At 45.2% G+C, this 576716-nt stretch overlaps 2 protein-coding genes across 6 annotated transcripts; both read right to left on the minus strand.

The window, feature by feature from the left end:
• Positions 1-156069: 156069 nt before the first annotated feature.
• On the minus strand, positions 156070-157038 carry LOC144752701 (uncharacterized). The gene has a single exon (XM_078640566.1). The coding sequence runs from the start codon at positions 157036-157038 to the stop codon at positions 156070-156072; it is 969 nt and encodes a 322-aa protein (XP_078496692.1).
• Positions 157039-167241: 10203 nt separating this feature from the next.
• Positions 167242-473192, minus strand: FOXP4 (forkhead box P4). Of its 5 annotated transcripts, none has more exons than XM_078644738.1 (17): positions 473008-473192; positions 382209-382395; positions 322887-322976; positions 275646-275768; positions 271712-271798; positions 261321-261471; positions 259640-259844; positions 258908-259012; positions 250612-250699; positions 242026-242109; positions 240556-240757; positions 227206-227282; positions 211970-212071; positions 193066-193187; positions 190267-190333; positions 182957-183123; positions 167242-172453 (listed from the first exon to the last, which is right to left on the minus strand). In XM_078644738.1, exons 2-17 carry the CDS (start codon positions 382377-382379, stop codon positions 172303-172305), a joined length of 1992 nt encoding a protein of 663 aa, XP_078500864.1. In that variant the 5' UTR covers positions 382380-382395; positions 473008-473192; the 3' UTR covers positions 167242-172302. The 5 variants fall into 5 exon arrangements, with proteins under 5 accessions (XP_078500864.1, XP_078500865.1, XP_078500862.1 ...); XM_078644739.1 differs by lacking the exon at positions 473008-473192 and adding an exon at positions 459240-459302; XM_078644736.1 differs by lacking the exon at positions 473008-473192 and adding an exon at positions 423701-423837.
• Positions 473193-576716: the final 103524 nt, after the last annotated feature.

A 576716-nucleotide genomic window follows, 5' to 3' on the forward strand; every position in this document is an offset into this window, starting at 1 on the left:
CTGTCTTTCTGGCTCAGTCTCTGCCGCACTGCCACCTGCCCTCAGCAAAGAACCCAGGCACACAACGGGTCTGCAACCAGCAGCACAAACAGTAGTGGAGCATTCCAGGGAAATGTTTCTGCTGCAAACCACGCATAACCTTTATTTCATCTGGTGTCGGTAGGGTTGTTACCAAACCAGAATTTTCCCTTGACATAACTAAAATTGTCAAACCAAGTCAGCTAAAATATCAAAAATAATTAAAATCGATATTTTGCCCTTTTAAATGTACACTTAAAGCAACAAATAGAAGAAAACACATTTTAGAGTTGGTTAAACTATACCTAAATGGTCCCTAGCAAAAAAACTTTAGGCCCGATTAGCTGTTCAGGTGGTATTTATCACCCCTGGTAAATAATGATACCATAGGGTACTTCTCAGGTGAGATAAATAACAGATATCGCAAGTTTATGGGGAGTAACATGCAGATTTTAGTGTTTAACGCACTAAAATCCACATTATATCGGTAAATACTGTATGCTTTCCCCTGTTAAATTTTGGCATGTTTAACCAGGTGAAATTGGACGAAGTTTGAGTTATTTAATGCATCCGATAAATATTGGCTGCGTTAAATACCTACAAACACATAATTCCGACTGGTGCGTAAACAGGGGTTAACGCATCAGTCGCAGGGCCGGACTGGCCATAGCGGGCACCGGGCAATCCCCCGGTGCGCCGCACGGGTGGGGGCCGGTTTTGGGCCCCGGGGGCCGTTTTTGTTACAGGGCTGTTTTGCAGCATAGCTGCAAAATCGGCCCTGTAACAAAATTGGCCGAAAACCGGCCCTGGCAATGAGCTCGGCGGCACCCCTAACCCCCGGGCGGGGTCGGCCGAGCACTTTGCCAGGGCCGGTTTTGGTTCCCAGTCCGCCACTGATCAGTCGGGAATATTACAAGTAGCTCGTAAACAGGCCCGTAATGTCTGCATTAAAAAGAATACCAGGGGTCTTATTACAATTAAAGGTACTAGTTATCACACTTTGTAAATAACAATACCCTGGGTTCTTTATTTGTCGGGTGCGATAAATAGCACCTATTACAAATTATTGGAGAATAACGTGTAGATTTTGGTGTTTAATACACCATAATCTACATGGTGTGGTAAATACTGTACACATTTCCCCAGTTGAATTTTGGCATGTTTAACCAGGTGAAATTGGACGAAGTTTGAGTTATTTAATGCGTCTGGTAAATATTGGATGCGTTAAATACCTACAAACACATAATTCCGACTGGTGCGTAAACAGGGGTTAACGCATCAGTCGCAGGGCCGGACTGGCCATAGCGGGCACCGGGCAATCCCCCGGTGCGCTGCACGGGTGGGGGCCGGTTTTGGGCCCCTGGGGGCCGTTTTTGTTACAGGGCTGTTTTTGCAGTATAGCTTCAAAATCGGCCCTGTAACAAAATCGGCCGAAAACCGGCCCTGGCAATGAGCTCGGCGGCACCCCTAACCCCCGGGCCGGGCTGGCCGAGCACTGTGCCAGGGCCGGCTTTGGTTCCCAGTCTGCCCCTGATCAGTCGGGAATATTACAAGTAGCTCGTAAACAGGCCCGTAATGTCTGCATTAAAAAGAATACCAGGAGTCTTATTACAATTAAAGGTACTAGTTATCACACTTTGTAAATAACAATACCCTGGGTTCTTTATTTGTCGGGTGCGATAAATAGCACCTATTACAAATTATTGGAGAATAACGTGCAGATTTTGGTGTTTAATACACCATAATCTACATGGTGTGGTAAATACTATACACATTTCCCCTGTTGAATTTCAGCAGTTTTGACCGGCCAAAATGTAAGGAATGTGGGGTTATTTAACGCATCCGAAAATGATCGGATGCCTTAAATAAAACTGAACTGGTAATTCTGTCTGGGGCATGAACAGGGGTTACTCATGGGACGGAATTAAGCATGCAACAAAAGGAGGTACTGGGCTGTTCCTAGGGTATGTGTGCAGGTCAGAGGTATGTGGATGTAGAATGGTGGTTAAATGGTAACCAGCCAATGGGTATCCATTTTGTTGGATAGAATGGCCTCACACACCCTTGCAGGTGTCATGCTTCATCAGGGGCCGGTGCCCTCGTTGGGTGGGCGGTGCAATACCCAACGGGCTACACCTCAAAGGAGGGGCTCTTTGGCGGAGATCATTTTTCCAACTGCCCATGGGTGAAGTGTGGGTGAGGGGCCTGAATTGGTAGTAGACGGCTAGTGAAGTTAAAATAGCACAGGAGTACCAGAAGGAACTTTATTCTGATGGTCCCATGCGTTAATTAAAAACAATAGTTAGTCAAGGAGTTATGGAAAGTTATGTTTTCCGTACTCAAGACTATACTACAACGTGGTGATAATGGTCGGAATTAAGCATCCAACAGGGCCACAGTGTTTTACAGAATCAAGTGCCAACTTCTGACCCTTCCAGACAAAAAACACATAAGTCTGAGGTCAAGCAGCACCAGGTGTGAGGAATAGTTGTCAAATGTAGGCGTTTCGGACACTAGGCGCTGCGTTCTGGTGGTTGTGGAGCCGGTCTTCCATCGCCAGCGCAGGTCCAAGGAGAGCGGTCTTGTCTGAAGAGAGAAAAGGAATACCTCTGAACAGATGTGTGTATGCACACTGACCAAATCCCTACACCAGTCGCAGTGCATTCCCCCTTACCCTTTCATGCAAGGTAAGGTATTTCCTAGCACCAGATTTAAATTAAGGCAGGCACGGCAACTTTGGAAATGTAGTAAAGGTACAGTGTATTTCTTTTCTTTTCTGTGGCTGTGTTTGGAAGAGCACAATGGCTAGTTACTCGTGGATTTTTTGCCCTACGAGCCACCCTCGTTCTCCATTCCGAAATCCGGAAGGATAAATAATTCTCCCTTTCCCTGCCCCACCTCCTCCCTTCATATTCCATACCTGGTAGGAGATATCCACTGTTAAAGGCACCACATCCATGGTAGGACACAACCATACCGACCCTCCCCTTTAGGGGTTCGCCACTACCATCAAATGAGATAACTCCAGCTGCCAATACAGGGAATGCAGGAAAACACGAAATCCATGAAAATAGATAACAATAACAGCACTTGTACAGGGAAACCACCTCTGTCAGGGACGATTACCTGTATTGGAAGCACAGTCCTTCTTAGAAAGACCACCAACAGAGAAGACAAGGCACCTCATCTGCTGGGGGTCATTGGCTTCATCTGATACAACAAGAACTCCAGCCCTTTCCTGCAGGAGACACTATATTCATCAGACGAGACATACAGCCACTCCTTACCTGTAGGAGCACAACACAGCCAACAGTAGACAACTTCTGTAGAGCTAACCTGTAGGTTAACGTTACCTCCATGAGAAGTGATGATGCTGCTTGAGTTTGAAATCCCTTAAAATACAGAAGACAAAAGGCATTAAGCAAAAAAGGAACAGTTTGCTTAATGAAACATTACACCTGGGAGAACAGTTACAGGCACAGTGTCTGGGGACAGTTGAAATTTACAATCTGTAAGCGTTCCTCTTTCATACAAAACGTGCTGAGTTGGAAAGGTTTCCGGCATACCATATATGGTGAGGAATATTGGTTGCTGCCTTTGGAGTCAAATTAATTGTCTAATGGTTACCACAGGTGGGTCTCAACCTCGCGTGGACACAATGTGGCCAGTGGATAACATGTCCAAATGTCCTGCATGGGGAGCAGATGATCACTATGCGTACTAAGTCCTGATTGGCTATGTGTTCCTAACTCATGTGGCATCTGACATTATGGTGTTTTTAGGAGCGCTTGTACCCCCTCCAGTCATGTGTGCTTTACGGGACAATTTCCCTTGACCATTGTAATGTTGCTGTTCCTATCTGGGGGACGTGAGACGGTGGCAGAGTCTCTACTCCGCTTGCCATTCAAGCAACCTCGATTGTGCCCCGTGCATTTCCTACTTGTGGTGGGTTTATATGTGATTTGCCTGTCTTTTTAAAAATACTCGTTTTAAAATAGCATTGTTGAATCACTAACGATGTTTTAGCCTGAGCACTGATATTCTGTGACACGCATATCATTTGAAACCACGCACATATTTACACTGGGGTGATTTTAAACCTCATAGCCCTTTTCTTGACTACAAGGAGGAGGGAAACTATATTTACATACCTAAAAGAAGCCTGTGCTCGTCTTTTCTCCTGCCCCGCCCCGTTCCGACGCGGTAACCAGTACCGTTGCGCGGAGGGCGGGCCAGGGAGAGCCAGCCACTTCCTGCCGGGACACTCCACGAGCGGTTAGCGCTCTAGTGCACTAATCTGGAGGGCCTATTTAGGCGGAGCCTTGACCTGTGTCAGCTGCGGACGTGAGACGGTGGCAGAGTCTCTACTCCGCTTGCCATTCAAGCAACCTCGATTGTGCCCCGTGCATTTCCTACTTGTGGTGGGTTAATATGTGATTTGCCTGTCTTTTTAAAAATACTCGTTTTAAAATAGCATTGTTGAATCACTAACGATGTTTTAGCCTGAGCACTGATATTCTGTGACACGCATATCATTTGAAACCACGCACATATTTACACTGGGGTGATTTTAAACCTCATAGCCCTTTTCTTGACTACAAGGAGGAGGGAAACTATATTTACATACCTAAAAGAAGCCTGTGCTCGTCTTTTCTCCTGCCCCGCCCCGTTCCGACGCGGTAACCAGTACCGTTGCGCGGAGGGTGGGCCAGGGAGAGCCAGTCACTTCCTGCCGGGACACTCCACGAGCGGTTAGCGCTCTAGTGCACTAATCTGGAGGGCCTATTTAGCCATCGCCCCTTGTGAGCGCGCAGCAATCGCGCGCAGCATCGCTAAAGCAACGCCGAAGACCAGCCAAAGAGCTGCCCGTCTGCGCCCGTCCGCGACAGGACGAGGCAGACAGAGGCACAGAGGCTATAAGGCGACCCCATGATGATTCCCGACATGTAAATGTAAATGTAAATGTAAATGTAGTATACTTGTAAAGCGCACAGCTGCCCCAGCAACGGGGCGTCCCGGCGCTGTATAACTCTGGGGAACCCGTCCTGGCTTTCCCTGTGGGATGGTCCCTTGCTGGGAGTCCCCAAGGTGGAGCCAGGCATCCGCGGAATTGGTGGGGCCGTTGTGGAGATTAGGCAAGCTAATGCCCAGAGTTGCCGAGTGGAACCCCTGATTAGAGTAAGCACCGAAGCGAGAATTATCGAGTCCGCTGACCAAGGTCCACGACCCTGCCGCGTCGGGAATTGAACCCTGGTCCCAGGCTGACTTCTGCTCTCAGGCCTGCCGCCTCTAACCAGTGAGCCACACTACTCCACATAGAAGGTATTAACCTTGTCTCCTATACACCCCAAACCCTCCGACTGCTACAGCCCAGGGTGAAGTGTGATACACGGTTACAATATAATCAGCTTGAAGGGAGTTTCTCTTGCCTCCAATGTTGTTTTCAGTCAGACACGACAGGAAATAGCATTCACGACAAAGCCACTACAACCACAACTCCCCCGGAACTTAAATGTCTCCTTTTAAATGTACGTTCCATGCCTAAGCACCAACTACAGATTTGGGATCTTATTTTTTCAGAACAACCGGATCTTTGTTTTTTTACTGAGACCTGGATGAAACCCCATACAACACCTGCTGTTGTGTTGGGTGTTCCCTCAGGATACAGAATTATGCATGTTGATAGGCCCAATAAAACAGGAGGCGGCTTAGCGATCATATGTAAGGACATGTTTAAGGCAACTATTTTAGACAAAATATGTAGCCCAATGATGGAAATCATGATTTTTAAAATCACAATAGGAAGTATATCCTGGAAAGGAGCTCTCTTGTATCGCCCACCAGTCCCTAATCCTGACTTTGCTCTGCTCCTTCTTGAAACACTAGCCCCCCATATGAAAGCCAAGGAGGATTTTATCCTCCTTGGGGACTTTAATATTCATATGGACAATCCAGAACTTCCTGAAACAACTCACTTAACAACTGACTTATCTAATCTGGGGCTTAGAATAATGAACAACGGTGCCACACATATAGGTGGTCACTCCCTCGACCTTATATTCTCTAATTGCACCAAAATTAGATGTCTTCCTGCAAAAAAGATCCTCTGGTCAGATCATTTTTTGATTGAGTTCTATCTGGCGGGACCGACTAAACGAGCTCAGAAAGCTCCGCCCCCGCCTATTCTTCGCCGAGAATGGCATAAAATTTCCGTGACCAATTTGCACGAATACTGGGTGCAACCGATAGTCACGGATGCAGACACTGCTGAGTCTGCACTAGAGAAATTTAACAAGTCCCTGAAATCCGCTATTGACACCCTTGCCCCCCTCAAACTACACAAACAATACCTCCATACCAAACAAGAGAAATGGTATACAGCTGATCTCAGAAAGGAAAAGCAAAGATGCAGACGCTTAGAAAAAATATGGAGAACATCTAAAAATGAAGAGGCCGGGAAAGCCTTTCACGAGGTTCAGTCATCATATTATAAAAAAATTAAATTAGCCAGGAAAGCCCACTTCTCCGTACAACTGGAGGAGGCAGGAAACTGTCCGCGTGAATTATTTAAAATTTTGCAAAATTTTATTAAAGCCACAGCTACTGAAAGTACCGAGGACGCTTCTCAACCACTCTGTGACGAAATTTCTGAGTTCTTTGAGGAAAAAATAAATTTGATTTATGACAAAATTCTAACCTCTAGAGGTGGGGTTACTGCATTCACTCCCGAAGCTAAACCCGGCACTCAGGCCACAAACTCCCTACTTGTCATTCCTCCAGTCACAGATCAAAACCTGGCAACCCTTATCAGCCATATGAAAACTGGCTCTCCTAACGACTTCCTTCCTGCTAAAAGGATGGCCCCCCTGATTTCCATCTTAGGTCCCTCGATCCAGGCAGTTATAAACACCTCCCTGGCCAAAGGCCAAGTCCCCATGGAATGGAAGATTGCGGTAGTAAACCCAATCAGGAAGAAGGCGACCCTACCCTGGACGGATCTATCTAACCTCCGACCTATCTCTCTCTTGCCATACATCGGCAAGTTAACAGAGAAGCACGTGAACACCCACTTTTCAAACTATATCGAGACAGCGGATGGCCTAGATCCTTCACAATCTGGATTTAGGCCCAACCATAGCACCGAATCCGCCCTACTGGCTGTCACCAATAACATCAGGATGACGCTTGACAGTGGAGGGTCGATGATTCTGGTGCTATTGGACTTATCCGCTGCCTTCGATACGGTGTCTCACGAATTGCTTCTCGGCCGTTTGAGAGAGATAGGACTGGGAGGCACGGCTCTGTCCTGGATGGAGAGCTTTCTTTCGGGTCGCTCTCAAGAAGTCAGATTGGGCTCCCATAAATCCATCGCTAGGGAGCTCACCAGGGGTGTGCCACAGGGCTCATGCCTAAGCCCCACATTGTTTAATGTGTATGTGGCCCCCCTGGCTGACTTAGTGAGATCCTTTGGGTTTATACCGGTGTCCTACGCCGATGACACCCAACTTCTGTTCCCTTTTAAGACCTTCTCTCCTGCATTACAAAGAACTTTTGCAGAAGGGATGAGGGCAGTTTCCAAATGGATGGCTAACAACTGCTTACAGTGCAACGTGGCCAAAACTGAGGTTGTACTCTATGGGGAAGCAGCAACATTATGGTCCAATGAGTGGTGGCCTCTTGAACTGGGACCTGCCCCTATCCCTAAACAAACCATAAGAAATGTGGGAGTGTTATTCGATCAGTCACTGACCATCAAAGATCATGTCAACCAGGTTGCTGGCACTTGTTTCGGGGTTATTTCTCTGCTGAGAAGGGTGTTTCCCTTCCTCCCGGATCACCACAGAAAGACCTTGGTCCAGGCTCTGGTCATCAGTAGACTGGACTACTGTAATGGCCTTCTTTTGTCATCTAATGAAGGCCAATTTAACAAACTACAGGTGGTCCAGAATACGGCCGCGAGGTTAGTCATGAATGCTCCATCTAGGACTCCCTCCCGGCCACTGCTGATGGAACTCCACTGGTTGCCAGTGCGACTGCGGACCAAATTTAAAATCTTGTGTACAATTCACAAATGCCTGATGGGGAAGGGCCCGAAATTTCTCACTACAGCCTTTCTTCCTTATGTTCCTGGCCGCTCACTACGATCTAGCAATCCCCAGCTCCTTAAGGTTCCTAAAATTAAAAAATCCCGCCAAGGAGGCAAGGCTCTGGCATACACAGGGCCTGTTCTTTGGAACACCCTCCCCCTTTCATTAAAGCTTAGCACGGACCACCTGTCTTTTCGAAAAACCCTGAAAACTTACCTTTTTTCCAGCATTTAATTCATTCCCCCCGCCCACCACCCATTAGTACTGTCCGGGCATAGCAGCTGGTTCTTTTGTATGGTAAAGCGCAGAGATACCCCTTCAGGGGTCTATTCAGGCGCTATAGAAGCATATAAATAAATACATTGATCTAGAATTTCCTGCCTCAGTGTTTGCCTGCCAGCTGTACACCCTCCCTCCTGTGACCTATCAATCAGCAATCCCAGGTTAGGTCTCAGGACCAGCCTCACTACATACTTGTGAGTAGAGGTTGATGTAGAGTTCATAACGGCGATTCTGTTAATAAGGACAATATTTCATTTTCATCGATGTATGCATCAATATCCATATTAACATTCCCTTCTCTAGTTGATTTTTCAACCACACTACTCAACTCATGCATTTCGACAATTACTGTACTTGGGGCCTGTTGTTCCTTAAGCTTGCTATTGATAACCTCTACCTCCATATTTACCTGCATTCTTCCCAATTTGCGACTGTGTTTTTGCAGCAGGTGATCCCCAATTGTATAACCCCACATACCAGTAGCAACATAATGATAACTGGAAGCAATGATTTACATAAACCAACTTTCTATTGTGGGAGCCAGGAGAACCAATTTGAAAACCACTCCTGCTAAGGGGGTCCTCCCTCTTCATGCATGCTTCATTGAAGATTGTGCATTGCTTGGATCGCAAACGTCAATGTTCCATTGTCCATGTCATTTCCTGGAATGAAAGTACAGAATGAAGCATCGATCTTGGCACAGACCCCTCCCTTCATTGCGGTCATGAAGTCCAATACATATCGGTGCTACATTAGTATAAGGCGGCTTGCTCGCATTTCTTCTTTGATGGAATTGAGGGGGAGCTCAGTGTTGTTTATTATTTTGAGCATTTCCCATCGGGATATTTGGAGCCAGCGGGCATTAGCTTTTGCCTGCAGGATGAAGAAGGGTATTGACCCCCCACCCCCAGCTGTGCTTCTGTGAACAGTCTACATTCTTCTGGAATGTCTTTGAATTGAGCCCAGCCAAAATCGTCTGCGGCTCTCCTCTCCCGAGCTTGGTGCAGCAGGGTTGTCTTCTACCTTAACGGGTGCTGGTACAAGTCTGATAGCTCTTCTCCAGGAAAGACCAGGTTCGGGGTGTGCATCATTAGCGTAAAAATAGCCACCGCAGACCCTGTGTTGTAGGGGGACCCCAAAGCTTCAGGGATCCCCCTCTAGCTCTGTGCACAGGCGGGCCTGAGAGCTCCTGACTAGGTCCGGAGCTTGGCTCCTTGCACTTTGCTAGGGGGCCCCCTTCAAGTTTTATTACACTACTGGTGTGCATGGTGACCAGTGAACACAGTCCTCTCCATCCGGGAGCGAGCTGAATGTAGGCGTACTTGTTGCATTGCCAATAGAAATCCATCAGTGTGGAAATGCCCATTGTATATGTGGAATATATAAGATCACACCACAGTTAGCATTTGCGCCCATTGGAAGCGTTAATTTTCCTCTGAAACATAAGTAGTACATTGTTAGTTTCTATACAATCAGGGTTGTCCTTTCCCTTCTGACCAAATGTATCAACCCACCTCGGTGTCCCAGATTTCCTATCATAGGGTGGCCATACTGTTATTCAACCCTCCCCCATGCGACCCGTTCCCCTTTAAATCCCCTAGCTGAACAGCCCTACATAGGAATTCCATGTCGGGAGTCCTTTTGTTGTTTAGGAATACTGCCCCGATGACACTAAGAGCCACTCTCATGCCACAGATGGATGCTGGAGCAGACGTTTTTGTTTACTGAGTTAGGGATTTTGCTACCTCCAAAAATCTCTTCTCTGGAAAATCTGGGATCCAGATGATATCTTCCTTTATGTGGCCCTTCCTACACATATTGTCCAGATCGGTTTGGTGATCAGTGGGTTCAGTTAAGATGTATAAAGTTGTGCGGTTGGTGTCATATCGGGTAATGTTTACAATTACCCTGTGTTGTTCTGTCTTGTTGGGTTGGATCTTAGCCCTTATCCTACAAAATTAGAGGTATATAAGGCATTTTGCTTTCTTGGGACCTACTTCTTGAGACAAGTCTGCACCTACCGCGTGTGGGATTTGTGAACAGACTTAAAATGATCTGGCTGATGCTTGGGAGCCAACTTAGGTCATGTGCTGGTACCATGTGTTATGCAAACGGGCGCTGTGCAGTGCATGTTGATGCTCGTGTTCGGATTGGTATAATTGTATGTGACGTATGAGAAATCCCTACGCAGGTGCTGTGGTTCCCTATTAGTAAACTTCTAATGACTTGACAGTTCCTCTGTAGTGCTCAAGTGTGGGACTATCCACAAAAAGCAGATCGTACATAACCATATACGTATACATAACTTTTGTTGAAACATTGCAGTTCGTTGTATGGATCCCCTGTGAATCGTCCATGCTCCTCCAGTGGCTCTGTTTCTAACCAGTAAACAAAAGTTTCCGGTTTTTAGTTTTACGTGATGTTGTCATGGAAGGGCTCGACCACACATTGGAACGGTGCACCCACATACATTTCCCATCCCTATTGAGGGCCGTTGGTGTTTAGCAGACCCTTCTCTGTGGGGGCGTAGGGGTTTTCTTCCTACCCTTTTCGAAAGTTAAGAAATGTCCTTTTTCCTTGGGTCTTGGGGGTTGATGACAAGTCGGCATTGGTGCACTTTGTTGTCCAGTTGCCTGCTTTTTAATAAGACATTTGTTGGCTGTTAATTCAGTTAATTCAACATTACGCTTAATTCTCAATGGTTTTTGAAGAACCTGTAATTTACCACAGGGGTGTAATCCCATCAATCTTCCAACCGCAAGCTGGTGAGGTATCGTGAGGTGACCCTTGTTGGGTGCGTCTTTTAGTGCTTAGTGGAGTAATGGTAATTACTAGAAGCATTTTTACTGGCTGGTCATAAGCCGTTTAGCCCCCACCCCAATCCTACAACGGTGTTTTCGGATCTTCACTGACATTTTGATTTTGGGTTGTCGGATCAGAGTTGGGTATTTTGGGGACAGGGCCAAACTGTTTAGGGAGGGATAGAATTGTGGTTTTGGCAGGGGTTCTGTGGGCGTCACTAATTTTCCAAAATCGCCTCGCCTGGTGCATGTGTAAGAGAGAAGTTGCTTTGAGGGCCCTTCTCAAGATTATTTCCCTGTTGGGGGTTACCTGTTTTGATTTCCCCCCAGTTGCCCTTGCTGTGAGTTGCTTTGTATGTACGCTACATGTGCACGGAAATGTGGGAAGAAGGGGTGTGTTGCCAATTGGTGTGGCTGGTGCTTGCAATGTAGCCCAGGAACACATTTTATGTTTGTGCAGGTGTGTCACGTGGCCCTCCCTCATGGCATTAGATACCTAATCTAATCTAATCTTAGATACCACTCCCTCTTTAAACCACCCGTGGTGTCAGAAGTCAGGGCGGACTTTTTTTCCCTAAAAGGTGCCTGCATTGTTGGATACCATGAGTGGACTATGCTTGGAACGGAGTTGAGCTCACCAGGTGCCCTGAGCAGTGGCATATCAAGGGGGTTGCAGGGGGAGGTGCGCCCTAGGCGCCATGAATTTTGGGTGCTGCGGCACCCCCGCTCTTACATGAGTCTGCTGCGGGGGCAACACATGTCAGAATCATCTGCACCCTCCCCATCCCTCATCCCTCCGCCCATCAGCGTGGCCACAGGGCATCAAAGGCAGGGACAAAGTGCCTAGCTACGCCACTGGCCCTGAATTCCATCTGGAGCAGGAGTAGAGGCTTGGAATTAACCCTGGGCGTAGTTCGCGGAGCCGCACTCCGCGGAGCTACGCGAAGACGCACTTGGACTCCGCGACCTACGCGTAGCTCCGCGGACATGCGTAGTTGCTTGCTAGACCCGTTCGCGCGCCGTTTTTCATCTTCGGGAGCGCGGTGCGCGTGTTCGGGGCGCTGCCTGCATGCTCGAGATGGCTAGCGTGCTAAGTTACCCAAGAGGTTTGTCCCGCCCGCTTGCGTTCCCTTATTTCCTGTTCCGGGTCACAAGTAACGTGTTCGCGTTGTGCAAGACATGTTCGGGAACTCATCTTCTCGTTCGCACTACAAAAGTGCGTGATCGCGCGAACTTACCCAGGCGGTCGCGATGGGCGGAGCCATCTTGGATTTCACACTCTGGCTATGGTTTTGGGCCTACTTTAGCATCTAGCTCCTATCTCTTCAATCCTGGTCTTTTCACCCACTTTTTCAAACTTTCTTTAGTTATTACCTATCTCTCTCTGTGCCTAGGTTTATATTTTTCATGATATTTCTACTTTTACAACTTTTTTTTCAACTTTTCTCTTGTTTTATATTACTTCCTTCTTTTACCTTGCTTCTTCTTTCCCCTACTTTTTTGTCTTGAACTTTTCTTCTCCCCTCCACCCAGAACCATGGTGAAGGGTGCCAGCAGCATCGGCGGTTCAAAGGGCAAGGCGGCTGTGCCCAAAAAAAAACGGCTGCCTTGCGGCAGAATGCGCCCCGCAGGAGTGACGGCCCGCCAACTTTTTGGGGAGGAGGAGGTGGCTGCCCTGGTCTTTTTTATCCAGCGCCACCTCCCCTTGACCTTGGCAGCAGGCGGCAGGCCCGGCTCCGGCTACCGTATTGAAGAGCGTCTCCGGCGGTGGGCGAAGGTGCGCCGGGCAGTCTTCCGCTGCTCCGTTATCCGGCGTACCCACCATCAGCTGTCCCACCGCTGGGCCGACATTTTGGACCGGGAGCAGGACCTGTTGGACCTGCTTGGTGTCGAGGTTGTGGGTCTTGGTGAGTGGCTACCCAGAAAAAAAAGTGTGTGTGTATATATATATATATATATATATTTATATATATATATATATAGTAGTATAAATATTGTTATTGTATCTTTCTAAATCTTGGCTGAATAAGTAACGCGATGACTGTTGCTCCTAGTTACATTTCCGATGTATTCCGTTATATCTACTGTAATTGTATGACACTGTTCTTCTTCACTGACTCTTGCGTGTTGTTTCAACTTGGCGCTAGCTGTTGCTGTTTATTGATGTGACATTTTCTTTATTGTAGAGAACTGAAGTTAGTTAATGCTATTAATAGAGTCTTGTCCTTCCTTTGTCCGTCAGTGAAATAGCGGTGGATGGATAATTGTACGTAGTTTGCATATTGTAGCATTTTTTTCACGGGCTTCTCTTCTGCATGAATCCTCCTCTGGCAATGAATGCTAAAGTTACTTTGTTCTTCTTACCTCAGCCAGGGCCGGCTTTAGGCATGTGCAAGCTGTGCAACTGCACAGGGCCACCAAACGTCAGGGGCCACCACACCAATATATATCCTTAATTTAATAATCCTCTGAGGATGGATACATATTTGCGTGGCGGCCCCTGGCAGGGATTTGGTGCCTCCGGCTCTGTTCCACTTCCAAACACCCTGACTCCCCCTCTTCACTGGCCTCCGTCCTCCGCCCGACCTCCTCTTCCGGGGCCCCCTACCTACGCTCCCTGCCCAGGACCACCATGAGCCTAGAGCCACCCCTGCCTCAGCCCTCCATAGAACTGATGTAGTTTGTTTAATGAGTGGGTAGGCTTGGCAGCAGTAGCATTCAGTCAGTAGCAGAACAAAATATGATGCAACGAACGTACAATTTCGTGTATGCACAAAGTTTCTGCATGTCTCCTCCTTGTGATCTATGCATTTTGCTGGCAAAAATGAAAAAGAAATGACTACTCACAGATAATTGATTACCCCATTCTTGAATCTTGAATCGGTGGTGTTGTTCAGGTGTTACTGCCTCTGTGTTACTTAGTAATCTGCAATCAGAATGTTTATGGAACATTTGATTTGTTTTCTCCAAGTATACAGTCAGTGAATCCTGCAAGGCAGTAGTCATTTGGTAGATCAATGTTTGTTTCTTTTAATGTTCTAGCAGTGGTTTTTGATTTGAAATGATGTCTATGTTTCACAGCACTCAATGTTTTTCTCTTTGTTTATTATTTCTTACATGAACCACAGAACCCAGGGGCAAGCAGAAGGCTGGGACCGAGTCGGCGGGTGAACCACCACAGGCACAGAGCTCCTCTACTGAGGATCCTGCTGCTGTCCCCAGTAAGTCCAACAGTGCTTTCTTTTGGAACAATGATATTTCCCTAACTTTGTAACGGAGCTTTTTTTTTCAACCGATTAATTACATTTACTTCCTAAAGAAATTTTGACTCTTTAGTTAAGGTATTCATCTTTTCCATAAATATGTGATAAAAATTAGAATAGCTGTAGGCACAGGGTCCACTCCTGTCTTATGCTTTTTGCTCTGTAATGTCTCTGCTTTGGCAATTGACACCAACCAAGTATGCATCCAGATGTTGGTCTAGTATTTTGTAAACGTTAGTATACCACTAGTAGTCTTGTGGGAATTCTATCTTCTATGGAGTCATATACATATTACATAACTATGCATGCACCAGAAAATTGGATGTTGGTGCTGATAGGCAGGTTGGACCTTACTTACACCTCAGTCACAGAACTCTGAGGAACCCACAATTCACTGAACGACAACCTATATGGGCTTAGTCATTGGTCAATTATTCAATTATCACACTCCTGAACCCCAATACCAAGATGCCCAATGCTTTTATTACACAATCCATAACCTAAGTAACCCCCTTTTGCTCACTCACTCGTGTAAGTCTACAAGACAACAGACACTGAAAATAAACTTCAGAGTCAAAGTGGTACTTCAAAAGCTTTATTTTGTCAGAAGTAAGTAAGTAACATCAATGTTTTTAAGTTGTTCCGTGAAATACGTCGAGGGGCCCACCAGAAAAAATCCAGAGTTAAAAAAGGCTGAATAAAGTAATCAACATTTGTACAGCTACTAGTGCACGATAGGGAAATGTGGGAAATGTCGGAGACCCCTCACCATTGAACGTATACTGGTTACATATGCCTCTTTTTGGTAAGCTCTGGAAATGTCAGCTTCGTAGAAGGAAATCTTCTCATCTGCCGAAAATTAATGACAAAAGTGGTGCACGTTAGACAGTATGAAATACATTTAGGCAAGTTTTATGCAGCCATGCTAAAAAAAAAGTTGTAACCTGTAAGCAAACTCGATTCCACAATCCACATACAAAACGTAAATACGGGCCCTTTTATTTTCCAACCTCTTCAGGTGTATGCATTGAACAATCATGTTGCCTCAAAGGCGTCTTCTACTGCGCAACAAGCTGCGAGGTAGCATGCGCAAAATTGGATACATTGATGTACAAAGGTTACATAGTTCACTTCAAATTTCCAAGGACTAGAGTAGCAGTACAGATGAAATGAGCTTGGGTACCATACCATAACAAATGAATGCTAATATGTGTAGTGACTCTGCTGTACTATGCAATGTGGACTACTACTGATTACGTACGTTGTACTTAACTGTTTTGCAGAACTCCATTCTTGGTGAACAAGTACAATGGGGGCTGTGCATCCATCTAAAAAGGTGTACTTATTTTTATAGGTGCAGAACACGTACCATCCACCAGTGCCGACGGGGACAGCGGCGCAGCGTCAGCGATCCCGGAGGGGACAGGAGGATCAGAGGCACCTACACCAGCACCAGCAGCAGTGGGGGAGGAGCCAACAGCGGTGGGCGATGGTAAGTTACATTCAATAGTGATCCGCATTACTTGGTGGGAGGGGAAAACTTCCTCACTGTACTCTGAGAATTAAGAACTTGAAGTTCTACTGGACAATATATGACGCCACCTTTACTTGTCATTACCGTGCTTAGCATTACCACTACAGTAATGCAGGTGGCTGATAGCAGTCGGATGCATGGGTTGTTGTTGAAGCATGGAAAGGGGAAAACACAGCTGCCTGCGTGGTTGGGAGACACACCCAATATTGGTGGTTAGTGGATAGTCTCAGCAGCAGCGGTGTTTTGGTCAAACCCAAAGGCAAGGGAAGGAGGGGACGACTGGATGCATGGGTCGTTGCTGGTGAAACACAAACCAAATAAGGTTTGTTGCGCGATATAAAGAATGATAGTCTCTACTAGACATTTACTACTAGCTGCCCCCTGTTAATTAATGTTAGTTTGAGACTGTTCCCGCCTTCCCGGAAGCAGAGTATATAATATAAAACGAGATATCAAAAAGACAGGTGTTCGTTCGTATGTGTGTGACCGTTGAAGTACACCCATGCTACTAGGGCAGGCATAATGCCGTGCCAAAAAGTCCAACAAATAAATTATATAGGCCGTAGAATGTTCAAGATAGATGCAACACAATTTTTTGTACTCAGCTTGCTTGCTAGTGCTACTGTGCCACTATGTGTTGAATCAATTTTGTGTTCTTGATTTGCTGGGATTTTGGATTACAACAATTCTGTTTCTTTCTTTATAGTTACTCCTTCAAAACGAACAAGGAAGGAGTTGGCAGTCCGGGCCCGGCAGCGGAAACTGCAGGCCATCGTTGAGGCCTACCGCCGGCTGGTGGCTCAGGCCGAGGAGGAGGAGACGGCGGCAGCAGCTGCTGCCTCTTCCAATGCCCCGGCCCCCAAGCCTGCAGGAGTACGTCGCCGTGGTCAGGCAGCCGCCCGCCGCCGAATTTTTACTTCATCGGCGGCCCCCCCACAACATGCGTGCCAATGTAGGTGCCGGGAATTTCAACAAAAGATTCTCCGCCGGGTAGCGAGGCTTGAGGAGGAGCGGGTGAAGCTTGAGGATGGAATAGAGGAGCGGGTGAAGCTCATTGTGGACAAACACCTGAAAGCCCGCCGGCTTTGAGATGGACCCTGTTTGTTTGCCCCTTTTTCAATCCTTTTGTTGGTGGGTGGGATTTGGGTGTTGGGGTTTACATTTAACTTTGAAATTTGGTTGGGGTTAGGGGAGGGTAGGGACAGCTGTGGGGTAAGATTTCATATATATTTTATTTTTGTATCATCTTTCTTTATATTATGTTAAAATAAAAATGAGACACAAACTTATTTTCCAAAGAAAACATTTGAAGTTCATTTGTGTTTGTTGGGGGGGTGGAGGGGGGACTGTTTCACCAAATAATGTACGTTGTGCAACATCCCAACGTTTAATTGGCCATGCAGGTCAGGGGACATTGCTTTCGAATAAAAAAATATATTGGCCACATCTTTAACATGCAGACAGATAGATGCGGTAAACCCTCACCGAGTTATATTTGTAGTATTAGAAGAACTACCAGTCTGTCTTGCGTTATACCTCACAGCAAACTTATCTTACCTGTGATTGCTGATGAGGAAGTGGGCTGCATTTGTTTCCCAAGACAATGGATAAGAATCTGTTGTTCTGAACTTCTGTGATAGTAGTAGTAGACAGACCCTGCCAGTAGCATTTTGAGACAAAAAGAAAGAGGCAGTCATTTGCGTGATAGACAATGTGGGGGTAGTATAAGTATTAAGTACAGTACATTACACGACTGACCCAATACAATTTTGCAACTGCTAAACTGAAACAAAACAATGGTTTTGGGGACTGGAAAGTAAGTGCAAGAGAAGATAAGAAGTTCAACTGTAGTTGTAGTACTCACATCAACGTCAAACTTTTCTAAATCATAATGCTGTAAACGTAAACCCAAACAATGACGCCAATTCATTACGTATTCGTTGTTTGATGGTAATGGTAAATTATTTGGCATTATACACAGAGCTTGAGTTGGGAAGCAGAAGAAGATCCCGGCCATGCCTTGTTGAAATTACACTATTGTTGCTTTCACCACATCTGCCCCAGCAAGCTCGTGATCAAATTGTTGGTGTATATTTAATGTAACAAACATCGCACCTCAATGAAACCACGCAGCCCGGGGGAAGAAGGTTAGGGTTTGTTGAATGGATGGGTACGGGGGTTTTGGGAAAGGTTTGAGAAAGAAAAACAGTACGCATGTAGACAACAAAAGCAAAACAATGAAGACGATGATTTATGATGTTGAATTTGATCCACTAGCCAATGAATGTAAGGAATAAACGTAGAAACAGGATACGCTGAATATCATTCTTGGTTTCCCGCCATCCAATTGCTTGATGATGATGATTAGTGGTAATGGTGAGTAGATGCTCATAGTATAATAGCAGTGGGTGAAAAACGTCCAGCCTGTGTGGATTGAAAAAGAAAAAGCAAATACAAAAGAATGTGAATGACCTAAACAAAGTGTATTTGAAATACAGTGAAGATCAAAAAAATAATACAAGCGGAGTAGTCGTAAAGAGAGGACTTTCAGACTGAGGCGGCTTCGATACAATATGTTATGTATAAGTCTACTAGTTGCACATCATTATTAATCTAGAAGTACAAGAAAAGATAGGAGCCAGCACAGAACAGACCCACGACACAGGGTCGCCAGTAACACAAACTGCATTTACCTAACAAATTGACTAAGCCAGAGAAAGGGGCATAAAAATTAAAAAAGCAACCTAGCGTTATCAAAATTAATCAACAAAATCAATGCCTCATTCTCAGTCACCAATCATACCACTATTGTACTGTACCACTGCACAGTGCACACACATGAAGTAGCCTGGGTCTACTGTGCTGTGCCTCTTATTTGTATTTACCTTGTATTCCACTCCAAGAAACATCGTACATCAATCAGCTCAGATCCAACTGCCTGACAGCGTGCAAAGATATGTGTGGTGTCACCATCATTATCAGGTGTGGCACGTCTAGTCCAACAGCAACAGCAAATCAGTCTACTCTGTAGTGAGTGACTACGAACGATAAATTAAGTCCTGACTGTGCCTGTAGTAGTAGGATCACAAGTGCGTAAATAAATTTTATATTATTAAATAACATGGAAAAATTGGCCATCACATCACGTGAGTCTGAAGTTACTAGTATACTTCAATTCCATGCACATTTGCTCAGAGTCAGCTAAACATCCTATGCAATGCATTGCATCATTCATTTAATATACCTGTCTTGCTCTTGTCTTTCACTTTCAGATGATTGATCACAGATGCTGCCGAGCCTTTTAAAAGTAATGACGACGAGTCACAACAAGTTGACTTCAGTTGTGGATGCCTGCTCAAGTATTGACACTGAAGAGTCGTCTATGAATGCCTGCAGACAGAGGTGGTAGCCTTAAGAGTAAGACAGTGATGAGTTGCAGATTTCAAATGATATAGAGGATGGCTGTAGTCATGACTGTACGGTTCACTTGTTATGGAGGGACTGTTAGAGGCTACATTATTGTACTATACTCCATCTACAACATCCAATGTATGGCTGGCAAGATGGAATTGTATTGACTTGAGTGGGAGTCAAGAAGATGGAGCAAGACTCTGAGGAGTGCTGCAGTCAACAAATGCACAGGCGTGCAACTCCAGTAGGTAAATAAAAAGATACAGTGAAAATAAATGCACAGGCGTGCAACTCCAGTAGGTACATAAAAAGAATCAGTGGTGGGAATGGATTTGGTTGTGGTTTTTATTTGCAGTTTAGCACCAGAAAGCCATTGTTAATAAGAAAATAACACAAATAAAGGAAGGGAGAAAGTAACAATTTAAAAGCCTAGTTGTCAGGGAAGAGGAGCTCGTCCTCAAACTCTGTGCGTTCGGACAGAAGTAGGTCATGTAACCCAGTAGTGAGGAGGTCTTCGGACTCGCTTTCTTCATCCTGCTCTGATTCACGTACTTTATAGTCTGGTGGTATGAAGTGTTGATTCATTTTTATCATTGTCAGCCTCTCCACGCTTTTGGGGGAGAGACTAGTCCTTTTCGATGTCACAATGGCACCAGCAGCACTGAAAACCCGCTCAGAAGAGACACTGGCTACAGGACAAGCCAGATACTTTATCGCCAGCCTGCTCAGCACTGGCCACTGTCTCCTTCTTTCATACCAATAGACCAATGGGCTTTGCTTCATGAACACCTCTGTTGTGTCATCCAGATAGGCCTGAACCATCCGCTCAGTGTTCATTGGGGCTCGGCTTTGCTGGTCCTCTTTCCCCTTTGCAACAGCAACGGACTTACCCATCCCTTTCTGTAGAAAAAAAGCAGTTATGCTTTTGGTTGGGTCTGCTGAATCAGATCGTGTAGGTGCTGCTTTTGGTACTGTTGGTGCCTGCTGGAAAGCAGACGCACTGCTCTCATGCTCTGAAGAACTTGCGTCAGGAGTACTTTGACTGGCCTGGGCTGGCACTGGCAGGCCTTTAAGTAACAGCCGTTCAGTTTCTAAATCATTAGCTTCCGCAGCTATGGAAGTTTTGTACTTGGCAACATCCTCATCTGAAAAAGGAATTACTGCGCGACTGCTGACAAATATTTTGTACCGTGGATCCAACATTGTTGCAGTTATGTAATGTTCACCTGACACAATCATTTGAAGCCTTGCGTTTACAGATAAGCGGTTGGCTAAGGCCTTGGCCAAGGTATATGCATCAACTTTTTGTTCGTCACCTTCGTATGTTTCACAGACCTCATTCAACTGTTGCTCAAGCATGTACAACAATGGGATGGCTTGGCCCATAGTACAGTCCTCCCTGCTAACTGCACGTGTGAAGACCTCAAAGGGTAGTAGCATCTCTGTGATGCATTTAATGAGGTCCCACTGCCACATCTCAATGGTCAGGGCTTTAAGATTAACACTAGGATCCCCTAATCTTCTTGACATGACATAAGCATTCAGTGGTATGTACTGCTCAAAGAGACGCTCAAGCATGAAATAAGTAGAGTTCCAACGTGTTGGGACCTCCTGGATCAGTGCTTTGACTGGCAATTTATGCTCACGCTGAATGACCCGTAGCAGCTTCCGTCCTTTAAAAGAATGGTTAAAGTGCGTGCATATTCTTCTGCAGATGGTCAGTATGTTGCTGACTTTGGCTTCAGTTTTCAGAAAGTCTTGTACGACTAAGTTAATGCAGTGTGCCAAACAGGGTACCCTGAAATAATGTCCTTCTCTCATTGCCTTCACTACATTACTGCCATTGTCGGTGGCAACAAAACCAATCTTAAGGCCTCTTGGTTTCAGCCATTCAAAGACCTTGGTGTTAAACTCAGACAAAATGTTTTCAGCAGTATGACTTTTCTCCATAGCAAACATGGCTACAGTTGCATGTCTGCGCGTATCATTAAAAATCCCAGCAACGTCAAGGAGGCCTGAAGTTAACTTGTCTTTAACACCTACAAAAGAGATCCAGTGTGCGGTGATGCACATGAAATCTGTAGCATCGCAACTGCTCCACATGTCTGTTGTCAGGTGGATACAATGGACAACACTCTGTTGTAAGGCTTTCCCAATCAATTCCAGCACGTCGTGGTGTAGTGCTGGAACAGCAACTCGGGCAAAATAGTAGCGACTGGGAACGTTCCATTTTGGGCAGAGGGTTGCCACTAATTCCCGAAATCCCACAGCCTCAACAAATGAAAATGGGAGAAGGTCCAGTGCCAACATTTTTGCAAGTTTCGCATTGTACAAACGTGCTATTGGGTGGTTCCGCTCGTACTTTCCCTCCTGCCTAAACATGCTAGTAATGGTACGCTGCTTTGTATTTCTTTCAGTTATGCTAGACGGACCACCTTGCATCGCAGACTTTGCACTCCTTGGTGTCTCCAGCTGACTCTGGTGCCACTGAGAAGTTGCTGATGCGGAGGATGTGGACTTTACCACTCCAGTGCTGGCGACAGGGCTCATTTGTGTACCACTCCCAGATAGAAGGTCATCGTCTCCTTCTTCTTCTACCTCCTGGTCAACCATGAGTGGACCTTGTAGCACTGTATCCCCACCAACACCAGTGCTCACATTTTTTAAGCTTGCAAGGTGGTTCTCACACCTGATTAAGTGTGTTTTTTTCAAATGGGTCGTTTGGCCTCCAGTACCATAGTTTGTACCAATCTTACCACGACTAACATTGACATGACAAATGGTGCATACAGCAATGTTCTCCTGAACTGGGTGAACCGTAAAGAAGTCCCACACTGGGGAGGTAAACTTTTGTCTCCTGCCATAGGAAGAGGAGGACCCACTTCCAATGCCGGATGGACTGGAGGATTGTTGAATTTCCCTATGTGACAGCTCAGTCCTAGTACTGCTACTACCTCCTTCTGTTGAAGTGGCGCTTCTGCTGGATGTCGGATGCTGCCGGGCCTTCGCTGATGAAAAAATGGGAGCTGGTGTTACTTTGGGTGTTGAGTGTGTAGGAGTTATGCGTGCTACCTGCTCATCACTAATCGCAGCATTTCTGGATAGGGTGAAAATGTTGGTCTCTACATCCTCTGCACCAGGAATAACGCTCGTGATGATGACAGTGTCAGACCCGTCTTTATCACCAGCAGTATCCTGCTCACCTACATCGACCTCCATAAGTTCAAGCCTTGCTGGAAACTTCCTTTTTCCTAGCCTGGTCTTGGGATGTCTCTCCTTTGAATGCTCAGATAGTTGTGGCTGCCAATCCTTATCAAGGTCATCGGAAGGGATGCTTGGCGAAGAACTTGATGCACTAACCCTCCTTTCCCTTGGTGAATTGAAAGACAATAGATCACCTCCAGAAGTGGCTTCCTCTTCTTCTTGCTCGGAATGAGGCTCTACTTCCTGAACTGCCCCGACTTCGGGAGGAACAACTACTACTATTGCGTGCGGAGATGGTGGTTGTTGTTCTTGAGGAAGCACTATTGCGGGCTGTGGTTCTTCAACAACTACTATTGTGGGATTTGGTTGTTGATGTTGAACAACTCCAATTGCGGGCGGTGGTTGTGGTTGTTCAACAACTGTTGTGGGCGGTGGTTGTGGTTGTTCAACAACTGTTGCGGGAAGTGGTTGTGGGTGAACAACTCCTATTGCGGGCGGTGGTTGTGGTTGTTGAACATCTACTGCTGGCGGTGGTTGTTGAGCACTTCCATCTTGCGTGGATTGTGTACTACTTTGAGACAGCGATAAGTTTAGTTCAGGCTCAGTATCACTGCTTGCAAACATTAGGCTGGCTACCTCTTCGACCCTCATCATGTGCTTGGCCCTGGGTTGGTGGGTTGCCCCCACTAATGCGGGTGTGCTGGTCCCAGCTTGCACCCCAGACACCGCTGCTGCAGGCGTACCTTTTGGGGTCCCAAAAAAGGTTTTGGGGTCCATACCAGACTTAAGTGACACTTCCTTCTTCTGTTCCTTCTTCTCAGCAACTTTCTTGGTGGTGGAGGACCTGGTAGCTTTCTTAGGGCCCATCTTCTTCTGATGTCAGCACACAGCAGCACAAATTGCAGAGATGTCTGGTCAGATGAGACACACCACACGTGGCGTACAACTGAAGGACGTCCGTCTGGCAGTAGAACGGGCGATGGATGAAAAAACAACCAGCACCTCCTCAGTCTTTTTTTGTGCACCTACAAGCAAAGAAGGCAGAACAACATCAGTCAAACAAGCAGTAAGCCAACATGAACAATTGAAAGACACACAGGCCAATGTATAAAAGACAAAACAGAAGACTAATACTACCAGTCCAGCACCACAGCTCCAAACCACATGAAGTCCAGAAAGAACCAATAAAGTCAAGCAGGCCTATATATACCAATATGGACAGAAAAAGGAGGATGCCTGCTGCACATGACAGGTTAATGCAAGGAATAAAAATACCCATGGCTAAGAGGTTGTAAACCTACACCGCAAAAACACATACAAAGGCATACATTTATTAACACACCCCTGACCAGACAACACATTTTGGAATACAATGCCATACACACATGCCCTAATGATGTTAATTGAATACACCGAATGGAAACAGCTACATAAAGGCAGCACCCCCGCTAACTACTACCTCTGGGACTCTGGCCTACTGTCAGATCAGACCAAATGCTGGGAGGCCAATGATAAATGCACAAAGGAAGTACCTACAAAATGGCCGCCACCACATGGCCTGGACAACCCCAGCAACATGAAAAGAAAGAGAAAAGAGAAGACAGACAATAAATGCCTATGGGAAAGGGACAATGCTTTGTTTTGCTTCACAAAGTAGCTGCACCGCTGCCCACGTGGTCAGCCCACCCACAAACCAGAAGACAGACACAGGAATTGTTCCAGGCTCCAAAAACTACAACCAAATGACAACTTCAGTTTTTTTGGGTGCACAAGAAACACATGCAACATTTTCGAGAAACTTTTATGCAACTCGGGACATATTGTTCGCGAGAATGCAAAATCGGCGTGTTCGGCAGCGCGAATGGAATAAAACGTCGTTATCACGTTCCCGAGCAAGTACATTGAGCGCGCGAGCAAGACAAAAAATGTAATGTCGCGTGTCAAGAGTTGATTAACTTTAATGCACCTATGGCTATGAGTAGTAGTACCTCTGCCCTACTGCCAGAATAGTCAAAAACATTGGATGCCTATGGCAAAAGCACAAAGGAAGGACACACAAAATGGCCGCCACCATAGGGCCTGGCCACCAACAACAACATGGAAAAATCACAAAGGATGTATACACAAAATGGCCTCCAACACATGGCCTGGCCACCAACAACAACATGGCAAAATCACAAAGGAAGCATACACAAAATGGCCGCCACCACATGGCCTGGCCACCAACAACAACATGAAAAGAAAGAGAAGGCAGACAATAATGCCTATGGCAAAGGGACAATGCTTTGCTTCACAAAATGGACACACCACACCACCGCCCAAATTGGTCACCCCACCCATAAACAAGAAATCATTACATAGAGGACAGAAAATGGAAGTGGTCCATGCTCCAAAAAGAGAAAACTACAACCAAATGACAACATAACATAAATGAGGACTTTTTGTAGCACAAGAAACACATTAAACATTTTCGGCGTGTTCGGCAGCGCGAATTGAATAAAACGTCGTTTTCGCGTTCCCGAGCAAGTACATTGAGTGCGCGAACAAGACAAAAAATGTAAGGTCACGTTCTCGCACTGTGCGAAGTTACCAAAACTACCCAAGCTGTATTCCTAGGGTTATCTAATGGCAGAAATTGACAGAGTATTTAAACACACCCAAAACCTGAAATACCCCACACATAAAAATAAGATTTTCTACATCAATCCAAGCCATCCATGATGTTCAAATTAAGGGTACACCACAAAAACAGTTGATTAACTTTCATGACCCTATGAGTAGTACCTCTGGCCTACTGGCAGAGTAGGCCACAAGGTTGGAGGCCTATGGCAAGAGCAAAGTGGCTGGAAACATAAAATGGCCGCCAACACATGGCCAGGCCAACCACAGAAAGTTAATACAATGAACTCAAGCATGCCTACACACTAACTACATGGAGTACTAGGGTCAGCTATTGGCTTAAAAAATAAAAACAATTTTAAATTCCACAAACAGAAATTCCACAACAGACATTGCTATTGCATAATGAACATAATCCAATGCCATCCATGATGTTTGTTTACAAACTGGAATAAAAATTTAAACACAGACTACAGAAACATGATTGGACCCATGGGTACCTCTCTATGTAGCCTGGATGAAATTTAAAAAAAAAATACAAGTTGGGACCTCATAAAAGTACAGGCCTCCATCAATAATTTAATTCCAGGATTGAATACTGTAGTTAAAAAAAATCAAATCAAACAAACACAAGTCTACATCATACTCACTCATACATTACACAAACTTACTTGAAACAGAGAATTCCAAATCCAAAAGTCCTCAATAAATCCAAGAAAAATCAGTAATGCAGCCAACACACACAGAAAGTGATCCTTCCAGCTCAAAATCCAAAGGAAAGTGAGCACCACATGGACAAAGCACTGGGAGGAGCCTGGTGGACAGGAACAGGAAGTTGTAAACTCAAGGGCCCTTCCTCCATCCTCCTTACTCTTCAAAACAAGAGTATAAACAAAAAGAGGACTCCTTCCCCCCAAAAAATACAGCCAAAGGTACAACTTTAAGGGTTTTTTTCATTTTTTTGCTAACCAAAATGGTAATTTATTATGGTTTTAACATGCTCGCGAGTTATTCTGTGCAAGAATGCAGTTTCTGCGTGTTCGGCAACTCGATCTTACCAACAAGCATCCTCGCGCATACTTATGACGCTATCGCGCATCCAAATGACGTTATCGCGTTCGCACAGTCGCACGGGATTGTGCGAGAGTGTTTACAAACATGGTGGCACACGCGACCGGGAAAAAGCGAACGCAGAACCAAGGTAAGCCATTGCCGCGCACGCGATAATGTTATTCAGCGCGCGAGAACTACGCTACACACCGGATCGCGGAGTAATCGACAGCTTTGCGTTCTCCGTGGAACGCGGAGTTGCCGAAACTCCGCAAGCTCCGCGAACGGAGCGTAGTTCTTCGCCCAGGGTTACTTGGAATACGCCATCCCAAGCACCCACCTCTCCCTCAGGCACACACCCCTTTCTATTAGCATTTCTGGTGGGCCTGTTGTCCCTAGCATTTTGCTGGGGTCTCTACAGTCGTGGATTGCCCAACGGAACTGGTGCTCATCTTGTTGATTTCTGGAAGGGTGAAAGGTGGGGTGACCAGATTTTGGAATACAAAAATCAAGACATTTTGCTAAAACTATAAGAAGGACTAATTCAACATGATCTGTGGGGCATAGAATGACAGCGATCATAGTGTATCAACACAGACAAGGCACTAGGGGAAAACATGAAAAATTGATTCTGGTACCCAATATTATACATGTAAAAAAGTGCTTTTATTAGTTGCAGTCGAGCCACACTGAAAATCGGGACCTGAACCAAAATTGCAAAAATCTGCTGGGACTGCTGGAGTAACACGAGGACTGCCTCTGCAAATCAGTGGCACCTGGTCACCCTACAGAACCCCCAACTGGAGTCTCAAACTTGTTATCACTCTGAGACCTCCTAGTTTATTGACTTTGGCATGTGGGGGCTGTGGAGTTGTTGGGTCTTATCATCCCAGGAGCATGGGATGATGTCCGAAAATGGGGTTCTTCTGGCCTGGTGATTGGAAAGCGTCCCATTAGGTTTTGGCTTCAGGACCTGGGTGTCAGCTTTTTTAACAGGTTTTGAAATGTTGTCCTGCCCCCTCATCAGACTGCCCCACTCCTGGGGTGTGGTCAGTGAACCCCACCCTGGGGGATCAGCAGCACAATGGAGCCTATTTTCCATGGCACTTTAGGCGAGCTGATTATTCTGTGCTCCAGTGGAATCACCATTGATGCCGAACTATGGGGGTCATTAGGATGGCGGGCGGATTGCCCCCGCCAGGCTGGCAATCCGCTCGCCATCCGCACCTAAATTCCCCCCTGGGGGGGACCGCGGCGGATGGAAAGACCGTCCGCCGCTTATCCGCCCCGGTCGCCTTGCGGCCGGGGCGGAAAAGGGTTTATATGGTGGCGGTGTCTATCAGGCACCGCCAGCCATATTAGGATAGGCAGAAAACAATGCCTTTCCGTGGCGGCATCGAAAGGCATGCGGGCCCCCAAAGTGAAGGCGAGGTGGGGGTGCACATGGGGGATACCTGTGGTACCCCCCCAGCATTTGCATACACAATGCTGCAGGCACCGCGCGGTGCCTGCCGCTTTGTGTATGCAAATGCATACATTCATTTTTAGCATTGTGGCGGGCGGTGCTGAGAGCACCGCCCGCCACAATGTTAAAAATGTAGGATGCGCCTGCCACTGTGGCGGGCGCATCCTAATACCCACCACGGGACCCCCGTCCTTATGGCGGGCGGTCCCGAATTCCGATAGGATGGCGGGCAGACTAAGTCCGCCCATCATCCTAATGACCCACTTAGTGTGGACACCCTATTGGCACAGCCACCAGCAGCCATGAATTCCTGGACGCAAGTATAACGTTTCTGGACTCCCAATGTTGTCTGTTAGTCTTTTTAGTATGATTTTAGGGGTATGGGGATGTTGGTTGTCTATATCATCGGGGGTGAACTACTGGAGGTTAAGTCAGTGGGATTATTATTACCTGTCTTCGTTTTCTGGGGGGTCTATTTTACTGTGAATTTTGGCTCGGTGGTTGTGTCATGGCGCTACCTCCCCACACTGTCACCCCTTCTTGAAGGGGTTGTGACCCCGGTCCCTGTTGTGCTAGGTTCCCTTTCTGTAGTTGGTGCTGCCACATGCTTGATCCCTGCTGCGGTTGTGTGGGGAACGGCGGACCTCCCCGCAACTGAGTATATGCTATGTTCTTATTACGTTGTGCTTACTACTGAGAAGGGAAGTTACCCATATCCTGTCTCGGGTTCTGTGAAGGCTGGCCCTTGTTCTCTAACCTCTGCTGCTTTTGCTGCTCATGGTATGCCTTTAGCCAGGATGCTTCTATCAGGTAACCCCGCCTACGACAATAGAATAATTCTCTAATGTTTAGTTGCGGCCAGCCTTCCTGGCCTCTACTACTGTAAACTGTTTGGAACCCTTTAAATTGTTGTGGTCAGTGCCCCCATTGTGACTGGTGCCATCTGCATGGCTTGCCATCGCTGCTCCGTCGAGGGCAGTGTTTTTCAACTTATGCTGCACTCATTTTGCTGTGTTTCTTTGGGTTTGTGCTTGCTTTTCCATATCCCTCTCTTGCCCTTTCTTATGGTAGTGGAGTATGTGAGCTTGTATCTCCTGCCAGGTTTTGATATCTAAACTAACTACACAGTCCAACTCATTCTGTATCTCGGTGGGTAACCCTTTATTTAATAAGGTGTTATAGAAAAATGTGACTTGTGGGGCCCTCCTACAGAGGGACTACTTGACTACCAAACAACTTCAATGCATTTATCCCATGATCTTGGACGAGTGCCTAAAGCGGCAAGTAAACTCAGCAGATGTGGTACATATGTTTTTGGCCTGCGGACCCTTAAGATGTTTCTGGGATAGCTTGTTCTCTGACATATCGAGTGGCATGGGCACGGATCAGTTAGCTACTGCCCAACACTGCCTACTGGGCCTGTATCACTGTCCCAAGACTGGCAAACCCATAACATTTTTGACCAACCTAGGGAGAGTAATCTTTTTTAATAATGCAAAGCACCCCACCAGACACAACAGTAGCAGGAACCACCTCTAGATGTAAACCTGCGTAGCTATGAGCAGGAATGTGAGGTTATCTGTTTTTGTCTATGTTGCCATGGCCAGGACGAGGACGCTGAGGTATCGGAAGCCAACCGTCAGAGTCATACTTGCCAGATGTGTCCAGGCCACCATATGCTCCGGTGGTCCTATGGGGAACTACATACCCGAAGTAACGTTCAAATAAATCAAGGGTGGTCATAACTAGCGATCCAGGCGTAGGGTCCCCAGGATAAATTAGCAGGTCATCCACGTAGTCGTAGAGGGACATGCAGTTCTCGCAGGAATCAGCACATTTGAAGACCTGCATACATGCATCTGTGCAGGGAACATGTGATAGGGGTTCAACTGCCAGAGTGAACAGGAGGGGAGACAATGAAATGAAATGAAATGAAAATGATTTTTGTAAAGCGCACATAGCTGCCCTGAGGCGTCCAAGCGCTGATGATTACAGCTGAGACTTTGGTTGCTTGGGAAGAGAAGATATCAGCCTGATATTGCTAATTGTTAAACAAGAACGTTTTCAGCTGCTTGCGAAATGAGGTGAGATTGGGGTTGGACCTTAGATGCTGGGGGAGAGCATTCCACATCTTTGCCACATTATATGAGAAAGAGCGGCCTCCCGATCTTGTTTTCTTTATTTTGGGAACTATGGCCAGGGTGGCATGGGTTGAACGCAGCTGTCTGGCAGGGTGGTAGGGAGTGATAAGGGATTGGTTGATTGCTGGTCCTAAGGACCAGAATGCCTGATGTGCAATACAAAGGGATTTAAAGCTGACTCTTTCCCTAACAGGGAGCCAGTGTAGTCGCCTAATCCCAGAGTTTACTGATGATCTGCAAGGGATTTGTAGAAGAGTCTGGGCAGCGCAGTTTTGTATTAATTGCAGTTTGCGCAGAGTGAAATCAGGGGCTCCCAGGTATAGGGCATTCCCGAAATCCAAACGGGAGTGGATAAGGCCCTGAACCACAATCTTTCTTGCCTCAAAGGGGAGTAGAGGGAGGATCTTTCTGATGACTCTGAGGATGCCGAAACAGATGGCAGATAGTCTTATTGCTTGCTGGTCAAATGACAGGGACCTATCTAGCCAGATACCAAGGCTCTTGATGGCCTTAGGTGCCGGGACGGGGCCTAAACAAGGTGGCCAAAAAGCATCGATGGAAGATGGTGCGAGCCGACCCAGAGGCATGAGCTCCGTCTTGTCTCCATTGAGTTTGAGACAAGACTTGGTCATCCAGCTCTTGACTATCTCCAGACAGCCTGCAAGATCCACGTCCGCCTCCCTCCTGAGCCTCCCTCCTGAGCCAGCGAGACCACCAGCCGAGTATCGTCCACGTAGGTAATGATCTTGAGACCATACGGACGGACGATCTCAGCCAGTGGCCTCATATAGACGTTGAATAACGTCGGGCTCAACGAGGATCCCTGCGGGACTCCACAACCCAGAGGCTTACTGGTGGAAACGGCATTGCCCTCATAGACCTGGAAGGATCTGTCGTTCAGGTAAGACCTGAACCACTCCAAGGCTCTGTCAGATATTCCAGTGTCCAGGAGACGCTGCAAAAGAATGCCGTGGTTAACGGTATCAAATGCAGCGCTCAGATCGAGGAGGATGACTGCCACCGATCCTCCCCGATCTAAGATTTTCCTGGACTCCTCTGTGACAGCCAGCAATGCAGTCTCGGTCCCATGCTTGGGCCGGAAGCCTGTCTGCGAGGGATCGAGCAGCTGGTTTTGTTCAAGAAAAGTTGTTAATAGACTGTTTATGTATTTTTCAAGAATTTTGGCTGCCCAGTGCAGCAGGGAGATCGGGTGAAAGTTGTTAAGATTCTTAGTGTCCAAATTGTTTTTTTTAATAAGGGCTCTCACCATGGCCTGTTTCCAAGCCACTGGGACTGTGCTGGTGGAGATCGAAGTGTTAAGTACTTCTAGCAAAGTAGGGAGGATGGTCTGTGTAACAGAGACTAGGATATGGGGAGGTGCTGGGTCACTAGGAGAACCCGATTTCACCTGTCGCATAAGGGAGATAAGTCGGTCCGCATTCATCAGAGGGAGTTCCGCCAACACTGGGGAACAGTTAGATTTATTTTCTTGTGAGGGACATAGAGGGCATCCCTGTTGTATTGATGGTTCCAGCGGGATCTACACTAATATAGCTTTTCTAATTCTGACTCCGGCATATAGTTTGAATGCAAGAACTGGATGTACGATAAGAACTGTGAGCTGATGCGAAGGAATCTGAGCCGTGTGAACAGTTAGCCTACGACACATAGTTGAAGGCCTTTTCAAAGTCTATGAGCATCACTGCCAAGGGCTGCTGGATGAGGTAAGTGGCTGCCATGGTCTTATATAAATGACAGATGTTGTGACATGTACATCTGCATGGCATAAAGCCACTCTGATCTTTGGGGACAAGGTCGGTAATAATCGCAGTGAGGCGCGTCACCAGTATTTTTGCGAGTCTGTTAGTTTCCCAGTTGATCAGCGGGAAAGGCCTATATGAGGAGCAGAGATCTGGAGGGCGATCTGCTTTACGGATCAAGATAATGTACGATTCCTCCAGGTCCCTAGGAAAATGGAGTATCCATCAAGTAGAAATTGCCCAGTTCCCCAGGTAATCAAAATATATCACATCAGACAGTTGACAACAAAAAAAAAAACCCGCGGGAGCGCGACTAGGAGGTTGGCGCGGCTCATGTAGCATAGAGGGGGCTTGCCACTTCTTTCACCCCTTTACAGGACATCAGGAACTTGATGTCTTATCGCCGAGGGAAATGGTGACAGGACTCGCTCCAAGATCACACAGGTTTCCACTTGGCAGAACTAGGTGCATTTCTGAACTAGATTAAGTTTTGGACTTCTAGTAGTGTAGATAGTTTCCCCATTTTTTGGTCCTGAGGAATTGCGGAGTATCGGTTTGAACTCAATAAGCATGAAACATGTCGACCATTTAGCAGAGTAGGTTTCTGCTTTAGCGGACCCTAGAGCCGTACGAAGCATCCACTCTCTTTCTTTGTTTTTAACCCAGGTGAGTTACCACTCCATTAAAGCGTCTTTTGTAGACTACCCAACCTGTTTTAACATCACTTTACTACATCTACACCACTCACCTCCACCCCCTAGGGTCCTCATACGGCAGGAATAAAAGATCCCCGGCAAAGAGCCCCTTCATGGGTGCCCCTAGGGTATTGCACCGCCAACCCTACGAGGGGCAAGGCCATATGATTAAGCATGACATTTAGCTTGCTGGGTGTGTGAGGCCTTTAAATTCTGAATAGGAGGATCCCCCTCCGGTGTGCCTTCACTCACTTTTTGTTGTCAACTGTCTGATGTGATATAATATTTTGATTACCTGGGGAACTGTGCAATTTCTACTTGTTGGATACTGCATAATCAGGGCGTATGCACTGGACCCCGTTAAATAACAGCCTTATCAGTCCCCTTTTTTGTTTATAGCCCTAGGAAAATGGCCCATCTGTTGTGCCTCTGTATTTAAGTTTAGTAGGGGCTATGTGAGGATATCATATTGGCAACTGTAGAATTCAACAGGGAGGACATTGGGGCTGGTGATTTTCCCCCTAGAGAATTGAAAGATGACAGTAGCAATCTCGTCAGCAGTGAGTGGTTCATCAAGAATGAGGCATTGATCGTCTGTTACCCGCGGCAGTTGCATGTCCGAGGGATATGTGGCAATCTCCACCATTGGGCATCTTTGAGTTTGTACTCAGAGTGAGACATAATAATAAATGTGTTCGCTATTTCCTTGGGGGGCAAGTGAAGGGAGCCTGAGTTGTCCTTTTTTTGTGTTTTGTGGCAGTGTCTGTCTGAGGTTTAGCTCAGCCAGTTTAGCAGTTTACCCATCTTGTTGCCATGCTCATGCATTCCACTTTGGAAGGCCTGTCAGAGTTTTCTGGCTTACGCACTTTGAAGTTGCTTGAGAGCTAGAGTACCTTGTGCAAGGTTTTGGAGTGCCACCTATGTTGCCTATTCTGCATAGTCACAATCTGCAGACCACGCCACCCAATCAAGGATAATCTCCCGTATTATCTCTCTCCTGAGATGGAGCAGCCTTGATATGGCCACTCCTCATGTCACTGCCCCCAACATTGTGAGGTGAAGTACACGGATCCTGCATTGTCTTTGAAAAATGGATTGATCCCTCCCTAAGGGCTTCTTGGAAGGTCTATTGGGTCAGCAACCAGGCACTGAGATGCCAAGGGGTTGTAGTGCGTGTGCTGCATGTAGCTATAAAGGGGTATGGTCAGAGAGGCCTCGCCCGTGTATAAGTATGTTGGATATCAAGGGCATATGTGTAGTTGGAACCATGAACTAAGTTGAGGTTAGATATGGTATCATACATGCTTAATATAAACGTGTAGCCTCCTGTGCTGTGGAGGTACCAGTGCGCACATCACGAAGACTTAGTATTGCAGCAAATGTCAGTAGGTGGGAGGAAGACTGAGAGCACAATAGCAGCCGGCCCTGATCAAGGGTCAGATCCATTAACGTTGCCTGCAATAATCATGAGTTCCAGAGGGGCTGAGAGGATAGCCTTGCTGAGGCGCATGAGGGATCAATGTGTGAGGGGGAAGAGCTTATACAGTGCAAAACATGGTGGAGGATCTCCACAGTGATACCGCAACCCAGACAAAGCGTGCCAAGTCATGAAGGTAACCTCAGTCCACCAAAAAAGGAAAGTCAGTGTGAACAAGAATAGCTACTCCCCTTGAGCTGCAATGAAACCCAGCGTAGTATGCCTCACCAAAAGTTGTATCTCGGTAGACATCAGCACTGGTTCCCTAGGTGGATCTCCTGTAGGAGGAGTATATCTGCCCCCAAGTTGTTTGGCTCGTCAGAGGATAGCCCCTTGCTTTATCTTATTATGGAGTCTGTTGATATTCCACGTAAGGCATTGCAGCGGGAGGTCAGCACACTGGGGATCATGTCAGGGGAAGTCAGGAGTCGCTAAGTGGGGTTGAGTCAAAATGTGTCCAAATCGAGAAATGAAGGTGCATGAGTGAAAACAACAAACTAGATAACTGTCCCACTCCGCACCCTTCTCCATACTTGGAACAGTGAAGTCCCTGTTGTGTATAATTAGGACAGATGACTCTGCCCCAAATGGGGTAACATCTTATTATCTGCCGGGACACCCCAAGCAGGCCATAATAAAACCATCAACAGAAGAACATTCCAACAAAAAATACTGAAATGGAGTAGGTGACTTTGCAACTGGAATGTCTGTTCTCATGCATTTGTAAATATGGCACCTTGATAGATCTGTTGAGCGGTGTTTAACATCTTGAAGCCACAGACCCAGCTAAAGATCGTGAACCTGTCCTTGTCAGTATACACTTTATTCGATCACCATACCGAAGAGGAAATGCAGGAAATGTAGAATGAGGTGGAGACCTTGAAGGCAGTGGGCCTAGAAGAACGTAGAACACTTTATAGACAACAATACAAGCCTAGAACAGGAGATATTTCTACCAAAGGGTTTAGTCTCCTTGGTTGCCGTACCAGCCACAGAACCACCAGCAGTAGGGCCAGAAACAACAATATTAATGGAAGTACTTCAAGGCAAAGACCACACCACCGAAGACATACAACTCCAGAGGCAGACATTCTTCAGAGCATAGGGATTGACAGTATTTCACCGCTCATTCTATTTGGCACTCCAGTAGTGGGATCGATGTGTCTTCATCAGGAAGATTGGAGCCATAGCTCCACAGACAAATATGGGAGCCGATTCCGATCCGGTAAAAAGCGCTCCGAATAGCCGTACGATTCGTACCAGGAGCCGTAATCCATACGAGTCGTACAGAGTCCGTCCGACTCTAATCTCCGTACGATTCTCCCTCGGAACCCGCTGTACACGACATAGCGGCTGGTTTTTACGACCCAGCAAGTACGATACGTGTCGGGGACGCACCGTCGGCCCTTTTTTTACGGGAGCTGAAAACAGCCGTAAAAGCAGAGTTTGCGGCGAAACAGGTACGGAACGCTCCCCCGGGTACGGTGTGTACCCCCCATGATCGCAGGGGTACGGCGCGTACCCATGCGATCATGGGGTGTACACGCCGTACACCCAGCGTACATGGGGTACGCACTGTACCCCATGTACGCTGGGTGTACGGCGCATACCCCCCATGATCGCAGGGGTACGGCGCGTACCCCTGCAATCATGGGGTGTACGCGCCGTACGGTGTGTATGTGATTGTGTGCTTTTCCGTACGAATCACCCTTACCTGACGTGGACCGTACGACTCGCGTCCTGATACCCCGGTCCGAATCGTACTCGTCGGGTCGTACGGCGTGTGTACGAGTCGTACGGAGATTGCTCCGGATACGATTCGTACGGATGTTTATTTTACCGGATCGGAATCGACGTCTATGTGTTTAATATTGCATAAGATGGTTACTTTATATGTTGAAAGGCACTACCACCATCGATTCCTCAAAACCAACATTGAAGCACCAAATTCCCATCCTGAGGAATTACATAGCTGTGCTAATGAGAAAAAGTGCAGCAGAACCAGTGTGCTCAAGATACTTTCAGATTCAAAAGAAAAGTTACAAACAGGAATAAAGACACGTTTCAGATCTTTGGTTCACAAACAAATTCATCAAAAAAGAGAAATGTTGTATTCTTGCCCTATATCAAATCTATCCACACTTAAAAACATATGGGTGGATGAGTGCAATAGTTATGTATAATGCATACTTTGACATACTAGTAGCATGTTAGTCAAGAAAGTACCTTGTGTGCCATAGAAAAAGATACCAATACACTGTACTACCCTTCAGCCTGAAATCAGCTCCTCACACATTCTCAAAATCCCTGGCTGTTGTAGCTACTCCTTTGAGAAGAAGATGACTTTTCATGCACCCTTAACTGGTCAACTGGCTCATCAAGGTACACAGTCAGCTAAAGATTGCACAAGACTTCACAACAACAACAAAAATACTATAGAAGCTTTAGGCTTCAAGTCAACCTAGAAAAGTTAAACCTTAAATCCAGTTCAGCATCAGTCATATCTTGGAGTGACAATAGATACAAAACAAGGAATCCTGTATCCTTCTGAGGAATGAGTATCATCTATTCGATATAAGTGTCACATGCTAAAGTTATTAGCAACCCAACAGCTCTACAAATCTCCTGTCTTCTAAGTTCAGTTTCATAATTTATTTACATTGTTCCGGATCATAGACTGCCCGGATGTATGACAAAATATAGAAAGACAAAAAACAATATTATCGATGTCAACAATATCGACATCCTATCTACAAAAAGGTAAGTACAAAAATATCGAGAAAAAAATATCGATGTCAAAAATATCGGGTTTATTTAATATTGTTTTTTAATAAAACAAATATGTAAAATTAATTTAAAAATACTTAAAAATATAATAAACATAGTACAAAATATATTATATTATTTAAAATGAATAAGTAATATACATAATGTAATAAAAAATATAATGAAACATATACATATAATATATAATATATATACTTAATAATCAGTTGTAATATTTATTGTAATAACTTATAAATAATTAAAAATATTACATATTACAAATTCATCTATACACATAAAATAATAACATAAATAACAATTAAATAGTTATGCAAAACAAATAAAAAATATTTTTAATATTGTTTACATTAATTATATACTACATTAACTAAAACAATATAAAAAATATTAAGTAACAGAGGGAATAAAATACTATTCCAACTCCCAAAAAAAAACAGTAAGGAAAATGTTGGATAGCGTAGGGGGAAAAATTACTATTCTCACTCCAGAGAGTGCAACAGTAGGGAAAGTGTTGGATAGCGTAGGGGTAAAAATTACTATTCTCACTCCAGAGAGCGCAACAGTAGGGGAAGTGTTGGATAGCGTAGGGGTAAAAATTACTATTCCAACTCCAGAGAGTGCAACAGTAGGGAAAGTGTTGTATAGCGTAGGGGTAAAAATTACTATTCCAACTCCAGAGAGTGCAACAGTAGGGAAAGTGTTGGATAGCGTAGGGGTAAAAATTACTATTCCAACTTTTCAGAGAGTGCAACAGTAGGGAAAGTGTTGGATAGCGTAGGGGTAAAAATGACTATTCTCACTCCAGAGAGTGCAACAGTAGGGAAAGTGTTGAATAGCGTAGGGGTAAAAATCACTATTCCAACTCCAGAGAGTGCAACAGTAGGAAAAGTGTTGGATAGCATAGGGGTAAAAATTACTATTCCACTCCAGAGAGTGCAACAGTAGGGAAAGTGTTGGATACCGTAGGGGTAAAAATTACTATTCCCACTCCAGAGAGTGCAACAGTAGAGAAAGTGTTGGATAGCGTAGGGGTAAAAAGTACTATTCCCACTCCAGAGAGTGTAACAGTGGAGAAAGTGTTGGATAGCGTAGGGGTAAAAATAACATACTTATAAATAAACTAATATTTAAAAAAAAAAAAATTTTAATTATTAAATTAATCTAAACTATTTACAAATACCAATAAATAATTAATAAAAAAATAATTACCAATTAATAATTAATATCCAATAAATTAATTATCAATACCCAACTATAAATGTAATACCCACTTAATTACATATCAATTACTTTACACACTATAAATGCACAACAAACACCAATAATAAAATAATACACTTAACATAATGATCAATTAATCAATTAATTAAAATTAATTACCAATTAATAAAAATGAATTACCAATTAATAATTAATTAACAATAATATCATTAGCAAAAACGATTAATGAAAATAAATGATTACTTAATTACATCTATATTACTTCCCACCCTATTCCCCAATAAACCCACAACCCGCTACAGAACATAATTATCAATTAATCAATTAATTAAAATAAATGACCAATTAATAAAAATTAATTACCAATTAACTAAAATTAATTGATAATCCCTAAAAAATAATAAAATAATTTTGTATAATTAAATTACTTCCCACCCTATTCCCCTATAAACCCACAACCCGCTAAAGAACATAATTATCAATTAATCAATTAATTAAAATAAATTACCAATTAATACAAATCAATTACCAATTAATTTATCATTCCTAAAAAAATTAATAATTAATTTACTATAATTAAATTACTTCCCACCCTATTCCCCTATAAACCCACAACCCGCTACAGTACTAAAATATAACATTTACTTAAATTACATTAAAAAAAAATACATATTAAATACATAATAATATACATAAAAATCATATAAAAATCGATATTATTATCGATATTACTTACATCGATATTAACAAAATCGATATTACTTACCTCCGAAATTCTGTCCCTTCGATATTAAAAAAATCGATATTACTTACCTTCTATATCCTGTCCCTTTGATATTAAAACATCGATATTATGGTATGTCGATATTAAAAAATCGATATTTTGTCTGTCTACTAGACTGCCCATGAGTCCTCTGCAGCAATGCCTAGAGGATCACTAGTTGCAGAAGACGGATATTTGGGAAGGCAGACTGCAAATAACCCTAGCAACGAAGCAGTCCCCAACATGGTGATTCAAGATACAGACAATGCTCAAAAGAGTATCTTTTCAAAAGGTGACTCCGGCACAAATTATTGTGGCTGAGACATCTCTGAGCCCCCTGAATCCTATATCAGTCCAAGGGCGCTTGACGAACCAGAAAGCTTTATGTCACATCAACTGCCTAAAACTGAGAATGGCCCAGGTAGCTCCCAAGATTTTCCTTCCATCTCTGACTGTGAAGAGCATTCTTATCCAGTCGTACACATCACTGTAACCATGTATGACCACAACAAACAGGGAGGTACCAGATCAAGACCACTGTCACTGGAAGTACAAGCGATCTTATATTGATCTCTTCCCAGAGGCATCTAATTGACAGAGTTGCACTTCCTTTGCACTTAGAACCATCAAGCAGACTTTTGCAGCCAATACTTCAAGAAAAATTACAAATTGGCACTAGACAACGAAGTTGTCTCAGACATTTTTGAAAAGTGGGGAACTCCATCCCTAAATCTCTTTGGAATGGCGCAAAACAAAAAATGCCAAGACTTCAACACAGGGCCCCAGAACCAAGCTCGGTGGGCAATGCACTTTTGATCAATTTGTCCAGGTCAGTCATTATTTCATTACGCTTTTCCACTGATCCCACTAGTACCAACTATAATAGTACATTTGTACAAATCTCAAACAAATATGATTCTAATAGCACTGGACTGCCTGAGACAGGGGTGGTATTTGGACCCTCTACACATGTCCGTCACACAACACAACACAAGAAATTGCCATTCTGACCCAAACTATTATCCAGACTTCAGGAGTAAATTAAGCATCCAAACTCAAAATCCTTGATTTTGGCAGCATGGCTCCTGAAGTGAGACCCTGTGGTCATTTAAACTTACTACCTGAATGTATGGCGATATTGATGGAAACCAAAAGTAATTCAGCAAGGGCCTGTTATACAGTAAAATTGAAACGTTTTGCATCTAGTGTCAGAAAAATGGACACAACCAAATAATGTGCTAAAAGAATAATATACTGTATGTATTGCACATGGTTGTATTAAACTACAATTGTCTTCTGCAAACATTCATCTATCGGCAATAACAGCCTATAGAAAAACTCAGAATCAGATTTCAATTTTAGAACACCTGTAATAAAGGATTTCCTAGAAGGACTAAATAAAGTTTTCAAGAAACCTTCTTCACCCATGGGAATTAAACCTAGTTTTATGAAACTGTGTAGGTCCTCCATTTGAACCAATTCACATGGCTAACTTGAAGTGTTTGCCCTGAAACACCGCCTTTTTGATTGCTATTACCTCAGCATAAACAGTACACAAGTTCAGGTACTCTCTTCTGTAGGGCCATACACAGTTCTCCATGTACATAGAGTAGTGATGAGAATGCATCCATCCTTTTTACCCAAAGCAGTGTCAGATTTTCATATTAGGGAGAGGAGTTGGCCTTACGGCTAGGGTGGTCGTCCTTGAGTCTGGGGAACTGGGTTCGAGTCTTGGCAACGACGCTGACCATCCTGTGATTCTGGGCAAATCACTTAATCTCCCCGTGCTTAACAAAAAAAATGAATGGGTCCTCATGTAACACAACTGGTGCTATGTAAAGGGCTCTGATACCCAATTTGGGTCAAGTTCACGCTATATAAAACTCTGTAAAATAAAAAAATACAAATCAAACTATCACGCTTCCAACCTTTTTCCCAATCCATCCACTTCAGATTAAAGTTTACTTCATAGATGAGTTCTGCACTTCTATCTAGTCATGACAAAAGACCTAAGAAAATCAAAATAGCTTTTTATCAATTAAAGGTCCATTCAGCTAGGCCTAGCCTCTTATAAACAATCTGTTACAAGATGGATTGTGGTTTGCATTTCATTATGTTACCAATTAGCAAACTTCTCCCAATAAAATCAAGAGCCCACTCAAAGTGAGGTAAAGCAGCCACAACTGCTTGGGTTACACCTGTTTATATAGTGATCATCTGTGAAGTGTCCACCGGAAAAACAGTCCATACATCTACATGACATTATGTTCTAGATTCAGATGCGCAAGCTGAGGCTAGAGGTGGCTAAGGCACACTGAGAAATCTCTTCAAATAACAAAAAATGCTCTGCTTTTAAGGTTTTTATGTATTACCAAAGTGTATTTCTACTGCCTAAGAACCAGTACATACGACAATATTTTGGTTGCTATTGCATTCTAACCTTTATGACTCTGAAAGAAATTCCTAAAATGTATAAGAAACAGGTACTTACTTGTATTCCTAGATCTGCATCATAGGAGTCTTCATGAAATTCATGAAAGACCTGTCACGCCTCCTCTTTTTACTATACCAGTGGTAAACGGTTTTCTGGAGGAGCCTTCCCCTCCATGAGAACTTCATCTGGACCTTTCTAAATTGATGCCGTCTCCTTTTGAGCCAATACATAAAGCCAAATTTCAGCATCTTTGACAGAAAGCAGGTTTCCTACTAGTGATTATCTCAGCTCATAGAGTAAGCAAAGTCTCATCAGTGTTTGAGCCCTACACTCTTTTTCATTCCAATAGTGCACTGATGAGAACTTGTTTGTCTTTTCTGTGTAGAGTAGTATCTGACTTCCACATTAGCCAGTCCATTGCTTTACTATTCTTCCTTAGTAATCCATCTGATCCTACAGAAATATCTCCTCAATCTCATGGGGGTCGATTCCGAACGTCCGTACGATTTGTATCCGGAGCCCTCTCCGTACGAATCGTACACGTCCATCTGAGTCGCGAAGTACGATCCGTATTACGTGAATCCGTCCGAATCGTCGCGATCCGTACGTATTGCAAGGCTGAAACCGTGAACCGTACGACTCGTACACATACCATACGACTCGTACACATGCCGTACGACCCGACGAGTACGATCCGGACCGGGGTATGAGGACGCGATTCGTACGGTCCACGTCAGGTAAGAGCGAGTCGTACGGAAAAGCACACAAACACATACACACCGTACGGTCCGTACCTCCCATAATCGCAGGGGTACGCACCGTATCCCTGTGATCATGGGTTCATCGTCTTCATCTTATTCCAGATCAGACAGGTCCAAGGGTAATGCCTCGTCGTAGCAATGTTGTGCAACATGACACCTGTAGCCACAATTTTGCAGCTAATTTCAGGATTGCACTGTAATGTCCCACCACTTTAATAGAGAACGTGGAAGTGACTCTTGAGCAATCCAAAGGTCCTCTTAATTACGTTGCATGTGCTTTTGTGCACTGGATTAGAGTTGTACGGTCTCTGTACGACTCGTACGGAGTACGGCTCCTGGTACGAATCGTACTTCTATGCATTCCTGAATGCAATGTTGCAGAAAATCCATCAATACATCAGATTCCCAAAAACGCCACAGGATTCGGGAAAAAACACTCCGAATAGCCGTTCGGAGCGTTTATTCCGTACGAATCTTACCCTGGACTTTGGGAGACCCCTCCTGCTGCTGCTATTAACCCCTGGTAGCTCCCTGCGGCTAGCAGGTGCAGGAAACATAGGAATTGCACATGGGTGGGAACTGCATTGGTCCTGCGAGTGTGACGCTGCAGTTGTGGTTGCAGGTCAGCTATTAGGTCTAATATAATGGCAGAATTTAACCTATACTTGTCATAGATTTCCTCCTCCTGGCCAAACAATGTAATGCGCATTCTGAAAATCTGCTTTTATTTCCTCCCCATTCTCTGCACACAAGCCTGGATCCTCATACACCTGGCAATGATGTAGAGTGCAGCCGTTCTGGAAAGTGCTGAGGCACTCTGGGCCTGTTTAAATAGATTGCACCTGGTTACCACCTGATTTGAGTTGGTGGTATTTTGCACATGCAAAATTGCATTTTGTCAACCATTCGTAAATTGCAAATGGTTCCTACATGTCATCTGTGGTTACCTAATTACGAATCGCATTTTGCGATTTGTGATTTGATGTCGCAATTTTTAGGAATCGTTATTTTTGCGATTACCTAAAAATAGCCTGCAAATGCATTTGGTAAGTCAATTTTGCATATGTAATCTGCCGAATTTAGCAAATCACACAAATTAGTTGATACATGTGGCCCTATATTTATTAAATTTTACTCTATATTTACAATTCGTTTTGGGACTTTTATTGTTTTTCATTTCAGCTTTGTTACTGTTTTAGTACTGCATAAATACTTTACACATTGCCTCTTAGTTAAGCCTGTTGCTCTGTGCCATAGCTGGCAGAGGGATTATTTAGTGACTTCCGTGGTTCACCCTGACAAGAACTGATTGCTACTTGAGGTGAGTCGTCATCCCCTGCAACAATAACCCAATTTCTTACATTTGTGTGCTCTGTCGACAGGTAAGCTCTGAACACTTTGATAATGTTAGCTTCTTTACAATGGAACCATGATCAAAAGGGAGCTTAAAAAGCCAACTGCGGTTAAGTTGTAAAAGTGCATTTACGACCGGGGAGGGCTTTATCACTACAGACAGGCTGAGAGCATAGCGCAACTAGAGTTTTAGATTTTGATTACCTGCTGAGTTGAGCTACAGAATGCCACCCCAACCCCTCTGTGAGGACCGAGGTGCTGGCCTGTGCAATGAAGCTCTTTGCATGTTTGATTACCCCCTCCATTTTGACCACATTGGGCCTGGCCAGTGTGCACATTATTAGTGATGGGCCACAACAAGGCAACTAAGTTTTCCCTAAAGAAGCTCACTAGCAGAAGAATTTCTAGCTTTTTCAGAGGATGTAACAAGCCAGCTCTTCCCTCGATCCCCACACCAACACCAGCTCATTCAGAGCTGCTGGATTTTTGCTTTTGATTGTCTTTTTGATGACTGACTTAGGGCCTGATTTAGATCTTGGCGGACAGGCTACTGTGTCACAACGGTGACAAATATTCCGTCCACTGAAATATAAATTCCATAGGATATAATTGAATTTATATTTCGGCAGACAGGATATCCGTCACCATTGTGACTGAGTAACCCATCTGCCGAGATCTAAGTCCGGCCCTTAGTGTGTGAGGGAGGGGACTGATGCCTGGGGGAGGAAGGACGATTTTGAGTAACTTTAGACCTAACTCTCTTCTGGCTATCATGGCAAAGTGGTGGAAAAAATGTGAACAAATAGCTCACTTCTTTTCTAGAGGAAAACCTTCTGCGACATGACTCGCAATCTGGCTATCGACTCAGTTACAGTACTGAGACGTCTTGTTTGGAGGTTTCTGAGTATAGAAAAATCTTGACCTAAATTCCCCAGTTACGCTTGTGCTCCGGGATCTCTTGGCAGATTTCGATATAGTTCCTCATGCTACCTTGCTTGAGAAACTTGAAGGCATTGGTATTACAGATCATGCTTTATCCTGCTTTCGATCTTTTATATGTAACCGCACACAGTTTGTCTTTCTCCCCCCTTTTACATCTGGAGCCAAGACTTTAAATGGTGGTGTTTCTCAGGGTTTTGCTCTGAGCCCTACCCTTTTAACCTCTTCTATGCTCATGACGAGCTGAGCTCGTCATGAGGCACAGTGCAGCTGCACTCATGACGAGCTGTGCTCGTCACGGCCGTTGGAACGTTGCACACGGGGATAATTACCCCGCTGTGCTGAACGTTCAAAAAACGGGTGTGGTTGTGACAAGCTCCGCTCGTCATGAGTGCAGCTGCACTGTGCCTCATGACGAGCTGGGCTCGTCACAAGCACAGCGACGCCGCGCTCGCTCCCCCTGCCCCCGCACAGCGGGGGGGGGGGGGGGGAAACACCCCACAGCGAAGGGGTTAAAGATATACATGGCACCCCTGGCCAATATTGTGGAGTCCTGTGGAATTAGAGTGGCCTCCAATGCTGATAATGCTTAGCTATTCTTGGCCTTTCATGAAAATGCTCCCTCCACATTGACGTCTTTTAAAACAGGTCTCAAATCTGTACTAAATTGGATGAATAACAACTTTTTAAAATTGAACTCAGACCACCAGACCAAAGTTCTATTTTTTGTCTCTAAAACCATATCTGACTCCAACCTTTGGTGTCTATCTAACCTTTGCAATCCTCTGTGTCCCTCTCCTGTGGTCAGAAATCTGGGGGTTACATTTGATGCATAGCTCACCTTTAAATCTCAGATTAAATCTCTGTCAAGTTCCTGTTTCTTGACTCTTAGATCTCTGAGACATATGATGCATTTATCCCTGTAGTTCAGCAGAGGGCAATCAGACGTGCTTTGATCACTTCTAAACTAGACTATTCCATTAGCTTATATCTTGGGCTCCCTTCCTTTCTTATACATGGTCTACAGATCATTCAAAACGCTGTTGCTGATTGATTCTTAAACTTCCTCCCTGGCGGCCCATCTCTAATCACCTGCCCCAGCTTCACTGGTTGCCGATTGGAAAAAAGATTCAGTTTAAGGCCCTCACTTTTGCCTTCAAGATTTTTAATGGCTGAGATCCTTTACATCTAAGACGTCGGTTCAAACTCTCTTCTCAGGTGCGATCCCTTCGCTCTGATAATCTTAAACTGTTTCAAACTTATTTTTAAATCAAGAAGAGGTGGTTGTTCATTTGTCTATCTGACCGCCAGACTTGAACAATAATTGCATCTTGAGCTGGTCTCAGCCTCCGAACTCAGTGGCCTCTCTTACCGTTGCGCCGGGACACCTTTTTAGTAGCCGTGCGCTCTATAAATGTATTTTGTTTTGTATTGTAAATTAAAGGTGCGCTGTAGTTTGGACCTCTGGCCATTCATTCATATCTATTGGCAGGAGAGCACTGCAGGATATTAGAATCTCAAGGTAGGTGTACCCACCCTCCTCCACACTCCCTGCTCCCCATGTTAATGTCTGTGTCTGTGGTCTGTTGTGTAATACATTATATATCCAATATCTATGTAATATGCAGTTGCTGTCTGTTGTGTAATGTTGTGAAGTTACTGTATGTTATGCAGTATGTAGTGGCTGTCTATGTTATGTTAATTTGCTGCTGTCTGTTGCTGACATCTGCTTGTGTTATGTAAATACTGCATGTTGTTATTTAGCGCTGTGTCTTTTACGTCATGGAATAAGTAGTTGTTTTCTGGTATGCTTAGCTATGTTGTTTGAAATGTTGTCAGAATATGGTATGTTACTTAATATGCAGCTCCAGTCTGTGTTATTTAGCTATGTTATGTAGCTGTTGTTTGTTATGTTTGTAGTATACAGCTGAGTCTATGTTATGTGTTTTTACATGGAGCATACATACATACCGTACATATGTTAAATAAATAATTGTGTATTTTCTGAATTTTTGGGCTTCTATTTAGCACAATGTATATCATTTCTACACTATTTTTAGGTTTCGCCTGGCGATCCACTGCGCAGCAGCGTTCGCGCAGGCGAAATCTTTTGAGAATAGTATGTGGCTTTGTCCCGCCTCTCTTTTCCATTGGCTAGCTCCATAAATGGAGGCTAGCCATTGGAAGAGAGAGGCGTCCGTCATTGTCCGAGGCGATTCGTGGGCGTTCTGTCCATTTTTTCCCTCTCCGCCCCTTTTAAAACGTCATGCGGCGGTGGGCGGATTTTATTTTTATTCTTTGTCTCGGCATGTTTTTGTTATTTTCGTCCTGCCTTTTGCAGGAGTGGGCTGCGCTTTGTTTCCTGTCGTCTCCGTGTGCGTGACTGTTGTCTTCGTGTCCTGTACCGTCGTGTGGTTGTCCATAATTATACACTTCGTAAGGCACAAGACCGGGCTTGTTCTGATTGCTATTTATATTTTGCTATCCGTGTAGCCAAGTGCCCAACATAGTAATACATTTACAAATGCTACATACAATGCTGACAGGTAAACGAGCTGTTGCGTTATCAAACTAATTCTATGAATATTTAAATCAGGGAAGGCGCAAGCGGAAGTACCGTGAAGTGGAATGTCCATTGACTATTGTTTTATGAACACAGCCATTGTTTGAGGGGTTATATATATAAGAGAACAATCCCGCGGTGCATTACCTCCCTGACCGGATCAGCCTGCTGCCGGGGGCGGAGTCTGCTGAGTGGCGTCTGCCTTATCTCTTTTGCAATTTTGCGGATACCCGTAAAACCAGGCTCCTGGGGGCGGTCTTCGGGTTCAGGCTCTTTACACATTCCAGGGCTGCTGATTTTCCAAAGAAGCGTCTCGGTAGTATTTTAAGAGGGGTTAAATATTAAACCTGCGTTTCATGTCTGAAAAGAGCACCCCCTTTCCTCACCACAGAGGAACGGAATTCGCCATGAAGGCGCTGCAGCTGCTCTGTGTGCTCCTCGGCCTGTCCCTGGGCATCCAGGCACTGGCGGTGACCACTGTAAGTTCGCTGTTCTTTGCAACGCCACAACTGTACTGCATTTAGCATCTAAAATCAGGGAAGCTGCAAGCGGAATTAGCGTGAAGTGGAATTTCCATTGACTATTGCTTTATGAACACAGCCATTGTTTGAGGGGTTATATATATAAGAGAACAATCCCGCGGTGCATTACCTCTCTGACCAGATCAGCCCGCTGCCGGGGGCAGAGTCTGCTGAGTGGCGTCTGCCTTATCTCTTTTGCAATGAAGGCGCTGCAGCTGCTCTGTGTGCTCCTCGGCCTGTCCCTGGGCGTCCAGGCACTGGCTGTGACCACTGTAAGTTTGCTGTTCTTTGCAACGCCACAACTGTACTGCATTTAGCATCTAAATAGCGCTTCATAACTTGCATTCTAAAACTGCTGTTGACTTGTTTTTGGGCCGCTGGTGTAGTGCTATGTGTAACGCTGAAAGTTTCTGGGCTCTTGTTGAGGATTACTACTCTAGAAACATGGAAGCGCTGTATAAATCACAAACCTAGGCAATGTACATTCGCGTTCTGGAGGGGTGCTGTGCGTACTTCAGTCCATGTCGATCGGTTTTATTCTTGCACGAATTACAAACATGTCAAGCATAAATTCTTAAAACATTTGCTTCCTCCGGCCAGGGGGCAGAGGAATGGGGATTAGTTACATGGTCGCGTGGATGGCATCACAGTCATGTGTTACACATGTAATATTGTACACGATTACAAAAATATAGAGCATGATAACGATTTAGTGAGATACACTTAGCGGTAGTATTACTTTATTATTTTGCAGTTTTTACACTTGTTAACAATGTCTGAGCATAGGTTGCACCTCATTAATGCAAGCTCCGCTCTAAAATATAGTAATAAATAATAGAAAGGTGACCAATAAACCTTTTCCCCGCCCCCTGGTTCCCCTGCCCCTGTGCTTGCTTCCCTGCCCCCTGGCTGTGCTTGCTTCCCTGCCCCCTGGCTGTGCTTGCTTCCCTGCCCCCTCGCTGTGCTTGCTCTCCTGGGTGGGTGGGTGTGGCTCTGGGTGGGTGGGTGTGGCTCTGGGTGTGTGTGTGTGTGTGTGTGTGTGGCTCTGGGTGTGTGTGTGGCTCTGGGGGTGTGTGTGTGTGTTGTGTGGCTCTGGGTGTGTGTGGCTCTGGGTGTGTGTGTGTGTGTGTGGCTCTGGGTGTGTGTGTGTGTGTGGTGGCTCTGGGTGTGTGTGTTTGTGTGTGTGTGTGGCTCTGGGTGTGTGTGTGTGTGGCTCTGGGTGTGTGTGTGTGTGTGTCTGGGTGTGTGTGTGTGTGTGGCTCTGGGTGTGTGTGTGTGGCTTTGGGTGTGTGTGTGTGTGTGGCTCTGGGTGTGTGTGTGTGTGGCTCTGGGTGTGTGTGGCTGGCTGTGTGTGTGTGGCTCTGGGTGTCTGTGGCTCTGGGTGTGTGTGTGTGGTAGTAATTGATGTCTGCTGAGCTCGTCCAGTAGGGTACAATAGGTCTCACATTTGCGAGAGATTAAGCTATTGGCAATGTAAATGACAATGCCATTTATTTATCTGTTTTCAAAACCAACACATAAATAAAAAAATTGTCATTTACAATGCCAATAGCTCTAACTTTTGCAAAGGCGAAACCGTTGCATTGTAAATGCTTGTTTATTTTTCCTGCCTCAGGCTTGGTGTTGCAGGGGAATTTACATCAGGGTTTGTGGGTGATGTGGACCTCATATGTAGTGGCCCCTTAGTTGAATTCTGTGCACGCATTTACCCATTCATGCCTTGACCTTGCATACTGACATTGGTACCTGTGTGTTAATGCCTTTATTATCTGCATGGTCAGGCATGTTGCCTTACACTCTCTTCTCTCAAAAAACAAAGATGTTCATGGTGCATCTTTGCCATGTCTTTGTTACATTGCACAATGTTATCCAAGGCATGTGTTTGCCCGGCATTAATTTGAGTGAGTCCACAAGCTCATGCAGAGTGGCCTCCATGTCATGCATATCCCTCTGCATAGTGGACTGCTGTTGGAAAAATGACTAACCCATTATCCATGGTGGTCTGACATGGCTAGCAAGTTGTCCTTCAAAGTGAGGGTTGTCTTCTCGGATGTTGTGGGTTGAGGTTGATGCATTGGGGAGAGCTCCTTCTACCCAGTTGAGTCCTCTTCCTTTGGAGATTGAGGCAAGACTGGAGATGAACCTGTGTGATTAGAGTGTGTAGGGTAGAAAACTGAGGTAACTTTAGGTTGTGGGATATGTGGAGGTGAGTCCTGTGTAGGCGGGACATGAATCTATGGCTGGGGACTAGCAATCCTCGGGAGAGACCTTAAAGGAAAACTGCTTACCGACCATGAAGTGGTTTCGCTGATGATTTATGGGTGGGGCCAACAACGTCCTCCTTTTCCTCCTTCCTAACCTCGTTCTTCTCCTCCACTTCATGTTGTACAGAGGAGGCTACTGAGATAGTTGTTTGAAGGAGCAATGGATTTTTCCTGTGATTGCCTGCCATCCCTGGGTTGTGACTGTGCAACATCATTGTTTATAACAACGTGGATGAACCCATTAATGAATCCTCTTACCAGGGCGACTCAGTACCGTGCACTCGAATGCCATTGACCCAATAGGTTTGTAAGTAGAACCCTCACACACCAACCTAGTTGATGGCATGCTTCATCATTGGGTTCCCAGCTAGGCTGCCGAATGCAACCCAACTGTGCTTCGTCGCCTGAGTTACAGCGGAGCGGGTTTTGATTTTTTTCGGTGTGATGTGTGCTCTGAGTGGTGATATTAAAAACGCCTCTGGGATCCTCTGCTGAATAAGTTTTATTTTCGGGGTCCTAGGAAAAAGTTAAAAACAGATTGGGGATATGGTGAAGATGAAACATTGGTCTTCGTTATCCCTTAAATACTGGTCGATATTTTTCAGCCTCGCAACAAACAATAATGAGGCTTTCTTCAGGACCATAAGATGTGAACTGTGATGTGGCAAAAATGAGTGCCACATGAGTATTTTTCAGCACACGCGCTAAGGTGTGCTGTGCATGCAGTGAGTGGTGTAGCCGTACTTGCTGAACCACCGACTGGTTAAAATGTCAGCTACGTGAAAAGATTGGCTGTAAAAGTTCCCGGAGGGGGAGGACTCCTGTAGTCACACATTCATCAAGGCTGACCGCCCGCCTGCCTCACCTATTCCGGTCTGCCTGGGAACTTGCTGGTGACAGATTCATTGTCCCCAAAACACACAAGAGCAAGATGATAAAAAATGAAATATATAAAATAAAATCTGAGCTCAATGTTTCACCAGACTTTTTCACAATATATTTCTGAAAAAGATATCAACAGATGTCAGGAGAAGACAACAATTTCATAGTGGTATGCTTCATCATTGGTGTCTTCTCCTTATCTGAGTAAGATAATACAACCCACATGGACCACTGTTGGAAATTAATTATAAACTACTTATAGCTATATAAAAACAGGGACCCAGTTGATATAAAAATACATCAGGGTTTATCCAGAAGATTTCAATTTTATTCAGAGGGTACCCTGAGTATAGTTAAAAAAAAAACTTTTATAATGTGCTTAGGCAGCTTTAGCCAGGCAGGAGCTGCACACTGTATTATGACATGTGATCATTCCATGACAGGTGGGCATTTGAGGGTTCCAAAGGAGCAGTTCAGTTGCTAGCTGTGCTGGCAGTACTGCGGTCTGGGGTTTTATATCTGTTACATTAAATCATCTCCAAGGATATCGTGTGTGGATCCAGCATTATTTCCAACAATTTTGGCTACGAGGATGGGATGATGGTGTCCATGATGGTGGACATGGGATCTTTTTACACAATCATCTCAAGAAGTTATTTGATGCCACGTAGCCAGGAGGTCAGTTAGTGGCATCTGACATCACAATGAAGGGGTATCAAGGGGTGCACATTTTGAAGTTATGGGGTTGTGAAAGCATAAATCAAATTGGCTGGATGGCAGACAACTGGGAAGGTCTATGTGGCTCTGGATGGTCCTTCTATTCTGGGTTGAACACATCAGTATGGCCTTCAGATCACAATTAATCCAAGAGTTGATAACCAGGTCATGGTTATTGATCCAACTAGGTTAAAAGACATTTTGACTCACCATGAGAAGGTTTTCGAGAACAGGTTTGGGAAACTAGGAACTATAAACATGAAATTAAGTTAAAAATAAATTCAGTCCTTGTCAGACAATGAAGATACTGATGGCTACTAGGATGGAAGTAAAGAAGATAATTCAACAGCTTCTAGAGGATAAGGTAATAGAGTCAGTAGAGGCGGCAGAGTGTCTGTCTCCAGTTGATATTACTAAAAAGGCTGATGGGTCCCTTAGATTTTGTGTTGACCTTCACAGTCCCAATCAGAAGGGGCTCATGGATAGTTTCCCATTGATACATAACCAAGCAATCGTATGCCCTAGATATTCCGCTGTCTATTTGTATGGCACTCCCACATGGGGGGGACTGGCGAGGACTAGAGTGCTGGATAGAGGCAGGGGTGACCACTGTTGGAATGCTAAATGAGGAAGGAGCCTTTAATGATTTTAGGGAAAGATACGATGTGCCCAGGGGAGACTTTCTACTATACACTGCCCTCACGGCGGCGATACGCATGAAGTGGGGAGGGGACTCTCAGAACTGCCCCTATCAGAGACGTGTCACTATGTAATGTCCGCCTCTGGGACATATAAAGCTATAAAGCGGTCCCCTGCCTATACAGACATCTCAGTCATGCTACATTCCCAGCCCTTAGTTATCTACAACAGAGATGGGAAGAGAACTCAGGGGAACCCATAGCCGAAAAAGTATGGGGAATTTGGTAGAACGAGCAAGCAAGGGCACCAGAAACACTAGATTTGAACTTGTTTATTTCTATGTCCTTCTAAGAACATACCTCACGCCAGGTCTCATCAATAGATATTTTAATATAAGAGCAGTAGTTTGCCCTCGCTTTAGTGAAGAGGGGGCAGAATTTCCCCATATGTTCTGGAGCCCGAAAATAGGAAGATTCTGATGCGCGGTGATCACAGTACTGGCAGAGGTGAAAGAAAGGGAAGTAACCTCAGAACTGGGATAACGTCTCTTACACTAGTTCCCCCACCCGCTAAAAATAAAGTGACAAGTATGTTTCAGAATCTGGGTCTTTTATTGGCAAAAAGAGATATCACAAGCCACTGGAAGGCGCGGGGCCCCAACGCACACAGTTGGAAGAGGGTGTTCTTACAGTGGGCAGACTGTGAGGGAGCAGTATGAATAGCCAGAAAGAATGGCAGTGACAAATCACTAGATTCAGCTAGAGCGTGGGATGCTATGGTTGCACTACTAAAGAACCCGGAAGTTGAACCAGAGGGATCACCGCAGGGGGCATCGCAAGAAAGTGAGACAGGAAATGACCGCCTGTAAACTATTATGAGTAGTGGCGAGGAGGCATTGGGCGGAGATGGTGGAGACCGCCTAGACACTAAGGCATAGGGACAAGAGAAAAGAATATTGTCACATGAGTTCAATTGCATGTAATGCTATTCGAGTGGTATCCGGCACTTGCTATGTGAGACATGCCTGGCAGGGGGAGGAGGGAAGGGGGAGGAGTTGCTGACCTCTTGCATGAGGCAGGCAAGACAACGCAGTAATCTACTGCTCGTGTCCCAGTGAAGGTTAATTATCCACAAGCAGTATTATCCACATCCATGAGTCACGGTAGTCATGTGCTCATGATGGCCGGGAGCCGCCCGAACATTGCTGCTCCGCCCACGTGCGATTAATTCCCCGCCTGTGCAAGAGAATTAATCAGTGGGCGGAGTTCGGCAGGCTCCTGGCTGTCATGGGCACACGCCCACCGTGATTTATGAAGGCTGGGAACCGTTCTGGGTACCCGAGCGCCACGTCCAGCCCCGCCCACCCCTCGCACCGCGGTGGAATTTACCGCGCGGCGAAGGGGTTATACCTCTAATTGTATCTTGTATGTATTCGCGCATTTCAGACGGAGACGGCAAATGTTGTGATGTCACTTCCTGTCGTGACTTCACTCCAGGTGACACCACCTAACTTGTAGCGTCCCCCCACTTCTTTTTTAGGACTTGTGCCCTGGTTCTATGTGTCATGCTCCTTGAGATTGACGTATATATAAAGACAGAACAGGCAGGCAGATAATCGGACAGACACACTGGGTCGAGTATTTTATGCTATTCCATTGCGTTGCAGGCTTTTGGTGGGGAATGAACTAACTCAGGGCCTGCAGCTCTGGGCCGGACCAACGCACGATTTTACTGTTGGTGTTTCCGCACCCAGTAAAATACGGCCCATATTCCTCCATCCAGTAATCCCAAGAGTGGGAACCAGGCCAGATGTGATTGTGTAAGCGCTATCCTCTTTGGAGATACTGGTCTGTCCAACTTGTATGTGGGACCTATGAATTGTAAACAAAATTAAAATGTTTGAAATACAGAAGTACGGAAAAGTACATTATTTGTGAAAATGTGATCTTTTGATGTTAGAAGTTTTCATAGGGGTAATTTATTATTTTAGATTTTTTTTATGAATTTCTGTTACGTATGTTCAGGAATTTTGATGAAATACGTTCTTTAAAAATAATGTGATCCATAACAAGTGGGAATTATTTCAGTACTAAAAGTGCACGAGTGAGGGCAGTTGTCTAGGCCTAACCAGGGTTGTGCACATGTTGGAACGTGTTAGGCAATTCATAATGAGTGCAATGTGCAGAACTCTGTCTGTTTCACTCCAGGATTTCAGAGAAAATAATTAATATCTGTAGTAGTACGCTACAAGTCTCCAGTGATTGGGCCAGAAAGCGATTCACAAACACACGTGTAAATGCACACACACTTTAACTCATGTCCCTGCTGCATGTTACTGCTGTTCGGTGAGTCGTCTGAAGCAGTGCAAGCCAGAGTACTAGGACTGACTCCGGTGTCTATTTTAATGTCTGGCCTATAGACAGCTTTAACTGTTTTGCCAACACACATGTGTAAATGCACACATACTTTAACTCATGTCCCTGCTGCATTTTACTACTGATCGGTGAGTCATCTGAAGCAGTGCAAGCCAGAATACTAGTGTCATATTGATACGCATTACCTATATGCTGTGTTAAGTTAGCATGAGCATATTAGAAGATTAAACGCCATTTTTCTGGTATGCTTCTTTTGCACACGACATATAAATTGTTGTTTTAGCTTTGAGCTTAGTAGAGCGCTTTGGATTCACACGAGAATAATATGTTATTGCGCTGATATCAGCTTTGCTTAGTGAACTGTGTCTGTACACTGAGTGCTGAAGCCTTCAAGGATAACTCGACACAGTAGTTGTTGTGAGGTCTGATCTTCGCACCTTCCTAGACATAACATACATACAGCGGCAGTCAAATTCTGGCTTTAGGCACATTTTATATTGCTTCACGCAGTGCACCCACACACACTTGATGGTGCTTCGCTTACAGAGACCTGGTGGAAGATGATGTGATCCTACCACTAGGATCTAGAGGTATGGGGTCGCCCTGCTAAAACCCAATGAGACCTTCTTAGATATACTATACTATGCTAGTTAGGGAGGGTGAGAATTAGGTGTTGTTAAACCCGATTCATTTCAGCATTTTAGCATGTTGTCACCTTGTATATTCTATGGACTAGTAACTATGCTGATTATTTTGCTTCTTATAATATGTTTGCTGGTATTATCTAAGATACTGCGTTTGAGAACCCTGCATTAGTGAATAAATATTTCAAATATGCTTGCGTCCTCATTTACTCCTTGTTTTGTATTGAAATGATTGTATAACGAAAGAGTGTTCATGTGTTCCACGTTACCTGAGGTAATCCAAGTCCATGTTCTGGTTTGTCTAAGCATTGAGAGTTTATAATGACCAATGAGACACTGTAGCTAGTCAGGTAAGGGGGTTTTGGGTACTAAGGTGAGTTCTGGCACACCCTAACTTACTGAGGTTCCAAGTCTCTATGCACAGTTCTGTAGGAGAACAGGATCCCTGCTACATGGCGCCCATACGTTTCGGTGGTCTTATTACATGACACTTGAGTAGTACATCTTTTGATTCTTAACCCCTTCACTGTCGTTTCCCGAAAACGATGGTGTCGGAAAAACCTGCCTATTTTTGTCAATAGGTCTTTTCAAGCTTGAATCTTTCTAAACGGTTTCCTTAAATTACAACCCAGTTGTGCTACAAAGTTTACTTTGTTCTTTTAACTCCCTGTGTCTTTATGGCCGCGGTGGACATTCCGCAGCATAGTCGCATTGCGGTGCGCAACCATTTGCTGCAGTATAATGTTCCCGTGGATGGCATGGCGGTTATAATGGTGGTGAGTGCAGAGGTGGCTTACCCTTACGAGATATTTTACTCGTGGGTGACCTTCCCGGCTGTGGACGGAACATCAGGTGTGTTCCACACGTACACTCCCACTGCTATGCCGAATGAATATACTCCGTATAGGACACAGGAAGTACCTATTGATACTTGGCAGCATCGCGTATGGTTTGGTGGCGCCCTCCCCCACACTTTAGCAGCTCCGAGGTTAGGTCCTTTGTCCATTCCAGGTGCAAATTGTCCTGTTTTGGCTGGATTTACTCCTCATCCTCAACACGGCAATTGTACCGTTGTTGAGTTGAGACGACTGCATGTCGTCTCGATTAGTGTTATTCGTTCGTTGGTACAATACATAACCCGTAATCATCCGGGCGGGGCCCCAGGTGGTGCGGGGCTTCCTGCAGGACAAGGCGGCATGAAGCTCAGTCCCGTGATGGTCAATGCAGTGATGGGCAAGCGTCCCCAAGATAAGGATGATTTTCCTTTCTGGCTTGCCGAGAAATTTGACCAGATGGAAGCAGTATTTCCTAACACGACTCCTGGTGAAAAACACAGGATTCTTACGATAAGCTTACCTAAAGACTTGGCCCCTGAAATCAATGACTGTGAAACCTGGAGTAGAACATTTGCGGCGGTCTATGCGAGGTGTTACGGCACTCCGTCTATGACTGTCCTGCCTACGGTCCTTAAACGTGTTCCGGATGAGCACGGACCCGAGGCTGAGGTTGAATTGGGTATGCGCCTATGTGGCACCTTTGATGTAGTTTGCGATCTCATACTTGCTAATGTCAAGGGGGATGCAGTGAACTTTCAGGTCGCCAATGCTTTGCAGGCGCTCCCCGATGCTGAAAAAACCTGTCAGTTAGCGAGGATTATTGTGGCGGCTTATAAAACCGTAGGCCGCAATAGTAGGGGTCTAAAGCCATTTTCTATTAAAGAGAAAAACCAACCCCAAGGACAGAAGTCAGAGACTGATGTCCAGCCCAAGTCCAAAAAACAAAATGGGCCTAATAAACAAAAACAGGGAAAGCAACAGCAACAGAAACAGGAGTCCTGTCCTGCGTCTCCATTGCCTGCACCCACAGAACGTGTTTATGACTTGCGCGATCGCGCGAAGATTAAATCACCTGATCGATTTCAGGTTTCTGATCAACGCTCTCCTCGTTCTTTTCAGGATTCATCGGCCTCGATGACCGGTGGTGGAGGAGGAGGAGGCAGGGGTCGGGGTGGCCAGCAAGGACACAACCAGCCCCGCCCGAAAGACAGTGCAGGAAAGCAGGACGGCTCTACACCGAAGAGACCCCAGTTTCAAAAGAAGAAAGTCGCCGCTTTAACAGCGAGATATGCCACAGATAGTGAGAACGCGGCTTAGGAATCTGACATGGGCTCTGACCTTGCTGGACAGCGCGGCGGAGATTACCATAGTGCGAGAGGCCCTGCGTCCACTACTGAAGGTGACAGCGACTGACCGTTATGTTGTAGTGAAAACAGCTGACACTAGGGTTGCTCCACCTGACAGACTTTATGAAATAGTCCTTTTAATAGAAGGTGACATACAGCGTACCATAAAAGGGATATTTTGGGAAAATCTTACGACTACTTATGACATTTTGTTAGCGGAGGCTGACTGGCCCCCACCTTTTGTTCTCGCAGCTCCATGAGGGGAGGAGGTAATCCTCCCCAGTTTCGCGCACACAGTCTCGAAGGAGCATGCGCTGAATTTTGCAGAAGAGTAGGCTAAGGCTCTGATGCCGGCTCTATACCGTACACACTGTGGATGGGATACATTTTCCCCACACCACGAGATTCCTTTGCGGTCGCAGCCACAGCCTCAACCTCAATATCCCATTAGAAGTGAAGCTAAGGCTTCCGTTGCGGAAATCCTTGACCAATTGGAATATCAAGGAGTGATTGAAACATGTGTGTCACTGATGAATAACCCTCTTTTCACTGTGACCAAGCCTGACGGTTCGTACCGTTTGGTCTTGGATTACCAGCATTTAAACTCGCATTGCCGTACCTGTGCAGTACAAAATACTCACGGCTCTGCATTGGTGGATAGTCTTGTGCGTAAGCGGTTTAAGACCACGCTTGACATTTCCAACGGTTTTTATGCCCACCATTTGGATGGTCTGAGATCCCAGTGGACCTCCTTTACGTGCGGCGGTGTCCAGAAACAATTTTGGCGTTTACCTATGGGCTACAAGAATAGTCCTGGGATTTTTACTGCCTGCATTGTCTCTCTCTTAGAGAGAGTTGACCCCGATGCTTGCTCGTATGTGGATGACATTTATCTCACGGACGACAAACTTTGGGAGCATCTGTGTCGAGTTGACCGCTTAATTTGTAGCTTGGCAGATATGGGTTACAACTTCAACTTTGCAAAATCGCACATTGCAGAGTTTACAGTGCTGTTCTTGGGCTACGAGCTCAACAATGAAGGTAGAGGATTGGCCCCTCACTTCTTGGAGAAATGCGCACAGCTACGCTCTCCGACAACTCTGAAGAAATTACAGTTTTTGCTGGGATTTTTGAACTTCGGGAGAACTTACATTCCTGAATATGCCCACCGTATCAAGCCTTTGTATGCTTTGATACAACCAACTTTTACCAGATCAAACTGGCTGCCTGAGCACTCAGCTATCCTGCAATCTTTGCAGGCTGATCTGCTCGCTTCAAAATTCTTACTGACACATGACAACCACACCAACCAGGTGATAAGAATCATCCCTGGGACGGTGGGTTTCACTTACCTGACTTTTAACGAAGGAGACACAGTACCTATTGCTTACAAGTCACACTTGTACACTTCGGCTGAAATGCGATTTTCCACTGTGGAGAAAGTTTTGACGGCTGTACAGATGGCGATTCTTAAGGAACGTGCTCTGTCACAGGGAAAACGCATGTTGGTTGTTACCCCTTGTCCTGCGTTGGAAGCAGTTACGAAAGCCAGTGTACCTAATTCGAAAGCTTTGCACCCACGGTGGATACAATGGGCCGCTTCATTGACGTCCCCGGATGTCACATTTATTTTTGATGCCTCCTTAAGGTCTCAGGAGTATTTACAGTATGAATTTGTTCATCCAGCTCCTTTAGCCATGAGGCCTTTGGAGGATTTCCATTGCATCATTTACACTGATGGTTCGGCACAGGTTGCGCATGGTTCTAAACACGCCTACATTTCAGCATGTGCCATTGTGGTCGATGCCATGGTGAATGATGAGTTCAAGTCCAGTGTCGTGCACAAGCAGACACTAGGGGACTACACCGCACAATTGGCAGAGCTTCGTGCTCTGATGCTTGAATTAGAGTACGCTGATCCTGGTGTGACGACTCTTATTGTGAGTGATTCTTACTACTGTGTCCAGTCTTAGCTCTGATGCTTGCATTAGAGTACGCTGATCCTGGTGTGACGACTCTTATTGTGAGTGATTCTTACTACTGTGTCCAGTCTTACAATGAGAACTTTTTCTTCTGGATTCAGAATGACTTTCGTGATTCCAAGGGTAGCACAATCAAACATAAAATGATCTGGGTCCGAGTGGCTGAGCTTAAAGAGCGGTTACCACTCGTGTTTGTAATTCATACTCTGGGTCATCAACGCGTTGGAGTACACGCTGTGGGCAACTCGCTTGCTGATGAGGCAGCGAAATCTGCGGTATCGACATATTTAGTTGCAGCGGTTACACGGTCCAAAAGTAAGATTGATGATGATATCTTGGCGGCTATTGCTGCAACTGAGAAGGGAAGTAAATATCCTGCGGGGTTCTCTTCTAAGTACACATACCACTTAAGTCCTGATAAGGTTCCTTATGTGAATATTCCTGAAGTTGGGGAGCGGTTGATTCCCAACTCGGACCGCAAGAATACATTGATCACAGCGGCACATGAAGGTGTTGCGTCTGCGCATGCGGGCGTTTCAGCCACTGTATCTCAATTACAACAGCGTTTCTGGTGGCGGGGACTGTACAAACAGACGCGCGATTATGTCCTTCAATGTGACATTTGCCAGCAGATTAAGCCTTCGACTGCTGCGCGTCCGCCACAGACTCAGTTGTACATATCTAATAAGCCACTAGGATGCGTTTATTTAGATCACTGCGGTCCTTTTTCTTCTGACACTGCGTATAAGTACATCTTAGTAGCAGTTGATTCATGCACACGCTTTGTCTGGGTCTGGCCCCACCGCAGCGCTGATTCACGTACTGTCATCAGAGATTTGCGCGTCTTTGTAGGGATTTTTGCCTGTGGTACCTTCCATTCGGATCAGGGTCCGGCTTTCGCCTCTAAGGCGTATAAGATTGCCATGGTTTCGATGGGGGTCCAAGTCAAGTTTTCGTCTCCATACAGACCTGAGGGTAATAGTGTAGTGGAACGAATGAACCGTGACTTAAAGCAATCTTTGACAGCCCGAGTTATAGGCACTGGCAGGAACTGGCTTGCCCATCTCAATGGCGTGCAGCGTGCTCTTAATAATCTCCCTAGAACGTCTCTGGGTGGGCGGACCCCATACGAAATGCTCTTTGGTATCAAGATGTATGTACCGGACCTTGACGGTCTAGACTCGGAGGCTAGCGCTGCCTCCTTTGACGTAGATAAACATTGCAATGATTTACAGACTCTACAAAAGGCAAGAGACAGTCTTGCAAAGGAACATTTGCCCTCCACTTCGGATGATGCGTTGCAGATCCCGGTAGTTGGCTGGCTACCCCAAGTTGGAGAACTGGTTCGGGAGAAGATCGAGAACAAGAAAGAATTTGGTCCCTCCTATCGAGCTCCGGTTCCTGTGCTTGGTGTGAAGGGCACAAGAACAGTCATTTTACCACCGCTGCCAGGTCGTAAGGAAAACAGGTTTATCTCTATTGACAATGTCAAGATACACAGAGTGGCCGATTCTTCTTAGTATGACACCGGCAGTCTCCTGTCCTTCAATTGTGAGAAATTCTGTTTTGACCACTGCTTCTAATCCTGAGCCGGAAGTGGCCATCGAGATGCCTCCAATTTCCAGTCCTTTATTGAGTACATTGCCTGGTACTAACCTCCATGAAATTGACTACACTTACCCAACTGACTTATCGATGCCTGATTTGCAAACACGTTTTGCCACAGAATCCAGATTTTCATTTGACACTGTCTCGAACACATCAGGAAAGCCCTCTCGGATTGCAGTATATACAAGTTTATTTAAAAAACATTTTTTGATTCCTCCTTGGATGTATATTTGGCTGGTGCTTTTTTCAATTTACCTTTTTATGTTGATTGGTTTTGTGTTTTATTTTTTCCGGTTGGTCAACGGACACTATGTCGAAGAGAGAACATGCATTCGACATCTAAATGGAACATTGGCACCCCTTTCCTCCTCACATTCTGCCCACAGACTGAAGAGAGACTTGACATTTGTTAACATCACTGCTTGGCCTGTCCTAGATGGGATTGTATGGGATCCTGTTAAATTTCAAATCCATGGCCCCACTGAAGTCATTAATGTCCCTAATGTGCTTAGAGTTAACATGGGGGATGTGGTGAAACAAAACATACGTTCTGATGATTGGGATGTTCAGGCCGTGGAGGCATTGTTTTCTGATTTGAAATATTATGCTGCCTTTGATGCTGAAGATTTATATTTAGACTCTGCTAATTATGGTGATTTATATTGCTTCCAACATTTTGGCAACCACTTTTTACACAAAACTAGTTTCAGAAGAAATACTGTAAATTATACACAGTGGGAGCATTGCCCCGCTCCTATACAAGGCAGTTCGAGTACATTTTTGAAAAAGTACACTTATTTTACCGACTTTAATCCGTCCAATCCTGCTTCATTTTATTTTAAAATGACAGAAAAATCCGAGTCCAAGGTTAGACTTACTGATACTAAGTTATTGTGTTCGAAGTCCTTCCAAGAGCAGTTAGCTGTTGGAGGCTACGAGTTGTGGCAGGAAACAATTGACCTTAAATAAATTTGGGGTTCTAAAAGTTGGCAGGTTCAAGGCACTGAGGCTTTGCACCGTGCTTGTCTCATCCCAAATCATATGTTATTTTTTAACTCTACCATTTCTCAAACAACATGCTTTTGATTAGCTTTTTCTAAAAAATTGAATACTCCTTCCATCCCTGAATTAGAAGAATATTCAGGTTGGGGTAATTTTACCAAATTTTCTATTAGGGAATTGCAAACTCTGTTGCAGAACTCGTCCTTTAACATATCCAGTTTGGATCTTGATGGTTGGCTGTTGTGGCACAGAAGTGCTGATTCGTGCCAACATCGTTTTCTGGGTTTAGCTGATGGCTTCAAACAAATCAGGACCGATCCCCGTTTTGAGAATGACCATTCTGTCACCACTTATTCAATAGGCAAATTATGTCAGAATTGGCTCCAACATTCTACCTTGGCATCAGTTAAACTGCATCTATCTAAACTAACGGGTGATGTTGACTTAAATGATTTTTATAAAAGGCCCGGCAAGTGTTAGATCAAAAAGATGGATATATGCGGTTTATAATGAGATTTGGAAAACATCACAGATTGAACCCGCCTTAGGGCTATTGATCAAGCTAACTTGGAGAAAGTGCTTGCAGTTGTAGATAATAGCATTAACACGCTTTCTTCCCACATTTACACATTGGATAACATTGTATCGTCTGTTGTTGATATTGTGCACGATGAAGTCTCTGTGTTATACCATGGTCAAAATCAATTGCATTCCATTATGCAGTTTGCATGAACCCTGCAGACGCTTAAGGCCGGAAAAGTGCCCATGACTTACATGAATGTCTCCTCACTTTTTGCCCCTTTTATTTTGACAGAAAAGGAACGTTTGCTTTCAATGAGAGATGCATCTTTTTCCATGTTGCACATTGAAAAGTTGGAGTTGTTACCATTCTCTGTGGCAGAGAACACGGCTGCGACGTGGCTTAACCACGTTTAATTACGTTACTGTTTGCTTTATTTAGATTTACAAACTGTTTGAAATATTTAGCCATTGGTAGATATGAGCCACTGAGTAGTTCATACCTCCATGAAGCCTGGTCGCTTCCTTTTACTTACAGATACCTTAGAGAAGGGAGGGAAGTTTATCTCAAAGGTGAAGAGTGCACAGAAACACCTGATCACTCATTAATGTGTAGACATATCCAATTGCACGGTTCTTGCAACCAAGAACAGCCCAATTTAGCCTGTGTTTTGAAAGGTACTCCTGTTCCCGCAAGAGTCCCCACTTTCACATTACTGGCAAACGGCAGCTATTTAATTTTTAAATAATGAAGATTGTTGTGGGCTAGTAAAAGGCGTCACTTATGTGGTTACAGTATCGGAACGTGTGGTGTGCTGTAAAAATGTTTTGTATCCTCCTCCGCATGGGAACTCGGATGTTTACATCTGGCCGCGAATTCCAACCTTGAGAGCAGAGTTCAATGGAATGAGTATGAATGAATAAGAGCCCTATTGTCACAAAAAGAGGTTGCTCTGACTTCGGCTCGTGAAACATTTGTCCTTCACATTGCCAACACCCGCACAGAGGTGCAAGCCTTATGAAATACTGACCTACCGTTGCATTTCAGTGAGCTGATTCATACAATATTTGACGCGTCCACCACTTCTGGCCTTGCACATTTTTTAAAATAGTTAGCAGTGGTCTAGTGACTTCATTTGAAAAGATATTTGGAGTCATTCCTGCTTTCCTTCTTTCAATATTTTCCAGCCTGTTTGGTGGTTTTCCTGTGTTACTCGCGTTGGCTGCTGGCATTCTGTTGATATTTTGTTTTGTGATAAATGGATGCCCGTCCTGCGTTTCAAGACGCTCAGTCCCGTCTGGCACTGTTTCGCAACAGGATGCTTGAATACTATGGAAAGCTGCCGCTCGCCACCTTAAGTGCAGCGTATGGATTATCGTATCGGTTTTCCTATTTTACATGTGTCCAGCCTGTCTTTCATTGCCTGAGCTGCGATTTCGATTGGGCCCTGGATTTGTGTCTCTGCAAGATGGTATCTCCTGACTTGGATTTTAATCATCTCATGAGTCCCTTAGTTACTCACGAGTTGCTTTGTTCCGACGAAAGGATTATGGCCTTGGCAGCGATGCATGGAGTACTGGGTCGTTGGGATATAATTGCAGCGGCGCAAGATTTCTTGGCACATAGCTTCATTGAGAACCCACCAAGTTGTCCTCTGATGGTGCTAGAGGCTCCGGTAATTGAAGAGCATGAATGTTGTTTCCCGCTCTTGAATTGGATGGCTGATTTGTTTTCTGATGATAACAGTGACTTCCGTTTGGAAGCTGTTGCTGCTTATTTTGCATATTCAGTCCTTGGCTGATACCAATCGACACTTTTTGTTAACATTTAACTTTTTCGAATTTTTTTTTTTAATTATGACTAAATTTGCATGTCCCAGCACTATTGACTTTGATGACATTGAATTTTTTTTGATTTTTGAGACTTATATCCAAATTGTTCTTTTTCCAGAACTATTGACTTTACTCAAATTGTCATGAGGATGCAAAAAATTTTTTGAGTGACGGAAATATTTTTTCTCACTTGCTCAAATTTGAACTGACTATCGTCCTTGAACTCTGCACTTCAAAGTTTGGCCCCTTATGTCATTTTGTCTTATTCGGGCTCGGATCATGGGGGGATGTCATATTGATACGCATTACCGATATGCTGTGTTAAGTTAGCATGAGCTTATTAGAAGACTAAACGCCATTTTTCTTGTATGCTGCTTTTGCACACGACACATAAATTGTTGTTTTAGCTTTGAGCTTAGTAGAGCGCTTTGGATTCACACGAGAAAAATATGTTATTGCTCTGATATCAGCTTTGCTTAGTGAACTGTGTCTGTACACTGAGTGCTGAAGCCTTCAAGGATAACTCGACACAGTGCTTGTTGTGAGGTCTGATCTTCGCACCTTCCTAGACATAACATACATACAGCGGCAGCCAAATTCTGGCTTTAGGCACGTTTTATATTGCTTCACGCAGTGCACCCACACACACTTGATGGTGCTTCGCTTGCAGAGACCTGGTGGAAGATGATGTGATCCTACCACTAGGATCTAGAGGTATGGGGTCGCCCTGCTAAAACCCAATGAGACCTTCTTAGATTTAATATACTATGCTAGTTAGGGAGGGTGAGAATTAGGTGTTGTTAAACCCGATTCATTTCAGCATTTTAGCATGTTGTCACCTTGTGTATTCTATGAACTAGTAACTGATGAAGCAAAGCTTCGCATATTTTGCGGCTTGCTGTATTCATGAACCTCGTTTATGTATAACAAGGTAATAAGTGTACGTTTTACTAACGTTATATTTAGTTTAAGCAAAGTTTATGAAGCTTGCCTATGTGTATTCCTAATGCATTTAATCCTTGTCCGTAAAATATGGCCGCCGCTTGTATTTAGTCACTGCGCATGCGTCAGTCACACTCACGTGTCCTGACGTGTCTGCAGAATTGGAGGGAAATTTATGCGCATGCGTAATACATAGCTTTGCCTGTAACGTGGTACTGCTCGTGCCACTGCTCTTGTGCCTGTTATATGTAGCTAACATTTAGACTGCATAAGTATATTTTGTAGTGATAAGTTGAAAGTTCAAAACCAAATGATGTGTTTTCATAATGTTATTTCTATGTATTAATTTGTTCTCGCTTACTTTTCATGTACTGCGGGAAATGTGGGTCTGTCTGTACCGAGAGCCATCTTGGAGGTCCCTTCAGCGCATATGCGACTTTCCGGGGACCTGACAACTTTGGCTGATGGAACTTAGCCAGCTGGCAGTGATGGGCAAGATGCTCCTGAGAACTGACCTGAAAACCCAGGAAAACGGAGCCAGTTGTCCTAACTCGGCAACAATGTTAATTGTCACTCGTATTTCTGCACAGTTTCTCATGGGAACCCCAATCTTGCTAGGCGGTACCCAGATATGTAAATGAAGCATCCAAATAGTGTGTTATGATTGGTGTGTTACCCAAAGCCTACCTTAGGACCAATCGAAATTGGGGATTCTGACACTTTGCAACATTTGGGGGGTGGTACCCTGTCCCAAAACAGTATATCTACCCTGGGTTCACCTAGGGAAATTGTCCGACTTGTCTGGTTTAGCTGACCTGTCACTGACCCATCGTACTCAATAGGTGACTGAAGATACAGAGCGCTGCGGAGCACTCTGTCCGAAATTGACCATAGACTAAGGTTCTACTGAACCTTAAAGTGCTGGCGAAGCACTTTGCTGGAAGTTCGCTGACTCAATCGGGGTCTTGATCGATAGCTGCAGAGAGGGTGGAACGCAGGCGTTGCTTCCAAACTGCGGGTGCGGTCCTGTCCTGAGCGGTCCTGTCCTGAGGGTTTGCTGTCCTGTCCTGAGGTCCTGTCCTGATTCCTAATCTGAGGGTATCCTGTCCTGTCCTGGGTGTCCATTCTGCACCTGCTGTCCTTTGAGGGGTATCCTTCCTTGAGGGTTTCCTGTCCTTAACTGACCCGTGGCCAGGGTTTGGTTTCCACACCAGTCTAGGTAAATACTGCTCTAAGTTCCTTAAACTTGCACCTTTCTATATTTCAGTCTTTTTGCTTCAATAAAGACACATCTTTGCACATGTTGATTTTTCCATGCTTTTTGCCGCAAACTATTGAATCATAAAGTTAAGTGCATATACTCTTAAATTGTTCCTATGCTATCCTACCTCTTGGAAATCATATTTTGCATTGCAGTTTGTCATTTTCTGATATGGTCTAGAACGGCCTTACTTAAACTGTCTGAAAACTCCTTGCCTTGAATACATAGCATTTTCTCTTTATCTCATAATTGCATTTAAATGGTTACCCTGACTTTATTTCTCTATAGTTATGTACTTTCCATTATCTTGGTTATTGACTGTCTTATTCTTGTAAGTTTAATGCTTGATGAAAACGAACTTTAGATAAACATTTTAAAACTTCCAGTTGTCCGTGGTCATTTACAACAGTATTGAATGTCATTTGAAATTGCATTTGCTGCCTTTCCTTTTACAGCTAGGCCCCTGATCCATTGAAGTAATAGGTACCCGTGTCGGTGGATGGTAAGTCGGGTACACTAAGTAATAACTGTAGGGTACACACACAATTGGTAGCAGCCCGTGAAGTCGCCCTGTCAATGAATAGTGTGAATTGAAAGTATATGGGCCCTGAAGCCGGAAACGGCGGAATCATTGGCTGGGTGACCTCGCGCGCTCTATCAGTTTTTCTGGTAGATCAGAGGATGGTTAGGGACTAGCTAAAGGTTAGGCAGGATTAGTTAGACTAGTTAAGTCGGGAGCTGCTAGTACATTAATGCTGCTATAAGAGCGGCTGTTCCGAGGGGACTGATCACTCTCTTGTGAATACGCTGCTAAAATCAATGAATTGTTTTTTCATTATTATTCTTGTTCTTATATTGTTATATGTATTAATCCATGCGTTTGTAAATCGTATTGTTTCTTGTTGTCCGAACTCCCCGGGGATTGAAAGGGCAAGTGGTGAATAGAATCCATTGTCCTGAGGTCACAGGCTTAAGGAAAGTTAGGTGCAGGTTAGGATAACCGGGAAGCACTAACTAGGGTTTTCTGAATACATGTGTGAATAAATGTCAGTAACGAGGTTCATTGGCAAAATTCCCATAGTGGCGTAACCTAGTAAGGGTCACATCGGAAGAGTAGCAGGTTCCTCGGAGCTTGGGTGAAAGCAGAGGGGTCCGCTGGGAAACCTTAGACTCGGATATATCCCGGAAAGAAGTGGATGAGTTTAGGGGAATAACAGGTGCACCGATGCTAGAGTGAAGGGTAGGCGGAAGAGATCTACCCGCAGCGCGTGAAAAGTAAATGGAAGTAGTTTACTTGCAGTAAAACAAAGCTATCCTGTCTAGACACTTGAGCACTGTGGCGAATGTGTATTTGTTGTAAAATAACCAAGCACTGAGCACTTTAAAAGGAAAGAAAGTTTCCGTTACCTTGTGAAGGGAGGGAGTCAGTCGCGAAGCGCCTCTGACGTCACTCCGTGCAGCGCTGGGATTGGTAGAAACAGCGGTGGGTAGCGGGGCTGAAATTGTAAAGGAGGGGTGAAGCGCCGAGGAGTGAGAACTGTCTCACGAAGGGGCCGCGCACCCATTGGCCGAAAATATTTGAACGCGTGCACCTCATTGGTCGCACGGAATTGCAAGACGCGTTCTGATTGGAAGTGATTTTGTAAACAGAGAGAAGCGTAAAAATTGTATGTGGCACTCGTATTGTCCAGAGACTAGACCCGATCCAAGAAACCAAGGGTTTGAAAGGGATCAGTGGAAAGCTAATAGATACGATATTATGTACGGAGCTAAGAGAAAGATGTCCCTTGTAAGCAGGGTAAAGAATTATTTCAAAACGGACAAACCGATTAAATCTAGAGAGGGTGTTACTATCCCGCCACCGAATACTCCTGCCTCATTCATGATGTTTGACCGAGGGTACAATACCTGTGTGTGGTTGGAGAATTGGGTAAGGTACACAAAAGATGACGGAGTATTGGCTTTTCCGTTAGACGGTACTTTCAATGGCAGAATTTTATTTAATTTGAGAACCCGAATGAATGAATTGCATCCCAGACCGAGACTAACGCAGTATGAGGCATTAGAGGAATGGGAGATTGAGGCTTTTGAAAGAGAGAAACCCCGGATGGACAAAGGTCTGACCAAGTGGTACCCAAGGCTGAAACAGGAGAATAGGGACAAGAGGATGAAACAGTGGAGACAGAGCATGATTGTTGAGGGTCTGTTTCCCATGATGCCAGCATGTACCCCTTCGGGGGAAGAGAAAAAGACTGAAAAGTGTAAGCATTGGGGAGCCCTTGGAGAGTCAGATGATGAATTGTTAGATGACATCTTCACGAGTCCGCCCCCTTATAATGAGGGAGCCCGACTTTCCAGTACAGGAGGGAATCCCCAGCGTCCATCTATTAAGGAGGAGGACAGATCCCTATGTAGGGGGGGAAGTGGCCAGGTGTTGCCCTATTTTGAGAACCCCGGATCCGCAGAAGTACGCAATATATATCCTAGAATGCCCGAGAGCTCAGAGGAAAAATATTCCCGTGAAAGAACATTTTTTCCCAGACCTCTGTATGAAAACGAAGAAAAGCCAGTAAGTTCAGGAGTACCCTTTTTGCAGCCTCCATATGGGGAAGAGCGTAGGTCATTTGGCACAGGAACTTTGTTCCCAAAACCAAATTATGGCGGAGGACCAAGTGAAACGCATCCTACTGCCCCGAGTCTTACCCCTCACCTGACCCCACAGATGATACCTGACCGGACATTAGGAAGAGTACTAGATGAAAGGGAGCAAGAGGCCCTAGCTAGACAGAGGACAGAGATAATTCAGAAAATCTCCCAGTTAAATACCAGTCCTGAAGCTTTGACTATTCCGGTAACGATCGGACCAGTAGTCCCGTTGTATGGGAATAGTCAAGGAAGTTCGAACCCTCCAGTTATGAACCCGATAATGGCCTCGCCGAGGCAAGAGCCCCTACTGATAGACGATCAGTCCAGTGAGTGCGAGTCCGAAGTGGTGTTCTTGGATCTACCAAACAAACAGACCGGAAAGGGAGTGCAGAAGAGGCATAATCCTTTTGATGCGAAAGAAATTAAATTAGAATCAGCAACAGGGACCAGGAGTGTCTCTTTGGTAACTCCGGAAGAGATTGAAAGTTGGAGTCGTGATTTAGAAAAACAGGCTCCGCAAACGAAACCTTTAGACCTCTACAAGCTGAGGGTAGAAATAGAGGAATTGATGGCAGGGAATGGGGGTTAGACAGATTAAACACCTAGTCTGAAGAAGAATTGCTGTTCATGTGTAAAAGCCTTACCAGAAGTACCAGGGTGCTCCACGAAAAGCTGACAGACACCGCAGCTAGTATGGGGATAGATATATCCAGATCAAAGCCCTTGCAGAAACCATACCGAGCTGAGTTCTCAGACAAGGATTTAGAGAACTTGAATGTGTCAGGGAGGAAGTTGCAGATTAAAGAGTTGCTTGCAGTTTTGCAAAAATGGGGAGATGTGGAGAGGTGGAAAACGAGGTGGGCACGTAAGAAAGATGAGGCCCGATCAAGACAAGCTACCCCTGAGTTCCCTCTGAGAGAAGTAGACAAGCCCGAAACGTTATGCCCCATGCGGGAAGTACCAGGTGGGAGGTATGTGCACGTTCCATGGTCCAGACAGGATATTGTGTCCTTTACTAACGACTTTCCGAAACTACGCGAGAAACCGGTTGAATGGTACCGGCAAGTGGAGAGGTTCGTAAAGGTGCAGAAATGCCTGTGGAAAGACCTGGATGGGTTTTTCGACATTGTGGTCCCGGTCGATCTATGGACCGAGTGTAAAATAGCCATAGCCTGGCCTAGTGAGGAGTACACAAGAGATAAAGAAACAGGGGAACCATCGAAAGAAGTGATGAGAAAATATGAACAAGTAATTCAGCATCTGAAACTAAAGGTGCCAGCTAAGGAAACTGATTGGACCAGGATAGATAGAACAACGCAGGAAAGAGAGGAGACAGTGCACTCCTATTATGAAAGGCTGTTGCAGGTGTTTAAAACATACAGTGGTATAGATAACATCGAGATGAAGGATATGACGCACTTCATTTACAGGTTTGTAAACGGTTTAAGACCTGAAATTTGTCAGTGGATAAAAGATAACAAAATCTGTTGGCACTCCAAAAAGGTAGATGAGGTCCTGCGGTACGCAAAGTACTGCGAGGACGAGATGGCAGAAAAGAAAAAGGCTCTCAAGGAAAAAGTGATGTGGGCTCAGGTGAAGCTCGCAGAACAGCAGGAAAAGCAGTTGAGTAACATGGTCAAAAACACTAAAAACGAAGGCCCTGGGGGAGGGGGAGGAGGCAAGCCCCGGCCCAAAATGAGCAGGGAGGAGGCTATGAAGAAATTTCCCTGCCATCAGTGCGGCGAAATTGGACACTGGCGTAACGAGTGTCCTTACTTGCCGGAAGATAACCCCAAAATGCCTGATTTAACTCCACAGACGCAGAAAGAGAGACCAAGAAAGACTCAACCACAGGTAAAAACAGTTCAGGTGCCCCGAGCACCAAAGCAAGTATACAGGGGAAAACAGGCAGAGGGAGATGAGATAGAAGTCTGGGAAAGTAATGAGAACAGAAATGCAGCAACTTCGCAGTATCTTCTAAATGATACCTTCCTTTGTGATGACCAGTACTGACGGGGCCTGAGAGGGGAGGACGAGGAGTGCGTACTTGGCGCCTCCTTGCCGGTAGACCAGTCCGGACCATACATTGAAGGAAAGGTTGACGGAAACGATGTCACCTTTCTGTTGGACACTGGCGCTACCCGTTCTACTGTGAGAACAGTGGACGTTCCAAACCTACCCCTCTCGGGAGAAGCCATCCAAGTAGTGGGTGTATCTAATCAACTGATTAGTACTCCTGTTACCAAGCCCATGGAGATCTCAATTGGAAATTTTAAAGAAATGCATAGATTTGTCGTTTGCGACACCAGTCCAGTGAACTTGCTGGGACGTGATTTGCTGTGCAAAATGAACTGTACCATCTTTTGCACACCAAAGGGTGTTGAAATTCAGACCCCAGATGAAGACGGCATTTATAAATTAATGTTAGTCCGCCCTGACTCGGAAATTAAACGAATGACCATGCAGGATTTACCCAAAGAACTCCAAGAAGCAGTGAAGCCAGAGGTGTGGGACTTTACTGGGAAAGATGTAGGGTTAATGAAAAATGTGGACCCCATACAGATAGCCATCAAGGACAATGCAGTGTACCCCAATACTAAACCCTACAGAATGAATGCAGAAGTGAAAGCTGGTGTTACTGTGGAAATACAGAAATTGTTAGAAGGAAACATCATACAGGAGGTGATGAGTAGCCCATGTAACTCTCCGATTATGGGCATTAAGAAACCTAGTGGCAAGTACAGAGTAGTGCAGGATTTACGAAAAATCAACAAGATAGTAGTTCCCTGTTGCCCTATTGTCCCGAACCCAGCAGTGATTCTGTATCAGATTCCCTGGGATGCTGAGTGGTTCACTGTGATAGACCTGTGTCATGCATTCTTTTCCATTCCTTTGCATCCAGATAGCAAATTTCTTTTCTCATTTGCCTTTGAAGGTCACGTGTATTGCTGGAACCGGGTCCCTCAAGGGTATACAGAGAGCCCCTCTATCTTTAATCAGATCTTGAAAAAATGTTTGGAAACTTTGATCTTACCTGGGAACTCTGTCTTAGTGCAATACATAGACGACCTCTTGGTGGCGTCTAAAAGTCATAAGGATTGTGTGATTGACACCATTGCCCTACTGAATCACCTGTGTGAGAAGGGACATAAAGTGGCCCCTGACAAGTTACAGTTCTGTGCAAAATCGGTGAAATATCTGGGGCACCAGATAGAAAAAGGTGTCAGAAAAGTGACATCGGAAAGAGTGAGAATAATTCAAAAGATGCAGTTGCCCCGTACTCAGAAAGAGATCAGAATGTTCCTGGGTGTGATAGGATACTGCAGGCAGTGGATTCTGGGATTTGCAGTCCTAGCTAGGCCCTTGATAAAAATGACCAAGAGAGGAACACCAGAGATTGTAGAATGGGATGATGAAAGCTTAACAGCATTCACCAAACTGCGAGATTGTCTGTGTACCGCCCCTGCATTGGGAATGCCAGACTATTCCAAAGAATTTGCCCTGTTCTGTGACACTCGTGAAAATTGTGCATTGTCGGTCCTGACACAAGATCATGGCACAACGAGAAGGCCTGTGGCATATTTCTCTGCCACCCTGGATCCAGTGGCTGCTGGATTACCAGGTTGTCTGAAAGCAGTAGCTGCTACCTGCGCAAGTTTAGAGCAGAGTGAGTCCATTGTCATGGGACATCCGGTAACTGTGTATGTCCCACATGGAGTGGTAATTTTGTTGACCAGAACAAAAACTCAGTATCTCACCCCTAGTCGGCTGACTAAATATGAGAGGATTCTTGTGGGTGCTGCAAATGTAAACATTGTTAGGTGCAGTATTCTGAACCCAGCCACCTTACTTCCCGACCCAAAGGATATGGAGGGGGGGGTGGATGATGAACATGATTGCATAGACTTAACAGAATTCAACACTAAGCCACGCCCAGACATAAAAGAAACGCCATTGCCTGTGCATGATAAAGAACTTTTTGTGGATGGTTCATGTCTAAGGCATGAACGAGGAGGCCTGAGTGCTGCCTATGCGGTAGTATCCTTAGAGAAAATTGAGGAAGCAGGTTACCTATATCATATCAAGTCTGCACAAGTAGCCGAATTGATTGCTATGATAAAAGCTTGCCAAATTGGGAAGAACCTGCGCATAACAGTGTATACTGACAGTCAGTACTGTTATGGGGTTGTGCATGACTTCGGCCAGTTGTGGCTACAGAGGGAGTTCCTGACTTCATCAGGTACCCCTATTCGAAATGGAAAGGTTGTCCAAGACCTTTTAGAGGCAATCCAGTTACCAAAGGAACTGGCAGTGGTAAAATGTGCTGCTCATAAGAAGAGCATGGACAAGGTATCACTGGGAAACGATTATGCTGATCGAGTGGCCCAATGGTGCGCAAGAGATCGGTATATCGTAAATCCAAAACGAGGGGGGCCAGGAACCAGCTGCCAACTTCAGGTGTTTGAAGAGGTGCCTACATGGGATGAAGTGAAAGAGTGGTAGCAGGCGGCACCTTGGCAAGAAAGAGAGAAGTGGAAGGACGATGGGTGTAGACCAAGACGTGTGGATGGTGTCATTTTAGGTCCAACTGGTATGCCTGTGTTGCCTAGACACCTACTTAGCACAATGGCGAGATTGATACATGAAGGATCACACATTGGTAGGGACGCCATGATTCTAGTGTTCCAACAGACTTGGTACAGTAAAAAGTTCAGGAAAGTAGCGGAGTCCCTCTGCCAGAGGTGCCTGTCATGTCAAAAGATGAACCCAGGGAAGAGGACTGTGGTGGAACTGGGGAAAATTGGGAGGTCTGGGGGTCCCTTTGTAAGAATACAGGTTGATTTCATCACCATGCCCCGGTGTGAAGGAAAGCGATATGTCCTTGTCATGGTCTGTTTATTTTCAAAGTGGGTGGAAGCTTTCCCTACTCCCCAAAATGACGCAAAAACAGTAGCTAAGTGTTTATTAAAAGAACTGATACCTAGGTTCGGGGTTCCAGTCACTATTGAATCAGATCAAGGCTCACATTTTCAGAATGCAGTGATCGACGAACTATGTAAGGCCTTTGGAATTTCACAAAAGCTTCACTGTGCCTACCGTCCAGAGGCTTCTGGAGTAGTGGAACAAATAAATGGAACTATCAAGAACAGACTAGCAAAACTGTGTGATGCAACTAAATTGACCTGGGTGAAGGCCCTACCCTTGGTCCTGATGGGACTCAGAAGTATTCCTGATCGCAAGACAGGCCTAAGTCCCCATGAAATCATTATGGGAAGAGTGATGAGACAAGCATGGGTGCCTGGAAGCAAACTGTTGAGTATTACTGATGATTTGGTGCTTGAATACTGCAAGAGATTGGGTGACCAAGTGCGTTCTATCTCTCGCCAGATCGGAGAAGACGCCATCCTCAATCCAACGACTCCTCTCCACAAACTGGTCCCGGGGGACTGGGTGAAGATAAAGAAGCATACTCGGAAGAGCTGCCTGGAGCCAAGGTGGGGAGAAAAACGTCAGGTGATTCTGGTTACTACCACAGCAGTCAAGTGTGCAGGGGTTCCGCGTTGGATACACGCCAGCCACACCCAGAAGGTACCACCAGACGAAGTGCCTGAAGCAGGAGGGCGTCCAGCAGAGGACTCTGCAGGAGCCAGACCAGAAGTAGCTGACGACGTACAGCCCAGTACCAGTCGAGCTACAGAATCAGCAGATGTTGGCCCAAGAATAGTTGACAACGAACTACCAGGAGCCCAGCCTGCTGAAGGGGTAAAGGAAGCTGAGCCAGAAGTAGCTGAAGACGAGCTGCCTAGCATATGGCCAGAGGAGTGGATTCCATTGATTGATCTCACTGAAGACCCCATTCGAACAAGTGAGCGACTTTGGGAAGGTAGAGAGTGGACTAGAGAGGAAAAGCAAGGCACAGGCGAAGAACCTCAGACTCTTGAGATTCACATCAAAACTGAGGAAGGAGAAGGTCAGACAGGGACAGAGCACGTGGTTGATACAGAACAAGTGAATGCTGCAGAGCCCGTGCCCGATACTGAACAAGTGAAGGATCCTGAACAAGAGAGGAATACAGAACAAGTGATTGATACTCCTCCACTGACACCTGATATCGGGAAGGGACAGACTAGACATAGTGTAATAGTTCGAGCAGAAGAAAGTCCAGAGATCGAAGTGCTTGAACAGGATCAGATAGAATTAGAAGAACGTGTTCAGGAAACAGAGTCAGAGACACTTGAAGAGCAAACACACAATTTACCTGAACAAGGCCAGATTAGTACCCAGGCAGAAGAAATAGATGCTAGCCTTGGAATTAGTCAGATAGAAGAAGAAGAAACTGAAGCAGAATTGCCACAAGCTAATGAAAATAAGAGGGCAAGAGAAGAAAACGAAGTCCAAGTACCAACCAAAAGACTTAAGAAAAGAAAGCATCTTGAGCCTAGATTCGTAAAGAAATTAAGACTAAGGATAAAAACAGTAGAAGAAAAACGTGCAGAAGAAAGGAGAAGTGCTCGCATAGCAGAACAACCAGAAGACACTTCCAAAAGAAGGAGTGATCGGATAAAGAGACAAAACAAAAAGTACAAGTCACCTGAATGGACACTTGTGTTAGAAGAGCTTGAAGATCTCGATATCACTGACGTAAGCGACGGAGAGCCCGTCCCCGAGTACTCTGACGAAGAAGAAGACGAGCCACCGTGAATTTGCACAAAGTAAGATACTCGTGTAAAGTCACAAAGAGGGGTCGAGAAACTTCTTCTGAAGCCTAAAATGTCTGATTCAAACGTGAGTGGTAGACCTAGTCGCAGCTGTTGCAAAACATGCTGCAAGGTATGTGTCTGTAGTATAGTTGTCCTGATATTACTCTGGATAGGACTAACAATTTTCATTCCCTTTGCTGTAAGCAAAGATACTAATATTGTCCCTACTGAAATTGTAAATACTGACAGTGAGGAGCTAACAACACAGAGTGTAGCTAGACATGAGAGAGCACTGAGACAAACAAAACAGAACTTAGAAGCATCAGATGAGGGAGAACTACATTATCATAGAATTAAAAACAGGACACGCTTAAATGTTTTTGCAAACTTGTTAATACACTATGTAGAGACTATGGAAATTGAAGATTGCTATGTCTGCATGAAGCTACCTACCTCTGTAGCTGAAGGCGTGACATACCATCACTTACCGCTGACATATGGAATCTCCTGTAGCATTTTAGCTAGTTTATTTTACAAAAGAGGACCGTTACAGTACTATTACTCTAATAATGACGTGATCTTTTCTGAGCTTCCTATACGTGGGAACTTGAATCCTGTACATACCAAAAGTGACGCAATACGATACATGGGAGATTACTTCCTAACAATAGGTAATATCGACATAGCTGACGCACACAGAGATAACTTGACTTGTTCTTTGCATGCGCAGGAAAAGATGTTCCTAAACATGGCAGAGAAAAGGAGAATTAAAATACAAAAGAAGGCTAATGACGAAAGTCAGAAAAGGCCAAAGTGGGCAGAGAACATGGAAGGCACCTCAACTGGTGGGGCGGGTCCTGCTCTGTTGCTGGATTTTGAAAAGAAAGGCAAGCTATGTCTTCACCGCGAGAAGACTAGCTATTATAATAACATTTTCATTGGTTCCAGTGAATGCGAACATAATTACAAGGTAATTGGAGGTTGGGGTTTCAAAAATGGGTCAGAGCCTGTGTTTCCTGGAATTTATTATATTTGTGGGGACAAGGCTTATTTCAAATTACCGGATCACTGGTATGGAAGCTGCTATTTTGGCATTGTCTTCCCGAAAATATACCATGTGAATGGAGTTGCTGGAAGCAGTGAAAATACTAATGGCTTAGTGCGTAGTAAAAGAGAAAGTAGAGGTGAGATTATGGGTAGTATTTTCAGTGCACTGATACCTGGAGTGGGAGTGGTTCTGAACACTCACAGAATTTGCAAATTGTCCACTATAGTGGATGTGTTGTCGACTGAGACAGCTCATGGATTTCTGTTGGTCAATACCGAAATGGTTGCGATTAGATCAATGGTTTTGCAGAATCGACTTGCTCTTGATACCTTATTGGCGAAAGAGGGCGGAGTCTGCCGGATGTTGAAGGCGCAACATTGTTGCACTTATATTCCGGACAAAAGTGTGCAGCTCAAAAGATATGTGCGAAACATTACTAATTTGGCAAAGGAACTCAGACCACTCGAGGTTGATAGTGCCTGGAAGAGACTGGTAGATGGTCTCTCAAATGTAGGTCATTGGTTCGCTAGTATAGGTAAAGGCTTATTGCTCAAAGTACTGATGCCAATTGGAATTATAGGTCTCATCCTATTTTTCATATTTGTCTGCTGCAAGTGTCGTAAACACACAAAGAAGTATGAAGTGAATGCAAGAGAAGTAAATACAAGAGGAGTGAAACGGAGTGTGGATGAGCTCGAATTAGAAGAGATGAATAATCAGATCTATAAAAAGGTGAAGAATTCTCACCCTACCAAAACTGAACGAGAAAAGCTGGAGCGATTGCTAGAAGAGATAGAACTGTATAAAGTGTGAAAGAAAAGTTGGCATCTGGTTCCATTAAATTTTGTGATGATAGTAAATATCATCAAAGAGGGGATTGATGAAGCAAAGCTTCGCATATTTTGCGGCTTGCTGTATTCATGAACCTCGTTTATGTATAACAAGGTAATAAGTGTACGTTTTACTAATGTTATATTTAGTTTAAGCAAAGTTTATGAAGCTTGCCTATGTGTATTCCTAATGCATTTAATCCTTGTCCGTAAAATATGGCCGCCGCTTGTATTTAGTCACTGCGCATGCGTCAGTCACACTCACGTGTCCTGACGTGTCTGCAGAATTGGAGGGAAATTTATGCGCATGCGTAATACATAGCTTTGCCTGTAACGTGGTACTGCTCGTGCCACTGCTCTTGTGCCTGTTATATGTAGCTAACATTTAGACTGCATAAGTATATTTTGTAGTGATAAGTTGAAAGTTCAAAACCAAATGATGTGTTTCATAATGTTATTTCTATGTATTAATTTGTTCTCGCTTACTTTTCATGTACTGCGGGAAATGTGGGTCTGTCTGTACCGAGAGCCATCTTGGAGGTCCCTTCTGCGCATATGCGACTTTCCGGGGACCTGACAACTTTGGCTGATGGAACTTAGCCAGCTGGCAGTGATGGGCAAGATGCTCCTGAGAACTGACCTGAAAACCCAGGAAAACGGAGCCAGTTGTCCTAACTCGGCAACAATGTTAATTGTCACTCGTATTTCTGCACAGTTTCTCATGGGAACCCCAATCTTGCTAGGCGGTACCCAGATATGTAAATGAAGCATCCAAATAGTGTGTTATGATTGGTGTGTTACCCAAAGCCTACCTTAGAACCAATCGAAATTGGGGATTCTGACACTTTGCAACATTTGGGGGGTGGTACCCTGTCCCAAAACAGTATATCTACCCTGGGTTCACCTAGGGAAATTGTCCGACTTGTCTGGTTTAGCTGACCTGTCACTGACCCATCGTACTCAATAGGTGACTGAAGATACAGAGCGCTGCGGAGCACTCTGTCCGAAATTGACCATAGACTAAGGTTCTACTGAACCTTAAAGTGCTGGCGAAGCACTTTGCTGGAAGTTCGCTGACTCAATCGGGGTCTTGATCGATAGCTGCAGAGAGGGTGGAACGCAGGCGTTGCTTCCAAACTGCGGGTGCGGTCCTGTCCTGAGCGGTCCTGTCCTGAGGGTTTGCTGTCCTGTCCTGAGGTCCTGTCCTGATTCCTAATCTGAGGGTATCCTGTCCTGTCCTGGGTGTCCATTCTGCACCTGCTGTCCTTTGAGGGGTATCCTTCCTTGAGGGTTTCCTGTCCTTAACTGACCCGTGGCCAGGGTTTGGTTTCCACACCAGTCTAGGTAAATACTGCTCTAAGTTCCTTAAACTTGCACCTTTCTATATTTCAGTCTTTTTGCTTCAATAAAGACACATCTTTGCACATGTTGATTTTTCCATGCTTTTTGCCGCAAACTATTGAATCATAAAGTTAAGTGCATATACTCTTAAATTGTTCCTATGCTATCCTACCTCTTGGAAATCATATTTTGCATTGCAGTTTGTCATTTTCTGATATGGTCTAGAACGGCCTTACTTAAACTGTCTGAAAACTCCTTGCCTTGAATACATAGCATTTTCTCTTTATCTCATAATTGCATTTAAATGGTTACCCTGACTTTATTTCTCTATAGTTATGTACTTTCCATTATCTTGGTTATTGACTGTCTTATTCTTGTAAGTTTAATGCTTGATGAAAACGAACTTTAGATAAACATTTTAAAACTTCCAGTTGTCCGTGGTCATTTACAACAGTATTGAATGTCATTTGAAATTGCATTTGCTGCCTTTCCTTTTACAGCTAGGCCCCTGATCCATTGAAGTAATAGGTACCCGTGTCGGTGGATGGTAAGTCGGGTACACTAAGTAATAACTGTAGGGTACACACACAATTGGTAGCAGCCCGTGAAGTCGCCCTGTCAATGAATAGTGTGAATTGAAAGTATATGGGCCCTGAAGCCGGAAACGGCGGAATCATTGGCTGGGTGACCTCGCGCGCTCTATCATAACTATGCTGATTATTTTGCTTCTTATAATATGTTTGCTGGTATCATCTAAGATACTGCGTTTGAGAACCCTGCATTAGTGAATAATCATTTCAAATATGCTTGCGTCCTCATTTACTCCTTGTTTTGAATTGAAATGATTGTATAACGAAAGAGTGTTCATGTGTTCCACGTTACCTGAGGTAATCCAAGTCCATGTTCTGGTTTGTCTAAGCATTGAGAGTTTATAATGACCAATGAGACACTGTAGCTAGTCAGGTAAGGGGATTTTGGGTACTAAGGTGAGTTTTGGCACACCCTAACTTACTAAGGTTCCAAGTCTCTACGCACAGTTCTGTAGGAGAACAGGATCCCTGCTACACTAGGACTGACTCAGGCTTCTATTTTTAATGTCTGGCCTAAAGACATCTTAAACTGTTTTGCCAGCCTCATGTTTAGTATAAATACATGCATTTTTATACATACAAAGGCTTTTGACCCACTCTCTTCTTTGATGCATTGTTCAATTTACATTTACCTTGTGCTTGTCTCAGCCTACTGTATGGGGCAGTGGGTCAGTCTATCTCAGCGACTGGCTGTTTTCACTGTGAGTGGTCAAATGTTGCTATTGCACATGTGCGCATTTGCCTGAAATGTAGTCCACTTCAGTTTTATGGGCTGATTTAAAGTGTGGCGGGCAGGGTACTTTGTGGCTATTGCCACACAGTACCCTGTCCGCCAAATTGACGGTCTGCCACCTCTATTTCAGGTTGGGAGGACCACCAACTTTCCATGGACGAAGGCCCAGTTGTTTCTGTCAATAAAAAGCTTCCTTTTATGGCCATTGGAGGAAGGGCATTACAATGCCCGGCTTAATTACTGTGTACAGTCTAATATCCTGGTGGTTTAGGACAGAAAAAAACATATAAGGACCCCTCCGACAAGCAAGGAAAAAAAACTCCCTTATTGTCAGGGTCATTTTTTTTTTTTTCAATAACAAAATTCCCAATTCGGAAAACAAAAAGATTTGAAAAACCAAAACTTTATCAAAAGTTTGGTGAACAGCTGTCAAAATTGATGGTAGCCATCCACAAAAACTCTTGTACCTTGAATGCTACCACCATTACAGTGGTTCCTGTCACAGTACAAGGATCACAATTGGGCCAGTTCTGTGTCCCTAGCCCTACTCTAGATCAGACCTTTACTGTCTATAGCAACAAAAAAAATGTAAATACATCAGGCTTGCCAAGACCCAACCTATTGGCTTTGCCAATGCTTGTTTGTTGTGTTGCTGGGAGTCGTTGTTCCAGTTAAGGTGATGGGCCGGAAGAGACAAATTACATTCTAAAGGAGGAGTGGGGACTAAGATTTCATCTTTGGACCCATTTTGAGGCTTTTTTTCAATCACTTTCTCAGCTGCAGCCAGACAATACAAAGTAATAAGAACAATTGATCTGGATTCCAGTGGTGTGGAGAGCACGGGACTCACCTCTGAGCATACCCGTCACACTCAGGGTGACAAATGCAAAAAGAACAATTGATGGACCGAATGCAGAACAATGTCATACATTCACCCCAGTACAGAGATCTGGGCGTAAGTCCATCGCTTTTTTGCTCACCATGCCATTCCAGTTTGGACCCAGCCATATGCAAATCAGTCTTGACCCTGCGCCCAATGGGAACAGTCCAGCCCGAACTGCCAGGCGAATACATAGTAGAGTTATCATTAATAGCGCCCTGAAGAAAGGACAAAAACACCAAGGCGGGTGCGTGGCGTCTCGGTGCCTACCTATACTGAAATCTCAGGGCTTCGTACCTAAGCAGGGCCTCTGGCCTTTGGGTCAACCTGACAAGTAACCGATCAGAACGGCCTTCCAGAAGTACCGCAGCAGGCCCTCTGGTGTGACTGACTCTGCCCTACCACCCTCTAAGAGACATCAGCTTACTCAGGCCCCGACTGCATTTAGAGACCCCGACATACCTCAGCCAGACTCATGACTGATTCTACCCCAACCCTGGAGGTGTTTGTGAGTCACCAGCCTATCGCAGCGTAACAAAGCAGTGGCGCTTCCTCAGCCCTAGCGGCGCGAGCTAATGCATGAATAGATTCATCCCTGATAGCAATTTAAAGGCCCCAGCCTTTCACAGACTGATATGAGTTACGAGTGGCCATGCCCGAGCCCTACGGCCTGACGTGTTCCCTGCTCTCATGCCCGGGCGCCGAGGCACATTTCTGCCTCTTTTCCGTATTCCAAAAAATGTTTTGCAGAAGGTGCTGGGAAGGCCGGCTCAGGCTGGGTGTGGCTGGTGGTGATGACTAGACTCCACGAGGTGTGTCATCAGGTCCTGGAAGTCAGACACTGAGGCGCGTGAGTCACTCAAATAACACGCGCCGGTGACGCAGCAAAGGACGCATAGAGTCTGCTACAGCAGAGGAGGGCCAGGAACAACGGGGGTATACACACTGCCCGGTGAAGACACTCCCTGGCCTCAAAAATAAAGAAAGACATTCTGGACGCCCGGAGGATAGCAATACGTTGGACTAGGCCTTTAGAAACTCATAAAGATAGGCGCCCAAAACTCTGGGGACAATGAGTGTAGGGCCCTTGAGAACATGCACTGTCTCCAGACCCCTTGAGGATGAGGGGATTGTAAACCCAGAACAGCGGCCACGGGAAGGGGGGGGTTTCATGGCATTGTTCGGTCAATGGGCAGTAGGAGCCTATGATATGAGAAGGCTGGGGCCCTAGACCCCAGGAAGGTAAGATGCCAATTCCCAGATGCCTTCACACTAATAGGCGCCCAATGCCGTGTAGTGTAAGCAAGTGAAGGCCCCGGAGCTCCACTGTAGGGGCCCCGAGGCCATGGGAATACAGGCCTACGGCGCCTAGAGAGGGTAAGGGCGACAGGACTAAAGGGGTTTAAACACATGGGGACCTGAGAGGAATTCCAGGTCAAAATCGCATGGCCCTATGAAGATAAGGGGCCCTATAGCATAGCCATAGAACTCCCACAATGATTATGGGGACAGCAACCCACGAGCAATAGGGACACTGGCATCACAGCGGCTTCTGACAAGTCACCGGGGCTGCATGAGGATACAGACCCCAGGAGATTAGGGATTCCACAGTCTAGGGTTCCTTTGACATTTTCACATGTGTCATCAAAATGATAAACCACTGGGACCCCACCACTGTATATGGCCATTCATCCTGACGTTCTGTGCAAGGTTAACCATCATAGTACAAGGCCTCAACACTTGTATGAGGGTGTCTGTTGTGCCATAGGACTTTAACCCTCTGCTGAAAGCCACAATCCCAAGAAAAAGGCAGCAATCCTTCCCCTTGGATTATGTCCATGTGTGTAGATGCAAATCCTTTGGAGTACTGATTAGCATATCTGGCGTCTTCATAGAATGTGGTCACTTGAACTTTGACACCAAAGAACACCGCTTTGATAGCAGTGCAATGATCAAAATGTGCCAAAACCTCTCTACATTAGACATATAAATTAAAATCCCACTAAATGGATAATGTGCAGAAGTGGATCGATTAAATGCACCAACTATATTATTGCCACTGTGAGGCGTCAGTCTGCAGTGTGCATCGGAAAATGACCCTTTGGAAGAATGAAAAGATAAAGAAGCTACAAGTGGAACTTGGTGCATTATAATAACACACCGGTAGAAATAATCTCATTACAATGTGAAGAAAATCATCCTTTACACCAGAACAGGATATACACATCATCAATCAGAAAATGTGCAGACTTCATTACTCCAAACGTGTTACAAATGCAGAATGTACTTCAAAAGAATTACATAAGATCCTCTTGGGGTTCTGCAGCACAGGATGCACCACCACCTAGAGACAACAGTTGCTAACCTCCTGTGATGTCATCACCAATATGCTTGTCGCCAAAGTTTAACAGACTACCTTAGAAACAAAACAACCAATATCAAACTCACATGGAACATGAATAACAGACCAAAAGATGCAGGTAGACAACAGTCACTAATCCACTTCAGACATGTATATGACACTGGCTTCAACTACTGACCAAGGCAAGCATCTCCAGCAGACTTGTGAAACATGGTACCAAATACTTGTGCAGGGTGGGCATCAGGCTCTATTCCCCCAAGAACTCAAACCTCTTTCACCTGACTACTCATTAAAAAAGATATACAAAAAAACTGCAGCCCTATTAACAGCAAACCAAGCCAACAATAGGTCAATCTCCAAAGGTCTAATCCTAGAAAAGCTAATTGAAAGAGCTTCCGTCTTCAAGATCTCCAACTTTGTTGAAGACAGCTTTCTATTCTCATATCAGGAATCTAGGTTTCTTCCGCGAAGAGGCACATAATCTACCTTGATTTCTATGTGGCATGAACTGAATTAACATTGTAAAATAAAGGATTATCAGCCCTATTTGCCTTGAACCTGTCTGTAGCCTTTGCCACCACCAATTACTAGAATCTACTAAAGAAAGTAGGACTCAGAATAGAAGGACATGTCCTAAACTGGATCTTCTACTGTCTCAAAACTTCCATTCATGTTATCCCTCAATTCCTCACACGGTGGTGTCCCACTTGACTCATACATCCATCCACTCCTGTTCAACTTCTATATCAACTCACTACCAGAGCTGATCAATGTATTTAACCTAACTGCTACAACTGCAGCAAAGACACAAAGATTATAATAAAAACGTAAAACCACTAGAACCTAAACTCATCTAGGTTGGATGAGTATCTCTGTGCTATTGCTGAATAGAGAATAAAACCGAGATCATGACCTGCAGAATGGAGTACCTATCAAACTACAACATTCTTGCCCAACAAACTATATACTCCACCAGTGCCATCAAAGGAATTAAGAAGCAAACTTTGAAGTGATCAAGAAGTATAACTTATCCCTAGCCCGGTGTGAATGAAGACACAAGAAACACATTCTATACAATGAGAACACTGAAACACCTCTCTCCACACCTAGGATTAACACAGAAGTTACAGGCCTTACTCACCCTGGAGGGTATTCTACCGTTACTTTGTGGTCATCAGGGCCGTAGGAGACACTAAAATTCTGGGGGGGGTACAGGGACAACCTTGTGGCTTGCCAGTGGCCCTATACAAATCACCTGTTGTGTGAGACCGTAAACCTGTTAAACAAATACAATTGCACAGTTTTGAAGTGAAATATTGAGAAAAGCAGGCATGTAAGTAAGTATGTTTTATTGTTATTTACATTCATAGTAATTAGACCAAATGTGAAAAAAATGCACATGAATATTGCTTCTTCATGTACCAAGCAAACACAAGCCGCTGACTTTGGTAGGGGGCGTGGTGTTTGCAACTACGTTATGGTTTGAAAAGTACCTGCTTCTGCATTCCTGCTGTCCAGCAATTTTCAGGCAACAATAAAAATGTCAAGATAACTCCAGTGGTTAATGTTCTTCATTGAGAGAGATCGGAGGTTTGTGTAGTGGAAGTTTTGACTGATAGTAAGGTAGACACAGTGGGTTTATATGCCTGCTGCAAACAACATGTACCGGGCAGGTCACAAAGTACATATAATGTTAATAGATCTGTGGGTTACTGCTTTTGTCTGAGAGATTCTTTTGTTACTTGCAGTTTGTAAGTTAAAATCCTAACATAGAACAATGTCATCTGGTACCTTTACTAGGCTTCTTTGGTGAAGTAAGAAGGCACAGTGAAAGTGCCCAATGCAGTCCGTTATTCCGAATTTCAAGCCAACTGTGATCTGCAAGTGCTGTGATTAACTCCACAGTCAGGCTACGATAATAGTTCAGTTCATGAGGCCTCGACATTCAAATCACAATAAACAGGAAGCAGTGGTCGAAGTGGGGAAAAAAATTAGGAAAACTGTGGGCTGAGAATGAGAGGGCGAGAATAACCTGAGATTTGGATCTGTGGGCGCAGTCAGAGGTGTGGCCAGAAAGAGCAAAACGTTCCTATTTTTAGGTCGAGCGTCAGCGAAAGACCTATTGTGGCCCGTATTTGGGAATGTAGACACGAGAGGGTGCACGAGCGCAGATTTGACCTCGTGGGCGAGCACGGCGCCGTGCCCCTGTCGTGCCTCATTCCCATGCGCAAACACACTCACACAGGCACACTCACGCATGCGCACATACACAGCCACACGCATACACAGGCACACACACACTGCATACACACACTGCATACAAACACGCACCCCCCCTTAAACAGACGCACGCGCACACAGACAGACACACGCACAGACACACTCGAACACACACAGACACACGCGCGTACACCCCCCCACTCCCCACCCCCCACCACTCCCCACCCCCCACCACTCACCGGGCTCTTTCGGCGTGTTCCGTGTCTCCTCCGCAGGGCTGGTCTTCACCCGGGCCCCCTCCTGGGACCCGGGACTTCAGATGCCGCACTCCGCACTCCGCACTCCGCACTCCGCTTTGGCACCGGGGCTCGGAGCGCGCATGCGCGGGCAGCCCCCGCCCTCTCGCTCAGCCCGGGCTGCTTTCTGTTTCTGTTCAATCTACAGGGGAGCTGAAGGCTGTATGTGAAGTGAAGCTCTGGTGACAAGAGTCCCTTCATTGTACTTATGTGAGCCTTTATATATCATAGAGTGATAGAAGAACTTCAAAGAAGGCTATGTTTGTATTGAAACAAAAAGAGGATTGTAATGAAGGCCGGATCTCCAATACAGACCGCTTTTTGCTTTAAATGTCTTTGGCTCTCACGTGTGAAACCCAGTTTTTCTTGCGCTATCATGTTAATTTCAACATATCGTTACACCTGGCAAGGATGAATGATTGAGTTGACCTTGCCAGCAACCGTTCATGTCAACGAACCGGCCAGTTCCCTAAGGAAATGCAGTTCGATTTTAATGCTTCCAGTCCCACAGTGAGGTGCAGCCAGTCCTTGAACTAATTGTTTCCCTTAACACTGCAGCATGCAAGAAGAAGACAGACCTCTAAGCGCTGTAATAAACGTACATTAAGATAGCAACTCAGTGGCACTCGTTTTTCATCCTCAGAAGTGTACGTGTATCAAGAGTGACGTCTGTGACATGAAACTTAGATAGGTTAGACAATCACACACACACACACTCCTCTGCAGTAGGTGCACTAACCCACCCAGCCCCCTCAGTGAAATGACCTTGGCCGTTGTGGTTTCGCCTGGAACAGTCACTGGAAGGGTGAGATGTAACCTCTCCAATTCACGGCAGCCCTGATGAGTGTGTAGGTTCTCTTGCGCCAGCTCATTAAATCCGGACATATTGCCTTTGTCAATGTTTGTTTCATCAGGGAATACTTGCTGCAGTTTACCCTGCAGCAGGGATGAAAGATGTGTCAAAAGAGTGCCGGTGGCATGATCATTACTGTGTGCAGCGGCTCCACGCTGCCAAGGGCTGGAGGCTTCTGAGCACCAGCGTTGTCTGATTTTGATTCCTCAGCATTGCTTTTTCTTCCACACCCTACACTTCACTTTCTTTATCTCACTCTTGTTGATTTTTTTGCGTCCTTGCTTTTTCCATTTGCCGCTATTTTTTAATCGCCTCATTCATCTTCTTTGTCCCTCTTCTGTCTCGTTCTCTCTGTCTCCCTTACCCAGGTCAAAATCAGATGATTAAAAATAAGTCTCGGCACCAAAAAATGAGTGACGTTGCCCACCACAGTCAAAGACCGGCACATATATCAAGCACTGACTGTGGGCCACTGCTGTTGGGTTTGCTCCCCTCTGTTTTTCTTGACATCTGCTACAATCCAGTTCTAGGAGAGAAACCAAGCTCACCTGATTGGTAGAATCTTTATACATTCAATGATGTGTTTTGTAAGGCGGTCGTTTCCACATACTATAGTTTCTTAAAGTAACAGTTCTGTTGATGAAAGACCAGAGAGATGCAACAGACGGTCAATGAAGATTTTTCGATTCTAATGAGAGACTCTTCACAATTGACTTATTCAAGCGTTCCCTCTGAGAGATGGTTTTGCGGAAGAAAAGGTGGATTACAGCCATAACTTCTAACGGGGTTGTTTCTGTTTGTGGTTAGAGGTAAAATCCAGGTATGTGAAAAGCTTGTTTCAAGACTTTAGAGGATTCTGGGCAATGGCACGAAGCATGGTTCTTAGCACTTCAGATCCAGACTGTACTTGTTTAGGTGCCCGGTTATGTGCCTGTAAACAAATATGGTATTGTAACCCACACACTGCACACACTGCACCCTCACACACACTGCACCCTCACACACACTGCACACACTGCACCCTCCCATACACTGCACCCTCACACACTGCACACCCTCACACTCTGCACACCATCACACACTGCACACCCTCACACTCTGCACACCCTCACACTCTGCACACCCTCACACTCTGCACACCCTCACACTCTGCACACCCTCACACTCTGCACACCCTCACACACTGCGCACCCTCACACACTGTGCACCCTCACACACTGCACACCCTCACACACTGCACACCCTCACACACTGCACACCCTCACACTCTGCACACCCTCACACTCTGCACCCTCACACTCTGCACCCTCACACTCTGCACTGAAAAATACACGTTTCCTAGAACTCGCAGGTGTTCAGAGGGTAGGAGGCTTCTGAGTTTCTAAAGCACTTTGCACTTCAGGAGGTCTAGCCCACACAAGAACAGTCATCCCCCTTGAAAATCATCCTTCATGTGCTGAATCGCGACTCTCCAGTTCAGGCGTGTGTGCTCTCTAGGGCCCAAGCATGATTAATTGTTGGCAAACTGGCCTGACCCCTACCTAGGCTAGTGACCTCTCTGTGACAAAGAGCCATGCCTTGTGGACTACCGGATCCTGTACACCTGTGCTTGCATACATTCAGTTCATAGTGGGCACTTCACACACACACACTGCACCCTCACACACCCTGTACACACTGCACCCTCACACACACTGCACGTACTGCACCCTCACACACACTGCACACACTGCACCCTCACACACACTGCACACACTGCACCCTCACACACTCTGCACACACTGCACCCTCACACACACTGCACCCACTGCACCCACACACACTGCACCCTCACACACACTGCACCCTCACACACTGCCCACACTGCACCCTCACACACACTACACACACTGCACCCTCGCACACACTGCACACTGCACCCTCACACACTGCACCCTCACACACACTGCACTCTCACACACACTGCACCCTCACACACACTGCACCCTCACACACACTGCACCCTTACACACACTGCACACACCGCACCCTCACACACCCTGCACCCTCACACACACTGCACACACTGCACCCTCACACACACTGCACCCTCACAGACACTGCACACACTGCACCCTCACAAACTGCACCCTCACACACTGCGCACCCTCACACTCTGCGCACCCTCACACTCTGCGCACCCTCACACTCTGCGCACCCTCACACTCTGCACACCCTCACACTCTGCACACCCTCACACTCTGCACCCTCACACTCTGCACCCTCACACTCTGCACCCTCACACTCTACACTGGAACATACATTCCAAATACCACTCAGTGCCACATATTTACACTGCACTCAATGCAACATACACTCCAAATACCACTCAGTGCCACATAATTGCACTCCACATAATTACACTGCAATCAATGCAACATACACTCCAAATACCACTCAGTGCCACATAATTACACTCCACATAATTACACTGCACTCAATGCAACATACACTCCAAATACCACTCAGTGCCACATAATTACACGCCACATAATTACACAGCACTCAATGCAACATACACTCCAAATACCACTCAGTGCCACATAATTACACGCCACATAATTACACTGCACTCAATGCCACATACACTCCAAATACCACTCAGTGCCACATAATTTCACGCCACATAATTACACTGCACTCAATGCAACATGCACTCCAAATACCACTCAGTGCCACATAATTACACGCCACATAATTACACAGCACTCAATGCAACATACACTCAGTGCCATATAATTATATGCTACATAATTACACTGCGCTCAATGCAACATACACTCCAAAAAATACCACTCAGTGCCATATAACTATATGCTACATAATTACACTGCACTCAATGCAGCATACACTCCAAATACCACTCAGTACCACATAATTACATGCCACAAAATTACACTGTACTGAATACAACATACACTCCCCGTATTACCACTCAGTGCCATATAATTACACACCTCATACTTACACTCTACTCAATGCAACATAGATACACTTTATCTATCTGTCTATCTATCTATGGCCCTCACTCTATCTGTCTATCTATCGCACTCACTCTATCTATCGCCATCACTCTATCTATCTATCGATCGCCCTCACTCTATCTATCTATCTATCGCCCGCCCTCTATCTATCTATCTATCTATCGCACTCACTCTATCGCATCACCATAGCATCACTCAGCACCACCACAGCATCACTCAAGGGCACCACAACATCACTATGCGCTACCACAGCATCACTGTATGCCACAGCATCACTCGTCGCCACCACAACATCACTCAGCGCTACCACAGCATCAATCTGTGCAACCATTCAACAACAACTGGTTCAATTATGTTCTCTCAATGTTTCAAGCTTTATTACAAATGTCACAAAAAGATGTAAATATTTCACTTCTGTTCTTGGTTTTACGTCACAATAAAATACAATCCACATAATCTTCACAAAAGTTATTTACAAAAGCTATTGCCATTATAAATTACAGTAACTTTTATTTAAGTATGAATTATTAAAAAAAATAAGCCATTTTTATTTGTAATAACAATACATCTAAGTCACATAAATACAACACATATTGCATTACAAATGCTATAGGTGTCATATTTGCAAAAGTTAAAACTATTGGCATTGTAAATGACAAAGCTATTAATTTCGCTATTTTCAAAACCGACACATAAATACAAAATTTGTCATTTACAATACCAATAGCTCAAACTTTCCTAATGCGAGACCTATTGCATTGCAAATCCTTGTTAGTATTTGTTTGGCACTTCACTGACCAGTTACAGCATATTACGTTATTTATTTCAACCAATACATGTGTTTATTTAAGGTTTAATAAGAGTTATTGACATTAAAATACATTAACAAAGTGGGATATGCTTCAGGTCACGGAATATGACAAATATTCTTAAAAGTGGAATCACAAGCCATCTGTCTCCGAGCCATGGAGTTTCTGTCATCTGCACTTCTCCCTTTTTCCACAAGAGCAGCTCAAACATAAATGGCAAAATATCCTAGTTTGCAAATGTTTTCCTCTTAATATGGCTGTACCATATTTGCTGCATAATACATCATCTGCATATTATAACAATTTCAACAAAATGTTGTTTGTAGCTCAAACGGATCAAAAATTACAAACAAAATTGTGACTTAGGTTGCAGCAAAGTGGAGGGCCCTTTGCAAAGGTTGGCTGGTTACCTTTGTCACTGCTGCATTTGTATATTACACAGGTACCAATGAAGAAAAATCTTTGCAGAGGCTGTTAGTGTATATATAAGAATGTCAAAATAATAAAGTATCATAAAATGAACTGTATTACACTGCAGTCTTTTGTTTGCTGCATATTTTAGTCAACACTGTGACATAATTTTGTCCTCCATTGCTGCATAATTACAGTTGCCCCAGAGCCGGCAGTAGATGTTTAAAGTGCTAATGCATGAAACAGAGAAACCTTGAAGTTTGCAAACTTAGGGGCCCATTAGGATGGTGCGTGGATTGCCCCTGCCTGGCGGGGGCGATCCTCCAGCCATCTGTGCCGGAATGACCCCCGGCCATATTAGTATGGCTGGGGGGTCCGCGGCGGACAGAAAGACCGTCCGCCGCTTTTCCGCCCCGGTCGCCTTGCGACCGGGCGGAAAAGGGTTCTGTATGGTGGCCATGTCTATCAGACACCGCCAGCCAAATTAGGATGGGCATTTTGCAATGCCTTTCCGTGGCGGCAATGCCGCCACGGAAAGGCATGCGGAGTCTGCTTTGGGGGCACGTTGCGGGCCCCCAAGGACTCCAGGGGGATGGAAGTTGCACACGGGGGTACCTATGGTACCCCCCAGCAGTTCCATGGACAACATGGCAGTCACCGCGCGGTGCCTGCCATGTTGTGCATGGAAGTGCACAGCATGCCTTCCTACCATTGTGGCAGGCGGTGCTGAGTGCACCGCCCGCCACAATGGTAGGAATGCTGGATGCGCCCGCCACAGTGGCGGGCGCATCCTAATGCCACCAACGGGACCCCCGCCCTTATGGCGGGCGGTCCCTTTTTGCGATGGGATGGCGGGCGGACAAAGCCCGCCCGTCATCCTAATGGGGGCCTTAGTTTGGTGTGTGAGCAAATCCTTAATTGCTGATCCCCAGTGAATAGCTCTACTACAGCTGAAAAAGGCCAATGGAGATACCAATGGGTGAGGTGGACTGGTCTCATGCGTCTTGTGAACGCAGTGACAGAGTCACTATCGCTCTAAGGTGTGCTGCTTCAAATGCCTGCCCACAAAACTGGAGGTGAACTTCAGTATTGATTGTGGTGGACAGGCCTTCAAGGTTAACCCAAATATGCCACTGCAAGGGTCCACCTACTAGTGCTAAGACACCAGGGCTTCTGAGGTCTGTTGGGGCCTTCGAAGGTGTAGCATGGGAATGTGTTCCGTCAGGAGAGTGTTCTGGTGGACTGGTAATGAAGGCTAAACCTGGTTCTCCAGTTCCAAATTTGGCAGCTCTGGCCAGAGTGCCACATCCTCTCCCCCACTGAAAATCATACTCCTCACTGAGAGAAACTTGCACTCCCTTCAGCTACAACCCAATTTTGCTGCGACTCAATTCAAATTATGTACTAGACAAGAGTAATATCCTACCTGAAGAAAAAAAGTTATAACATCTTGGAAAAAGCAAACTCTTATAGGGAATGCAAGAATAAGTAAAGCATGTGAAATCTAAGCACAAACAACATGGTTACCTTAACTCTTTTACACTCATTATTCAGAAATCAGTTAGTGCTTTTGCCTCAAAAGTCCAGGACATGACTGTAGGGCCCAGAAGGGACATCTTTCAATGTTCAATGGATATATCCTTACAAAACGTAAGGAGTTTGGTTAAATAGACCACATCCCTGAACACAGAGCCACTGTACACATTTTATAAGCTAAAATAATTAAAACAGTTGAAAATGATCACATTAAATGTTTTCCACTCACCCATCAACCAGGTATTGCAGTCCCTCTAGGAATGGTGCACTTCCCCACCCTGGGGAAGCAATGTTATTCAAAAAAAGAAGATAAAAAGAAAGTAACGCTTCACTGGCAAACTATGTAAAGTGGCGCTAATGTGTATGGGTGTGAATAAAACCAATCTGGCCTGTCTGCGAGCACTCTGTATTGCTTTATTTAGTTATTTATTTTTCGTCTTTTGATCCTTTTTTTCACTTGGTCTGGAGGTTGCACTTTGAAATAGAATAAGGTCAAAAAATGACAAAATTTCGAGACAAAGTGTTTCTTTCTTTTTTTGGATCCATTTCACGGTGTCTTTTTAGGTCGAGGGACCGTACGGCTTGGCCATAGGCCAAGACCGGAAGTCCGGAGAATTATTGTTGTTTAGTGTGGCAGCTTAAACCCGCCTCTGTCCTCGTCTCTCCTCCATTGGCTGGCTTCCTAAACGGTACCCAGCCATTGGAGGAGAGAGCCGTCCCTCCAAAGAAGCTCCGTCTTTTTCGGATTTGGGGGCGTAAGTTTTGCTGTTCTTTAGACAGTGACGTTGTCTGTCACTCAAAACAGCAAAACCACGCCCCCGATTCCGAAAAAATCGGAAGCTTGCGGCCGCCATTTTTTTTCACCGCAGTGAAGGTGAGCATCGAGCCTCTGCCTCTGCCCCCGTTTATTTTTTCCAATGCTTTTTTTGTTTTGTTTGTGCCTGTGACTTGTAGCGCTCGTCGTGTTCTCTTTTTCGTTGAGTTTTGTGGCAAATTGTCTTGTTTTTAATTACTACTGGGTCTGAGGAGGGACTTCGGATCTCCAGTATTACTGCTGCTGTGTCTTTACCTTTTGCAATATTCCACAAATCTGTCAACTTCGCAACACAAAAATATTGCCGACGGTAGTATTCTTGAGATGGTTACCTTGTTTTTAGCATTAGTTTTAAATCCTTTTAGGGGTTAAGGTGAGACGGGGGGCTCTTCCGGATCTCAGGTTTGCTGCTGGTCAGGTTGAGCATTCACGGAGGATGGGATGGCAGCACCGCAGCAGAGCGCTGAGAGCGGAGCCAAGCTCGCTGCTGCGCCTAGCGCTGCCTTTCCCAGTACACCTTGACTGCAAGCAGACCGACATGCAGTTTAATCCAATGAACCCATTAATTCCAGGGATAAAGCAGCAGCCTCTCGGACCGGGCGCTGCAGCCGTGTACCAGGGGCAGGAGGCGGATGCAAGCGCTCCATGAAATTGGTCCATGGACTTCACCGGGACGCGCAATGGATTCATTGCACTATAGACGGCGTCTGCCTGTCGCCAGTGGTGCTGCTGCTGCTATTGTGGTATTGGATTGTTGTGGACTCTGTTCTCCCTCCCAAAACCCACCACGGGCGCCTGCTCGCGTGCCGCGCGCTCTCCTCCACCAAGGGAGCATTATTATTTATTATTATTCGGAGTGCTTCCACAGAAGCATTCCGCCAGGGCTGGATTCTGCCAGCTCCGTGTTGTTAAAGCACTGGCAGGAAGGGGCGAATCCGACGTGGGAAACATTCCCAGAACGGCGCAGCGCCGCTTTCTCTTGAAAACTAAAGGCAGCACTGTTGCCCCGGGGCTGCATAATAGCGCCCCCATTGGCCTCTAAAGGGGGTTAGATGCGGCATCTGTCTTCCTAGGACCGTGGATCTTGGCGCCTCCGAGCGGCGACGCGTGTCCTTGTTTCTTGGGTGGGCAGAGGAGACGAATGAGGGACGACGTTCATTTTGCAAGGGGCGAGCAGCACACCAAGCATCAGAGGCTGTTTTTACTGTCTCGCCACAGTCCTTCGGTTTCTGCAGGGCTTTAAGTGGGCCAGGTCTCACCGGGTCTGAGCACCGGCAGTTTTGTCATCTCAGCTCAAAACCAGCGCTAGCCTTGAAATCAGAATGTCTAGAAACCGTCGGAGAGAAGAGTCTTTTTGTATAGTAATGTGCTGCATGGTCCGTAGATAGGACCACTGTCCTTATTTGCCCCAAAGCGCACATTCATGCAGGTGCGCCAGGCAAAAACACGAACAGAGCGCTGCCTATTACAACAGGCGCGTGCCCGGGGGCAGCACATTCAGTGAAATATAAAGGGGCTGTTTACAAGCTGTTCTGTGTTCCATAGTGTAGGCGGCACTCTAATATCAAAGATCTCTCATGAAGTTTAATTTTCCACCAACTATTAAAGAAACATTGCCAGGTTTAGTAAGTTCATGATTAATATGTTTACAAAGATTGGATCATACGCTATTGGCCCAGGGAAACCCAGCGGAATGGTCTCGTTTTTGTTTCTGCCCCGCTACGAGCCCTCTGACAAGGACTGGCTAACGTGGGCGCTCTCTCGGTAGACGCCTAGCAGTGAAACTCCTCGCACACACCTCGTGCCGCAGGAACGCGTGATGGGCAGTAGAGAGGTGTTGAGGCGAGCCTTTGGTGCGGTAGGGTCAGATTAGGGCTTATGGGGTCATTGGGGCTTGTCTGTGTGTGCCCGCCCGAGAGCCCTGCCCACCTCCTGTGCTCGGCACATACTGGCTTCAGAGCGGGGGCCGCCCGCCCATTGTGCTGCTCCAAGCCATATTAAGGTCAGCGTTCCCCCCACCCCGCCGAGCGCTCCGAACTGGGGCCGTCAAGGACCAGCGCACACCAGCGCCAGGAAGTGGAGTCCCGGGTGGTGGGGAGACGTCTGCGGACCTCGTGGAAAACCTCTACTTCTGGAAGAAGTCGTTTTCGGTGGAAGTTCATGACCCGCGCAGGTAAGAGGTGCTTGAATTCCATGCCGTGTGATGTTTGGAGGGCTGGGGGAGGGGGTGCTGTGTGAAGTGAGGGGGTGCTGTGTGGGGTGAGGGGGTGCTGTGTGGGGTGCTGTGTGAGGTGAGGGGGTGCTGTGTGGGGTGGGGGGGTGCTGTGTGGGGTGAGGGGGTGCTGTGTGGGGTGAGGTGAGGGGGTGCTGTGTGGGAAGAACAAACGTAGGCAATGGTGGCACTTGTGCGAGTATCAAAAGCAAACAAAATGCAAGAGGTAGCAAACAATACGTTACAAAAGAAAAGTGACGTTTTCCAAAAACTTGTGTTCACTGGGATTTTCATAATTTGAATTCTGTGCACTTGAATAAAAAAAATGCGAGAATAAACTGGACAAGGGACTCCAACAACCAAAAGACGTATAAGCTGAGAGCGCGCACACCTATTGTGCAATCTTTTCATTTACCCGAGGACCGTGTGTGTGGTTGTCGTTTTGATCAGTGCGGGGCTTTGCCATGACAAAGAATAAATATTTACAGGTGTGGTGTCTTCCACTCCGTGGAGAAGGGTCGGCTTTTGTGATATGCGAGCTGGAGCCTGGCCCAGGGCGCCACAATTCAGAAGGGCGTACTTAACTGTCTGCATTAGTCAGCACCCCTCTGACTTGACTCCCATTATTCAGTCTAAACTGTTTTGAGTCTTTTATTTTTTTTTAATTGCTGCATGTGCCGTTTTGCACCCCCATTCTTCCTCTCCCATCTCCCTCTCACCCCTCCCTACACACACCATCACTTCCATTCACACCATCAACTCAGCATTAGCATACTCCGGCTATGCAAGAGTGAATCAGTATATTTGGGGGAGGTACCGATTAGTTTGTGTTGAGGGGGTGGTTGAATTACTGCTTTGATTAGTGAATGACCAGTATACACAAAAGGGATCCCCTGCTATTCTATTTTATTCACCAGCTGCAGGAAGGGCACCAAATGTATTTCTGCCCAGGGCGCTATCCCAGCAAGGGCCAACTAAATGGTCTTGCACCCGTTTCTTCCTCTTCCCCCTCTAAATCTTAGTGAAGAACGCCGGATTGGCCAACAAAGTACAGAGTGCGTAAAACAATTTTGAGAACTACTTTCTACTCCCACCACGTCTGTGTATTGTTTTGTAGAACTAAAAGCTTGTCTCAAATTCCTCGTGCCGCTTTTTAAGCCCCAGAGCTAACATGACTCAGCAGTTGATGGTTCCTTTAGTCCTTCGTTGTTGCTTAATAACCTACTGTAGTAAGGCGGAGGCCATCTTGGAATGGTAGAGTTTAAGAAAGATCAGAACCAAATAAATACGGAAGTTATGCTGTGAAGTAGATTGTCCCTGTTTCAATCACTCAGACCACATGCAGCTTTGAACGGATGGGGATTGACCGATTTCGAAGAACTGCACGTTGTTTCCTCCACAGCCCCTGCAGATTACTCAAACTGTTGGGAGACAGACGCATAGCTTCTAAGCTGCACGGAGAGCACGTTCAAGAAAGACCTTTTGTTTAGAACGACAAACCATGTAGATACAGGCAGCTCACCCCTTTCGTACTTTAACAAAATCTATAGCGCTTTACCCTGACCTATTGATGACCACCAGTGAGGTCCAGAATTTGTCGTCTCAGGCCATGCTTGCGAATCAGTCGCAGTCTGCGAATGCCACATTGATTATCTTAGCAGGCCGTCATTTCCATCAACCAGATGGCAGCGCTGCAGTACTGGGAACTGCGTGATGTTCCGCAGCAGCCTTTGCAGCACACTTATTTAGTCTTGTAACCTCAACCCTAAAGGTTAAAGTCCATTGACAGCACTAACCTCCAGCAAGTGAGCGCCAGAAAACTGGTGACACGCACTGTGTCTGACGTCCAATGCTATATCAGGGACGTCACTTCCGGCACCGCACAGCGGTCTGAGAAGTGTAAGAGATGGCAGAGGAGGGAGCTGTTGAGCTCGGCTGGGAGGTAACCGTGCGCCCCCTACTTTCTGCCTCGTACGCCGCGTTTGATTTGAAGGAACTGGCTCCGCTGCTTAGCTCAGTCATTGAGAGGTGAGAGACGTTGTGGGTGGCTCTGTCTGTGTGAGTGTGGCTCTTTGTGGGTGAGTCTGTATGTGTGTGTGGGTGGCTTTGTGTGTGTGGCTCTGTGTGGGTGTAAATGCAATAGGTCATGCATTTGCGAGCGATTTAGCTATTGGCATTGTAAATGACAATGCCATTTATTTAACGATTAAGCTATTGGCAATGTAAATGACAATGCCATTTATTTATGATTAAAAACAAAAAATCATGAGCAATACCAATAGCTCTACCTTTAATAATGCCGAGACCATTGCATTGTAAATGCTTGTTTCCTTCTCTGCCGGTCTCAGAGCGGCCGAACCATATCCATAGACATTGGCGATTTCTTTGGAGGGTGCAGCATAACAAAGGGCAGGTGGCCTCTATGACTGGAGGAAGGCTACAGGGCAAATGCAGGGCAATTATAGGAAACGCTTTGGAGCGCTAATGGCCATGCTAATCTCGGAAGGGAGTGGGGAAATTATTTTGTCTCCTCGTCCCCAAAACCCTTGTCCCCCGTGTCCCCCCACTTTAAAATCTGGGGGGATATAACCCCTGCGTCCCCCACACTTCCTACACCCATGTCGATCATTACTTCGTATTACCATTACTACGCATATTTTAGTTCGCAGATGCCATTACTTAGCATGCATTTACTTAGCATGCATTTACTAAGCATGGTCCATTACTTCGCATGCACATACTATGTATAATAGAGTTACTGTGCAAATTAAAGATCTTAATATTTAGTGAAAAACGGGATGTTGAAAATAAATACCAGAGTATTAATTCTGAAAATAATGTGCCACTCTGATGAACACAACAATATAATTAAGAAATACACTACTCCCAAAAAATACCCGAGTAATAATAATATTAATACTCTGCCACTATGATGAACAACACTGGGTACTTTAAAAAAAATAACTGAGAATTAATTAATTACAATAAATTTGACACAGAGTCACAGGTATGCACGGAGTCACTGTGGCAATGGTAACAAGAACAGGGAGGCAGCTGGACTGGCAGGCAGCACGTTCAAGCGGGGAGATGAGGAGATGCATACATTGAAAGACATCGATTAGTAAACGATTAAAATATTTAAGTATTATTGATAAATGTTTTCAGCATATAGCTTAAAAGAGAAAATGATTGTCAGTTATTATTATTGAGAAAAAATGAACAGTATTATAATAGTAATGTGAAGGAGGATCATATTAAATATTTGATTAAAAATGTTTGAATAAAAAAGGTGGGCAAATTGACAGTTTTCTATTTTAGTTGAAAAAGGCAACAGAGACACATTAATGTCCGTCAGAAGGAGGATCGGGGAGGAGAGCAGGTGATGCATTAAACATAACTGTGAAGGTAAGTTGTTTTTAAAAAACACTATTTTTTTAAGCGTATTGTAATACATTTAAACGGTAAAAATAATAGCGTTAGCCCGTTTATAGGTTATTTATGGAATAGATTGATAAAATAAAAAAAACAAAAAATTGTAAGAGGAATGCAATGGATTATTGTATTAATTATATATATATAGACATGGAGGTTATAGAAACCTGTGATAGCGACCACAACCCTCTTGCTGTAACCATTTCTGTTCCCTGGTTCCAGGGCTCTCAAGAAACCACCAACCAGATATGGAAATCCTCATGTGAGATCCTCCCCTCGAACTGTGGGAGACGTCTCAAATGGGCAAGAGTCGCAGCAGACGAGGCTAGGATGACACAAGCTGAAACCATCCTACTACAGGCTGAATCCAAGTTTGGTGCTTCAAACAGTGATAGTAAGAAGTTCCTATCACTATTTTTAGAGACAGTAACAGCACTAAGTGGGCTATTCACCATTTCGAAACCCAACGCCAGCAGCGCTGCAAAAGGCGTCCAGAGAACAAACGGAAAGTGGTTCACAGCGAATTGCCGAAATGCTAAGAGTGATCTCGTGGCCGCAGTAAAAGGAAAAGACCAAGCTGCCATCAGGTCTGCAAGGAAACTCTACAGGAAATCTGTGACTGAGGCCAAGCGGTCTTATGACTTCAACTTTTGGAGTGATCTAACGGAGGCAAGCACAAGGAAAGATGCCAAGGGGTTTTGGGACTTGCTAAGGTCAAGAGACAAGCCCATAGATCACCAACTGACTTGTAGCATCCCGGGTGCTGCCTGGTTTGCCCATTTTTCGAACTTGTATACAGCGCAAACAGGGTCCCCCCAGCCAGATTTGCTATTACGGTTCAGTTCCACAGTCCTCCCACCAAACGAAGTTGCATTCACCGCTGTAGAAGTAGCGAAGGCAATTAGTTGTATTGTTCCCAACAAAGCGGCAGGCCCGGACGGGATCCCGGGCGACCTGATAAAAAATAACCCCCCATTTTGGAGCAGATTAATTGCTGCACTTCTTAATGAGGTTACGTTGGGGGGATCTTTCCCTGACTCTTGGAGGGGCGCTGAAGTCGTCCCCATTTTCAAGAAAGGCAACAGGGAAGATCCAGCTAATTACCGCCCCATCAGTTTGTTGGACACAACGCAAAAGGTGGCGGGGAAAGTGGTATTGGGCAGGATTCTGGAGTGGGTGGACGACAACCAGATATTATCTGATTTCCAAGCGGGTTTTAGATCAGGGACAGGCACCGTCGAGCAGACTTTCCGCCTTTTAATGCTCTATTGGAAGGTAGTGGTCCTAGGAGGAGGCAGTTTATACTTAGTCTTTATAGACTTAAAAACGGCCTTCGACCTGGTCCCACGAGCATTATTGTGGAAAGTCCTTGACGGTCTAGGTCTACCTCCCTACCTTCTGGCCTTATTGGTAAAATTCCATGCAAACAACTTTGCTCAAATCAGATGGGGTGCCCTGGGAGAAAAAACACCGTGTATCCCAGTAGACAGGGGCGTCCGCCAGGGGTGTGTGCTTGCCCCCACTCTGTTTTCGCTGTACGTAAATGGAGTGGTGGAGCATCTTTTACAACATCCTGCAGATGCACCATCCCTGGCCGGAAGGAAAATCCCGACGCTCCTGTTTGCGGATGACACCCTCCTGATTTCGAAGTCACCCACAGGCATACAGGCGCTACTTACCAGCTTTAAGGCCTTTTGTGATACCAAGGGCTTAGCAATAAATATTGGCAAGACCAAATTTCTTGTCCTCAACCCCCCGAAGAAAACTGTTAAACCCCCCACTCTAGACTCCGTTCCATTAGAACGGGTCAAAGAATTTGACTATTTAGGCATACGCCTCTGTGATAGCATGAACTGGAAGGCCCACCACCAGAAAGTGTTTCTAACCCACAAGAGGGTTGTTGGCGCTCTACTTAAAGAACAACGCGCCTCCTCAACAAAACCGATCGGGGCACTTCTTGACATTTATAGGGCCAGGGTTGTGAGTGCAGCATTGTATGGCGCAGAACTTTGGGGAACCCAGAGAGTGGACACTTTGGCCCACCTAGAAAATAAATTTCATAAAGACTTGATGAGGTTACCCCAGAGCACTCCCACAATCCCACTCTTGCTCGACGCAGGTACCCGCCCTATCTGCGAGCAAGCTAAATTACGTCCCTTATTGCTGTGGTCCAGAATTTGGAACGTTCCTGAACTCCACAGCTATGCGGATGCCCTAAAAGACGTTTTGTCCCTCCCTGGCTGGCACAAGATCACCTGGCTTAGAGAGGTTAAGAAGGCACTTATCTTGCTTGGTCTAGGATCTGCGTGGGAAAACAAAACCGCACCTCCCAAACAGGAATTGAAGAGGGCCTATTGGTCTTGGGTCGATAGTGAGAGACTGGGCAAATCTAACCATCCAAAAACTGTTGCCAACTTCCTGATGGTTAAATGTAAACCCTCCAGAGAAGCTTATATGGACCTGATCCACAGTCCTTATGATAGGGCTTTATATTTCAAATTCAGGGTTGGGGTTCTACCTTTATGCCAGTTCACTTCTACCTGGAAACCACCCTTGCAAACTGTTCCCGACTGTCCATTTTGTGAGCTGAAAACAGAATCTGTTGCACACTTTTTATTTGAGTGTCGAGCCTATTTGGCTCCCAGACGGAGGTGGTTGAAGCCTCTTTTCAGGAGCCTAGGAACCCGTTCACACTTGGAAGCTTTGAGAATACTGCTCTCAGACACAAGTCCCTTCTTTGCCATCTGTTTGGCAAAATTCCTAGGATGGGCTTGGCGTATAAGAACCACTAAAAAACTGATGATCCAATGATGTCTCCCCCTTTTTAACATGTTTCTCTTGTCCAAATGGACAGATCTTTTTTAAAGGTACAATGAATTGTAAGTTGTTGTTCGATTATTGTTTTATACTGTGATGTTTCGCTTTTATGATATGTTTTTTTATATCGAAATAAAGCTTACTACTACATATATATAGTGTGTATAATATATAAGTTTTCCCACGGTTTGATTAGGATGATATCTTTTACTATATTTTTTGTAAAGCCCATGAAAAAAAAGAAAAAGATGTTACACGTATTTTATCATGGTTTGTCATTGGTATGTATTGTGACTTTTGTCCTTTTTCTATTTTTAGGATTCAGAGGAACGAAGACGCGATAACGTAACAACGTCATTTGCAGGTTCAACGCGTAAAGTTGGAGCAGCATGAAAGTACGATCTGCAGGTAAGCTGATTTACAAATTATAAGAAACACTTATTGATGTAGTAGAGAATAGATGGAGAGAGGATAAAGGATAGTTAGATTGTTGACGAAAGGAAAAGAATCATAATTGTAAGTGCAGAAAATTATCATTAGCGATGTAAGCTAGAAAGGGAATGCATGTAGACGTGACTTTGGATAGATATTAACTATTAAGGCATATTTTTATGTATGTTAGATGAAGACACAATTAGATATTTTAAAAGACATGATTTTGATTATATTTTATTTAATGGATGTCGGACATATGTTTGAAAATTATACGGTTAAGAAAAAAGAGTATTAAAAAAAGTACTCAGGTATTTAAAATAATACTGAGTATTAATGTTTAAGAAGTATTTTTAATATATTTCCCCACCCAAAACCCCTATTTCCCTGGCACCCCGTGCCAGGGGATAGGTTACTATCACAAATATTTTTTTGTTTTAAACTACCAATAACGCTTTGTAACGGTGTGCGTAATAATTAGCTGCTAAGTAAAAGCATTTTGAATGCATTTCTATGTATTTGCAAAGTAAAAGCATGCAAACTAAAATCATGCTTAGTAATGGTATTTGCGAAGTAAAAACTTTGGAGTAAATACCTGCGAAGTAACGGTATGCTAAGTAACATCATACAGACCCGAGGGTATCAGAGCGCTTTACAGACATATTCAGGACAGTGTTAGACAATAACTGATTACAAAATGCAAACTCTTTGAAGGTTGGTCAAAGTCAGTCTTCAGGAGGGACAAACTTACATTAAGGGGTCGATTACGATTCGGGAAAAAAATCGTCCGTACGATTTGTATCCGAAGCCCTCTCCGTACGAATCGTGCCCGTCCGTCCGAGTCGCGTAGTACGATCCGTATTCCGTGAATCCGTCCGAATCGTCGCGATCCGACTTATTGCAAGGCTGAAACCGTGAACCGCACGACTCGTACACATGCCGTACGACTCGTACACATGCCGTACGACCCGACGAGTACGATCCGGACCGGGGTATGAGGACGCGATACGTACGGTCCATGTAAGGTAAGGGCGAGTCGTACGGAAAAGCACACAAACACATACACACCGTACGGTCCGTACCCCCCATGATCGCAGGGGTACGCACCGTACCCCTGCGATCATTGGGTGTACGAGCCGTACCCCATGTACGATGGGTGTACGAGCCGTACCCCATGTACGATGGGTGTACGAGCCGTACACGCATCGTACATGGGGTACGGCTCGTACACCCATCGTACATGGGGTACAGCTCGTACACCCCATGATCGCAGGGGTACGGTGCGTACCCCTGCGATCAGGGGGGGTACGCACCGTACCTGGGGGGGCCGTTCCGTACCTGCTTCGGCACGAACTCCACTTTTACGGCTGTTTTCAGCTCCCATAGAAAAAGGGTCATACGGTGCGTACCCGACACGTATCGTACTTGCTGGGTCGTAAAAACCAGCCGCGAACCATACAGATGTCGCGTACAGCGGGTTCCGAGGGAGAATCGTATGGAGATTAGAGTCATACGGTCTCTGTACGACTCGTAAGGAGTACGGCTCCTAGTACGAATCGTACTTCATCGTACGTACAGGGGACGTTGCAGGGTACGATTCATACGGGAAAAATGCTCCGAACGGCTATTCGGAGCGGTTTTTCCCGAATCGGAATCGCCCCTAAATAATACGAGGGTGGGAGTCTCTCGATCTTCTTCCCACCATTCTTATAAAGTGCTGCGACGCCTCTGGTCATGCACACATGACACCAAAACATGCTCCACTAAGAGTTCACTGCAATAATCCGCCCATTAAGTAGCGTGCTCCATATGGGTTGATGCGCTCCTAGGCTATAAAGTGCTATTCAAGGGCAATTTCAAATACAGAGTTGCTCCTTCCGTCGCCCGAGGGAGATGTTTAAGGGCTGTCCTGGCAGCAGGAGGACCCTCTGCTGCTTCATCAGCATTCAACAGTTACATCTGGAGTCCTGATCCTAGCCCTCAGTAACCAAGGGTCAGATTCCGCCTCGTGCGAGTGAGAGTTCTGCCTGACATCTAAATGTGTGACTCTCTCCCTTGATGCGTAAGCTGTGCACGAGCGCACATATTTCTCAAGCACTAAACCCTTGATCTGCATTAATGCATTCAGAAACATAGGTTACAGAAAACGAGTACTTAATTAAACGCAAAAGTCTTCAAACTTTTTAACAAAGCAGTTTCCAGTACAGTGCATTCAATCAGAGTACAAGCTCTCAGTGGCAAGGTTGTATAGGATCATTCATCTGGTGTAGGACCTCGGGGTGAGTCAAAAAATGAAGAGGGAGAGCAGAGACAGAGTTTGGCTCGGCACTTTGGGGCAGATTTATGAAGGCCTTGCGCCGCCGGTGCGTCACTTTATTTGACGCAACGGCGGCGCAAACAATGCGCCCTATTTACAACGTGACGCATCTAGGCAGATGCGTCACGTTGTAAAGCCCTGCGCCACATGTGGGCGTTCCGGCGCAGGGTGGGCGTTCCGGGGCAGGTGTGCCTCGCAAAAGTGGCTGAGTGAAATCTTTAAGATTTCACTCAGTCACTTTCAGGACAATGCTGCGCCAAAACCCTGCGCCTGCTTGAAGCAGGCGTAGGTCTTGACGCAGCATTGTGGAGATGGGGCACCCCCGAGCCTTGCTGGAGCTGCGTCGCGCTTGCGATGCAGCTCCAGCAATGCGCCACCTTTACGGCACAGATGCGTCACGCATCTGTGCCGTTTTTGCCCCTTGGTGCGCCGCATTGTAAATGCGGCGCACCATGGGTGGCGGAGCAGCGGCGCAGGATGACTGGCGCATCCCTGGGGATGCGTCAGTCATCATAAATCTGCCCCTAAGAGCCTGTGCACAAGCCTAGCTGCGAAAAAGCTGGGCAGGGAATCATGCAATAAACATCATGTAAAAGTTAATCTCTTTACGACGCAGAAGCATTTCACTTTAGCGCATCAGATTACAGAGTCTATCGAGATTTTGGAAAGATGTTTTACAGGAGGGCAGTCTACAATCTCTGTGGGAAGACTCTGTGAAATTACTGTAAGCCATGGTGACATCAGCACATTTTAAACGTCATCATTTTTTTGGTATTCACAGGTTTTGCTGGACTCCACAAAGATTATCTAAGTTTGTGTTACAGCCTGTCCCAAGATGTAAAAGACGCACATTTATAAAGGCCAACGATGTACATATATTTTTTGCTTGCCGGGGCTGAAAGAATTTGGGAGGTCTGTAGAAAGCACTGTAAGGGCCATATTGGGCACAAATATAACTTTAAATAAAACACTGGTACTACTTGGAGTGGACTCTGCCTCCTAACAGGCACTAAATAACAAGCAACGTGGTTTGTTATTTTACTTGCTGCTACTGGCTAGGCTGGAAATTTGTTAGCATTGGTTGGACCCCCAAACTCACTCGCGTGGGTAAATGTGGCTAAATGGGCATGCTGCTTAGAAACTAGAGGGACCCCACGTAGATCTGCAGAAATATAGGAGGATTTTTTGGGATGGTCAGATTGATAAGTGTATTGATGGTGATGGATTGGAACAACTTGTCCAATGATTACATCAAGCCATGGATTGTGGAAGGTTTGGAGGTTGTTTAAGACCCACTCCCCCCTGGAGGTATGGAATGGTGCCGTGGAAGGTGCCGCCTGAAACTGCTGGGACCACCGACGGATCGGGTGGGTTTATGAAAATGGTCCTGAGTGCTGTAACCATGGTGTAATGAGGACAAAAAAAAATAAAGACAGAGTATATCACTGCTTTGAGAGGTATTTATAAAAAACAATTGCTCTTCAACAACTAGAACTTAGAAACAGTCCCTCCCCCGACTTGACAGTGCTATTAGTGATGCAACTCAGTTGTCAAGCGTAGGTCTACATTTTTATTATAGCTGGAGGAACATTGTACTTTATTAAATCAAACACTAGGGGGTAAGGTGTGTTGTACAGCACGCATCCTGAACTCACATATTTGAAGGTGCTGTCATATGTGATATTGAAGAAAAAAAGGGTTTTGGTGAAATAAAATATTTGCACTGATTGAACAGTTTGGTCAAGTGGGGAGGACGGGATTGATGCCAGGTATCTGCTTTCACATTGTGCAGTTCTCACTGCAGGAAGAGTTTCTCTTTCGACTCCTGACCTTTCACATTTAAGGTTGATGCCTTGGGGCTTATTTACAAGCCCCTTGCGCCACCCCTAGGTTACTTTTCCCATGTTAAAAATGACGCAAAAGAGGCGCAAGGGGCTTGTAAATCGGCCCCCTCATCTTTAAGCCCTGGTGTATGCGGTTAGGGCGTGGGTGGCAGGCCAAAGCCACATAAAAGCTGGGCCCGACCGACCAAGAGGCAGGTGCCAGAGGCAGGCATCCGGCTCCAGCTCCAAGTGCCCTGCCCACCTTTACGTATGTTGCTTTTAGTTGTGTCATCTGTACTAATTCCATCATAGTAGTACAGAGCCTCTGACTCCCAGTATAATCCCTTCCTTTCCTGCACAGCACATAAAGAACGGCCTTTGCCGCACAGGCGACCGCTCTGCTAAGCTTCGGGCCAGGGAGACGAACCTAAACCCTCTGGTTCAGGAAGGGCCCGGGCAGGTTTGGAACGGCGCTACGCATGCGCGAACATCTGCCAAACTCGGCTCGGAGCGGGAGCTCTGAGACTCGGCTCAGACAGCCCCGGTTCTGTTGCAGGCCGCTGCGTCTGGCCTAATTATATCACCTCTGCGAAAAACGCCAAAATAAGAAACATGTACAAATCTGCACAGAGGGCCGGGTGTGAAGTCGGTGGCCGCAGTCCGGGGCTATGTGAGTTTCAAGCGCCTACTATGACTCACTTTTAAACAGGGCAATTATTATTGTGCACACACATCTCTAGGTCTGCTGTGCTGTATTTTGTAACCTACAGCCTTCCGCCTCTTGGTTCATTTAGATATAGGGTGACCAGAATTTTAAAGCCAAAAACTGGGACATTTCATAGAAATAGAAGAAGGACTACAATTTTACTTCAAGTGCTGAGAGCAGACAGTAAGAACATACATAAAATGCAATGTTTAAAACCACTAGCTTGCCTGTTAATTAAATTGCTTTCTTGGAACAACTGCTAACTATCCCTGCTTTGCAAAACATAAAAAACACCTCCCACCGTTTTCAGTCGACCCTCTTTAAAAACCGGGACATGAGCTACATTTCTTGAAATTTGCTGGGACAGCTGGTTAAAAACTGGGACCGTCCGGGCAAAACGGGGACGCCTGGTCACCCTATTTAGATAACACATTGCTGCTGTCTCCTCTGGTCGTGTCTCCACTGTCTTTAACCTCACTTGCATGGACAATGGCGTAATGGCCAGGGCCAATGTCTTCAATTCCAGCATACTTATGCGCCTGACTGTTTCCTCTCGTGCCCTTTGCTATCTGATCTTCGACTCCCCCATTTGATCACCTCACCTTTGTGCGATGCACTATGGTAGCGATGAGTTGTTTGAAATCTCTGCCTTTCGTCATTTTATCTATTGTGCACCATCGCAATTCTTTCTGCTTTTTGCTTGTAAACACACTAGAATGGTGCAATCCCCTGTGGATCATGACTGCTGGTTTGAGGGTCTCGTATGTAACATTGCAGATTATCTGAGGGTGTGGAAGATGCCATATCATTCTTAGCATCGGCATCTCAGTGGAAAGGTGAACGTGTTCCTGTAATGCCACAACCCTCTACTGTGAAAAGATGGCCTCCCTTTGCTTTCCCTGAATCCGAGTCTGCCCCATGAAACTCTTTTGTTATGATAAATTGGGTGAAGTTGTTTGTATGTTGACTGTAAAACCCAGTGCTCTTCTGATACGACTGCAGTGATCTTCCCTAAAACAGCCTATCGGTTAAGTAAGGGCTCACATGTAATATCTGATACCCCAATCGCAGTGCTACCAGAGTGAGCCATTTGGTCAAGATTCTTAGTGCAGACTATATGTCACCTTTAACCACACCACCGAACTCCACTGGACTGACCACCGATGCGTCCACTTCACCTTCAAGAAACCAACCACGCACTACCGCACCCAACAGCTGCCTCGCTGCTGCTGGAGCAAAAGTCACCGAAGACCAGCTGACCTCCACCCTCTCCCAGAATCCACCCACCGACCCCACCGACACTTCAGACAGTGGATCAACGACTGCGCCAACACCCTCGCCCCGAGCAAGAAACCTTTCATCAATCACCCCTGCAAGAAAGCCGCCTGGTTCACCGAAGAACTCCAGATTTCCAAACAAACATTCCGAAGCTGGAGAAAAAATGGCTCCTCAACCGCGCACCAGACAGCCACGCAGCCCACAAGAACGCCATCCGTAGACATTACCACCTCATCAGAACAGCCAAGAGATCGTCCTTCAAAGCCCGACTGGATAACAGGGCACACGACAGCAAAGAACTGTTCAACATAGTAAAGGAACTCTCCAACCCCAGCGCCAACACCAACGACATCCCGCCATCGCAGGATCTGTGCGACTCACTGGCCACCTTCTTCCATCGCTAGATCGCCGATATCCACGACAGCTTCAACTCCTCATCCGCCCCGACTGCAACAGACCACACCCCTATCGCCACCTGCACCAACCAGCTGACCTCCTGGTCCCACGTCAACGACGAAGAAACACGCAAGGTCTTGAACTCCATCCACTCAGGATCTCCATCAGACCCCTGCCCACACCACGTTTTCAACAAAGCTGACGCAACCATCGCACCCCATCTACGAAAGATCATCGACATCTCCTTAGACACAGCGACATTCCCGGAAAGCTGGAAGCACGCCAAAATCAACGCCCTCCTCAAGAAACCCAAGGCGGACCCCAAAGACCTCAAGAACTTCTGGACCATCTCCCTGCTCCCCTTCCCGGCGAAGGTCATCGAGAAAATCGCCAACATACAGCTGACCCGCCACCTCAAAGACAACAGCATCCTAGACCCATCCCAGATGCAACCACAGCACCGAGACTGCCCTTATCACCGCCACTGACGACATCAGGCGCCAGCTAGACAACGGCGAAACCTCAGCCCTCATCCTCCTGGACCTGTCAACCGCTTTCGACATGGTCTGCCACCACACACTAAGAACACGCCTCCAAGAAGCCGGAATCCAGAATAAGGCCCTGGACTGGACCACGTTGTTCCTCTCCGGCAGAACCCAGAGAGTCTGCCTCCCGCCCTTCCGATCAGAAGCCACCAACATCATCTGCGGCATACCCCAGGGCTCATTCCTCAGCCAGACCCTGTTCAATGTCTACATGACCCCCCTCGCACAAGTGGCCCGCCAGCACAACCTAAACATTATCTCCTATGCCGACGACACCCAGCTCATCCTCTCCCTCAACAAGGACCCGCACACTGCGAAACCAACCTCCACGAGGGAATGAAGGCCGTCGCCGATTGGATGAGGAACAGCCGTCTGAAACTAAACTCGAACAAGACGGAGGTCCTCATCCTAGGTTCCACCCCCTCTGCTTGGAATGACTCCTGGTGGCCGACTGCACTGGGAGCAGCTCCAACACCCACAAACCACGCACGCAACCTAGGATTCATCCTCAACTCCTCCATCTCCATGTCTAAGCAGGTCAACGCCATCTCCTCCTCTTGCTACTACACCCTCCGCATGCTTCGCAGGATCTACAAGTGGATCCCGACCGAAACAAGAAGAACAGTGACCCAAGCCCTCGTCAGCAGCAGGCTAGACTACGGCAACGCATTCTATGCAGGAATACCGGCCAAACACCTGCGACAACTACAACGCATTCAGAACGCCTCAGCCCGACTGATCCTCAACGTCCCCCGTCGCAGCCACATCTCCCACCACCTCAGAGACCTGCACTGGCTCCCCATCAACAAGAGGATCACCTTCAAACTCCTCACCCAAGCACACAAAGCACTCCACAACACCGGACCAGCATACCTGAATGACAGACTCAACTTCTACACCCCCACCCGCCAGCTTCGATCTGCCAGCCTCGCCCTTGCTGCCGTCCTGCACATCCAACGAACGACCTCCGGCGGCAGATCCTCTCCTTCCTCGCCGCAAAAACCTGGAACACCCTCCCCACCCATCTACGGCAGACACAGGACCTGCTCACCTTCAGAAGGCTCCTCAAGACTTGGCTCTTCGAGCAGTAGAAGCAGCGCCTTGAGACCCTCACGGGTAAGTAGCACGCTTTACAAATTCTCTGGTTGATTGATTGATTGATTGATTGATTATGTCAATCAGCAAGACCTTGAATCGATCATAAATCCCTCCATAATGAACCTGAGGTATTTCCGATGTTTCGTGTTCATAAGGATATGGCTGTAGGAGTGTTTTAGAGCCACGTCGCCATGTAAGCATGCTACTGTGACATTTGAATGACTTTGTGTAATCTTGTCATCTTGCATTTTTGGGTCTATAAAATGTGTTCAAAAACCTTACGTTCATTATTGGCCACAAGGTGAAGTCTTGCTTTGGTATTAGAAAATAGTAGGAGTAAATCCCTTTGGTGTATTCCTTTTTTGGGACTCTCTTTATATAGCTCCTTTCCTTAGATGCTCCTCAATATTTTGTTGTAGAAGTCTGATGTGATATTTCTTGAACGCCTCTCCCTTTGGTAGTGTATTGGGAGTTGCACTTTCCAATTCTATGTTATATCCATGTTTTAAGATATTCTTTTCCCTTTTGTCACAGGTTAATCTTAATCATTGCTGTAGAAAACGTCCTCGCCAGCTCCCTACTGGTGTCTTGTTGGGGGTATTGTAAACATTTGCGATGTATTTATTTGTTTGGCTTGAGCGACTTGGGCTATAATCTCTTCCTCTAGTTTAAAATCTTTTTCCTGGTAGTTGCCACTTTCTGGATGTACTCGGTGCTCCTGACATTTATCCTGACTAGAACTGCTGGTTCTGAAACATGGGGCGTCTGCTGTCCACTACGTTTTGCACCCCCTTGCCTTAGCATTCTTCATTTGTTGCAGTGAATAATCCACTGCGTCACCAAAAAGGTTGTTCCCTGCAAAAGGCACCTTTATTACATTCCCTTTGAGCCTCTGGTTTAAAGCCAGATCTTCTTAACCATGCATCATTTGCAGTGTATGGCTGTTACACAACTGCCTACTGGCTGTGTCTATGGCATCCAAAGACAATTCTGGGCATGTATTAGATAGGGCCTTGCTCTGTTCCATTACAGTCTTGGCGCTATTCCTATATTTCTCTGTTAATGTTAATGTTACTGGTATTTATAAAGCATGCGAATACCAGCAGGTGTCTTGGCGCTGAAGACAGAGTAGGCCTGCGCAGACGACTAGTTCTAGAACAGCCAGGTTTTTAGTCCTTTCCTGAAAATGAAGAGGTAGCTTGCCCCTCTGAGCTCACTCGGAAAAGTGTTCCACAGTTTAGAGGTGCCAAAGCGAAAGCTGCGGCTGCCCCAACGCAGTGTTCGAATTTTGGGTACTGGCAGTTTCCCCGGACGGACTGAGACGTGGGCGTGAGCGAAGGAATCGGTCTACTTGTTCGAGAATGTTAAATCCTGGAATTTTAAACTTTCCTGAATTAATACAGAGACTGCCTGGATTTTAAGTTATCACTTAGCAACATTTGACATTAGGCTGCAAACGGTGGTTCCAAAACCCCACTATATGGAAGACCAGCAATGATTGAAGCTCCCTTATTTTGACATCACAGACTCTTGCCTTATAGAGATTTTATCCCTCAAGGAATCATCTTTAGATCTTATAATCGCTTGAACTGCTCCAGACTGTAGAGGATTTAAAACACCACCAGCCACTCGTGAGAAATATAGACCCCCAGACCACTTCAAAGATGGAATATGTACTTTTTAAAAAAACATTTTTTTAACTCTTTATTAGTGACTGCAGTGAAAACTTACACTTACACAAAGAAATGTATACATCACAGTCCGTTTTTTCAATTTTCGCCCCTATATCACATATGGTAAGTATTAGTCTCTTGAAGAGACTCCTTGAACAAGGAAGAGCAGAGTAATTTTCACCATCCTCAGAGGCCTGTTTCATACACAGACTACGTGTCATAAATCTTCCTTATGTACATCATTATCATTATCAAACCAAATGAACATCCTTCCCCCAACACACATTGAATATGTACTTTCTTGGTCCTGATGAAGGTAATACAAATCCGGTTTCACCGAAACGTACATAGGCGAGTGACACGCATCTGAGAGCCCACCCAAAAACTAAGCCAAAAAGAAGAATTAACCAAAACTAAATTGATGGACTTGTGTTTTGTTGTTAAGCTGTGGAACCTATGAATAAAATACAAACAGAATTAGCAAGTAGGACTCTTGTTCAGATGTGTTTTTATTGTGAATTTGTTTGTTTGGTATGATAGTTGTTATGTATAAGTAGAATGAAAGGTGAGAATGGAAGAATGATGAGTAATCTTGGGGGTCACTAGAAATATAAATTACTGTCTAAAAAAGCCAAAAGATGTATCTTTTCTAATTGAAACAGTAATTTGATTTCATTTTATGTACAAATATGCTTGCTTTTATAATTGTATTTAAAAAAAGAGTGTGAAAAGAAAAAACAAATGTATAAAGAAAAAATTTGATAAATAAATAAAACTAAAAAGTAAGTTTATTTGTGTGTTGAGATTCTATGCTGTGAGGAAATGTAATGATTAGAGTTATTACCATGTTGAAAATAAGCTAGGCCAGATAAGAGATTGTTCTATTTGTATTTATTTGCTGTTTCCCCCCCTCTTAGGCCTCAAAGTAACAGGGGGATACCTTTGTGCCCACACAAATTTTGGCCACTGTCAGGAGTTTGGCCCCTGTAGAGCAAAGATGTCTGGTTGGTTCATACCAGACAAAAAGATTTTGTAGAGAGATGGGACCTGTACGGTTCAATGCTTTGTATGCCAAACTCAGAGCCTTGAATTTTATCTGTAGTGCCACAGGAAGCCTATGCAAGTCACGCAACTCTTTGGATACCGATAAGCACCTATGGGGGTTGGACAGTAGTCGTACTGCTGTGTTTTGTACAATCTGAAGCTTTTATAAGTGCTGCTTCTGAATGTTCAGATAAAACCCGTTACAATAATTGAGTTTTGACTGAATCAGCGATGTGACTACTGTTTTTCTGGTATCAGCAGGGATATACAGAAGAATCTTCCTTACTTTCTTGATAAGGAAGTGGGAGGAGGAAACAGTCGCATTCATGTGCTGGGTGAGCGAAAGTTTGTGATCAAGCCATACTCCCAAGTTCTTAGCCGAAACCACTGGTTTTGGCAGGTCTCCCATCTCGGCCGGCCACCATAGATTGCCCCAGTTTGGCTGCATATTACCAAAGATCAGGACCTCTGTTTTTTCAGCATTAAGTTTCAGACAGTGTGTACTCACCCACTGATTAATGGCACACATACAGTTCTGAAACTGCCGAGCGGGGGGGCCGGATCTTTATATGCAGCCACCACAATCTGGGTGACGTCAGCGTAAGATGTAAGACTGAACCCAAATTCCCGGATCAGAGGGGCCAGTTCGGAAACATATATATTGAATAAAGAAGGACTTAAAGAGGAGCCTTGTGGCACTCCGCACGGGAGGGTATAAGGCTCAGAGTAATACCCATCAACCAACACTGTTAGTCTCCTATCCTTGAGAAAGGAGGACAGTAGGGCCCGTGCTCTGCCCCTGACCCCCAGACACTCCAGCCGCTGTTGCAGGAGAGAATGATCAACAGTGTCAAAAGCGGCTGACAGATCGAGGAGCACCAGGGCAGCTGTGCCTCCTCCATCCATCACCGCTCTGATTTCCTCTGTTGCTTTAATGAGTGCCGTCTTTGTACTATGTTCTTGACGAAAACCGAACTGGGAGGGCTCAAGCAGGTTATTTTTACGAATGAATTGAGTAAGTTGGCTATTCATAAGTTTGTCAATTATTTTGTCTGGCATCAGCTGATGTTGAATAAGATCTTTGATATATTCCCATTGCTGGTGTTCAGTTCTGCTAAGCAGTGCACTGGATATTTGAAATGTTTTCATGGCCCTTTACACTAGTCTCTTTGCTGTCTTAACTGGTAGGGGCACCGTGGTGGTCAGTGCATTGACTCTCTGGCTTGACTATTTTACTATAATGCAATCTGCAGTTACATTCTCGCCAATGTAAGCAGGGTCCCGAGGTGATGCCTTGAGGGTTTTTCCTCACTTTATAAGTCAGCGCCTTTGAAGAGGCTTGTCTTCTTTTCCTGGTGAAATATTCTAGTTAGCATTGGAGGAATTGGTTTTGCCTTTGAATCAGTTATAGTTTCAAGAAGGAAGCAGGACTCAGTCTGTTCTTCTAGCTGCACTCCATAGATGTCTCAACTGCTTACTTTATTAGAGCGTGGTATAAAGACAAGACATCTGGTCATGCAGGCCACAAAGCCTAATAATCTACCTCCTCTGAAGCGAGCCACCCTACATATTCTTCCATATATCTTCCACCTGATGTGTGTACTCATCTAGTGGAATATGTATTTCTTCCTCAAAGTTGCCAGGATCATATTCCTTATGTTGTTCTGGAATTCTGAAGTCCTATTTTTCGTATGTGTGCCTCCTCTGGGCATATTTCAGGCCCCTTGCGTCACTTTTTGTGACGCTCCGGTGGCGCAGTGTGCTGGCCCATGAGTAGAAATCCCTTTATTTCTCCTTTATTTCTGCTTTTTCTATGTGGGCTGCATTTTGCAGCACGCATAGAAGGAGGAAAACGCCATCAATGACTGTTTTTGTCCAGAAAGGTGTCCCTTCCTGCACAAAACAATCATCCCTGCAATGCAGGGTGCCTGCTTTGGCGCTAGGCTGCCAATTGTGCACCAGCGCAGAGGAAGACACATGGATGTGTCATATTGTTGTAAATATGATGCATCCCTGCACATTCCTAATGACGCAGCTTGGGGCATCAATATGGATTGCAGTGCCATGCTGCTTCATTTTCTTGCAAATATCTCCCTATGTTTCTTCCAACCCTCCCCTTGATGGAATATTGAGTGAGATTAGCATCTGTTCAAACTCTTCTTTTCTTCTGTGACAATGCAGCCATCTAGGCTTCAGGGTACTGTTTTTTAGTCCAGTTAATACAAATGCTTTAAATCTTAGAGAGTACGGTTTGGCCCCGCCCAGAGGAGTATTTTCCTCTCAAGTAACACTAATAGCTGTTTTGGCGTATCATTCCACAATCTAGGAAGTGCTTCCATTAGAATGCTCGAGGAACTATTTTCTTCCTGAAATGTTAACTCAGTACTCACACTTTTCATTACATCCAGTTATGTATCTCCTATATTGAGTTCTATTTAGCAAGGCAACCTTTTCTGCTACTTTTCCCCCCATGCATTAGGCTTACAATGAATGTACTAAATTGTTTGTTTTTACATCCATTAGATTGTTAAAGTCAAGCGTATTTAGCTTTGCCAATGCTTGTTTCTTTTTGACGTCAATCGCATTTTCCCCGCCTCATTGTTGAGTGCTTGTCCATACTTCTCAGAATGTGGCAGTGCAACTTTCTCCATTATAGAGTTCTTTTCTTTCCTCTGATTTCCGTCCTTTTTTCAAAATCAAGCCCCGCTCTAGAGGTTTGTCGGCACAAGTATATTACGTTTTTTTCCCGTTTTTCTTCTACGACTGTCAGATGAATTCTCTTTGTCTTTGAGTCTGTTTCAGCTCTGAAAGGCTGTGACCCTAAGGAATTGTATGCACATATTTTTTTGTATCTAGGGTCCAGATGTACTAAGATTTAATTTGCAAACGCTGTTGTGCACCTTCTTTAAGCAAATTAAATTAGATTTTCTTAAGAGACCTATGTAGTAAGAGGTCACTTTGCAAAATCACCATTCAGAATGGGTTGCAATTTGACCTAGCTCATGACTCTTCAGTGATGTAAGTTTTTTAAAACGTTTGTTTATATGTTGGCAGTATTCTCTTGGACCACCTCCCACTGTCAAACTTTTTTTTCATTCATATAGGAGAAAACTGATTTGTTAAAAATACTCCTCTTGTAGAATGTGAATCTTAAAATGTTTATGTTTGTCAAATGTATACCTAGTGTTGCGCATTTTGCTGAGGTTTAGTGTTTTCTATGTGGAGTCAGTGGTTATTGGGCTCAATTTTTCAATTATGCTGATATTTAAATATGACTGTGAGAAGCTGGCCTGGTATATGATGTCCACTAATGTAAGTAGGCACCTTGCACCAGTCCAGACAACCCTTCTGGTGATTTAAGAGGGCTTAGACAACCTTAAAAAGCTCTCTGTGTGGTAGCTGTGGAGAGCAGCCATCAGGCTTAGTCCAGAAGGAGTGCAAAGCAGCTTGTTTTACCAGAAAGCAATCTTATAGTATCGATTAAATGAAAAGGAACCTCACAAGTATTTATAAAAATATGTATTTATTATAATATACTCTCTAACATGTTTAGATATCTCCTACCGGGAGATAATCACAATGCACACAATACTTTGCAAAGAATCACAGTAAATAGCACAGAATACACAGTGGATCCCAGGGGGGGTCCAAACCATATACTAAGAAAGTGGTATATGAACAACGACTCGGGTGAACACAAGGTCGATAGAATGTAGAAGTGATGGGGACCCAAGAAACATCCAAGGTGAGTAGATAGGGACTCCACGAAGAGCATGTGCAGTGTGGGAACACGACTACGTGCTCCGTACAACTCTACATTGTTTTCATGGTTGGAATTTTAAAGATTAAGGACCCTTCCCAGTGGACCCTGAAGAAACCCTGTGGAAGACAGAAGGTTGAGCCATCCCACCCATGGATACCCTAGTACCCACGTTACCTGCACCAGGGAAGCCGGGTGATTAGGTGTGCAGTGGTGTCAGAAACTGCAGTTGAACCCAATGGAGGACTTCAGGAAAGTGCCACTGCTGGAGAAGGAGAAAGTGTCCTGTGGAACCTGAAGATGGATTCTAGATGAGAGGTACCTGCAAGTAGAGGGGACAGAGTATATGTCACTCAGGAGTGACCAGGAGATTTGGAAGACGAATGCCCTCCAATGTTGGGTGCTGCAGGATGGATGACGATGACCATGACTCTGCAGCTGTGAGGACCAGGCAATGCTGAGGAAGACCAGGAGCTGTGCATGAGCTGTCCCACGTCGGATGTCGATTGCTGAGGGGTCGGTGTCTAGCAGAGCACCAACAAGCCATGACAAATGCAACCCACGCAGAAGTCAAAGAAGGTGCAATGTTTATATTTTGCAAGGAGAAACTCACTACTTATGCTGAGCTGATGCCGCCCTTTTCCCGACCTAGGGATATCTGGGATCCATTGTTGGACTTCCTGCGTGCCAGGGAGGACTGAGACAGGCGAGCAGAGATTTGTGTCCCTTATTCTCTGCTCCAGTGCGGTACTCCCCTATACTCCCCAAAAATTCCTGCCCATTACCCGTGAAACGAATATAACAGAGGCGCTCACATAATCAGGATCCAATCACACGCAGATGGGTGAAGGAATGAGATAACTTAAGATGGGGGGAACCTCACGCGTCATGGCATTATTGAGAAGGATAAATGTGCATCAAAGATGGTACTGAAGAAGTATAATGCTGAACTGTGCACAAGAAAATGCCAATATATAATGTGTAAATGATATATGCTGTACGGAATATGGTCTGTAACACAAATGTATGATGTAATAATATACTGAATCGCTGTGTAATGCTCTGAAAACTCAATAAATAAAATAAAATAATAAAATAAAAGAGAAGGTGCACTGTCGGGACCATCAATGTCCAGGGGACTCGCCAAAAGCAGGGGATACAGGGCAGGCCCTGAGTAATCAGGGGAGCTTAAAAGAAACAAAGGTGCCCCTCAAATGGATCTTCAGGCTGGATGCACTGAAGTTACGAGAATACCTCAAGCAGCTCACCAAAAGATGCAGGCCACAATGCCCAACGATGCTGTGTGGCTGAAGATTCTGGTCTCTGTAGATGCTCTAGGTTGGGGGTACCTGGAGCTCAAAGATCTTCTTAGAAGGAAGCCAATAAGCCTTTGTAACTGCAAGTTGATGTGGTGCACAGGGGTTCGGTTATTGCAACCCCCACAAGGGATACTGGCCTCAAACTTGGTGAGAGGGCAGAGCAGGCCTCGAGAGCTGTGGAAAACCACCACCTGTATTGCAGAACCTTACAGAATCCGGAGGAGCTCAGGATCAGCAGACCGGTCGACTTAGTTGAGGTGCCTGCGAATGCAGGGGATTTACTCCTTTACTCCAAGGGAGATACCTTCAGGTGTCTTTGATGCCCACAGGCCTTGGAAGGTTCCTGTATGGAGCACACGCACAGCCAATGCAGCAGACTGGAAGGGAGACAAAGTTGTGCCCAACCGAAGCCCAGAGAGCACAGACGTTAGAAGAAGTGGTGTCTGATCTGAATCTTGTCCCACGACAAGTCTAGGGACCCACCCACAGGTAAGCCCTTAAGTACCCTAAGGAAAGGGTTGAGATGATTCAGGGCACCCTCCCGTGGGAGGGTTTTGGACAGGGGGGAGGTTACTACCATGTCCTTTGTCCAGTTTCACGCCAGAGTGGGAACCAACTCCTCCCAGAGATGATTTAAACTGGGATATGCATAGGGACACCAAATGTGCCCCCCATGCAGACTGAGTGGTGCTGGCAAGCGCATCCACCCTGCCCCAATCCACTAAATCCTGTCTGGGAGGTGGTCACACCTCCCTGTGACAGGATGCCTATTGTTCTGCCTTCCCCTGCTCAAGCTCGGCTCAGCAGCAGAAGGGTAGAATCGTGTCTCTGGTCGGCAGGAACCATGTTGTGATGTCCAGGTCAAGAAGGCTGGTACCGGGGAGCACTGAGAGCCTAACGGAGGGTTCTTCCAGTGCTTGATACCAAACATGATAGGATTTGTTGCAGCCCTTTTCGAGTTGGTAATCGCGTAATTACACGATGCCCCTCTATATAGTATATGGATCCTTCAATTACAACCCGGGAGAATGGATTCCGTAGGTTGTAAGGGTCTCCTGATCATGCAGGGGCACCCTCACACTTAGAACTAAGCACTCTGCCATCAGGATTTATAAGTCCTGCTATAGGGGTGACTTTTAAGTTTTAAGTGCAGTGACCCCAGATATAGCAAACCAATATCTGTAGTAAGTGGTGCAAGCACCAGCTTACACAGGCTGCAATGGCAGACCTGTAGTTCCATTTTGAATGGTCTCCCAGGGGTGGCATAATGCCTGCTTCAGCCCATGGGGGACCTCCGGTGTACCTATGTCATGGGAACCTTAGTACCATATACCAGGGACTGATAAGGGTACCCCAGTATCCAATCTAGGATGTACTTTTGTACTGAGCATACCAATTTACAGGAGAAAGCAGATAGACTGGGGTCCTGATTAGCAGGATCCCCGTCAGACTAGTCAGTACTAGCTTAGCACCAGGCAAAACGTAGGGGTAACCATACAGAAGGACCCTACCTTCCTACAAATGGAAATAAAAAGTTTTATTAAAAAAGAAAAATATTGAGTAAAAAGCTATAAAAATGTGAAAATCCCAGAAATCTTTGAACCTCTTTTGCTGCACTACATGTTATCTTCTCCTACATCTGCAGACCTGATTCTAAGATCTGGAAACCTAAAATGGATAACTCTATCTCAATTGCAACAGCTGTTATGTAATCTATGCTATAGTTCCCAATTGCAATATGGTATATGTGGGCAGCACTAAGAGGACACTTAAATAAAGGATTCAAGAACATCGGAGAGCCATTGCTAATAGAGATGAGAGATCTCCCTTAACACAACATATGAACATCAATCATCCTAACATAATAGACTTCAAATTTCATGGTATTCAAAGAATAGAAAAAGATCATAGGGGTGGTGATCTAGAACTTAAATTAAGACAGGAAGAAGCAAAACAGATCAGTAAATTAAGAACTGTACAAATAGGTCTTAATTGTGAGAACAAACTGCACTACTTCTTATGATGGATAATAATCAGGAAAAACCAAAGGTGATGATGGATGGAGCGTTAACAATACAAACACTCACCCCCAGTCAACTGATCTGGGTTTAATCCATCACCGTTCTTTAGCTCACTCCGCCAACCCAGTTCAGACATGGCCAGATGCAAATCAGTCTGACCCTGTGCCTCATGGGAACAGTCCAGCCCGAACTGCCAAGCCATGTCTTCCCTGGACCGGAATCAAGCTTCCCAGGACCGGTTTCTGGCATTACAGCCGTCTTCAGCTGGGCTTGCTTGACTCCAGTGGCAAAGTGAGCAAGGGACTCACGTCTGAGCATACCCTGCCAACTTAGGGCGAACAAAGAAAAACCAAAGTTGATGATGGACGGAGCGTTGACAATACAAACACTCACCCCCAGTCAACTGATCTGGGTTTAATCCATCACCGTTCTTTAGCTCACTCCGCCACCCCAGTTCAGACATGGCCATATGCAAATCAGTCTGACCCTGTGCCTCATGGGAACAGTCCAGCCCGAACTGCCAAGCCACGTCTTCCCTGGACCGGAATCAAGCTTCCCAGGACCGGTTTCTGGCATTACAGCCGTCTTCAGCTGGGCTTGCTTGACTCCAGTGGCAAAGTGAGCAATTGACTCACGTCTGAGCATACCCTGCCAACTTAGGGCGAACAAAGAAAAAACAAAGGTGATGATGGACAGAGCGTTGACAATACAAACACTCACCCCAGTCAACTGATCTGGGTTTAATCCATCACCGTTCTTTAGCTCACTCCGCCACCCCAGTTCAGACATGGCCATATGCAAATCAGCCTGAACCTGTGCCTCATGGGAACAGTCCAGCCCGAACTGCCAAGCCATGTCTTCCCTGGACCGGAATCAAGCTTCCCAGGACCGGTTTCTGGCATTACAGCCGTCTTCAGCTGGGCTTGCTTGACTCCAGTGGCAAAGTGAGCAAGGGACTCACGTCTGAGCATACCCTGCCAACTTAGGGCGAACAAAGAAAAAACAAAGGTGATGATGGACAGAGCGTTGACAATACAAACACTCACCCCAGTCAACTGATCTGGGTTTAATCCATCACCGTTCTTTAGCTCACTCCGCCACCCCAGTTCAGACATGGCCATATGCAAATCAGCCTGAACCTGTGCCTCATGGGAACAGTCCAGCCCGAACTGCCAAGCCATGTCTTCCCTGGACCGGAATCAAGCTTCCCAGGACCGGTTTCTGGCATTACAGCCGTCTTCAGCTGGGCTTGCTTGACTCCAGTGGCAAAGTGAGCAAGGGACTCACGTCTGAGCATACCCTGCCAACTTAGGGCGAACAAAGAAAAACCAAAGTTGATGATGGACGGAGCGTTGACAATACAAACACTCACCCCCAGTCAACTGATCTGGGTTTAATCCATCACCGTTCTTTAGCTCACTCCGCCACCCCAGTTCAGACATGGCCATATGCAAATCAGTCTGACCCTGTGCCTCATGGGAACAGTCCAGCCCGAACTGCCAAGCCACGTCTTCCCTGGACCGGAATCAAGCTTCCCAGGACCGGTTTCTGGCATTACAGCCGTCTTCAGCTGGGCTTGCTTGACTCCAGTGGCAAAGTGAGCAAGGGACTCACGTCTGAGCATACCCTGCCAACTTAGGGCGAACAAAGAAAAAACAAAGGTGATGATGGACAGAGCGTTGACAATACAAACACTCACCCCAGTCAACTGATCTGGGTTTAATCCATCACCGTTCTTTAGCTCACTCCGCCACCCCAGTTCAGACATGGCCATATGCAAATCAGCCTGAACCTGTGCCTCATGGGAACAGTCCAGCCCGAACTGCCAAGCCATGTCTTCCCTGGACTGGAATCAAGCTTCCCAGGACCGGTTTCTGGCATTACAGCCGTCTTCAGCTGGGCTTGCTTGACTCCAGTGGCAAAGTGAGCAAGGGACTCACGTCTGAGCATACCCTGCCAACTTAGGGCGAACAAAGAAAAACCAAAGGTGAGTGTGGACGGAGCGTTGACAATACAAACACTAACCCCCAGTCAACTGATCTGGGTTTAATACATCACCGTTCTTTAGCTCACTCCGCAACCCCAGTTCAGACATGGCCATATGCAAATCAGTCTGACCCTGTGCCTCATGGGAACAGTCCAGCCCAAACTCACCCCCAGATCAGTTGACTGTGGGTGAGTGCTTGTATTGTCAACGCTCCATCCATCACCACCTTTGGTTTTGCTTTGTTCGACATAAGTTGGCAGGGTATGCTCAGACGTGAGTCCCTTGCTCACTTTGCCACTGGATTCAAGCAAGCCGGGCTGAAGACGGCTGTAATGCCAGAAACCGGTCCTCGGAAGCTTGTTTCCGGTCCAGGGAAGGCATGGCTTGGCAGTTCGGGCTGGACTGTTCCCATGAGGCACAGGGTCAGACTGATTTGCATATGGCCATGTCTGAACTGGGGTGGCAGAGTGGGCTAAAGAACGGTGATGGATTAAACCCAGATCAGTTGACTGGGGGTGAGTGCTTGTATTGTCAACGCTCCGTCCATCACCACCTTTGGTTGTGCTTTGTTTGTCATAAGTTGGCAGGGTATGCTCAGACGTGAGTCCCTTGCTCACTTTGCCACTGGAGTCAAGCAAGCCCGGCTGAAGACGGCTGTAATGCCAGAAACCGGTCCTGGGAAGCTTGATTCCGGTCCAGGGAAGACATGGCTTGGCAGTTCGGGCTGGACTGTTCCCATGAGGCACAGGGTCAGACTGATTTGCATATGGCCATGTCCGAACTGGGGTGGCAGAGTGGACTAAAGAACGGTGATGGATTAAACCCAGATCAGTTGACTGGGGGTGAGTGCTTGTATTGTCAACGCTCCGTCCATCACCACCTTTGGTTTTGCTTTGTTCGCCCTAAGTTGGCAGGGTATGCTCAGACGTGAGTCCCTTGCTCACTTTGCCACTGGATTCAAGCAAGCCGGGCTGAAGACGGCTGTAATGCCAGAAACCGGTCCTCAGAAGCATGTTTCCGGTCCAGGAAAAAGGCATGGCTTGGCAGTTCGGGCTGGACTGTTTCCATGAGGCACAGGGTCAGACTGATTTGCATATGGCCATGTCTGAACTGGGGTGGCAGAGTGGGCTAAAGAACGGTGATGGATTAAACACAGATCAGTTGACTGGGGGTGAGTGCTTGTATTGTCAACGCTCCGTCCATCACCACCTTTGGTTTTGGATAATAATCAAGTTCACATTGAGGGAAGATGACTTGTCAGAATACAGCCCATTAGAAGTTTATTGGGCTCATTGGATGAATTTTTTGTCCTCTTGTATAACAATGCGGCATGTACATATTATGTATGTATATAGATTTTTTTTAGGCATATTAAAACTGGTTTCTGATTGCTCCTGCCAGGTGCAGTTTTTTGGAACAATTTATAAAATAGTTAATCTCTCATTGATGCTATTCGTCTTTACCATCGACAAACATGATCTCGCGATTTGTAGGCCTGAGCAGGAACGCATTGGGATAATTAGTTCTGACATAGCTACCATTATTCTAGCTTGACAAACTGTGACTTGAGAATAAGTCAAGCAGATTCGAGAGGTTTTCACACGCACTATGATACTTCGACCTGGTGACTAGGGACAACAGCAACCATTATGAATCTGCAGTATATGAGTAGTAATCGTTGATTGGCGCTACTCATCTTAACCGGCTTCCCATTGGTTTATATATATCAAGGACTAGAGCGGGAACTCTATGGGAATAACAGTTTCTGAGATAGCAGTCTGTATTTAGCTTCGCTAACGGTAATTAGCGGTTGGTAAAACAGACCTGAGAGGTAACTATCATACCATGACATCACAGCATCACAACACGGTATATGAGCCGAATGTAAATGTAAATCGGTGTTCAGATAGAAAAACATACTGATCACTTATTAGTTTAGCTCTAATGAGCTGTATCCATTAGGAAAATGCATATTTTGAATTGACGATAAGTGAGGACCTCTCACTCTAATTGGTACTGGTAATGTGATCCTTTAGATAACTGTATGATTATATTGTTAATGGTCACTGATTGTTTGGAACATTTGATGGACATAGTTGAAATTTGTATTCATGCGGAAGGGTAGTCATAAATAACCATTCGCTTTTGTGGACTGGTTGGCGTACCGGCCGGAAACATTTACTTTTGATTTGGGTGCACAGAGAAACAAGAATCAGCTATTGGTTTAAAATAACGGAACAGGAAATGAATGATCGCTCGAAGGTCTTGGGCTTCTTCCTTAACAAGTGTATACTATCTTCATAAGTGTAGGACGATTTTCAGCCAGAAATACTCGGTGTTACCACTTTTTGTTAACCGCATAGTGATTGGTTCAGGACTAGTTTAAAATGCATGTAATACGCGGGGTACACTTCCACAGATCGTCTGCACTACTTTCTGGCATTGCTGAAGCCGGTGAGTACATGACGGTTCTTTCGTCTGTTCTCCAGTTGGATCCAGTTACATTTCAGTGCGTTCTTAGTGATTGCTGCTTGATGCAGGACATCTCTTCTCGCCATGAATGTTTCTATACATATTTTACATACTGTAAAGGGTAGAACAAATTTGATGATATCTGTGTTCACGCTACTTTGCAGATTACACCTAATGGCATTACACCTTAAATACTTACTGAAACTGAACCTACTCGGGATTCTATTGCACTACAAATACTTTTTTTCGACTTCTTGAAGACTCATAGATTATTGGAGATTTAATTTCAAGTGAGTGGCTGTTCTAATTTATTGGCCAGAACTTAATATGATCTGAGTAAATATCTAATAATTGGATTTATCCCAAAAAATGACAATGAGAAACCGGTTTCAATTTGATTGTTGCTAGCAATTACATGATTGCACTATTAATAATTTTTAATAAGGAAATGAACTTGTCTTTTGCTCTTTTTAGAATGTATATAGGTAGGGAGTCTGGAGTCATGGGTTGATTAATGTTGTGATTAAATTGTGACTATATATCTTGTGAACAATTTTTTATGTATATAGGTTTATTGGTATATTCTTTTAATTTTACAGCCCTGTTGGACGAAAGGCATTGGCTGTGCCACTGTTCGCTTATAAAAAAATGATTTCAATAAAGTGGATTTGAATGCAGATGAACAAGACTCCTTGATGAATGGAACTGAATACATTGGATTAATGCATCTTATTGTACTTACAAAAGAATGAATAATACATATTGAAATAACATGCTTCTTTTCATTTTTACTTATTAGATGTTTGTATCATTAGTGACTTCAAAGCAGTGGAGTCAAAAAAGTAGAGCATTGGAGATCAATAAATGGATTAGAAACATATACTTTCTGCAACCTCAGATGGGCTACACTGCTAACATTTAATGTTTGCTACCTTAGATGGATTGGTTTGGCATTGTGAAGGTCTTGATAGAAAATGTGATTTACACTGCACTAAATATTATTTGAAAGTACGGTGATCCCCAGAGAATAGATCTGGTGGCAATACTCTGGGAAATGAAAATGACACAACAGTTGTAATTGGAATTGTATAAATTCCCATATTACTTGTTGGAACAATAACTTGTGAGTTCCCCTACCTCATTGATCTTAGTAAGCAAAAATGCTCGCTCCTGATGAGCTGCCTGTGATTCTTCCTTAAATGTGGTGAAACAAACTTGAGCCATTTCCTGCAATTCACTGACGGTAAACAGACAAAATATCGAAATCAAAATATAGAATAGCAATAATATCTAAGTCAAAATATAGAATGGACAAAATATCAAATGGACAGAATATAGTGGTGAAAAATATCGAATTGAAGGTAAGTAATAAAATATCGATTTTTTAAAATATAGAAAGTCAAAATATCAAAGTATATAATATAGGTATCAAAATATATTGAATATTTAATAATTTCGAATTTTTTCAAGTGTTTTGTATGTTAGTATATTTGTGAAAAGTGTATATTTTTTGTAATTTATTTTAAGTAATGAATTTTATGTTATTTAATTTTTGTGTAATTTAATTCTGTAGCGGGTTGTGGGTTTATAGGGGAATAGGGTGGGAAGTAATTTAATTATATTAAATTAAATATTATTTTTTAGAAATTACTAATTATTTGTAATTTAATTTTGCGTTTTAGCTCTGTAGTGGGTTGTGCGTTCATAGGGTGAGAAGTAATTTAATTGTAATTAATTAAATATGTTAATTTATTTATTGGTATTCATTTTGAATTAATTGTTAATTAATTTTTAATTGGTAATTAATTTTTAATTGATAATTAATTTTTATTAATTAATTAATTGATAATTATGTTGATTTTATTAATTTATTTTCCGTAGCGGGTTGTGGGTTTATAGGGTAACAGGGTGGGAAGTAATTTAATTGTAATTAATTAAATATGTTAATTTATTTATTGGTATTCATTTTGAATTACTTGTTAATTAATTTTTAATTGGTCATTAATTAATTTTTAATTGGTAATTAATTTTTATTAATTTATTAATTGATAATCATGTTAATTTTATTAATTTATTTTCCGTAGCGGGTTGTGGGTTTATAGGGGAATAGGGTAGGAAGTAATTTAATTGTAATTAAGTAAATTATTTTTATTTATTTAGTGGTATTGATTTTTAATATATTGTTAATTATTTGTTAATTGGTAATTAATTTGTATTAATAGGTAATTAATTTTAATAACTAATATTTATTTGTATTTTTAATTGATTACTTATTACATATTATTAAATTGGTAATTACTTTTAATACATTTTTTAGTGGTATTGATATTTAATTTATTTGTATTAATATAGTAAATCTTTACTTTCCCTACTGTTAAATTCACAAGAGTTGGAATAATAATTTTTACCCCTAGGTTATCCAATGCTTTCCCTACTGTGCACTCTCTGGAGTGGGAATAGTAATTTTTACCCCTACGCTATCCAACGCTTTCCCTACTATTGCACTCTCTGGAGTGGGAATAGTAATTTTTAGCCCTACGCTATCCAACGTTTTCCCTACTGTTGCACTCTCTGGAGTGGGAATAGTAATTTTTACCTCAACACTATCCAACGCTTTCCCTACTGTTGCACTCTCTGGAGTGGGAATAATAATTTTTACCCCTATGCTGTCCAATGCTTTCCCTACTGTTGCACTCTCTGGAGTGGGAATATTAATTTTTACCCCTACGCTATCCACCGCTTTCCCTACTGTTGCACTCTCTGGAGTGAGAATAGTAATTTTTACCCCTACGCTATCCAACGCTTTCCCTGCTGTTGCACTCTCTGGAGTGGGAATAGTAATTTTTACACTCACGCTATCCAACGCTTTCCCTACTGTTGCACTCCCTGGAGTGGGAATAGTAATTTTTACTCCCCGCTATCCATCGCTTTCCCTGCTGTTGCACTCTCTGGAGTGGGAATAGTAATTTTTACACTCAGTTATCCAACGCTTTCCCTACTGTTGCACTCTCTGGAGTGAAAATAGTAATTTTTACTCCCCTCTATCCAACGCTTTCCCTACTGTTGCACTCACTGGAGTGAGAATAGTAATTTTTACCCCTACGCTATCCAACGCTTTCCCTACTGTTGCACTCACTGGAGTGGGAATAGTAATTTTTACCCCTACGCTATCCAATGTTTTCCCTACTGTTGCACTCACTGGAGTGGTAATAGGAAATTTTACCCTCCCGCTATCCTACGGTAAAAATATTGTATATTTTTTATTAATATTATGTTAATATATATATATATATATATGTTTTAAAAAATAAAATTGTCTTTTTTTTATAACTTAAATTAATTATTTAATAATTTTAAGGTTATTTAAGTATTTTAAGTATGTTTTAGTTATTTATATTTATTATTTCATTAATTTTAAATTACTGTTAAGATATTTTAAAAAATCGATATTTTGACTAACTATATTTTTTTAAACAATATTTTTGATTCGATATTTTTGTACTTACCGGTTTGTAGATAGGAATTCGATATATTTGTTTTCTATATTTTTTCCTCGATATTTTGGTAATTCTATATTATTGTAATCGATATTATGTCAGTGATCCTCACTGATATCAGAATCTACACTATGGGGGCCATTAGGATGGCAGGTGGACTTTGCACGCCTGCCATCCTCACGGTACTTGGGACCGCCCGCCATAAGGGCGGGGGTCCCGTGGGGGGTATTAGGATGCTTCCGCCACTGTGGCGGGCACATCCTGCATTTTTAACATTGTGGTGGGCGGTGCTCTCAGCACCGCCCGCCTCAATGCTAAAAATGCATGTATGCATTTGCATACACAAAGCAGCAGGCACCGTGCGGTGCTGCCGCTTTGTGTATGCAAATGCTGGGGGGTACCACAGGTACCCCCATGTGCACCCCCCACCTCGCCTTCACTCCGGGGGCCCATAGTGGGCCCCGAAGTGAAGACCGCCTGGCCACCACAGAAAGGCATCTGTTACAGCCCATACTAATATGGCTGGCGGTGTCTGATAGACACCGCCACCATATTGAACCTTTTCCGCCCCGGTTACAAGGCTAGCGGGGCGGAAAAGCGGCGTACGGTCTTTCCGTCCGCCGCGGACCCCTCAGCCATACTAATATGGCGGGGGTCATTCTGGTTAGGATGGCGGGCGGATTGCCCCTGCCAGGCCGGCGGTGGCTACCGCCAGCCTGGCGGGGGCAATCCGCCCGCCATCCTAATGGGCCCCTTAGTTAGTGAGACATAGCAATCTGTCAAGAACTTAAAAAAGAATACAATTATTGGATTACTCAAGACAAGCTCAAACTTTCACATTGGAATATCTGGTTATATATAGTACAATAACCAGGAAATGCCAACCGGGAAGCATGAGGACATGGGAGTAAAGAAGAAAAGTAGGTATGCTGGGTAACTCCGGGCTGTTATGGAAGGAGGTACATCGGCTTAATCCCAAACATCAGAGGCTTATGGTTGCCACTCAGAGGCTTCCAGCTCTCCTGTGTCAATATTAATGATGAGATGCAGAAGCACAAGGACCATCCCTTCCTCCCAGGAGGAGCGATCAGGGCACTGAGGAAGAAGAAAAAAACATCACAAGCAGCAATGAAACAGAGTGAGAGACTCCTAACCTGAACTACTAAACATACTAGCACTGGGAAGAAAAATAAGAAAAACCCAAATGTGCTGGATATGTCAGGTGATGAATTACACAAAAGCAAATACTTGCAACACACTGACTTTGCTAGGTGTTTACGCAGCTTCTGTCGACTCTGCATCTGACATCACCGCACCAAGTAAGTGCTGGCATGTTGGTTCATTCACATCACTTATGTTCAGTGTCACCACATTATTACTGTTCCCTTGCTGCTCAATAGTGTCCTATTTGATTAAATCCTGAAAGCCTGTACCCCTGCCTTGAGCATCAGACTGTGTGTGAAACTGGTACCCTGACTTATTTTTCCCTTAGCCTCATGCTAATTAACACACTAAACTAGTGTGTGCGGAAGCCTTGGCCCTGTCCCTGGCAATGCAACGTTCCAGAAACTGTCCTTAGACCTGGAGGTCGCACTAAGTGGGTGCTCTTAATGGACTACTGTCCGTGCCTTGGGTGCATCACACTAAGCGATGGTGGCATTGTGCCATTTACTTTGAATCTTCAGTATGACCAGACTTTTTTCTCTGTATTAAGGAGATGCAAGCCGACCAGCTTCTCTGATGTAAAGTTCCTGTGTTATGTGAAACCCAAAACCTTGAGCTGACTCTGTATGTGTCTGTATACTTGGAGCTACTGGGATCCATTTTCAATGCCCCCACTTTCAACATGGTACAAATTGGAGGATGAGGACAGCTTCCTCCAGACAGTGGAACAGTATTGCTTGCATCCCTATAGCTGGAGGGTGGAGACCCAGGCACTGAAGTGTGAGAGGATGAAGACATGGCAAGCTTTAGAAATTCAGTGAAGTTCTTGTTAGCTAGCAAAGGACTACAGATTAGTCCTTCTGAGCACTGCCATTTGGCAGATGGTAGGGTTGAACGGTGGAACTGCAGTTTGTGTTGTTCAAAGCGAGGACATTTGCTTTTTGGTCTAAATAATTTTGTGTGCAAATGTGCTCTTTGTGAAAGGGTATAGTGCCATCATGACCAAAGTTAGCCAGTGGCTGACGTGAACTGATCCCTTGCCTTAGTTGTATGCTGTAGAAGGCAGAACAAAAATATGAAGTACACAATACCAAATCTTCGAATGATGAGCACAGGCTGAAAGCCCTTATAAGAAAATATATTAAACATATACTTTTAGTAAAATCAAAAGGTCTTGGTTAAAGCCAGACTTTAAAGCAAAACCCTCAGTTCTATCAATATCAATGATCTTTGAAAAAAAACTCCAGAACGTCTGGCCAATAATCACATCACCTATCATTCCTACATCTCATCTGATAAAAAAAACAGTATCCACATGTGCTGGTGAGACTGTTGCGCAAGATGGGAATAGACCAAAACTGTGACCATATAAAGACCACAGTGTTAATAAATTTACTTCACAAAGTAACCGCTTTGGTCCAATCCTTTACCGTTTGACAAGCTCACCCCCAAGAAGTAGACCATCATTTTTATCAATAGAAGTTAATTGACACATTATGGGAGGATTTGCACTCATTCAGAAACTTTGTCACAGAAACAAAAGAAAAGAAAATATTACTTGCCCTGTAAGCATCTGTTCATAGCATGTAGTGCTGTAGATTCACATGCTCTGAATACTCCTGCCATCTAGTATTGGGTTTGGAGGTTTGCAAGTCGTTTTTGTTTGAAAGCAGTCTTTTGTGTCATGAGATGCCCTGTGACTCCTCCCTTAGCTGGCAATGTGCATGGGTACCATCTCCATATGTGAAATGTTTTTTTGCACAGTGGATGAGAGAAGTATGGAGCAGTGAGTAAAGAAAGTATGGTGAACATGTGCATTGGTAATGAAAGTTCGATGGAAACTAGGACAACATCTGTAATCAGCAGCACACTTTTCCGTTGAGGTGCATACATGTGAATCTACAGTACTACATTGTACGAATAAATGCATACAGAGTAAGTAACATTTTCCGATGGCAGATACACATGCTCTATAGTACCCCCCTGCAAGTGGCAGCGAGTGTGTGGATGATGCAGATGTCTGGAATAGAGTACTGAGCCTACCATTGCTTGTTCCCTGGCTAAGAAGTCCACACAATAATATTTAGTAAAGGTGTATGGGCTTGACCAGGTAGCTGCTTTACAAATGTCCGCTAGTGGAATGTTCCTTAAAAAGGCCACAGTTGCTGCTTTTTCTGTATAGAGCGCACCATGGTAGTGACAGGAAAGCTTCTTTAACTTTAACAGAGCAGGTCTGGATACCTTTGACTATCCATCTGGCAATGCTTGCTTTGTAGATAGGTTGGCCTTTTTATAGTTTCACTAAGGCTATGAACAATTGAATATGTGACTTCCAAAGTGGAACGGCTGCCCCAACTAGGGCGCCACGGTGCTGGATACAATACACAGTTGAATTGTCCACAACAGCTAGTCCTGCTTTGAAAATCCAGGCTTTCAATTTCTTGCGAAAGCTAGAGATAGAAGGAGCTAGATGCAGGTCTATGGAAAGCATTTGGAAAGGCTTGGTCCTGTCAATGTAATACACAAGAGCCCATTTGACATCTAGGTTGTGAAGGGTTCTCTCTCCCATGGAGTCCAGTTAAGGGAAAAAATGGGAGCGCTATGGTTTGAGTGGAGTGAAAACGGGAAATTACTTTGGGGAGGAATTTGCGGTTAATTCTAAGCACTAACCCTGTCTTTGTGAACCTGAAAGAGATGTTCTTGTAATGTGAGGGCTTGCAACTCACCAATACGCCTAAGAGACGCATGGATACAAGAAAGCTACCTTCCAGGAAAGGTACTGGTGGGAGCAACAGTGGAGGGGCTCAAAAAGAGGTCCTGTGGGACTAGGGAAGACTATATTAAGGTTCCGGACTGGTGTAGGGGGAACGCTGCGAGGAATAACTCTTTTGAGGCTCTCCATGAAGGCTTTATTGACTGGTACTTGGAAAAGAGAGTCATGCCCCTTTTTTGCAAATAAGCAACTATGGCTGCTAATTGGAGCTGTATATACCTGTAGGCGAGACCCCACTTCTGTAGATGGGGCAGATATCTTGGACTGTGGGAATTAGGGGGGCCAGATGTTAGGGAATTCACTAGTGGACACATCTCTTCCATTTTGTTATCTAGCAGGTATGAGTGGTGGGCCTGCGGACCTCCTATAGGTCCATGCATTCTTGTGGTAGTCGCAGATAGCAGAACTATGACTTCAGGTGCCAGACCATATAGATTCCTTATGGGATCTGGGTGTCTGATTTGGCCGTGACTCCAGGTGAGAAGGTCTGACCTGTTTGGGAGCGTCTTGTGGGGGCTAACAGACATTTTGAGTAGTGCTGAGTACCAGGGCTATCTGGACCAGGTGAGAGCTACTCTGGGAGGTTTGCTGCATTTTCTGAACCACGAACAGGAGTGGGAGAGAAGGAAAAGCATGATTAAAGATTCCCAATTAGTTCATCGACATTCTATTGTCCATGGACCATGAGTACCTGGAGGTGAAGCTTGTAATTTTACGTTTTCAGGGTGGCGAATAGGTTCTCAGAGTGTTCCCCACTGTTGGAAGCAATACCTGTGGGTGGAGATCCCACTCATGGACTTGTTGACGGCCTGGTTGTTGTCCACCTCTTGACGCAAAGTTACTACGGTCCAACTCCCTTCCGGTCAGGCCCCAACTCCTTCTCGGACAACACTCGTCCTGAATTGTGTCAATTCATTGTCATATCTGTCCTAAACAATAATAACATACATGGCGTCCGCCCTTATTCGTAGAACTGAGAGAGTGTCAAGTCATCCCGAAAATGACCCAGATAACACCTGATGAGGCACCCTTGTGTCTAAGAGCATTTCTCTGTCGCATGTATTCTATCTACCACATTCCTGAAATTATGTATAAGGTTTTTATCCCTGATACTATTTAGCATTTAAGGATCAGCACTCTACACCTTAGATAGAGGTCATTCGGCCCAGATTATCCTGCAAGATACCACTCGAAGACGGTCTTGGTTATTGCCGGCACACAGAGAAGATGATGCATCTTGCCCCAACACTGATAAGAGGAGAGTACCCGAGTGTGGCTTCTACCGCAGAACATTTTTGCCATTTGCAGGGAATGCTTATTCACGGCTCTTCTGATAATTACAGCCTGAGCTGTAAACAAGATATGCAGTGCGTTGCTTCTCCCTAAGAAAATCTAGACTGCAAGTTACTCTACTACAAGCTCTCCTAAGATAGCGGATAGAAGTAGGTTTTTCGGTGATTAGAATTTTAGATGACATTTTAATCATGTTAGAAATGTTAATTTTATTTTGGTTGTTGACAACATGCCTTTCTGTTATTTTTATGATATCCATTATGACTATTTTAGATGCATTAAGAAAAAAGTTTGCACTGTTGTAATAAATGCTTTTAGTCAAAAGTGTCTGCTCTTCCTATTGCTGAGTACAATGTATTCGATTGGGGTTCTGCTGGACTGCAATAACCTGTTCTTCACATTCAATGCTGGTGTATTGAACTTAGTTCACCTATGTCACCCGTAGATGGGAAATCAAACCTTGAAGAACTACTCCAGAGTCATAGTTTACATAACACCGCAGAATGTACTCTGCCTTGAAGTGGATGCAGTGGTTGAGTGCCCACTGCCAAGTGTTTTGCACTAGTAAAGAGAGGCAGTGAATGAGTGTTCCCCTGTTTCTGGCAGTAGTGCACCTACAGGTGGAATAGGGTGTCAGTTATCCAATTTTGAGGACGAGCAGGTTCCGATACGAAGCTGCACACATAGTTTAGAATACTAAGATTAACTAATGCACTATTGAGTGCAGGATAATTCTACATCTATTTGGTAGTGATTGGCCGTCATATTGTCTGTTCTGATTAGATCTACCTTCATCTAGATGAGGGGAAGGAAGGCTTTGAGAGCAAGGTATTTGGTAAGGAGCTCGAAGTAGTTGACGTTGTGCCCCTGGTGATGAAGGTCACTCCGCTTTTAGGGACACTCAGGTTATTGTCTCCCTGTGGAGCGGAGAGGCTTTGACCAGCTGTCTCACACAAGAGTTGTCCTGGATGGATACCAACTCCCTCAAGTTAAATGGAGATCAGACTAAGGTGTTACTGGTGGGCATCCATCCCCACCTTTAGGGCCCTCACTTGTGGCCTATAACTATGGGTGCAATTCCTACCCATGCAAGAATCTGGGAGTGTGGCTTGATAAACCTTATTCTTGAGTCATCAAATTATCAAGGTTGCTGCCGCGTGTTTTAGCATTCTACAATGGCTTAAGAAAATCTTGGATGTCTTTCCTACTTTGTACAAAGAACTGTTATCCAGGCTGGATTACGGAAATATTCTCTATCTGGCAGTCAAGAAGAACCTGCTTAGACGACTCCAGATCGTGCAAAACATGGCGGATAAACTTCTACTTCATCCATCCAAATTCTACTTTACTGCTAGTATGCTTTGTGATGGTCATTGGCTTCCAATTGAATGTTGTGTTCAATGTAAGGCACTTTGTTATGTTCATAAATGGTTCACCAAATCAGACCCCACATATCTTAGATCTCTGATGTCACGTACATTCCCAACTGGGCTTTTCAATTCAGTTATTTGGACCTTGCTATAATTCTTCGAATTAGAAAGTCTCAGTAAGGAGGCCGTGCCTTTTTCTTCTTCGGCTCAAAGCTATGGAACACCTTACCCCCTAATCTGGGAGCCTGTCACTTTTTATCATTCTTTCGTAAGAATCTGAAAACTAGACTGATTTAATCTTTGGTGTGAAGTGAACTTGGGTTCTGTAATGTGGCGCAGCTCTGGAAAACTTTTCCTGGGTAGCCATGCGCTCTACAATTCAATATAATAATAATAATGGTCCTGTGTTCCAGATATGCGCCCCCCAGCAGACTTGAGAGTCATCCGTGGTGATGGCAACTATTGTACCTTGCAGAATGAGGTCTACGAACTGCAGTCCAGCATCAAATTGCTGCTATTACACCACTGCAGAAATCAAGGGCATTGGTGCTTTCCAACACTAGATCTTCCCATGGACCCTCCACTTGTGACCAGTGGGCCGAGAGACACTGATATAACAGGCGCATGTGAAGCCAGGCAAGGGGCACTGTGGCAATATATCAAGCAATCATACCCGGGAAGTGCATAAACGTTCTGAAAGAGAGTTGACGATTTGGCTGAAAAAATGGTAAGAGCTGAAGGCTAACACTCTCTGTAGGCTTGGGTATGCCTTGCATATGACCAAGTTTACCACTGCTCCTTGAAAGTGCAGAATTTGAAGCAGTTGTAAGTGGGATTTGGTGGTAATTTTTGTGACTCCAAGGCTGTTGAGGAGGGAGATGGGGGCTTGGGTGTCTGGTAGGCACTGTTACTTACTTGCACTCTTGTACAGCCAATCATCGAGGTAGGGGGAAATGTGGATACAGTCCATCTCAGATGGGCGTCTACTACCTCTAGGCACTTAGTGAAAACCCTTAGAAAGGAGAGCACGTTGAATTGGTAGTGATAACCACTTGAAGCTGAGGTAGAATTGGTGGGTGGTATGGATGGGAATGTGGAAGGAGGCATCCTTGTGATCTAATGCCGTTATATGATCTCTAGGTTGCAGCAGCAGGATGATTTCCTCGAGATTGACCATATGAAAATGATCAGAGAATGTAGTGGCTGAAGAGCTTGAGGTCCAGATGAGTCTCAGAGAGCCTTCTTTTGGGATGAAGAAGAGAATAGACCTCCTTGTGGCGTTCGTGAGGGAGCATCGATCCTGTGACTCACTTTTGGAGGTGCGCCTGTACCTCTTCCTGCAGGAGGATGAGCGGGTCACTGCTTAGGTCATGGGTGCAGAGTTGGATGTTGGGCAGGGGCATGAGAAGTTCTAGGCAGTAGCCTTGGCGCACCACCACTATCACCCACTTGGCAGATGCAATTCACTGCTAGTGAGGGAAGAAATTACACGGTCCCCCTCAACAGGTCATGTGTGACCGTGTGGAGGAGGGAGAGTGACCCTATGCTTGGAGGTGGAGACCCCTTTGTCAAAATCTTTTGCACCTGCCCTTATTGTTGTTTCCTGTGTAGGCACCCCGGTTGTACCCTTGTGTTGCCTGCTGGTGGTCTGAAGGAGAAGTAGGAACATAGGGTTGAGGGCTGGTTGCCCATTTTCTTGTGTCTCCTAGGCTCTGCAGCTGGCGGGGGCTCCAAATAAGCTGCTCCTCAAAAGTCAGTTTCCTTTCCTGAGGCACAACCTCCGAAAGTGCTGCCTAAGAGAGCTTGGCAGAGATTTCCCAGCCTGGGGGTGAATGAACAGTCCCTTCTGTTGTGCCTTCAGCTCCACCTGGAGCCTCTGTAGGATTGGTTCAAGGCAGGCGTCAACGCCTGTTTTGAAGCTGACTGTGGAGACTAAGAAAACGAGTTACTTACCTGTAACTTCAGTTATCCAGTATTGGTATCTTTCATAGATTCACATGCTTAGAATCATCCCTGCCGACCAGGTGGGAGTCTCACGGTATAACAAAACATATACATTATAGTCTTAATAACATTTTACAATAGGCTAATATGGACAGCAAATTCACTACATTAGCCTATCTTAGTCCTTTTGCGAAAAGAATCAAACTTGGAACACAGCCAATCAGGCTGCAGCACCCTCTTAGAACCTTCCACAGAGAGGCAAACCCTCAGATTTTCGTAGCACAAGTGACAGTAAGTATGCCATAATGATATGGTAAGCCTCTCCGGGTAGGAGGTGGGTCGCATGTGAATCTATGAAAGATACCAATACTGGATAACTGAAGTTACAGGTAAGTAACTCATTTTCTTATTCAGTATTGGGTATCTTTCATAGATTCACATGCTTAGAATCAAAATAGCTAGCAGTAAACAATACTTAGTTGCATAGTGGATGGTGGGTATCATAAGAAAACACAATAGACACCTCGTAAACTCAATACAATAATGCAGAATACATTTTAACCCTAATAAAGGGCAATTCATAAACACATGCATCAAATAAATATATATGCAATAATGAACATGTCAACTTGTAAAGCTAAAATCACCTCCTTACAGATGCTTACCTGCTTGACCCACTGCTGATTCAGCCTCTGTTGCCAGATCCAGGCAGTAATGCCGTGTAAACGTGTGCACATTTTTCCAGGTTCCAGCACGGCAAATCTTCTCCAAATGTACTCCAGCAAAAAGAGCAGTAGATGAGGATGCTGCCCTAGTAGAGTGAGCCTTAGGTTTGTTTGACAAAGGATGTCCAGCTTTGAAATGGATGAATTGGATAGTAGATTCAATCAACGTTGCGATAGTGGACTTCGTCACAGCTGATCCTGGCTTTTGACCACCATAAGAAATAAATAATTGATCGGATTTTCTGATGGATACAGTACGTGAAATGTAGAACTTTAAACATCTCTTGACATCCAAGGTATGTAAAGATTTCTCAGCAGAGGAAGACGGATTAGGAAAGAAAGTGCGCAATATAACAGGCTCGTTAAGATGGAATGAAGAGGGAACTTTAGGTATGAACCTAGGATTAGTTCTTAGAAGGACATAGTCATTGGTAAATTTCAAATAAGTTTGCTTGATAGTGAAAGCCTGTATTTCACTGACTCTTCGAGCAGAGGTGAGTGCCACTAGGAGCGCTGTTTTCCATGAGAGATACTTTAAATCGGCTTTGTGAATAGGCTCAAATGGATGCTCCATTAGCTGTTGCAGCACCAAATTAAGCCTCCATTCTGGAGGAGGAGCCTCCAGTTCTGAAAAGCCCTTTTAGAAACTGTTTAATCAGACGATTAGAACAAAGGTATACCCCTCCTGTAGAGTGCCTCTAGGTAGAAATGGCTGCTAGATGCAGTTTAACTGAAGCAAACATGAGACCAGATTTAGATAACAATAAAAGATAAGGCAGAATCCTATCTGGAGAACATTTTAAAGGATGTATATTCTTGTTGCTACACCAGGAACAGAATCGTTTACACTTTAACGCATACGTTTTCAAAGTAGAAGGAGCTCTTGCTCTAGCAAGAATGTCTCTGCAGTCTGAGGTAAATATATCTCCTTAAACTCCGTGAATCCAGAAACCATGCATGAAGTTCTAACTAGACTGGACGAGGATAAAGAATCTGGCATCTGCGCATTGACAATAGGTTTGGGATTGGTGGAAGACTGTGCGGTCTGCGTTTGGATAGTAGGAGAAGCTCTGTGAACCAATGTTGACGCTGCCATTTCGGTGCAATGAGAATCATGCAGCATGGTTCCATTTTGAGCTTGCTTAGAAGTCTTGGGATCAACGGGAAAGGGGAAAATGCGTAAGCAAAAATACCCGCCCATCTCATCATGAATGCAAAAACAACAGTTGATGGACAGAATGTAGAACAATGTCATACATTCACCCCAGTACAGAGATCTGGGCCTAAATCGATCGTTTTTTTGCACTCCACACCACCTCAGTTCAGACATGGCCATATGAAAATCAGCCTTGACCCTGTGCCTCATGGGAACAGTCCAGCCCGAACTGCCAAGCCATGTCTTCCCTGGACCGGAATCAAGCATCCTAGGACCGGTTTCTGGCTATCAGCCGTCATCAGCCAGGATAGCTTGACTCCAGTGGTGTGGAGATCACGGGACTCACGTCTGAGCATACCTGTCCCACTGGGGGTGACAAATGCAAAAACAAGTTGATGGACAGAATGTAGAACAATGTCATACATTCTCCCCAGTACAGAGATCCGGGCCTAAATCCATCGTTTTTTTGCACTCCACACCACCCCAGTTCAGACATGGACATATGCAAATCAGCCTTGACCCTGTGCCTCATGGGAACAGTCCAGCCCAATGTATGAGATTGTTCTACATTCTGTCCATCAACTGTTGTTTTTGCATTTGTCACCCCGAGTGGGACGGGTATGCTTAGATGTGAGTCCCGTGCTCTCCACGCCACTGGAGTCAAGCTATCCTGGCTGAAGACGGCTGATAGCCAGAAACCGGTCCTAGGATGCTTGATTCCGGTCCAGGGAAGACATGGCTTGGCAGTTCAGGCTGGACTGTTCCGATTAGGCACAGGGTCAAGGCTGATTTGCATATGGCCATGTCTGAACTGGGGTGGTGTGGTGAGCAAAAAAACTATGGATTTAGGCCCAGATCTCTGTACTGGGGTGAATGTATGACATTGTTCTGCATTCTGTCCATCAACTGTTGTTTTTGCATTCGCACATCTCATCATGAAGGCGTTCTCCCAAGAGCCTTTCTCCAGCTCACAATTTGCAAAGAATGGGCACTTTCGATTGTTCCTGGAGGCAAAGAGATCCAGATTTGGCCTGCCCCACTTCTGAAATATATCCTCCACAATTGTTTGATCCAGCTCCCATTCGTGACAGGACTTTGAGGTCCTGCTCAGAGTGTCTGCTAAAGTGTTGTGGATCACTGGTAGATGTTCCGCCTTGATTTTAATATCGTGAGAAAGTAGCCATTCCCAAATGTTTTGAGCTTCTTGAGATAGAATGTGGGACCGGGTACCTCCTAGCTTGTTTAGATAATGCATGCAAGTGGTGTTGTCGGTTCTGATCAGAACAGTTGACCCTTGAAGTCTTGGAGAAAAAACTGCAATGCCAGAAAGATGGCTAGAAACGCCAGAAAATTGATATGCATCTTTGCCAATGCAGCGGACCATTGATAAATTCTAGGGTGTGACCAAATTTGATAATGTCTGTGGTTATTTTCTTCCAATTCGTGAGATGTCGGGACACATTCGGAAATTTGTATACTAGTTGTGGCAGATCTGGTGCAGGTGTTAAAAGATTGTCACTGTTTTCTAGTCTCTGCCTTGAGGTTGGCGTCTTCTGTTCTGTTGTCTATAAGCGGCCTCTGGGGGATTGCTATAGGACTGCTGCTGTTGGTATCCATTTCGTCCTTGGCTACTCTGACTTTGGTATTTTTTAGATCCTCCATGAAATGAATATGAACCTCTGCCTCTCGCTTCTCGAAAAGGAGTCTATCTATATTGTAAAGTACCCAGTGCCCTGGTGGTATCAGTATCTTTTTTGATTTCTTGTAACACCTCATCAATGTGTTTCCCAAATAATAAGTTCCCATTTAATGGCATGTCCAGAATCTTTGTCTGGACTGGACCTCCGGGCGAAAGTTGGTGGATTTCAACCAACCCTGACGTCTAAGGGTTGCTGCTCCGGCAAGTTGGCGAAAACCCAAAGAAGCCATATCCATAGAGATATCAATATTCTCTGACGCAGCCCTTTCGCCTTCCAGAAGTATTTTTCTTGCTTCCTGTTTCTTATCCTCAGGAAGATATTCGAGGTAAGGGGAAATGTCTGACCATAATTAGCCGTCATATCTGCCTAAAATCGCCAAAGGATTTGTGGCACGAACTGAGGCACCCGCCACGGTGGTAAAGCGTATACTAATGTTATCTAGGCATCTCCCATCCTTATCTTGTGGCACCGTTACTAGAATAGATGGATTACGAGACTTCAGTTGGGCCGCCTGTGAAATAACAGAGTCTGGTCTTGGGTGCCCAGAGAGGCAAGCAGGAGCATCATCCGGTGCTTTATATTTTTTATCGATTCTAGGGAGAATCGCAGGTATTGAAAATGGAGTTTTCATTATTTTCGTTCCTTCTTCCCAAATATGATCGATTATAGGGATTGAACGAACCGATTTTCTACTTTGATCTTTAAAATCATAAAGAAAACACTCTGTTTTCTGTACCGATGCAGGAAGATGAAATCTAGTTGCTGCCCTTTCCATGATAGCGTGAAAACCTCCTATATCCTCAGGAGGGGAATCAACCGCCTGAGGGACTGGTGAGGATGGCGTTCGAATTAAGTACTCATCCCATTCATCTACAGTTGTGGGTGAGTTTGGTATCACTCCCTCTTCAGCCACAGTGTCACCATCATCATCCTGAAGGAAATGAGTAGGCAAAACTACCTGAGGCACCGAGACAGGGGCAGCAGGACTCGCAACCTGCAAAACTGAAGGTGCAGGAGGTTGTTCTGGAACCGGTACGGTAGGAAGCGTGCATTATAATCCCTCAACATAGCAGTAAGATCTTGCATCAAAGCCGCAGACATTTGAACCATAGGTTCCTGATGAAAAGATTCCTGAGGGCCTCTTAAAGATTCACAGGGCTCATAATATTCCTCATCATCTTCGTCCTCCTGATATTTAATTTGGAGCTGAGAAAGATCATGTGCTGGGCCAAAAGGTCCTTCATCATCTGACTCCTCCAGATAGTGGCTAGGAGGAAAGGTGAGATATGGGAAACATCCTGATAAAATTGTCTTGCAGAATACATTTTTTGCATAGATGTAGGTCTTTTACGCTTCAGCATCGACGAAATGTACATGGACGGCGAGTCAGTATCAGTAGAAATTGCCATTATAGAAGAGACCGTCGACGTTGAAATCATTGAGGTCGTCGACGGAAAAAACATAGTCGACGATGTCGTCGTCGTCGTCAAGGTCGCTGCCGTCGTCAATGGTGGGCACGTCAACGAGAGTAGTATGCCGTCTACGGTGTACACGTCAACGGAAGCTGTATCATCGACGGCGGTGGCATCGTCGACGGCATGGATGTAATCGACGACAACGTAAGCATCGACGAGATTGGCATCATCGATGCCGATTAAATAATCATCGACTGTGCCGTCGACGGAGTCTTCATCGACGATGGGACTTTCTTCATCAACGTCGAGGAATCACTCACCTTCTGAGGAGATTTCATCGTTGACAGAGCACTTTTCGACGTCGACGGAGGCTCAGAAAGGGATTTCTGCTGCTTTAAGGCAGTTTTCAGAGAAATCTTCACTATTTGTCCCATTTTTACCTCTGAAGAGTGTAGGAGAGTAGGGTCTGCTTCCTATGGTTGCCCCCACTTTTTGCTGTGATTCTCTGGTTTTTCGACTTTAGTCTGGCTGTGGCCCTGCTAATCAGGCCGACAGCCCAGCTGTTCTCTCTCTAAATTGATACCATGTACTTTAGGTACATACCATATTGGTTACTGGGTCACCCTTGTGAGCCCCTGTATAGTGTACCATAGGTACCCAGGGCATAGGTGCACCCTAGGCCTACCAGGGGCTGCAGCATGTATTGTGCCACCCCTGGTTTGCCTTCCAAACTGACACCACAGGTCTGTTCACACAGCCTGGGTAAGGTAGTGTAATCACCCCTTACTTAGATGAAATATGCTACTTAGCAGTATGCATCTGTTCTTGGCATGTAGAGCTGCAGAGTCGTATACTGTACATTAGATTGCCACATAGTGTTGGGCTCGGATGATTGCAGGTTGTCGTCTTCTTGGAAGAAGTCTTTGTAGTCACGAGATAGGTGACTCCTCCCTTGGACAATACTGCGCATGGTCATCGACTCCATCCTCAGATTGTTTTTCGCCATGATGGGAAATGATGGAGTTAGTAGAAGTAAAGATAAAGAAAGGATGTCCATGCATGTGCATCTAATTAAGATGATAACTGGAACGGATACAAGCCCCGGGGAGGCGGGAGGGCGTATACGACTCTGCAGCTCTACATGCCAAGAACAGATGCATACTGGTAAGTAGCATATTTTGTTTGAGGCATATGAGCTGCAGATCGTATACTGTGCATCGATTGTGCAGCAGTGTCTCCCCTAGCGGTGGTCGCCTGTATCCGTTGCAGTATTCTGAAATAGTTTTCTAAGGACAGCTTGGCCTACTGCAGCTTGCTGCTTGGCTTGCACATCAACACAATAGTGTTTATTGTAAGGTGTGTATTGTAGACCATGTCGCTGCCTTGCATATGACCTCTAGTGGTATATTTCCTAAGAAAGCCATAGAGGCTCCTAGTTTGCGAATAAGTGTGCTCTAGGAGGAACTGCTAGTGTACGTTTAGCTTTTTGATTGCATATTTGTATACACTTTACAGTCCACCTAGCAATTCCCCCCTTAGAGATGGGGTTGCCTTTACGTGGAGGAGAGAAAGATACAAATAATTGTTTTGTCTTTCTGAAGGTTTTAGTCCTATCTGTGTAGTATAACAGGGCTCTTCTAACATCTAAGGTGTGTAAAGCCCTTTCTGCAACAGAGTCTGGGTTTTGAAAAAACACAGGTAGCTCTACTGACTGGTTAAGGTGAAAAGGAGTAATACCTTTTGCCAGGAATTTTGGATTAGGCCTAAGTACCACTTTGTTAGTATGTATCTGAAAAAATGGTTCTTGTATTGTGAATGCTTGTATTTCGCTAACTCTTCTGAGAGAGGTGATGGCAACAAGGAAAGCAGTTTTCCATGTTAGGAACTGTAATTCACACTTATGTAAAGGCTCGAAAGGGGGTCCCATAAGTCTTGTAAGGACCACGTTTAGGTTCCATACTGGAGCAGGTGGTAACCTAGGTGGGATTATACGTTTTAATCCTTCCATAAAAGCTTTGATCGCAGGTACTCTGAATAGAGATAGATGTTGTCTATTCTGTAAATAGGCTGCTATTGCTGCCAGATGCAGGCGTATGGAAGAATAAGCTCAATTGGACCTTTGTAGGTGTAGAAGGTAGCAAATTATATTTTGGATGGAAACATCCAGTGGATCAATGTGATTATTGTTGCAATATATTGCAAATCTTTTCCACTTAGCGGCATAACACGCTCTGGCAGTGGGTTTTCTAGCTTCTTTAATTATGTTCATACAGTCTGGTGGTAGGTTCAAGTAACCAAACTCTAAGACTTCAGGAGCCAGATCGCCAAATTCAGTTGGCTTGGTTCTGGGTGTCTTATTTCTCCATGGTTCTGTGTTAACAGGGAGGGCGTGAGCTTTAATTTTTTATGTGGAACTAGTGAAAGATCCAGCAGTGTGGTGAACCACGGCTGGCGTGCCTATGTGGGAGCTACTAGTATCAGTTTGAGAAACTGTTGTCTGAGTTTGCGCACTACTAGTGGAATGAGTGGGAGAGGCGTAAAAGCGTACGCAAATCTGCCTGACCAGTTCATCCATATTGCATTCCCCTCCGACTGTGGGTGTGGAAACCTGGTGGCGAAGGTTGGGCATTTTGTATTCTCGTGGGTGGCAAACAGATCTATCTGTGGATGCCCCCACATTTGGAAGAATGGCTGAAGAACTTGTGGATGTATCTCCCATTCGTGAATCTGTTGTGACTGTCGACTCAACAGATCTGCTATCTGATTGTGAATTCCTGGAAGGTGCTCTACTGTCAGGTGTATGTTTTGAGGAATGGCCCATCTCCAAATGTTCTGTGCGAGCTGGGACAGTTGCAGAGTGTGTGTCCCTCCCTGTTTTTGTATATAGTACATGGCTGTCATATTGTCCGTCCGGATTAAGACAGCTTTGTTTTGTACTTGAACTTGAAATGTTTTGAGTGCTAGGAAAATTGCTAGCAGCTCTAGATGGTTGATATGGAACAGTTTTTGTTGGTTGTTCCATTGGCCTTGTGTGGTATAGTGTAAGAGATGGGCTCCCCATCCTGTGAGGGATGCGTCTGTCGTGAGCACTCTCTGTGGAACAGGCTCTAGGAACGACCGTCCCTTTGACAAATTTCTGGTGTTCCACCATTGCAGAGAGTGATATGTATGGCTGTCCACCAACACCAGGTCTGAGAGCTGACCTTGAGCCTGATTCCACTGTTGTGCTAGACATTCTTGTAATGGGCGCATTTGCAGTCTTGCATGTGGAACTATGAAGATGCAAGACGCCATCATGCCTATTAGTCTCATGAAAACTTTGGCTTGGAGAGACTGCTGGTGTTGAAAAGTGGAGACTAAGGTTTGAATGCTCTGTATCCTGGCTGGACTGGGATACGCTAGAGCTGTAGATGTGTCTATGGTAGCTCCTAGATACTGATGAACGTGCGAAGGCTCTACGTGCGACTTGGTGTAGTTTATGGTAAACCCTAAGTCGTGCAATGTCTGAATTGTTTGCTTTGTGTGATGGACACATTGACTGTATGATTTTGCTTTTATGAGCCAGTCGTCTAGATAAGGGAAGACATGTATCAGTTGTCTTCTGAGATGTGCCGCTACTACTGCTAAGCACTTTGTGAACACTCGTGATGCTGTTGTGACCCCAAATGGAAGGACTTTGAATTGATAGTGCTGTCCTTGTATGACAAACCTTAGATACTTCCTGTGAGCACGATGTATAGGAATGTGAAAGTAGGCGTCCTTTAGGTCTAGTGTTGAAAGAAAATCGCCTTGTTTTAGTAGTGGGAGTACTTGCTGCAGAGTGATCATGTGAAAATGATCTGATTGTATGTAATGGTTGAGGGGCCTGAGGTCGAGAATTGGTCTTAGTGTCCCATCCTTCTTGGGAATTAGGAAGTACAAGGAGTAAACTCCTGTTCCTCTAAAGGAACTACTTGAATAGCATCCTTTTGTAGAAGTGCTAGAACTTCTTGTTGAAGTAGAGTAATATGGTGTGTGGACATTGGACGCTGCCTGGGTGGTATGTTTGGGGGGGTTGCTGTGAGTTCTAGGCAGTAGCCATATTGGATAATTTGTCTTACCCACTTGTCTGTTGTGATGGAATTCCAGACAGGTAGGAACTGTGATAATCTGCCCCCCACAGGGGTGGAATGCTGTGGGGGAGGCAGAGGGAAGTCACTGTTTGGGAGTGGAAGAGGAGCGGTTGTTGTTATTACCTCTACCTCTTCCCTTGTTATTATTTCCTCAGTATCTTCCTCTGAAGTAGCTCTTGTTAGAGAAGGTCTGTGTATTTGTTTTAAAAGATGACGTTGTATCTGCGCCGGTTTGCTTAGAGCCTCCTCTATGAAAAGAGCGGCGAAAAGAACTTCTAGTCTGTGTGGATTGTAATGCACCCATAGACTTAGCTGTGTCTGTGTCTTTTTTCATCTTTTCTAGTGTGCTGTCTACTTCCAGCCTGAACAATTGGTTTTGATTGAAGGGCTGGTTCAAGATGGTGGTCTGTACCTCTGTTGTAAACCCTGAAATGCGTAACCAGAGTATAACACTAGTATTGACTGCTCTGGATGCTGTGTCAGCTACATCTAGTGCACATTTAATTGAGGCATTGGATATTAACTTGCCTTCCTGTATGAGCTCTGTTGCCTGATCTTTGTACTGATCTGGGAGGTGCTCCATCAATTTTTCTAATTGGTCGTAGTGAGCCCTGTCATAGCATGAGAGCAGGGCTTGTGTATTTGCTATGCGCAGCAATCCGTTTCCCTGACGCGCCAATAACTTTAGATTCTTTGTCAGGCGGGGGCGTGTCACCAGAGGTCTGGGGATTGGCTCTTTTTCTTGCATTAGACACTACTAAAGAGTCTAGTGGCAGATGTCCCTTAATATAGACTGGATCAGATGGTGCTGGTCTGTATTTCTTTTCTATTCTTGGATTTAATACCCTGCAGCGTACCGGGTCTTTAAATATTTCTGGAGCATGTTTAATGACTCCTTTGATCATAGGTAGTATTTGCGTAGACCTTTGTGACTGCTCAAATGTATCTAGTAAAAAATTCTTATCAATGGCATCAGAGTGCATTGAAACCCCGTGGTAAAGGGCTGCTCTATTTAATAAATGATTAAACCCAATACTATCCTCTGGAGGGGAAGGTGTTGTTGGGAAGGACTGAGGATCAGGAATGTCGGACACATTGTGGGGTGGGAAACCATATATGTTATCCTCTTTAGGATATTCAGGATTGACATCTTCATCTAAAGGATATTCTTGTGGCTCTGGTATGTCATTCCCCCCACCTAGATCATACTCCTCGTCAGTGTGGTGTGATGATGCAGGAGATTGAACAGGAGAAACTGTAGGTTCAATGTAAGGAGGGATAGGAGAGGAAGAAGGTAAAGGAGAGGAAGGGTGCATTGGAGAAGTTGCACAGTCCTTCTTTTTGGCAGGAACCACAGGTAGAAGTGGTGTGTCTGCTGGTCTCTTCTTATAAGGAATAGCCTCTACATGTCCAGTCTTTGGATTGATATAGACTTTCTTTTGTTTAGGATCTGGTCTAAACAGTTCTTCCTCCTCTACAACTTTCTTTGGCGTCGATTTTTTCGGTGCCGATAGGGGTTGTTTTGTGTGTTTTGCTGTAGGAGGCGTTATTGAGTCCCGTGGCAGTTTTCAGTGTCGAAGGTGGTTTCGGCTTAGTAGGAGTCTTTGGTACCGAGGTTGGAGATTTTGGAGTGGAGACAGGTCTTGTTGGCCTTGCGGCGTCGGACTCTGGCTTCCCATCTATATTTCTGGAACCGTAAGGCTTTGGAGTCGGAGCTCTTTTCGGATCCGGTGCATTTTTCGGCTTCGGCACCGATGCCTCTTTTGGTTTGGGTGCCGAAGGCTCTTTTTCTTTGGGCACCGAAGGGCGTTTTGGCTTCGGTGTCGAGGAATCCTTCGGTGCCGAAGGATGTGTGTGCTTCGGTGCCAATGGAAGAGGTGGAATTGGCACATGTGGTTTTGTCGGTGCCGAGGCACCGGAAGGCGTAGTTGTTTTCCTCGGAGCTGAGCCCGAAGGCGGGGCATCGGAGGGGGTATTTCAGTCCCGACTGGGCCCCATGGGCGGAGTGTTGACCGTTGCCTTTGGTTTGGGTAGTGTCTGTTGTACAGGGGCAGGGGTACTCACGGGTTGTCGAGATGGAATGGAGTCGTCTGAGTCCTCTGCCCCGGATATGATCTGGAGATCAGGCGAGTCTTCCTCGGCGACGAGTGGAGCCTCGTCCTCAGAGATGTCTTCGAGTGGATCCTCGTCCTCGGAGACGTCTTCTTCGGCGATCTCCTCCTCAAAGATGGCCTCCGGTGCTGGTGCTGATCTCCTCATCTCGTGTTGACGCGCCCTCCGATCCCGAATGGTCTTCTTCGATCGGAAGGATGCACAAGCTGTGCAGGTCGACTCGTCGTGTTCCGGCGATAGACAGAGGTTGCTGACCTCGTGATGGTCGCTAGGAGGGAACTTTGCTCGACATACCGGTCATCTCTTGAATGGAGTTCTGTCCATGAGCCGTAGGCCGTACGGCGCCTATAGGCCCAACGGCCCGCATCGACGCACCAGGATGTAGTTGATGTCGAAAGTAGTTTATTCGATGCTGATGATATTTTTATAAAGTTGTTTGCGCTTCGAAGTTGCTGGAAAGTCTTTTCTAGCCGGAGCGGAAAACTTTCATCCGAACCCAGTGGCGGAAAAAAACAATCTGAGGATGGAGTCGATGACCATGCGCATTATTGTCCAAGGGAGGAGTCACCTATCTTGTGACTACAAAGACTTCTTCCAAGAAGACAACAACCTGCAATCATCCGAGCCCAACACCAGTTGGCGATCTAATGCACAGTATACGATCTGCAGCTCATATGCCTCGAACATAGTATACCTATGTCTATATATCCATATAGACACAAATACACCTATAAGTCACTCCTATGGCAGGCCTTAACAATCCTGGAGGCAGAGTGCTTGGTTTTATGTGAGAGGGTGTCCTAGCATGAGCTGAGCCCCTCTGCAGCTTTCGGCACCATCTCCTTATAGCTGTTCTGTGATATAGCCATACCATATACTCTTAAGTGCATTATAATCCTCCCGGTTAATGCTAACTTTGGTTTGGCTTTATCAAAACATGTTGTGTAAGGTGTCAAACATGTTGGAATACTACCTACCCACCCGCCAGTTCTGGCGGCGGGGGTAGCATTCCACCCTTCTAGAGGGAGAAGACATGTAGTTACTGGTAAACCCGGTTTATTTATTTTATTTTAAAGTTAAACAGAGCCTCAGCATCACAAAATGGATGCTGCTGCCACAGACACAAGTCTGCCCTCCTGCTGCTGGACGAAACTCCGTCAGGGGAGGCCTGGACAATAGGTTTCCAGTCCAGGGAGGTGCTGGCACCTCTCCAGACAGGCTTTTATGTATTGGGGCAGGGAGGGCTGCATTCAGTGAATGCTTTCCAGACACTGCCTGGGGCACACAAGGTGCTCCATGCATTTCCCAGTTCAAACCGGTTGCTGGGGCGCTCTGCCCCAGCTCTGACGCGAAACTGGACAAAGGGAAAGGGGTGTAACCACCCCCTTCCCAGGTCCACCCATAGGAGGGACCTTAAAGGTAGTCCAGCCCCTAAACTTAGTGTAAGTATAAGAACCCAGTCCCTAGGACTTTAGATTACCCTGGACGAAACTCTGAAACATATATCCTGGACCTTCGACATTACATTTCGACTGGAAGATGGAAGATATCTCCCTTGTGGTCAAGAAGTGACCACCCTGTTCAAACAGGCACCAACAGCAACTTTGCTGGTCTGCATTTTCGAGGCTCCCACCGGATCCTGAAGAATCTGCGACACAGGACACGGACTTCCAGACATCTCTGACCCCGACCTTCGCTCACAGCAAAGCTGAGACCCGTGGCGGACACGAGAGACGTGGGACCGGAACTCCTGGACATCCTGCATTTTGCAAGCTGCACCTACTTCACGAGGTATCTCGAAGTTGTGCATTGGGGTGCTTGAAGCCCCAGACCCGAGCACCATTTGCACCAAAGCTCAGAGGTCCCCACTCCACGAGTGACCCATGGGCCCCGCTTTTGCATTTCAGCTCAACACGTCTTCGTTTTCACGGTTCCTTGCCTGTTGGCTAGTAAGCCCCCCTAAACCCTTTCTTTGAGTCTAACTTGCTTTCCTGGTTGCTCCAGGCTTGCTCCAACTTCCCTGCAAAGGAGAAGTTCCTCAGACCGTGCTGGCCTGCACCGAAGCCCATCTCGACTACCTGCGTGGGTTGCGTTTGCCAAGGCTTGTTGGGTCCAGTCCGGATACGAACACCGCAGTCAACTAGATCCTTTGTGGGACAGCTCGAATCCAGCTCCTGGTCGTCGTCGACGCCTCCTGGTCCTCGTGGCTGAAGAGACAAGCTTCACCTCCTCACCTGAAATCACCCGACATTTGGTGGCATCTTCCTATCGCTGCCCTGGTCACTGGCAAGTGACCCAGACTCTGTTCCTTCTGCTTTCAGGTTCTACCGATCTTCGATCCACCCTTGGATCCACCCGGACACTTTTCCTCTGGTCGCCTTCAGCACTTCTTTGCAGATCTCCATTGAAATCGACGACGAAACCCGACACCAAAAGAGACCTATGCACCCGGTTTCCGTGGGTGAGGTAACACGAGTACTCTGGTAGTCTCGAGGGTATTGGCTCTCCTGGTAAGTCAGAAAGGGTTCCATCGTAGTTTATTTAGAAGTGTCCTTAAATTGTAAATTTGCAACTTGTTCATTTCCCATAGAAAGTCAATGGTAACCCGCGGCTGTGTTTAGTCACTGCACGCGGCTCCCGTGGGCCTCCTACTTCCTAACCTTTGGTTGTTTAGAGTAGCCCCAGCGATTCCACAGGCCCCAGGCCTGCTTTCTAATTCTCACGTGGTTCTTATACGACTATTTAAGTATATGGTTTGTGAGGCCCATAGGGCATAACGTATACTGTGCAACTTATAGTATGCTAATTGAGTAACTTGTATTGTACTTTTACCTCTGACCTCATAAAGAGTGCAGAGGGGTTGTGTTTAGAATAAATACATATATATTTGATATATACCTTGTGTGGTGTGCTTTCATTTGGTACTCAAGGGATTATAATTGGTAAAACAACTCGCTTAATTCACTCACTGAAGTCTTAGCCTGAAGACTGCTCGTCACTGCTATCCCTAGGATAGCTTTCTATAAGGTTGACTTTACATCCACCATCAATAAGGGTCGATTAGACTGGTGCAAGGTGTCCACCAGAACTAGTGGACATCATATGCCAGGCTAACTTCTCACAAAGAGAATGAAGGCTTCTCTTTTTTAGAGGAAGAGTGGCCAGCCTCTGAGTGAGATTTTTTCAGGGTCTTACTCTGTCTCTCAGGGGATCTCCAGATCTATCCCTCTTCTTGGCCTGAGGGGTGGACTGCCTTCATCTCCAGAAACCACCTCCGATGTAGCTTTCAGCTTTTCCAGCCAAACCAAAAGTCTTCGGTCTTGGCAGGGAAGGTTCTAGAGATCCTGCAATCCTTGACCTTGTGAGCTGGATAAAGGCAATATATACATTCTTTATGTGGATCCTTAAAATGTAATCTTTTCTTCCCACATTAAGAGCAAGGCAAAAACAAGCTTTTCTTTGAAGAGTCAGACATATCTACTCACAAAGGTAGCTAAAGTAAGGAAAACTGAGCGGAGCTCATGGAGACTCCCTGTCACACGAGATGCGGTAGAAAATCTGAGGGTTCGCCTCTCTGTGGAAGGTTCTAAGAGGGTGCTGCAGCCTGATTGGCTGTGTTCCAAGTTTGGTTATTTTTGCAAAAGGACTAAGATAGGCTAATGTAGTGACTTTGCTGTCCACAGTAGCCTATTGTATAATCTTATTATGACTGTAATGTATATGTTTGGTTATACCGCAAGACTTCAACCTCGTCGGCGGGGATGATTCTAAGCATGTGAATCTATGAAAGATACCCCAATACTGGATAATTTGGTACATCGGTTGGAGTGGGCGTGTCTAGGCTTTGAAGCTTGGTGCCCTATGTTGAAGGCGAATCTGGAGCCAAGATGGGCATTTTGTGTCGAGCAGTCTCAGGTACAGTGTTCAGTGCCACCTGCAGAGGTCTTTCCTGCACAGTCTCTGGACTTATAGCCTGGGTCTCTGGACACCAGTGCTTACCGTAGAGTCAAAATCCCTTTCGAGGCTGAGCCCAGAGGGTCCTCTGATGGTGTGGAGGTCTTTGGTGCAGTCTGTTGCTTGGGTGCAGGTTTCACTGATAACCTTGGAGATGCTCCTCTCTGTTGTCCAAATCCTCTGCAAGTACTGTTTCTGGGCTCAGAGATGCTTGTTCAGCAGGATTACTGGATGGACCTCCCCTCCATCAAAGTGAATTCCCTCAACCTCCTTGACATTGGGGGCAGTTGATGGCTCTGTAGAGCTTCTGCGCAGCATTTTATAGTGTAACCACCGATATCCCATCCAGGGAAATTCATGGTCCTCTTATTTTCAAAGGCCTGGCACACTGAACTATTTGATTCCTCATGGTACCTCAGTAAGCTGAGATTACAGACGCTGTTTCAGCTTCACCAGGGGAACTTATTGTTGCACTAGCGGGAAAATGTCCCTTCCCATGAGTCATGCATATGACCTTGCGGCAAAAGGAAAATGCTACTTACCAGTATGTTATTATTATTATTATTATTATGCGTTCTTATATAGCGCTCGATTACCCATAGGCATCTCGGCGCTTGCCTTGGGAACCCGTCCTGGCTTATCCCTGTGAGATACCCGAACTGGGCATCCCCAAGGTGAAAGCCAGGCATCCCGCCGCGGGGGGGCCGTAGTGGAGATTAAGCAAGCTAATGCCCAGAGCTGCAGAGTGTGAACCCGTGACTCGAGTAGGCACCGAAACGAGAATTATCGAGTCCATGGATATTTGGGCTCAAGACCCTGCCGCGTCGGGAATTGAACCCTGGTCCCGGGTCTGACCTCTGCTTCAGGGTCTGCCTCCTCTAACCAGTGAGCCACACTTCTCCACTAAAATGCATGCAAATCACGGAAAATGCTACTTACCAGTATGCATCTGTTCTTGGCATGTAGGGCTGCAGAACCACACACTTTTGCATTAGATCACCATCTGGTGGTGGGCCCGGATGATTACACTTTGTTGTTGTCTTGGAAGAGTCTTTGTCTGCTAGGTGACTCCTCCCTTAGACCGTAGTGGGCATGGGCATCGACTCCATCCCCAGATTGTTTTCGCCATTGGGCAAATGATGGAGTTGTATCATTACAGATAAGGATGACCATGTATTGTGTATCTAAATAAGATAATACTGGAACAGATATAGGCAGCCGGGGAGGAGGGTGGGCGTGTGTGGTTCTGCAGCCCTACATGCCAAGAACAGATGCATACTGGTAAGTAGCATTTTCCGTTCAAGGCATATGGGCTGCTACCACACACTTTTGCATAGATAGCACAGCAGTTTCTCCCTTAGCGGCAGTCACTCACATCTGTTGCAGTAGTTTGAAATAATGTCTTTAGTACAGCCTGGCCCACACTTGCTTGTTGTTTTGTCTGCACATCTACACAGTAGTGTTTTGTAAATGTGTGCGTAGTAGACCATGTAGCTGCTTTACAGATATCATCTAATGGTATGTTTCCTAAGAATGCCATAGATGCTCCTATCTTGCGGGTAGAATGAGCCCTAGGAGGAATGGATAAAGTGTGTTTCGCTTTTTGGTAGCAAATTTAAATACACTTAACAATCCATCTGGCGATGCCTGATTTAGAAATTGGATTGCCTTTATGTGGAGGTGAAAAGGACACAAACAGTTGTTTAGTTTTACGAAAAGGTTTTGTCCTATCTATGTAGTATAGAATCGCTCTCTTTACATCTAGTGTGTGAAAAGCCCTTTCTGCAACTGTTTGCGGTTGTGGAAAAAATACCGGCAACTCAATGGATTGGTTGAGATGGAACGGTGAAATTACTTTCGGCAAAAACTTTGGATTTGTCTTGAGAACCACTTTATTATGATGCAGTTGTATAAATGGTTCTTGAATTGTTAATGCCTGGATCTCACTCACTCTTCTTAGTAATGTGACTGCTACTAAAAAAGCAACCTTCCATGTAAGAAACTGTAACTCACACCTATGCAGTGGTTCAAAGGGTGGACCCATTAGTCTTGTAAGAACAATATTTAAATTCCATACTGGAGAAGGTGGTATTCTTGGAGGAATTATTCGTTTAAGTCCTTCCATGAACGCTTTTATTGCAGGTACTCTAAACAAGGACAAATGTTGTCTGTTTTGTAGATATGCCGCTATAGCAGCAAGATGTAATCTAATTGAAGAGTATGCTAAATTAGATTTTTGCAGATGTAAGAGATAGCATATGATGTTTTGTATAGAAACATCTACCGGGTTCACGTTGTTATCTGTGCAATAGACAACAAATCGTTTCCATTTTGCTGCATAATATCCACTAGTGGTAGGACGTCTTGCCTCTTTAATGACAGCCATGCAATCAGGAGGTAAATTTAGATATCCAAACTCTAAGACCTCAGGAGCCAAATCGCTAGATTGAGCTGCATTGGGTCTGGATGCATAATCTCTCCATGGTTCTGTGTTAGCAGATGTGGGGAGAGTTTTAGTTTGTGATGTGGTACTACAGAGAGCTGCAGTAGCGTTGTGTACCACGGCTGTCTTGCTCACGTTGGTGCTATTAGAATCAATGTGAGAGAATGTTGCCTTAGTTTCCGTACCACTAATGGAATTAGTGGGAGAGGGGGAAAAGCGTACGCAAATTTGTTTGATCAGTTCATCCATACCGCATTGCCTTTGGATAATGGTTGTGGGTATCTTGCGGCGAAGCTTAGGCATTTGGAGTTGCTTTATGTGGCAAACAGATCTATCTCTGGTTGTCTCCACATTTGAAAAAATGGCCGAAGAACCTGAGTATGCAGCTCCCATTCGTGTATCTGTTGTCTCTGACGACTTAACAGATCTGCCAATTGATTGTGAACTCCTGGTAGATGTTCTGCTAACAGATAAATGTTTTGAGGAATGGCCCATCTCCAAATGCTCTGCGCCAGCCGGGAGAGCTGCAGGAGTGTGTTCCTCCTTGCTTTTAAATGTAATACATTGCTGTCATATTGTCCGTCCGGACTAGTACAGCTTTGTTTGATATGTAATGTTGGAATGATTTTAGAGCTTGAAAGATTGCTAGTAACTCCAGATAATTTATGTGGACTACCTTTTGTTTTATTGTCCACGTACCTTGTACTGTGTGACTTTGTAAGTGCGCTCCCCATCCCGTGAGAGATGCGTCTGTGGTCAGTATTATCTGTGGTACTGGCTCTATAAACGGCCGGCCCTTTGAAAGGTTTTTGTTGTTCCACCATTGCAGAGAGCGATGCGTTCGGTCGTCTACCACCACCAGATCTGTTATTTCTTGTCGAGCCTGATTCCACTGACCTGCCAAGCATTCTTGTATGGGGCGCATTTGTAGTCTTGCGTATAGTACTATGAAAATGCAAGATGCCATCATTCCTACTAACTGCATAAACGCTCAAGCTTGTAGTGAGTGTTGTGCTTGGAATGTTTTGATGAGATTCTGCATCGCTTGTATTTTCAGTAAGTTGGGGTACGCTATTGCCTTGGAGGAATCTATTGTGGCACCTAGGTACTGCTGAGATAGAGACGGTTGTAGATGTGATTTCTTTAGATTCACTGTAAACCCAACTTGTGCAGCAGGCAGATTGTTTGATGCGTGTGTTGTACGCATTGGTTGAATGACTTGGATTTTATTAGCCAGTCGTCTAGATATGGGAATACATGAATGTTGTCCCTTCTTAAGTGTGCTGCTACTACTGCTAGCCACTTTGTGAATACTCGAGGTGCTGTTGTCATTCCGAAGGGGAGCACCTTGAATTGGTAGTGCTGACCTTCTAGCACGAACCTTAGGTACTTTCTGTGAAACTGATGAATGGGAATGTGGAAGTAGGTGTCCTTGATGTTTAATGTGGCAGAGAAGTCGCCTTTCTCTAGGAACGGTAAAACTTGTTGTAATGTGACCATATGAAAATGGTCTGAGTGTATGTACTGGTTTAGGGGTTTTAGATCTAGAATTGGTCTGAGAGACCCGTCCTTTTTGGGTATGAGAAAATAAAGGGAGTAAACTCCTGTGTTTTGATGTTGCTTTGGTACTGGTTCTATTGCATTCTTTTGCAGTAGTGCTTCCACCTCTTGCCTTAATAGTAAGAGGTGTTCTTGTGACATAGGACGTTGTCTTGGTGGTATTGTTGGAGGAGTGGAAGTGAGCTCCAGGCGATAACCTGACTGAATTATTTGTGTCAGCCACCTGTCTGTGGTGATGGAGTTCCAGACAGGTAGGAACTGTTGTAATCTTCCCCCGACCGGAGTGAAATGGTCTGGGGGGATGGAAGGGAAGTCACTGTTTGGGAGTAGAGGCATTGCGATTGTTGTTGCCTCTGTCTCTGCCCTTATTGTTGTTTCCTCTATACCCTCCTCTATAGTATCCCTTACTGGGTGAGGTTTGGTTGGGTTATTTGTAAGTAGAGGAGGTGTTTTCAGTTTGGAAACCCTTTGATGCGCCTCTATACGAGGAGCGACGAAAGGAAGGTCTATGGGCTTGTGTTTGTAAAGCTCCCATTGATTTTGTGGTATCCGTATCTTTCTTCATCTTTTCTAGTGCACTGTCTACATTTGGACCGAAAAGATGTTGTTGGTCAAATGGTTGGTTTAATATACTGGCTTGTACTTCTGGTTTGAAGCCAGAGATTCTTATCCATGCATGTCTACGCAACAATACCCCTGTATTTACTGCTCTAGATGCTGTGTCTGCAGTGTCTAGAGCGCATCTTATGGCGGTATTAGTTATAACTTTTCCCTCTTGTATTAAATCAGCAGCCCTAGCCTTATATTGTTCTGGCAGGTGTTGCATGAGTGACTCTAGCTCATCACAATGAGCTCTGTCATATCTTGCTAATAGAGCTTGAGTGTTGGCAATCCTCCATATATTGGCAGCTTGTGATAGTGTGCATTTCCCTGAAGCATCTAAAAGCTTTGATTCTTTGTCAGGGGGTGGAGCATCCCCTGTTGTGTGCGAGTTGGCTCTTTTTCTCGCATTTGACACTACCAGTGAGTCTAGTGGCAGCTGCCCCTTAATGTATGCAGGATCAGAGGGAGCCGCTTTATATTTCTTTTCCAGTCTGGGGTTAATTACCCTGGCCCTGACTGGGTCTTTAAATATTTCTGGTGCATGCCTTAACACTCCATTAAGTATTGGAAGTGTGGTAGTGGTTTTATGTGACGTTAACAGTGTATCCGTAAGAAAATCCTCTTCTATTGGATCTGTATGCAGGTCTACACCATGAAAAGTAGCTGCTCTATGGATGAGTTGTGTGAACCCAATGGTGTCATCTGGTGGAGATGGCCTAGACGGGTGTGCCTCGTCTTGTGGTAGATCTGGTGCATTGTAATCTTCCCATGGGTCACCTGATGATCCAGCCATATCATCTGGGTCATTAATGTCATCTATTTGCTGATAACTTTGTTGTGAGTATGTATCCCCATAATCCTCTTCTTGTAGTATTATACTATGTGTGCTAGCTGGTGAGTGTACAGGAGAAATATCTGCTAGTATTTATAGTTCTGGTGAAGGGAGTCTTGTAGGGGAAGTCTGAACATGCTTCTTTGGAGGAACAGGAGATGGTTTAGGACAGCCCATTTTCCTCTTTTTAGGCACTGTGTTTGGATGAATTTTTAGAGTCTTTTGCCTTACATCAGGCTGGAAAAGCTCTTCTATAGGTAAATCCTTTTTCGGGGCCGATTTATGTGGTTTGGACCCTCAGGCCTAGTTTGTTTTCACAGTGTCTATTGTCTTGGAAACAGGTCTTGATTTCGGTTACGAAGACTTTTCTATCTTTTTCTTTGGATCTGTGCTTTTTGGATCCAAAGCTTTGGCTGCGGAGTGTTTAGACTCGTCCGCTTTTGGTGCCGAGAGTGTTTTGGTATGGAAACCGCTTTTGGGTCCGCTTTTTTAGTTACCGGAGTCGTCTTTGTTTCGGTAACTTTTGGAACGTCTTTCGGTGCCGAACTTGGTTTCGGAATCTCTTTCGGTGCCGAACTTGGTTTCAGTTCGGTAACTTTCGGCATTGATGGGCGTGTCGGTGCCAGTGTTAACTTCGGCTTAAGCACTTTCTGCCTTTCGGGACCGACAGTCTGACTCGAGCCCTAGCTGACTGGAAGCTTTTTACTACTCTTCGCTGCCGAGCCCGAAGGCGGGGCGTCGGAATGTTTCGATCGGTGCGCACCCGGACCCGAAGGCAGGGGTGGAACCAAAGCCTGTCCCGGTATGGGGGGGTGAACAGGGTCGACGCTCTTACTCACGACCTGTTGACCAGCTGGAAGAAGATCATCATCTTCGGATCGATCCTCTTCACCAGAACCTGACTCTGCTTCGGAGGCGACGTCTTCTTGCTGTTCTTCGACTTCTACCTCGATCGGCGCCTGGTCTATGATGAGGCCTGGTGTCGACAAGGATGACTGCTCCATAGCTCTTCGAGCTCAACGGTCCCTGATAGTCTTCTTGGACCGGAACGAAGCACAGGCCTCACAGTCTTGACTCTCGTGCTCCGGATACAAGCACAGGTTGCAAACCTCATGCAGGTCGGTGTGGGGAAACTTGTGTCCACACTGAGGGCACTTCTTGAACGGTGTTCCTTCCATGAGCCAAAGGCCCAGTGGCGCAGGTGGGCCCAACGGCCCCGATGAGCGCTGGAATGGAGAAGTGGATCCTCTCTTCGACGCGGGCGACCGGAATCAGTGTCGAAGACGATATTGATGTTTTAGTTGATTTATGGATTCGAAAAGAGATCGGTAACGGGACCGAACGATGAACACATCCGAGCCCGATGGCGGAAAAAAAAAATCTGAGGATGGAGTCGATGCCCATGCGCACTACGGTCTAAGGGAGGAGTCACCTAGCAGACAAAGACTCTTCCAAGACAACAGAACAAGTTACTTACCTTCGGTAACGCTTTTTCTGGTAGATACTATATCTGCCTGTGGATTCCTCACCTTGTGAATATCCCCTTGCGTCAGCAACATTCGGAAATTCTTTTGTAGCTTCGCGCCGACGTGGATCCGGACGTCACAGAGGCACGTCATCGCACGCAACTCCGCTGACGTCACCGACGCCTACAATAGGCCCACGCCGGCGTGATGACATCAGTTCCCTTTTTTCCGTGCCTTCGAGGCACACGGACGGACCGATGACAGTAGACATATACACAGTATACGCAGTATAGAAATCAAGGTAACACACACAGTGTGAAGCAAATGCAATAAAACATTTGAAATAGACCAATCCTTGACCATAAAATAATACATTATATAAACCACTGGCATAGAAGAGTGGACAACGGGGAGGCGGGTGGGTCAGTGAGGAATCCACAGGCAGATATAGTATCTACCAGAAAAAGCGTTACCGAAGGTAAGTAACTTGTTCTTCTGATAGATACATCTGCCGTGTGGATTCCTCACCTTGTGAATAGAGTCCCACAGCAGTCCCCACTCCCGGAGGAGGGTGTCCACTCTTCTAAACCAGGAAATCCTGAAGGACAGAGCACGCAAAGTGACCCTCCCTTCTCACTTCGGAATCCAAGCAGTAATGCTTCGCGAAAGTGTGGAGGGAAGACCAAGTTGCCGCTCTACAAATATCCTCAACAGGCACACCTCTAGCCAACGCTGAGGTCGAAGACTTAGCTCTAGTTGAATGAGCCCTTATACCCTCTGGTGGGTCCTTACCGGCCAAAGAGTAGCAGATCTTAATGCAGAGGACGATCCATCTCGACAAAGTCCTCTTATGGACCGCTCTTCCTTTCTTGCAGCCAGCAAAGCCAACGAAGAGCTGGTCGTCCACTCGACAGTCTTTAGTCCTGTCCAAGTCTTGGGGTCAAGACGGTGTAATCTCACTTCCTCCTTGGAAGGGTGTGGGGGAGGATAAAAGGTAGGAAGGGTAATGGATTGACCAAGGTGGAAAGGAGTCACCACCTTTGGCAGAAAAGCAGCCCTGGTCCTAAGAACCATTCGTTCAGCATGAATGGTCAGGAATGGGGGCTTGGAACTAAGAGCTTGAAGCTCACTTACCCTCCTTGCCGAGGTGATTGCAACGAGAAAAACCGTTTTGAAAGTCAGAAGCCTCATGTGACATTTGTGAAGAGGCTCAAAAGGAGCACCCATAAAAAATGTCAAAACTAGATTCAAATCCCACTGAGGCACAATAAAAGGTGTAGGAGGGAACCTATTAGTGAGGCCCTTCAAAAACCTTAAAACAATGGGAGACTTAAAAAGAGAAGGCTGGTCAAGCAAACAGATAAAGGCCGACAGCGCAGAAAGATAACCCTTCACCGTGGCAACAGCAAGCCCCTGCTGAGCCAGAGAAAGGGCAAACTGGAGCACATCAGATAAATGGGACCTCAAAGGGTCTATAGATTTCTCCCTGCACCAAGCAACAAATTTAGACCACCTATAAGAATAGATGGACTTAGTGGAGTCACGCCTGGCCGACAAGATGACATCCACCACATCGTGAGGGAGAGAAAAAGAAATCAGGTTGCCCCGCTCAATCTCCAGGCATGAAGGTGTAAGGTCTGGAGGTGGGGGTGTAGAACCTGCCCCTCCATCTGAGAGAGGAGATCTGCCCTGTGAGGGAGACGGAGCGGTGGGTGAGAGGAGAGGTGGAGAAGGTCCGAATACCACACCCTTCTTGGCCAATCCGGGGCGATCAATATGACTTGGGCCCGGTCTTGGCGAATCTTCCTCAGAACCCGAGGAATCAAGGGTATGGGAGGAAACGCGTAAAGGAGTTGATTCCCCCAACTCAACTGAAACGCGTCCCCCAAGTCTCCTTGCAACGGATACTGGAGACTGCAGAATGACAGGCAGTGAGCATTCTCGCGAGTGGCGAACAGGTCCACCCGAGGAGCCCCCCACATCCGAAAGATGTCGTGAACTACCTCTGGGTGAAGCCTCCACTCGTGATCGGCAGAGAACTGCCGACTGAGACTGTCTGCACGAACGTTCAGAACCCCGGCCAGATGACTTGCCATCAGACAAATCCGATGGTCCTGAACCCAGGACCAGAGGCGCAGAGCCTCCTTGCAGAGACACTGCAACCCTACTCCTCCCTGCTTGTTGACGTACCACATCGCGGTCGTGTTGTCCGTCAGAACCTGGACTGACTGACCGCGAAGGGAAGGGAGGAAGGCCTTGAGCGCCAAACGTATCGCCCGCAATTCTAGAAGGTTGATGTGAAGCAACCTTTCCTCTGGAGACCAAAGACCTTTGACCTCCAGATCCCCCAGATGAGCACCCCACCCTAGAGTGGATGCATCCGATATCACTGTGGCCACTGATGGAGGAAGTTGAAAAGGCTTTCCTTGAGACAGATTGCCTTCCACGCTCCACCAAAACAGATCCGCTGCAGTTTCTCTGGAGATCTTCACTGACTCCCTGAGATCTCCGTTGTGTTGATACCACTGCCTGCGGAGGCACCACTGGAGTGCCCTCATGTGCCAGCGTGCATGGTTGACCAACAGAATGCATGAAGCCATCAGACCGAGCAGGCGAAGAACCTTCAGGACTGGAACGACCGCTCCATTGAAAAATATAGGAATCATCTCCTGTATGTCGCGAATTCTTTGAGGAGGAGGGAATGCGCGACACACAGTAGTGTCCAGTACCGCACCTATGAACAGGTTGCGCTGTGAGGGCACCAGGTGAGACTTGGGTACATTTATCGAAAAACCCAACCTGTGCAACAACAGAGTTGTCTCTTGCAGATGATGGAGCACCTTCTCCGGCGACTCCGCTTTGATCAGCCAGTCGTCTAGATACGGAAACACATGAATCCCCGATCTCCTGAGATGAGCTGCCACCACTGCCATCACCTTGGTGAAGACTCGAGGAGCAGTAGTAAGACCAAACGGAAGGACCACAAACTGGTAGTGCTGTGACCCAACCGTGAAACGGAGATACTTTCTGTGCGACTTCAAGATGGGAATATGAAAATACGCATCCTGCAAGTCGATTGACACCATCCAGTCTTCTTCCAGCAGCGCTTGAAGAACCTGTGCAAGAGTGAGCATTTTGAACTTTTCCTGCCTCAGGTAAAGGTTCAAAATCCTGAGGTCCAGGATTGGCCAAAGCCTGCCATCTTTCTTGGGAATCAGGAAATACCGGGAGTAGCACCCCTGACCCCTTTCCTGCTCTGGAACCACCTCTATCGCACCTTTTCGGAACAGTGCCAGGACCTCTTCCTGCAGGAGAAGCAGGTGGTCTTCCGAACAATAACCCTGGCAAGGAGGGTAATTGGGAGGGAATTCCTGGAAAGGAAGTTCATACCCATTCACAAGATTGAGAACCCAAAGATCCGATGTTATTAATTCCCAATCTTGTAGAAAATGTGTAAGCCGACCCCCCACTGGGCCCACATGATCCAGAATGGCGGATCTAGGGCTGCTTTGCTGCGTTGGCAGGGGGTTGGGAAGGAGAGGAGGAGGAGGAGGAGGAAGCTTGACGACCTCTAGGGCGGGATCTTTGTCTGCCCCTGTACGACTTGTACAGTGTATTCTGCTGCTGCTGAGGCTACTGCTGGGACGATGTAAGACCGAAAGGAAGATCGACCAAATCCCCTGAAACGTCTTCCGGTAGAACCCCTGGACTGAAGACCCAAAGATTTTGCAGTGGCCCTACTGTCCTTAAAACGCTCCAAGGCAGTATTAGCCTTCTTACCAAACAACCCTGATCCATCAAACGGCAAGTCCATCAAGGCAGATTGGACGTCTGCAGAGAATTCTGAAGATTTGAGCCAGGCAGCCCTCCTAGTGGCCACGGAGGAACCCATGACCCTTGCCACTGAATCAGCAGTGTCCAGACCACTCTGAATGACCTGTCTCGCAGCTGCTTGAGTGTCCAATACCACTTCCTGAAAATCCTTCCTGTCATCCTCAGGGACTTTCGGAATCAACTGCTTGACAGAATCCATCAAAGCATGGATATACCTTCCCATCAGACACGTAGCATTGGTTGACTTTAATGCCATACTGGCTGATGAGAAAACCTTCTTGGCACTTTGGTCTTGCTTCCTGGATTCCTTATCTCCAGGAACTTGTGGAAAAGCACCAGCAGATTTCTTTGAGCAAGCAGCCTGTATCACCAAACTCTCAGGAAGAGGATGTGAAGATAAAAATGCAGGGTCCTCTGGTGCAGCTCTATATCTCCTGGCCACTGTTCTAGAAACTGCAGGAGCAGATAAGGGTTTCTTCCAGACCTCATAAATAGGCTCAGACAAGGCCTCGTTGAAGGGCAACATAGGTTCAATGATAGATGAGGGTGAATGAAGCACCTCAGTCAAAATATTAGGCTTATAATCAGCAGTGGGCAGAGTAATATTCAATAGACTCGCTGCTTTCTTAATGACAGTGTGATAAGGTATCACATCCTTTGATGGAACATTTGACACAGAAGCCAATTCCCATTCAGGTGATAGTTCAAGCCCACTGGCTTCACACAAATCCTCAAACGGATCCTCAGAATCCTGCAACTCTCCTTCTTCAGTATCTGAATACCCATATTTCTCTTCTTCCAGAAGTCTCTGGGCCTTTCTCCAAGATCTTTCTTTCACCACAGAAGCCAATGGATCCGGAATCGACTCCGACGGGGTCGGTGCCGGCGTCGAACCCGAAGTCGGACGGGGTCTATCCGCACGAGGTCGGGCAGAATCCTGCCTCGGAGTCGCAGGTATCGGCGTCGATGGGATCGGCGTCGATGGCACCGGCGTCGTGCGCTTCGGCGTCGACGACACCGGCGGTGTCGGGAAATGCCAATGCGGTGGTATAGCCGGCATAAAAGGCATGAAGGGTGCAGGGGCGTAAGCCTGAGGAACCCCTAAGTTAAAGGCCATGGGACCCGTGGGACCAACAGGTGCACCAGACGGGAACATTGCCCTGGAATAGACACCAAACATGGCGTTCAGGAACTGAGAAGGATCCTGACCTGGAGTCGGAAACTCAGGATATGGACCTCGTGGCTGTTCCTGAGGAGGCGGAGTCGATACGACGTCGACCTCTTCATCGGGTGCCGGAACCGGAGTCGACGAACCCTCAGGTACTGGAACTTCGGCTCCACCAGCCCCCTGCTCCTCACCTTCATCCTCCTGACCAGAAGGATTGGATGGACACGGAGAATGGACCTGTTTCTGAGATTCGGGTGAACCCGGATGCGAAGCCTCATCATGTTCCGATTCTGAAATCTCCACTTCTCTACTCAGAAGTTTGACCTGGGACTTCGGTCTTGAACTAGAGTCCTTCCCAGAATGATGACGCGACTCATGGCTCTTCTTCTTGTGTTTCTTCCTCGAAGACTTCGAAGCGTGAGCCGAAGATGACTCCGAGTGCGACCTCAAACGAGACCTCGATCTCGACCTCGACCGACGAGATCGAGACTTCGACGATTTCTTAATCTTCTTACTTTTAAGCTTTGCCACGAGGAGTTTCGCCTCTCTCTCTCTCAAAGCTTTCGGCGTCATCTTCTTGCAGCAAAGACAGTCCTCGACATCATGGTCGGAGCTTAAACACCAGACACAGCATTCGTGAGGATCGGTGATAGACATAGTCTTGCCACACTCGCCACAAGCTTTAAACCCAGTCTTCTTCGACGACATCCCGAAAAGTATGAAGATAGACACAATACAATGAAAATAGTAACAAAGTTACTGTAAGCTACAGTACGATCCCTGAAAACCGTTAGCGTCGACGACGCGGAAAAAAGGGAACTAATGTCATCACGCCGGCTCGGGCCTATTGTAGGCGTCGGTGACGTCAGCGGAGTCACGTGCGATGCCGTGCCTCTGTGACGTCCGGATCCACGTCGGCGCGAAGCTACAAAAGAATTTCCGAATGTTGCTGACGCAAGGGGATATTCACAAGGTGAGGAATCCACACGGCAGATGTATCTATCAGAAACAAAGTGTAATCATTCGGGCCCACCACCAGATGGTGATCTACTGCAAAAGTGTGTGGTCTGCAGCCCATATGCTTCAAACATAAATCTCCGGTTTAGGTCCATCCCTGGTGTCTTCTTTACTCATTGGAGGTGATTCTAATGTCTTGGAGACTAACAACTGTTCTTTTATAGCTCGACGGTCCCGGTACTCTGAAAGCACATCTGAACTAGATGGCAGAAAAAATCAATCTGAGGTGTGGTCTTTGCCCTGGTGTATAGTTTTTTTTTTGCCTGGATCATGAGTCACATCGAAACCGAAATTTCTACTTCAAAAGAAAAACAACATGCAACATCGACACCCACCACTAGATAGCAGGAGTGTGCAAAGCATGTGATTCACAGCTACAAACATTACAAACATTCAGTTTTGTGAAGAAAGGTTTAACCTGTTAACCGCAGCGGTAATTCCGCCGTGGTGCGGGTGTTCTCTTGCGCGGGCGCGGCTGCGTCGGCCATTGGACGTGTGCAGCACTACGAAGGTAGTGCTCGCGACGGCCAACGACCTACGGCAGCAGGGAAGGGGTTAAATGAGGTATCATTCATGTAAGCCACACTACCATGGACTTCTCCAGAACTCTAGTTTTCGAAAAGGCCTGGAATTGTTAGGGTTGCTCCAGTGCCGCCTGACTTCACACCCAAATACAGCAACTACCCACCTCTCTAAACAAGCATAGGCAATATGACACATTTAAACATAAGCATTCACAAATACGGTTTACATGAGTTGCATACACAAATGTTAATCGCGTAAAAAGACAGCCTTGCTGGTGTTGCCAATGATGAAAAGGGGTGGGAAGCAGCAACAATAAACAGCTTTCAGTATATAAGACATCAGTTTAATTAAAAATGCAATCCAACAGTGTGATAATTGAGTTTAATCTTTATATGTACAATAGCCCCTCAAGCTTTTCAATGGAAGCACTCTCTGGAAGGCGGCATGATACCCGAGGGTAAGAGAGTGATAAGGCTTAATAATAATATAATCTTAGAGACAGCGGCGGCACTGTCAAACCAGATCTAAAAAGGTCTTCAGCAAAATATGTTTGACAACCTTTACATGTTTGCATTTCTGGGCCTTTCCTGTCCAAGACGCTAGGTCTGCCTACACGAGTGATACTGTTTGTTATCAGAAGTGTGGCAAAGTAGGACGGTAAAACACTAGAAGTGCTGCACGTTTACAAGGCATATGGATAATCCAAAGTATGGATTGGTACAAATGTCCCCTATCCCTAAATTCAGATTTTATGATCCATTTAAAAAATGCATAGTTTTCGTTCGTACCTAGTTTTTATTTGTTAGATTTTTCAAACTCAAATGATGCCTTCATGGTACACAATGAAAAAATATCAATGTGAGCCACAGTTTAGTTTTTGCCTCTGGATATTGCAGGTTTCTAGAAATACAAACCTAACATCCGTCTTTGATTGGAAGAGTCTAGCGGATGTAACATTATATTGCTGTTGTAATTTACTTGAATGCAGAAAGCTACAGATTAAGACCTTGTTTTAGAATATTTTTTCTGTGTTTACGTTCACTATTTTATGTCAATTATTATTTTTTGTTTAGTATACAGAAATTGTAGTTTGCTGGGCTTCACTGCGGTTGTTTTCACAAATTAAAGTAGGTAGAATTTGTGTAAGCAATGTGTTACTTATAGGAGTGGGTGGAATTTGCGTAATCGCGTCACGCAAATCTCCGCAAAGCGGTAAAAAATCTCCACGAACACGCAGAAATTCTGCGAACACGCGGAATTGCTTGTTCGCAATGCTTTTTTCCTGTTCGCAATTGCTGTTTGCATGCTCGGGAGGAAATATCTTGTGAACACGCATTTTGACAACGCGAACAAGCAAAACATTTCCCGAAGTAGCGGAACGCAGAATTTTGGGCAATTTCGTGTTCTCTGCGGAATGCGAAATTACACAAATTACACAAATTCCGCGAATTCCGCGAGCCGAACGGAATTTACCGCCCAGGCCTAGTTACTTACATGTAATTCCAGTTCTCCAACATTGGTGTCTTTTATATATTCACATGCTTGATTCATTTCTAGTCTGACGACGGGGAATGATTCAAGCATGTGAATATATAAAAGATCAAATGTTGGAGAAATAGGAAATATTGATCACCACTTGGAAAATTGCAAAAACAATTGTTAAAAATTATGTTTACCTCTGCTCATTTCTGAAAGCTGGGAAAAGGGTAATATGTGCACAGCAACCCCTGTTGATGCCATTTGGAGAAGAAAGAAATTGAGCGCTTTTCCCCATTTTTCAGGAAAAAGCCTAATTTTGGCATACTTTTGCCTTTTTTGTCAAACCCATCCAGGAACATCACAAACCCTGTGTACTTTGACAATCCTCAACATTAGGGTGGCATGAATTTAGACTGGATATATTTTTTGGAAAAAATTGTATCACCACTTAAGCAGCATTTGCCATATGTGTCAGATAAAGAGCATAGTTAACCCTAAAAAGGGTCAAACTTCACTTCAACTGCATAGTTTGCTATCCTGGCATTTTTAGTGTTTATTTGCCTGTAAACACAGTTAAAAGGATTGCACACATGCACACACAACACTTTACAAATGCACACAGAGAATTCCATAAACTCCTTATGCAGGAGGCCCAGGTCAGATTCCAAAGACAGGTTTTCATAAGTGAGATCTTTTATTGCATTTTATAATGCCGTTGTCATACAGATTACATCATGCAGCTAGAATCTACTGTACAAGAATTAAAGTCTGCAGTGCAGACACGCAGCGTCGATACAAATACACAACAATGCTATTTCTTTATACATAATGGAGGGCGAAGGAGGGTAGAAGCAACTGCAGGGCAGAAGGGGGAGTGTGGCGTGTCTCCTACCTTTATCCCTTTAAAAACTCGCACTACTATACAATAAGCAGTTCCTGCTAGCCTTTCCCTCGCCCTCGGTCTCAAGGGCTGATCCACGCATGTGCCGAAAGGGGGTAAGAGGAAATCGACATATCAGGAAATTTTGAACTTCTCAGCTTGTGGTTGTGTGTGTTGCAAGCAAAGAGGAGTTAGAGGGAATAGTGAAGGATGTATCTGAGGTCACAGGGGTTCTGAGGGTCTAATAGGTTTGAGGGCGTAAGACCCTCATGATCCCAATTTAAGGTGGAGGTTTCTGAGAACATTAGGACTCTGAGTACAAAAAGCCGATGAGGAATCAGGCAGTCTGAAGGTATGAGCGGACCTGTATTGAGGGCAGAGACAGCGAGCCCCTGTCTCTGAAAACACTTGGAAGCTTCTGGGAGTATAGGTGGGGGGCTCCGAGAGTACTGAGAGTGTATGGGGCTCTCGGAGTGTCACAGACCATGAGGGCCCAGCTCTGACATTTATTGGAATCATTGGTGTTGATAAAAAAAATAAAAACGTTGCAGACTACTAGGACTAGCTTGGAGCCCCTATAGACACAAATCTAGAGGAAGGGTGAGGTTCCACACCCCAGGATCACTATCCAAAGGCATAGGAGGGTCAGCCATATTAGGTTTTGGCATAGCACTTACTGACACAAATGGGGGATATAAGATGATCCTTTTTTGGTCTAAAAACAAATAGACTGTCTTGCTCCTTACAAGAAATTACCAGGTATTCTTAAATTTTTTAGAATTCAGACAAAGATAGTGGTCATGGAGCGCTCTATGAAGTTTGACAATTAAACTTTGGAAGAGAGTGCATTTGTGTTTGGCATTTGTGGCTGGGTGGAGAGAGAGGGATGTAGAAGTGGCTGGAACTCTAGTGAGATTTGCAGTTGAAAAAGAGGGCCTCGAAATAAGTGCGGCTGCCAGTGAAGTCGGGTGGGGGCAGCTCCAAAGTACTATCATTTTTTGACTGTCAGATGTGATTTTTTTGTGGTTACTCAAGAATGGTGAAGTTCTGCTGGCAGTGAGTGCAAGGCAGTGGCGTCTGGCAAAACCTGATAGTAATGTTTCCATTTTGGGTACAATTCACTGTAATTCCAGTCGCCCTCTACTCCTCAACACACACACATACGTTCTAGCCTTAGCTACCTGATAAAGGAATATTCAGGTGTGTTGGAAAGTCAGTAGTGAAACTGGGAGAAGACTTCCTACAGGCTGGTGTCTCTGAATGGCTTCTAGGGCTCGGCCGTGTAGCGTGCGAGAGTGAGACTTTCTCCACTGTTAGACACTTAGGCTACTGGTCCATTGAATTCTAGTGGTACTGGTACGGAACACTGCATCAAAAGCTCCAACAAAATCTCTCTTGTACACCCACCAAGTGCAATCCCTCCTCCTGCCACCTTGTATATGATACTTCTACACTAATTTGCAGCCTCCTTGTTTCGGGTCTAAAATGAGTGGGATTTGAAGGGTCTGGACCAGGACAATAACTCTATGCTGAAGTAAGACATGGTACAGGTGTGTCCCTACAGATATCTAGTGTGACCCCCTCGGTCTTATCCCCCAGGTGGCAGTATAGAAGAGACGGGCTGGTAAGAGAAGAAGGAAAAGGGATAATAAAGAGGAAACAAACTTAAGAAACTGGAACAAAGGCTGTGACAAACACAAAAACAAACAAAATAAATGCTCAGCTTTGGCTTAAAACAATAATTTAATTTGGCTGACACTTGTAAAAATGAGCTTTTTAACTGTGGAGTGACAAGATCACACAGAAATTTGGTTTTATGCATTTGGCATAAAAATACATCTTTGGTCAGAGGACTGGGAAGTGGAAGGGTGGGGCTTATGACTAGTGGGACAAAGGGTACTACTGAATGGTAGAAACGGTGGGTTTTAGGAGAAAGGTCCATACTTTCCAAGCTGACAAGTGCATAAATGGCCTGTGGCATTTTGTACTGTGACTTCCTGTTGCAGGAATATCACAAATCATCATAATCAAGTGACCTACTCTCTGCTCAGGTGAAGTGCAGAAAGGACCCTGGTAGCATAAAATCTCAGGATCCTCCAATTTCCCGAGGAAAGTCCCATCAGTGGATTTTAAGAATTATGCATTTCCACCTTCAATTTGAAGTGTCTTAGATCTGCACCAGAATCTTATTGTTCACTCTCCAGTGTGTGTGGTGGATTGAATGGGAATTTATATGCATTTAGGGTATCTAGTGAAACTTAAAGGTGACAGAGAAAGGCTTCATTTTACTGAGGACCATACAGAGGAGGAGGAAAAGTGCGCAGGGTGTCATGTAAGAACTGTGGCAGAGGTGCTGTGGAGCTAGCAGCCAACACTCTGGGTAGACATCCTATTTACAGTCTGTTAAGTTAATTCAATGTTTCAAGCTCTGCTTACAACAAAGTAGTTGTCTATGGCGCCCTGGAACAGGTCAAGTGCTAGATTCTCTTTCTATGTGAATATTGACCATTACGGACAAACAGCGCAACATGTTCATGTGAGAAGATGCTGATCTAGGATCATGCCCCTTCTGAATCCAAGGATCCTGCTCCTGATTAAAGAACAAAAACCTGCGCATGTAGGAGAGCGTCTGCAGAACCGGCTGTGTGTAGTGCAAGATGTAGAGCGCAGGCTCTGAGCTGCGGACCGAGCTGTATGTGAGTAGGCTGTGTGCAGATCAGCTAGAACAGCGTCCACACAACACCAAATGTGGTGAGGCTGCCATGAGATCCCCATGGTTAATAGTAACCCGCCCTTAGCTACGCTAGTAATTCTGAGGTAATTGGTACAGTGTGCCACCAGCACCCAGAGAAGGATCCCAGAAAGAGCATAACCCCCCTCTCTAGGGATCAGCTAGAATAGACCTGCTTTGGGAGTATTCAAGGTGAGATTCATTTGGTGCCAGAGTGTGGGCTGGTGCCTGGTGAGATAGCTGTGGAACGACTTTGGTGACCCAGAGGATTAGGTGCTTTGAGTGAGGTGCTTACGGTTAGACTTTGGTGACGAGAGTTTGAATGGAAGTGGTGTTAGTGTAACAGCTTTGGTGGTTTTGCACATGAGCTGTGTCCTAGGGAGATATTTGACTTTGGTAACAACGCGCGAACAGGTTTAGGTGAGGTACACTTTTGTGACGATTTGAGCTGTGTAAAGGCTTCACTACACTACGTGGGCTAAATCATGGTGAGCCTTGTGTGTGAAGATCTTGGAGAATAGCATTTGTGCTGTGTCCTGGTGACAATACTGTGTTAACACTTTGGTGACAGGGTCCGCAGGAGATTTCCTCCTGTGCCACCGACGCTCTCATTAACTCTTTGGTGGCGTTGTGGCACTCCGTTTCAGGTAGCGGGGCCTCTTCTCACAAACAACTCCAGAAAACAGTCCGGTGACACGTGGTGAAAAGAGGTAAAGTTAAAATACAGAAGAACTACAAAACCATAAATTATAAATACACAGGTTGGAGTTTTGGCAGGAATACAATGCAAGCTGCAGGCATTACTCTGGACAGTGGCATCTTGCCAAGAATTAGGGGGTCGGGTCCTCAGTATGGAACCAGCTAATCGCAGGGCACACCCCACGGTTCACCAACGGTCCTGGCAGTGGTACATTGGCAGGCCTCGCTTTTTTTGTACCAGGACAGAGTGGTTTGAGGTACATGGTTAAATAATCCAGCAACCATGGATACTTGGTGCTATCTTTAGTGACCTCTCTCAGCCTTGGAGTGAAACATGAATGGATTAATCACAGAGGCTTGAGATCGAGGTGACCGAGCAAGGAAGAATTTGTGGAAGGGGTAAAATCATGATGGGGAGTGGCACAGGGGAGAGGTTACAGTGCACATCTGATATCCCAGTCCTCGAGCAGACTCCCCCATCTCCATGGCCGACTAAACGTTCAATATGATGCAGCCTGGTACATATGTGTTTCAAAGGTAATTATGGTGGACGAGGATGGCTGTACCACCTTATGCACTGGAAAAGAGACACCTTAGAGAAAGTAACGGTAAACTGTCCTGCTCATGAAGACACCCAGAGAGCTGGGAATGACTGCTGACGCTGTGTAAATGTGGTACCACAAAGATGGCCAGTCCTCCTCATGGCAACCGCGTATTCGCACAATAGGCAGTGGCAATTCGCGCTCCAACTCATCTGCGGCCGGGGCGGAGGAGCTGCTGTGTCATGGAGTAATGGCTAGGTGATCTGGGAACAGGGATCAGAGACAGGCAGTGTTTAACCTGCAAAGCCCCTCGAACTGCCTCCCCATACTGCAGAAAGAGCTCTTGCTGTTTTTGGTATGAGAATGCTTCCAAATGATGTATGTGTCCCACGGAGGTGGGTACACCTCCACCCCATAAAGCTGACGCAGAGACTACACACCGCGGTGAGCTCTTTGGGGACTCCAACGTTGCAGTCACTCCTCGTTTGGTCCCACTGGTAGTTGTGGCAGCAGATATAGGCCCAGCAGCATCTGTAGTCTTAGCAGGCAAAGTTTCTGCTGAGGGCTTTCAACCCGTGTTAAAGAAGGGAGGCTGGAAACATACCGAGTGGAAGAGGGTTGCAGACCAATGAGCCATCTCATTCCCCAAGTACACGCTCTTCAGTCTATGTCCTGGGGAGGGAATGCTTCTCTCCTCTCTTAGCCAGCAACAGAAGTCAAAGTCACGCTTCCGGAGAACGGCCAGAGGGAGGCGCCACCGTAGGTGTGAGTGGAAGTGCCTTGGACAGGACAAGGCATGGTTCCACTGAGGATGTTGGAACCACTGCCCAGTCAAGTGGAAGTGCTGGTCGGGCTGGAATGGTGCGGGAAAGAGTTCCAGGGTCCTATGGCAGGTCTTCCATCGGTAGTTCCTCTTCCGGGTCCTGCTCATCAGGAAGCATCACGTTCTGATTGGTGGTTGCCAAGTGTGATACTGGCCTGTTGTCATCTTCGGACTCTGCTGGCTCTTCTTTCACATTCATGTGAATCTGATGGCTGAAAGTAAAATTGTAAAGAGTCAAATTTGAGCCAAAACAACAATCCTACCTCAGCTTTAAAAAAGACCTAAAACATCACTTTCTCAACAGATGTTGGGGTCCATAATTCACTCCTATAACCTTGCCTTCTGTTTCCCCTACATTGGTTATCTTTCTGTTTTTCCTGGCCCTCTCTTCGCCCTGCCTTTTTAGGTCTCGCCTACGCAGCACGCATACGCGCTGCATAGGGGGGCCTTTAGCCGTCCCTCTGCTCATTTTCAAGCACATACTCATGCTTGTGGCTGCATCCACCTTGCGGGAGCGAGCATCGGCAAGCCACAAGCATGAGTGCAGTGCTTGAAAAGTGAAGACTGATTGTGGTGGATTTCCCTTTGAATCACTGCCATCTAGTGGTCACTGCCATGAATAGATGCACTTGTGCAGAAGCCTTCAGCGCACGCTGGCCTGTATCTTTTACACGCTGTAGCTTGTTTTAGCCTATTATTATTTTAGCTTGTTGTTTATTACGTACAAGCGAACATTCTAAATCCTCAATTTGCAAGGAACTGTACAAAATAATGAGCATTTAAAAGCAAATACTCTTGTATTGCTCACACTTATTTAAGGTTTTATACGCACCTCCAGCTTTTAACTCAGCATCTCAGACTGATTACTGTTTCCACTCACAATCCGCACATATTAGTTCTAATCGCTTGTTTATTCACTGCACTGGAAATCCAATCTGCAGTTTGCAATGATAGGTGATGAACCAATAATTAAGAGCTTACGGGCTTTACTTTGCACGGGGATGCCGAAACCCGATTCAACGGCAAGCTTAATTTCTCCTTAATGGAAACAGTTTCTGCGATATATGGAGATGCGAAGATCTAAGCGTATGATGAAACTCGTTGTCGCCTCCCCAGGTACCATAATGAATAGATTCGGGGGACAACTCTCAGAATTGCATTCAATATGGAAAATGTTTAATTTTCTTGCGAGGATTCCACGCTCACTATTTGGCATAAATAAGGGGCTCATTTCGCAGGGGCAGGCTCGTAATAACAATTAGAGAGTCCATTTCAAAGCGAGACACGGAAACAACGATAACCTTGACGATAATAACAAGCATTTGCAATGCAATAGATCTCGCATTTATGCGAATTTGAGCTATTAATATTGCAAATAACAATGCCTTTTATTTTCGTTTTTAAAACATAAATAAAAGGCATTATCATTTACAATGCCAATAGCTTAAACTTGGGTAAATGCGAGACCTATTGCATTGCAAATGCTTGTTATATATTATTCCTGTTTACCCTGACCCTACCCCCTTTTGCTCGTCACCTCCCCTTCTCCTACCCGTTACCCCCCAGACCCGAAAATGTGTTCTTCACTGTCGATTCTCTCCTCTCTGCCCTGAGTTGTTACCCCATCTTATTTTTAGATGCATATAACCTGTGATCCACCCTGAATTTGCCCCCCTTAGCTTAATGTGAGATGTATTTCCTTGTTTTGATTACCCAGAACAATTGCTTTTCTTAGTTGCTTCTGCTCATGTAAAGTGCTTTTTGCCCCCTTTTAACTTAATGTTATATGTACTTGCTTGTTTTGTTTTACCCTGAAGGATACGTTACTTACCTGTAATCCTAGTTCTCTTCCAGGGGTATCCTCATCAAAGTCATAAGCACTGAATATTCCCGCCCATGTGCGGGGACCCCGGAAATAATATAACATTTATATATGGAAATCACATATATACAGCTCCACATACATGTATGTACATATATCTTTTTTTCTCATAACAATGCCGCTCCCCATAGGAGGCTAAACAATGGAATTTCCCATATAAAGATTATTTGCAAACATATAAAAAACACATGAGGGCAAGTAACACTTGAACTCTGTTTTTTAATGAGCCAAACAGTCATATATCATGAAAACTGCAAATAAAGTAGACATTGTTAGCCTACAGGCTGCATTGCAAACCAAAAGCATAGAAAATGAAAGCATTTTCAACAAAACTGGCACCGTGCCTTTAAGGCAGCCATGACCCTTGGCTTTCCATCATGCCTCAGGGGTGACAGTTAGGTCAGTTGTTCTTTGTATAACCCTGAAAGTCAGGGCTCAACATTATCCATTAACACTTAGACAGTGTCTCATTTGCCTGGGGAGGCGGGTGGGTTGCTTATGACTTTGATGAGGATACTCCTGGAAGAGAACTAGGATTACAGGTAAGTAACTTATCCTTCTCTTCCAGGGGATCCTCATCAATAGTCATAAGCACTGAATAGAATAGCAAGCCCATCAACCACCTGCAGGTAAATGAGAAAAACCATGACCCAACAAAATGCAACAGCCGAAATCAGCTGTTGAACAGATTCCGCAAGGAGGCCTGGCCTACTTGGGTGTCTGCTCTGGTGTCTGACTCCAGACAATAGTGTCTGGTGAACGCATGGACTGATCTCCAGGTCGCCGCCTTACAGATTTCAGATATGGGCACATTCTGAAGAAAAGCTGTAGTAGCCGCTTTTCCTCTGGTGGAATGTGCTTTTGGAGAAAACCCCAGGGGTTTTTGCGCCAATTTGTAAGCAAATTTGATACAAGAAACTATCCATCGGGAAATGGAACGTTTCGAAGCTGCAAAACCAGATCTGATCGATCCATAGTTGACAAACAGTTGATCAGATTTTCTTATAGATTTGGACCGATCTAGATAGAATTTTAAAACCCTTTTCAGGTCCAAAGAATGCAAAGCCCTCTCAGCTGGAGTAGAGGGATTGGGAAAAAACGTGGGCAGAGAGGTGGTCTGGTTCACACGAAAATCTGACACCACCTTAGGAAGAAACGAGGGATGTGTCCTCAACACCACCCTATTTAGCTGGAAAACTGTATAGGGGTTTTTGGAACAGAGTGCCTGTATCTCGCTCACTCTGCGAGCTGATGTGATTGCTACCAAAAACGCAGCCTTCCAAGAAATATGTTGCAAGGTTGCTTTGTGTATGGGCTCGAAAGGTGGACCCATCAATTTCTACAGCACCAGGTTTAGCTCCCAGGGTGGCGACGGAGGTCGTACCGGAGGGTAGAATTTTTTCAAACCCTACAAAAAATCCTTAACAGCTTGCAATTGGAAAAAAAGAGGGTGGAGAGGGTGAGCGTCTATAAGCCGTTATAGCCGCCAAATGCACCTTAATGGAATTAAACCTCAACCCTACTTTCGACAGATAAAGTAGGTAAGGGAGAATGACCTCTTCCTGACCCTTGATAGGATTACAATTGTTCTGCATACACCACAAGTAAAAACGCTTCCACTTGCATGCATAAGAATGCCTCGTGGAGGGTCTTCTTGCTTCTTTCAAAATGGACATGTAGTCCTGCGGCAGTCCTAGGTGGCAGTATTGTAGGACCTCAGGAGCCATGCTGCCAAGTTCAGTGAGGAAAGGTTGGGTTGATGAATCCTCCCGTTCCTCTTGGATAGCAGGTCCGGCCTGAACGGCAGCTTCCTGTCAGGACACTCTGATAGATGTAGACGGTCTGTGTACCATCACTGTCTCGACCAATTTGGGGCAATGAGAATCATCCTCGTGGACGAATGAGCTAGCTTGTTCACCACCTTCGGGATCAGCAAAAGGGGTGGAAAGGTGTACACAAATGCCCCTGACCAGTCTATCAAAAGGGCATTCCCTTTCGATCCTGGTTGGTAGAACCGTGAGGCGGAGTCTCGGCATTTGGTATTTTCGTCATCCGCGAAGAGATCTATGGTGGGACGACCCCATGACTGGAAGATGTCTTCGACCTCGTCATTGAGAACCCAGTCCTCTCTGTCTTCGAAATGACGGCTGAGAGCCTTCCGCTCTCACATTTTGCTCTCCTGGCAGATGGACTGCTGTGACTGACAGATTCCGAGCCAGGAGCCAATGCCACAGATTTTGTGCCTCCAGGGAAAGGGTGCGTGAACGTGTTCCTCCCTGTTTGTTCAAGTAGTACATGGCGGTGGTGTTGTCTGCTTGTACTAACACTGATGTTGCTTGAATCGAGAGTAGGAAAGCTTTGAGGCCTAGATGGACTACCATCAGCTCCAACATGTTGATGTGGTAGGAGCGCTCTTTGGGAGACCACAGTACTTGTGTCTGGAGATGTCCCATGTGTGCCTCCCAACCTTGTAGTGAGGCATCTGTGATCAGTGTCTGGGCAGGCGGAGGTTGATGGAATGGAATTCCGACTTGCATATTTCGTCTTTTGATCCACCAAGGTATTGACCCTCGAGCTGCGTTTGACAAGTTTATTTTGTCGTCCCAGCGACCTGACTGCTGGTCCCACTTGTCCTCCAGATCCTGGAGAGGACGCATCCGTAGTCTGGCATTGGGGACCAGGAAGATGCAGGATGCCATCGACCCTAGCAGGGAGGAAATCCGTTGCACCGGCAACTTCTTGTTGTTCAGAGCCAGTTGGCCTCCGAAGGAAACACTTTTCCTACCTCGGAGTCTAACAGAGCTCCTAAGAAATGTATTTTCTGTGTCGGTTGTGAAGTTGACTTGCTGAAATTCACATGTAGACCCAGCCGGTGACATAGGTCGATGCATCTCAGGAAATTGTTCCTTACACTGTCCGGGGAAGGACCCTTTAACAGCCAGTCGTCCAAGTATGGGTACAGGAAGACAACCCTGCGGCGCAGAGCGGCTACCACCACCGCTATGCACTTCGTGAACACTGGGGGGCTGACTTCAACCCGAATGGGATAACCACAGGAATTGTCTGTGACGTTGAGTGATCGGGATGTGGAAGTATGCATCTTGTAGATCCAACAAACACATCCAATCCCCCTGCCTGAGATGTGGATATATTTGATGAAGCGCCAACATGGAAAACTTTTCCTTCTTGATGTACAGGTTGAGTGTCCGCAAATCTAGAATGGGTCTGTACTCTGCTTTTTGGCCCTTTTTCTTGACCAGGAAGTATCTTGAGTAAACTCCTTTCCCTCTTTGAGATACTGGTACCCGCTCGATGGTTGAGTTTTTGAGAAAGGTGGCCACTTTTTTTTGCAGGAGTTTTAACTGGTGACCCGATGTTGGCATTGGAGGGATTGAAGGATTGAAGGAGATCGATGTTGAAAACGAAGAGAGTATCCATTCTGAAGAGTAGCTAACACCCAGCGATCTTTTGTGATTGTTCGCCACTCTTCGATATGATTTGTGATACTTCCCCCCACTGGAGTGGTCAACGGCGCTGGGGGAAGGGAGAACTCATTGTTTGGATTTCGTCTTGTTGGAGTTGTTGTCGCCTTGGCGCTGATTTCCACCACCTCGTGAGGAGCGCCTGCCTCTGTATTGTGACTTTTGTTGCCCCTGTTGATCTTGATTCTTCTGCCACTGAGGGGTTTGAACCCTCTGTTGTGAAGATCGCCGATTGTACGGGCGGAATCTCTTACGGAACTCTTTTTTCTTTTCCAGGCCAACAGCCTTTAGTGTGTCCAGTTCCGTTTTCATACATTGCATTTCCTCGTCAGTGTGCGAACCAAACAAGGATGACCCAGAGAAAGGCTGGTTGAGGATACGTGACTACGCTTCTGGTTTGAGCGCTGTGCGTCGCAGCCAAGATGATCTCCGTGCGCATACCCCATGAGCATATCCATGCGCCGATAGGGTAGCTCCATGTTTGACTTAAATTACATAGTACAGTAGGGCCGCTTGGCCATTTTTATGTCACCATCCTTTACCCTCACGACCCTTCACTTTTCCATTTCCCTTCTTCCCAGGGGCACTTTGAACACCTTTTGAATCATTTATGAAACGTGTGTGGTAATCAAAACATGACAACATTGTGAATAAACAACAATGTTTGTGAATTAATTGTATTCCTTATAATTTTTATCCTACTTATTGTATATATTTGGTTATCTATTACTGGGACCCCTCTTCTGAGTGATAGGGTAGCTCCGTCAGTTGCAGCGCTAATGATCTGATTGGAAACCTGGCTGCCCTCCGTAAGGATTTCTTCAAAATCCCTGCGATCCTCCTGTCCTGAGGAAGCTTCTCAGTGAAGCGTTGTAGAGAATCCCAAAGGGATCTATCGTAGCGGCCTAGGAGCGCCTCCGCGTTGGAAACTTTTAGCAAGGAGGTCGAAGTGCCACACACCCTCCTTCCCCAGAAATCTTGTGTCTTGCTCTCCTTGTCTGGAGGTACAGTGGAGGAACATGCAACGGCATGGGTCTTTCTCGCCGCCGCAATTATTACTGAATCCGGGGGAGGGTCGGCTCTGAGGAAGAGTGGATCACCCTCTGACAAACGATATTTTTTCAGAATCCTCGCTGGAGCGGATTTAACCGTCGCTGGCGTGAGGAAGACTTCCATGATCGGTTCTATGATGCCCAGAACCAAGGGAAGCAGAGGTTTAGCTGCTGTCTTGTGATGCAGGGTTTCAAATATCACGTAAGACTTGGTTTGGCGAGCTGGCATAGGAATACCCAGCTTAAGTGCACCTCTGTCCAGAATGTCCTGAAATGTGTAGATGTCATCCACTGGAGAGATTCTCGACGGTGGACTGTTCGTCAGAGTTGGAGAATAGTCTCTATGTGAATTGTGAGTAGAAGACGATGAAGGAGTAGGAGATCTGTGCACTCTTCTCCTGCTCCTTGATCTGGATCTGGACCTTCGTCTGCGTGAACACACCGGGGTGCGAGTCTGTTCTCTGGCTCTTGAAGAGGATCGATCCCGATCCGCTGCCTGGATCAAACGAGCCAATGAAGACCTGTGTTGGGGACTGGAGTACTCCCACGCTGTTGTGTCCTTCTCAGTAGCCCAGTGATGCAATGGTCTGTACCATCTAGGTGACAACCTGATGGAAGGCGACTTCTGCCCTTCTCTCCTCCCAGGAGATTGTGCCGGAGGAGATGGGTTCACCTTTTCATGCAATGACCTTGCTGGTGAATGTCTTGACACTGGGCTGTCAGAAGACGAGATCACCATCTCCGGGGATCTGGATGTTGACCCTCGGTGTGAATCATGAGAGCCTGAAGGCGATGACGATAGGCTCACTGGAAGAGAGGCCTCTCCGGAAGGGCACTCAGACAGAGATCTGGAGCGTCTATGTGCTGCCTGGGATCCTGACGGAGACATCTGCTTTCTTAGAAGGGGGCTTGAACGTACCGTAGAACGTCCCCTGGACTTCGAACGCCTCTCCGACGCTGATGCCGCCTCCTTGCTTGATGGAGTTTCAGCAGATTTCTGTTTCGACGTCGACCGGTGATGGGTCGTTCGCGTAGGCGTCTTCTGCCTCGACATTGAGGTATGTTGGATCGACGTCGAGGAACCCTGCTGCTGCTGCCTCGAAGTCGAAGGAGGTGTCTTGTGCCTCGATGCCGAAGACCGGTGAACTGATCGCGGCGGAGTCCTGTGACTCAACGTCGAACGCCGGTGAGATGACGACGGAGTAACCTGCTTCGATGTCGAACGCCGGTGATGAGGCGTCGACGGAACTCTGTGCCTTGATGTCGATCGCCGGTGCGACGACGGAGCTCTGTGCCTTGATGGCAATCGCCATGGCGACGACGGAGTGATCTGTCTCGACGTCGTATGCCCACCTGGCGGAGATGGAGGCCTGCCTCTCGACGTTGAACGCCGCCTGGTTGAGGTCAATGGAGGAACCGATACCATCGAAGACGAAGTGATGATGCGCCGTCATCAAAGTCTTCGATGTTGTTTTCGTTGTCGTAGGCAGCTTTGACCCCGATCCCGACGCCGACGGAGAACAGGTCGGGACTTCTCTCGACGTCGACCGGGTTCTCTTCTTCTGCAGCCTTTTAGGAGACCTACCTCTTTCAGAGAGGCCATAAATCTGTCCTTAAGGGTGTGTATCAGTCCTGGCCTTCTTCTTGCCACAGGAAGGGGAAGGGTCGAAAAGGGAAGGCATTTTTGACAAAAATAAACCTTTTCTGCAACACAAAAAAGGCAGCACCTACACTCTAAAGTCAAAAGACGTCGAGTGAAAGTGAAAAACTTGAAGATGATCAAGATATTTTTGACAGAAAATCAAAAAGGGTAGGAGCTGACAATCCAGGGTCCTGACTGAAGGAGCCGGAAAGAACAACTGACCTAACTGTCGCCCTTGAGGCATGATGGGAAGTCCAGGGACATGGCTGCCTTAAAGGCACGGTGCCAGTTTTGTTGAAAATGCTTTCATTTTATATGCTTTTGGTTTGCAATGCAGCCTGTAGGCTAACAATGTCTACTTTATTTGCAGTTTTCATGATATATGAGTGCTTGGCTCATTAAAAAACAGAGTTCAAGTGTTACTTGCCCTCATGTGTTTTTTATATGTATACAAATAATCTTTATATGGGTAATTCCATTGTTTAGCCTGCTATGGGGAGCTGCATTGTTATGAGAAAAAATGACATATGTACATACATATATGTAGAGCTGTATATATGTGATTTCCATATATAATTTTTATATTATTTCCGGGGTCCCAGCACATGGGCGGGAATATTCAGTGCTTATGACTATTGAAGAGGATCCCCTGGAAGAGAACAATTACGTTTCTTGATTGCTTCTGCTCATGTAAAGCGCCCTGATACCTACGGGTCTAGCCAGTGCTATATAAACCCTTTCAAATTATTAAACAAATGAAGAAATGCCTGCAGATGTATCTTGTGGGTTTACAGAGGGCCACATTCAGTCTCCCAACACAATGAGTCCCACGTTCTACTCTGGGTTATGAAGAAAGCCTCAGTCTGAATCAGTCTCAGTCAAGTCCTGCTCTCTCTGGAACACACCAACGGTCTCAGTCTCAAGGTGTGTAGGCACCTCTATTGCTGTGGAATATACCGAGGGCATCAGTCCCCAACACTGAGTCCATACTGCTCTGAAACATAGCATGGGTCTCAGTCCCTACAAGTGACATTCTCTCCCCTGCCCTGGGATGCAGAGGGCATCAGTCCACAGCACTATAAGATTCAACATGGCATGAACTGTATAAAGGGTGTCAACTCCCCAACAATGCGAGTCCCGCCTCAACTCTGGGCTACACAAACAGCTGCAGTTCTCAGCAGTGTCATTGCCAGCTCTTCTCTGGAGTAAATCAAGTGTCTCAGTCCCCAGCAACGTATGTCACTCTCCTATCTTGGGGTATTACAGAGATTCAGTTCTGAGCAGTGTAACCGCACCCCCATCACCCTTATGCTCTGGAATTTACAGAGGGTGTCAGTAACCCAGCACAGTGAGCCCCTCTGGAGCCCTGGGATATATTGCTCTTAGTCACCAGCAGTGTAATTGGCACCCTTTTATAGGTCAAGCCTGGGCAGCGCATGTGCTGCTCTGCGATGCTTGCTGTATTAAGGTATTGATGTGAAGCTTCACCCAGTTTTTTCATTGGCTTGTGTCATTGTCCACTGTAAACTGTGGCTTTTCATTGGTCAATATGGTTAGTAGTCCCTCCTTAGTACTGCCATTTCTCATTTTGTAACCTCCCATGGAGACATCTCCTTACGTGGGTATTTACTCTGTAGGTTTTAATTACACCCTCTATTTTCTCTAAGATCTTTGTCCTGCCTGCTCTTGCCGGCAGGAAAAGGCAAGACAACTCTCCTAACGCATTTGCAATGCAACAGGTGTCGCATTTGCGAGAGTTCAAGCTATTGGCGTTGTAAATGACAATGCCTTTTATTTATCAGTTTCTTTTTAAATACATAAATAAAAGGCATTGTCATTTACAATGCCAACAGCTCAAACTCTCGTAAATGCGAGACATATTGCATTGCAAAAGCTTGTTGGGACATACCAAGGGCCTTAGTCCCCAGCAATGTCAGTACATTCCTTGCCATTGAAATTTACAGTGTCAGCCCCCCTCCTGCTCTATAATATACCGAGGGTGTCAGTCCCTATCACTGTGAGTTCCTTTGCTGTCCTGCTGGGAAATGCAGAGCGTCAATCCCTAGTAACATCAGTCGTGCCTCTTCTCTTGGGAAATGCCCGGTATCTCATTCCACAGCGATGTCAGACCCTCTCCTGCCCTAAAATATACAGTCTATCAGTTACCAGCAATGGCAATCGTGCCTCGTCTCGGATATACCAAGTGCCTCAACCCTCATTGGTGTCAGTTCATTCCCTGCCCTGGAAAATGCAAAAGTATAAGCCCCTAAGGAGTGCAAGCCCCTCTGTAGCTTTGGGGTACACAGTGGTTGCCCGCCCCAGCACTGTGAGTTTCGCCCTATCCTGGAACATATTCAGAGTCTCATCCTTTGTCTGGGACATAGCAACTATGTCATTCTCCAGCACTGTGAACCTCCACCTGCCCTGGGATACACCAAGATCCCCAGTCTCTAGGAGGGCCAGCTCCTCTTTTGCTCTTGGATACAGACTGGACTTCAGTCAAAATAATTGTTGCCCTCCTCCCTGGAAACAAGCACAAGCACTGCTCCGTCTTTCCTCCTTGATCTGATGGACAGGGGCCCACGCCAGGAAAGCTAGAATTGGTCATTTTTTTGTTATCACATGCAACAACGGAGAGACTTTCAACCAGTCCTCACCTGTACTGATGGGGGGAGAGCCGGGGACTATTACTGCCATTGCTGTTGACTTGTTCCACGGTGCTGCTAACATCGTCGTGGGCCACGTGCAAGGATGTGCTGCTGGTGCTGGTGTTCACAAGAGTGGGACTGTTCAGCAACGGAAAGTTACTCTCAGCCAAGGCAGCCTGGGAGACAAGAATCAAGATAAGTATCAAAACGGAGCAACACAGATAGGCTGAGACAGTCTGGTGGAGGTATGCTAAAAGAATGAGTGGAGGATGAACTACAGAGAGGGTGGAATGTGTGAGCCCTGACAAAAGCAGTGGGGGCGGGCTGTAAAAGGAGATTCACATATGCAGTCTTGGGACCGAAAGCGACAAAGAGCTGCTTGGTTTTCCTAAAGTATCTGGTATGTCAATGTAGTACATAAGCATTATTAAGAACTGAAGTGCGTAAGGCTGCGGGAAAAAACTGTAAGTAAAAGATTTGATTGACATGAAACTGAGAGAGGACTTTTGGCAGAAAATATGGGAGTGCTCGAAGGAAAACTCGATTACTGTGCATGTGGATAAATGGCTTCTCGACTGTTAGAGCTTGCACTTCACTAACCCTGCAGAGAGAAATGAATGCATTGAGAAAGGCCACTTTTGTGGAAACGAACTGCAGTGAACAAGAGTGAAGCAGCCTCTAACGGATGCCCCATAATCCTGGTAAGTACAACGCTGAAGTACCATGAAGGGACAGGTGACTTTTTAGATGGGATCTCCCTTTCCAGTCCTTTCAAAAAACTTAACAGGGATTTTGAAGACTGACTAGTGTTTTCTGTCTTGGAGGTAACATTTGCATTGGCTAGGTGTGACCTTATGGAAAAATATGGTAGTCCAGCCGCTTGTAAGTATAGCAAGTAATATTTAATGTCTTGCAGTCTGTCTCTGAAGGGCGGTTTGTCCATATTGCTACAATAATGGACAAATCTTTTCCATTCGGCCACGTAACACGCCTGTGAAGTGGGCTTTCTGTAGAATTTGCTTGCATCCCTCAAGAAACAGTAGGTGGCTGAATACTAAGACTTCAGGTGCGAAATCACAAGATTCAGTGCACTGAGGTGGGGGTGTTACTGTTGACTGTTGTAAATAAGATGGTGATAGATGACAGGGTACTTCTAGTTGATTACATGTAGATTTATTCCAAGACACAGCTGACTACAAACCTCGCCAGCTGACCAGACCTTCAACTGACACAGGTAGAACACTCTGGTACAAGTTAGAACACTCACAGGTATTCTGGGAGACTGAGAAGGTGAAAACACTAAGGAAGGGCTAATGACTACTGTCAGCCATATTACAAGAAGAATCAATATACAACATTGACCTTGATGTTGAAAGGAGGAGGTACGGACGCATTGGTAGCTTTTTGTAGGGATGAAATGCCATTTCCAGAAGGAGCAGGTACAACGACTGTCGTGTACAGGTTGCCGCAATGAGGATTAGCTTCATTGACGCTTGTGGCAATTTCCTCATTACATATGGAATAGTGGCAGTAGGAGAAAAGCATAGCAAATGACCCTGACCAGTTGTTTGATAGTGCACTGCTCTTGGACCGTGGGTACTTGGAGACAAAGCTTTGTTATTTTGCATTCTCACACTTGGCAAACTTCTAAAGTCCCCCGTCAGTGAAAGTATAGTTGGAGCACATGGGCAATGATTTCCTTTCTTGATGTCATCTGCTGAGCAGGTCCACAAAGTCATGGTCCACTCCTGGGGGGTGTTCCACTATGAGGAGAGCTTTTTGAGGAATGGCTCAGTGCCAAATTGTCTGCGCTAGCTTGGACAACTGGGATGAGTGCTTACTGCCCTGTTTTTGCAAGTAATACACAGAGGTCATGTTTGTGCAAATGAGCACCGTAATTTCAAATAAGGCTGAGAAACGTTTACAGAGCAAACAGAACGGCCATCAATTCCAGTACAGTGATGTGTCTGTGTTGTTGCTGGGGAGACAATTGGCCCTAGATTGTGAGCTGGCCAATGTGTGGTGCCCACCCCTTGAGGGAGATGTCTATGTTGATTGTCACATGCAGATGGGGGTTGAGGAACGACCTGCTTAGTGCCAAGTTTTTGTTGTTTCGCTATAGCCGTTTGTGCTGAACATTTGACTTTACCAACACTAGATCGTCCTACTTCCCAGTTTGTTGTGACCGTTGTCCTGCAAGGCACTCTTGCAGTGGATGCATGTGCAACTAGGCCTTTGGGGCTACAGCAAGATGCCATTATTCCAAACAGCTACATTATCATGCTTACTGCCAGAGAACGTGACGTCTGATAAAGGGGAAGCAGCCTCTGAAATGTCATCACTCCTGTGTTGCTAGGGTACGCTTTGCGGTTACTGTGCTCAGGATGACTCAAAAACAGTTGGGTTTGTTAGGGGCAAAGGTGAGATTTTTTGGCATTGATGGTGAACCCCAATGTGTAGGGGAGTGCAATTTCTTGTTGAGTGCGAGTGAGACATTGCACTCGGCTGCAGCTGCTTACTAGCCAGTCATCCAGGTATGGGAATACATTAATGATGTTGCTCGCAAGATGTGCTGATACTACTATTAGGCATTTGGTAAACACTTGAAGTGCTACAGTGACACCAAATAATAGAAGTTTGAATTGGTAATGAACTCCGTTTACCACAAACCTCGTGTATTGTTGTTGAGCTGAGTGGGTAGGGATATGGAAACAGGCGGCCTTGAGATTTAAGGGATTTAAGGTCACCATGTAGTCCCCGGCACAGAGCAGCAGAATGACATCTTGGAGAGTTTTCATCTTTAGGTGCTCTGACATGATGTACTGATTTGGTGGTCAGAGGTCGAGCATTGGCTGTAAATTACCACCTTTCTTGGACATAAAGTACAGAGAATAGATTCCATGTGCTTGTTGGTGTGAGGGAACAGGTTCTATAGCTCCATTTTAAAGTAGTACCTGCAGTTCTAGCAGCCACTGTAGATGCTCTTAGTTGATGCTGTGCTGGCATGGTGGTAGGCAAAGCAGTAGCCATGCCTGGGCAACAGCAGGGCGCAACCACTGATCTGAGGCTATATCCTTTCACTGTGAAAGGTATGTGCTGATTTGTCCCGTAACAAGCTCTGTCCTCCATGTGGCTGTTCCCCAGGAATCTACCTATGGAGTATGTCATGGACATCTGACCTTCCTGAAAGGACTTCTGACTGGCACTGCAGCCGTTGAGAAGTGACTGCTGTTTTAGCTGCAGCCGGCACTTGTTGGTGGCAAAACCCCAACTTAGGTGGCTTTTTCCTGAAGGCCCCTATGAATTTTGCTTTGTTGGTGTCCTACATATTTTCAAGCATGGAATCAGGTTGTGGCCCAAAGGTATTCACTATCGAAGGGCAAGCCAATGAGGTGCTGATGCACTTGGTCAGAATCCAGACACTTTAGGCCATGTATGTTGCTGAAGTACGATACTTGTGTTAGTTTCCCAGGAAGCAGGATCAACAGCTTCAGGGCCACATTTGATACTTGTGTTTGAGATTATCGTGTCCTCTTGGAAAATGCTGTTCTAACTTTTTTAAAGCGTTGAGAAAGTGCTAGATTTGCGCCCTCTGATGCCTGTTGTATTCTGAAGAGCAGGCCAATGCCGCTGGCAATTTGTCATTGCATGTCAACACTACAATTACCTATTTGCCTGTGTCCTCAGTTTTCTTGCTCTCGTTATCTGATGGAGGGTTGTCTTTGCTGCCTGCCTAAATGCGTTCTTGTAGTGTTGGCCACAAGAGAATTAGGTGGAACATGTCTGCGAATAAAGATGGGGTCATGTGGAGCTACTATATATTTTTTCTCCACCCTTGGAGTAACCAACTGAGCCTTGATCGGTTCCTTATAATTCTCTGTAGAGCATTTGCACAGAACTTAATGGATCTTCCATCTTTGAGAGCGTTTCTGCAAAGGAGTGATCCTCCTCTTCTACCACGTGGAGCTTGAACATGTGGTAGTGTAGCACTCTTTGGATGAATGCGAGGCATACGTTTGTGTTACCTGGCAGGAATTTAAAGGCGGGCCGTCTGGAGGGTCGACATTGTAGTCATGCCAACAGTACTCTCCATCATCCGCAGATGTTGGGTTCTTATATGGGTCTGGCAGGTCTGCGTATGGGTCCTGATCTGAATCTTTGTATATAGACGGAGTTGGAGGTGGTGAACGTGAAATGTGATAGTGTGGTTGGTGGGGTAGTTTATCTAGAATTTTTCTTTCTGGCTATAGAATAAGCCTAAAGCTCAGCTGAGTTTGCCTTTCTGAAGTTAAGTCGCTGATTCTTTCGATGTGTGTGGTTGATCAGTTGGAGGGGCTATTGTCATACTGAAAAGGAGGCTAGCTCTGAGGCCAAGACTGGTTTTGAGGTCTGCTTTGAAATCTGTTTCAGTTCAGAGTCAGGAAAGTGGGATCTCAATGTCGATACTGTATATTGTGAGGTATCTCTGGCGCAGACGATGCTTTTCGGGCCAAAGGTCTTTGGTTAGGAGGATGCCTTTCATGGCGGAGGAGCTGCGGCAACAGTGGGTGGGACTTACTATCAAGACTTTTTTGAAGAGTTTCAATCAGGGTCCTGGAGAAGAACTGTCTCCAAAGTCTGAGTCATTCAAAGAGATGTATTCTGGACACTGCTCCTCCTTGGTTTCTAAACTATAGGAGGGCCCACCCTTTTTGCGGTCAGAGTATGTTTACAGCTTTTGATGCCATTTCCGAACAGTGGCTCAAGAATACCCTGGCCACCATCTATCCCTTCAGGACCTAAATGATATTTTTGCACCAGAAGGCTTTATAAGCATGGCAAGCGACTCGCTGTCGTCCCTCAGAAGGCAGAGGTTACAAACCCAATGGTGAACTGACCATGGGAACTTACTACTAAATAAGGGAAGAATTTAAAGGGTGTGTTCTCCCTACCCTACCTCCTCATTCTCATATGACCTGGTCTCAGATTTTTCTGACATATACAGCATGTTGGAAGTTGGCAACGCCAACATTTTCAGCTCCTCCATAGCGCAACGGTACCAAAGCACTCAAAGTGACAGCTGAACCCAATGGTGGGAGATACATAATATTGCTTCACATACAACAGTGCTGGTCTAATGTACAGTGCACATACCAAAGTTACATCTCTTGATTCGCTCATGACAGCATAGTCATGGCACTGGAAGGTAGGGAGGAGTTCATATTTACAAACTATTACTTTTAACAGGTGTCAGTCCAGTGGTGGAATCTGGGAGACTGATGTTAACCAAAAGGGTTTATGAAGTAACCTAATTTTGCGGTATCATTTCATGCCAAATCTTTTGATGGTTCATCTCTTCCAATGACGTTACTGGTTTGCCCACCTCTAGGCTTCACCTGATATCATTTAGTTGGTGAATTCAGTCGAAGGCACAGACATATTAAGATATGAATAACGTGCTTTGCGTTACTTACACTAATCTACATAATATAGAAAATAACAGGTGAATCTGTAATATGTGTCGTTTGCTGCACTGTTTTATATGTTCTAATATTTAATCTCTTTCCCCACCAACCAACCTGCGACATGGGAGTAGTTTGTGTAGTAACGCTACGCATAGCTACGCGAAGTGCACTTCGCACTACACGAGCTACGCGTACTGCGTAGTGCACTGTGCAAAATGCTGTTCGCACTGTGAAATCAGTGCAAACCGCATCTTGCCGAGTGCAAGCGGTCGTTTTCTGCCGCTCTAGTAGATTTCTACTCGAGCGGCAGTTTTCTCAACGTGGACTGGTAGTTTCTCATCGCGAGCGGTATCGAGCATACGTTACCACTCGCAAAGAGAAACCTGACCTCCCAGCGTTGAGAATCTCGCCGGGAGGTTTATTTTCCACGCTAGCGATCGGCAACTTAATGTTGCTGATCGCGAACGAGGAAAAAATCTCGCCGGGATGTCATTTTGCACGCTCACGGTCGCCAACTTGACGTTGAGGACCGCGAGCAAGCAAAACATGACTGCCACGCTATGCGTATTTGCACTGTGCTACATGCAATTCGCGTAGTGCGAAGTAGCGCAAACTTCGCAAACTACGTGAGCGTAGTACTTCACCCAGGGTTACAATTTTCCCATGTAGTACCTAGAAAGATTTCTTATATAATGTCAGATTGAATTAACACAAAATACCTCTATTTTGCAAATTTGGTTTGACTAACAACAGTGCACTGATTTATCTCTTGACAGGTAATGGAGCACAAAGTACTTTTTTCTGTAAAATGGAGACAAGAGGAGGTATTGTTCAGTATGTAACCTGGAAATATAGGCCTTTAACCAGGCTACCTATTTGATCAAATTATGTGATCCTAGGCAAATCAACTTCACTTTATGTCTTTTTCCTTGAATGACAAATTTGGGAACACCTAGTAGTGTTCAGTGAGTAAAATGGCAAAACCCTTATTCATATGCTATAGAATAACAATGCCATTTTTTATATAACAAAAAAGTTAATTTATGTGCCTCATCTTTAACTATAGTATTGTCAGCCCATGGTGTGGGGTGAAATTCTTTTTAAATGTAATCTAAGATTTTAATAAATGTCAAAATGCAGAAATATAGTATACGAATTTGAAATGTTCACAAATATTAATGAGATTGATGTATGTTATTTACACGACAATCCTTTTGATGGCTCCGTTCATAGTTTGGCTCTTAAAGTCAAGCCAGTGGCTGAACTGCCCTTATGAGTGTATTGGCTTACGCACACAAGGGAGAGGTGTGGCGCCGCGGCCAGGGCGACTGACGCTGGAATCTGGGGATCACTGTTCGATCCCCGGCTCCGGCGGCAGATTAGCCCAGCACCATGCGACTCTGGGCAATAGCTCGCTTAATCTTCCCGACGGCCCCCAGCGCCTAGAGACCCTTACAGGTGATTGTGCGCTTTACAAATGTGGACTTTACTAGCTATGTCCTTATTCAACAGCCAACGCAAGCTAATCCACAGTGATGAGGAACACTGCAGAGTGTAATGTGGGTTGGTACTGCCAATGGGGAGAGGGAATACCGATCGATTGTCATGGAGGGGTCAGTGGGGCCTTGACTATGGCGCTGGAAAGGAATAGAGGGTGCACTGACTGATGATACTGGAAGGGGATGAAGGGGGCACTGACTGATGCGAGTTGTAAATGGTAGCCCTTGATGATGATGATAGGAGAGCTGTAGGCCATTTAAACAGATGGAACTGGGCCACCGGATAGTTACCCCTCAAAATCTGCACCTTCCATTAAGGGCTGTCACTCTGGGTTTACTTATAAGTTATGATTGGAAACTCCGGAGACAGTCGTACCTGGTAACTGGCGTTTAACACTCCGTACCCCAGGCCTGAGATCATGTTTTTCACTAGAGTTGGACTCCTGCAAAGAGAGAAATATTTCATTACACAAACTGCCTCAAATCTGGTGTGAACACTTGTACTTGCACTGTGCGCCTCAACTTCTCAGCAACGCTCACTCCACCACCCGTCATTTCACTCACCCTCTAGACATCGATCCTACAACCGATCCACCCATCTCTTGACTCACATCCCCATTTACAAAGTTAGATGTGCTCTAGCCTTTTGAATGGGGACTCGGTGGACCTGGATTAAAATGAGTGTTCTGAGACCCTTGGAAAATGACTTTACCTGCTTGTGCTCATTTACCACTGTCTGCCAGAGTAAAGCAGATAATTTACACACATTTTTTTCAGCCAGTCTCGAGCCTCACCTTCAGCCAATGGTGAGACAGGCAGCTGTATCCATACCTTCCACCCTCCATCTGCTCCTGTGTTGTGCCACCACATCTTGGCTCCTCGCTGAAGAACGTGCTGTTCCGAGGCGCTCTAATGGGATGTGCACATGTCAAGGGGCTGAGCATGGTAGCGATGGTGCGGCTCAGCCAGTCCCTACACCCCATCCATACGTCACAAAAATATAGGAATCACCATCCTTCCGGCCGTTTGTGTATGGCAGTGCAACCACTGGATACTTTGCAGAAAGCAAAGTGCAGGACTCTGAATCAAAAGCAGTCGTGGCAAAAAAGATCTAAACCATTCCCACACTGCAGCCAGTGAGAAGCTGTTAGGGTGCTTTTGGTTTTACTACGAAGACAACTTTAGAAAAAAATAAGGCCAAACTTTGCATTTTACAGCACAATTTTTCAAGTATTTGCTAAGAAGCCATAGGCTTTGCGTGCAAATCGCATTGGAACCTAATGAAATATTGTAAGACCTACACGAATCCTGCTAGGGCAGCAGTTCTTTGAGATGCAAGCTGGCTCCATGTCTGCTCTTGAAGCCCTAATGGAGAAAATCCATAGAAAATCTTGTGACGTCTTAAAAAGCACACCTGAAGAAGGTTTGTGTTTGTGATGCATGTGAGGTGGGTAAGTTAATCCAGTAGACTATCTCCAGGAGGGGCACCAGCACTGCCCAGACCTCCAAATCACCGCCTCCCTAGCCATCACCCATGGCAGTGATTCTATCTGCAGGGCGAACAAAAACCTAAACGTTCACATAGAGATAAAAATACCATACTACTCCATCCTCAAACTTTTAAGCCGGCAAGATGGCTTAGGGAAACACTCTTCCATGATATCGGCTTTGATTGGAGGTCACAGTTGAATCTAGATAAGGCGAAGTCAGTCGTTATACCGAGAGGTCTGGAATCTGAGTGCCTTTCAATTAGGCAACAGTAACACCGCTCATTTACAGCAGTTCGAAATGGCAGGGGGTGGCCTGGTGTACTAGATAACAAATTATAATAGGTGGGGAGGGCAGTTTGATCAGGCATTATTGTTTCGTCCAGTCGTAAACCTTCTCCGGCTTAACCACATAATTCGCCTCAGTCATGCGACTTAGAGCAGGGTGCACAGGGCGTTAGTCCAGATACTGCACTCTGCAACATTTCAGGGCGTCCAAGCAGCAGATGCTGCCACCCCATTGCCAGCTGAATATTCTGAATCCCAGGGTCGGCGAAATGTTTTGGAGCAGTGAGGAGCTACACAGGCAAGAAGCGCCTGGTTGACGCATGCACACCTGTACACACTTAAGCTTGTGCACCAATTTGTGCAGCCAGAGCTCCACATTCGCAGCCAAGGTGAGTGAGCCACTGTCGAACCTGCTCAGTGGAATGGGGACTGTGCATACGCCCACAGGAGGGTTAACAGCAGCTGCAGACAGTGCAAAGAAAGCGCCCTGCTCCATCATTTTAAAGTGGCCTGAAGGCCTGAAATCGGCCTCCATCTTTCTAAGGATTCGCTTAGTCGGCCAGTCTGCCTTGGATAAGGACAGGCACAGTAGTAGATCCTTCTAGGGTATGTAACACTTACTACTCATTTTTACCCACATGATATTTACTCAACAGGCTTTGCCACGATGGTAAGTACACACCATACAATCCCTAGCCCTGCAATCCACAACTGAGCAGTAATGGTCGTAAACACAACAAATCCCCTCTGCACTCCATGCACGTGAGATTTCATCCCATAACACACACAAGCTCCTGGTTTACCCATCCACACAACTGAAAGACCACTTTGGAGCTTCTCAAAACATTATAAGCCACAACTTATTCTGACAATAGCACAATAAGCATGATTTAGACAGTCCCACGGCACAAATATGTTGGATGATCACCGAGTCCAATTTGAAGAACTGTACTTTAAAGAAATCTCTCATTGCTGGTACAAACAAAGAGCTTCGGCGACAAATTGGCAATGCTGACCACTCATCATAAGGATCAGATTATTGAACCAACGATTTAAGAATCCCCCAGGGCTTGGATTGCGTGTCAGGGCGTGGGGAAGATGCTGCCTTCCTAGTATAAGAATGGAAATGGCCTAAAAGAAACCGGCAGAGATTTTGGACCTTGAAATAAATATAGTAAGGCTAGTGTAGAATGAGTCACATCAGCTGCATCCTTACTTGACTGGCTTTCTCTTGCAAAGGCCCTGGCTTGAGATGTTATCTCCTAATGTACTCAAAGGCCAGGCGGGCATGTCTACGTATTATAAAGAGCTGCTGTAATTGAGATCTTGAATGTCACCCACCCACTGGTTAGAGGGGCTGCCGGGCTGTCCTGAATTTGCTGCACCATGCCGCCACTCACCCGGTCATCTTTGGAGGTCTTCGCTTCTGGTACTCCTGCTCGTCCACAGTCCACACAGCACCCTTCACGTTCTCTACCCGCACAAAGCACTTGTGCAGGCTCAGGTTGTGACGCACAGCATTCTGCAACAAAGGAAACAGCGCAGAGTCAATACATATTAGGGTTTACAGTGCCACGATAGCTCAGTAGTTTGAGAACCTGCTGCAGACTTGACTTGTAACTGGATGGCCGTGGATTTGAAGCCTTGAAGAGCTACCTCAACCTTGCATTCTACCAAACACATCAAATGACTACTATTGTGTTGTGTGATACCTGTTATGCATGAACCAAGAGATGACTCTGTAATATATTTTAAAAAACAATGACCAGGCTTTGGTTCCATGCCACAGAAACAGGGGCAGCGCTCTTCTCACAGGCCTACTTGAACCTTCCCTAGCTCCGTTCTCACTGGCCTACTTGAACCTTCCCTAGCTTCCGCTCTCACAGGTCTACTTGAACCTTCCCTAGCTTCCGCTCTCACAGGTCTACTTGAACCTTCCCTAGCTTCCGCTCTCACACGCCTACTTGAACCTTCCCTAGCTCCGTACTCACTGGCCTACTTGAACCTTCCCTAGCTCCGTTCTCACTGGCCTACTTGAACCTTCCCTAGCTTCCGCTCTCACAGGTCTACTTGAACCTTCCCTAGCTTCCGCTCTCACAGGTCTACTTGAACCTTCCCTAGCTTCCGCTCTCACACGCCTACTTGAACCTTCCCTAGCTCCGTTCTCACTGGCCTACTTGAACCTTCCCAACTTCCGCTCTCACAGACCTACTTGAACCTTCCCTAGCTCCGTTCTCACTGGCCTACTTGAACCTACCCTAGCTTCCGCTCTCACAGGCCTACTTGAACCTTCCCTAGCTCCATTCTCACTGGCCTACTTGAACCGTCCCTAGCTTCCGCTCTCACAGGCCTACTTGAACCTTCCCTAGCTTCCGCTCTCACAGGCCTACTTGAACCTTCCCTAGCTCCGTTCTCACAGGCCTACTTAAACCTTCCCTAGCTCCGTTCTCACTGGCCTACTTGAACCTTCCCTAGCTTCCGCTCTCACAGGCCTACTTGAACCTTCCCTAGCTCCGTTCTCACTGGCCTACTTGAACCTTCCCTAGCTTCCGCTCTCACAGGCCTACTTGAACCTTCCCTAGCTCCGTTCTCACTGGCCTACTTTAACCTTCCCTAGCTTCCGTTCTCACTGGCCTACTTTAACCTTCCCTAGCTTCCGTTCTCACTGGCCTACTTTAACCTTCCCTAGCTTCCGTTCTCACTGGCCTACTTGAACCTTCCCTAGCTTCCGTTCTCACTGGCCTACTTGAACCTTCCCTAGCTCCGTTCTCACTGGCCTACTTGAACCTTCCCTAGCTTCTGCTCTCACAGGCCTACTTGAATCTTCCCTAGCTCCGTTCTCACTGATCTACTTGAACCTTCCCTAGCTTCCGCTCTCACAGGCCTACTTGAACCTTCCCTAGCTCCGTTCTCACTGATCTACTTGAACCTTCCCTAGCTTCCGCTCTCACAGGCCTACTTGAACCTTCCCTAGCTCCGTTCTCACAGGCCTACTTAAACCTTCCCTAGCTCCGTTCTCACTGGCCTACTTGAACCTTCCCTAGCTTCCGCTCTCACAGGCCTACTTGAACCTTCCCTAGCTCCGTTCTCACTGGCCTACTTGAACCTTCCCTAGCTTCCGCTCTCACAGGCCTACTTGAACCTTCCCTAGCTCCGTTCTCACTGGCCTACTTTAACCTTCCCTAGCTTCCGTTCTCACTGGCCTACTTTAACCTTCCCTAGCTTCCGTTCTCACTGGCCTACTTGAACCTTCCCTAGCTTCCGTTCTCACTGGCCTACTTGAACCTTCCCTAGCTCCGTTCTCACTGGCCTACTTGAACCTTCCCTAGCTTCTGCTCTCACAGGCCTACTTGAATCTTCCCTAGCTCCGTTCTCACTGATCTACTTGAACCTTCCCTAGCTTCCGCTCTCACAGGCCTACTTGAACCTTCCCTAGCTCCGTTCTCACTGATCTACTTGAACCTTCCCTAGCTTCCGCTCTCACAGGCCTACTTGAATCTTCCCTAGCTCCGTTCTCACTGATCTACTTGAACCTTCCCTAGCTTCCGCTCTCACAGGCCTACTTGAACCTTCCCTAGCTTCCGTTCTCACTGGCCTACTTGAACCTTCCCTAGCTTCCGCTCTCACAGGCCTACTTGAACCTTCCCTAGCTTCCGCTCTCACAGGCCTACTTGAACCTTCCCTAGGTCCGTCCTCACTGGCCTACTTGAACCTTCCCTAACTTCCGCTCTCACAGGCCTACTTGAACCTTCCCTAGCTTCCGCTCTCACAGGCCTACTTGAACCTTCCCTAGCTCCGTTCTCACTGATCTACTTGAACCTTCCCTAGCTTCCGCTCTCACAGACCTACTTGAACCTTCCCTAGCTCCGTTCTCACTGATCTACTTGAACCTTCCCTAGCTTCCGCTCTCACAGGCCTACTTGAACCTTCCCTAGCTCCGTTCTCACTGATCTACTTGAACCTTCCCTAGCTTCCGCTCTCACAGACCTACTTGAACCTTCCCTAGCTCCGTTCTCACTGATCTACTTGAACCTTCCCTAGCTTCCGCTCTCACAGGCCTACTTGAATCTTCCCTAGCTCCGTTCTCACTGATCTACTTGAACCTTCCCTAGCTTCTGCTCTCACAGGCCTACTTGAACCTTCCCTAGCTCCGTTCTCACTGATCTACTTGAACCTTCCCTAGCTTCCGCTCTCACAGGCCTACTTGAATCTTCCCTAGCTCCGTTCTCACTGATCTACTTGAACCTTCCCTAGCTTCTGCTCTCACAGGCCTACTTGAACCTTCCCTAGCTCCGTTCTCACTGATCTACTTGAACCTTCCCTAGCTTCCGCTCTCACAGGCCTACTTGAATCTTCCCTAGCTCCGTTCTCACTGATCTACTTGAACCTTCCCTAGCTTCCGCTCTCACAGGTCTAATTGAACCTTCCCTAGCTCCGTTCTCACTGGCCTACTTGAACCTTCCCTAGCTTCTGCTCTCACAGGCCTACTTGAATCTTCCCTAGCTCCGTTCTCACTGATCTACTTGAACCTTAGTCACGAGTAGAGCACTGCTGTGAAACTGACAGGAAATCCGCATCATTCTACGCATACACAACAGTGTAGAACTTACAAGCTGATAACCAGAGCAGCCACTTACTCCATCGTCCGTAAAGCGCGCTGGGGCCTCAAAGGGTTAAGGCATCGCTATCCAAATAATATAGTACATAATTTGAATTTCGGTTTATATCAAGACACAGAGGGTGACTTCAACCCCACGGCCAGACATGATAAGAGTGAGAGTCTAGTCCCGATAAAGAGATGTCTGCCCTGATAATCAATGTTTTTTTAAGGACAAAATATAGGCATGTACTTCACCCCACCCACTATGTCTGCCAAGCGGTCACAGTACTAGCGCCGCAATGAAGGCCGCACAATGATGGTTTCACGGAGCTGCACAGTGAGCGTGAGCCTGGCGGACCAGGACCACCCAGTAAATGAAACAAGGCAGGCGCACAGATGTCTTCATGGAGAGCCACATTTAGTGAGGCTGACTCGGTAAGTTTTGCTGACTGAGGCACAGTCAGCGAAAGAGCTGCACTTTGTAGACCAGCAGTCTACAAGGACTACGCCTTGTCCTCTGGCACCACCTAGTGGCCATAGTGGGACTTACCGAGTGGTCTCACGGCTTCTTATGAACAGTGACGGACAGAGTGGAAGATGGCAGCGTAGAAACTGAAAGTAAATAGCGGGGCAGTGGCTACAGCGGGTACTCCCCAGTGCAGGAATAAGCGAGTGCCACGGGTAGGCGCCCCAGTCCTGTTAGGAACTGGGAAAATGGACAGATAGAGCAGTGCCCTTGGCATACACGAGACAGTCAGACAGCAGTGCTCGGGCGCAGGAACGGTGAAGATAGACGCCCCCCATCAGATTTTGGAGGGGGGAGAGTGCAAGGGACAAATTCCCTCATAGGTTTGGAAGTTGCAACTTTTTACATACAGTTGAATAGCCATAATTCGACTAGCAGAACTAGGCCACACTAGGCCGCATTAAAAGTCATCCATGAATTGCTGCAAAAAAATGCAGGCTATTTGTGTACGAGTGTTCCACATGTGTGTGTTTTTATTTCAGAAAATCAAAGAAAATACAGCCTCAGCCATGGTCTGTCTTAATACAAATGTATAATAATTTCTTCTTCTCTTTGGATAGAAGGAGGTGTGTATTTCTGGACCCGTTCAAGGCTACTTAGATGAGCTCTGCTGTAGTTGAACAAGTTACTGTATTCCTGTATTTCATAATGTGTGATTTCATCTCCTTAATTAACGGCTTAACCAATAGGATGCTTTAGGTGTTACTAGGGGTGTTGTACGTAATAATAAAAGATTTACTGAAACTGTATACGTTATGAGCTTATTGCCCTTGATGAGGCTTTGAAGCACTTTTTGAGGAGTAGCATGCTACTCGGGAGCCCAAAGTTACTGGCCAGTCCATTGGTTATTGGAATTAGTCTTGTGCTCAGAAAGAAACGTTTTCATGTATTTACTCGAGTTTCTTTATCGTACATCAATGATGTAGGTGTGATCATTAGAAGGGATTATGTGAGAAGCCTGATAGAACAGGTTACATGGATATGGTTTCAAGGAAAGAGAGATTAAGATAGGCAACTCATTTAGAGTTGTCTATATAGACAGGAGGAATGCAGAAAGTAGAACGGAAGAAGCGATTCATTCAAAATCAATATGGGAAGAACACATTTAAAGTTTAAGTCAAGGTTGTTTTTTCATGCAGGGCTTTACAAATAAATCAGGGAGATTCTGCATAGTATGCAGACTGAGGATATAAAACTATAGAAAGAAACACATTTTAAATAGCAGTGTACCGGTCTTTATTTATTTATTTATTTTATGCATTTGTATGGCGCTCAGCTACCCAACAAGGGTTTCCCGGCGCCTTTCTCGAGACACTTTAACTATCAAGAAGCATCCGATACGTACATCGCCGCAAAATGCAACCCAAGTGCTCCTTGACACCCCTGTATAAGCAACTGTCAAGCACTGACATTTAAGCATATCCCAGTACCAATAATTACCATTTGACTTTGACAACACCAATGAGAAAGCCCATTTGCATATCACTCCCTGTAGGTACAATATCAATATAAATACTTGCAAATCCAGAAAAAGACACCTGCGTGCACCTATTTCAGCAGTAGATTAATTACTACGAAGTATTATTACAGTGTATGTGTGCAAATCATGTTTCACCGTACAAACTACACATGTAAACATGCTTTCTAATTTAAAATCTTGCCAACTTAAAATATAAAAAGGAAGTTGATAAACGTGTTGCAGCAATCATTAGTAAAAACCAGTGCGTAATTTATATGAGCCATTCAGTACTTGGTTTGGAAGGGCCGCCCCCTCAAGAGCACTGTGCACCACAGACTAGACACCACTGGTGGTCTGCAGAATGAATGCGTCAGGTGGTCGCACCTTGACTCTCCAGTAGGCACCTCGTCTTGTAGGTGAAGGATGTCTGCCTGAAAAGGCCAGGGCCAGGTTGTTCAGGGCCCGGTGTGCATATCACTCCATCGTAGGTGCAATATTGGCCACCATGAATGAAACGGTTGTATTTTATGACATCACATCACGCTATGAAAATGAGTGTGCCTTCTATCCCTGAAACATTATAAAAGGCGTGTTACTTTGGAGGAGAGATGTTGTGATCTTTTGGGCTTTCTTGGGAGACGGATTTTATGTCAGCCTATTTTGCAAATGTATTTAGATAGTTATAATTACGTTGATTAGTTTGATTTATTAATTAATATTTTTATTTTTGCTCTTTGTAATTATAAATTTTTTAACAAATCTACAATGTTCTTACTTTAAAATCTTGCCATGTGCACGTTTAATTAATAGCGTTGGACTAAGTCCATGAGAGACTCCGATTATCTCATTCCCGCCTAATGTCCCTTTAATCTCTTCATTTAAGTGTCAATACAGTGGCAGACAGACCATGTTTCACTGTAGCCATGCTGCATTTCGCCCAAGTCTCCTCGAAGCATTGTTATTGGAGGCACAAACGGTGTGGGGGCTCAGAGACTTTTTTGTTAACTATTTAATTGTGGTCACTGACGTGTTGAGCCACTAAATTCTGCCAGTTTGTTAAGCCTGGCGAGCCTGGAGAGGGATGGAAAGGATCCTTTTTTTATATTCATGTTTCTGATGGCTAGCCTGGCTTGAGAAAAATAATAATTTAGGAGAGGCACAATACCTAAATGACCGCAATTAAAAAAAATTGCAGAAGGAAGGGGTCTCAAACCCCCCAGAGAGGATTCGCTTTAGATTACAGCACTCAAAATGCTTTAAAAGTGCAGCATGATTTCAGATGGGCATGTTCTATCTGTGTTTGATCTTCGGCGTCTGTGGAAACATATGCACAATATGCCATATGCAATCCTGGAATCAAATCCTGGCCTCCGAACTTGAACATATTGTGTGATCTACAGTCCATCGCTCTACTTCGCTATGTATCATTTTCCTTAACCATGCAGTTTTAGAGCACATTGAACCAATTCATTACAGGATCTGTGCTCTACAAACACCTCTGCTGTACATGGTTATATAAAATCATTTTTCTTTACATTTAATAACAATATAAGCTATAAAGAGAGAGAAAATAAAGTGATGTTTTGTGTAATTTGTGGCACCACCAATAGAGAATGCGGACTTCTTGAATGTTTTGTGTTTAAACATATAACTTTCAATAAATGTCCCTCCATTCAGTGATATAACCATGTGTACTTTATTGCGACACATAGAAATGTTGAAAATGATTTTATTAGAGTTCCTAGTCATTATCATATTTGTTGCTTGATTTACCTGTTCTGACGCCTTGGCTCATGATTTTGCTCTTGAAGACAAGACAGACCTCTAGCTCAGCTTACATCACCCCCTCCCCCCCTCTGCGTCCCCCCCACCCCATCCCCCCTCCTCTCCCTTGCGCCCTCGCAGCAGCCCTGGGAGACACTGGCGAGTGAGAAGGACAGCAGTGGCCTAGCAGTGCCATAGGAGCCAGAGTAGGGATGGAGAAGTGAAAGTGACCTAGAAGGCAGCAGAGAGCTCTGCAGATAGAGATTCCATGGGGATGGACAGACATCCGGGCATTGGGACAGACAGAGCAGATGGACAAGCAATGATGTGGAAGGTAGCTGTCAGCTACAGGAGCGATGGCCACACAGCAGTGCCCTCAGACACCATCCAAGAAATAGAAAGGCATCCTGACCCGGGATATATGTATTCAGCAGCAGTGCCTTCAGACACCATGTAAATTAATCAGCATTGCCAAGATACAGACAACATGGTCAAACATGAGTGCCCTGGGAGGTAGCAGTGGGGCATAGAGAGACAGACATCAGTTCCTGAGAGGCCTCTGATAGATGGCATCTTTCGTAACCTGAGGGGGGGCAACACCCCTCAGGGTGATACCGAAGTGTCCTAGGAGGCAGGGGAGAGATGCAGATCCAAGGGTCCTCAGACAGCAGTGCTCCCTGCACAGGGTACTTGAGGCAGTCAGACTCACGTGCAGAGGAGGGGCAAGGCATCACTGCACTGGGAGGCACCAGAGAGAGCCGAGCTCTGACAGGCACGGGAGAAATGGACCGACAGCCGTGCAAAGAGAGAGGACAGGCAGCAGGAGTGCCTGTGAGTCACTGGAAAGAAGAACACCGGAGAGAGGACGGACGGACAGACAGCCGTGCAAAGAGAGAGGACAGGCAGCAGGAGTGCCTGTGAGTCACTGGAAAGAAGAACACCGGAGAGAGGACGGACGGACAGACAGCCGTGCAAGGAGAGAGTACAGGCAGCAGGAGTGCCTGTGAGTCACTGGAAAGAAGAACACCGGAGAGAGGACGGACGGACAGACAGCCGTGCAAGGAGAGAGTACAGGCAGCAGGAGTGCCTGTGAGTCACTGGAAAGAAGAACACCGGAGAGAGGACGGACGGACAGACAGCCGTGCAAGGAGAGAGTACAGGCAGCAGGAGTGCCTGTGAGTCACTGGAAAGAAGAACACCGGAGAGAGGACGGACGGACGGACAGACAGCCGTGCAAAGAGAGAGTACAGGCAGCAGGCAGGAGTGCCTGTGAGTCACCGGAAAGAAGAACACCGGAGAGAGGACGGACGGACAGACAGCCGTGCAAGGAGAGAGTACAGGCAGCAGGAGTGCCTGTGAGTCACTGGAAAGAAGAACACCGGAGAGAGGACGGACGGACGGACAGACAGCCGTGCAAAGAGAGAGTACAGGCAGCAGGCAGGAGTGCCTGTGAGTCACTGGAAAGAAGAACACCGGAGAGAGGACGGACGGACAGACAGCCGTGCAAAGAGAGAGTACAGGCAGCAGGCAGGAGTGCCTGTGAGTCACTGGAAAGAAGAACACCGGAGAGAGGACGGACGGACAGACAGCCGTGCAAAGAGAGAGTACAGGCAGCAGGCAGGAGTGCCTGTGAGTCACTGGAAAGAAGAACACCGGAGAGAGGACGGACGGACAGACAGCCGTGCAAAGAGAGAGTACAGGCAGCAGGAGTGCCTGTGAGTCACTGGAAAGAAGAACACCGGAGAGAGGACGGACGGACAGACAGCCGTGCAAAGAGAGAGTACAGGCAGCAGGCAGGAGTGCCTGTGAGTCACTGGAAAGAACAACACCGGAGAGAGGACGGACGGACAGACAGCCGTGCAAGGAGAGAGTACAGGCAGCAGGAGTGCCTGTGAGTCACTGGAAAGAAGAACACCGGAGAGAGGACGGACGGACAGACAGCCGTGCAAAGAGAGAGTACAGGCAGCAGGCAGGAGTGCCTGTGAGTCACTGGAAAGAACAACACCGGAGAGAGGACGGACGGACAGACAGCCGTGCAAGGAGAGAGTACAGGCAGCAGGAGTGCCTGTGAGTCACTGGAAAGAACACCGGAAAGAGCACGGACGGACAGACAGCCGTGCGAGGAGAGAGTACAGGCAGAAGGAGTGCATGTGAGTCACTGGAAAGAAGAACACCGGAGAGATGACGGACGGACAGACAGCCGTGCAAAGAGAGAGTACAGGCAGCAGGAGTGCCTGTGAGTCACTGGAAAGAAGAACACCGGGGAGAGGACGGACGGACAGACAGCCGTGCCCTCGGAATCACGGGAGAGAAGGGCAGACAGGCAGCAGTGCCCTGGGGCACACTGGAGAAAAGGACAGACAGACACAGCCGTGCCCGAGGGGGCCACAATTCTTCCTCCTTTTCACACCGCGGTTTGATGCTGCCCCGATTTCATTACCAATTTTAATTTGCCTCTAATTAAACGCTGTGTATTTTTCCGACTGGCTCGCTAATCCAGGAGGGAGGCCGGGGGATGGCGAGGAATCTCTCTGAGCTATAATTACAAAGAGCGTAATCACACCGGCCGCCGCCTTTGAATACATTTCCCTGCATTACGGCGCGCGGGCTCCTGCTATGCAAATGAGAATGACCCCAATTTCAGAGAGATGGCCTCTGGGGGCTCTTTCCATTCCGAGCCTGGCTCCGTGATGAGAGACTAATTCGTTACGCTAAAACATTAACAGCAATTTATAAGGTCAAATGAGGGCCACAAAAAAACAAAACAAAAAAACTCACCAGTCAACAAAGAGGTGTTGTGTTGTCAGAGCATCTAGCAGACCCAAACACCTACTTCCCCTTTCTGACAGGCACCCCATCATATGACGTAACACAATGATGCCAGGGGGCAGAAGGGCAGGGTAACCGGACCTGTCCTGGGGAAAAGTTGAAGCAAAAGCATGGGGATAACGTCAGGGTCAGAGTGGCCTATAGGGCAATCAGGCAGTGTCTGACGCTCTGGTTTAACAGACCAGTGTTGGGGCAGTTTTTTTTTTTTGTGTGCAGTTTTTGGGCCTGTTTTATGGGCAAGTGAGCAGTTTTAACTGATTGCCCTGATATTACCACAAACATTGCGTGCAGCAAACACAAATGCATACAGTCTTCCATACCTTTCAAAATACCCATACAGCGTGTCTCTATACGTTCCAAACTGGCCTGATTTGCACATGTGGGTAATTTTATTAGCTATCATATTAACTAATGGGGCCACTTTTACTTTGATGACCGGGCATATTTTTTTTCCCCAGTCCGACCTTGGGATACCGTTAAATGCCACAAAATATGAACACAAAGATTACGACGGATCTACATAAAAACGGAAAGTGTAGTACACAGTCCATTATGAGGAATGCTGCTGTCCTTCTTGTGGCACAGTTAATTAATTACATGATGTTGGTAATTTCCAATTAGCACTACAAACTAAGGAATCCTTAGGAGTAGAAGTGTGGCTCACTGGTTAGAGGCGGCAGACCCTGAAGCAGAGATCGGCCCGGGACCAGGGTTCAATTCCCGAAGAGGCAGGGTCTTGGGTCAATGTCCGCGGACTCGATAATTCTCGCCGAGGTGCCTACGCTAACCATGGGTCCCACTCTGCAACTCTGGGCAATAGCTTGCTTAATCTCCACAACGGCCCCAGCAGCGCCGGGGATGCCTGGCTTCACCTTGGAGGTGCCCAGGAAGGGACCATCTCACAGGGAAAGCCAGGACGGCTTCCCCAGCGGTATACAGCGCCAGGACACTCCGAGATGGAGTAACAGTGCGCTTTACAAGTATACTTACCTTACCTACCTACCTTAAGATGGACCAGTGTTACTCGCCCTTGACAAGGAATCTTCTATAAGCCAAGAAAGGGGGGGGGGTCTTTTTCCAAAATGAGCTAAAGTGGTCTCCCTATGGGTGGAAATAAAGGTCAATCCACCCCCCAAGAACCTCATATACATCAAGGGGCAAGTTTCACCAGACTACTCGCAAACGCCCCTCCACCCAGGCCACAGGTGATGCCTCTCCTCCTGACAAGAGGAGTAAAATAATAATGTGGCAGGCAAGAGGGTTGGAGTAGCAGCTGCTACTTGCTTGCAATTTGCCAGCTCAGTAGCTCCCCTTTCCAGATATCAAAGAGCAAAATTTGAGGAGATGGAGGATCTCCTCAAACATCTCCCTGAGCAATACCGCAAAATGGGGGCGGGAATCATGTCGAAAGGATGCAAATAAATGCTGCACATTGGATGCGCCACAATACCTCTAGAGACATTAACACAAGCATCATCTTGTGCCACCACGCAGGTGAAAGCTACAGTACTACAGATGTTTACAGGGTAAGTGCCATTTTCTATTCATAGCATTTGTGAATGTAGATACACATGCTTAGCATAGATTGAATAGCGGTCTCCTCCCAGATGTGGTAGTTAGCTTGTCATCTGATCCGTTGGGATGCAAGCTTGCTGGTCTTTGTGCCAGGATAAGCCCCAATGGTACCGAAGCCTCCTTTTCATGGGTGCTATAGACTGCATCTTCTTCTTCGCCAGAGATGTCTTTTCACTGCATGGTATGTGCCCACAGAAGCTTCCATCAACATCGAAGGATTTCTTGGATCTGGGCAACTTACATCATTATGGTCAGGCGACAAGCAGAGATTGTAGACCTGGTGGTGAATGTTCTACGGGTACTTAGCGCAGCATAAAGTACAGTAATGGAATGGGGATCGTTCCAGAACCCGTGGTCATTCTCTGAGAGGACTCCACGTGAAGAAGAGTCTTCGGCCCCTGACCGTGGCTCTGAAGCGAGGCCTGATGTGGTTGTACCAGCTAGGAACAATTTATAAAGAAGGGACACTGAAAAGATCCGATAGATGCAGAGGGAACATGTTGACACATGAAGCCTACTCAGTGCACGTCTGAACCAGATGGTAGAAAAAAACAATCTAACTTGGAGTCGGTGCCCATGCGCAATGTACATTTAGAGGAGTCAAACTGCATCTAAGAACTTCCATTGAGAAAAGACAACTGGCAGACACCCGATCCCAACACTAGATGGCAGGAGTGTGCTAAGCATGTGTGTAACTATAGATCAATACACGTGTGTGTGTATGTATATATATATATATGTATTTATATATATATACACACATACACCCACATATACTCATATACATACAAACTCAGGTTTCAACAAGCAATATTTAAATCTTAAGTCGTACGTATGTGTGTATAAATCTGTATATGAGTATTTACATAGATATACAATTCTAAACCCATACATACATACAAAGTCAGATTTCAACATTGTAAGCAAAACGTTGCTTTGCAGTGAAAGATGGTGAACAAATTAATGTGTGTGGCAAGGTGAAGTGTCTGTTTTCATTTCAGTGCAGCCTTCTGGAACTTCCAACAGCTTATTTATTTATTTATTTATTTTGAAAGTTTTATATAGCGCGAACAAGATCTTTGCAGATATCAGAGCGCTTTACAAAGCCGGGAATACCAACAAGCGAGTGAATTTAAACATAATAAGTGGGAGGGGTAGGTACGTGAGGGAGCAAATTAGTACAGCAAATCAATAATAAAAATATAACAGTTAAAAGTGTGCATAGCTGGTCAGTAGCGTCAATAATACAGGTGAAATACATAGTCATAGAGTTCGAACATAATAATACAGGTCGGTGTAGAGTCTTTATAGATCCATGCTCATAGGTCAGGTGTATTTGGCCATAAAAATAGCTTTCACTTCTTTCTTAAAAAGTGTAGTGGAGGAGATGAGCCTAGTTTCAGGAGGGAGTGAGTTCCAGATCCTGGGTGCCATTCCTGAGAAAGAGCGTTTATAAGTTTTTTCCTTCCGCAATCTTCGAGGTTTTAGCAGAAGATTGTTTGTGCCTCTGGTGTTTCTAGAGCCGCCAGAGATTGACAGCTTCTGAGTGAGGTATCCGGGAGAGCTCAGGTGTACAGCCTTGTGTGTCATGCAGGCGATTTTCAGATGTATTCTGGCTTCAAAAGGCAGCCAGTCTAGTGATTTCAGGTCAGGGGAGATATGAGAGTGCTTTTTTGATCCAGTGATGAGTCTCGCTGCAGCGTTTAGAGAGGCTCTTAGGGGTGCAGTAGTGGTTAACGGGAGACCGCAGAGGGCGGTGCTGCCGTATTCAATTCGCGGGATGACCAGTGCTTGTACTGCAGTTTGGAAGTCTTTGGCTGGTAGGAAGGGTTTAAGTTTCCTTTGGGTATTGATTTGGAAGTTCGCTCCCTTAGTAATCTTGCTGATATGGTGCTGCATGTTGAGATTGGAGTCAAGAGTTATGCCTAGGGATTTCGCTGAATCCACTATGGTGGGTTGGACATTGAGTGCAGTTAGCTGTTTAAGCCAGGTTTGAGTGGTAGAGATCTTAGCTGGAGGTGAGATCAGCAGGAATTCTGTTTTCATAGCATTGAGTTTGAGATGATTATCAGCAAGCCAGGATTGGGTGCTTCTGATCGTAGAGTTCAGGAGTACGATGTCATTGAGGGATTGTAATTTGAGATATAGTTGAGTGTCATCTGCGTACATGTGAAAAAGTACATTGGATGCTTGAAGCAAGGTGGTGAGAGGTTCCATAACTAAGTTGAACAATGTTGGTGAAAGGGAGGATCCTTGGGGGACACCTAACGAAACAGGTATTGGAGAGGACATCAGGTTGTTGCTCTTGAATTTCTGTGACCTGTTGTGTAGAAAGGAGGTGAACCACTTGAGAACAGTCCCGGAAAGACCCATTCTTGTGTTCAACAGATCGAGTAATTTCTCATGTTTAACAGTGTCGAACGCTGAAGAGAGATCAAGAAGGATGAGGAGGCAGGTATCCCCTTGATCTAGGATTTGAAGGGCGTCGTCGATTATGTGAGTCATAGCAGTTTCGGTGCTGTGACCTGCTCGGAAGCCTGATTGATGAAGGTTAAGGAGATCAAACAGATCAATGTGTTTAGTCAGTTGTAGTTGAGCGCATTTTTCCAATAATTTGGCGAGAGTGGGAATATTGGTAATGGGACGGTAGTTGTTTAGGTCGGATGGGTCGGCAGTAGGTTTCTTTAGCAGAGGTGTGACTTGTCCAACTTTAAGGGAGTCAGGGATGGTTCCTTCTTGGAGTGAGCTGTTGATAATCTTAGTCCAGAGTGGAAGGAGTAGTGGGATGAAATCTTTGACAGCGTTAGCAGGGAGGGGATCCGTGAGGTGATTGGAAGGTTTCAGGGTGCTGAGCAGTTTGCCTATTTCTTCTTCGGAGTAGGTTTCAAAGGTTGACCATGTAGCATTGTTTTTAGGTCCGGTGGGTGTTATGCAGTTGAGTGTGGTGTGGAGTCTTGCGTCAGCGCGGAGATCACTCTTTATGTTGTCAGTTTTTTGGGTAAAGAAAGCGGCGAAGTCTTCAGAGGAGGGTGCTTCGTGCAATGTACTGAGAGGTTGGGGTTGTTCCTTGGTTTGTGTTCTGATTAACTCAAACAGTTTTCTTGGGCGGTTTTTTGCTTGGTCGAGCTGGAGGCTGAAGAAGTTTGCTTTTGAGCGCTTTATTTTCCTGAAGTAGGCGTTTTTTTTTTTTCTTCAGGGTTTTCAGGTGCAGTGCAGAGGGAGCTGCCCTCCAGGTGCGCTCTGCCATTCGCATGGCTCGTCTACCTTCATTGAGACTCCCGTCGTACCATGGATTGGAGATTTTAGCGGAGACTCTTTTTAGCTGCATAGGAGCAGCCTCATTGATTATTGAGGTCATGGCGTTGAGATAGTGGTCAGTCAGGGATTGTACATCTGTAGCTCCCGTGGGCGGGAGTAGGATGTCGCGACTGTTCGGGGGTAGGGAGACTGGGTTGAGTTTTTTCAGGTCTCTTTTCCAGACTTTAGTTCTGGAGGGTTGAACCGGGTTGAGTTTGACTTTTTCATTGATGAAGAATGTGACAGTATGATGGTCTGACCAGTCACAGGGTTGGATAGACTCAAGTTGAGCAGCGTCCTCTCTGGCGATGATAAGGTCGAGGATAGAACCTTTCTCGTGGGTCGGGCTGTTGAATAATTGCATGAGATCGAGGGCGCTGAGGAAGCTTTTGAAACTATTAACCACCGCATGATTGGGATCGTTCCAATGGAGGTTGAAGTCACCAAGGTATATTTGGGTGAGCTGTTGTCCGGCATTGGTTGAAATCAAGTCCATCATTTGTTGGGCGAAGAGGAGGTTGTCTCTAGGTGGGTGGTAAATGCCATGAAGAGAGCATATCGGTTTGCCATCACTGATGATATCGAGGCAAATGTATTCATAGCAAGTTGGAGAGGGTAGGGAAGGCTCGGAGACTTTCAGCACAGAAAGGCTGTTCCTGTATATGCATGCGATTCCGCCGCCTATCTTGCCAGACCTGTCAAGCCTAATAATGTGGTAGTTGGGGGGAACCAGAATGTCCATTATAGGTGTAGAAGATTCGGTTAGCCAGGTTTCAGTCAGGAAGATTAGGTCAAGGTCCAATGATAAGATGAGGTCAGCGATGGCGGAGGAGTGTCTAGAAGCCGACCTACAGTTTAGGAGAGAGCATTTGAGACGGGGTGTGTCAGGGGAGGAGGAGGGAACTAGAGAGAGGGGGACTTTTCTAAGGTTATTCGGGACGGATATTCTGTTGTTTAGAGTGGAGGGTCTATGGGGATTTGAGAGTAATGTGGGAATGGGGTGGTGCGAGGTCGAGGTGGTTGTGAGGTTTAGGGGTGCAGGGTCGTAGGAGCGGAGGAGGGAGAGAGTGTCGAGATCTGAAAGAGGGTTGCATGTGCGACGGGGGCGGTTGTTGCGATTGTGGGCAGGGATCGCGGTCCAGTGAGAACGGCGGGTGCGGTTGTTGCGATTGTGGGCATGGATCGCGGTCCTGTGTGAGGGACGTAGCTTAGGCTCGTCATCGGGACGGGAGGAGAGCAAATTGAGAGGGGGGGTGGTGGTGAGTGAGGTGAGTCTAGGGGGTGTGGTGAGTAGCTATTTTATGGTGTGCATGTCTTCTTTGATGGTGTGAATTTCTTCTTTGAGTTGTAGGAGGGAGGCCATAATTTTGTCCAGCGTGGGATAAGTGTTTGTGCTGGGGGTGGAAGTCATGAGTGGGTGGCTGACCTGGGACTTATCGTGCGGGTGGGGTGGAGGGTTGGTGTTCATGCAGGGCTCCGTGATGTCATCGTACGGGATGGTGTTAGGGAGGAGGGGGGGTAAGGGGGTGATGAGAGTGGATGGAGTACGGCGGAGGTTGGTGGCGTAGAGGAAGGAATTCGTGGTAGGCGGAGAGAGCGGGGTGGAAGTGGAGTGTATGATGGTGGTGATGGGGGAGCCTGAAGGGTAGTGAGGGCTGAGAATGGGGGGGGAGCTAGGGTTGTAGATGGTCCGGTCATGGGGAGGGGGAGTTAAGATGGTAGAGGTGATGTGGTCTGCATGGTTAGTTCGCGTGTGGGAGTGGGGGCTGAGAGAAGGGGGGGACAGAGTGTGGGAATTGTCGCTATGTGTGTCGTTCTGGCGCTGAGCTAGGTTAGGGGGGTTGTGGGCGGGGTCTGGGGGGAGAGGAGGAGTGGGAGTGTTATGGGTGGGGGTCCCCGGGACGGAGGTGTGGGGGCGGCTAGTGTAAGATGGGGAGCTAATTGTGTCTGTGATCGCGGAGTGTGGGGTGGTTACAGACGGTGGGTGATCGACTGGTGTGGTGGGGGAAGTGGTGATGTGCATGTCGTTCTGGTGCTGAGCTAGGTTAGAAGCGTTGTCGGTGGGGGCTGTATAGTCCGGGGTGATGTTACTGGAGGGGATGTGAGTGGAAGTCTGATGGTTGGAGAGGTTCTCTTTGAAAGTGGGGAACAGGTTGTCTAGTAGTTCCAAGTTCCTGTCTGTGGATTGAATTAGGACAATCCCGTTATTGTAGATCGTAATGGTAGTTCTGCCTAGGAAGAGTTGGGATGGTGTGATGGAGAGAGTTAAGCTATGCGCGGATTTCCTGGTGGTGGAGACAGTGAGTAGGGTGAGGAACGTTTTTCTCCATTGAGCTCTGCGAGAGGTGTGAAAGATGATATCGATGTTCAGGGATCCATTGACCGGAGAGAAGTAGGTGTCAACAAAGGGGGTTTCAGGGTGGGACCTCAGGAAGTTGTGTTTAAAGCGTTTAGCGGCTTTTTTGGTGAGTGCGGGTGGGTAGTTGATTTTATATGTGTGCTTGCCGATGGGCTCCATGTTGGGACGGCGGTATAGGTGGGTGTGGGGTTAAAAGTGGGTGTGGGAGGGTGGACGATAGTGATACACATGTGCAAAGAACAATGCAGTCAGTAGTTTACATGGTACACTCTTGACAATAGTGAGTAGCAAAAGTAGCCAACATATAGAGGTAGCAATGTGTAAAGAACAATGCAGTCAGTAAGTTACATGGTGCACACTTACACACTTGACAATAGTGAGTAGCAAAAAATAGGCAACATATAAAGGTAGCAATCTGTGCAAAGCAAAATGCAGGCAGTGGGTTGCGTGGTACCCGTGTGACACTAGTGAGTGACAAGATAACCAAAATATAGAGGTAGCATTCTGTGCAAACCAAAAATAGACGGTGAGAATGGGTGCAGCTTACATAATGCACACAAATGGACAAGGATATATGAGGTAGCATACGGTACCGCTCACACAATGTACCGAAAAATACAGAAATACAAAAATATAAGTGGTATCAAACGGTACATATCTAGAAAAAAGTGAGATGTGCAGTTTACATAGATAAGTGCAGTTTACATAGATGTACAGTGCCCAAATACAAGAAAATAATAATGATGATAAACTGAAACAAAATACCGGTGTCCCCAGAAAGCTGCATGAAGCAGTATTGATACTAGTGATCCACCCGAAAAATATGAGGTATCGCTCGGTACATTATCAGTGAAGAAAAGTGAGGTGTGTGCAGTTTACAAAAGCATGTGCAAAATACAGGTAGAGGAATAATACTGCAATAAAAGAGGTATAATACTACAATAAAGGCAATATAAAATTTGAGGTAGCGCTCGGTACATGTACGTGAAGAAAAGTGAGGTGTGTGCAGTTTACAAAAGCATGTGCAAAATACAGGTAGAGGAATAATACTGCAATAAAAGAGGTATAATACTACAATAAAGGCAATATAAAATTTGAGGTAGCGCTCGGTACATTACCAGTGAAGAAAAGTGAGATGAGATGTGTGTAGGTTACAAAAAATGTAAAAAAATAAGTAGGAGGTATAATACTGCAATAACGGCAAACACTTAATCACACAAGTGTTTAAGTACTCTTCGGTAGTGAGGCCCATGGAAGCTGGAGCTGGCGGGGAGACAGGACGGCAGGACACTCAAAGCTAGGGCGTAGGTCCCATCTGACCTCCCTTTAGAGACATCAGGACACATCTGCAGCCAGGAGACCATCAGATTGGAGGCAAAGAAGTCCACAAACTCAAATCACTTTTTCACCGTATTCTTCACTTTCACCCTGGCGTTCCGGTGCCTTTAGCTTAGTTCACACATTACCAATGGCGTGTATAAAAATCCCAAAAAAGGGATCCCCCACTCATTGGTATGACAGACCCCTTGGGAAAGCGATATGGGAAAACGCCCAGAGAAGCTATGAATGCGCGCCATAAGAAAGGTTAAGGGTTCACTCCCCCACCCGTGGAGTTTTATATAGTGCGAACTTGACCTGAAGGTATCAATCAGAGCGCTTTACATGAGCACCAGTTGCATTACAGATGGACACATTCATTTTTTTGTAAGGCACGGCTAGATTAAGTGATTTGCCCAGAGTCACAGGATGATGAGTGTCCCTGCCGAAACTCGTACCTGGTTCCCCAGCTTCGAAGTCGACCGCTCTAGCCATAAGGCCACATCCTCTCGAAGGTGTTTTACAGATTATGGAGTCATGCTGATGTCAAAGCAGCAGTTAAAGGTGAACCTACTCACCTTCCAAGTTGCAGTGTTCCGCCGGAAATATGCAAACATGCGCGTGAACCAGTTGTAGATCTCATTCAGGGTTAGCTGTCGGTCCGGTGTTTCCAGAATGGCCTGTGTGGATTAAAAATGAGAGACCAAATCACCTTCAGTGCACTATGAAACCTGGATGTCCACAGTTCATGGGGCAGCCATTGTCAAAATCTAGCTATTCACAACGCAAAATGTCACTCGTTTACCCACAACACATAAGGATTTCTATTGAACTCAAATTCATAAGGTAACCCAGTTACCAACAGCAGAATAAAAATCCATTTACTCAACAATGCTGAAGAACGCATTTATTTACCTTCAACGCATACGAAATTTCACGTAAAATGTAATGTAAAAACCGATTAAGAGCCTCATGTACCTGCAATGTATGAGTTGTTTACACATAATGCACAAGGAAAGAATACAATTAAAGTAGTTTGTGGTTTAATACAAGTATAGATTTGTAAGCTGTACATAATGCTATTATCTAGCACGTGGATACTCACAAACATTTATCCAGGAGCCAAAAAGTTTGGTCTGTGGTGTGACTAAGGGCCACACAGATGCCAGCAGGGTGGTACTTGGAGGAGCTGGGGTGTTGAGGAGGGGATGTAAGGTGGGGAATAGGAAGAAAAACATTTACATCTAGTAGCTGAACTGAACTGTACAAAGTTGAACCAAAAAACCTGGGATCAATCCCGGCTTCCCGACTTGACCAAATTTTGTGATCCTAGGAATCTGTTTTATTTCACTTTTCCTCCTTTTTCTTCAATATCACACACACAAGGTCATTGAAATACATGATTTCAGGATGCGTGCTGTGCTCAATTTAATACATTATAATGGTGTCCATGTATAGTAGCACCCCAGGCCATCCAAAGGGTGTACATAACTTACTCGCCTCTTTGGTCACTATTGGCATTGTGGTGCAGGCGGGATGAAGCATGAATGATTCTAAATTCATGTTTGAAAACTATCACTTAAAAAAAGACTTCTGAATGAACTTTTATAATCTAATTTACTAAGATGAAACGGTTGAGTGTGTCTATGAAGGAGTATGTTACTTACCCTGTAAGCATCAATGCGTAGCGTGTAGTGTTGCAGATTCACATGCTATGTACATTCCTGCCATCAAGTTTTGTGTTGGGAGTGGTCTCTGAAAGTTGTTTTCTATAGTAAAGTTTATGGTCAGCGTCGTATCTCCTCCCCGAAGTATTGTGCATGTTCAATGGCTCCTTTGTTAGATTGTAATGTTTTTCCCTGCCATATGGGAAGTGAGGACATAGTCTGCTAAGTTAGCGTTTCCTGCTAAACATGCTGAAAGTTCTGAGTATTTGAGTCACCATCTAATACTTGGCGGGAGGGTGCATGTGAATGTGCAGCACTACATGCTACAAATAGATGCTTACAGGGTAAGTAACATACTCATTCATAGTAGTAGCTGTTTGCTGCAGATACACATTGTTGGAAAACGAGGCAGCATCTGTGAGGCCTGCACAAATAACATGACACATTTGTCCTTCACTGGGAACCAAACACCCTAGGGCAGCGCCTGACTCTCAGAGGGTAGCGATGCAGAGCAGTCTGAGGCTTACTCAAGGGAGGTGGTGTGGGCTAGTAATCGCCATTTACAGGTGCGCAAAAATAACACTTAATAATTGATTGTCCAGTCTGTACTTTGCTTTATAAAAGTAAGAGTACATTTATTAAACACACACACCACTCAATACTATACACCAATTTACAAATATACATAAGCTGTTGGAATTACTTTGTGACATTGCATAACATCTCCACCCCTTCCGCAGGGGGGGTGGGGTCTAGCACCACCACTCCCATGTATGCACATCATCTTGCCCCCAATGCAATTAGTTGAACCAACCTATCCTGGAGCGAGGGCCCTGCGCACTGGCACTATCCCAGTGGCGTCCCCCTCCCATTACCTCAACAAGCATTAAACAGGGATACACCTGCCTTGGTGACACATGACCCTGACCAAGCATCTCCTACTGACCCTAAAGTATACACCTCTACATTTTAAGGGCTAACAGTCTGGGGTCTTCACCTAAGCGCAGCAGCAAGACTACATGTTTACGCACACTTTAGAATGACAGTACTCAGCACATTTGGATATCATTAAAAATGCATTGCAATTACAGCCTCTAAAGGCACCACAGATGATCACAGGATTAAGTTGTAAATACCGTCAGACACCCTAGCAGGAGTGTCTAGCCACTTAAATCCACTTTGCTTGTGACATCACCTTACACCAGTACTTCACATTGAACATCAGTCCCTCTAAAAGAAATAACCATTAATAAATGCATTTCAGTGCAATTACGCCATTTCACCTCCAGAGGATGCCCTTCTCGAGACATCTCCAACTTAGCCCATCAATCTTTGATGCACTTCTCAATGTACCCCCAGCTGTAGAACGAAAGTTCCAGCCTAGGAGGTGATGCAATCTTCGCTGAGAGTTGAGGGGTTATTCTTTTTAAATCCTCAAGAAACTTAGTGTGGGACTTAGCTTTGTGCTAGGGGCGAGACTGTGCTGCTCCAGCAGCTCCCCCCAGCACCTTTTCACACTCAGGGGTGACCCCTCTCCTCTGGGGGCCACCAAAACGCCAAAAACAATCCTTTCTTCATGCCTTGCAAAGCATCATGGGGCGCTTCAAGCTCCTGCCGCTTTTTGGGGGCTCGGTGGGGGGCCCGGTCCCACCTGGACCCCCGGGTAAGGGTATGCGACGTGGGGAGCCCACACCCGGCCGCTCCGCGCTTTGGTCGGGGGCCCGGTAACACCCGGGCCCCTGGCTCCTCCTTCCTTGTTCGGGGCCCCGGTCCCACCCGGGACCCCCGCAGGCTCTCCACGTTGGAGGGCAGTCCCCGGGACCTGACCCATCCCGGGGGCCTTTCCTGGACCAGCGGCGGAGCCTCACGCGCTTCGCCGTCAGGGGGCCACAGGTCCAAGGTCGCTCACCTTCTGGGGGCCATATCTCAGCCCCTGGAGGTCCGATCTGCCCCATTTTCGCATCTTCTTGCTTCTGGCGGCGCCCCCAGCCACTGGGAGCACTCTCCTTCACTCTCCGGGTCTCCAAGGGGGTGCACTCTGCAGGGAGCGGTCTGCACTGGCTCCCTGCGCCAGCCTTTCGCCTGGCTCTCCTCCTGTGCCTCTCTTCTCCCTGCGCAGAGGCCCCTGCTTCTGCGCACCGGTCCTGGGCACTTCTTCTGGTGCTGTTAGGGGCCTGGGTGACAGTCAGGGGGTCTCTCCTTCCAACTGCCCATTGCCAGGCTCCAGCACCTTCCACCTCAGCAGACCACACCCCAGAGAGAGCTTCTCTTCCTGTGCAAATACTTTTTAAAAGTTGAGTAGGGGGCTGGCAGAAAGTCTCTGTGGGTCCTATCAAACAGCAACACATCACTTCCCTGCCCCTGCTCCCTCCTTCTTGTCCAGCCTCTGGGTTTGTTCAAAATGGAGTCATCCAGTGTCCCTGCCCACATGGCCTCTGAAACCCAACTCTTTCCTTCTTGGTGCAGCCTGATGCCTGACACCCAGTGACAGCTGCTAATGGATGAGCCTGTAGCCCCACCCATCTTCTTGTTTGTGGAGAGGAGGCCCTAGCTTGTGGAAGAAATGTTATCAATCCATCCAGCTGAGGTCAACCCTCAGCCTGGGTCTGGTCGTGGCTGGCTCAGAGAAATAGGACAGTTCTGTATGACCCAAAAGCAGTACAAATATGACTTTGGACTCTGCACAATACTTATTTTCACCTACTCTACAATGGACTTTAGTGCTTGTCTGGAATCTGTAGGCCTTGTGGAAGTCATTTTAGCCATGGGCCCCACATCCCCATAGGGTAATAATGAAGTGAAAACACAGTAAAACACACTGACTTTCCCTGGCATGTTCCTTCCCAGGGTATAAAGCCTATTCCATGTCACCACCCAATTCTGCTAAAGTCCTGCCACACCATTCACTCTGTAGCTGCTCCTGGACTGCGCACGCTCGGAATCTCCCTTGCGCAGTTCCTACACGTGTGCACACGCATGTACACCCGTGTCTGCATGTAACCAGCACAGTGTCCCATACTCCAGCTGCTGCGCAGCGGCCTAGTCAAGCCAGGCGGACACCAGTAAAATCTCTATGCAGTCTCCTTCATTATGAGTTCACTGTGGCTGAGTCTCAGATTATAAGGCTCCCCCACAGTAAAAGCTCAACAATTAGGTGCTCAAAAAAGCGAAAAATCCAGGCGGCCCCTAGTGTCAGAACCACCTTTTAACACACATGTTATGCATAAACTGTAAATTAGTACTCCTCTTGCGGTGGCTTAAGGCAGATGGTACATTTGCTTTAAAAAATGTGCGTAGAACTATTTGTCCCGCCAGAGCCTTGTCTGACTTGAACATGTACAAAATAGTGCTTGGTAAAAGTGTGTGGGTTTGTACATGTTGCCACTTTACAAATGTCTGTTAGTGGGATATTTCAAGAAAATGTCATTGATGCTGCCTTTTTTCATGTTGAATGAAGTCTTGGCATTGTAGTTAGTGTTCGTTTTGCTTTGATGTAGCACATTTGTATACATTTTACTGTCTATCTAGCGATTCCAGGTTTTGAGACTGGATTGCCTTTTCGTGGACATGAAAAAGCTACAAATAGTTGCTGTGTTTTTCTGAAGGTTTTGTTCTTTCCACATAGTACATAAGGGCATGTTTGATATCTAGTGTGTGTAATGCTCTTTCTCCAACCGTTTCTGGTTTTGGAAAGAGAACAGGTAAATCCAATGTTTGCTTTAAATGGAAAGGTGATATGACCTTTGGTAGAATCTTTGGGTTTGTGCATCACAAACCTTGTCTTGGGATACTTAAAACTAAGGCTCCTCAATAGTCAGTGCATGTATTTCGCTGACTCTTCATAGCGATGTAATGGCCACAAGGAATGCCACTTCCATATTAAGAACTGTATTTTGTATTTGTGAATTGTTTCAAATAGTGTGGACATTAGCCTTGTTAACTCAATTTTCAGGTTCCACCTTAGTACAGGAGATGTACATGGTGGAATGACTCTTAAGTCCCTCCATGAACGCCTTTATGACAGGTATCCAGAAAAGTGATTGGTGTTTTCCGTTTTGTAGGTATGCTGTGATTGCTGCCAAATGAAGACGTATAGATGTGTATGCTAAATGTGCTTTTAGCAGATGTAAGTAACATACCAGTTATTGTTCAGATGGTGAGGATGCGTTTATGTTATTCAAACGTTAATTGTAATTTAAGTGAAAACTAGAAATGGGGAAAGATGCTTGACGAAATGAAAAACATTCACGTTAGAGCAACAGATTGGATGGGATTAGAGCTCGTAATTAGATTACAAAAAAGGTGCCAGAATGTTCTGAAACTAGTGTAAGGATAAGTGACAGAATATAGGCTATGGCTAGGGTTAGGACTGAGGGATAGATTTAGGCATGGGGGTAGCACAAAGGAAGGCACCAGGAAAAGGGTTGAGATTAGGATTTGTGGTGGGGTTACATAGATATTTAGGGTTTGAAATTATGGCCAAGAATAAACTGTAGTTAAGGATTACATTTAGGTGTAGGTTTGGAGATCTCAGTGGTTAAAAGTAGCTGTTAGGAGACCACAATGTAATTACAGTTAATTTTTTGTATTTCTTAATATTTTCCTTTGTCACTTTTTTCTTAACTTTTGGCATTTTATATTTTAGAGTACACATGTTCTCACATACGGTTTCACTTTTTGACCATTCAATCTAGATTCAAATCAAGATGCATGGTCTGATTTCAACTGCCATTTGAGAATGGCTCAAAAACAAATCAATGTTTTGGTCCTGTAAGAACAGAATGCCATTTGGTGATCTCTTCTTGTGGATGTATGTAGACAAGGTATGTTTTCACTTATTTTCTTAGAACCACAACGATTTATGTGTGTTTTACATTTAAAAACGTGTTTAATTAAACACTTGATGTTCCGTCCCCTGGAGTCACAGCAGGTGCTGCGCTAGCCAAATTTTAAAACTGTATAAAAACAACCCTGCCTTTAAAACAGAAAAAAAGCCCCAGGAGATTGAAGGCAGAGTCTGCTGAGACCCCAACCAAGCTATGGCAACAATAGGCACATCATGTCAATCCATAAAAGATTTGTGCTGCAAAAACCTGGGTACTAACAATGTAAGAGGAAGCCCAGTTACACACAATGCACAAGAACATTCTGTGTGTGTATATAAAGTACAAGAAATCACGTTTTTACAATGCACAAGGCATTTCAGGTAACCATCATGGAAAGATCTTAGCACCATAAACAAGAGCACCAATAACTACCAACTCATAAGTAAGAAAAGCTCTACTTATGTTTAATCACTGTTTGTCACTTGCTGTGTTCCAAACTCCTATTCTCTGCAATTTCCTGTTATCTAGTGTTTGGCTTTGAATATTACACTTTTTTTTAACCAATGGTAGGTTTCGAGTTTGAGTACTGGACGTCATCATATAGCCAAAGCCCACAACGCATTAGAATACAGGTTCCAACATGAATATTGTATTTTGACCACAACAGAATAGGCGTTTGTGCTTGTGTGTCAACATCCCACAAAGTCCTCTCCCGTCTGGCTGAAGTCCAGTCGCCACTGGACTACCAGTCACACGTTGTTGCAGTCACAGTTCAATCCTTCCTGAATCGATAACTTCTCTTTTGAGGGTCCCAGCAACTCTCCAACAGCACTCCGGGCTCAGCGATCTCGGTGCAACTCTGTGTGTCGGGTCTTGGTCCAGGGTGCTGAGTGGCAGCAGTGGTAGCGAAGTGAAGAGTTTGGGTTACCATCTTCCCCCAAAAAACTGCTTCAGTTGTTGTGTCCCTGTGCTGCGGACAGGAGGCCAGTTAGCTGGCTCTTGGAGTTCTCTTGGCTTGCTGGGCTCTTGGGACAGCTTCTCCTTGAACAGTATACAACAGATACTGTTCAAGGTGTCTTCACTAGACACCAGGCGCAGCAGGTGCAGTCCTCGTTGGTGCAGCCTTCCTTTGCTAGACCCTCGGTGCAGCAGGGCAGCCCTGCATCGGTCTTTCTTCCGAGTTGGTCGGGATCTAGGGTCTGGGTTCCCTCTTTATGCTTGGAAAGTGCCCTCAAGGCAGGATGCAGTTGGTAGCCAATAGACTACCAGGTTCCCTCCCTCTTGGTGGCCACTTCCTGTAGAGTGTGACACTGGTTATCCCAGGATGCACCATTCTGCCCACACCCAAGAAGGCGAGGCCCCTCTCCCGGTTTACAGACTTCACTAGCCCACCACGGGGTGTGGCTACCTCAGGGATACACACCTCTGGGGGAAACGGTTTGGAAGCTGGGTTGCCCTCGCTGCTTGCAGTGCTAGCCAGCCTACTTCAACAATTGGGCAGTCCTCCCCCTGGTGCTACACATTTATCCTTCAAAGGTGGCCTGCAATTCCTCATTGTTCTCCTCGTGGGAGTCGTCAGCACGTCTCTCTAGGAGGGCAGAAAGCTGTCGACGTGTTCAGGTCTTTCGATCCAACTGTCATCTTCGGGTCGAAAGCCTTGACCAACAGTGGCTTCTTGGTCTTCGGATCGATGGTCCTTTGGGCCTCGAGTCCTTCGGAAGAGCCGCCATCTTTGGATCCGGCAGTCGACGTCGACGTAAGCGTGACCTGTTTCACTGCAGACACAGGCGTAGTCGATCCGATCTTCGGCTCGACGCCCCCTCTCGACCCCGAGGGGTCGACCGTACGTTTCGACTTGGAGTGTCCCGAAGTCGTCGAGTCGACGGTTTTCTTAACCAGTGTCATTGCTTTCGGTTTCGGTTTGTCCACTGAGTGTGGTCGTTCGACCGATGGCTCTTTGGAAATGTTCTTAGTCGGGCCTTGAGGCGGGACTAGAGAACAGTGTTGAAGATCTTGGCTAAGGCCTTCCGGCGATGCCTCGACCTGAGCCGTGGAAGAGTCTTTACGAGGCCCCGCTACTGCGGTTGGGCCTAGCTCCTCGCTTGAGTCGTCATCAACGGCTCCGATAGGTTGTACGTCGTACCCTACCTCGACGACGCCTTCATCATGGACGTAGAGTTCTTCCTCGTCCTCGTTGTAGGTGGAGTCTGGCTCCGACGCAGGATCCGAGAGCTCCGGATCCTCTTCATGTACATGTTCTACGTCGTCACCACCGAAGATGTTCTCCGGGTCCGGTGCCGATTCTCGCGCTGACTGTCGTGCAGCGCGTCGAAGACGGAGAGTTTTCTTCGACCTGAATTTCGAACAGGCCATACAGCTGTCTTCATCGTGGTCCGGTGAGAGACATTTGTTACACACCGGGTGCACGTCGATGTGTGGATATTTAGAGTTGCAGACGGGGCAGCGCTTGAACGGGCTCCGTTCCATCGTCGATCGTCGAGGGCCTTTGGTGTCAAAAGGCAGAAAAGTCTTCCGAAGTCCAGTCGAAAGAACTGGAAAGGTAAAAGGCACCGAACGAAAGACAATACCGACGCCCCTAAGGCCTTTTGGCCTCGAAAAAGAGTAACTAAAAAATATACCAAACTTGAGTTAAGAAGTACATCCGAACCCAATGGCGGAGAAAAATAATCTGAGCATGGAGTGGATGCCCATGCGCACTGTAGTCCAGGGGAGGAGCCACCTATCTCGTGATACTTCGAAGACTCTTCGAGGACAACAATGTGCAATCATCCGGACCCAACACTAGGCGGCGATCTATGCATAGATATAAATTCAGCAGCCCACATGCCTCGAACCTATAGTTTTGCATTTCTTGCTGCAAGGACATGTGAAGTACATGTCCTGCCTGTGTCGTATGTGGCACCTTGGACTTAAACACATGTCCTGGGGAAGTGATGGCTTTGCCATTGCTTTTAACGGCAAAGTCGGGCTAGCAGTGCGTGACTGCTCTACCAGTCTGCAATGGCGGACTGTGGCATTCGTTTTACTTGGGGGACCTCCAGGGTGGCACAATCAGTGCTGCAAGTCCTGGGGTACCCCTATAACATATGGGTACTATGGTACCATTCACTAGGGACTTACAGGTAAGTTAGCCATTTCCAGTTGGGTATAGCTAATTCGACATACACTTTAGGGTCAGGCACTGGCACTGAAGTCTGGACAACTCTATTAGGTTGCATCGTTGTGACCTATGGCTTTGCCAATGTTTCTTTTAGCCACACCGCACAGCATTCGCAATGTTGTGTGGATAAAGTTTAAAAAATACCTTTGATAATATAAGAGACACGATAATAAATGGTCGGGAAGAGTTCATTGTTAAACCGAGTATGAGTGTGTGTGTGTGAGAGAGAATGGGAGAGAGGAAGTGAACGTGAGAAGGAGAAGTAGAGAATCAAAGAGAAAATGAGTGAGAGAAAGGAGGTGAGATGAAAAAGAGAGAGAGGTGATATCGGGACATCAAGGAGGCACGTAAAGTAGAAAGAAAACAAGAGAAAACTGGAAAAAAGTGACAGAAAGAAAGAGAAAAGAAGACACATGGGGGCAAAGAGACTGAAAAGTGTGCGAGAGAAAGAAAGCGAGGGAGTGATCTAGAATGGGAAAATGAATGGGGTGAAAGGCAAAGAGAAAGAGGGAGTGATGGGGAAAAGATAGAGAGAGAAGAAGCAAAGGGGGCTCAAAATCTACAAAGGGAATCCTTTTATGATGTATAGCACTGTACTCAACAATGTTTCATCTGTTTAACACAGTGGGAACTTTGATCTGTCTTTATAGTTATACATTGGTCATACAGAAACCGGAAATACACCGACGTGCCCCTAAAGGTGGGTCCCAATATACTTTGTGCTGACTGCTGTTTCTTTTCGGCTTGGTTTAATTGAGCAAGAAGGAAGGCAACAGGCAACATCTGCAAGTTCTTTCTTTCCACCTGTGACACTTGCAGTGCCTACTTTTCATGGCCCCTTCCTTAAGTTGTTTGCACTTTAACCTCTGAAGTTTCCTGCGGCAAAAAGCCACTACGTGCCTCCACCGCAGAGGAGCACTTTTACCAACCATCAAGGGGAGGGTTCTTCGCTTCAAGCACCAACGGACTCTGACAAAAACTTACCTCAAACGAGGCTGGTGACAATAGAAATATTGACACGTGTTTCACTTTGGGGCAGGGTGGCATCACCAGAGAAAACAACTTGGAAGGGGGTAAAGTGCCCTAGCTTAAACGTACATTTAGTTTAGGATCTTATTGATACAGCTCACTGACAAACAGGCGCTAACACTTCCAGGCACTACAGGCCTATGCTCTTCATACAAATCATAAATCAGATGGGTTAAAATCAAGGCGGTGAAGGTGAAAAGACGTGGGGGATAGGGAGGGGGGTGGGCGTTCGTCTAAAATATGCCCTTCTGAAAATCACCAGTGCGATTTTAGGAACACCAGGAAGTCAAACACGAATATTAAACTGTGCACAAAGTTCCAGGCAGTGACGTCCACACCTGCTTCCTTCAAATCTTAACAGTAGCTTATCTTTCATCTGCTGATATGTGTCTAGCCGCCGGAGAACGCCACGTCTAATAAAAAATGATTTGTGCTGCATTTGTTTTATTTCAGCTGTGCGCTGAGAACAGTGCGCTTTTAGTACGGCTGCTGGTACGCCTCGTACCTTCCATTTACATTGATCGCGCTGTACGCCGCCTCACGCGAGAAGCGTGATGTATAGTGGGGCTCTTCCCTGAAAGCCGTACGAAGCGTACAAAAGCGCTACGAAGCGCCCAGAAGCACTAGTAAGCACCGTACTTTCCAGGAACTTTACCAAAAGCACTGAACTTGCCTAAAAGAACTTACTTTGGCAAATAAGAACTGTGGCATTTTTTAAAACATTACTGGAACCTACCCTGAAGCCTGATGAGTGTATTTTGAAGCCTGCTTAGCGAGCATCCCGGTGGGAGGGGTCGGGTAGGTCGTAGCCGAGTGCATGGATTTAGGGCGCACTTGTCCTCTGCGCACTGCCCCCTGGCCCAATTAAGAATAGGGTAGCGTTGTTAATTTTGAGAGGACTCCCTGTACTGGTCCGCACTCTTTGTCACTCCACAAAGCTGAGGGACGTCTCCCTGCCTGCCAAGGGTGAACTTGGCGCTGTGCTCCCCAAGGAAAGCTACTGCTGAGCACCATAGGGCCGAGAAGTTAGTTCTTCATAGAGACACTGTCCTGCACTTTTCACGTTTAGACGCTGTTGCGAAAGCAGGGCAGCCTCTTACTTTCACAAGCTTCAAAGCGCTTCAAAAGTGGCCCGGTAGTGGGTTTTTTCTCATCTAAAGGTGTTTGTTGATATTTTGCTGTAGAATCCTGCTGTTTGCGTGCCCTTTTGCAGAATACGTGCGTCAGGGTCTTTGCCTATTGGACAAACCAATTCTGTGCACAATTAAGACTGTGTAAAGTCTGGTCCCTGTTTGCTTCCTGTGAGCTGCTTTGCACAGACGTCTTTTGGTGCTTATGTTGCTTGCGAAAAGGACTATTCGTTGCTGGTTGTGTTCACCCTGAGATAACCCAGACACACTCCCCCTGCTTCGCGGCACAAACACAAGTGCATAGTCCTTCTCTGTGCGCACACCCCACGCTGACACTTGGATGCCTGTTCCTCGGCTGTTACAATTTTGGCAGGTGTGTTATTTGATGAGGTGGGAGCTGGCCTCGGCAAAGGCACCCAAATTGTTGTCAGAAACAGAGTAAAAGGACAACTGCTTAAATAACAGATCGTTCTGTTAAATGTCGCAAGAAACATTCTCCTGCCCCTTTGCTGTGCTTGTTCTCCTGCCCTCTCGCTGTGCTTGCTCTCCTGCCCCCTGGCTGTGCTTGCTTTCCTGCCCCCTGGCTGTGCTTGCTCTCCTGCCCCCTGGCTGTGCTTGCTCTCCTGCCCCCTCGCTGTGCTTGCTCTCATGTGTGTGTGTGGCTCTGTGTGTATGTGGCTCTGTGTGTATGTGGCTCTGGGTGTGTATGTGGCTCTGGGTGTGTATGTGGCTCTGGGTGTGTGTGTGGCTCTGGGTGTGTGTGTGGGGCTCTGGGTGTGTGTGTGGCTCTGGGTGTGTGTGTGTGTGGCTCTGGGTGTGTGTGGGGGCTCTGGGTGTGAGTGTGGGCTCTGTTTGTGTGTGTGTGGCTCTGTTTGTGTGTGTGTGGCTCTGTTTGTGTGTGTGTGTGGCTGTGTGTGTGGCTGTGTGTGTGTGGCTGTGTGTGTGTGTGGCGCTGTGTGTGTGTGGCACTGTGTGTGTGTGGCACTGTGTGTGTGTGTGGCGCTGTGTGTGTGTGTATGGCACTGTGTGTGTGGCCCTGTGTGTGTGGCTCTGTGTGAATAGCTTTTTTTGTAGGTGGCTCTATGTGTGAATAACTTTTTTTGTAGGTGGCTCTATGTGTGGGTGGCTCTGTCTGTGTGAGGGTGGCTCTGTGTAGGTGGCTCTATGTGAATGACTCTGTGTGAGTGGCTCTGTGTGGGTGGCTCTGTACGTGTGTGTGTGGGTGGCTTTGTGTGTGTGCCTCTGTGTGGGTGTAAATGCAATAGGTCATGCATTTGCCAGCGATTAAGCTATTGGCATTGTAAATGACAATGCCATTTATTTAACGATTAAGCTATTAGCAATGTAAATGACAATGCCATTTATTTATGATTTTAAAAAAATGCCATGAGCAATGCCAATAGCTCTACCTTTAATAATGCCGAGACCATTGCATTGTAAATGCTTGCTTAGGTTTGTTGTTGCCCTCGATGTTGAAAATACTGCTTGTCTTGAAAATACTGCCTTCTGGAACTCACTGTGTTTGTTGCTAGTGTTAGAATGGTTGTTGCTGTTGAAGGACACCCAAGGACTTGGCTGTTTGGTGTCCTTTGAAACTTTTTAAGGGCTTAACAGACATGCGGGCTGGTCAAATGCATACCACTGACTAGTAGATCCAAAAGGTGTGGAACACAGGCATGTGGAGCCAGGCGAGGTGATGTAAAACGATGCTGGTGTTGATTTGGCGGCATGGTCTATCTGCTGGATCCAGAGCGCTGCACAGGCCCACACTGGAAATTATTTTGCCTTCAGTGACAATTTTGTCCCTTTTCTATATTTGTTCTGGAGGGTAGTTGCTGGATAAAACCCTCTATTTCTTCCCATTGAAAATGGTAATCCCAACTGAGGAGTGAGTATCTGGGAGTCTGCAGCGAGTTGAGAGGCTGCAAACCCAACTGCATCAGGTCATTTGCTTTCTTACTCTGAGCGGTGGTCCAACAGTGGCACCTTGATTAATGACTATGTTTTGAGTTGTGTGATCCACCAACGAAGCTGAGGAATATTACCTCGAATGTAAAGTGTAGCCTGATGCACAGCTTTATGTCTGCATTCTACCAGAGGTGTTAAGCCTTGTGTCTTTACTAGACTTTTAAAAGTTTCTGTAGCGTTTCCTACAACAGTGTTTACCACAGGTAACTACTGGACAGTTCTCTCACATCGTGTCAATGTTTCAATGAGAAAATCCTCCTCCTTTTGTTCAACGGCCATAGTGACGTAATGCTGAGAAGCATCCCGCTGGATTACAGCATGCACGGCTGACGTTTGGTCTGGAAGCAACACATCAATGGGATATTGCTCTAGAAATTCGTTATCTAATGATATGGAGTATCTGTGCCACCTATTTTCAGAATGAGGGACAAGGTCTTCACCTGGTTTCACCAGATCCTCCTCTTCATGAGTGCATGAGGTGGAATAGGTGATGGTGCAAGTGTCTGAGGGACTGTGGGCTGACCTCTAGTTCACAGCCCAAAGTACAATTAGCAATGTGATAAAATGGGTGCAGCGACCTCCTCAAATGGATTTTGCATTTGGTACCAGTCTCGACAGAAGGTGGTGGACTCCATGATAAAGAACTGGTTAATTTGACCAGTGAGCCTAAAGACACAATTCTGAGATTTTGTTCTGGATAGTTTTGGGTTTGACAGAGATGTATGTTTGTATTGAGTGCTACCTGCTGGGTTGTTGTGCGTGGTCTCGAGGAATCATAAATTTTGATCTCATTCTCTTTTTTTGGGTGGTGATGATATTTTCAAAATCGAAAATCAATCGGTTTGAAAGTTGCACGTGCAAAGGGCATGCCTTCGGCTATGGGTTTTCGATTATCCCTTGGCATCAAATTTACTTTCTGGGACGAATCTCCTTGTGTCCTGAGGCAGGCTTTCAGATCATTGGAGTCGAGACTTAGAGTATGCTCAATCTTTTTAGCGTGTGGGTTGTGCTACAAGTGACCCTCGTGTATTGACTGAGCTAAATTTGGAACCTAAGGCTGAGTCTCGGGACCTCTGTGGTACTGTTCTGGTGGCATTAACATTTTTTGCATGGATCCATGATCATCTGAGCAAAATGTTTCTTTCTTTAAATTCGTACTTCTGAAGAACTGAAGGAGTCCTTGGTATCATTGCCTCCATAGCTACCCAAGTTGGATCTTTCAGCTCACTAGCAGTGAAGTATTCTCAGTACAATCACAATATTTACACTTGCAAATAAAGTTGTGATCTCAAAAAAGACACAGTTTACATATCCAGTGCTCATCGGATTGTGTCGACTTGTTGTTTCAAACCAAAAAGTAGTATTTCCCATTCCCCACCCACCGCAGTCAGTCTCCTACCCCCTGGAACGAAAGTATGAAGTCTTCTATATTTGATGGTTATTCATGCATTGATTTGATTTCTTTTGTAGGTGCAATAGAGTGTGATGCGCTGCAGAGTTGATGTTCATCAGTATCATCTTTCTTTGTTGCCATGTATAGAGTACAGTTTTTTCAGAGGTGACACAGTTTCCGAGACAGAGCACCACATTTTAGCTCCAAACCAGATTGCAGAATAAATGATCTAAGGTGGAGTCTGCGTGATGATGTCTTATGGGTTTCAACTATGTGATCATGGGTCATTCTTGAAACCAAGCCAAACTTCGAGTAAACAACTTGTTCTATTCCGAGCCCAACACTAGATGGCAAGATAGTGCACAGCATGTAATCTACAACAAGATAGGTTTCAAACACGCTTTCACCCACAATCCAAGAGGCAGAAAATAAGTTGCTCACGAAACACGTAGAAAACCAAGATGCAATGTACATGAAAATCCAGCTCTCACAGTACCATACTGCAGTAATATCTGCCAGTAAGCCAGATATCCCCCCAGTACGTCCTAAAACAAGACCAACATCTCTTTAGGAAAAGAAACAGGAAAATACAAAGTAAAACAGACAGCACAGCTTCTCACCTGACGGATGAGAGAGGCATAGGTGAAGGGTGGCCGGACATCAGCATTTTTATAAAACTCGTGATTCTGTGCAAGTTCTGAAAATAAAAGCAAGAGAAAGATGGAACGTATGAGCGATATGCTATGAAACGCTGGCTCTCTTAATGATTGATTTGCTTTTCCAATTAGGAAACCCCTAGGGTCGTTCTCCCACCAGGGAGGGCACCCGATATACACATTTACAAAATTCAAAACTTGACATGTGCTTGTTGTGCCCCACAAGGTCTATCCTGGATCAATCAGCAGTTAATGGGCCTTATCTGTAAAAACAATGTCATTTGGGACACAAATATTGTTACATTCCAGTTAGATGACCGGTTATTCAAACAGTCAACGCTTACTGCAGGCGATGTTAGAGGGTTAGAATGATATACTAAATAACACACACTCAACCTCCAGCCTCTTCCATTAAGTCTAAAAGATATAGGTTTTTCTTTCCACGTAGGTAAAATCCTCAAGTAATTCTCAGCTTTACCACCAGGAACACAGAATGCACCATTATGTTTAGTTTGCCATTATATGACTTCACTCTGCACTGGTTTCTTGGTGGCCCGAGCTCAAGTTGGAGCAACTCAGTGTGTCTAAACCTAGTTGGCAAAGCTTTCCACTCAACTCAAACTAGGCAATTACCCAAGTGTCCAGTTAAATTGACTGACTGGGCTCTGGTATTCGGGGATTCCAGTGCATTGAGCACCCAAAAAGATGGTGTGAGGGTGTTCATGAGGAAGATTAGGAAACCAGCTGGAGGCTCAACTGGTCCTAATTATTAAAGGAAAACGATGTGCTAGGTGTTGAGCGCACCCACACTGGTAAACCATGGGAGTACCAAATTGTATAGGCATTAATCTCTGTAAATGTTTCTTGTTTCATCAACTGGAGCCACAGACCAACAGTAATCTCTGGGCAGTCAGGTGAGTGAACACTGCAACTCCAACCACGGAGTGGTTAGGACTAGACAAACTGTTCTTGAATGGGGAGATAAGCTCCAGCTAACTAGTAGAGTGACCCTGAGCAGATGGGAACTCCTCCCATGGAATGATGAAGGCTCCTATGGGATCGGGAATGGAAGCAGGTGGGTCGGGAATGATACATGATTACCAGGCTCGCAATCCTTGGGCTCTACAGCTGTGTGTAATTTGTCAACCCTGGCCACATGAGCTGAAAGTCCTCATGGCTTCTGGGTTGCACACTTCATTAAGGCGCCCACCATGAAGGCTTTGGTCAGACTAGTCTTACTCCTCGTCCCCCTCTAAGCAGACAGTTCAGTTTTTCGTGGGTATGGTGCAACAGTAGGACTTCTAGAGTTTCAGCTTAATTCTGCAATGAGGGGGTACAGCATCATAATGTTCCTATCCCTCCCAAATATTCCATATGGATTTCTGTAAAGTCTTCTTTGAGCACAGATGACTTACAAACGAAAACTAAACCTAGCCAAGAGACCAATTATTATCCAGACCTATATCCACTGATGGGAGTCAGCGTCGACCAAAAGGTCACCTTTATTTAAGGTATATGCACCTAATCAAAATGGTCAGCGTCGCCAAGACTTTTCTTGGTTCAAAGCCGTTAATGGATTTTATCTAATCAGTAATGATTTTTTGTAGATAAAAATGTTTACATTTCTACAGGTATCTAGCAAAATTCCTCTGCTTGCGGGGCAAATCTTAAGTACTAGAGAGGAAGAGGGATAGGGAGCTTTAACTACAGTTTGACCAAAACTGGCTTAGCATGGAGTGATGACCTTAGCTGACCAGACACGGCTAGAGTTTCATGGCAGGTACTCAGGTTGTTAGAGAAGTGCTCCTAATAGTTCATTAGTTGCATCCCCACAGGCACACTTTTACTCTATCAGAAATGAGGATTCCACACTTTATTTGTAGATGATAATACTTCTTGTTTTATTATTTGTGATTTCAAAGAATTTTCTTTTTCATTCAATGATTTGATTGCTCAAACATCATTACTGAATGCATTTCAGGCATGTGGACCGCCCTTCTTCAGGGAGCAGTACTGGAAAATTGAATAATGAATTATTCATTTTTCCAGTACTGCTCCCTGAAGAAGGGCGGTCCACATGCCCGAAATGCATTGGAGTATGCTTCAGTAATGATGTTTGAGCAATCAAATCATTGAATGAAAAAGAAAATTCTTTGAAATCACAAATAATAAAACAAGAAGTATTATCATCTACAAAAACAGTGTGGAATCCTCATTTCTGATAGAGTAAAAGTGTGCCTGTGGGGATGCAACTAATGAACTATTAGGAGCACTTCTCTAATTATTTATCGACGTCCATGGACGGAGGACGCCACCCATAGAGCACCTGGAACATTTTATAAACTAAAATCAAAGTATTGAAAGAACAAGGCTGTGCACCCGTCTCACTTCAATCACAGGTACTCCGGTTGTAACATTTACAAAGGGTGACAACTGAGAACCTGCAATGGCTTGGCTCCTGAAATCCCCATTGCCTCCACCCCTTACAAATGTTGGGTGGCAAGAAATGAGTTACTTACCTAAAACTCCAGTCTTTTATATATTCACATGTTTGAATCATTCCCCGTCGTCAGGCTGGGAATCTCCGGTACATTAAAATAGTAGCATAGAGCATAAAATATACAGCATACAGTATATAATGTAAAGTGGCCACAGGCCTGAACCAACATAGTATGTTTAGTAACACATCCACCTCATTTGAAAGGACCCTAACTTCAGCCAAAGAGTTGGACGCTTAAGCTCCCTTACTCCCACCAGAGGCCACCATAGCTCAGATTTCAAAGCACAAGTGTAAGAACAAATATGATGAGCCTCTGACCGGGGAGGAGGGAGGGTCACATGTGAGTATATAAAAGATACCAATGTTGGACAACTGGAGTTAAATATAAGTAACTAATTTATTCTCCAACATTGGATCTTTTATATATTCACATGCTTGAATCAGAATAGCAAGCAGTTTACATTATGAAATACAATAAAGCGGGAAGCAAGCTCACCTTTAATGAAACAGGTTTCTCAGGACTGCTTGTCACACTGCTGCATCACCTTCTGCTTCCATATCTAGGCAAGATGCCGCTCCTCCAGGTAGCTTTAGGGCAGATGTCTTTCAAAGTGACCCCAGCATAGAGTGCTGCAGTTGAAACCATGCTGCTGGGGGAAAAGGCCTTCACTCTTCTCTGAAGAGGACGCTTGGCTTTGGCATGACTCAAATGATACAAATAGCTGGTCTGATGTGCCTATGTCCTTTGTTTTGTCTATGTAGAATTTGAGACATCTACACAAGTCTAGAGAATGTAATGATCTTTCTGCTATTGAAGATGGATTGAGAAAGAAGGATCCAAGAATGGCATGCCCATTAAGATGGAAGTCAGTAGGCACCTAATCTAGGATTGGTTCCAAGTATTACTTTGTCCTTTGTGAACCGAACAAAAGGTTCTCTGAAGGTGAATGTCTGAATCTCTCTATCTCTCCTAGCGGATATCAGAGTCAGGAGTAGTACTATTTCCCATGATACAAATTTCAAGTCTACTCTATGTAAAAGCTCAAAAGGAGGTAACATGAGTTAGCTGAGTACTGTAGTAAGCTCCCATGGAACCGGAGGATGTCAAAGAGGTGGAAATGCTCTAAATAGCGCATTCATAAACTGTTTAATGATCCTTTGGGAAAACAGAATAGACTGTGATGTGTCAGTCCTTCTGAATCTCGAGATTCCAGCTAGATGTACCCTGACTGAAGAATATTTGAGATCACTCTTTGCCAAACTTAAAAAATATGTAAGGATCTGAGAAAGCTTTATTTGAAGTAGATAATGACTATTACTCCTGCACCAGACACAGAAACCTTTCCATTTAGCATTGTACTTCTTGTACGTTGTTAAAGCTTCAGCCTGCGCCAGAATTTGTTTACTCTCCTGCAATAGATCCAAAGGGGAAACATCCTTTACAACACAACTTTTACCACGCGGTGCCTTTACGACGCAACTTTTACAATGCAAACCATTACAACGCATTGCGCTGGGGGGCGCTCTAGGATAGGGAATAGATTTAATTTACTATCCAACACCTTCCCTACTATCCACGGGGACTGGAGTTGGAATAGTAAATTAAACTATTCACTATCCAGCACCCCAAAGCGCTATGCGTTGTAAAGGCATGTGTTGTAAATACCGCGTTGTAAAGGCATGCATGGTAAAAGCATGCGTTGTAATGTCATACATCCGATCCAAAGGGCCTAATTCTAGGTGCCAGTTACCATGCTGTCAAGTTCAAAGACTTGGGATTGTGATGGAGAATCTCTCTGTTATGTCTGGAATATCTCCTGGGACAAATCTTCGAAGGAATGGCTGGACATGCTGCCACTGCAGTAGCTCCATGTACCAGTACTGGCAAGGCCACGCCGGAGCAAGGAGGATCAGAAAGCAATGGTCTATGTTCGCCTTCTTCAACACGCTGGGGGCCATGGGGAAAGGAGGAAAGGCGTAGGCAAATACCTTGGACCAACTGATCAAAAGAGCACTGCCCATCGCCCCTGGATGCTAAAACCTGTTTGGAAAGCACATCATTTCCTTTTGTACAGAGAAGCAAACGGATTGATTGTAGGGTGACCTCACTGAATGGAAATGTTATCTACCGCTTTCTGTTCTAGTTACCGCTCGTGACAATATGACAATTGCCAGCTGAGTGAATCTGGGTGATCGTTCTGGCAGCCTGGCAGATATTCCACTGTAATGTCTATCTTGTGTGAAATGGTCCAGTTCCACAGCAGCTGAGCTTCTTCTGAAACGATCTTGGAGGTTGCTTAGCTAAAAAGAAAATGGATGTTGCATTGTCAGTTCTGGCTAGGATTGATTGACCTGCCAATCTGGGGAGCAACGCTTGTAAACCTAGTCTTATGGCACAGAGTTCTAACACATTGATATGGAGCCTCTTCTTTGCACCTAACCAGAGGCCTATGGTTGAAAGCTCTTGCAGGTCAGCTCTCTATCTGCCAATGAACACATCTGTGGTGAGTAATAACCACTCTGTTATTGGCAAGAAAGACCTGCATTTAGGTTTTCTGGAATCCTCCACCACATAAGAGCTTGTTTAAAGCACCTTCTGACGCGGACCATATCTTTCCATGAGCCTTCTACCTGTTTCCATTGCAAATCCAGCTCTCGCTGAAAAGGTCTCATACAAAGCCTGCCAAATGGAATAAGGCCTATACATGATACCATCAGGCCTATCAGGGACTTGTATTGCTTCACTTTAGGCCTATCAGGGACTTGTATTGCCTCACTTTAATTTATTGTTTTCCGGAAATAGTCTTTGCTATTATCGATAACTTTCTCTCACTCTTTCTGCCGATGGAAAGACTTTTTCGACTGCGTGTCAAGTATTACTCTCAGAAACTGGATATTTGTTTGGGGTTCCAACAATGTCTTCTCCCTGTTCAAAGTGAGATCTAATCTCCAGAAAAGAGTGATGAAAGCATTTATGGAAGCTTTTGCCCTTTCCCAGGATGGCACTTTCACTAACCTGTCGTCCAGGTATGGGAACACCTGGTGACCTTCTTTCCTGAGAAAAGCAGCAACTGGAGTGAGACATTTGCTGAATATTCTCAGCGCTGATTTGAGTCTAAAAAATAGCACCTTGAATTGGTAGTACTGACCCGCTACTTTGAATCGAAGGGTCTTTCTGTGTTTTTGATGAATGGGTATGTGGAAATATGCTTTCCAAAGGTCCAAATAGGTTAAAAAAACTTTCCTGCATAATCAGGAAGACTTCCTACAAAGTAAGCATCCAAAATGACTGTTTCTTTAGAAACTTGTTCAGCTCTCTCAGAACCAGTATTGGTCTCCATTGACCTGTCTTCTTTTTGATTAGGAAGAACCTGGAATAAAAACCTTGATTACTTTGCGATTTGGGGACAATCTCTTTGGCTCTGTCCATCACCACTCCCTTTTGTACTCCTTTGAAAAGATCAAAAAGTTTTTGAGAGGGACCCCTAGTGCAACTAAGGGAATAGAGGTACTATACCAGACTTAAAGAGGGGATTCCCTTAGGACATCAGATGTGAATTACAATTCTACCAAATATTCTGCAGTGCTGCAGGATACCGTGCAAACATCCTACTACATAAGGACTAAATTAAAAAACATGTATATTTTATTCAGCCAATCTCCTGGCACATTTATTAAAAACACAGATTATTACACAATATACAGTATATTTATCATACACTCACAGGTACCATGAATCTTTCAATTCGTTGAGTGTACTCGTTCTTACACAGTCAATAAAATATCATAAAAACATTTTCTAGCAACAATTTATCAAAACACCTTATTTATGCATTGTACATCGATTATGGCCTGCATAATCCAAACATAGAGACAACATAAAAGACGCAAAAGAAGCACAATTGAATATTAGCCAAAAGGAGGGTACAATGATAAATGTTATATATTGACCACAGGCTGCCAATGTCAATGTGCTAAATAATTAGACAAGGTTGAGATCTTTTCTTTTATGTTGTCTCTATGTTTGGATTATGCAGGCCATAATCGATGTACAATGCATAAATAAGGTGTTTTGATAAATTGTTGCTAGAAAATGTTTTTATGATATTTTATTGACTGTGTAAGAACGAGTACACGCAACAAATTGAAAGTACCTGTGAGTGTATGGGAGTCTTTAAGTCTCCTTTGAAAAGAAGTACTGTTCTAAGGAGACAAGGCTGGTTAAGATCCATAACCTTCCGTACTGAGGCCCAATTAAAAAACTTAGAAATGCATTTTGATGGGGTAGCTCATTTTGATAAACACGTTGAAGCTTTGCAAGGCCTTAAAAATGACACTGACACAGGAAAAGGGGTAGGACTGTTGCAGTTTTGCAGATTTGGAATATCTACTTTTCATGGCTCATGAAGACCACACAATTTCTGAGCAGGACTCAACAAGTATGGAGGTTAGGGACAATCCTATTATCCTGAAAGACAGTCTGGATACGATCAAGGATACTCCTGCAAACAAAACTAGCGGCAGACGTAGGTCTTAAGGAACAGAGAAGTTCCTCACAAGCACAAACCAATGATAGTCAGAAAAGGGCTTGACTCCTGATTCGTACCCCATTTTCCATCTGGTCCTCAGAAGTTGGAGGGAGAGAATTTCCCTTTTTGCTCTTGCATGGAAGAACATAACATCAGACAAATGGGTGGTACAAATTGACCAATCGGGCCATCAGTTGGATTTTATTCAGAGACCCCCAGTTTGCCCACCAAGAATGAAAACAATCTTCAACTGAAGGAGCTGCAAATTTAAAATCCTATGCCTCCTGCCAACTGCTGAAAATCTGGATTTGAAGCATTCATCACTTAGTTAATAATCAAAGAAGTTAGTTCTCCTTCCTTTAGGATAGCTGTATCTATTTCCCTCTTATTCTTAGGAATAAGTTCCAGTAATGGAGTAAAGTCATGCCACATCTGGTGATCATAATGACCTAGAATTGCCAGGGCATTGGCTACCTTAATCATAGTTACTGCCATAGAGGAAATTCCCCAGCCCAGATCATCAATACATTTGTTATCCTTGTCTGGCAGACTAGATGATGGGATTTTTTACGTTTTGATTCTTCTCTGAGCTGCTAAAGCAATTACTAAATCTGGTACAGTATGACCAGTGAGGCAAGCTGGAGCTGAATCCGGGACCTTGTATTTCTTCTTCAGACAAGATATCACAGCTGGAACAGTAGCAGGTGTCTTCATTAGTTTTAGACCTTCTGACCAGACAAAATCAAGAATGAGTATGGACTTAACGTATTTCCATGGTTGTTATTTGCAGTCATAAAGAAAGCATGGATGATCTACAGAGGCCATAGGTCGGCTGAATTTCTTGGCTCCTCTTTTAATCAATGAATGAAATTTAGAGATATCATGTGTAGCATCCTGTGGAATTGGGCCGTCATTTCCACTTGGGACAATGAATTCTCGCCCGTTAATATCCCTTCCATCATCGTCTGGTGGTAGCTCTCCATCCTCTCTCTCTATATCACAATATCCAGAACTATTAGAATACATACCATCCATATCTTCTTCATGGACTGATACACTTGGCTTTGGAGGAGGGAGGAGGTAGTGGTGATGGCTGCCTAGGAGGTGAAACTAGTAAAGGATCAGGTTGAGGAGGTGGGAGGATGGGTGCAGTAGGTACCCAATGTTAGGATTATTAGTTGGTTGCTGCAGCAACAACTTATTAAAAGTATCTATCATCTGTTGCAAAGTTGATAAAAAAGCCACTGGCACTTCAACGACATCTGGTTATCTATACTATTTAGCCGGTTTCTGCCTTAAATCAATGCCAGTACTCCCAGACTTGTACTCCTGTTGATACACATATTCACTGTAGGACTCCTCCATTGCTTCCTCTCCAAAATCTGGGACATATCTCACATCCATTTGTGTTGTTCTGTATGCTGTCAGGAAGTCATACTCACTAGCCTCTTCTTCTTGATCTGACTGCGATAACTGCACTGGCGGTGAATCTGTCACTGTTAAAGGTGAATACACATTTTGTCACATGTTTTTTATTGGTTGCGTGGTTCTCGACGGCGATGCCATCAACGGTGTCTCCACTGTCAATGCTATTGTCATCATCAACGGATTGCACGACAATGTAATTGACGATAATGTCATCATCGAAGGAATGCCCGTTGTCGACAGTATCTTCATCATTGATGATGGAGTTGAAGTTGTGGACAGTTTCATCACTGACGAGGCTTCCTTTGAAGACTTCTTTTTCACTACAGGTGAATCTTTGTAGTGCTGGACTTTGGTTTGTCAGCAGAGGAGGTGGCTTCAAGCGCTATACCAAATCAGAAACTGTATAAGTCTCCTCTTGTGCACTGCCTTCAAGAAAGTGCATGGAGGGGCACTTCTCACTGAATCTTCCCCTAAAGAGGGAGCATTTCCTTAAGGAGGAAAATTCTCTTTACTCATAAGAAATAATGCCAACCTCCATTCTCTGTTCTTAAGAGTCTTAGTTGAGAAACACACACAATCCTTACATTCTGCTGATTTATTTTTAGGATAAAGACAATAAATACACTGAGAAGGCGGGTCATCAGTATACATTATTAGATAAACAGATTTTAAAAGGCAATATCTTCTCTTTGCCAGCCATGGTGGCAGTTGGCAATAGGTAATTGTCAGACCAAATAATCTCCATGTTGTAAACATTATAACAATCTTCCCTACAAACAACTCACAGTCCAGTAGTGCTGCAGATAGGGCTGGTTCAATTCCCAGGCGGAACAAAATGGAAACAATTTAAGGTTCGCTGAAAGGTTACAGCAGACCTCTGACAGGGGACTCCTTCACACACGACGTGCGGTAGAAATCTGAGCCGTAGAGGCCTCTAGGGGGAGTAAGCCTCCACTTCATTGGCTGAAGTTTGGGTTATTTGAAATTAGGTGGATGTGCTACTAAACATACTATGTTGTTTAGGGCAGATTGCCATTTAACATTATATACTGTATGCTGTACATTTTTCACTACATACTGCTATTTTAATGTACCCGTGATTCCCAGCCTGATGACGGAGAATGATTCAAGCATGAGAATATATAAAAGATCCAATGTTGGACAACACTTGTTGTTTTCAAGACCTCTTTGGTCCAAACAGAACATTTATGAGGTACAAATTCTGTCAATTAATGGCAGATCAGCAGTAAAGATAAAATGAGAAGACAAACAACTCTGTAACCTAATGAGCCAAAAACATGAGTACGGCAATTACACTGAGTAAGCCACATAGAGACACCATTTCATCATGCAGATTGTTGCTCCACGTCCCATATCCACCAAACACACATGTAACCCAACACAATGAACTCCACATCCCACTAGGAAAGTAAGCACTTCAATTATAAGAGAATTGGTGTATTTTATCAGGAAAGAAACAATTGGTGTTTTATCCTCCAGGAGGATCTTATCTACTGAAAGACCTGTGCCATGGCGACTATAATCAGATGCCATTAAGCATCACTCTCCACTGGTGCTAAGACCAGCGTACAGCCACGGATATGGGTAGAGTTCACCACATAACCAGCACAGCCTTGACAGTGGATCAGCAGATTGTTGAATCCACAGTGGGAAAACATAAGGCAAGTCAGAAAAACTGAGCAAGGAAGACGTAGCTTTGCCTGGCCTGTGAGGAATTTCGATGCTCTCTATCTAAACCACTGTTATGGGCCATTCCTCAGATTTTAAGTGTTCGAATGAAAGGTCATCATGGATGGTCAATGGACATCTTGCCTCATTTGTAAACATTCTGAATTACTCAAAGTTTTATTGAAGATCATGACCTTGCTTCACAAGACTCCTTTGATATGCGCCACATATTTTAGTGCAGTTCGTTGGTCTCACAGCAAAGTACTGGATTATGATGCAAAGGGTGTACACCCAAAGTAAACCACCACACGTATGGGAGGGTGTCCACTGCCTCCCTCCCCACACTATGGGGAGAGTGAATGTCAGTGGCAGCTGATTCATAGTACCATCACACAGACCTTTTTACGCGTACCCTTGGAAAATGTGTGCAAACTTTCAGAGTAGGATCTTTCCAATGTTCTTGATTGTGTGGTGTGGGATTGAAAATACACATGTTGGGCATCGAGACCATAAAGGATGTGGCTGTTTTGCTTTGTGAGGGCACATTATGTTGCATAAGATCGTGGTTCTCTTTATCTGTATTAAGACCCTTTTCAATGTGTTGTCATTAAAGCACACCCTGGGAGCTGTGCCTCAGAGACCTCTTTGCAGTCTTGACATTCGGTTTCTGGACTACAGCCTGCTCTGCCCCCGTACCAGGTTAAGACCAGTTTGACTGTCTCAGAAGCAAAGATACAGTTCAGCCCAACTTGGGATGTCTGGATTGTAAGTGCTTAGTATTCGTCTCCTTTCCCATCCAGACAGGAAACACAATACATATCTACAGAGATACACCCTGGTTCTGACTGGCTGGGGATGAAGGGGCCGAAACTTTGGTCTAGCTGGGGCTTCCTGCTAGTGCTGCAGTGTTGGAAAAATACTAATGCTATGGGTCTTAGAAGTGTTACCTCTGTAAACGTGGGAAGGAACTCTGGCCGCACCAGCTCAGACAATGCAAGACGGGTAGCTGTTTCCCCAAAAGCTATGACTGATCCTAAGTTCAAAGGCAGAGGGAAGTGGTGCCATTGCTTGGGAGATAAAGATATCAACCGCCCGGTGTTAAGAGGTGTTGCCCTGACAGAAAGGACAGATCAAACATCAGCTGGCAGACCCATGAGGTGGATTCCTTGAAAAGGGAGCATGCCCATGATCCTGGAGGGTCTGCAGCCCAGCTGACCTGGACCACAAGTGTAGGCTCACAAATATCCTGTGCATCAGCAGAACACTGAGGATGGACTGGAAGCAATATACTGCTGTGGCTGTTGGTGAACCTGCACCGCACTAACTTGTATACAGTACCTGGGACAGTGACCCTTTAATAAACTGCTTGACCTACTGAACACTGCAGAGTCAAGCGCACAAATGGAGTAACTTAAGTAGCAAATTAGTGTGCAGTAGTTCCAGAGACCTTGGGGCACTACTGGTGAAAAGCAGCTACTTACGAGAAAACTACCTAGTATACATGGACTGCCCCAAGATGGGATAGAAAAAGGCCCCCACTCAGTGTCCCAAAGCTGGAGTTACAAACTAAGCACCACTGGGCAGTGAAAGGGATGAAAAGTAATATCTTGAGAGACTGAACCAAGTGGTGCATTTAAGTTTTTTTGATGCTTTCTCGTGATATTCTATCTATTTTGCTCTCTCGTGGTATTTTATCTATTCTGCTCTCTCGTGATACTCTATCCGGAGAAAAAGGGCAGGTGTGGATTGGACATTGTAGTCAAAATTTACATATTGGCAAAAAAACAAACTGTGATCCCCAAAACAACTAGATGATCTTGGCATCAAATAATGTAATTCTATTTTTTTATTTATCTTCAAAGTGTGCACTTTACAGTCATCTGGTATGGGGTAAATGCTGCAATATGGAGTTTAAAAATTTCAAACGCTAGTTCAGGTAGGTACCTTTGTTTATAGCTTTTTCACCAGGAAAAACGGGAAAGCACAACTGCAAACATTAAAAGCTATTTATTTAGAACTTTCCATTATTGTGACCCCTTGGGTATTTTAGAAGCCATAAATAAATCAATCAAAAGAAGCAAATGATGACAATTAGGTATGTAGCCATGGACATAAATAACGGAATGTGCCATATATTTCATTTTGCACCCAGTATCGATATTTAGCCTTTGCAGAAACTCCCCGTTTTTCCATAAGGGGCAACTGAGAAACAGTGAGGTGAAGTTGTTTGTCTCAGATCACATAATATGCTGGATCACAGAATACAGTCAAATGTTGGAGACAGGATTAAAACTGAAGCTTCACGATTCCCCAATTTAGCCACTAGGCAGGTCACTGAAACTTGCCACACAGAAATTAATTGTCAAAATCATCTTTAATTCGAACTCTTGCATTTCCAACATATACCCCCTTACTAAAGATGAGAGAACGCCTTCTACTTGTCCAGAAATGTACCACCAAAGAAGATTAGAGTGGAAGGTGCTGGTGGAATATTCCACAAACTATGAAAAAAGTCTTGGTTGGTGAAAAGATAAATAACAGTCATGAAAAGAAGGAAACATATATCTGTCATCGGCTGGTGAAGATACAGTATGCCAGTTAAATGGGAGACGTTGCTCTTTCTTTCAACATATACAGGTCCTATGGTTTTTCTAAGCAAGGCAGGGGGTAAAATACACCTGAAGGGAATCCATGGATATAATATCACGATAACCATGCGATTAATGAATGAATACACAGGTGTTATATGGCTTTCAAGAACAGACAGAAGCTGGCCAAGAGGGAATTCGGAAGAATTATCGTCAGTTCGGTACATCTGTAATGAAAGCAGGGATTAAGCATGATATACGAAGGTCTCTGCTTTCCTTTTAGAGGCACCAGTCTGTCAGTAACACCCTCCCCCATTTTCCACACTGACTAGGCTCCCTCAGATGCTGAGGTCAAGGCTCTGGTCGCATCTGAGTACATGGACCTGTCTTACCCGAGGAGATGGGCCTGTGATCTCCAAAAAGGATATACACTGATTATCTCACCTGATCAAATGAGTTTGTGGTCTCACATAAGGACATGCTCTGATGGTCTCACCTGAGGAGACGGAGTTGCAGTTTACTCAAACCCAAAGGAGATGGGCTGGCAGTCTCACCTAAAGATGTATGCTTGTAGTCTCACCTGAGGAGATGGGTGTGCAGAATTTATCAGAGTTCCTTCTCCGGATGGGTCCCATGTTGTGCAAGGTGGAAGAGCTGATGACAGAAGGACCCTGCCTAAGGGGGGTGATTGGTGCTGTGGCTGAGGTAGGAGGGTGAGGTAAGCCATCAGGGTAGGTATCAGAGCAGCTTTTTGTAAGTGTTGCACTGGATACGAGGTTCAGCTGCAAGGAACGGAAAAAAGCAAATATAATAAATAAATGTATTAGCGAACAGCCAGATCTGAAAAAGTATTGGCAGCTAGGGCACTCAGTCACTGCACTACCTAAAGTAATCACCCATACAGAATTGGATGAGAGATGCCCACCTCAAATGACCAGCTACGAGACAGTCGGCAAGATCTACTTGTAAAACCATCGAATCAGGGTAAAAGAGCATTTCCTACAAACCTTGAGACACAGCCATACACTGCAATGGGAGAGATGTCACCCAACATACCAGGGATAAGAGGCTCCACCCTACATACCAGGGGCATAGACACCACGCTACAGACTAGGGGATGAAACCCTTACTAAACAATTTAGAGAAATAAACCACAACTTATAGACCAGGGGAATAAACCCTCACCATGCAAAGCAAGGAAGAACCTGCACCATACTCATAAGGGAAAGACAAACACACCCTACAGATCAAGGGAAAGACCTACCCTAAAAACGCACTAACCACTGGAGCCTGGAGAGGATATCCAGAATTAAAAAGCATGCACCTACTCTAGCTCTTAGGAATACCAATGAATCTGTTACCGAATGCACCAATCTGTCAGCAGTAAAGAGGAGACGAACGCCCAATAGCAGACAAAGAGATTCACATCTGTGTTTCTGTTTAGGGATTAAGCTGTCAGGACAAATCAATACATCTATTAACCAACACAGGAGACAACCTGGGCAGCAAGGAAAGCTTCCAGGATAAACGACAATTAGCACTTCACAGGACCAACTAAGAAGAGTGTTGTCTTCAAACCAAGGATGAAGCATGGCTCACAGAATTCCCATTGCCTCCTCCCCCAAGAGAGGTAGGGTGGAAACATTTGCCATTGTTTTAAAGGCTTCTAAAGACCATGGCCTAAATAAAGGTTCAGAAATTATGAGATAAACTTTCTGTCAATTAAGGGCATATCAACAGTGCAGATACAATAGTATATTTAAAAACATGTGTATGGTAATTAAAAAAACGACCTTCCCAAGAGGCCAACTTCCAAGATCTAGTAAACCAGAAGATAAAGGACAAAAGACTCCAATCCCAAGAATAAGAGAGCGTTATTCACTTCAAAGGAGCATTGAATGCCAAACCGTTTCTGACGTGAGACAATGTGGACCATTCAAGGGGATTCTCACCTCTTCTATGCCAAGGGGGTTTTCTGGCTGGTCTTGTAGGAATTGAAATTAGTTAAGAGTGACTTTGAAAGGCATGGATAGAGGGACGGAATACTTACAGGTTGGCTGAAGGGCTTTGGTTCTGAGGGCCTCATGTGCAGGTGTGCCATCATTGCTTGAAGACGCTCGCTCTCCTTCGTAAGCTATTAGTCGTCCAGAAGCCAAAAGAGAGAAGCAGAAGGCTGCAGATTATTCTTTTTGTTATTACAAAACATTTCAAACAAGCATTCATGAAATTAAACTAACAAGTAAGTGGAAAACCGCAACCTGAGTAGAGCTGAAGCATGGAGTGGGAAGGGATTTTTTTTACTTATATCACACTGTACAGAGTGAGCCTAGGGGAGATGTATACTTTGTCTCCAGATACTGCAAGTCTCACATATTTCAAGTGAGCCACAGCGCCTACAGAAGTCTACCTTTTTGTATGTGAACCTCAAACCTTGGTGCAGTCAAAAATGATGTTAGTCTTGCAAAGAGAAAAATCTCACTCTCTGAGAAACCAGTCTCTCCCATTGAAGCATAGTCTCTCTTTTCTAAAAATAATTTGTATTGTTTTTTCCATTTTATAAACATAATCTGAATTTCTAAAACAAAATCGAAAGTTAAACTGTAAAGATCCCATCTTCCTCGGATTATAAAAACAATCAAATTCTTTATCATATTCGGAACCATCCAGTAAGGGAAAACGATAAAACGCTTCCGTGACCTTTACACTCTAGCTCAAGTTTGCACCCGCTTGATGCCCTAACAATCTACTGGGGAGGTAAGGCAAGGTTGAAGTATTGCAAACACTAGCCAATTTACGCCCTCAAATGTTCTAGGGCATTCCCTGCCACTGTAAATCCACTCCCAGCAGCCAAGTACCAGATGATATTAGTGCACCATACTTCCACTGTTGCGGGCAGAGATCTACTGCATCTTTAGTTTTAAATCCCTACCGGTCAGAATGGTTTAGCCTTAAAGTCCAGTCTCAATCACTAGCTGCAAGCCTCATTCTTAGAGTACAATCTCACCCGTGACCAGTCTCAATGGCATCTATAACTTTCAAGGAACCTTGCCATTTTAGAGTCTGAGTTCGTCAGTTAAAATTATAATCTTTCTCCAAATCCACTGAATCCAATTCCTGTAGACATTTAAACCTCCATATTTCTAATAACTATAACTTGTCTTTATTTTTTGCCATTCGCATGGGTGTTAAGGCGACAACTGATCAGGGCTGAACCTTCTATGACTGGAGCCTGAATTTTCTAACTGTTGTGGCTCTAGAGTGCATCCTAAATGCCCCTAACAAGTGCCGTAGATTCCTACACTGTCGGCGGTAGTTTCTAGCGACTATATGTGTGGTTCTGAGGTTCCGTAGAGTAATGCAGAATTACAGAATCTGTAATTCCCCGTCTATATCTGCTAGCAATTTCTCCTTGTCCCCCAGAGTTTTGCATACAGATTTCATCTGCTTTGAACAGCCGGTGCCTTCAAGTAAAACCTGTAATTTCAATATAGCTTGGTAACTTATATCCCTATTTGAATTAAACTTAAACCCAACAGCACTCATTATGGAAAATTAAATCTAGATTTTGGTTTTCACCCATAATGGCCTACATGTTGGTGGTCTTCACCTACTGAGGGGAGTTTAATATGTGTCTCTAAACACCCCCAACACTGACCAGGGACAAAGAAGATGCCTGACCTTTTTGGTCCAACGAGGTTCATGGCCTCCTTTGTCACGCACCTCAGGGCATTCTGAGACCAAAGACAACAATCACCTTGTGGACCCATGGGGCATACCTCACCTCCAGGACCTAAGGTAGACCCAGCACTTTCTAAGTTCCAGAAACTTAAAACACAGTTCTTCAAGAAGAACCCCATGGGCAACCAATAAGGAACTTCCCTGCTCCCCCAGGCTCAGGTACATACATAATAACACCAGAAGGGGTAGGGAGGATTCAAAAACAAGAGCATGCAGTGGCACAAATAGTGTTGTATAAAACAGCCCTTACTCACACACAAATGTGTGTGACATGCTTCATCTTCAGGTCTGCTTACAATACACCCTGACGTAGCCACGCACAGGTTGGAGCATAGGGTAGGGGAAGACAAACACAAAATAAACTTAGTAGGTACTAATCAAGTGACTAGGAACAGTGATAGAGATAGTGCAGTGAAAAGTGACTAAAACTAACTTGGGACTATCCTATATTTAAACTTGATTCAAGGGTCCCCCGGCCAGGATTAAAATAGTAAAGGATGGTCGTGTCTTGAGCTAACTAGGTACTTCTAACACCCCTCCTTAAACTGCCATAATTGTCAACATGTTTCGACCGTGCCAACATGCCCCCAGTTTAGGGTCAAACCGGTCTTCCTCAGGACTTCTACCAGTCCCAGTCGAAACACCCCTTGTTACCTTTTCTTGGTCAATTATCGGGGCTCAAAACACATAGATATTCTTCCGTGTGGAGGAAATTCCCCCTCGCACGAGGTACAATTACGAGTTCATATAGTAGTCGAACTCGAACTGGCGGAGGGCTAGGGGAGACCCCCTGTAGTCACACTTATTCCAAGGGTGGTGCTCCCCCTAAGGCTCGCCTCTCACCGACGTTCGTGTACGTCGGTGAGAGGCCAGCCTTAGGAGGAGCACCACCTATCCTAAATTGGAGAATCTGTTTATAGTCTTCTTGTTCATCTTTGAAATTATCCTTCTGATGATGATCATTCTCCTCTGTGCAGAGAGGGATTTATTCTGTTGTGACTGAGAGTATATTATACATGGTTACCTTACCTTATCTAGTCGAGATACTATGGAAAAAAGACAATTTATGCAATACCTAGAGCCAGATTCCTTTCTACGTGCCTTCCTAGCTAGTTTCTTAGATTTTGGGCTATGCTTCATTAAACATTACATTTGCTTTCCCTGAAATTCTTGGTGTTCCACACTTTTCGGCATTGACTGGATGTAGTTGCTTTTCAGCCCCAAAGCCTCTCTCTATGTGGTTGATGCAGAACTTTCCGATCTGATGATGTTCTTGTTTCAACTCAAGACTGGTGTATTGATGTATGTGTGTGCTCCAAAGTCTTTACCACTTGCGGCTAAGAATGGTCTTTAGGGTCTAAATAGGCCAAATATGGCAATGTGATTACTCTTTGAATCTTTTACATCTTTCACAGGTTTTTCCCCACACTTTTTTGCTTGGATGCCATCCTTGCATTTGTTGTGAGACATTAAAAACGTCATAGCGCTGAAATCCCTTCTTCACGTGGTAATAACTTAGACTATTGAAAAATTGGGCCCATATAGAGCAGCCATGTAGGACGTTCTAAGTCTGCAGGGAGTCAGGAAACAACAATGGTTAACTATGTTAATCCATGTCTGGCTGTCTCCAGAACTGATGTACTAAAAAGGAAGCCAACACTGCCTTCATTGAGTTGGTATAGTGCACCTCAAAAACGGATAAATTGGCAAGTTTTCCAGATTAATTTTTGCTATTTAAGTGCACTCCCTCGTTTGCATCTTTTAAATTTGACTGAACGATAAGCTAAGAATTTATATATTAAATATGCTATTTTACATCTAGCAACTTTTACTCAATCATGGGAAATAGCTTCCTTCCATTCTATGCATTGTCATCAAAGTAAAGATACTAATGAATCCAAAGACCATTTATTTTATATTTACCTCTTTTACCAAGGCCCCAGAAATAAACGGTTGATTCAAGCTTTGAAAAATCAAGGAATTTGATCATTTCCTGATCCACTTATAATTTGCAAAGTAGACTCTTCAATGATGATATGTATTACTATTTCTAAATCTTTGAATTCTTTGCGGCTTATCTGTGATAGCTCTAACAGAAAGAGTTTACATATAATCGAGAAGCATTCTAAATACTGATGGTCAAGTCACCTAGAATGAAACTTAGATATGTGTGACTCAACATTCATACATTTCCAGTTTTCAGGGAAGACCTCTGTAAGACTAAACGTCTATGACATTATTGTTAAACATGTAGTCACTGTCACTTTGGATATGGACTACAAGGACATTAAGTCACACCTTAACTGTTTTGAAGCTTGTAAGAGGCAGTTATTTGAAAAGTGCATAGGTGTTTATTACATTACAATATGTGGGGTTTACAAGAAGATGTTGAATAATCGATATTTTGAATGTTCATTTTGAACTGGTTGCAGAATCTATTTTTTAATACTGTTTGATATTGTTGTTTTTATAGGAGTTTGATGTATTTTGCAATCTGAAGTAAACCTGATTGACTGATTGATGTACAGGTTCCAGGGCGCACAGGGGTCCCAGAGAGATGGGAAAGAGTTACGAAACCATCCAGAGTGCAGATAGGTGAGAACGCATCTCCCAGGGCCTCCTTGAAAAATGGAAGTAGGGGTAGAAGCGAGTGCTGCTTCACCCTGCATCGATGGGGCCACAGACCATCCTGGGCACTGAGGACTGGCATACAGAAACAGTGCATGGCACTCTACTGAGGGGCGCACACCCCCAGAGACACCAAGGGACTGTGTCGCCACACCAGACATCATGGCGGCATAGCATGGCGCTGTCCGCGTGGGATGGCAGCACTGTCCTCCCTCTCATTAGGGCTGACAGATATGCCCCAGTGATGCTGGCTCGCAGGGCTCGGCACAGCAGGAGATCCGAGCTGAAAACTTTATAATTGGTAGCCTGGATGGCAGCTTCTCTCCACGCCTCACACTCAGACTCTCCGCCTCTCTCTCGGCCTTTTTTCTCTCACTTTCATTTCTTTAAGCTCCAGTAATTGCTTTTCAAACCTCAGTGCTTCAGAGCGTGTTTGGGAACAGGTTCTGATCACAGGCGGCCGAACCGCGGTCGCATTTCAACCAGTATGCACAATATATAACTGGCTTTCAAGTTTGAGGCCCCCTCTTCCTGCTGCAGAGCCTCACACCTCCTGTTCCGCCTGCTGGAGCCGTGCACCTCCTTCCCCTCCTGCCGAGACCCGCAAACCACCTCTCTCCAGCTGAGACAGGCGCACCTCCTGTCTCTCCTGCACAGACTGCACACACACCTCCTCTCCCTCCGTCAGGGATCGCTCCATCTATCCCTCATGTGGGAAACGCAATGCTTCCCTGTCTCATGGGACTGCACCCCTCCTCTTGCTCCTACAGGGGGCAGCACAGATCTTCTCCCTCTTGCAGGTGGGCTTGCCTTCTGAGCTCTTTCCTGTCTGGCTTCCTACCCTCCTGTTGCTCTTCCCAGAGGACTGCACCCCTTCTCTTCCTCCTACAGGGGGCAGCACATACCTTCTCCCTCTTGCAGGTGGTCTTGCCTTCTTATCTATTTCCTGCCTGATTTCAAACCCTTCTGTTTCTCTTCACAAAGGACTGCACCTCACCTCTTGCTCCTACAGGGGACAGCACATACCTTCTCCCTCTTGCAGGTTGTCTTGCCTTCTTAACTATTTCCTGCCTGATTTCAAACCCTTCTGTTTCTCTTCATAAAGGACTGCACCTCACCTCTTGCTCCTACAGGGGGCAGCACAGATCTCCCTCTTGCAGGTGGTCTTGTCTTCTTATCTATTTCCTGCCTGATTTCAAACCCTCCTGTTTCTCTTCACAAAGGACTGCACCTCAGCTCTTGCTCCTACAGGGGACAGCACAGATCTTCTCCCTCTTGCAGGTTGTCTTGCCTTCTTAACTATTTCCTGCCTGATTTCAAACCCTTCTGTTTCTCTTCACAAAGGACTGCACCTCACCTCTTGCTCCTACAGGGGGCAGCACAGATCTCCCTCTTGCAGGTGGTCTTGTCTTCTTATCTATTTCCTGCCTGATTTCAAACCCTCCTGTTTCTCTTCACAAAGGACTGCACCCCTCCTCTTGCTCCTACAGGGGGCATCTCAGATCTTCTCCCTCTTGCAGGTGGTCTAACGTACTTCTCTCTTTTCTGTCTGGTTTCATCTCCTTCTGTTTCTCTTCATAAAGACTTATATCCGCAAGCTTCACCCTGCCTCTTCTCCCCTTCTTCCTATGGGTGCTCACATTTCCTCTCCCTCCTCCTGACACCTTGCACCGTCTTTCTTTCTAGTAGGTGGCCTCAGCTCTAGGGTAAGCGCCCATTCCATCAGCCTGTAAGGTGCTCATCCCTGGGGAACGTGCCCATTGTATCAGTCCTGTAGGGGGGCTCAACCCTGTGGAATATGCCCATTCTATCAGTCCCGTTGGGGGGGGCTCAACCCTGAGGAACGCACCCATTCTATCAGCCTGTAGGGGGCTCAATCCTGGGGAACACGCTCATTCGATCAGTCCTGTAGGGGGCCTCAACCCTGGGGAACATGCCCCTTCTATCAGCTAAGGTGGCTCAACATTGGGGAACGTGTCCATTCTATCAGTACTGTTGGGGCGCTCAACCCTGGGGAACGAGCCAATTCTATCAGCCTGTAGGGTGGGCTCAACCCTGGGGAACGCTCCCATTCTATCAGTCCTGTAGGAGGGCTCAACCCTGGGGAACGCACCCATCCTATTAGTCCTGTGGAGGGCGTGGGAGGGGTGGGCAACATTGGGGAATGCGCTCATTCTATCAGTCCTGTAGTGGACCTCAACTCTGGGGAACGTGCCATTCTATCAGTCCTGTAGGAGGGCTCAACCCTGGTTAACGCACCCATTCTATCAGTACTGTAGGGGCGCTCAACCCTGGGGAACGCGCCAATTCTAGCAGCCTGTAGGGTGGGCTCAACCCTGGGGAAAGTTCCCATTCTATCAGTCCTGTAGGAGGGCTCAATCCTGCGGCACGCACCCATCCTATTAGTCCTGTGGGGGGGGGGGTCAACATTGGGGAATGCGCCCATTCATTCAGTCCTGTAGTGGACGCCTGTAGGAGGGGCTCATCCCCAGGAAACATGCCCATTCTAACAGTCCTGTAAGGGGGGCAAAATTGGGGAACACACCCATTCTATCAGTCCTGTAGTGGACCTCAACTCTGGGGAACGCGCCCATTCTATCAGCCAGTAAGGGGGGGGAGGGCTCATCCCTAGGGAACATGCCCATTCTATCAGTCATGTAAGGGGGGGGGGGCAACATTGGGGATCGTGCCCATTCTATCAGTCTTGTGGTGGACCTCAACATTGGGGAAGGTGCCCATTCTATCAGTCCTGTAGGGGGGGCTCAACCCTGGGGAATGCACCCATTCTATTAGTCCTGTGGGGGTAGGGTGGGCAACATTGGGGAATGCGCCCATTCTATCAGTCCTGTATTGGACTTCAATTCTGGAGAACGCTCCCATTCTCTCAGCCTGTAGGGGGGCTCACCCCTCTCTCTTCTGCAGAATGCCCTTGCCATTTTCTGCTGACATGCGCGGCCAGACTCCCCCTTTCTCTCCTAGTAGGCTCAGTCTAGTCTCACAAAGCTCTTCCAAACCACCACTGAGCCCATAACTGTATTTTCTGGCCTGACTTCCCATTTCTCTCTTAGGAGTGGCTTTGGAACTCTCCTGCAATGCTACTTCTCTACTACCTGAAACTTTATTCCGCTCGCTTATAGAGCTTGTCCTTCAACTGGGTTCTGTAATCCACTTCCTCCCTGTGAAGGGAAGGAGAAATGCCTCAAAGACACCCTCTATCATGGTGTAGTGTCAGGTTTTCCACCAATATCCCTTTTTTTAAAGACATTTGTCCAAAACATTGCAACTTACTGTCATCAATTTGTGCGCGACATGCTCTCCCTAAACAGCACTATCCTTTCTGCCTCTCCCTCCCAGTCTGTGGTATCTCATCTACCTACTTATTCTCCACATTCTTCCAGAGAGCTATGTCTCTAGTTTTCGTAGGAGCGAGTGGTGTCCTCAGTAGACTCGGTCTACTCTCACAGAACTCTTCCAATTCTCCTGCGAACCCTTAACCACAACGTCTGACCAAGACAAACACTCTTACTCAAAAGGAACATGTTACTTACCTGTGAGAATGGATTTGCAGCTTTTGGTGTAGTATTCACATGATGTGCACACTTTCCCAACTCAGGCGCTGATTATGAGTTGGTCAGTTTTCTGACCCAATGCAAACGCCTGATCATGGGTCAGAATTACGAGTTCAGTGGAATATACCACACACAGTAATTAACATGTGTGAGAGTGGAATATACCACACACAGTAATTAATATGTGTGATACAGTCCTCAACCTCCTCTAAATTTCAGTATGTCAAACCTTCTGGAATTTGAAAGGAAAAAGTATGCAGCTTACCATGACATGCAGACTTTGGTAGGTAAGCAGTAGAATCTGCATTTTATTCCTCAGAAACTCGGAAGAGATGCATTCTGTCCCCCTGATAAATTCCGACCCGCGGGAAGTTGGATTTTATTGCGTGGCACCCTCATAATCAGGGAGGTAATGTCGAGCTTTGAAAATGAGTTTTCCTTCAAAGTCTTTGTTCTGGTCATGTCTCAAATGACTTGTGATCACATCCCCTGAAACCCTCAATGAGCAGGACACTGACTCCACCTACATTCTTTTTCTGCCATCTATGTATAATGTATACATAATGAAAGGGACGGCGGACCTTAAAACTTCATATATTGACCCTGCATAGGACACTTTCTCCAAGCTGCAGTGCCCATTTCACCACACTGAAATCCACAATCCCTCAGTTACCACTCCCTGAGCTTAAACTCAGACTCACCTGTATCTCCAACTGCTGCACCACCTGCATCTGCACACGGCATTGTGCCGTGCTGCGGTCATCGAGGGCATGTTCAGTGTTGAGGTGTCTGTGGGCAAGAAGGCCAAAAATGTTTTTTAGAGCAGTGTGGCAATTTACAGCAAATAGACATGGAGAGAAACTCCCAATGTACACACACTGAGGAGGAAGGCACAGGGAAGGGACAGCGCATATATATATATATTACCTACTGGCGGTCGCCAGTAGGTAGTTATAGTTAGGATCGTTTTCCATAGGAAATCCGCAACATTCTATTGGGAATAACTTTTGCGCCGAATGAGGGATCTGCCTGTAATTTTCCTTAACTTTGCCTAGCTACGCTCCGCTCCTTCCCTGAAAGTTTCGGGGGGATCTGTCAAGCGGGGGCCGAGATAAAAGGGGGGTCCCAAAACATGTTTTCCCCATGGTAATTTCCATAGGGCGGTTGGACTCACTTTTAGCCCGAACGGCTGAATGGATTTCCACCAAACTTGGCAAAATTGTAGGGACTGGTACCCCGATGTGCCTTTGCTATGTCTCAAGATATATGCTCCAGTGGTTTTTACGAAAATTAACTTTGAAAAAATATATATTGGGCTACATTGGGCTATATATATGTTAGAGCCCAAATGTAGCCCAATGTAGCCCAAAGATGGCCACCAGAGACAAAAAAAACAAATGTAGCCCAAATAGCAGCCAGATGTAGCCCAACTATAGCCCAATGACAGAATGTCCCAGAGTGTTCTAAAGAACAACTAGAGCGCTAACAGTCTTACTTATGACAAAAGTATGGCACACCTGAAGTCATCTTGATTGGAATAAAGTGTTAACACTTAAAACATTTAATTTGCAAAGGAACAAAATGAGGGGGTTCGTTTTGCCATAGAAATTATGATTAGTGCTGAAGAAAGAAAAATTAGGGCCCATTTTGAGTGACTTCTCAAATCCTCCTATATTTCATTAAAAAAATTCTGATATGCAGTCTCCCAAGATGGCCACCAGAGACAAAAGAGCCCAAATGTAGCCCAAATATCAGCCAGATGTAGCCCAACTACAGCCCAATGACAGAATGTCCCAGAGTGTTCTAAAGAACAACTAGAACGCTAACAGTCTTACTTATGACAAAAGTATGGCACACCTGAAGTCATCTTGATTGGAATAAAGTGGTAACACTTAATACATTTAATTTGAAAAGGAACAAAATGAGGGGTTTCATTTTGCCATAGAAATTTTATATATATATATATATATATATATATATATATATATATATATATATATATATATATATATATATATATATATATATATGCTTCACACCAGTTATAGTTAGGAATTAGCATTTAAAAAACCTATTAAATTCACTGAAAAAACCATAGGTTTCACACCAGTTATAGTTAGGTGGAAATTCTACTAGCATTAAACCATTCCAATTCCCACGTTATAGTTAGTTGGACTCACTATAACTTGCGCGTGCAATGCACTGCTGATGACGTCACATATTACATCACTCATGACATGGTCAGTGACATAACTCATGACATCACTGATGACATCTCAAATGACATCACTGATGACATCATCCAGTGAATGTGTATCTTTCTGAAAAATAAATATTTTTTATATATATATATCTAAAGGTTGATGGAAGAATAAATGGGTAAATACATGTCTAAATGGATTTTTTTTGTGTAAAATTGATTGGCTAACTGACTTATTAAATGTATCTTAGTGAATACATATATTAGCGAGTAATGTTTAAATATTTAAATATCTGTATCTGTGTCTCACTTTGTGTATAAGTGGCTGCATGGGTTGGTGAGTAGCTACATGAGTGTCTATATGGGTTATTAGTTGTTTTTTTGAGTATCAGTATCAGTGTCTGTATGGTTCGGTGGGGGATATTACTTAGAGCACAGATGCATGAATGAGTGACTCACTATTTGTATGTATTTTGAAGACAGCATGTGTGCAAGACTGTATGGGTGGATGATTGTGTGTATGGGTGGGTTAGTGAGTATGTGTTTTTATAATTGATTATTTAAGAGAGTAAATATGTTTCCGTTTCTGTAGAAGTATGTGTAGTGGTCGTATATAGCAGTATAATCAAGTAAATGTTTTTTTGATAGTTTATTTGCATGTGTGAATTTGTGTGTGAGTAACTATATGGATGAGTATTAGTGTGTAACAGGATGTATAGGTGTATGAGTACATATGATGAGTAAGTACATGCATGAGTGACTATATAAAACTGTTGGTGAATGAGTGGATGTGTATGTAGATATTGGAATTACCTAATAAGTTGTTGTAATTGGTATTGGTTTCTCCTTTTTTAAGAAAATGTTAGTTTCTATTTTTGAATGTGTGTGTCAAAGGTTATTTTATGCTGATAGGAGGTCTGCCACTTTGTCACAAGGATGTTGTCATCAGTGATGTCATTTGAGATGTCATCAGTGATGTCACTGACCATGTCATGAGTGATGTAATATGTGACGTCATCAGCAGTGCATTGCACGCGCAAGTTATAGTGAGTCCAACTAACTATAACGTGGGAATTTGAATGGTTTTATGCGAGTAAAATTTCCACCTAACTATAACTGGTGTGAAACCTATGTTTTTTTCAGTGAATATATATATATATATATGCAAATGGTGTGAAGATGGGATACAGAGAGATATGGGCAAAGGGATCCTGTGCAGAGGTAAATGGAGAATATTCCTTGTGTAGGCATGAAGCCATAGAGGCTGTGCGATGGAGTTCAAGTGACGGACCCGACTAATGAGACTGCAGACTCGTGATGTTTTTTTTCCACTTCAGAAATGTCGAGATGCGGCTGAGATGATGTCACCATGCCAGAGTTTGACAGCCCTCAAAGGTGTCAGCAGCATCCAGCTAGAATGCTTTCTTACTAGGTTTTATTAGGAGCCAACTTCTCATCAGCTAAATACTGAGCAGAACAACATGCTGCTATAATCATGTAAACAATGGGCAGGACTCTTGGAGGTGCTTAGCTTAGTTGGTACGCATGGTAACCTGGGTAAAACCAATAAAAGGCCACAGTTCCAAGTTAAAGGTAATAGGGTGAAGGTCAACTGTAGTAACGGTTTAGAAGAGGTCTTGGGGTGGGGTGGGGGGTGTTTAATTTTCAACCAAGATCAGGGGAATTGCAAGGCATCAAGGTCTCAACGGCAAGTTAGCTTTGGGTCACTAGGAAGAAGGGAGCAAGAACATGCAGGGGCATTAAGGGTGCATTTTCTCAACTCCCTTGCCTTCACCACCTGCAGGCCATTGGAAGCAGGGAGCAAGAAAATGCAGGGGCACAAAGGGTGCATTTTCTTAACCCCATCGCCTTCACGAGCTGCAGACCCCAGGAAGCAGGGAGCAAGAAAATGCACGGGCACAAAGGGTGCGTCTTCTCAATCCCATCGCCTTCACAAGCTGCAGACCCTTTCAAAGCACTGGGAAAGCAGCAGGGCCTTTACTATGTTATGTCTGTGTCCAGTTATTTGTTACCTCCAATCTACGGTGTAAGCGTGGAATATGACACTGGACAATGAGTAGTGTTACGGAAGGAAGGGCATTAGCCTGCTCAAAGCATAGACGATAACCACAGGCCAGATGGAGAAGGGTGCCAGTGAAGGGGCTTGCACCAGAAATTAACATATAATAACAAATCAAGACAATTAGCAGCCAATCATGTAATTGCATAAAAGGTAGTACTTAAAAACGACGATTGCGTTTTCTGTGTGAAAGAACTCTCGATTTTTATTAGCAAACAGTGCAACCCTGGAAAACATAGAACGCAAAAGGAATATGTCCATAACAATTGTACAAACAATTACTGCAAATAAGTTCAGTAGAAAAACATGGCAGTTTTTCAAGCCACAATATAATGATTGCTCACAAGTACTCGTTGAGGCACTGGTCATACTCGGTCAAAAGTAAAAGTGCGTGTACTAGAAGTGACAACACGTTTCTGGTACCAACACATAATCAATAATTGCTGGTCACAGCTCTCACAAGGTACAGGGGCTGGTTCAACTGGACAGTCTACACTCCAGGATACGAGTGGTCGGTGCTTTAAATAACAAGCAAACATGTTGCTATAGCATTGAGAGTTAGACAACCTGCGCCTGACACATTCTCCTGACCCACTGAATTTGGAATGGCTGCACTCTCAAGCTAAATCCCATAGTTGGAACTATCATCAAAATAAATATAATAGATTGGCTAGACAGCATGCAGCAAATCATCTGTGACATGTTTGACCAATAGGACCTCGAAGAGATGTCATTGGGTTGTGAAGAGAGCCCTAGTTTACTCCAAGTTTTACCAGGAGGCTCAGTGATACAGAAGAGATCACTTGAACGCACTGCTGCCTATTGGTTAGAAAAGAGTAGGGCTTTTCTGATGACACCCTTGTAGGCAGAAAGGCTATCTGGTACAACTTGGTAATGGTGTAATAATGAGTGGTATGTTTAAAACACAAATAAACAGATCAGTGAAAATGATAAATAGTTGTGAAACCTAGACCCCTCTAGCCTGGATCCTGATTTGATCAATAAGTCATCTACGGGTAGCAGATACATTTAGGAGAGCCCCCTGCAAGCCAGAAAGCAGATGCATATGAACAAATATCCCCGTGCTGAGACTGATAACGGTTCCTGGTGCAGAGGTGCCACACCAGAGACATGTGACAAATGTCTTCCTTGCACTGGTGCACAGCAGAAAGATGAATGAGGCACCAAGTGTATAGACCTGGACAGGTATCACTTACCGAGAGAGGAGCAGAGACAGAGATCAGAAGAGCTAAAAAAAAAAGGCACAGGGCAACCACCTCCTCACTACTCTGGAGGGGGATATTTGAGAGAAATAGATAAAGGACCAAAGAACCCCGGTGCAGAGATGGACGTCAGAGACATATGCATAAGGGGGTAGATGTAAAGACTGAGACAAGAGACATGTACACAGATGCCTCGTAGTGATACAGACAGCAGAGAGACAGAAAAAAAGCCTCTAATAGTAAAAAGTGTAGCTGAGACACACTAAACAGATGGAGAAAAGTCACAGGGTACTGGCAACAGAAGGATGGATAAAGGCCACCAACGCAGGGAGGGCAGGAGAGGGGTGTTGACAAGTCTCCAAGTGGAGAGACAAATAAAGAAATATGAACAAAGGCCTAAGTCAGTCATGTGCAGGGTCATGGGAAAATACAAATAACAGTCTTCCCAAAGGTACTGTATACTTTGTTCCCATATAACAGAGCGAGGGCATACGCGAGCATACAAACACACACACACAGTCTCTCTCTCTTTTTCCCTGTCTCTCTCTCGCACTCTCTCTCAGGATTTTATAAAGCACCAATGACTTTCATAGATGAAGCTATCTGCTGTCTGTTTAATTTAGGTGCTATGACTACTGTCGCAATACAGGCTGCACCATCTCCCTGACTCTCCAGTGGCACATCTAATGCACACCTGGACAAATGTTCCAGTTAAAATGGGGGACAGAGAAAAATATACCCCTATACACTTGGCGTACTGAGTTGTGACCCCACACATTGTCACAATCATGTAACAAAGAGGCTGATATTGTATATCAAATGAATTATGCTCTGTGGGCCTATCCAGGCTTACAATGGCTGCAAACGCCGTGGCTACAACACTACTGTGAAGGAGACAATAAATGGATCAGGGACGACATGCATGATAAAAAGCAACATATTCTAGAAGGTGGGCAGGCTTTCATGCCAACAGGGAAGGAGCATTGTTTGCAATTTTAGGTGGCCTGCTGCCCAAATATGGGTATTTTCTCCGGTTCTCTTCTGAAGCAAAATGGGAGCAAACAGGAGACACCCTAGCCAAATTATTCCAGCCCCAAACAGAATATCAGAAAACTCCTCCCAAGGCCAGGCAAGATTCAGAGCCTTCAGAGAGCCATGTCCAAAAGCAAGCCCAATACAGCAAGAATGCATCCCTAGAGTAGAGGAGGGTGCTAGCAATCCATTAACAAAACCCTACCACAAAGTCAAGGAGGCGAAAAGAGATTAGTTATGGGGACTGTATAGGTTTATCATGTCCCAGGAGTGTGGAAAAAGGATTTAACATTTACCACGATAGCTTGCCGCCAATCAGTCTCCAAAAGGGTAGGCATGGGCAATTATTCCCTTGATATAGCTTGACTGGTGTACGTAAACACATCAATAGGGAGAACTTTTCAATGAAAAACAAAAATAACAAACAGGGTGGGACATCTATCATTGAGCTGCGGCATACAGGGGATGCCACTTGCATGGCACGTGGGAGTAAGCATCTGCTTGCAAAGCAAGGGGAAACATGTTGCAGGCACACAAAGAGCAACACTTGCCAGGCTCAGAGAGGGCACCGTCTGCCAGAGACAATCACACATCTGCAAGAAGCACAGGCGCCACCAGCTGCCTGACACGACAGGAGCAACATATGCCAGGAACACAGGGGAAAACACAAGATGAACTCGGAGCTGCACCAGAGCATAATGGGGAGGAGCTGATAGAAGCTGGCATGAATTGAAGGGAATTCAGCAGCCCCTACCCTGACTCAGCACGCCTCTCCCCCTCCAACTGCTGCCACCCTCCGGCTTTTTCCCTTCTTCAAGCTCCCAGAAATTCACTTTAGAAGGACTAAAAAGCACGGGCCATCACTTTCATCTGATGTCTTTGCTAAAACCTCAGCAACAAAGACATCTAATTGCAAATGAACTAATTAAGTAAAGCTCTGTCGAAGCGTGAAAACAATGTGTCTGACCTAGAGTGCGCAGACAGTGGCGGTAATGAGTATGGAGCGCACGCCATCACACAGTCCATGCAACATCCGGCGGGCAAGAGAAAATGCCTTAATGAAGGAGAAGACAGCCCCCTCTAGCACTACAACTTAACAGAGGGTGTACGTCCATGTACACAAGAGGAGGGTAGGGCCAGAGTCGGTATCTTCCTTCCACTAACCTTAACACCTGCACATGACATCACCATGAGAATAGGCCCTTGTACCCCCCCACCAACAAAACTCCATACCGACCACCCATCAACATCTATACAAATAAGACAGTGCTCGCGTCCAACAACATCAATGTCACACGAGACACATGCCCCACCTATGGTAGCTATGAACATGTGTCCTGGAAACAGGACTTGAATCTTACCCCGAGGTTCAAGGGCTAATACCCTTCAAGCTGCTACCACCTCAACCCTAGACTTGCTTGCGACCACTGTGCATGAAGGAGGCAACCAGCCTCTGTCAACCAAAGTCAGCACTGGGATTTAGTCCAGCATTCATGACTGGTAGGACCCTGCTAATGTTGACCTCTCCATATCTACAGGGGGCACGCTTGCATGGGGACTAGGACTGCCAGCTAACACATGCCTATTTCACCAATGGCGTACATGTCTGCCCATGTGTCCACCACCTCAGCTCTCTCTGGCCCATGTCCACAGAAATAGGGCCATGCCACATCCGCCACCTCAACTGCATAACACCCACATCTATAGGGACAGGATCCTGCAGGACGATCAACAACCAACGTCATAAGAAGTTACTGGCTTCATTTGTTTCCCCAGCGGTCCCAATAGGAAACCAAGGGGACCTCAGGACACTCTTGATACATTTAACTAGCACTGATTGCAGCACCAAGCTCAGAAATCCCAGATTCCCAACAAATGTTGTTTCCCCTAGTTATTAGACACTACTGCGTATTTTTCGTCCAACTAGTGAAGTGGGAGACAAACCTGCCAGGATTCCCTCAAGTCTTCCACACTTTTGTTCTAGACGTGTTTCATACTTAGTGAGACTGTATCTATGGTGTTAGTAGAAAATAGCATAGTAATCTAAAGATTCAACCCTCCTGACGTGCTAAAAAAATTGGCGTCATGTACTTTCTTGTTTTGGGTTAAAGTGTAACAGTGGGTTGTGTGTGTCGTATTATCTGAACTGCAAGTGAAAGACCGTTGGTTCTTCATTATTATACTAAAAACAGAGAGTAAAATGGACCGCTAGACAGCAGCTACCATATTAGAGTCAATGAAACGAAGTGTGAGGGGGTGGTTGCTAACTTTTGAAATCGACGTTAGCTAGACCCTCAGGAGAAGTTAGAGTACCCAACACTAATGTTGCAGGGCACTCATTACATAATTGCAGACTGGCAGCAAAATTCCGACCAGTGATGAATCAGAAGATACCTCACAACAACAAGACTATTACAGTGAAAATTACAGGTTTCAAGAATGAAGGCAAAGCATCTACCTACTTTAGAAACTGTCCCAAATCGTCACACAGTGCTTCACAGCCTGGCCACTTGCATTCTCCATGTCCATAAAGCGGGTGCGGGCCGCAATGGTCCTCGTGCGAGGAGCTGGAAAAAAAATCTGCTCATTAATATCAACCATTCCTCAATGTGAACGTCCTTTCATTTTTGCATTTTGTCTTTCTTTTTTATTTTCTTTCTTTTCTTTATTTTCAAAAGTGGTCATCATTAACTCCTGCTTCGATAATGACATTCCTGCAGCTAGTACTGAAGGGCCTTTCTTAAGTCCAGGAGGAGTCAGACGTTCATGATAACCACCGTGTGTAAGTATTTCACTTTAGAGTCATAATGTTTCTTAATGTATTCATGTATAATGTAGTCTAAATGTATCCGAAAGGATAGCTAAAAATCAGCATGAACCTGGCACATCTGGAGATACTTCTCACACCTCGACTCTAAAGGACCCTTAGATAAGGACATTCTTTCAGCTTACACGCCGTTTAGATATGAAAGATTATTTGAAAGAACCCAACATCAGGACATTTGTGCTGCTTACATTGGGTTACTGACCAAGTATCTTCTTTTGTAAGGTGCCTATCTTGGACACAGTAGTGGGGGCACACTCTGCTACCTTGTCGCAGTGCCCATCTTTTGGCAATCCAGTTTCAGGCACCTAGTTGGTCCATGTTATGAGAGGGGTCCTGCTCCAGTTAATAGACAATGATTGACCCATACCTGTCCCTCCTTGAGGTCAGCATCGAGCTCTGCCCATTGCTCAGCGAGAGGTGTGAGAGCGACGGGGACATCTTGGCGGTAGTGTATGAGGTAGAGTTGGTTGTGGCGGTGCTCAGGTCCAGGCCTTCGTGCTTGATAATCTCCTCTGTGGGCTGGTTGGCTGTCATTTCTTTCCACAGCTGCTGGAGGTCAGAGGGGCACATGGCTAGAGAGAGGGAGATAGTGATTTAAGTGTTCAGTCAAGGGACCCGCAAAGAGGCGGTACAAAGCCCAGAAGAATATACTTCTTGTGGTGTAAGGATTTGGGCACCATTGTAGAGAGGATCAGTTTAGAAGTGCAGTGCCAAGTCCAGATGAATAGCACTTTAATGGAGAGAAGATTAGTTAGGGACCCCACCCCAAGAAAGAGGAGCTCAGATGTAAACAATCAGCAAGAGTCACTCAGAGGAAGAGACTCTCGGAGTAAGGGGCTCAAGTTTGAGTTCCTTAGAAAGTAGGACAACCTTGGGGAATTATTATGAGTTCAGTGACTTGCTGCAGGAGACAGAGTGAAGTCGCAGGATTTTGCAGACTGCACGTCCCAGAGCTAGCAGGACTCACAGGCCACAAACATGTCAGCAAGATTGGAATTCAACACAGTTTTGCTTGCACTGACTTAGGGTACTTTATAGAGGGGCAAATGTCGAAAATGTTTACATTATCTACTAACTATGTTGCACCACAACATGAGTATCTCTCAAAGGAGGGAAGCAAAGTCCTGACCCCAACGCAGATAATAAGGTGGCGTTATAACCAGGTGGCAAGCAAGGAGGCAGAAGATCACAAATGGGGGGTCTTGCAGACCCTTTAATCTGGTGTAAGAGGGATAGGATATTGTCATAGAATGTGCCACGCTTTCCATGTAGTAGGAGCCTCCAACTAGCTGCGCGGAGTGGTGTCTGGCATCAAACACCTGAGATTAAGGCATTAGAGATCAGGGTGTCTGATTGGCAGGAGTTGGAGGTGTTGTCTGGTGCATCATTGCCTGGAGGTGACTTCACGATTGCACAGTCCTGAGTTGAGAGTTTTAGTAATACACCATCCCTAGTGGAATGCATGCAGGAAAAGTGTTTGAGCGTATTAGGCACAGTCCTTGTTTAGCCAGTGAGAAGAGGTGACTCTCACACAAGTAAAAAGTGGCATTGGGGTTAGGTTTTACTTACGTGGCATAAGACTGTGATGTGCAATGGGAGGGGGAATGAAAAATAAATCGGGACAAGGCCCAGTCTTACCTTGCGTAAAGGGCTGCTGTGTAATGGCACCCTGCCCTACAGCATCTGGACATGGGTGTGTCACTTCATTGGAGGGCTGGAGTTGGCATGAAGCTTTCGGAAGGGCAGGACCAGTGTTATACTGCTTCTGGCCCTGTCTTACAGCACCATGGAATTCGTGACTCGGTGCTATAACATGCTAAAGGTGGGGAAGGGGTGCGAGGGATATTGGGGGTGTTTCCCACGGTACTATGGCAAGGATCTGCAGATCTACAGGGGGTGAGAGATATGGGGGTCATCCGTGCTCTGGTCTTAGCTTACATTAAGCACTACTCAGTGCCATTTGCTGTAATGAACTGGCCCTGTTCCTGCATAAGGCAGTGTAGGGGAGAGGCTGGGCCACGTTGAAGGGGGCAGTGCCACGAATTTACCTTGTGTCAAGCTCTGCAACGCCATGGCACCCTGGCTCGGGCCCATGCTGACCAGGCCTTGCCGCTGCAGGTTCAGCAGGTGCTGTTGCTGTAGTTGTTGCATTTGAAGCAGCTGCTGCTGGAAGGCCAGCTGCTTGTTCCCCAAGGACTGCTGCAAAAGAAGGCAGAACACCTCAGCTAAATCTCTTCAAGCCAGATCAAAGAAGCAATTACAAAAATCTACCTGTGTCAGAGACAGATCAACCTCTTAATAAACACGCTTCTCAGTCCAGAGAGCGAGAGAGAACAGATAATGCAGTATTAACATCTCCTGGTTTCATGGAGAGACCAAGACCCCCCCTACCCAGAGGGAGAGTAGCATCTCCTTTCTCTCTCCTTGGGCTCGAATATGTGTTAGCTCTACTCTCTACCTGGCGTTCTTTTTTATTCCAGTACCTCTTTCTTTCTATCTATGTACTTATCTGTCTTCTGTCTTCCACCCTTTCTCGTCTTTCTCCAACCCATCTGCCCCTCCCTCCCCCCCCCTTCCCGTTCCTCTCTTTAGGATCCCTCTCCTCCTCTGGCTTCCACTTCTTTGTGTCGCATTCCAGGCTTCCGCAGCCCGGGTTCAAGTAGCTGTACATATCTCCCCCTCCCCCGCCCAGCACATTGGATGCAGCTCAGTGGGTGCAGTCTGTGCTGGAGCAGCTGATGTCACTTTGATTTACGAGCACATCAAGTGCAGTTTCAGTGGCAGGCTGGCCTGATGGGCGCACTTCATTAATCGAACACGAGGATGAGGCGCCAGCTGCACTCGGGGGGTCGGTCCCACACCTGCACCGGCACCACATTCTGAGGGAGGCCAGGCACAGAGCTCTGCCCAGGCTCCAGCCAGCACCGGGTGCCCGCTCACCCCACAGGGCGGCACAGCCACGATCCTGGGGCACTTCATCTTTGTACATTTTCATTTTAAGTGTCTTTGTGTGTTTTGAAGCTTATCAAATATGTCCACAAGTTGTACCCAGCTATGCTTTCCTTTCTGTATAAGAAGCCCTCTCAATGTGCATGGTTTCACAAGTATTTTTATATGTGAAGGAAATCTGCATAATCAGAAATGCATCTGTAATACTGGGATGTAGACGACAAATGAATTCGCCAGTAAAGTGCTCCGCAGTTAGTGATGCTGTGAATCGTGCACCGCTCGCCTGTAGCCAGGTTCTCAGATGTTTTGCCTGTAATCCTGCTCATGTCTGATGGAGTAGTTTCTTACCTGTATCTCCAGTTCTGTAGTAGGGGTATCTCTGTTATAGTCATAATCTAGTGAATAGTCCCGCCCATGTGCGTGGACCCCGGAGCAATCAAAAATAATCTCTTAAACTGTCTTCATTGCAGTCCTGCATTGACACTTAAGAGAAAATAAAAGACAATAATGCAGCCTGTACCTACAAAGCTACACTGTCCAGTACTTCAACTAGAAATGCCAAGGATATAACACCAATAACACATTTAACACAATCTGTCAAGTTTCACCCATAGAGAAACTTTCCTCCCCTCACCACATCTTTGGAATGATAGAGAGGCAGGTAAGGACAGACAAGCCTCCATAGGCTGCCATTATGTGTCTGGAAAAGGGATACCGTGCCTTTAAGGAACTCTCTGGAGACCCTCGGTATCCCAGCATGCTCAGCCCCTTCCCTTTACTTTCAGTTCTTTTTGAAGGTGCATAAAGGAAGGCCTGTAGCATACATCACAGTACCATTTTCTCCACCGGGGAGGAGGGCGGGTGCTTATGACTATAACAGAGATACCCCTACTACAGAACTGGAGTTACAGGTAAGAAACTACTTCTGTAGTAGGGGATCTCTGTGTATAGTCATAATCTAGTGAATAGAATGGCAAGCCCATCCAAAAACAACCCGGCGGTGGAGAAATATAGACAACACCACTATTGTGCGAACAAATTCCGCAGCGAAGCCTGCCCAACCTGAGCATCTGCTCTGGCATCCGAGTCCAGACAGTAGTGCTTAGCAAAGGTGTGGATCGACTTCCAAGTGGCCGCCCTGCAAATCTCTGCAATGGGAACATTTCGAAGCAAAGCTGTTGTAGCTGCTTTGCCCCTGGTAGAATGAGCCTTAGGCTTACCCCCTAAGGTCTTATTCGCTTTCTGATAACAGAGCTGGATACATGACACAATCCACCTAGAGATGGACTGTTTCGAAGTAGCCGGACCAGTCCTAACCGACCCATAGTTGACAAACAGCTGGTGGGATCTACGAATATCCTTGGTCTTATCCAGATAGAATTTCAGCACCCTTCTGACATCCAGGGAATGAAGAGACCGTTCCGCTGGAATGGAAGGATTCTGGAAAAATGTTGGTAAAGTTATAGCCTGATTAACATGAAAATCAGAAATCACCTTGGGAAGGAACTTAGGGTGAGTACGCATAACAACCTTAGCAGCATGAAATACAGTATAAGGTTCCTAGCAACAAAATGCCTGAATTTCACTCACCCTGCAGGCCGATGTAATGGCCACAAGGAACGCCGCCTTCCAAGACAGGTGCTGCAGTGAAGCCTTATGAATAGGCTCGAAGGGTTCCTTCATCAGCCTGGACCACATTCAGTTCCCATGAAGGCGAAGGAGGCCGAACAGGAGGGAACACCTTCTTCAACCCTTCCAAAAAATCCTTAATCACAGGAATCTGGAAGAAGGATGTCTGTGAAGGGCATTTTCTGTAAGCAGTCAACGCAGCAAGATGAGACTTAATGGAATGAAAATTAAGGCCAGACTGAGCTAGATGCAGAAGGTATGGAAGGATAACATCCTCCGTGCAGGTCGTCGGATCATAGTTCTTAGACATGCACCAGATGCAGAATCTCTTCCATTTGTAAGCATAAGAGGTCCTAGTAGAAGATTCAAGTAGCCATATTGCACTATCTCAGGAGCCATGCCGCTAAACTCAACGATGAGAGGTTGGGGTGCACCAGCTGCCCCCTGAACTTCGTGAGAAGGTCCGGCCGACACGGCAGCCGCCGATGAGGTAGGATCGACCGGTGAAGCAGGTCCGTGAACTACCATTGTCTGGGCCATTCCGGCGCAATGAGGATCATCCGCGCCCGGGACCGGGCCAGCTTGATGAGCACCGCTGGAATCAGGGGAATGGGTGGAAAAGCGTACAGAAAGCTGTTCGACCAGCTGATCCATAACGCGTTCCCCAGAGTCCCCAGCTGGTAATACCTCGAGGCGAAGTCGTGGCATTTGCTGTTTTCTGCGGTGGCGAATAGATCCACTTCTGGAGTGCTCCACATGGCGAAGATGTCGTCGATCACCTCGTCGTTTATGACCCACTCGTGGTTTTCGTGAAGCAGCCTGCTGAGGGCGTCCGCCTGAACATTCTGCACACCTGGCAGATGAGTTGCCGTTATCGTCAGTCCTCTGGCTAGCAGCCAGTGCCAGATCGCCTGCGCTTCCTGTGACAGTGTGCGCGATCTCGAGCCCCCCTGCTTGTTGAGGAAATACATCGTGGTCGTATTGTCCGTCTGCACAAGCAAGGAGTTGGTCTGGAAGGAGGAATGAAAGGCCTTCAGTGCCAAGTGAACAGCTCTGAGTTCCAGGACAATTGATATGATACGTGGACTCTATCGGAGACCACGTTCCCTGGATCTGTAGATGGTCTGAATGCGCTCCCCAGCCCAGGAGAGGCGCATCCGTAACAATAGTCTGAGTCGGGATGTCCTTATGGAAAGGAACCCCTCTGAGGAGATTCTCTGCCGAGCACCACCATCTCAGGGATTGTTGGGCGTGAAGAGGCAACTGAATCCGATCGTCCCAAAACCCTTTCCTCTGGTCCCACTGGTCCTCCAAACATTCCTGTAGCGGCCTCATGTGTAGGCGCGCGTGCGGAGTGAGGAAGATACAAGAGGCCATCGATCCCAGTAGAGAAGACACCGTCCTCACTGTTGTAGATGGAGCAGCTATGAGAGCCTGAGCCTTCCAAAGGATGGATAAGCGTCTCTCCTCCGAAGGAGACACGCTTGGAGACAGCGTTTTGATGGAGGCTCCCAAGTACTGCAGGCACTGTACAGGAATCGGAACAGACTTGGACAGATTTATGTGCAACCCCAGACGGTTCAACAGGACGGCAGCCTTGAAGGTGCCGATCTCAAAGACGCAGGCGTGAGGAATAGTTCCATGGCCGGTTCTACCAGCCCAGGCACCAAGGGCAGCAAAGGGCGAGACAACTGCTTCTTGTGCAGCGTTTCGAAGATGACGGGCGTCAGGGGCGCGGGCACGGTGATCGTGATGCCCAGCTTAGCCGCCCCTCGTAGCAACACGTCCTGGAAGGACACTATGTCGTCTACTGGAGACACCTTCGTCCGAGGGGGAATCTGTCAGGGTAGGTGAATAGTCCCTGGCACTAGAGGAATCCGTGTAGCGGGACCTCGACCGTTCCCTCCTGTGGCGCCATCTGGATCTTGTAGAAGAGCAACGGCGACTCCTGGATCTATCCCTCCGTCTGGAGCGAGATCTCGACCTCTGCGGCCTTGGACGTTCCACGGGCCGCAGCGAAGGGCGCTGTGGAGGCCTAAACGGGAGCCTGGGTTGTGGTGGCCCAGTAGGCGGCGTCGGGAGATGTGGTAACGAGACAGACCTCGGCGGAGGTGGTGGTGTAGGATGCGGAGGACGATGAGGAGGAACAGGTGGCGGAGGCAGCGTCGGGTTACGTGGAGGAGGGTCCTTAGGTAACGGAGGAGGTGTAGGTGACCGCCGCGACCGTGGACTTGTGGTGACCGAAGACACAGTCCTGGTTTTGGAACGCCTCCTGGAGGACGATGCTCTCCTCCTCGACGCTGAGCGCCTCTTCGACGTCGATGAACGCCGTCTTGACGTCGATGAACGCCATCTCGACGTCGATGAACGCCTCCTCGACGTCGATGATGATCCCCTTCTCGACGTCGACGATTTCCTTCTCGACATCGATGATCTCCTTCTCGACGCCGAACGTCGAGTCGACGTCGATGGTGAACGACGGTGACGCCTCGACGTCGACCACCTGAGCCTTCTCGAACCCTCTCGACGTCGATGATGACTCGACGACGAAGCAGTTCTCGACGTCGACCTCGTCGGAGGTCTTGACGTCAATCCCCTCGACATCGACGTCTCTTCGACCCAGAGCCCTGGGGAGACGGGGAGCATTCCTCTCTACGCCGAGGATATCGACGTCGACGGAGACCGGTGGCGTTTTCTGGCCTTCTTCTTACTGGGGAGCCCCCCAGAGGCCTCAGCACGGGCAGAGGAAGAAGCCCCTTCCTGCCAGACCCACCTTGCCTTGCTGTCTTCTTGGCTTCAGTCTTTGGAGCCTGATCTTCTCTCTGTCCTTCAGGGTCTTACTGGAAAACTGCAGGCAGATCTCACAAGTCCCAGGAACATGAGAAGAAGGGAGACACAGGACACAGACCCTGTTTGAATCAGATCTTGCCTTCTTCCTGGCACACTCTGGACATTTCTCAAATAAGGCAGGCATATTTGATAAAAGAGTGGCCAAAATCACCAGAAAAGTGAAGAAGAGGCAAAAATACGTTGAGTGAACACACTCTAACACTTTAAAAGTGCCAAAAAGTTAACAAAACACCTAAAAAGGGAGAGCTCAATGCTCCAGGGTCCTGCTAGCAGGAGCCGGAAAAAAGAACTGAAAGTAAATGGAAGGGGCTGAGCATGCTGGGATACCGAGGGTCTCCAGAGAGTTCCTTAAAGGCACGGTATCCCTTTTCCAGACACATAATGGCAGCCTATGGAGGCTTGTCTGTCCTTACCTTCCTCTCTATCATTCCAAGGATTTGGTGAGGGGAGGAAAGTTTCTCTATGGGTGAAACTTGACAGATTGTGTTAAATGTGTTATTGGTGTTATATTCTTGGCATTTCTAGTTGAAGTACTGGACAGTGTAGCCTTGTAGGTACAGGCTGCATTATTGTCTTTAATTTTCTCTTAAGTGTCTATGCAGGACTGCAATGAAGACAGCTTAAGAGATTATTTATGATTGCTCCGGGGTCCATGCACATGGGCGGGACTATTCACTAGATTATGGCTATACACAGAGATCCCCTACTACATCCCCTACTACAGAAATTCTGATTACAATCTTCACTACCATCAGATATGATGCAGTCATCTCTAGCCCTGCTCTTAGGCGATAGTTTGCTCATCCTGACGCAGGTGTTTTACTTGTAACCATGCCCTTATCATTAATGCTGCATGTAATGATGGCCCAACACAGGGCTGATCTGCTTCAGTCCGCTGCGCGTGCAGGCAGATCCTCCATGACAGCCTGTAAGTGATGAACAGGTGCCGGCCATCTTAAAGCCAAGTACACATCTACAGCGGCCATCCAAACTTCACACAGAATCAGGAGTCCCCTCCCACGAAGCGGCATGATCACACCCAGGCAATGTACGGACCTCGAGTCACTGTGCACGGACTGCCATGGCGTGGCATCTGGGCTGCCAATTGACGGCAGCGGCTAGCCTCAAGCACTGGCCTCGAATGCGGATTTCAAGTCCAGTACTGGGTTCAGAAGCGCCAAAGATACTGATCAAAAAGATGCGATTTAAAAATGTCTAGTTAGGAAGGACTACAAGCGCTTCAAGGCCCCACACAGGGATAGTAAGCACTACAATACAATACATTACAAATCTTACTGGAAGCCAAGGTGTACGCATGCTTCAGTACAGGCACAGATGATGCGAGGGAGGCATACAAGCTTCATTTCTGAGAAGACAGGGAAAGTGTCTTATGCTAACTGGCAGCTCTATGAGCTAGATATAGCCAATTTAAGAATGTCACTATTGTCTCCGATGGCTGTGCACTGCTTTATGCAAACGTAGTCAAGTTGGACCGCGCTATTCAATCTGCTCTACATTTCTAGGTTAGATTTAAAATGTAAAATTACCTTATGTTGTGGTAGTGTTTGGCACTCCATTGCCAGCTGGGTCCATTTCCAAGCCCTCCTTCTCTTGCATTTTCCTAAATCGGTTTTACCAATGTCTTTGCTCTGGGATGTCTTGTTTAGTATTGGTCTTGATGGTTGTGTTAAGTGAATGATTGGGGCAGCAAGTCATGGTAAAGCTACTCTCTGATTTCCTGGGGTATTGCGATTGTATTCATCTCTCTTGTGGAAGAATTCACTGCTTCTACTCCCTTGTATGCAAATACTATATGTTAGTCTCGTGTTTAGTACACATTGTGTACTTTAGGCTGTTTTTTGCAACCATTTAGTACATATGTGTTGCCTCCTTGTGCTTTGCAATTACAGCTGGATTTTCTCTCTTATTAAAGCTCTATTTTGCTATTGCCAATTATTGGATACAATGACAAAATAGCTATGGAGAAATCACCCAGCTTCCTGTAAGATAAACGTTAAGGGTTAGCAATCATTTTGTTCTCGCATGTTGTTGGGGTGCTCTGGCAGGCCAGTGGCAGACAAAGCCCTAAATGGGTTAAGGGTAATAGAGTGAGTTTGAGGGGGAAGGCGCCTGCCCGTCCAAATTCTAAACATCCCGAGGTGTTTGTTATGTTATGTAGAGCGCACTATCACCCGGCAAGGGTATCTTGGTGGTGAACAGATGTGAGTCTTAGTACAGTTAGGACCTGTGGGACTACTCAAAAATAAGCACACGCATAAAAAAAAGAGAAAAACCAAATAAACCTTGGTCCTCTATAGGACCCTCAGTGGTTTTAAACTATCCCTCACCCACTAGAAAGTAGCATGCTTCATCACAGGGTGTGCTACAACACTGGCGCAGACCAACACTAAGAGTTGAGCAAAACACATTGTTTTTTGGGGCAACAGTGGCCCCTCAAAAATGGATCATCCAAACATATAAATCTTAAAACTACCTAGGAGAGTAACCCCGTTTTATTCTGGGCCTCTCTTGGCAGTGTTACAAATTAATTGTAAGTCAGGGTACCTGGACCATTAGTACACTGTACCACTAAATACTTTATTTATCAACATGTTTCGGCCCTCCAACCACCGCTACGGGTCGCTGGCCTTTCTCAGGATGAAGATCCATGTTCTAACCCTTCTAACCACTTCCTCCCATGCTCAATGCAACTTTAAATAATGTTCTTCTCTTTGATGGTGGTACTAAGACATCAAAAATATCCAGAGTGCTGTGGGTTTTAGTTCTTTTACCAAGCAGATTTTTTTCAATGGACAAAGGTGGCAGTTTTATCAAATCTGCTAGGGGACATCTCTCAAGGTTGTGAAAAGGGGCAGATCTGTGATTATGAGGCTGGGTGGCTGAACGCCTCTAAAAAGCCTAGGAAGTCCAAGAATGTTTAAAAAAAACAATACCACGGCCCCCAAAAGTGAATAGGGATTCCAAGCCCACTAAATTAGGGACTTAGTAGTTGGCAAAAAGAGACTATACCAGAGTCAAATGCCCAAGGTCCATTTAATGGAACTCCCAGGGATTTAATAGTTGGTGAATGAGGATTAATGAACATAGTCCAATGGAAGACCTATTTGAGCTAAAACCGTTCTTCAAAGTCAATGTTAAATGGGGCGACTATTGGCTCTGACACTGGACTTCGCTCACATGTTAGCCCACTCCCCATGGGTAACAAACATCAGGACTCTATATCTTTTGAATGCCTGCTTGTAGTTCAAGTGGCTGGAGTCCCCCCAGGATCAAAGGCACCCACTGGAACTACTTGTTCCCACTAGTATGCAAGATTTAGGGTGATGGCTCAGTTGTACATTTAAACCGTGATATCTACAGAACATCAAGGGCAGAGAGATATGCCAAAATATTCTGGAATCAGGATGACCCATGTCGGCCAAGGACCAATGCCGCAGGGCCTGGAGGAAAAGGCAAATGCTGCTCTTTAAATGTGCCTCTAAAAAAGAGTGCTTCTGGGCTTATATTGCCTGGAATGGCACAGAATGAGTCCCGGGTTGGAAGATCATCACTCTCACAGTCCTGAATATCTCCTGAAAGTCTTCAGTACTGTTCATTAGGCAGGTGTCTTTGATTCGGGTCTGGCCATTGGGGGACAGTGCCAATCTTAAGTCTAGCACTGCCCTGGTCGTCGGCAAGTCTTGCCATGCATGTGGCAGTACTCTTCCCTCTTTTTCTCAAGGTAGGTCAGAATATGGCTTTATATAGAGTCCAAAGCTATGCCCCTGGTTTTGGTTGAGTGAACACAGCAAAGTCCTTGTCAGATGTCTTCCCCAGAAGATGTTGTAGAGCTTGTTTGAAAGTTCACACTGATAAAAGCAACTGCTTTATGTTAACCTGCTAACCTCCCTTCTAACCTGTTTGTAAGGTTAGGAGGTTACTAGAAGAAGACACACTTAACAGAAAGGGATGCCATGTGCAAACCTGAGTTGGGTACATTACTTTGGCTTCAATCACAAAAGAGAGATGAGAAAGCATTTAATAGTTAAAGACACTTCTCAGAGAGACAGAGGAGACTTTTTCATGGGGTTCTCTGTGATTTCCAGACATCTCCCAGCAAAGGACAAAGGAGGAGGCCACATATAGGCCACACGTCCCAAACAGGGAAAAGTCAACTTTGGCCAGTTCTGGAGGCATCGCTGACAACACAGCAAGACAGTTTTTGCTCAGCCCTTTGTTCTGTAGAAGAAGGCAGACTGTAAGGGCTGAATGTAGATTCCCTCGACCTTTTGGGATGCTAAGAAGCAGATACACAGAAGAAAATGCGTTTAGTGGCCTGCCCTAAGTCCCTCAAATGGTATATTTCTCAAAGACTCTGCAACCCAGTCCACTGATGTCGACCTATCTACAGGGCATCTGCGCTTCCTTCATCATTATGGCATTCCTCCATAGTCCTCTAGCCGCTCAACCGTTGTAGCACTTGTCCCATAAACCCTTATGGTGTTGACATTTTGAGCCTCAGAAACATCGCATTGTCACTATAGACCCGTGCTTCTTACAAGAAGTAAAGGATTAGTCATCCTGAGTTGGCACCTTTAGTCAATGTTACTGAACTCTCAACCCGTGGTTGAGCATATTCGGCAACGCTCTACCATGACCATGCCGGATTTGTCCACCTTTCTGGAGGCTCCAGAGATCTGATCTATCATTTGGACATCTTTCTCAAAGCCCCAGATTCCTCATCATTTATCGAATCCCTTCTATGAAACCTCTTCACCATATATCATGGTTTACCCTTTTCCATGGTCCTAGATACCCATGTCACTCTTTATGGTACAGTCCAGATGGGCAGTGTGTTATCCCTTCCCAAAAAGAGTGCCTTCCTTGTGTATGTCTCCCTGTCCCTTACTTAGAGTGTGCTATTCCTAATAATCTCTGCTGCTCTACTTGCAGTGTGTTCTCTCTCAGACCTTTGCTATCTCCAGCTACGGTGCACAGTTTTGCTCCCCACCTCTTTGATCTGCTGCTTGCTGGCCTGCTGTTGTGTCAGGAGTTGGAGGTGTAGCTGCTCCTGTTGCTTCTTGTAGTACTCCTGGAGCTGCAGAAAAGGTAGGACATTAAACATCAAGTAATGCAGGGGTCCCAGAACACTCAATGCCTCTTCATCGAGGAAGGAGCCATCATATCAACCTCTCGGAGTCTAATCACTGAGAAAGGATACTACATACACCACTGCTCTCAAGGCTTCCTCACTGTAGCGGGAGCTTCTATACACCAGTCTCACGAAGCTCTCTAAATCGCTGAAGAGGAAGCCTCCATACACCATTCTCAGAGCCTCCTCACTGAGCAGTGAGACTCTAGACTACTCAGCACCCCCTCATTGACTCATTTCACTGCTCTCAGGGTCTCTTCACCTAGGAAGGGGAGTCCATCCACCACTCAGCACCTCTTCAGTCACTCCGTACACCATTCTCAGTGCCTTCACGAGGAAGGATACTCCATACACAATGGCACTTAATGCTTCCTCACTGAGGGAGCCTCCATACACCTCTCTCAGTGCACATTCACTGAAAGCAAATTATGGGTACTCAAATTGACTGAGGAGGAAGGCTCCATACACCACTCAGCGTGCCTCCTCACAGAGGAGAGAAACTACTCCATACACTGCTCTCAGAGTCTCCTCATTGAGGAAGCCTCATACTGAAATCAAAATCATCTTTATTCGATTTCATATTTTAAAATCATAAAAGTGTAAGTGTAAAAACATAATTTCATAGGTTTTCCAATAACATGAACAGATCACAGTGATCTTGCTGATTTACCACAAAAGCAATAAAGTTATAAAGTGCAATTGTCATTAAAAACTCCCAGTTTTAGACAGAGCTAGACTATCCATGGTTTTTGTACATTGTAAAAAAGAACATAAATCACTAGTCACATAATAGTAGACCGAAAGGGAAGGCAGTATTTGTAAAAACGGGTACGCAGAACGATATTGCTTAAAATTCACATCCTGTAAGATCAGTATTAAAAAAACGTTCCCTTGGCTTAAATCCTTAAAATAGATACTGAAAACCAAGGTATGAATCGCACTCTGAGTACATAAATTAACACATTAGCACCTAGGAATATTGTCTGGCCCGTTATTAACAGTAGGGATAGTAACCAAATGATAAAATATGTTAAACTGAAACCGTGTCAGAACGAACTTGTGGTAGCAGTTGTAAACAAACTCGAACAAAGATAACAAATATCAGTTGGTTCCTAATGATATTCGATTTTGTTAATTCCAAGGCCAACTTTATTTCCTCATACATCGTGAGGAACATGTTTGTATAGACTGTAGAGTGTCCCAATGTTAAAAAAATTCAAGGTGGCCTAAATCAGAACAAATCAGATTGACATGATATAGCCATGGTATACATAAAGGTGCAGACAAGTTATTACAGTTGTTAACGATTTGCCGATTTTAACTACTGTCTTCAAAGGTCCAGACAATAAGCCACAATACATTTATCTGGGTATGAGCCATGTCCGAAATAAATGACGTCCCCAGTTCTGAGTGACAGACCTCGGATGAGCAACTCTGGGGGACTGCAAGTAATTTCTTGAGAAATACATTCTGTATTACTTGAAGGGGGTTAATGTCACTGTAACCACATAAACCTGCCCCATACAGTGCTGTTCCTACACATTTAGCCTTATAAACAGTTAACCATTTGCTAATAGCTTTCTTACCCAGTTTGTGGGCAAAGGTTAGAATGCTGAGGTTTCTTTTGTGAAACTTAATTATTGGCTTTAAAGGCATCCATCCAGGACCCATATCCTGAAAATCGGACTCCCAGGTAGATAAACGATTTTTTAAAACAATTTTTAGTATCGTCAACAGATAAGTCACAACATCTCAAAACACCCTTCCCGCACTTCATTACAAAAGTCTTGCCCAAGTTAACTGTTAGGCCCAATTTCAACATAAAGTTGGAGAAGCATGTAAATAGGAGCTGTGGTGCCATTGGAGTACGAGCCATTTATACAGCTTTATCCGCATAAAGGAGACCGGGGATAGGTTAACTAATTTGTGGGAGGTCCCTGCAACCTTGTGTCAGCATGTTCCCAAAGCTGTTAACCCGTTACAAGAGCGTCGGTCAACGGCCGTTGCGAGCACTACCTCGGTAGTACTACGCATGTCTGTTGGCCGACGCGGCCCCGCCCACTAAATAGAACTCCCGCACCGTGGCGGAATTAGCGTCATGGTTAAGGATTAATATACAAGTTGAATAAAAAAGGTGCAAGGAAACAACCCTGTATGGCACCCTGCTCTACCTTAAAGGATGATGTGTATTCGCCCCTAATCCCATACCGTACTCTCATCCGACTCCCTGAATATAGTTCCCTTAGAAACGCTATTAGCGGAGGGTCTACACGAAGGTCCTTCAAATAGACCATGAAGTTTTATACACACAATAATTTGTAGGATTACCCATTATTGGTGGCCCCACTAGTTTCATCTGTGGCCCAATTTATACCTCCCCAAAAATCACTTCGAGAGACGCCACTGAAGGGTCCTGATAAAACCCAGCAACCCCATTTCACCTCTACAACTTCTGCCCCAAGAATCCAGCTGTTCTCCTTGTATGTACGCTTGGAAGTAAAGAGCTGGAAGGTGCGTGCATAGGAGAACATCTATCTCGCCCATTCCAAGTGCTTGTTTACAACTGTCTTTACCACCCCTTTGAGCCTCGGACGTAGATTATGGGTATTTTGAGTAAACAGCTACTGAGATAGGATAAGGTGCAGGGATCAGAGGAGAGCAGGCCTGTACGCACACAAACACATGTATAAACATACACACAGGTTTTTATCCAGGAAGCTTATGAACCCATTTCGGTCCTCTTTTGGGTGTATCGCTCATTTCTCGCGTAAATTGTGAATGTGAGAGGGTAGGGAGTTCACTCGTAGCTACATGGAAACAGCGCTACTAAACTTTGGAAGGTGTGCTTACTAAACTGAGGGTGGTGTAGTACCAACTAAGAAGCATTAGATCTCATCTGAATGACAAATGTAAACATGCCTGAGGACCTATGAGGAGTACTATACTTACATGGCAGGTGCGGCGGTGTCAGAAGGGATAGTATTATGGAAATAGCTGCAGGACAGGGGCGCCGGAAGATGCAAGGGGGTACAACTGTAGACGTCCCCTGCTCGTCAGAGGTAGCAGTACCAGGAGCAGCTGTACAGCTGGAGATTTCACCTCGAGATCAGTTGAGTCATTGCAAGAGGTGTAAGTAAAATCGGAGACCTCATCTGCAGGTCAGCTTTGACAGTACTTCAAGGGGGATATAAAAATGGACATCTACCTGCAAGCCAGGCATAAACGTACCCCAAGGGAAAGTGAAACAGACACATCTCACGGTCAAGGTAATTACAAGGGATGCAAAGCTAAAATCCTTACAAGCAGGTGTAGTGTGGCAGCTTTTAAAGGGTCCACAAAGCTGGATACCTCATCTGCAAGTCAGGCATGTATCGAGACCTCAATCGGATGTCAGGTGTGGAAATATTTACACGGGGTGTAGGGGTGTGAAAAGGGATACCTCACTTTCAATCCAGGTGTGAATGTAGCTCCAAGGTGATGAAACCACAGTCCTCACCTGCAGGTCATGTGTGGCAGTACACACCGGGGTGCAAAGCTAGAGATTTCACCCCTAGGCCACGAGTGACTGCTTACAGGGGAGTTAGACTTGCGACATCACCTGCCGGTCAAATGTATAAGAATTTACAAGGGACCTCACCTGCGAGCCAGGCGTCGCAATACTGACACAGGGTGTGCAATCAGGAACCTCCCTTTTAAATCAGGTGTGGCAGTACTTAAAAGGGAGTAAAGCAAGTGATCACACCTGCCAGTCAGGTGTACCAGTACATACAAGTGTGGAAAGCTGAAACCTCACCTGCTGGAGCATGACCGCCTGTTGTTGCTGCAGCAAGGCCTGAAGCTGTGGTGGTGACAGGATCTGCTGCATCTGCTGGGGTGTGATCATCTGAGGCGACATCATAGCGACGGACACGGGGACCTACGAGAGGAGAAACACTGTTGGTCTGAAGAACGTGTGAAAATGTAGACCGAAAGACAATCTTTAACCTCATCGCACTGGTCAGCCAGGTCCCCCAGAAGTCTTCCGGTTGTATCTTTCAGCTTGGGAGACTGCAGAATCTGCCAGTGTACTCTCTTAGCTAGCACTAACTCCAAGTCCCTTCTTGTGAGCTCCGACGCTCTGCCATCTACGACATTCTCTTTAGACAGCACCAAACCTTGGACTAAAGAAGCATGCTGCACCACCTACCATGTTCCACAGGACTCTCACTTCGGACCTCTGGTTTCTTCAACTGGCCTCACCTACCATAGACCTCCACTGTACTTAAAATCACAACCTCTTCTGTTAGAGTGGCTTAGAACAGTCCTCTTTTGGTACCTCCCAGAGTCCTCTAATTCACCCAGGGCCCCCTCTCATTCTCCAGCGCCTTCCCATCCCTATGCACTCTGCGGAGTCCTTCATGGCCCCCATCCATCTGCCACACGGCAGACCAGAATCCTCGGTATACACAATGCAGTCACTACGTGCTTCAAAGTCATTCATAACTATCCGAGGCAAGATCAAAACACAATGAGAATTCGGCTGATATTACAACATTTTGATTTATAGTAGTTGAATTTTAACAGAATGAATGCAGGTTAAAATTAACTCCCTTTGATATAAAACGATCGGAACAGAAAGAAACTGCAGCTGTTACTGTCTTTTGCATAGACTTAGGGCAAGCCATTGTACTATACTTGTGTGGAAAGCATTGTATGTTGCAGTGTGCTTTTTATCATTTCTTAACAGAAACCTTCCTATTTTCAGACCAGCAACTGCCAGGTTTAGGCTGGTTCTTTATGGGTTTCTAATGAGCAAAGTCCATCCTTCAGATTTCACATCGTCAGTTCAATAGGTCTGGGCTGAAGTTCCAGACAGGAGGTTCACTGGAGTCTTTTAATCCTTGCCAAGAGAGCATGGTCAGTGGTATCCGGATGCAAGGTTCTCTCCAGAGATATTCATTCACTGCAGTTTACACACAAGCTTGGCTATTGTTGTAGAGCGTTCTGATCTTGTGGTGGAAGATGTAGCTGAATTTGTTGCAGAGGTCTTGGAAGGGAGGGACGTTGGTAGTTTCGCAGTGGGGTCTGGTGAATTCTTGTATGATGGCGAAGAGTTCCTTGGAGTTGGAAAGGATTCTGTCCAGTTTGAAGTTTCTCTTAGTTAATTGATGAGTTGGTGGTGTGCCGTGGTGGCGGCCTTGTAGGCGGTGCGCGCTTCCGAGGTTTTTCTGTTAGAAAACAAAGGATAAGACTCCCACCCTTCTTCTCTGAACCCACAGAGATCAGATGCGGAGTACCCCAAGGATCCTCCCTCAGCCCACACTCTTCAACGTCTATATGGCCCCCCTCACAACCATTGTCAGAAAACATGCACTCAACATAGTATCATATGACGACGACACCCAGCTCATCCTCTCCCTCACCAAGGAACCCGACATCACCAGGCACAGTTTCCAAGAAGGAATGAAGGACGTCGCATCCTGGATGAGTAGCAGTTGCTGAAACTCAACTCGGAGATAACGGAAGTCCTCATCTTCCGGTCCACCCCCTCCGCATGGGACAACACCTGGTGGCCCCCTGCCCTCTGAAACCCACACACTCTAACAGACCACGCCCCCAACCTCAGCATCATACTCGACTCCTTACTCACCATGAACCGCCAGATCAACGCTGTATCCTCCACATGCTTTAACACCCTCTGCATACTCCACAAGACGTTCAAATGGATTCCCCCCTGACTCCAGGAAGACCGTCACCCACACAATCATCACCAGCAGACTGGACTACAGAAACGTGTTCTATGCCAGAATCAACAAAACTCTCCTTCGCAAACTCCAGACCGCCCAGAACACTGTAGCCAGACTCGTCCTCAGCACCCCACAACATGACCACATCACCCTGCACCTCCACGACCTTCAGTGGCTCCCCGTTGAAAAAATAACCTTCAAACTGCTTACATAACTCCGGACCCCAATACCTCAAGAAAAGAATCTCCTTCCACGCCCCCAAGAGAAACTTCCTCTACGCCGACCTAGCCCTAGCCATGGTCCCCCGCATCCACAGGGCCAGAACGGGTGGCAGGTCCTTCTCCTACATCACTGCCAAGACCTGGAAGGAACTCCCCCGCAGCATCAGACAAAGCCCAACATTGCACCTAGTTAGAAAGGTCCTCAATACCTGGCTCTGTGAATGTCCACGGAGCTGCCCATCACCCCCCGTCCTCAGCGCCTTGAGACCCTCACTGGTGAGGGTCATTGATTATGCAGACACCCTGAAAGATTCTGCCTAGTGTAAAGGGTGCTCCACATAACAGCCCAAGCATTCATTCTTCTTTCATCAGTGGAGTGGCTTCCGATTTCTAAACTTCCAAAATCCTTTGTTTCCATGTGCAGCTCCAAGCAATGGGGCTTGCACGTACTCTCTGGTTCTCACACACAGTTCTACAGCCTGTACACAAAAGTAGTTGAAAAAATAACAATGCTGTTAGTTATTGCCCTCACTGAGAATATCTATTGTGAATGCCAGGTTCTATGTCTGGATATCCACTTCTGATGTACCAACAGTGGAAATGAAAATCTATTTCCCAAAGCTCCAACATCATAGACGAATTTCAGGCAACTGTGACATGGCTCTCAGAGAACCTGTCATCAAGTCACTGGCTCTTTGCTCCAGTGGGGAGCCGAGGGCAGCTTCAGAAGTGCTAGGGGAGGGAAGGCAGAGAGGGTGGTGTAGGTGGATGGTAGGAGTCCAGGTGATTTTTTTTTTTTGCATTTGAGACAGGTATGAGAGGCCATGCTCTGTATGGCTATTCCATAAATGTTCTGCTTCTGAATAGCAGTTGAAAGCAGGGACAGAAGATTTTGGGGGCAATACAGAACAAATTTATAGATGGGTCTAAAGTGAATCGAGACGGTTTTCATCTCGTAGTTCCGAGTTACATCATAGACAACTCAAGCTTCGTTTTCATCTATTTGATGTAACTCAGAACCCCTTGGTGAAAAACATTCCTGTTACTCACCATTATCCAACCATAATTCAATATATTAACAATAACGATTATAATAGTGAAAGCACCTTTCATATAGAGCTTATTACCACGATTTCCATTTTCCAGTCCAGCAAATAAAAAGGGTCACGAGTATCCACATTATAGGAGCCATCCAGTGAATGATTTTACAATAGATCTGAAAACCCAGCTGACATCAATCATACTAGGACGCAAACTGTTTGAGACTGAGGACTGCATAAAAAGAACTGTTTTTTTTCTCTACATTGGATGGCCCCTGTAAGGGTTCCCATGTTATCGACCTCTGCAGACTGAAGGTCTTGTCAGGATTCAAATGGCAATTCAAACCAAATGGCAGGCAGTAAACATTTAATTCTGAGTCCCTTTCCCAGCAAGAAAACTTTCGCAAGTTAACCATGAGCACTTTTTATTGGTCTCCTGTGATTAATGGCAAAAACAGTAAATGATTTTAAAACATTAAATCCATCAGATCTGCACTCCTGTGCTATCTGCCAATGTCTTCACGAAGTTGTCCGCTCGATCCAAACTACCCCCTCAAACTGAAAACGGACGTATTTGCACATGGGAACTGGAACATCTGCCGCCCCAACCCCATCAGACCACAAAAACTAAGTTTGCCACAAAACCCTTCCATACGAGTAAGACATCTCACTGGTTCTACACCACGCAATCCCTACAGTGGTATGTACCTCAGAGCTCCTATCTACCTGTTTAGCAGGCAACATAAAATCCAGAATGGAGCTACAAGACAATGCCTCAATTTGTATATCCAGACTCTCATCTCACCATATCTCCAATCATAATACTGGCTAAGAATGGCTAAAGGTATCACCTTTAAATACTCTAGGTGAATCCAACACTACTTCGTTTAGAAGATAAAATACATTTTCACATTATTATATGAAACAAAACACTCTAAAAAGAAGATGTTAGACACTCACAAGCGGGACAGCATCAATTTTCACATTTTCCTGCAACACCTCAGGCTTATGAGCAGCTACCAGTTTAGCACGCCATGACTAAAAATATACCCAAGATCCTCATACAAAGCACCAAACTCCATCCACAAAGGCCTAGTTACATCTCAGACTCAATTATCCATACCCTCCGTAAGGACCCCACAAACTCAAAGTGAATCGGAGAACTTTGAGTCCTCCTCAGAAATATGATCTGCTACCTAAACTCTACAATACAAGACTCCCTGCATCTTTCCAGCTCAGCTATTCATTTTTTTAATTGGCATTTAATCAAGAATAACCACAAATTGGACAGAATACAACAAATAAATATTTTCATAAATTTGACGGACAAACACATCCCATTGTGCATACATTGACAATACACGGATAGAAGATCACACAATAGTATGCATCGTAGCAGGGCTCATGGGAAGAATAGGATGCTAACCCACGTCGAAGTACTGCACCCTGTCCTGTAGAGGAGTAGCCAAGGTGTGTATCACAAGATAAAACAAAACAGTAACTTATGAAATCTCCTAGTTGGCGCTACTACGTGCAGCTGATTGGGAGTGCTGTAATATGAGTGATAGGAGTACACTACAAACATGGTGGCATAGGCGAGTGGTCGCATTGGGAGGGGAGCGGCGGGGGGAAACGGGGGCGTTTGTCCATGTGAGCCACCCCAGAGAACGCAGGGTACCCAATTAAGTCCAGCAAGCGTGCGTGTGTAAATGTGTGGATCGCTCATTGGCTCAATCTGATCATCACAAGTCACACCGTGGCAGGTTGTGCAGCCCAGGGGGGAGGAAGATTCATGCAGTTGAACAATTTGAGAACATAAGTGTCCCACAACATATCTACACCCCCCTTGCAACCTGCAATCATGTATCATGGCATTCGCTTCCACCAGAGCCCATTTCTGAGTCACCTGAAGCCAGCACTTGTTCGTGGGTGAATAAAGGGCCTTCCAGGCCATGGTGATTAAGTGCTTTAAGAGGACCAATGCCAGATCAGCTAGCTTCAGGTGGTGTTTGGTGCGTTTAGTGCGTTCTGTGATCCCCAAGAGACAGGGTAGTGGATTCAGTGGCAGCTAGACATCAATCACTGTAGACACACATTCCAGGACCTGGATCCATGTGCGCATCAGCAGTAGGCACTCCCAGACCATATGTATAAATGTGGCATCTGTGTGGCCACATCTTGGGCATATCGGAGATATCAGTGGAAATATTTTGTGGAGGCGGTGCGGTGTAAGGTAGGTTTGGTGCAAAAAGTTGAATTGCATGAATTTCAGGAGGGCACTGCGCGAAATTCACTTCACCCATTCCAAGGCCATGATCCACTGCTTGGTGGTCAATTCCGTGGACAAGCAATCCTCCCATCTGGGCTTGCCCCAGGTTGAATATTCTCTGCATCCCTCCTGCGGTGCCGTGTACAGTGCCAAAACAGCCCGACAGGCCAAACCGTGCGTTAAGAAGAAGTGCAGTGGCGGTTCGGCCTGTCCGGGTGCCCATGTATCCCCAATCGCTGCAACAATTACATTGTGTGCAAGAACTGGGTCGACCTGCAGATTCTGGAATGGGAGAGGATGTGGCCTCACGGTTAGAGTAATCGACGTCAAAGCTGGGGAACTGGGATCGAGTCTCGGCAATGACGCCCAAAATCACTTAATCTCCCTGTGCCCAACAAAAAAAAATAATGTGTCCATTTGTAACGAAACTGGTGCTCATGTAAAGGACTCTGATATCTTCAGGTCAAGTTTGCGCTATTAAACTCTAAAAAAAAATTAGAGCAGGAGAGCTGAGCACCGTAGCTATATAGGTCGCCCAGTTGGGTGATCCTGGTTCCTCGTCATGGGGAAGTATCATGAACCCCAAGCATAGCTCTCATGGCTGGCACGCTCCAGAGGGGTAGCTGTGGTGCAGAGGGGGCTGGTGTGCATCTGGGATGTACATATTGAGCCCAAACGAGCTTGGCCACGCACATAAGCCTACCCAGTCCTCCAGCCAGACTTCCAGGCACGAGCAGCCACTCTAACACATTCATGTCCTCCAGGTCCGCCCAGACCAGGCTACCCTCCGCTGTTCTGTCTCCAGCCAGTCATTGCATAGGACACTGCAGTTGAGCAGCAGTTAAATACAGCTCCAGGTCCAGGAGCCCAAGTCCCGCCTCTAGCATGGGATATGAAGCAAGGGAATCGTGACCCACCTCCGAGGGGGCCCCAAACAAGCTCAGACGCTAGACTCCTCAAACGTCTGAAAAAGGATCTAGTCGGAATCACTGGCAGAGATGCAAAGAAATCTAAGAGATTCAGAAGCACTAGCATATTTGCTACTGATGCCCTGCCCAGAGGTAAGAGAGGTAGTCAAGTCCAAAAGGGCATGGATTGGTGAATCGAGGCCAGGGCTCTACTATATTTACCATCAAGCAGATCCTTGTTCTCGTGGTAAACATTCACGTCTAGGTAACAAAAGGTTTCAAAACTCCAGGGGAGGAGTACAACTTAAGGCACTGCTCGATGCTCAGGGTCACCCCAGTGAAAAGGGAAGATACAGGACTTACCCCAATTCCCCTTGAGGCCTACCTGTTGGAAACGAGGCAGCATCTGTGAGGCCTGCACAAATAACATGACTACACTTGTCCTTCACTGGAAACCATACACCCAATTGTAGCGCCTGACTCTCAGAGAGTAGCGTTGCAGAGCAGTCTGAGGCTTACTCAAGGGAGGTGGTGTGGGCTAGTATTCGCCATTTGCAAGTGCGCAGAAATAACACTCAAAAATTGATTGCCCAGTCTGTACTATGCTTTATAAAAGTACGAGTACATTTATTAAACACACACACTACTCAATACTATGCACCAATTTACAAATATACATAAGCTGTTGGAATTACTTTGTGACATTGCATAACATCTCCACCCCTCCCGCAGGGGGGTGGGGTCTAGCACCACCACTCCCATGTATGCGAATCTTCTTGCCCCCCCCCAATGCAATTGGTTAAACATAACCTGGAGCGAGGGCCCTGCGCACTGGCACCATCCCAGTGGCGTCCCCCCTCCCCCATTACCTCAACAAGCATTAAACAGGGGTACACCTGCCTTGGTGAAACATGACCCTGACGGAGCATCTCCTACGGACCATAAAGTATGCACCTCTACATCTTAAGGGCTAACAATCTGGGTTCTTCACCTAAGTGCAGCAGCAAGAATACATGTTTATGCACACTTTAGAATGACAGTACTCCTCACATTTGGATATCATTAAAAATGCATTGCAATTACAGCCCCTAAAGGCATCACAGAAGATCACAGGATTATGCATATCAAGCCAGACACCCTAGCAGGAATGTCTGATAACACAACCCCACTTTGCTTATGATATCACCTCACACCATTACTACACATTACACATGTGACCTTCAGTCCCTTTAAAAGAAATAACCAATAGTAAAAGCATTTCTGGTGCATTTACACCTCTTCACCTGCAGGGGATACCTTCTTTCAGACACCACCACTCAGCCCTTCACTCCTTGAGGCAATTATGCAAACACCCTCAGCTGAAGAACAAAAGTTCCAGCCCAGAAGTTGATTATTCTGGGCTGAGCCCTTGAGGGGTTTTTCCTTTGAAATACTTAAGAAACTTAGGGTGACGTTTCTCTTTGTGCAGGGGGGAGACTGCGCTTCTCCAGCAGCTCCCCCAGCACCTCTTCACCAGTGAGGCTGACACCCCTCCTCTGGGGGGCCACCAAGCACCAAAACGGCAGGCTTCCAAATGCCTGGCAAGTCATTAAGGGGCGATTGTGCTCCTCCTGGTGAATATTGTATGAGCGGCTCTCCCGCTATGCCGGGGAGAGCCGCGCTGATGCTGCTGGTGGTTTTGCCTTCTCTTCCCGCTTCGATCGGGGGCCTGGTCCCACCTAGACCCCCAGGTGTTGGTAGGCTGCTCGGGGAGCCCACCCCTGGCCGTTCCTTTGGTTTTCTGGGGCCCGGTCCCACCCGGGCCCCTGGCACCTTCCTCGATCTTCCGGGGGTCCCGGTTCCACCCGGGGCCCCCGCATGCCCATTCGATGGAGAGCAGCCTGGGGAGCCTGCCCCCGGCTGCTCCCCGCCCGGCCAGCACTCTTCTGTGCTGCCGTGTGAGCCGGCTCCGGTCTTCAGGTCTGCCCGCTCCGGCGGGCAGACGCCCGACATCCAGCGGGTCCTCCTGGACCACAGGGGAGTGTGATGGCACTCCCCCGCCTGTTCCTGCACATCGGGGCCTGGGGATGGGGTCCCGTGCCCCCGGGGCCATCTTCACTGGGGGCGCAACAACTCCCCCCGGCTTGGACTGCCTTCCTTCGGCGGGGGCCAGGGTGGGCTCCTGGCATCCCGCGGCCACTACTTCCACACTCGGGCCCGGGGATGGGATCCCGGGCCCCCGAACATCTTCGGGGGGGGGGGGCGCTCCCCCTCACTCTGCCACTTCGGGGCCCGGAGATGTGGTCCCGGGCCCCTCCTCCTCTGGACGGGGTTGCGCGACGGTGCGCCCCATCACATTTGCATCAGGTGCCAGGGTGGGCTCCTGGCACCCCGTGGGGGCATTTTCATGGGGAGCGCGATGGCGCTCCCCGGCCTCCGTCTTTGGTGGGGGCCAGGGTGGGCTCCTGGCCCCCCTGCAGAGCACCTTCACGTGGAGCGCGATGGCGCTCCCCGGCTTTACTTCTCCCTGGGGCAGCCCCCGGGACCTGACCCACCCTTGTGGCATCTTTGAGACCGGCAGCGGAGCCGCACGTGCTTCGTCGTCGGTCTTCTTAGGGGTCAAAGGTCGCCTTCCTTCCGGGGGCCATATCTCAGCCCCTGGGGGTCCGATCTGCCCCATTTTCGCGTCTTCTCGCTCCTGGTGGCGTCCCCCAGCCACTGGGAGCACTTTACTTCACCCTCTGGGTCTCCAAGAGGGTGCATTCTGCAGGGAGCGATCTTCACTGGCTCTCTGAGCCTCTCTTCTCCCTGCGCAGAGGCCCCTGCTTCTGCGCACCGGTCCTGGGCTCTTCTTCTGGTGCTGTTAGGGGCCTGGGGGGGGGCAGTCAGGGGTGTCCTCCTTCTAACTGCCCATTGCCAGGCTCCAGCACCTTCCACCTCAGTAGACCACACCCCAGAGAGAGCTTCCCTTCTGTGCAAGTACTTTTTAAAAGTTGAGTAGGGGGCTGGCAGGAAGTCTCTGTGTGTCCTATCAAACAGCGACACATCACTTCCCTGCCCCTGCTACCGCCTTCTTGTCCAGCCTCTGGGTTTCTTCAAAATGGCGTATGTCTCTGGCCACATGGCCTCTGAAACCCAACTCCTTCCCCCCTCACTGCCCTCACTGTGGTTCAGCTTGGTGCCTGGCACCCAGCGACAGCAGTTGATGGATTGGCTTGTAGCTCCACCTATCTTTTCTCCTTGAGGGAAGATCTTCCCTCTGGGAAGAAAGGTCATTAATCTAACCTGCCAGGGTCAGACCCCAGCCAGGGACTCAGAGAAAGATGACATTTCTGGATGACCCAAAAGCAGTACAAATATGACTTTGGACTGCAGAATACTCATTTTCACATCTGCTACACTGGACTTTAGTACGTGTCTGGAATCGGTAGGCCTATTGGCAGTTACTCTAGCCATGGGTTCCACCTTCCCATAAGGGAATACTGAAGTGAAAAACAAAGTAAAACACACTGACTTTCCCTGGCATGTTTCCTTCCAGTGTATAAAGCCTATTCCATGTCACAACCCAATTCTGTATAAGTCCTGCCACACCATTCACTCTGTAGCGGCCTAGTCAAGCCAGGGGAACCCCAGTAAAATCTCCATGCAGTCTCCTTCATTATGAGTTCAGTGGGTGAGTCCCAGATTATGAGGCTTCCCCACAGTAAAAGCTCAACAATTAGGTGCTCAAAAAGGCGAAAAATCCAGGCAGCCCTTAGTATCAGAACCACCTTCTAACACTACCACATCCCTAAAGGGATAAAATAGGTCATAGAGGGGCAGCAGTGTAAGTTCATGGTCTCTTAAATATACTAACACATCGTCCGTGTGCAATGACACAGTGTGCCAATCTAGTCCCACCTTAATGCCCCAGGCAGGGACCCTGGTGTGCTAAAAAAAAATGTTTGTTTCCTTTCTGTGTTTCTTCAATTATAATGTAAGTATTTACAGCATTATACAATCAACTCTTGGTAATCTAGTTATATAAAAATACATATGTCTTAACACGTGAAAGCTTATCTTTCCATTATTTTATTTCTTAAAAAGTAAATTCAGAAATAATCCCAAGCATCCTGCTTGGTACAATTAAAAACATTAGCATATCGATGCTATTACAAAGATAAAAAAGGTGTTTTACATGAAGGTTATTTCATAAGGGTGAAAATAGCAGGAATTATTACAATACACATAAATCAATCACAACATAATACAACAATAAAAAACTTGGTCCTTTTGTCGACAGTTTCGCTGTCTTTTTTTCTTGCACAAACACCTTCCTCAGGGCAGAACATTAAAAACATCCAATCTTCATATAATAAATATAAGGGGCCTTCTTTAAGCTTGCCCTCTTGAGATGAAACCTATCTTCAGTCTTAATCTCTACAGGTCGTCAATATGCAAGTACCCCATGTTGAGGGTACTGTTCACGCCTTTCCGTAGTTCTAGAGGCGGGAATTTTTCGGGTTATTCTTACTTTACCCTGAGAGTCCTTCTACCGTCACTCCTCAATATTTTGGGGCAAGGTTAGGACCTTCTCGTATTTGAGCATACGCCGCCTCTGGGTTTCTTTGCCGGAAATGATACCAATGGCAGCAAACGCTTCCACAGCTAGTGCGAAAATGACTGGAGATAAAGAGCACCCATGTGGGGTCCCCATTCCTACCGGGAAAAGATTACAAGATCTGAAGGCCGGTGCGGACCTTTGCCATGCCAGGCAGTTTACAATAGCTTGACCCACCAAAGAACCTAGGAGTCATCCCAATCACCTCCAGCACCTGTGGCAAATAGGACCAACTCAGTCTATCAAATGCTTTTTCGAAATTCAGGGAAACCGCCACTGGAAGGACAGCCCTCCTCGCATCCATGATATGGCACAGGCGCTGAGTGTTGGAGTCCTTTGAGGTACGAACCCACATTGGTCCGCAGGAATAAGGGAGCCAAGCATCGGAAGCAGCCTATTTGTGAGGACCTTACTCATTATTTTGTAGTCCATGTTCAACATTGACAACGGGCGAAATTAACTCACCCCAAGTGGGTCCCTGCCCGGCTTTGGAAGCACCACTATGAGGGCCTCACGAAGAGAAGAGACCCCAGAAGAATGCCCCAGTGCAGCGCTTCTTGGTGGACCGCCAGCAGGCGAGGAGCAAGGGCAGCCCCAACAGCTGCACTGTACATCACGGAGAACCCGTCTGTGCCAGGGGTCTTGCTGCGCACCATCTGTCAAAATTGCCAGGTGGATCGCCTCTATCTGGAGAGGTTTCTTTAAATCAAACATATGTAGCGGGGTCAAGATGAGAAGCGCCTCCGCTAGCAAGTAGCCCCGCACCTGTACCGAAGAGGGTTCCTGGGGGGAGAATATAGCTGCTCATAATACTAAGTGAACACTTCATTAATGTCCGCCTGAGTATTCATCATGTGACGCGTGCTGTCATGTATGGCACCTATCAGGGTACAGGGGGTCTACGATCGCATGAGCCACGCCAGCTTTCGACCTGGCTTATCGCCATCAGTATGTTAGCGGGCCAAGGAGGTTTTATAGTCAAGATTACAGAGTTGCTTTACCCTCTCCTGGTATTGCTGATGTAGGGCTGTTAAAAATCGGCATGGGTCAGGTGCCACACCGCCTTTAGCTCTGTGGTCCGCAGGTGCGTTTCTTAAGCCATCACACTACGAGTGAGAGATGATTTAACTCCCCATGCCGTGTTGACGCAGTGCCCCCTCATGACCACATTCATAGTGTCCCACTTCAGCCCACTCGAACCCAACAGACCCTTCATTCTCCTGAAAGTAAAGGGGGGTGTGTCTGGCGATAGTGTCTCTTTATATTGTGTCCTGCAATGCTTCCGTCCGAAGCTACCATGTGAGGATAGGAGCCCTCCCCCCAACTGAAAGATGACCCGAAGCGGATTATGATCAGATAGGGCCCTGCCCAGATATTTAGAACTGCGTGTGAAGGGCCAGCAGTTTGCATGACAAAAGAAGTAATCCAGCCTACTGCTGAACTGATGTAACGGTGCGTAGTAAGAGTCCTCCGCTTCCACAGGAAGTCGCAAGCACCAGATATCATGTAAATTGGACAACTGAGACCATTAATGGAATGTTTTGATGCCTGTATAACTGGTGTGCCCGGAATTGGGGGTACAGAACGATCCAGATCTGTGTCGTGTATGCAATTGAAATCTCCTCCCCACAACCCTGGGGAGTGGGGATCAAGCAACATGGTTGGGGAAAGAGTATCCAGATACACACCCTATGAGGTATTGGGGGCGTAAAGGGACACCATAGAAAAGGGGCGGCCCTTCCTGCCAGCTAGGACTCTAGCCTTCACGAATGGCACCCCAAATAAGGACCTCCCGGGCGTATGCTGAATAACCTGTTCCGTGAACCTGCCCAATCCATCGCCTATTAACTTTGTCAAGCTCCCCGTAGTCAGGTGTGTCTCCTGGAGACAAGGGAAGAACAATAGTTACTTACCTGTAATCTGTGGTTCTCCAGTATTGGTGTCTTTCATAGATTCACATGCCTGAATCATTCCCTGTCGTCGGAGTGGGAGTCCCACGGTACATAAAAAAGCAATAATATGCCATAAATATGTAGTAATACTAATAGAAAATGAACCAGGAAGTAAAGCAGCCAATGCTACAGTAGGCAAAAAACTTCCACATCTATGACTCTCATAGTCATTATGTATAGTCCAAACTACAGCCAATCAGGCGCCAGCACCCACCAGAATGTTCTCCCCAGAGGCTCAGGCTCTCAGATTTTCTCGCAAGGAGTGAAGGTAAACCATAATAGCCTAAAAAGCCTCTGAGGGGAGGTGGGCGGGTTGCATGTGAATCTATGAAAGACACCAATACTGGAGAACCACAGATTACAGGTAAGTAACTATTGTTCTTCTCCAGTATTAGGGGTGTCTTTCATAGATTCACATGCCTGAATCAGAGTAGCTAGCAGTACATATCCTTGCTGAACAGACGCCCATAACGCCAAGCTTGTCAGTTAGTAATGCAAATAATAGTGCAAAGTGAAAATACACATATAGTATAAAGCATAACATAATGCAATCATGGAAATATGTGAAAACATAACATAAGAAGCGTCTGACAGCAGAAAAACAGGAGGTGGGAAAACAGAGGCTCACCTTAATGAAACAGATTCCGTAGAACAGCTCGACCCACAGAAGTATCAGCCTCGCTGATTGACTCTAGACAGTAATGTCTGGTAAAGGTATGGCGACTAGCCCAAGTAGCCGCTTTGCAGATCTGCTGAAGAGGGACTCCAGCAAATAAGGCCGTAGATGAGGAGACCGCTCTTGTAGAGTGCGCTCGGGGCGCAGATGGTAAAGGTCTCCCAGCCTGTGCATGGCAAAAGGCAATGGCAGCAGATATCCATCTTGCAATAGTCTGTTTTGAAACTGCCTGCCCCTTACGAATCGTACCATAGGTAATGAACAACTGGTCAGAAGTGCGTACAGTAGACGCTCTTTGTAGATAGAATTTAAGACATCTTTTAATGTCAAGCGAGTGTAAAGCTCTTTCCGCCGGTGTTTGCGGGTCTGGAAAGAACGACTTAAGAACAATAGGTTCGTTCAGATGGAAATCCGAAGGTACTTTCGGAATGTATTTAGGATTTGTGCGAAGTATAACAGAATCACTTGTGAATTGCAGGAAAGGATGATGCACAGTGAAAGCTTGGATATCACTAACCCTCCTGGCGGATGTTAAGGCTAAGAGCAGTGATACTTTCCAAGAAAGATACTTCAAGTCGGCTTTATAGATGGGCTCGAATGGGTGACGCATGAGTTGACCTAGGACCACATTCAGATGCCACGAAGGAGGCGGACGGCGTACAGGAGGGAACATTCTAAAAAGGCCTCTAAAGAACTGTTGGATAATCCTTGCTGAGTACAGAGAATTGGACCTATCCTGTCGATATCTGGATATTGCAGCCAGAAACATCTTTAAAGTAGCATGAGACAGACCTGTTCGTGCTAACTGCAAGAAAAAAGGAAGAATTTCCTCAGGTTTTGCTAAAAAAGGGTGAACCCCTGCTGAACGGCACCAAATACAGAAGCGCTTCCATTTCAGACTGTACGTCTTGATGGTAGCGGGCGCTCTAGCCTTGGCCAACACCTCTTTACAGTCTTCCGGGATGTTCAGGTGTGCGAACTCACGGTGTTCAGGAGCCAGGCCGCTAATCTCAGAGATGCTGGGTCCGGATGGAAGACTTGTCCTTCCTGAATGCTGTGCAAGTTCGGGATTGGATGTAACTGAATTGGCTTGCTCTCTGACAGTGAGAGGAGCTCTGTAAACCAATACTGGCGCGGCCATCTGGGCGCAATCAGGATGAGTCGGCAAGGTTCCTTCTTCATCTTCTGCAGAACCTTGAGGACTAGTGGAATCGGTGGGAAAGCGTACGCAAACGTCAGAGACCAATTGATGGAGAACGCATTCCCCAGAGAATTCTTGTGGGGGTGCCAGCTTGCGAAGCTCTGGCATTTGCTGTTGGTACTTGTCGCAAACAGATCTAGGTCTGGCCAACCCCAATGATGAAATATGTGTTCCACTGTCTCCTGGTGAAGCTCCCATTCGTGGGTGGTGATCGTTGTTCTGCTGAGTGCGTCCGCTAGGACGTTTTCTGTCCCCGGAACATGCACTGCTTGCAAATGTACATTGTGGTGAAGAGCCCATGTCCATAAATCCTGCGCCTCTTGAGACAGGAGAAGAGATCGAGTTCCCCCCTGCTTGTTGACGTAGTGCATGCTTGTTGTGTTGTCTGTTCGTATCAACACATTGGTGTCCTGAATGACGGCACAAAACGCCATGAGTGCAAGAAAAATGGCTCTCAGTTCTAAACGGTTGATGTGCCACAGTTTCTGTTGCGCAGTCCATTTGCCGCTGATCGTGAGGCCTTGTAGATGAGCCCCCCAGCCCTCGAGGGATGCATCTGTAGTGATGGTTAGACTTGGTGCTTCTTGAAGGAACGCACAACCCTGACTCAGATGACACCTCTGTGTCCACCAGAGAAGAGACTTCTTCATGAGTGGTGTGATTTGAATGAGGTCCTCGAAAGTGCCCGAAACCTGCTGCCACTGTAAGGTTAGTTCCTCCTGAAGCGGCCTCATTCGAAGCCGGCAATTTGGAAGTAATGGAATACAAGCCGATGCCATCCCTAGAAAAGACTTGTACAGTCGGACTGAAACTGACTTTCTTTGCATGAGATCTTGTGCTAGCCGACTTATTTTCATTTGTCTCTCCTTGGAGACGAAAGCCCTGAGTTTTTGAGTGTCCAAAATCGCTCCTAAGAATGCTCTTCTTTGAGACGATTGCATTTGGGATTTGCTGAAATTGATTGTCAGGCCTAGAGATTGAAACAGGTGCAGACACTGTTGAAGGTGACGTTGAACGGTTTCGTGAGAACTGGCCTTTATAAGGCAGTCATCCAGATATGGGAAAATTTGTATTCCCTCCAGCCGGAGGTGCGCAGCCACTGGAGCTAACACTTTTGTAAATACTCTTGGAGCTGACCGCAGTCCAAAAGGAAGGACCTTGAACTGGTAGTCCCTGCCAGCCACCCTGAAGCGAAGGAATTTCCTGTGGCGAGGTAGGATGGGGATGTGGAAATATGCATCCTGGAGATCTAGAGTGACCATGCAATCTCCTGCTGCTAGAAGATGCAATATTTCCTGAAGAGATAACATCCGGAACGTTAATTTCTTTAGATATTTGTTTAAAGCGGGAAGATCGAGTATCGGGCGCCACTCCCCGTTCTTCTTCCTTATCAGGAAGAACCTGGAGTAAAATCCTAATCCTCTCATCCTCTGAGGAACGCTCTCGATCGCTCCTTTTTGTATCATCATTTTGATTTGGGTAAGCAGCTCCTTCAGGTGAGCTGGAGGCGGTCCTTTTGGCCGTACATTTGGAGGGAATTTTTCGAGTTCTAGGGCATGGCCCCTGGCCACAATATCCAGGACCCATTTGTCTGTTGTTAAAGACTGCCAGTTGGAGTAAAATTTTGATATTCTTCCGCCAAGTCTTTTGTGAGGGTGGAAAGATGGTGGTGGCAGGTGAAAAGTTTCATTGTCGCTTGTCTTTGCCGCGGTAATTAGTCTTACCCCTGTTCGGGGTGTATTGTGATCTTTTCTGCGCATAAGACTGGTAGCGCTGTGTCTGATAGCGCTGGTTACCTTGTCGGTATGTGGATTGTTGTTGGTATCCACCTCTATTGAAGGACGTTCCTCGTCCTCTCACTCCTCGAAAGGGCGGCTTGCGGAATTGTAGAGTGCCCAAGGATCTGGCTGTTTCAGTATCCTTTTTAATTGTTTGTAATGCTTCCTCCACTTTGGGGCCGAATAAATATTTGCCATCAAATGGCATGTCTAAAACTCTGTTTTGGACCTCTTGCCTGAAAGAAGTGGAATGTAACCATCCCTGTCTACGCAGGACAGCAGCTCCTGCTAATTGACGAAATCCCGTAGATGCGACATCTACAGCTGAATCGATAATCTCTTCAGAGATCCTTTGACCTTCTTGAAGAATTTGGAGTGCTTCAGCCTTGGATTGCTCAGGGAGGAGATCGATAAATGGTGCGATGTCAGACCACATTTGGCGGTCGTACCGACCTAAGATGGCCAATGCATTGGCAGCACGAACAGTTGTTGCAGCCATGGTGGAAACACGTTTTCCAATTGAGTCTAAGCGTCTGCCATGTAAATGTAAATGTACATGTATTTATATAGCGCAAATCACTGACCCAGTATCTAAGCGCTTGCTTAGGGAACCCGTCCTGGTATTCCCCTGTGAGATACCCCGGCAGGGTATCCACAAGGTGAAAGCCAGGCATCCCGCCGCGAGGGGCCGTAGTGGAGATTGAGCAAGCTATTGCCCAGAGTCGCAGAGTGTGACCCCGTGAGTCGAGTAGGCACCGGAGCGAGAATTATCGAGTCCGTGGAATATTTGAGCCCGAGACCCGCCGAGGCGGGGAATCGAACCCTGGTCCACGGCCAATCTCAGCTTCCGGGTCTGCCACCTCTAACCACTGAGCCACGCTTCTCCACGAACCATCCCTATCCGGCGGCGCCGTAACTGCAGAGGACGGATTTCTGGCTCTCTTCTGAGCAGCCTGGACAATTACTGAGTCAAGTTTTGCCTGTCCAATTAGACATGCAGGCGTTTTTTCTGGAGCTTTATACTTTTTATCAATGCGTGGCAAGACCGGAGGAATGGAAGCCGGCGTTGACATCACCTTAATACCTTCCTTCCAGATGAAATCAACGATGGGTATTTTTTTTATTTGTCGTCTGGGCTGATCCTTGAAATCGTATAAGAAACATTCTTGTTGCGTTTGTTCCATCTTTATATGAAAGCGTTCGGTTGCACGCTCCATCAATAAGTGAAAACTCGCTACATCCACCGGAGGGGGGGCCGACGCAGTCTGAGGAGATGTTGAAGGAGATTGTACTTGATAGTCATCCCACTCCGATAAATCATCCACTTCTCCTTCTTCCCTTTGGTCTTCATCTTCCGAAGATTGCGCATCTCCTTCCTGAGTAGGTTGTGGGTGTGAAGACGGACACACCGGTGGGAGCACGGTTGGAGGTGCTTCCGAAGTTGGAGTTGCCGGTCCAGAACCTGCTGATTCTGATGGTGGGAACCTCCTATAGTAATCGTCCAGCATAAATTGTAAGTTGCATAGCAAAGCCATAGGCACTTGAGCAACAGGGTTACTCACTGATGTCGATACATTAACAGGAGATTGAGACTCATCACATTCCTCCTCTTGAAGTTTAATATGCAACTCCGATGGACTAGTAGCTTGTCCAAAAGTATTCTGGACCATCTCATCCTCACTTTCAGTGTCCAAAAGTTGGTCTGGCACTTCAGAGGACACCTTTTGAGGTGAAATACAAAGGGGTGAAAGCTGCTTTGCTGTTTCACGTATTTGCCCCGATGCTTGTCGTGGGGTTAAAAACACCGTCGACGGAGACCAAACTTGTAGTGCCGTGCATGATGACAACTGCGTCGTCGGAGGAGGATTCCCTTCCGATGGTTTTGTCGTCGACGGGATACCTTTCGTCGACGGGACACTTTTCGTCGACGGGACACCTTTCGTCAACGGGACACTCTTCGTCGACAAGACACTCTTCGTCGACGGAACACTCGTCGTCGACGGGACACTCTTCGTCGACGGGACACTCTTCGTCGACGGGACACTCTTCGTCGACGGGACACCCTTCGTCGACGGGACACCCTTCGTCGACGGGACACTCTTCGTCGACGGGACACTCTTCGTCGACGGGACACCCTTCGTCGACGGAACACCCTTCGTCGACGGGACACTCTTCGTCGACGGGTCACTCTTCGTCGACGGGACACTCTTCGTCGACGGTGTTATTTTCGTCGACGGCGTGGAGCCCGACGACGAGCTCGCCGACGGAGTCTTTTTCGTCGGCGGTAAAGCCTTTAGAGGTGTTGACGACGAGGCGTCGACGACGGACGTCGACGATACAGGCCTCACAGAAACAAATACCTTAGTTGGAGACGCCGTCGACGATGACATAACCATACCAGGTTTAGGAGAGGAAAATGTTACCGTCGATGTCACTGTAGTCGTCATTCTCGTCGACGAGGAAGCTGAAGAGGACATCGCAGTAGGTGGAGATGAGGTCTGTGGTAAAATCTTCTCAGATGATTGGGGAAACTTAAGGATTGTCCCCTTTTTAGAAACAGAAGCGCTTTCCGTGCCCTTGGTTGTGGGGACAGTCTTGGATGTTGAAGGCTTATCCAGTCCCTTAGCAGGTGGTTGTTTTTTAGTCAGCTTAGCCTTAGGAGATGACATTCCTTAAGGCGCAGGCCTCTTCCTAGAGGCTGAAGTAGAACCAGAGGTAATGCTGCCTACCTCAGAAGCAGGATTAGAAGAATCCTTTAGCCTTTTCAACCACAGAAGTAAACGACCCTCTCTATCCCTGAGAGTCTTTTGAGGCATGGTTCTGCAGATCTTACAGTCAGAGGCCTGGTGATCTGGGTACAGACAATAGATACACTTTTTATGTGGATCTTTTTCAAAAAGCCGAAGCTTACCACAGCAATCACAGGCTCTAAAGAGAGATTTCTTAGAAGACATCCTTAAAAGTAGAAACAAATGAAGTTAGAAGTAAGAAACTGAGCAGAGCTCAGGGAGACTCCCTTTCACACGACGTGCGGTAGATAATCTGAGAGCCTGAGCCTCTGGGGAGAACATTCTGGTGCGTGCTGGCGCCTGATTGGCTGTAGTTTGGACTATACATAATGACTATGAGAGTCATAGATGTTGAAGTTTTTTGCCTACTGTAGCATTGGCTGCTTTACTTCCTGGTTCATTTTCTATTAGTATTACTACATATTTATGGCATATTATTGCTTTTTTATGTACCGTGGGACTCCCACTCCGACGACGGGGAATGATTCAGGCATGTGAATCTATGAAAGACACCCCTAATACTGGAGAAGTGAATATCCCTGCGTTGGCGAATGGTCCAGGTTAAAGAGTTAAAGGTAGTGTCCATAATTGCAGTCTATGCGTCTCAGAACCCACGTCATCCCTCTACCCCACCACAGCCCCAAGTCTTCTTTGCCGCCCATCCAACCAGCCACAAAATAGAAAACAATCAAACAATTCTGATAAACAACTCTCCTATTCCCTGGCCTGAGTGCCTTCCGGCTCCATCCCACACCACTCAAACATTTCAATGGGTGTGTAACATATGCCTGCAACAAAAAGTGGATAGCAGCCATGAAAGCCCCAGAGCCTCCTGCGTCTGAGTCAGAGTCTAAGGAGTGATCAACCTGTAACAAAGCAGAAGGATTTGAGCTATGTTGCGAGAACTCCCTCATTACCTTAGCCTGTCTGTCTGCCACTTGATTTCATCGAGGTCGGCCTTTGGTAGTCCTCCATTTGCATTGGCGGGACGGAGTGTCAACCATTTTACGGGGTTGGACTCCTCAGGAGAAACATGAGCCTGACTCTTGACGTGGAGCGAAGTCCAGACATCTTCTGGGGTGGAGAAGACATGGGACATCACTCCGACCACTACTCCCAGTTTTGCAGGAAACAAAACAGCATACTTGAAGTTCAGTTCTTGAAGACGTTGCTTGAGATAGGAGCCATGAAGCTATTGTACCTATGCTGTAAAGTCAGGATACACAGTTATCAAAGCACCCTCAAATTTCCAAGGACCCTTCGCACAGAACTGTTGGGAGTACCAGATCACGGTCACGGAAGTTAAGCAGTCAAGCAAAGATAGGCCGTGGTGGGGCTCCTGGAATAGGTGACCTGCTGGGTATTCAATGTACCCTCTCCATTGAGAAAAACTGCCAGCCAGCACCGTGTCCATCAGTCAGGATTCAACTGAGTCCCACGTCTGGGCCCTCCGATCGTTTGGGGAAGCCCAGCAAGCGAATGTTAATGTGCCTGGAGTGCCCCATAGCGTCTTTCGCTCTGCAGTGTAAGGAGGCAACCACTGCACCCAGCACCTTTATTCAGTCCTACAGTTCCTGTACCGTGGACCCCAGGGTAGTTAGAGATTACTCTATCTCATCAACTCGATCCGCCAGTGTGCGGTGGTCAGCCCTGAGGGAGACAGCATCGATCCTAGTCTCCAGCGATACCTTGGTGTCCAGAATCGCTTGCAACACTCTCTCGAATTGGGCGGAGTGTGTATGCAGGGTGAACTCCAGATGACTCAAAGCTTCTGTGGTGCGGTCCGTGGGAGTGGAGGACGGCACTGGTGTAAGTAAATCTTGCGGCAAAGACTTGGTAGCCTTAGGTTTCACCATCATGGCGTTGTGGAGTGCGGTTTCTAATGCAAGTGGCTTAATGGGCAGTGGGTGCCCATAGGGTCGCAGCAAGGGAAAAAACAGATGAACCCACCGGTAACTGGCAATGTTCAGGCACTGCGTCTCACTGCCTTGAGGTTGGCTGGCTTACAGTGATACGCCCTACTGCAGGGAGGACTCGCCACCAGGCCCCTGGCCCACTGATGATCTTCCGTGCTGGCCCTGCTATGCACCGTACTGGAGGACATGAGCATCAAGGGAGCATCCACATCTACATGGAAGATGCAGACTGGAGAGTCAGCTGGCCCAATAAAACAGTAAAATGAGGCGAGAGCAGGCACCTGATATAAGAAGGCACTGCCACTGGAGCCGGGTTCACAGTCCTTGCAAGGCCATCCATAAGTAGAGGCCCACTGGAACGGCCAGCAACCAGGAGAACGTAGGATAAATAGCCCTGGGCAGTGCCAAGACCAGATGGGCAAGCCGTGCCCGGGTGGAACGACACAAGACCAGCCGTGGAACACACCATCACTATGAGCGCTCCACCTCCTCAATGCAAAGTGTTATATGGTGATGTGTGCCATCCACGGGGGGAATGGGTGTTTGCAGTGTATACAGACCTCACAGGAGATGGTAGGTCTTATTGGGCAGCACAGGCTGTGTCAGTGTCAGGTCCACGCGCTATTGGTAGCACTCAGGAAGATCACAATGCTCTTGTCCTGGCGGTTTCAGCCAGGCGTGGTTCTGCCCACAATAATACAGGTCCATGCGGTCACCAGAGGAAGAGAGGCAGACAATATGCGAGCATTCGGCACCACGCACCCTTCAAACTCACCCTAGTGTGTGAGGCTGAATGTGGTGAGGTCCCTTCATTTAAAAGCAGATACACAATTAGTGAGTCCTTAAGGGCGGGGCGCTCCCGCAGCTCAGTGTCAGGCTGCCCCGTGCTGCGTTACCCTCTCAATACAGGTGATATCAGGCCCTCGTGCAGCCACTCTGGTGCTGGAAATTCGCAGACGCAGGCATAGACCTGGCCTGGTCTGGGCTCACCTTGATGTAATTAGGCCCGCACGGCCTCGGGTCGGAAAGAGAGGGACGGCCGTACATCCAAAACAGCCATCATGATGCAGCACTGCTCCTGGGTGCAGGCAACACAGGAGACCCACAGAGGGAGCACAGATGGCACTTCCCAGGGCACTGCAGTGGCAGTAGTAGAGATCAGGCACCTTCAAGCTCCGGGGCCCTATGTAGCCGGCAAGGAGAAATTGAGTGCACGAATACTGCGTGTGGGTAGCGCTATGCCGGTGCAGGTCACTAACCAGGCTTGCCTCATCAGCAGGCACTGCCCAGCCGTGGTGTCCCTAAAGCGGGAGCGCTGCCCCCTGGATCTGGAATGAGGCAGAGTCTGCCTACTGTACAAAGAGCCTGGACAGCCTCCCTGTGTAATTCGGGCAGATGGACAGGAATAACTAAGGATATTAGACGGGCCGGCTGCAGTACTAATTACAATGCTTCCAATACAGCCGCCATCTTGACCACTCCCCCTCAGATCCGCTTTGGTTTCCGCAAATCTCTTGGTTGTGCTTAGGTAATTGGTGAGAGTAGCCATAAATTCCCTGTCAATATCTTGCTTGCACTATGTTGTGATGTGCTTTTTATATTTCTACTACCACCCCAGTCAGTGTTTAACAAACAGTACCCTGAGCTATCTATTCAGTCTTCTTCAGAAACAGATACCTGCTACAAGAACACATCAGGAAGCTTCCTATCATCTCGTTTCACATTCCAGAACATTTTGGGAAGCTCAACCCGCCGCACACTCTCTCCTTGATAACCTCAGGCTGCTTTTGCACAAACCCTCAACGTCCTAACCCCAGTTCATTCCCTGGCAAAACTCGGCGCATCTGTCCTCTTCAATACAGAGGGACTTCCATTAAATACAATATGTACCGTGACCATAAGTGTTAACTCTTCTTTGAGCTAAAGGATGCCTCTCAGGCCAAAAGCTTACTCGTCAGCGGGGTCCACAGTAGGTTTGTGGAATTATATTTTATGCCACAGTACAGATGTAGCCCCTTTTTACTGACCACCTAATAGGAAAGTATGTGGCTATGACGTGTACAAAACGTATTACCCAAGTCATGCCCTGTTCTTTCGCGCCTTATAGAAATGGTGCAAAGGTCCCATTTCTTAGAGTTACAGTAATAGAATGCTTCAAGGAATCGGTCCTGAATGGTCTTGACACATCTTCCACCATCACTTTTCAGACGAAGACTATCAGGACAAGAGAGTTACTGGGTCTAAGGACCTGTTGGTAATGGATTTTATGGTTTTGGACAAACTGATGGCCAGAAGCCTCTGCATCAACTACCAGGTCCCGCTCACCATCAAACATCTCCATAATCTATAGGTCATGTTCAGCTCTATGTAAATATGTATTCTGCAAACCATGGATGTGGAGACGGAAATGCTCCACAGAAGCGCTCTCTGAAGGTGTTGAATATAAGACGATAAATATGAACATTGCCGGCGCCATCTTGTGTAACGAAGGCCCCTACGAGGGCGTAAGCGGCAACCGTTTTAGTCTCTGCAGCCATTTTCCACATTGCTGGTCACCTGCGCATCACCCCGGCCGCCCTCATCCCCCGCGCTCTGACTGAACCCGAGCACACATACCAGGGTCGTAAAACCATGTCAGCATGACAATACCCTAGAGCCACTTCCGGCACCAAAACCCACTTGTCCTTTCATCCTCTGCGCACGATTCGGCCCCTCTGATAACCTCCTCCACTGCACCTGGCTACTCTATCCGGTCCCAGGTGCTAATCAACCCCTGCGGACTTATTTTATTGCCCACGTAACGACAGAACTTGCTCCACCAACAAAGGGACCGGAATTTAATCAGTGACCCAACCCCTTTTTCTGACCGATCCCATGTGTTTTAGGTCCTGTCGGAATATCCAGCTGCGAGATATCGATCATCTGTAAGATCCGGGTGGGGGAACATTTGCTACGGGACTTGTGTGGGAACTAGCTTAAAGGCGGGGATTCCAGGGATGTTTAACTATGTTATAAACTGATGCCAGGAATGTTTGACCATGCAATAAAGTGACAATAGAAACATATAAAAGGCCAGGCCTCAGAGATGCAGTTAGAGCACCTCCTGACAATAGCCCCGGTGTCCGAAGTGATGTACTCTCCTCTAGAGCAATAAACTTGTTCTTCCCCTTTCAACTGCCAGCGCCTGCCTCGTTATTTTGATCACTAATCTTAGAGTGAATTAGAGGTGGTTTGAACCAAGCGGCAACGAAAGTCTTGGGAGTCTCGCTGCTTTTCATCAAAGGAACCAGGCAGCGAACCACGTAGCCTCATATAAAGCACTATGCATAAAGAAACATTCCCAATATTCTGCTTTTGCATCACATTACTTACACCTTTACTGACTATACAGAGGCAATGAGTAGTAGTAGTAATTTATTCGATCAAAAAGAAAATTGATCATTTACAGGAATAAAAACCATCACAATACAGTATAAAAACTATTGAATAAAATTGAATAAGAGCATCATATTTCAAGTAAAAGCAATTACAGTTAAGAAGTAATAGTTCATTTCAATAAATACTGTTTTACATGTACTAAATTTAAATTGATAACTTCAAACGTTTCCGCCACGCATACAAGAGATACCTAGTTAGTGCAAATACAAGCCACCTGGTATTATCAGACGTAAATATCCTAATGGCGTCAGAGGGGCAAATACAAGATAAAATACGACACACAGGGATGATCCATTTTTTTTCCGATAATCATTATATGCAGTACAGAAAAAGAGAAAATGTTCTATAGTCTCTGATTTATCCAAACACACAGGGCATATAGATGAAACAAGTGCATTGGCCCAGTTACTTCTTCTAGAGTGTAATGGTAAAGTCCCATATCTGAACTGCAAATATGTAGCTCTGGCCTGAAGGGGCTCAATGTCATCTAAAAACTGTTCAAAGGTGAGCCCGCATTTAAAATTAAGAAAATTTGCTGTAAGCGAGCCATTGCTATTATTTATCAAAAATTCATGGTCCATAAAAGCCCAGAACCTTTTTTTTAAAAACGAATAGTCGCCTTCTGGATACACCCTGGATCATCCCATAGATAACTCATACTAAGCTTGGTGAACCAGTCCCTCAGTTGTTTGAGCCATTTGATGCGCCCCGTTTTTTTTATGTAAATCAAGAAGTTTGCCCATAGCACACCTTAGTGGTACCTTCGTGCTACTCACCCAAATTCTTAACCAGAAGGTGAGAGCCCTTAAGATAGCATAATGTCCTATGCATCCTAACCCTGAATCAGATCTGAGGGGTATTAAAGGTGTGCACACCCTTGGAGGTTCACAATTGCCCTTGCAAACTTATTTTCGGCCCTGGTAAATTCTTTTACATTGTCCAGGCCCCACAACTCTGCCCCATAGAGAGCCGCTCCTAACCCCTTTGCCTTTTGAATTTCTAATATAGGAGCTAATGGTCTATAGGGGGAAGTTCTAATCTTGTACAATAGTGCTCTATCAACAGAGGCAATGATGTTTAATTGAAATCAGAATAAAATAATTATAAAAGTAAAATGTAATCTGTAAACAATCTGTCATCAACACCCTTCTTCGCGGTGAGGAGACCTAAAAAGCACATCACTCATTAAGTTTACTGTGACCATCTTTTGTTTATAGGAGTGTATGATTCTTGCCTCTCTGTGTGCTTGACAGCCTCATTGTGCAGTGAAGTGACCATTATCTGTTATGCTAATGTGATACCTAATATACATTAAGAAGCAAGTTGAAAAAGAGAATAAAGATAAATATTCAAATAATGACGTAGCAGGAGCTTTTGCAAACTTGGAGCTTGCATGCCAACAGCTGCATGCCACTCCAAAGCCATGCCCATCTGAACAGCATGCAGCCACCAGCAGCAGCTTCACCACCCCTTCTCAATATGAAATTTTCTGTAGGAGAGCTTTGCTTGTAGCATCTGCACCCAAACAAACAGCTGGGAGCATGCTCCCACCAACAGCAAGCCATCATCAAGAGAAACCAATCACCCAGATACACATCATTCCAAAAATCACAGAAGATGACAGACCAGCAGTATTCACTTTGGTGCGTTTTGCTGGGCCCCCAAATATATGTGGGAAGTAGGAGAACCATAGCTACAGTGGCTGGGCAGGAGGCCAGGGTTGGGGCCGCCAGCAGAGTATCCCAGAGTACTGCGATTTCAGCACTGGGCCCGCTTATATCACTTCAAAGGATGCCACTCTTTTTGGCCTGCATATCTTTAAGGGGCAGTGGGCACTACAGTGCATATCTACCCCATCGATTTGTGCCTTTTCAAAGCATCCCTCTTACTCTCGATGTGGATCCTGTTCAACAAGCTCGTCTTAAGCCTCCTTCACAGGGTCCTTAACTGGATACAGACCAAAGGGAGGATCCCCTTACAAGCGAGACCTAATTACAGGAAATTACTTCCCAAAATAGCGACAAGGGTCATGCAGTCACGCAGTGGTATCGGACTCTTCCAACTCAAGGACCGGAGAAGAACCAGTGGTGAGGCTCTCTGGTGAGCCCTCAAAATGTAGGCTACCTCCTCTCTGTCCAGATGGAGGAGTAGCACCACACCATGGAACACCAACTTTTCCTCCCTACCACTATGTATTACTGCAATAGGAATTCAGCTATTGACCTGTGACCAAAGGATACTATGGGAAATATCCTAGAAGCCAAATCTGAGCACCATTTGCCCCATGTAATGGATACATTTTTTTGTACCAATCGGCCACGATGTTTTCACTTTCTTTTTCTTTTACAGTTGGTATTCTGTCCCACACTTATGTAACCGAAAGCTCTCCATCTTCGGAGGCTGCAGCATTCCTGCAAGGAGAATACCAGCAGACTGCGGACAAAAAAATGTGCAAAAAAAAAATAAAAACTAAACAGGTTTTCGTCATCTATGGACCGAAAATTTGAAACAACATTTCTTTATCTATCAGGACCGTCCCTACCCTTTTTAGGTCTCGGACCGTAGGCTGCGCTTGCGCAGTCTCGCTCCGAGATTTTATGTTTTCTAGAGTGGGGCTTGAACCCGCCCCTCTTCTCCATTGGCTGGCTTCCTAATCGGAGGCCAGCCATTGGATGAGAGGGGCATCACTTCGTTCAAGCCCCTTCTTTTTGGGATTCGGGGGTGTGTTTTTACGTTCTTTCTCTCCTCTTCCCATTGGCTGGATTTTTACCTTCCAGCCAATGGGAAGAGGAGAGAAAGAAAAACACGCCCCCGAATCCCAAAATGACGCTGCGTTTCTCCGAGGCATTTCTGCCTCACCTCGGAGAAACGTGGTGGTGTCATGGCGCAGCTCGCTTGTTTTTCAATCGCTGGAAAGAGGAGGAGAGGGTGCAAATTGAAAGACTTCTTTCTATTTTGTGGGTCCGCGTTTAGTTAAGTTTTTAGGTGGATTCGAAATTACTAGTGTCCGATCAGTTTTGCTTTTTGCAAGTGTGGGTCTTTTAAGCGTCCTATCTGTTTCCACTTGCAGGTTCCTTGGTGCGGATTAAGCCTCGAACCCACCTGGAGGCCTCCCCCACAGGTTACAGTCTGATCATGCATATCATGTGTCCATCTGCTGATTTATGAGGCCGATTGCTTAATGGGTGACGCAGCTATTAACACGCGATGTTAAATAAAGGACTGTGACCATCAAAACAAGGACATCGTGTGGATGAGACCAAGGCATGGTTGACAAAAAAGCTGAGTTGCCTGAATATGGTTTTTAGCTCTCTCTGCATGTGTGACAGCTGTTATTCCTTGACCGACGGCTCAGCATGGCCTGCAATGAGAGTGTGTTGAGGGCTTTGAAACGCATCTCACTCTACGCCGTCTCCAGCCCGCCCACGCCTCGCTGAACTCCTCGGAGGCCCCCGAGCTCTCACCTTTGAGCGGCGAGGCGGTGTAGCGCTGAGGGGGTGTAGCGCCGAGGTGGGTGTAGCGCCGAGGGGGGTGTAGCGCCGAGTGGGGTGTAGCGCCGAGGTGGGTGTGTAGCGCCGAGGTGGGTGTGTAGCGCCAAGGTGGGTGTGTAGCGCCGAGACGGGTGTAGCACTGAGGGTTTGTAGCGCCGAGGTGGGTGTAGCGCTGAGGGTGTGTAGCGCAGAGGTGGTGTAGCGCTGAGAGCGGTAGTGCTGAGGAGGCTGCTGCGGGTGCCCTCAGTGGATGGCTTCAGGCAGGAAGCTGCTGCCTCCTTGTGCTGCCCTCGTGCCTTGCTGGCCGCTCTGGCTCACCCTGCCTGGGCCTTGGCACCTCTGTTGGGAAGGGAGGGCCCTTCTGTCCGCGCCCATGTTCAGGTGTTCCCGTTCTCAGTCATGGTTCATGGTTTTACAGAGAGCGGAGGCTGCCGGGTCGGTATGCGGGCCCTGACACGCGGTGGCTCGGACTCGGCTGGTGGAGGGTGTAGGCCCACCACGTGTTAGCAGGCCTTCTCCGTCGAAAGTGTGGGATTGAGAGAGGCTCCATGGTACTTGGTGGGATTAAAGCGTGGTCTCGAAGGCGGGAAAACTGACCACAGCACCAGGGGGAAAGGCCAACCTATGAATGACCCCTCAGCCAGGCTGTCACTTTTAACACCCCTCCCCCCCAAGCAAAGTGCCCAAACCCGGCGCATTCCGTCCTTGGAATGCACCAATTGTCCGAAAAACTCAGGGTGGGCAGAAGTCATGAACTACGCTCATCTACTCCTAATTCCCCCCCCCTCCCAATGTGAGAAAACAACCTGAATCTCCTTCCGACACCCGAGTAAATAAGGCTCAAACTGTGAGTAGCCTAGCCTCTTTAAGAGTTGTAACGAGGGTTCCGGTTAACTAAAAATATGCTTTTGTAATGCGGGTTTCCCATTGAATTGCAGGGAAATGGATAACTCTGTTGGATGGTTGGAGCAGGGAAATGCCCCTCTGCTGGTCGGCGGGGCCTTGAACCAATCCTAATTTGGAAGCCAGATAACTGACTTGAAATTTGTCTGAGGGAAGCTTGCCATTCTGTGTTTACCTTTACCCGGTGATCGACTGGTCTGCAGGACAACCTACCACAGGATCCAGCAGTCTGCCTGGGTCTACTTACTACAACATGGCACACCACGCATGACCCACCAATGACCCTGACTGACTCCGTATAGGTCATCACTACTTATACCGACACTGCACGACCTGATTGGCCCGCAGCTTAACCTTTCGCTTGCTCATTTATTTACCTTTTGAAGTTGTCCTATTAGAATTGGAAAAACAACCAATGTTCCTTTGCCTTTAGCTTTCCGAATCCGGACTATGGATTGCTGGTAAAAAGGAAATAAAGGGAGGTATTTGACCAGTTGGTGTGTTCGTTCAGAAGAAGGAAGTTTGTATTACCGTGAGTGGAAAATAGACAAATTGGAACAACCTCAACATCCGCTCTTAATATTTCTTGGAATGCCGTCTGTCTTAAAACTCATCGGTCTGGGAGTACCTCTGATACAACTCATCTGTCTGGGAGTACCTCTGAAGGGAGCCTAGCCTGTTCCATAACATTGTGTGTCGGCTGCAGTCAATCATTCCCTTTGAAGAGGGTTGAGCCGTCTTTCCATATAGAATTTGTCTGTGGCTGGATTGATTGTTTGCTTACTACATAGGGCACTTGGGTTCCATTTTGGCAGGGTTCTCTAGAGTGCTGTTCAGAGGGCATTCACAAAAGCGACTCCAAATGGTTGAGTTTTCTCATGTGTCGAATCGCCCCGCCTTCTATCTGAGTGGCCTGGCAGGGTACTCTTTTTTTGTAATTTATTTTTTAGAGTTTTATATAGCGCGAACTAGACCTGAACCGAATCAGGTATCAGAGCTCTTTACATAGCACCAGTTACGTTACACAAGGACACACATTCATTTTTGTTAGGCACGGGGAGATTAAGTGATTTGCCCAGAATCACAGGATGTTTTTGTTTAGCGTCGTTACCGAGACTCGAACCAGGTCCCCAGGTCCGAGGTCGAACGCCCTAGTCGTTAGGCCAACTCCTCTCTTACCAGTTCCTCAATGTCATTTTTCATATGTGGGACCATGTACGCTGGTAATATGACTTTTTTGGCACAATTGTATGCCACCTTTATACAAGACCTAACACTCACTGTTTCTAACTGGAGCAAGGCATTGTGCGTTCACCTTTAGCTCGTCCACGAACATGCCCAGGTCCCTTAATTATCTGCTTTAAGTATCTGCATATAGCTTAGCTGTTTTAGGGGGCGGGATTTCGCGCAAGATTTTATTTGAACAGTAAGGCGCGCTCTCGCCCTGTGTGCAGAAGAAGATCCGTAAAATGTCGCGCCAGCAATTTGTCAAGGAGGGCATCACTTTGAAGGGCAGCGCACAGATCGTGGCCAAATTCTTCTGTGAGTATGGCCTCGTCCCCCTCACGGGTGCAGTACCCCACACGCTGCTTCATCTTGTACCGCTGTCCTTCAGAGATGTTCTAGATTTCAAGTTGCTGTGCTCCTTCCCACTGCAGTTGGTATGCAAGGTGATCATTCAGGTCTTTCCCAGTTGGGGGACAGACAACAGCACCCTAGCTCTCAAGACAATGGGCGGACGTTCTTTTAGGCATGTGCTTGATGCTGCATTGTTTTTAAAAGTCATTTAAAGCTCTAGGTACAGGCCTTCCAAACTGCCTATCTCACCCCCAACTCCCTGCATGAGCGGCCTGTGTGATTTAAGTTACAACTGCTTGCTTCCTTAGCTTGAGGCGTTTTTAGGTCTTGGCTAGCGAAGGGGGTGACAGCAGCAGCGGCGTGCACGCTATATGACTCCGCGAGCGCCTCCTGCCTCTCTTGAGACCCCCTCCTCTCTCGCTTGCCCTCTCTCTCTTTCAGTCCCTCACCCACCCACTCACTCTTCTCATACTCGTTCTCCCTCCTTCCCTCGCCCCGCGCCGCTCTCTGTCATTCCATATCAGATGACTTTGCATCTCGAGCCATCGATCGAGCACTTCAAAAAGAAAAAAAAATACTTAGATAATAAGGGAGTCTACATCATCAATGAAGTCAGTGGTTGTGCATACACATACTTTGAGCAGTTTCTCTGGAATAAGAACCTCCCCAATATTAGTAAAAGCTGTGCTACACTATCTAACAACAGTGCAGAGAAAAGGAAAGTCAGGGTTTAAATGATGTGTGAAGACAAACGATGTGTTTGATCGAAGTGTGGGTTAAAGTACCAGTGTCTTCACTTCTTGCTAGCTACAAATCAGTGTTTAAGTGGGACACTGTTATTATAGTTGTGTGTCAGTCACATGCAAATCACGAAAAAACGATTCTGTTGATGCTGATGTTTTTCACTGAATGTAATTGAACATCTGTTATGTCAATACAACATTTTAAAATAGTCGCAACATGTTTGAAGTAGCTATAACAGGTTTATTGGCTTTGAAGTTACTCTGTGTGTGCGTGGCTCTGTGTGTGGCTCTGTGTGTGGGTGGCTCTGTGTGTGTGGCTCTGTGTGTGGGTGGCTCTGTGTGGGGGTGGCTTTGTGTGTGTGGCTCTGTGTGGGTGGCTCTGTGTGTGGGTGCAAATGCAATAGATCTCGCATTTGCGAGAGATTAAGCTATTGGCATTGTAAATGACAATGCCATTTATTTATGTTTAAAAAAAAAAAAAAATGTCATGAGCAATGCCAATAGCTCTAACTTTAACAATGCCAAGACCATTGCATTGTAAATGCTTGTTAATGAAGATACCTCTTAAAAGAACACTACGTCAGAAGACAGTAAATAAACCACATTCTCTGCCAGAACCCAGCATCACCTTTCCTAGATTCCCGAAGGGCTAGCCTCACACCCCAGAAGGCTAAACTCAGACCAAGATCCAGGAGGCCCAACTGCCCCTATGAAAAAAAAGGCCCAGCTCCCCTTTGCCAAAAGGGGCAATTAGTTGTGCCAGATGGCCCAACTATCTCTCTGCCAGATGGCCTAATCCTCTCCCCAGAACAACCTCCTCTCACACCAGAAGGTCACCCTCTCCTCCCGCCACAGCACAGGGTAACCCACGTGTTGGCCTACAAGTCCAAGCTCTAGCCCCTCCCTCCAACCCACAAGGCCAAATCCCTCCCACCATCACACGGCCATACTTGCTACTCCTTGGTCCCAGGTCTAGAAGGCCAAACCTCCACTCTGGCCAGTAGGCCGAACTACCCCTGCACCAGAAGATCAACCCCTCTAATGCCAAAAAGCCCAACTCGTCTTCGCCAAGTTACCCCTCTCCCACGTGCCATGAGATCCAACTACCGGCACCAGATGGTGAAACCTATTCCTACACCAGATGGCCGCCTCTTTCCCCTGCGGCAGATGGCCAATTCGCTTCGTCACCAGAAGACCCAGTCTCTGGACACAGAAACAAACAGACCATCAACACAGCAAGAATTTCGACTGACTCAGAGGCGCGCGTGGTTCATGAGAGCGAGGAGGCGATGAGACCAGGCTAACTAGTGCTGGGAGCTGAAACCAGCCAGAGATCGGAAACCCGGGACTTCGTAGAGTGTGGCGAGGCCTACTGTTGCTTACATCTCACTCAAACGCAGGCTGCTGGGCCCTCTCGTGGGCCACCTAGGGCCCTGCCTGCCGCACACCGGGGTGACGCCGCGGGAAACAGGGGGCCGCGCCCCCGTGAGCGCCATGCAAACATCATGCTAATCTGCTCTTTGTCAGTCATCAGCCGGGCGACACGCTCGGAATAAAACCCGGTAATTAATTGCTCATCTGCATCCCGTACCACCCCTGCCTGCCCCCGGCTCCCCGCCCGACGCGCCGGCGCTACGCTCTATACATGACGACGTCCTCACACTTCCACTCCGGACCAGAGCTAATTACTGCGCCTCGAACACCTCGCCTCCCTCGCCACCGCCGGCTGACGCCCTGTCAAGAGCACCGAGTCTTTGCCACAGGTTTTGACAACATTAATTGCCCCTGTAATCTTCAGCCACAAAAGGGAGGCGATTAATCGCCGGAGCCCGGGCGCCCCGTCCCCTACGCCGGCTTTCACAACCTTCCGCCCAGACAAAAGCCTACGTCTTTTAGGGCTTGACGGCTGTGAACAAAGGCGGCATTAGATTTTCATACAGGCTTTTGTCTGCAGACATCAAGAACTTCCATTTCTATCGCATCCGGAATTGACTTGGGGAGGGTTGGGCCCCCAGAGAGAAAGGTGGAGGGGGCTTTCGGTTGTGAGGGCCCGGGCCCGCCACTGTCATGTGGGTTTTGTTTCAGTCCAAGTCCTTGAAAAAGGGGATTATGTCCCTGGGACCCTAAGTGACTCCTACTCCACACCCCTTACCCTGTCCTTGGCACAATGCCATGGCACACTCACTGCTGGGCAGTGTGGATGAGAAGCTGGCACTGGTGGGGAGCATGTGATGTGTTGCTACTGGTAGGCAGTGTGAGAGAGAAACTGGCACAGGTGCGCAGTGTATGATGAGCTGGAGCTGAATGGAGGGCAGTGTGTTTGAAGTAAAGTGAACAATGGTGGAAAGTGTTACAACTCATGGGGAAACAGTGTGAGAGGCGGACAGTATTGTGCAGGTGGAGGAGCCTAGATTGGTGGGAAGTTTGTTGCTGAATGCGTGAGACGATGATACCGGTGGGCGGGTGAGAAACTCGCAGTCACCCTACATCTGCTTTCCTTCTTACATGGTGAATGAGACATAGGTGTAGCTGAGCTACAATTGATACTCAGCTGGTGCTCTGAAGAAGGGTTTGGAGTAGAGGGCTGACTAGGTTAACTGTTAGGCTTTGATTGCAAAATCTCAACCTAGACACCCCAGGTAAAGGAGACTACAACACAGAATGTAGACTTCTGGAGCAAAATGTAAACCGAGCCAGTAGGAGGCGTGACTAGGGCCAATGTTCAAAGCATAGGTGCAGTGCTGAAAGAGATCTCGGAGCAGTGAGGAGGCTGAAGGTCTGTTTTAATCAGATGTGTCTCCAGACTAGTATTCAAGCTGCTCCCACCATCAGTTTCATAGCCTCGGCTGAGGATAGGTACCTGACTATTCCTTCCAGGCATCCTCCAGCCCTTCTGGGGAGGACGAGGTGTAAACTGGAGCCATAATACCTGCTGGTGAATCATCATCAACAGTAGCTGGATCATCTACAAAGTCCTCATAACTGGCACACCTGCCTATCAGGTTGACCACGGACAGAGGTTCTCGGCACACCCAAAGCTACAACACCATCACAATGGAGACAAAGAAGTACAAGCAGAAAAAACAAGGCTAAGGCCTTCTTCATTTATGCTACCAAATTCTGGAACAAAAAGCCAATGCCCATTGTCCTACTAGAATCACTGATTGAACGTATCTTTGCATGTGACCATGTACAGCGTTCTGCTGCCTTCTGGCTACGGTAATGCTATACAAATACCACATATGTACAAATAGAGCCACATGACAAAGTGTGTTGATGTTGAATCTGTGGCTGTAGATCCAGCTATTGACTGGCGCAGCACTAGTTTTCTCTAGCGCCGCACAAGGGCCAGATTTAGTGCTGGTGGCGCACTTGTGCAACAATGTTTGTTGGTGCCACCTTATACATAGTGGAGGTGGTGACCACCCCCACAAAAGATTCCCTCACCACCACCTTTTAAAAGTGTCCCTTAAGTCTCCATAACCACTCTCTTTCAGATGCATTTAATTAGTTATATAGCACCGCTCATACCAGTGTAGGGAGTCAGAGCACGTTGTCTCTGTGAAAAGTGTGTGTGATGCAATCAATCATACGTGTGTAAATCAGTGTATAGGAAATGTTACATAAGACAGAGGACTACAAGATGTATGAGTCACATGTCATCCATACTGGTAGGCACTATAGTGTAAGAGTGCTTGATCTGAAAAGCACAAACTCAGAATTGAAAACGGAACACCATAGTTGGGGGTTCTCTTTAATAATAACAATCGATTTGCATCCAAATGAACCCTTTTTGCAACATTAATCTCTGATTTAATCTATACTTTGCAGTGTGCATGCAAATCTTTGAAGACAGTTAAAAATGCCACTGTTCTATATTAGGATTTAATTTATAAACTGCAAGTAACAAAAGGAGGTCTCTTAGAAAATCAGTAACCCACTGACCTATTTACATCGTATGCACTTTGTGATCTGCATGGTACACGTTCTTTGCAGTAGTCATATTCAATCTCTGTGCTGTTTTATGATCTGTCAGAACCTCAAGAAGTCAAAACTTCGATCTCTCTCCAGGAAGAACATTAAACAACGAAGTTATCTTGACATTTTTAGTGCTGCATGGACATTTCTAGAGGCAAGGAATGAGGCAGCAGGTGCTTTTAAAACCATAATAAACGTGCAAACACGACGCCCCCCTAAAATCAGCACCCAGTGCGGTAGCACCGGTCGCACCGCCCCAGAGCCGGCCCTGTGCAGCACCCAGACACCATCATCTCATGGCCTGGCAGAGGACAATTCAAGTGGAACTACACAAAGACCCTGATTGACTGTACTGAAGACCACCATATCTATTCCTCAGAGTGCTTCGAAGGAGAAACCAAGGCTCTAGCCCCTGCTATCGACAGTGTACAAGAGCCCGGCATCTCCGGGTTATAAATAGCACCCAGCTCCATGGCCTGCCTACTATGAAATGTACAAGGTCATTGCACATGCATACTACTGAAAGACAAGGCCCTGGCACCTACTTACTACAGAAAGCACAAGACCCTGGCGCCTAACTTACCAGCGAGAGCACAAGGCCCAGCACCAGCTTTCTATGGAAAGCACAAAGGCCCAGCACCATCTTACTAAAGAAAGCACAATGCCTCAGCACTAGCCTACTTCAGACAGCACAAGGCCTGAGGATTGCTTACTACAGACAGCACAAGATCCCGGTGCCAGCTTCCCAAGGAGCACAGATTCCCAGCATCATGTTAATACAGAGAGCATAAGGCCTAGCACCAGCTTACTACAGAGTATAAAGCACCAGCTTACTATGAAGAGCATAAGGACCTAGTGCCAGCTTAATACAGACAGCACACAACTCTGGCACCAACTTACTACAGACAGCACAAGGCATTGCATTGAATTACATAGGAGGCCAGGCTCTGTACACTAAAGAGGACAGCGGCCTCCAGGTCCTGCTTACTGGAGAGGGGCTAAGGCTACAATGCCTGCTCACTACAAATAGCATAGGTGTCCGGCAGCAGTTTACAACAGACAGCACAAGGCTCCAGCATTTGCTTAATATGAAAAGTACCAAAATAATGCATATAATACGGCTCTACTCTCTAGAAAGGCCAACAACCTTCAGGGCAAGCTTACTATTGAGGGAACAATGCTTCCACGCAGGCTCACTACCAAGGACACAAGGTTACAGCAGCTGGTGTCCTTGGCCCTCTGTGCAAATCTGAACTTGACCGAGTTAGCCCCTATGTAGCCAAAGCCTCCACTCCACTCAAAGACAACTGATGGGGGTACGGCATTGCTTCATAACAGCACAAGGAAAAATACAGTGGTGAGACCTTAGCAGTACGTCGAGTGCTGTCATAAGGGTACCTGAGCTGCAGGATTTACATGGATTAAGGGGCTAAGCGGCGCCCTCCAGAGCTCCTTAGTTGTAAAGACAGGGTTTCTACAGGGCTCCAAAGCCTCTCAAATCATTCTAAAAGTAAAGGTCTGCAGTACAAGATGATTACATGGTAACAGGGTTCTATATATTCTGGAGAGGCCTTTGGGAACTGAAAGGAGAGAAAAAGCAAGATTATGAAGGGGTTAAGCTGACCATTATGTCTTGGGTTAGGAGTTTGGTGGGCTTGGAGGGCTGAGAGGTAAGCAGTTTGGAATTATTGGGAACGGGGGTTGGGGGTTAAGTCCTTTTGGTTTGAGACATCGAGAAAAATGGTGCTGTAAGATGTGTTCAATGTTATCTCGTTACATGTTTCAGCAGCGAAGAGCTGATAATAATTAGGATATTCTTTTTGCGAACTCAGAATTAAGCAAGGGGTTTGGGGGGATGGTGGTATTTATTGGTGACTATAGAACGATGGAGCAGGCTTGGGGTGAGGTTTCCCTTGTAGAGCTCACTGAGGCAGCAGCTCCAGAATGGCCTCACAGGAAACTACAAAGGAGCAGGTGCTAAAATAATTTGGATCCCTCACTACTGACTTGAGGTCACAGTTTGAGTTCTAAAGAAAGACATATTTATAGTGGTGGGGTGAGAAAAAAAAGGATCAAAGGTAACGTTTGGAAAAAAAGGGAGAGAATCAGAAGAGCATCTAAATGAGGAATGGGGAGAAAAAAGCGAGGCAGTAAAAAGAAAGAACGGCTGGTGGGTGGAAAAAGAACGAGAGCAAAGCCACAGGGAACGGAGTCTCCTCCACATTTACTGTTTATCCCAACAGAGATCTCCTGCAGCATTCAGGTGCCCTTGTTGGGCTGGGTGACCCAGCCTAAAAAGAGGCCATCATCATTAGAAGCTGGCAGAGAGGTGGTAGGGGTGGAGTGAGTGGTGGTGGTGTGTGGCATTGCTGAGAGGTGTTGGGCATGCTGAGGGTAAAAGTGTTCTTCGCGGTCATTGGGGTGTAGTGGTGGTGAAGACGGCCGTGACTGTATAAGTTTGGGGTGGTAAAGGTAATGTGGTAAAATGGTGGGGACTGTGATGATGGTTATGAGAATTATGAGTGTGGTGCTGACGGCAGTGTGGAGCGAATGGAGGGAATAGGGGTTATTGTGGTGATGTGGGCTGTTGTGGAAGCAGCGGTTGCTGTGGATTCCCTAGAGCACTGCAAGTTCAAGCGTTAAACGCGCGTTATGCAGCAGCGAGGCGAGCACACTAGTATTTCCCAGGATCAGGGCACGCAAAGAGCTGTATTGATCCATCTTCATTACCCGTTTCACTCAACTTCCAAATCAACAAAATACACTTTTCCAGTCGAGCGGTCGCAGCGCCGCACACAAAGAAAAGCAATTTCAAGCAAGTGCGCAGTGGCAGTGGCGCTGACCAGCCCAGCCCATTATGGGCACATTGTACATGAAGAGATGCCCTCAGAGGGCAAATAAGGGAGATACACGATGAGAGGGAGAAAATGCAAGGGCGACTCAGTGAGCAGATATGGCTCTGATCAAAAGGAGTGCCAAAACAATGCAGGGGTTCAGGAATACCATAAACAGGTCGCATGATTTAAGTTTACTAAAGGACATGGCAAGGGACCTAGGTGTGAACCAAGGACAGACAGCACGGAGGGCTCTGTGTACCATAAAAGCAGTATGGTGGATTCAGGTGTATCATAAGAGAATCCAAAATGTTCAGGTGTCTTCAAAGAAAAAAACGAAGAGCCCAGGTGTGTCCAGAGGACCTCAGGCAGGACATTATAGTGCCATTAGGACAGTGGGATGAACCATGGCATATCCCATGGATAAAGCAACAGACCCCAATGTGTGCAAGCAACATTGCGAGGATCCAGGTCATTCCATACAACGCTGCTGTATTGTAGCATATGCTATAGATTCACATTACGTGTGATAACGAGTATAAATTAAGCACAGTGGAAAAACAAACTCACTCTGGTAGACACAGAAAGATCCAGAAACTGAAGCAAAAACACACAAAGCAGAATGTGAAAGAGCCAGAATGGCAGACTTTCTCGAGATCCAGACGACTGTAGGGAAAAATTAGCAGTTTCAGAGATAAAAGCGCATGTTCTCCATACTAGTCCCGAGTTCTGGATACCAAGATTACAAAAGACTTCACATTTTTCTGACTCTCTAATGTTGGCTGCAGCCGAGTAGCTGTGGCATAATTTATCGGAAATGGTGTAGAGTTTGGTGCAGGTACAATATAATGCAATGCTTTCAAAATAAGTAGGGTCGGTATCCAGGCGCAGCAATTGACTACTGACCTAAAGTAGTTAACTCAGTGAAAATCAGAGCTCTCCACAAAGTTAGAGGATATCTCCTACTAAAACATGGTAATGACCTCTAACTACGATGGGAACACCATTGACTCGCAATTACCATAAGCTGCACTCCAGAGTCAGCCAGAAAGTAAATGACTTAATTCAGAATGTTGCTAAAAAGTTCTTTTGTATCATGGCATAGAACACTTACAACCTTATCGAGGCTGCAAGCACTACAATTCAATTTAATAGGGAAATGTTAACCTAGAGAAAGGCTTCTGAAAGGACAGAAGTCCTGAAGAAGCTTTGAAAAGCTGTGCCACTCTGCCCAGTTACGATTCTTCTCTCCTACCTCAAGAATCTACTTGTTCTATTGACATTCCCCACATTTCAACAGAGATGTAGAACGTAGGGCTCTGCTGAGAGGGGGTCCTGGTAAAGTAGACACCATCTAAAGTTGAGTGTGGCTGTGGGCCCTCATACCAGGCGACGGGGTAACTGCAGTTGGTGGAAGGTAGTTAAACTTCAAGGTATGGAGCTTACTAGCTTCACTGTTGTCAATAACACTCATGTGTCCTACCCCTTGTAAATTATGACCAGTCCCTATAATTGTATCCTTGTCTTCCTTGTAGTGCAGTGTACAGCAGTGTGCACTCATATATGGGACAAAGGGACAGGGTACAGGAAGAATGGTATCCATATGGGTTATAGTGCTGGTCTGTATAACATGGAGGAGTCCATGCATGTTTTCGTCCTTTCTGGAGACAACTCCATGCATGTGCTTTGTTCTTGGTCCCATTCGCCATACTGTAGCTGCCTGGGTGTCTGACTAGAATCACCACACCTTCCAATTAAAACCAGTTTAACTGATGGTTACTTAGCCCACTTTTCTCCTCCTTCCCATCGTTGTGCTGGCCCTACCACATAGGAAACAGTGGGTCAGGTAGCTTTGCTTGAAAAGTCATACAAGAGCCACAGAATTATTGCTTCCCAGCTGGAGTCCACAGAGCCCAGTTCCTAGAAACAAACAAGCTTTGCTAGAGGTTGAGGAACTGCAGAGACACTTTGAAGGCTTCTAGATAAAAGCCTATAAATTGGAAACACCCAGGGAAAAGTCTATGTGGGAGTTGGATCTACTTCAGCAAGTTCTCGCTCTAAACATTGGAAGGCCGGTTGAGTCTCACTTCAGAACAGTATTCCTAGTAACCAAAAGAGAGGCTTTTTGCGAAATTCCCTGTGGCACCTTGATCATGGCCTTGTAACTTCATGAAGGCCCAGAAACTTAAGCCAAAAATCAATCTGTTGCTTTTTTGCTTTGTAACCACTGTTGCCTAATTTTTTCATAAGAGTTTCAAATGTATTAAAGGACAGTTCGCTTGAAAGCAGACTTAGAAGAAATTGATTTTTTTAGGGATTCAGTGAAATGCTGTGATTTTGGGTGTTTGTCCCGATTTCTGGGATCCTGACTGGGCTCACTGTTATTGATAGAACAGTGCTGTACCCAGAAACTGCCAGTCGCAGCCAAGATTTCCTAATGCCCTTAAGATGGATAGGGTTCCCAGGGGGCCTCAGAGCGGTGGCATTGTGTTAAGGAAAAAAAGCAGTGCTGCAAAATACAGCACTAGAAATATGGACTTTTTAAATTCCATATAGGTACCCTTGGTCTTATGCAACTCATGATTATGGGATCTTAGAAGACCATTTATTGTCAGGAGTGTCTACCATCTTGGGATCTCTCCTGCCTCTGAGGTTCCACAGCCTAGGTCAGGGGTTGAGTTAGGAGGGGACCGGAAACAAGGGTCCCCTGGGTCAAACATAACAAGGGTCCACTGCATAGGGGCCACAGGATGAGTAATTTCATGAGACATTTTAGGACATACGACTGAGTCATTGGCACTTTGAATGTGCCACCACTTTGGGTCACCAGTTGAACCTCTCGCATGCACTTGTTGCTTGATGCTGGTACAGTGAGTTAGCCTGCACTAGGGCTACACTGGTGCTCTTCACAAGGACTCTCCACAATCTGTGGATGACAGGTTACCTCTGGTCTTGAGGCTGTTGTCTCCTGTTATTGATCTACGCTTCACTACAGATAGAAAGGCAAGATAGGTAGACAGGCTGGCAAGTAGCTGTCCAAAAATGTACTTTGTCCTAATTGCTGATAGCTTACACGGGAACAGACATTGGACAGGTCAAGGAAACACCAAGTAAGTCAATGCAGATCTTTAGAACAATAAAAGTTTCTGTCTGAAGAACCTCAGTACTAACATGACTATGGGATGTTCGACTTAGTCCCAGCTCCCAATCAACAGTTGACATTCTTTACGTTTAAATGTCTCTGACCAGTTACAGAAGTCCATGTACATAGGCTCTTTCCCTTGGTGAGAAGATGTCTGATTTCCAGCAAGTTGGCCTTGGGACAAGTGGCTCCTGTTACAGCACCGGAAATGTATAATAAAGGCTCATTATCGGGTGAGAGAGTGAAGAGGGAAATGCACACAGGACTGTCCCTGTACTGGCGAGAAAGTCACCATACTAGAGAAGAAAGAGCACCCATTACTGGCATCTAACAACACATTCTCTCAGGTTATGAATGCCATCCTTAAGGAGCACAGTAAGAATTTTACAGGAGATACTGGAGGCACCTCGCTCTCAATCTACAGGGGGAAAAAAAGTGGATTGAAATATGTGCCGACTGCCAATAGTATAGCTTTAAGGCCGTAAATAGTTATTGCAAGTTATACCCTCAAGGGCTAAGCAGGAGAGCGTCTACGTACAGTTTTCCTGAGGAGCATTAGAATAGGTACCTTGTGGTCTCTGGGTCTCAGAACGTGCATAATAAACGCAAAAAAACTATGTGGGGCAGTAATTATGTGCAGCTCCGGACTTTAGTTCTTGCACAAACACAAAGATAGACACATATATACATCAACACACCATGGCAAAAACATATCAGTGCACCCACGCCAACACGGAAAAGAAGCAAAGACAGAAAGACACACAAGTCGATGAAGACAGATACCATGCTCATTGTTCTTTTCCACAAGATTTTCATTCGATGACTGCATTTCTTTCCTGCTGACACTGTTGAGAAAGTTGCTGACGTGACCCGAGGAGCACCGACTATGGAATGTGATTGTCTGTTGCAGAGTCCATCATCAGAGGTTGACCAGACACACCAGGCCTACCGTTCCCTCCGGGTCCAGCTCCCACCCATTGATCGTTTCAGGTCCAATGCCACCCAATAGATTCCACCATGGCCAAGTGCCCACCCGGTGACACCAAACATACTTGATAATTACCCCACCTGGCTTCAGTGCCCATCCAGTGGTCACAAATACAGCACAGATACAGTGGGCACCGAGTGAGTGCCTGTTGGATTGTTACTAGGGTACATTTCAAGGGGATTTATTTATTTATTTATTTATTATTACAATTTGTAAAGCGCATACGTATGTCCGTGGGCGTCTTGGCGCTGAAATTTCACTTAGGGTCTCTGAAGGTGGCAGCAGGTTGCTGAATGGAGTCACCGGATGGTCTTTGACCCTTGCTGTAGCTACTCCGTGGGTCCAGCTACACAACGGAGGCTCTCCTTGAAATTCACCCTAGTACCCAACCAGCTAAAAGTGCATGTCCAGGACAAAAGCTTATCCAATACACCCAGATTAAGTGTCATGCAAGTGGTTTATTCTCTCTTCCTCCACCTCCAAATACACAATAAACATATTCAAATGTCAGTACTGCTTTTAGGTGGTGCTTTTTAGTTCTCGTCTGAGACAGCCCATGCACGGATGTTTTGGAAGATATTTTCTTAGCTGACAGTGGGCTTAGAGTCCATCTACTCCTTACCATTGGTAGGCTGCATCGTAACTTTCGTTTCCTTGCTTCTCTTTAGTCAGCACATGCAGGCTTCACTTCCTCTTAATAGGTTTGTCCCTCCCCTAGAGGACGGCTATAGTACTTGTGTCCTTCCCCTGATCGTGCTTCCTTAATTAATTTTTTCTTTTAGGGAAAGCACTAGCTTGCAGGCCACCTCCCTAATGTACTTATACCCTGTCACACTCGGTGTTGTTTTGTTGCTTGCCCCCTACAACCATTCTCTGTGTTTTTGCTTGCCTCTACAACCCTCTCGTCCCTTCCAATGCTGCTGCTTGCCCCTTCCATCCTCCGTTCCATCTCCATATTGCTGCTTGCCCCTTCCACCTAACTGTCTCTCTCCATGTTTTTGCTTGCAGCTGCCCTCTCTATTTTGCTTGCTCCCACAGCCCTCCGGTACCTGTCCATGTTATTTCTTGCCTCCCCCCATCCATTTCCATGTTGTTTCTTGCCCCCTCCCACCCTTCCACCCATTTCCATATTTTTGCTTGCCCCTTCCCACCTGACCATCCGGCAATGTTGCTTGTCCCCTATAGCCCACTCAATCTGGCGTAGCTTGCCCCCTTCCACCAAATCCTGCATTGTTGCTTCCCACCTCTCTCCCGCACTATTCTGTGTCATTATTTTGCCACTTTCCTGCCCATCCCACATTGCTGCTTACCCGCTACCGCCTGACCCATCTTGTGTTGTTGTTTGTCCCCTTCCCACCCTGCTGTCTCGCTAGAAAATACAAGCATTGAAAAAGCCAATAAGTCTTACCTATGCGATTTATTCGCTTTGTCAATTTTTTTAGGATGGCCTGAAGTTTAAAAATAAAACAAGAGATACGATGTGGCCAGCACTGGCTGCATCATATCGCTGTTTTTCACTGTTGGCATGAGGGCAGGGCAGGAGATATCCATACCTCCGTATTGCACGCCCACACTCCTTCTGACATGCCTCCCAACCTGCCCTCCCACTAGCAATGTTAAAAAAAAGTTCTACGGCTCGGCCAGCGCTGGCTGTGTCATAGCGCTATCTTTTTTACTTAAACTTTTTAAACTTAAAGTAGTGCTGCTGTGCAATATGGCTGAAAACATTGACAAAAGCCAATAGCTTGCATAGGCGAGACCTATTGACTTTGCCGATACTTGTTGTTTGTAGTTGTGAAACATTGTAAATTAGCGGGGGCTATATCACCCTTCTCCTCAGAACAGATTAAAGACAAAATGTGTCCTTTGATTTTAATTTGTGACTTCCTGCTAACACTCACAGCCCAGAGGAACATGCTTCATCTTTTGAACTCTTGCACAAGGACCACCTCACTACACGAAGGAAAGTTTCCCTTTGCATCTGATGCAGCTGTATAAACTGCTGCAACTGAATAGGTAGTGGTGGGAGAGTGTTGCCAAGAAACATACTTGTCAACCTCTTGCCTCAAAAATTCAGATGGAAGTTAGGCCTTTAAGAATGGGATCCCATTAAGGTAAATGAGGAATGAACACTTTTTAGAGGGTGATATAGGTTCGAAAAGCAGGTGATTCCATTAATTCTATAGAGGCATTTTATTTGTTAGTAAGGAGAATGTAAATAAAAAGTGGGTGACACCTGCCAAATGCGGGTGAGTTAACTGGTATGAGAAAGGGGCATGGCATTCGTAACCTCTTGACACTGCCTTCAATGACAGGTCAGATCATGTACTGACTCCCTGTGGTGGGTTGGAGAACACGCACCTATTGCCTGGATGAGTTTCCATTGATAACATACTAATTAGTCATATGTGCCAGGAACAATAGGTCTGATGAACAAAGATTTGAAAAGGCGGTCAAAAATTGCACACCTACTTTTTGTGAAACAGCCTAAGTACTAATAAATTGTCTCACAAAATAACAACCCTCAGGGTTTGGGGGTCGCAGAATGGCTTGCCTAATTAATATTCATAAGGCAGGTCGCAATTTGCAACCCACTTCTAGTGGCTACAATCAAAGGGATTGTAACTTGTAAGGGACAGCAGACGACCATCCCTGTAATTGCATTCCAGAATATATAAAAAAATGTGTGCAACCTTAAAGGAACCGGAGCTGCTTTAACAACAACAAAAAGTTAAATTTTGGAAGACTTCAGGGAGAGTTGGGAGGGATCCAGAGAGGTTGCTACCACAATTCTCTTTGTGAATAAATTATCTCCTGTGAGACGTCAGTTATGGTCAATTGTTTGAGACAGGCACTCCAGTCACATACCATTGATATATAGGTTACCAAATCACCCCTTGTAAATTGCCATTTGGTATGGGTCGCAGAACCCATTTACGAGTCTGAAAAAGTATTCGCACTCGCAAAATGTATTTTGTACATTTCAGAGATGGTATTTGGGGCACAACCCTAGTGGTTTTGTGAATCGCAGGGTTTGCGACAGTAAAAAATTTTTGTACATTCAGCCCTAACTCACATATTGCTTTGGCCCAAAGAGATGTAGGGAAAGAAAGATAACGGTAACGCTAATTAGCAATCAGACCTGATGGCCTGTTCTAATCTATGCAGTCTGGACAGACTATCTTTAAAACCAACTACTTCATCGATGAGGGGCTGATAGGAGTTGATCTTTGTAGATGTGGTCCTTTGGCTAAGGGCTGAGCTGCGGACATTGGAACCTGGGTTTTGATTCAGTTTCCAGCGCTTCATTGAAAATCGTCCATGCCTTCGTCAATCACTTAATCTTTCAGTGTTTACAATTCAAAATATGGGGGAAATATAATGTAAATGTGTACGTTCCAACTAAACTTGATGTACACGATCTTGCATCATCTCTCAACACCCCCTGATAATGTTAAGCATGGTGTTGCTACCTAGCCACCATAACGCTATCTAAATCATTCATGGTACATACATACATACATACATACAAATCCCTGTCGTTTCGCTACACATGACAAGCGCATACGTCAGTGGGTGCAGAAAATTTGACCCCTAATCCCAGTACTCACTAAAAGCACAAGCGTTACCTTTTCTGATGATTATATATTGTAATCTAATCCTACTGCCTAACTCCTCATTAGTTGATTTTAGTTTTTATTTGCTATAGATAACATGTTATTTTAGCCTGTTTTAAGTCCTCTGGCAGTTTAAATGATATAGTCCACCCAGTGATCTTCCCTTGCCCTAATCCCAAACAGAAACTAAACTTAAGTGGCATCTAGTCTTCACCCAGAGCATACCACCCACAAGGCGGTGTTTTCCAGACTCTCAGTGACCAAAGAAACTATGGTCTCGGCCCAATTACAGTGAAGGGTTCTTCGTAGCTAGGGAGCTATCCACATTTTTGTATGAGCCCCTTGGTGGCCCTCAGATGTTGATAGGGGCTTGCCTCATGTCTCCCGAATGTTGGCTCTATATTCTACCAACTCACAGACCTGCTCCCTCACTCTCATCATCTGTTGAGTTTAGATTGTTTATTTCACAACTGACTGTGACTGTATGTAAATTAGATCACTGTACGCTCCACTTTAATCTTGCTAGCTATTTGTACTAACGTGTGGAGTTATCTTCAGGTATGAAAGACTAAAACATTTTTAAGTCTTCTATTTTTATTCAAGAACCATAATTGATTCCCTTGTCTTTTTGCTGTCTGGGCCTCACCTTTAATGGATGCCCTTCCACATCCAAAGTTATCTTGCCATTGTTGTCTGCTGTCCTACCGCCAAGATTGCTCCCATTGGTTATGTCGCTGCCCAGGCCTCTCCTACCCAGGGTGTCATTCCACCCATCACTATCACTATCTCAATCGCATCAGATGTCCACTCCCAACGTATCCTGTTGTTGACAAAGTCTGCTACCCATTATAATCCTGTCTTGCTTCACCAGCACTGGACGCCCTCAAACTCTCATATTGCGCACTTCTGGTGAAAAATACCCTCTGATCCCACAATAAGTTTGTCATTGGTTGGCACTCATCTTTAACAAATGCTCTCACACTGCAGTGTGGCCCCACCTGAACTGCATCCCCTCCAACCCACAAGTTACTGTGCTGCTGATCAGGCCTTGCTCTGCCACAACCATAGTGATTTTTTCACTAGGTGAAAATGACTGATGCAGACATCTTCTCACCTTCATATCATACCAGTGGTGAAGGTTGCATTTTCCCATATTGAGTTTGTGCCTTACTGGGCCTCGCCTTTACCAGCTGCACTCTCAACCTGGAACGGCCATATCACTGGCCAAGAACCCACTGCCCTTCCATCCCGCATGGCTGGGTCTTACCTGTACTGAAGACTGCTTGCTGTCATTGATGCTTGGAGAGCTTAGTCCTGAAGCCTGCTGGAGGAGGATCTGTCTCGCCACCTGCAGAGCCTGCAAGAAGAAAGGGTCAAGAGAAGAACGGTGTCACTGCTATGTTCTCACAATAAGTCTTTCACCAGACGATCATCCAGCCAGCACTAGGCCACTCGAGTCACACAGCATTATGATCAAATGCAATTTCCATTTCAGCCCTTAGCTGGCTGCTTAGCTGATAAACAGTCTCTGCATTTGGAGTTACTGTCCCCGTATCCCTCACTCACGCACTGGCAAACTCCCATCACTACCCATTTCTAAGCTTAGTCTTGGAAGACAGTGTTTCGTGGTCCTTGGCTTTCTATACTTAATTTAAAGGGCCAATCATATTAGTAGTTAGAAAAATGGTAATTTATTTGAACAGCAAAGAACATAATGTCTCTTTATAGCATGTAAGAAAGTTACATCGCCAGTGTGGAAAATACTGCATTCAGAGCATTGCTGCTGGAATGGCAGATCCTAGTAGAGCTTCACTATCAACTGTAACCATTATATTGCGGAACTCAACCACATCATCTCCCCTTACCTACATAAACCCACTTCCTTTGTTTCCCAATTCCCAAATCTAAAGTAACCCCAGCAATTAGGCCTCCCATAGTTTAAACTGGAATCTATAATGCATTACCACTCGGAGTATTATTGGCGCAGAGCACACTGTAGCAGCTCATCCAACTTTTTGTATTACAACAGTGCAACATCACTTGTTCCGGCATTCTGCAGACAGGGAAGCTAAAGAGCGTCCACCACAGTTTTTTATATTTGGTGGATAGAAAGGCACTCCGTGGAGCAGAGTCTATGGGTCGGTATATAGTGGGCACGGTTTTAAGAAGAAATGCTCTGCCAGTCACACAGAAAGTGCTTTGGGAGATACAAAGGTAATTGCAGGTAATCCTCGGTGCGACCGTCAGCCAGTGAAAACATTTAGAGCTGGCGGGATGGAGTCTATGGGCCTGATTCACAAGGGGCCTCCACACTCGTGGTGGAGGGCCTGCAGTCGTGGGAGAGACCCCGCACTAGGGTGCGGAGGCCCTTTGTGAATCAGGTCCTCTGCATCCGAGTTAAAGGGTATGGTAAGCTCCTGCATACTAGATATGCTATAGCAGGTGGACCAAACAGCTTTGTCACTACATATAAACGTGACTCGCCTAGTTGATTTCTTGAGATGAGCAACGCCAATTGTGAGTTGACTTTATGCTGGAAGCTCAAAGAGATAATCTCAAAGTATATTCAAATGGAGGAATTGGAACCTAACAGCTACTGGTATTTGCAATATTAGTAACAAATCCTCATCAATCAATACCCATGGCTTCTTAATGGTGGCTACTCGTGTGCAGGACAGACTGCAAGGGGTGTTGGAGAGATTGTAATTTAGTTGGGGAGAGAGTAATCCTCAACTAGGATCTCAATTTCTAACATTCGTTTTAAGCCTGCTTGATGTCATCCAGATATCTATGGGCAGTGGCTTAACATAAGCCCCCGCAGTGCGGGGTTAGGGGTGGCAAGCTCCAGGGGGCCCCTTAATCAAAAGCGGTAGATTGTGGGCATGGGCCTTCTTGTACTTTGCAAGTTTTGTTACGCCACTGTCTATGGGAAGAAGACTGACAGTTGGTTAGAGTGACAGCTTGCTACTCAGACTAATCTTAACGTGGTCAAACCCTTTGGGACGCAGTATTTAGTGCACACAAAAGATGAATCGGAGACAGAGAGGGATAGTCCGGGCTGGCCTTTAGCATGGGTGAGCTGGGCCCAGGCCCATGGCACCAATATTCTGTGGTATGCTTGAAGCTGTGTGCATTAAGGTAATGCTAACAGCAGCACCCTTCTCATCTTGCTGCAGCCTTGCCTGTGAGGCTGCCCGTTCAGTTCTGTGTGCTTAGCCAATTTTAAGTGATTTCAGTCCTTCATTATACCACGGGCGATGCTTTTAACACCCCTTTAGCCCCCTACCTTGCCCTCCCTTCACCTTCTGAACCCTGCTGTCACACATCAACAAAACCATCATCAGCGTGACGAAGCTCAGCTATTGGTGCCTTAGGTGATCGAGGGGGACCTTATAAGTATTTTGTTATGAAGGAAAAACTCCAAAACAAATAAAAGCAGGTCATTTCAATGAATAATTGTTTGGCTGGTCTTTACTAACACATTGCTGATATAAATGCTTATGCATTAACAGTCTATAATACACAGAAAAAGTATATTTAGACATTATCACATGTCAACACATACCAACACGCAGGGCACGTCTCCGAAATAGGATGAAAAGTTCTTGGGACTATTACACAGACTCCTGCTTGAGTTTTCTTTAAATTCTAATTGTCACCGCCTTTTTTCCAACTACCCGTTCTACCTTAACCGCATCGATGCTCGCAGATTTACAACCATGCGCTGGGATTTTCAAAAACCCATTATTCATGACGAGCTGGGCTCGTCATGAGCGTGTGAGCAGGCTACTGCATGACGAGCCCAGCTCGTCATGAGCGTGGAAGGGGTTAAAAGTGACCCAACAAAAAGCCAAATGGAAATCTATGTTATACTGATCTACATCATCTGGTGGTCACTGGAGGATTTAGCTGAGTGACTGTAATGTATCCCTTAAATCTGAGTTAGGGTTAACATGGAAAGAGCCCACCCACTATCCCGGAAGTGACCGCCCAGCAAATACCTCACTAAAAATTAGAGGGATAACCCCCGCACACTACGAAATGATACTAGACGCCATGCTGTTGTGCAAACCTGCATTAGAATTTTCCTCTTTGATAGTACATGGGTTATTTGAAAGTGCAAAAGTCACCTGTGCGTGCTGCTGCAGTTATATAAATATCGATGCCCCTCTGAAACATTCTGCATCTTGTTTTAGGTCAGTCGTAAACATTCTGTGGTGTTTAGACTACTCATAAATAGTGTACTTCTGTGTGCCTGTAACTGCTGATGGGCTCAACCCGGAGACAAGTGGCATGACATTAACAATTCGGATTTGATTCTGCCCACTTTCAAACCTCATACAATTGTTCTATGTTAGTGTTGCTGTTAGAAGGGTGAGGTGTGTGTGTGCCGTGCAGAACAAAAGAAAGGAGCGCAGCCACCATGTTTAAAGATGAAGTGCGGCGTGCCACACAGCTCAAGGGAAACATACAAATGCAGCAAATATGCATTATGCTTGCAGGGAGCGGAAAGAAAAAAAGTAGTGTACTGAAAGGAAACATATGGCCAATAATGAAAGGATCCATACAGTAGGCACAGTCTCAAGGGCCGGAACAAAACACCCAAAAGGTGGGACAAATATAAGAATTCCCCAACAAAACCAAAGGAATTTTGAAGGCCCCACAAAGCAACCAATGAAAAGAGATGGGCATGTTCAAGGCCCACATATGAAATACAACATGCCTCGCAGAGTAGTGCATGCACAATGGGTTTGTAAGCCAAAGAAGGGATCGGACAAAGGTTGAAAGGAGGGAGTTGTTTGTTTTATATGTAAGAAACTGAAATTAACTTATGCATATGACACTTGGTAAGGTTGTATTTGCTGTAGAAAACCCCTCTTTATAAATACACATAAGTGCCCTGAAGCAATACCATTTACATGGTCTGATGTGCACATTTAGCTTGTGGTGAAGTACACCAATTTTTTCATGACATTTCTTAGTTTTAGCAGCAGGCATGAACTCTGCTATATGTGCGTCTACATGTACACTGATAATGTCTGATATACATCTGTATCTTGTGATGTGATATACATTTTTCTCCCTACATGAACGTATCTGCTTACTACAGGAGGTATAGTTCAATATACAATGACACATTTATAATAACAACTTCATCTCTATAACATGAGAAGCATAATAGGTTGTGTCTGAGTATTCTGCAATGGTGCAATTTTGTGTAGCGAGTATAGCTGTCATGTGGGGAAGAGCCGGCTCTTGAGTAATCTTCGGAATGTAAGATGGTTATCAGTGGATCTTATGTGTTTGGGTAGTGAATTCCACAGTTTGGCTGCTTGACCAGAGAAACATGTTCCACTCGTGTTTTTCTTCTTGAAAGAAGGAATTTTTAAGCGGAGAGCCATTCTCAAGCATAGGTTGGTGCCACTAGGATATATGTATATGACATGTGCACACAATCTTGATGATCCCCTATTGTAGGTGGCTCCGACAGTTTTAGCTGTGACTCCTTGCTAAAAATCACATCTAGAGACTCCACTGGATGCAACTTTTGCAGTTGAAAATCTTTTTTGAAATTCTGTTAACAAGTCTCTCTAAAGGATGAAAAAATCAAATGATAGCATTAAAAAGCACCGACAATTTTAAGAGGTTCACCAAGTATTTTACAGTCACAACACCACACATCCCACTCAAATAAGTTCTGTGAAGGGGTGGGGGCGATTGATGAAGTGCCATCATCACCTCAATCGCAGCAACCAGTCAAGCAAGGCTTGAAATGGAACGGGAAGAGTGCAAAACTCAAGCGGAATCACCCTAACCATCAAGGGACTGCATTACGTCACCTTTAATACTTAACCTTCAGTAAGCAGCAGACTAGGCGATTACCTGCCATAGTGACAGGAGACATCCTCCCATAAGTAGGCTGTAAAAGTGATAAAACAGATATTGTATGAAAATGGAAAAACGGCACCTACAACACATCCAAAACAACAAACATACAAAAATAATTTTGGAAGGAGGAGAATTTTGTGACAAAATTAGATTTAAAAGGTGACTACTTACATATTTCCATCATACAGAAAGGCAAAACGTATCCCACATTTGTAATTGGGAAATGTGGTGGTTATGCATCTCTGCTGATAGGCCATTCCTGTTGACTGAATGATCAAGGGAAACCTGTTTAAAGAATACCACTTCAGTCAAACCAATTTTCATGCTATTTGGTGTTCACTAATAGAATCAACCATTCCAGCCGACAGAAACTCTGCTTGCGACCAGTACTGGAAGCAATGACAACAATGGTAGTACAACAATAGAAAAGAGTACTCTTTCAGACACATGTTCACCGTTGCCAGACATCGCAGTCTCTGACAGTAAGAACTGTGATAAAGATGTCTGGAATGATTGGGTCTTGCATTTATTTAACACCAAAGGCCTTCATGTGAAACCTGGCCAGGGATGGTTAACAAATCAATGGCCACAGACACTGAGGGACCGGAAGGATCTAGTGATTGTCATAAGCAGCCTACAGGCAGAATTAAACTGGTAGGCACAAGTCAATATAACAAAAGGCACAACATTCCGAGGGCTTATCCCCACTGACTGACTAAAACAACTAATGCATAACACACGGGTGCAAATCTGAACAACTTACAAGTCAGAGGTCACTGGCATCAGAGAAATCAATCAAACACTTTAAAGTGTTGGAGTGAAGACGGATTCTCACACTAAAATCCTTTTGAAACCAAATAAGAAGTGCAGACATCAACACTGTTATGTTTTACATAAACGAGCAAGGGCGATCAGAGCCATACACTGCCACAACCAGCTCCGGACATTGGGAAATCAGACATTCAAGATCATATTTCACTGGTGGTGCATCACTTACCAAGAGATACAATGTAGAAGCATATAAATTAAGGAGATAGACCTTGATATCTCACGAGAGGGAGTTGGATGAGGGTGTTATTGAAAGCACTTTCAAAGTATGTGGATCCCCTATATTTGCATCTGTTTACAACCAAAGAAAACCAATGTACCAAAGCATTGTTTCCAGGTATCAACATCAGCAATCTAAGGGGAATAAATTGTCACTCAATTATTGTGGGCTATTGGTTTATGCATGCTTGTCCACCAATATCGAAGGCACCTTTTCTAATCAACAGGTGCAGGCAGGGTAGAGATCCATGCTATTTTCACCTCATGATAAAGTGGCACCAACAACAGAGGTGAATACTTGCATTTCCATAATTAATAACAATGAAAAATGGCAAAATGTATCACCCATTACCAAAAACCTAGAACTTGGCACTGTGGCTATATGGATGTATAATATGACAAGCAAAGAAGTGTCATGTAACAAAATGGTTCTGTTTTATTAACTGGTGGAAAACAAATGATATGAAGAACAAAAGATACAAGAAACAAGCACCATTCAATAATTAATGTACTGACAGTAAGCTATCTGCCTTATCCAAGAGCCTGTATGTGCATTTTAGGTTGGGCAATTTGCCATTTAAGTAAATTACAAGCAGATGGAAGAAAGACCGGTCTTCTGACCTATGGCTAGCTTGTGGCCTGGTTTCTAGGTCAGAAGAGCATATTTTATTCTTCTGCTCTTGCTAGAAGTGGATACGGCCAGTGTGTTTGAACCTGGGAGGTGATCCGTTATCTAGTTGCCCAGAAAATTTCGAAAAGCATGCCTCAACCTTCATTGTGTTGCTGTCAGACGCTTTCTGACAAACGTATGGACAAAGCGTGTGAAGTTCCTACCTCATTTAACTCCGCGAACAGTGGGTCGGATGTAAACAAATCTACTTCAGTAGCACTTATGGCCAGATTGCTGGAGTAAACTTGACATTTTGCACCTTGTACATTTCGTACCCTCTGATACTGCACTGATAGACTGTTAAATCTAATGCATGCATATGACTTTAGTAAGTTTTGTAATGGCTCCCTTTCTTAAGCCTATTGATCAGTGTTTTAACATGTACCGTTTTGTAACTTAATGAGGACTATTGCATTCTTAGATTGTTAAATCTAATGCACTCATATGACTTTGCAATTTAATAAGCTTTGGACTAACTTCTCTACTGTAGATCAGTTGTTTTATTATGTACTGCCTTATATCATTGTATGGAGCTTTAAAACTTTTTTTAATTCCAATGGTTGACCGTATGCATGTGAAATATAATGCCTGACCAGACCTTTAGAAAATATCTTATGGTTTAAGGAGAATTCCTTCTGCACAATTAGTATTAACAACCGTTTTTAAAATGTTTACTTTATATTTAATACGTGATTGTTTTATAACGTGATTCATATGTATTTTATCTTTGTATGCTTTGACAGTTATGATAACCGAATAAATTACTTTTTGATTGATTGATTGATTGACAGGTGCTACGTCAACATCTATGTTAAAAAATTGTAATGGCAAGTCTTACGAAACGGCCATTTGAGCATACGCAAAAAACAAGTCTGAAGCATTTAACTTTAAAATAATATTGTAATTGTTATTACTTCCCTATGTAGAGTTGTTGAAATTTAGGGGCGAGCAGTAGAAGAACCTTATTTATAAATTGACAAGGATATGAACAAACCCACAATTAATTCCCAAGGTAAAATATAATTTTCATGTCAATCAGTCAACAGAGTTGCCATCTTTCTTCCAACACCCAAGAAGCAGGAGACAAAATAACTAAGGAAAACACAACCATGTTTTGTCACACACCCAACCATGGTGAGAAGAATGCCACCAACCAGCTACTTAGGGAACTATAGCAAGATGGACTGTGAAAACAATTCAGTTGAGCAATTGTATGGGGGAAAGTATTGAGATAAACCCAAGGATGCATGTTCCAAGAAAGAGAGGGGCATGGTTAGCATACATTGGCAATGTTTCAATCAATACAATTTGCCCAGCAGCGAGACAGTCATGTGCACTGATGTTCACTAAGCACTACTGTGTCGAAGAACAGTTTCAAAAGGAAGCTCAAGCAGCTCTGACAGTCTTAAGCCATCTGTTTGGCACCACTCACACTTTACTCCCTCCTCATAAGGGAGAGATATGCTACATAAGCAACCCATAGTATCTGAATCTCGAATATGTTCACGCTGTAAAATACATTAGGTACTACTTGTATCAGTAGTTTTAAAGCTTCAAACCATTGTACATTTACATGTGACCCTCACTCCTAAACAGTCACGAGGAAGGGTATTGTGTAAAAGTAGGGAAAAAATCAACAAAAATATTAAAAGTGAAAAAAAGAACCTGAAGAAAGTATTTACTGAGGCATTGTGGGCTTACTTCTAACATCCTCATGAGTCTGGCTCCACCTATGGTCGTCATCCAAGTCAAAGAAACTTTATTTATTCCTACAAAGGGTTCTTTACCTAATGACCACATGGCAGAATGCACAGTTTGTTAGTCTATAAGAGTTTCAAGCTGTAAATTATTATCACAGTCACATAACTCGTTGTGTACTCTCCCTCCTACAATGCTAGCATCAGCAACTTTATTTTTTCTCTAGAATTGCACAAGAGCAACAACGTTTTTTCGATTCCAGAACTCTTAATCTCTCTTTGTAGTAGATTAGTGTGCTTCTAGTGATTAAACGTTGGAATGACATAAAAATAAGAGGCAATCTTGGGAAAATAGTTTGTGGGGTTCTCAGAATTACCCTATTTTTGTGAATGTGTATAAAGGGCTGTTCATTTTTGAGAGACTGTAGTTCAATGAGTCCCCGAGATGTCACTATTAGGAAAGCAACTCTGAAAGGCTAGTCTTTAAGTGTGCTTTCACTCTGCTGCGGACATTTACATCATATGATGGGGATGGTAACTCTTGACAGGATGGATTTATTAAGTCCTGATTTTTATACTTCATTTAAGCAGCTAATGCAGCCAAACATATCATAACATAGGCCTATGTTAACCCCACATCTACTAAGTGCTGTAGATATTGTGTTATAGTTCTCGTTATTATGTAAAGGTGAATGTTTTTACCTCAGGCACCAAAAAAACAAAGCAGTTCCACTTGTCAGTGTAGCGTGATCTAGATGTCATTGGCTTCACTAAGCATCTCCATAAACCACTGAGGATATACAGAAGTATCCAAATTCCAGGATCTTAACACCGGATGGATATGTCCAATGATCTGGGCTCTGGGTGTAGAAGGCTAGCACAAAGCATTAGCAACCCCCAAGGCAATTGAAAGGGCTGCAGGACAAACGTTGGCACTACGGATATCTTTTAATCACCAGGTAGCTACTGTCGGTAACAATGGGAGTACCTAAATCTTGCAGCAATAAAAATGATGAGGGGTGGACCTTACCCCATGGTGAACATTGCCATTTGTTTTGAAGGAAAAATATTAAAAATGTAATTCTTTAACTGATCGTGTCTTTCTAGATATCTGAAATTTTTGTAAGTACAAAGTTAAGAAAATCATAGTGAATAAAAGATCAATAAAAGTATAACTAGCAAATTAGTTATTTATTTTACTCACTGAAAAAGTTCTGCATTGCAGTGCTTTCTTATTTCCGCACCTCATCAATAGGTTGGGTATATCTCTGCTACTGTCTAAATTAATCCCTGCCACGAGTATTATTTTAAAGTTCCTTGCAGGTTTTCCTCCTTGGACTTGAAAATCCACAAGCATACTGGATGTACTCCCCGTTTCAACAAGAGGCATCAGATAACGAAACCTGGCTATACTAAGAGGATACATCCATCTTAAACCTCCAACCATGGTGAGGCTAGCCACCCGCCCACTCCCTTCTTGTGAGGTGTTTGGTGGAAGTTAGAGTGAAATATAATCCAGGTGGTACAGGCCTATCTACCTGAACCTCTAGACTAGAGGGAAAGCTGCCGGCTCATCCTCCCTAAAAAGGCCCATAACTGGGATCCTTGACCTCCTATATGTGTGAGAAGTACACGTGTGGTGGGTGATCTTGGGTTTGACTGGTAAACAGCATGAAACATGATGGGTTACCAAAAGGTGCACTTGGCTGCACAAGATGGTGGTTTCTATACAGGCTGTTATTCGTCAATTATTATTATTAATAATTAACATTTATTAGGCGCATAGTTACCCTTAGGCATCCAAGGACTAGCAGCAGAACAGGGGGGGAAGGTTTGAGGGCTCACAAAATGGTGTTCTAGAACTGCCAGGTTTTAAGACACTTCCGGAACGGGAGATGATGAGTCTCTAGTGCAAGCGCAGGGGAAGGGTATTCCAAAGTCTGGCTATATTGTAGGAAAAGGAACTGCCCCCACTTCTCATCCTTCGGATTTTAGGGATGGCAACTAAATTCAGGTTAGCAGAGCGGGGGAGTTTCCTGGGACGGTAAAAAGTGATAAGGGAGCTATTGATAGAAGGGCCGTTCCCCAAAGAGTCTTGTGGGCTACACAGAGGGATTTACATTTTATTCTCTCCGGAATGGGTAGACAGTGTAAGGTCTTCAAACCTGTCTTAGCCGATTGAGTTCTAGAAATGCCAAGCAGCAACCGAGCGGCACAGTTCGGAACAAGTTGAAGATTCCTTGTTGTGGATTTAGGTGCTACTAGATACATGGAGTTACCGTACTCCAGGCAGGAGAGAACCAGGGCCTGGACCATAATTTTCCTGGCCCCCCCACAGGAAGGAGGGGTAGAACTTTCCGCAGCATTCTAAGAATACCATAGCAGGCTCCTTCCACTTCCACTGTTTGTTGGTAAAATTTGAGTGATTTGTCGAGCCAAAAGCCTAGGCTTTTAATCTTGGGTTTAGGGGTCAGGGTAGGTCCAAGGCAGGTTGGCCATGTATGTTTGAGGTCAATGTAAGGCTAGTTGCCCAGGGGCATTATTTCAGTTTTTTTCTCCTTTGAGCCTGAGACATGAGTGTTGCATCCAAGTTGCCACCTTCTCCAGACAGGATTCCAGATCAGTGGGAGAATTCTGAGGATGGTTAAGGGATACCACCAACTGAGTATCATCTGCATATGTGACAATTTTAATCCCATATGGCAAGATAATATTAGCAAGTGGTCTCATACACACGTTAAATAGAATAGACGAGCTTTGAGGTACCCCACAATTGAGAGATAGACACCTTGAAGTTGTTTCTCCCGCAAAGACCTGGAATGTTCTACCATTTAGGTAGGATCGAAGCCAGGTAATGGCTCCACCTGACACACTGGCAGTTCTAAGTCCATTAAGAAGAATGTCAAAGTTAACCGTATCAAATGCAGAGCTTAGGTCAAGGAGGATGATGGCTACTGCTCCTCCTTGGTCAATTATTTTTTCAGATTCTTCGACTATGGCAAGGAGTGCGGTTTCTGTTCCATGTTGAGGACGAAAACCGGTCTGAGAGTAATGCAGAATACTATGGGTTTCTAAGAATTTCAGGTGTAACAGCCTGCTAGTCCCTTTGTTTAGGGCTCCCCTGCCTTATACTGGACTCACCGTGGACTGAGGGTAGGACGGTCCACTTCAGGTTATAAGAGCTCAGTTAAACTCCTCACATCCAGCCCCCCAGGTCCTCTGTCGCTGGTTATTTAAAAATACCAATTCTGTGGCTTTACCAGTTAAGACATTAAACAAAATGACCTTTACTGGTTTTCACTGGCTTGAACTGAGACTTGTCGGGAAAAATGGCATTTCGAGCTAAGAATAAAGCGTAAAATCCAGCTGAGCTAAGAGTTAAGGGTAAAATGCAGCTCCTCAGAATTGGAGGAAGACATTTGAATGAAGCTACACTTTGGTTGACCAAAGGTCACAGCCTGTGCCCACTAAGTGGGATGAGTCAGGCCCACTCAAGTCAGTATATTGTACTTCATATAGGCTTTGAAGCTACCTCAAGTAACGCATTCACAAAGAATTGTTGAGAAATAGGACACAGAACTACGGATTAAATATTTGGTTAAACATAGACGACAGAAGTATTTCGCCCACATGGTTTGTTTAACATCTAGGTTCGTCATAATTGTTGGGGTTTATTTCTTTTGAGAAATAGATTCATTTACCTTGATAAAAAACATCTTTACACAATACTAAGAGATCGGGATTGCACAGCTGAGCACCAATACATCCGCACTGCATCATGGTAGTTGCAGTAGGTCTAATACTTCACGTAATTTTTGTAACATCGTGATGACGGGATATGTTGAATTGTGGGTTTTTAAATGTGGGAGGAATAACGGGAGACATAAAGATTCTTTTTGAAAGGGGAGCACGACGAGTGGTCATAATGATTTGTGACAGGTAGGCACACAGTTAAAAAGTTTGCAACTATTGAAACGAGCATATGAATTTGACGAGTTGAATTTGTGAATACAAGTAGATGAAGCATTTGTAAAAGTTATAATATATTGATGAAAGAAAAACGAATGGAAGTCATAATTAGCTTAAATTCAATTGTTGGAACGTTGAGAAATTGTGCAGGCATTAGGTTAATGGGGTGGAGAAACAGATGGAAAACATTTTGTGAACGAATCACTCGGAAGGGGGAAGAACGTAGGAACACATCCGATGAGCTGATTACTGAAGTTAGTGATAATTGAAGGGCTGTACTAATCACGTTCATTGTGAGGGATTGCACATTAATTTCACAACAACAACTGAAATATGATGTTAACAAGTGCAAATAGTAATTGGTTATTTTATTGTATTTACAGTGACCCCTGATGAAGGGCACTGCGTAGCCCGAAATGCATTGGGTTTTTGCCGAATAAACACTGTCTGATGAACCACGCATCTGTTCATGTTTTCACAAGAGGCCTGAGGAGCACAGTTTAAACATTAAGAAATTTGGAAATGGCGTTTTTGGATTCCATGTGGGGACTAAATTGGAGAAAAATGAGGACAAATTGAAAAATATGGAATAAGAATTTACGTTAAAAACTGGATTAACTATGTATACACGTTTGCCAACGAGGCACCTTCATGCTGTGCGTTTGGTTGGGGCGGAAACAAGCCCCATTTCACACGTTTACGTTAACCTTGGTGTCATTTGAGCAGGGCACTTACCAAGCTGCACGCAGTAACAGATATAGTATTGAATTACGAGTACTGAAACGGAGTGCATCTCGTCACTATTGATGTATGAGGAATAGGACTGCCAGGGACAGACCTTTTGCTGGCACTTGTCTTCAAGTGCCAGAGGTTGCCCTGGACTTTGGAAGAATGTCTGTTGTTGTAATGGATCAGAACGGTGAGAGATGAACCACCCAGTGTGAAGAGACTACCAGATCCCTAGTAACCCCTCTACACTCAACATCAACACCATTGACTAGCCGTCACCAAATCCTCCTTTATCGACGACTGTAAAACATTGTTTTATTTTTTGTGGGGTTTGGAGGGGAAGTTCTGCCAAACTGATTTTTTGTATAAAACATTTTTATTGCTGTTTATATATTACTAAGAAAAGGAGTTTTAGAGCATAATAAGCAAAATTACTCAACAGGTTTTTGCTAACATGAACAAGAACACCAGCATCACAAAGTCTCAGACTCCACCACCAGAAACAGCAAGAGTCCCATTGACTAAGTAAATATCTCAGTATCCAAAGACCAGGGTGGACGGTCACAAGGCTCCAGAAGGATACCCTGTCCTGGCACCAGTCTTTCCAAGTTTTATGATGCTTCCGCAGGCACCCTCTGGCCGCTTAAGGGGGCATTATAAGACTCATACAGTGCTCCAATCCCCTCATCCAGGCCTCCAACAAAGAGTCCTTTTAAAGTTTGGCAGTGTCTCTCTTAGCAACCAGGAGACCCATCCACAACAGAGCTATTATAGTCCCGTTGCTATCAAAATCAACATTATTATGTAGGAGGGTGATTTAAGGGTCCGATGGAAGAGGCCAGCCCAACACCCAAACCAAAGATAAGAGAACCCCCTCCCAAAAGGAGGCATTCTTATCACACTTCCAGACTGTATGTATAAGGCCTCCTCTCTGTGTCAGCCACTGCACACAAAGTGGCGAGTCAACCCCTCCCCTCTTCCACAATCTGTTTGTTCTGTGTGAAATAAGTGTGATGCAAGTATTTTAGTTGTATAAATCTGAAATATGATACTATTGCCGACTCCTGAGGAGATGCATGCGCTTCCTTCCAGTCATCATCAGAGAGAGGTACTAAGTCTTGTTCTCATGCCTCACATAATTAAGCGAACGTGTCTGGTGTGTTAACCACTAGCAAATGGTAAATCTGTGATATTTTGTGATATGTCCATTACTCTCTCAAGACCTTGTCCTTCACCAGACTGAAGTCTGTGAGCTCCACCAGGACAGTAATGTATGGTGTGACTGCATGACAGAGTTGTAGTCACAAAAGCAAAGATTACAGTGAAGGACATATGCCTGCCATAGGTCAGCAAATTATTTCATCCCTACACCGGGCATGTCACCCAGTTTAGAGATGTCACTAACATCCCACTGTTTGAAACCCTGCAGTTCAGTCACCTGAAGAAGCGGCTGCTCGCTTATAACGGGGTTGCCTTTGTTAACCTATGTGTCCAACCCAAAGCACTAGCGGTATCCTCCCGGACCTGGAATACCATTCGAGTGGCCAGAGGGAGAGGAAGATGAGTCAACTCACCATATAGTAAATGGGTATTCTGTGTTCTCTGCATTGCCCATCTCTCAGACACAACGACAGGGCCTCCATGTGTACCGTACCACCTCTCATTGAAGATGACAGACAGTGCCACCTTGCGATACGAACGGGTATCAGTTGCCAACCCTCCCCCATCAAAGATGGAATTAAAACATCTTGACAGGGCAATTCTGCATGAGCTATTATTCTACAGGAAGCCCCTTAAGATTGAGTTAATACAAGTAAAAAAGGTGGGGGGACTACTGTAAGAAATTGGATGCTATTTCGGGTGGGAGATTACCCACCTCAAGGAATAATCAAAAACCTTGTCAGGGTGAACCCTCAAAGTTGCTAAATTAACCTAAGCTCCACTCCCTCGTAGCTATGGGACACAGCAGACAGGCTTAACTTATGGCAATGTGTAAGGTATTTGTGCTGTCCCAAAACAGTAATAAATTCGAAATGCAAAACAATAAGAAGTCCAAACCGACCGTCCTTGGTGAACGGCGCCGGGAACCACAAGAGGGAGACCGGTACCAGCCAGGTGTATCCGCCGACGAATCGGTACCATCATTTATTTCTCCTCCCGGTAACCATTTGAATACGTAATAATTTTGATTCACCAGAATCCCGCAAACCGTGAACCCATACTCCTTGGAACTCTGAATACTGGTTTCCAGGAAATGCCCATACCGGGTGCTTTCTCTTTACTGCAATTTGCCTATCACATATGAGGCCCTGAAGATTCGCAGTCTGTTCCCTGCGATGAAACACGTGTTGGCCTATGCAAAGGAACAATAAACAGGAATACTACATCAAGAAAAGAACGTTTCTGTACTGATATATGTCAAACTCATGCTTATCTATTCTCGAAGTCCAAGACTTTATATTGATGTGCTCAAATTACTTTCACTACTTTCATTTGATACCATTATTACTAAGTATTAATTGTAACTGTATAGTGCAGGGGCTTTGCTGTCTGTTGTTACTGTGTGGATCCCTCGGGGTCCTGCCTAGAGCGGTTGTGAGGGTTACCGTTCGCCTCATTGCCTATACTGATCACCTATTGTCACCATCACCTTGCGGTCACCCAGGTTGTGCGCCTAGTAATTCTGGAATATCTAAAAACCTCCTAGATGTTTGTTACTGTAAGAAATTGGATGCTATTTCGGGTGGGAGATTACCCACCTCAAGGAATAATCAAAAACCTTGTCAGGGTGAACCCTCAAAGTTGCTAAATTAACCTAAGCTCCACTCCCTCGTAGCTATGGGACACAGCAGACAGGCTTAACTTATGGCAATGTGTAAGGTATTTGTGCTGTCCCAAAACAGTAATAAATTCGAAATGCAAAACAATAAGAAGTCCAAACCGAATTACAGACAGAATACAATTGAATAAACAAAATGACCTGCGATATGAATTTTTAAAGTATATAAATTGGAACAGCACCACAAAGCACAAAGTGACAATGATAGTCAGTATGGAGCACAGGTCGGATACACTAACCGGATTCATCCTGTTCAAAGATTTTCCCTTCTGACTTAGTGCTTTCAGTCCCAATGCACAACAGGAGTACCATTAAAAAAGAAAACAGGCCCTCAAGAGAGGCACTTACAGACTCACTGGGAGTCAGGCAGAGGCCAAAAGTCGGGTCAACTCAAGGTCCAGTTGTCACTGGTCAGTTAAAGGAAAGGCCTCTTGTATCTTATTTTTTTTTGTAAACAAACTTTATTCATTATTCCATTTCTCACATATATGACATTCTCCTTTTCTTGTCTATAGTACATGCAGGTGTGCAACATTACAACTCTGTTAGGCTGTAACATGTCATATTCATGCTCCGTGCTAGGTCACCCACCTCTTCATCTCCTTCTCCGCCAGTATTATTGTCCACCGAATGCAGTAGTCATACCCATTCTAACCTTTGTTACCGTCCTGGAGGGCCGGTTCATACTGCCCCAGGATTATGCTTACTCTAACTTCACCGCTCCCCCTTGCCAGACCACTAAGAACAAACCCCCATCAACTCCCCCCTTTCCCTGGCCCCTCGCACTACCCTTTCCTCCCACCTCCCCTCAGACATGCCGCTCTCCCTTACATCTCACTTGTTGAACAGTATGCATTCTTACCGCTTTGTTGGAATCCATATGACAGTAATCAGTGTCCCATCTAGAGGGATGCTCCCACATCATCCTCCCCGCCCACCTTCCGTCCCACCCATTCGCCAGAGGATGTGTTCCCATTTAGTGGTGTGAGTCCAGCCTGTCGCAGGGGATCAGTCATCGTCATCAGTCGGATTCTTAAGAAGGTCCACCATCGCCACCCAGGCTCTCGCCGTTTCCAGTAATCTATTGTTGTCAGTTCTCCGGGCCATCTGTAGCAGGAAAGCCCCCTCGCAGTCCGCCCACTTTATAAATTCCCGCAGCCATCGCGCAGTATTGGGGGCAGTTACCGCTTTCCAATGACTAGCGATCTCCCTTTTAGCTAGGACTCACCCTAAATCTAGGAATTTACTGGTAATTTTGTTACGGGCAGTGTGGGGAAAACATTGTAACAAGCAAACACCTGGAGTGAGTGGCAGCTCCCTGTCTGTCACTTCCTTCAGCCTTCTCAGGACCTCCCCCCAAAACCCGTGTAGCAGTGGGCAATCCCAGAGCATGTGCACGAACGCGGCATTTCCCGTTTTACACCACGGGCAGGCTGTGTGGGATCCGAAAAACCAATTGATTTTGTAAGGAGTGAGGTACGCCCGATGGAACACGTAGAATTGTATTAGCTGGAATCTCGCATTCCGGGAGCATTTCCATGCCCACTCCAGGCCTCTTGTATCTTATTGTATCGCTGTAGCTTGAACAGGAGGTCAACCTTATGAGCCTTGCAGTCCACTTCTTTGTCCTGGCTACAAGAGCAAACAGGTCCAATCAGGTCACAGACAGCAGGTCCAGTCCTCCTCTGATATTCCTCAGGTTCGAGAAGTGTTCTAAACTGGGTGCCTAGAGATACCACATTAATGCCTGGCACGAACAAGTGGGTGAGGTAAGGATTAGTTACTTACCTGTAATCCTAGTTCTCTTCCAGGGGTATACTCATTAAAGTCATAAGCACTGAATTATCTCCGCCCATGAGCGGGAACCCGGAACACATAACAATATACATATATATGTGTAAAATATATAAAAAAGTACATAGTACTAACTAATTATACACATATACATGTATAATAACCATAATATGCAGCCTAACATATATACATAGGCTAATAAAGCCACAATTACACACGTTCTGAAGCATGAAAATATGCTGTATATAAATGCAATAAACAGGCATGAGCCCAAAATGCATTTCATAACCATGAAAAACTTTTATTTTCATCAAAGAATCTGTTGTAAACAGCTATTAGCCTAAAAAGGCTGCATATGAAAATTTGTCTGTGTACAGAAAATCAGACTGGCACCCTGCCTTTAAGGCCCCAGAGAATCTGCACACTTTGCCTTTAAGGCCTCTAGGAGAACTCTGTTCCCATCATGCACCACAGGTGACAGTTAGGTCAGTTCTTTTGTACGGTACAGTAAACATTAGCAGGAATCTGCCCTTAAAACATTATAATACATATTGAAAACTTCAATGCTACTGCTCGCCCGGGGAGGCGGGAGGGTGCTTATGACTTTAATGAGTATACCCCTGGAAGAGAACTAGGATTACAGGTAAGTAACTAATCCTTCTCTTCCAGGGGATACTCATTAATAGTCATAAGCACTGAATAGAGTAGCAAGCTCATACCCACTAGAAGCGGGCGAACAGATAAATGCATAGCTACACTTTTAAAAACACAGTGTTTAACTAGACTTAGCAAACAAATTTCTCAGTGATGCCTGTCCCACTTGAGCATCTGTTTGCACATCAGAATCCAAGCAATAATGGTGTGTAAACGTATGCACTGAACGCCAAGTAGCTGCTTTACATATCTCTGACATAGCCACATTCCTAAGGAGAGCTGTGGTAGCAGCTTTCCCTCTCGTAGAATGAGCCCTAGGTCTACCTGATAAAGACTTGTGGGCTAGCTGATAAGCCAGTAAGATACATGACACTATCCATCTAGAAATGGATCTCTTGGATGCTGCCAAACCAGTATTCGTAGGACCATAGTTCACAAACAAACGGTCTGTGTGTCTCATAGTCTTGGTTTTATCTAAGTAAAACTTCAAAACCCTTTTTAGATCTAAAGAATGCAAAGCCCGCTCAGCCGGACTTGAAGGGTTTGGAAAGAAAGTAGGTAATGTTATGGATTGGTTAATATGAAAATCCGACACCACCTTAGGTAGAAAAGAAGGATGAGTCCTGAGCACCACTCTGTTTGCATGAAAAACTGTGTACGGTTCCTTGCAACACAGAGCCTGAATTTCGCTCACTCTACGAGCAGACGTGATAGCCACCAGGAATGCTACTTTCCAAGATAAGTGTTGCAATGACGCTTTATGTATGGGCTCAAAGGGTGGGCCCATCAACTTAGTCAACACCACATTAAGCTCCCAAGGTGGAGAAGGAGATCTGACTGGAGGAAACACCTTTCTTAATCCCTCTAGAAAATCCTTCACCACAGGCATCCGAAAAAACGATATCTGTGTTGGCGATTTTCTATAAGCAGTTATTGCAGCAAGATGGACTCTGATAGAATTAAACTGCAAACCAGACTCAGCAAGATACAGAAGATAAGGCAAGATCACCTGTTCTTGGCCTCGAATAGGATCAAGACCCTTGCTCTGACACCAAAGAAAAAAGCGTTTCCACTTAAATCCGTAGGATTGTCTTGTAGAAGGCCGCTTTGCCTCTTTAAGAATGTTCATACACTCCGGATTTAACTGTAAATGCCCGTACTGGATGACTTCAGGAGCCATGCTGCCAGGCGCAGGGAGGGCAGATTGGGATGAAATACTCGCCCCTCCTGTTTGGACAGAAGATCCGGGCGACAAGGTAATCTCCTGTGTGGACTGATTGACAACTGGAGGAGATCTGGGAACCACCATTGGCGTGGCCACTCTGGGCAAATCAATATCATTCTGGATTTGGTCTTGTACATCCTGTTGATCACTGCTGGTATCAACGGTGTCGGCGGGAAGGCGTACAGCAAATTTTGACACCAGTCTATCAAAAGGGCATTCCCTTGAGACCCTTTCTGGGAGAACCTGGACGCGAAGACGGGGCATTTTGCGTTTGCCGCGTCTGCGAACAGATCGATGTCTGGTGTTCCCCAAGCCTGGAAAATGCTGTGTGCGACTTCTTCGTTGAGCACCCAGTCGTGCGCTTCGACGAAGTCTCTGCTGAGGTCGTCCGCCTGCGTGTTGAGGCTCCCTGGCAAGTGAACTGCCGTTATGGACAGGTCTCGTGCAAGTAGCCGGCGCCAGATGGTCTGAGCTTCTATGGACAGAGTCCTGGACCTGGTACCCCCCTGTTTGTTTAAGTAATACATTGTAGTTGTATTGTCTGTTTGCACCAAGAGGGACCGAGTCTGAAGAGATGGAGCCAGGGACTTGAGAGCAAGATGGACCGCTCTGAGTTCGAGTAGATTGATATGATACCCTTTCTCGAAATCTGACCATAGCCCTTGTACTTGCAGCGGGCCCATATGTGCTCCCCAACCTTGGAGAGAGGCATCTGTGATCAGAGTCTGCGTTGGTGGGTCCTGATGAAAAGGAACTCCCTTCATCAAGTGTGACTTTTTCATCCACCATCGAATGGAATCTTTTGCAGACTGTTGGAGAAGAATCCGATCCTCCCAGCATCCCGTCCTCTGCTTCCATTGATCTTCTAGACACTGCTGTAGAGGACGCATCTGCAAACGTGCGTTTGGCACTATGAAGATGCACTATGCCATGGATCCCAGAAGAGAGGAAACTTGCCGAACTGTCGGACGTGCAGACTGAAGGAGAAAAACACACTTTGTCTTGATGGATGACCACCTCTCCTCCGAAGGACACACGTTTTCTTTTGCCGTGTCCAGTTGAGCACCCAGGTAGTGGATCTTCTGGGTGGGATTCATTATGGACTTTTTGTAATTGACTTGGAGACCCAACTTGTACATGAGTTGGAGGCATATCGATAGATGTTCTTCCAGTAGAGATGGGGATGAACTCTTCAGAAGCCAGTCGTCTAAGTACGGATAAATGAAAATCCGTTGTTTTCGAAGACAAGCAGCCACTACCGCCATACATTTTGAAAAAGTGCTTGGAGCTGATCTCAGGCCAAAGGGGAGCACTGCGTACTGATAATGACGAACCCCTACTTGAAATCTGAGAAACTTGCGATGTTTTCTGGATACTGGGACATGAAAATAAGCATCTTTCAGATCTATGGAACACATCCAATCCCCCTGGTGTAATTGAGGAAAAATCTGATGAAGAGCCAGCATTCGAAACCTCTCCTTCCGAATGAATTTGTTCAAACGCCTCAAGTCCAGAATGGGTCTGAACTCCGTAACTGGACCTTTTTTCTTTACAAGAAAAAACCGAGAATACAGGCCCTGACCTCTCTGTTGAAAAGGCACTGGTTCTATGGCATTCTTCATCAGAAGGACATCCGCTTCCTGTTGTAAGCGCATTAAGTTCCACTGTACCATTTTCAGAGGACGCATGACAGGAGGTGGCTTCTTGAATTTCAAAAGGTACCCGCTCTGAATGACATTGAGTACCCATTTGTCCTTTGTGATCTGTTTCCACTCTTCCAGATAACACACAATACTTCCTCCAACCGGAGTGGCACACGGTTGTGGAGGAAGCTTCCATTTATTGTTTTTGAGGCTGCTTGGTAGCTGATGATTGCTGCCTATTTCCGCTGCCTCTGCCTCGTCCAGGTCGCCTCTGCTGGAATTGTGATCTCTGTTGACTCTGGCCTTGATTTTGCGAGGACCAATTCGTCTGTTGGCCCCTCTGCTGAAAAGATCTTTTGTCATAGGGACGAAAATTACCTCTACGCTTAAACTCCTTCTTCTTTTCAAGACCAACGGCCTTAAGAGTGTCTAACTCCACTTTCATTTTAGACATCTCGTCATCGGCGTGAGATCCAAACAGAGTCGAACCATTAAAAGGTAGATTCACTATCTTTCTCTGAGCCTCAGGTTTTAGACCCGTAAGGCGAAGCCAAGCCGTACGTCTAGCACAAACACCATGTGCATAACCATGAGCTGACAGATCCGCCGCATCAGCAGCCGCACTAATGCTTTGATTAGCCACCAATCCTCCTTCTTCCACTATTTCCAGGAAGTCTTTCTGATCTTCCTTAGGGAGTTCTTCTGCAAAACGAGAAACTGAGTCCCACAGCAGACGATCATAGCGGCCCAATAAGGCTGACGCACTGGCCACTCTCATGACCGAACCTGAGGTGTTGCACATTCGTCTCCCCAAGGAATCCATACTCTTACTATCCTTTTCAGGTGGAGCAGAAGAGGTAGATGCTGCAGAATGTGCTTTTCTGACTGCCGCCACAATAAGAGAGTCTGGAGGTGGGTCAGAACGCAAAAACAAAGGATCTTCCTCTGGAGCCTTGTACTTCTTTGCAATCCTAGAAGGACCTGAACCCACTGTGGCCGGAGTTAAGAAAGTTTTCATCGCTGGTTCTATCAAGCCGGGCACTAACGGCAGAAGAGGCCTACCAGTCGTCTTGTGATGTAGGGTTTCAAAGATGACTGACATTGCTATTTGAGGAACTGCCATCTTGATCTTGAACTTATTCGCCCCACGACATAACACATCATTAAATGTGCCCAAATCATCCACTGGAGACACTCTGGACGGAGGAGTAGATGATATTGTGGGAGAATAGTCTCTATATGAAGATCTTGTAGAAGACAAAGATGACTTAGAAGACGGAGAAAGAGTTCTACGCCTCTCTTGAGGAGTTGCAGATCGCTGCCTCCTTCGCTACCTTGAACGAGATTTTCGTCCTTCTACAGCGTTAGGAGACGGAGCAGGGGTCCTACGCTTCTCTTGAGGAGTTGCAGATCGCTGCCTCCTTCGCTCCCGTGATCGAGATCTCGAACGTGATCTTCTTTGCAGCTCCGTCCGAGGAACCGGAGCTCTGTCACCCAATAATGGACGCATCTTCCAATGCCGAAGACTTTCCAGCCATCTCGGTGACAAGTTGATAGGCCGACCCACACGCTCAGGTGAAGCTTCAGGTGACACCTGCACATTATTCAGGTCTGCTGAAGACTTGGAAGCTCCGGAGACAACACTCCGCTCAGATACCACTGAGCCAGATGGAGTCCGCTGACTGGGCACCAATTGCCTATCATCTGCCTGGCCTGAGGTAGAGCCCGACTGAGCCACCATAGAAGAATCCTGATGCACTGTCTCTTGTCCCACCGCATCTTTTTGTTGATCCTGCGGTGAAGAAACCACTCTAGGCTCAGGACTTATGTCTGACCTCGACAAAGACCTAAGTGAGGTCCGAGAGGCTGATCGTGCCAGTCTCAACGCCGACCTGTGCACAGGTGGGGGAGACCTAGACATTCCATGCTTCGAGCCCGAAGCATGCTTCGACGCCGATCTACGTCGCGATGGAGACTTTGACCTCCTCTTCTTAGACTTCGACGTCGAATCCTTCGACGCCGATCTTCCTCTCGACGTCGATCTCTTCCTCGACGACGATGTACGAATCTCCTTCGACGTCGATCCTTTACTCTTCGACGTCGATCTACGATCCTTCGATGTCGACCCATGATCCTTCGACGTCGACCCATGATCCTTCGACGTCGAACGCTTCTTCTCCTTCGACGTCGAGCGTTGAACCCCCGACGTCGTCCTTACTGCAATCGACACCAGATGTCTCGACGTCGATAAAGATCTCGACGGCGAAGGTCGAGATGCTGTATACTGCCTCACCGGCGAAGTCTTCGACGTCGACGGCGGCCTCTTCGACGTCGACGGAGCCCTCTTCGACGCCGACAATGCTGACGGCGATCTGGATCTCGACGTCGAACGCCTCTTTTTCGCAGGAAAAGCTTCCTGGAGTCGATTTTTCTTCGTTTTACCTTCTGGAGACGCTGATCTTCGACGTTTAGGCTGAGAAGGTGGCTTAGAAGTCGATAAGAAAACCTTAGAACTCTTCTCACCACGATTCTCTCTCTCCAGAAGGCCCAGAAGCCTCATTTTCTCTCTTTCTTTTAAAGTCCGACTAGAAAGGTTGAGGCAATGATAACAATCTTCCACCTTATGAGTATCAGGAAGACACACCACACAAACAGAGTGTGGATCAGTTTTTGCCATTTTCTTCCCACAGGAAGGACATTTATAAAATAAAGGTGGCATACTGACTAAAAAATTCACAACAGTTTAGTCAGAAAAAAGGTAATAAACACCACCAAAGTACTATTTGTCAAAAAATGTCAAGAAAAAACCCAACTTCTGACAGAAAATATTACAAATGAGCAGAGCTCAAGTTCCAGGTTCCTCACAGAACAAGCCGGAAAAAAGAACTGACCTAACTGTCACCTGTGGTGCATGATGGGAACAGAGTTCTCCTAGAGGCCTTAAAGGCAAAGTGTGCAGATTCTCTGGGGCCTTAAAGGCAGGGTGCCAGTCTGATTTTCTGTACACAGACAAATTTTCATATGCAGCCTTTTTAGGCTAATAGCTGTTTACAACAGGTTCTTTGATGAAAATAAAAGTTTTTCATGGTTATGAAATGCATTTTGGGCTCATGCCTGTTTATTGCATTTATATACAGCATATTTTCATGCTTCAGAACGTGTGTAATTGTGGCTTTATTAGCCTATGTATATATGTTAGGCTGCATATTATGGTTATTATACATGTATATGTGTATAATTAGTTAGTACTATGTACTTTTTTATATATTTTACACATATATATGTATATTGTTATGTGTTCCGGGTTCCCGCTCATGGGCGGAGATAATTCAGTGCTTATGACTTTAATGAGTATCCCCTGGAAGAGAACTCCTGGCCCTCTCCCTAACTAATGGGGTAAACGTTCTCGGACCAACCCTACCCACCTTTGGGCATTTTCAAGATGGCAAAAGTCTTCAGCCACACTAAACTTGGACTCTGAGGGCTGGAGTGGGGGGGGGGGGAGGGTGCACTATGTAATCCTATTGTTCTCCCACATCTAACACTAAAATCCTGTTTGAGGCAGCCACTGTGCCCACAAGAAACCCAGAGACAGAAGTCTGGTAGGTAGCACTAGTGGGATTTAACTTCGAGCCCTGGGTGCATATTGTACCATATATTAAGGTCTTATAAGTAAGTTAAATATACCAATTAGGAATATGCCACTTTGACCGGATGTATGACGTTACAACGCATACTTTTACCATGCATACCTTTACAACGCGGTTTTTACCACGCATACCTTTACAACGCATAGCGCTTAGAGGTGCTGGATAGTGGTAAGTATAATTTTCTATTCCAACTCCAGTCCCCGTGGACACTAGGGAAGGTGTTGGATAGAAAATTAAACGTATTCCCTATCCTAGAGCGCCCCCCAGCGCAATGCGTTGTAATGGTTTGCGTTGTAATACCAGCGTTGTAATGGTATTGCGTGGTAAAAAATGCGTGGTAAAGGTTGTATACCCTTTGACCATGTTTAACAGGGGAGTACAGACAATTTACTACTGGTTAGCAGGGGAAGAGTGCACAGAGTTCTAAAATCAGCAAAAAGATAGTGTCCAGCAAGAGGTGAAAAATCCCAGGTGACTACTCAGAAAAGGCACATTTCCTACAACTGTATATGGGAAGTTCTGAAAGTAGTACAACAAATGTGGCAGATCACCATGTTGACGATTGACGAACGCCCGACTAAAGAGAAGCGCCAACCAAATGTTCATATTCCATAGCAGTCTGCCTAACTGTGATTGAATGTTTCTATCCCATGTCTACTTGGAGATCACTAGTCCAACCAAGCTCTTGTGGGAGATGACCAATCAGGAACACAGATGATTTGGCTCTATTTACGGTGAGTGCCGAAAATCTTTATTAGGGTCTAAATAAAGAAATGCCAAACTGACTTTTTGAAGGTTCGCAAACCCACTGAGCAGCCCACTTTGCACCAGAGAGACAGAGGCTTTTCATACCAATCTTGCTGCATTGTATGTTTCTTTCTGACTCCTCTGTCCTGCTGACTAGCTTTCTTTGCAAAAACTGGAGTAAAAAAACGCCTATGATTCCGGAAGATGCCATTTAAAATTGTGAGTAAAGTGCATGAACATTATTTGCTGGAGTTATTTCACGGTTGCTGAAGTAGGCCTGCAGTGCTTGGTTTCTCTACCTCTGCAGAGTAAAGTGCCTAATGGGAGTGGGTATCCAACTGGAGTGCTATCGTTTTGTGGCTTTGGGACACCAGTCTGGTCTGGGTTTGCTTGTGTTCCTGTTCAGTTTGAGCTGAGCTTTTCTAAATAGTACAGGCCCAGGGCTAATTTACATATGGATAGTCTCTATCTGATGTAGCACAGTGGGCAAAAAACGATGGCCTGGAATATAGCCGTGAGCGATTGCCAGCAGCGGAGACTTCTGAAACCTTTGTATTTTACTTACTGCCTTTAAAAACATCTGACTGACCCTGGACCTCAAAAAAAGACCCCACAAAACCCTTACTTACCTCCCTTCTGACCAGCAAGTCCTTCCCCAAAGGGAGAAGGTGTAATACATTTATGGGTGACAGTCCAGATGCCCCCATGAGTGGTGGGGGAGATCCCTGCCAGAGTGTTGGGTGACGATAGCCTATTCCCAGAATCCCCTTCAACTGGAAATGATTCGGGACGCGCGGCTCTGTGGAGTCTAGCTTTCATCCTCAGACATTTTCCGCTTTTATATTTTTTATGCACATTTCTCAACAACTAACCCATTGTGACACGACTTGCAGGACAGGTTTTTATTACAGTGCAGAGAGCGAGGGTTGGTTGGGGAGGAGGGAAACGGGGTCATAGCAAGGGCTAGAGCTGCGAGCAGCATGTGGGCAGCAGTGAGCTGTCAACACCCAGCCTGTAAACGTGAGCAGGGCCCCCACTCCGCCCCTTAGGGCGTGGCGACCACAGAAAGACCTCCTTGTTCACATCCACCATCTGCAGCTGTAAAAGTACATAGACCTCTTCCTCATGTGCCCGTTCACATGAGCAGGTATGCGCGTTGCGCGCCGAGTCGAGCGAAATCCGCAGCTGACGAGTGGGAATGTGAGAGTGAACCCTGGGGCTGTGTCTTGAGTGGACACCGCAGTCACCAGTAAAGAGAGACACATCCTTCCAAGACCCACAGTCAGGCCAGGGGTGCGGAGAATTCCACCTGCGACTGTTTATGGCATATAAATTACGAGCTTTCTGCCACTTTGCAAAGTTAATTTTGCCCGTATATGGAAGTATTCATTTTCCCCAACTACCTCTCCGATTCTAGGAATGAAAGATTAGTATTTGTGGACGGTCTAAAAGAGTAACTAAATCAGATGTCCGTTTACTCCCCTGCTAGTTCAAGGTAAATAGCCCTTTTCATCGAAACTTGCATTTCAAACGTGCCACTGCCCTAGAACTGCTCTTGTCCCTTCAATTCTCTTTTTATCTCCATCTCACTCTGGAGGTACCAACGTGTTTGATTGACCCAGTCCCAGTCCAGAACTTTTCTATGAAACACCAGAGACTTAGCAGAGGGAAAATCGTATGACATGGTGCAAATTGTCCAAGTGTATAACAAAGACAGCTCTCCTTTCCTCAACATCACTGACTCCTGAGTACAACAAATAAATACAGGTGGGAAGGATAGAATATATACATACATGCATATGTACACATATATATATATATATTTTTTTTAAGCACAAAAGACGCCGCACTCAGCAACTTGGATTTTCAAAGTTGTAATCTCAGACTGCACTACTGACAGATTACAACATTTACTTAGAGCACTCACCCTAATAATAAAGGCTTTACCATAACTATAAGTTTGAACAACATGGGAAAAATATTACCTTAACTGCAGGCAATGCCTTTCCCTGCTCCATAATGTGGTACTGTAAACTGGCAGCCAAAGGGTTTGCGCTGCAGGGGGTTATGCCTACTTGTCCCAAGGACAAAATACACATGAAAGCCTGTTGCCCGTGACCCCAAATATGTCCCGGGCATCGGGCTACAGGAATTCCACATCCCTGAAGTGTGAGTGAGTGTATGAGTGTCTAACTGGGTGCGTGAGTGTTTGAGTGGGTCTGTGAATGGGTGCATGAGTAAACTATCACAAAGGGGAAACGAGAGGGGTGTTATGGGGCTCACGCCTGCTCTTACTAACTCAAACAAAAAAATTGGTGTGATACAATCAGAGAAATGCTGTTTGCTTAATCAGCAAGTCAGCAGGTTAGTACCAGAGACCCAATGAGTTCTCTGTGTGCTACTAGTTGATGGTGAGCTAAATTCAAGGCAATTCCAAGAATTGGACGGAGATGGGTCACACACGTAATGTGTCAGGCTTCATCATTTGCCACCACGTCTCACCCTGGTAAGATGTTACTACCAGGACGGACTCAACGTCAGAATGGGGCTTTTCTGAGGGAGTTCTTAGATATTTCTTCTCTCAGGACAATGATTTAGGTCCAGTTTATGACTTTCAAAAACCATGGGATAACCCACTAAAATATCCTTTAATTGATGAAGTTCCCTTGGCTGCTGAGGGCACCTGGGGGCCAAGAATTCCTATTGTTGCCACCAGTGAATACCCCACAGTGGGATTGCTGAGACCTTGTCGAAGGCCCGTCCCCTTTCTCCGCCACTCTTCAAACATGCCTCCTGGTGTATTACTGTTTGGGGGATGAAGTCCCCCACAGCAGGATTGCTGAGACCTTGTTGATACCACGCCCCCTTTCTCAACCACTCTGCAAATGTGCCTTCTGGCGCTCTACTAGTTGGGGAATAAAGTTCTTGACAGTGGGATTGCTGAGACCTCGTTGGAGGACCCGCCCTCTTTCTCAAACACTTTGCAATAGCACCTCTTGTGGCACTACTGGTTGGAGGATGAAGTCCCCTAGGCTGCTAAGGGTAGTTTGGGGCCTCTTTCTGCTCATTTCTGATCTCTATTTTGCCTTTGTGTTCGTTTCTGAACTTTATTTTGCTTCTTTCTGCTCATTTCTGATCTTTATTTTCCTCTTTCTGATTTTTCTGCCCTTTATTGTGCCTCTTTCTGCTAATTTCAGAACTCTATTTTGCCTCTTTCTGCTATTTTTTGTCCTTTATTTTGCCCGTTTCTATTAGTTTCCGACCTGAATTTTGCCTCTTTCTGCTCGTTTCACACTGTTATTTTGCCTTTCTGCTTGCTTGGAACCTTTAATCAACTTCTTGCTGCTCATTTCTGACCTCTTTCTTCTTGTGTCTGACCTCTACTTTGCCTTTTTCTGCTTGATTCTCACCTTTACTTTGCCTCTTTCTACTCTTTTCTCAGTTTTATTTTACCTCTTTCTGCTAATATCTTACCTCTATTCTGCTTCTTTCTTTTCGTTTCACATATTTATTTTGCCTCTTTCTGCTCGTTGCTGACCTTTATTCTGCCTCTTTCTGTTAGTTTTTTACCTTTATTTTGCCTCTTTCTGCTCGTTTCTCACCTTTAGGTTTGGTTGGATAGTTAAAGGCAATCATGTGATCAGATGCGATATTGGTTATTCAGCCCTTTCTCCAACTTCGTGACAAAGATAACCCACCACCCCAATGCTTCCTCTTGCCAGATCTGCCGAAATGCAACGAAGCAATCCTGACATTTCAAACCACCCTCAAAAGTTGTACTGAAGCAAACTGTGAGCCTTGCGCACAAGTATCAGTTTATTGCTGTAATGTTGACTGTAGTATCACAAATGTTCAAAGAACCCTCCATCTGGGCCGTTGTAAATAGAAACAGTGAGTAGAAGCGTTGAAGAGGCAAGGAATGTATGACCTCTCTGAAGGAAAGAAAAGCAAGCAGCACAGGCACCCCAGGCCCAAAGTATTTTATTAAGTGTGCAAACGATCAGAAACAGTGTTTGGTACCAAACCCTAACCAAACCATGAACTGGCAAAAACCACAGAAGAGGTTGATCGCTGTCAAGATGTTCAGTGACAGGAGCACCCAATGGACCAACGTCAGTCAAATGATCCATGAGCTAAAGTGGCTCAAACCAAGAAGAAAAATTTAGGGTAGGCACCAACCATGATTTTGAATGAGGCTATCTCTGAAGGGTTGGCGCCAAGAATTCTGTTCCAAGGTGGTTATGGGTCACAATCACCAGTCACCCACAACCTGTTAAAAGGATGCAGGAGCAATTCTCAACTACTGGTAGAATACTCTTGAGTTCCATCCCACAGCAGCAGAGTCTTGTGTCTATTTCTGAACACTGAGCATATCCAGTGAACTTTCCATTGTAGGGTAAACTGGGAAGAGGGACTATCAGGGCAGATCAGACAAAAGGAGAAAGATGGAGCTGGGTGAAACAACTTTTCTAAACCACGGTGTGATTTCTCTGCCGACATATGTCTTCTTATAGTTACCCATGGAACTTGGTTGTTTTTTATTTAGCTTGTTAAAGGTGGGTGTGTCAGAGCTAGCTCATCATTGAAATATGCAAATATATCCTTCCAATTTTACACTGTCAGCAAAGGAAGGCCAGTGCTGAAGCTCTCTGCAGCAGCTTGATTTTTACCTATTCCCCTTTATGTAGCCGCAAAGAATCCTGTACTTGTGCCAGACTGACCACTCATTGTGTGCTACAGGCTCAAACTTTTAGATTCAAATGTCAGAAGACACTGAAGAGGCTTCTTAATAGAGCTGGTGGACTCCAAGGTTATCCTATGCAGTCGTCCGTTTTTGGAAGAAGCTTCATGTGTTATGGTCAGTCTGCTGTTTCTGACCACTTGTATGTACGAATATCGTCCAACATAAAGTCGTAAATACAGTTTACAGAACTATTGTACTAGTAGGTGTAGATTTTCTATTATTGACTCTAATGTTGCGATATTTTGAACATGAAATTTATGACAGATCATATTTCTGACTACAGTATTGTGGTATATCTGCTGACCATCCTTGCAGTTTTGACAGCTCAATTTCAAAGAATGCCCGGCAAAGACTAACCCCTGGTTTCTTAACACTTGGTTCTCCCATTTGAGGCCTCTGTATTTTCTCCATGCTCATTTCTATTTTCAGGCATAGGGCTTGGCAGACCTGGTGATGACACACCAGCCTTGGTCTGGTGACTGGGAGGGAGGATGAGCAGACAACACGCGGACAGCCTGTCCTCACACATTAAACAGGGCTTCATATTTAGGGCCTCCATGCAGGTGGCAACAAGTTGGTGAGGTACCCCATAGCCTCCACTGACCTCTCTGTACCTGTGCGTTTAGACCAATGCCGGGGAGCTCAGCTAGCTAGACTCGGAGACATACAGAGTGGGGGAATGAAAAGAAACCGCTCCAGGCTGTGCATTGAAAGGGGGATGCGTGGACCCGGAAGTCACCATGCCACAATATGCACGGAGGGCACTGCGTCAGGCGCGGTGCCCGGCTCTGCAGCTCGGGTCACAGTAGACAATGGCAGTGTATGGGGGCTCGGACAGTGCAGTGCAGGCTCCTCAAGTACAGCGACTGGCTCGCAGGGAAGCGGGGATGCAGGCCTATCAGCTATGAAGCCGGCACTATGAAGCAACTCATGGGGATTTTAATTTACTCCCCGCTGAGTCTCCCACGTTGTTGCTCTCTGAGGCACGAAATTACAAGATTTACAGCAAAACGCAGTGGCCTGGTCTTACAATCTCTTCAGGAGGTGGAAGGGTGAGCACTCGGCGCCGTACAAGATAGCGCCATCCACATTTCTCTTCCCTCTTGTGTCCCCTAAGACTACGAGACCGAGAAGACCGCGAATCCAGAACAGGTCATGTGGATGCAAGCGACAGAGCAACCACCAGCCGCCCTCTCTTTCCCGTCTCTGCGATCAAACTAAGTACCCCTCCCCCATCCAGCCTCCAGGCGCCATCCGTGGAACCCATCACAGGGTTGTATTTCGGAGGAAGTGGGATTTTTGGTACAAAACAAGGGATCCCAGACTAGTCACATGAGGCAGAGGATAGAACCCCAACTATCAAAGAAGGGAGTGGAAAGAGGCCCATTCTACCACAAGTGGCAAGTCAGGCAAACAGAGGGGGACAGGGCACAGGAGGGAGTGGAGAGAGGCCCAGCCTTTCCCAAGAGGCAGAGTAGAGAGACACAGGTCATTGCAGAGAGGTAGAGGGCAAGCCTATCAAAGGACTGAGTGGAAAGTGGCCCATCCTACCACAAGTGGCAAGTCAGGCAAACAGAGGGGGGCAGGGCACAGGATGGAGTGGAGAGAGGCCCAGCCTATCCCAAGAGGCAGAGTAGAGAGACACAGGTCATTGCAGAGGGGTAGAAACAAGCCTGCCTATCACATGACTGAGTGGAAAGAGGCCCAGCCTATCAAAAGAGGCAGAGTAGGGAGACACGGGTCACATCACAGAGGGGTAGAGAACAAGCCTATCACAGGACAGAGTGGAAAGAGGCCCAGCCTATCACAAGAGGCAGAGTAGAGAGACACAGGTCATTGCAGAGAGGTAGAGGGCAAGCCTATCACAGGACTGAGTGGAAATAGGCCCAGCCTATCACAAGAGGCAGAGTAGAGACACAGGTCATTGCAGAGAGATAGAGGGCAAGTCTATCACAGGACTACGTGGAAAGAGGCCCATCCTATCACAAGAGGCGGAGTAGGGAGACACAGGTCACATCACAGAAGGCTAGAGAACAAGCCTATCACAGAACTCAGTCGAAAGAGGCCCATCCTATTACAAGAGGCAGAGTAGGGAGACACAGGTTACATCACAGAGGGGTAGAGAACAAGCCTATCACAGAACTGAGTGGAAAGAGGCCCAGCCTACCACAAGAGGCAGAGTAGGGAGACACAGGTCACATCACAGAGGGTTAGAGAACAAGCCTATCACAGGAGGCAGACGGAGCCGCATCAACCCGCATGCCCAGCATATCACAAAAAGCAGAGGAATAAGGATCGGCCTAACAAAGTAGGCAGTGGATGAAAACCCAGCGCAGGTAATGAATGGAGGCTTAACCAGTGCTTAATTTGAGCACGTGTGGCCCACCAGCACTGTTGGTCATAAGCATATAATTACCTGCAAGGTCAACCCACGCTTTCCACCTATGGAAGGAAGGACTTCCTATTTCTACTATTGAATAGGTACTCTGCATGATACATTTCATGACTAAATATTGTACTTCTGAAAAAAAGTGTTGCTTGCAGAGATGAGAAACCGGGGTACTGATGTATTTACACCAGCCACCTTGGTAGAAATTTCACTTTTCAACTGGGTCACTACAGGCACACGCACCTCAAGCGAGCCAGGCACACGCACCTCAAGCGAGCCTTGCATGTCACAGATGAACAGTAGAAAACAATATCACGCTAGTCAAATGGCTGGACAAAGAACACAATGGGCAGCTTAAATGGTTAATCTAGAAAAAAATCAGGGTGCTGTGGGTTCCACGTCAGTTCTCATTTGTGACCAGGGTGGAGGCGGTGCTAATCAGAGCAATGGTGGCACACTTTATGACGCACTTGGACAGAACTGTAGGAAAGCTGCTGTTGTGTTACATGTTTGGTGACCCCTTGCGTACTAGACATGTTTCATGTATAAGCACATTTGTAAAGAAATGGGGAAAGTCTCTATCTCAGTGTAATTGCTCTACAAATTAAGAGGAGTCCTGATAAATGTCTCTGGGCCAGCAGTCGTTCAAAAATCAATACAGAGTTTGAAAATAAAAGACTTAGAAATTATTCTGATGCCTAGAAAGGATGGCCTAGGGTAATTGTTCAAGATCTTGAAAGTCGCTGAAATTCTTTCTAGTACTGTAGATCCTGGTGCTTCGCAGATCTTCCTGGAACCACAAAATAAAAGTAACATCTCCAGGGCCAAGAGGGAATAGAACAGCACACAGGAGTTATCGTGAGTTTCTTCACCACTGTCAGAACCTTGTGTGACAGACTTGCACCCAGAGCGCGTACTTTCAGGCAGCCGGCCCGCCCGCCAAGCTCTTCGGCACAAGCTGAATGACAACATTCAAAAACAAGCTAAGCACACAAAATAAGTACTTGGGAGAGAATTAGCTTTCTACGAGTGATCTGTGAACTGCATCCCCTTTAATTGTGTCATTCAAAAGTCATTAGTATTACACCCATCGTTAGGGATGAGGAATGGCTGGGACTGCAAGTGAAGCCGATCATCAAATCTCTTCATCCACAAAACAATAATTGTTTTCTATTAGGGAAGTAGCAGAGCCCGCACCACAGCTTTCGACTCGGCCCTCGAAATGACAGGAAAGTCCTCTACCCAGAAATCTTGGCAACTGACGACCTTGAGAGACTTCAGTCCATGGCAGAGTATGGAGGTAACGTTTGGTTAGGTAAAGTGAAGTGTCTTGAGCCCTAAAAGCCCTTGCAGAAATCCCATTTGGCCAATTATAAATGGCTTCTACCTGATTTCTTCACAGGCATATTGATCTTTGGCCATCTACTGAATTCCTATGGATAAAACGACAGTCTAGTAGTGGCTACTGTTTTCCACTTATAGTTGCATTTAGCCACCGCAAATTCCTTTGTATTCCCAGCCACGGATATACCGCCTGGTTCTGAAGCACCATCCTATGCTGAACAATGACAGGCTATGCTGGGGGATAATGAGGAACCCAAGAGGGGACAAACCCTACATGTAGGAAAGAGCCCTTTTTGTATGGTCACCCCCCAACTTTTGCTCCAAATGTTGATTGTTATGACTTTGAAAATAAACTGGAGTCTGCTGCCCAGACTCCAGTGCTTGTGCTCTCCCCCAAAACTGTTATGTTCGACTTGGTAATCCCAACTTTACAAAGACTTTGCTCCCTTTGTGCCACCCTGGGTGTCCCACGCAAACCACTGACAGCAGGCCTGCCATCGCAGACTGCAAGAGCAGTGCAAACGGCTTGAACTCGACTGTGCTCTCATCAGGTGCAGCACAGTCAAATATGCTATCTTTAATATATGTTAGGAACCCCTAAGGTAGGGTTTCACAGCTTAGCAGGCAGGGTGCAGTATATTAAAGGTGAGGACATATTGGTAAGTGCAAGCCTATATGTCACTATAGTGACGTTCCCCATTGAAAACTACTATAATTGTTAGCGGTTCATGGGTTTCACCCGGCATTCTCGAGGTTGGCAGCTCGTTATGGTACTGTCTGCCTGCTCTTTGCCACTCTACCAGGACTGAGCGAAGAATTTATCAGTGTGAATCCAAGGCCAATCTTTGGGGTATTGTGATAGCATTACGTGGTGAGGTCAAACCCCACAAACTACATAATACTCCACTTTCCTACACTACGTAACTGTGCAGTGCCTCAAAGGGGTTAGTAAGCGGAACAAACACATGACGTGGGATTAATCACATCATACTGAGGGCAAGGTCCCTCACAGCCCCAGTCTTTTCACTATTTTCCTGTCCCATTGCCCTCTGCTTCCCTCGAATATCCTTCTCTGGAATAACCATGTTCTCAGCATTCGAGACACAGCCCCTCACACTCCACAGCAGTAGCTACTAGCTTTAGCCTGCATTTTCGTTGTTTACGTGTCCTGTGCACTGGAGCTACCAACATACTTTTGAAACACATTCTACTGTCGTTTCCTGGGCTAGTATCTGCCCGTGTCCCCTTTTCATCAACTAAACGCAGCTGCATTAGTTCAGAATATGTTTGTTTTCTCTATGAGATAGTCTGCGTTTCAGGCATACATTAGTTTGCCTTGTGCATACTTAAACTATGGAGTTGCATAGTGGCACAGTAAAGTGAAAAGGAAGGCATTATGTGGACCTGGTCATGCATGTGTGAGCCATACGTTCCACAGATCATCCAGTTTATTACATCAGTTATGCCAGATCATGCTAGTGTTTCAGGGATGTATATTAAGCTAACTGTAGTTCCACTCCTGGCAAAAGGCAAGGAAAGCAGGACCCAACTTATTGGTTTCCCTGACGGACCTTTGATGCCCCATTGTGGCATTCGACATCCATATGCCATTGATTTCACCGTTATCAACCACTTTTTTCAACAAATTAAATCACAACTCTACAAAATATTAGACTGCTGCAGCAACGGAATGGTACAAAAGGGGGTGGTGATGGGCTTTTGTACCGCAGCAACGGAATGACACGCCTCTAAAGTAAGGCTCTTGTTTTCCAGAGTGGCACCAGGAGACAGGTCTACTGCCTAACTTTCGCTCTCCGATTTAGTTTTTACCTAAACAGAGGGTCATGTTCCCACTTTTGCAGTATGTGGTCAGTGCCTGCACATAAATCCATTCTCGCTCATTTCTTTTTCCATTCTGAGATATCAAGGTACTAATAAAGAAGGCACACCGATTGCACTTGGGTCCGCATTATTTCAACAGAAGATAAATAAAATCTCACAAAGAAGAAACGGGCATTAGCAAACCCAGCAGGTCTGGCATTGGCCTCCAGCCTTTTGTCTTTGACAGTGACTCTTTTGTTTCATCATTGTTTTTGCAAAGCTTTAATGTTTGGAAAACCGTTGGGCCTTCGTCTAAAACAAAAAAAACGTAGTGGTTTCAAAAAACGCACATGGCCGTTGTAGTCCATGGCAATGAAGGGTATAACTGAGTGTGGATCTGCTCCTTGTTAAAGGGCAGGACTCTGTCACTCGCAGTGAAGTTAGGCAATGGCCAAAGTGGGTTGAACCATTCCTCATGCTGTAGTAGGTGGAAGAAAAATGAAAATGACACAGTAGCAGAACAATGGTGAAGAGGGCTGGCTGATAGGGTGTATAAGTAAGTATATTATACAGATCATTTTAGTAAGATCAAAAGATCTTGGTTGAGGCCAGAGCTAAATAGTGGGGAACCAAGGAAGGGATATGAATATGGTGCCTCTTGGCAGATTTAGCCAGACAGGAAAACAGCAGTAGTAAAAGCACCTTAGCTTCTACAGAAGGCGTTGGCTGTGAATGACGAAGCGGAGAAAGGCGATACTAGTATAAAGCAAAATACAAAAAAAAGCAGAAGAAAAGAACCATTCAACTATTTTACACCTATTCAATTTTCCAAAGTGTTTTGTGGAAAATATTATAGATTATTTTTACACACGTCTCTAAATCAACAGAGCTGAGCTCTGGAATTGGAAGCACAGTGGTAAAATGGCGGCCCACATGTGTTTCTGGATTGAGAGCGACGGTAAACATTCCCAGACGGAGCGGGGCTCCCTGCACCATCTTAAATCAGAACCAAATGGAGCACCGCCATGGACTGGGGAAGCCACTGCTAAAGTGAGATCCTTTATTGGTGCAGGCGGGTCCCAGCGGCTGCGCCCCCACCTCGCCTCCTGCTCCGTCACTTGTCTGTCTGCAAAACCTGAACGTTGGGCCAAGAAAATAATCAAGAACAGAAGAAAACAGGTTCATTGGTGGCTCAAGCCAACATTTCTCTGCAGATTCCTGCGCCGAGTCCAGCAATATAGCAGTTCAGACAGTTTGGACTGAGTATGGACTGTGTGAGGTGGCCTGCAAATTCTGATCTACTTTGTTTTTTTGGCTGCCAATTTCTTGAGGAGGAGGCGCAGGGGGGAAAGTGGTCTATCTTTTCAAGGATAAGCAGGCAATGATAAGAAAAAGAGGCCTCTATCACATTACTTTCAAAAGTGGAAACGTGCTTCTTTATGAAAAGTGGTGAACTGAGTGGAATTCATGCAATACCTCCTGTTTTGTTTCTGGAACAATATTTTTTGCTCACACCTACAAAACAAGTGTTAGATTCTGTAGTTGAGCACATCTATACATGGTCTAGGTTTCCTATTCAAAATTCCTGTCAAGATTCGCGTTAGCTCAAAATGGTGCCTTCAACAAATTAGCACAATCTTGCAACATTTATAATTGCAGCGTGGGATTTGGGACAGACAATTCTATGTGTAGGTGTTCGAGTTTGTTTATTCACTATTGAAATGGCACGGAAGACAAATGTATTTGCCTTTAAATTGTGGGCCATATCCTTCAACCCCAGACTGGACTCCTACCTATCAATGAATATAAAACACCACATTATTAGCCAAAATTCTCAAAAAGTTGTATGCACTAGATTTATAGTGAAACATATATCAACCCTCAGCCCATATGTAGATTTAGCCAGATTATTTTGGATCACTTGCACGCTTTTACGTTATGCACACGGCAAAAAATATTAAAGTGTTGTTATTTAGAGAGGATTAGTGAGGCTGTGGATGGGGAAAAAAGGGGAGCACGGTGGTGAAGAGGACTCACAATAAACAAAAGCCTTGAAGCAAGTGATTTGTAACCATTTTGAGTCTCCCTCCTTCATTAGATTGTTGTATATTACCTAAAATCCTATTTATCATTTAACTGCAATGTTTGATTTCTGGTTTACTTCTGATTAATGAGTCGCAGAAGTTAGATATAAGTATGGTAGTCGCTGTAATAATTCCATTCATATATAAATATCTAGGGTAGCAGAGCGAGGTGGGCACCAAGATGACTATCTTCTTTGGTGGCTACAGCACAAAGGTTCACCAACGGCATCTCGCCAACGGCAGAGGGAAAAGAGGCTCCATTAGGAAGCTTCTGGAAGACAAACAGATAAGGAGGTGGAAGCCATCCGAAAGATCTCACAGCGTTAGAAATCACAGATACAGGAGTTCAAGTTTCACTGCCTTTATGGCTCAAAATGGCTCCTGCATCTGTCCCTGAGCAGAGAAGACCCATTCTTTCCTTGGAAGACGATGAACAATCGCTGGGTGCACCGAGACAGGGGCATTAGGGGATGTTCAAAATATACAGTACACTGCAGTGGAACCAGAACTGTAATTCATATATTTAACCCTGCACAATGTTCAGCACCTGTACAGGTAGCTGGATGAAGAGATGGCAATGCACCCAAGCTTTCCCAGAGCGTACTGGAGGCTGTAGGAGACCTGCAGAAAAATGGTCAACGCCCCAATAAGGCTTACTACAGGTAAGAGGGCTAAAGTGGTGGCCTGCATGTCGTGCAAGAGTAAACAAGAGGACTAAGATCTGAGGGCCACCTTGAGGTATGTAACAACCCTATAATGATTTGGAAGGACACCCACAAAAGCATGAAAAAGTGGATGCCAGGCAATAATCAGTCTTACAATGGGTAAGAGATCTTTTTATGAGTCTGTCAATTTTGACCAGTAAAATAGACCAAGAGCTAGTGATCATGTCAAAGCTGGGAAACAGTGCCAAGGCTTCAGAAGAGTTTCACGCGCCACACCCACATTAAATAGCAACTCAGGAAACTTCACTGGCTAACCGTTCACAAGCACAGCCAATTCAAACTTCTCGCCCTATTCAACACAGGACCAGAATACCTGAACAGCTACATACATGTTACCTTACCCACTAGACACCTCCGCTCTGCCTCACTCTCACTCACACACTTTCTCTGCATCCGCAAAAGCCTAAGTGGAGGTCGCTCATTCTTCTACATCGCACCCAAGCCATGGAACAACCTTCCTAAAAACGTCAGAGCTTCTTCCTCCCTTCTTGAGCTCTGCAAGAAGCTGAAGACCTGGCTCTTCGTATAAGCATCTTGGGAACCACCTGCCTACACACCTGCCCAAGCATCTGGATACCCTCCCGTTGATTAGTGAACTATACAAATCAACATAATAGTGGAGAGGACCCCTGTCACAAGAGGAAAAGTACTGCAGAATACTTCTTACCTATTTTACCAGGGAGGATGAGTAAGAGAGAGTATTGGGACAATGAGCTCTGGGAGAGGCTTTTCTAAATGCTGTGAAGGACAAGTAATAGAAATAACAGAGATTATGTTGATGGAAGCGGAGTCAATAGTTTCTCAGTGGGAAGAACCTGGTGGCGAGAAGAAGTAAGAGAGCGGTGTCACAAGAGGAGACTTACTGTTCCGACTGTCAGGATGTAGCGTGGGATGTGTTTTCGGTGGGGCACTGGTTCTACACAATGCATTACCCTGAGGCTCATGAACGTTCACATCTTGAGGATGGAAGAGTCCCTCGGCTCTAAGTGATGCCTGAACTGAAGTCTCACATCTTAGAAAGACATGTTTTATTAAGCACCTGAGTATAGAAGGACTACATGTCCCATGAGCATGCAGGAATCTTATAAGACTTTCTGAGAGTGGCAGCAACCTTGAAGCATAAGTTCCTTGTGGTCCATAGTCTCCATAATAGGCAATTGTGATTTATAGTTGCTGCAGCCGAATTTGTTGGAATGCTGTTACTTGCTTTTCTGTGAAGTGGAAAAATACACCTGGGAATCTAAGTAGTATGCAAAAAATAGATTTGCACTTGTTTCACAAGGATGCATTTATTGGGATGGCAAACTCTCTAGCATTTGTTTGTTTCAAAAGACATATAGGATTATGAACTCTATCGCACAACACTCCGAAAGGAATCAACCATGTGTATTATTAACTATTGTAAACTCCACTGCCTGGTAATGTATTAGCACAGATGTACTGTTGTACGGTATGCTGATATCAAAGATAACTAATAAACATAGATAAAAAGGGTTAGAAACTGCACATGCAGTTCTAATTAATTACAGTTATCCTCTTGTCACCCTAAATGTAAAACAAGCACGAAAATGTATTTCCTAATTGTGAAGGTAGCTCTTATTGGGAAACAAGCTGATAGTAGTTCTCAATGGTTATTCCGTTATTTCCTCAAACCCTAATTGTATTTCAGCTAGAGAAAAAGGCTGAGTTTCACATTGAAATAGAGAGTGAAAATACATAGTGTCAGTATCTTAGATATGACTTCAAACAAAAATGTTCAAACTATAGTTATACTCAGGCTCTCCTTTACTATTTAGATATAATTGCTCCAGTAGTTCAGATTAAGCCCTGCAGTAGTTGCAGGCATGTGACGATATCCAGTGTTTCTGTTTCTATTACTTGTCCCATTCCCCTTTCCCCAAGCTTTGTGTTTAACTCAACAATAGTATGGTAGAGTTAGTGATGGTTTTATTTATTTATTTATTTGTAGAGCGCATGGTTACACCTCCAGTGTGTTCCCACGCTAAGACATAGACTTTGAAAAGGTGCAACTGCAATCAGCATGTCCTACAGAGATACACTTATTCAGTTTTAGCGAACAGCCAGGTCTTTAGCTGTTTTCAAAATCTACTTTTGCATGGCTCTGTTCTTAGGGCAATCAGTAGGGTGTTCCATGTTTTTGCTGCAAGGTACCTGAATGAGCGTGCCCCCATTCTTGCTCTAAATATTCTCGGTACCGTCACCAGTGCCTTCCCCGTGTATCTTAAACTCTGTTCTGGGATGTATTGGGTTAGTAGTGGTTGAAGATACATTGGGCCATTCTTTAATAGAATGCGGAGACAATGGCACATTGCATTAAACACGACTCTCTTTTCCACTGGCAGCCAAAGCAGTACTGGCAGGGCTTTCTTTGTGTTAGCTTTTCTCGGGAGGCTAAGTACCAATTGAGCCGCCGCATTCTGCACACTGTGTAGTTTGGATAGTCCTTTTTTTGTAGCGCCAAGATATAGTACATTCCCGTAATCCAATTGGAAGGTTATTTCCGCATGTACTATGGTTTTCCTGGCATTCTGTGGTAAAAGATCAAGGACTTTCCTCAGGATTTTCATGGCCTGTAGCATTTACTCAGTACCTTCCGAATCTGACTGTCGAATGTCAACTCGGAGTCAAACCAGATTCCGAGGTTTTTCACTTCTGCTTTTGAGGTAGGTAATTGGCCTAATGATTCAGGCCACCACGCGGACGACTATATGGTTGGCGCCTTGCCTAGTGTGGTGAAGTGTGGAAATTCCCTGCAGTACTATGCCTCCCCCATAATCCCATGCCAGGAGTTTGGCTATGTGGGTTATTTGGGATTGAATTTGATAGAAAACCGAGTGATATGTAAGAAAAATATATGTATGAAGATAGGAAATGGATTTAAAAGGGGGTGTACAGTTTGTATAAAAAGAGATGTATACTTTGTGGGAATATTTTCAATGTTAAAGTCACTTGTTATTCACAATCAGAGATTAACCCATTTATACACAAAAATCAATTATTTGGCATTCTATTATTTTTTTCTTTACAGTGACACAGGATCAGTAACTGTGACTCAGTATGGATAACAGACCAGTGGCATTAGTGACATCAGCGTGACCAGGCCACCATCCCAGTTTTACAGTGAAACTCAATCCTCTGACTCTTTCGTACTCACAGACACTCCAATTCAATCAGTTACACTAGAGAATTCGTAGGTTTTTCTCTACCCCATCGATGAAACCTAAGATGATTCCATGCTTAGAAACTGATTCCTAGCTGGCCAGTCGTCGATAGAGAACATCTTTCGGTTTTGCTGCAATATGGACAAAGCTTTTATCTGCCTACATAGTATCTAAACCAAGCCTGCAAGGACTTAAGCCAATTGCAAATCACATTTTAGTTTGCAAACGTTCCTTCAAGCCTCACTGAGTTAATAGGATCTATTCTAAAGCTTGAGCAATTCTCTTCATGCTCAGTGGAGTTCTGTGAATCCCGTGATTAGTTAGGAAGCATTGGGGGAAACAACAAGGACTAGGATTCGGGAGGGGGCTTTTCACTCCCAGAGTCTTCACCAGATCTCGTGATTGGAATAGCTATTTACGGGGTATCAATGGGCCCCATGGTTAGTTTGGGGCTTCCGTTCATGCTCTGGGACTCAGTAGACTGAATGCAGGAGGTGTTGAAATGTCTTCTCCTGGTCCAGATGGACAGTATTGAATAGAATCAGCATTTCTGACGATACGGTTGCTTGCAAAAGTTTATTATTCTTTGGTAGCTGCAGCCGAGCACACAATGCCCACTTTGAAAGGTAATTAGGTATTGGGTACCGATACAACAGCGAACAACGGCTCAATTAATCAAGATTGAACGAAACCCAGTCCTGATATTTCTTTGAAAAACATATATTGTATATCCTAATATATAAACAGAGATGTGCATGATGAAAAATGAGAAAACAGACGTACTTAGTGTGTATGGCGAGGAGTAGTGACCCCAGAGCTGCTGAAGAGATTCTGAACAGAGCAAAGATACAATTTACTGCAAGTTTAATGGGATGCCGCTTTTCAAAAGAGGTAGGGCTTCTGGTTTACCGATGTGTTTTTTAGTCACATTCTGTGACTGTGTAGCCTTCCTCTGACTGAACTAGCTCAGTTGAGCACAATAGTACTGGTTTCTTCAGGTCAAGGTAGCTCAGTAGACGTAGGCTATGCTGTAGAGAGCCGCGAAAAAAAAGAGTACTTTAGGCCTCCTGAAAAAAGTCCTAATAGGGTAAGCGGCACAGATTTTTTGTTTTAAACTGTTGACTAATAGGTAATATTTTTCAGGGTACTCCGATTCTCCATATTCTCACTGGCTTTAAGATAATGGCTGGGGCCACAGGATGGACTTGAAGGACAGAAATACAAACTAGATGGGTGATGTGCAGCTTTCTTATGTAGCTGGGGAAGTCAATCTTCACAGTTATATCTATCAAGCATTGGCAAAGTAAGCCCCCTTTGGGTCCTATTGGTTCGCCAATGCCTTTTGGCTATGCACAGCAGCATCATTTGTAGGCACGCGCCTGCTTGATGAACTGTGTGTGCATCATTATACATGCGTTCACCTACAAAATGGAGTGAGCTCCAGTTTAAAAAAAATTACTGATCTGAGATCGCAGCAATAAAATAAATATATTAAAAATAAATAAATATTTGGGGGGCAATGAAGAGTGGACATGAGGGGAAAAGCAGAAAATGAGGAAGAGCAACACGGGGCAGAGGACCAGCACACAAGCGAGAAAGAAACAGGGAGGAGTGAATTAGGCAAGAGGGAGAAGCACAAGACAGGAAGCTTGCAGCATGAAGGAATCAGCAATACGGAGAACAAGGGGGCGGATGTTTTAACTGAAGGTTGAACACATAAGGAAGAGAACTGAAAATCATGTGCACTCTCATGGAGTTTTTTAACAAAAAGAACAAAAGTAGTTCCCTAAAAGTGAGCAATTGAAGGATAAAAGTTGGCCAAGCAAAAGGATGGTAAACAGACTATGCTCCAAGGGTGGGACAAATACAAAATGGAACAATGTGGACAAGGAAAACCGCTGAATAAGAAGCATTCAAATAAGAGTGACAAGAAAGCCAACCAACGGTAAGGAAGGTCAAGGATGGTCAAAGTCAGACTGAGCCCCCAGTGGCCCCGGGGTCCTGATAGGTATAGGGTTCTGGGAAAACTTTAGAGCCTAGCTTACAGGTTACTGATATTAACATCCTTCATCACTGTAGGTCATTACTAGCTAAGAGCTCCTTTGATGTCAGCTTTCAAGACTTCAGGGGAAAAGAAACAGATACGCAGAGGGGGTCATGAGGACTCAAAGTGCTGAACCAAGTGAGACACCATCATAGCTCACCAAGGCGAATATCGACTCCTAGCCACGGTCCTACAAAAATAGCAGAGAAATGGGACTTGTGACAGAGTGGGTGTTCTTGGCAGGAGGAAAGGAAAGAATGCTCTCCTGCAGTGGACACAGCTTCGGGAAGGCTGTGTCGTCCTGGGGGAGTTGACAGTGCCACATTAGCGCTGCAAGGATATAGCCTTACCGGGTGCAGTGAGGAGTGTCATTTCCGGGTGGGGGCGGTGGCGCATGGGCCCTGCCTTTAAAAGTACCAGCGGGCGGCAGACAGGCCTCTTTGTTGCCTGCTTCCCGCCACAGATACCATGCTTTTCCGAACCTTGCCTCGTAACAATAGTGTAAATAGGAACATTAGGTTACTGTGCAATTTTTTATGTGGTGATACTGACATTTAATGTGCAGGTTTTGCTGTGTCAAATAAAATACGGACTAAGGTCTTTCGATTTAACTCCAAAAGAGGTCTCAGGCAAGCCATTCTGCATGTGCTGGTGGTAGCGGGATAAGTACCTTCGTGTCTCCTCGCCATATACAATTCAGAACACAGGTAGGTGTACGGACTGAGAAAGCAAACCTTTGGCATGGAGGGGAACTGGTGAGAGTTTGTTTCATGTTCTGACAAGCATCAGCATACAAGGCTTGCGGGGCAAGACTGGGACAAAACTTTCACCCCAAATGGGGCGAAGGGAACCAGTGGAAAAAAAGAAACAGCAGAGGTACTAGTTTTGAAAATGAAAGAAAGTTTAACTTGAAGGCAATGCCACGAGCTGAAATGTTGGTAAACTGTTCTTTATTCCTTTTGGACACTTCAGAGTGGAGGGGTAAGTCATGACTTACTTCTGGATACAATCAGGATTAGAAAGTCACATATTGTAGGACACAGAAAGTACCACCCTACTTTTAATGTCTGGATAGCCCCATAATTTCAAAAAGGAAAAGTGCCGGAATTCACAGGTAGGTAAAGGAAACAGTTAAAGCTAGGCTACAGACGATGCGGAGCCGATAAGACCCCAAATGTGTTTATAGATCATATCTGCTAGATTTACTGAAACGTTGAACTTCTTGCTAATGTTATCCTCTGGGACAGCGCTCAGGTTGGCTCACGATCTTCAGAACTTGTCAGGCACCTGGTTTCTTGTGAGGACTCTCACCACAAGAAATGTGGGTCAGGTTAAGGGATACTGATGTAGAACCCATGAACTAGGTCTTTTACTGGTCGAATACTGGGTTCCAGGGTAAACACAATTTAGTAAGCTGAAGCCGCAGTTGCTTAGTTTCCAGCACCTAAAAATAAAAAGTTTCCCATGACCAAAAACCGTAACCCAAAAAACAAGATCAGAAGACAGTGAAGTCACTGGTGCAGTCCCGAGACATAAAGCTGCAGTAAAGTGTGGAAGGGGGACCCTTCACTAGCTCCTGGTTAGGGCATTTCATGTTACTGGAATTCAAGAAATAGTTTGAGGGCAATACAGTTCCTATCTAATCAAAGCCAGCAAATTCAATAGTGAGTCACCACCCAAGATTGCGTCTACATGTACTCCCATATTTTGAGCAACAGAAACTAGAAGTGGTGGTAGCAAATAGGGGATCGGGGTCACCGACAGATCACTAGCAGCAACAATTCCCACTGGAAACAAGACTTAGGGTTAGGGTCTCAACTGTGATTTCAAAAATCATTATATCTGTGTAACTGTACAAGCTAGAAGTATGGATCGAACTGTCTGAAAACAATGCAGCTTCCTCCACGTAACATAACTAGACCCCTTACAGGGATGGAAAGGTTAGACTGCCTCCTGATCCTGCTGTGTAAGGGGGGCTGATACAGGTGCCCTTGTGGGGACAGGGTGGGTGTGATACGATGCAGGATCACCAGCTCTTTGACAAGATGATTCTGTAATCCGAGATTTCTTCTCCTGGCCAACTGGACTCTGAGGCTCTTGAGACTCAAGGGTGACCTCAGTCTTTTCAGCTGTCCTCTACACATTATCTACGCAACTGAGGCCCGCAAACGTCTTTCTGGGCCCAATTCAGCTCTTCCTGATATGCACATTTCAGCTTCCCATGAGGATAGGCAAGTTCTCTGTCCCTCAACAGGTACAACAGCACAGCCTCACACATGAATCATGGACAGGAAAGATCTTGGTGAGATATTGAAATATCTTGTAACAATTTGGTGTGTAGGAACCCTGAGTCCAGTAGATCAATGCAATACTGACTCTACAAACCCATAATGTATCCCCCTCTTGTGGCCAAAGAAGGAGGATAGAGCCAACCAGGAGTCTGTCTTAATTAAAAATTTCCAACACTTCTTCAATAGTGAAGAGAGGAATTTTCCTGCTGTCCGTTATTCTCATCTTCTGAATCTAAGAGTCACAGGACAGACCTGTTTGGATTGGTCAAGGTTGTGATGTGTTCTTGATTGCAGGTAAGGCAAAAGTCTGCATCCATTCTAGGTGTCCAGGAGCGCAGCAACAACTCTGGGGCGATGGGTGGGTTTCACTATAGCATGGGATACAAACTGAACACAAAGGACTAAGGTGATGGCCTCCCAACACTAACAGGTTTCCAGATTGGGTACCGAAAAGTCCAGGCTGGCTTGTCCAACACGGGCAAAGCCAACTTTCCCAAAGGCGAGCTACCATCTTGTGCACAGTGTCACCCAAGAGATTCCTCATGTGCTGCATTTTTGTGAAACAGATACCCCCACCCCCATAAATATCCAACAGATAGGGTACAGGGCAGACCTTTAAAGGAAGGGCAATAAGCAGTCTCCACATAGGGTGCATGTAAAGAGGCCTGTACCCTGGACTTCATATCCACTACCACATTGCCTTCGCTGAGAGGGAAGTAGCCACTCTCACTCTGAATGATGGTGAGCAGTTAGGTTGCTCGCCAATCACAGCTAACACCATGAGTGTTAAAAGGAAATGATTGAGTACTCTCAGTGGGATCGAATTATTTATGTGTCAAGTTTACTGAGGAGAAAACAAAGGTTATCCAGAAAATCGACAGGTCAGGCAGCGCAGCCATTGAAAGCCCTGCAGAGGTATTTCGCCTCAGAATAAACCACCCAAAAATAGGTCACAAACAGGAAAATATGAAAAGTGATCAGGCTAAAAGTTTGAAAATGGATACCTGCGACACAGAGCACTGGATATTTGACATCATATGGGATTTCCCTCCGTCCTTAGGATTCACTAGCTATGCAGGTTGGAGTTGGAAGAATTTCACTCCATGCTTAGTTTTTTTTAAACAAGGGAGGGGGATGCTTCACTTTCCGCCACTTGTTAGACTGGATTCATTGGCAGGAGGGATGTCACGTCATACCTTGTGAACTACACTAGATGTGGTGGGTCTTATTTATTTGGGGGGGTAGTTTGTTGTAAAGCCCTACAAACCACCGAACAAGGGCATTACAGTGCTTAACTATAGTGAGTACCTTTAAGCAGTGGAGATCGTAGGATAAATGCTGTAAGGAACCTGGTGATGACAACCAAGTAGACATTAAGTAAGGGGAAGAGTTTCTGGGACACCTGCCAGTAAATAAGTGCGAGAGAAGATGGCAAAGCCTTATTTTCATGCCCAGGGAGTCTTACTCGGTTGGAAGGAGGCAGGGGACTAATGCTCCTTTCTCATATTCATTCGCTGGAGCTACGGTTGGAGATGCAGGGATGACTACCTGGTAGTTCTGAGGGGCTAACGCTCTATGTTGCGAGTGCCTTACCTTTCTGTCCTACCCTCTAAATGCGAAGACATCTGGGCTTTTGCTTTGGAGGGGGCTGGCTATCCGTTGAATTTCCATCCCTTTCTTCAGAGGAGGACGGTCATGTCATGGTTCCCCTCTCCCCCTGGTGCTTCTCGCTCGTCAAGAAGTAACTTCTAGATTGTCTGAGAGGCTCGAGGGGGAGTCTTGCGCCTTGAACTTGCAGCCCTCACTGTCTTCTGATGCAGCCCTCCAGTTTGCTGTTTCCCCCTTCCTTCTCAACTGATTCTCGCTTTTCCCCAGAAGTAGTCTGCTTAAAAGCTCATTAAAGTGCAGTCTGCTTCCGAGGAATGTCCCCCCTCTTGTCCCAGGATGCTGCCCCTCCGAGGCCTTTTCATATCCCCCAGCAACCACGGTGGGAGAGCCCAGGTGCTAGGCAACCCCTGACCCCGCTTGACCTCTCACCAGCAGTGACCCCAATAACAATGCGAGGGGGGAGGTTGAGTGGGCAGCCTTTCAGTTCTGTCGTTATTCAAACACAGAGCGCGGGTAAAGGGAGAGCGAGAGAGAGGGAGAGAAGATGGAAGTGGACCGACCGACCCCTTTCAAGTTGCCGAAGAGTCTTTAAAACAGGTGCCTGTGCTTGGTTGGAGAAATGTTGAATGACAATGTGGACTATGCGAGTAGTGTTTTGGTGTTGGGAGTGTCTGATCGGGGGGGGGGGGGGGGGGTATGAGTGGGGGAAGGAAAATGGGTGTGGAGAAGAGTGTGTTTGAAGCAGGAGGGAATGGTGATTGTAGAGAGCGAGGGGAAGTTAAAAAGGAAGAAGAGACGGACGATTTATTCTTTGCTGTCCAGCATACGCACATTCTTCAGCAAAATGGCGACCTTCTGAGAAACGCAGGAAGCACAGCTCACGACAGAAACAGCGGGCACAAACGAACCAAGGCGCAGCAGATTTACTGTGCCAGGGCAAGTGCTCAAGACTTCCACACATGCCTTTATTAACCGCCGACATAATGTTATGTTATGTTTTTTGTTTCTTGAAAAATGGAACAATAAACATTTAGCTTAAAAAAAAACTCGGCTTTACTTCGATCAGAGGCTGAGTCCTTTTACTGGACATGGGGCATTATGTTTACGCGTAATCCTCTTTTAGTTTGCACACTGCTACACGTGCTTGGATAACTTCCAGGCGCTCTAGCCAAGATACAGGCACACATTAGGGATGGGTCAGACGGTGATTACAGTGATCAGGGTCCTGCTGGTTTAGTGCTATGGCTGTGCAAGCTGCGGTTACGTAAACTGTATCCTAGGCACATCAATGACCATATATGGTGGATGGAACTGACCATGTCCATTCAGTGCAATGACTGGGACAGAGACCAGTTGGCACCAGCGATGCTAGGGCACAAACAGAACCGATGAGAAAAGAGATAGGAAGAGGATGATGGTGCAATGGGACGAGAACATGGTGGCCTTTAGTTTGTTGAGAACTGGGCCACTAATTGGGCATAGATTGGTTTCTACAGGTTGTTCTGGATGTCTGGGGTGCAGCTGTTGTGAGTGGTGGTGAAATGGACTCCCAGTGTTTTACTGCCCTGGTAGAGCAGGATATTGCAGCTGTACTGTGCCAGGGTGGATTACAATGCTGCTTTATTAATCCAGGGGTAGTAGCACTGCAGCGGGATTGTCCATGGGGGTCACACTGGTCAGTTCAACAGGAGGAGAGTCCTGCAGCTTTACTGACCCAGGGGACTGCAGCTATGGGCCACTGACAACGACCAGGCACAGTATTATTATGGCGGAGGGGCTGCACATTGCTGTTTTACTGCATCAGATGATGCCGGAATGAGCTTCTTTACTGTTCCAGGAAAAAGAGTAAAAACAGCAAAGGGCCTATGTGTGTGTAAACAGATTGATAACGTTTATTGTATTAGTTAATTTTACTTTAGGCTTTGCTGGGTGCACCCCAAATCATTCTCCTCCATCTTGTGGGTTGCATCCTACCTGTGCCCCCAGATTGCAGTGAGCAGAGTCCAGGAAGTGGTAAGGAGGCAGACTAGTGCTGTCTCTTTGCTAAAAAAGTTTTTAAAAAGATTTTCCCTACTTGTGATTGCATCATCTTATTTTTTCTTTTTAAATTTCTTAACTGTCTTTGTCTGTGGTTGTTACAGTTTAAAATTGTAGTTTTAACCTGCCAGTGATTGCATAATTTATCCCATGTTTTTGTGTTTAAACTTGTGGGTTTTCCTGCCTGTGACTGCTTCCATTTAACTTGTTGAACTGTAGGGTTTGCAGTCCAAACTCTGTAGTTTTTCCCTCTCATTCCCCATGACTATCAGTTTTTCCCTCCAAATGTCTCCTTTGCTCTGCGCTAAGACCTGTATGTTAAGCAGTGCACCCCCACCGACCATTTTGTGTTAACAAGTCAGTGAAATCAGATCCCCCCTTTCCCCTGAGACAGCAGTAATCTGCTGGAAACTGTTTAAACTGTGTTTAATAGGGACTGTGCACTACGTTTTTTGGCCAGGAAAGGGAGTAAAGTTTTATACAAATAGTGTTGTTAGAGGCAACGTTTGTTAGGGCCTTACCAAAGTGTGGATTGAGCCTGTCTGTCTCCAAGGAGATTTCTGAATAGAGGAGCAGCTTCCAACTCCCTGGCCTGCAAACCTTGTCCGAGTTTGCTGGGACCTTGCTGGGACCTTATATAGTCTGATATTGTTTGGTACGTGTGTACACTGATTGGTGGTTGTATCTGATGTTTCTATTGAATTAGGGTTAGTGTCCTCATTGGTTGGGTATTTGAGGGTTCTGATTGGTTTCTTGGTCTGTGATTCAATCAATGTCAGCTTGGGGCTAGGGTTAGGATTTCTATTGAAAGTAGGGACTAGGGCTTCCAGTGTTATTGGTTGTTGGGACTAGGGCTAGGGTTAGGCCTTTAATTGGAAGTAGCGAGTAGGGCTTCTGGTGTGATTGGATGCTGGACTAGGTGTGGGGCTAAGAGTAGGGTTAGGCTTTCTATTGGAAGTAGGGACTAGGGCTTCCTGTGCCGTTGGTTGCTTGGACTAGGGTTGGGACTACTGGTAGGGCTAGGGACTCTACTGGACGTAGAGATCAGGTTTTTTTTTAACTGATTGGGTGCTTGGACTAGTGCTAAGATTGACTATAAGGTCCTTGTCTCCTATTGGTTCTAGATTTTAGGGCTAGTGTTGTGATTGGATAGAGTAAGGTCTAGGGTTCCCATTGGCTGAAGGTGTCACCTGACTACTAGGGCTATAAACAGCCATGGCTTAGGGTGTCTCAGCCTGGGCGTCTCAGCTAAGGGTGGAGAGGACAAGGGTGAGTTTGAGCCTGTTTGAGCCTGTTCGAGACTGGTTGGGACCAGGGCCAGGAATGCTGCCCATTTTCCCATTCATTAATACCCACCCTATGTATTTGTCCATCTGTATATAAGTATTTATGTTTACTATAGATATGTGCCTATATTTGTGTATTGCTTTGTATAAACACGTACAATAATTATGTTGGTTAAAAACTAAAAAAGAAAAGAATCATCTTTGGTCTACATGTACTTGCTTCCATGGTGCATCTATGTACCTCCGTGTACTTGGATCTGTGTGTCTGTTACTTTTCTCCTGTAAAAGCATATCCAATGCACTACTCTATTTTTCATCCTGTACCTCTATCAATATATTTAATCTGCATATACTTACCTCCTTTATGCATCTATATACTTTCAATGTACGTATGGATCTATATATTTATCACTTCTAATTTAGCATTTCCAATGCACTACCCTATTTCTCAGCCTATAATTCTCTTAATATATCTTCTACCCCAACTGTCTGACTCATCTCAAACTTCTTTCTACTACTCTTTCCAATTCACTACCCTATCTCTCACCCAATGCATCTATCATTATATCCTCTACACCCACTTTCTCTTTTATCCCAAACCCCATACCTGTGCTATGTTCCCCAAAATAACCCTTTCTTGACTCTCTCCTACTCTATCCCTCCTTGCATCGTCTGACACCTCTTTTACTATACCGACACCCAAAACAAACCTTTCTAAACTCTAACCTCTGACTCTTCCCTCCGAAAACCCTTTTTACTCATCCAAAAGCCTCCTCCTACTGCTATGACATAACAAAAGAAAGAAATCCTTCACTCTTCTATCCCTCCACTATCCTTTTCAATCAAAATAACAGACTAACATGTTCATTTCTCTAATTCCGTATTCCACTAAACTAATTAACCACTAATCCTTTATGGGTTCCAGAGTAGCTTGCTTCTCGCCAACAAAGCGTTTCAACACCTCATCAGGTTTACAAGCACTATATAAATGCAAACCTTTTTTCCTTTCTCGCCCCTCCCCAACCCTTCTCAATCCAAATAACTGACTAACAGATCCACCACTCAAATTACTTCATATTTCACTATACTAATTTTCAATACTAATCCTTTATGGGTTCCGGAGTAGCCTGCTACTCACCAGAAAAGCGCTCCAACATCCCATCAGGGGTAACGGGCGCTAAATGAATGCAAACCTTTCTTTCCCTCCTATCCCTCCGCTATCCTTCTCACTCCAAATAACTGACTAATATCCACCACTCAAATTACTTTCATATTTCACCATACTAATTCACCACTAATCCTTTATGGGTTTCCGTAGTAGCGTGCTACTCGCCAAAAAAAACGATTCAACACCCCATCAGGGGTTAGAAGCGCTATATAAATACAAACCTTCTTTCCTCTTCTATCCTTCTGCTATCCTACTGAATCCATATAACTGACTAACATATCCACCACTTAAAATTTACGTGTATGTTTCACTAAATAAATACTAATTCAACACTAACCTCCATGGGCCCAGAGTAGTGTGCTACTCACCGAAAAAGCGATTTGACGCTTCGTCAGGGGTAGTAAGCGCTATACAAATGCAATTACAATACAATACATACGTTTACAAGAGAAGGTATTACCAATGCTATATATGGAGAGGCATAAAGCTGTGATTCAGGTGGTGGTCCTATCAAGATTAGAGTACTGTAACTGTCTATAAATGCAGGGCTGGCCACTGTCCTGAACAGATTGTAACCTGTAGAGAATGCCCCGGCTGCTACTAAATATTCCGTAACATCAGTCTATAAGGAAACAGTTTAGGGGTTTATTACATTGGCTTCAGATACAGAAAAGTACAACTTTAAATCGTTCTGCACCTGCCAAAAAGCATTAGTCAACATTAGGTCCTATTTACAGGCTGTACCAACCAACTCGGACTCTACGACCATCTCGAAGTTTTTACTCGAAGAACCAAGGTAGTGGAAGTAGCTCATGTTCTGCCACTCTGTTACAGCGTGGAATCAAACCCCAAGAATATCACAACTGTGCTTACCCACCTACGTGTTAGGAAGAAAATCAAGACCTGGTTGCTGGCCTAGACTGCTCTAGTATTGTTTCTTCCGGCCAGCGCCAGGACACTCTTACCGGGCTAGTATCGCTCTTTCTAAATCGGATATCTATTTTTTCAAGAGAACAAAACATCTCATTGTGCCAGAGGGAAGAAACACAACCGTGGAACGTTGGAACTTTGCGGTACCAGGAGGGTGGAAAGCTGCACCTTTGTACTGAGCCTGAGAGCTGCCCATGTGCCAGCCCAAGGGAAGAGGACGCTCTGGGTGTACAGCTTCACGTGGTCGGGAATGCTGCTGCACGAGTCCCAGTGTCCAAGGGGCTGCCAATTGTAGCCCGAATGCGAGCTAAACACGACACCTTTCCTTTTGCCGGGGGTATGCCCAGGGCAGCTTTACTACAGCCCGTGGTGCTGCGCGGTGCTTTCTGCGTCAGGAAGGCGCCGTCCCGTGCAGTTGTACTGTGGGCGGAGCCCCACCACCGCACGTTTACGTGTGCCGGGGACTTTGGCGGGTGCAGCTCTGCCGGGTGAAGGGGTCGCGGCCGCTGGCTCTCTCTTGTGGCGCGCGCCGCAGCCCAAGGCGCGAGGCCATGTCACAGCAATCCGCGCCGCAGCTAGGCGCTGTGCGGTCTGTATGACACGGAGGAGCATTACATGCGTGATTACCCCTCATACTGGGAGCAGAGGCTTAACCGAGTGACAAACGGCTGGTCTCTGAGAAGAGACTTGCAGAGAGCAGTGTGGGCAGTCAAAGGCAGACATAGTGTGCATCCTCAAAGGGTGCATGGGTGGAAAGAGTAGGGAAAGAGAAATACGAGGACTGCATAGAAAGAGAGAAGGGGAGATGCGTATGGGAGATGGTGGTGCGAGCAGTGTGGGCAGTCAAAGGCAGACATAGTGTGCATCCTCAAAGGGTGCATGGGTGGAAAGAGTAGGGAAAGAGAAATACGAGGACTGCATAGAAAGAGAGAAGGGGAGATGCGTATGGGAGATGGTGGTGCGAGCAGTGTGGGCAGTCAAAGGCAGACATAGTGTGCATCCTCAAAGGGTGCATGGGTGGAAAGAGTAGGGAAAGAGAAATACGAGGACTGCATAGAAAGAGAGAAGGGGAGATGCGTATGGGAGATGGTGGTGCGAGCAGTGTGGGCAGTCAAAGGCAGACATAGTGCATCTTCAAAGGGTGCATGGGTGGAGAGAGTGGGGAAAGAGAAATACGAGGACAGCCTAGGAAGAGAGAAGGGGAGATGCGTATGGGAGGTGGTGGTGCGAGAGAAGGAGGGGGAAGAAACAGAGACAAAACGGAGGCGTCGACAGGGAAAGAGGGGCGAGGTAATAAGTGAAAGAAGAACACAGAGGAATAGAGATGCTGAGAGCGTGAGACAAGAGTGTGCGTGAAGGGACGAGAGAGGAAATGAAATGTAGAGGCATTGAGGGGCATGCGGTGTAGAGGGAGTGGTTGAGACAGATCTCCTTCCAGCTCAAACATCACCCTCAGCCGAATGTGCCAGCAGAAAATCCCAAGTAAGGTATAACACACCAAGCTTGATGGCTGGTATAGAAGTACGGTAGGTGAGGGATAGGTTGCTTCTGCTCTCTACTTCACCTCACAGCCTCCTCACCACTGCACTCCAATGTTGTCATTCCCTGGGTATAAGGTGTGTGGTCCTCTCACATCTACATTTCACACATATGAGAGATAGCTTCATCTGTAACAGACTTCAGGCTCTTGTCTACCTCCAGACTCCTCAGTCGTGGCTGCTGTGTGCATCACAAACCCATATTACAACACCCTGCTGTGAAGTGTATAATGAAGGAGCTTTGTGGCTCTACCTCAGCCTTATCACTCCCTTAGTCACAGTGCTATTTCACTGCTCTAGCTCCCCCTTCACTGCTCTTCATTTATCTACACCCACATTTCACTGGCTGTGTCTTCACGTCTCCACTAAATGTGTGCACATCTGCCAGCATCTCCATTCCCAGCCCCCTTAGTGCTTCATTTGCAACAACAACAAAAACACTAAGTGCTATGGTCCTAGATATTCCTCAGGCCATTGCAGATTACACCACCCAGTGCCCCTACCAATGTTGCCAAATGCCAGTACCAGTACTTTATCCATTAAGCATCATATCCCTACAAATATGGAAGTTTGGACCATTTCAGTATCCCGAAATCTCTAACAATGTCATGGAGCGCTGGTATTCGGTTTTTTTCATGTATGTTAAGTACTCTGTTGATGTGCTCATTTAAAAATAATCACACAGCGCCAGCAAATGCACACTATCCAACTGCTGATGTTAAGAAATAGGTGCTGGAGCCAAGTACCAGAAAACACCAGCACAAATTAAACACTGCTCTCCCTGTATCTCTCTCCACACTGCTCTCTGCCTGTAGCTGCATCCCACCTTGCTGTAGAGGGCAGAGTACTCCAAACACTTCTTGGCACTGCATTGCTTTAGGAATTCCAGTACACATTAACATGGGCAAAACCAGGTTTTGACAATCTAAACAAAAATATAGTTTCAGTTCCGCACTCAATCAATATAGTCACAGTCAAAATGCTTTTGTATAGCGCACAATTCACCAAAAAGGTCTCAGGGCGCTTAACCACAAAGGTCTCAGGGCGCTTAACCACAAAGGTCTCAGGGCGCTTAAATATCTACAGTTTTTTTTCCAAGTCTTGTTGCTTAATAGAGCTTCTTATTTTGTCTGTGCGACTACCAAAAGCTCCATCCAGATGCATTAAAATGCAGTTGTACAGGATGAAGATAGATAAACCTAATATGGAGCAGAGGATTAGATAACAGAGTGGCAGAAATACCAAGGAGTGGTCTAGACGTTTATGCTTGGAACTACGAGTAATAAAGTTAAAACGCACTTTCCTCAGAAGCGTAACTTGATAAAATCCAATATGGCGCACATGTAGAATGCCAGGTGAAGGGCAAGAGTATTATTTCATGATATGTTGTTTCAGAAATATCGAGCTTACTGGAGAGTTTTCTAAAAACATCTAGTGACTAGATGTGAGTGAGGTATTTCATAGTGTTAATTTGGTTTACCAAAAATATTTGTTTTTGCTGTTTTAAATCGTATTGAATGTGACATTATATACCCTGTTCTGTATGCAATTGATATTTGATCCTAGACACACAAAGGCAAAACAGACTTTCAAAATCTGTGTAACGACCACATAAACTATGGAACAGGAAGTTAATGTCTGTATATCTTCTTCATCTCCCAACAGATGTGAAGATGCATGAAAGCATTTGTGAAGGAACTCTATTCAGATGAAGAAGCATGGAGCTCCAAATAGACTGAGGAAGAACTCCTATTATAAAGAAATTCGAAATTGAGGGGGTGGAAGTCATAAGTAGGTATGAGACAGCTTTTGTTTGGAAGGATGCTGAATTATTATTATCTTCTTGAGCACTTTTTAATCTATTTGTCATGTAAACAAGGTGGAAAATCACCACTGCATGTCTTGTTTCAACACCTTTGGTAACATGCAGAACAGAACCAGCTTATTTGACATCTCTTTGAAACTTCTGTATGTCTGATTAATTCCGGATGTTTTTGGGAAGGGCATTCCACAAAGAAGTAGATAACACTGAGAATGGCCCGACTTGCAATCAAGCACAATTTTAATTGGGGGATATCAAGTACAAGGAGTTAGCAAGCATAATTACCTGCTGATTTAATAAAGCTTCAGTTTATGTTAGGAAGCATGGTCGAAGATGGTGCAAAGTTTAATGAAGTACACAGAAAGCTTATAACTTAGTCTTTCTCTGGGAAGCAGATACCGAGACTAGAGCTGGTCTAACATCATCTCAGCACTTCACGGTTAGGAGAAAGCGAGCAGATGCATTTTGAATCGGTTGCAGTTAGCTGACATAAGACTTGGGAGGACCAAAGTATACGAGAATGCTGCTCTGCAAAAGTAAGGTCGTCGTAAAATAGACATTCGCTCAGAATCATTATCTTTGTGCGAAAATAGAAAAAAACTTGAAAGAACTGAACCCGAGGAGTGGTATCAGTTTAGAACTGATCTTGAACCACACGTTCTAGGCTAGCTTGCTCGCTTCATCTACTCATGCGGAGGACGTTGCCCCAGTGATGAGCCACAATATACAAACAAGATCTCGATTTTGTGCCCCTTCAATTCCAATCAAATCATGCACATTCACTTCATTGCTAAGGGACCTGATTCATATTCATCAATGTTCACACTCTGGTGAGTCCCCCACCTTGAGGAGGATCCATGTGTTGGTATTACACATGCAGAAAATGTAGTCTGACAATTTGCTCAAATATGTTGAAAAACAGGGAAAGAGCTGATTCCCGCGGCACACTGCAGCTTCTAGATTCTTTCAATGGTTTGTAAGAACTAGCTGTGTTCAATAAGAAATAAGCTAAGGCTGACAATGTAGCATCTCTTATACTAACATGATAAATGTCATTCTAACAAATAAATAATGGTCAACTGCCAAAAGCTGCTGACATGCCCGTTAGCACCTGTGCAGTGATGCCATCAACCAGGAGTCTTAAATCATCATGGGCAGTTAATACTGCCGAGCTCCTGCCCTTTGTTACAGAAAATCTCTGACTATTTCCAGGGTGGGAAGAGGCTGGATCGAAGTTTGGGAATGCCAAGAAACATAGGTTTGTTTGTGCTCCCAAACTTTCAAAACAACCACACACTGAAACGTCCATTTCCGACTTCAAGAGTGGGATTTACTGATGAAAATATCTCTGCACTCATGGTAGTAAAATTACTAACAGTAAATGCACTTATGCCTACCACAAATCCCTTTGTGAGCTTTTGGCAGGCATAAGTGAAATAATAATTTTATTAACGTATGACCTAATAAGAAAACGCAAACCTACACTGACAATGCCTGTAACAAACCAATTTGCCTTTAGAAATAGTACAGCCAGGCACTCTGATGCTTCTTTCCCATTTCTTGAAACACAGAAGAAGCTACAAAACATGCAGGAAATGTCCAAGAAATATCCAAAAGAAGAAATCTGAAGCACACAGTTATGCTATCCATAGTTAGCATCCATTCTTGCAGCTAAAAAGCTTCCAGGAGGCGTCAAAAGGAAACATCACACCAGCTCAGATAGAAGAGGGGCTTTACCTGGCCACACGAGACCTACGAAAAACACACTTAGGCTGAAGATCAGGGGCTACATTTTGGAGTAGTGGATTGAAGGAATATACGTTTTTTAGTCTGGTAAAGAGCCGTGACGAATCATACACTCTTTTGTAGTAGATGTGCTTGTAACTTGCACCCCAGAAGGCCAGATTCACTCGGTACATTATGGGGCTATAATAAACTCATTTTCCAAGGCTACTTTTAGTGCCCAGTCCACCCACCTCTGGGGAGGAGGATCCAATCAGCCGATTCCAACTTGGGCTCTTGCAGACTACAATGGTATAAATAATTCTTACTTCCCAACCGTGGGAAGATATAAGGGAAGGGGAATGTACAAGATGATCACCCCTCCACCCCAAATAAGACCCAAAGAGTAGAACAGTTTTAGCTGGGTCCTTCCGCCACAAATGTCAGCTGTAGTCTAGTAGAAACTTTATGGGGATACATGTGCATTTTTAACTATTAGATTGGCTGAACTTCCCAGGAAAACTACAACATAACAGACGAGTATGCATATTGACGGTTTTTGTAGGTGGAGCAAGGATGCAGGAAAGCCACTTAGGTCTGCTCTGTGAGTCAAACAAAACATGTGAGGAATAGCACCTACACCACCAAACGTTTTTACACTCCTCTCAATACGCTGTACTTAATATCTTTGATACTACCAACACCATATTCAGACTAGTAACTTTTGTCTCATGGATATACACATAAAGTCGGGGCATTCATACTCTGCACCCACAAATAGTGGGAATATATTAGTCAAGTCCCCCCCCTCCAAAAAAAGTAAAAAAAATCTCAAATAGGAGACATAGTGAGTTCAGTTTCAGAGCTCCCCCATGTTTCTGGTGGTGGCCCTTTAACACTTATCCATCCAGCTGTCCTCATCATGCCATGTGAAAGATCCAGCCATATGCAGCTATGCAGTGCAATGAAAATACACACACATTAGATTTACAATGAGAGAGTACAGAAAGTGTGTAATGGTGGAGCAGGACATAGCGGGGTTGGGTTTACACAGAAAGGAAGTTACGAGTGTTCATATACAGAAGTGGGTAGGTGTTATAGAAGTTGTAATATCAAAGGGAGAAGGTGAGAAGTATGGGGTGAAAGAGTAGGGTATACGAAAAGAGGGTTATGAACTGCTACGGTAGGGAGGGGGTTGGGGCGGATACAAAAGGGGTAACGTAAGTAGTGCAGGAGGTATGAGTATTACAATACAATATGATAGAAAAAAAGGGGACAAAATGCTGGTGAACGGGCAGTACCTGTTGCTGCTGTAAGTGAAGTATATCCACGGGGCTCATCTCTCCGTTTGATTCACTGCTTGCACTACCTTCTCTTACTCCACCTCCATCAGATTGGCTGTTGAGATTATTGACCCCATTCTGATTTGCTGGAGAAGATCGTATAGTCTCTGAAGCAGATTCAACCATCATGACGTACTAGCAACACCTAAAAGCAGACAAAGAGAGGAACCATGAATGTGAGGCCACTGAGGGCGGGAATAACAGCTTTAAACATGTGTAGGGTTCCGGAAGACTTGTAAGCGAGAGGAACCTTCAAAATAGGAACTCCGAGGTAGGAAAGTTCCTAAGGTTTATGGCTTTGTCACAGTTCTACTAAGAACATCTAAACGAGAAAAAAAACAGCTCCGTGAGTACAGAGCCATGGAAGAATAGTGTGTTACCTGTAGAGGGCCACAAAATGTGGCCATTAACCTAGAGTCCAGGGAAGGGCTTTATCACTGTACACTTAAAAAATACCAGGATCCCCCACTTCCCTGAATCATTTAATTCATCTTCTTACCATTCTTCAACCCTAAACATGCCAAGTGAGCAGTAAACGGATCCATGAAATAACGATTTGAAAGGCCAGTGACAGATTGCTTCTCCTTCTCGACAACGTGGTCACATCAAAAGGACCAACACCTTCGAACCTGACCACCCCAAATAACAAAATACACCACAAACCCCCCACTGCTTATAAAACTAATGATCTCTGCATAACAAAGACAGTGGACATACCCCAAACAGTCTGTCCCAACGATCAGAGATGGCAGAATGCCAGTCCATACCGTGAGAAAGATACACCAGCCCTTTTATGCAACCCCAAAGACCCGAACCGCCTGCTATTCCAAAGACATGAGAGACAAATTTCAATTATCACCCTATAATCAGACATTTAACCTGTACCCCTACACCACACACACAAACACACAATAGCAACGATAACCTTGCAGCTCAAAACTAGACTTCAGACAACATAGCAGGCATGCTAAGGATACAATAGACAACTTCCATCTCAAAGAGATCAGTAGACACAACAACTGATTCAATAACCAGACACAGCGAACCCAAACCATAACCCAACCCTACCTTTCCCAACCGCATTTTCAGATGGCCACCATGCTAGATACGAGAGGCAGCAGACTCTATACCAATTCTCAGGCCAAATACATTAGTCTGCTTGCATCTCAAGGATTACCTGCTACCCTCTCGTCCAACATCACCATAAATGCTTAGGCATGTGTCCTCTGCAACACTGACTGTATCTCTGTGTCCATCATATAGTCAGAGCATCTCATGATCAGTTTCCGTGTGAACCATAACTTAATATAATCTGACCAGGAAAGTACACTAGAGCCAGGCCTGACTGCAGCCTCTTTACCTAAAGACTATTGTGTGACAACAGAATTCAACACAGCTGAGAGTGTGGATAATTATAAATCAATTTGTGAAGTTTTGCGTCAGTGACAACTTTTCTACTTCACAAAGTCAGTCACATTCATACATTTCATTTGTGCATGAACTTATCTGCAAAGACATTTATTTGAATGATAATTCAATGGTGTACATTTTCTCACCAGCAAAAGACAACTTTGGTAAATTCTTTGCCAACTTCCCAAAGAGAAAAAAAAGTCATTACGAAAATAAAATAAATACAATTTCCCAAATGCTGCATACTCTCTGAACGTAACAGTCCCCCTCTACACGTGCTGATGCTGGCTAGGCTACTTCCTCTGCTGAATATTGTGTGTTAGAGCGGACAGCCTTAGGTGGTCTTCCCCCAACTCTTTTACCTTCCTCCTCCACTTTTTCTGACCTCGCTTTACTGGTATTAGGACTATGGACACTTTACCACTGCTAACCAGTGCTAAAAGTGCTTGTGCTCTCATCCCTAACCATGGTAATATTGGCTCATCCCCAATTGGCATATTTAATTTACTTATAAGTTCCTAGTAAAGTGTGTGCTATTATGTGCCCAGCGCCCCAAAATAAAATTCTACTAGTGGGCCTGCAGCACAGATTGGGCCAACCACTTCAGTAGCCCCTCGAACCATGTCTCAAGCCTGCCAAGGCAGAGCCTGTGTGTGCAGTTTACACTGCCATTTCGACGTGAAAAAATAAACTTTTTGCCAGCCCCAAACCTTCACTTTTTATACATATCCTTCACTTCAGTAGCCCCTCGAACCATGTCTCAAGCCTGCCAAGGCAGAGCCTGTGTGTGCAGTTTACACTGCCATTTCGACCTGAAAAAATAAACTTTTTGCCAGCCCCAAACCTTCACTTTTTATACATATCCTTCACCCCTAAGGTAGGCCCTGGATAGAGGCCCAGAGGGCAGGGTGCAATGTATTTAAAAGGCAGCACATGTACTTTTAAGTTTTACCTGTACCGGTAGTAAAAAAATCTCTAATTTGTTTTTCACTGCTGCAACGCCTATCCTTTTCATAAGATAACATTGGGATTACCATATTCCATTTTTAAGTGTAATTCCCAATTGGGAAGAGATCAACCCTTCGAGTCTGGTGTCTCTGGAATCTCAATTTAAAATCCAAACTTATGGTGAAGTCGGATTTTAAATTGAAATTCTGAAAATTCCACTTTTGAAAGTTGGCATTTTCTTACATCAGGCATTCATTTGGGGCCTGCATTGCTTCTGTTACACCTCGTATCCTTCACACCGATCTTAGCACCGCAAGCCCTGTCGACAGGATCCTCGACATCGGCGTATCAGGACCTTGCACTGCAGCCTCATCATATCTCAGAACCGATACATCACGTTGACTATGCAATAAATCTTCAACGTGGATCCATGCAACGCTCCACAACCAAGATTAAGATACTTTGTTCAGCTGGCCTAACTGGGTCCCTGTAGCTGGCCCACGCTTCATCTCGGACAGCCTGAACTTGTGACTTTGTCTAAGTTCGGCACAACCAGATATCCCCAATAGCGCTTTTTGATTTTGGACACTATTTGACATACAAACTTTGACATTCAATATCTCCAGGTCTACAAATTGGATTTTTGTTGTGTTGGTATTGTTTTATTTATTGAATTAAGTTCTATGTGTTTAACCTGGTGTGATGTTTACACTGTTTTACAGTCCGAAGCATTGCACCATATATTTTACACATTGTCTCTGAAGTTAAGCCTGGCTGCTCTGTGGCAAGCTACCATAGGATAAACACAGATTAATTTTCGTTTTGCCTGCTTCTTACTCTGACTACGTTTGTGGTTGCTGCTTGACTAGGGCTTATACCCCACTCAACCAACAACCCAATTCCTAAAACCGTGTATACCAGTTCTCCCCTGTAAACTACATTGCTTGCAAGGGTCCTCTCCTCCACACACCAACATTGTTAAGTTCACAGTCCAACACTGCTCTATCTTCTCCATGGGGAAGATTTTGAAGCTATCAAACCAGTAGTTGTGGATTCAAGCCATGGCTTCAACACCTAGGTGCACTGCTACTCTCTTCCATGACCAAGGGCGCCATGTGAGGCTTTAACTGTCCCTGAGAGAAAGGCAGATTCCAGAAGTGACCCTCCACCTACCCCAGCGCAAGTTGTAATGGGGCTCTACTCTCCTGTACAAGCTCTCAGGCGTTGGCGGACGCATTCTCCCTGCACAGGGTGCTAGTTGGGCTCTGCTACCTGTGAAGGCTTTGAGATGGGATACACTCAGATGCTCAGGGTATGAGGCTGGATGTTTCGCCAACTGCCCTTCATGATTACTCCCAGGTCCGCTCTGCTGTTCAATAGAGGGTCTCAGAATGGGGGCTGCTGTCCAGGTGCACAGAGTTGTGTGGACTCTGCTACATGTTAAGGGTGATAAGTAGATTCTCCTCTCCTGCTGCCTAGCCCCACCTTCTCATCTCTTAAGGGTCTCAAGTGTGCTCAGATCACTTGTGCGGGCCATTTGTGGGCTCTGTTCACTGGTAAGGGTCTAAGGTGGGGAGGGGTGTCTGACCTTCCTACTCTACCTTCCCTTATGCACTGGATTACTAGATACCAGCTCATACTAATGCGGATCAGGATACACACCTTTGAACTGCTGCAAAAGCAAGGCTCCATAGTCTACTTTGCTATCTTTGGTATCTAAAAGGAACATCTGGGCATTCTTTTGACTGGTGAGAAGAAAAAGAATCACCAGTATGCAGATGATACACAGGCTAAAGATCTGATGCTTCACCATCCAAGCCTGGGTGGCACAGTCCCACTTGAGGTGAATTCACTGAAAACAGAATTTGTCTAGTCTGTCATAACAACAACAAATAAGCTCAAATACAGTGTCTAGACTGTCTTCGCTAAGAAGACTTAGCCTGGCACCAGTTCTTGTTGTTCTGCAAAGTCAAATCAAACCTTCTACAGCATACCTTCAAAACTGCTGTAGGGCCCTGATCCTTTTGCACTTATATGATGCCAATGCCTTGCTCAACTGCCTCCAAGACACTCACCACTAAATAAAATCCTCCACCCATCAGTGAAACACAACAAAAATGACCAAACCTATCTCTTAAGCTCAAGTACCTAGTTGAGCTCCATTTGCAAACCTAAATCAACTTCGAATTTCTGCTGCATCATATTATAGACCTGTCACTGCAAATAAACTAGATCAGGATCTTGGGTTAGGAACATAACACAACCAACATTGGCAGGCTTGAAAAAATGAAATGCAAGAAGTTAAACACCAGAAAACCGACCTTCTGTTAAAAATCACCTAGGATCTAAAACACCATTCAACTACAGCTATAACAAACACCTTAAATTCTCTGTTTCACTAAGATGGCGACTATCCTCTACAAGGAGTACCTTGCCCACACCTAGCAATTTTCACTGCTTAGCCCACAGAAACACCCAATACTATTATTTTTGACTCGAACAAAGAGGGCATTCCCATCTTTTTTGTTAAATCAAACAAGGATAAACAAATAGTTGTCATTGTAACTGTGAAATTAAGAGACAGAAATCAAAGAAGTAAATAGGAGTCATCTACACAGGAGAGTCGATTGAGTCTGTGCCAGCAAACTATCATTGAGGTTGCAATCATACCAGTAGGTACTCCTAGAAAGAAATCTATGTTTATAGGGGTTCTTCGCTTTGCAGTTTGATAGTCATGACGGTGTCGGCCATATGTGTTCAGCATTCGTACAAATCCTCTACAAAGGGATACCTGTAGTTGCCTTCATCAGCCTCAAATTTTTGTGAGTTCAGTGTTATTGTATTCCAGTCTGTGCGAAGACATTTGTAAACTAAACACACTTTCCCTCACTTTGTATTGCTCCATTTTATATTGCTCATTTGGTTTGTAGGTAAATATGCACTATATAAATACTCATATATGTATGCAAGATAAAAAATGCTTAAGCAAATTGTTAAGGGTATACAAAGTAAAAGTGCTCACCCCATTTCCATAGTGGTCCCATTGTGGGATGCAGGTAAAGCAACATCCTAGTTCGAGGGTGTTTTCATTCACAAAGAAATTAGTTACTTTAAAGGTAGTAGGTTTAGGTCTATAATTTCCATAAGGTTACTATTGTTTGGGAATTCACACAAATATACCATGGCCTAAGCACAAAAATCTAAGAAACCTAGGATTCTATGTGTATTTTTAACCGAGAAACAGAGTACTACATGCAGGTGAAACAAATCGACTAATTTACACCTAAATTCATTTTTCAGCGCAACATCTTTTTTTCCAGGTGAAGAAATACTTTCCCTTAAGCCCCCAAAAATAAGGGGATGCTGGGATGGTTACTCCTAATTTGTGTACTATTCAAACAATTTTTGGCACAGCAGTTAAGTGCACAAAATAGGAGTGAAAAAAAGCATTGCAAGGTACGAGACTACCCACTAACTAGATGGTTTTAATCCCTTCATATTAGCAAACTCCCATTGTTTCACATGTTCCCAATACTAAAGCAAAATGTATGATGGTAGAAAATCTGCTGCATTTGAAATCTTTCCACTGAACGTGAATGTGCAGATCCTAGTTCAAGAATTCGGTGATGGGCCATTTGCAGGAGGACAATTTTGGTGCATTTAAGAGACCTTGGTGCACATACAGTGTTATGAATTGATCCCTAATATGACGTTGTAAAGCAAATTGAGAAATGAAGGTCTTTCTCACCCCTTAATCAGTTTCTAAGCCTTAATAACAGAGAGAGAATGCCATAAATTAAAATGTGAAATAAGCCATGTAAAAGGCATTTAATCTAGTTCAAACAACGTTCAGGCTATAGGAAACATTAGCTAAAGCTGTGAAAGAGAAAAAACACAAAGGAATAAAATAGGAATGCACGTTCTATATCCACCCCTCACCCCTTCCCACCTACACACAGAGCTGGGGCTCGTGTGTGCCCTGTTCCTCTGTGAAGTGCCCGATAACTCGTAGTGCCCAGCCCGACCCCATCGTCACCTGAGTCAACACTTACACAGGTCCCAGGTCTGCCCTCATAACTGGCCCACCTGCATAGCGATCTCTAACCAGGAAGGGCGAGGAGGCCCCGCCCCTCTGATTACAAACACACCCGGGCCCTGGCTGGGCCTCCTTGAGACTCGGACTTTGCCCTTGTCCCACCAGAGCACAGATAAAGCCACGCAGCCTAAGGAGGCCTGGGTCCAATCCACCCTCACCCATCAGGATCCAATACGAGTGGTGGTATGAAGGGGGAGAGGAGGTAGGGGGAGCCTGTAGTTGCTCAGAACTAAAATCAATGCTTTCCCAGCCGACTCCAAGAAGGGCGACATAGTTTGGCTTAGGAATTAATGGTACTCATCTATTTGCATTAAACATACAGAGTTCACTATCTAGGTTGAGCTGTACAGCCATACTCCAGACTTAATTACAGGGGTCGAAGAGGCCTCTAACCACATGGAAATTTAAAGTGTGAATACAGCCTATTTTGGGTCAGCGAAGACGCCTGGCACAATGTGGCCAAGGGCAAGTTTTTGTCTAAAACAGAACTTTAGTATTCTTGTTTGAGTAGGACTTGAACGAAAGGTGAAAAGTAAAAGAACAGACGTCCAGCAGTAGTGGTGGAGGTAAGAGGAACTACAGATTCAACCAAACAAAACAAAAACGTTTTTTTAGATGTCAATGGCTTCCCCTCCGAAGTAGAAATGGTGGTAGAGAATCAACTTCCTGCAGATATGATTGGACTTAATGAGTAATATAGGTGAATGAAGGAACTTTGGAGGGTCGCCTAAGAGCTACTGAACCAGGCCCATTCCCCAAACATAACACTATGATCAGAGCGTCGGAAACGGTGAAAGACCCCAGAGCGGTCTGTCGCAAAACCGAAGAACACATGCAGCACATGCAACATAACCACACTACAGCACCTACAGGTGTGACTCATAAGGACAGAGGCAGTTCAACTATTTACTTCAAGAAACCCTTTTTCCTAGGGCCCTATCGTATGTGGGCACAGACTTTCCACACAGACATGGATGCCCCTGCTAATTTCTACTTACGACTAAGCACTGACCAGGGACGGCTCTATGGAGGCCTATCCCGACTAAACTCAAAGATGACGCTCTGCAGTAAATTTAGAAAATGATTTTCCATCAAGCTAGCCTGCCTTACTAACTCACGTAACAGGCCTACCTTGCCACTTCCCAATGCTACTGGCACGTGGCCTATGTACACTTCCATAAAACAGCGTAAAGAGCGGGGGCTACTGGAGAGCAGCTCCAGAATGGAAGCCTAGAAAAGGCTCTAAACCATGGCTACAAATATTTTTCCAGGAGCCACAAACTATTAAGTGTGTTGTGACAAAAGGTCACATTGATGCCAGCTTATTTGAAAGGGAAAGGGGAAGGGGTGACGTGTGTAACAGGGAGAAAAACATGTACATAGGTGGACTGTGAGTCGTGGAATTATTTTGAGGCTCCAATCCATAATGCCCTCTAAAATTAGCCCTTAGCCTCTAGAAAAGACTTCGATTTTTGTATAAATGTTTTATTAAACAACATCAGAACAGGCCAAGTTCCAACATACAGGAGGGCAATGATATTACAATACAGGTAATCACAGGCAAAAAGTAAATGTTACCGTGTTTTCTTCAGGTGTGAAGTTACATGAGAAATTGCAGCAGTACAAGCAATATTGTATCATTCAACCCGTTTTGATTTTTGGCTGGGTGGGTGCATAAGGGACAAAGTGGAGGCCAAGCTTATAGTGGCACCACTGATTTATCTCCTTCGGGGTGGAGGAGATGACAGGGGTGATGGCACAGCAGTGCTGAGGTAGGATTTCAATGGCAGCCATATATCCCCAGGCCTGTAGACGGATGGCAAGAGGTCAGCATAGAGTTTAAGTTCAGCATTACAGTATGTAAGTGATTCCATCCAATGTTTGAATTTAGGGGCTCTGCCAAAAGAAGAGACTTAGAGTTGACAATACTGTGATATGGTGTATCTGAGTTGCCATCCCTCTAATGCACCCTGGATTAAGCCTTCCCTGCATGCTATCACTGCCTTAGGTGAGTCAAGTAACTTGATTATTGAATTGGATTGAAACAGAATCTTAAACCTCGTAATCTCCCTACACTTTGAGTCTCTTTATCTTTAAACATCAGGAATGGTTGCAAACAGGCTCATTTAAGGTAGCACGTGGTATAAAAACTACTTGACAAAGATCCTCAACAAGGAGTGAAATTCACTCAGGTGGACAACACCCAAACTCCATCGCTAAACATTAAACGGTGGGAAAGGTTTAGCCATGGCACTAGGAGATTGAAATTAAATCCTGCCTTTACCACTTTGCCAAAATATGCTGGCACAGTGGCAATTCTTGGTTGAGAACCACTTACACGCCCAAGTTGTTGTGTAACGAGCAAGATGGAAACTATGATACCAGAACGCGTGTTTTTTATTAATCCCAGCCTCTTCTTTTGACAAACTGTGTGCTCTTGGGCAATCACTTTTTGAATATATTTGTATTGCTATTTCTTTTTACATAGATAGGAAGAACTTAAATCCAACTAAATACTGGTTGTAAATATGTGATAAGAAACAACACAGGACTGTAAACTAGCAAACCTTTAATTTTACCCAAGGGGACAGGACAACAAGTCTCATAGTACACGCTCTAAATGTGGTGTAGTGAGAAGTTGTTATGGACCTTGAAACAAGGAGTCTTTCACTGTGCTGCTGGGTTCCAGCTTCGCCAGATCGTTTGACGATTGTCAAATCACGTCTTTACTATGTCTTTGTCCCCTTAATTGCAATGATGTGATAGAGGCGGGTGAGCAACTGAAGCCTGGAGCCAAACGCCAGGCTTAGCTCCTGCTGCTCTCGGATCCTCAAGTCAAAACGAGCCAAGCCTTCATGGGGCTTCAGTCTGCCATCTGCACTCTAACCTCGTGCACCAAGTATTAAAGAAACCATATTAACTTTTGATGTAAAACAAGAGAGGGAACGTGATATATATCTAGTGGCGGAATTGCAAGATGTAAAACAAGGAAAGCTAGGTTACCCCGCTTGAAGAAATTGTGCGATCCTAGGCTATTGTTTAACTTTGCTTCCTTTTTCTTCATTTCCACATACGAGTACCTTGAAGTACATGAACTCAGGCTGTGCACGGTACAAAACCCTCTCTTGCATTTGATTTAATAGAGCCTAATGCTGGGCCATGTATAACAACCTAAAGTAAAGTAAAAGTAAAGGCAACACAGAGGGTGCATGACAACTGACTGGCCTCTTGGTTCATGACTGGCATTGTCGTCAGGGTGGGGCTTGATTGGTTTTTTTAAGTTTTAAAATGGTTACTTTTAATAAATGCCTGTTAATACATGATATAATCTGATATGCTAAGGTGAAACGATTCCGCATGTTACAGAAATACACTTTTTCAGATCATATTTGTATGTTTGTTGCACAAGATCTTTAAACATGAAGGAGCTCCTAAATATCTCTGTGCATCTTTTACTTTACTTCAGGTAATGTGTAAATAAGAGCTTGCCCTTTTAACTTCTTTCTGAATGTTAGTGATCTGTTAAACACAAATCAGAGCAACAAATCATTATATTATATTATACTTCTGCTGTTCACCAGTTCCATTTGCACAGGTCAGGAGAGCCGAAAGCCCTCCCTGCTCTAGACTAGTTTGAGGAGGGTGTACTGTGTAGCAGTTTGAAAGAAACTGGGCAGAGAGGATCCATGAAGTTACACCTGAGAGGGTGAAGGCTGGCTGGGATCTGTGGTTGGTAATATTTATGTCATGCAGTACTACGACCACAAGATCATTTACAGATGCTCCTGGGTAATGCAAAGCTTTAGGATTACGGTTCACTTTCTTGACAGTTCTGTAGTGTAGTTTAATTGTGACCTGCTCAACCAACCTCCAGCTACTTCAGCACCAGAAACCACACCCCTCTGTGGCAATGACCGAATCCCACTGCGCAGACCATCATTAGAGCATGGCCGCAGAGCATGACTCGTGCTACAATACTATCCGATAGCCTGTCAAAGCGCAGACCATTACCTGATAGTACTCAGTGCGAACTGTTACCCCACGGCTAGATACGCTGCAGATGCATGGTCCTCACAATGCAGTTATTGTCCTGTGGCATGAAAATTACTCTGCTGGGCAACACCTAGCATCGTTCAGTTCTCACAATCCAGGGTCCAGTACTCACAGTGCAGACCATTATCCCATAGCCGGGTAACTGGGCGCACACCTTACAATATGGCCTTAATCTTGCATTGCAGAATGCAGTGTTGAATGTCATCCACGCATGTCACGATGCTCCCAGTGCAGATCCAGTACAGACTATTCATCAGCGGCTGGGTTTTGTCCTGTTGCCTGATACTCACAGTGCAGACCATTATCCCATAGCCGGGTAACTGGGCGCACACCTTACAATATGGCCTTAATCTTGCAGTGCAGAATGCAGTGTTGAATGTCATCCACGCATGTCACGATGCTCCCAGTGCAGATCCAGTACAGACTATTCATCAGCGGCTGGGTTTTTGTCCTGTTGCCTGATACTCACAGTGCAGACCATTATCCCATAGCCGGATAACTGGGCGCACACCTTACAATATGGCCTTAATCTTGCAGTGCAGAATGCAGTGTTGAATGTCATCCACGCATGTCACGATGCTCCCAGTACAGATCCAGTACAGACTATTCATCAGCGGCTGGGTTTTTGTCCTGCTGCCTGATACTCACAGTGCAGACCATTATCCCATAGCCGGATAACTGGGCGCACACCTTACAATATGGCCTTAATCTTGCAGTGCAGAATGCAGTGTTGAATGTCATCCACGCATGTCACGATGCTCCCAGTACAGATCCAGTACAGACTATTCATCAGCGGCTGGGTTTTTGTCCTGCTGCCTGATACTCACAGTGCAGACCATTATCGCATAGCCGGATAACTGGGCGCACACCTTACAATATGGCCTTAATCTTGCATTGCAGAATGCAGTGTTGAATGTCATCCATGCATGTCACGATGCTCCAAGTGCAGACCCAGTACAGACTATTCATCAGCGGCTGGGTTTTTGTCCTGTTGCCTGATACTCACAGTGCAGACCATTATCCCATAGCCGGATAACTGGGCGCACACCTTACAATATGGCCTTAATCTTGCATTGCAGAATGCAGTGTTGAATGTCATCCACGCATGTCACGATGCTCCCCGTGCAGATCCAGTACAGACTATTCATCAGCGGCTGGGTTTTTGTCCTGTTGCCTGATACTCACAGTGCAGACCATTATCCCATAGCCGGGTAACTGGGCGCACACCTTACAATATGGCCTTAATCTTGCATTGCAGAATGCAGTGTTGAATGTCATCCACGCATGTCACGATGCTCCCAGTGCAGATCCAGTACAGACTATTCATCAGCGGCTGGGTTTTTGTCCTGTTGCCTGATACTCACAGTGCAGACCATTATCCCATAGCCGGATAACTGGGCGCACACCTTACAATATGGCCTTAATCTTGCAGTGCAGAATGCAGTGTTGAATGTCATCCACGCATGTCACGATGCTCCAAGTGCAGATCCAGTACAGACTATTCATCAGCGGCTGGGTTTTTGTCCTGTTGCCTGATACTCACAGTGCAGACCATTATCCCATAGCCGGGTAACTGGGCGCACACCTTACAATATGGCCTTAATCTTGCAGTGCAGAATGCAGTGTTGAATGTCATCCACGCATGTCACGATGCTCCCAGTGCAGATCCAGTACAGACTATTCATCAGCGGCTGGGTTTTTGTCCTGTTGCCTGATACTCACAGTGCAGACCATTATCCCATAGCCGGATAACTGGGCGCACACCTTACAATATGGCCTTAATCTTGCAGTGCAGAATGCAGTGTTGAATGTCATCCACGCATGTCACGATGCTCCCAGTACAGATCCAGTACAGACTATTCATCAGCGGCTGGGTTTTTGTCCTGTTGCCTGATACTCACAGTGCAGACCATTATCCCATAGCCGGATAACTGGGCGCACACCTTACAATATGGCCTTAATCTTGCAGTGCAGAATGCAGTGTTGAATGTCATCCACACATGTCATGATGCTCCCAGTGCAGATCCAGTACAGACTATTCATCAGCGGCTGGGTTTTTGTCCTGTTGCCTGATACTCACAGTGCAGACCATTATCCCATAGCCGGATAACTGGGCTCACACCTTACAATATGGCCTTAATCTTGCATTGCAGAATGCAGTGTTGAATGTCATCCACGCATGTCACGATGCTCCCAGTGCAGATCCAGTACAGACTATTCATCAGCGGCTGGGTTTTTGTCCTGTTGCCTGATACTCACAGTGCAGACCATTATCCCATAGCCGGATAACTGGGCGCACACCTTACAATATGGCATTAATCTTGCAGTGCAGAATGCAGTGTTGAATGTCATCCACGCATGTCACGATGCTCCCAGTGCAGATCCAGTACAGACTATTCATCAGCGGCTGGGTTTTTGTCCTGTTGCCTGATACTCACAGTGCAGACCATTATCCCATAGCCGGATAACTGGGCGCACACCTTACAATATGGCCTTAATCTTGCAGTGCAGAATGCAGTGTTGAATGTCATCCACGCATGTCACGATGCTCCCAGTGCAGATCCAGTACAGACTATTCATCAGCGGCTGGGTTTTTGTCCTGTTGCCTGATACTCACAGTGCAGACCATTATCCCATAGCCGGATAACTGGGCGCACACCTTACAATATGGCATTAATCTTGCAGTGCAGAATGCAGTGTTGAATGTCATCCACGCATGTCACGATGCTCCCAGTGCAGATCCAGTACAGACTATTCATCAGCGGCTGGGTTTTTGTCCTGTTGCCTGATACTCACAGTGCAGACCATTATCCCATAGCCGGATAACTGGGCGCACACCTTACAATATGGCCTTAATCTTGCATTGCAGAATGCAGTGTTGAATGTCATCCACGCATGTCACGATGCTCCCAGTGCAGATCCAGTACAGACTATTCATCAGCGGCTGGGTTTTTGTCCTGTTGCCTGATACTCACAGTGCAGACCATTATCCCATAGCCGGATAGCTGGGCGCACACCTTACAATATGGCCTTAATCTTGCATTGCAGAATGCAGTGTTGAATGTCATCCACGCATGTCACGATGCTCCCAGTGCAGATCCAGTACAGACTATTCATCAGCGGCTGGGTTTTTGTCCCGTTGCCTGATACTCACAGTGCAGACCATTATCCCATAGCCGGATAACTGGGCGCACACCTTACAATATGGCCTTAATCTTGCAGTGCAGAATGCAGTGTTGAATGTCATCCACGCATGTCACGATGCTCCCAGTGCAGATCCAGTACAGACTATTCATCAGCGGCTGGGTTTTTGTCCTGCTGCCTGATACTCACAGTGCAGACCATTATCCCATAGCCGGATAACTGGGCGCACACCTTACAATATGGCCTTAATCTTGCAGTGCAGAATGCAGTGTTGAATGTCATCCACGCATGTCACGATGCTCCCAGTGCAGATCCAGTGCAGACTATTCATCAGCGGCTGGGTTTTTGTCCTGCTGCCTGATACTCACAGTGCAGACCATTATCCCATAGCCGGATAACTGGGCGCACACCTTACAATATGGCCTTAATCTTGCATTGCAGAATGCAGTGTTGAATGTCATCCACGCATGTCACGATGCTCCAAGTGCAGATCCAGTGCAGACTATTCATCAGCGGCTGGGTTTTTGTCCTGCTGCCTGATACTCACAGTGCAGACCATTATCCCATAGCCGGATAACTGGGCGCACACCTTACAATATGGCATTAATCTTGCAGTGCAGAATGCAGTGTTGAATGTCATCCACGCATGTCACGATGCTCCCAGTGCAGATCCAGTACAGACTATTCATCAGCGGCTGGGTTTTTGTCCTGTTGCCTGATACTCACAGTGCAGACCATTATCCCATAGCCGGATAACTGGGCGCACACCTTACAATATGGCCTTAATCTTGCATTGCAGAATGCAGTGTTGAATGTCATCCACGCATGTCACGATGCTCCCAGTGGAGATCCAGTACAGACTATTCATCAGCGGCTGGGTTTTTGTCCTGTTGCCTGATACTCACAGTGCAGACCATTACCCCATAGCCGGGTAACTGGGCGCACACCTTACAATATGGCCTTAATCTTGCAGTGCAGAATGCAGTGTTGAATGTCATCCACGCATGTCACGATGCTCCCAGTGCAGATCCAGTACAGACTATTCATCAGCGGCTGGGTTTTTGTCCTGTTGCCTGATACTCACAGTGCAGACTATTATCCCATAGCCGGATAACTGGGCGCACACCTTACAATATGGCCTTAATCTTGCATTGCAGAATGCAGTGTTGAATGTCATCCACGCATGTCACGATGCTCCCAGTACAGATCCAGTACAGACTATTCATCAGCGGCTGGGTTTTTGTCCTGTTGCCTGATACACACAGTGCAGACCATTATCCCATAGCCGGATAACTGGGCGCACACCTTACAATATGGCCTTAATCTTGCATTGCAGAATGCAGTGTTGAATGTCATCCACGCATGTCACGATGCTCCCAGTGCTGATCCAGTACAGACTATTCATCAGCGGCTGGGTTTTTGTCCTGTTGCCTGATACTCACAGCCTTGCCAGAACCCTCTGTGCGCAGGCTTATCCTATTGCCAAATCTCGGTGTGCACAACATTATCCTATAATGCAGTGCACAGAACAGTATCCTCGGAAGGCGGTACAATAAAGAATGCTAACTTACAGCCTGGAAAAAGCAGTGCAGAATATTATTACATGGTGCATAGCACTGCAGGCAATATGCTGTGGCCTTAAAATCGCCACGCAGAACACGTTCCCAGTACTGTCAGATTCTCTCAGTGCAGAATATCCCATACTGAGATATTTGTAGCACAGGGAATCGTCTCAGTACAGAACATTACCCTGTGGACTGACCGCGTGAACAACAGTAACCCTGCACTGTACACAGTGCAGACCCTTGCGCGACACTCACCGTACAGGCATTACGCATAGTCCGATACTTCACAGGCAGATATTTATCTTTCAGGCCTGCTACCCACATTGCGGAGTATTACATCGTAGCCCAGCTCTCACAGTTCATCTGCTGTCCATTTGACATACAAACCGTTTCAGGCCTAGGATACTCCCGCCCTGCTGTGATGGAGGGCCGAGTATTATCTGCTCCCAGGCAGAGGGCTCTACCCTTTAATCCCATGGCTTCTTAGCCACAGCAGAGAACATCATCTCACAGAACAAAGCACGGCCCGTGGCCCTACGCTCAGAGTACCAAGCAACTTGCAAGCTGCGGCCTGAGGGTGTTGATATGTTGGGAGCGAGGACCGGCACGGGTCCGCACGGGTCTTCAGAAAGCGAGAGGGGCTGAGTCGGCGTGCCTGTGATTGGACGGTTGTCCTGATATGTCCTCCAAATGAGTGCTCAAGGGCGGCGTGGTCACTCCAGCGCAAGATGCTGGTTCTATTGTTTTTCTGTAATAAGTGAAATGAAGAAAGTGTTACCCAGCAGATGGGTGACTTGCAATGAATGCTAGGTCCAATGTCACTGCTTCAACATTATTTTTATCAATTTCTGTGCAGTTTTGCAAGTACTAAATACAACCCAAAGAAGTGCGTCGAGATACGAGCCACGGACTGGTGTGCCGTTTCTTCGAGCTGGGAGGGGCAGGGTGCGCAAGCCTGGGCAGCACGTGCCACGCTATGATGACATCCACGCATATCAGGCTGTGCTCGGACTTTTTCAACACTGCCGGTGCCACGCAAAACAGACGCGGGTCCAGGCCGTGGCTGTGTCGGTCCCTGAGCGTGCGCATGAAACGTGCAGCAGGCGCAGTGTAATCCCATCACTTGGAGCTGCAATGTTGTGCGCTGGCGGCTCAGTGTGTACCCTCGGGCGGAGGCACCCTGCACCCGGTCGATTAACCATTCATTCGCCGGCCTGCACTGCCGGCCTCTTCTGGCCGGACGGGCTTCATTTGAAAAACTGCTCTTTCTGAGCCGTCCGAGACGGCACCTTTTGATGTAACTTTCGCCACTGCCCCATTGGGTTCTATGTTTTCGGTATTACTGCAAAAAGAATTTCCTTTTGCAATTATCAGGTCATGTCATTTGTACAATGGTATGTTGGTATATTATACATGTTCTTTAAAAAAAAAGCACTAGGGTAGCTAGGAATTTCTTTCTATAGTTTTCTTGAATTTACAGGTTTGTTTATGAATGTAAGTTATTTTGAGTTTGTGCAGTATAAAATCACATATCACAAGAGCAAACAATACACTACAGCAATATTGATTGCTTACAAATTACTCAAATAGAAAAGTGCAAGTTTATTCTATCCATAATTCCAGCAAACATTGGAGCTAGCGAGGCTTGTCTACCATCCCTGCCTGAAGAGTACAGACGACAATCGTATGTGGATATGCATAGAGCCATATTTATTACAAAGTAAATAATTTATATACAGAAGTTCAACAATTTAACTGAAGGCTGGCATTCGTATTTCTCAGAGCAATGCATAATATTCAAAGATGACTGACAACCATCTGGTAACAACTGTATCATAACATCTGTGCTCTACCTACCAACGCCCTACGCACCCGTTAAGGCAGTGGCCATCTTGGGCAACCATCTAAGACAACCATCCCCTACCCACATAGAGTTGCCCCCAAAGAGTCATGAGCGAGAGTGTGCTGCCTCAAAATTAAGGTCTAACCCCCCTGCAACTTCCTGCCCTACACCTGTGAAAAGATGATAGTTGAAAATCTTCAACCACCATCTAACTGGACACAGATCGCTGCAGACTGTGGAGAGAAGCTCGTGCCTGGGCTTTATGGCAGTATTAAAGAGCAAGGACCCAGGTGTTGGACTGTGTCCACCGCGCCCCCCCACCTACCCCTCCCAATCATCAGCATAAGGCTAACATCTAGGTCTAACTCCCCCAGAGGAGAGACCCCAACAAACTATGCCAGCTAATGAGAAGCATGACAGACTGATGCCTGGGGGGCTTGAGGGATCACTAGAGAGAGAATTGCACACTAAGCGATATCCTTCAAACCAGACATGACAGGGTAACAAGCAGACAATGTCCCTCAAACCAGACACGTTACATAACCACACGCTGAGCAATATCTTTCAAACTAGACTTGGGATGACAACACATTCAATAATAGCTTTTAAACCAGCCATGACAGGGTGACAAGCAAAGCAATATCCTTCAAACCAAGCGTGTGACATGGAGACACACAGCAAAATCCCTCAGACTAGGCAGGCGACAAGTAGACACACAGAGCAATATTCTTCAAACCAAACGGGCGACATGGCCACATTCTGAGCATACTTCTTCATACCAGATTTGTGACATAATGACAGGCAGAGGTACATCCTCAGACATGTGACATAATGACAGAGATATGTCTTTCAAACCAGACATTGCATGATGACACACTGAGCACTATCTTCCAATTGAGGAACGGCAGGCAACATGCTGAGTAATATCCTTCAAACCAGACATGGCATGGCGTTTGGCAGAGCAATATATTTGAAATTATAGCAACAGTCCTGTGCACACATACAGAATAAAACTACACAGTGTATGCGTAGTCCAAACACATTTAGGACAAAATTCGACGTAGGTTTCTTGGTTCCTTTAATATGTCACAGCACAAAAACAGCCAGCCGACACGTGTTTCGTCAGAGAAACAGTGGTCTCCGACTCTTCAGGGCTAAAGTTAAAGTCGACGGTGTGTAGAATCCCTGAACCGGTGAGAATTCCAACCCGGTCGGGTTCAGCAAGAAGGTACTGGTCTAGTGTATTATCTTTAAGGAGTAACAGACGCTGTACGTTGATGCTGCAGAATTCGTAGACGGGATGGCGGTGAAACTTCCAAACCGGCATCCACGCCGGAGAGGTCGAGTTGGATAATATGTACTGGAAACTTTAGTAAGTATGACAACGCTCTACCGCTAATGCAAGATCAAATGGGAACAATCATCCCAACAGCAAGTATACGTATAAGACCGCAATATAGTAAATGCTGGTCCCCAGTGACACATGTATGTGCCCCTCTATGACTTCTTTTCAGTATGGTCCTCGCATCTTGGCGGTATTAGATCTATACGAATGAGAAAGAATTGCCTTTCCAGATAAGACACTACGGTGACACTCAGAGCAATAGAATCAAAATGGAAATGTGACATGGACACACAATGAACAATATCCCTCAAACCAGACTTCTAACATTTACAAACATCGCTGATTCCTCAGAATATGTTGACATAAGAACATATTCTGTTAGAAGCAGTCGCCATGAATGCATTTCCCTAGGGGGACAAACGTATTCCAACTCTTGCACTGAACAAAATGACAACGTTTGGACCATTCACATGTCAACATATTCTGAGGAGGAGGGAGGAGCCTAGCCTGCAGCCATGATGGCCGCCTGATCCTTCGGCTCCGCCGACCTGCTCGTCTCCCTCCCGTCCCGCGACCTATCCTGGTGATGATCCTGTTCCTAAGTGCTGTATTCGGGTTCGGGAGGTGACCCCGACTCCGCTGGTGTGTCTCACTTAGCGCTCCCGGCAGTGCAAACGATGGAGCGTCCTCGCCTTCTCCCGTACGCTGCCTGGCGCTGACGGGTCTTTGTTCTCCTGGAGTGGCTGCCATCGCCCACGACAACAGCGGCCACTGCAGCCGGCTCCGGGCCGGCCGACGTAGAGCGGCGGCTGTATTCAGTGTTTCACCTTTCTCCGTTCTACGCCTTTCAACGAGAGGGGCATGTTGCCTGCGATCGCAACATTGTATCACCGCCCGGGCTCCCTGATGCCTTTGTTTGCTGCCTGTCCCGCTTTATGGTGAGGAGGGGGCCATTTTGGAAACGGAGCCGTCGGAGCTCGTTTTTCATGCGCCCGGGCTGCATCTGATGCCGAGGCAGCTGCGGTCGCGGCGCTCTCACCCGCTTGGGGTAACATGGTCTGTGTTCCCTTTGTGCCCCCGGCCAGATGGTGCTCTGCAGTGTGCCGGCGAGGTGCTCGGCTTCGTGAGGGTGCCGTTGACGGGCAGTCCTGTGGGCTGCACCGATTTTTTGAGCCCCGTGTCTATGGACCTGATGCATCCCTCCCTCCTACGGCACCGGTGCGGATTGCGGACATTCTGAAAGCCCTGAATACTCTTCGTACTGAGTTTTGTGCCTATGCCGGTGACCTGGGGCACAATATGGATGCTGTCCTTTCTGTGGTGCCCCTGCATGACCAAGCACATTTCCGCCCGAGTGACGCTGACCCTCATCCTGCGCCCGACTTTGGTAGGCTGTCTGACCCGATATGCCCGGAGGTGATGTTGGTGTCTGTTCCCGAGATTCCCCTGCTGCTGGCCGCGCCGGGGATGCAGCGGTCTGAGGTCTGTGTGCTGGTTCAGTGTGGGGGCTCTCATTCTCGGACGCCATGTTCGGACGCTCCGTGGTGGATTGTTGGAGACGCTACCTGCGCCATCCTGCGGCTGCTTCTACTGCCCGGGCCGGATGAGCTATTCCAGTGTGAGGCTTGCACTTCTATCGCAGTTGCCCATATGACATGGGATTTGACGGACTTTGTTGGACGGCGTTCTGATCGGCTGGGACCCCACGGGTGGTTTGTCCCGTTTCCGATGACTGCGGAGCAACTGGACAACGTTGAGACTCTCGATCGCAGGGGCCAGGGTTGAACTTTCCCGATTACTTGCTGTGGTACTGTATACTATCGGGACTGGGGTTGATGGACGGTACTATGAGGCTGGACTTTGTTGTGGCGCTGGGCGGCGGGGGGCGGGATAGAGGATGTTTCCTTCCTGGTTAAAAGTGTTGCTGCTCGAACTGCTGGGATGTTGATGTTTAGCCGGGGGTGTTCTGGCTCATCTTGTATCAATGGCGGGGTCTAGGGATGGGCGGCCCGAGTATTGTTTCCCGGGTACGGGTTGTTTCTCTCCTCCTCCACTCTCCTTTTCTTCTCTTCTTTTTATATTTCTCTCCTTCTTTCTTTTTCTCCTTTCTCTTTCTTTGTTATTGTTCCTTTTCGCTTTCTTCTATATTTCGGGTGACTCTGGGCGACAGGCACGCTGTCTAGTGGGGTAGGCCATAGCCATTGCAGTGATGTAGGGTGGGGGGGTGTTTGTTATTTTAGTTTGTTTTGTTCTATGGTCCCTTTTTGCCTTTTTCTAGGGGGTGGGCTGTGTCCCTTTGTTATTGCTCCTTCGTTTCGTATGTGTCTGCACTTTCTCCTTTTTCGGGGCGGGAGGGCTGTCTATGTGGCGTCCGATTTATTTGTTTGCTATGATTTGTCCTTTGATTTTGCATCTTTGAGGGGCGTGGGATGTCTCTGGGCTTCGCCCTACGGTGGTTAACTGATTGCGTGGGGGGCTGTATCCCTCCCGCCCCCCCCTTCTTTTTCCGTATATGTTGCATGACGCCCTGATAGATATGGTTGCTGCCTCCTCTATATAACATAAAATGAAACCTTTCTTCTCCTGGCGCTCACTGTGTAACGACTTTATTCCACGTCTATCCTGTATTCATTCTATCGTACACATTGATGTTGCTCCTTTGTGCATCTCCTGATTTTGCGGCCGGCCCCTGTGGTTGTAGGCCTGCGCTTGTACTTATCCGTGTCTCTCAATAAAGGTTTTTTTTAAAAAATAAAAAAAAAAACATATTCTGAGGAATTAGCGATGTTCGTAAATAAGTCAGAGCCCTGAAGAAGTCCTTGTTGGACGAAAAGCCTTGGCTACTGTGGCTATTACTCATTGAAGCATTTTTAATAGAAGAAAACAAATGAAGTATTACTGAACAAAGAACTCTTCTCCATATGTATTAATTACATGTTGGATGCTAATTTGTTATGAACGCTGCTGTTGTGGTCAGAATGAAAATTTATTCTGAACCTTAAATGCATTTTACTTAACACAACGACTAAATTTGAGTTCTGAACCACCACTTATCACTTTGTTTTGAAAGCTGTTTTCCGTTGGAAGTAGAGAGGGGCTGTACTTCGGGTTTGTTGCACCGTTATAAATATTTATACTCTGCCTAATATCTTTGTTGGCAAGTGCGGTATCTCATTGCCTCAACCCCTCTTTTTCCTTGCAGACTTGTAACATATTGGTATGTTTAACACTATGTCTCGACCAAACATTTGAAATGGCTACATGTACAGCATTATCCTTCAAACTAGACACGTGGCAGAGTGACACATAGAACAGTAGCACAAACCAGACCACTGAGTGACACACAGAGCAACATCCTTCAAGCTAAACATGACATGGTGGCACACAGAGCTTAATCCCTCAAACCAGACATAGCATGTCAATGTGAAGAGGAATATAACTCAAACCAGGCATGTGCACACAGAGACATCGCTGCATGCATCACAGTGCCACGGTTTGTAGTGGAGGATATGAAATTTGGAGTGTGGATAGGGAAGTGCATAGAGGAAGTTACAGAAATAGGTACAGATGAGAAAAGAAAATAACCTCTACCTTACATGACGTCGAAACAGTAGAGCCATCCACTGGGGGATAATGCTCAGACAGTCAGATTTGCTTAACTGGCCAAAGGGTGGGAAAGTAGTAAAAGTGAAAAGGATTTCAATTTTTCATGGCATAGAGATCATATGAGAATCTAAATAAAGAGATGATGTCACCAAGGAAAGTGGTATTGACAGAAAAGGATAGGACCTACAAATGAACCCTGAGGGGCGCCAACTAGAAGTGAAGATAGTTTGAAGTCCAGGCAACAAAGCAGCCAGATATTTCGGAGGAAAGCCATTTGGTGGATAGTCCTAAAATATCCTGAGTGTTAAGTGAGGAAAGTAAGGTGGCTTGGTCTACAGTATCAAATGCAGCAGACAAGCAGAAGAATTTAAGTATTAAAAGGTGGCTGTGATACAGGTTATATTGTTTTCTGATTTATTTTATCTGTTTTAAAACCAACACATAAATAAACGGCATTGTCATTTACAATGCCAATAGCTCAAACTCTCGTAAACGCGAGACCTATTGCATTGCAAATGCTTGTTATATAAAAAGCTATGTCTTCTGCTTTTTCTTCAATTGGCACAGGGTTGATTGAGGTGGTCTTGAAGCAAACATGGATGTCATTCCAGGTCTTTGGTAGATAAAAGGAAAAGGTTTGTCTTGTTTTTTTCTTTTCTCTCCAGTCTGATTGGGCCTTTGTGGTGGAGGATGCCTGTTCTGATGGATTTGCAGATGATGCCGCAGTCAAAAGAAGGCAGATCAGTGAAATCAGACATATCATGGCGACTAACAGAACACTCAAACCAGACATCTGACATGGAATATAGCAAAAGGCATACATAATTATTCACATCAGACACGCAAAATATTAGTAAAAGTGACACAAAAGCAGAGACTCTACAGATAGGCCCGGACCACACACCTAATATAACAGAACCATTCCTATCCACTTGCTAGTCATTCCCCCATAAGCACTGCAGACACATCAGCAGCACTGATGTTCCAGATTATCAACTCTTCTCCGAACACAGAAAAACATATTGGTGCCTGTCTTAGTAAACTGCAGATATTGAGAAATTTCAAGCCCTTTTCCCGCCCAATTGAACCAGCAATCCACCAGTAGCTCTCAATCTGCTCCTGTCTAACACAGTGGACCATTACATTGCTCTTAGGCTTATTGACTCACGTATGTATAACGGCCTTCAGTAGGACAGGAGGCCTTTGAGGTGCCAACAACGTGCTTATTAAGGACCTCTAGTGCAGAGGGTGATCTAACAGGCAAGTACTATACCTGGACCTGGGCATATAAACTATATCACTCCCTAATCTACACCTGTTCAGGACTGACATCCCTTCCCATGCTACTCTTCACCTGAGTAACTTGGACCAGAACCCTTCTAAACTTACTCACCCTGAAGAACAGGCACAAGGTCGTGTGACCGCATCACCCCACTGTTAGACCCAGCTTGAGGCTGTGGGACTCATCACACACAGGATTCAACTGGCTTCAGATGTTTGGATCACGTAAACCCAACTTGGCGCACCAGGATGAGATCACCCACAACAACACCACATACAAGGCAGTGGGATGACACATTCAAGGTTACATCCAACATCAGGTGAATAGAACTGCATTACCTTCAACATTACAGCCGGTTGGAGTACTAAAATTGTTTCACCTCATTCTATACTAGTTTTTATGTGCTGAGATCACAATCACACTACTCCTGGCCTGAAAAGGTGCAAACTCCTCACAACTCCACTTGTACCTCTCTCTGCTTGAACAGAGGCGTCAGAACCTATTCACCTAGGAGGTTTATGCAAGGAAACAATTTCACAATAAAGCTGCACCCCCTCTGTGATGGGATCACATGCCCAGACCCACATCTAAAGCACAAGGAGCACATCACAACAACGCTACTCATGGTTTGATATCTTGCTATCCCACTGCCTCAACACTACAACTGACCTGAGTTAGAAGGAACCCCCACACCATTGCTACACTCCTGAGGCAGTGTCACCTCAAACTTTACACCACACCAAAAGCAGCGTGCTAAATCATACCCATATTATACACATGAAGAACTAGTACCACAACGTCTTATGCCACACCTGGCCCTAGGTTAAAGGATCACACGGTCTCCTTTCTACATAGATCAACTGTATTTACTGCTCTGTAGTTCCAAATCAGATCGTGGGTGCTACCTAGGACTCCAACCAACCACTTCCTTAGCCTACTGCCTATTCAAGTGTTCACATACCATATGGGAAAACGACACCAAGTAACCCGCCCCAAAATAAGAATGGATTGCTTTTGAGATCTGTGTAAATACATAGGTCTGGATGAGTTAAAGCAGCTAGTGTGCAACAGACGCTGTATATATAATTGGCAGGTGAAATGATTCAAGACAATGTAAAGAGCGGCTGTGGGAAGGGCGAGTGGATTGGGAGTGTGAAGCTAGGTGGCTCCTTAACAGTAGTGAACAAGGTGCTCCTTGAAAATATGTTTTTTCAGCTTCCTTTTCAAGTGGATGAATGAAGAGGATACGTAGATCGGTGACACAATGCTATTCTGGGACCAAATTCAGGTGATGTGCAGCTGCTCAGTTTTTATCGCGAATGATTTAAATAAGAACTTGTCGCGGTGAACTGGGAAACGGTGATTAAGTTTGAGGTGTATACTTTATTATGTTGAACAATACAATTATATTTTTTTCCATGAGGAATCTGTTTATGTTCATACGTTCCTCTATTCACAGCCGTTCAACCTCCCCTTATGATCGCCCCCTCACTCCCCAAAAATGGACTCCTATCTACCACCCAGCTTCCCAAATACATCTCCTACACGTGCCCTCAGACTAAAAGGTCATAATGAAGAGGATTTTTGAATCCCATTCTACAAGAGTCTGAACTGCGTTGTATCACCAAGGCAGTATCACCGTTTTAAATTACGAAACTGCAATATTTAAATGCATTGTGCCCGTGGCAAAGTTTCAAACCCATTTTGAGAAATAGTTCAGATGTCAGGCTTCAGGTGTTGAGTTAGTTCATGTTAAACCTTAGATATGAAGCATGATGTTACATCCAACTCCATACTTCACGTGATATCAGAACTCCCTGACTGAGGTGCGACATAAGATCTAACACCTCATATCTGAGATGTGACATCAGAGTCAGCACTATGACACTGATGGGATATCAAAATTACACTCCGGTGTCGCAGGGGTTATCACAGAATACAACACAAAAGTATATATATTACGTGTATGGATTAAAGAGATTTCAACCAAATGCCCGAAAATACTATGCTCCCTGGTGCTGATGGTAGCTAGGCAAAACGTGGTCAGATAATGGGGTGCATAACTTAAAATTGCCTGGAGCTCGAACTGTGTAAAAATGGTATGGACTGGTGTATGCAGGCTGCAAAAATATGTGTGGTGTGAGGGCATGCCTCCCAAAAACGGGAACAAATTTGGAAGCACGAAGAGCATATACAGGAAGATGTTATGGTTTAACCCTTTGATACAAAACAAAGCAACAAGATGGCGTCAGTACCCCCGCCCGTACTAAATAATACTATATGGTGGAAACACCTTAGAGACACAATTGCATCAGTTAGAACTAACATATGTTACACTTAGATTGTGGCAAATGTACTTATGACTGTTGTTTTTTATGTCAATATTACAAAAACTTACTGAAAAGTTTTTTCAAAAACATTAAGACTTCATATCTGAGAAGTAACATTTTAATCAAAACACCAGTAATAAGACACCCATATACTATATTAGGCCCATATATTAGGGCACCTCTTGGACCCTATTTTCTCCAACATCACCGACCTTACAATCTTAGGCCCTACCCCTATACCATGGTCCGACCACTTTTTAATAACACTAAACTGGCGATTTTCCATCCTTGCCCGCTCCAGACCACCATCCAGTAAACTTACACGCTCCTGGGCTAAATTAGACCCAGAAAAATGGAAGTATAACTTGGAGCTATCCGCCCCTCCCTTAGCCTCGGATCCTGCATTAGCTGATGCAGATTTCTCTAAATGGGTTCGAGAGACGCTAGATAAAACCCTCCCTAAAAATCCACCTGCAAACCACGAGATAAAATCACCTCGTCCTGGTTCACCGAGGAAGTACGCCTCGCAAAAAAACTTTGTAAAAAGACGGAAAGAGAATGGAGAAAAAATTTTGACCCCATCAAAAAGGTAGGATATAAACTGATGATTATCAAATACAAAAAAGTCATTAAAACAGCACAATCCAATTATTTTGAAGCAAATATTATGCTATCTGCCAATTCTTCTAGGGAGACCTTCCAAATTGCAAAACAACTCTTAAAAACACCCGATCCTCCTTCCCCCGTGGAACCCTCTGTGAGCCGGTGTAACGAACTAGCCGAGTTTTTTGACTCTAAGGTCAAAAAAATTCTTACCTCACTCCCCCCACAATTGCCAGACAAACCACCCCCTCACGTCCTACCCAAACCAACACCCCAAGCTCTGGAGCCCCGGCTGAATCGGTTCCCTCCCACGACAGTAGAGACGCTAACGCCAATATTACAATCAATAAAAAGTGGATCCCCATTGGACCCCGCACCTCTTAACATCTTAAAATCAGTTGCCCCAACCATCTTGCCTCCCATGGTAAATCTGATTAACTCCTCGCTCTCCCACGGCACTGTTCCACCTTGCTGGAAAAAGGCAATTATTAAGGCCCTGATTAAAAAACCACACTTAGACCCCCTTGACCTAAGTAATTTTCGTCCGATCTCCCTCCTACCAGGCGTCAGTAAGATCGCTGAAAAATACGTAAATCGCCAACTTTCCAACTACCTGGAAAGCAATGGCCTTCTTAAACCCTCACAGACAGGCTTTAGACCAGGTCAGAGTACGGAGACCGCAATGTTGGCGGTGGTCGAAGAGGCAAGAAAGATCATTGATTCAGGAGGATCAGTGGCAGTGATCCTCCTGGACCTCAGTGCGGCCTTCGACACCGTCAACCACTCTACACTGGTCCATAGGCTTAAGGAGCTGAGTATCTCAGGGCCTGCCCTATCCTGGCTGGAATCTTTTCTGAGGGACCGCTCTTTTCAGGTTGCAGATGGAAACTTCACCTCCAAGTCAACACCCATACACTGTGGGGTTCCTCAGGGCTCATCTCTGAGCCCGACCCTTTTTAATGTGTACCTATCCCCCCTCGAAAGGATTGTCGCCCCATTTGGGATTAAGCTTTTAACCTACACGGACGACACCCAGTTGGTGGTATCCCTTAATCAGCAAGACCACTCTCCCACTGATCTTTATACCTGTCTTGGTGACATAACAAAATGGATGGACAGATCACATCTTAAGCTCAATAGCGAAAAGACAGAGATCATGGTTCTGGGCAACCAGTCACACTTTCGCCCAGAATCCCTGTGGCCTCCCTGTATGGGCACGCCCGCTATCCCTAAACATGAAATCAAGAGTTTAGGGATTTGGCTGGACGAGGACCTCAACTTTTCCACCCAAGCAAGAAAAACAGCTGGAATCTGCTATGGTCTTCTACGGACCTCCAGGAAAAGCCTCCCCCTGCTCCCAGCACAATCACAGAAATTATTGATTCAGGGCCTTGTGATGTCCCGATTGGACTATGGTAACGCCTTGTATCTAGGGGCCCCTAACAAGGTGCTGACCAAACTCCAGACTGTGCAAAACACCGCTGCCCGTCTTCTCACGGGGACACACAGTCGCTGCTCAGCCAAACCAGCCCTCAAATCACTGCATTAGCTGCCCATTCAAGAAAGGGTGCATTTTAAAGCCCTATGTACTACCCACAAAATTTTGCACAGTAAGGCCCCACCCATACTAAAAGACCTTATTGCCCCCCACAAAACTAGTAGAACCCTTCGTTCTTCACTGGCAAACTTGGCAGCAGTGCCCAGAATTAGGAAAGCTCGTTCTGGCGGCCGACTTTTCTCGTACAATGCCTCCAAATTGTGGAACGCACTCCCCCCAGATATTCGAGCTCAGCCTAACCTTCTTCCATTCCGTAAGGCACTCAAGACTTGGTTGTTTCCCTAAACCCGATCTCCCTCTCAATCTCCTCTGATCTATCACTAGCGCTGGGACGCTCAAGGGCAGCCATGCGCTCTACAAATCTGTAAAATAAATAAATAAATAAATAAATAAGACATGACTTCAGAATTAAACTCCATTTTAGGTTGTGCATTATGTTATGCCAAGAGATTTGTTTACAGGACACAATGCAATCCAAAGACCTCTTTAAGTTGCAATACACATCTCCTTGGGCACAGTGTAATCGAGAGCAGACTAGCCATAGGCTTCATAGAAAAGGAAAGACTTAGAAGAGATCCTAAATAGTTGATATTGCTCCATCACTTGCATGTACTGGGGAACTGCATTCCAGAGTTTACCTTCCTGGAAACCCACCATTTTTTGTTCTCCTCACCTCGTCCTCTAAACTATTCATAGGATTGTTCGGATGTTATCTGTAGACCAGACTTATCTCCTTGGGGAACATCTGCTAAAAGCTGGTTTCAAATACAGCAGGCCTTTGTCTGAGACTGCTCTGTAAGGTAGGAGGATTCTTAACCTCAATACCCTGGAAGCCAGTGAAGGTGCTTTCAGGCTGGAGTAAGATGGGTATTTTTCTCCACCCCATCAACCATATTTTGGACTTTTTAACATATATGGAGTTGAAAAGCCAATGGCTATACACTGAACAAAATAACTGTTCTAATTAATGTGGAGCAGAAGAAAGTTTGACAATCATGGACCGGAGTTTGGCCCTTACCAATGCAGACAGGGTTAGGTCTACTTTGGCTCTAGTTCTTTGTGCGTCCCTGCTACCCATTTAATTAGTACAACATTGAGTTTTTTTAAATTACGATTTCTTGGGTCTCAGCTGTGACTTCACTATCAACATGGAGTGACTTATTACTAACCCGCTTGATGCGCTGTCCAACAATTTCACCTGCTGTTGCCGATTCCAATGTAAGCTGACGTTCTTGACAATTCCACCATCTACCATAAGCCGAGCCAAGATTTTCCAAATAGCGCCCCAACGCTTTTTAAATAGGTGCAATTAAAGTACCCAGGGCAGCTCAAAGTCTGCTAAGGATGTAACACACAAGCAGACAGCACTTTAACACACTGTTTTTAAGAAGCAGGACCCTAAAACTCTTGTTCACAAGAAAGAGACTTCCGATGAGCCTTCATTCACGGAGAGCAAATACCTCAACGACCTCTCCGACACGCTTTCACCCACCACTTCACAAAAGCAGCTGACATCCTCCAATCGCCAATGGAAATCTACTAGGCACCGTCACAGCTTCCTCTGCACAGACAGGCACGACAAAACAGCTCATTGGATATTGGCTCAGTCATAGGTCAACATCCATCCTCAGCTCATTATATTTTGATACATTTTGGGCGCCATTTACTTCAATAAAAAACAGGTCGGCTTCAATCGCATTTGTTGAACGATCATCCTCTTTGGACTGCTAAATCAATATGGGTTGGATGTTGAAATTGCACATTTTAATAGATTAGAAGAGCATGCCTAATAATTTGTATTAATTTGTGCTGCACTTGATTAACAACCCTGTGCTACAAAAGTGGAGACCGGCATCTGTATACAAGGGTCACAGAACTGAGGTAGGCTCTAGACAGCATTTGGTATAAGCCAAGAGCTTTTCTCTTCGCTCCATATTTTGAGAACAGAAAATTGAGCCATATGAGTCTATAAACAGTCAACTAAAAGCATCCATTCAATATCAAAGTTCTGAAGTAATCAGATCTGTGGTCATTTCATTGAGTAACAAATGATGAAAGGCTGAGTCAGCCTACTATGGCAAGTTCATAACATGAAGGTAATATGTGGGTCTGAGACAGGTGCACTATTATACCTTTCTAGCCTGCCAGCATACCTGCATACGATGCCACTGCAGGCTCTGCATTGATGGCAAATGGGCACACGCTGGCGCAGTGTGCGACCGACATACCCACTGCGGCCCGCCGCCTGCCAACCTCTCGAAAAGAATTAGAAAAAACAAAAAAAGGAAAGCCAGCCCACTCCATCTCATTAGGAAGGTAAACATGAGAGCAGCTAAGTGTCTAATTAAGCTCTAATTAGTCCCTGCTTGTTACTAATGCAAATTAGATTACGCCGCTTAACTACAGCATGTCCACAACACCCTTGTTAATTGCGGCCTTTGAAATTAAATTACTCCCTAATTAGCATATGAAAGCCATTGATTCTGAGCCAGGAAAGATGAGGGCAGTAGAAGCTCAATGCCAAGTTTTGTTAATAAGGGAGCCTAATTAAATAGTGACGCGCAAGGAGGGGTTGCACTTCCATTTCATAGCCATGTTGTGTGTCGCTAAAGCCTGGCACGGGAAAGGATTGGTACATGAGGGCAATGAGAAAGTGTCACAACCCACTACCGCATGGGAATACCATAATGCAGCCAATCCAGCAACAGCCATTTCTGTCCTTTCACTTCCAAGTTCAGCCTTTTCCTGTTCCAGCCTATCTTTTCAACGCAGCCATTTAAGAGTCAGCCACTGGCTGCTCTATTAGTTCAAACCATGCAAGGCCAAACCTCAATCGGGGACAGGCATTTCCAGACCTAACCGGTATGGCAGCCATTGACCAACCAGCTCTTTAAAGCCCAGCCCTGGCACTTTCAAGGCGAGGTAATTCCAGTCCAATTAATTTCTGCTCCTTGCCAACTAAGCCGCTATCAACCTAACAATTAGGCCTTGCCCTTCTTGGACAAATCCCTTCTAGACCCGTTCATTCCTATATGACGTCTTTCCTGACCTGCAAATGAACCCTCTGCACCTTTGCTGTCTTGTTCCTGTGGCATTCAAACAGGATCTGAAAGACTTGGCCTTTAGATGCCCATACTACAGTAGGCAGAATGTGAGCCACCTGGGCACTCTGTGATCCTGTCTCCTCTGGACCCACGCCCAATAGCAAGTGCAAGGTGAGATCTGTGACTTGACAATACTCTGAGGATTGTGTGCTCAAGAGATTCCCAGAGCCTGCTTCCTGGTACAGCATCACATGCGAGCGACTCTGGCAAGACCAGTAGAATGCATGTGTAGCAAATAACAGCCCTAAGCATAGCACAGATGTTCAGGCATATGTTATACATAACTCATATTCATAGGTCGGATAGCACTTCCTGGTAATTATGCTCTCTATTAAACATTTGCATGCCACGCTTCCCTCATTTTTTCTTTTTAAGCAGGCTTCCAGAGCACTACGTAATTCACCAACCCATCTTTCTTGCAAGGAATTGTCAATGACACTGCATTCACCTCACACTTCAAAAGAAGCAGAATCATAAAAATCAGACACTATCTTAACGTATCTCTGATATGTCATAAAAATTTGGGGTCTACCTCTTTGACTACTCACCCTCAGCCCAGATATGGTGTTTCAAAAGATCTGCCCCACCCAATCATTCCACACGGCTACTGATTCTGCACCTAACCCGAAGCCAATAGTTCGTCAATATGGCCACTTTTATAATCCTAGACTATTCAATCCACCTCAGTACCATCCATCCTAACCACTAGTCATTTTACCCAGTATCTGTTAGGTGGCAGGTCCAATGTTTAGTTCATATTATTGGACTGCACTAACATATATCCAACATAGCCAGATACGCCTTTTAGTCTGCTACCATGGTACCCAACTGCAATTGCAATGAAAAAAGCACCATATAAAAATCTTCATTCACTAGGCAACAGAAAAGCCTATTGAGCGAATAGATACCTAAGCAATTGGGAAAGTCCTCTGCCATTTAGCTTTAATGGAGCCATCCGGTGAATTAAGTCACAAAAGCTATCAAACCCGAAGCAGATCTCCTCAAAGCCTCATTCTAGAACAACTTACTGATGGTGAATATTAGAGATGCAGGACGGGGTAAAGGGAACGTTTTGCCCCTCTTCACTAGATGGCCCTTTGAACAGCAAAATCGTTCACCTGCAGCTTAATGAAGAAGAATCAGCGGAACTAGCAGAGAAAATTGACAAATTCACTATATTAACACTCCACAAACAAAATTAGTCTGCTCTCTGCAGTGGTAAACTTGGAACAATTTGGAAAGTCGGTAGACCACCAGAAGTGTTGCAAGGCCATATAAGTGGCAGATGTCTGCTAGAAAAATACCAATAACATAGTATATTGTATATCTAATCAGTGCTAAGTCTCCTGAGTTGTTCTATACTAAATGGTAAAAAGAATATAGTTTTGTAGCTTATACCCAGTAACACATTTCTCTCTTGTGAATCAATCGATTTTCATGAAACCTGGCATTTGCTGCTGTTCTTCAATTCAAATAAATACCTGTGCAACTTTTGAGCAGGGGTGAGGAACAGAGTAATTCCCTCTGCATGCAGATATTCGTGGTCTCTAAGGGTTTTTGTTTTGGAGTGAGCTCTCTATCCAAGCACACATGCTGCGCACGACACCGGTACCTGCTTTACCTGTCATCAGGCCCAAGTGGAGCCTATAACAAGGGAGGGTTCCAGGGAGCTGTTGTAAACGAGACTCCATACCGTGGTATAAGTATTGGACTGGTACAAACTGCACATCTGTGGCCGCTGGTGGAGTTTCAGTGCAGGCAGTGAACAAACAAGAGACGCCTGTTCACGCGCCTAGAGGGCAGCGCTTGAAGGAAGCCATGGCTTCCCCTTCTTGGATCACTGGTCAGGTAAGTGTAGTCGCTGGTCTAGCAGTTCACTTTCAAAGAAGCACTCACTGCTGTACTCACGGTTGTTTGGGTTCCTTCTCAATGCAGAAAACTTACCATAGACGCCGACAGGGAGCAGCAATTCACTGACTGGAAACGAGCAGCAGCTGATGTTGGAGCTGGGTGGCAGCTGAAAGAGCAGCGATCAGGCTACGGTGGCCCTCGGTCTCGCGCCCAGCCTGTATGACAGTGGGCGGTGCTAGTCCTCGGTGGCTGCTTTGCCCGTGCACTGCTGGGTGGCAGCCTGGAGAGCAGTCTGCTTGGGCTAGTTAATAACTAACAGGTTTTACTCTTTGGTCAACTCCGAGCAGAGCAGAGGAGGGGCCTCTCACAGTCCACTGAGTCATACTCATGTTATCTGCTGCGTTAAAATGGACGCAAAGGCAAGAATTTACTAAGTGATACCTTTCATGCATGCACATTTACCAACAGAAAGTATACAATGCCAGAACAAAACAATATCCGAACAAAAAAGATATGGGTTAACCAATCCCAATAACTTCAAAAGACAAACCCTCTAGCAACAGGCTTCGTCCAACCCAACAATAAGCACTTCCAACCCAAAACTGGCATGACAAGCATTGACCAACCCACAAAAAGGCATCAGTCAACCCAACGACTGGCGCCTTTCAACCTTAAAATGGCATCTTGCAACCAAATGACAAGCATCCACCAACCCTGTAGATTTATTATACTATTGCAGTAAGCATATACTACATCTATGAGAACTAGTTCCATAAGGCCCAGCAATGGAAATGGCCTCTACAATTAAAAGCAAGGTTGTAGAGAGAGCAGGGGCATTTCAGGCCACTCTAGTCTGCCCTAATGTATTTCCAGGTTATGACTTGGGCAACCCATTTTTTCAGGTTTGATTTTCAGCTGATAGAAACGGGAATGAGGAATGAAACTAATGCTGGGGGTGAGAGTGGGGGAAGCGGTTTGGAGGAGGGGGAAGTGGTCTTTGGTATTTTTCGTTTCTGCCTGGTAATTTAGAAAGGACCCCAATGAGGAGTGCTGCCACGATCTTTTATAAAGATTTGTTGTACTGTGGAGGGATTGGATTTGTTTTCTCTCTTCTTTTCCTTGCCTTTATGGCGACAATACGGACACCAGAATTCAATAACAGTATTTCACAAAGTATCTGGTACAACAATAGGCTTTTTCTCACCAGTGGCCCGCACCGGGAAGCTCAGACGCAGATCTGCAACACATGCTCAGAGTGATCTGTCTTGCTCGCTGGCTCGGTCTCTGCCGCCTTCAGCCTCACACGCATAACCCTGCCCCAGCACAAATCCCGAAAACTCGTCACCACGGTGGGAGAATGGGAATCGCAAGAGAGCTAGGTCTCCACAACACTACTCCACCCAACAACATAAACACATGTCTCACACTAGTCCATTACAGTGATGAGGCGCTGTTAAAGGCGGATGACCCTTCTAGGTCTTGCACAGGAAGGGATGGCCTAACCCACTTCAGAAGAGGTAACATGACAGGATGGGGATTACAACAAGGGGACACAGTAAAACAACAAACACACAGGCGTTTTCGAAAAGCATAAGGAATTGTTCGCAGACCGATCTTCAGTGGGCATGGAATCACTCTCAGGATTTTCACATTGAACGCTCACAAATCCAAATCACTGCCTCCTCCACAAGCTTCATCAGTCATTTCTGTTCCACATTCTTCTCCCTGCAATCTTGAAGTAAGAATGTCAAGTGATGGTGTATCTCACCAAGCAATAATCATGGAGCCATTGATATCGATAATCACACAGGAATGAGGATCAAAGTTCGAATCTTTCTTTCGTTGGCTTTTTGACTTAGTAAATACTCTGGTACCTTACTGCCAGTGGGATATCTTGGGAGCTCGGTGTCTGTCTGCGTAATACTTCATCTCGTCTTTGTCCAGAGCATCCCTTAGTTGGATTTCACGAGCGATTCCGGACTTAGCGTTACCAGCATGATACAAAATAGTAGTGTGAATTTTCAGATTGAACATCAACTCAGCAAGAGATACTGATGTGTGCTGCGAGGGATGTTCCTGGAATTACATAGTGTTTGGCACAGTAACTATGATAGTGATTGGAGTGTGAGCTTCACCATTTGCAGAGCTTTCACACTAGCCATAAAAAGCATTACTTCAACATTGGCTTGCCGCCACAAGAGTGTGATCTTTCGGTCTTGTCTTTGGAACTTAACTTCCTTGTGAAGTCGCTGAATTCTTTCCCTGGGAAGGGTTGACAAGTCAGTTTTCACAATAGTGGAGAATGCCAAACAATAAAAAATAGTGTGTTTCAAAGTAGAGATTATCACCTCTGATGAGGTGTTGGGCCCCGCCATTAATTTAGGAAATCTGGAACACTATTAAGTAAATACTAATACATTTTGACCAGTAGCTTTTGGTGAAAAGACGGTTAACAGCATCTTCTCTCCACATCTTTGTCAGGATCTTTGACATTTGAAAAGGTTCAGGATGGCCATCCTTGTTTGAAGTTTGGCATAAGTGAGAAGTGCTTACTTTCTCTTCAAAGTGTTAATCTAGGTGTGAAAGCCATACTTTTTGCCTATGGGGTCTCTTCATGGCCACCACCCCTCCGCATGTTTTCTGCACAAGATCTATCACGTGATCTTATAGCGACTGGGAATGACCAATAGAGTGCTGCAAGCCAGTTCCTCTCTAACATTTTTTAAAACTCTTAGAGCTTTCATTCGACTCTGTGAATAGACCGTGTGAGTTTTTTCAACTTTATTCCATCTTTGATACTCAATGACTGTCCTCATCACGCATAATATAGGGCCCTGTCTAGATGCTTGCATCACTGTTTTCTTGCACATGGACATGACTGTTGAATGACAAACCTAAAGTATTCTTCCCCTATGGTGGGGCAGCCTTTGTGCTTTCTAAAGGGAGCGTGAGCTAAAATCTACTGGATTTTGTTTATCCTTACCAGGTCTGTGCAATCTTTAGTCTTGTAACCATAGTCCCCGCCTTTTAAAGTGTGGTGGCATTTTAGCTTTGGGGTTCCCAACTATTGAGAGTAGGGCTATATGATCCATCACAACAGTGAAAGAATTCCCATACAGGAAAAGTGTTCACAGGCCCATATTACAGCAAGGAACTTTTTTTGGGCTTGCAAATAAGACATTTCTTGCTTGGAGAGGCAGTGACCGGCACATGCAATAACACGCCTTGGCGATTCAGGGTCTGCATCTCTCTGCGCAAGTATGGCCCAAGCCCCACGGGACTCGCATCAGCAGTTAATTCAGTGGGCAAAGGGGCATCTTAAGAGACAAGATTGTTGGACACTGCGAAGACCATTTGACAGTGGCTCCCTTTATTGTGAAATTCCTTAAAGGATCACTTATGGAGGCAAAGTTTGGTATATACCTTGAACAGTAACTGGCAAGCCCACAGAAAGAGCCAACAGCAGAGATGTTTTTGGGTGCTGTGCTGCTGTCAAAGCAGAGACCTTGATGGGAAAAGGCCATATCCCATCAGCTGAGAAAATGTGTTTGAAGAATTTAAGAGAGCTTATTCGAAGAGTATGCTTGTCCTTGTTAAGCATCAGGTTTGCAACTTGAAGGGCCTGACAGACCTTGAAGAGAGCAATGTCATATTCTTACTGAGTTCTTCCATGCGACAATGTAATCTCTATAATTTAAGTAGTGCTGGATATCTGTTATTACTTATCGTATTTCTTCTTGAAAGAATTCATCTCTTATAGCAGTACAACTCACGATGGATAAAAATAGTAGTTACATAGTGTGACTCTGTGGCTAGTTCAAGCTGAGCACCATTCAATTGGTGCATCATGTCTTGTTTCCATAGAGCAAAATGTATTTCTCTCTGGATTGCTTAATTGGGTTGGAGCATGTCAACACACAGGAGACTACTTACTCTTGCCTATTTTTGGAACGGGGAACCATGGGCAAGACTTCATAAAGTTCTCATGGTTGTGTTAACTTGCTTTTAAATGCTGAAAGTAATACCACTGAAACGCTGTGCCACTGATTTCACCTTAGCCTTATTATGCAGGTGAAGCTGGGGTCGTTTCAGGTTGCCTGTGCCACTGGATGCCTTGAAAGGAGTTCATCAAGGTGCCTGAGTTCATTGCCTAAATGTGCAATGTGGAATGAGACCTAGTGGAGGCCAAGCTTTACCGCGGAGTTGAAGCTTAAAGTTGCCAATGGCTGCATAAACATTGCATACCTCCATCTGTAATGCATAGTCACCATGAGGCTGAAAACACCTGAGAGGCTTCAGTGATCCGTAAATATCAATGCTGTTTAATGTAGGCTGGTGCACAAGTGCAGCGAAATCAGTATCCACTATTGGTGATGGCGGCTCCCTTGTCCATCAGGAAGGGAATAATGGATGTACCACCTAGGTCTACATCTATGACAAGATATTTCAGATATTCTTTGGTTTCTGTGGCTGTATCACTTCAGATTGAAAATTCTTTTGTCATTTGAAGTCTTTCAGTTTCATAAGACGGTGAGTCTGATAACATTGAGGAGTGTGGGTGGATAGCTACCGCCCTCAAGGGGTGAAGAGTTTGAGCCATGCTTTTCTGCATCCTCTGAGTGCCAGTTTTGTCGTCAGGGCTCTGGAGTGCATGGGAAACTGGTCTCTTTTCACTTTTACTTCAGCACATCTACTGGAAATTGCCTCTCTTGCCACAGTTGTGGCACATACATACCACTGGAAATTACTTCTTGTTACAGATGTGACATGTGGTCTGCGCCGCTGGGAACACACCCATGTGCAGTGAGCGAAAACCTTGTGAAGATATTTGACAGTGCAGGAAGATCCTGCCATAGATACAAAGTCTTTAAGTTGTTTCGGGTTCTGTAGTAGAGTCTGCCTGAAACAGACCAACTCACAACCAGCAACAATCAGATGTCAGAGCTTCCTTGCTTTTGTAATTTTCAAAGTCACAGTACTGCAGCCAGTCCTTCAGTCTCTTCACAAAAGCGTCAGTTGTTTCACCTCGCTTTTGCTTTGTGGCATGAAAAATGTATAGTTTATTTTATTTTTATTTTTTGAGTTTTATAGAGCGCGAACCAGACCTGTGAGGATATCAGAGTGCTTTACAGGATTGACAGGAGGTTCGTGCAGTCTTGGGACGGGTGTGTACAACTAGGATAGGAACAGATAGCTGCATTATACAAGGAAAGAAATAATAGGCAATACCATAACCCGGATACAGGTGGGATAAAAACAGGTAGATACATTATAAGAGAGAGCAGCTGTCTCAATTCCCGGGTGGGGTGCCCAGAAGTGCTGGGTAGGTGTCCTCCGGAAGAACCATGGGCAATGCCGAATAGACGGAGAAACAAAATTGCTGAGGTGATTGAAATTCAATCGTTAGGTGAGGAATTTGCCCATAAGAAAAGATTTGGCCTCCTTTTTTAAATGAGCCAAAGATGAAAGTCTTCTGATGGTGGGCGGGAGTGAGTTCCATATTCTTGGGACGGCCCCAGAGAAGGCTCGATTGTACGGGTTTTTTTTTCTCGCAAGCGTGCAGGGAAAAAACTTTTTGGAGAAAGTAAGTCATCAAGTGTTGTTTTAGACTACCTTAAGAAAGATTGTCTTAGTCCTCAAATAGATATATATATATACATATATATATCATGTCACGTGGTAGGACCAACGCAATGCATGATAAGGCACAATAGACTTTTTTCATCTCCGGCGCTCCAGCGTAAATGTTAAAATCCTTGAGCCATCTGCACCACCTGGGGCCTAAAATATTTGTGTTAACCAGGCTGAAAGGTGGAGGTACCGCCAAAGATATTGAGTCAGAGATAGTTGAGGCATGTGACACAGACAGCTTACTGCTTGACGTAGGATGGGCATCAACTAACGCTGCAGGTTTATCACCTTTAGAGGACTAGGAAGCCATCAAGACCTCTAGTCTGATGCAGATGTATGTGAGATGAGCAGACCACAATTTCTGCAGTAGAAACTGCATTGCCAGGTTAATACTCATTGCCAGAGTAGTGACCTGGTCAAACCTTGGTAACGTGGATATCAAACACAGAAGTGGGAGACAGAACCTTGGGACTGAGTAGTCTCCTTGATTTGAAAACATCTGCATCAACTTCCTAAATCGACACCATACTTCAACAATAGTTATTCATTCTTTGTTTCATACAACAGCACAGTCTCTTTCGCCAGGGTTCCACAACTAAAATCGCAGATGTTCCTGGAGCATGCGCGGTCAGAGAGATCTGTTGTGCTTGCTGGCCCAGCTCCAAATGCCCGCCTCTAGACTAGGGACTGCGCTAGGAGAGGGAGACACGCTGGAGTGCTAAAGAGGGCGCAACACTATATCTTTCAGCAAGGAATCAATATCTAGAACCAGAGTTTGTGAAAGTTGGCCAGCATGTGCTAGTGTGAGATAGGAAAAGCACTGTGAATCACAGAGTACCTGAATGCACTACAAAGAGAGCGCAGCAGTAATGGCAGTGATTTTTTAACTTGGGCATTTTGACTTAAATTTTCTCTCACAAGAGGATAAGGGCTTTGGTTCAGAAAAGGCACATTGCATCAATGGCCTTTTCACTGTGACCCCAGTTACATTTGATGGTGGAAGTGGTATGTATGCGTGTGGGGGGCCGAGCGGGCTTCCTAAAGCTATTGCAAATACAATACGATACTGATCATCTCCAATTTTGAGAGAATGGCTATTCCACCTTCTGTCTTTGCAATTCATTAATAACACTGAGCGCTGAACTGACTATTTTTTTCTGGAAACTGATTTGTATAGCTGGTGTAATAAATGTAGCCCAACCCCTTTAGAGATAAAATTAAAAGTTATGGGTGGAAGGCTTAAGTTAATATCAACCACTGGTAATCACTCAAGCCCTCATTCCAGCCCATTGATGTTTTTCTCACTACACCGCCTCAAAGACCAGCCATATGCAAATGAGAGTTGCTGCTGCTCCAACAAGAACAGTCAACGTGGGGCTGCACTATAGTTGATCATTGATTGTTTTCCAGTTTAGTGGGGATGTGGCCTCGCAATTTAGGCAGGGCCATTCCATTTGGCAAAGGAGCACAGCTGCTCTATTTATGGTTGTCCCAGTCTGGAGTGTGCAAAAAAAAAAATTGACTGGAATGTGGCCCAAGAGATTGCCAGTGGCCAAAACGTTTGCAGCCATTCCACTAATCACCTGTTCCTTTTTTATGTCACAAAGAAATAGGCTAGCCACCTGGCCGGTTTTATACCGGCATTTTCATCGCCTGCCAGTACAAAAATCGAAAACTCAACTAAAGCGGGTATTTTTCCCCTTATCAGTAGCATACTAAAAACAGTAAATGTTAGAAGAAAACGCTTTAAAATGTGTTCTACATTCTGCCTTAATGAACATAGACTGATAATTAAACTAATCAAACACAGACGGCTTGATATGAAGCTCTACTTAAGAATTATGCCAGGGTCTTTGCACAATATTTAAACGTTAACAGATGGCTGGTATTGGAAAAGGTGGCAACCCCTAGGCCAAAAACCTTTATCTATAAAACAAGTTGCCCAAACCCTTTTTCCATAAAACAAACCTGCCGGTTTCTTGACTTGCACTGATAGGCCCCAGACCTGATAATCAGTTTTTGATGCAAAACTCCGACTGAGCATTAAGTGTTCACCATAAACACAGAACCAATGTGGGCCACTCTTCGCCCATTCCATCCTCTGTCGTCGTGCAGGTCATTGCACAGGGCTAACTTATTGAAAGGCTTTCCACAACCCTGGTTGTCTGCTACTGGCCTACCACTCGATTGCTTCCCCTTCCCCCACCATCCCATCCCAAAAAGGCGAATCTGTACTGATACAAGTAATAGGAGATATAAATGGTGCCTTACACTGAAAAACGCAAACAAGAAAATAGTTAAAGTACTCCGTATTTGAATGAGGGAGAATGTGCCAGAAAGCCACATATCAGACTATGAATTCAAAAGATAATATTCAATCTCCCCTTTATGACGGGAGCTTTGTCCTAACAGCTCCCGTTTCGGTTTTTTCAAGACAGGGGAGCCTCACGGCCAGGTCCCCAGGATCTGCGCTTTCGCAAGCAAAAAAAATTCAAAGAAAGCAGAACAAGTTCTGTTCGGGGATTTGATTTTTTACGAGGCATTGATAATATAAAAGAAGAAAACGCCAGGCTTGATAATGTCGCAGTGTTTAAAAAAAAAAGCTAAGAAGAGAGGCCATTTTTAATCACCCGCTGTACAAGTCTTTTTCCCCCAACGAGATTCAATTAACTGATAACAAGAGGCATCAAATTAATTTTTCAAGGATGTTAGATTTTGATGAAGGAAATCTTTCTGATTTTAATCGGGGCGGCGTTTAAAAGGCACAAATGAATATCCCTTTTTAATCATCAGGGGCGCGGGGGACAAGACGCCAAGCACCGAACGTGGAAATTCAAACCGTTTAATTAGGGAGGTGGGGGCGCCATTTTGTAAATTAAGAATATGTCCATAAACTCCCACCCCAACAGACTACGCTTTTTTCTTCCTCACACTCGCTATACCCCCCCTCCACGTATCCATCAGTCGTCTAAAAAGAGAGAAAAAATACTGAGGTTATTAACTAGGAAGCTATCGACTCTCCACAACTGAAAAAACTGTTTTGTTATTTAAAAAAATGGATAATGAATCCAAACTACGCACCTCGAATATCACGTTAAAAATGTCCAGAAAAACTGCCTGCGAAACAGACGGAGGCGTGTCCGAGTGAAATTGAGTGCGCGGGAGGCGCGTCACCAAAACGTGGGGAGGATGCGAGTTCACCGACTCCCCGCCTGATATCAAGTGTGCACTAGAGCTCCCGCATGCTTCATGACGATTGCGGTTCCTGGGACCGTAGACAGACAGCTTACTGACACCAGGGAAGCAAAAAGCGTTCAAAGTCGCCTCAGAGATTTCGGGGTGCTCGCAACGGCTCACAGATACACTGACTCCAGCACACAAAGCCAGAGTTCTGGGGTGGGCCTACCGAGGCCTACACCGGCGTGAAGCCTCGGGAGCCGTGGAAACGTCCCCAGCAGCGAGGTGTGGTAGTCGGAGGCCACAAATAGTTCACAGAGCGAGCGTAGCAGCAGCCGGTGTCTCCTGTCCTTGCCAGTTGGCTGACACCCAAAGTCTCGAGCTAGCGGAAGCCAGTGAACCTGTGCAGCACCTCTCTAGTAATGAGCTGGCAAAACCACCCATGGGAAGCGAGGGCTTTCTAGGAGCCAGCAGCGGACGAAAACAGAGGCTTGCCAGGGCCCTGCCAGCAGGCAGCCCGCCCTCGCGAATACATAGTAGGAAACAGCCAGCCATGGCCAAGTACGCACGAGATAGCACTGCAGGCAACTATGGTCAATAGCAACAGCAGAGAGAGCGCCGAGCGCACTTGAGAAACCAGAAAACAACCCACCACGCCTAAGAGAAAGAACAGCCAACTGCGGGCGAGAGCACAGGTGAAAGCAGGGGGAGTGGTGGGGAAAAACACACACAAGATGCGTAAAGAGACAAACTCGCACGAGGGTTGACAGCAGAAAGGCACTCATATGAACACATTCTGTGCCAGAGACAGACGCAAGTTATGGGGCAGACACGCAGAATAATAAACTATGCCAACCTCAAGCTTGATGAAGTCGTGCATAAATGTGAAGGCTGAAAAACATGCTGAGGCGGAAGATGTAACCTAGAACTAAACCGAAGGTAAAAGAGCATAAAAAAGAGAAATGTTAGGAATTTACGCCCTTAGCAAAAACAAACATACGGAGCTGCCCCGCCTTTCGTAGCCAAGTTTCAAGGTGAGGTGCACGAAGTTGCAGACACGTGTGTACCTCACCCAGGTCAGGACCGTCGTGGCACAGTGTTCCCGGGTCTGTACACTCCTTCCATGGTTGAGACACAGCCGCATAGGCGAATTCATGTTTACAATTTTTTCGGTTGATTTGTTACGCCATGATAAAAATAAGGTTTATTTCGCAGTCATTTTGAAATTCTCCAACAATAATCAAACTTTGAGTCACTGGTAGAAAATGTAACACAGATAAACTGGAAATCTCATAACTCGGCCTACCTTTATCGCCCCATACTTGCATATATAAGTTGTGGCACCTAACGCCAGTCATCCTGCATTAAATAAACACTCTCGCCAGTACGGAGACTGGGCTTCATTCAGCAAGTGGCTCCTTTCTTGTGGCCATGCCCTTGGTGTCCACTTAGACGTGTGTAAGAACTGTAGACCGCTGCATTCATTTTCTTGTGTACTGGGGCCAGTAGACCTGCATGCTTTCGGGGCACAGCAGCCCACCCCAACACATTGGCACGGTAGTGGAGTCATGACATGCACTCAGCTGTCTATATCTTATAAAAATCCTGCGGAATTAACTCTTGTGGCAGGCCCTATAGAAAGCTTATAAACATAGGGGTGTTTCAGTTAGATTTGTCAAAAGACCGATCCACTGATAAGTGGACTGCTGTTACACTTAGGTCCTATATTTCCTGTAAAGGACAGCTGGCTAGCTTCTCAACCACATTCATCCCTTTGTGCCTAGCTTAAATGTTCACCTTTCTTCTGCTTTGAGTCAATATTGCAGGAATTCCAAAAATGAAGGGGAAAAGAATAGGATGTGTGCTTTCTCTTAATTTCATTTTTAGGTCTGACTGGACAGTGCAGCTGTCGCAGGATGTAATGTGATCAACCTAAAAAAGAGCTTTTAGGAGTACTACAGAGAGGGGCTGTGGTTATCCAGGAGTACATGTTTTGATTAGGCAGAAGTTGTGTGTGTCCACAGAAAAAAAATTCCCGACAAGCAGCTGTGATTATTTTATTTATCAAGTTGCCTGAACCAGCAGCATTATAGCTGTATGAGCTTTAATGGGCACACACATGACATTGTAATGCTGTTAAAGTGTATCAGATAACTAGATAGTTTACAGTGTTTGGCTTTCTCTAACGGTGCTTAATTTGAGCAGGTGGTTTCGGTGCTCGGCACCAGTAGTTAATTTAATTGTCAACATCAGCACTTATACCAGCTGCTACATTGTGGTGCAGTTTGAGAAATTAAAAGATAAGCAGAACAACAGTTTTTAATTAAATCAATATACATTATAAACTGCTAATGCCAGCCACCCAAGCCATTCTTATATCTTTTGGGGCCTCAAACAGTCTGGAATGTCACACTTGTAGCAGCAATGTGATAGTTAGTAGTTGTGTAGGTACTGTCATACGCAGTGGTAATGGGTGGTGCAAGCTGTTGTGGCCTCCTGACGAGGGCCCTAGCCCTTTTTTCCCGCAAATTAAGCACAGCTCTTGGCAGCAGCACAGATGGGAGGACAGTCATAAGGAATGTATTGCAGGCCCAGCACCTTCCCCTTCTATCATTAACTCTAGACTTCTGAGTGCAGTTTTGTGTTTGAGAACAGCAGTGCTGGATTCTATGCTGGTGGGAGCCACCAGCACTTATTTTTGGGGACCAGCACTTATTTTTCCTCCTCAGACATTTTCCGAGAGCAAGAGAAGAAAAAACAATGGTGAAGGAAAGACAGAAAGAGAGAAAGCAGGAACAAGTTATAGGCAGGGAGTGTCTGGCAGTGGGTTAAAAAGGCATGATGTGAATTCCAAACTATGCAGCCTTGGTATTTGGCCCGCTGACGTTTTAATAGCACCAGACGAGGTCTTCTGAACAGAATTTTGGGCACCAGTACTCATTGTTCTACAAATCAAGCACTGGGTATTGGGTGCCCAGAGCTACACTAATCTACATAGATCATTAGGTGTGGCTTTGCAGTGCATGACCTTACGTGATCAACACAAATGAGCTTTCAGAGTACTACTAAGAAAAGGTCATAGGCTCCATCCACATGTTGGTTGCCCTGAATACAAGAATGTTGGTTGCCCTGAATACAAGAAAGATCTGATTGGGCTGAATTTGTGTGCAAGTAAAAAGACTGTTTGTATAGCACTTTTTGGCTAGTGGTAATGCCTATACACGATGTAGTAGGACTTATTTGGTTACGGTGACTAGCCATTGACTCTAGGCCTGGTCAGTTCATTATGAAATGTTATGATAAAGGCACTAAGCCTGACCTATTTATTGTGAAAATCATGTGTTAAAGTCAATAAGCCTTTAAGAGTGGATACTCTATTTTAAAGATCATAGATGGGTATTTTGCTACATAGAATCTCACAGATGACTGTAGGAGGCAATGGCTGGTGACAAACTTTGGATATAGAATTGCTCTGTGAGAATCCTCGTGATGTCCTCTTAAGCAAGATCGTACTTTGCTTAGCAAACTATAATTTTGTATTCCTTTTTCTAATTTTACGATTGTGTCTGATGGTTGCCTCGTGGAAAAACTTGCATTCAAAACTTTAGTCCTTAACTGGTCATGGTGAAAACCTATAGGCCTGATTGGTGGATTGGGATAGGTGTGGTCTGCTTATTATAAAAACATGACAATGGAAGTTGGTGTAGCTAATTGTGAAAAACATTTGTATAATCCAGTAAACCTTTACCAGTTTTTTGTTGTTGTTTTTTTATCATCAGGCTATAGACCAGAATTTTGTTACATGTAATCTCACAGATTCCCACAGTAGGCAATGATTTTGGCGTTGGCCACCCATTCTGACAAATCCTACTGGGTTTTCATTGTGATGATATTTATCAGGTTCAGTTGATAGAGGTTGTATATTGTTTGCAAGCTGTATTTTACTACATATTTATAATATTTTTATAACTGGATGCATAATGGTTGCCAGTTTATGTGCACTGGAATAGGCCATTGTTGGGCAAAGTGTAAGCCAATGGTAAGAGAACATGTTTTATCAATCCATTTGGAAAAGTCATGCCAGATTTTTTCATAGGTTTGATCTGTTTATTATGAACTTTTATAACCAAGCCAGACACAATTAATGTAAAATGCATGTGTTAAAGTCAATAGGCTTTTAAGAATGGATCATTACACTGCGCAAAACCTGTTGGCAGGTATTTTGTTGCATGGAATTTTACAGATTACCGTAATAGGCAAGGGCTTTGGTGATCAATTCAAACTGTGGAGATAGAAGATATGTACTATAGTCATCCTTCTGCGACTTCAGGATACCATTTTGCTTTGCCAACTGCAATTTATATTTGTAGTTTTATGACTGTATGTCAGATGGTTGCCTTGTGAAAAGCTTGTCCTCTGTACAGTAGGCTTAAATTGGTTATGGTGAAAAGACAATGATAAAGGCCTATTTTTTTATTATGAAAAGTAATGATAAAAGCACTAGGCCTTGTATATTTGATATGAAAAACATATATTAAAGTCAATAGGCATTTTTGGTTGGATTGTTACACCTCTGAATTAAAGCCCATAGATACATTTTTTGTTACATGGAATCTCACAGAGAACCTTAGTAGGCAAGGGTATTGGTGTTGGTTAACCCTCCGACAAGCCAGGATTATAGAAGATATGCACTGTGAGAATCCATGTTAAGCCCTGTCAGTGGAGATAGTATTTTGCTTTGCCCAACTGTATTTGGGTATACGTTTTCAATTTTATGATGTATGCCTTATGTTTGCATTGTGGGAAATCCTACGATCAGTACAGTAGGCCTCAGTTGGTTATAGTGACTGGCCAATGATGACAGCTATATGCTGGATTGGCGCACAGGGAAATGTTAGGCCTGGTACCACAGGTCTGCCTATTTATTATGAAAAGTTATTACAAAAGTAGCAGGCTTTGATTATTTGAAAATCATATTACGACGGAGTCAAGGTATTTAATGGTAGATTGTTATTATTTTGTATTCAAGCCTACAGTGTTCCTGTTTAAAGGAATCACACAGGTAACCACAGCATGCAAGGGTGTGGTGCTGGTTACTACCTATTACAAACTGCGGGTATAGTAGAGCCTAGTTAGTCCGGGTTAGAAGAGATCGTGTTTTGCCTTGTCAACTGTAATTCTGTATACTATGTTGTGCATGATGGTTGCTTTGTGGGAAAGTTTAAGCTCAGTGCAGGAGACCTCAGTGTGTTATTCTGACAAACCAGAAGCCTGATTGGTTCACAAGCAAAAAATATTTCCAATGCCATTGGTCTGATCTGTGTATTCTGAAAAGCTAAGATAAACACAATAGGCTTGACACATTGATTGTGAAAAGCATAGGTTGAAATCTGTAGGCCTGTAAATGTGGATTGTTATTTCTCTGTATTTTGTTCCATAAAATGCCAGTGATTCATTTTGAAGGGACTGATTTTGATGTTGGTTACCACCTCTGACAATCCCTGGGGGAGACGATTTGCACTGAAATCACTATTGCTAGAATCACTTATAGCTGTCTGCCAGGGCCTTGTAATAATAAAATGATTAAATAATACATTTATTTATATAAATATGTAACTATATAGACACATGGAGGGTTTACAATGCATCTCTGTTCCGCGACTGGTCTGTCGGAGTGTCATTTATAGTCTACTTCTATCCATGACTGCATGGAGCAGTGGTTCAGTCCACCCACATTAGTCATTGTCTTTCTTGCCCTGTGAATGACAGCATTTTCAGATAACATGCGTACATCCACCTGAAAACGAGCATGCTTCAATGCTGGGCTGGTTGGCCAGACCTTTAGTTTTGAATGTTCTCCTTTTCTAGATCCTCTTTTATGCATTTGCTTCTCCTCTTTTTATTTGAATGTTTTTTAAGAGGAAATTACAACTCTCCAGGCTGTGCTAACGGGTTGCATGCTTGCAGCTCACTTTATCTGCCAGGAGCAGCATCCCATATGGCCACTTTCTCTTAACCAGGAGACCATTATGGTATGCTATTGCCATAATGTAGCATTGTTTTACCTTTCCAAGATGGCTAACAAGTTGGTTCTAAATGTGGCGGCCATGCTGGAACTTTAAAATAAGAATGGGCTATTTACAATACCTCTGCAAGATGGGCATATGCTACTAGGCTTATTTATATTATTACGATCACATGCTTGCCTTGCCATGTGTAGACAGCAACATGTTTTCTTTTTTCTAACTGCATCCTTTTAACACTTTCGCTGCTAGCCCCCCTCCCCCCCCCTTGTGCAAAGCCTTTTTTTTTTTAGCTATTTGGGGTAGTTGGCGCTTAGGCCCCCATAACTTTTTATCCACATAAGGTATCCACGCCCAAGTTGAATCCTTTTCTTCCAAATTCTGGGGATTCTAAAGGTACCCAGGGTTTGTGGATTCTCCTGGAGGGGACAGATAAATTAGCCAAAATACAGCTATATTATTTTTTTGGGTGAAAAAAGTGCTGCAGAAAGAAGGTTTTATTTTCCATGCAAATGGTATCTGCAAAGGGTTTGTGGTACTACAATCGCCATCTTCCCAGCTTTCAGGAACAGGCAGGCGTTTGTTAGAAAACCATAAGATTTGACATTTTAGTGGGACATAGCCTATTTTTACTATTATTTGTGCTTACAACCTTCTTCCATTTTGTGGTATAAATGGGTATAAAACCAATAATGGATCCCAGAAAGCTATACCTTTCTGAAAAGTAGACTACATTATTCTAAATTCAGCAAGAGGTCATTTATGTTGATCCTTTAAGGTTTTCCTATAGAAAGTAACAGCTGAAATAAAATAAAACATTGAAATTAAGTAGAATAAAACAGCCATTTGTTCCTATGTTTTCACCTGTAACTTCTTCTAAGTATGGCATTTTTTTAAAACTAATATATGGTTACATCTGCTGGACCCCTCCTGGTTGCAGGGATATATAGGACTTGTAAGTTCACTAAGAACCTGCAGTACCCAGAGCCAATAACTGAGCTGCTCCTTGCAATGGTTTTTCATTGTGTACCGGGTATACGACAATTCATTTAGTAAAATATAAAGAGTGAGCATAGGTATCAAGGAAGCCTATCTATTTCTGAAATTGGAACAACATATGGAGTTTAGAAGCAGTGGTTATTTGCACATCTCCGAAATTGTGGGTACCCATACTAGCATGTGAATGAGAGGCCTTTTTTCAAAATGAATTCTTTTTTTACACTCTGTATTACATTTGGAATGCAGAATAGCATAAAAAGTGAACTGGTAACAACATTTGTTCTACAATTCGGTATTCCCCTAAGTCTCCAGATAAAAATGGTACCTCACTAGTTCCAGCCGACAGGAAATGCCCCAAAAGCCAACATGGACACATCACATTTTTCCAGTGAAATCTCAACCTTTTTGTGCTATGTGCATAGCTGTGGATTTTGGACCCTAGCTCAGCTGGTACTTAGGGAAACCAAGCAATCCTGTGCATTTTAGAAAAGTAGACACCCAGGGAAATCCAGGTTGATGTGGCTTGTGTGGCTCTCACCAGATTCTGTTACCAAGAATCCCTTGCAAATCTCAATATTTGTAAAAAAAAAAAAAATCTTCACATTTCTGAGATGGAAAGAAAGTTCTGGAATCTGCGGGGAGCCACTAACTTCCACCCCCTCGCCCCCCCAGCAATTCCCCAAGTCTCCTGATAAAAATGGTATCTCACTTATGTGGGTTGGCCTAGTACCCACAACAGGAAATGGCCCAAAATATACTGAGGAGACTTCAAAAATATAAATCACAAAAAGACTTGTTTTGCGAGGGAGTCACCTGCGTTTTTGGTCCCAGGCTCGGCAGCCATCTAGGGAAACCTACCAAAGCCAGACAGTTCTGAAATCTAGACTCCGAGGGGAGTCCAGGGAGGTATGGCTTGCGTGGATCGTCATTTCACTGAAAACCCATAACAGCCCCGGGAGCTGGTGAAGCTATTCCCCAGCTCCCGAGGTTGTTGGGCTAAAGGAAATCCCGCGGATGCACCGGCGGCCGGGAGTCATCAACACACGAGCACTGTAGCGTCAGGTAAACCCATGCAAAGGGTTTATTTATCTTGTATATGTTGTTGTTTGTGTGTGTTTTATAGCGGTTGTTTCAAGCAGAGAGCTAATACAAGAATGTGTTTCAGTGGATGCATGAGTGTATAGATGAGTGACAGAGTCCATGTATCATGACTAATTGAGTTCCTAAACCCTTCAGTGACACACAAAGCACTTTCATTCATACGCCAGACCTATTGGCATTCAGTGCTTATTTACATGTAGTCCTTCTTTCTGCCAAGGCCTCAGTTATGGGGTTCTGAATTTAAGTCTTTTGAAGGGACTGGCAAGCCAGCTACACTTCTTCTATTTCTGAAGTAGATCGCCACCCTCTTTTTCTCAATATGTACTGGTTTGCAGGTATATAGTTTATGGCGGACTCCAGGTGATCGAGCTTGAGCTGCTGGTAAGTGATAAGGCATGAGCTATTTGTTAAATAAATATTACCACATCGACCCACACTGTTGACTCTGATATCACTGCTTTAAGTTTTTTCGCGGAGAAATGGTTGCACCACTCCTGCTCCCTCTGAATATTTGAACTTGGTACTTACTGGCCCTGCATGCTAAGAACTATTGATTCTAAGTGCATGCCATAGAAGATGATTTAGTAATGTAAGATAAACTTTCAGGTTTTATACAGCCTTCATACTGGATTTCAACCTTTTCTAGATGCTACCACTTTTTGAAAGATAAGCAAACTGAAGCTAAGGCAGGTTGAGTGCCCCCCACCCGCCCCCCAATCACTTAGGACCTAGGTTTTCCAATGCTGCCATCACATGTATATATCAAACCTTCTTTCATACGCATATTAGGAAAATGAGTACTGAGCAGAAAAAGAAAATATTCTATGTGTGCTTGAATTAGTTACAGCATAGGTGTTCCAGTCCTACAATACCATCTTTATATCAGTAATAATGGCTTGGAAATAGAAATTACTATTATAAGACAAGAGACATTTTAATGCTACATTTTTAATGCTACATTTGTTTATGACATGATATGTTGATAATTAGTCTGGATAAATACACACTATTGGACTCATCAACGCTACTCATTAGATATGTCTATAACTATTTATCACGTTTGCTACTCCGATTGAAACAAGCTTGTTGGCAGTATATTTCATATGCCATTGGATACTGGGATATACAGGACACTGGAGTCAGAGAAAATGAGAGGAGAAGGAAAGACCCAAGAAAGGAGGTACAACAGTGGGGTGGAGGTGGGGGAGGTGGCACTATTCCTGAACTTAAGCGTAGAGATCTTATTTGTTGAAAGCATTTTTTGTAAAAAATAATTTAAAAAAAGCACTTGAATGCTTAGAATTATATTTTTCAATGTCCTTCCAAAGCAACTTGATTTTCCGGCATTTATATAATAAATGACCAAAGAACTGTTCTTTTCCTTACAGTGCCAGCAGCAATCAACTCCTTGTTAAAAATCTTACTTGGAGTCTATGGCAATCTGTGTGATTTGAAATCTTATGTGAGCCACCAAAGCTGAGATTTTTAACTTGAATGTTGATAAAGTGTTTCATTATATATTTTATTTTCGGATTTATTAAGTTGAGGTAAGTTCAAGTCTAGAGATCAGTCTTTTCTAATCTTCATTAATGACTGGTGATGAGTGTTTTATATCCATGACGCATTCCCACCTTTCTTAATTAGAGGACAAAGAATTTTAATTATATCAGCTGTCACTGGTTTTTAGGTTGAGTTTCGACAGGATGATCCCAAGTTTAAAGAAAGGGTAGAATTCAATTTTAGAAATATCAAAATAGTCTTGTCTTTGGACAGAATATTAAAAGTAAATGATTCATACAGAAAGGCTTCCCACTCAACCTTTCTGTATATACTGTACACTCCTAAGGTTCCAGCGTTGATCTATATTGCAGAGTTCTTCGGATAATCTTCAAAACTGTATAAACAACACCACATGGTTTCTTTAGGCTTAGAAGTCTATAGGCATCAAGCCCATGGCATTGAGTAACAGTGCTGTCATGAAGTGCCTCTCCTGGTTCCACTGTACACATAAGTGTCCTTTTCGCACCAGGCCCTGTATGGAGCCAACTAACTTCTAAGTTGTGTTCACAGCTGGTTTCATTTAAAGTCTCAAACGATGCTGGAGGTCTGGGGTGCATCATGCAACAGTAATGACGTCAGATAGCATGCACATCGCCAGAGAAGACACTGCGTGTGCAAGATGCCGTGAGCTGTCGGCCGCAAGCTCACATCGCCAGAGAAGAGACGGCGTGAGCGTGCACATCGGCTGTCGAGGCAAGTGCACATGCCCTGTCCCTCTTCGCCCACCAAACAGACAACAATAGGTCTCTCCAAGGCGAGCAGCGCGCATGCGCTGCTAGGCGAGACCTAAAAAGCAAAACATGGGACTGAATCTCCTCCCACTTCTCCCCCAGTTACACCCACTCTGGTCTACACTTTAGTGCAATCTGGCTCAGAACACAGGTAGCTGCTCCCAGAATACCACTCAGTCCACCAACTGCACAAAATAAATTCTCTGCTGTCAGAGGATCCAGATACAGGAACATTTGAGCTGCTGTTTTTATTTTGGGTTGGGGTTTTTAATAAAAACCTGCCTAGCCATCAGGAGGCTGCGTTTAGAAAAAATGCACCTGTCAAAAACAGGTCTTGTACAGAACTTCATTCTCAAACAGGGCGTGCATGCACAGTGACTAGAGAAGGGTGTGGCAGAAGCACTATGATTTCCTCTTGAGCTAGTAAGGAGACTCGCAAGGCATCTAGAGATGTGTGCCCGTGCATGCCCTTGTGAACACATAACATGGCTATGTGCATGTCTATGACTGGAAAGTTCCAGAAATACCCTAATCTCCTCTGGGGAAAAAACATATCAAATTATATGTTTCAGGATTGATGTAGCGCAGATCATCCAAATGCCAAACATGTGATTTGAATATTTGGCTCCCACATCCTGTGCTGCAACACATTCTTCACAGAATTTTTTCACAAGTTTGATTAGTATATAGGGGTGTGGAAAATTCGAGCGGTTTGCTTTCACTTAGTTACATCTGTCGTTTAGCACTATATTTTAGCATAGTGTGTGTCCTGGCATACATTTTTGGCGCAAGGACGCAAGTGTGCTTGAAAAAGCATGAAACACACAATTTCCGCAAACACCTTCTGCTCGTGTTCTAGTTGTTCTCATTGTTTTCGCAGTCCCATGCTATAATTGTTCCACGAAAAGCCGCATAATTACGTGATGGGCGTAATTTCGGGAACATCGCGGAACAAGTGTAATCCAAAATTCCCAAAATTATGTGGATTATGCCATGTATTTTAAACTTCGCCTGGGCATATTAGTATAATGGAACTTGCTTTGGAGGTGGGCAGTTAGCATACATTCCAGGCCACATCAGCAGGGCTTGATTTTACAGTTTTGTGCTGCCTTTTGTAGTTTACAGGTCTGCCCTTGTGACAAACAGATGGACCCAGAATAAAATGGACTACGATTCCAGCCTTCATAAAGGCAACAGAGGTTCTTGAGCCTGTGTGTGGGCGCTGAGAGCTTTATAGTGTGCAGGCATGGAGATGAGGTAGCATTGTGCCGGCAATGGAATGAGGGTGCTAGCTTACAGGTTCTAAGCCCTGTAGAGTGTAGGAAGTGGGTGGAATATGTCGGTATATGGGGGAAAAAAGAGGTTTGTAGTGTGCAAACACTGGTAAGAAGTGGTCAGCATATAGACTGGGAGGAAGGAAGGTATACAGGGTGTGGGAACTGGAAAGAAGGTGGAAGTGTACAGGAGTTAGTGAGTGGGCACTAGGAAGAAGCTGCCAGCCAAAGAGCCACATGTGCGATTGACCGTGTGTGTGCAGTAAATTGGCAGTACAGATAATGAAGGCCATGAGATTTGAGATGGCAGTTATTTTGCTCTTACAGGGCAGGGCACTTAATCTCTACTTTGCTATCATAGTTCACGTGTAGCACGCTACCCTGCTAATTTGCAGCATATTTCTAAAATCCAAATGTTTGGTTGCTTCATCTTAGTTTCTTCCCTCACTCGCTGCAGTGTGGAAGGGCCACCAAGTGGTGTGACTGAGGGAAAGGTTGAAAAAGTCCATACTATGATGGATGCGTGTAGGCTGTCCTCCTTCTCCAGAACGAATACTTGATCCTGCACAAGACAAAGCAATGGAAGGTGGAATTTTGAAAGCAGTAGGTAACATGGGGAGTTGCATGAGATTCCCAGGCCACCTGACACTAGAGGGAAGTTCAAGAGGCTGACCCAGCAAGAATCGAGAAGTGGGAACAGAAGAGGATGGTACAGAAATCACTACGCACCAGTCTAGCAACAAACTCAGAATCACTATTACGAATGGTAGATGCTTCAAATTTCACCTTAGATATAACACCAATTTTCATTCTTTCAAATCATACTCTAATTACTTTTGAAATTGAAGACTTAATGCGGGGGTATCTTTTGTCCCTACATTTAAGAATGAACCATTTACCATATTAATTGAAGTTATTTGTTTTTAGATCCATTCGCCGCAAATATTATTTTGCTATTTAGGATTCAGAACCAGTAAGAAACACGTGACGGGTATTGTCCTTCTGTGTTTTACCCCCGCCCCCTTCTAACACAATTGCCAAAGAAATGCTGACAGTTTAAAATGTGGCGATATGGGGAATTAATGCCGTTTTTAAGAACAAACAGTATGTAAAATGCAGCATCTCCAAAGCACAAGCAATGGGAGCCCTAGAATTTATAGACACTGTTGTAATAAAGCAAACTGACAAGGGGGGTGAATCGAATGAAAATGATTATTAAGCAGAAGTATTGACTCAACTTAAAACATCCAAAAAAACGACTACATCTATAAGAAAAGAAATATATGATGAAACACTTATAGGTCTCAATGATTCATGGCAAAGTGCAAAGGACTGTGAATATTTAAACAAAAATTACTAATCCATACCAGCATTTTACACACTGCCTAAAATTCATGACAGTTCAAAACCTCCAGCTCGCCTTATAGTGGCAGGATGCCAATCTGTCCTCCAACTGTTAGCGTAATTTGCTGTTTAGGGCGAGCCGTTTTGTAGGGGTTTTCAAAATGGACCTGGAAATTCCACACGCTTGTGCGTGTTCTTTTCCTATGGTCCATTTTGATTGGGCTTTGCGTGCCTGCTGTTTTGTAACAGAACTCGCAATAGGCCATAGCTCCGCCTATGGCCTATTGTTGTCTGGTACGCGCACCAAAGCCCATATGTTTTCAATTATCATGACCCGACACGGTGCGATAATTGTAAACATATGCCTCGCAATGGCGCGCGCACCACTTGCGGGCTTTTTTTTTTTTTTTACAATAGCGATCGTGAAAGCGTTAGTTTTCAGTGCTGCTTGTTTTGAAGATTGTCTGCGCCACTGACGTTTTGCAAAGTTCACGATTTATGCATCCGATGGAATTCGTAACATTCCTCGCTTTACTTTCGCCCCTGGAGAGATTTCTTCCTCATTGTGAGATAATTTTCATTTCATTGCCAAAAATTGTTCAGACAATAAGGAACAGGTCTACAGGCCTTTTCTGTGATGGTTTCCCTTTTTGCAACATACATGGGCACAATTGTGACGGAATGCATGACACGTCATCCCCACCCCTCCCTCTGGCCTGCAGCCCCCCTCAATAAGGTCAGCGCTGTCCGGGTTGCCATGGGGACGGTCCCAACAGATCCTAATTTGGTGAGGAGCAGCGGCTGTCAATGTCCCACCATCGCCTTGACCCTGAAGGCGCCAACGGGGGGTATACTTCCGGGGAGGGCGATGGTCTGCGCCCCACTTAGCTGTCCCAAAACATGCCAGCGCCGAGTCGTGATTCTTCGCCTGAGAGGCCAGGATTCCTCACCCCACTGCCAAGGTTCACACAACACTGCACGTTTCCGCACAGATTTAAATGTACACAGAGGGCCCCCCCCGAACTCTGCTCTGAATCCGTCATCTCTGCCATGAAAGTGTTTGTTATTTCTCTCTCTGCCCAAATATTGCTTCAGCCGCTGCCAGAAGTTCGTAAAACACGTGTGTGCGGGTGCGCCGAGAGCGCTAAAAAATAAATGTACCTCTGCAGGCCGAGTGAGAATGTTAGAGAAAAGAAAGACTGGTCTGTCTCAGGAGGAAGGGCACAGAGACACTGGTGCATTGTCTGGGAGGGGATAGCAGGGCCGGGGGGCATGACACGTCACCCCCTCCCCCTGCCTCGGGCAGGCAGCCCCCCTCAATAAGGTCAGTGCTGTCCGGGTTGCAATGGGGACGGTCCCAACAGATCCTAATTTGGTAAGGAGCAGCGGCTGTCAATGTCCCACCATTGCCTTGTCCTATCATTGCCAGGTTAGGGAACCTTCTGTTTGTTTAGAGGGGTTGTGGCAGTTTAGAAATTTCTGGAAAATTCTAAGCAATTATACTAGATTTGTAGCTCTTTACTGACTCGGCCCCGGCCTTCCGTCTTGGTCACACATCTTTTATAGCGATCATGCAGCCAGGTAATTAATTTAATTACATGAAACTTTGGCACCCAATCTAGCGAGGGGTTAGGGCACAATACATGCAACATATCATCCCTGGACTCCTGTCCATGGTGGGAACCTTGGAACTCTGTGGAAAGGCATCCCAGAGAGCCGAGAGCGCTGTGAGACACGATAATGCAAGACTGTGCGCTACACAAATGCCAGCACCATAATGGAAGATTCACTACACACCGTTGTTGGTGTTAAATTGGTGAACCCTTTTAATTTCTGCATGTGTGCGGTACTGTACAATTCATCCAATGTGTGAAAAGCTTTAAAGTTTTTCTAGGCATATTGTGTGCAGTGGCCCTCACGAGCCTCACACCATTGCACTATGGTACGTGCTTAGCGTTAGGCACCCTGGTTGTGCACCAGCGGTGGAAGAGAGATCTTAGTAGATACGACTCTACCCTGCTCTCTCCCCCTAGAATAATGCGGCGCAGAAATGTTGGCTGTTGTGCAGCTTTGCACTATAAATTTGCACCATGGCAGCCGGAGTTTATAGTAAGCGGTTACACTGACGCAGGGGGTGACGGGGAACTGCTTGGCTGCCAACGCTCTCCATGGCACAGCACACACAGGTGTGAGAGGGAGTTCCTCGAGAGACAGCGTTTACAGTGAGTGATCACTACACTACTTTAGGGGTGGGGCTGAGGAGGCGCCCCACCCAGTGTCCGCCAAAGCTCACTGAGCCTGCATGCAGGCGTAAGTGGGAGGTACCTGGCGTGCAGAGTTTACAGTAACTACATTCCTAGAGGTGCCGGGAGTGACAGGTGCCCCCTGCCCTTACAGTAACCCATGACATACAACTTCATGAGGTGGGGGAGGGGTGGCTCGGTCATGTGTTTCCCTTTCCATAGCCCCGCCCCTATGGTCCACAGAAGCTACCACATGTGCCATGACAAGGGCTGGGAGACACCCTGCTCATCACAAGGCTTTACTCTCACTATGGAGGTTCCAGAAGAGACCCCCTGCTCCTCACAAGGCTTTTCACTCACTATGGAGATTCCAGAAGGGAGGGGCTGTGAGGGCAGCCCCCATGGCCCTGCAAGCACGTGACAGCCCTGGCCAGGTGGATGCCGCTCACGTGTCCAAACCACGCTGTGTGTACAGCAGACCACCTGCCTCTCACAGAACAGGCTTCAACCACTGTAAATACACACGGGGCGGGGAGGGAGGGGTAAGTACAGGAGATACCAGGAGCGTCTGTGACAGTGAGGAGGCAGAAAGGAGAGAGAAAGGTGTCAATAAGAACATTAAGAACAAAAAAATATGGGTGGAGTGCTGGAGGAGAGGATGTAGTCTAGCAGCTAGAGCGGTCGACTTCGAAGCTGGGGAACCGGGGTCGAGTCTTGGCTCAGACGCTCAACATCCTGTGATTCTGGGCAAATCACTTAATCTCCCCATGCTAAAGAAAAAAACCTTCCTTTGGTGCAGAATGTGGTGTATGCAGGTCCTGAAATTGCAGGACAAATCTAGAGCATTGGATCACTTAATCTTCCTCTGTAGCCACTCTTGTGTAACAACACAAACCCGCTCCATCTGAAACAATGCCTGTCACGGTTAGAGTACGGTTTTCATAAATGCAGTAGGTCCCAACAGGAATCAGACTGGGGGTCAGTTAAGCACGTGGACCATCCGGAGTGTGAGTAGTCACGTATCCCCTCCCCGCCCCCTTTCCCTCATCCTTACCGTACCGCTTATCCACCTGTCTTCATTATAACAGGCAGGAACAGAGTTGCCTTAATTCTCCTGAAACCTTTGCTACTGGAAAGTACTCGACTCCACATCCGGGTGCTCGCCTTGTGCGTTCCTGCATCCTAACTCAATATTTCATAGAACACTCCTCAGATTCACAGATCCATCAAAGTATCTCTCATCCACTTACCAGCAGAAAAGGCGATAGATAGCACAAATCTGTATATCTTCAGCGGGCTTTTTTAATTTACTACATCCAAAGTGCAAGAACAATCGACCTACACATTTCGCCATTAGCCTATAACCGGGTAATGTGTTGGAGTCTCATGGGTCAGAGATTCGGTTTAAAGGAACAGTCCTTTTCCCATCACAAATAAAAACAATTTAACAAGTGGAGCACTAACCATATATTCATCTCTGGTTAAAGTGGCAGAAATTGGATGCCATTTTCTTATTTCGAAGAAAACTTTCATTTTTATTTTATTCAGGGATTGCACTGGGCCTGGCCACTGAATCAAATAAAGGCATCCGTCATCTGTGTTTTACCTCTGGGGCACGAGCTTAACTGGCTTCTCCTCTGACCTTTCAGTAACATAGGTGCCATTAAATTGGATAGCTAACAGCTGCTGTATTGTGCCAAAAGGCTATATTGGGATGAACCTGTTTTTTTGTTGTTTTTTTTACAATTACAAAAGTGATGTTTTTTACGTTAAATCCATTGTCAGGACTATGCCTATGCATAAAAAGGTGTTTTCCATGTATTTACTGCATGTGTTTACTATGAGAGTTCACTTCATTTAAGCTAAATGCAATAAGTGGCAATATCTGCTGCCAACCAGTTTATTCTAGCGCATAGAAATGTCTCACGCCATAATTCAGCGCTTTACACAAATTTAAATTAACATTGAGATTGATGACTGCTACGGCTGCTTCCCATCTTTGCTCTATTCCTTTAATAGTCTTCAACTTCATACGGAAAAGGTAGTATGCAAAAAGCACTTCTTAGCCTTCAGCTGGATATAATGGGGACAGTCACAGAAAGAAAAGCACAAACTTTCTGTGATTTTTTTTTTTGCGTTAAATTCATTGTCATTAATGGTGTCGTGCAGCAATCACACCACAATATTGTCAGCCACACGTGTAGGGCTTCAGAAGTCATACAAGGAACATACTAAGCAGAGGAGATAGTGATGTTTGAGTTGCTGCCTCCATTTATTTATTTATTTATTCAAAGTTTTATATAGCGCGAACAAGATCCTTACAGATATCAGAGCGCTTCACAGAGACAGGGGTAGGGACAACAGGAATGAACAAGATAATGGGAGCAGCATAGTAATTACTAACATAGTAGGATAACAAAATGTACAGAAACATATCAAGATACAGTCAGGTAAACAAGTAATATAAATACACCAAAGAGTAACATATATTGGTCGGTAGTAAGAGAGTAGCGTAGTAGTGACCCCATAAGGTAGGAGTATAGTGTCAGAGAGTAAGGTGATCAGTGATACAGAGCGATGCAGAGTCTCAGATCCAGTATCTGTAAAGTTCAGGAGATCTTGGCCAGAAGGATTGTTTTCACCTCTTTCTTGAAGAGTGCAGTGGAGGAGATAAGCCTGGTTTCCGGAGGGAGCGCATTCCAGATCCTGGGTGCCATTCCTGAGAAGGAGCGCTTGTATGTTTTTTCTTTCCGGAATCTACTAGGTTTCAGGAGTAGATTTTTTGTACTACGATTGGATCTCGACCCTCCTGATATAGACAACTTTTGCGCGAGGTAGTTGGGTGCCTTGTGGTGCACGGCCGAGTGTGTCATTACTGCAATTTTTAGCTGTATTCTGGCTTCAAAAGGCAGCCATTTTAGAGATTTTAAGTCTGGGGAAATATGCGAATGTTTTCTTGAGCCAGTAATGAGTCTCGCGGCAGCGTTCAGGGAGGCTCTTAGGGGTGCTGTTGTGGATAGCGGTAGTCCGCTGAGGGCCACAATTCCGTAGTCTATGCGAGGGATGACTAAAGCTTGTACAGCAGTTTGGAAGTATTTGGCAGGGAGGAAGGGTTTGAGTTTCCTCCGTGTGTTGATTTGGAAATTAGCCCCTTTTGTGGCTTTGCTAACGTGCTGTTGCATGTTGAGCTTGGCGTCGACTGTGATGCCTAGGGATTTCGCTGAGTCCACGATGGTAGGTTGGACATTGAGTGCTGTTAGGTTATTGAGCCACGTTTGGGTGGTGGAAGTCTTCGCCGGGGGTGAGATGAGTAGGAACTCAGTTTTCAGCGCATTTAGTTTGAGGTGATTATCGGCCAACCAGGATTGAGTGTTGCTAAGTGTGGAATTCAGTAGTTTGATATCTTCCGGGGATTGTATCTTTAGGTAAAGTTGTGTGTCATCGGCGTACATATGGAATTGAACATTGGATGCTTGGAGCAAGGTGGCGAGCGGTTCCATGACGAGGTTGAACAGTGTGGGGGAGAGGGAAGATCCTTGTGGAACACCTAGATCTGCAGGCACCGGTTTAGATAGCACATTGTCGATCTTGAACTTCTGCGACCGGTTATGAAGGAAGGAAGAAAACCATTTGAGAACCGTTCCCGAAAGACCCATTCTAGTGCTTAGCAGCTCAAATAAGTTCTCATGCTTGACCGTGTCAAAAGCTGACGATAGGTCAAGAAGGATGAGGAGGCAGGACTCATTGCGGTCAAGGATTTGGAGGGCGTCATCGATTATGTGTGTCATAGCTGTTTCCGTGCTATGTTTCGCTCGGAAGCCTGATTGGTGAGGGTTGAGGAGGTCAAATTGGTCAATGTGTTTTGTTAGTTGGAGTTGGACACATTTCTCCAGCAGTTTGGCCAGGGTGGGGATATTGGTGATAGGCCGGTAATTGTTCAGGTCAGACGGGTCAGCTGTGGGTTTCTTGAGTATAGGTGTGACTTGCCCCACCTTGAGGGAGTCTGGGATGAGACCTTGTTGAAGGGAGCAGTTGATGATTTTGGTCCAAAGAGGGAGGAGCAAGGGGATGAAGTCTTTTACTGCATTATCAGGTAGGGGGTCTGTGAGGTGATTAGAGGGCTTCAAGGTGCAGAGTAGTTTGTGTATAGCTTCTTCCGAGTAGATGTCGAAGTGCAGCCATGATGCCTTGTTTTTGGGTTGAATGTTAGACATTCTGGTGTGATTGGGGAATCGGCTTAAATCCATGACAAGGTCATTTCTTATGTTGTCGGTCTTTTGCTTAAAGAAAGCAGAGAAGGCTTCACAGTGTGGGGTGTCGCTTGTTGCGTTGTTTGATTGTAAGGGTTGTGTCTTTGTTTGAGTCTTGATTAGTTCGAACAGTTTTCTTGGCCTGTTTCTAGCTTGGTCCAGCTGACGGCTAAAGAAGTCCGACTTTGTGCGCTTTATTTTCCTAAAGTAGGCATTTCTCTTCTTTTTAAGCGTTTTTAGATGCATTGATGAGGGGTCAGATCTCCAGGTACGCTCTGCCATTCGCATAGTGCGCTTGTCGTCATTGAGTCTGCCATCATACCAGGGGTTAGAAATTTTGTTGGAGACTCTCTTCAGTTGCAATGGAGCGACTTCATTGACTATTAATTTCATAGAGTCAAGGTAGTGGTCGGTCAGTGATTGAGCATCCGAGACACCTGAAGGGGGAAGGAGGAGACTGCCGATGTGGGGAGGCAGGGTAGTGGGGTTAAGATTCTTCATGTCCCTTTTCCAGATTTTGGATTTGGTGGGTTGGACCGGGTTAGGTTTAACTTTTTTGTTAATAAAGAAGGTGATAATGTGGTGATCTGACCAGTCGCAGGGTTGGATCGCCTCCAGTTGGGTAGAGTCCTCTTTGGCGATGATGAGATCGAGTATCGAGCCTTTGTCGTGTGTTGGTCTATCGCATATTTGGGTGAGGTCAAGCGCATTAAGGAAAGTTTTGAGACTATTCACCTCTGTGTCTTTCTGATCATTCCAGTGGAGGTTAAAGTCACCCAGGTAGACTTGGGTGATCTGCCGACCGGCATTGGAAGTGATCGTGTCCATGAGTTGTTGGGTGAATATGAGGTTGTCACCAGGCGGGTGATAGATGAGATGTAGAGCACAAACTTGTTTGCCCTCGCTGGTGATATCGAGGCAGAGGAGTTCACAGGAGGTAAGGGAGGGGGAGGCGGCTTTAGTAACGGAGAGGTTGCTCCTAAAAATGCATGCAATTCCCCCGCCCGTCTTGACAGGCCTGTCCAGTCTAATGATGTGATAATTGGGGGGGACTAATATGTCCATTATCGGGGTAGAGGCTTCAGTAAGCCACGTTGAATCCTAAAACAGATCGTGATACGAATTCACCAGAATCAAACAATGCAATATTCACGTTAGAGGAGCATAAAGTATATACCCCAAATTTTCGCTTTAAAATCCTTTAATGGCCAATGCTGTTCATCAGGGTATGTGGCCTTTGGTTAACCGCTGATGTAATTCAACTAAAGCCACCCCAGCCTTACTTCTTCCTGATGTTGATATACTAACATTACACTGGACAACTTGAACACCACCAATTTGTAGCTATTTTCAACATAAGAAAGTTATGTTGTGAAATTCTGTGCACAAATAGAACTTATTTTTATATGTTTAATTCCTCAGTAAGCTGTTCAGTTAAAGCAACCATAACTACAACTACCAAAAAGCATCAGTTTCTAAAGCACAGGGCTAGAAACTGTTTTTCCTGATGAAATAGAAACATATGGTAACCTTAGGCAAACGGCTTTGGATTAAATATGCACTAAACTGCATACGCATGCAAAAACAAAATGGCATGCTCTTAGCTGTTTGCGCCACGCAGGCGCACAATTAAGGGAAAATGGGGAGGGCACCATCTCCTCTGGTAGGTGGCACTTTTTGCCTCTATCACTACTCCATCCTGACCATAAACATAATACCAAAGAGCCCCAAAAGGTCTCCATTTGGGTGTCCAAACATCAGTTTTTCATAATTTTTAACACCAAAAGAAACAGATCTAAAGCAAAGCTCCTACTTATTTGTGTTTTTGTCACCAAAAATACAAAGCTATCCACGCAATATAATAAAAATCTACACATTTCCAAACTTATTGGCAATCTCTACCATCATTGACAAAGCCCTCACAAACTCCAAGTTGATTTTCTGCTGCTTTGTCGACTTCAAAGCAGCATTCGACATGTTGCCTAGGACTGCTCTGTGGCAAAAACTGAGGGAGTGGGGAATCCCAGACAACATCCTGAATCCCATCATCATGCTGTACTCCAACACATGGATCCGAGTGAAGTTAGGGGCTGGCTCACATCTCTCCCGTAAAATCAGGACCTTTCGTGGTGTCAAACAGGGATGCGTGATGGCCCCCCTTCTCTTCAATCTATTTATTGCTGATCTATCAAGCACGTTGGAGAAAGTAATTAGCCATCCACCAAAAGTAGGAGGCACGTTAAGCAATCTCTTGTATGCCGATGACCTGGCACTGTTCAGTCTCACTAGAGTGGGGCTCCGGAGACTCCTTGATGCCCTAATGCATTACACGGTCAACAACCAGTTAGAAATTAACATGAAAAAAACAATGGTTGTTCCGTTCGGCAAAAAACGTTACAGCGGTGGAGGCTGGACAATTAACAAAGAAAGCATCACAATTGGCCAGTCGTACAAGTACTTAGGGGTCCATTTGGATTCCAGGGGCAGTTTCACCAAGCAGAGCACTGTGATTGCAGCCAAGGCCACTGCGCTAAGGGTATCCCTGGCTAAGCTATCGAGGAGACTCTCAGGCCCCACGCTCTTGCCTTTACTGGATGTGCTCAGAGCAAAGATCGGGCCCACACTTTCGTACGGCATTGAGATCTTTAAGGGTAAAATGAACAATTCCTTAAACAAACTGACAATCAAACTCTATAAGAAACTGCTCCATCTGCCGAGTTCCTCCTCGCCAGCCCAGGTCAGACTAGAGTTGGGCTTAATTAACTACGAATTCTCTAACGCTGGCTCATATCTTAACCTGATTCACAAACTAAGACAGGCAGAAGAAGGCACCCTGGAACTCTTGGTTTGGAACGAAATCAGTGTGAGCAATCCGGGGGGGTCATTTGGTCGCCTTCTAAATGACTACACCCAACAAATGTCTGCTGCGGACCTCTGGGCCCTTAATCCAAGTCAGACTGCCTTCAAAATCACAATCAAAAAAGCCACACGACTTAAATCTCTGATTACGGACAAAGCTCTCCTTGTGAAACGTAGCCATGCATGGGCAGTAGTCTACTCCTACAAACGATTATCCCCGGCTAACTACCTTTCGACTACTTTTTCTTCTCTGTCAAAGCGATGTCTGATGGCCCTAAGACTGGGAGACTGGCGCTTCCTTCAAAACCTTCCTGTATGGCGTCGAAAAAGGGATGATCAAACGTGCAGAGCGTGTAGGTCAGCAAATGAAACTTTTTTGCACGTGCTTTGTACATGCCCTTTTTTTATTCTCCAACGTAGACGCCTTCTCAGGCCAGAATGGATCAGGCTGGGATTTCGGACTTGTAGACATGCCACTATTGCCGCTCTGTCCCCAGAGAACACTGTGTTAAACATAAAATTGGCCAAATTCATTCAGCAAGTGTATAGTCTCTTAGAAAAACATGTACTTTAACCACACCTGCACAGTGCGGGAGTGCTAATTTCTAAATTGAGACGCTGCAGTAACCACTGAAAAGAAGGCCAAATGTTACTCTGTTTTTACATTTTCTTTTTTCTTAATCTCTTTTAATCTATAAAATTGTGTTAATGTGCTCGAGGAATCTTTTAAAGATATGTTTTATATATCTAAATAAAGAATTTATTATTAATACACATTTCCAATCCACACCACATAATTCAACAAAGCGCATAAATAAAATCAACATAATTACACTACACACCACATACAACCAATCCAAACCACAAAATTCCACATCATGCTTCACAATTCAACAGCACACCACATAATTAATCTACATTGCATACCATTCCACAAAGCAAAATACCATTCCACATAATTACACTCCATAACACACAACCCCACTCCACTTCCAATACATGCAATACCACATAACTATCCACAAACTTCCACAGCACACCATACCACATAATTCCACTACACAAATCCACTCCCCACCACACAATAACACACAACTAATAAAACACAACGTACATAATTCTACTACACACCACATAATACACGCCATTACACAGGAAAAAAGCATTGCCATTTACAATGCTAATAGCTCTAACTCAAACAAATGCGAGACCTAATGCATTTTCAATGCTTGTTTTTATTACATTGATGATGGCTTAACAGCCCCTGCCCTCCTACCCAACAGTAAAGTTTTACAAAAACTAGCAAAATAAAACCAGCATTGACAAAAGTACAAAGGCAGGTAGCCAATGCCCTTCTATTGGCTTTGCCAATGTTTGTTGAATCATTGTGACTTGAGCAAGGATGGTGCATTTGTGTGGAGTTCTTGCTCTGGCAGAGATCCTTCTCTACTTGTGACTCACCGGTTGTAACCAGCCAAGAAACATTCCTGGGTCTGTAGTTTAGAGAAGGCTGGTCACGTAGGCCGTCTGTCAAAGTAGTGGAGATCGGAGGCATGAATAAATGTCTTATTTACAAAATGTGGGATAAAGCGACACCGAGACGGTGAATTGATTTTTTTTCCGTATAATTGTGCGCATTTTTAGTCACTAGTTTGCCTGCCTTGAGTAGGCAACCGAGGGTGTGTGTTGTCTGGTGTTGGAAAGTTACATTCTAGGGCCATAGATCACTTGCAAAATATGCCCACTTTTTGCTTTAAACATGAAGATTCATTGAAAGGTTGTCACGCGGTCTCCTTTCTTTTTTCTCGCGATCTCTAGTCAGTGACCTTACTTGCTAAGATTTTTTTTCTGTGACCTTTCCGTCTCGTTCTTCTTTCCATCTCTCTGCTTTGATCTCACAGTCTTTGCTGTAATGTCTGCTTCTTGGCACTCTTCCTTCTTTCTCTCCTGCTCCTTTCTTTGACATGACTTTTTTCCTCCGCTCTCTTCTTTTTCAATTTCCCTGTCCCCCGCCCCTCGGCCTTTTTCTCTCGTCTTTCTTTTCTTAGATCCCACCCCTCCTATTTCTTATCCCAGTCTTCCTCCCTCAGTGTTTCTTTACAATGACCACCTCTTCCCCTTGGTCGAACTTTCGCTCCTTATAAGGCAAGGCCGGCACAAAGTGTTTGTTTGAATAGATCACTTTCCACTGTTCCTATCAATCACAGGGGCGATTTATTGTGGCCTGAGCCAATGCCAAAGTACTGTGTATGGGGGGCAGTATGCTCACATACCAGAGCAGGTACACACTGTTGTATTAGATGACAACATAAATAAAAAAATGTAGACATCGAAAATCCAACGGAAATGTTTTAGAAAATTGCTTCATTGGGCGTCCTTGTGAAGGTGCGTTTCCCCTCGTCGCCAAATGTATGTTGTATTAGATGACAACTTAAATAAGAACACGTAGATATCGAAAATCCAAGGAAAAGGTTTTATTTACTGAGCAAAGATTAAAAGGTAAAACCCACGAAGAGCAGGCGGGTGTCACCGTAGACCCTGCTGTCCAGTAGGGAATCCAGAGAAAATATCCAACTGGACAACAGTCAACACCAGGGAAACTAGAACCTTAATAAAATTAGTTAATAAACCCACGCACTGGTGGGTGTAGGGACAGGCACGCACGTCCTCACTGTAAGAGGTAGGTAAACACAAACACATTGTATCTTCTTAGAGCAGGGACCCACACACACAGGAGGGCGTCGGTGCATGCGCTATAACAGAAGGAGCAGGCCTGTACAATGACGTGTGAGGTACCTATGGCTTTGTGTGCGCTCAACGAACAGGGACACACAACCAACCGGTTCAACTCAAATCACAGATACAAATGCTTTTCACCCCTTATTCAAGCAAAATAGAGAAATCACGACGCACACCTATGCCGACAGAAAGTGACAAGGGCTGCAGACCTCTGGCCTGTTCAGGCTTCTCTTTTTCAACACAGGAAAACAACACTGCACTGTCTCCTGCTTCTAGCTTTTGTGATGCCAATGACAACAAAAGCCTCTAGACCACCTTCACGACCTGCTCCTAGCTCCTCCCCAACAAGTGAAGGCTGGGTTCCTGCCCATCCGAACTCTCCCACTTGGTATTACCGGGCGATGGTGAACTGTGTGTGCACAGCTCCAAGGTGCAATGCCTCACCGGACAGCAAAGTAGCCCGTAGGGTGACGACGGCCAAAGGGCTGCCAGTGCAAAGGAGGCACTGCCACCTGCCATGCAGGTGGGAAATGTGCCACTGAAGAGATTCCGCACACAGGGCAACAAAGAGCACCCGAACAACAGACCCCTTGTCCAGCCCGAGGGAGCGGCCAGAAAGGGTGCTGTGTGCCACCTATTCGGGACTGGTATTCTTCCATGCCTGGGAAAGGTCTTCTTGCTCGCAGCCCAGACCCTTCTGGAGATCAGGGCTACTCGCTGCAATATGGACTCACTTCGTGGTCCGGTAGTAGCGCCGCGGGCACACCAACAAACACCCCAGGACCTTCTAGGCACCAAGACCCTGAGCTGGCAGACTCTCTGCGCCTATCTAGTTCTCAATGGATCGCTCTGTATCCTTCAAAGACTCTACCATGAATTCGAACTTTCAGCCAGGCACGGGTTCCCCTCATTGCTCCCTACTTCCCACCATCCCGTCCTATGCCTGAGACAGTATGGCCCACTGCACCTTCGGTCTGATGCGGCATTAGCCGTTTGAGGAAGGTTAGTATCCTCAAGGATACTCCCTCATTCCCTCCCCCCAGACCCTCCATCCAGCCTCTCTCTATTCCCTCACAATGCTTTCAGGCGAACTAACACGGCTGTCACAAGGAAGAGGTAATAGGCCTCACTTGTCCTCGTTCTCGCTTAAAGTTTTTGCTTTCTTTTTGGGGGGTTAGTGCTATTTCCATAGCATAATCTGCCTGTAGTATGGCCTTATAGTGCCGCGGGCCTTCCCTTTGGAAGTGTTTTGTGATTAAACCTGTCGAAATATATTGGTTTTTGAATTTTCACAATTTCCGGAAATATACTGAAGATCTGCAGTTTCCTACTTACCTACGTGCCGATCTGGAAGGAATGTCTTAAAATAATTTCTTCTTAATTATGGAAATATACATTTTATCGTTTATCATTCCTGTTTCTCTGCGGTTTTATTTTCCAATGGTAGGTATTTTACATATTTTATGTCACGTTGTCACCCTAGTCGTCGGTATAGAACACGATACATGAAAAAGGATAAATACATATCCAATGATTTAATGTACTTTTATGCAACTATCAAGTTGTGTGCCTATCTCTGGAGTATAAGGAAAACTGGAATGTGTCAACAAGCAGAGTTTGGGCAGGAGCAGAGGAAATGCTGAGTCTGACTACCTGAATGCTACATGGCTGGTTAGTCACAATCTGCTACAAGAAATGAAAACATGCCTAACTTTCGGGACTGACCGTAAACCAGCAATGCAATTATGGCAAGTATTCCGTGAGTACCGAGCAAACAACCCAGCGTTGGATGGACAAGCAGAACCCAACAATATCCACATAAGTCTTGTATGCCACTCTGGCCCCATTGCCCTTGAGATATTTAGACTTTTACTAGTGTATGAGGGAAAATTAAACAAAGGCGACAAAATGATGCATATGCTAGCAGTCTTAAAACCAGCTCAGGAAAACCTGCCCAAGTTACCCTCCATTAGTGCAGTCTTGGATATTTCACTTTTAGACATCACATGCAAAACATATTAGCAATGCTACAAAGGGAGCCAACCTTCAGATAAACACATTGAGGAAATTAAAACCCTTCCTACCACACAATGACTTTAAGCAGGCAGTACAAGCTTTGGTTATACCCAGAGTGGAATATGGCTGTGTCACCCTGTGTGGCCTGCCCAAAGCATCAACTGCACCCCTCAGAGCTTCAATCAACGCGGCTGCAAGACTCATAACTGGATCCAAACGTAGCTCCCACATCACCCCAGACCTCCAATCCCTGAACTGGCTACCCCTAGATGCGAGAATTCAGATGAAAAATGCGTGCATGACGCACAGAGCTTTACGTCAAAAGACCCCCAGCTACCTGGCAGACAAACTGACTATCTCTGGTGAGACCAGATCCTCAAGAAATGCTGAAAAACTACTACTGAAACCACAAAAATTCCACAAGAAAAAAACCTTAACAGATCCTTATCTGGGATGGCACCCAGAATTTGGAATGCCTTACCCCAGAAATCAGACTTAACCCTTCGACTATCGCTTTTAAAAATGAAGTTAAATCCATCCTCATGGCTCAATACACATGAGTATGTTCTACTGAATCAAGGTGGGGAAAGGCAGCTAAGCCCTTAACCACAAGACACTATGTATGCTAAATATAACTTTATTGTCTTTCTTTATCATACTCTTTGTACCTCTATGTGGATCTACCATTATTTCTTGTATATGTAACATTTAATGTTTGTATATCGCTCTGATATCCGCTAGGACCTTTGTTCGCGCTCTATAAAACTTTCAAAATAAATAAATTGTACCTAACCTGGAGTGTACCAACTACACTCTTCCTTTCCCTCCTAATCTGTGGTATGTGATGGGAAACCTAATGTAACTTAATACAAACTGTGCATGTGCCTTGTTTCATTTTAACATATTACAATAAAATATTTACTGGCAGGAAGGAATCGAACCTGGTGAAACAAATAAATAAAAGACAATGTCCTTTACAAGGCCAATGGCTTAAATTCTCGCAAATGCAATACCTATTGCCTTGCAAATGCGAACGTGCTGCAACATTTTTTAAAAGCGTTAGGAGAGTGTGTCAGGCAGGACAATGGTACTGGAGAAAATAGTGCTCAGAGGCTGTAATTAAAGCCTACAGAGTAACAACACACGTTACAGGGGGTGTTGTCATGGGAGGTTACAAAATGAGACAAGGCGGTACTACTAAGCTTATTGATCCAAAGAACAGCCACAGTTTACAGTGGAGAATGATACAAGCCAATGATAAATATGGGCAGAGAGAAGCGGAGCTACAAGTCCCTACCTGAATACAGCATGCCTCTCAGATCAGCTAGACCTATAAATATGGGGAAATGGTGTTCAAACTATGAGCTAGGCACTGCAGGGGTTGGCGGTCCATGTGGAGGTAAGTGGGGTCTATGGGAATTCTGTCTTTTTTGGAATCCCCCGTGAGGGCCTGCGATGTACGCAATTGTGTTGTGTATCTACTAAAACTGATAGTTTGTAGAAAAAAACATTCTTTACTGGCAACTTACTAAATTAGCTCCCTTTTCAACAACTCTGGAAGCCTGATAAACATAAACTTAAACTTGATCCTTAAAGTACTCAAAAGTTAGTTTATTCCTAGAGGGGTCAGAGTCTAGTGTCCTCAGACCTTTTGAGGTGAGTCTCTTGGAAGGCTACTACATCGAACCTGCAATCTGTCAGGTGCTTCCAAATTTTCTGGCATTTCGGAGGGGAATTCAACCCCTTAACGTTACAGGATGCTACTGAGACCATCGCTGCGAATGACCCTCCCCCTGCGTGTCTTACCCCCTATACGTGAGCAGCTGTGGCCACCCCTGTTAAGATAGTTCCCACCACCCTGGAAATCTCTAATGATGATGCTCCTCCCTCAGTGCGCTGCTGAGCATTAAAGAAACCAAAAAACCACTAAACCTGTTTGCCACCACCAGGACCCCTCCCCCCCCCAAAAAGAAAACCCCAGCAACCCCCCAAAAAACTAGGAGCCGCAAGGCCCGAGGGCCCGCGGCACAAAATTCTTCCGAAAAAGATAGAAGAATAGTGGGTAGCATAGGCAAAGCAGGAAATCCGGTAATGGAACTCCAAACGAAAGCCAACAAGGCGATCCTGTGGGCATGTCTGGGGGCGGCGAAACTCACAATAGCGGCTGCTTGGAAAAAGAAAGACACCGGCAACGTCATTGTGGCACGCTCACTTGTGGCGAATCCTCTCCATGGAACGTCTGGCAGACATTTTTAGGGATGACTACACGGCTTTTAAGTACAAATGGGGCCCCCTAGTCACCGATTTATCACGAGGCTTGCCTTCTGCAGTGTGTCCACCATCCGTTAGGGCCATGCACCTCTTCCAGATCTAGCGTATCTGGAGCTGACGGGTGGCTGGAACATCCCCCGCTTCCTGGGTGGAGGGGGCCTTGCCTTTGTTTTTCTGCCCTACAATGATACCACGGCTCAGCATCTTTCTTTTTCTTATGCATCACCACCACCGGTGACGGGGAGGTGGGGTGGGGTTTGTTGATTTTTTTAATTTTTGGTTCAGACCTGAGGACTTTCCACAAGGGTTGATGGTTCAAAACGGGCATCTTCTACTTTGTCTGTGAGGGATTGTATGGCCTCGGGATGTTTGAAACTGTGCTCCAACTAGATGACTGTTTTGCGACCCCGGGCCATTCCCGCCCGATTGTATTAATGTTGATACTTTGGCTTTTGATGCTCAATGAAAATTATTATGACCCAAAAAAAAAGTTTGCTTATTTGTAACTATTTTTTAGGTGTTGCTTCTCCGTCAAGGGCCCCTACTTAACAATTGTTGGCAATGCCAATAGGTCTTTCTTAAATGTGCAACACATGCAAACAACATTTGAGCATGCACATTAAATCCACACCTCTTACTGCACACTGCTGGCCCTGCACTGATGCTGGCCCACCCCTAGCCCTGCGCTAATGCAAGCATACAGCTCGCCCTGCACTCACACAGGCACAACATTTGCCCTACACTCATGCAGCTACAATGCTAGCCCTGCTATTAGGCATGCACAATGCTCGTCCTACAGGCACACCACACAGCCTGCATTCAAACGGGTACATCGTTTGCCTTGCTTTCACACAAGACTTATAGCACACCCGAAACTCCAAAAGGGACTCCGCTCGCCCTGCACTATGGCAGGCTAACTGTTCGCCCTGCAATCCAGCAGGGACCCTGCTTGCCCTGCACTCAGACAAGGACACGTCACTCCTGTGTGTTAATAACAGAAGAAGACGGCATGCACAGCACAATGTATGCAACAAAGGCCAGAGTAAGTACTATTATGTTCTTTACAGACAATCGTATGCAGGTGGGTGCTTACCCACTCTGTATATCCAATGTAGGAAAAGAGAGTTAAACAGGGTTCAAGAACGTAGAAGGGGGTCAAAGGAACAAAGGGGTTAAAGGAGAGAGAAACGGAGCTAGAAGAGTGAGTGCAGCGAAAAAGGGGAGGAGCTAGAAAAAGAAGGATCATGTGTGAGAGCTAAAAGTGAGAAAAAGAAATGCCCAGAGACCATCAAAGACAACCCCACCCAACCTAGCGCCTCACCCTGTGACAGAGCACCTTGCTGCATGAGTCTATTGGCACAACTTGTCTCTCCGCCTGGTATCTCATCTCTCTGACTCCTTCTCTCCGTTTCTCTCTGGTTCTCTGGAATTCCCAGATCTCTGTACCCCGGTCAACTATTCTCCCCACAAAGCTCTTTCCGTGCACTCTCGCCTCTTCGGGAACGTCCAAGCCTCATCTTGAGTAGCACAAACTGATTTTGATTCAGGCACATCTACCAGGCGCAGGCGGAGACACTCTGCAGGGGCCGCATGGTGGGCTGTCGTTCCGACAGCCCTCACACTGCTGCTACTTGGCCTATTTTGTTCACTGGGCCCTTACCTTAGACTTGGCCCCTTGAAGCCCTACTCTCATTGTCGCCTCTCCCTAGACTCTGTCTCTCCTCATATACCCTGCGGCTTAAACTATGCCCCTCAAGGAATACTGCGACATTTGCACCATTAGAGAATGCCTCTGAGGCAGAAAGCTTCAGCCCTGCTGTCTTATGCCCCTATCGTGACTGCACTGGTTTCATACACATTCTGTCCAATCAAATGCTGTAGTGAAGAGAACCAAAATGTGGGTGGAGCCAAAACCCTTCTCCTAGCAGTGGCTCACAAAGCTCTTTTTCAGGTGATGACATTAGGCCTGGCGACACTCGTGATGTCAAGTCACATCCAAAAATCTTCTGGGCCATTGCTGGTTGATACAATTGTCAAAAGTGAGTATTGATGCATGATGCATTTACATACAAACTCTCTGAAACAGAAGTCGCAATCCAGATATCGGATCTACTCTGTTTAGAGTGCAGGCTGACCTGTCAGAGTGATGCTGCTTAATAACCTTTGAGGAAGCCTAACTTGCAGAAACATGGTGGCAGGCAAGAGGCCTTCTAGGCTGGCAGAAACAATATGGCATCAAGCAGTCGAAGTCCAGACTGGTATATATAATATGGCAGCAAGTAGATCATGTCACAGATTTCTAAACAACAATTATTTTGTTATCAATTTTAAGAGGTTAGGGGAACGAGTGAGGGTAAGCCTTGCCAAATAAAATGAGATTATCCTACAAGACCAAATAGCCAGCTGTTAAAATGTAATAAAATTTAACCAGGTGGATTTCTTTTTTTGGTCGAGCCCGGGCAGCACAGCACTGCTCTGCAAGGCATGTTGTATTCAGGTATGAACTTACTAGCAGTGATCACCTCAGTGCATAAGGCAGGGTTTCCAACAGTAATGTAAAAAAGATGTTGTCAATTTCAAATCCCTCTACATGGGTAATACATAATACAATGTCCCTGGCACAAAAGTTATATTATTATTAAGTATGCCCAATCACACATGATTTATCACTCAAATAGCAGCTTTAAATATATTTTGGGAATTGAGCCATTTTTCTCCAAATGTGAGTTTACGAGTCCTGAAAATACACACATGGAACACACACTCACAGTTTTATTATGCATATATTAATTCAGTAAAGTAAAAGTTTCTAATTTACTAGGCTGGGCTGCAGAGAGGAGAGCTACCATTAGCTCACAAGCTACTTGTTGAATAAGCCTGCACTACAACTATAGTTGGATATGTTCCTTGGAAAAACTTCAATGCAATGGTAGTTAAGTTTGCAATTCAGGACTGCTGAAATTCTGCATGTACGGTAACCAGTACACCTACAACTTCACCCCATTGCACTTGTGACCTTGCAAAACATCAGAGACTCACATACTCGTGGACGTTAATGTATACAGGTAACACAGGACAACACCTCATGTGCAGTACATGCAGGCTGCGCTCTATGCATAGTCAGAGTGTAGAGTCTCAAACTGCTCTGCAGCCATACATGCAGACCCCTTATGTACCATCATCAGCCTTTGCAGACCCTTTATATGCCTTCTCACCACTGAGGGGATTAGGGTTTCTTTGATGGCCTGATAATATTTTGGATGATAATCATAATAGCCCTTCAACTGAAGTATTTTAGGCAAATATTCACCTTTCAGTTACTGTAGGTTAGTATGCAACCTAAGTAGTAAACCATAACTTATAAAAGCGTACTCTGGTACATGACATTTGTCGTGATGAATAATCACTAAGTAAGCTGTCTATAGGGTTTGTGTATGATACAGTCAAGGCTCATTTGGACTGTGTGCATTGCATAGGTATATAGTCCCCACAGAGCATAGGAATATGCGCAGATCCAAAATGTCAGCTGCTTCAAAAGCGATCAACACACTTCAACCAATCAGATGAAGAGTTCAGATCATTGACGCCAGACAGCTGACCCTATTCTATATTTTATTTTAGCATTTTTAGAGGGAAGCCTTAAAATGCATTAACTGTATCTATACCATTCCTAAGATGGCAGGACAGGTGTGAGAAAATGTGCATTTTCATTGCTACCCTCGGATGATGTATATGCAGTTTGTCAGTGACCTCAAAAATACCTTGGTCAATTTCCCCTAAATATAGGCCGCACACAAAATCACTTATAAAGTAGGCGTTGTGAAGGAAAGAGAAAAAAATATTTAAAGGTTTGAGAAAAATGCACAACCGTGGCTGCACCAACCAATGCAAGGTGTTTAAAGAAAATAGCAAAAGTATTTTAGACAAATTGTTGCAAAAAGGTTCTCAGAGTTTTCTGATAAACAGTTGATTACTTTTAAACCAGATTTGTTATCCACTGACACTTTAACGCTCAGGTAGGACTTACAATACAATTTTTTTAATAAGAATTATGAAACGGATGTCTGGTCAAGAGCATTAAACTTGCATTTTAAAGATTTTCCTTTTTTCACGTCAAAAAGGAACACAAACGAACAACTGTCATAAACATTTGTTTTCCAAGCACAATATTACTTTTGACCCTGAACAGTATTTGTATGTAAGTTTTAAAGTAGAAAAAAATCCAACATCTGTAACCAGAACACTCATGGAACTGTCTATGTAAATGTTTCAAGTAAAATAATTTAGGTCCATTAAGGTCTGTTTTAAGCTAACAACACAATGTCACTGTGTAGAATAGCTAATAACAGCAGCTATTAACATGCACCATTCACATACCGCACACTATGACCTCAGATGTTTTCATTTAAGACATGGTCACAAGACTCAGTGGTTACAATTTACTGACCTCAAAATTATAAAAGAATGAGTTAGCCCTGCAACCAGAGAAAGACTAACACTTAGTGCACCTTAGCCCCAACCCTCAGCTTCGAACTTTGAGGTTGCACACAAGGTAGGTGACTCAAAGCTTTGATTTAAGTGCACAAAGCTTGCTATAAACATTAGCTAGTTCACACATATTTCTATGGAATCACGTTTACTTATGATAAAATGGAACGGCAATGTACACCCTCTTTCCTAACATTGCATATGGTGATGGATCGATCCATTGTAAACATTTTGCATGTTTTGCTTTAAAAATTGTTTTCTTCTTTTATTTTTGCATGCCCATAGCATTGCCTCAGGCGCTCACTGAATATGTCAAGCAGGTACTCTGTTATTATAACACACGTTTTACAAACACAAAATCTGTGTGTACTGATAACCTACTAATTTAAAAAGGTGTGCAGCCTCAAAGCTCATCGGTTGCAGACAGACTGCTTCAAAGGATAAGACTATGAAATGGTTACGTTTCACACAGAATTGCCAATGTTTCCAGATATCAGAATCCCCATAAATCTACACTTTATTATAACGGTGTGGTCACCAATAAGAAAATATACATGCAATGAAATGTCAAAGGGTGCATGCAGCTAGATGTGTGAAACCGTCTTCTAAGTGCTTGTTTGCACAGTCACTCAAACCCTGGCGCCAATTCTAGTTAACCAGTTACAGATGGTCTGTATTGGAGCCCTTTTTGGGAAGGGGCTGTAGGACACTTGGTGATATAAGTGCAGCAAGCAATGCAAGTAAAATGTTACTGTTTAGATTTTTTTTAATACATGCTGAAACTATTAGACACCAATAACAAACAGATTTCATAGTAAAACTAGAATCAAGAGAATATTGCACTCTAGTAGACATTCAAAACCCCTAAAACCAACAAGGGTCCATTAAAACCATTTGTAACTGCTCTACTGAAAATTCTATGGAAACCCTTCTGCCGCTTCACCTTCCAAGAGAGGCTTTATGTAGTCCGGTATCCTTCAAAACAGAACACTTTATGTGGCCATGGATGAAAAAAGTGGCAACGTTACAAATTTGTTCCAGAGTTAGGGCAATTTTCCTTAACTTATGAGACGTCGTTTTAATCAGTTCGACTCTTCACACATTGTAAAAAAATAAAAATTACAATATTTATCGATATACAATTTTTCCTGTGGACTCCAAACTGTATTCATTTTAGAATATCTAAATAATGAGGCGGCAATTAATAAATAATTAAATGAAAATGTCGACTAAATCTACAAAGCTAAGAGGAAATGTGGTTTAATTGCAATTGTTCTGCTTTTGAGGCTTGGCCATTCTGTAAGAAAGTACCGGTAAACTACCTAACAATGTTGACCCACACATTCATGTTTTCAAGCATTTTGGGTAAGGGGCATTGTACGATGAAAGCAAAGACTGACTCCGCTACTGCTTCTCAGGCGGATACTATTGTAAATAATATAGACACATGTATTTGGTTATGCAATTCTATATTGTGCGAACATGACACTAAAGTGATTATATATTGAAAACAACTTACAAAAAATGACAGTGGGGAAAACTGACCTTTAACCGCCGTCGCCGCATATTAGGAGTACAGCCTGCGGAAGCTGCCTCGGGGTAGAGCACGTGCACGCTGAGCATTCTAAGGGACGTAGAGCGCCCCGCCGCGCGCACAACGTACGGGTCACGGCGCACAGCTGCCCCTGTACGTCCTGCCGCATAGTGCCTGGCCGCCGCTGCTCGCCGGGCCGCAGGGGGGTGAATGCCTAGCTCGAGAGCTCAGGCCTCAGGAGGTGTCTCAAGAGCAGGTGTCCAGGCTCCGACCTTAGGGTGGAGTCCAAGGTGTTCCAGGCCATGGCACCTGGATATTGGACCCCCGGGCCGGGCCTGCTGCCTCCTACTGGTCTCGAGAAGGTTCCGGCTGCAGCACTATTCATTTTCATGAGGGAATCGCACCGTTTTCTTAAAATGAAATACCTTTCAAAGGACAAAGTACATTCATCACTTAGCAAGTCGGAATGACTCAGAAGTTTAAACTTCGCCTTAATAAACCAAGGACAGTCGAACAGGAAGTGCATTATTTGGCATTCAGTGGACAGCAAAGTGTGTAAAGGCAATGTGTACTTGTGACTCGCAATGAGCAAACCCACCTACAATGCAACGCAGTGATGTCCACAGGGGGTTTACAGCCGATAATAGTGAACAATGTAAAATTAATTCCCTTTCTGTGAGTAACATTTCTACTCCTGGAAATTGAAATAAGCGATCCCCTCCTAAAACAACCAGTGCGGAAAAAAACTGTTTTTTAAAATGTATTTTTATATAGACGTTCTCTAGACAGCATCCTACTGCCAACATAGAGCAGCGTACTGCACGGGGAACCTACTGCAATTTGTAAAAAAATAAAAACGCAAAGCGGAATTATCTTACAACTTTGTAAATGTATAACACTGACCAGGATTTTGAAAGAAGTTGAAAACATTTGAATAATTTTCTGGCTCTAATATAGATGCAACACAACATGAAAGCACTGCCAGGCAGAGTTTCCGCTTTTCTTCCTTTTAAAAATAATGTTCTTTGTAAATTGGCAACAAGTGAAACTAAATATAAGGAAATGTCATACAACTCTAAGAAGCGAAACAGAAGCAAATTATATGGTCGTGTCTATACACATCAATGAACAGATCACATGTCATCAAAATTATTCGAGGTAGTTTATTATACCCACCAGAAGTGGTTCACGTCACAACTGGATGTTGTATTGCTGCATATAATCCCAGCCAGCGAACCTACGAAAATAGTCCTTCAACAGCCAACGCCGACTGACCCAAGTCGGTGCTATGCAACCCATTCACCGCCATGAAAGCTGCTGTTCTTTAACAAGCCATGTACTCTCTCAGGTTGGGCTGTAAATAACCATAGTAGCCACTCAAAATGGGCCTCTGTCCTACCTGCTTAGTATCTGGGAGCAAGTGATGTATTAGCTGAGCTTAGGTCTGTAAATTACCAAAGCATGTAGCACCATTGGGGCAGCCTGGGAACAGCCATATAATGCCTGGAAGCAGGCTGTGATTTGTCTAGGGAAAGGTATATAAATGACCAAAGTATTCATCCCAAGAGCTGTAGCGTTTGACACACAAAAGTGCCTAGCAAGGTCGTATATTAGATCAGGGAAAGCCTATAAATAACCCAAAATATAGCCTTATTTTAATGTACGGTTCTGTTATACTGCTTATTTGGCCCGGCTGTGATTCGAGAGCACTTCAAGGATGTTAAGGTTCATGTGTCAAATCGAGGGGCCGTACAGAAACGGGGGTCCTCCAGCAGCCTGCGGTAGGCAGAAAGTCCCAGGCGGCCTTCAGTTCGAAGGTGCACAAGTCTGAGCTGCAGAGGGCTGCTCCTGGAAGCATTTTATGCATCCAGTTCCGGGTGAGTAACGAGGTAACCCGGCGCGCTTCTCGGAGCAGAGGCTCTTGTAGTGAGGGGATACCCCAACATGGATCAAGTGCAGAACAGTCAGGACCACTACAAGGTGGTCTAGCCACCCATGACCAAGGATGATCAGGGCATCGCTAGCACCCTTTGCGTTTACCGAATGCAAGCCACGAATAGGTGACGATACAGATCTATACGTCCAATGCTACTGCTGCGAGGACAAGGGCAATCTGGGGATGGGGGGGGGGGGGGGGTGACGTGAAGTAAAAGGATACCCCGCCTATTCGTCCCCGCTCTAGAAACCGCGGGTGGCACAAGACACGTGGTGACCAAATAGGCCCCACTTACCAACTGAGGCCTTAGCCAAACGCCACCCTGAAGTTATGCACTTTCTGCTGACAAGCTCCTAAATAAGGGGCATGGGTGATTGACAGCTGAATTAAAGGGTGGGTTAGTCTTAGGAGCAGGATCATACAGCCCTGACTAGAGACAAGTGGGTGGCGGCAGAAAGATGGCATCCATAAGGCACTTGGGGTGGTGCAAACATCCTGGGATGTGCCGACTGAAGCCCTGTAATGCATGGGAACGGGTCGTCTTTTACCGAGGGTGCACCTGTAACTAACCAAGGCTACCACCACCTTAACAGTTGCGCATTTATACGGCTATTAGGCCCAGTTACATATGTTACACTCTCCCAGGCTTGGGCTGTACACAAGCATCACAACGAAAGCTGAACCCCCAAAAAACATGGGATTAGATCCTGTATTGTCCCCGGGTGGGTTTATAAATAACGAAATAATTCACCAGCCCGAGACTAGCCCGGTTTTACCTCTGTTAGGCCCAGCTACAGTGAGTACAATAGGTTGAACTAGGTCGGTAATTAAACAAAGCATTTGTCATCCTCAAAGCTACACGATTAGTGTGCTGTGAGACCGGGAGTTGGACACGCCTGATCTCAGCTAGGTGTGTAAATAAGCAAAACATTAATCCTAGAAAGCTGCGCATCTCTCCCCACAATAAATGGGCAAAGGTGCTATATTATCTAGGGATACGCCTGTAAGTAACCAAAGCACTCCTAAAATAAAGGCTTGCACTCCTCCGTGTATAGCATCTTCTGCAAAGTATTCACTCTAGGGGGCGCCAGAATGTACAGCCTGAATCCCTGGACAGGCCCGGGTGTGTCTCAGCATCTCCCACACAAGCCCACGGCGCCCTGTGCAGCTGCCCACTCTCCCGGCAGGTGGCAGCAAGAGCAGAACCTGAGCCGCAGAGGAACTGGTAGCACACAAACACTGAGCATTGTTCTAGAAGGGTATCCTCTTCAGGATTTTTTTTTTCAACTAGCTTATAAAAACATATTTTGGTGAGATAGAACAACTGCAGAAAAGTGACATGGCCTTTTCTTACCTCCCTGGAACAATCCACTTGTTTTAATACATACACATACTGGGTTGCAAAATCACAGCTACAAGCAGGGTGGCAAAGAGGGACAGGATCACCCTGGAACCCTTTCAGGGAACGAATCTCCCTTCGGGTTGTTTAAAGGTCACCTGGACCCAGTCGATAAGACAGGGCCGGTGTGGGACAGGGGGGCATCTCCTGGATGTCTGTTTAACATCACTAAGAGGTCTGGCTGCGACTGACGTCACGGCAGAGGTTTTACTCAAGTTCAAAGTGAGGTCGGTGATGCCCGCCGACCTAGAAGGAGTGACCCCCATATCCCGCCGTGCAGCGAGTGAGGGGTTCGGGCGGAAATACGCACACTGTGTATCCAATGTCCAGATGGAATCAAAAGAGGTGTACCGTGTACCCCTCAGTCTGGAACATAGAAGGGACAGGCAGGGTACTTTTAAGAACTTAGAAACACAAAGACCACAGAGTTTAGGCGTCGAACGGGTGGAGAACCCTGAATGCACCGGCAGGAGACTAACACGCTACAGGAACACACGGGAACCTCAGGTTCGAGCAGAGAAAACGGGGGACCCTCTGTCAGGGGGGCTGAGAACACGGGCGGCCACTTCAGCAGAACTCGCAAGAGAAGCGAGGGCCCAGTAAAGGCATCCATTGGGAGATCCACATGCAGGCGGGCACCAGCGGCTCGTCCTCAAGAACCCAGAACCCAGAACTAGCCCTGGGGCAGAAGGGGAGTTAGGGACCCCTGAACACAGGCTGCCCCGGAGGAGTCCAGCGAGGGATCCTCGATCCTAAGAGGCCTCTCCCCTTTCCCTGCCCGGGGCAGCCCCCGCTGTCACGGCCCCCCTTCATGTATTATGTGTGTGTCTCCCCTCCCCCCGCACAAAACCCGGAGACACTCGCACTTGCCCACACCTGGCATCCTGCCCCCCGGGCAGAGCAGGCCAGCCCTGCCAGGTCACATTTCTTCACAACAAACTTATTCAAAACATACAAACGTTGTTTTTTAGGTGGAACAACAAAGGCCTGATTGTTGTGAAGAACGAAGTGAAGAGTGAAGAATTTCTCTCCCTCCCCCACCCCAAACAAACCCTTCTGGGCCCTGGGGGGACGTCATCGACACAGGGCAGGCACAGGCCTACAGCACAGGCGCATACCGGGCAGGTACTGTCAGGCTCTAGGTGCACATACTATATATAGTACAGCGCTAGGGTCGTCTGCAAAGTGCAAAGCCGCCGACATGGGCGTGGGACAGTACCTATGTTACTCGCTGCCTGAGTACCTTTATAGAGAATTCCTCCTTCCTGGATAACCAACAAGCTGGCTTTAGACCCCTCCACTCCACCGAGGCGGTCATAGTAGCCGTCATGGATGCCTTGAGGAAGGGGGCCGACAATAACATCCCCCAGGCCCTCGTCCTCCTGGACCTGTCGGCTGCTTTTGACACGGTCGATCACACCATTCTGATCGACCGTGTCAACAATGCCGGTATCCAGGGGATGGCCCTCGAATGGCTCAGATCCTTTTTGAGACATCGTACTCAGGCAGTACACCTATCTACCTTTTCTGCTTCCTATTCACCCCTTACTTGTGGGGTCCCTCAGGGCTCCGCGCTCTCACCTTTATTGTTTAATTTGTATCTTCAGCCCCTTCTTGTCTCCCTCCGGAATACCCCAGTCACTATCTTTAATTACGCAGATGACCTTCAGTTAATTTTTCCTATTTCTAACCTCCCCTCCTCCTGTTCCAACTTTCAGTCCACCATGCTCAACATCGCTGAGTGGATGCTTCATAGTCAATTAAAACTAAACCCAACAAAAACTGAGCTGGTACTAGTTGGGGGCTCCACCAATCCGTGGAATTCTAGCTTTTGGCCCCCCTCTCTGGGTACTCCACCTGACCCGGTTGGCTCGGTGAAGAGTCTGGGGGTGATCATTTCGGAGGACCTCTCTATGAGGCCACAAATCAATGCAGTCACCTCATCCTGTTTTTTTCATCTTAGACGGATTCGTAAGATCAGCAGGTTCCTCACTAGAGACGCTCTGATCCTAGTCATCCTAGCATTGATCACCTCCAGACTCGACTATGCTAACACGCTGTATGCCGGAATTCCATCTATCCACCTCCACCGGCTGCAGCTTGTCCAGAATCAGGCAGCTCGCCTTATCTTTCGCCAGCCTAAGTACCAGCATGTCACTCCTCTCCTACGCAGTCTTCACTGGCTTCCCATCACCAAACGTTGTCTCTTTAAGCTTGGCTGTGTCATTTTTAAGGCCCTGTCTGACTCAGCCCCAGCATTCATTACCTCCTGCCTGACACGGTACGTCCCTCATAGAGACCTCCGCTCCGCCACCCTCAATCTCCTGGTCATTCCCAAATCCAGGCGGAAAAAGCATGGTGGCCTTAGTTTCTCCGCCATGGCACCTACCATCTGGAATTCCCTTCCCACTGCACTTCGTCTCTGCCCTACTTACGACCATTTCCGCAAGCTCCTCAAAACTTTTCTATTTTCAACAACTACCTGAGTAACTTCCCTACCCTAGCTGCTGTTACGTCAAGAGCGCCATGAAACCGTTGGTGAACGTGCGCGGTATAAATATTTTTAACGTAACGTAACGTACCAGCGCCATCACCAGAGCGCCCGCTGTAAGGAAGTAAGGACGGTACTGACGCAGCAGCAGAAGCTCGGCGCTGTCAGACACCCGATCCCCGGAGGGAGGACAGTACTCCTGTACTGACGCCGACAGCAGAGCCCTGGCAGTTTCGGGTGCACAGCCAGTACTGACGCCCACAACAGAGCCTCGGTGCTTGTGGAAGAGCACGTGTGTGGCATTCTCTTGGTCCAGTAGGCACAAAAAAGTACACACTCTTTCGAGCTGGCCCGTGTGACACCGCAGGCCCTGGTGACTGCTAAACACAACAGCACTGGTAGTTTTCAGCCAGGACACAAAAGTGGTTACAAACTCTTCAGCCACATGGGGTGGGGTTAACCACCTCCGTTCGCTTTCACTTTTCCACTCAAGGCTACAAGGGAGGTGATATAAATTCCCGTCAAAAAGTAACCTGAAAAGGCGAGCTCTCCATAAAGACACCTTTGCACCCCTCAATTTGAACGAAAGGGAGATTAAATGCCTACTGCCCTCAAAAAGGCCCTTACCCACTTCAGCACAAAAAAAGGCCCCTCCCCCCCTCCCTTAAACACAATCCCCACACTCCTTTTTGAGTCGGAAATGACAAAAGCCGGCCCTTCACTGGCTATAATGGCAGAGTCGGGTGTGAGGGCCCGGCGGGGCTCCGGTCGAGGTGTGTATGCGGGTTCGGAGCGAGCAAGCTTCAGCCCTCTGGGCACATCCACCCGCGTGGATTCAGGTGGCTTCAGATCCCAGGGGAGTGAAACTGCGTGCCACCGCGGGGCTTGCGGAGAGCCACGGCGGGGACTCTTGGGGCTAAGGGGGGTTCGGAAGAGGGCACACAGCGAGTGGCTTCAGATGACATTATACAGGGCAACAAGAACCTTCTCGGATTCCAGGGCACACCTAGCCAGGGGGCTTACTCTCGAAGGACACGGAGAACCAGGGCCAGGTGTCGGTGCGGGAGTGTACACATGTAGTGATGAGAAGCATCGCAGGGTTCACCTAGTCAAGAGGGCTTCACAGCTTAGTGACACTGAGAGCCCTGAACACATTTCGCGACACACGTCCATCTAGGGTGCTTTACCCAGCACACCTTGGCATCTGCCCCACACAGGTAGCTAGCTAGCACGGCACCCCAAATAGCGGCAGAGCTCTCCCACACACACATTACAGCCGGCATCTGGAGCTCCGAAGAAAAAAATAAAAGAGTCCAAGGCTCCCCTCCACTGCCGGGGTAATCCGGACTGCCTGGAAAACACAAAACAAACTCAACAACGACAATAACTACTTCTAATGCTCTGAGCGCGCCGCCCTGCTTTCGAATTCTAAAGAAAAAAGAACCGCGGAGCAAAGGTAAACAAAGTTTCAGTGGATTCAGAAATAACCATATTCCTAAATATTGCATTAGCCAGAAATCTCTGTCGGAGTAGGAGGTGTGAAAGTACCCAGTGTGAGGACATTCAAGAGCTTATATCTTGGGGGCAGATCTCATCACCTCCAAAGACACAGAGACAATAATGTGCGGGTTTTCGGTATTTCAAATATCGAATTTTCATTTTTCACTTGTCAATAATTCGACCAGGGTATAAAAAAACAGCAGACTCGATCCGATTAAAATAAAAATAAAAGTACAAAACTTTGGGCGCGTGCCTTTTCTGCTTTATGCTTGAAAGGTGTAAATGTTGCTGTAGAATTCGATTGTATTTATTTATTTATTCAGAGTTTTATATAGCGCGAACAAGATCTTTGCAGATATCAGAGCGCTTCACAGAGGCAGGGGGTGAACAGGAGGGTGACTAAGCTTAATATTAGGTACAGTATAATATTCAACATAGCTTTCATGTGCTGATAAAGTAACAATAAGCATTCAAATAAACGTTAATATAAGATGGTACAGAGTCTTTGGTCCAACTATAAAAGAGATCAGGCGAGCTAGGCTATAAGGCTGGCTTATACCACTTTCTAATAGTTACTGAGAGACCATGGATAGGGACATCCAGTTTCAACAAACTAACGTGTACAATATGGTGATAGGTAGTGTCTTGTGTGGTGAGGTGCCCTAATTAGAACATTTTATTCCAGATGCAAGCTACCACGTTAAAGTAACTGGCTATAACGGGATGCTAATAGAGGTAATACACACAGACGCCACCTTTAAGAATTCTGCCACTAAAGCGGATGAAAGGCGTATGCAGCATATTTTGCTAAGAGTTGTTTTCGGGGAGTCACAGTGGCGGTTTGCACCGAACTAGCCTCAGACGTGCGCCTGGCGGTTTCCGGGACACTGGTTCCCATCTGAGCGGAGGTCGAGAGGCTTCCGGTCCTGGGAGTTAGTAACACATAACCCTTCTCCCTGGCCTCAAGAGAAAAGATGGCCCTCAAAACAGTTCGCAAAATGTGGCCGGAGAGATACCGGACCTCAGAATACCACTAGGGATAAATCCTTATCACACCCCATAACTCCTAGAAGACACAAGCTAGAAAGCGCTATAAACAGTGTTCTTATGACCAGATGTCCGACGCATCAAACGTGTGCAGGTAATGAGGTCCCGTGATATTGCACAGAGCCATGCAAGGAAATGCCTGATCACTTACTTAACGGAGAGCTGGAGCTCAGTGGGTTAAACCACCTGCTCCATACATCTATCTATGTGAACCTTGCAGCCACAAGTTCCAATCCCACCCAATATGACACTAGCAGGTGCCTCGCCCCGCGAGCTGAGTTTGCCACTGTAACCTGCAGATCACACATGAATCTAAGGTAGCTCACAAGACCAACGCACTTCCGCTAAACTAAGGCAGATCAGAGATTCATATCCCAGTGAAAGAGCTCGACACTTTTATGCATCTACAAATGTTTACACTGCAGGTTATGACTGGACCCTCCCATTCATCCATTCATTGTGCCAGCTAACTAGAACACCTCATTCAAAGAGCCAAGAAGCAATGCGCATTCTGGGTGTGCGCTAAAGAAATTGTAACTATTCCACAAAGATACAGTTCACCTTACTGCGCCCTATTCGATCAGACACGACAGGAAAATAATTGACTGCAGACCTGACCACATTCCCACAAGAAACTGTTACACGTAGAACAACCCTTTTAACTGGAAAACGGCTCCGTTCCTTCAACAGAAACGAGAGCGAGAAAGGATTTTGCTAAAGTGTGCTAAGGGCGTCGCGACATTCCCGAAGGCTGCGGGGGCGGGTGTATTTATATCAGGGGGCAAGAGAGGAATGAGGCCGAGCGGTACCCTAGAGGTGTGAGTAAAGAAAGGGGGTCGGGGGGGGCACAGGTATCAGGCGGGGTACGTGGGTATGTGACGAACGGGCAGGTACAAAGAGCACGAGATGGAAGGGGCAGATTTTAAAAGGGGAGCCGGAGAATGAACGACCTGAGGCACGAGACGGGAGCGAGTGTCACACTGGAGTGTAAGTGGTTGGAAGGGGAAAATACAAATGGAAGAGACGGTGGGCAAAGGGCAGATGTCAGGACGTCGAAGAGGTTTGGAGTGGGAACCAGAGTCCGAGCAGACACTGCAGGGCACGGGATGGAAGCGGCGAGTGTCCCTTCTTAAAAGTTCTGGAAATGCCCTCAGTGATAAAACTAGTTGGGTTAAACTAGAAGAAACGTACAAAGCAAAACAAATGCAACAATACCTGTTAAACAAAGTATATACACCAAGTAAAAGCAAGAAAGATACAGAAATTACAAAAAGAGGAAAAACAGATCCAGCCAGGCGAGTTTGTGACGGTCGTAGAGAACTGTGTTGTTGTTTTACGGTTTCCGAAGTCTGGGGGTTGAAGTCCAGGCAGCGGTGAGGGTCAGGGGGAGAGGGCACGCCAAGGGTGGATGAGACACCCAGTGCTATTTCTTGGGGTGGCAAAGGGACCCCCAGGGCGGACTGCACCCCCAGACTCCAGCATTGACCGCGCCAAGGCCTGGACTGTTGGACTACACGAACCAGCAGGCTGGGGCTGGAGATCCGCGGATCTCAGCCTGGCTTGGCTACGGGATGGCGTCGGAATAGCACAGACATAGCGCCATATGCCCCGCGCAGGTGCCTAGATATGAGGAGGTGGCATTTATTTTTATTTTTGCAGTTTTCTGGCAGCCAGAGCGGCTGAGGAGTGCGCGAACCCGCAGTGCCACAAACGGTTTAAGAAAGAGCAGCAGTCTTACAACACATCAGTGCATCCGAGCTGGGCAGAAGCAAGGGATGGTGGCATGAAGCTGGGTAGACACAATCAGAATGAGGCAGAGGCGGGGCAGATATCAAGGGGGCCGGTGGTAAAAGAAGTCGGGCCGATACCGAAGATAAGAAAGTTGTGGCCATATGCAGAGGGTTGTAAGCCTGGAGAGAAATCGGGAAGCTGGAGGAGACGAGGCGGGAACCCAGGGCCCATCGAGGCGTCTGAGGCAGAGGAGGGCCACACGACGACTGGTGGACACCGGGCCTGTGCCACAGGACATGGTCAGAGTTGAGGGGGGCTCTTGGCAGATATCAAGTGGCTTTTGTACCATGTCCTATCGACATTGCGTTTAAAGAACCAATTCAAAAGTTTGACACTCTGTAGCAAGGAGAACGCTTTTTGGACATGGTTAGGATCTGTCCAAAGGGACCTGTCTGCCCCAACTGTGTGTGTTTGACACAGACAAATTAACACACAGATCTTTCATAGGACAGCGCACGCCAAAGGCACTAGTGTGTCCTGAGAGGTTGTGTACAACACCTTCAGGCTGCTGTTTAATACAGCGATAAAACGTATCTCCGTGGACTCATGTCATAGGCAGGGCACATCTCTGGAAGATATGGGAACACTCCAAAAGACTGCACTGTTACTGTACATTGCTTTTCACAAAACGATAACACAGACCTGAGACCAGGGGGTCTCTGGTCCCCTTCAACATCTTGTGTATGATATATATAGTATTTGACAAACGCAATAACGGAGGACGCTTTCATGGACCAGGACACGTATGATGACCCCAAAATCATATACCAGCATATATAAATTGTTTTTTAACACAGTTCTGAGATTTTCCAAGTGTAATATAAACGAGTATCCCTCGAAGGATGTGGTGCGCGCCAAAAGCTCCGACATGACTAAATATAGTTTACCACAAATGTGTGAGTCCACACAACAACGAACGCAGTAACTACGACACAATCAACAGAGATCTCTGCCATGGAGCAGGCCACAGGGCGGAAGGACCTGCTGGCTGCAGTAGTAGATCTCTCTGCACTCACCAGCATCAGCAGAGAGGCCTCTGCCGAGGTCCAGGACAGGCCTGCAGAGGATCGAAGGGAAGATACAGGATATGACACAGTTACGGTGCAGAACTCTCCACGCGTCGGTGGACAAAGCACACTTCTGGGCAATCACCGACCCACGAACCTGCCTCTGACACCCCCAAATCCAACCCTGAACGGGCCGGACCCAATCCGTTGAAAGCACGCGAGAGGAGAGGATCTTGGGCACTTCCTTCGGCTCCATGACCCCCGAGAGCAGCACGTGCTCGTTTAAAAAGAACTGGAACTGTTTGACACACACAGCCCACTGCTTTACAAAGTGCATCGTCGCTAGGCGATTGGAAGGGGGAGAGGTGAACTTTTCCAAAAGGCACATTTTGCAAACTGTGAAATAGAACGAAGAAGACGCTTTCCTGTGGTAGGCTGGAAGCAACCTCCACACACTGAAATGTAATGTATTCGTTGTATTCTTCCTGCACACGACACTTTAAGAAAGGAAGACAAGGCCTGCGCAGAATGCGAAGAGGTAGAAAAAATGTCTCCATGCACCAGAATGCATTAAGACAGTGGAAAAACTTACCAAGGTAGAGGGGGTTTGAGGGTCAGACATGGCTCTCCGATCCAGGACAAAGAATTACAAATACACCCAATTCCACGACTCGGTGAACAATGGCAGTGGGAATGTCGCCTGTCCTACCCTGTATTACAATCCTCCCTCCCCCCTCCATATCGGGGTGGGAGGGGTGTGGAATGTCACCTGCCAACCACATATTTGTTCAGAAAGGAAAACGTGATTGTGCGCTCCTCGGTTAGAAGTTCTTGGAGTGTGAAGGTTTTGTTGGCCTGTGGTTAATGTGAAGGGATTGTGAGGGAGTGATTCCAGATAGGTGAGCTCGGTGCTTATGGCGTTCAGTGTGAGGAGAGTGAAAGGTGCGTTGGTCCCTGAGTGTAAAGGGTTTGTTAGTGAGTAGTTCATGGAAAGTGAAAGGATGTTAGTCCCTGGGAGTAAAGGGTTTGTTGGCGAGTAGCTCCAGGAGAGTGAAATGTTTGTTTGGGGTAGATGGGGTTAGTTCTTGGGCGGGCAGGGGTTGAAGGGTCAGTCCACATACAAGGAGGGTGAGGTTTAGAGCAGTTTCTGAAATGTTACGCCCTTGTTGGGAAGTAGTTATAGTATAAAATGAATGTTGCTGAAGTTCCCTTCCAACTTTGCGACCTCTTACAGTCAGTTTTTTTGCAGATGCTCGCACTGGTCGCTCTTGCCCCCTCCATGAACATTGTGCTACTAGAAAGCGTGGCTGTGGGAACTTTTTTGGGGGGGAGGGGGCACTTTCTGGCAGACCGAGATACAGTATCTGATCGGATACTGTCTGGCAGGCAGGGCCGGGCGCAGTCTCCGTTGAGCGCTCAGACAGATCTCTGCTATTTTCGAAGGGCTGGGGGTCACAATGCCCCCCTTAGAGTCTGAGACTCCCCTGCCCTGTGCGCTGACTGTAGGGGCGCCCATGGCCAAAGCACTTTCACCAGGAGTCAAGCACTTTCTAAAACTCTATTCACAAGAGTTCACTCTGAGCCTGGCTCTCCCCTCCCCCACACAAACAAGGAGGAGGGGCTGGAGCTGTGTCTGCTGCTTCGGATTCCTCGCTGACCCCTCCCGACCCTTGCTCTGGCTGACCTCGGCCCTCTCCCCGAGTGTCTCTGCCCTGCACCCTCATTGTTTCACCCTACCCTGCTTCTCGACAGTCTGTCTTTAGCTGCCACCTCTTATGCGGTGGTCACCCCGGCGCGCTCTCTCTGGGGGTCTGCCCCCTCCACGCACTTGTGGCACACACTGCCGTCTCCAGTATTTCTCTCCGGCTCATCTTTATACCCGAAGCTCCGGAGTCTTACTTTCTTTTCCCCAGCTTAGATTTTGTCCTGTTACTTTATCTATGTGTTGTCTAGCACCCCCCTATACTCTGCGCACCCCCACCCAGTCCTGCCGTCTCTCCTGTCACTTTCTCCCGTGCCCTTCTCCTCGGCTGTCCCCCCGCCGCCCCCCTCACTGGCCCGTCTCACCCCTCCCCGCTCTCTAATCCTCTCTGTGAAGTCGAAGCTCTCGCCTCTGCCTCTTTGTCTGAAGTTCTGCGAGTGAAAAATGTGCCAAGAGTTTGCAAGGGTGTCGGGAGGGAGGGCAGCTCTCGCGCCCCCGCTCCATTTTGCAAAAGCATCCATGCCTCGAGTCGCGGGCCCCCAGCATCCAGCGCAACCTGCCGGAGGCAGCCATCCCAAGTCAAAGTGTAGACACAGAAAACTCCTGCCCACCCCCACAGCCCTCCCAGATGTGAGAAAAAGTGCTCCGATATAAATGAAAGTGAAAGTCGCCTAGGACACCCCCGAGGAATACAAACAATTGCACCCACCCCACACAAACACCTGTTCGGCGCATCAGTAGCGAAAGGGGTCTCTCACTTCGGAGAGACAGTCTATAGTGGGCCGTTTGGACCGGGGGCGGGGAGGGGGGTTGCACACGATGGGGCAGACGGGCAAGGAAGGCACTGAGGTCGGAGGGTAACAACAGAACGGCGCGGGTGAGAGGGAAGATAGTGCATTCACCAACCTGTTGGGAATCTGCGGCTCCTCCGGCTCCTCAGCACTCTTCCCTGGGGGGCATGAGTGGGTCCCGGATCCTGGGGGCTCGGGGGAGGGGGCTCTGCTCAGATGGAAGCCCCAGCACGTTGCTTACTGCATGCTGCTCACACTTGAGTCTGTGCTGGTGTCCCGGGCTCCTGCAACCCCTCCTCCTCCTCCGCGGCCCCCTCCCCTCCTTTGTGCACCCTCCGCGCTGCTCTCCGCCCCTTCCTGCCCGCCTCCCTCTCTCCCTGCTGCTCCTCCGTCCCATACAGAGCTGGGCAGACTGGCTTCTGATGGCTGGGGCTGTGAGATGTGAGTGACTGAGGAGGGAGAGGGTGGGAGGCGGGGGGGAGCGAGGGGAGGAGGGAAATGGAGAGAAAGGAAGAAAGAGAGTTACTTCCAGGCTACCATAATTCATCTAAAGCAGGTGCAGCCGGTTTCCTGCTACTGAGGAAAGAAAGAGGCAACTTGCAACAAGTGCTGGACTGGCCAGAGCCAGAAAATGCGCACGGAGATGAACCTTCTGAGGAGACCTAGACCAGCGAGGGACCCTTCGAAGGGGATCAGGGGGTCGAGAGGAACATTAATATCAGAATATGGGAAGGGCACAACACGTGCTAGACTTCCCCAGAGTCAAACAAGCGACAGAGGAGTCGGGCAGAGACAACCAGGGAAGAGAGAGAATGAGTGGAGATACCATCATAGAAACAAAAGGACGGAGAGAGACATTAATGGCAGAGGAGTGAGAGCGAACGAGAAAGGATGAGAGGAGAGGTAGGCTTGGTAAATAAAGACAGTGAGGGGAGGGCCCCGAGAGATGCTACCAAATAAGAGATGTGTCTACTACAAAGAAAACACTTAAGGGGGAAAGAATTTGAGACACCAGAGACCCTCAAAGTAGAGAGACAGTAGCTTTAACAAGCACTGGTGCGCCCGAGAGTAGGGCGAGGGAGTCGAACAGAGGAGGAAGGGAACAGAGAGGGACTGTATCACCAGAGTAGATGTATAACTAAGATATTCCTACTGTCAAAGGATAGAGAAACCATAGAAAGGCAACCCGGCGGAGAATATCGGATAAGAGGAAGAGGTGAGAGATACCCAAGGGCGGCCTACAATACACAGAGTATAGAGCAAGACCAGAGATGATGAGAGGAAGGAAGGGAAGTAAATGCCATCAGGGGAGAGGCCCGAGAAAGATCCATTGAAAAGGTAAGAAGCTGCAAAAGGCACTGGTAGGAGAGGCCAGATGAACCATGAAAGAAGTAGACTTTGCGAAAGATATTAACATGAGAGGACAGAGCGAGACCCATCAGAAACCTCAGAGGAATTGCAGACCGATGAGGGATGGTAATATCAGAGGAGAGCAGACCCTGAAAGAACCCTTACCAAAGGAGAAGACAAAGAGAAAGTCCAACGAAGGACTGAGGGGGCTCTTATGCCACCATTGTGGAAGGAGGAATCTAAGATAGGCCATGAATGGGGTGAGGCGCGTAATAGAGATCTTAACATCAGAGGAGAGGGAACTAGGTGTCTTCAACAGTTGACACTAACCTGAAAGAGACCATCAGAGGACAAATGTACCTTTGAGACACTATCAAAGAAAACAGATCAGAAGGATCTTATCTGAGGAGAGATGGATTTTATAGAGACCGCCCGAGCACCCAAAGACAGAGAGACCTAGGAGAGATCTTAACATATGAAGAGAGAGGCTTCCAAAATAATCTTTAACATGAGAGGAGAGGGAACCGAGAGAGCACGTTAAAGGAGAGACTCAGAGAGAGTCTGAGTAAGAAAGGAACATAAAACAGACCATGAGAGAATTAAAGGGCATGTGAGAGACCGCAATATTAGAGGAGAGGGGACTAAGAGACTTTAACAGCATAGTAAGCAAGAAGGAGCAGTGAAAGACAACATCAGAAGAGTGAGAGAATTCAAAGAGAAGAAAGAGGCAATCAAAGCACAATCAAACCTGGCAGACACCATCCAGGAAGAGAGCGAGATATCTGTAAGACATCTTGACATTAGAGACAAATGATCTTGACGGAGATCAAATGAGATACCTCTGCATCTTAGGAAAGAGAGTGACCAATCTTAATATCAAAGGAGAAAGAGCGAGACCAAAAGAAACCCTGACATCAGAGGAGAAATGTGAGTCATTCAAATAAAGATATATGAGAAAGCAAACTTATCATGGAGGAGCGAGGGACCTTACCTCAGAAGAAAGAGGGACTGCAGGGAAAAAATGGACCCCCTGCATATCTTGGGTACCCCATATATCTTCTACTTTGGAGATACCCGGAATGTGTCCCATTAACGGAATCCTTAAGTCTCCTTAGGCCACTTAAAATCACAGAGCTCCACAGCGATGTCTCCACAGTTAGTCTCCCCACCCCATACTTTTGTTTGTCATTTTCCAGATTACAATAACTTACAGTCGGGATGTGTGTTACCCTTGCGGTCATATAGTTCCCTCTAATGCCCTCATAAAGTCATCACCGTTCTGTCAGCCACCACAGAGGGTTCCTGTTGGTCTGCTAGCAAAGTTCTGAATTACAGTTCCTGACGTTAAATAACACAAACTTCTTGAATATTCCGGAATCAAAAGCTGTAACAGTTGCTTTCAAGGCTCATTGCGAGTTCCCAAAACAAGCCTATATGTCCAAAGACAAATCTATATTGAGGGGGAACTTGGAATTGGTTCCAAATGTGCCTCTAGTGCTATGGTTGGTTGATCTCCCTTCTCCAACCACTAGTACAGACCTAAACATGCCCTCTCCAACTCGCCATCTTACCGGGGTGCTGTTTTTTCCCAGCTCTCCAAAAGAATTTCTGTTTGAGTGCCAGCAGGCTGTAACACATTCAAATGTCTGAAAAAGTTGAGCGGTACTGAAAGCCTGCAGTTAGAGAGCACAGTATCAGACTTGAGGGTGAAGCAGCAAATGTATTTCTTCAACTCTTGGTTAACCCACTCAGTCTGGTTGTCTGTTTCTGGATGGAAACCCGTGGTAAAATGAGATTGGATTTTCAAGGCAATACACCAAAATTTCCAGAAACAGGAAGTACATTGAGATCTTCAGTCTAATGTTATAGTCTTGGGTAGCCCATTCAGACCACATGATTTAGTACCAGGGACACAGTGTCACTAGCAGAAGGAAGACCTTTGCAGGCTATAAAGTCAGCCATCTTGGAGTGTCTACTGACGGCTACCAAAATGGTAGTTTTTTCCATAGTCCTCGTAGAGGCCAGAAATGAAATCCAAGGAAACATCCTGCCAGAATTAGTTAGGAGTGGGTATGGGTTGAAAAAGTCCTTCCTTTTTTGAGTGGCCTGATTTGGCTTGACCTCAGATGTCACATTGCTTAACATAGGCAAAAAGATCTTGTCTCGAGCCTGGCCACCAAAAATTGCAGTTTATTCCAAGGTTCTGGTACGACCTGGGTGCCTAGATAATGGATGGTGATGACACCAATGAAGCTACCCATAAAGGGTATCTCATTACAAATCTAACAAGTTGAATCCTGACATTTTCAGATTTTTTTTATATATCCATGTATTTTTTGACCCAAGCAAGGAAATTCTGTGTGTTAGTTACTCCAAAAATCTGATCTTGGGCAATCATAGTTGGTGGTTCATTGAAAGTTCCTGTCTCCTCAAGATAGTAATGGGAGAAGGCGTCCGCTTTTTGGTTATCACTTCTAGGATGAAAGGTGATAATAATATCGACCTCTGCAAAGAACAAGGTCCACCATATTGCCTGGGTGACAGTGCTCTAGCACACCTGAGAAAGTGGAGGTTACGGTGGTCAGTAAAAACTGTAACGGGAAATTTGGTCCCAGCAAATAATCTATTCAATGAAAGCCTATTGAATATCCAGCAATTCCTTTTCAGCTATGGTGCAGTTTCTTTCAGCTGGTAACAAATGTTTGGACAGATAAGCAACATGAAGTAATTGGCCATTCTCAAAATCCTGCTGAGAAAAAAATGCTCCAATGGCTCTATCAGAGGCATCTGCCTCAACTATAAATGGTTTAGAAGAGTCTGAATGATAACGAAATGGGGTGCTACTAAAGGCCTTTTTCAAGTCCTGAAAAGCCCGACCTTGTGTCCAAGCAAACGGTGCCCTCTTTTTAAGCAGTATAGTAATGGAGGTGACTTTGTAAGAAAATTTGCAAACCCCAAAAAACGTTGGACGTCTTTAATATTTTAAGCCTCTGGCCAACCAGTAATGGCCTTAATTTCAAATTCAGCCGTGGAGATGCCTTGAGGAGTTGGGATGAATCCTAAGAATTCCACCTTGGTGTGAAACACGCATTTGGTGAGTTTACAATAAAGGCCATGTTGTCTTAAAGTTGTTAGGAAAGTTTTCACATGGATGATGTGCTCATATTCATTGGGACTGTGAATAGATAAGAATGTTGTTGAATTATACAATACCAAATTTATCTAAAAATACACGTAGTACATCAGTGAGAAAAAATTAAAATGGTGCTGTCGGATTACATCTTCCAAAAAGCCTCACACAGTTCTCAAACAGCCCATAACAGGCCAGAAAACCCATCTTCTACTCATCTCCAGGCCTAATGCAGGCCAAATGGTATGCGCCCCTTAGATCAAGTATAGTTTAGAAGTTAGGGTCTTTAACTTGATCCAACAGTATTGGAATGAGTGGAAGGGGGTACCGGTTCTTTATGGTGATGTTGTTGAGAGCCCTGTAATTAATGCAGGCACAGAGCTCCCCACTGCTTTGAGAAACAAAGACTAAGGGTGAGCTGTCGGAGATTTTGATGGTCAAATAAATCCATTCTGTAGATACCCATCTAAGTAACTCTGAAGATATATGTTCTCTAGCTCTGTGAGGGCATAGATCTGACTACAATTTATTTTAGCGCTGGGAACCAGATCAGTTTGGCAATCATATGCCCAATGAGGAGGTACATTCTCTGCCTTACTTCATTGAAGACGTCATGAAAGTCTTTATATTTCGTAGGCAAGGTTCTATCTTGCTGTGTAGCTGCTGAGATGAAATGTATGATCACTGGAACTGGACCGGATTTAGACACTATTTTAGACAAGATTGGCAAAACCAATTTGAGGGAAAAGTCACGTTCCTTTTAGCCCACTCTATGCTGGGATTATGAACAGTTAACCATGGCATTCATAAAATGATTCCAAATTGTGGTGTGTCAATTAATTCAAAACTTAGTTCTTCCTCATGATTTTGAGATTCATGGCCCAAGGTCATGTGAACCAGTTGAGTCTGGCAGCAGATTAGACCAGAAGTCAACCAAAAACCAACTATAGCCCTGACAGTTTTGAGTCTCTTTTTCTTCATGGTAGGGACACTTAATTTTGAGCAATAGGCAGTATCTATGAATTTACTTGTGGCCGCAAAGTCTAGCATGACCATTACAGCGACTTCCCCTTGTTTGAAATTTAGAATGGCGTTCAAGATGAGATATGATACTGAGCTCTATAGAGTGTAAGCTACTGATTGATCCGGAGTTGTTTCAGTCAGTCTCGAAGGGTCCTCCTGCTTATCGGCCTCTTTAGTCACAGTGATGCTAACATTCTGCTTCGAGATAGCTCGAGCCTTTGGTTTGGCTGAACACTCCCGTATATAGTGAGCTTTCTTTCCACAGTACAGACACTGGCTGTTCTTACCTTGTAAATTTTTTCTTCCACAGTAAGAGGACCACGGACACTCCCTATCTCCATAGGTTCCGTATTTTTATGATTGGAAGAATCAACAACCCTGTCCCTGGAGCCAAGAAAGACTTGAGTTTCAGGATACCTCCTCTCACCTATGGCTTAAGCGTAGGGCAAGGTCAACCAAATAGCTACAATTCTGAAGTTGTGGATCAATTTAAGCTATGATGTCTATTAGTTTGTCTTTAAGTTTGTGATGGAACATTGCAGATCTTTTAGCTTCCAGACGGTTGGTTTCAGCAATCAGGCTGTTAAACGATGCAATAATCTAACAACTCTCTATCTGCAGATCCTGTGGCAATTCATCGATCAAACATTTTCTCAAATTGCCATTTATAATCTCTCCAGTTGTAAAGAAGAGGGGAGTCAGAATTTACCAAGGGTACAGCCCAAGCAGCTCCATCCCTACTTGGGTACGAGATCATGAAGGCTATACATGACTGTGCATCTGGAAAGGCTGTTGGTCAAGCCATAACATGAAGTTGTACCTGGGTAAGGAAGGTCTGGATTTGAACCAGGTCCGCTGAAAACCTCTCGGGTGGAGCTACAGGTACTGCAGCAGTAACAGTAACTAAGACCGTCTCGGGAGTAGATGCTGCAGTTACTAATATGGGAGTACCAGGGAGGCTATAGCCATACTCCAATGACCCTGGATCTGAGCCACCTCAGTTGCAAGAGCTGAAGTTTCTATGTGTGCCGTCGCCAGATCTTCCTCCATATGTGCAGGCATTATCACACAAGTCCTTCATGGATGACATCTTGAAAAGTCAGCTCAGGAGGAACAAATACAGTTCAGCTTGCTATTCTGGCAGGCCCAGTTCCTCAGAAGCGATGCTCTCAAGACACCCTCCCACTGGCAGCACCGACTCTTAGTTTTATACTGCACCAGAATATCGATGTGGCAAAACGAGGGAAAGGGAAGTTAGGGTGGGTATTGTAGAGAAGGAGACCTGGAAAGAAAAGGGTTAGTCAAAAATTCTTAGTTCTACTTTCACAAATAATTGTTTTTACATTTCACACAAGAAAACACTGGTTGTTTTCACTAAGAGAGCAACGTTCAGAATTACTGTTCATTATGTGAAATAACACACAGTTCTTGATATTCCTGAATCAAAAGCAGTAACAGTTATTACAAGGTTCATTGCAAGTTCCCAAAACAAGCCTATATATCCAAATACAAATCTCTTCTGAGGGAGATGTTTCTCTAATGCTATGGTTGGTTGATTTCCCTCCTCCAACCACTAGTACAGACGTAAACGTGCCCGAGCTCGCCACCTTGCCGGTGTTGCATTTTCCCAATTCATCAGAAGAATTTATGTTTAAGTCCCAGAATCTGGTACCTCATTCGAACGTCTGAAGAAGGTGAGCCGGGACGGAAGACACGTAGTTAGAGAGTGCGGTGTCAGGAAACACGTGCAGCCATGATCTGTAGGAAGACCAGAATAGCTCTCTGAAATTGAGAAAACTTCTTGGGTGTTTTGGCTCTTCAATGTGGCAGCTCCTTTCAAAACCAAACATGAATAGAAAATGCAGCTGAAAGGACACAACCTCTTTAAACAAAGGTGCCATCTCAGAAGGTGGTGCTCTCAAGCATGTTCCAAAACTTGCACCTGCTTCCAAAGGGAAACAACAATGAAGGCATCAGAGTCATCACAAACACATGAGTCCTCAGGGTTAGCAGGTTAATTTAAACATGTTCCAGAACTGACACCCGCTGCCAAAAGGGAACAACAAATGAGTCATCAGTCAGCACAAACAAATGAGTCACATAGTGAAGCCCTCTACTGGCATGAGTGTTAAAGTACACAAAACAATAACAATAAAGATATCACAGTAATACAACGTATCTTGTTATATAAGAATTAGAACTTTATTGGTACAAAAATGCTGATGAGATGGACTTTTAGTACTTGTATTAATTCTTGTGGGAATGTTGCGTATACCCAGTTGCGGTCCATGCAGTTCAGTGCGGTAGGGTGGGGGGTGTCAGTGACAAACGACGGGATAAGGAATATAAAATAAATAAATAATTAAAACCACATACCTTGTGCTCGCTGCATCGCCGAGCACAAGGTAAGTGGTTTTACTTATTTCTTTATTTTATAATCCTTATCCTGTCATATGTTACTTTCACCCCTCCACCCCTCCCGCCCCATTGTGCTTAACTGCACGGACCACCACTGTGTATACCCGTGTGACGAGCAAATATCTGCAGGGTTTTTAGGATGCTAGGAATAGAGTGCAAAGGATACGCCAAGTAAAAAAGACTATCATCCTCATATAGAGATATTATATCCTCCCAGTGCAGGTACCAGCAAATATCTCGTAAAAGAGCATCCCTCTTTACCCACTCTGCCAGTGGCTTAGGGCCAGATGTAGGTAGCCAAATACCGGTCGGTAACGGCCGAATTCGGCCGTTACCGACTGGTATTTGGCTTTTGAGATGTAGGTGGGTCAGAATTTACAGAATCGGTATATTTACCGATTCGGTAAATTTACCACTTCGGTATTTTACCGAATCAGTAAATATACCGATTCTGTAAATCCATATGTAGGTGGGACTCTTCAGAGTCCCAAAGGCCCTACAAATTCGGTATTTTAACACACAATCCAATTGGGTGTTAAAATACCGAATTCAGGTGTGCATGCACATGTGTGCATGCACACCTCGCCATGTGACAGACAGACATGCCCTTAGGGCATGTCTGTGTGCCACATGGCGCACATGCCTATTTTTGGGGTGCCAGAGGGTGTCAAAGTGACACCCCCTGCACCCTTGCTAAAATCGGTATTTACCGATTCTGTAATTACAGATTCGGTATTGCCCATTGATTCCTATGGGCTTCACAGCCCATAGGAATCAATAGGAAATACCGATTCGGTATTTCCAGATTCGGTAAATACCGAATCTTAACGATTCGGTATTTCCACATCTGGAAATACCTACATCTCCCCCCTTCATATTTACCACTTCTTAAATACCGAATCGGTAAAATTCGGTATTTAAGAAGTGGTAAATCAATCCTACCTACATCTGGCCCTTAGTTGCAAGCGTAAGCAGGGCATAATGGGCAGCCCTGCCTTGTACTCTGGCCTAACAGGAAATCTTTTGTCAGTGCACCATTGACCCTGACACTAGCTATTGGGTTTGTGTGAAGCAGTTCTAACTAACCTCTGAACTATAGACCACCCCCTTTTGTTTTGTCACACCACTCCTAAATAGGGCTTCAGTAGCTTCCTTGTATACCAGAGATCATTCTATTCCTCCTGGTTCTCATTTTCTTCTTGGTATTTCTCATCCTACGGGTGCACGTTAACACTTTCACTCCTTCACACTCAATGCTCCTTATCTGTAGAGCGATCTTCCACTTTCTAATCACTTTGCTCCTACTCTTTCTCTTTCAAGAAATTATTCAAAACCCATGTTCTAGCCACTGCTAATCCAACATAACTGCTATACCTATTGATCAACTGTGCACTATGGTTGCAATATTATTGATACTGTTTCTTAAACTTCTTCGCCAAATGTGCTGTAATAAATTAAAATTAATTTAATAGATGCATAACAAACTAGTCAGAGTACGCCTTGCAGCTGTATAAACATACACAGACACCAACATGCTAGAGCACTCGTGGCAGACCTTAATAAATTATGACACATCTCAGGTCTGTATAGATTTTAGATCCGATTACCCAAAGGAACTCTCTTGTGCCTGGGCGCTTAGACTGTAAAGGAGAACATACGTATTGGAGTGACCGGGTGTTGACCTTCTAAAGTCTGGCCATGATGTTGAATCTTCCCCTGTGCAACGTGTCTGAATAACTTGTGGGAGAGGGCTAGAAGCCAACTCACAGGCCCTTGCGATAGTGATCTTGACCCATCAACTGTAATGGCTGTGAATGCCTTCTTGCTACAAAGTGTGACTCAGCGAGACTCAGGCTGTCAGACACTTTTTGTACCTTGCAGGTAAATGAGGATAACTTTGCTAACATTTAATAAACGAAGGGGAATTGAAAGCTACCTTTATTCCAGAATGCAGGTTCTGACAATAAGAAGGATCCATTATTTCTCAAATAGAAATATGTACCCTACTTTGAACCTGGCCATAGGTGATTCTATTCTGAGAAATTAAAATTGGAAGACTCACCCACGCAGTGGTGGCAACATGATTCCAGTTCACTGACATAGCCCTTTTTACCTGTACTGTTGTGGAAGGCTTGCAAACCGTCTCTCCCCAGTAAGTGTCTGTCCAGTCCCCATAACTGGGGTCCCTTGCCAATCCTATTTGGGTAGTGTGTATGATCTGTGCAAGTGTTTGGCAGTAACATTAGTACATTTGTGGAGCCCACTAGAACCACAGCGTTCGAAAAAAAGTGGTTCTGTTGCAGGATGGGCCTAATTACCACTGCTTCCTGTTCAGAAAGACCCGCCCAATAAATGGTTTTACCTGTTGGGTGTAAGAGGCGTCCTATCTTTTTGTTTGGAATAGGTTTGCGCTGCTCTGGTAAAATTCACTCTTCCCATGCTACTCGTTGTTGGCTAGAAATGGACGTCGTACGCTGGACATCATCTTAGGGCAATCTACAGCCCCACCATGACCATTTCAAGTTCTTCTGACACTGAACTCTCTGCTTTGGAAGCCTGTAGAAAGAAGAGGACAAAGAGGAAGATGCATTTATCCATGGTTACAGAAGTGCTCGAATTCTCAAAAAGACTGCACCTTGTTTGACTGAGGCCTAACACCTATGCCTGCCTGCAAGTGGCATGAATACTAAGAAGCACCTGGATGTTCCGAACACATGAGATACTGCTGGAGTGGGAATCAGTTGAAATTAAATGGTTTATCATCTCTATCTTACTCTAACCGGGTGGATTCCCACTCAATGGCATATAAATGTTTCTCTCTGCGACAGACCTTTGCCGTTGTCTATGAGAAGATCAGGAGCTATACTTCACATAAATTAGAATCACAATAACTATTCTAAGTTCCGTCACTAATGATAGTTAGGTATAGTTTTTAAGGGTATTACTTCCAATGAGTGTAGTAAATTCTAGTTATTCAGTTAGTTCAATTAGATCAATCAATTAAGAGAAAGATAATAAAAATTATGGTTAGAACAAATTATAGTCAACAATGCATCAGGCCCATTGCATAAAGGAAAGAATCCCTATTCTAAGAATAAGACGGAGATGGTGTTAGCGGGAACCCATTAAGTGTTAAAATTGGAGCGGAAAGACTGAGATAGAGCATAAAGCTTAGATTCATTCAATCAATATCTGCTAACAGTTGAAGCGGACCGGCAGCCGTGAGGGGAACGGGTTTCCCGCTATCTGCCACGCTGTGAGGGAAACGGCCAGACCAACGCAAACTACCCTTCCCAGCTGTCCCAGGGAGGCGAGCAGCATTCGCGCACCAGCGCGCCCGGAGGCGCTTAAGTAAACGGAGCGTCCCGAGCTCCAGTGGGCTAACAGTTGAAGCGGACCGGCAGCCGTGAGGGGAACGGCTTTCCCGCTATCTGCCACGAAGTGAGGGAAACGACCAGACCAACGCGAACTACCCTTCCCAGCTGCCCCAGGGAGGCGAGCAGCATTCGCGTCACCAGCGCGCCCGGAGGCGCTGAAGTAAACGGAGCGTTCCGAGCTCCAGGGGGCTAACAGTTGAAGCGGACCGGCAGCCGTGAGGGGAACGGCTTTCCCGCTATCTGCCACGCCGTGAGGGAAACGGCCAGACCAACGCGAACTACCCTTCCCAGCTGCCCCAGGGAGGCGAGCAGCATTCGCGTCACCAGCGCGCCCGGAGGCGCTTAAGTAAACGGAACGCCTCTCGCCCCGCGAGTCGCGCGCGGGAGCCGCCCGGGACAAGGGCGGGACAGTCTGTGGCAGTCCGGGGCAGAACGAGGCTGGGCTCGGCCATAAACCCTGCCCTGAGGAAGTTGGGTTCTACTCCGACCTTATCTATCAAAGTCACAGTGAGATTCCATTTACTTATGCTTGTGAACAACGGTTGTAAATTGCATTGCTACATATATCTCCTAATTGATAGTGGGGGTGCAATACTTTTGAACCAATTGGGGATTGTCTTACAGTAAGTAGTAACATGTCATCCTTAAGTGCTCCACCCGTCCTTGGTACTTTGGATAACTACTTAATAAAAGTGGTTAAGAAAATTAGTACTGAAAGACGACAGTCCTTAGGGTTAAGCAGTGAATCTCTGCCATCTATCATGTGTTCCTCTTCCCCGATCGGTCTGGGCCAAGGTGACCGTAGTATTAGTGATAACAATGTCCCCCTTGTTTTGGAATTGCCTGAACCTGTTGAGTTGGATTTGGAAGTTTTATCGGACCCTATCGCACAGCATCCTCCAACCCCTGCACCTAGAGTGGTTAGACAATGCAGAAAAACTCAGTTGAAACGCATAGGTACCCGTTCAACAAGAAATAAAGCAGTCACACCCACTACACCTATTAAATATTTAGAAAAGGTAGATGACGCACTAGTAGGACGTAGCACCATCAAACTGGATGACAAACAGCTTAACCAATTGGCGGGCCTCATTGATTCAAAGATAAAGGGCATTATAAAACCTTTAGTGGCTAAATTGGGTCGGATGTCCGCTGAAATAAAAAGAATGGGGGGTCTCTTCGATAAACATAAGGGAGCACCAGGTGCCACCCCTAGTATGTCCTGCAGTCTTCGGTTCCTTTAAACATTCCTCTTCAGGTCCCAAAAGTGACTAGTGCTACCTTGGGGGTGAAGCAGGGCCCCAAGGTCCCTGAAGGGAGATCAGGCCCTCACTCACAGCCCTTCAAGAAGAGAGAGTCAGCTTTAAATTTACCAGTTGAGGCATGCCCCCATACTATCATTCTGGCGAATGTTCCGAAGATTAAGGAGGGTCAAAATGAACACTGGTCTTCGATAAAAAATAAAACACTCTTCTATCTCTCTAGTAAAACAGATCTGGGAGAATACCTGGATGATAATATTCTGATGGTTAGAAGGGTCCCTTGGGTGGGCAATACTAAAAAAAAGCCTAGAGGGAGACTGCGTGGTCGTAAGCATTAGATCCCCAAGGTTGGTCGAGGACATACTGAGACAGGCGGGGTCATCCAGAATCGAAAAAGATTATGTAAATCTTCTCCTGCTAGGTTTCTTTTATCCACCACCTCAAACCAGGCAAGCGAATAGTAATTTAGGTAAAGGGAGACTGCCCTATGACTTAGCGGTCCCCGTTTTAAATAGATTTGATATTTTTTCAAGTTTGGGCGATAATGAATGACTAGGTAGCCAAAAAACCAATCTTGCTCCTCTTGTCGTGATTAATGTCCCTGATGCCACGACAACGGTAGAATCTATAGGTTCCAGGGATCTTAATACATCCATAATGGCAGAAACTCCAGGCTATCAAGACCGCTCTTTAAAATTAATGACCTGGAATGTAGCTGGTCTCAAAAATAAGATAGATGATCCAACATGGAGAGAGTCCATTAGCATGTATGATATAAGAGGCCTTCAGGAAACGTGGGACACGGGTGACATCTTGAGCCTGGATGGTTATGCGTGTTACCACATTCCTGCGGTCAAATCTAATATGGGGTGGGCGAAGGGTGGCTTGGTCATCCTAATTGCAGCTACTATTCAATGGGTATACACACAGTTAGACACCGGTTCACGGAATATCCTGGCTGTACAAATTTGTTTGAGTGGGGTGGGAAGGATTTTAATTGTTAATTTTTACAATTCGTATGATAGAGTTACCACGACCGAGCACCTGGGCATATTAAATTTGTTTTTGGAAAATTATAAGGAGGCAAATGATAGCCATTGTTTTCTCGTAGTTATGGGAGACTTTAATATCCATGGATGCCCGGACGAGTGTCCGTCCTTAGATCTATTCGGCCCTGTTGAACAGGGAGACGTTCATTTCGAACATTCTGAACAGGGCGGTCTTCTCGAGACAATCCTGGCAGACAACGGTTTGATGCTCCCTACATTGCGGGATAAGGAGATACCCACATTTAAGGGGAATGGTTGTCATTCATTTATTGATTATATTTTCTTTAGTTTAACACTGGGGGATAGGATTCTTGAATATTCGCCCGCATGGTCACATTTTAGTGACCACAATCCAGTAGTTCTGAGTCTGTCGGATCTGGTCTTAAAGTCTACGATAGCGCTAAATAGAATGGACAAATCGGACATTCGTCCGACAGATCAGGCCCGCAGACTCAGATGGAGCAGGGTTATACCGGGAGACTTTCATTCCAATTTATTATCCACAGTAGGTTCTGAGTTGGAAACCTGTCTGAACCTGGAGGCAGAGAATGAGGAAGTTTTAGCGGCTTACTCACTTATCTGTGCCCAGGTTTCTTCAGATCTTAGTCAAACAGGGAAAGCTAAGGTACCTGCTGAACAAGGGTGGTTTGGTCACAACTGTTCAGCAGCCAATCAAAAATTAAAAGGTGCCCTAAACTGCAAACCAGTGAATAGGGCCATGGTGGCCCTATTAAGGAAAAGCTACAAAAAAGCCCTGGACACAAGAAGACGGGAGATTAGGGTAGCTGCTTGGGAAGACCTAACCTCGGTAGACGTACTCAGAAATAGTGGCAAATTCTGGGCCATCGTTAATAAACCTTTTTTTTCAGGACTCCTGTAATGACTGTAGGAGAGTGGGGTCTGCAATCCTATGGTCACCCCAGATTTTTGCTTTTTGCTTCACTGGTTTACGACTTTCCCTGGCTGTGGGCCTGCTAATCAGACCCACAGCCTAGCTGTTCTCTCTCTAAATTGACAACCATGTACTTTAGGTGCATTTACCAATTGGCACTGGGCCACCTTATCAGTCCCTGTACAGTATACCTTAGGTATCCAGGGCATAGGTGTACCCAGGGCCTACCAGGGGCTGAAGCATGTATTATGCCACCCCTGGCTGGCCATCTAAAACTGACACAACTGGCTGCATGACAGCTGGGGCAAGGTGGTGTAATCACCCTTTGCTATAGATATAGTATACCTATATCTAACCCTAAAATGAACACATATACTCCTATCAGTCACTCCTATGGCAGGCCTTATCAATCCTGAAGGCAGAGTGCTTGGAATTATGTGAGATGGTGCTCTGGCATGAGCTGAGCCCGTCTGCAGCTTGCGGAACCAAGTCCTAATAGCTGTTCCATGATAACGCTATACCATATACTCTTAAGTGCATTATCAACCTCGCGGTTAAATGCTAACTCTGGTATAACATTATCAAAACATGCCGAGTAAGGTGTCATACGAATTGGAATACTACCCCCTCGCCAATTCTGGCGACGGGGGTAGCATTCCACGCTTCTAGAGGGGCACGATATGTATGTAACTGAGAACCCCGGTTAAAGTTAACCCGAGCCTTGGCATCACAAAATGGATGCTGCCACCACAGACACAAGTCTGACCTCCTGCTGCTGGGAGTCCTTCCAGCGAGGGAGGCTTGGACAAAGGGTTTCCTGCCTTGGGAGGTGCTAGCACCATCCCAGACAGGATTTTGTGTATTGGGTAGGACAGGCCTGAAAGGAATGAGACATGCTTGGGGCACACAAGGTGTCCTGTGCATACAATGGTTCAAACCAGTTGCTGGGACATCCCTGCCCCAGCCCTGGCGGGAAACCGGACAAAGGATAGGGGGTGTAGCCACCCAGGGGAGGGACCTAGTCAGTAGTGCAGCCCCCTTTAGGAGAATAAAGGTAGGAGCTGGTCCCATTCCAAATTAGATTATCCTGAACAATTCTACAAGAAGAAACTCTGGACTTCGACGTTCTGCTCCACAGAAGACTGAAGAATCTCCCTTGTGGACAAGGAGTGTCCGCCCTGCAACTGCAGGCACCATCAAGCGTCCAGCGGCTTCACTTTGTCGTCTTCCCTCGAGGATCCAGACTTCAGAGCCCGACGAGACCCGGATTCCCAGACCTCTCCGACCTCAACTCACATCTGCAGCAAAGCTGAGACCCGTGGGTGCGATGAGACACGTGGGACCGGCCATCTTGAACGAACCTGCACTTCGCTTCCAGCACGACTCCCGAGGTAAACTCAACCAAGTGCTTTGGGGATTGAGAAGCCCCAGCCCCGAGCAGCCCCTGCACCGAAGATCAGCCATCCAGCTTCCACGAGATCTGTGTGGGGCCCTTCTGCTTGTTTGCTGCTCTACGCGTTGTCTGGTCACTTGCCGGCTGGCTAGTGGCCTCCTAGACGACGAACCTTTGAATCTTCACTGCTGGTCTGGTTGCTCCAGACTGGCCCTTGCTCCCTTCCAAAAGAGGGGCACCCCGGACTCTCCTAGTCCGCACCAGACGTCTTTTCCACTCACCGCGTGGGTTGCCTTTGCCAAGGCCTGTTGACTCCAATTCCGGATCTGACACCGCCGACAGCGAGAGCCTGCGTGGGATAGCTCGTGCCTCCATCCTGGTCGTCGAAGACACCTCCTGGTCCACGTGGCTGCAGAGTCAAGCGTCCACTCTTCACCTGATCGCGACGACTGCACCTGGTTCCTTCCTGGTTCCACACCGGTCACTGGCTAGTGACTTTGAACACTGTCCCCTCTGCTTTCAGGTCCTCTTCTTTACCTTACCGATCCACCCTTGGATCGCACCGGAGATCTTCCTCCTGGTCGCCTGCAGTATCTTTTCTTCCAGGCTCCATAGACTTCAACGCGAGAACCCGACACACTTTGACACCTATGCACCCGCAGCCCGTGGGTGAGGTAACGAGAGCATTTAGGTGCTCAAGGGTAGTTTAACTGTCCTAGTGTCCAGTTCCACAGTCGTTTTAGTCCTACCTAGTCAGGATTGTCCGTACTTACCTTTAACTTGAACTGTACTGTCCATAGACGTTGTTACGCATCTCGCGTGTGAGTTCACACTCTGCACATGTGTCCCGTGCGCCTCCTATTTCTTACCTAAGGTGAAGATAGCGTAGTCCCAGCGAACCTCCAGCCTCTGGACAGCTCCATTCTTTTTATCGACTTTCACATTCCACTTACTTAGTATATGGTTTGTCGTGCCTCTAGGGCACCATTGTAATTTTGTGCAACTTGTCGTATTTTTCGTAAGAGATTGTCATGTGCTTAGCCCTCTGACCTCATAAAGAGTTCAGAGGTGTTGTTATTAATAAATATACTGTTTATTTTCATAACAACCTGTGTGGTGTCCTTTCATCTGATATTCAAGGGGTTATATGGCTGAACCCTGAATTAGAGCTGAATCATGAAATTTTGAGGGAGTGTTTATCTTTGGATCATGGTCAATCTATCCCCTGGCTGAGTTATATTCAAAAATTGGCAGCGAAATTGGACCGACCGGAACTATATTATTCCCCGGATAAACTGTTGAAAGGGGACATCAAATGGGTGAAAGACACATATAAACAGTTGGCATCTCTGGATAGAGAAGAAAAAGAACTATGTAAACCATCTGTTAGGGCTCACCAAATGTTAATCACCATTGATGGTATAGAACCCTACTTGAGTCTCGTCAACAATATGCATCATCGATTTTTATTGACTAAATTTAGACTGAGCAAATTCCACCTTCTCCTTACTGACCGCTCTGGATGGACTAAAGACTCGGAGCTGGAGATTTGTTCTTGTGACGGTTTCTCAACTAAAGACACTATGCATTTTATCTTTTTTTGTAAGCATTTGTGTCCTATTCGCAAAACATTTATCATTCCCCTTATCAAGGACAAGGGCTTCAGACAAGTTAAACCTGCCCTTTTATATTTACAGTTGTTGTCTACTACATGGGAGATCATCAATGTAGCACATTTTTAAACTATTGATTTAAGACTGAAGAGGAAAATTAACTGGATAGATTGCACATAGTGGTGTATATAGGCCTAGGATTCAGCATTTTGTTTAATCTTTTTTTAATTGGCTCTTTGCCGGTTTTTATCCTCTTAATTATTATATGTATAATGTACATTTTATCTGCACATGATTTTGTTGTGATAAGGCTTGTAAATTAATGTATTATTTTTTAACCAAGGTCTTGACTTCGATGAATTTTGTAGTACACTTTTATGGTTTTTGCAATGAACCGAATAAAGTATTTTGACTGACTGATAGTTAGGTATAGTTTTTAAGGGTATTACTTCCAATGAGTGTAGTAAATTCTATTTATTCAGTTAGTTCAATTAGATCAATCAATTAAGAGAAATGATAATAAAAATTATGGTTAGAACAAATTATAGTCAACAATGCATCAGGCCCATTGCATAAAGGAAAGAATCCCTATTCTAAGAATAAGACGGAGATGGTGTTAGCGGGAACCCATTAAGTGTTAAAATTGGAGAGGAAAGACTGAGATAGAGCATAAAGCTTAGATTCATTCAATCAATATCTGCAGATCTTTCCATAAAGACAGGTTCATAAAACTCAGTTAAGGCTCGAGCAATAAGGCAAAATAATCATGCAGCAGCAGTAGCGAACTGCAATAAGCAACAGGTTCGGAAAAGGATGGCAAATTAGCGTTTAGCCTTCAGCATTAAGCCGTTCGCATTCAGTATAAGTGAAAATGAAAAGTGTATTGAGTAAGGGTCTGGAAAAAAAGCCTTGACCTTTTCTAGGAACACACTCTAATATAAACACTAGAAAGAAATGTTGTAGTCTGCGTTGTATCTTCTTCTCCTCTTGTCCAATCAGCTTTCCGTATTCTTCTGAGAAAAGACTCTCCTCTTCCATTCTCACGATCTCCAAGAATAAGCTATAGAATATTATCATGTAATGGGAAATAATATTAAATTTGTGTCTACATGTGAGGCCTTTCGATTCTATGTCAGGACCGGAGGCGAGGATTATGCTCAACTTTCTTTATTCCTTTTCCAGCAGCATCCTCAACTTTAAACAAACAACTAACGTACCCATAATGCACACAGCAAGGGTCATGTCCAATCCACCAATAAGCAGTCCACGAGGGATACAAGGGTGTACGCTTACTGCTTGACCTCCTCTTTCTTTCCTGCTTTGCAGCAGATAAGTACTCTTTATTTTGCTCTTGCTTATTACCACATAAAGTCTTACAGTTGATTTTATACTAGGCATATCGCTTTGGTGCTGTTTATTGTTGTGGTCTTTCACTTGCTTTTAGAGTTTCTGGGCCGCTGGAGCGTTTTGTTCGCTCCGCACGCAGCCCCTAATTGCCAGGCAGCGGTGCCGTGTGGTACCGGAATTCCAAGGGGCGCGTGTCCACGTCTCGTTGAACCCAGCCGCACTACCTGGCGGGATCAACAAGTGCTCGACATTTCGCTGCGCTTTTCACTGGCTGCCTGGCTCTTGCCTGGAAGCCCTGACGCCCGCAAAGCAGCGGGTCTGTATACGAAATATTGCCTCATTTGTAGGCCCGCCTGGCGGGTCTGTAATTAGAGGCGCGGTGCGCGCCCTTGTACCATCGGAGCGAACGAGGCTATGGGGCGGGCCCAGGCTCGAGAGACACCCGGTACGATTCATGGGTGAGTCGCCCCAGAGGTTTGTGCAATCCGTTTAGCTCCTTGGAAGTGCCAAAATCTAGTGGCTTCTGTCATGCTGAGACTGGCCATAGGCTGACTGGATAACAGTGCTAGCGCATAGAGCGCTTGAGTAAGAAATTACACTGGGTTGGACCCCATTGCATTACACAGAGCGCTTAAGCATCTTGTTGCCTAATCTGTATTACAGAGTGCCTGCTCAGCTAGATGCCTGTCATTGCCCAGTGGTAGTGCTCGCTTTCATCACCATGGAGGAGAACTATACAGAGGAGGAGTCTCTGCAGGTTCTCCCCCTTGATGATGACTTTTGCGATGCAGTGGACGCTTCCATCCACTAGGCAGTGGCAGCAGCCATGGGCCCTTTCGAACGCCGAATAATGCAGTTTGCATACGCTAGCCAGACTGATCAACCCCAGAGGCTCCCAGCCTGCAGGAATATGGGGAGGATTCTTTGGGGGAGTCCATGGACGAAGCAGGTCCCTCCAGACCTTGGCGTCTTATTGTCTCGCCCTCCTTAGACATGCCCAAAGGCTCTGAGGAGCTATCTGACATGTTGGTCCCCGAAGACCTAGTACACCCTCAGTCCTCGGAATGGGCACCTTCCCCCAAGGTCTCAGCGTTTGTAGCTGGGCGCCTCCGCAAGCCCCTGAAGAAGGAGGTGAGAGCTTATCTCAAAACGGAATGCCCCCCATCCCGCCCTACCGGGCAAGGTGGCACTGATGCCAGAGGTGGACCCTAAAATGGCCACTTCCTACAGAAGTATATTCGGGACCCAAAAAAGGGGATCAATAGATGATAATGGTCTTGTCAAGATAAATTATTGGACATATTGGAACCCATTACTAAGATCCTGGCGTTAGCAGAAGAGGCCAAGCTGGCGACTTTCCCCGGAGAGAATTTCAAACTGGGCGCAACGCGCATTTGTGTTCTTAGGCAACACCAATTGTGCCCTCTCTACAGAGAGACGCCGTTCATTCTTCCTAAAGTTTGACCCCAAACTAGGGGACTTGGCTTCCTCGGAAGCAGGCACAGTGGCACAAGGGGGGCTTTTCGGGGACCCTTTTATCAAAGAGCTGATTAAGTTTGTAGCCACTTTCACATCTTTGGACAAGGTGCAGGCCTCCATTAAGAAGGTGTTTCATCCTAGAATTTTAGTCGGGCCGGCCATGGCAGGGGGCGCTCGGCCAGCCGCTTCTATACCCAAGGCTCTCAAAGAGGAGGCAAGAAAGCCCAAGATCCAGGCAGACAAGAATTCTTCCAGTCACAAAGATTTTACAGAGGCTGCGGTGGCAGAGGAACAGCCAGAGGCCAACCCCTGGCTACACCAGGTGAGCCTTTTCCCCTTTCCTCACTTAAAGGTGGGAGGCAGGTTGGCGGTTTTTGCACACAATTGGAGATCTATCAGCTCCCATGCATGGGTGTTGCAGACCATTCAAGGTTTTCAAATAGAGTTTTACGGCTCCCCTGTTCAGGAGTTTCGCCCACGTCCGCTGGTTTTTGCACAGGATCAGGTTACCTTCATACAGCAGGAAGTAGCGGATCTGCTGCAATAAGGAGCGATATTACCAGCACGTCTCACTGAGGGGTTTCCTCAGCAATATTTTCCTGGTGGACAAAACAGACAGCGGGCAGAGACCGGTGATAAATTTAAGAGAATTCAACCAGTGGTCGGTTTATCGCCACTTCAAGGTGGAGGGCATCCATCTTTTGCGGGACCTCCTTCAACCCAACGACTGGATGGCCAGGTTGGATCTGAAGGACGCATACTTGGTGGTCCCTATTTTTCCCCCGAATCAGCGGTTCCTGCAGTTCCAGTGGAAAGAGCAGGTGTACAAGCTTGCGTCGCTCTCCTTTGGCCTTTCTTCGGCCCGTGGTGCATTACCAAGGAACTCAAGCCGGTGGTGGAGACACTGAGGGCAAAGGGTAATTGTCTCAAAAGTTCTGCATTATTCGGATAAGATGCCGGTTACAGACGAGGTGCACACAGAGATGAGATGGTGGCTGGAGCACATGGAGGCCTGGAATGGCAGAGCCATCTTCGGCTGTGACCCGGACTTAGTAACAGAATCAGATGCCAGGAAGTCTGGATGGGGGTGAGATGCGTTGACTCCTTTACAGGAGGAAAGTGGTCTGCCACAGAAAGCAAACTCCATATCAACTGCCTGGAGTTGATGGCGGTTTCCTTCACAATCCAATGTTGGACGAAGGACAAGATAGCTTGCAATCTCCTCCTGAAGATGGACAATGTCTCGGCGGTCCGTTACATCAATCATCTGAGGGGAACGAAGGCCAAAGCCCTGGCGGATCTAGCCATGGACCTTTGGACATTTTGCCTATCCCACAATATTTCGGTGACAGCAGAATATCTCCCAGGAGTTTCCAATGTGGTAGCGGACTGATGCTCCAGGAGCTGGTCAGACATAAGCCTGTGGCAACTTCATCCACCAGTATTTCAGAGACTCCACCTTGTGTGGGGCCCGTTCACAAAAGATCTGTTCACATCACATCTGGATCACCTACTACCAAGGTTTTTAAGTTGGAAAGCAGATCCTCTGGCCACATCGGTGGACGCTTTTCTCCAAGACTGGTCCAGGGAGATGGGTTACACCTTTTCCAACGTTTGTGATAATGAGACTCACGGCGCTCATGCGCAGACAGCAGGTGAAGGTGGTGTTGATCACTCCATATTGGAGGTCTCAAGTATGGTTTTCAGTTCTTCTGGAACTTTCCTGGGATTCTCCAATCCTTCTACCCCGAGATCAGTTTATTCTGAATGTTCCACAGGGTATTCCCCATCCTCTAGTCCAGCAGGGGTGAATGCCATTGGTGGCCTGGCATATTTCAGGCATCGTGGGAGTCTCAGGCCTATCGAGCGGAGCTGGGAAGTTACTGGGGGCAGCATGGGCTGACAGCACAAACAAGCGCTACAAGTCAGCATGGGCCAGATGGGCGGTTGGTGTGTTCGGAATTACCACGATCCCATGGGGTGCGAAGTGGTAGCTATCATGAATTTCTTGGCCTCCTTGGCGGCCCAAAGGTTAGCGTATCGCACTATTAACTCTTACAGGTCAGCAATCTCGGCTGGTCATATTCCCATTCAGGGAACCCCGGCCGGGGAACACCAGATGATTTGCAGGTTAATGCGAGGAGTTTGTCTCACGTTGCCTCCGGAACCCAGGGACTCGCCATTATGGGATGTCAATAAGGTTCTATACCTGTTCCAATCTAGGCAGCCTAACAAGTATTTGTCCCGTAAGGAGCTGTCGGCCGAGCTGGCCATGCTACTGTGCCTGGTGTCATGGCGCCGAATGTCGGATTTTAGAGTCCTGGACGTCTCGGGAAGAGTATTCACCCGCAAGGAGTCACCTTCCATATTGTTTGCAGAACCAAAACAGACCCCAGAATGGTGTCATATTCAGCTTTCGACAATTACCCTAAATTGTGTGTAGTCCGATGTCTCAAAGAAAATGAGAGTACGACAGAGGAAACCCGTCCCCCAGGGGAACGCCAGTTGCTAATCTCCCTAAGGAAGCCTTTCAAAGGGGTTTCGCCACCAACCATAGCACGTTTGATCAGATGGGTTATGCAAGAGGAGGGTATAAAGTTCTCGCAGTTTGGCGCCCATTTAGTGAGAGACCCAATGGCTTTGAAAGCCTTTTCTCTGGGGACCAGACTAGAAGATATCATAAACGCTGGAGACGGGTCATCGACTCGATTTTTAAGAGATTTTATTTCAAACCAGTCGTAGATATGGCGTTGTTGGTGGTGGAAAAGCTTTGAACGAGCATAATCCTTGCCTCCTAGTAATCATGACGGAAAGTTGCAATTCTATTAAGGACACGGAGATGAGGATTATTCCCACCCGAAGCTCGGAGAAACCTGTTCCCAACCCGGAAATATTCAGACTTACAAACATCAAGACGGAAACGACTAGTATGGTATAAGTATGTGTTTTTTGGAAGAATTTCTTTTTTCTAATAATTAAGAATGTTACATTGTCAGGTGTAGGATAGGCGCCGGGAAACCCTTGTTGGGTTGATGTGCGCCATACAAATGTAAAAAATAAATAAATAAATAAGGTGTACTGTGATTAGTTTGCATTATGGCCTTGAGATAATTACCTAAAGTTACCAGGAACTGGAGTCATCAGTCTGTTCTTGTTTCCTTCAGGTTCTGAAAGTTCAAAGGCTGATTAACAAGACTCGAGGAGGAAGAGGTCGCAGTCAAGAAAGAGGTGGTCAAGCAGGAAGCATATACCCTTGTAGCCTTCGTGGACTGCGGATTGGACATGACCCTTGCTATGTTCATTATGGGAACGTTAGTGTTTTGTTTAAAGTGGAATATGCTGCTCGAAAAGGAATTTAAAAAGTTGAGCATAATCCTCGCCTCTGCGTCCTTAATAGAATTGAAACTTTCGGTCAAGATTACTAGGAAATATTTCATTCTAGCTCTCCTTTCCCATGAGCATAACTACATTTCTGACCTTCTAATAAAGCAAATTGTATATTAGCTAACAATAGACTATGTGAAATAGAAACGTCAGCTGCAACTAAATATTATTCAGCACCACATCTTTTCATTATAAAATGAGGAAAATATGTTAAAAGCATCAACATTTCTATTCATGAATTGTATTTTGCGTAATCTATTTTACTCAATGATAACGTTTTTCTAGCAAACATTTTCAAAATGTTATTATAAATCAGAAACATTCTGCAGTTTTATGCGAAGCTTTCATTAAAGGCATGTCGGGGTAAGGTCAATTTTTTAACATTTTATGAAAGTCTTAGCACATTCAGTTAACCTAATAGTAAAATAAAGCTACTTTAGGCATGTTGGTGCCCATACTAATAAGTATGGCTACATATTTCATTTTGTACATTTTAAATGCAGTGTCAGTTCAATATAATTGCACATTAGCATATCACATGTGATTTTTAACTATTATTTTTGCATTTCAAAACCCCATATGACCATCACGCTTTCTCATGAAAATCCATTTAGGGGACACTCTCATCATCCGTTGAGTCTAGTCTTTTTCTTTTCAAAGTTTAGAATTGTTTTGATTTTCTATACTCGTCATTAAGACGATCATTTATTGCAATTTTTTTTCTATTCTCTGCTTTTTCATCTGTTAATACAAAATCTACAGCCTTTGAATAATGCAAATAAGAAAAGTAAACAAAGCCCTATAATACGTTTTGGCATAAAAATAGCACTTAGGATTCCTCCTCCTGCGGTTACAAATCAGTTTCCAATTGTGTGTATTCCTTTTCCAAAGTTGTCTAAAGTGCTAGGTGCTTCTAACTGCTCTGGTTCAGGTTTTAGATTGGAAATGCTCGTTGAAAATTCTTGAATTTTCTTGCTCTTGTCTGGCATATATGAGCAGCAATGCTGAGTTTTCAGCATCTTGCAGAATCCGCCCTTTTCTGCAAGTAAAATGTCTAATGCCAATCTTTTTTCAAAACCATAGATCTAATTGCTACAAGTTCAGTGTTTACAACTAATAAAGTTTGAGAATTGCTGTTGACAGTTTTAGAATCTTTTTGTCATTAAGTATGACTCCTACAGGTGGTATAATTGCACCAAGAATGTTCCACTAACTAAGTTCCATCTTCTGTACTATGGGTGTGTCTGTGTGCTGGTGCCATTGTTAATGCATCAGTACTGTATACATGATACATCTTAGGAAATAATATAGCTAAGTAGAAAATACCCTTCCAATCAGCAGGTAACTGAAAGTAAGCGTTGTGTCCACTAACAACATAAAAACCTGGTATTGCAGTTACTTCTTCTTAAAAAATGTGCCATGTATCCCCATCATTTCAAATATGGGTCCGCAGCTAATAATTTCCATGTGTAGTTCTTGTGTGTGTTCCTCTTTTGTAAACATGCATTTTTCCTTTTTGCCTTCTATCTAATTTCACTTGTGGGTAAATTAAATTTGTCTTGTTCCTTCTTCCAAACATTTTTCAAAACATCATTGTATCTATTCTTGCTAAGTGAAAAGTTAGTGTTCCTTTCCTCTAATATAATTTTTATTGTTTGATCTGTTTATTTTATTTTGCAGTGGAAAAACATTTCACCTGTATACCATATACATAAAGGCCACATAAACCCCAGTTTCACCCTAGGAAATCTCTTTGGCAGCCCTTCACAGCATTTGCTATTTCTACAGTATACATGCATAGCCATATGCTTACAGAGATCCAACTGTACATTCCGCCTGCTCCTCTATAATCGCCAAACTTGCAATTGCATCAGTAAGCTCTGACCTTAGCACTGCATACTTTGTTTTCATGCTCTACTTGCATTAACTTATATCAATAGGCACTTCGTAGCAGCAGTTCTCTCTGCACACGGCGCACTCTTACTACACACCTTTGAATGACCATGGTGTAGCGCGTTCGGTTCAGATAGTGGTAGACTACTGTAACTATTGCGATTTTATGCGCAGTGTGTTATTTCAAATAGAACTAAATCTTTCACTTACTAAAGAATATTACCCTCTTGACCATTTATCACGCTGTGTTCTTTACCAATGATAGCTTTTTTCTGTTTACTTACTGAGTTATTTTCTATACAGATATTCTTTACATCGTACTACAGATTGTCTAACATAGAGGATTACTCAAGACCTCCTATATATTTTTGGACTATCGTTTTTTCTAACTTCAAAGGTTAATTTGATCATACACGCACATTTTAACCGGCTCTTCATTCAGATGGGGATTTTTGTCCTCGGACACCTTTTTCACTTTGCCTAGGTTAACCCCTTTGACATCTTCTGTCCTGACGTGGACTTGATTGGAATTTGGACCTGACTTTATTTACCTGGCGTATTGAATACTCCACACCATCGGTAAGCGCACTCATATCGACCATGCTCACTGCCATAGCCCTTCCCTTGTTCTTATATATATATATATATATATATATATATATAACAGCTCCAATTTCCAAAAATACCCAGCCGGGTTTGTAGAAACAACAGCACTCACACGGGCAGCAGCAATACTTTTAGCAGGTCGGTTTATTTACAAAAAGGCAAACAGACGCGTTTCGGGACTAGAATCCCTTCGTCAGTGTTATCATTCGAGCGCCAAACTTTTTCCCTTATCACTGTTCATGTCCGCTATTGACACAAACAAGGGACCATTGCAATTGCGTCTATAAGGCGCGCCATCTTTAAACGCCTTAAGTCTCAAACATTTCGTCTAAATGAGCTAATCAAAAGCAATATTTCTGTTGTGTGCAAAGAGCGTCAATGAAGACGTCAGTGTAATAACACTTAAAACCATCTCGCCGTGTATCGGCACATTTCATTTCTTTTTCGGGATCATATAATTCCCAAAACTGACCATGTACCTGAGAAACAACGCATTACTAAGAATGCACAATTGAAGCCAAAAATCGCTATATTCACGGCGAGATGGTTTTAAGTGTTATTACACTGACGTCTTCATTGACGCTCTTTGCACACAACAGAAATATTGCTTTTGATTAGCTCATTTAGACGAAATGTTTGAGACTTAAGGCGTTTAAAGATGGCGCGCCTTATAGACGCAATTGCAATGGTCCCTTGTTTGTGTCAATAGCGGACATGAACAGTGATAAGGGAAAAAGTTTGGCGCTCGAATGATAACACTGACGAAGGGATTCTAGTCCCGAAACGCGTCTGTTTGCCTTTTTGTAAATAAACCGACCTGCTAAAAGTATTGCTGCTGCCCGTGTGAGTGCTGTTGTTTCTACAAACCCGGCTGGGTATTTTTGGAAATTGGAGCTGTTATATGGGACGCGAACACCATCGCGCTACGCGGCACCCGCCCTGAGAGTGACTCACGTTATGGTGTGTTGGAGCCTATATATATATATATATATATATATATATATATATATATATATATATATATATATATATATATATATATATATATATATCTTTTATAAGGTATTGGGAATTTAGCGGTTGCTTCCCCAACACAATTAGCACAATTGACAGATTTGGAGATTATTGACTCTCTTTCACTTATCACAGCATTGGTTTCTTTGCAGCCTCTTGAACGCACCTTTTTCTCCATCACTACTCATTTTTTTCTTCAATGCTTTACACTTTACCTATTGCTCACCCTCACCACTAGCACTGTTAATATAAGTCACCAATTACCATGTGCTGAACAATGCATGGACGTAATTTGGGATTTTAAATCCTGTATATATTGTCTGGTATTACAGCCCTGAAGAAGCCCATGTCTGGGCGAAACACGCTGGCTGTCTTCATATGAAAACCAAGTGCATATTTAATAAAAGACACCTTAAGATCTAAACACTACAACGTGGAATTTCTGCTTTCTCTTTTGTACATACTAACTTTACTTTATATACGTTGCCTCTCATACCCTTTTGAATTTATGTTGAACTTTGTGGTCATGTGGCAGCTGGCCATCTGAGGTGGGCAATATTTGGTTACGTTTGTGACTAGTCTTGGCAGTGCAATCCTCTCTTACCCAGCTGCCTTTTCTTGTATATTTCCAAATCTATAAATCGACTTTTGGCTCTGTGCTTTTTGTCTCGTGGGAATAATACTAATGTACATGTTTCCCATTTGTTCGAGCGGCATCTATCAGTGCAAGCAGCGAAGTGTTGTATCACTCCCTCCCTATACTGCTGTAGATTGGCACAAGACCACAACATATGTACAATATCTGCATCTTGATAGGAACATCGGGGACATTGTATGTCATTTCTATTAAAGTAGCAATTGATTTTATCCAGGGTTAAGTATGCACGATGTATTGTATAATATTGTATTAATTTAAATCTGTCATTGCGAGGGACTCACCAGGATTATTTTCCATTCTGTGTTTGTGCATGGGCAGCCTAAGTCAAGTTCCCACTTTGTACAGAGCGGGCTGAGATCTATTGCTGTGTGAAGGCAAAGCACATCCGTGAACTACCGAGTGAGATGCCTGCTATTTCCCATGACATGTATATGTTGGAGTACTATATTTGTTGGTGGTTCTTGTCTCCCCAGCAGCGTTGTAGTAGGCTCATCCACGAGGCATGCATGAGGAAGTGTCCTGGAGGTATTCCGACTTCCTGCGTAATATCAGTGTATGGTATGAGTTTCCATCTAGATAATGGTCACCTGGGGTATACAAACCCGCCGCGTGCCATACATCGAGATCAGCCCATGTAGTTAGTCTGCTGCCACTTGGTCTCCCCAGCAGCAGTATCGCCAGGGCATAAGGTTTGATATTTCTAGTGAGGTACAAGGGGCGACGAGAACACCTAGAGGCTACGCTCAGCAGCCAGGGGCGAGGACTTATCTTCTTGCCACATGGGTGAAATAATGAGAATATTATGCTCGGTATGTGCTTTATCGTTGCCTGTTGTGTCCGTTAAATATCGACCCGCCACCCAGTGTGCTTCCCATTGAAGTTGAGATGCTAAGTAGTAATGCTCTGGGTTGGGAACTGCAAGCCCTCTTTGTTCCAATGACAAATATAGTATTGTGAGCTCCACTCTACATCTTGAGTTGCTTCATATTAGACCTCGGAATGTGTTCAATTGGCCGGAAAAAGTATGGTGGTAAATACAACGGTAAATTAGTGAAATAGTAAAGTAGCCAAGGAAGCACCAAAATTTGTTTAAGTGACACCCTTTCCGCCACTGATAGAGCAAGTGTTTTCCAGAACGTCATCTGTGATGACACGGAAGTAATTGCCCTTGTGAGGCTGCCATCAAGGAGTTCATGGTCTGTATGGTATATCCTAATACCCAGATATCTAAACATAGATACTTGCCAAGTAACCAAGGTCTCATTGATGGGGAACATTGGGTTTGGCGTGTTAGGATTGTTGTGTATGAATTTAGGACCCTAGTGTAATTTTCCAGATTCATGCCCATATATATGTATAAATCACCATATCCTTATATAGGCATAGAAATCATAACCATATTTAGACTTAGTCTATGCTGTCCAAATACGGCATGGCTACTTCCACTAGTTCCGAAAATCCACAACGATTTCTTGGAAAAACCCGCCTTCAACAGTCAGGGACTTCCCCTTGCTTGAATATTGATTTATCCAAGAACTAATGGAGTTTTCAAAGAACTGAGAATTTGATGACGTTATTAAGGCCAACCTTACATCAAACAAGGCACCTTCAAGGTATAAATATGCCCACATTTGCCCAAGCAAACACACAGTGGTTTGGAGCAGTTCGACTATCTACTTGCCCGACGCCCTGCTACAGCAAGTGCCGAAGGAAGCCGACCCTCCAGCAGACACACTGAGAGAGACGCTGTCTTTTCTTTTGCAGAGAAATCCAGCTCCAGTGTTTCCAAGCTACCCTTGTGGGTTGTTGGGAAATCGAGTCCTGAGAGAGAGGTACCAGACCTCCTTCATTCTAAACCAAGGTACGGAGCTGATTAGACCCTTAGAGAATTCTTGGATAGATTATTGGCAAAAGAATACTCAAACTAAGCTACACCTCACTTACTTCTTCCCTTGTACTAGACCTAGGTTAGGTACACCAGGTTAGGCGTATTTTAGAAGCACCAGTTGACTACTTTTATTCATGCTTTTACAGTATTATTTTATAATACTCTTCGTACTGTACGCATTATACTTTGCAACCAGTATCACGGTTGTAGCAGTTCATTTCCTCTGCACGAGAAAGAAGACTGTTCAATAAATACTTTTTATTGAAAACGCCCGTCTCTCTATTTCTCTGCACCTCTGGTGAAACGAAGCATGCACGATTGACTGAGTGAAATAACTATCTATTGTTTCCGCGACTCTAGAGATACATTCCATATTCTTGGGAAACAAAGTTGTCATGTTTATGCGGTTATCAGAAACAAATCCCTTCTTGTGTATTCGAGAAAGTTACTAGTGACCTCTGAGCTAGCTGGCACTCACAATTAAGTCTAGTATATTTGATAGAGACCTAGTAGACCTCAGTCCTACGTCAAATCTATAGGATATATTATTCCAATGCGCAGAGCCTATTGGGAATATAGGAACTACACTACATGGCGCCAAACGTTTGGTAAGGTGATAATTTAACGCTAGATACTAGAGTAACTCAGTCGTGCTTTTCACACAGACCCCTTTTTCCCGTAAAATACTCCAAAAGGCATCTGGAGTGGGTAAGAAGGATATAATATCCACCAAAATTGAGTAGGACGAAAATCCTATGCATTAGTTTTTGGTTTGTTCAACGTTGAAGGATACAGTGTTCCAAAATATTGTGCACCTAATCTTTGTTTCCTTGAAACTTGCTCTGCAAACTTTCGGTCAACAAAATGACGGAGAGTGACGGCGAAAGGGAGAGAGCTGCAGTAGCAGCTCAGGCAGTCTTAGACGACACAAATCTCCAACAAAATAACCCGGATACTATACTCATCCCGGTAAATATAAGGAAAACAATCCTTATAGAAAATGGAGTATCATCGAGAGGTGGTAAAGTAATCTTTGTAATAGAGGCACATGAATATCGGCAGACAGAGGTATTCTATTCATGGATTCTGTTTCCTGCAGCAAATCCAGTAACACACGAGTTCCACTACTACAAAGTAGAGGAACCTCCAGCGGAATATGTTCCTTTCGAGGACGTTGAAATTGCACTTACTTACCAAGAGCATCAGCTCCGGTTTAATGGCGCCCTACAACATCAAAATCACATTACCAGGCTCGGTCCACTAGGTAGACCAGGAGCAACATGTCCGGTATTAGCCAGCTATACACCACATCCTGACATTGAAAGAATGACAGGTCCAGGACTATTAGCTCAGCTAAAACAGCTAATTAATATACATAGACAATTGGTTCAATATGTCATGCGGACTTTAACAGTCCAACCTACTATAAGGATTCCACGGCACACCCCTCATCAGGGGAACACAAACAAAATTACACCACAGACTATACAGTCAGTAATCGGTAAATTGCCCGCAAAACGAGAACAAATTCCGTTCTGGTTAGCCCAAAAAATTACTCAAATAGAGGCAGTATTCCCTTATAGTACACCTCATGAGAAACACTGAATTCTGACAATCTGTTTACCAATGGGGATTGCACCACACGTTGAGGACTGTGACACTTGGGGTACAGTCTTTGCTTCAATCTACACAAAAACACATGGTGTTCCGTCTATGGCGGTAATACCAGACGTACTAAGACAGATTCAAAATGAATATGGACCAGACCCTGCTTTAAATCTTGGTATGAAGCTGCTGAAAGATTTCAAACAGGTCTCGGCTATATTGTTAGCCAACATTAAAGGTGACGCAGCATCTGTGGCAATCCGCCAAAAGCTAAAAGAAACAGATATTACTGAGCAACCATATGAGCTTGCCAGAATTATTGAAAAATCCTATGAAGAACTAGGTAGAGATAGTTTGGGTGGGAAACCAGTAAAACCCCAACTAACTGAAAATCCTGAAAAAGGTTTTATTAAAAATAATCTCACTACTCCTAAGAAGAAGTGGGAAAACACCAAACAGACACTTCCTAAAGAGAAGCGTTCCCAGTCCAGAGGAAGGTCTCCTCAACAGGAACCCTCTGAAAAGAGATATAACCTTAGAAATAGGGATAATCTGAGAAAACCTGATAGATATCAAGATATTGATACAAGTTCCTCTCGTACCTTTCAGACTTCCTCGCAGAAATCCGAAAGAAGAGGACGATCAGAACAAAAAGAAGATCGCGTGAAGTCCAAAGACGAACAGCACGTTCCAAAAAAAAAGAAAACTCAATTCACCAAGAAGAAGGTAGCAAGTCTAAAGATCAGACATGCTGAGGATCTTGAGGACACAACTCAAGAACGGGGAGTGGGCCCAGACAATGCTAGACAGCGCAGCAGAGGTCAACATAGCTCCTAAGATCCTGAAGGATCACCTGGAGACAGTGGACTTGAATGAATGCATTCAAGTTGAAACTGCAGACACCAGGGTTAGTGTACCCCAAAAGTTATATGAAGTGACACTCCGGATGGAGGGGGACATAACTAGGAAAATAAAGGCACTCTTTTGGGAGAAGCTATCTAAGGGCTATGACATTCTTCTAGCTGAACAAGCCTGGCCACCTGAATTTGTCAGGGAGTGCCCACATGGCGAAGAGATAATTATGCCAGCCTTCTCAAATCACATTCCAATTCATAAAAAATACACCTATGCCAGAAAATGGGCTGTAGCCCAGGCTCCAGCATTATACAAAAATCACGTAGGATGGGATGAGGACTCTCCTCATCATAATATCCAGTTAAAAAATCAACATACTGCACAAAGGCAGTATCCAGTTAAGCAAGAAGCTAAAAACAAGTCAGGGAGATCTTAGATCAACTTGAATACCAAGGGGTGATTGAAACATGCACCTCATCTATGAACAATCCTTTGTTTCGTGTCTCCAAACCAGACAATACATATCGTCTAGTTTTGGACTACAGACACTTAAACTCTTGTTGCAAAACTTTTGCAGTACAAAATGCACACAGTGCAGCATTAATGAATAACATTGTACGTAAAAAGTATAAAACCACATTGGATATTTCTAACGGTTTCTTCTGTCAAAACATTGCACCAGAAAGTAGGTAATTGACCGCTTTCTCAATAATGGGGACACAGAACAATTTTGCTGTCTCCCACAGGGATTCAAGAATAGTCCAGGTTTATTTTCAGCCAGAGTAACAGAGTTACTACAAACGTATGATGATGAGGCATTAGCCTATGTCGATAACATCTATCTTACAGGCAATGATTTGGACGTGCACCTGAAAAGAGTGAACACCATAATACTTAGATTCGCTTCTGAAGGGTACAAATTCAATTTTAAGAAATCACGAATTGCCCACCTCAACGTCCTATTCTTAGGCTTTGAGTTATCAAGTGAAGGCAAAAGCCTGGCAGCCAACTTTCTACTAGAGAAATGTGCGCTGCTTTAACCTCCAAAAACGCTGAAAAACCTACAGTCAATTCTAGGTTTCCTGAATTTTGGTAGAACTTATGTTCTAAGTTACGCAGAAAGGGTTAGACCTCTCTACGAACTAATAAAACCTGATTTCAAATCAACTAATTGGAGTCAAGAACACACAGAAATTTTGCGGTCAGTGCAAACTGACATGTTAACAAAAACACAGTTACAAACACGCGACAACGTGCGCAATCTTGTAATCCAAATCATCCCAGGGAGATGCGGATTCACATACCTAACCTTTAATGAAGGTGAAAAGGTACCAATAGCATACAAATCACACTTGTACGCACAAGCTGAAATGAAATTCACTTCTACAGAAAAGATTCTGGCAGCGGTTCAATCTGCAGTAGCAAAAGAGAGAGCTCCAAATGCTAAGGCTTTACATCCAAGATGGATACAATGGATTAACTCTCTTGCTGCAACAGACGTTGAATACGTTTTTGACCCATACTTGAAGACACAAGAATTTCTCCAATATGAACAAGAATGTCCTCCACCGACTGAAATTCTACCTCTAGAACATTACGAATGTATAATCTAGACAGACGGATCAGCACAGCCCGCAATTGGGGGTAAACAAGCCTATAGTGCTGCGTGCGCGATTGTTAAAGGTCGCTGGCGCGAAGGTAAATTTTGACCTATGGTCACTAAAACTCAATCACTCGGAGACTGTACAGCTCAGCGAGCTGAACTACAGGCTTTCAAGATGGCGCTTGAAAATACCGATCGCGAATTCCCCACACTCATAGTGTGCGATTCGTATTACTGCGTCCAGTCTTACAATGAATATCTGCAGAACTGGGTTCAAAACGGTTTCAAAGATGCGAAAGGTGGCACAATTAAGCATAATTGCTTTGGGAACAAGTAGTTCTATTACAAAAAGAACTACAAAAGACTCACGTGATTCATACACTGAGTCATCAACGTGATGGCGTTCACGTTGCAGGGAATTCATTGGCTGATGAAGCCACAAAGGCAGCTGAGCAAACGACTTCCGTAGCTGCAATCACTCGTTCAAAAACAAAAGTAGACGGTGAAACAATGCTAGCAGTAAATGCCTCAATGAAAGGCAGCTATGCAGCGTTACCTCTGAATTATCCATTCAGATATACATACATAATTGATGCAAACTCCGTTCCTTTTGCTTGAATCCCTGGAGTGGGGGATAGAGTAATTCTAAACAGGAACCTGAGAGGTGCTTTGGTTCACGAAGCACATATGGGAGAGGGTCCGACACATCAAGGGATCTTAAAATCTCTAATAGAATTAGAAGAGATGTACTGGTGGCCGGGAATGAGCGTTGAAGTTTACAAAGTCGGAATTAACTGTGATACCTGTTACAGAGATCATAGCTTTGAAAGCCACCAAGTACCTGACTACAGTGTAGTCAGCCCAGTCCAGACACCATTGTTAGACAGCATTAGACTTTCTACAGGCAGACGTCAACATAGACGGATGCGCTCCCACAACTATTAGGACAAAATTCATTTGGATGTGGCCTCACCACTCGGCTGATGCCCGAACTGTTATAAAAGATTTGCGAGTCTTTATCAGCTTATACTCAATCGGCACGCTACATTCTGACCAGGGTCCTGCGTTTAGCTCCAAAGCTTACAAGGAGGCCATGGCCAGCTTGGGCGTTGCATTGCGGTACTCAAGTCCATTCGATCCTGAGGTAAATGTGGTAGTGGAAAGAAAAAACCGAGACATAAAGCAATCTATAACAGCCAGGGTATTAGGTTCGGGTGACGAGTGGGTCAAACTGTCGTAAATAAAACAGCGGTATTATTAAGCATTAGCCGAAGCCATAATGCATTAGTCCAAATATCTAGTATATGGATTCCATTTTGTATTTTGAGTCTGCCATTTTTCATGTCCTGCATTGCCATGTGCTCAATGTTCTGATTGTCCTACCTCTCTGCCAGTTACACTGTGGATTCTACCTAGCAACAGTTATTATTAGTCCTTCTTGAGAGTGAAGCGCATGCTCAGCAGAAGTAACAGCTGTTCCTTATTAGCATAGCCCTCCCATGTTCTAGAAATACTGTTAGCTCCACCCACTGATATGTTTAGAAATGTCCTTACGTGGTTGTAACCTCTGTCTAAACTGTAAACTGAACCCCTTCCACTGTGTATAAAAGGGGTCATGTGCTTGTATTCAGTGTGCTACTCTGTACAATGCTGTAGAAGTGTTGTGGAGGTTGTATCACCACCTTTAAAGGTTTATTAAACTATGCTTTTGTATTTCCAGTTTCCTTGCCAATTCATTTGTAAGTCTAAGGACTTTGTACACAGAAGGGCGAACCCTTTCGGTACCTTTGGGCCTTGCTGAGGTCTGAACTCATCAAAACATCTAATAAGTGTCCAACGTAGTCTTAATAATCTGCCAAGAAATTCTCTGGGGGGAATCGCTCCATATGAATTACTATTTGGTACTAGAATGCTCATCCAGGATCTTGATTGTCAAACTTCAGTGGTGGAACAAAAACCCTTTGATATCAAAGACCGTTTGGCTGTTTTTCAGGACTTAAATGAAACAAGAAGTCTGAGTAACACAACACAAAAGCCAACGACCACTTAAGAAAAACCACCTGTCCCAGCAAAACCTGTCTGGAATCCAAAGATTGGGGATCTAGTCAGGGAAAAGATTGCGGTGAAGAAGGAATTTGGGCCTTCTTACAGAAAAGCAGTACCTGTCTTAGCAATCAACGGAACAAGATCAGTGTTACTACTGCCCCTTACACACCTTTCGGTACCTTTGGGCCTTGCTGAGGTCTGAACTCATCAATTGGCGCCCGTCACGTGGGGCTCATCGGCGACTCGGAGGCTCGAAGGACTGGTCGTGACGAAGGAATGGAACTCTGCCGGGGAAGTGATCACCTCCAGCGGCATTTTTAGTCCTGGCATCCTGAGGTATTTCTTCCTTCCTTCCGATCTGACCATCTGGGTGGCGCCGGTCCTCGACTGAGACCTCTTCTGTCGGTTTGCTGTGGATAAGCTGTTTGAGCAAATTGTGGAACTTGGCAGGTGGAATCTGGACGCTCGTGCTTGGTAAGGACCATTGTATGGTAATTACTGTGAGTGTTTATGGTAGCCAGTGATTAGCAAGGCAGTTTTAGGATACACTTGCTGTGGCTTATGGATATGGATATGGATATGGGGATGTTTGGATGATCGATCATATTATGATTATGAAAATGGATATATATGCGTTGCAACACATATAGGTAGGTAATGTGGAGATTTTTCTCCAACATATGGTTGTGAGCGGCGCAACGATTAAGCGCTATTTTTTTTTCTGTATAATATTGCGTTTTTCGCACTATTTCTAGCATGCCTACTTTTAGCACACTACGTAAGTGGTGCTGCTGTGGAAACCGGTTAAGTCTTGAAGAATCGCAGCCGGCTCCCCCAGAAGGGACGCCGAATAGGGATATGTACATCAAGTTTGGTCTTTCTCCTATAATGTACAGCACATTATGGAGGAAGTATACCAAGAAGGATCCTGAGTTGAGATTGCCTTTGTATGGTTCGTTTGATTTGCGCAAAATTGAGTATGTGGAACAATGCCTGTGTAAGCGCCGAGCAAGACAAGACATGTTTGAGAGTGTGCGAATGTGGGTGAAAGAAGTACGTGAGCGTGAGAAACGTGAACATGCGCTGATTGAGAAAGAGCAGAGGAAGAATGTGCGTGAGAAGGCGCAAGAAATGAGACAACGTGAACAAAAAGAAGCGGAAGAGAAACGGGAAACAGAACGTAGATTGCAGATATCTGGCCAATATCCTATTCGACGGCCTCTTTATCCTGTCCTTAATAATTCTGATGATGACTTTTCATTACTAGATCGTTCTCCGCCTCCGTATGCTGGCCCGTCTGCTCCAAAAGGGGAAGATGAGGATTCTGGATCACTTAAAGATGAGGTAGACACGCGGTCTAAGTTAACATCTGATCGTATGGCGGAGCTCCGACAAATTTCTTATCGTATTCTTAAGAGTAAAACTCCTCTTGCTGAAATATTGTTGTCTCTTGAACAATGGCCGGACAGGGAAAAAATGTATTTTCTTGAAACCTTTTCTGATGAAGTAGTCGGGGCTTTTCGAAAATATTCTCCTGTTCTTGAACCTCATGACATAGTACAAGATAACAAAGAATTGCGTAAAGGTCTCTTTTCTCCTTCTCAGGCAGCTGATGCAGTTCGACGGTTATTCGCCTTGCGGGATGAGACGTCTCGGTTACGAGAAGCAAAACGACAAGAGACGGCGGACGACAAAGAGACTGGTTTGAGTGGCGACGGGAAACAATCACCTATCTCTTCTTCAGATAAGGTCGAGATTGTGCATGTTAAACCTATGCGAGAGGCAGCGCCTTTGTATGTTCCTCCTAAAGGAGCGGGTACTAGTTCAGATAAAAATTCAGCTGATGCCCAAGGGTATTTTATCTATAATTGGGTATATACTCCATGGAATAGAGCGGATGTTATGGCCTTATGGCCTTAAAGAAAGCGTTACCTGACCCACGGAAAAATCCTGCTGCCTTTTATGAGGAAGTTGAGGGGGCTTTGAATTCTTGTACTATGACATTAGCTGACATTGATTTATTCTTTGGTCTTATATTACCCCCTGACATGTGGAGATCAGTACGGAAAATTGACGATTTAGTGACGTTTAAAGCTAAATGGGAAGACATTGAGGAGGAGGACAGAGCTAGGAAACCTGCGCAGAAACCACCCCAGCTCATTCTAGGCCTCCCTGCTGCCATTTTGACTAAATTGAAGACGATTATCCCCCCTAAAAAGATTGACTGGACTATGTTAGCATCTTGCAAGCAAAAGACAGATGAATCAGTTTCTGACTTCTTTACGCGATTTGAAGAAACTTTTCATGATTTTAGTGGTCAGTCTCTGACGGATGACACGGGTCGACATCTGTTTGTAGACAAATATGTCTCGAATTTATTACCGGGAGTAGCAGCTCGGTTGAAAGCGAGTGAAAGCTCCTGGACGACTTCGACTCCAGCATCCCTCCTGACAATGGCTCAGTATTACGAGCGTCAGGAATTAGAAGCAAAAAGTAATGAAACATATAACCGCACAGATTTGGCTAAAGATCAATGTGCATATTGTAAGCAACGAGGCCACTGGGCCAATGAGTGTCCTTTAGCGCGAGAACACATGGCTATGAGACGGGGTAGAGGTTTTGGGAGAAATCGTGGGGGTTTCTCTGGACCACGAGGTAACCTAAATGACAGGGCTAGATTTGAATCCAAGGAGCAACAACCAGGAGGGTCTAATACCTTTGATAGACGAAATCAGTACCAGATGTCTGACTATGTGCACCCCGAAAGTCATGATTCCCAATATGCATAGGATTGCGTAGGATGTGGGGAGGAATCAGTTGAAGTGCCAGTAGATCAGAGGGGTCCTTATGTTACAGCACATGTTTTGGGTTCTACTGATCAGTTTCTGGTTGATACAGGGGCTACTCGTAGCGCTTTGTCTAAACAATTGGTTCCGAGGGCTCCCCTGTCTGGCTTAACGAGCACATCTGTAGGGTTCGATGGAACACCTTCTCTTAGCCCATTATCCCAACCCCTTGCATTTCATGTTGATAAATTTACAGCACCATGTCCATTCTTGCTTTCCTCAAATACGCCTGACAACATTGTGGGTCTAGATATGTTGAAACATTTTCGAGCCACAATCCGCTGCTCCCCTGAAGGAGTACGCGTGATTTTAAATGACAATTACCCTGCGAAAGAGAGAGTGTGTATGGTCGCTGAAAGTACTGCATTAGCCTCTTTACCTCACATGTTGTGGGCTACTTCAGACACTGATGTGGGACAGATGGTCATTCCTCCGGTTCACATTAGTGTGAAGGAGGGAGCTGTGTTGCCACGCCTGCCTCAATATAGGATTTCACAGGAGGGTGAGGAGGCGCTCATACAGATTGTGCAGGATCTCATCCAAGTGGGGGTGGTGGAAGAAGTCCCATACAATGTTTGTAACAGTCCTATTCTACCAATCTTGAAGAAAGACACTGATACTAGGGTATATCGATTCATTATTGATTTGAGGGAGGTGAACAAGATAGTGGTGCCCCAATATCCTGTTGTTTCTGACATTACGACACTCCTTACTTTGGTCCCACCAACAGCGACAACATTCTCGGTTGTCGACCTGAAGAACGCCTTCTTTTCGATCCCTATTCACCCTGATAGCCGTTATCTTTTCGGCTTCACTTTGAATAATCGATCGTATAGATTTTGTAGAATTCCACAGGGCTATACTGAGAGCCCTAGTATCTACAGTCAGGCATTGAAAAGACAGTTGGATTCCTTTGTCTTGCTTGAGGGGGTAGTGCTTATTCAATATGTGGATGACATTTTGTTGGCTGCTGACACCCCTGAGCAATGTGAGACTTGTACGTTGTCGTTGCTTTCCTTTTTGGCTTCCCACAATCATAAGGTATCTAAGAAGAAATTGCAATTCTGTAGTCCTAATTTGACCTACCTAGGCCACCTTTTGTCTAAGGAGGGGCGTGCACTTACATCAGATCGTATCCAAGCCATCCTGGACACACCAACACCTTCTACACAGAAAGATGTTCGAGCATTTTTGGGTCTTACGTCCTTTTGTAGGCAGTGGATACTGGGGTTTTCACACATAGTTAAACCACTGTTAGCACTATTGACAAAAGACACTCCAATTCCCCTTCCTTGGACAGATGAATGTGAAAATGCTTTCCAACAGTTACGTCAGGCCCTTTGTTCAGCACCAGTGTTGGGCACTCCTGATTACACGAAACTTTTCACATTATATGTACACGAGAGAGATGGATGTGCGTCATCTGTGTTAGTACAGATGCACGGGGACAGGCAGCGTCCGTGTGCATACTTCTCGGCATTGCTCGATCCTGTTGCTCGGGCATTGCCGGGGTGTTTTCGTTCGGTCGCAGCGACAGCTGTGTCAATACGTCAGAGTGAGGGAATAGTGTTATCTCACAAGCTGTTAGTGTTGGTTCCCCATGCTGTTGACGCCCTTTTGAATCAAACAAAGACGCAGCATTTAACAAGTGCCCGTCTGACCGGATATGAACTAACGTTGCTGGCTCCCCATATCACATTGAGGAGATGTGCTACGTTAAATCCAGCAACATTGTTACCATTCCCGACGACTCAGCCTGAGGCACAGGAAGCACATGATTGTATTTTTGTGACTGAGGAACAGACAAAGGGTCGTATCGATCTCAAGGATACGCCTTTCTCAGATGTAGATGGAGAATTATGGGTGGATGGCTCCTGCCTGAAGCTACCGGATGGTATGACTTCGGCAGCATATGCCATCACTACTTTGTATACTATCGTGGAAACAGCACGCATACCACAGAAATCAGCCCAGGCAGCGGAGCTGATAGCATTGACACGAGCATGTGAACTTAGTACAGAGTTGTGTGTGAATATTTATACAGATAGCCGCTATGCTTTCGGAGTAGCCTCCAGGATACGCCTTTCTCAGATGTAGATGGAGAATTATGGGTGGATGGCTCCTGCCTGAAGCTACCGGATGGTACGACTTCGGCAGCATATGCCATCACTACTTTGTATACTATCGTGGAAACAGCACGCATACCACAGAAATCAGCCCAGGCAGCGGAACTGATAGCATTGACACGAGCATGTGAACTTAGTACAGAGTTGTGTGTGAATATTTATACAGATAGCCGCTATGCTTTCGGAGTAGTGCACGACTTTGGCCTGCTCTGGAAAGAAAGAGGTTTTCTGACATCACACGGAGCACAAATTATGTATGGAGGATTGGTGCACAATCTTTTGACTGCCTTGACATTTCCTAAAAAGATAGCTATAGTGAAATGCAGTGCACATAAGAAGGTTACCGACAAAGTAGGGCAAGGAAATGCTTTTGTTGACCAAGTAGCACGAGAAACTGCAATGAGACCTGACTCCACTTCAATGTATGTTGTGAAGTCACAAGCAGAACGATGGCATGATGCTAGGAAAGAAGTGATGGAAATACAGAGAGTTGCTTCTGATAAAGAACGAGAGCAATGGTCTGAAAATGGAGAACTGGATGATGAAGGTTGTTGGCGCAACAAACAAATGGATAGGTGGAAGTTGCCCACAGCTTTTGTCCAACCTATGGTTCAAATGGCACATGGGCTAGCACATGTTGGAGCTTCAGCGATTGTGAAATTGCTTGCGCAAGTTTGGGAGCATCCAGAGATTGCTAGCACGGCCAAGAGAGTGGTACAGACCTGTATGATCTGTCTTAAATACAACCCAGGGAAAGGAACACGGACTCCAGCAGGAGGATTTGAAATACCTACTGCACCTTTTGAAGTCCTGCAAATGGACTATATCCAACTCGAACGCTGTAATAATTTAAAGTATGTCTTGGTGGTGGTGTGTGCTTTCAGTAAATGGATTGAAGCCCACCCTACTAAGGACAATACTGCAATGACTACAGCAAAGGTGCTATTGAAGGAGTTCTTCCCTAGGTATGGTGTTTGTAGACTGCTATGGAGTGATAACGGGCCTCATTTTATAGCAGACGTTATCAAGTATGTTCTGAAAGGTCTGGGGATAAAGCAGAAGTTCCATGCAGTGTTCCATCCACAGTCGGCCGGCTTGGTGGAACGGTACAATGGAACACTGAAGCTTAAACTAGCAAAGATCCAGGCTTCCACTTCTCTGACTTGGCCAGACGCTTTGCCTTTGGCATTGTTGTCAATAAGATCAGTACCACACTCCCGGACCGGCCTTACACCGTATGAAGTGGTGTTTGGTCGTCCCATGAATATTTGGGGAGTGCCCAAACCAAGTTCCGTATATGATGTACCTTGTGTATTGCTGAATGACTATCTGGCACAATTAACTGATAACTTGGTTTCTATTCATCAACAGGTTCGAGAAGCACTCCCTGACCGGTCCACAGGCGAGGGTCATAGTCTCCGACCCGGTGACTTCGTCCTCATCAAGGCGTTCGAGAGGACGAGTGGCCTGGAGCCCCGATGGTGCGGTCCCGAGCAAGTTCTGCTCGCACCAAGAACGGCTGTCCGAGTGACCAACCGGAAAAACTGGATTCACTCCCTTCACTGTCGCAGAGTGCAACCCGGATTGGTGGAGCCTGCTGTGTTGACTGACCATCGAGAAATGCTGACTACAGAGAAAGGCCCTGCTGTGGTACCTGATGAACAAGAGGAGTTCTTCCCGGACCCGACGACTTCTGGAGTAAGAAAATACAACCTTCGACCCAGAAAGAAGTTTGCTGCTGTTTAGACTGTTGTCAGAACGGCCCCTCGGTTGGTGCAACGGAGAGCCGATGAGGCAAGGGGGGGGGGATCAACCTTGCATTAGAGTAGTGACACTCGTCTTGGCCCGCTGGTGAAGAAAACAACGGCCGCCTTGGGGGAAGAGTTCTGACAACCTTTTTTTTTAAGTTTCAGGAAGATTTGCGAGACATTTGTTCAACATGGAGAGAAAGAAAGTGATCTGCCCTTTTGGATTCATTGCTATTGTGGCAGTTGTTGCCATTATCACGTGGTTTGTTGAGGATGTAATTCCTGCCCGTGATCTATGTGTGGTTTCTACACTGGTGCCAGAGGAGCATTTCTTTTATACGCTCCCCTATCAGGAATCAAAACACCGCTTGTCCTTTGTAAATAACACCTTCATTCAAATTCTACATCATACCCACACTGCTACAAATGAAACAAATTGCTGGATATGTGGTATGATGCCAGCGCACCAGAAGAAGGGGGGAACACCGTTCATACCTCTCCCTTTCTCTCATAATGGTTCTTGTCGTGCCTGGTATACTCTTCTATTTGCCACAAGAAAGCCTGCTGTTGGAAGGTTACTTTTTAGACTAAACAAAGAATGTCACCAGAATAAAGAAGGCTATCCACAAGCCAATGGAACCATATGGGAGTGGGAAGAATATCGACCAGACAATGAGTCTACTCCCTACATTTTTACGAACACTAGAGACACTGTCGAAAGTGAAAAATTTGTGATCTCAGTTGCACAAGCACAAGCGGACTTATGTGTGCAAAGTGTTGGGTACATCCCTGTAGGTGTTAGTGATTGTATTAAAGTCTTAAATATAGATGGCCTGAATAATAGCACATTTTTAGCATCCCATAATACATATTTTGTATGCGGTAATAGAGGATATTATTGATTACCAGCTGGCTGGTCAGGAGTATGTTATGTATCGTTTTTATTACCACCAGTGTTTTTAGCACCTGCCACATATCATAAAGACTTGAGATTGTTGAATAATGCCACTGTGAATAGATACATACGTACTTTATCTATCGATGATGTGGACCAGACCGACACTAGTTTGCAGCAATATGTAGATTTTAACCTAGGGTTATTCTTCTTTGTTGGAGCTGCCCTAAACAGTAGAAAGATAAGAAGATTAACTAGAGTTGTAGAGGCAGTGACCAACCAAACTGCTGCAGCACTAGGAAACGTAACTGAAGAGTTGCAAATTACTAGAATTGTTGTCCTGCAGAACAGAATGGTGTTAGATGTCATATTAGCAGAAAAGGGAGGAGCTTGTAGAATTATTGGAAGTAGCTGTTGTGTCTTTATCCCAGACCACTCGCCTTCTGTTTATAATGCCATAAATAAACTGCATAAAATAGCTGCCGACATACATGTAGATAACGGTACATGGACCTTCTCTAGTTGGTTTTGGACCTTATTTACTACATGGGGTTGGAAGATTCTCACTGGCCTTTGTATAATAGTAGCAATTCTCTTCACTTGCTGTATGTGTATTCAATGTGGTCCTATGATATGTTCTCTTTGTATTACCTCTTGTATACCCAATAAGAAAGCTGTTTCCGAAGCTGCTTATCAAAAAAGTTTAACTAAAGAGATTTCTAACATTATGAGCATTGACGTTCAAGATGAGTATGATGACTACCCTATGAAATGGAATGGCTTCAGCTAATGCTGAAAGGGTCGTATGTCGTAAATAAAACAGCGGTATTTTTTAAGCATTAGCCGAAGCCATAATGCATTAGTCCAAATATCTAGTATATGGATTCCATTTTGTATTTTGAGTCTGCCATTTTTCATGTCCTGCATTGCCATGTGCTCAATGTTCTGATTGTCCTACCTCTCTGCCAGTTACACTGTGGATTCTACCTAGCAACAGTTATTATTAGTCCTTCTTGAGAGTGAAGCGCATGCTCAGCAGAAGTAACAGCTGTTCCTTACTAGCATAGCCCTCCCATGTTCTAGAAATACTGTTAGCTCCACCCACTGATATGTTTAGAAATGTCCTTACGTGGTTGTAACCTCTGTCTAAACTGTAAACTGAACCCCTTCCACTGTGTATAAAAGGGGCCATGTGCTTGTATTCAGTGTGCTACTCTGTACAATGCTGTAGAAGTGTTGTGGAGGTTGTATCACCACCTTTAAAGGTTTATTAAACTATGCTTTTGTATTTCCAGTTTCCTTGCCAACTTCATTGGTAAGTCTAAGGACTTTGTACACAGAAGGGCGAACCCTTTCGGTACCTTTGGGTCTTGCTGAGGTCTGAAGTCATCAAAACATCTAATAAGTGTCCAACGTAGTCTTAATAATCTGCCAAGAAATTCTCTGGGGGGAATCGCTCCATATGAATTACTATTTGGTACTAGAATGCTCATCCAGGATCTTGATTGTCAAACTTCAGTGGTGGAACAAAAACCCTTTGATATCAAAGACCGTTTGGCTGTTTTTCAGGACTTAAATGAAACAAGAAGTCTGAGTAACACAACACAAAAGCCAACGACCACTGAAGAAAAACCACCTGTCCCAGCAAGACCTGTCTGGAATCCAAAGATTGGGGATCTAGTCAGGGAAAAGATCGCGGTGAAGAAGTAATTTGGGCCTTCTTACAGAAAAGCAGTACCTGTCTTAGCAATCAACGGAACAAGATCAGTGTTACTACTGCCCCTTGCTGGAAAAAGGGAGAACAGAGTTGTGTCCATCGACTTGGTCAAACCACATCATGTGGCCGATAATAAGTAGTAGGCCCAGTGGACTCCGAAGATGTAGCAGACGACCGAATCTTGCTACAATCCAAGAGGTTCAAACTGAAAGACTTATCACCTTTGATAAACATGCAGTAAGAAAAGAAGGACTATGCAACAAAGCCATGGAACTTGTACCTCTTGAGACCCAAATAACAGTTTGTCAAGAAACACCTGTCTACAGTGATATAGCCTCTGACTATACTAACAAGACAAAGGAAGAAACAGCTCCGGCGATTCTGAAAGAATCCGGATGCAATCCCAACAATTGACAGACCTGCCTCTGGCTATTTCATCAACTTTGATACATTTTCTGAGGATCCCAGTGAACCTGAAACCACGCCAGCAAATAAAACTTTCAAAGATAAAATAACAGAACTCTTTCATCAACTTGAAAATACATACCTTGTTTCACCATGGGTTGAATTTTGGATTGTGTTAGGTGTACTTTTTCTCCTGCTCTGACTCATTCTTGTTTTAAGTTTGGGAAAGATGATAGATGGAAAATGCAATACAATGGACACAGCAAGTAAGAACATCAACTTGCTCCTGAAACCTCACAAATCATCTCATCGTGAACGAAGAGACCTGTCATCAGTGTACATCACCGCCGTTCCTATACCTGGTGGTATAGCATGGGATACAACTGATTATACAATTGGAGAGGGGGGTGCACAGCCTAATTTGTATCCTTGTGATAAGAGTTTTGTGAACACAAATGTCTTAAATAGTTTCAAATGGTCGGGTGCTCCTTTAGGTAACTGTCCGTCCAGGCATGTCAGAAATATAGTCATAAACAAGTGAAACCACTATGGAGTGGATGCATCCCTAGTTAGGGCACACCTTTGGTTCTAGAAAAGAACAAGACTCCTCTAAAGTGAAGATAGATTTCCAAATTCTCAGATTTTATTTGTATAAATAAATCTTCAATTGTTCATCATGATTTAAATGTTGAAATTCAAATTCATTCCACAAGTTTAATCACAAATACAATGATACGTAAGTGCTTCTAAACGCTCCAATGCTCCAATGCTATCAGCTTCTCGCGAGATTACCATCGCCTCTATGGCGGTATATACACTTTCCTTTATGGCCCGCTATGCGAACCACCCGGTTTACAACCTGCGGATTCACTCGAGTTTAACTGAGTCTTCAAATCTTTTCCAGTAAGTCGGTGTAATGCCGCGTTTAATATTGCAGTTTCGCTTCTATCCTTGATAGCGAACACAGCCTCTATTTCACTTTTTATCTTGTAGCATACCTTCCCCACGACTCCCCGGCCACAAACGTAAGTGTCCTCAGTTTTTTACATTTTTTCCTGATCGCTGCATTCACCTTAAACACTCGGGGAAGCACATTACCGTATCGTTTTTTTTCACCCGTAGCCATGTGCATGTTGTGTCAAACTATTTTATGAGCGTCATGGGTACATTTGTTTATTGCTATATCTTTATGTTTTAGAGCTCCCGGATGAAGGGCTCTTCAGCCCGAAATGCATTGGAGCGTTTAGAAGCATTTACGTATCATTGCATTTGTGATTAAACTTGTGGAATGAATTTGAATTTCAACATTTAAATCATGATGAACAATTGAAGATTTATACAAATAAAATCTGAGAATTTGGAAATCTATCTTCACTTTAGAGGAGTCTTGTTCTTTTCAAGAACCAAAGGTGTGCCACTCCATAGTGGTTGCACTTGTTTATGACACAACTGATTATGACATTTATGGCCCGATGGAGCGGTTGAAGATTCCACACCAGTTTAAGGTTTCTTTGAGTGACTTTGTTTCACCCAGCACATTTTCTGATGATTGGAACTTTGAAAAAGTTAATAATATGATGACAGATTTAGAAATGTCAGCTAAATTCACTAAACATGAATACTTAGAAGGTTCATCAGAATATGAACAAATGCATTGTTTTAATCATTATGGTCACCATTATTTGCACAAATCTGCAAATCCTAGAAATGTTTTTACTTATAATCAATGGGAACATTGTCCAACGCCGCCAAAGGGCAGCTCAAAAACATTTTATGGAAAGTTTCCATACTTCTCAGGTTTTAATGTCACAAATCCAGAAACGTTTTATTTCAAAATGTGAATAAGACAGGAATGAAAAACATGCTAATACTAAACAAATTTATTCTGCGAACTTTTATCCTCAGCTATCTACATTAGGTTTTAACTTTTGGAAAGACAACATTGAGACAAAAACTGTCTGGGGCACAAAAGACTGGCAGGTGCAAGGTTTAGAAGCCTTGTTCAGAGCCTGCATTATCCCAGAACAAATAATGTTTTTAAATGACCCTGTTCAACAAACATCTTGTCTTGGCTTGGCTAAGATAAAAGATTTAAACAAACCGTCCATACCTAAAGCTACACCTGACAGTAATGGCACTGCAGATGAGGAGGTAGACGTAAAACAGATTTTACAACAGAACAGAACTTATCCTGATTGGAAAAAATGGTTAATCTGGCCCACAGACAAGAATAACTGTCAAGATAGATTCCTGAACAAAACACAACGGTTCACAGTAACTAGGCCTGATCCCAGATATTCCCAGAGACAACATCCAGGGATAGTTACAACATACAGTGTAGGAAAACTATGCCTTGAGTGGCTACAGAAATCCAAACTTCCAGAAATTAAACAACACTTAACTTTACTTAAAGAAGGCGTTGACTTACGAGACTTCTTACTTGGACCTCGTAAACCACATCAAAAACGTTTCATATACGCCGGTATATATTCTGCTTACAATGAAGCATGGAAAATCACTGCAGAAAAGATACGAGAAATTGATCGTATTCATTTAGAGAAAGCTCTCTCTGTAGTGGACAATGGCTTAACGACTCTGTCCTCCAGAATTTATTCTTTGGACAGCATTGTATCATCTACCATTGACATAATAGAGCAGGACTTGCTAATGTTACAGCATGGCCAGTCTCAATTACGTTCTATAATACTGCTAGGCTGGACGTTACAAAATCTGCGTTCAGGCTACGTGCCATGGCGTCTAATCAATACCACGTCATTGTTTACTGTCTTTAACCTTACTGATAAACAAATCTCTTTGGCACAAAGAGGAGCAGACTATACAGTGCTGAGCATTGAAAAACTGGAAAGATTACCATTAACCGTTTCTGAGAAACATGTCTTGGAATGGATAATACATGGCACCATCACGAAAACAGTGACGATTTTCCAATTTTAGTATTGCTTACAACATATACCAGCAGACCTGTATGAAAGGTTGGGTAAGGGATACATTAAGTCAACCTGGAATTCACCATACACACACAAATGTTGGAGTGGGGGAAAGGAAGTGTTTCTTCGTAGTAAAAATGGTAAAACCTCACTAAGCGGTACACTTTTATGCGAAGGTATTAATTTACACGGTGCCTGCGAAGGGTCTTCAAATAACCTCTCTTGCCACCTGCACGGTTCACCAGCAGCAGTAATAGAACCAATTTTCAGGCAGCTTTCCAATGGCAGCTACGTTATGCTCAATGATCACAGCTGTTGTGGCATGTTGCCAGGAAAAGCGTATCTAGTTAGTGTGTCAGCCAGGGTCACTTGTTGTATGCAAGTCCCTTGCTCACTTTGCCACTGGATTCAAGCAAGCCTGGCTGAAGAAGGCTGTATGCCAGAAACCGGTCCTAGGAAGCTTGTTTCTGGTCCAAGGAAGGCATAGCTTGGCAGTTCGGGCTGGACTGTTCCCATGAGGCACAGGGTCAGACTGATTTGCATATGGCCATGTCTGAACTGGTGTGGCAGAGTGGGCTAAAGAACGGTGATGGATTAAACCCAGATCTGTTGACTGGGTGTGAGTGTTTGATTGGTTCAGATGCTCCGTCCATCACCACTCCCTTTTGTACCGCATAGTCTTTTGAGTATCTCAATATTTTACAGAATTCCTCATCAAATAGCTTTATCCAATTTTTATTGAAGTTATGTCATGGGGTTTAAAACAATTCATAGTTCACATCACACAGTACATCCAATGACACATTTGGTACCTTATTCACATAGTAAGTCCATGCAGGTGCAGAATGCCTTTGATAAGGCAATCTTGCTCTTTTTTGATATTCTCAGCCTTTGTTGATCTCTGTCTGTGTCACTTTCACCGCTCTCATCAGTGAATGTCGGTGGTATTCGATCAACAGATACATTTATTCTTAATTTCCTTTGATTACTGTTTCATGGCCATTCAACTTTACAGGTAACTCGTTTTGTTTCAGTGCTTATTCCTTCACCCTGATCCTCTGTTTGCACTGATGCTGTCTCAGTTTTCTCAGCTTAAGGTTTATTCTCGTCAGAAACCTCAATGCCACTTTGTGAAATGACAAGCACTCGATTTCGTGCAGCAGTTTGCAGTTTTTCACCCCTTTCTTCTCCTTGCTGCCATTATGATCTTTGTGTCACTGCTCTCTATTGAGGTTCAGCTTGTGATGGTGCAGTTGCCAGTGCTCTTTGTTCATGTTCAAATTATACAATTTCCTCATAAGGATTTCTCACTTTTTTTGTGGGCGAAGCATGCACCCAGTTTGGAACTCCAGCGCATTCAACAGCATTGTTTGTGACTAAAATCGCTTTGAAGGGGCCTCTCCATCAGGGTTCCAAACAAGTCTTCTGGATGTGCTTCTTGATCAGTGGTCGAAGTGGGGGAAAAAAGTAGGGGAACTGTGGGTGGAAAATCGGGGGGCGGGAATAACCGAAGATTGGATCAGTGGGCGGAGTCAGGTGCGTGGCTAGAAATAGCAAAACATACCAGTTTTTAGTATGTTTAGCATTTCACTTACCAGTTACAGCTTATAACGTTATTTAATTCAAACAATGGATAAACATGTTTATTTGAGGTTTAATTGCAGAAAAAAGCAAACACTCGACGCTACGAATCAAGATGGCCGCATAAGCTCCCGGCTCCGTCGACCTCTGCCAACAGCTCGATTATCCTGTCTTTCATCCTGTCTGCACACCTGATTTTCTTGTCTATGAAGGTCTACTGCTTCCAGAGGTGCAATCCCGAGATTTCTACCTTATCGGCTGACGAAGATACGCCGTGTTTCTATTCTCGGCCTAACATCGTGTTGAAGCCGGGGCCTCGATTTCTAGACTACCCGAGTCGGAGTTGAACAACATCGGCCGTGAGACCCGGACTGAGCCCGGTCTCCCGAAGAGTGCCTGAATTTTTGATTTTTCTGACGATCCTTTGAACGATCCACACCCGGGACACGCCAGCGTGCCACGCCGGCTGCTGTGGTGGAGGCCCGGCGCCCGAAGCCCTTTCTGCCCCGTGGGGGTCGACGGGCTGGGCCCTCCCCGACGGCGAAGGTGTGTTCTATAAGACGAGGAGCGCCCATTATTTGTGATCAGATTTACGTGGCCTGTGACTCCGGAGCAGCCGGCCTCCAGGGTCCGAACCCGGCTCTGTCACCTACCGAGAGGAGATGGAGCAGACGGAGGGCACGCCATCACTACGGGCCGTTGTGGCCGCCATTAGGGCGCTCCATTCGCACACAGTCGCTGTGTTCCGGACACTGATGGTGAAAGTGGACGGTATCCTGGCACCTGAGGACGACACCTCGTTTGGTCTCCAGCTGGAGATGGTACCAGCGATGCATGGCATCTCAGAGGTCGGGGTCCCTGTGCATCGCCCGGACTTTATGATTCTCGACGGTCCCCTATTGCCGGCTAGCCAGCCCGTGCTTCTCACTAGTGTCTTTTGCCTGACCCTGCTGCCACCCATCACTTCTATGGACAAACTTCCATGTGGCCACGAGTTACTTGCTGATGGTTTCGGATGCTCGCTGTTCTTGGACATCTTTCCTAGTTCGAGCCATGTACTTTTATCCTGTTTTCGATCCTCTTATGCTGCAAAGAACTTTTATGGACGCTCTGCCTTTTCCATCAAAATGGCGGCTCGAGTGGCAAGGACTCTTAGGACGGACCGTACTGGCCAGGGCTGAACTTTATCGCTGGGTTCCGATATAATAGCTTTTCTTAATGCTGGGGTTGTGCCTATATTGTGATGGGAATTGGGTGGCTGTTATTTATCCTACCGTGACTGGTTTGTATAATTGCTGAATATTGGTTTTATTGTGTCTCCGGGTGGTTGCTGTTGGCGGTGGGCATGGGAGTCCGGGAGTGTGTCTGCTTTCTCCTCCTCCGCTTTCTCTTTTCTTCCCTCTCCTTTGGGGCAGTTCCTGGGCGACAGGCACGCTGTTAGTGGGGTAGGCCGTAGCCATTACAGTGGTGTAGGGTGGCGGGTGTGGGGGGGGTTTGTTATCTTAGTTTGTTTTGTTCTATGGTCCCTTTCTTCTTTTTCCGTCTGTCTCTGGGAGGGTTCTTTACCTCTTTAGTAGAGTTGGCTGTCTTTCTTTCCCTTTTTCCTTTCTTATAAGGCTTCTACACTCAACTATGCCTTTAGGTTACTGGGGGGCGAGTTTTCAGAATGGTGCTCTGCTTTATTGTTTGCTGTCGTATTGTTTTTGCTTTAGGTCTGCCTCGGCGACTGTATTGTTTTGACAACTGTGTGGTTCATCAACTGATTCTGTTTGCTCTGCGGGGTACGTCCCCCCCTTACCTCTTCTTATTTTATTATGTGGTGTGACGCCATTGCTCCTGCAGCCGTTCCTACTCTACATAACTTTAAAAAAAACGAAAACCTCATATATCCTTATGCTTTGCAGTGGGCACTCACACATGACGTATCTATGATATTGCTTTTTTCGGTCGTGTTCTTGTTTCTACATCCTGATTCATTTGATACGCTTGCGGCCAGCCCCTGTGGTTGTGGGCCTGCGCATGTAATACTTTGCAAGTTTCAATAAAGGTTTTTTTTTAAAAAAGCAAACACTCATAGGGAATACAGGTTTATGTAAAGCGTGCAAAATATAAGCAGGAACAACATGTTCCCTTTTCAGAAATCCATGAGTATTTTTTGTCTCAAACATTGAGGACATGAATACAGAGCTGCTCCTGTACACATGTGTTAAGCAGGGCTTAGAAGAGAAAGGGACACTTCAGGAGAATCTAGACTCACAGAAACCCACAAAGACTCCTTCATATTCATGTCAGCCAACTAGCTGCTCAATCATAATGTAGCAAAAAGAATAACTGGTGGACAGAATGCAGAACAATGTCATACATTCACCCCCGTACAGAGATCTGGGCCTAAATCAATCGGTTTTTTGCTCTCCATGTCATTCCAGTTTGTAACCAGCCATATGCAAATCAGTCTTGATCCTGCGCCCAATGGGAACATTCCAGCCCGAACTGCCAAGCCAGGTCCTCCCTGGCCTGGAAACAAGAATCATAGGACTGGTTATGGGGTTTCACCCTTCATCAGCCAGGATAGCTTGATTTCAGTGGCATGGAGAGCACGGGACCCACGTCTGGGCATACTCTTCCCACTTGGGTGACAAAAGCAAAAAGAAAAACTGATGGGCAGAATGCAAAACAATGTCATACATTCACCCCCGTACAGAGATCTGGCCCTAAATCCATTGTTTTTTTGTTCACCGCTCGTGTCCGTTCACCTCTCCTGTCCGTTCACCCCTCCTGTCTGTTCACCCCTCCTGTCTGTTCACCGCTCCTGTCGGTCCACCGCTCCTGCCTAATCACTGCTTCTGCCCGTCACCTCTTCTGCCCATCACTTCTCCTGCCCCGTCACTTCTCCTGCCCCGTCACTTCTCCTGCCCCGTCACCTCTCCTGCCCCGTCACTTCTCCTGCACCGTCACCTCTCCTGCCCAGTCACCTCTCCCTCTCCTGCCCAGTCACCTCTCCTGCCCAGTCACCTCTCCTGCCTGGTTACCTCTCCTTTCCTGTTGCCTCTCCTGCCCCGTCACTGCTCCTGCCCCCTGCCCCATCACTTTTCCTGCCCCGTCACTTTTCCTGCCCCATCACCGCTCCTGCCCATTCACTGAGCCTGTCTGGTCAGCACTCCTGCACGATCACCCCTCCTGCCCCATCACTTCTCCTGTCCCATCAGTTCTTCTGCACCGTTCACTGCTCTTATCCCTTCACTGCGCTGCCAGGTTACTGCTCCTGCTCATGCTCCTGCTCATGCCTAATCACTGCTCCTGCCCCGTCACCGCCACTGCCCTGCCCCATCGCCTCTCCTTTCCTGTCACCTCTTTTGTCCCGTCACTGCTCCTGCCCTGTTCACTCTGTGTTCAACATTGACAAATTACAGAAGAGGGCAGGGTCCCCACAGTACTCTGGTTAGGGCATGGGTACTCACAAACTTTCTCTCGGGGGCCAAATTTACAGTGTGGTTTGTGTTTGAGGGCCGCACCGGTGGGGGCGGTGTCAGTGGGGGAGGGGCGGGGCTAGAGCAACAAAAAGAAACTGTGACCATGAGGTTGATCACAGGTCCCTGCAGCGGATGCCTTCGTCCACTGAGCCACCAGACACACATCTCTCTCTCTTTCTCTATCTCGGTCTCCCTTCTTCTCTCTAGCTCTCTCTCTTCCCCCTCCCTCCCTCCCTTTCTCACTCACTTTGACTGTCTCACTCCCTCTCTGTCTCCCTCACTCTGTCTCCCTCACTCTGTCTCCCTCCCTCTGTCTCCGTACCTCTCCCTCTCCCTTCCTCTGTCTCCCCCTCCCTTTCTCTGTCGCCCCCTGACTCCCTCTGTCTCCCTTCCTCTGTCTCCTTCTCTCTGTCTCCCTCTCTCTGTCCCCCCCTTCCTCTCTCTCCCCTTCCCTTCCTGTCTCCCCCTCCCTTCCTCTGTCTCCCCCTCCCTTCCTCTCTCTCCCCATCCCTTCCTCTGTCTCCCTCTCTTTGTCTCCCTCCTCCCTCTGTCTGTCTCCCTCCTCCCTCTGTCCGTCTCCCTCTTTCCCTTCCTCTCCCTCCCTCCCTCCATCTGTCTGTCTCCCTACCTCTGTCTCCGTCTGTCTGTCTCCCTCTGTCTGTCACCCTCTGTCTGTCACCCTCTGTCTGTCTGTCTCCCTCTGTCTGTCGCCCTCTGCCCTCTCGTCTAACATTACGTGTTTTTATTATTTACACTTTTCTATTCGAGAAATGTGAGGGCCACGAGAGGGACCACGCAACTGTCAACTCACCCGCTTTTAATTATGTTCATCCACTTGGCAAGCAAAGGGGCCTCTGTAAAGATTAATGCAATCCCCAACTTTTCAAACCCATATCACCCTCCATAAAAGTGTTGAATTGCCCGTGAAACTTAATCGGATCACCTCTTAAACCTCATTTTGAGCCAAGCGGCTGGCAGGTACAGAGATATTTTTTAAGTAATATAGTGAACAAGAGTTATTTGTGCTGTGTAAAGTAGTATTGTTAATGCAGGAAGAGGCAGCAATTCAACTTGTTGAAAAGTCTTATAAAATTGTTCATCTGCCCACGCTGCAGACGGTCGAGCCAGGAGACTTGGACTCGAAGCCCTTGTCCCTAAATTCAGATCCTGGAAACTCACTCCTTTTCACCTGCCACTGCTCTTTTATTTAAACCGGGGGCACTCAGAGGCATTTGTTTTTCCAATGTTTTATTGGGGGGAAAAAAATAATTTAGTTTTTTACTAAAACTGGATTTGTTGCAGAGTGTAGCAATATACTACATACAAAGTTACAAGCAAGGCTGGCTCCTCAGCTACCAGTAGTAAAAGTTTGCAAGATCCTCACCTCCTCCCAAAAAATCGAATATAGGGAAAGCTTCTATGAAATCACTAACTCCGATCTAACTGGCACATGATATGCTAAAGGCAGGCGGCGGGCGCATTGTCATTCGAAAGGGGCTAATCAGCCTCAATCGGAATGACAATGGGCCTGCCCACAGGCTGTGAGAGCTCAGGGAGGGGCTGCTGCCGCCTCTGGAGTTCAATGGAGAAGTGCGAGCCGCCCCTGGAAGCTGAATGAAAAAGTTATTGTTTTAAAGTAGAACTATTCTTGCCGTCCCGGGATGCTTTATTGAAAGACAGAAGTAGGGGAAAGGACTAGAATATTTTTTTTAAGTAGGGGCACGCGTGCCCTTCCGATCCCCACCACTTCTACAACTGTTCTTGATCACAACCCAATCTCCCGGATTGAGGTTGTGGTACTGTTCGCGATTTGGACCTAGTGTGGCATCTGCAACCTGGTGGGAGACAGAACACACCAAATCAGCTCATCCCTTGCAGTAATCGCATATCATATCATCTGTGATGCTCACAAGTGCATTTGCAGGGACAGCAGGCAACCTCATTCCAAAAGGACCTCATGGGGTGATAAAAAAGTCCTCCTATCAGGGATACTTTGGATACTCATCAGCATTAGAGGTAAAGCATTAGGCCATTTCAGTGATGTTAAAGCACAAACTTTGGCCAAAAGGAGACTTCATAGTTCCATTGACCTGTTCTACAATCCCAGAAGTTTAAGGTCGATAGCTACTTTTAATCTTTGTTCAGTTGGTATTGTCGAAAACAACATTCTCTGGACCTCGTTGCTAAAGTGTGTCCCTCGATTTGATTCCAGAGAAACCGTCATGCCATACCTTGGTATCAATTCATGCAATAACAGTTTTACTAGAGAGAGACTGTCATTTCTTTTGGTTGGATAGGCTTCAACCCATTGCAAGAAGATGCACACTATGACCAGGACATATCTCAAATTGTTGCAAACAGGTATCTCGATAAAGTCCATTTGCCTTCTGAACCACCTGATCCCCACGTGTGACTGAATGTAACGGAGTTCTTTTCCCTACATTCATTTGTTGGCATGTCACGCAATGATGACAAAATTCTTCTGGAAGCATCCTAAATCTGGGGTTAAAGCAGTTCTGCTTAAATGGCCTTACCATTGCATTTCTCACTAAATGTGGGTGTCCATAGAAGTATTGTGTCATAGGAAACAAAAACATATCAGTTAACAATGCTCTACCATCAGCTGGCAGTCAAGTCTCATTTGCGTTTTTCTCACATCCTGCTTTGATCCAACCTTGCTGTTCTGCTTCTGAAACATTTTCTTGCACTCTTTTTAGTTCCTCCCATGTGTCAGTTACCGAAATCAACATAGATTAAACAGTGTCCTCCTCAGATATACATGCAAAAGTTCCATTAGATGTGCAGGCCAGTAGGGCACAATATCGTGCAACCTCATGGGTATACCTGTTTTCCTACTGCAATGAAACCATTGCCACTTCGGTGAGCTGCACATTTAGCCATTGCAATTTCAGTAGGTAGCTGGAGTGCCTCTAAAAGGTTTCTTACATGGTTGCTATTATGTATAGGTGTACCAGAAGAGGTGTAAGCTGCTCTCAAGATCCCTTCATTGTTTCTCAAGCATAAGCAGTCCACAAATATTATATAATCAGACTCATTCAGGGATTCATTTTTAATGTTGGGTCTTGGCTTTGTGCATAAATCAGTGACATCTAGACAATCACGTTCGACTTCATCACCGACACTCATTTATAGCCAACAAATGTGATGGATTCAAAATCTGGCAACCCTTCAAAGTCACATTGTCGGCAGCTGGGATCTGCTGCTAGTACTTTGTAAATCAATTGTAATACATGTGTTGGGTTTTTGTTCAGGTCAGCAAATTTTTCACAGAGTGTGGGACCATTACAGTTCAGGATGTCCCATCGCAATGCTCTCACTCTTATCTATGCTAACACCAACTGCTGCAGCCGCTTTAAGGCAGCTGGGCAGTCCTGTGGCTTCAGGGTCAAGGGTTGTCGAGAAATAAGCCACAGGTTTTCGACCATCTCCATGCATCTGAGTAAGCACTGAGAGAAAGCAGCCCTCCAACTACAAAACAATGTAAACATCTTACTGTAATCTGGCATTCCTAATGCCAGGGCACGACAGAGACTTTCTCTCAGCTCTTGGAAAGCTTTCAATTGTCCCATGGAAGCGGATCGGGAACTTCCTTGTGTGTCAGACTCAGTAAAGGCTTAGGGGCATATGTATGAAGGTTTGGTTTTGCGATTCTCAAATAGCAAATTTTAGAGAATCACCATTTGAGAATCGCAAAACGAGATGCATGTAGGATTTGCAAAAAGATTTGCGAATTTTACATATTCCTTGATTGCGAATCGCTCTTTGTGATTCGCAATTAAGGAAACCCTCCCCATTCATTCCTATGGTCCTAGAGGCCCATAGGAATGAATAGAAAGGCATTCTCAATTTGCGATTAGAAATTAGAGAATCGCAAATTGAGAAAGCAATTTCAAGGTTGCAAGGGTGTCAAAAGGACACCCTGTTGCACCCCTGAAATAAGCACGAGTGCACATGTGGCGCACACACACATACATTTTTTTGCATTTGAGAAATGCAAAAAAATGCATTTTTCAAAGAATTCGCAAATTACAACCACCTTGAAATTGGTGGTAATTTGCGATTCCTTACGGTCAAATTGCACTTTTTCTGTGCTTTTTACATTGCATTTTTAAGGAATCGCAATGTGCGATTCCTTAAATGCAATTGCAAAATAGGGAATAGCAAATTTTGCGATACCTTATTTTTTGAAGTAGTTTTTCATTAATACATACCACTAAGCCCAATTGCGATTGCAAACCGTTTACGATCGCAATTTGGAATGATACATATGGCCCTTAGTCTCAAGGGAAAGGTTTGCACTGTCTACAGTAGCCAACTGTTCCCAAAAACCTCTGTGTTTGGGGTGGATTAATCTGAAGAATTGCTTCCACCCTCTCTGGTGACACCTTTATTGCTCTTTTCTCAATGTTGTGTCCCAAATTCTGAACTTCTTTTTGACAATATTGCACTTTTCCTGGGGACACCTTATGTCCATTTTCACCCAGGTGATTCAAAAGTGCAATCGTATCCTGCTTACAGGCTTTTACGGGTCTCTAGTGATACAAGTAGGTCATCTATACATTGCATGAGTACTGATTTGTAGGGCATTTGTAATGATTCTAGATTTTTTTCAAGATCTGGTTAAAGATGGAAGGACTCTGTATACCCTTGTGGGACTCTGCAGCACGTCAAAACACTCTGTTGGAACACAAAAAAAAGGTACTGACTATCCTTATGTAATGACACTGAGAAAAAGGCTTGACATGATCAATAATGGTGAACCATTCTGCAGTGCAACGGATCTTGAAAAGCATGGTGGCTGGATTTGGTACCATAGGACAACATGGAACAGCAATGCTATTAATGTTTTGAAAGTCCTGCGGAATCAGATATTTGCCATTGGGCTTCTGTAAACCCATGATCGGAGAGTTACATGGACTCCCAACCATTTCTCTCAAGAGCCCCTTGTTCAGCATGTCTTCAATTGCAAGTGTCATTCCTGCATCTATCTCTGGGGTCAAACTGGATGGTGGTGTTCTTGGATGCACTGCTTTTTGTTTTAATGTGATTCTGACTGGTTCTGCACCTTTGATTAGTCCGATATCTTTTCTGTTGAAATTCCATACTTCTGGGTTTACTGTATCCTTCAAATCGGAGGTAATTCATCAAATGTTCTCACTGTGAACAAACCCCAAGCCGAATCTTGTTGAGCCATTTTGAACTCAACATCCTCATCATGGGTTTGAAACTCTACAACGTCCAGTGTGCAGTAAATTGAACAGTTTAACTTGCACAATAAATCTCTTCCTCACAGATTATGAATTGGTGTTTTTCTTCAAATGAGTCTATTTGTTCTGGAACTTGGTTTAGATCTGTTTATTTGAAAATCCTACAATTTGGATCTTCTTTCCTGAGAGGGGTAGGTCTGGGACTTCCGCTGTTCTTACAGTGGATCTGGCAGTTCGTGTATCAATCAAAAATTATATGGGTTGGCCATCCACCTCACCTTCCACTAATTGACCAGTCTGATCTACCTATAAGACTGCGCCAAGCACGCAATATCCCTCCCCCTCAGGCACCATCATTAGGAATTATCAGAGCCAAAACAATTGTTATCATCATACAGGAAATTGTTGCAACAGGTTCTGATTTTGCTTCTGAAATGGGTTTAAATTTGCTTTCGGCAACTGACTCAAATAAAATGTAGGGTTTCACATATTTTGTGGGACCATCTGGGCTTGTGGGACTTTCATCATTGGGACCTGTTTCTGCATTGGGACTTGCATCTGCTGAATTGGCACATTTTGCATTTCACTTCTTCCCTGCATTTGTACATTACCGTTTAATATGTCAGGTCTAAGTCTACACTCCCTCTTCCAATGCCCAATCGTGTTTCAATAGTGACAAGGATTAATTTTCTTCAGAGTTGAAACATCCATACCATAATTCGGGTCAACTGAAAGACCTCTACCAAATCCTCCTTGAGCACCTTGTGCTTCTGCTTGTTCCCAAACATCTGGCATACCATGATTTCCTGCACAAGACTGGTTCTGAACCCCTCTCTGTGCAAACTTTGCCTGGGCTAACATTAATTTCTTCTCAGGTTTTCTCTACTTCATTTCTTGTTTATCAGTACAGTATTTCGAATATCTCAGAATTTCATCCAACAATTTAGTCAGCCAGCAGATCACAATCTGCTGGATGAGCGTACTAATCTATCGTCTCATCCTGATAACAATCTGAGCTACAAAGAATCCCATATCACCGGCTTCAGGATACTCTCATCCACTGTGCTGTTGAAACACCTGTAACAATCTCTCATAGTAATTATGAACAGATTCTTTTGGTCCTTGTGAAGTTCTTTTGATCTTCACCAAATCATTGTCTTTAGGAGGCAAATTGCCTTACAGGAAGTCATCACTGCATCATACATCTCCATACCTACAAGAGATGGTGCATTAGTGTGTACCTCTCTTTGTGGCTCTTCACATGCCCATTGTACACCAACCTTACATTCAGCCCACAAATCATTTGGCACTTCAATGTTAAACAACATATTTAAATCAGTCCACCACACCTTTGAGATTTTGACAAATCGTGCAACCTGTGTATTCCACTGCACAGGCTTGTCTTTCAATTTTGGAAAATTGCTTGTAAATGCTCCAAGATCACCTCTGCTCCATGGTACATGGATATACACTCCACCCACTATCTCTCTCGGTGGGTAAGCAAAAGCTTTTTCCTCATGTTGCGAACCTGTTAATGACTTTTTATTTTCCCTATCTACTTCTGATTGTTTCTTATCCTTTTCATGCTTCTTGGACCATTTAATTTCCAATTACTCAAATGTTCTTATCCTTTTCATGCTTCTTGGACCATTTGATTTCCAATTTCTCAAAATCACTCCATTTACGGATGCAGTACACCAATTCAGTTATGTGTAAACACATTTCTGAGGAAAGCATTGTCTCAATTGCTCCATCACCTAATTGAACTCTGTAACTTTTCTATAAATGAAAATATTTTGAAAGATCAACATCATATTTTCGGGCCTAATCAGTCAATTTATCATGTAATTGCAGCACGTCTTCTAATTTCCTTACTCAGGTAAATAATTTCTTTCTCCCGATACTGATTCAAATGCTCAAGATCTAAACTTCCCTATATGATCTCTTCCAGTTTGATTTTTAGTTTTGAAACATTCAGTAGTCTCCGCCTTTTGAGTTAAGGGGTTACTTGTCGTTCTGCACTTTCCGTCTTTCTAAGTCCTGTTGCTGCCTCAAACCATGGTGGTAACATTTCGTCATCAAATAAATCTGCCTCTCCGTAGACTATCGGTGTTGTATGCACTATATTCCACCATCTCTTAATGACTGAATAGTTTGTGATGGTTTCTATGCAACACTCTGTGAATTTTGGGATGTCGGGATAAACCCTGTTTCAGCCATTCTTCCTAAAACTCCATGAACTACTGGAGTCGGGACAATATTGATAGGGGTAGTCGGATTTGGCCTAGGCACTGTCTGTACAGTTGCAATGTGTGGTAATTGTACCAGAACATGCGTAATTGAAGCAGTAACACCAGGTGAAATTACACTTGGTGCCTGAACAAAAGGTGGTGGGGTAATCTGGAATGTCTGAAAATCCAAATTACTCTTGGTTCAACAGGGACAGTAGCCACTGTAACACGTTGTTGTACTATAATCTGCACTAGTGGTGGGTGTTGCGTAAGGTAGTAGGCACGCAGTTTCTTCCAAAATGTTGTCCTCATAATCATTATCTGTCTCAATTTTATTCTTATCCTTTTCTTTATCTTTTTTTCCTGTATTTTATTCGTTTTAGTTTTCTTGGGTGTCACTGTGTTACTAGCTGGATATAGTCTAGTGCCCTCTTTCATCTCTGCTGTGCTTCATCCAATCAAGCATCCGCATAATTACGCACTGCTTTTCGAGTCTTACTCTATTATTTCTCTCCTACTCTGTCTCGTGCTACCTTCTCCCGCATTTTCACTGCTTTGTATTGCATGGGTCTAGGTGGTGGCTTCATTTCATACAGCTTCCCAGTCAATTTTTCAATAATTCTAAATTCAAAGGTACCATATTTAGAAAAACTCAAATGACCCTCTTTTTCAGTAATCTTGCACCATTTACGGAGCCACAAACATGTATGTAATCCCAATTCTGTTGTTATATCATGTGTATATGTACCCTCAGGAGGTGCCTCCTCATCTTCCTCTATCAGAATTTTAACATCACTTTTCACCAAACTCTTATAATGTTTAAAGCATTTCATGATTTTCACAAAGTTCAACAATAATCTGTTCAATACTGCAGTCCAAATTCAATGTTTTGATTCTGTTCTGTAAACGTTAAATCTCCGTCTCCAATCCTGTCACAGTTTATATCCTTGAAGACCTTTTAACCAATCTCAATGCAGTATTGACACAATAATCTGACCTATCACAGCACTGCACTCTGTCTCATCATCAACCAATTACAGTGCAACAATACACCAACCAACCAATCCCAGCGTGACACTTTATGATATATGATCTTACTCCTCACATCAGTTCACACTCCTTTACAATTTCTCTTGTACACACAATTCTACAACTTTCAACAACTGAAAATAAACAATCTTTGTCTGCTCCACTAAAGAAAATGAAAAGCAATTTAATAACTGGAATATTAAGATTTTTTACCTTCTGGCTTTTCATTCAAACGTTTTCACATTTGCAAGAGAAATCTCGACTAGTGGGAAATCACCCTAATCAATGTAGCGTCACCCTTTGCGCAATCAGGTTCTCCCAACATCAGTCAATATTTGTGCAATCACTACTAGATCATTATAATCCCTATCTCAATTGTGTAGTTGATGGTACCTCACGATCTACACCACAAACCTTTAGCAGGCAATTTGGACACCAATATCTATCAGGTGTCTTCTACACTTACCTCAATACCCCGGGATCGTAGGCTACGGCGAGCCTGATAACTCTTCAACTTATTCACAATAAACAATAAACATATAAATCCATCCAGTCATTCAACTCGCACATTCCAAATCTCTTCTCAATAAAACACAACAAAGAAATCACAATTCACAATACTTCACCCTATTAATACTCAAGTCTCCAAAACAGCAGCAACCGCCTTCAAAAATTGCGACTTGTCAGTCTTCAGGTTCTGGGCATTGGCCTTTGAGAGACTCTGGCATTGCTCTAACTCAGGCAAGTATTTTATAGCTCTTCTTCTCAAAACATAAACTGCCACTCTGCTACCAGATTTTGCTGGAGCGGGAATCAATTCATATGAAATGGTTTATTATCTCTATCCTACTCAAACAGGGTTGATCCTTGCTCAGTTGGGTGTATATGCTTCTCTCGGTGACAGACTTTTGCAGTCGTATATGAAAAGATCAGTAGCTATGCATCACATAAATTATAATCACAATAGCTCTTGTAAGTTCCGTCAATAATGAGAGTTAAGTATACGTTTTAAGGGTTTAGTATATTCTCTTTATCCAGTTACTTCAATGAGATCAATCTTTTAACATAATTCATAATAAAAATGATGGTTAGAACAAATCATAATCAACAATGCATCAAGCGCGTTGCATAAAGGAAAGAATCCCTATTCTAAGAATGCTATGATCATGGTGTTAGGGGGATTCAATAAAGAGTTCAAATTCGAGAGGAAAGAATGAGATAGGGCATGAAGCTCAAATTCTATCAATCAATATCTGCAGAACGTCCCACAAAGAGAGGTTCATGAAACTCAGTAAAGTCTCAAGCAATAAGACAAAATAATCATGCAGTAGCAAACTGCAATCAGTAACAGGTTCGGAAAAGGGTGGCAATCAGCATTCAGCCTTCAGCATTAAGCTGTTAACATCAGTGTAATGAAAATGGAAAGCGTATGGAGTAAGGGTCTGGAAAAAGGCATTAACCTACTCTAGGAACACACACTAATATAAACAGTTGAAAGAAATGTTGCAGTCCACGTTGTATCTATTCTCGTCCAATCAGCTTTCAGTATTCTTCTGAGAACAAACTCTCCTCTTCCTTTCTCACGATCTCGCACAATAAGCTACAGAACATATCATGCAGTATGAAACAATATTACATTTGTGTACACATCCGAGGCCTTTCGATTCTAGACCTCCTTTCCATGAGCGTAACTACATTTCTGACCTTCTAATAAAGCAAATTGTATATTAGGTAATAATGGACTATGTGAAATAGAAACGTCAGCTGCAACAAAATAATATTCAGCACCTCATCTTTTCATTATCAAATGAGGAAAATATCTATAAAGGGGCAACATTTTTATTCAAGCATTGTACCTTGTGTGAACTATTTTATAAAACAATAAGGATTTTCTAGGAAACATTTTCAAAATGTTATTATTAATCAGAAACATTTGGCAGTGTTATGTAAAGCTTTAATTAAAGGCATGCCAGGGTAAGGTCAATTTCTAAACATTGTATGCACGTCTTAGCACAAGCGGTTCAACAACTAGTAAAATAAAGGTGCTTAAGGCATTTTGAGACCTAGTACTGATAAATATAGCTACATACTGCATGTTACACATTTTAAATGTCATGTCAGTTCAATATAAATTTTGTTAGCATATCACTTGTGACTTTACCTATTATTTGTGCATTTTAATAAAACACTTGCAATAGATTGGGGCTAATCTGTCATCCTATGCTTGGCCCCTCACAATACTTGTGACACACTGGAGCTCTCCCAATACCTATGATCCACCTGCTTTCCTAATTCCTGATAATATAACACTAGAGCTTTCCTAACCCCAGGGATATACCAGAGCTTAAACAAATCCTAAGATACACCAGGACTTTCCCAATTCTTCTAATACACTGAGGCTGTCTTAATGTTGGATGTACACAAGGGTGCTTCCAACTCCATTAGAGTTCTCCAAATATTTGAAATGCAGGTGGCCCCTGCCATACACTGGAACTTGCCCAATAACCGAGATACATCCTGAGGTACTAAAGGACTGTTTCAGTATTGTGAGATATCATCCTTGGAGCTTTCACGTCTGCTACAGTGCAGTGCATCAAATCTTATGATTCTCTTCTGTTTTATTTGTATTGAAGCCAAATGTGACAACTAAAGTTAGCCAATTAAAAAAAGCGTATTAAAGGGCGTAAGCCTGCCCACATTACTTGGAGGGCTACTAACCTCCCATTAATACACATTGGTGTCCAGTCTCGTTCAGAGAGATAGTGTCAGCTTAAAGATTTTAGGGGCCAAAGGTAATACATATTTGGGGACCTTCATTCAGAACAGGTTTTAATTGTTTTACTTATGTCAGCTCATTCAGGCATTCACGATGGCAAGCAATATTACATTACTTGTTAAAGCTTCAGAAATGGTGGCATGTACACTAGAGCAGAAAGCTCAGACTATCCGGCATCCGCCATGCAAGTAGTATTAAAGAAAGCGTAATAAGGCCATTTCGTTTTGTGCTTGGATACATATTTTTTAAGCTGATAACAATAGTTTACACAAACATCTCTGTCTCACCAGTCTGGTTCTCCTACTGTAGGAAGGGCATAGGTAATGGTGACTTGGTCAAAATGTAGGGGAATGGTGTATAATGTTAAAAGAAGATATAAGCACATAGCACTTGAAATTATAGATCTAATTGCTGGGTAGTCTAAATCACAAATATATCACCCTGCACAACTAGCATTCTGACAGCAGCAGTGTTGGAAAGTAGAGGGATCGTGCCAGATCCTGGTCCTGGCAACTATTTCGGGCCCAGGGACAGAGGGACATATGTTGAATGTGTCCTGGTGTCATTTTCCAATACCAGAACGCAATTCAGCAACATCCACACGTTGTCTGCATTCTGTTTGGTACCTTTCTTATTTTTGCTTCCAGCTGGGCACAAACAAAGTCTTGATTTAAAGGGCCACCAGTCCTTTTTTTTCCAAGTGTCATGATGCTGGGAGCCATCAGGAGCCTAACACGAGATGACAATGCAATGGAAGGAAACAAAGGCACATAGCTTATCAACTCAAAAGTAGTTTACAGAAACGATGACTTGGAGGCAGGTTTTTGACTTTGTTAATTTCCCCCTATATAAGAGATGTGCATGTACTTAAAGAATATAATATTAATTTGTGTGTATGAGTAATTACACTAATAATGATTTAAATGGCATCTACTAGTTTTTTTATTTAGTTGTTTTATAGCACCACTAATCTCAGTGTAGGGTACAGGAGCGCATTACATCACACACAGAGGCACAATAAATCATACATGTGTGTAAATCAATGCACATGAAACGTTAATAAAGACAATGAGGCTTATAAGGTGGTAAAATTACCTACCGTCCATACTGATAAATATTATATGTTAAGAATGAACAGTGGAGAGAAACATAAAGTTAGGATATAAAACATAATGCTGGGGAGGGGTGATTGTGGTGATGGAACTTGTCTATACTAATAAGACTTTATTAATTCCTCGAGGAGCCCTTCTTTGTAATCTTCAAATAACAAAAGATTGAGAAAGAAAACCCAATAAGCATCTAAACCCATGAATTACAGTTTGCATGGGGCTCCTTGGTGCCGGAAAATAGATCACTGTGCTATATTAGAAAGATTGCAACTTATGAACGGGAAGTAACAATATGATATCAGTGTCCCAAAAAGAGCAGCAGCCCTTTTACATATCTACATAAAATACAAATCTGTGACTTGCATGTTACAAGATGCGCTTTGCAGCAGGCACATAACTCTCTATGCTACTTTGAGTCAAAACCGTGATTGGACAAAACACAAAACTCACCCAGACCTGCATTAACCACCAGAGATATCGCACCATTATTATAATCCTCTCAAAATTGATGGGCACACAAAGATCTCTGCAGCAGGTGTCTTAATCAGGAATGATCATTTGAAAGTGCAGCCTCTTTGTGAACAAATAAAGTATGCTAGAACAGATTTACTCTCACTTTTGTCCTTGTGACCTTTTCATTAGCAGCAGATCTTTTTTTTAAATGTATACGTTTATTGGCTCTGCTTTTTAAGCTCCGCCCCTTGTTTCCCCATCTCCTTTCCTCTGCCTCACGTTTGCCCCTAATTAATGTGTTCCTGGAGTAAAGTTTTTCCAATGCCAGTACTGCCGGTACAATGATTTTCACCATTGTTAAGGTGAAATCTGATAATGTTGTCCTTACTTTTCCTCCACTACTTTGCTCCACTCTTATTCTTATGTGTGCACCTCTGGATACACACCGACCTCTGATTGTTAAATAAGAGATAAGTGACACAGGGAGGTAGAAAGGAAAAGGACAGAGGTGAAACGAAAGTTATAGTGAGAGAGGTGAAGTAGAGGTAGGGAGAAGGAAGGGAGAGATAGAAATGACGTATATAAAGCTGTGAGGAAGGGAGAGACGTACGTTAACGAGAGAAAGCTGTAAGAGACAAAAAAATATACAGAGGTAATAAAAAAGTAATAAAAAAGAAGAGCATACATACTAAGAGGATAGAGAGATGAATAAGATCCCCGAGTGAATTGGAATATTAGAGAGCCAGAGACTGAGAGAAGGAAATGTAGGGAAGGGGATAGGGTACACCGAGGGGTTAGGTAGAGGGAGAGGTAAGGTAGAAAGAGAGGCGAGTTGGAGGTAGATGCTAAGCAGGGTAAGGTAGATACAGAAGTGAGGTAGTGAGAGAAGTATAGAGGTGCAACATTCATAGACCTGTGTTATATTCCTTGTTCATAAGTTTTGTTGTTCTACCTTACATATCATTTAAGAATGTATCTTTTGATGTTCTCTGTTGCCAAGAAGTGTAGAATGTTCCTCTTCTGGAAGCTCCAGCTCTGCAGTTAGAGCCTGGATGTTGACTGAGAGAGACACTCCGCTAGGTTCAGGAGTGCTGTACTTCAATCCTGAATAAATCTTCATTTTTATAAATCCTGGATTTTCATCAATTTATTTCAAGACTGCAACATAAATGTGGCGACGAGGTGGTGAAGACAGCATTCCACGGACCCCGCCTTTATTTTTGGATTTATTTGATAACTCAAGATCTATGCAGACATATTCAGTGTCTTTTCTCCATTATTCAACTACTGAAATTTGAATTGTTCACTTTGTTCCTGATTTACCAGACCTTTACTCTAATCCAGTCTACTTTGCTTCGTTTACTCTACATTTCAACTGATTATATTTAATTCTTCTACAATTTTCAACGTCTTCATCATCATTTGGACTTTGACATCTCCCGACTGTTAAGCTGAGCGGTAACCCTTATTTAAGACATTTAAACTTTTCCTCGTGATTTCTAATTTGTCTGCTGGTTAACCTTTATACGAACTTTGTTGCTGAAGATTAATTACAGTCTAGCGACGTTTAACTTTTAAGTGATCTTTGTTACCGATGACTACTTCAGTCTAGTAACCTGTTCACATATATTTCTATGAGCATATTTAATAGCGATTTATTTATATTTTACTAGCTCTGCTCATTTTATTTAAACATTTGTTACTCACTAAAGATACCTTCGAGCGAGTTTGTATATTTTGAATTTTCCAAAGGATTCTACTGGCTTACCGCTCTTTGGAATTCTCTGCATCACAGCCGCTCCTTGGAATCCTCTGCTTGACAGCGGCATTTTCTGACTTTCTCCAAGATTCGGCTCCAAGTGACGTCTTCTTTTACCAACTACGCTCTTCATCATCACGTTCGCTATGACACACGTGATCAGCGTCTCTAGCGTTGCTTCGTCCTGGTATCCTAGCAACATTTCGGGAACTGAAACTCCTCTTCTGCTTCAAGCGCAGTGATGCGCACACCGTGATTTTTTTCGTGCATAAATATTCAACACTATTTAACTCATTGCTTTCCAATACTCTAGCGCGGTGACTCGCACGCCTTGCCAATCATATCCACGTCCTTCATTTTGGAAATTGTAAGTAACTCCGCGTGGTGACGCGCACACCTCTATTTTCTTCATAGCGCGGTGATGCGCACACCTTGACAATCATATCCAAAGCTAGCTTTCGCTCTGAACCCCTGCCACTTGCGGCGGCGGACCCCGACGGGATAGCGAGTCCCAAAGATACCAAACTTCAATCCAGAGATCCAAATTTGAAAAAAGGAAATGTCCGGGCCAACTTGTGCATAAATGCAAGCTTTATTTAAGGCTCCACTCGACGCGTTTCGAGGATACTCCCTCTTGATCACGTGCGTGAGTGTTTGTGTGAAGGTGAGTTAAATACGGTCACATGTTCGTGAAAACAGTAAACAGACTCACAGGTCTCGAACCATATCGAGCTACAATGCAATTGATCCTTTGATGCAATAAATCAAACATTACGTGTTGAACTTAATACAGAAAATAAACATTTTCTAGGCAGTAAATATGCTATTGTTAAATGGCACAAAAACATATATATTACTTGAATATTTTTAAACGTCTCCAATGAGGCATAAGTGAATTGGCTATATGTGACTGCTAACTGTCAATAATTCTTTAGCAGAAAAAATGAATTGAACCCAGACAAACTTAACAGAGTTAACGCCCAAGTGGGCTTACCCCTTTCCCCATCATTAAGTGCTTTGTAAAACACCACATTTATGGCATAATAGATAAAGATTTGGTTTTTCAAAATGAATTGAAACGAGCAAGCCTGATGAGGCGAAACGCTTGTATCCACTACGATTGCTAGGTGAAATCCACGAAGCAAATCTGGTAATCGGGACATTGTCACAATAAACAAAAGAGCTCAAAAGATACACAGCCCTGTTAAGCATGGTCTCAGTAAGCGTGTTCAGCCTTGGAGGAGCGTGAGCATTTTTACTTCAATGCTTCTGCTGCTCAATGTACACTACCATTTGCATCCTAATGGGCAAATAGATGTTTGAGTCAAAGGTCAGGCTTATCGATAATAAGTAATAATATACGCCCAAGTGGGCATACCATAACGCCATGCTAATTCTAGCAGAATGAACAAAATGGGGGGGGGTTGGGGTTTCGCCAATTCTTCAATTCATTCGTTTCCAACTGCCATACGTGAGTTGAAGTCAGATGACAATGCAGAGCATTCTCGTGTCCATCCTTTCAGAGATCTGACAAAATAAAACCAGAACATTGTGATTAACTGTGCAACAAGTGAAAAAAGATACATTAACTTGCATCTAAACTACACATACATCTCACAGACTATTAAAATTCAGAGGAGCCGAACTAGCAAAATGAGATACATCATCACAATAGAAACCAAAGGTATCATTAAGAAACAGTTAACCCAAATGTACTTCCAATTCCTCATCATGGTTATGGCCTCCTGGCTCCATAGTGTGGTATTTAATGATGAGTTTGGAGTCCAGTCTGCGTAATTCCTGCAGTCTATCCCCACCTCGCTCTCTAAGGGGAACTGACAACAGGACGCAGAAAGACAAAAGACAGGCATTGCTTTTATGGTGGGACTCGAAATGTCTTGCTATCGGGTAGCTCTTGTCTTTTTTAGTGATAGCCCTCATATGTTGCAACACTCTGTCTTTGGCTGGAAGTTTGGTGCTGCCAATGTAGTATAATTGGCAGGGACATCTAAGGGCGTATACCGCATAGTCGGTATGACATGATGTATGTGTCATAATTTTAAAAGTGTCCTGTTCATTGGAGAGTTTGACTTCCTTAATGCTTCCACTATATCTGCAGGCTTTACACTTTCCGCGGACATAAAATCCCCTCACTGGATTGTTTTTGGTTTTTTGCGGGATGAGTGTGGTGCAAACACTATCTTTAAGGGATTTGGCTCTCCTATATGTGATTTGAGGGTGTGGGCCAATTCCTGTGACTAGGTCTTTGTCCAATTTAAGGACATTCCAGTATTTATCAAAGGCTTTTCTAACCTCTCTCGCTTGGCCATGATAGTTAGTAATGAATCTGGTGGTGACACTTTCTCTATCACCTGCACTTTTATTTTTCTCTTTAAGAGGCTACCCCTGTCAAGTTTATTGACTTTCGTGATGGCTGTTTTGATGCATTTACTGCTGTATCCCCTTTGCCTAAAACGTTCAGTCATGACGTTAACCTCTCTGGCGTAATCTCCTTCGTTGGAGCAATTGCGCTTCGCTCGAAGGAATTCCCCCACAGGTATGGAGTTGACAAGATTAATCGGGTGACAACTCAGGGCGTGGAGGAGGCTGTTGCCTGCAGTCTCTTTTCTAAACAGGACAGTGGTGACTGTGACTGTATTTAACTCACCTTCACACAAACACTCACGCTCGTGATCAAGAGGGAGTATCCTCGAAATGCGTCGAGTGGAGCCTTAAATAAAGCTCGCATTTATGCACAAGTTGGCCCGGACATTTCCTTTTTTCAAATTTGGATCTCTGGATTGAAGTTTGGTAACCTTGACAATCATATCCACGTCCTTCATTTCGGAAATTGTAAGTAACTCAGCGCGGTGACGCACACACCTTCTTAAAAGCTATTTTCATTTATAACCTGTTGCTCAGCGGGGTGACGCGCGCACCTCTATTTTCTTCATACTTGGAGAACTTGTTTTAAGAATTTGATTCCAACACTATTATGCATACATTTTCATTCACTTTAGATGTTATATGTAATTTAGCGCACACCTTTAATTTCTTCATTTATGATGAATTTATTTTATGAATTTGGTTCCAGCATTATTTCACTTTAATTTTTACTCATATTTCTTCATTTTTTACTTTTCACCACATATTCATAAACATGGTTGTTCAAACTGCTGTCCTCCCTGCTCCATTTTTGCCAGAAGCTGGTACTCCTAAAATCAAATGGACCCAATGGTACAGGTCTTTTAATAGCTACGTTATAGCCATAGATGGTGTAAAATGTTCTCCCGTCAGAAAGAATGCCATGTTATTTAATGCTCTAGGTGCTGAAGGACAGAGGATTTTTGATAATCAACCTCAGATAATCCATCCTCCCTCTGACGATTGGAATGAATTCACTGAAGCAGTTTTAGGATTAGAGAAACATTTTAAGGATGAGCCAAGCATAATAGTTGAAAGACATAACTTTTACACACGTAAACAACGGGAACTTGAGAGTATTGACACTTTCTTAGCAGAGTTGATAGTACTTGCTGCTTCATGTGAGTTTGAAGGTCCTGTTGAACAATATCTTAGGGATCAAATTGTGGTCAATTGCTTTAATGACAAAGTTCAAGAAAGTATCCTGTGCTGTAGGAATTCTTCTCTTAGTGAAACACTAGAAATTGCTAGAGGTATTGAAAGATCTGTTTCTGCTTCTAAAGAGTTAGGTCATGTTAAAAACACTATCACTGAATCAGTAAACAAGGTTTCTCATCAAATTCCTCATTCTAACTCTCAACGTAATAAACCTTTTATTAAGAATGATTGGAAGAAATCAGATAAACCTCTTCAATGTTTTAGATGTGGTTCTAAATCTCAACTAGCTAACTCTCACACATGCCCAGCTATAAATAAACTGTGCACTAATTGTAAGAAAACTGGACATCTTACTTCAGTATGCAAATTTAAATCTAAAGTAATGCACCTCGAATCTATAAATTCTGACACCTCAGAGTGTCAAACTATTAATACCACTATCAATAACATTTTATTGTCTATAGACATGGTGAAGTCATCAGGAGAAGCCAAAAAGTGGTGATCCTGTATGTGACATTAAAATTGGCAATGTTATCACTAAAGTTATAGTAGATTCAGGTTCACCAGTCACCATTCTTTTTGACATTTTCTTTATGAAAGAATGGCAAGATATCAAGTTATTGCCTCCAGACATTCTTACCGTAGCTTTTGGTGGCCAAGAGATTTAATTGCTAGGATATTTCAATGATGATCTCAATTTTAATGACAGAACTATTCATTCTAAAGTATAAGTAGCCAAAAAGGGGTACAACATTCTTGGCTGGAAAGATCAAGGCAAATTTGGTATGGTCTTAAGGCCGGTCACTGACAATCCTATATCTTTAGATAACTCTACCAATATCAACACTGTTTACACTGAAAATTCTTCATTAGAAGAAATAATTCATAACCATGAAGCTGATTTTACAGACAATTTGGGTTCAGTCAAAGGATTTCAACACAAAATAATCTTAAAATCTGATGCTATTCCAGTCATTCATAAGGTGAGACATGTTCCGCTAACTATTAGAAGCAAACTTAAAGATCATCTTCAACAACTGTGTGCTGATGGAGTCATTGAACAGATTGATTCATCCCTATGGGTTTCTCCAATAGTCGTTGCATTAAAAAAGAATCGTGATGAACTTAGATTATGTATTGATCTAAGGTCTTGAAATAAAAATATTCAAGTTGATTGTTTTCCCCTACCACGCATTCAGGACATGTTAGCTCAACTAAAAGGCACAAAAGTATTCTCAACCATAGATTTAAGAGCAGCCTACCATCAAATAAAGTTGCATAATGATTCCAGAAACACTTCCTTTGGTGCCTTTAGATTTCTGAGAATGGCATTCGGGCTGGCTTCAGCTGCCTCCGTCTTTCAAAAACTTATGTTTCAACTTTTCGGTGACATTAAAGATGTTTTAGCATACCAAGATGACATTTTAATTTCTTCCAATACGGTTCAAGAACATCTTGAAAAACTAGACCAAGTGTTGGGTATCTTAAGTAAACATGGGATGACAGTAAAGAAACAAAAATGTACATTTCTATTGACCAGGTGGAGTATTTAGGTCATGTAATCTCAGAAAATGGAATTAGTCCTAAGCAAGATTTATTAAAAGCTATCCGAGAATGGGCACGACCTTCAGACAAAGACCAGCTAAGATCATTTTTGGGATTGAGTGGTTTTATTCTTGTTCTGTCCAAAACTTTGCACTCATCAGTGAACCTTTAAGAAAGTTAACTAGAAGTAAAGTTAAGTTTATATGGGGAGATGAACAGCAAAATTCCTTTGAAAGTTTAAAGAACTTAATAATTGAAGCTCCTGCACTTAAACCATTCAATGAGACTTTGTTAGCTTACATCACTGTTGATGCCAGTAATTCTGGTATTGGTGCGATACTCAGTCAAATGGTTGAGGGTGCTGAAAATATTATAGCATTTGCTTCACGCAGAATTTCTTCATCTGAGGATAATTATAGTACCTTCGAGAAGGAAGCACTGGCTTGCATATGGGGTGTTAAACACTTTTCTACATATGTGTGGGGAAGAGAATTTTGTACTGGTCTTGGATCATAAACCTTTGATTTTTATTTGGAACGATAAAGGCTTAAGAAATGACAGTCCCAGGTTAGTTTGTTTATTTTCTAAATTATATGATGTCAACTTCACAATGAGACATATTCCAGGTGGAAAGAATTTTAAGGCTGATTTTTTATCAAGGTGTCCAACTAATGACTGATTTTGACACAATCATAGATGATAAAGAAATGGTTATTAGTCTGATTGATGGTTTAACATTAACTAAAGAGACCATTTCACTTTCAGACTGGTTACAAGCTTTGTCTTCTGATTTTTGCCAATTTATCCTAAAGAAATTCATTTCGAGAGGGCAAGGTTGACAAAGATTTTAGTTCCTTTCTTTAAAGTTAAAAAGGAGCTGAGTGTTGAAACTGATTTTATTTTGAGAGGTTCTTTCCTTATTCCTCCAGCTTCAATCAGAAACATACTTATTTCTGTAGCTCATAAAGGTCATGGTGGTATTACCAGCACAAAAAAAAGTTACGATTATATTATTGGTGGCCAGGAATGGACATTTGTGTAGAAACCTTATGGAACAATTGAGTGTCTACATGCTGAAAATCCCTTCACACTGCTAATTCTCCGTTATGCCCTGTTGATTTTCCTCATCATCCCTGGGAAAAACTGGGTATTGATTTTCTTGGTCCCATTGGTGGCCTGAATCAGGGATTCAGATATATTTTAACCATTGTTTTTTTTTTTTTTTTTTTTTTTTAAAAACCTTTATTAGCACTTCACATGAATACAAGCATGGGCCTACAACCATCCCGGCCGGCCACTAATCAATTCGTAAGGTAAGCAGAGCAATATAAAAAGAAACGGCGGTCCGTAAGCCGGGGTCAGGTAAGTATCCAGGATACGACTCGTATTTAAGCGTACAGCGTAATAGGCAGGATTTAAGAAGGTTAATTTTACAATGAAGAAGAATAAAACAGAAAAATATCAGAAGAAGTGCCAGACGGTCACACATGATCCTACAATAGCAACATGAAACAGAAATCCGCAATAAGTGCAAATACACTTAAGGACACGGGGGCAAGGCATACGAGTCAGGATAAATGTAAACAACACATACACGTCGTGTCGAATCAGCACCCCAGCCCCTAAAAACAAAACAGATTGTAGGAAACATGAAGACGACGACACCTAGAAAAAGAAAAGCAAAGGGCCATAGAGACAAAGGGAGGACAAATAAACAACCCTCTTCCCTCTACCCCCCACCCTGCACCCCTGCAGAAGGCTACGGCCTACCCCCCCCCCAGCAGCGTGCCTATCGCCCTAAAAAGAGACCCGAAATATAGAAGAAAGAGGAAGAAAAAGGAAAGGAAAAAATATGAAGAAGGGCCATCGATCAGACCACCCGGCCCCCCCTCACCTATCGCGCACAATGTACATCAGAAGCAAAGTCAGAAGAGCCACAGTAAGCAAGAATCATAAAGTCAATCGGTAACATCCCCGTGGAGTGTCCCTCCAAAACACCGTCAGCCAACAATGTGTTCCATCATATCCGAAACGATATCATCCCTGGCCTTCTCTATCAATAGTACCCACATACGGCCATTTATCAATCGGCATACAGTACAGTGTGGCAGGTCCATCCGAACCGGGCAGTTCGAGAAGCGCCAATACTCCATGGGACCGTAGCCCCCAAATCCCAGTCAAGTACGCATGGCGGAACTCCGTATGTGGCAGTACCGATACCGGAAACATCCCACAGGCAGAACACAATCTCACCAGCCATGAGGAGAAAGACACACAATCCGACAATTGTTGATGCGTCGCCGGGGCAACCCGAGCTATGGATCGATGTTGTTTCTTCCGCCGCCGTACAGATAAGGGCTCCGCCGAGTCACTCCCAAACACAACAGAGCAATCCAAAGCGATGTCACGGACCGGGTCCATCGGCGTCCCCACAAACGTAGGCCCAGCTGGAACGTTCATCACTGACGCAAAGGCGGGTACATCGGCACTTCCTTGAGGTTCATCCCCACCCATGTGGAGCGGTGGGACAACAATGGCGGCCATTCTCCTTCCCAGATCCCGGGTGTCCCGGATCAGGGTCTCATGCAGAGTTGTTAACGCAGCCAAAACATCTCTGGACGTGGGCTCTCTCTCGTGTCGCCAGACCCCAGGACTCTCTCGCATAGCGGCTTCTCTGCCCGGGTGAGGTGTGCGTACGAGGGTGCTCTCCGCCATCTTAGCTGCTCCGGCCTCGTCCTTCTCCACCACACCTTGGGACCGGGTCTCACATCAGGGAGGAACAGGATTCACAACGGGAATCTCACAAGCCAAGGCAGGTTTCTCAGCGGAGAGTCACCAAAAGGCTAAAAACTCCGCCGCACCCTGGGGGCAGCACGCCGACTCCGGGCAAAGTCGGTAATGGGCCCGGACACAACACCGGAATGGGGGGCTAAGAATCATGTACCTCCCTCGACCCAGCTGCATCACACTCCCCACATGGTTCTCCGCCAGTTGGGCTGGGTCGGCACTGTCGCCATCGGCAATCAGGTCTTCAGTTCCCTCCGGCCGAGTCCTCACCATCACCAGAGGCCGCTGTTGTTGCAGTCGCGGCCGGCCACTCTCCGCACTCGAGACCCCGGTCCCAGCTCCGTGAAGGCCTCAAAACAGTCGGGGACACTCCAACGGGTCTGCAGCAAGTAGAAGCCTCAGGAGCAAGCGGTAAGTGAAAGGGACTCTTCGCCTACATGTAGATGCCGTTGCAGCTCAGGATAAGTGCCAGGATATATGTGCGGGGTGAGGAGGCTCACAGAGCCGAGCGGTTACGCAGCCATCTCGATCGCCATCTTGGCACCTCCCCTATTTTAACCATTGTTGATTATCATTCTAAGTGGGTTTTATTTGAATTTATGAGAGATCCTAACACCGAGAATGTAATTACATTTTTAAAACAACTTTTTAGATCAGAAAGGATACCTTCCTTCCTTGTATCAGATAATGGAGTACAATTTGTTTCACATAATATGAAGAGGCTTTTACAAGATTTTGGTATCAAACATCTTACTACTGCTTTATACAGTCCTCAAGGGAATGATCTTGTGGAAAGAGTAAACCGAATTCTTAAAGATTCCATTCAATTGGCATCATCTTCTGGGCTTCAAGTGCAAGAAGTAGTGAGTGATGAGTTTGGTTCTACAACAACACACCCTACTCCACTACAGGTATCACACCATTTGCCATGCTGAGAGGGAGACACTCTTTCAATGAATTGTTTCCTGAATGGGTTATTTCCAACACCAAATCAGGTAGTTGTATTAACTGTTTTGACCAAGTTAAAAGAAATGTTGAACATTCTCAAGTTAAATCCAAACTCGGATATGACGAAAATAAACATGTGAAGGATCACATTTTTAATGTTGGTGACAAAGTTCGAATTAGAAGACCATTTATAGTAAGAGGTTCAAAATTTTATCCTGAAACGACAATTGTTAAAGTCAGTAAACATGCTATTATGATTTCAGGTGGGAAATGGTGGAGCAAGAAATGTTGCAAAAGCAAGGAATGTAGATTCTGCAAAGTCAAAAGATAGTGAGTGTTCTCAAAATTCTGATTTTCCTATTGGAACAGGTAATTCTTCTGCTGATAATCACATTCTTGATAGTTCTGTTTTGACAAGTGATTTGTCGTTGTAAACTGAGGTTTCACAAGATGTTTCTTCAAATTTGGATGGAGACATTATTGAAACGCCTAAAGTGAGTGTTGATACTTCTTCTTCTTCTTCCAATGTTTTGAAGTCTTCTAAAGATTCCAGTTCTAGACTAAAGTTTAAACCTAAAAATCTTGAGGATTATGTTACTTAGTTTCATTTATTCATTAATTCTGTTTTGTTATTTTAGGTGGAAAGGTGTGTTATATTCCTTGTTCATAAGTTTTGTTATTCTACCTTACATATCATTTAAGAATGTATCTTTTGATGTTCTCTGTTGCCTAGCAGTGTAGAATGTTCCTCTTCTGAAAGCTCCAACTCTGCAGTTAGAGACTGGATGTTGACTGAGAGAGACACTGCTAGGATCAGGAGTGCTGTACTTCAATCCTGAATACATTTTCATTTTTATAAATTCTGGATTTTCATCAATGTATTTCAAGACTGCAACAACCTGTCAGGTTGACAGTAACCCTGGGCGTAGTACTTCGCTACGCCCACAGAGTGGGCGTAGTGTTGCCTACTTTGCCATTTGCGAAGTAGGCGTAGCAGGCAACACTACACCCACTCTGTGGGCGTAGCGAAGTTGCCCGCCACCCGCCTCCCTCCCGCCCTCCCTAAATACTTAAATAATGTTTTTAAAAAGAATAAACACCACTTACCTTGTCGGCTGCATCTCCGGGGCTCCCTCTGGTAACCGTGCCGCCACGTTGGATACTAATGCGCATGTGCGGCCGTCCGCGCATGCGCATTTCTCGTGAGAAATGCGCATGCGATTAGTATACAACATGGCGGCGCGGTTACCAGAGGGAGCCCCGGAGACGCAGCGACAAGGTAAGTGGTGTTTATTCTTTTAAAAAACATTATTTAAGTATTTAGGGAGGGCGGCGGGTAGTATTTAGCGAGGGCGGGAGGGAGGCGGGTGGCGCGTAGTGGGGCTATGCGAAGTGCGTAGGTGGACGTAGTTTCTGGTCCACTTCGCGTAGCTTCGCGTAGCCCCACTACGCCTACTACGCCCAGGGTTAGTTGACAGGGTCAAATTGTTTTTTATTTTTTTTATTTTATGCGTTTTTAATATAACGCGGACTTTACCTGAAGGTGTCAGAGCGCTTCACTATAGGAACAGTAGCGTTACATGAGGAGAAAATTACAAGTGGGCATGTTACAAAAGAAAACGTTACATTACATGAGGCAAAGGTGACAATTGTGCATGTATCAAAAGCAAACAAAATACAAGAGGTAGCAAACAATACGTAACAAGAGGAAAAATTGACGTGTGCAAATTACATAAGTGTACAAGATACAAGTAGAGGTATAAAACTGCAATAAATGGCAGACAATCAAAACACAGGAACACACTGGGAAGGCACTTCTATAGGCATGGAGTACAGAATTTCCTATAGTGGAAGAACTTCCTTCAGGGAATAGAGAGGGCGTGAATTAGATTTGGAAGTGTCTTTGAAGGAGGAGAACTTTGAGGTCAGTTTTGAAGGACAGGGAAGAGGTGGTGCTCCGGAGCTGAGGGGAAAGTGAGTTCCAGATTCTCACCGCGTTGCCTGAAAAGAATTGGGCCATCGATCTTTCCTTTTTGAAAGTGGGCGGTTCAAGCAATACATTTTCTGCATTACTTGATGGTCTAGAGCCTCCAGAGAGTTTCAGTTTATTCACCAGGTAGCGAGGAGAGGAGGAGTGCATGGCTTTGTGGGTGATACAGGCAGTCTTGTAGATCGAGCTTGCCTCAATGGGAAGCCAACAGAGGGTGGATAAAATGAGTGCGATGTGGTTGCTTCTTTTGGCCCCATATATGTACTGAGCTGCTGAATGGAGAGCAGATTTAAGGGGGGACGGGTGGGATTTGGGGAGGCCAGTAAGAAGAGAATTGCAGTAGTCCAATTTAGAGAGAACCAGCGATTGGACCAGGGTTTTAAGGTCTTGCTCTGGGAAGAGGCAACAAATCCCCCAAAGAAGGCGCAGTTGATGTGGGAGAGTAGATTACGTTTTTTGTCGAGTATGACACCAAGGGATTTTGCGCTGTTGACAAAGATGGGTTTATTGTTAAGTAGATTCATCAATGAGAAGAGTTATAAAAAGAAAGACCATGTAAAGAGAGCAGTGAGACACGGAAAATAGGGCGAGATAGTGGTGAAGAGTAGAAACTGAAATGAGGTGTAGAGAGAAAAGAAGTAAAGTAGAGAAAAATAGGGAAGGTAGAGAAAGAGAGAAGGTTAATACAAAAGTAGGGATGGTGAGGTGGACAGAGAGCTGTGACAGAGAAGTAGGGACATAGGTCAGGTAGGGCTGTGCAGAGAAAGAGTGAGAGAAAGTAATACTAAATTGAGAAAAGGGGTTAGAGGTTTAAAAAAGAAGTAGTGATTATTGTGCAAGGCAGTTATAGATGTGAAGTACAGGGGACACTGTTAGGGGTGGTGGAATGGCAAGAGATTGAATTGTTATAACTTGAGAGGTTAGGTAGTGAGTGTTAGACCTGGCACGATTGGCGTGGGTCTACCTTCCATTTTTCGCTGTTGTCTCCTCTATTTTTGCTGGTATTAGATGCTCTGGGCGCTGTGCCACTGCCATTCAGTGCCACAGCGCAAATGCACCCTGTGTAAATATGACTGTGGATTGGCATATCCCTGATTGGCTTATTTGGTTTACCTGTTAGTCTCTAGTAGTGTGGGCTGTGTGTGCCCAGGGCTGGTAACCCACATGCAGACCTGCCACTGCAGTGTCTGTGTGCAGTCCAGAACTGCCACCTTGGCTGTGAAGTGCCCACACTTCCCAGCCCCTGAACCTTCCCTTAGCATCATGTCAGTCACCCCTATGATAGGTGCATTGTGTGTGTAAGGTAGGACATTGCTTGATATGTGTAGCATGTCCTGGTATTGAATCACTGTCCATTTTGTTTTTACTGCTGCAAGGCTACCTATTCTCCATAGGATAGAATGGGCAGACTGGCTATTACATCTTATAGCCCTATCTGACTCAAGGAACATGGTAGAAATTCGAGTTTAGTATGCCTGAACTCAGAATGATAAAATACATCTTTTAGTGAAGTTGGTTTTAACATTCTGTGTTTGAAAATACCACTTTTAGAAAGCAGGTATTTTCTTGCCTAAGCCTTCCAGTGTGCTCTGCTGTTATGTGTATTGGCTGTCTGGGTTTAGAGGGGCAAAGCAGGCTGAGTCAGACCTGGGTTGAATAGAGAGATCTGCATTGAGTACTGGGGCAGGGTAGCTCCTTGACCTGAATAGGGCTGTGCCTGAAAAGGTGAATGCTGGCTCCACCCCCTACTGTGCGTCTGATGACAGACCCCCTCTTTCTGAAAGGAAGGATGCAGCCTGGTAAACAAAGTGCTCCAGGTCTGAGCAGAACTGGTTCTGGCTGGGTTCAGTGACTAGAGAATTTTGAGAACAAAGACTTTTGGGGTATAAATATCTGTGCCCAACCCCCTGATTTTTGTATTGCTCCTTGATGTCAATAGAAACCTCTGTCCATGTTACTGAAGGAATCTGCAGGAGAGGACTGTCCTTGTGCTTGTGTTTTGTTTCTTGGATTGGCCTGCAGTAGTTCCCCTGGGACTTGGAAGAAGAGGGAAAAGGACTTTTGAGAGACATTTATTTTGCTAAGCAATCACCCAATGGCTAGAAGAGAGCTAGCCTCCTGCTGGAGTCACAGGCCCATCTGACTCCCCCAGCAGCCTCCTGATTCCTCCCAGCGAGGATTCCTATCTGCAGGTGAGGCCCCTGTGAGCTCCAGGGCCTCTAGTTCTACTACAGAGAAGAGAGTGCTGAAATCGTCGCTAACGCCCGTTTGCGAGCCGCCACAGCTGAAGAGCGTAAGAAAAATCATCTCGCTGCTGCCGCCGAGTGCTCGCAAACCACAGATCATCGCATCACACGCTTGCGGGCCACAAAGTGCTTGCTAACCCCCGAGATCATCGCATCGCACGTTTGCGGGCTTTTCGAAGGCTCGCTAACTCCGTATCATCGCATCAAAATCATTGCATCACGACATCGCAGAGCTGGCGCCGGGCGTCTTCCATTTTCTTCGCATCGCACCCGGATCGTCACTCCCTCGCGGGGTGCCATTTTCTTTCATCGCAACAAGATCGCACACGCAACAGGATCAGCGCATCATCCTCTCTTGCGGTAAGGATTCAACTCATCGCTGGCCTAGCGTGAAAAGTCTGTTGCTTTGTCCTGCACGCACCCGTAGACCGGCGCATTATCCTCCCTGGCGGCAAAGGATTCAACGCATCCCCGGCCTAGCGTTGGGAAAATCATCGCTACAGCTCGTTTGCGACATTTTGCTTGTTTTGCTACGAAATCCAGGTACTTTGTAAGTAAAAGGGTCGCAGAGACCTCTGATTTGAACTGAACCCCATTTGAACTATTTGAACTCTTTTTCCAGCTTTTCAAGAGTACCCCCCTTTTTCAGTATTGTGGCTTTTTATCGTTATTGGTCTTGTGTTAAGTCTATATATAAAGATACTTATTTTTTATAACTACTTGTGTGGTGTCCCTTTGTAGTGTCCTTCACTGTGTTGCTGGGTATGATCATAAATGCTTTACACACTGCCTCTGATATAAGCCTAGATGCTCGTGCTACGTTACCACAGGGTTGAGCAGGGGTTATCAAAGGGTGTAGCCCCCTTACTCTGACTTAGGAAGAAGGGTCCCTACTTGGACTGTGGTCAACCACTGACAACTTGAGACCCCCATTTCTAACAGTGAGACAGAGAGACGAGGCAGTGAGAGAGATGTGAGCTAGCCAGAGATATGGGATTGAGACAGATGTGAGGTAGACAGTGAGGAGGTAGAGAGAGGCTGAAGAGAGAGCTGACAGAGGTATACGTAGGTGACGCATATAGAGCCAGGCAGAGGTAGAGAGCTTAGGTAAACAGAAAGATGAGGACTGCGAGAGAGTAAAAGCAGGAGTACAGAGAGGTTCAGAGAGGCGAGTGGTAGGCAGACTTGGGGTAGCGAGAGAGGGAGGGCAAATATTTAGAGATGTGGGGGTAGGCATAGAGGAAGAGGGGGTGAGGTCGTGAAAGGTAGAGAGAGGTGGGTTAGAGAGGTGTATTGAGAGGGAGGCATGGGAGATATAGGTGAGGTAGAGAGAATTGAGATAGAGGGGACAGGTACATAGAGATGTAGATTGAGAAAGACAAAGAGAAAGGGGTGAGATAAAAGATGTGATATGCAATAAGGAGAGAGGAAGACAGAAGGGTATTTTTAATTTAATTGCTAACAACTGTCTGAGAGGCAGGAGTTAAGGTTGGGAGGGCCGACATGCTCAGCTGTCAAATTAAAATTCTGTATTAATGCGCTCCTTCTCATTTTATGGAGAGGGGAGCTTGGAAGATGGGGGCCTAGGCATTTGCCCATGACTTGAAATAGCTCTGGTGGTGTGGTAATTGGAAAATAGAGCGCAAATACGGTTTGTGTCTACTTCACAGCGCTCGGCTTCGCACAAATGACCTTCAGTCCTGGCGTTTTTGCACAATTTCCTCCAGGTACAAGCTGAAGGAAATAGTGCTGGAGAAATGATGCGGCATAACGATACATACAATTCAGGGCAAAAAAACTATTTCCGAAAGTTTTTTCCATCGCATTACCTGGTACTCTGCTCATAAGGGACCAGCTGCTAGTTTGTGCAGCCCAAGGTGGAATAAAACAAACCAGCCAGCTGCTTTTGAACAGGAGGGGAGCATATTTTGTAGGATACTAGCCATGTTTTTCTGCCTCATAAAGTGAAATAGCTAGCAAAATAATACCAAAACCCTGCTCACTGGACCCCCAAACCCTCTTGGTAAACTGGAAGATGATATCTCCAAAGATCTAACAAAGCTTCTTATTTTAGATGAGGTGCAGGATTTCTTGGTATTATCTGAGCATCTTATGGCTGATAGGTGGGCTTTTGGAAGGGTCGGATTGGATATTTGGTGGGGCTAGCAACAGGCTCCTCTTCTGGAATCTTCTTCTGTGTCTGGGAATAACTTAGGATACTATGTAAGTTGGTTCTGCCCTGTGCAATGACATCAATATTACATGTGTTGTGCTTACTGTTTCGAACTCCCGGGTCACCTTATTGTTATGAAGTCCTTTGATAAACTTCTAATTTTAGAGATTTACGTCTACCCTTGTACTTATTTTCAGAGGTCCACTTCCTTTAGTCAAAACCCTCGAATGAAACACTGAAAGCTCATCCTCTAGATCTGGCCTCACTGGCAAATGTAAGCATCATCTTCCTCACCTTCCTGATAAATGCACCAACACAGGCACCTGGAAGGACACACACCACCTCCCCGATAAATGCACCATCACAGGCACCTGGAAGAACCGACTCAACCTCTCTGATAAATGCAACAACACAGGCACCTGGCAGGACTAACGCAACCTCTCTGATAAATGCACCATCACAGGCACCTGGAAGGACACACACCACCTCCCAGATAAATGCACCATCACAGGCACCTGGAAGAACCGACTCAACCTCTCTGATAAATGCAACAACACAGGCACCGGGAAGAACCAATGCAACCTCTCTGATAAATGCACCATCACAGGCACCTGGAAGGACACACACCACCTCCCTGATAAATGCACCAGCACAGGCACCTGGAAGAACCGACTCAACCTCTCTGATAAATGCACCATTACAGGCACCTGGAAGGACACACACCACCTCCCCGATAAATGCACCATCACAGGCACCTGGAAGAACCGACTCAACCTCTCTGATAAATGCAACAACACAGGCACCTGGCAGGACTAACGCAACCTCTCTGATAAATGCACCATCACAGGCACCTGGAAGGACACACACCACCTCCCAGATAAATGCACCATCACAGGCACCTGGAAGAACCGACTCAACCTCTCTGATAAATGCAACAACACAGGCACCGGGAAGAACCAATGCAACCTCTCTGATAAATGCACCATCACAGGCACCTGGAAGGACACACACCACCTCCCTGATAAATGCACCAGCACAGGCACCTGGAAGAACCGACTCAACCTCTCTGATAAATGCACCATTACAGGCACCTGGAAGGACACACACCACCTCCCTGATAAATGCACCATTACAGGCACCTGGAAGAACCGACTCAACCTCTCTTATAAATGCAACAACACAGGCACCTGGAAGGACCAAGGCAACCTCTCTGATAAATGCACCATCACAGACACCTGGAAGGACACACACCACCTCCCTGATAAATGCACCATCACAGGCACCTGGAAGAACCGACTCAACCACTCTGATAAATGCACCAACACAGGCACCTGGAAGGACACACACCACCTCCCTGATAAATGCACCATCACAGGCACCTGGAAGAACCGACTCAACCTCTCTGATAAATGCAACAACACAGGCACCTGGAAGGACCGACTCAACCTCTCTGATAAATGCACCATCACAGGCACCTGGAAGGACACACACCACCTCCCTGATAAATGCACCATCACAGGCACCTGTAAGAACCGACTCAACCTCTCTTATAAATGCAACAACACAGGCACCTGGAAGGACCAAGGCAACCTCTCTGATAAATGCACCATCACAGACACCTGGAAGGACACACACCACCTCCCTGATAAATGCACCATCACAGGCACCTGGAAGAACCGACTCAACCACTCTGATAAATGCACCAACACAGGCACCTGGAAGGACACACACCACCTCCCTGATAAATGCACCATCACAGGCACCTGGAAGAACCGACTCAACCACTCTGATAAATGCACCACCACAGGCACCTGGAAGGACGCACTCTAACTTCCTGATAAATGCACCATCACAGGCACCTGGAAGGACACACACCGCCTCCCTTATAAGCACACCACTTCAGTTACCTGAAAGCAACAATAGTGCTCATCTGGTAAACAAACCATATCAGGCACATGCTTTCAGGTACCATAAAACGCCCAAGACGCTATAGACACTAGTACATCCTGCCTAATACACACTGTCACCAGAACATGCGGGGGACCAATACCATCTGCCTGGAATACCCACCATCATAGGCATATGGAGGTAGCAAGACCTTCCTGCCATATAGACCATCACAGGTACCTATTTAAAGGACTTTGACTGCCTGACATACACCCCGTCACAAACTTGCAGGCCCTAGAATAGTCTACCTGACACACACAATCCATATGTGACAACAGACCAGATTCAGGTGGGAGACTCTATTGAAGTAAAAAACGGCTTATTTTAGATGTATCCCGCCTGAAATTGCCTCTGCTTCAATAGAAGTCAATGGGGAAAATACATTACTCCGATTCTTTTTTTCCAAAATTTCCCACTTTCCTTGTATAAAATGTTGGCATGTATGCACAATAAAATGAACAGTTGTAAATGAGAAACATCATCACAGGCACCTGGAAGCACCAGTGTTGCATTCAAGATATTTCCAATAAGTAACTGGACAGAAGGTCACTGGTTTGAGGGGCTTACCCTGAAATGTGACCTATCTTGTGGTAAGTTGCAGGAATCCAGTATGCTTAGCAGCCAGACTGACCGCCCTGGTGCCACAATCACATGACAGGAAGCAGGGCATCACCCGAACTTCCTAAACAGCCGCTCCCGGTAGCAAAGACTATCGTCTCAGGCTGGTGAGAGCATTGGACTGGAGGCGCTCGTTCCTTGAAGTGGGTTGACCCGGGGGGGAGGGAGGGAGAAGCCTCTATATAACCAGGGGAGAGCCTGATATACCAATATAAGATAACTGGATGCCATAGAGCGACTGGCACTATGTTCATTTGGATGAAAATAGGGAATTGCGAAATGGGGGGGGGGGGATATATTGGGAAATAAAAATAGCCGGGTCCTACTAACTAGTTTACATCCAAGATTGTAAATATGCTCTCTCAATAAAAAAAACTGAGAAAAACGGGGGGTAGAGGGAGGCCCAAAAAATAGGGGCCCCACCGCAATGAATATGTGCAGATGGAGGATCTATTAAGCTCGCAATTGGAAATTCTGGGCTCTTTATTATACGCTAACCGAGCCAAACTTAGAATGAACAGACCCAGGATGCATTTACTAAACATGAGATGGATAAAAACAAAAACTCTATTCTACCTTGACTGTTATGACAAAATATGTGATGTCCAATAACTTTGATTAGAGTGTAACTATAGGACAACGCTCCACACCCACTCTGGGTTGAGAACAAGAATTATGAGAATCGGTTAAGGAACACATATGTTTAATTCGATCAGGTTTTTTGTATTTAGGAGAGGTGAATTACTACGACTAAACTGTGGTGAGTAGCATGTGGTTGTATGATAATACGTGCCATTACACTGCTTAATGTGAAACAATAGAAGGCAGCTTGACTGATATGTCTCTATGCAAAGAAATGTTTCTACATTTTAAATATATAAGAGAATAACAATGGTCTCGTTATTTTAGGAATTTCCTGAGGTGTTACTATATTGGGCAAGTATAACAATTTGTAACCTCCACATAAAGACTATGATCTACAAAGGTGCAGCTCCAGACATCATCTGTTTGATGGGAAACATCCCTGCTGCAACAAGAAGGCGCTCATGGTAACAGTTTCCCAAGTTTTGAGCCTCATGCCCTATAACATTTGCAGACCCTCATCAGCCTTTATTCCCCATAGCCCCCACTGCTTCCCAGAATTGCTTAGCCTTTGTGTTGCAGCATTTATAAAGCGCTTGCTACCTCATGTGGGACACTGAAGGGCTAGCCTACATGGGCAGCAAGCTACACCATTTTGGATGTGTGGTTGGAAGGTTGTCATCTTTGTTTTTTGATCCTGCATGGGAAGTGTTTCTATGTCATGCTTGATGATCACTGAGGTGTGTTTACTGTGTTATGGGAAGCAATGCTTAGCAGAGTGGTAAATGAAGATGGACGAAGGAGCAACTTTCTGTTTGTTTTTCAGTAGGCTGGCAGTTTTGACCAGCACTGCAGGTCTCTTTATATTATTTCTTATGCCCATAGTCTAATTACAGGGTTACTGTCTAACCTGCTATTTTTTTTAGAGTTTTTGGTCCTGAGCAGGCATAGTTGCAAAGAGAAATGGTGAGATCTGCTGGGATGGGCTTTGTTACTATCATCTCATCTCTGAATGTAATTGTGAGAAGTGAATAAGCTTTCAGAGTGTAAAGCTAGCTAGTTGGAACCTGTAGTAGCAGACTAAATTGTCCTCTGGGTAGTCAGCAATGGGTGACAGATCTCTTCAGTTACTCCATGCCTGTTCAGTTGGTGATGGTTATTTTATTGGCTTGCGCATTACTGCATGATGGACAAGATTCATAGCATATATTTCTTACGTGAGTGTAAGAAGATTAAGCTTAGTGTTATGGTATTAGTATTAGAGTGCACCAGAAGGGGTATATGTAAATTAGCATTACTGTATAACATCCAGACTAATCCTAGGTTAGCTCTTTTTTTGCTAACCGAGATACAGAAACTAGTGTGCTGGTTGCGTTGTTCCATATCTGTGGGTTGTAAACTGTAGACTGAACTTCAAAGTGTGATTATATTTCTGGGTTCAGCTCAAGGGTTGTTGGATTGTATGAATGGCATACCCCTATATTTTTGCCCTATCTGTTTTTGCTGGCTGTAGAACTCTTTCCACTTTACTCCTGCTTACCGGTAGTAAAGTATATGTGCTCCTTTTTTAACATTGTCAAATTGGGATATTGCTAATTGGTTAGGTCACTAGTATATGGTACAAAACGTACCCAGAGTCTGTAATTTAAATGCCACTAGTTGACTGCATCACTAGTGGACTGCATCACCTACTGCGCCATCCACTACAGTGGCAGTGCAAACATGACTTAATAGCCTCCTTATCGCTTCTCAAGTTCTGCAAGAAGCTGCAGACTAGGCTTTTCGAATAACCCCTTCAAGGAGGCACTTGCCTACCTCACCTGCAAAGCACCTGGATACCCCCACGGGTGATTAACGAGCTGCTCACACATGCCTACAAAGCCCTCCCCAACACCAGATCCCAATATCTCAACAACAGAATCTCCTGCCACACCCCCAAGAGAAACCTCTGCTCAGCCAACCTCGCCCTAGCCACAGTCCCTCGTTTCTACAGGACCAGAGCTGGTAGAAGATCCTTCTCTTACCTCCCAGCCAAGACCTGGAATAAACTCCCCCTTCACCTCCGACTGAGCCCGACACTGCACCAATTCAGAAGGGACCCAAGATCTGGCTCTTCAAATGACCCTAACGGAGCTGCTCACTCACCCCCCTTATGTCCCCCCCCAGTGCCTTCAGACACTTGCGGTGAGTAGTGCGCTCTACAAAACCCCTGATTGATTGATGGTACGAATACACATGACAGCATAACAGGCCTACCATTGTAGCCTGACTGTAGGAGTGTAAAAACAGCAATTTGAGGCCTTGTTAGATGTGTAGAAATTCAATGCTAACATGTCCTTACACTGACAATTACCCACATCATTTTTCACTGTGGCAGGCCTAACTGTCCTATGTAGAAAACCACAGTACAGATTAAAATGCTGATACTCTATCTCTGAAATGGGACCAGCTAGAACAAATATTAACTATTTTAAATAGTTTTTTTAAAAATCCAATTCAATGGTGAAACCAGATTTTTAATAAAAAGTTGGGGAAAGTAATTTTTAGAAAGTTACCCTTTTCCTTCCGAAAGTTCATGGAGGCTAAATTGTATTGGTTCTCTTGCTTTCCCCAGCCAGTCATTAGCCTTGACCAGGTGTGAATATGTGTTAAATGACTCTCAGGAGGAAACAATAGGCTGACATGAATGGGCAGGGATTACTCCTCTGAATTCCAGCGAATATGGAGGGTGGGGACTGGTGGTTTCCTTGTTGACACTACAGTGTCCAATCCTACCTGTCGGGTCTGCTGGGTTCCCATATAACACTTAGGGCACGATTGAAAAGGGAGAAGAGGAATTCAAGTCAATTTTTGTGGCTCCACTGCAGGGGCGGCTCCTCCGCTATGGCGGAGGAGCGTTGCCCAACTGTTGAAATGCCAAAGCCAGAAGAAAAATAAAATGAAAACAAAACTATTTTATTGTCATTTTATTTTTCACTTGCAGTCCACAAGTTTGGGGCAGAGCGGGGCCATGTCTCAGCATCAGCAGTAGGGGGAGGAGGTGCTGAAAGTGCGCATGTTGGTTTGGCCAAGCCGTCTTAGAATGGCAAAACCGATGTGCGCAGTCTGATATCTCCATGCTGTTCCCTACAGATATCAGCAGTGCTCAGGGACAGAGGCTCCCAGTCCCTGCTGGAGTGTGAAACTGGCCCATTCTGCCCAATCCCAGCACTTCTCTTATGCTGGGATTAATTGCAAGAGAGAAGCACAGGGATTGCGTGGGGAGTCTTGAAGCTTGTGCCCCTGCAGTTTGTAGTGCCAAGCAGAGGAGTAGCGAGACGTGGCAAGGGAGCAGAAGATCTCAGCGGCCGGCAGTATATTTTTTTTATGATTTTTTCCATGTACTGCCCCCCACAACAACAAATCGAAGTGGCAGCAAATGCGTCTACCCAGAGCTGTGGGCAATCTCACAACTGCAAAATTATAAATGTTGTGATCCATTACCCCCACCCGCCGGCAGACAGAGCTCTTTGGTACCCAGTTATAACAAATCACCCGAGGTCTAGCAATCCTGCATTACAACGCCATGAGCCTCGGGTACACCAGAAATGTCAGTGACTGGACACACTGTCCAGTTTCCCATGGTCAAACCAGCCTTCGCTTTCCAGTTTGGGTTTGCAATTCCAAAATCTCCTTTGGGTGTTGGGTTTGTTAGGTTTTGGTACGATCACTGAAGTACTGCCTCAGGTCACTGAGCTACCCTCCGGACATCTAGGGCAGCAAAGAAACTATAACAAATGAAAGCGATAGCACTTAGTCTCCTCTATTCCTCTGTACAGAGCATGGAAGACAAACGTTCCCATCAAACAAGAAACGGAGGATCTAAAGTTCACAGTATTCACCATCCTTTTTCCACTAACTAACATCGTCCAAGGGCTTGGATATTTAATTGGATTATTGAACCTTGTGCAAGTGCTATTGTGTGGCTTAGCCATAATTATGCCCCTGAAGGTGCTAGGACCTTCTGCTTTTCTATGCTGTGCTTTATTTTAACAACTATAATTTTGCTATATGTAAGAAAAGATTTTTCTCTGTTCGACTACTGTGTCTTACTGTATTTGAGTTCCAGATTGATAATTCCTTTAGGAGCAAGCCTTGACTGCTTACCCATGCAACCATTGAAGAGTTGGGGCTATAATGGGAGCACTTAGTTATCCAGTTCACACGCAATAGCATCTAAGGCCAAGGGTCACCAGAGGTAAATAAAAGTACCTATCACAAATACTCCTCAGTAACATCTGACTGTCCATTCATATAATTTGAATTTGAAGGGATTTATATAGCGCTCGTACACCTGGCGGTTTCTTGGCGCTTAACTGGCAACTGCTACTCGGCGGGTAGGAGAGGGGGAGAGGTGAGCATTCAAGATGGGAAGGCTTGGGTGAAGAGGAAGGTCTTAAGGTCTCTACGAAAGAGGGAGTACTGGGTACAGGATCTGAGAGACATTGGGAGAGAGTTCCAAAAGGCTGGACCCGCGGTAGCAAACTTGGAACCTCCCCACTTCTTGCGTTTGAAACGGGGAACCACAAGAAGGTGGTGGGAAGAGGATCGGAGGTCTCGTGAGGGGGTGTAAGTTTGAATGGCCGAGTTGATGAAGGAGGGGGCAGAACCTGTCCGGGCTTTAAAAATGGTGCAGCCAAGCTTAAATAGGACGCGCTGCCGGACAGGGAGCCAGTGCAGGGAGAAGAGGAGGGGAGTTACATGATGTGATTTAGAAAGGTTAAAAACCAGCCGAGCGGCCTGGTTTTGAACCAGTTGGAGGCGCCTCATAAGGTAGTCGGGCATGCCCTGGTAGAGGGCATTGCCATAGTCTAGAAGGGATGTTACCATGGCCAGGAGAATTAGTTTGAGCGCATCAGGGGCGAAGAATCGTGAGACTCTGCGAATCGTCCTAAGAGAGAGGAAGGCAGAGGAAACCACAGCAGAGACTTGGGAATGAAGGGAGAGCTGGTTATTGATTTTGAATCCAAGGGTTTTAACTGAAGAGACAGGAGTGGGTGGGGGACCTAATGAGGGGGGCCAGAAAGAGGAGGACCAGGGACTGGAGCAACCACCTGTCAACACCAACTCCGTTTTATCGGGGTTGAGTTTCAGGTGGTTGAAATTCATCCAGTCCTGGATGAAAGTCATGATGGACTGAACATTGGACATGGACTCGGGGGAAAAGGAAAGGGGAAAAATAACCTGGAGATCATCTGCGTACTTGTACACAGAGACCTCCAGTTGCTGTAACGCAAAAATGAGGGGGGCAATTTAAAGGTTAAATAAGAGGGGGGATAAAGAGGAACCCTGGGGGACACCGCACTGGATGGGTTGAAATTCCGCAGAGAACTCTCCCAGGCGAACCGCCTGAGTCCGGCCGCTCAAGAAAGAGGATAACCATAGTAGGGCTGTTCCTCCGATTCCCGCCGCCTCGACACGTGACAGTAAGATGGTATGGTCCACCGTGTCGAATGCGGCGGAAAGATCTAAGAGGATCAGGGCCTGATGTTGATTGGTATCCATTCCTTGTCGGAGGTTATCCAAAACCGATGTTATAACGGACTCAGTTGAGTGGGCTGGGCGGAAGCCGGCCTGTCTTGAGGCCAAAACGCCATGACTCTCCACGAACTCGCTGAGGGTTTTTACCACGTGTCGTTCCAATACCTTTGCCAGAAAAGGCAAAAGGGAGATGGGGCGGTAGTTGGCTGGGTCGGAAGGATCCGCTCCAGGTTTTTTTTGGATCGGAACGATCACTGCCGATTTGAGAGCAGGGGTAACGATGCCCTGAGCCAGCGAGCTGTTGAGGAGCACTAAAGGTGGTGAGGGGCAGTAGGTGTAGATCTGCTTTAGAATGTAGGCAGGGCAGGGGTCCAGTGGGGAGCCGGACTTGACCAACGGAAGTATGGAGAGAAATGAATCGGTCGAAAGGGGGGGAATAGAGTCCAGATGTGCAGTAGCTGGCAGACGACGGGGATCAGTGAAAGCCGGGGATGGAGGAGGAATTTTAATTTTGATTTTGCTGATTTTGTCTAGGAATAAGTGATTAAGGGAGTCGCATAGTGGTTGAGAAGGTGATGGTTTGAGTGAGGCTCTGTCGGAGAAGGCAAGGTCTTGGATGATAGAGAAAATTTCTCTTGGCCGGTTCTCTGCAAGTTGGATTTTGGAGGAGAAATAAGTTTTTTTTGTGACTAGTATGGCTTTCTTATATTGAGTGAGAAGTTCAATATACCGGGTTTTAGCAAAAGGGCAATAGTTCCGTCTCCATTGTCGTTCAGCTTGGCGAAGAGTGAGTTTTTGGATCTTTAGGTCGTCTGAGAACCATCGGTTTGCATCTTTAGGGCGTTTGGTTGCGATGCGTTTTAGAGGAGCGATAGTATCGCACCCGGCCCACAGCCAGTTGGTGATGGCTTCTACCTGACCAGATGAAGGCAGCGCGGTCAGATCGGGGGTGGAAAGAGAAAGGGAAGTCGATAGAGCTTCGACATCGACGCGGTTCCATGAGCGCGCCCAGACATTTCTCGCGGGAGCGGGCTTAGGTGGTGGAAAAGGGGATAGGGAAAAGGTGATCAGTGAATGATCTGACCATGGACACGGGGAAATAGAGAGAGAAATGACCGGGCAATCACGTTGCCAGATTTGGTCCAGGATGTGTCCCAGCCTGTGTGTGGGAATATTGACGACTGATGTAAAGTTGAGCGACTGAAGGGAGTCTGAGAACTCTTTGGACGTTGCGCATTCCGCAGGGTCGGAGGGCCAGAAATTAAAGTCTCCCAGGACTATGATGGAAGAGTGGTTAACCACCAGAGTCGCCATTAGATCTTGAAAACTGGGGAGGAACGTTTGGGGGGGGGACGGGGGTCGGTACACGAGGACACAAGTGAGGGGGGGAATAAAAGACAGAGAGCGCACCACTAAACAGTCTGAAGTTCCCATGGAGGGGGAGACCAGAGGGTGAAAAGTGAATTCCCTACGAGCGATCAGGGCGACCCCTCCACCAGGCCTGCCAGAGGAGCGGTCGGCTCGAATGGCATAATAGGTCGGGGGAGTATCGCTAGCAGGGAGGGAAGAGAGCTGTCCGAGAACCAGGTCTCGGTCAGAAATAATAAATCGGGTTTATGGGATTCAAGTAGGGTGAAGAGATCGAGCTGGTGTTTTACTGCCGATCTTGTATTTAAGTACATAGCAGTTATTGTTGTGGGGGGGAGGGCAGCTGGAAGCAGATTTAAGAAGCTGTTATTTAGGGACGTGGATAGGGTGTTGGTATGGACTGAATTATGTGAAGTTATTAATCCAAGATTGGAGATGCGAGCTAAGGTAGTAGCAGGTAGAGTCCACTTGCCTTGATAAGCAGTGAGTTATAGAGAAAAGGATTGCAATATCGGGGTCCAAAACTACAGGCGATGCAGCCTGTGCATCTTGCAGAACATTGGGTGAGACTCCTGACACAGTATATAATGTGTTACTCATGATGTGATAAATGTACAATACTCATAATTTACAAATGTTTATTGTTGTGGACACGAGTTTAGAAACCTAGGTATTCACTCCTAGGATGTCAGAGCAATAAAACATGAGTTTTGTTCTTCAGAGCTTTGGTGAGGAAGCAATGGAAAACTAAGCTCAGAAGCCTGTGCTGTGTCAAACACTGATCCACCATCTCCACTAAGGTTTCAGAGGCTCAGTGGAGGCGTGAGATGGCTGCACATAGTCCTCCATCTTTTCCACCTCACTACTTCCTCAGCATACCCAAGACAGGCAACCTCAACAGCTGCCTACCCGGTCAGTGCAGAGTCAAGCTGACTCCCAAAGTGCTGTTGCTGTGGGAGGAGAGTGCACAGCTTCAGGTGGGAGTGTAGACGTGCGCATCACAGCGTGGTGGGCGAGGAACAGGGGAGACAGAATTATTCTATTTTGTAACTCTTTTAAGAGTCAATTGCGCATGGCTGGCCCATGACGCCTCTTCTCTTGGGTAGCAGATCCATATGATCAGCTGAACATAGGACACACATTTGGACTTTCACACACAACATGAAATTGCACGGGGTAGTTGTTGTCAACGTGGAGCTTTCACCACTTGCTTAAAAGTGAAGTCACAGACAGCTGAAACTTCCCTGTGGTGGTGTATCTGATGTCACTTGGATCCCCTCTGTGGAGAACATCCACATTATTGGTAGCTAATCACTTGCCATTCCATATCATTGTTTTATGTATCATTTTTATGCAACCCGACTCAGCATTAGTATAACATTACAGAGCCTTTCACTGACCCCTGGTACTAAGCTACAACCATTTCTATTGCAAATGCCATGCCCATCATAATCAACCTATGATACTTAGTGTGATGTTCAGCATGCAGGAGGTCAGTGTTATTCTGTATGGAACATACTGTGTCTGTGTGGTATATAGTGCAATGTTTATCAAGTGTTACATAGAGCAATTCTCACTACTTAATGCACAATGTGCTGATCATCATGTGCACATAACCCTCGCCTCAATATGTGGTGGATAATGTGATACTCGTCATGCTGCATTTAGATCAATGTTTTTATGTCCAGTATGGGGAGTAAGGCGATGTCAAGTCTGGAGTGACGAACGTCCAAGCATGTGAACAGAGCGTCTCAGCCATTTTTCCTTTGCACCTGCCTTGGATCTGCTCGTAACGTTCTGCCTTATGTCTCCTGGCCTGCCCTTGTTTGGTTGTGTAATCTAGTTAAAGATCACCTCTAATCCAACGTACTTGCGCATACTTCCCTCTATGACCCGCTCTCAAGGACAATTCTGACAATATCTCTGGATCATTAACAAAGGCCTTTGCTTTCATTCGTTTCTCTGTATTTTTCTTTTTAGTAGTACATTTCTTTCTCTTCCAGGGAATTCTCATGAAAGTCATAAGCACTGAATAGTCCCGAATATGTGCAGGGATCACTGCGCACTTTAATTTTTCTTACATATATGTATAAGAAACTTCGTACATAGTACTTTAAATTTATGTCTGCAGCCTAAAGAAAGGCTAAAAATTGAATTGGGTTTTCATTCAAATAAGAAATCAATTGCATAGATGTATGTGTCTTTAATAAAAAATGACCATAGAAAATATTTCACAAACCTTTTTAAAACGAAAAGGAAAGAGTATGAGACCTTGTTAGCCAATAGGCTACCATTCAAAGCATAGTAGAGTAAAACTGGCATTCTGCGTTTAAGAGCCTCACAATACTCCTTGTATCCCATCACACTCCTGGACACCGGGTCTTGGGGCACTGACCTTTGCCTCTTTGGCCAAAAACATTAGAACATCTTTCCAAAAACTTTCTTTGGGACAGTCATTTGACATTTTTTAGCACCTAGCTAGGCCTTTTTCTGACAAAAAATAGGGTTCTTCCTGTGTGAAGAAGAACGCTCAGACAGATCCTCACTCTGTCTGTAATGTTTGCCTTCCGGAAACTCCTCGTGTTGAGACTTGTAGTCACTGTCAAAAGTTTCCAAGCGAACTCTAAAAGGCAGAGAGAAAATCAGGCTGCATGACCTCTAAGAAAGAAGGCAAGATACAGCAGCTGACTCTTCATGAGGCCTTGGGGAAGTTCAGCCTTCTTCCAAAGCACCGTACTCTCGCTCCAAAGATTCTTGCAGAGGTACATCCAGAGAGTCTTTACCATCATCATAAGATCAACGTTAAGATGTATGACATTGAGGACAGAACAGCTTCCAGTGTTTTCACCATTGACAGGTACACTGTCAAATGCCCGCAAAGATGCAGTTGAGACACCACACGAGGTCAATGCATCCTCAGTGTTCGCCGACAAAGCAAAGTTACTGTTCACACTCCACTGCCCATTGACGTCAAATCAGGTATCAGCGTCAAAACCAGTGACGAAGCCACACTCAAAGTGGAAAGAAAAACATTTGAAGTCAAAGCAAAATACACTTAGCCAACAAATTCACCACCCTCTACTGAATTTAGGCCTCACTCTACATCAAGGGTCAGATCCCAATTGACTTTGAATATTTCTCCACACTGGCTTCAAAGTTTACTGCATAGACATGTGTTACATACATTGTGCTCTGAATATTCTCAAACTTATTCACCATCGAGGGTCACACCTGAGATCCAGATTTCAAGAATGCCAATTCCCAGGAGGGTTGCATCGCCTGCTGTTTCTCCAGGCACACAATCTGTGCTTCCTACTACATCTATGTGGCCCTTAAGAAGCCCGCATATTGCAACTTCTCCACATAGGTCTCCACAAAGATCTAGGAGTCCAAGACATCACTATTCCAGATCAAGAGTTACATCTAGGAGTACTTAAAAAAAAGATGTACATTCAGACACTCTTGAAGATCAAGCAGAAGGTCCAGATCTGGACACGGAAGAAGATACTCTCCATCTGGGACTACCACTATTTCCTTATCAGTCAGAAATTATTCATCTACTCTGACAGAATACATCCCCAGCAAGAGTGCCTCCAATAGATGATCTTCTTACCGTTAATGAGGTTTTGATAAGAGGGACAACAAAATTGAACATTGATATCTCTGCCCCTACTACGTCATCTTCTGTGATTTTTGAGATGTTACATCAGAGAGCAGCAGCACAGCCATGGCCTGTTCGAACCTGCGATGCAATTATTCCTTACGCCTTCATCAGTGAGGTCTGCTCCATCTCAACTTCTTAAAAAATATAAACCACCTGGCCAGGATCCACTCTTCCTTAGATCAGACCCTCCTCCAGGTTCGGCCATTGTAGCGACCGCAAAAAAGTCCAACACTGTTTCTCCTTCTAATCCCATACCATCAGACAAAGAAAGTAAACTATAGATGCTCATGGAAAAAAGAAGTGTGGAACATGAACATCTACAATAAAAGTTGTCAGTGCTTCTGCATTGTTGGGAAGGTATGGCCGATCTCTGTGAGATTCCTTCCACAGATTTATGGAGAAACTCCCAAAGAAGACAGGCAAGACCTTCAAGGGATCTTAAATAAAGGTGGCCTGGTGGAAAACGAGATACGTGTAGCAGCTGACACGTTGGATCTGGCTGGTCATGAATATGGTCATGGGATCTGTGCATATAGATCATCTTGCTTCAGAGTAACTGGACTCAACCCAGAGGCGGATCATCAAATTCAGAATTTACCATTTTCAGGAAACACACTATTTGGGTTTCATGCAAACTATGTATGATGTACCGAATAAAAATGGAGATGGACACCTTGAATACTGTAGGAGGTACAGACCTTATGATAGTAGATGTTTTCCTCAGAGGGTTCAAACATCTCACTGGTCTCACCAACAGCAGCAGCCAAGACAGCCTTATCACCCCCCAAAACCATCAAGAGGTAGGGAAGCCCAGCAGCAGTCTACATCTACAGGAAAACCTCCGGTTAAACAATGAGCCATTACTTCCTCCTTCTCTGATTGTCATTCCGATGGGGGAAAATATTTTTAAGCATCTAGAAGAGTGATGCTTAATAACAGCAGAAAAATGGGTCTTGAATATTGCTCAGAGTGGAAATTTCTCTTCAATTCAGGTTTCCTCCTCCTTCAGTACCACCATCCAAAACATTGGCATATCAGAAATACCTACTGCAAGTGGAAGTCAACACTTTAATGCAGAAGCAAGCTGTAGAGGAGGTTTCTCATCACCAAAGAGGATTGGGAGTTTATTTCTGATTATTCTTTAGTGCAGAAATAATTAGCCCAAAAAAATGCAGACCAATTCTCAATCTTTGAGCACTAAACAAGTACATAATGAAAGAAAAGTTCAGAATTTTGGCATTATACCAGATCTATCCTCAACTACACCAAGGAGCCTGGATGTGTTCAATAAACCACCAAGATGCCTACTTTCACATTCCAATATAAGCAAAACATCGAATGCTGCTTCGATTCATAGTTGGTTGTCAACATTACCAATACAAAGGCCTACCTTTCGAACTAAAATCAGCTCCTCAAACATTTGTAAAATCTGTTGCCGTCGTTGAAGCTCATCTAAGAAAACAAAAGATCTTTGTCTGCCCTTACCTGAACAACAGCTTAATGGAAGGCATATCAGCAAAGGAGACAAAGAAACATTTCTAGTCTTGCTTCAAGACACTAACCAATCTGGATCTACAAGTAAACATCAGAAAGTCTACAACATTCTCAGTTCAAAAGATAAAACACCCAGTCTGCAAAAGTGTATCCTTCAGAGGAAAGATTATTTTCAATTAATCTGAAGTGTAACAATCTCTTACATACTTGTCTTATAACAGCGAGACAGATCGCATCCATATTGGGTTCAATGTCCACTTGCATCTTTCTAGCTCCACATGCAAAACTTCACATAAGGATCTTGCAACAATGCATGAAGCTCAGTGGAATGAGTTCTCAGGCCACTGGAAAAAGAAACTGACCCTCGCACAGCATGCAATCCAATCTCTGCCATTGTGGAAACTACTGAAGAACCTTCATCAGGATCAGCCAGCTCAAACATTGATAACAGATGCCTCGTTCCAGGGATGGGGAGCTCATACGGGGCACTTGCACACCCAAGGGGTATGGTCGGACAAAGCAAAGACTTATCATATTAATCTTCTGGAATTGAGAGCTGTTCAACTGGCCCTGAAGTCTCTCCTTCAATCAATAACAACCAACTCCCTTCTTGTTCAGACAGACAGTACAAAAACAATGCATTACTTGAACAAGCAAGGAGGAACTCACTCCCAACCTCTATCTCTCTAAGCTCAAGGCATATGGAAATAGTAAATAGCCAGGAACTTAACTTTAGGGGCTGGTCATCTTTCAGGGGTTCAGAACATACTGGCAGATTCACTCACCTGAGTAGTTCAGCAAAATCATGGCTAGGTTCTAAACAACAAAGTCTTACAAGATGTTTTTTTAAGATGAGACTATCCGCAAATAGATTTGTTTGTGGAAGCAAACAACACAAAATGCCAATACAACTCATCCAGATTCTTCCAAGGGTTGAAAGGGAATGCCCTTTTAATAGACTGCTTACGGAAATTTCTCTACATATTTCCGCCAACCCCTCTTATACCAACAGTTCTCATCATATTTTAAAAGTCCAAAACCAGGACAATAATGATAGCACCGGAATGGCCGAGTCAGTGGTGGTGCTATGCAGAAAAGAACCCCTGTACAAATTCAGGGGACAGATACTACACCCAGCTTTCTATCACTGAACTTGAAAGCTTGCCTCCTGAACTCTTCCAATATGGTAATCTAGGCCTTCCACAAGACTACATATTACGAGAGGCTAAAAGACCTTTCACAAGAAAATCATAAGCCTTTAATCCATCCTTGAATCAGGAAAAAGTGGTTATACCTTACCTACTTCATTTGGCAAGGTCAGGTTTACAATTTCCTTCTATTAAAGTACATCCTGCAGCTATAACTGCCTATAGAAAATCTCCATCACAAACCTCTTTCTTTAGAATACCTTTAATTAAAGACTTCTTAGAAGGGCTAATAAAGGTATTTCCTCCAGCTATGACACCGTCTTCTCCTTGGGAACTTAACATTGTTTCTCTCCAACTTAATGGGACTCCTGTTTGAACTCATTTATAAAGCCTCTTTACAACATCTTACATGAAAAGCTGGTTTCCTAGTTGCTATTACATCAGCACGTAGAGTGAGTGAAATTCAGGCATTATGTGCTGTACAACCATACACAGTATTTCATGGTAATAGAGTTGTAATGAGAACTCATCTCAGTTTTCTTCCCAAGGGGGTTTCAGAATTTCATATCAGTCAAACAATTTCATTATCTACCTTTTTGCCTAATCCATCGACTCCAGACGAAAGGTCTCTACATATTCTCCATGTTAAAAGCATTCAAAATTTTATCTAGACAAAACCAAAGATATAAAAAATCAGATTGTCTCATCAGTAATTATAGTCCAGTAAACACAGGCTTTCCATCATCAAAACAAACATTTTCTTGATGGATAGTCTCCTGTATGCATCTTTAATATCACCTAGCTAAGAAGCCTCTACCTTGCAGACCTAAAGCACATTCCACAAGGGGAAAGTCTGCAACTATAGCTCTTCTTAGAAATGTTCCCATTTCAGAAATATGTAAAGCTGCAACTTGGGGATCTGTTAATACCTGTAATAGACACTCCTATCTAGATTCAGACTCCAAAACAGATACTCAAGTAGGGCAGGCTTCTTTGAGGAACCTTTTCTAGTGATTGTTGGAGCTGTTTTATTTCATATCTACTTGTGGTTTGGGCTTGCTATTCTATTCAGTGTTTAATGACGATTGATGAGGATCCCCTGGGAGGGAAGAAAAGGTTACTCACCTGTAATTCTAGTTATATTCCAGGGGAATCCTCATTAAAATATTAAGCAGCCCTCCCACTTCCATGGTCAGAAAATGTGACAGCTTTCAACAATTGTCTCACACAGGAATCCTGATTTCCATACAAAATGACCTGGCCAAACTGTCACCTGTGAGACATGATGGTATACAGGGGATACAGTGATGGACTTAAAAGTATAGTGACAGTTTTTCTCTACTGTGCTTTGAATGGAAGCCTATTGGCTAACAATATCCATATTCACTTTCGTTTAAAAAAAAAGAAAGGTTTGTAAAAGCATGTCTATGGTCATTTTTATCAATGACACATCTATGTAATTGGTCTCTTTTTAAAATGAAAGTTCAATGCAATCTGGCCATTTTTAGCATTTCTTCAGGCTGCAGACATATATGTAAAAAATGTTTAAAGTGCTCCGGGATCCCCGCTCATGGGCAGGACTATTCAGTGCTTATGACTTTGATGAGGATTCCCCTGGAAAAGAATTAGGATTACAGGGGAGTACGTTTTCCTGTGCCACTTTACCCTGTACTTTAGTTTTCTCAGCTAGATCATTAATTGGTGCTTGCAAAGTCACCACACCTAACTCTTTTATTTTACTCTTTAGTCAAATCCATTTTATAATTTCTCTGTACATTCCTGATTTTCCTGATGCTCACCTCACATTCTTCAGCTGATTATCTTCAAGTTTATCATCTGCGTACCTTACTACTTCTTAGATCAAGTCCTCATTTCATCCACATTATACAACATCAGTCTATTTAAATGAACTGTCCCCTACAAAATGTCTCCAAATGTAATTTTCAAAACAACAGGAACAGTAGCAGACATGTTATGTGAAACTGCAGAGACGGAAGCAATTTTTCTGTTAGTACTTGGCAAAGTCATCAATATATTCTAAGGTGGGGCACTCACTGGCTGCAAGCACTGTCAATCCTTGCGCCTGTACACTCGTACCATCTCCAGTCTCACCAATGCTGTGCAAACCTGCACCTGTTTCTACAACCTAGTACTGTGTAGACCTGTACCTGTTTCTGCCCCCAATCCATATTAGAGGAGGTCTGGGGAATTCAAAAAGTCATTAAAAAATTATCCTCCTCCTCCAAATATTTCTCTTGGCTCTAATTCTCACTACATCCCTCATCAACTTTCTTTAACTCTTGCAGGAAAAACTTGCACTCCTTCCACAATATCCTCTCTCTAGCATCTCTGCTGTTTTTCCCACTTCCTTTTTAACAATTTTCTAAATGACTCTTAACCCGCTCTTTCATTTTCTATCTCTCCTCTGTGGCCATCTGGTCCCATTTTTTCAGTCCCTCAAACTGTGTGGGTCATTGTAATGGCTTCTTCTCCTTCATTGTCTGCCTCAAGAAATCTAAGTTTATAATGCTAACGGTACCTGCCAAAGGAAATTGCAAGCTCTTGTCACCAGAGGTGTATTTATGCCAATCTCAAATCCAGATACATGTATAGAGCCCAATCCTCCTCAACATCTGATACACAGGCAAACCTTTTGCTAATAATTTCTGTCCCTCTATAGCAGCTGATCTTGGAGTTTTAGGCTTTTTTTATTTGTTATAATTCTTTTTATTAACAGGTTGAAGTCAATCACTGCAGTACATCACATCATAAGGTATTCATAATTACACGTGTGGGTTGATACATTCAAGCTTGGTACTTTATTAACCTATAGCATCTATGGTGAGTCTTGGACATCTGTCGGGCAATTGGGGGGGGGGTTACAGGAGCTTTAGGCTTTTTAAACGCAGAACCCATTATTCTCCCTCGAAATAATTCAAAAACTGTGCAAAACAAGCAAGCTAGCAACAACCAATCCCAGCACAGCAATGCCAAAGGTAAGCTAATCACAGTGCCTAACCAATCACAGTGTGTCTCTATGGTGAAGTCTCACCATTCCCAGTGCGACTCCTCGGCTGACTAACCAATCGCAGATGAGCTTCTCCATGAATGGGAAAACATTTTTACAACCTTTTTTTCAATAAATGCACATAAATAAATAAAATAATTATTGTCTGCTCAACCTAAGTAGCAGAAAATGCGTAAGTTGAATGAAAAGAATCTTGCAAACAATAGAAAGAAACGAGCACCTTCGCAGCACATGTCAAAATCAATTCAAACTAAGACTGACTACAGTCCCGCGGGAATCCACCTTTGACCAGTGTTCTGTGACAAACTTGCGAAATTCCTCCACGACAAAGTGGTCAAAGTATATGACAAATTCTCTACTGATACCAATGGAACTAGACAAATCGAGTGTGAGATGGACAAATCAAACATACAAGTTTTCTTAAAAAAGTTCAGTCCTCCCAAACAGGATAGAGTAGAGAAAATTATCATGGTAATTAAATCAGGCTCTCCTCTGGATACCTGTCCGGCCATGGTCATTCTTATGGTTCCTGATATTATTGCTAATACCTTGACACCTCTCCTGAACAACATCCTAAATCAAGGACAGTTTCCGGCTTACTGGAAAAATTCCCAGATATAACCCATTTTAAAAAACCCGTCCCTTGATCCCTTGGAAGTTGCTAACTACCGTCCCATTACCTCTCTACAATTCCCTTCAGAAGTTCCTGAAAAAGCATTAAATGAGGAATTGCTGATTTTCATAGAATCTAACGACAAACTTGATCAAGCACAACATGGTTCAGGCCACGGCATAGTACCGAATCTGCAGCCACTGAAAGCCTACGTGCACAATTAGATCAGGGCGGGAAGGCAATATTAATATTACTTGTTTTATCCGCCGCGTTTGACAGGGTGTATCACCGTATACTTCTTCAGCAGATGGCAGAAATAGGGATCATTGATAAGGCAGCAGATATTCTTCGGTCTTATTTAACTA

This window comes from Lissotriton helveticus, chromosome 5_1 (assembly GCF_964261635.1).
Source record: "Lissotriton helveticus chromosome 5_1, aLisHel1.1, whole genome shotgun sequence".
Lineage (NCBI taxonomy): Eukaryota > Metazoa > Chordata > Amphibia > Caudata > Salamandridae > Lissotriton > Lissotriton helveticus.

What these genes read in the sequence shown, in the direction of transcription:
- LOC144752701 (XM_078640566.1), bottom strand. Translation starts at nt 157,038, where the DNA reads ATGGCTGGATCATCAGGTGACCCATGGGAAGATTACAATGCACCAGAT.
- FOXP4 (XM_078644738.1), bottom strand. Translation starts at nt 382,379, where the DNA reads ATGATGGTTGAATCTGCTTCAGAGACTATACGATCTTCTCCAGCAAAT. An exon ending in AGGCGGTCATGCTCCAGCAG is followed by an intron (nt 271,799 to 275,645) that starts GTGAGGTTTCAG and finishes CCTTTTCTGCAG; the next exon opens with CTCCAGGAGTACTACAAGAA. An exon ending in GCAAGCAGCAGATCAAAGAG is followed by an intron (nt 261,472 to 271,711) that starts GTGGGGAGCAAA and finishes CTTCTTTTGCAG; the next exon opens with CAGTCCTTGGGGAACAAGCA.